General features: G+C 34.0%; 8 protein-coding genes across 9 annotated transcripts; 2 read left to right on the top strand and 6 right to left on the bottom strand.

Annotated features, from left to right (window-relative positions):
• Positions 1–8,216: 8,216 nt before the first annotated feature.
• LOC142983562 (coiled-coil domain-containing protein 63-like) lies at positions 8,217–22,486 on the bottom strand. The gene is made up of 12 exons (XM_076130502.1): positions 22,329–22,486; positions 21,581–21,700; positions 18,811–18,910; positions 18,603–18,700; positions 17,952–18,091; positions 17,326–17,500; positions 15,799–15,981; positions 15,146–15,296; positions 14,040–14,211; positions 9,413–9,545; positions 8,936–9,066; positions 8,217–8,446 (listed from the first exon to the last, which is right to left on the bottom strand). Exons 1-12 carry the CDS (start codon positions 22,413–22,415, stop codon positions 8,254–8,256), a joined length of 1,683 nt encoding a protein of 560 aa, XP_075986617.1. The 5' UTR covers positions 22,416–22,486; the 3' UTR covers positions 8,217–8,253.
• A 6,292-nt stretch (positions 22,487–28,778) lies between these two features.
• Positions 28,779–475,021, top strand: Octalpha2R (alpha2-adrenergic-like octopamine receptor). The gene is made up of 7 exons (XM_076130503.1): positions 28,779–28,921; positions 133,388–134,399; positions 231,468–231,611; positions 465,016–465,165; positions 466,456–466,556; positions 469,930–470,068; positions 470,727–475,021. Exons 2-7 carry the CDS (start codon positions 133,860–133,862, stop codon positions 471,303–471,305), a joined length of 1,653 nt encoding a protein of 550 aa, XP_075986618.1. The 5' UTR covers positions 28,779–28,921; positions 133,388–133,859; the 3' UTR covers positions 471,306–475,021.
• Positions 33,370–34,975, bottom strand: LOC142983622 (uncharacterized). The gene has a single exon (XM_076130601.1). The coding sequence runs from the start codon at positions 34,888–34,890 to the stop codon at positions 33,721–33,723; it is 1,170 nt and encodes a 389-aa protein (XP_075986716.1). The 5' UTR covers positions 34,891–34,975; the 3' UTR covers positions 33,370–33,720.
• Positions 427,771–429,294, bottom strand: LOC142983565 (ommochrome-binding protein-like). Its single transcript, XM_076130506.1, has 2 exons — positions 429,194–429,294; positions 427,771–428,648 (listed from the first exon to the last, which is right to left on the bottom strand). The coding sequence occupies exons 1-2, from the start codon at positions 429,214–429,216 to the stop codon at positions 427,790–427,792; spliced, it is 882 nt and encodes a 293-aa protein (XP_075986621.1). The 5' UTR covers positions 429,217–429,294; the 3' UTR covers positions 427,771–427,789.
• LOC142983564 (ommochrome-binding protein-like) lies at positions 429,955–463,352 on the bottom strand. Of its 2 annotated transcripts, none has more exons than XM_076130504.1 (3): positions 463,252–463,352; positions 431,664–431,828; positions 429,955–430,732 (listed from the first exon to the last, which is right to left on the bottom strand). In XM_076130504.1, the coding sequence occupies exons 1-3, from the start codon at positions 463,335–463,337 to the stop codon at positions 429,970–429,972; spliced, it is 1,014 nt and encodes a 337-aa protein (XP_075986619.1). In that variant the 5' UTR covers positions 463,338–463,352; the 3' UTR covers positions 429,955–429,969. The 2 variants fall into 2 exon arrangements, with proteins under 2 accessions (XP_075986619.1, XP_075986620.1); XM_076130505.1 differs by lacking the exon at positions 463,252–463,352 and adding an exon at positions 444,069–444,411.
• Positions 475,022–499,375: 24,354 nt separating the features above from the next.
• Rpt4 (Regulatory particle triple-A ATPase 4) lies at positions 499,376–504,102 on the top strand. Its single transcript, XM_076130604.1, has 9 exons — positions 499,376–499,567; positions 499,926–500,045; positions 500,400–500,536; positions 501,061–501,159; positions 501,538–501,687; positions 502,106–502,229; positions 502,683–502,893; positions 503,335–503,500; positions 503,959–504,102. The coding sequence occupies exons 1-9, from the start codon at positions 499,462–499,464 to the stop codon at positions 504,034–504,036; spliced, it is 1,191 nt and encodes a 396-aa protein (XP_075986719.1). The 5' UTR covers positions 499,376–499,461; the 3' UTR covers positions 504,037–504,102.
• Positions 504,103–504,451: 349 nt separating this feature from the next.
• LOC142983670 (TGF-beta-activated kinase 1 and MAP3K7-binding protein 1-like) lies at positions 504,452–509,476 on the bottom strand. The gene is made up of 6 exons (XM_076130656.1): positions 509,203–509,476; positions 508,769–508,900; positions 508,152–508,257; positions 507,476–507,737; positions 506,778–506,934; positions 504,452–505,448 (listed from the first exon to the last, which is right to left on the bottom strand). Exons 1-6 carry the CDS (start codon positions 509,337–509,339, stop codon positions 504,875–504,877), a joined length of 1,368 nt encoding a protein of 455 aa, XP_075986771.1. The 5' UTR covers positions 509,340–509,476; the 3' UTR covers positions 504,452–504,874.
• A 2,270-nt stretch (positions 509,477–511,746) lies between these two features.
• LOC142983463 (transcription factor BTF3 homolog 4-like) lies at positions 511,747–512,511 on the bottom strand. The gene has a single exon (XM_076130356.1). The coding sequence runs from the start codon at positions 512,345–512,347 to the stop codon at positions 511,766–511,768; it is 582 nt and encodes a 193-aa protein (XP_075986471.1). The 5' UTR covers positions 512,348–512,511; the 3' UTR covers positions 511,747–511,765.
• Between the last annotated feature and the right edge of the window lie 64,205 nt (positions 512,512–576,716).

Genomic DNA, 576,716 nt, shown 5'->3' on the forward strand with positions numbered 1-576,716 from the left:
TAATTGTTATTGTTCGAAAGCCGAAAAAAGCTTCGAGTATAATAATATAAAATTCATGTGAAAAACTAAATGCAGTAAAGTAGTAAAAATACATACGACTGGAACTGATTCTGTGGATTCTTAAATATTACCAAAATTATCGAAAATTCGGTTATTTCGGGAGTATACAATCTCCTGCCTATTACAACCGTTTAATCACTAATCTATCTTTACAAACTTCACCAAAAAAACGTCTAGAATAATCAAAATTTAATCAAAACTCAACCAGACACTTAAAACTTATTAATATTATTTCTTAAAGACATTTGCAAATTACGGACACTCTCTAAAAACAGATTAAGGTGCTTAAATTTATAAAAAAAGCAATTGTTTTGTAAACAAAAGAATTCTCATTAGCCGGTACAAAAAGCTCCGGAGTTTTAAGACGGCAAACATTTGGCAATTAAATGAGTCTTGAGACACTTCAACTCAAAACTAAGAAAACGGCAAGATTTTTTTGTTTACAAAGTTTGGACTTGAAATTGTCATTGGGAAAGATTCATTTGTTTTTATTGCCACTCTTGAGATAATAGAAAATCGTTATTTTTAAATTTTCACGTTACATGTCTATTTATTAGCTAGTTTGCAGTCACAGCCAGTGTAACCTGCGTTGAAATGTGAAGCGAAGCATAATGCATGTTCTCTTTAATTCCTGTAAAATATTCATAATTTTACCACTCCTGACGCTACCTAATATATTTGTGAAGATGAAGATGTATGGATGATTGGACATATTACATCTTTTCTGCAAAAAATATAAATTCGTATTGATAGTATAGAATTTAAATTTTTTTCACGGACAAAGAAGCAGTAACTAACAAAATCATGCAACGCAAAAGTTTAAAGCTACAGTTTTACACTGATACTCGATCACGATACACTAATACTCGATTATATTACACTCATACTCGATCAAAAAATGTCACCAGTGTCTCAATTCAAAGGGTATGTATTTAAGCACAATATTAAGGCTTTGTTCAAAGGCTCGCGTAATGATGTTCTTTGTGAACGGTGCGAATCTTTAAAGGTGTGAAGTAAAATCAATAAGAGGAAATTTCCTTGGAGTTTAATTGTTTTCAGTCTGCCAAGTTTGTTACATTGTGAGGTACAGTCATGAGCATTGATACTTCAGCCTCTGCAAAAATCATATATGTTCGTAAAAATCATCGCTCATAGCCAGTTGTGCTCACCGGTAAACGATCTGTGGGTTAAGTAACCGTTGGCGCGGTAATTCTATTGATGGGTGACCGCAGTGGTATTTGAACTGAGCGTCTCCGTGCTTCGGAAGGCATGTGAAAATTCGGTCCCGGTTGTTGTCAATTAAGATAACAGCCATCAAGCCATGTCAAAGGCCTTTCAGGCGGCTTGAACAACTTTGAGACTCGGTTGACCACTAACCTTACGATAGATAGATAGATCTCTGTAAAAATAACTTTATTTAACAAACGTAGTGATAGTGGTGTAAGCATAACGCAACCCAGAACTACATTATAGTATTACCAGGTGAAAACCCGGCTTCGCTCGGGTGAAACGGGACTCTTAATACATGCATACTTGTAATTCTATGGCTGTTATTGGCAAATCTCAAGTTTTAAGAAAAAAAAAACAAAGAGTATGTATATCATAACAAAGTGTCAAAAACAATATATTCGCGGAACGTCAATGATTGAAAAATCCAAGATGGCGACTGATTGTTTGTCAGTGCCATTACAATTTAACGAAATTCTTCATCCGAATTTTGCGGATGAACCGAAATCAATATGTTTTTTATGTTTTGTAATTCGTATAAGGTTTTGATCGACTCTACTGTATCTCTTGACGAAATTATTAATATAGATAAACGTCATAGGAAGTGTGTTTGTGAGTCCATCTTTTACGGCTGAACCGAATTGGATACGGCAAGAAGATACACTGAAAGAAAACTTTTCTAAAGAACTTGCGAATCAAACTTCGGATAAAAGCCATGGCTTAGCATAAAAGGTCAGTATTTTTGTTACCCAACTGTACTCAGTCGACACTGATTTTAATACAATGTCGAGTAGTTACTTTGTATTTTACGTTTTCACTGCACATTTACTTTTACTGTTAAATACATTCATTCGAGAGGTGTAACATTCGGGTATGGTAACACTAAATTTGGTAATAATTGAGTGCCATAATACCTTTAGTTTAATTTCTATGATTAGTAGCAATATTCTTTAACACTATCGACTACCGACAACCGGCTAGGCAGAGGGAATTTTTGCACGAAAATCTTAAAAGTATCGAAAGTTTGACATTTAAAATTTACTACCAAAATGGTTCCTACGACGCCCGTAAGAGGTGCTAATCAGATATTTATGCAAAATTTATTTATAGCTAGCCCGTTGTTGATAGTCGATAGTGGTAGAGAATCGAGCTAGATACACTATCGGTTGCGCCACAATACTTTATGTAATACCGTTATAAGTAGATTATTTTTTTTACATCTCCCGCACTAAGAATTGCTTTTGTGTCGCGGGGACTTTTACAAACATACTAACAACGGACACAAAGTACAACCAGACCCGAAACAATTATTTGTGGATCGCACAAATATTTTGCGTGTGGGAATCGAACCCATGACCTCCCGGCGCAATGGTAGCGGCGTGGCGATCTAAACTACTGCGCCACGGAGGCGGTCAAATAGTAGTAAGATATGAGAATGATAGTAAGAGATTTATGGTAAACTAGCTTTTACCCGCGACTTCGCCCGCCACCTGAATTTTCCCATGGAAATACTTCATTTTCCCGGGGTAAAAAGTAGCATAATAATATATGCTTTCTCGGGTACCAAAATATCTCCATACCAAATTTCATGCAAATTGGTTCAGTAGTTTAGGCGTGATTGAGTAACAAGACAGAGTTACTTTCGCATTTATAATATGTATGGATGCGTGTTTTTCAATTCCAATTGTCACTAAGACGGCAAAGTCTACTTATTCCACAAGAGACAAGGATAATACAAGCACAATGTTGTCCTATAATTACGTTAGTCGAAAACTCGACAGAAAGTTTTAATTTCAAATTGTGTTGGAGTTAAGACGGGTGCAGTCTCGTCGCTGAACGGATAACAGTTTTAAAACGTTCCCGCCATCACTTGCTTTGTTAAATATATTAATAACTTCACTGTTTTCTTCGTTATTTGTTTGTTGCTATTCGGGGAATCTGTTGCGGTATTTTCTATAGGTTTTTACACAAATATTGACTTCGCAGCTGGTCGGCTACATTCAACGATGTATAGCTGCTATAGATAGATTCTACCTTTTGTTAGATTCTTCTTAATCTTCTTATTTTGACTTTGCTTAAAATGTAATTCAGAGAAATGAGAAAAAGTGAAATATTTATGAAATATGCATTTATTTACATTTACACAACTATTCTAACTACCTTCCTTCTTGCAACTTTGTGTGCATGAATGGATTTCCCGAGGTAAGAAGTATCTTATCTGTTAATCTAGGTTATAAACTATCTGGGAACTAAAATTGATCAAAATCATTTCAATCGCTTTTCCCTGAAACTGTAGGTAATAAATATACATTTATCATCACAAACTGTCGCATTTATAATATTAGTAGGATATAAGTAGGTACTAAAAATCTTATATACATAAGTGATTAACATATACACAAAACAAACGACAATTCTAAGATCTTCACATAAATATACATAGATGTGACTTTATCGCGAGTGTATGTTCAAGTAATTAAAATGTCGGTACAGTTGTAATAATTAAGAGGCCGCCTCCTCAGGAATTATTCCGCACAATTTATCTAATGTATTCTAATTTGAACTCAAGAGTGTGAGGGAATAAGCTTGAGGTGCTTTTGAAGATAATCGTTGAGGATAAAGAGTTGGGAGTACTTTGACAGTGTCTTTATATCATTTTTATATAGAACTTTAAGGCGCTCGAAGCCAATTGCACTTACTAGTCGGTAAACGTTCACTAGGTTAAGTAATCCTAGCGCGGACATTCTATATCTAATATATAAAATTCTCGCGTCACAGTTTTTGTTACCGTACTCCTCCGAAACGGCTTGACCGATTCTCATGAAACTTTGTGAGCATATTGAGTAGGTCTGAGAATAGGCCAACATCTATTTTTCATGCCCCTAAGTGACAGTTTTTTTTAAATTTTTATGGCAAGACAACGTTTGCCTGGTCAGCTAGTTTTTATATAGAACTTTAAGGGGCTCGAAGCCAGTTGCATTTTTTTATGTATTCTAATTTGAGCTGAAGAGTGTGAGGGAATGAGCTTGAGGTGCTTTTGAAGATAATCGTTAAGGATAAAGAGTTGGGAGTACTTTGACAGAGTCTTTGTATCATTTTTATACTAAACTTTAAGGCGTTTGAAGCCAATTGCACTTACAAGTCGGTAAACGATCACTGGGTTAAGTAATCTATGCGCGGATATTCTTTACATGGGTGGTTACACAGTGGTTTTTGAGGTGACTATCTCCGAGTTTTAGTGGACACGTGACATGTCGGATACAGTTGTTGTCAATTAAGATAAAACATCAACCAAATAACGAACAAAGGACAAAAAACGTGCTTTCACATATTCATAATGTTGGTATGGGGTAGGTACTGTAAGTTTCGAACTTAAGATATTTATCCTATCCGTCATATACTAGCTAAAAAGTTGTTTGATTGCCATAACACAAGCCCTATTTAGTTTGGAATCGGGGGATAGCGTATGAATTTTCTAAGATACATACATACAATCACGCGGTTTTACCCACTCACATCCATACATCTTGTCATACAGGACCGTCGGTTTCGATCTATTTATTTACCTTAGGACAAGTTAAAGGTCAACAGTTTTATGTACTTAATTTATTGAGCTCTTAATTCAAGGTGAAGGCTTCAAGTAGACTACTGACATTGAATATAGTAGATAAAATATATTGGTCCGGTACTCCTGTGATCTTGAACGGGAAAATTGATGATGCTTAGTGGTTAAGTTGGTTACAATTTAGTGATGTAGATTCGATTCCCATACGGGACAAATATATTTTTGACTGCGTGGGCTGTAGTTCCACGGCTTATGTTTGGTCATGTATAAATGTATAAAAGCTAGAATTTACACAACGCTATAACATTTCGTAAAAAAATGTTCGGAAGTTTTAGCGTAATTGAGTTACAAACATCCATACATCGAAACTTTAGCATTTAAAATATAAGTAAGATTTTCCTGTCGTAAGAAAGTTAAATTCCCTACTTCAGCGACATAGGTTTTGACTTTTTTTATAAATTTTGCAAACCCACTAAACCCCGAGAAAATAACAACAACGTCTTAGCAACACAGCATGTAAAAAACTGTATGTAAGCTTGTCTGTCCCCAGCAGCGTTGCCCGCAGCATAGCGAAGTAAAAATTCTGTTTGTCATAAAAAAGCCTTTTCCCCTGAGATCTCGGTGTCTTTTCACCATCAAAAGTATGCACTTGTTCATGTATGAATGTGGATGAAGCAAAAAAACTAGTGTCAAAACATACATATTCTTTAAGAAACCTATAGAAGCACTCGCTTCTACTTGCGACTTTATCCGTTTGAAAAACTTTCCCGGCAGTCAAACGCCTTGTCGAATAATCGGTTGTAGAGAGGCCAACGAAACGATAATTATAATTTAGGTAATAGCCTACCTAATTTATAATTGTGTGTATTTCCAAAATAAAGTAGCCGTATCAAACAGGCCACCGTCTACATAAGCCTGTAAATCATTGATGTTGAAATTCAGATTTTTATACATTTCCGCGAACGACGCAAGCAAGGCTTTCTACAAAGTTGTCTTGCTATAATATCAGTAATTTCTCAAAGCACGCCACCTTATAACTTTTAACTAGTCATTCTTACGATTTTAAAACTTTAAATGAGTGTAAAAAATGTTAACATGCTAAATGCGTGACCGAAGTATTTAAGGCTTTTACGGTTTCTAATTAGTTCTGTACATACATATATACAGCCTGAAGTATAGAGAGTAATTAGGTTTAGTAGTAAAGTAACTAGGCTTGGTTTCAAATCACGACAATATTCTGAAACGGAAAAGAAGGTGTTGAATCTAGCTCTCTCTCTCTCTCTCTCTTCCTGGCTATTTGTCCCATATGGTAGTAGGGTCAGCCTTCCTTACACTCTAGGTTACACTTAAGGTGTTGAATCTAGCTGAATAATAATAATTGCTTTGAAGCTTATAGAATAATTTGTCTAATCCATTATTGTTATTATTAAGTAATGGTGAAATGTTTCGACAAATTTCAGTGTTTAATACAAGCACAAATATTTGATCTGGGCCTGGTTGTAAAGTATGTATTTAGAAGTATATAAGTATGTTTACCAGATATCTGGTTACTATAGTACAAGTTCTGCTTAGTTTGGAATCAGATAACCGCGAGATTCCAATGATATTTATATATTTATTTTATAAAATTATCTTCTTCGCGTCGTTTGCAATATATTCAAAATCTGCTAAACCGATTTTCGTGCGGTTTTCACCAAAAGATAGAGTGACTTCCGAAGAAGGTTGTACAGTTAGTTAAAGTTAGCCCGGTTAATCCAAGCGTAGCTAAGGGCCTCTAGTTTCCACATTAAACACTAAACATGCAATGTGAAAATTAAAAACTCTCAAAATAATTCTTAAATCTTTAAAGAAAACTATATTTAGCAGACAAAGGCGTTGCCTAGAATGTTGCATTGCAAATGTATCGACTTCCGGTAGCGGAAGTATGGCTACTACATCCGGTTGAAGCGCACTTTTTTATTTCTATACTTCCGAGATATTTTAAAAGTGCCTTGAGCTAATGGTGTTTTACTGGTTTTTAAACTTGCTTGTTTCCCGTGACTTTGCTTGTATAGTTTATGTTATTTTTGGCTAAAATCTCGACGTGTTTTACTTTTATGTTAAGCTTATGTACCTCGAAAAAAGACTTAAATTGTATATGTTTTAATTTATTGTGACAGAGGGAGACGCTACATAAAAATAAGTCAGAATTATAATAGTCCAAATAGGGAACCAAATGTAGAGCTTCTTTATAATATGTAAAATCACGCCTTCTTACCATATATGTAGGTAGGCGGAGGTCAAAAAAGCAACCTCTTTACTGTCTTCTTTTTATCGTATGGTTAGTGGTCAACCTAGTGTCAAAGTTGTTCAAGCCGCCCGAAGGCCTTTGACATGGCTCAACGAGTTTTATCTTTATAGATAACAACCAGGACCGACTTTTTACGTGCCCTCCGAAGCACGGAGACGCCCAGCTCAAATACCACTATGCGGTCACCCATCTATAGAATAACCGCGCCAAAGTTTGCTTAACCCACAGATCGTTTACCGACCGTTGAGCGCAACTGGCAATGGGCGCGAACAAACCTACAATACACATTTATAAGCCACAAGGAGACTACTAACCACTGCACCACGTGTTTAAAACCAGAAGCAAATAAAATATAGTTCCGTGTATACACAGGAATTTAATTAGTTTGTGTGCTCATCACTCAAGAACTATCACAGCTATGTGCGCTCAACTTTATACGTTTATTTTGTTAGTGAACGGGAATCGAATTACATTACTTTTAACACATAGCTACTGCTCAGAGGGGTGTAAAAGATCTGTAGGTAAAGCAACGTTTGGTGAGGATGTTTCATAGATGGGTGACTGTTTAGAGTGTTTAGTGATATTTTCATTGATAAAAGGCGCCCGTAGCCAGTTGCGCTCACCGGTCGATAAACGATCTGTGGGTTAAGCAACCGGTGGCGCGGTCATTCTATAGATGGGTGACCGTACAGTGTTACTTGAACTGGGCGTCTCCGCGGTACGGAGGGCACGTAAAAAGTTGGTCCCGGCTGTTGTCTACTAAAATAACAATCGCTAAGCTACGTCAAAGGCCTCTCGGGCGGCTTGAACAACTTTGACACTAGGTTGACCACTAACCATACGATAAGAAGAAGAACTCTCATAACCCCATAGAACAGCTTCTCTTCTTCTTCTTCTTCCCTCCGAAGAACGGAGACGCCCAGTTCAAATACCACTTTGCGGTTACCCATCTATTGAGTGACCGCGCCAAGGATTACTTAACCCACAGATCGTTTACCGACCGGTGACCGCAACTGGCTATGGGCGCCTCATATAGAACGGTCAACGGCTTTACTTTCCAAGGCAAAAATAATACACAGAAAATAATACCTTTATTATAAATCATCACATTCTAGTTCATATATCTCATAGCCAATATAGCTCGGCTCCGTGGCACTTTGCAGTCTGTGAGTGTATGGATCCTGTCACTCGGGAGGTAAGCGGGATCAGCAGACAGCTCGGCTAGTGCCTCTCTAACTCCTTGCTTGTCTAACGGTAGTTCTATGCCGTCCGATATTCTGGATAGCCAACGGGTTTCTACGCAACTGGAAGTAAGAGAAACAACATTTATTTTACTTAAATGTTTTGCATTCGAAAGTGCACCGTTTCGTAAATTATTTCATGTAATAGGCCTATTGTTTTATACCGGGGACATTACCAAACTTCTAGAATATTATATTAGAAAAGCCCAATAGCAGATTGCCCGGCTCGGGAATCGGACCTGAGACTTCTCCACAAACCACAAAGGCAGTTAAGTTTGGATACACTATTTGAAAATAGGAGCTGTCTATTAACCTAGATGTTTCAATATTTTTTTTTTTTTTTTTTGTTAGCCCGTACTGTCCCACTGCTGGGCAAAGGCCTCCCCCATTTTCTTCCAGTCCTCTCTATCTCCTGCTATTCGTGTCCAAAATTAACAAATTATTATTGGTTTCAATATTAACAAATAATAAAACAAAGAAGGGTCTACGGACTTTGGACAGTGACTGACCTCTCATTACTAACAAATGATAAGTATCAAGGGGTCTACATACGCTGGACATGTCTCAGCTGGTACTCGCACGGTGATCGGCAGTGGAGCCAACATTGTAGGCAGCTTCGTGCTGATGGTGTACTTCTTCTGAACGTAGCTAATTTTCACAGCCTTCTTCTGCACTATACGCTCCTGAAAAATAAAAGGTTATCATATAAAATAGTTGTAAAAAATTGCATTTGTTGATATGGCAAAGTTGGTTGGCGTGGATAGTTTCATTGGAACTACTTCACTGCGACAAGTTGGAAATACTGTCCCACTGCTGAGCAAGATTCTCCTCACATTATGAAGGAGGGGTTAGTCTTTAAGTCCACAATGCTGGCCAAGTGTGGTAAGGGATTTTGCATACCTTCAAGAACTGTGTTAAAGATCTTTTAGCCATGCAAGGTTGCAACACGATGTTTTTATTCACCGTTGGAACTAGCGATAACTATTTTTTGTATTTCTAATACACACACTATTATATCAACTGTCTTACGTTATAACAGACAATCTCCTTATATTCCTTGATTTTTTCCGTGATGAGGAGAAGGGTCAGGCCTAGCTGGTACAGGGAAGGGTGCTTGTCTCCGAGAAGGTTCTGGAATGGCTCGAGGCTGCAGTCCAGCATGCTGCAAGAAAGAAAGATATACACTGTCTTAATTCTATTAGAATGCTTTATATTTTGCGTGAAACTCTGTTGCTTATCAATGGTGTTAATGATTGATAAATTGTAACGTAGAGGTTTTGAGTTTGAATCTTGCTTCGAGCCGAAATAATTCGTTTCGTAAGTATTTTTTTCGGGAAGTAAGTAAGTATTTTAGAATGGAAGTTCACGTTGGTGATGTTTTTTTTCGGCTTTGGAGAAATTGTATAATACTTTTCTTGATTCCTCTTTCTGTGTCCCACTGAGAAAAATCCTCTCCCCTATATTTCAAGTACACTCGGTCGCTTGTTTTGTAAATCTAAATTCTAATTTAGTTTCATCACACTAAAAAGCTATTTTAAGTTTACAACTAGGAAATCGCATAGAATCTCTTTCACCGTAGACGCTATACACTACCTCTTTAACATAAAAGTAGTTATAGTAAGTCCCCACCCCGCACTTGGCCAGCGTGGTGGACTCAAGGCCTAACCCCTCCCTCATTACGGGAGGCGACCATTGCCCAGCAGTGGGACATTAATGGGTTAAATTTATGTATTTTTTTTATAGTAAACACTCATTTCTTTTACAAAGCCCTGGGCCCAATTGAGGTAGTCGTAGTAAATACTCATTTGTTTTACAAAACCTTCTGCTGTACTGTTACATACATACATACATACATAAACGTTGATACAATGTAGTAAATGAGTACAAATGTACACGCCAGTCAAAATGGACGCGTAGTCATGAGTACCGAGTACCGTTATTTATTATTTAAACTCACTCAAAGTCAATAAAAAATGCTGGTTTAAAATGGCGGCACAAGGTTCGTTGTTGTTTTAAATAGTTGTGCTTTAAACTTTTGCCACTAGCAAACAATTTTATAAGGGTCTTATTTAAAAAAAAACAGTGCTTATATATATTTTCGCTTCTTGGGTTAAACAGAATAAAAACACGGATTGGTAAAAATGTTTTTTTCTGGCTGTTATTTGGTCAGTGGCCAGTTTTATTGAAACCAACCGTTCCTGCAGCAAATTATTTATAGTGCCGCTAAATGTAAAAATGCACTCTCTTTGTTCTATAACTCCCTTAAAAAAAAATCTTTCAATTTGAGAATCTCATCTTTGTATGAAGTAAATAATATCAAGTAAATAAAATGCAACTGTGATAATATAATACAAACGTCTAAATCCCGGTTACACTTGTAAATACCTTACCTTGTAAGTACCTTATGCGGTGGAATTTGGACAAATATTTTCATACAATATTTGCTGTCATTTTATCAAGCAGTGGATTACTGATACTTCTACATAAACAGTGAGATTGGTCCTAATTTCATCAAAAATATAGATTTTCTTAACATTAAACTATAAATTAAGTTTCAAGTGAATTATTTTCGCAGTAAATAGAAGTAATCCGATCAATTTCTTAAAGCAACATAGATTGATTGGTTCGAAAGTATTGTTGGATAAAAGGTAACTGCTTGTATTGTACAGTTAATAGTTAACTTGATCGATGTATGAACTTAAATGACCCTTAGAAAGTTACTCTTATACCTACAGGCCCATTTGGTATCCAGCGATTTAACTTATTTCTGAAGGACTCTAATCCAGTAGCGGTCACCAAATACGATCTGCGAGTTAAGTTACCCTTGGCACGGTTATTACATAGATGGGTGACCGCTTACTAGTATTTGAATTAAGCGTATCCGTGCTTTGGAGTGTACATGACAGTCGTTAAGCCATGTCATGAGCCTTTCTGGCGGCTTGTACAACTTTGAAATTAGGTTGTCCACTAACCATGTAATAAAATAAAATAAAAATAACTTATTTTATTTCTTCCCTAATGCCGGGGATGGGTCTTCTTGCTGCTAGATTCAGACACACAAAGTTATTTGGCGTGTACAATAAGTTACAACTTATTTTTTTATGGTATCCTGTAGCTCGATTCTCTACTATTATCGATTACTGACAACCGGCTAGCTATCGAGTATTTTTTTACGAAAATCTGTTTAACGCCTCTACCGGGCTCCGTAAGAACTATTTTGGCAGAACATTTAAAAATGACAGTTTGACATTTATCAGATTTAACAGATTATACAAAATTGCGCTGCTGGTCAATTTAGTATATTGACTTACCTAATCGAACCCAAGACTTCACGCTCAAAAGCACAACAATACAAATTACAATCAGTACGCCACAAACGACACGTCATGACGTGCCGTGACGTGTCGTGACGTGCCGTGACGTGCCGCGACGTGCCGTGTCATTACCATCAAACGCGCGTTAGTGCGACACGCGGCTCTGACACTTTGATCATTACTGATGGATTAATTATACCGACACTACTTTGGGAGACCTTTGGCTTACATATTACATTATTAATCTAACGAAAGGATATATTTCTAGAGTGAATTAATTAATTTAAAACTGTAAGATACCTATGCACTACGCATATGAGTGCCATACGAGTATTCATACGATTTTTCGCGTATAAAACCCTTTATCCTACATTTCAGTCTCATTATTACTGGTTTTTGAAAAATGTTACGTATTTTTAATCCTGGATCTTGAACTTTCATTAAAATCGGTGGAGTGGTTTAGCATAGTGACATTTAGGTAACTAATCACTCAATTTTATTCTTTTATTAGTATTCTGACTGATATACGACTACCTTCTTTCTGATGACTACCTTCACCTTCGGGTATAACAAGACTGATTCTATTTAGTCGTATGGTTGATGGTCAACCTAGTGTCAAAGTTGTTCAAGCCGCCCGAAGGGCCTTTCACATGGTTCATGGTGCACTTCGAAGCACGGAGACGCTCAGTTTAAATATGACTATGCGGTCACCCATGCATAGATTGAGCGCGCCAAGAGTTGCTTAAACCACTGATCGTTTACCATCCGGTAACTGGATAAGATTGATGTATGTACTGTAATTGCGATGCTCATATAGATAATTATCATCAAGATAGTATCATATTGATAGAGACAACATCAATGGTATCCCACTAAGTTCATTAGGGCATGTGTTGATTCAAGCCAGTGCAATTTCGATGAAATTCTATTAAGCCGGACAATGTCGTGCGTAATAGCTATGAGATGGATATCACTAGTTATGTGGTTTGTTTGAAAATTATACCTTATTTGTGTACAGTTAGAGTTGAAGTTACAGTGGGAAAATATTTTGAATTTATATGAACGATTGAGTGAGTTAAGTGATGCTTTTGTGGTGTGTATTTTGATGGGTGGACACTTAGTTGTATTAAAGTAAAGTTTTACGTGTTTTAAAAGATTATAAGATAATATTTGTAGCCCCATTTAATATGGGATTAATACTTTTCAGTAGGAGATCGTGGCTAAATAACATCAGTCAACGTGAATCGATCTCTCAAGTTAAGCTACGCTTGCTGAGCTTGTTCCGTGGATGGGTGACCGCATTATACATACCGAGTTACTTCGGGTTTTATTAAGTATTCAAAGATCTTTGTTAGTCGTTACCAGTAGTTAGAAGCATAAAAGTCTGACAACCAGTCTTACCGAGAGATATTGTGTTATAACCCAGGTAACTGGGTTGTGGAGGTCCAATAGGCAGTCGCTCCATGTAAAATACTGGTATCCAGCTGCATCGGGTAAGACTGGCAGCCGACTCCAACATAGTTGGAAGAAAGGATGGGCTGATGAAGACATTTGTAGACTTTAAACTGCTTCAAATTTATTTTTCGTATTCCGAAATACGTTTACGATTATCAAAATTAACGATTTTATCCCTATTAGGAATGTAGAACCAATGAGAAGAGACTTCAAATTACAAATTAAATAATTCATTCTTTAAGTCTGGGCTATTTATAGTCGGAGCATCTGCATTAGTAATGTTCAGATACTAATTAACTTGTCAGGAAAAGGTAATTAGTTTTTCAATGTGAAAAAGTTATAATTAATATTGGTAACTAGGTAAGGTATAAGAATACAGAAAGTCTGGGATATAAATCTACGGTAGAAAAATATATAATAACGCCCCTGTGCCAAGTTTGCTAGGTTCAATTCTCACACGAAACATACTTATTTATAAGTGTATCGAAAGGCTGGGTAAGCCTTCCGATATACATATGTCAGACACGTTACTTAACTCCCAGCTCAAAAATCCCGGAAATTGGAACAATCTAAAAACATTTCTTCAAACACGGGAATCAAATCTAAGTCATCGTAATCAGCAGATACTGAGCTTATCATTTGGACCACAATGGCAATAGAAATATTAAGTATTTAAGTTTTTTTTAAAGACTTGTGTCGCGGGGACTTTTACAAACATACAAACAACGGACACAAAGTACAATCGACCCGGGACAATTATTTGTGGATCGCACCAATAAGTGTCAGGAGCGGGAATCGAACCCACGACCTTCTGACACAATGGTAGCGACGTGGGTACCTAAACCACTGCGCAACGTAAATGTATGTCAATATTTTGAGTCACTTACTTGAATATGTCAGCAACTTTAGTCATGGTATCGTTAAGATATTGTGTTTTATGTTCCATGTTAGTTCTGAGGACCTCGGTCTTCCCTCTCTGTTCCTCCACCTGTTGTTGTAATTTAGCCAGCTTGTTCTGTCTCGTTTCTTCTGCGTTCTCATTCCAGTCTCGGCGGTCACCTGTGGATTGTCAGGATTTTATTACTAAATTTATAAAAAGGAGAAGAGATTTTAAACGTCACCTGGGAATCAAACTCGAGACCCCCATAAATAAATTTTGAGTAGATTTTGCGTTCAGTGCCTAACGGTTTAGAAGTGTTGCAAGCTTGTTTTCATTTATCGCTTATGTCCTGATAGCCTATCAATCATCTAAATCAACTCATCAATTCAGTTTTCATCCAAGACCATGCCAAAACGTTCGCATTTAATTTATAATAATAATTAGTTAAAAGCTCAAACACTGGAGTCTATCCTTCTTATTCATAAACACACTATAAACCAATTTTAGTTAAACAACTACTACAATATGTTTTCTCTTTTACATTTTGCTAAGGAGTGAAAGAAACAAAACTCTTTATAAGCCTTTCATAACTTCACATTTTTTATGAATAAGAGCCTATATTCCATCCCAAGATATAACTTATCACCCTGCTAAATCGTATCCTAATTGATTCAATATGAGGCGCCCATAGCCAGTTACGCTCACCGGTCGGTAAACGATCTGTGGGTAAAGCAACCGTTGGCGCGGTCATTCCATAGATGGGTGACCGCATAGTGGTATTTGAACTGGGCGTCTCCGTGCTTCGGAGGGCACGTAAAAAGTCGGTCCCGGTTGTTGTCGATTAAGATAACAGTCGTTAAGTCACGTCAAAGGCCTTCGGGCGACTTGAACAACTTTGACACTAGGTTGACCACTAACCATACGATAAGAAGAAGAAGATTGATTCAATGGGTTTCACATAAGATTAGGACAAGATACAAATTAATATTTGCAAAACTAAGTATTTGGTGGACTCAAGGCCTAACCCCTCCCTCATTACGGGAGGAGACCCTTGCCCAGCCGTGAGACATTAATGGGTTAAGGGTGGTTAATTAAGGGTTTGGTTTGTCTTACAAGCATCCTGACGTATACGCTTAACATCACGGCGTAGCACTTCGTTCTCAGCACAGAAGTCTGTCAACAGTTTGTATATGGAGTCGTTCTGCTGCTCCCGCTGTGTAAACTGCTTGATGATAGACTTCGGGTCTGAACTCTCTGTGTAGTCCTGTGTTTAAATAGGTTGCTTTAGAGTTAATTCAGCAGGTGCAGCTAATAGAGCCATATCGAACTTATGGCAAACTACACTGCAAATCGTCTTTTGGCGTTTAGCGGACATGTTGTCGAACTTTTGGGCTGTTACTGTAAAAACATTAAGTAATACTTTGTCCCGCGTATTAAATGTTACTTAGCCATCCATAGGTTCATATGAAGAATGGACCGAAAATTATGAGAAAAAAATATTATTCTATTTTTTTTAATAAGAGTGTTTTTTTATTATTATTATTAGTTTTGCATATATATGTTAGATTCTTTTTACTTAAAATTCGCTTATCTCGGAAATCTTGCCGAGGATAACTGGACGAGCTGTATAAATTATGCCTGTCGTTCATAATAGGTTTTCTTTTCAAAAGTTTATTTTCACATTTCATAGTTCGTTAAAATAACGTTCCGTTACATATCATATATGCATCTGAAGCCGATAAAAGCGTGTTAAAAAGTATACTTACACAAATATCTTCAAACAGTTTACTAAAGTATTGATACTGTTCTCGTATCTCAGCTTCTTCCCTTCTCTCCTGTTCTTCTTCCCGTCGCTTCTGCTTCTCGTTGATTCTCGTCAGACCCTTAGTGGCTAAGAAGTGGTATAGTTTCAGCTCGTGGTCGTAGGCTTTTATTAGATCTCGCATTTCCTAGAAAAATATTTAGGTTTTATTTATGCATCCTAAAAGAACCTTCTTACGAGATACATTAATAAAAACCAGAATTTGCTGTTGGAGGGTCAGTGTCTCAACTTATGATTAAGTCTTAGATAAATTATCTGCCAGATTAATGAATTACTACTGTCAGAATTCCATCTGATAAGGAATCTGATAGATTTTTAAAAGCGGTGAAACCAAGCATAACATTTTTATCCGTCCACATCTAATATATAAAATTCTCGCGTCACAGTTTTCGTTGCCATACTCCTCCGAAACGGCTTGACCGATTCTCATGAAATTTTGTGAGCATATTAAGTAAGTCTGAGAATTGGCCAACATCTATTTTTCATACCCCTAGGTGACACTTTTTTTATTTAGGTATATGGCATAACAACGTTTGCCAGGTCAGCTAGTTAATTTATAATTATTTATTTATAACGGACGGACAAAGTTATTTCGATTTAATAATATTAATATAGATCAGTACTGGATTGCGCACTTGAATCGGATTTAGTACAAAACAATTTATAATAAGATAACTTGTAGTGTGACGGGTTGAAATTGATGCTGTGTGTAAATGCATTCATAATAACTGGTATTGGTATTTGGATTAAGTTGACTTACTAATAAATAGCACTCGATAGTAGTTTTATTCAACCGCACTTGTGTCGTTAACATAACCCTCTAAAATAACTCTCCAATAAATGATAAAACTATTAAAAGTAGTCAAATAAGAACCGGGCCGAAACCAGATAGTTGTAGAAAAACAGAATACTAATGGCTGGAAGTGAAATCGAACCTACAACGCACTGGTAGCAGCGTGGTAGCTACCCTAACCATTGCTCCTCGGAATGTCGCGACAAATAATATAATTTTCGGCATGAGCCATTTACATAAAGTGGCAAAGACCCTCAAGAAAGACTATATTTACGTATGAGTATCAAATCCAGGTTGTGATCAAAACCTAACGTTTCGGCGCAGGTTGAACTCGCCGTGGTCGCAGGCTAACTGGAGCAGCGATGACAGGACTTCGTGTATATGAGGCGGACGAATGTCCATCCACCCTCATATTTTGATTTCTCCAACCGCTATCACATTATACACTAACCGTGTCCCTATTCTGTGAGCTAACCTATTGCATTTTAAGGTAAAATGCGTGTTTGCGTTAAATCCCGTATCCTATTATATATTAAACATGCAACGCGTGAGTTTAAAAGTTATGAGTGACCAGAGAACCACCTTAGTTACTGCACCACGGCATGTCATATCTAACTTTAACGAGCCTAATAAGTCCTTCTCATAATTGATGTAAAAATCTTTTAGAAAGACCTGTACCTGTATCTGCAACATCTGATCAATCTTGCCCTTCTCCTGAATAGACCTCAGCTTGGTGACCCACTCGTCTCTCTGGTCGTAAGCCAAGGTGGAAGATTCGAACAGATCCGATAGGAACTTCTTTCCCTTTCGTAGAGCTCCTATCATTTTGTCCCAGGCTTGGTTGAAAAGTGCCCTGTGTATATGAAAGTAAAACATTTCCATCTAAAAATTTGATCTCCTAGTTCAGAAAATAGGATTCTTATTTTTTGAAAATCTTGACAATCCATAAGGTGACCGTAGAGACTTTCTAGTTCTATGATATTCTAATCTAAGATTTTCTAGTTCAGAAAAAGAAGAATATTGAGTTCTGAAGATATATTTAAAAAAATGATTTCTAGTTATTATTACTTTTCTTCTGCATATCAAACACTATGCACGTGCTACTTTGGCTATCGCACAAATATTTGCTCTCTGTGAGAATGAAATCCAGAACCTCATTACTTATTATCATAAACTTTAAAATTTAGTTGCATAAACATTGCGTAAGTAAGTAATAAAATGAATTATTGCAGAGATTGTCTTGATCTTAACGGCGTTTTCCGATTCATGCATTTGACCACGCTTCCAGCAGCAATGATTCTTACCGGTCTATTAACATATGGTTGATCTCTTTCCTTATCTTCTGGTTTTCTGCTTGTACAGCATTGAAGCGAAGCTGGGCTGTCTCCAGTTTGTTCTCAGTTGACACCAGACGATGCTCACTTTGAAGACGACGCTCATTCAACTAAAAGAAAGATTTTACATTATCCCCTTCTTAAAGTCTTGCTGTCTGTGTGTCCTTTTTCCAATGAAGAGTATTGTGCTCCAATAAATGAGCTATCAATAGCATTAAATATTAGGTCGGGGAAAAAGTCTTTTCGCATTATAGTTTGTATGATTTTGTAAAAAAAATCTCTTTGGCTTCAAGAATCACAAATGAGTACACAGTTCATTAGGTTTCATTCAGTGAGCTCGTGAGGTAACCAAATATCGAGCTTTTATTACAAATTCATACATACTATAATACGAAAAGACTTTTTCCCCGACCAAATATAAATGTTAGGCTATTTTTCTTGTAAATAAATCATAACAGTAACGGAAAAGATCGCCATAAAAACTGGCACCTAGTTTTTAACACAGTTCCTTATAGAAAGTAGTGCCTCAATTCACTATTACCCAGCTTGGTAGACTATGAACTGTTTCATTCTGTAAAAAGACCCGTAGCGAGAGCGGGTTAGTTAAAGGAAGGTACTTACATGTCCTTCTGCTGTGTCAGCGATTTTTCTCCAAACATCAGAATCTTTGTAATTTCTCTGCAGCAGCTCTTCAATTTGTTGAGTGATTGTAGCGCCGCCTATAACAATATTTGTGTATGAAAATACACATTAAAATCGAGCTACTAATTTAGCGCGAATTCTACCGATTATCTAATCATCAGCATCATCATTACTAAGATATCTTTACCTTCACAATCCTGTTCAGTTTCAAGTCTAAGAATGAGCGCGTTCTTTAAATCTTGCTTCATTTTCTTGTCTTTTTTCTTGTGGGCTCCAGATCTTGCTATCTGGATAGAGAAATGTAACTGAATATTGGTGACTTAACAACTATTACTTAAATATTATTGAGGACTATAAAACTTAAATATTTTTATGTTTGTTAGTTAATAGTCAGGCAAGGGCAGTTAATAAGGATCGTACCAAGTGGCATTATTTGGTCTCTGATTACCCATATGAAAAGAAACCGCGAAGTTATGTATCTTTGCATGTATGTATGTGACTTAACTAACATACAAAACTCTAGCACCAAATTCAAAAGGACAATTTCTTTTATTTTTATCTCTGACCTACTATTAAAACCAGTTCCATATAATTTACTCTTTGCTCAACCTGGGAATCGAACTCACAATACAAAAGTACTACCACTTGAACACAATTACCCCCTATATTTGACCCCTAAGTCATACATGGCCATAAAAAAGTAACGCATAAAGTCGCGTGACTCACCATAGACAACTGTCAAAAGTCCTTTGTCTCTGGTTGGCCTCGTAATCGCGTGTCGCGATCGAAACGTATTTTATACAAATTTTACTCCAGTCTCAATTTATCAACCTTTATCGAAGGTTTGGAGACATTAGAGCGTAATTCTAACTTTCCAGATGATCGATAATCTATACTAATATTATAAAGCTGAAGAGTTTGTTTGTTTGTTTGTTTGTTTGAACGCGCTAATCTCAGGAACTACTGGTCCGATTTGAAAAATTCTTTCAGTGTTAGATTGCCCATTTATCGAGGAAGGCTATAGGCTATATAACATCACGCTACGGTCATTAGGAGCGGAGTAGCAACGAAAAATGTTACAAAAACGGGGAAAAATTTGACTCATTCTCTTAGGTGACGCAAGCGAAGTTGCGCGGGTCAGCTAGTTCAAGATACATACAGGTTATTTAATTGAGAAGTAATCTATTGTGTAAAGATCTTAAGATTAGTAGCATGCTTGTCTTAAATAATAAATTATATTTCTATAATTGTGAAAAACACAGTTATAAAAAGTTCGGTTTAGTATTTCAGCATAAGGCGCATGAAATGTCAAAGGCTATTTAATAAATTTGAGAAGTATGAAAAGTTAAATACTGAAGCACGACACAAAACAAACATAATTAAGTACATTATCAAGCGTTTTTTGGCTTGTCACATTTTTCTTCGAGATTTAGCCCCATTCTGCTGTTCCTTGTAAAAAAATACGCTCTTGAAGTAGTCAGTGTTACACCTCAATGTATAGCAACCTTTCTACCTCTGAATAGTATCTAGACGCGTACAAATTGTACAACAGATAAGACCGGCTCACTAAAATGGCTGACTAATGACAGACAGACAGACAGAATTTACACGATTACTACCAACCTTGTGTTCAAATGTATTGACTAGTCGCACATGCGGGTACGTTTGCTATTAAAATAAGTATGCTGTAGTTATGATGTGAAAACTGCTTTGTTGCTAAATGACTAGGTTTTAAGTAATATGTAAAAGTGGCGGTCTCCCGCCTCTGACGTGGTGTGAACCACGACACATCTTCAGGTGGTTCAAATTAAGACTGTGTGTCAAAATGTGCCAAAAAGTCTGTAACTACGACAAAACTAGACTGAAATAGATAAAACCAGGACCTTATGTCTATTTACATAGCTTTCGTCTACCTATAAACAAAATAAATAAATAAATATTATTGGACAACTCACACACGGTAATTTGATTCCAAACTAAGCAGAGCTTGTACTATGGTAACCAAATAACTTATAAACATACTTATATTCTTCTAAATACATACTTATATAGATAATTTGACAACCAGGCTCAGAACAAATACTCGTGCTCATCACACAAAGATTTGTCCCGGGTAGGATTCGAACCCACCACACGCGGCGTTTCGGTTGTTGCGGCGAGGTGACCGCTTAAACCACTGCGCTAAACGTGCAGTTAAAACCTATACCTACATATGAGAATATTTAATTCCTTAAAACATGTGTTTTTCTCTAAACCGATATCGTCAGTGTTTATAATTTCTCAATTCTCACAAAACCGATAACAAAAGCCTTATTATGTCAAAATAAAAAATATATATATCCTAAACTTTTCTGCAAATGTCCATTTTCGCCCAATTCCTGCGGCATACCTATTAGAGAGCACGTATGACATTTAAACTATCTTGTTAATCTAATTGTCAGTCCCCAGGTTCTATTCCCAATTGGTACCTAGTTCCAATTGTAAGCGTATGTCCGTATTGATTCTTACTATACTACTGTAATAGAAGTGTATGTGTATTGTATGTGTTAGTACTTTGCTACTCAAAAATAGTAAGCCTGATTTGATAATAAATTATTCGTTAATAATTCGTCTGTGCGTAGTGTTTATGACTGCTGATCAATAAGGTCTCAGGTTTGTATCCCTGGTTAGGCAGACATATTTTCCAATTTTATTGTGATTAATTAAATTGCACCTGGCCAGCGTGGTGGACACAAGGCCTAACCCCTTCCTCATTACGGGAGGAGACCCTTGCCCAGCAGTGGGACATTAATGGGTTAAATTTATTTTTATTTATAATTAAATGGCAGTCCGGAACTTGGTAGCATACGCAGTGTATGGTGATAAACCCCTATTACATTTCGTGGCTTTTCGTGGGTGTATCTCGTATACCTCTGCCTGTACATTAGGGTATAAAAGGCGTAATAAATAAACTATACCTTAAGGTCCTTGCAATAGCTGATATAGTCAGCTTTCAGAGTTTTCAGCAGTTTGTCTTGTCGTCTAAACTGTGGGTGCAAGCCGATACGATTGAGACGATCCATCTGGATGTTGCGGAACTGTTGACAAAATATTATCATATAATAATATGAAGTTATGTTAGCTGTTTATGTTTATTTTATCGTATGGTTAGTGGTCAGCATTGTGTCAAAATTTTAAGACGAGACCGACTTTTTATGCGCCCTGCCACTAAGCCGCGATCGCCCATCTATGGAATGACCACGTTCAGGTTGCCTAACCCACAGATCTAGTTACGAGTGCCACACTGTATATGTAACGCAACTGCATCCTTAGCTCTCAGGTACGATTCCGCGGTCAGGAAATGACATTCTTAGATTTTTTTTTTTAAAGACATCTCCCGCACTAAGAGTTGATCTTGTGTCGCGGGGACTTTTACACACATACAAGCAACGGACACAAAGCATAACCAGACCCGAAACAATTATTTGTGGATCGCACAAACAATGTCTTGTGTGGGAATCGAACCCACGACCTCCCGACGCAATGGTTGAGGCGTGGTGACCTAAACCACTGCGCCACGGAGACAGTCTAAATTCTCTGACATTATATTAGAATATTCTTAGTAGCAGCTTGGAGCTTGCCTATATCCCTCCGTGGTAGACCCTGTCTGACCTCTTTTCATTACCAGAGGAGATCGTAAGTGTAAAGATCAAGTTTTGGTCCTACCTGCCTCTGTAACCTCAGATGTTCGTCCTCCATTTTCCTCAGGACCTCCAGGTCGTTGACTTGATGTTCAGGACTGCCTGGGTCCATGGTGTTAGATACAATATCACGATGTATAAACTTAAAGTTGATTAGCAAAATAAGTGGCAGCCATTGTCGTGGCTTACTAGATTAGATTTTGATTTTATTATTGGGTTTTCTAATAGGTGTGAAGGTCCTTCTCCTTTTATTTTGTTTATATTACATGACTAAAGCAGCTACCTTGCAAATGGCTGTGTCAGTAAAGTATAAACGAGACTTCGGATCAGAGAAAAACATTTATTGATCTACATATTTATATTCTTTAGTTTTTATTTATGTTCATTATTGAGTAAAGTAAACAATCCTTTTATGTTTTCCTCGTAGTAGCAACCGTAAACACTTAACAACAATTTTTCAGTTCCGGTACTTGAACCTGTAGCGTGATTCTCTACAATGGGTACTGTCGAGTAACGAAAGTTTGACATTTAAAATGTACAACGAAAATAGTTCCCACGAAGCCCGCTAGAGCTGATCAGATTTTCACACGAAATTTGTCGATAACCTTACACACTACAAGTTTCCCAATGTAGTTATAAGAATGAAATCTTTATTCCAACAGTTCTTTAAAATAACAAACTGCATTTTCTTAATACTCCCAAGGTAAATACATTTTTCATTTTTAAAGAACAGAAATAATCGCATTAAATAGTGTTTATAGAGTTTACAGTTGTCTATTGTGTACCAGAGACAAGTGCTTCTATTGTCCAGAGATAAAACGTTTTGTTGTTTCTGGTTTCATAGCCGGATTTAAAAATGAAATTCTGTTTGAGTGAATTTTTGTTATGTGCTGTATCAGATGAGATATAGGTACATATATTATATGCTTAGTACGTTACTATACTCTGTAGTTTCATAGCAATATTAGCTTACTATTCTCTCTAGTGAATACATCTTAGTAATATTTATACCTTACTGCGAAATATTGGATGGATGTTTGTTTCGCAGTCGCGCCAAAACTACTTAACGGATTTTGATAAAATTTGTTACCCAGATAGTTTATAGGAAAATATATGGAATGGTTTTTAACCCCGGAAATATTTTCCCTTGGACAAAGGTTATAATTCTTATTAATTGCGAAAACTAGTCTGTTTGTTACATTTACACGGCCGAAGCGTAGAACAGATTTTGATAGAAGTCGGTATGGAGATAGTTAAAAACCTGGGGGCAATCACGTATCTCATTTGACAACTATTTGAAAGCCACTACGCTGTACATTGTTTCCTCCCTTAGATCATCGTGATTAACATGTTACTTCAAAGCAGCAATGTACTGAATAGTGACCATCAATTCGACATATACTAGCTGTCAACTGAGATACGTGATAAGCCCGCCGGTTTCGAATACAAGCTAGTTCTTTTAAAAATGAACTCTTTAGTCGCTTATATAGGTGGTGATATTTACTTGTGAGCGAAACCGCGTGGGTCAGCTAGTATAAAATATTTTCTCATATTTACATCATATTATATGCATGGTAAACCTTATATTTCATAGTAAGATGGGCGAAAGGCAATTTTTTATGATTACAGCTAGAACCTGGATGTTGGTAGTAATTGAAATACGTGTTTCACTGAGGTATATGTACGTAGTAGTAATAAAAAAAGTCACATTTTTTATATTAGCCGTCTTTATAAGTTATATATCTTTAAGCTGTAAGCTTATGCCCGTAACTTTTCTTGAAGAAATAGCCTTTCTATTTCTCACTCCAGGATATGATCTATCGTCATGTTAAATTTTATTTGAATTGAATAAGCCGTTTTGGCGCAGCAGTAAAAATGGTCGTGATGCAACCTTGCATAACTGAGAGTTCTTTAGAAAAGTTCTTGAAGGTATGCAAAGGCACGTTAAATTGTGGGTCCCGGCTGTCAATTTCGAAGATCTTTGACAGACGTTAACAGTAGTCAGAAGCTTGAAAGTCTGACAACCAGTCTTACCGAAGGGTATCGTGTTATCCCAGGTAACTGGGTTGCGGAGGTCAGATAGGCAGTCGCTCTATGTAAAACACTGGTATTCAGCTGCATCCGGTGAGACTGGAAGCCGACTCCAACATAGCTTGGAAGAAAGACTAAGCTTATATTATATATACCTACGTGTCGGAAATAATATTTAAACGGTTATACAGTTTTATCGATGAAGTATAACAGACGTATCAATAAATTGCCAACTTACTAATAACCAAATTTAATTAAAATCGTTCATTGTAAATCTAATTCATGGCTTTCAAACTATTGTAACACATAAACTCAGTAAACATAACAACACACATTTTTGCACAAAAAATGCACAACAGAACTTTAACAAGATTGCGCTTCGGTGTAACAGTCAGTCGGTCTCTTTGTGAAAACCTCTCTTTACGTCGCCGCTGTTTCTTTTGATCACGCCGCACTTCTTTCAACTGTTTTCTATCATCGACGGCTTGAGTTTTGCAAATGGTTTCACGTATTAGCTGCTAATTAGAAGGCTTTAGTGCTGTTTAAAGCCTTATGGATAAGTGTTGGATAAGCTATCCGATGGATAATGTGACAGTACTGCCTTTGTGGCGATGTTGGTAGTGTAACCGACTGCTAATCGTGACGTTCCGGGTTCGATTCTCGGGGCAAAGTTGTATTGCAAGCCGCTTGAAGAATGACTGTCATCGAAATAGACCACAACCGATACTGACTTTTAATGTGCCCTCTAAAGGACGGAGACTCTCCGCTCAAATACCAGTGAGCGGCCACCCATCTATAAAATTACATTGCCATGGGTTGCTCAACACACAGATGGGTCAGAGTAGAATGTAGTTAGCTATAAATGCTACTAAAAGTTAATACTTTTTTTGCAATCGTCGGCTTCTCTTTTTGGTTCGAGATCAATTAGCTTGTGTTGTGAGCTAGACCCCTATGCGACTGGTCTAGGTTCAAAAACCTAGTGTTTATCTGTTTTAGGCTGTTTTTCATTGTCTAATTGATGCGGGGCCATGATGGTTTTAGTACTTGTACCGCTCACCGTTATACCATTTTAAAGATGTGTAATTAAAAAAGAAACACAAATTACCTTGGCAATAGTGTAAGTGATATTGTATGTGACTGAATCGCGAGGTCAAGGACTCGATTCTAATTAATTAATTGAAGACAAATTTTATAAAGTTATATTTTCAGTAGCAGTTTTAAGAAAAATATCGTGCCTGGTATAAAAAATATTTTAAATAATAAATATGAAATATTAACGTGCTACTTATTTACGGTTAGGCAGACAAGTTGATTACTTCGCAGGAATATAATCAATACATAAAATTTTCCTAAATTGAGAAAATAACTACTTTACTAACATTAGTATAAATAAAAATTATCTCGTTCACTACTGAATCTATTAAACAAATATGTCCCTATTAAAAGATTATAACAATTAACTTGTGTCCTTTGTTTGTATGTTTGTAAAAGTTCCCGTGACCCAAGAGCAATTCCTAGTGCGGGAGTTGTCTTTAAAAAAAAAACTGTTAAAATCAATGCAAGGTCTTCAAATAATAGTTATTCGTCCACTCATATAATGCTCAGCGATATACAATATACGCGTATAAGTGAAACATTGTAAGTTTAAGTTATAGGTTTCCCGATACCACGAGTTAGAGTTCTATAACAGTTTTATTTTGTCACTTAGGGCACCTTCATACAATAAAATAATAAAATAAATATTTTGGGACAACTCACACACGGTCATCTGATTCCAAACTAAGCAGAGCTTGTACTACGGTAACCAGATAACTAATAAAACATACTTACATACTTCTAAATACATAAATTAACAACCATACACTAAAATATTATAATAATGTCCTCCTGGCCCATTTTTTCTAATCGTATGGTTAGTGGTCAACCTAGTGTCAAAGTTATTCAAGCCGCTCGAAGGCCCTTGACGTGACTTAACGACTGTTATTTTAATTGACAGCAACCGGGACCGACTTTCGAGTGCTCTCCGAAGTATGGAGACGCCCCGTTCAAATACCATAATGTGGTCACCCATCTATGGAATGACAACTGACTAAGGACGCCTCCAGGCCTGTTAAGGTCAGCCAACTGTGCAGGACTTTGCATGTAGTGTCGTAGTGTGTGCACAATACACAGGTACACTCTCTATTCCTTCACTTTCATTACCCGGTGGGACGGATAACCGACGCGACCAGTGATAAGGTCAGGCGCAGGACCTACGGCTTTACGTGCTCTCTGAGGTGCGAAGGTCTAAAATCTCAACTTCCCGAGACAGGCAATCACTAAGAAATTCTTGACACAAAAACTCAGAAACAACTTTTTACATCAATCACACTAAGCTTACCTAGTGAACTCAGAGCCTAGCATATACCTACCTTATTCTGGAAAGAAACCATAGCCCAGCAATTCGACAGTAACAGGTTAATTTTATCTTTGTATTGCATATTACAAAATGTAAGAATCATCATCGTCTATGTAAAAGCGTCCTTATAGTATGTTTGTAATTTTGTATGTACAATGTTGCAATAGAATTGGATTGCTTCCGAGGCTTTATGCAAGTTTATGTCTGCGAGTGATATATTGGGATTTGGACAAGTTTGTACTTAAAAATATTCATTACCAAACAGTTTTGTAGGTGTGCATGACGTAACGCATCACTTTGGACCAGTCTGAAGTCGTTAATGTTGTGTCAAAGTACCGACAATTTCGAATAATATGCACGAGCCATGATTGGTATATTTTTATAAAATAAAGAAAACACCTATGTAGTTGTATGTTATGATATCTTAAAATGCACTGAGGCTTGTTTTCTGATCCTTATTAAACAAAATATAAATATAAAATAAGTGAGGGTAGGAAACTCGCGCTACGACGCATAGTAGGTACTAATAAAATGATAGCGGCATTGCATAGCAACCATTTAAAAATGGCGCTATATTTACGCACCCTCAATTTGACAAAATTCTTAATTATAAAAAATTGATACTTCGCAAATAAATCGATGATTAAATACCCACTATTTCACGGTAATATTACAAACATAAATAAAATCACGTCTTCTTCCCATAGGGTAGGCAAAGACCAAACAAAGCCACTTGGTATGATCCTTACAACTTTCCTTAGCATCATTCACATCCACATGTTGTCACACAGAACCTTAAACGATCTTAATCAAACGTTAATACTTTCCCAGAAAATGTTAAAAAACAATAAAATGTGACCAATATAAAAGTACCTACTTTTTTCTATTAACGAACTTTTTAATCTTAATATACTTTTGTACGAATACAATAAAAAACAATAACATCAAACTTTTAACATAAAAAATTATTCTAAATAAATAAACGACATTTTTATTTTTATTCTTTTTATTTATTGCCAAAAATAAATGCAAGCTAATTCGTCAGTTCGATTGGCGCTAAGTTTTCGTCGGTGGTTGTGATGCGGGGGGTAAGAGGGGCGCGGGGGAGGGGTTCACGCAGGCGCCATTTCCCGCCATTTTCTCAGAAAAGGGATGCCAGGGTCAATAGATTTCGCAATACCGTGGGAAAGAAAATATTCGCGACTGTGACGCATTTTTGCAAATCGGTGATGTCCTTCAAAAAGGTCAGGTGAGTAGTTGTAACCGGCGGTCCTTTATGACAAAATGTATGTATGTGAATGAAGCAAGAGAAGTTTGTAAGGATCGTGCCAAGTGGCGTTCTTTGGTTTCTGCCTAGCCATATGGGAACAAGGCGTGATTTTATGTATGTTTGTATGTATGTAAATGTTACCTTTTAGTAACTGTAGACTTTTGTTTTGTGTGTAGTGATCTGATATGATGTTTATGATATCATAAATCGATTGTACTATTTTATGACTTTGCAACTTGTATTTATTTTAGTACTTTTCCTCAATAAAATCGATGGTTATTCAAATTTTTAATGTCTGTCGTAAAATATGAATTACTACGCTCCAAATATATTTTTAACAATACAAATGTAAAATGTAAATGACTGTACATTTATGAATTCAAAGTGATTAGTCCGAGGTCGTTCTTAATGCTCACTCTATGATATATAAAAGCACTTCATAAAATTACTGGTACGTTTATAATATTGATTTTTATCAATATAAATATTGTCAACAAACATCAGTATTAAGTATTAGTCATTCGATTTTATAGACAGAAACAGGTTTGCTACGTAATAATGATGATTATAGATTTTCTCATTATGAGTACATGTAACAGGAAAAATAAATAATAATAGCAAATACAATTCGTTTTAAACTCAACTAAAAATGTATTAAATAAACGGGTAAAAATCTCCCCGAAATTGTCCCAGTTCTCCCGAAAATTCCCCGGGAAATTCTCCCCAGAAGCTTGGTAACATAGGTGTTGCGAATGGTCAGTCATTTTGGCGCCGTCGTAGCGGCCGGTCGACGAGAGCGCTTGCGAAGTACGCGGTTCGTGTCTCACTAAAGAAAATCAAACAAAATATAGTGACAAGTTAAGTGACAGTGTATTTGTGACAGTGAAATTAAGTGTAACACCTCCCCATCGGTACAAAAGTAAGTATTTGTATAATTTATAATTTTAAATATGCATTTTCTTGGATTATAGAGGATAAAACGTCCTTCGGATTCTCGGGATATTCTCTCGTAAATAAAGTAGGATTGTGCTAGGAATGTCTGAAAGATTTTTTTTTATTATAAGTTTTTGTGATACCCTCTTTTTTTGGGTGTCCTATTAGTTTAAGGAGTCAGGTTTTATTTATGAAATTTTGTTAAACGAATTTGTGAAAATATTTCAATTGCGTGTATTTATTTCGGTGGTGAAATTCTGTTAGATCTTTGTGTTAAACGTAAGTGAACGTATATCGAAGTCGAGCCATGGATATAAACAACAGGTGATCGTAATAGATTAGAAATTTTATGAACATATGATTGATGTTATCTGATGCAAAATTATTTTTAAATTGATGTTTTATTTAGGTCTATTTAGAAAATGTTTTTAAACGAATTTTGTTACTTCTCTTATTGTGAATTAAGCCTTAATTTTTATACCCTATAAAACAAAAGAACTTAAATATTTAGAATAATATAAAAATAAAAAAATAAATTATTTATAAGTTTTAGAATCAAACTAATTCATGAATTTAAACCCAGTGACAAAGATACTCAGATACTTAATGTTAATTTAAAATATGAATATATAAAATATAGATGTTTTACTACGGTAATAAAATTAAAAACAAAGTCCATTACATAAATATGAGACTAGTATTACTATTTTAATAACATGTAATAAATAAGGAGCATTAAAAATAATTACTGAGCATATATTGATAAGATATAAAATGAATAATAGATATAGTTAAAGAAGTATGTAAAGACCGTAGTATTTACTCTTTTCCTTATTTACTCATTGTTTGAAAAAGTATGTAATACTATTTAATAGAAATACATACAAGCGAACATAGAACCTCCATCTTTTCGAAGTCGGTTAAAAATACTATTTAATACTTATTAAGCCCAGTTTCACCATTCCCGGATAAGTATTAGTTAGTTTATAAGATGGAATTTTGCTAAAAGTCTTCATACATTTGCTATTACTTTATCTAGGAAATAGGTTATCTGGCATTTATTCATAAGCTGAAAGTCTTTCTAATTGATAATAAACGTATTCTGTCAACATAAATTCCGTATGAAATATGTAGGTCAATATAATTAAAAAAATCGTGATTGTAAATATAACGTTAAAATGAGACAAAACTTTGAAAAATTTAGAACCAATATAATGAAATAGGAGGGTATATTAACATTTCGAAGGAATGAGAACCAGTAAAACGAACTCGGACGAAATATCCACTACCTAATATAGTTTAAAATCGAATGTAACTGTGTGCCTACATAAGACTTTTCAAATCAAATCAAATATTTATTTGCGATTAGAGTATAATACACAGGTCTTATAAATAGGTACATTTTGTATGGTTTCTCCACATTCCACATTTTGGCATGCAAATATTAGTGTTGAGTTTTTAAGATGGAAATATCAAAACTGATTTAAAACTATAACCCCGAGAACAAAGCCTGTTACGCCTTCCGGAAAACGACATATAAATCATGTTTATTATAAAAAAGGTATTATGTAATAGTATAGACGAACTAGTAAGTAAAAAAGTAAAATCAATTAAATTGATAAGTAAATAAAATAAATAAATTTAACCCATTAATGTCCCACTGCTGGGCAAGGGTCTCCACCCGTCATGAGGGAGGGGTTAGGCCTTGAGTCCACCACGCTGGCCTAGTGCGGGTTGGGGACTTTGCATGCCCTCAATAAATGAATTAAACAAATTTTAGGCATGCAAGGTTTCCTGACGATGTTTTCCTTCACCGTTAGAGCATGTGATAATTATTTCTAATACACACATAACTTTCGAAAAATCAAAGTTAATTAAATTGATTTTGATCCTAAAATATTACAAAGTAAAACTACATAGTGAAATATCTAAACGAACTACGAGTAGCTGATTCAACATAAAAACTAAAAATATTTCAATTTCACTCATTCTAATTGTCCGTACTATTACATTAGTTCGTATGTTAGTTGACTAGTATATAGAGCTCATATATATGTGCTACTGGTTCAATTACTAAATATTATAAAGCAAAGTCGCCCACCGCTTCCGTCTGTCTATTCGCGATAACCTCAAAATTTCTTAATGGATTTTCATGCCATTTTTACCAAAATACAGACCGATTTCCGAGAAAGGTTTTGGTGTAATTTTTGCTAATGTTAACCCGGTGCTACCGAAGCGAGTTGTAAGAAATTACTTAATATGTCAGTATGTTAGAATATGCAGGTCAATTGTATGTGTCACTGGTCAAATTTTAAAACTATTGTTAAGTTCAAAAATGGGTGTATATGTCAATTTCTATTTGATATAGAAGCCATATCTTAATCTCTAGAGGTCTTTACTTTTCCCCTTTTTTATAACATTTTTATTGCTGATCTTTAAAAGTATTTCCTCCTTTTAACCCCCTTCGGGATTGAATTTCCAAAAATCCTCTCTTTCAGCCAAATTTCAACTTTCTACGTACAGTAGTCTCGGCTGTGCGTTGTCCATCAGTCAGTCACTGAGTAACAGAAGAGTTTCATATGTAACTATATTGATTGCTAGCATGTGAGACATAGGCAAGCCTTGAAGTGTACAACATTGAATAAAGGTTTTATTCAAAAATTTCTTACAAGAATATTGTAAGCTATTTCGTACTACGGAAAATAGGAGAGTAAGAAAAATATTTACGTGAAGACAAAGTCGTGGGCAGTAGCTAGTTTATTTATAGTATAAGAAATATACGCGGTTCTAATCCCAGTCGTGCAATGTATTTTCAATTATAAAATTACGTACTTTCGTTTTCCTATAGTACTTACGAGTTCTAAATGAAATCTTTAATCGATTTATATATTGTCAAATATTGACACTTATGATTGTGAACGTTTCATACAATTTGCGAAGATGAGAATTAGTTATATTAGAATAGGTGAAAAATATGTTGTTAGTATATTAACGAGTAGTCTAAGCCGTCTTTCAGTTTAAGATTGGCTTGGTTTTACAGGAATCGGATGAAATATCCGTGGTAAGAAAAAAAACAGTAAAAGATTCAGGTGAAAGTCATTTTAGCTAGGAAAATTACTAATCTATAGCAGTTTTATATTTGTCAAAAATATATAAAGTCCCAGGAAAATTACACAGGTTTATGTTTTGAGAAGTCTATGTAGTTAGAAGTTTTATTTTTTAATAATCCATTACTATGTCTCTACTTGGCTAGGATCTCAATATACGAAACACCAGTTTTAGTTTTTTTTATCAAACTATCATGTCAGTTATCGAACTTGATCAGCGCCTCTAGCCGGTACCGTATAAGCAATTTTATAAGTATATTTAAAATTGTATGCTGAATAAAGTATGTTTTTATAGGAAAAAAATAGTTTTGTGCAATATATTAGAAGCGCCGATATTTTTATAGCGGAATCCAGTCAGTCTGTTTCTTAATAATTAACTAGCGTGATGTTAAAAGACTTGACCATTATTGAAAGGTATTTATTATTGTAAAGAAACTGCTCTAGTTGGATATTGAATCAATGAGCGTTTGTCATAAAATTACGAAATAAAAAGATACCATTGTTCTTTGTTAATTACAAATTGATTTCATGATTATCCTTGTGTTATAAACGCGAAAGTTTGTTGATTGATGTTTGTTACACACAGATAGTTTATACCATGGATTAATGTAGAATACTTATCTCACGCAACTATAGCCCCGGTTTCTCTACTTCCCGATAAGTTTCGGATACCATAAAAGATGAAATTTTGAACGTCATTTTTATATATTTTCTGTTACTAACTAGTTAATCGCTACTTATCCTAGGAAATTAGCCCCGATACTCGTATTTTTAAAGATTATGGTTTCATAGCTTTTAACCCTCACGGTGAATGTTTAATATACTATAATAGGATACGGGAATTAACGCGAACACGCATTTTACCTTAAAATGCCTAATGTTTCGGCGCAGGTTGCACTCGCCGTGGTCGTAGTCAGCCTGTGACCACGGCGAGTTTATGGTTTGTTTCTGAAATGGGTCTTTTCGGGATTATTAAAAAACAAGTATGTATTAAAGGTTTGTTTCAGTTTTTATAAACAAGATTTTTTGCAGAGTTGCGTTTCAATAGTATATTCTCTAATTAATATAACAATCTTTTATTGTGGTTAATAATACAAAATCGTTTGTATAAAAAAATCAAGTTTCAAATATTTATTGATACCTTATCACTATAGTAATATGAATGCCCATAACACTAATGAACATTTATGTATGATAAAGTAAAAAAATATGTATAGATTGCAGTAGTTTTTGATATTTAAAAAATAATTGATTTAATTAATTTACGTTCTGTTGGTAGGTCATATAAATTTAGGAATGAGAGAGTTATTGATTATGCAGACCAAATGGGATTTAAGATTTTCACACGATGTTTTCGTTTATCGTGAACAAATGATAATTATTGGGTGTGTAATCCAACTTCGAAAAAATATCCGACCACCAATTGCGTAGGAAGCGAATGATTATACTAAGATAACACTGCATTAGGTATAACACTAAAAATCCTATCGCTCTTTGTGAGCACATAAGTATGTGTGTATATTATACTATCCGTCAGCATATATATATTTTTTTTTTTTTTTTTTTTTTTTTTTTTTCATTTATTTCAGGCAACTGAGGCCCATAGAAAATACATTAAACAAATTACAAATTAAAATTATAAATATACTAATACATACATAATTAATATAACTTATAATTATACACGATTACTACTATTGTGCAGCGTCGGCGTCGTGTATCGCGCAGTATCGGGTATCCGGCCACGGAATCGCCGGAAAACAACACCTTTCGGCCAAAATTCTGGCTCCATGAACTTTGTGAGATGCTCAGTTGGCACTCTCACCACGAAGGCATTAAAACCCACATTGTGACGTGATTCCAACCTCTGAACTCTCAAAGTCCACTTCGTTTTCGTCTGTATGTACTCTACAATCTCTTCAACCTTTGTAGAGTAATGCAGTCTGGACACGTACAGCGGCGTCACTGGTACAGCAGGACGCAGCAAGAAATTCGGTCCGGTCGGTCCAGTGCCGCACTTGTTTTGGTTCGGCTTCTTTTTCTTCTTCTGTACCATGATGAAGCCATCCTTGTCGGCCTGTTCCTTCGGTTGCTCTGCGTTGTCCTTCTGGGTGGATAGGCAGCTCTTCTGTTTAACCCCTTTTATAATTTGTCGCTTTGTCTGCGCTGCAGGTGTTTTCTTAGCGACTATATCTGCGTAGGCACGTGCAGGGGTCGTTGTACCTACGCGTGATGTCACAGTGGCCGGTGTAGAGGCGCATGCGACGACGGCGGCGAGCAAAGCTTCGTCAGCGATATCGGCAGCTGGTGACGCACTTGAGTTCGCCGATGCAAAACTGCCTATGGAGGCAGTCTGCGGTCCGCGGCGAGTGTTCACCTTTGAGGCCTCTGGTGACCTAATTACTGAACCAACGTTGTGCAATGATGTAATTTCTGCACGCAGCTCAGCAATGATAGTGTCTGAGGCCTCTAGTCTGGACTGCATCTTAGTCATCTCAGCTTTTAACGACGTGATGTCCTTCAGCAGTCTAGTTACATCGACGTGATCGAACGTGACGGGAGGCAGTTTACTGAGCTCTTTCGCCACGAAGTCAGGCACGTCGTCTGGGTCGGCCTTCTTCAACATATCAATTATATCTTGAAGACTCTTCTCGGAGCCCTCTCTGCGACGAGACGGCATCTGGTCCAGTTTTCCAAGAGACTGGAACAGTAGCAGCTTTGCGCTGCTGACATTTTCCTCCTTGAAGTTGGATCGGCATATTTGCAATATGCTCACCTCATCCATGTAATCAATTGCATGGACAAGGAACGCCAATAATTCGTTCAATATGAGTTTTTTCGAACTCATAATGTCACCGTGCAGCGGCTATGGCCGCGCCAAACGCGAATAAAATAATTCGTGCCGTGTACAGTGGATACACGTCCGTAGTCGAGCGCGCATCACACAATGTCATCAATATGTGTTTATTATAGGTGCTATCCAGCCAAAACTACTGAGTGATGTTTGATAAAATCTGGTACACATTTCGTTTATAGCTCAAATTGATACCTAGGATACTTTTACTCCGAGAAAACTATACTCGGACATATGTAGTCATGGGTATAATTCTAGTAAAAATATTATGAAATTTCTACTACATATCTATCAAAAGATCCGACACTGACCAATCTCGCAAGTGTTATGAAACTAATATAAAAAGTCAAAGATTACCGGTGGGAAATCACAATATATGGCTTGAAGCCTAAGCCGCTCGTAACCTGTGTGCACACGGCTTTATGCCTAGAGGTGAGTCTGTACTGGGCTTTATGTGCTAGCTCTCTATTCGGTTAATCTAGGACTGGGACTTTTGTTTCAACATTGTTACTTAGCAGTTGAAATAATGGGATTTTTCGTTTTATTATTATTATTTATACATCATTTCTGTAGTTGTTGAAATTCGGAATTCAGATCGCCATCGAGCTAAATAACAATACATTATTTAGGGAAGTAGACATATAAAATATAATTTTGTTAAGTTTATTTTCTATGAAAGACGTGAAACTTTTATGTAAAATTTATAGTACGTGATAGTTTAAATTCCGTCCAACCCGCGGTTATCCCGAAAATTACACACATTTTTGCACGTAAAACCTCGTCAATTTTTCCAACAATATGCTTACCGCGGAGTCAAAATCAATAAGGTTTTACTACTTTTAAAATATTTCGGAAATGATATTTCACTTTTGGTATCCGTTTTACTGCACCTTCGATTGTTGATATGACTGTGATTACGGGGTTTTAATGATTCCCGTTAATTATGAATAAGAACTGCGGATCGTGGGGTCTTGGGTTCAGTTGCTGGAACAGTCAAAATGATTAGAAATCCACAGTAGTTACCTAGAATTTAACTAATCTTGATAATGTTTTGGCAAACTGCTAGCCCTATACTACTTGAGACAAAAAAAATTGGAAAAACGTTTAAATATACATATTTTAGGTTAAAGTTTGCCACCACTATCGGTGTAGTCTGAATTGAAAGTCTTTTTTAACGGCATTAGGTAAATTGACTGTGGTCATTTATAAAACAAAATGCCCCGGGTAATAAATTCAGTATAAAATGCATATTTAAATAATTTCACACTCACTTTTTCGACATTCATATCTATGGGGAGTTCGTTAATATTTATAAACCTGTTACAGGAATTACGCATTTGGCCGAATAGAATTACATTTGCACAAATTTTAAAGAAATCATTTGTTGAGTGTTCAAAATTTCATAGACTCCCAGCTACCTACTGCTAGTATGGGATGAGAATACTAAATCATAACTTTTAAACGTTGCATGTTTAATGTATAATAGAATACGGGAATTAACGCGAACACGCATTTTACCTTAAAATGCCTTACCTTACATTACCTTAAATTTTAAGGTAAAATGCGTGTTCGCGAGAATACTATATAGCTTAGTTAGACATTTCATTATATTTTTAGTGAGTAAGTACCAAAAGTGAAAGATAATGTAACTTCCTACTTCGTAATTTTCCAAACGAAATTTAGCATTCGGAATCAGTTTTTTTCGACGTCATATTATTCTAATTTACATAAAAGTTATAGACTATATATACATTAAATCACGCTTTCTTCCCATAATGGTAAGCAAAGAGCAGAGAACGCCACTTGGTACGATCCTTACAAAATTGTTTTAAAAGTAAATAAAAAGTATATCAGTTAATTTTTCAAAACCAATGCCAAAAGTGACTCATAATTACATATGAAAGGGTTTAAATTTGCATATCAACAATCTATATTTGCAAACATACAAACAAATCCAGCTGTTTGAAAAATAGTAAATATCAATTGAAATATTTTGAATGGATGCCAACATGTTATTCCCTTTGATATGCAATAAGAAAAGTCTTTGCGCTAAAAATAGTTTAAATTGGAACATACATTACATCTATTTATAAAGAACATAGATTATCATTTGATAAGGTCAAGCTTGTTGCATTTGTAGTGGAAGGAGAGGTGAATGCGTTTTCTGAAAGAAATAAAAATATGACTCGTGGATACATTATATTTGTGACTGCTTATTGTATAAGTTCTATTAATCAAATGTTATTTGTTTACAAGTACCTAATTAAATTCTAACTAATATTCAAATGCAATAGTCTGTCCCGTTATGCTTTCACGATTAAACCGCTAAACAGATTTGTAAGGAATTTAACATTAAGATAGATGAAGTTCCGGGGTTAAGAGATAAAGATTTTTATTTCATCTTTTTCTAAGGCTCCAAAACTGGATAAAACTTTTATCGGTACGCAAGCGAAATAGCACAGGCCAGCTAGTGAAATATTAAAACCTTGCAATTGATAAAATCATCAAATTTCCCATATTTAAACAAAATTGAATTATTCAGTGACATAAATTAACATAGTAACTAACGATTTATTATCAAAAGTTATTAGTAATACTAATACGATAAAACTTATTTACAATTCACGTGTGTATTGAAATTTGAATAAATTATTTATTCATTTAATTAATATTTTAGCCAGTGGACTGATGACATAGGTTAGTTAAGTGAGGACAAAGTCATGTGTGTTAATTAGTATACTACTTTTAACTTTTTTAACTGAATCTGTGGCGCGATCGGTAGTGTATGCTACTGCCGCGCAAGGGGTCTCGAGTTTAAATCCCGGGTCGGGTCAAAAAGTATTTTTTGAGTTTTCTGTTAAAAACAGAGATCTCCCCGGGTTAGGTTAGTTAGGTTGAGGTCGTAGACCTTCGTGCCTCGGAGACCACGTAAAGTCGTCGGTCCTGTGCCTGACCTCTCACTGGTCGCGTCAGTTTGGCCGTTCCACCGGGCTATGAGAGACGTCAAATTGATGGTCAATATTCGGTACAGTGCTACTTTGCCGTAACGTGCTAATAACTATGATGTAAGGGAGAGAGCATTGTACAGCGTAGGGAAAATAGTTATCAATTGAAATACGTGATCGCCCCGACGCGACGTAAGCAGTGGGGACCATTCTATCATATATTATGATGAGCGAAAATGATCTTTATTGCTTTACCAATAAGAGCGTTCATTCAACAGTATTCTTCGTTTGGTACATATATAATGTTATTCTTAAATGTAAAAAACGTAAGCGTATTGATAAACATTCAGGTAGAATTATTACGATTTTATTTTGTACAACTGTTGAAAAGCTTTACAGAGGTAGTATAAGTAGACATTGAAAAGTCAACAATTCGATTTCCTGGTGTTTGAACGAGGAAAACTGTAGACGGTTTTTGTATCTATACTATATATACTATATAATATAATATATGTATCTATACTTATACTTATATACTTATAATGTTATAAAGCTGAAGAGTTTGTTTGTTTGTTTGTTTGAACGCGCTAATCTCGGAAATTACTGGTCCGATTTGAAAAATTCTGTGTTAGATAGCTCATTTATCGAGGAAGGCTATAGGCTATATATCATCACGCTACGACCAATAGGAGCAGAGCACCAGTGAAAAATGTTACAAAAACGGGGAAAATTATGATTCTCTTATGTGACGCAAGCGAAGTTGCGCGGGTCAGCTAGTAATATATAATATAATCAATGAGCTCATTATCGTACACTTTTTATGGTCAAAGTTATTGTTGGACTAAGTCCGAAGTGCAAAACCAAATAAAAGATCTTGACCAGTCTTTTAAATCACTGAATAGTTCATCAACATTTACAAGTCATTGATGTCAGTTTTAAACAATACGTTTAACATCCGACTAACATTATAAATGCGAAAATTTGTGAGAATATATGTATGTATGGATGTTTGTTACTCTTTCACGCAAATACTACTGAACAGTAGCGCTACCATGAGTTGGTAACTATAGTCTCCCGGAGACACTGTAGTTCTCGTAAAACTCGAACAGCGCCTCTAGCGGATAGTTAAGGTACCAAAATTGCTACCATGGGTCGCCATATTTAATAACGTGTAGTTAAATTAAACAACAGTGAATGTAGATTGGCTTTGTCGTTCATTCTTTCCCTATTTGAGCCCACTGTTGTAGTTGCGTTCTCACGTTAACTACTCTAGTTTTTAACTACGCCAACTCATGGTAGGGCTACCGATTACGATGAAATTTGGTATATAGGTAGCTGAAGACCCAGAATAACACATAGGCTTGTCCCGGAGTTCCCGAGGGATCGGGATTTACATGGGAAGGGCTTCCACGCGGACGAAGTCGGGAGTGGCCTCTGGTATATTATAGTTAACTCAGTCCCCAACTAGCACTTGGTCAGCGTGATGGACTCAAGGCCCAGAGGAGACCATTACCCAGCAGTGGGACAGTAATGGGTTAAAAAAATAACGTTCCATAGTTTCACTGTAGACGCTCATAGCCAATTGTGCTCACCGGTCGGTGGGTTAAGCAACCGTTGGCACGGTCATTCTATAGATGGGTGACCGCATAGTGGTATTTGAACTGCTTTCCGTGCTTCAGAGGGCACGTAAAAGTCTGTCCCAGTTGTTGTCAATTAAGATAACAGCCGTTAAGCCATGTTAAAGGCCTTTCAGGTATAAACAACTTTGACACTAGGTTGACCACTAACCATACGATAGATAGATAGTTTCAGTGTTGGATTTTTTAAAAAAGTGGCCAGTAAGGTCCTTGTCTAACGCTGAACGTAATCTTTTGTTGCATTCCTTCACGAACTCTCGGCTCAATGAGTCACAAATTTATGAGTGCATACATATTTTATGATTTAGTATCAAATGTTCGTCTTTGAATTTTCCTTCAGTTACGTAAACAAAATGCGGACGAAAATGTATTTCTTTGTTCGTCTTTCTCGTCAAAACGAATGATTCGACATTGACAAAAAACAACAGTGTGATTGATCATTCCCAAGTAAAGACTATTCATATTATACTTTTCTGCAGACGAAACTGCAGGCATATGTTTATTAGTTTGAAATATAAACCTCCACTCCTAGGTACACTAGCTTTTGTCCACGACTTTATCCGCGATGTTTGTGACTTAGGAAAGAATTTTCATACAAACTTTCATCTCCTATTTTATCCCGATGGGGGTAGAATTGATCAAAATCCTTCATTAGCGAATGCCGTATACCTGCATGCCTAATTTCAGCTCGATCCATCCAGTGGTTTGAGCTGTGCGTTGATAGATCACTATGTCAGTCAGTCACCTTTGGTTTAGGTATATTTAGATTACATATACACATCATGGATAGGACTAACAGACAGACTGACGTTTCCCGATGCGTTTTTGTACAGTACACATTCGCGTGTACAGATGTATCAAACATGTGAACCATGTTTGGAGGATCATATCAAGTGGTTATATTGAGTCTCTGCCTACCCCTATGGGAAAAACGCGTGATTTTAAGTATACGTATGTATGTTTGTATGTATGTATGTATGTGTGCATGTGTGTATGTATGAATGTATGTATGTTTGTACATCACATGTCGTCCACGTTACGTTGTTTTTCCCGCGACGAGTATAATATGAACTGAGTTTGAGTTCTATTTAAAACAAAACTGAGCCAGTATTTGTAAACATCGCATGTAAAATTATTGGCGTTCTAATTTTTGTATGTTCTATTTAACTCGGGAGGCCCGAACTGAGTGATCGAACGAGGTTAATGTGGTCACGGTCAACATTTGGATGGGAGGTCGAAATACACGTGTTTTTGGAAGCATGACTCTTGACTACAACTACAAAATACAACGACTTTTATAAGGTGAAAGAAACTACTTGAGAGCAATTTTTTTGTAAGGGAATCTAATTTATAACATCCGGTCTACAGTAGTAGGGAAGGTTCATCTTTGCTACCAACAAATGTTGCCTTATTTCACAATTACTGTACCTTGATTCTCTACCACTATCGACTACCGACAACCGGCTAGCTATCGACATTTGATATTTAGAATGTACTGCCAAAATGTTTCCTACGACACCCGTCAGAGGCGCTGATCAGATTTTTATACAAAATTTCTCGACGACAGGTCGGTTGTCCGGAGTCGATAGTAGTAGAGAATCGAGCTACTGGGCTCTACCTATAAGTGGCCAACCACAAGGATAGAAGGATATATACCATACAAATTCAATCACAAACCCATGACATTCTCAATAAAAGTAGCTTATCTCATTTATAGACAGATAACAACGTTGCAAGAATCTGTTGTCCTTTGAGAAAAAAAGTCTAAAGTCACAGTTTTACCCGGGTTTAGAACCTAAATATTACAGTAAATAGATAGCAGCCTTCTCTTTTTTTTACGTCGGTTAGATACTAATACCACGTAGCAAGGAGACATGAGGCCGAGGATGTTTAATTAAACGTAGGTAACTTGTGTAATGGACTCCTACTACGGATCAGGAAGGATCTAGCTTGAAACGTGACTTTGATTAAACTATAGTCCCCAAGTAATGCAAAGATTAGTGCATTTAGATGTTGTTTTGGTTAAACCTTTAGTAACAAACTGTACTGCAATTTCGAGATAAATTTCGGAACAACATACGTATGCAACAATTAATGGTTAGTGGTAATTGGACACAGTGCTGTAAGTCGCCAATTCAGGATGGGTAATTTCTTTCACGCTATGGAAAGCGATGAAAAAGCGATCAGTAGCGTTGTATTATAACATTCTAGAGGCTGCCCGCTAATTCGTCTGCATGGAAACTTTTCCCGTGCAAATACCGATCGCTCAGGAACTCCGGGATAAAAAGTACCCTACCAAATTTCATCGTAAACGGTCCAGTAGTATTTGCGTAAAAGTGTAATAAACATCATCCAAACATACTCTAAAAATTTCGCATTCATTATATTAGTAGGATTAAAACATATATTATACCTCTATATTTATTTTGCATTAAGAAAATTGCACATACATACATACATATTTCAAATTTTTGAAAGAAATTCTTTCAGCCCCTTTGTGAGCACGGAGTGTGATTTAACCTTAACAAGACATAATTCTATTCTTTAATTATTTATTTAACAGACACTAATTTTCGATTATAATTTTGTCACATAGTTTTTTCCAATAGTATGTTTTCTCTAAAAATATTTTAAAGATACTAACTAGTGACAATTCAAACGAATAGTTTCAATCTGTCTCCATTAAAGCGAGTAGCAAGTAATGATATAATAGTATTGTGATGTTAATAGCTTGTCAGCTTGACCTAGTCTCTTAAACAATGACAGTCATACAGCGCACTCGCGTGGAAACCTCACTGTACCGAGTCTCCGGTACTACTTCAACGATTTTGATTAGATTTATTGCGATTGATAGCTACTTTTAGTCCTATCCTTTTGCATATAATATTTCTATACTAATATAATCTATGCAAAAGTCTAATTCTTACCCAATCACGTCTAAATGACTTAACCAATTTTAATGCAATTCCGCGCTGGTATAGTTATAATTTTTTTTTCTAAGATCATAGTAGAAAAGAGTCCGAATTAATTTTATTTTCTTGTATATTAATTTTGGCACGTGACCGTCAAAGACAGTGTCAGCTTGTATTTTAAAGTTCAGTAATTAGGTAAGTTATTTAAATGCGTTAATCGCGCAGCGCACTTTACAGGCTAATGATTTTGATAAAAATCCAAAAATTTTTAGCCGACCCAGAAATCGAACTCAAGATCAAAAAAAACTACTAAGACAATTTTTTTTACCAAAGTTGAAACTACTATTACTACTACTATTTATCATGCAACTCCAGAGAGTTAACAAGCCAAGGTTAGTTAACGTATAAACAATTTCCTGAAAGCTTTTTTCATTATAAAGAAAATTTTATGCATCCATTTAATTCTTTATTATTACAAGTTATTTTCTATTAGCGTTCAGCCGGGGCGCGTGTCCGTGCATGCATTATATACTAATCTACACTTAAACGATGTTTTACTGGTTTTTATTATATCCTCTGAAAGTATGAGAGTTATTTAAAATGTGGTTATAGATGTGGGTAGGAGTTTTATAGGGTTGAAATATGGATGATGAAATTTAACATTTATTTTGTAATAAAGATCTTTTGAATGTTGTAGTAGCGATGATTCTGTATGTCTGTGTAAGCATAGTCTACTAAACTACTGAACCGATTTAGATAAAACCTGTTATGAAGAAAGTTTAATAATAATTTTCGATTCTACAGTCAAACTGCGTCGGTAGTTTTGTATGTTTGTATGACATCTAATAATTTACTGTCTCTAATAAATAAATAATTAATGTCCAGTATCATAGGCAGGGTAATTTTTTTTATCACAAAATAGCAAGGCATTCTTTTTTATCTATTAAGATATTTGACTAAAATAACGTTTGCATAAAGGGGAGTATATGTATGTTTGATACTCTTCCAAGCACAAACTACTGAACTATTTTTGATGAAATTCTGTACACAGGTAGTTGCAAAATGGCTTAATACATAAGTCACTTTTTACCCCCAAGGAATGCGACACGGAAAAAATCACCACCAAAAGTGATTCTACTATAATTTCTTAGTATTAAAACGTAGTAAATTCCACAAAATGTATATACTTTACCACGAACAATAGTATTACTTAGAAAACTGTCTGTTTATACGTTTCTAAGAATATATTGATTTATATAACAACATGTAGGATAGTGGTTTCTCAAGGGTGAGAAAATTGGCAACACGTGAAATTACTGCTTAGTATAGGTTACTATTTTGCAATCACTCCGATGGGGTTGTTGGTTCGATTCTTGGAAAAATGTATGAGGTTGCATTTTCGATAGGTGATTGTATATACATCTTACTGTTATTATAAGTGCGAAAGTTTGTATGTATGTCATTTTTTCACGAAAAATCTTGTTGACAGATTTGTCTGTTTAGTATGCAGATAGCTTGTAACCTAGATTAACTCATAGGATACATTTTACTACGGTAAATATTTTCACGTTAAGTTGCGGGCGGAAACTAGTAAATAGATAAAATTACATCTATATTATTCAGAACAGATACTTGTTTAATGTATAATAGAGAATACGGGAATTAACGCAAACGCGCATTTTACCTTAAAATGCCTAACGTTTCGGCGCAGGTTGCACTCGCCGTGGTAGCAGGCTGACTGGAGCAGCGACAGGACTTCGTGTATATGAGGCGGACGACTGTTCATCCACCCTCATATTTTGATTTTCATCGCCATCACACACTACACTAACCGTGTCCCTATTCTGTGAGCTAACCGATTGCGATACCCATCAAATTGGAGGTGTGACTGTTTGTAGATAATCATCAAAGTACTGTTGTTCCATCACCCAGAATGTACCAATTCGCTTGATTTATCTTTACACTAGCTAATCCGCGCAACTTCGCTTGCGTCACATAAGAGAGAATAGGTCATAATTTTTTCCGTTTTTGTAACATTTTTTATCGGTACTTTGCTCCTATTGGTCGTAGCGTGATGATATATAGCCTATAGCCTTCCTCGATAAATGGACTATCGAACACTGAAATATTTTTTTAAATCGGACCCGTACTTCCTAAGATTGGCGCGTTCAAACAAACAAACAAACAAACTCTTCAGCTTTATAATATAGTATAGATTTTAGGAAATCTTTTCTCGTGGACGTAGTAGCGGGCAGTAACTAGTAAATAGATAAATTTACATCCATTTTCAGACCAGATACTCATGCCCATCAAATGGGAGGTGTGACTGTTTGTACATCATCATCAAAGTACTGTTCTATCATCCAGAATGTACGCTCGCTTGATTTATCTTCACATTAAACTTGAACATACAATCCGACTGGAAATTACTCTTACACACAAATACCTTCAAGGTATCCTGGTTGTTCAAAAGGATCAGTGGGTTAAGTAACCTTTGGTGCGGATGTTATATAGATTAGTGTTTGATCGTAATCAAGTTGTATACCTCAGTGCTCTGAAAGGACTGTTAAAATGATTTCTAGATTCATATCTTATTTACCTTACAAACAAGTTGTACAAGCCTTCCGATAGCCTTTAATATGATAAGTTAGAAAAACGTCCTCAAATCTAAATTTTGCAACGACCTAAGTTTTCCTATAGTTTGTCACCGATAGGTTTTGTCACAAAACGTACATGGCATATCATCTATGTCGACAAAGTTTAGAATTTTTTAAAGAAAAACTACTGCTCAGAATAGATTTGAAATTTAAATGAGACTACATGGGAGGCATCAACTTCAGCTTCATATCGGTAACGAACAAAGAAAAAAAAAATAGAGACGGTTTGAGAACCTTTTTCTAAAAAAAACCTTTTTCTAAAAACTCTTTTTTCGAAGTTAGTCAACAATATTATACGGAATTTTGATTTTGAGTGCCAATATACATGTCAATTTGTGCAAGCATCAAAGCCTATATACGCTGGTCCCATAAATCTTCCCATAGATTCCCCTTATCTATTGATCTCGTAATCCGTGAGCTCAACCCTAGCAATTTGTTAGGGGATCCCTTACTCTATGGTCTCTATGTAGGTCACTTCAGTTAATTGTTCCTGTACAGTTTTAAAAGGGGTGTTGAAACGATCAGTTTTGTCGTGTTAAATATTTGTTAAGAGTGGTATAAGTTGCTACCTTCTATGGTGGTTGTAGGTTTGAATCTGAGGCAACACACTAATGACTTTACGAAGTTAAGTGTGTATTAGAAATAATTATCACTTATTCCAATGGTGAAGGAAAACATCGTGATGGTACCTTGTTGATGGTATGCAACGTCCCATACTTGCAATTGGCCAGCGTAGTGGATTCAAGGCCTAACCCCTTCATTACGGGAGGAGACACTTGCCCAGCAGAGGTACATTAAAAAAAATTGTGTGGAAATCGAACCCACGACCCCCGATGCAAAGTGGCGACCTTGGGTACTGCGCCACAGAGATAGTCACACATAAATAAAGTAGTCTCTATGCTAAATAAGCAAAACATATAAAAAGAACATAATATTTTAATGTGTTAAATATCAATTCCTTGGTCATATTACTGTCATCCCCTCGTAATTGGAGATAGTTAGCCCTCTGACATTCTGAGCTACTTGTAACACCACAAACTAGATGGCTACAGAAGTTCCGCTATCTATATTTAATATTATAAAGCTGAAGAGTTTGTTTGTTTATTTGAACGCGCTAATCTCAGGAACTACTGGCCCGATTTGAAAGATTATTTGTGTTAGATAGCCCATTTGTCGAGGAAGGCTATAGGTTATATATTATCACGCTACGATTAATAGGAGCAGAGTACCAGTAAAAAATGTTACAAAAACGGGAATTTTGACCCATTCTCTCTTATGTGACACAAGCGAAGTTGCGACAATATGGCCACTGAAACACAGAAACATGTCAAATACATATTTCTGTGTTTTACAAGCTTTTATATTATTAAATAGCTGAGTTCGTACACGAACATGCTTGCAATTATTTTTGTTATTTTTTTCCTTTCATAAAAACCTTTCTTGCGTCTTAAAGATAATTTTACGTAAACAATTAGTTGATATGGTTGAGCTGTTCTTGAGTTTTGCGTTAAGCAACATATTGGTTTATTTCTATACTAGAGGCCGCCCGCGACTTCGTCCGCGTGGAAACTCTACCCGTGTAAATCCCGATCCTTCGAGAACTCCGGGATAAAAAGTACCCAATGTGTTATTCTGGGTCTTAAGCTACCTATATACCAAATTTCGTCGTAACCGATTTAGTAGTATTTGCGTGAAATAGTAACAAACATCCATACAAACATACATACACACATACTCACAAACTTCCCGTTTATAATATTAGTAGGATAAGTAGAAAGTGCCTACAGAGGTGCAAGCAAAGTGATTCAAAGAAAATGAATTTTTGTCAAAAATATATTTAATACAAAATCTTTGAAGTTTTCCTATAAATTTTCCCTCTGCATCTGTTCTGTGGTAGCATCGCGTGCCCTTTCGGTTAACCCTTTTAGTCGGGAAGATGGTTTAACTGATAGGTCAGTTTTAAGTCGACTCATTCTGCTACATGTGATTGGTTAGATAGATTAATGGTTACGTGGTTTAAACCTTAGTTTGTAATTATTGAATCATGTGAATATTGAGAGGAAATCGAGAGTTAGGAAATTGATGCCTGTTACTTCTTTAAATGCTACACAAAGTACAAGGTTACCGAATATGCATTGCAAAAATTACTGTTACTAATCATAATAATTATTAAAAATAGGTATTATTTGTTTTTATATAACCTTCGCTTTCATAAGTTAGTTTTGGTGTGATTGAGTAACATTTAACTAAAAGTTAGCATTTATAAATAAAGACTTTAGCAACCCACAGTACCTTTAACCATTACACATTTAAAATACATCACAAAAATAGTTCCTATAGCGTCCGCTAGAGGCCCTGCCGCGCTGATCAGATTTTCATACAGAATATCTTGATAGTTAGCCGGTTTTTAGTTGACAGAAGTACAGTATAGTAGTAAGAAATCACCCCTCAGTAATCTCCAAAAGCACAAAGCTTGGTTTAAACACTTTCTAGTTAAGTATAAGTTGAATAAATGATAATAAGCCGTAAATAAATAACGCTCAAGTATAACCGTACTTAAGTTAATTGCACTCGGAACAAAGCCGTACATTTAACTGAGTAGCACTTGAATTATTTGGGAGATCACCTAAGTCATGTGTAATATTATTGTGTTAGGATGAAGATACATCTTTGAAATACCCCTTTTTGTTTCATTCTTCTATATTTTTTTACATCATATTTTTAACTAGCTGACCTGTGCAACTTCGCTTGCGTCACATAAGAGAGCCATGATTTTTCCCGTTTTTGTAACATTTTTCACTGGTGCTCTGCTCCTAATAGTCGTAGCGTGATGATATCCTCGATAAATGGACTATCGAACACTGAAATAATTTTTCAAATCGGACCAGTAGTTTCTGAGATTAGCGCGTTCAAACAAACAAACAAACTCTTCTGCTTTATAATATTAGTATAGATTATTTTTTGAGTCGATTTGATTGTCCCACATTTGGACTTAAGACTTTCTTTTATAAAAACGAAAGTATGTGTGTTTTTGTGCACATTTTACGAAAGCTGATATAAACTCCTAATCCTTTGATTTCTATATAATTTTAAAATTTCTAATGTACGTCATTTAAAACTCGATTGGTTTGGAATTACTTCTGCAGGGAGGATGCCAGCAAAACGCTCTAGCCCTGGTTGCAATCCGAGTGTCTTGAAACAACGTTAACAGACGGACAGACGCAGAACTGTCCAATATTTCAGTCAAAAATGTTCTATAGGTTTTAAGAGATAACATTTTGAACAAAGTGTGGAGGTTTTATACATTTTTTTACACAAAGGACCAATAGTAGCAGTTTTTTACCCAAATGCAAGGAGTAAAGGTACGCAATAATTAAAGTATTTTCAAAGTATGTTAGGCTAGATCCCAATTTCAAAATAAAAGTCCTATTTTACCCAAAAATATATTCCAGTTTGTTAAAATAAATATGTTAATGCTGGACTTAAATGAGATATGTGTAAAATGTCATTGTAAACTAGTCTTTACGATATGAGCGACAAAGGGTAACACTAAGTAGTTATGTAATTGTTATAATCCGCGCTCAAGTTTTGTAACTAGATCCCTCGGAGGTATGGCGCATGTAATTATAAATATAGCCCGTAAGGGTAGGGGGATGTTGTTAGCGAGCTTATAATAACGTTAGATTGTAGTATTTTAGGATGTCGTATTGTTAAACGGGTATTTTTCTGGTTGTATGGTATGATATGTTGTAAAAATAGTTGTAAGGAAGATAGATGAATAAAAAATAGATAAATGTTAGAAAAACCTGACAAGCTACATATACTTGCTGAACACAAGCGCCAAATGATCCCTTGTATAAAAATACTAGTATGTCTGAAAAATCTGGCAATCTACATAATTACTTGCTAAATACAAGCTCAAATGGTCCCTTAAATTAAATATTTCTATGACTAAATATCGCATCCCCGGTGCAATACTGTCACTTATGCAAAAAATTAGTTTTTCAGGAGAAGCATTTAAAACGTTGACACCTCACACAACAATGACTTTGTAACATATCTATAGATTTGTTTTTTTTTACAAAAGTGACAGTGTTGCACCGGGAGTGCGATATGACAGGATTTTACTTGTGAAGTTAATTGATACTGTATTGTAAATTGATCGTACATTTTATTAAACTGCGAAACTATTAACTAATTTAAAATGTTATATTTAAAAAAAAGTAACTTTTTGGTGACAGCTCTTTTGTTCAAATTAAAGTTATAAAATTAAGTAAATCTCATTACAAATTGTGTTAATGCTCATTGGGAATTAATATCCAAAAAAAAGGACGAATAATGTACTACAAACAATATTATTTTATAACTTATATTAGTTTACGTTGTTCCGTCAAAATATATTAATAAAATATTACGATGAATATAAAGAAAACAGCATCACATTCAAATACATTCGTATCAAAAGATCGAAATACCTTTATCTATTACCGAAATCTAAAAAGTCCCTTTTCACTTTTATTAATAAAGAAAGAAACTTTACATCCCGGGGGACGAGTTTTATACATGTAAGCCTCGTCCCGTATTCCCGGGTTCCGGGATCGACAAAGTCCCGGGGGACTCTCTACACGGTTTATTTTTACTTGTCGATAGTGACACTAACCTAATTTTATGTTAAAAACATTCATGTTTGTTTAGGAAATTGTTTCTGAAGGACTTTGTGAGATTGAATCTGTGTTTTTAAAACTAATCCTTGTAGTAGCTTTTGTACGTATGGTTAGTGAGACTGTGAAGTAGAATAATATAATAATTTCATGATGCGTGTCACGTTCTAGACTTTTAAATGTGTCTAAGGTTTTGGCCTACTAATATTATAAATGAGAAAATTTGTAGCTATAGGTGTATGTGTGTTTATGCAAATATATTTGTTAATCTTTTATGTTTTGTTGTATGTATGTATGTACGTATGTTTGTTAAATTTTCACGAAAATTCTTCTTTTTTCATTTTATCACCACAATTTAAATTTAAAAGATTTCCTGGGTATAAAGTTTTTACCCGGGAAATCTTTTCACATGTACGAAGTCGCGGATAGCAGCTAGCATTTCATAAAATAATTTCTACTAAAATTAACTTTTCTTCGGAAATTTTAAGAGGAAATAAAATTATTGTATCGCTATCACTGAGACACCAGCCTTATATTAATACGACTCAAAGAGTTAAGAGCTTAAAGCAAAGAATTAGTGTAGTACTTGTTATGTTAATGTCCAGTTTGTCCACTGTTGGGCATAATGGCCATTAACCAGTACCCTTATTGTCTTAATTGTGGATATAAATAACTGCTATACATCCTAGATTAGAATCTAGGAATATGTAGAATATTTGCTACGAAGAATAGGAAAGAAATAGTATTAAAATGTATACTGCAATAATACACAACACGTATAGTCTATTATAGATGACAATATAGTCGACTATCTCTAAGCTACATTTCATCAAAATAAGTTCAGCAATTTAGGTGTGATAGAGTGACAGATAGACAGATTTTCTGATTTGCGATAAGAATCTTTATTTTACGGAAATGACCGCGAATCCTGAATCACGAAATTTAAAACGCTTTGTTCATCTTACTCCCGGTTTTTGAGGTATATATAGAGGTAGTTTATCTATTAAATAACGTCTGAACTCATATAAAAAAACAGTTTGAATAGATAAACTACCGCTAAATTTGCCTCAGAAACCAGGCTTAAATATTTTCAACAAACCGTATTAATATAACATACATTCGCATACATCATTCACCAATGAGTGAACGAGTGAATGAGTCAATGAGTGAATGAATGGAACTCGATTAGCTTCAAATAGGTCATCGCACAAAGGAGTGTGTTGACCCCGTGTTGACCACTTGATCGTTTGTGTAGTTATTGTTAGAGCGACAGTTTAAAGAGGTAGCCAGAGATTATAAAATAATATCTAATGTATAAAATTCTCGCGTCACAGTTTTCGTTGCCATACTCATAATTTACATAATTTTGTGAGCTTATTGAGTAGGTCTGAGAATCGGCCAACACCTATTTTTCATAGCCCTAAGTGACAATATTTAAAAAATTACATAACAACGTTTGCTGGGTCAGCTAGTAATAAATATATTTAACTCGATATTGTCCCGATGGGCAAAGGCCTTATATCTTATATCCCGAAATGAGAAATAGGTTTGAATCTTTGTGTTCATTGGATTCGGAAATATATGGTTGAATGTATTTATTAATAATTATATAATTTAAGTAATTTGTTGTGTAACTAAGAATAGTAAGTTAATAAACGAAAAAATATGTGCATTAAAAGGTTCCAAGTAATTTAACAATTACAGGATTTTTACGTAAGAAAGTTCTTATCGTATACGTTTATACCGTTTTTTAAGTTAACACTTTGATATAAGGACAAACATGTATGAAAACCATGCTTAACATAATATAATTCACTTTAAAACATTCAAACACGCAACAATTTAAAATCTTTTCAGTTTTTCAGGTTTTTCCAGTTTTCCAATAAAATTTCTAAATATAAATATTTTCCTCGATAATATTCAATTCCCGACCCAGTATACTTTTCCACACTCAACATATTAAAATTGTCTTTATCTAACCAATTTAAAACAACCAAAACCAAAATTGCTCTATAAACACTAAAAAAAACAACGCTGGCAACACAGTTCAATTACCACATTATGCATTGTGGCAACACTGAAAAGAATTTGTGGTGAAAAAAAAGAAAATTGAAGATGAAATTCAATTTGTTTGTATAAACTAGAAAAGTTAGTGAAAAATTGTCTTTTCTTTGGCAAGAATGTAGCCTGAGGCTTCCGATCGCTGTTGTACATGTGTACTACATATTTGTAGTATGAGTACTTTGATAGTTTTCAGGCTGTTGTAAATTATTGAAGAGTTTACATTTTTTGTTTGTATGTTATTAGCAATCCTATTTATGATATTTCGGGTCTGATTGTACTTTGTGTCCGTTGTTTGTACCTTTGTAAAAGTCCCCGCGACACAAGACAAATTTTTAGTGCGGGCGATGTCTTAAAAAAAATATACTACTGCTGATTATTAATTAACTGTGTCTAAGGTCTATATAGTGTCTCTGGTTCGAATCCTGGGTCAAACAAACTGCTATTTAGGTGTTTCTAATTTATATTAGAATTTGCTTAAGCAGGCCGGAGTTTGGTAACGTATCTGATATGGCAACAGTGACTAAGATTAATCGTAATTTGTCATGAATTCAGTACTGTCCAAACCAGTGCCAAAAGATTTTTAAAAACCACTGTTTCTAATTTCTACAGATCTTCAACAAAAAAGTTGATATTTGCTCAAAATAACGCTAATTTATTTCTACAATACCTTTACACACAAAATTCCAATAACACACATTATCTCCAATTCAATTGCGTAATAAAAGGTCGTTCAAGTCTGACCAAGTCTCGCCAAGTCTCGCCAAGTCTCGCCAAGTCTCGAACCATTTCAATGCAGCCGCGTGGCAAGTTGACGTTTATTAATTAAGTCTCAGCCACTATTAAACTTGACTTGCCAAGTTAGACTCTGATTTATTCGCTAATAAATTTTATTTGAAAAAATTGAGGCCAAGAATGGAATAGAATGTGGGTCTCGATTGAGAGTTTAATTTGAACTTGTTCGAAGTTTTTTCGTTTGTAGTTAGGTAGAATTTTGGCTGTTGTTTTACAGACCAAATTGTGTAATGTCATTGTCCTAATTCTTCAGTAATATCCTGAATTATGTCAGGTGTAGTAGACACGTATCATCACATAAGTACTTTTTTTGTATTAGGTTAAGCCTGTAATGATACATTTTGAAAAATATATATGTATATGTGTTTGTGTATATTAAATCAGACTTCCTTCCCATGGGGCATCTTAATATCGTTATTTAATGGCTGTCTACACAATAAATAGTTAGTAGCCTTTCAAATTCATTAACAACACAAGTATTTTGTTCATTGTAGGAATCGAACCCACAACCTTCAAGTGTAAAAGGAAAGACAGTCACTGAAGCTACTGCGCTACATTCTTATTTACATACAAAACAAGGTAACCAAAATATTTTTTACCACAACAGGCAAGTGTTGCCACCCTTCAAATAAAATAGAAAAGGAAATAGCCAGTTGACTCGGCATATTTTGTATCTGGCAAAGATAAAGAAAAAATATATTCGGCACTTATTATATATTCTTTTTTCCTCGGCAAGGGATGCCGGGGGGCCATCTTATATGCTGTCAAATGATTGTATCTGTATATTTTATTGGGTAGTGTGATAAACAGAAAGTTCTGGAAGCCGCCGATATAAAGGCAATGTATGTATGTACATATTTTAGTTTTTATGTTAGGTGATATCGCGGTCGGAATGATATTAGACTGTATGAATTGCTTCAAATATGTGGTTCTTTTTATGTAATGTGCCTTATTTAATACGATATATATAATTCTACAGAAAGAGTAAGAACAAAATTGTATTTTTTCTTCTTAAAAGACAACTACTGCAATAAAAAAAATCTTGTAGAGTTATTTGATCTTGAATTTCTCTTCCTTGGTGTGGGTGTATCTATGTTGCAGTGGTTAAGGTAATGCTACCTCTGTTATTGCGCTAGTAGATCGTGGGTTTGAATACCACGTGAATCAAATATTTGTTTAACTCACAAATAGATAGCACTTTTTCTCACTAGTATGTGGCCTTACAACTACAATTACAACAAAATTACCGTCTCTAGTATATAACGGCGTTTTTAAACTCAATTTGATTCAACCCTGAGAGGTCATTTTTCAGAAAAACTTCTTAACTAGATATTTCACCCCTTGACAAAGAATCTTGATTGATTTGATTCATTTGTAGAACTTGAATCGTTAACTTTCACAATGAGGACAATGGAACTGGGAAAAACTAATACTAGTTTGGACTCACGATTTTGTCCGCTTTTTGATAAAATATTTATACTTCAAACCTACTTATAAACCCTATTTTACCCTGTTTTATTCGTAGAATAATTATTTTTGTTACTATTTTAAACCTGTTGTTAATCCTTTTTGTTATCACAAGATGTCCAGATTTTAAATTATGTTATATTTTACAGTATATGTATAAAATAGAAATGCATCTATAGGATTTCCTACTCTATACAGTCTGGGCCAATTAATTCACTGTACACTGTCAGTGTAGACATTTTTACAACTAACTGTCTAACTAATAAATGTCGTGTAAGCTTCTGATTAGTTATACAGTGTTTTGCCACTTTCAATCATTTTTGAAACTGTACATGAGTGAAAGAGAACACTGAACAGAGCTTGCACGTTTATTAGTAAGATACAGTAAGTAAATAAATTAACGAAAAAAACGTATTTTTCAAATCTGTCTGAACATCTTAGTGAAAAAGACTTATTTTTTTAATTCAAAAGTTTACGTCCTTACAAAAGTTTTAACAATCACCCCTTAGGGGTTGGTTTTCACCCCTCGCTTGCAATTACTACTAATAACTTTAACACTTCAACCGCCAATTGCTTGAATTAAAATATTCCGGGGGTGGTAATTCGGGTTGAAAATCACCCTGTAGACGTATTAGGAAGTGTCTACCACTTACAAGTTTGGTGTTTTTGAAAATGGTTATTGTTTTGTGAAATCAGTTTCGTTTTCAACTTTATATGGCCTTGAATAATTTTTCACCATTAATATTACAGACTCTGTAGTGCGATTGGTCGTGTATCCGACAGCGGATCATGGGGTCTTGGTTAAGATTTCTATGTAAATGTGGTTTCTGTCTGAGTACGTTTACTATTCAATAGCGTTTTTTTATATGGGTTTAAATGCTGAATTGAATTGATAAACTACTGCTAAATGTACTTCAGATACCGGGGGTTAGTCGAGCAAAGTACTATTGGTCTTTTCTAATTAATATTGGAATGTTTCTCAATAGTAGCCTGGAGTTTGGTAATGTGCCCGATAGATGGCATAACACTCGCCCCCTATTACATGGGTCCAACACTGTAGATGGCGAAACGAGGGTGACTTTACACCTCTGCAAATATCACGCCTGTTATACCACACTTTAAGGTATAACAGGCGTGATATTTTATTTTAGTTCCTTGAATAATGCGGTAAATCATTTTTTTCAAACATGACAAGACCCTTGTCTTAACTGGCATATAAACCCTCTACATTTTATGACCTTGGGGACGTAACTTTTCATGCAAGCATGTCGACTGTAAATAAAAAATGTTTCATACAAACACAAACATTAATTATCCACTTACATTAATTTATCCAAATGACATCAGAATCCATTACATTAATAATTTAATTAATTACATTTATTTAGATGTACAATTTATCACCATATCGCGACATAGGCGATCATTAATAACACTTTTTATTGTCGGTAGATGGCAGCACTTTGTCTTTAATGAAATTTAGTAGATTGTATCGGGCACTATAAGTTTTAATGGATATTTTAGTTTTCTTTAGATGATTATCGATTATGGAAACGATAAAGAGAAATGTAGTCCATTATTATCTAACTTAATATTGACACTTGCACTAATGGCACAGTATCGGTTAGTAATTCCATTTACAAACGTGGAGGTCGTAGGTTCGACCCCTTAACAAATGCAACCACTCAGATCATGTTTAATATATTATATTTAGTGGTTTGTAAACTTGCAATGGCTGCTAAAAACAACTGCAGAAATATTAAGACTTTTTTTGTAAAATATCTAATTAAAATAAAATATATTTAATATCCAATAATAACGTAATAACGTAGTGTTGGCAGGCCCCCCACAAGATGGACCGACGACCTGGTAAGGGTTGCCGGAGTCCGATGGATGAGGGCGGCCCAGGACCGGTCCTATTGGCGCTCCATGGGGGAGGCCTTTGTCCAGCAGTGGACGATTCCCGGCTGAGATGATCCAATAATAAATGCAAAGGCACCGACCTTAACGACATTTAGCGACTTTAAGTACATTCTATTCCGACAAAAACACAAAAGTGAAAAATACACCTAAACTAGTAAGATTAGCTCTCAAACTTAAATATAATTCCGACCTTAAATACCTATATTCTCAATTCACTTGAGACATAAACTCGTAAAGTTAGCGAAAACGCGGACAGAACGTAACTTATTATTAAAGAGTTACCTCGATACCTCAACTTTACGGTCAGCGGCGAAAGTTTGTAGAAAAACGAATGTTTCACCGACTTAGTATGTGTATGTGAAGTTTTTTCATTACAATTGGTATTTATTGTGTTAGATTTGGGTTATCTTGAGATCTATAGATTTTATTAATTTACTGTATTTTTTTTAAGAATTGTTGTAATAGTGTGTAATTTAAAAATAAAACAAAGAAGTATGTGTCTAACAAATTGATCTTTTAGATATTGTTGGCCCTTAAATTTCCTAGATTAAAAGCTTAAGAGTGTAGGAATTTTCTCTATCAAAGAAAATGTGAATGACCAACTTCAATTTCAACCGACTTTAAAATTCCCTTCCTTATTTGAAGTCGGTTAAACATCTAGGTACTACTAAATTATGATATCGAATTTTGCTTTCAATGGAAATCCGATTATTACATCTGGAGTATTTTTTATATGGAAATCTAATTAGTGTCTCTAAAGTATTTAGAAAGGTCTTATTTTCAAACAATTCTTAACAATTAGTTTAAACTCCTCTGGTGCTAAATAAAAAGTTCAAAACCCAATTAAGATGTACCTAGATAGTGTAATAGGGTTTCATTGTGGCGTCCATCGCGATACGCAGCCGATATTAGGGCTAAACAATAGCGCAGTCAATGATCTCACCACAATGGATAATATTGAGTTAGTTTGAACTGTATACGATTAATTAATGCTTGACAGTATAGCTAATGTATGTACATTTGTTGCTAGGTTAGGTAGAAATATTTCTCGGTTCAAACCAATAGGGAATGACTTTTCCAAAATTGTGTATTAGGAATAATAGTGACTCGTTTTGACGGTGAAAGAAAACATAGTGATGGAACCTTTCATGTCTAAAAGTGGTTTGAAATAGTTTTTGAAGAAATGCAAAGTTCCTAACTTCAAGTTTTACAGTCATATGCAAAGACTCTTACTTGGATATCGTGATGGATTAAAATCCCAGTCTCTTTCTCTCATTCCGGGAGGAGATATCCCAGTGGGATAGTAATTAGTATTTTTTTATAAAATTACTTTGCGTGGGAATCGAACCTCCGAACTCTTTGTGTAGTCATGGAGAATGAACTATAAATATGTTCTAAAATAGTGATATAATACTTTATGTCGATTATTTGTATGTTTCTAAAAACCTAATTTTCAATACGGAAATTATTAACAAATGCGAAGTATTCTCTACAGTTTTCGGCAAGGAAAATATCGGTGAAGGAATAAATCATCTCGATACTTTAATATTGCAATGCTAACCTGACGCGAACGGAGTGTTTCAATCATTTTTTCAATTTATCTTTGACAGATTCAATATATGAGAATAGAATAGAGGAAGAATTATGTTTGCTTGTTATATTTTTCGGAGGAAGAAAGTATTTTAAAGGAAATGTATCAGGAACACCTCCCCTAGTTAGTAAACGATCATGTAGGTAAAGCAACGTTGCCAAGGTCAATTTACAGATGGGTAACCTCTAAGTGGTGTTAGAACTGAAAGTCTAACTACGTCGCCAAAATTATTCCATTGTGAATTATGAAACTATTTATGTTTGTCTTTTACGCTTTGACAGCCAGACCGCTGGACCGATTTTGATAAAATCTAGTATGGCAATTAACATTTGTTTTCCGAAATTCCACCCCTAATTGGTTGAAATAGGGGATAAAACTTTGAATGCTTTAGTTTTGATGTCAAACACCAAACATTTTGTCAATCAATGACTACCAGACACGTGTATTCACCCCCAAAAACAATACTTTCACCCCCATATTCCGTCCACGTAACTAATACGGCTTTAGTGTCCAATTACCCACCCCTAACGAGTCCAAATGTGTCCACCTGGGTCCCAATTACCCATCTGATCAGATACTATTTAATTACCTATATGCTTTGCAAGCAAAAATATAACATTTGGATCCTATTTCTGATAAAATCATTGGTAAAAAGATTAATTAATATGATATTGTCGTGTTATCGGCTATGTTAGGATGTTACACCCACTATTTATGCTAAGATATTTTGCTGATACATGATTTCCTAGAACATATATCTATACTAATATTATAAAGCTGAAGAGTTTATTTGTTTGAACGCGCTAATCTCAGAAACTACTGGTCCGGTTTGAAAAATTCTTTCACTGTTAGATAGCCCATTTATCGAGGAAGGCTATAGGTTATATATCATCACGCTACGACCAAAAGGAGCGGAGTAGTAACGAAAATTTTTACAAAAACGGGGAAAATTATGACCCATTCTCTCTTACGTGACGCCAGCGAAGTTGCGCGGGTCAGCTAGTTGTTATATATTTTTTTAAGATAAATCCCGGACTATAACATTTCTGTGTTAACTATGTGTTATAAAACACAGACACTGAATACAATCAGATTCGAGACAACCATTTGTGCGATCCACAAATACATTTCTGCATGGAAATCGAACCCACAATATTCCGAGGTAATGATAGTGGTGTGGCGACCACCTTAATTGCAACACGTAGTGGCGGTATAAAATTTTAAATAATTAATCTAATTTACGTAAATGAGACAGGAGTCCTTAGAAACTAATGTATTAATGTATAATGTAGCTTTAGCCCGCGACTTCGTTCATGTGGTTTGTGACTATGGACATTTATTTTCAATTTCTCTATTATTCTTTATTTTATTCTAGTTTATCCTCTTGCGGGTAGAATTTGTCTATTCTTAGTGGATGCCTGCTTCATAACATCTGTCTCATCACAAAAATATTTGTCCCGGGTGGGATTGGAAACCACTACACGCGGCGCTACGGTTATTGCAGCGAGGTGACTACGTTAACCACTGCGCTAAACGTGCTTTTAATTCATTCAATCTGATTCTAATTCTGTAAGGAATCAAATCTACATCCTCTACACGTGACTGTAGTGCGTTAGGTAAAATAACTAGCCAAAAGATTATACTTTTCGCTTCGCTTTTGCATCGAATTGCGTTCGTCACATAATTAGGAAGGGGTAAGAATGAAACCGCGTCAATCATTTTCAAAATAACTGCTGACATTTAAACTAAAAATAACTAATTATAAATATCTTTTGACGAAAATATTGCGTTAATTATAAATACGCCCACAAAGCTATGTCTACCTGTTGTGAATGAATAGAATTTCATGATCTGGTTATCCTGAAACTAGAAGGTATGGTAACCACAGTCTGCCTCCATGGCGCAGTGGTTTAGGTCGCCACGCTGCTACTATCGGGAGGTCGTGGGTTCGATTCCCACACGTCTGGGTCTGGTTGTACTGCGTTGTTTGTATGTTTATAAAAGTCCCTGCGACACAAGAGAAATTCTCAGTGCGGGAACTGTAAAAAATAATAAGATCAAGAATCCTTGTTTGTTCGATTCTCATTTGGTGCAAAAAAAATCCTTTGTAAAATAACGTTTTGAAGCCTATAGTAATATTTAACGATTTCCAAGCTATACAATTTATAATTAGTAAAATTACATTTCCGTAATAGGACACAAGTCTTTGTTTAGCTAGGTTTACTTAAACAAAGGTTACCACTTTATTAGGTTGGATACCGACTCAAACATAATTGTGATTTATAGATTTTTTTAACAGAAAACTCAGAAAATACTTTTTGGCCCGACCTGGGGGGCTATCTCAGTTGACATTTATTTGAAAACCACTACGCTGTACATTGTTTCCTATCTTAGAATATAGTGATTAACATGTTATGTCGAAGCAGCAATGTACTGAATAGTAACCATCAATTTGACGTACACTAGCTGTCAACTGAGATACGTGATAAGCCCGCTGGTATTCAAACCCGAGACATCTTGCGCCACAGTCCCATACACTACCGACCTCAATACTGTTGAAATATATAAGTAGCGTAAAATGGGCGTGTTTTATACTTCTAACATGTTCCGTACAATTTAATCACTAATTATAATTCTCCTTTTATAGCACGCTAATTCTTAATTACGTTTTAAAAATGTTGTCCCAAGTTAAATAAATAGCCGTCGTATGTTTACATGCTAATAAGCGAGTTTACTGGTGAAATACATGCGATGTCCAGGCGTGACAGCCCTGAGTTATATTGTAGTACAATGTCGTGGATAGCGTGATGGCAGATAGTAGACGCGTGGCTTGGGAATGTAATAGGGTTGTCCGAAATTGTTGGTTAATTTATTTGGATAGAATATGGGTACAATACTTTTGTTGTTTTTGAGGTATTGACTGAGTTGGTTAAACTAAAAAAAATGCTTATCTGTATAGAGTTGCATTTAGATGCAATATTAGAAATTAACTACTATTAACATTAGCAAGAGAAAATATTTTTATGTCAGTGTAACAAATTGGCTCACAAAGTAATGGACTTATTTTGAAAATTCTTCAACCACTTGAATGCTACATTATAACTGATTAACAAGGGCGGTTTTAATTGTAAGAAAAAATATATGTTACTCCTTGCAAAGCCGTGATGAGTTTTTGTCCGTAGTCGATGGTGGTAGAGAATCGAGCTACTATATCCTACGTAGATTCCATTTATCAGGTCATACAATATAGCTAATTATTTAAGAACAGAGAGCTACCAGTAGCGAGAACCGAAAAACAAAAGAAAAAACTCACTTTTTTAAAAATTCACAACTGCAAAAGCATCCCATTCGTGGATACGCTACGATTTATGCTCTACTTCAAGCATAACGAGCCTGTTTAATGAACCAGTGCGGAAGGAATGTGGCTCTGTTTCGGCAAAATATATTTTAGGATTCCGTACGTCATAATGAAAAAAGAGAACCCCTTATTGCATGTCTTTGTTGCTCATTTATATCTGTCGGTTGCGCGTATTTTTTTGGCATGTACTTGAAAAATGGTCTATAAATGGTTTGGCTTAATTGGAAACAAGCGGGAAGTTTTTTCTTAAAAAATGTAAGGTATAATTATAGTTTGACTATTATTATTCACTTAATATTTCTTATTTTGTGAAGATGCAAGTACGGTGTCAATGATTCAATTTTCACTTGAGACAAGTATTTAAGTGATTAAAAAATAAAGGGGAAAAAGAAAATTAAGGGACGTCGTGAAACGATTGTAGCAAGTGGTGTTATACCCATATTGAAATAAGGCGTGATATTATGTATGTTTGTAAAATATATCGTTGTGCAACTATTTTGTTTCTATTCATTGACAAAAGTTAGAAAATCAAGTTGCATATAATTTGAGTGATTTAAAGCCAAAAAATATATAGGTACGGAACTAGAACAAAGTTAGTCTCATTCCAACTTGGTGTTTTTCTTATGTAATAAGGTTTTTTAATGAAGACAGGGTGTCGTTTGACGGATGATGGCGTTATTTTGAACAATGGCTACCCTTGAGGGATGACTCTTGTTATGAGCTGTCAAACTTGTGAGCCACGGTGCGGGGTGTAGATTAAGAAAATGAACCATTTCCTGATGATGTTTTAATATTATTATAAAGCTGGCTTATACTGGTCTTACTCCGGTTTTTCTTGTTGAAGCTTATATCCTATACCGGGATGGAATTATCACTCTAGTAAGGTTTTCGCCTTTACACTCCACAGCTTAAAACCAGCTATCCTATAATATTGTTTATAGGGTAGCTTGTTTCAATCTTTAAGAAAAACTAACGTTAAAGAAAAATGGTGTCTACAACAATTTCCAGCAAAGATGGTTAGTGAGGAAGACTGTAATTCGTAGAGAATATTTTAAAATATAATATTTTTATGTGATAAAGGCGACGGCACTACGGCTCGCATTAATATACATAACTTTATTTACAACTCGCCCAGGAATACTGTAATTGTGCACGGTAAGTTCTCTTGTGCAGTGGGCAACTTTTTGTTGCGTATCAGGCAACTTTATTGTAAGAAAATGGGAGAAAGTTTTGTTTTAAAAGGCCAACTATGTAGTAGGAATTAATTTTGTGTTACTTGGAATAAATAAATAAAGAAATTGAGTTCGCAATTAGACAGATGGATTTTAAACTTTAATGTACCTACAGCTCAAAAATTGTCGCAGCAAGCGTACTTCATACGTTGTTAACTATAATTTATGCTAAAAAACTAAAACTAGACTAGAACTAAATGTAATTAATTTTAGCTTGAATTGAAACACAACCACATTTTTAGAATACAGAAAATGTCGGAAAACTGCAATAAAGTGTACGATTGCATTTTGAAACAGGTTAATTTAATATAATCAGCTATCAAAAACAAGTCCGAAAATTAATAAACGAAAGCTACAACAACGTCCTATTAGATCAATAATAAGTCATTAAAACATTCCAAAACACTGGATACAAAACTCTATACTCATAAATTCTTTATAGTTAAATTTAAACCATATCAACTAAAAGTTGCTAACCAGTTGCCTAATCCAAACCATCCCTAATAACGCAGGTGCGCTTCAAACGCGCTACCTGATTAAATAAATGCAAATATTTGTAAAAGCTGTTATAATTTACGACACCTGATTGATGTACTTAATTGAACGCAGCCTTTATTTATAAGAAGATTATCTCGAAGGCTCTCTACCTAGTTCAGGGGCTCTCAACATTTTCATTAAATTATTTTTGCCTTCGTTAAGATTGCGGTTATTTTGTTAGTGTTGAGATGTTTTCTTTTTTGTTATATTGTGAGTGGTTTTCTAGGGAATAGATTAGATAGATGTAATAGTGTTTATTTCGAGATTTTCAGTGCTTTTTAGCAATTGATCTTAAAAAATGTGATAATATCTTCAGTTTCTAAACATTCAATAGAGTATGTACAGTCATGAGTAAAAATATAAAACGAGAAAAAGTAATTACATACTCAACTTTTAAATTCAATTCAAATTACTTTTTACTTTGTACAAAGCATTTGAAATAGTCACACAATTTTTTAGCAACATTATTCCGATATTTTCACTTAATAAAAATCAAATTAAAAGCAAAGCCACTCAAACGCCTCCGGCTTCCCAACACCTTTCACGAAAACAATGGCCAAAAACACCCCAAAAACAATTCATATTCCCTTATCCATACTGATATTTACACTCATTTCCTCCCTTAAGCTGTCCAAGACTCTTAATTCTCCCCGAAATTGGGGTGATTTTTCACGCGGACCATGTCAAACGAAAAAGGGTGCTTTCTGAATTAGATTTGGACACAAAAGGCTTATAAGTATTGTTTGTTGTAGTCGTCCATTGTTGAAGAAAAAAAATGTGTTCAACAAGAAAATGCTCTTTCGGCCCTTTACGGTTTGCGCGTTTTTTTCTGTTTACCGGTTTTTGTGAGGAATTTTTGATTAGATGTGTTATTGGGATGTAGGTAGATGAACTAGTTGGTGCCGGTGACTTTGTTTATAAAATTATTTATTTATGCAATAAAAAATTATAACGATACGATATTACAATTCGTTAAGTCAACCACACAAATTGTTAGGCAAGTTATTTTATATTTATTTAATAGAAAATACCAACATTTTATGTACATAACTGGACTGGTTATATAAAGAATAAACATAATTTAGTTCAAAATTAATTAACCAACATATGACAGTCTTCAAAATAACAGCAGTCTACAAACGAAAATAAAGATCAAAAGTACACCAAATTTGTACACCCAACATAAAAAAATTTATACAAAAAAATAGTACATAATTGCCTTCAATTTCTACACTGTACAACAAACTCTCAACTCCGTAGTTCATGCTATACCATTTATTTTAACTCTCGTTCCAACATGTTACCATCTCTCACCTGCGGTTTTTGCAACAAGTTCTATAGTACAGTCGAGAGCATTAATAACTGTGCTAACTTAACCGTAACCGATATAAACGAAAAAAAAAACTGTTTACGTAAATTACCGTGATTATGGTAACTCTAGTGTTGGACGTTTTTGCAATTTCTAACACAAAAATGATTAGCAGATATTTTTGTGTTAGGAATTAAAATTAATAAATTTTTCAGTTGCTTGTGTGATCACTGAAAGAAACACGCTTTTGTGCTTGTAACACTATCCATCTATCCACTAAACCATCAAACAGCTATTCTTACATGCAAACTTTCTAAATTGTTACGCAGTTTACAACATAATAATAAAGAGTATATATTTGACACATTATCCACTATCTTATTTGGCTTAGTTTTTACTGTAAGCGAGATAAAGCCCAGTCCCCAGCCCTTGCCAAGTTAGCAGCGGGTTAGTAGGTAATATTGCCGCCGACTGTACAAGATAGTTTTAGTTTTTATCTAAAAGTTCTACAACACCCGGCGTTTTAAGCCATTTTTGCTAGACCCAAGTCCATTACGAGATTTTAACTTTTATAAAGCTAAAAAAGTTGCCAAATAAAAGTAGGTATTTTTATTATCAAAACTAGCCTTTCCTGTGGTTTTGACTGCGCGGAAAATGTATGTTTAAAAAGAGAAAGAGATCTCATAAGGGGCTAATTTACAAAGAAGTACTTTACGTTATACTCATAGTGTAAAGTATCAAGTTCTTAGGTTCAGCGGCTTCCACTGAGACTTGATTACCCAATGACTGACTGAGTTACTGATAGACATTAAGTGACTGACTGACTTATCTGGTTAATCAACAATTGGTTATTCAATTCACATTCTTTTAAATTACACCTGTTATCATCTTCAGTATATTTTTCAACCCATGACTGTCTCACTGCTGGGCAATGCACTCACCACAAACGAGGGAGCGATATTAGGCCTTGAGTCCACCACGCTAGCCAGGTGCGGGTTGGGAACTATGTGACTTTTAGATTTTTTTTTTGTTTTTAGCCTATAGCCAATTGTTTTTCAAAAAACCTCCATCTTGAAATAAAAAAGCCTTTAATTAAAGCCTCGCTAATTCCCCCGATAGAGTCGGACAGGTCGTGTACGTAGCCATCAATTTGGGGTCCAAAATAAACGTTACCTCATTACTCTTGGAGACCATTTGTCTACGTCTACAAAGCTTTGTGGCTTCGAAATGGGACGGAAAAAATGACTTTTTTTATACCCAACGAAAACGAGTTGCCGGTTTGTTTATCAACAATTGTTTTTTTGGATTAAAACGTAAATTGATTTTGTGATGTCTTGATAAAGGAAACATTTAATTCTGCGCTAAAAGGCTGCAGAAATTAACTTAGAAGTAAAAAAAAATTAATGGAATGGACACAATTTTGGAATGGCGTTGTTTCACAAACGTGGTTATCTAATCCAGAGGTATTGTAATTTTATTGACCGTTTAAGATGGTTTACTGCTAGATGCAGCTTCAATAAGCAGGAAGTTAATAGTTCGCTCCAGTCTCCTTTAGATATAAATAGAAGTTAATAAGAATAGAGAAGTAACATTTTTTATATTGTACGATGACCATCGTGACGTGATGTGATACGGTAAAAAGATTATTGAGAGGGAAAAGGGAGTCCTTTGCCCTGCAGTGAGACCAATAAATCGCTAGTAAAAAAATATCTGCATATCTTTATATATATAATTCTTCTGTAAGTGTGTATGTCACTGAACTTCTCTTAAACGACTGGACCGATTTTGAAGAAATTTTTTGTGTGTTCAAGGGGATCTGAGAATGGTTTAGATTCACAATTTTGTCCGCTGGACAATGTTTTTTTATTTAATTTTTATGGCAGAACAACGTTTGCCGGGTCGGCTAGTACCTACCTAATAAAATCTAAATAAAATAAAACTTTTTTTCGCCGATTGTTAAATTCTTTTTTTTACCCAATCTATCCTTAACCCCCAAAACGAGCTAAGTGGATATGGGTAATGGGGTAATTAGATTAGCAGTGCACCCATTTAATGGGAGCATTTGTTGTATCGGGTTGACCCCAGTGGTTAAGTAATGGCTACATTAGGAAGCTCGTAAAAGTCTTCCTTAGTCAGTGTGTGGGGGGGGGGGGATAGAGAGATGGCGTGGGTTTCCAGCCCGGGATGGTACTGGAGGGAATAGGGGTGATTTTTAAATGTAGTGGTAAAAATAGGTGAGCTGTTTAGGTGGTAGAAACTATAGGTATTTTTTATACGTATTTTGAATGAAATTGTTTCTATAAATTTTTTGATTTAAAACGTTATTTGGAACTTGAAATAACCGTGATATCTCCATCTATACCAGTATAAGTTTAAATGTGTAAGTCTATGTTACGCTAATTGTTCACAACTAAAAAACCAATAAATGACTTGGATTCAATTTTACAAAGATGTAGCCGAAAGTCCGGGATCTTACACGGTCTACGTTTTCTTACTCAAGTATGTGCTAGTGGTACCGCATGAACCATAATAATTTACTGTTTAAATGAAAAATATTAATTGACAATTGTCGACTTTCTTGTGTCATCTTGTTACTAGATTCAAAAATCTAGCTCAGTTCAACGTAAATCTAAAACATTTATTAAAAATTCAGCCCCAAAAAACTGTCAATTTAAAAGTCACGTTGCGAGGGTTAAAATTAAAGTGATTTTGTGACGTCATCGCCGATACTGACGCGTCATCCATTAACTCGGGGACAGTGCGAACGATTTTTATTAGAGGATTACATCGATGTATACACACGGATTTACGAACCGACATACCATTTATATAGAGATTTTCTAACTTTCACTTTTGCTTTGATTTTTTTACTTCGGTGTAGCTGTTTAGGGTTAAATTTATTGTTTATATTATTTTATTCTGTTTTGTACATAGTGATGTTATACCGACGTAAGTATATCGGTATGGCCTTTTCCCAGTGAAGTGGGACGCATTAAGAATTAACCAAAAAAAAAAATTATCTGTATTATCACTTTTCTCCTGAACCGCTTTTCATAAAGATATTTGAAGACCTGGGGTCAATTTTAAACCCCTAATAAGCAAAAAATTATAAAGAATTAAGCACGCGTGAGTTTTTAAAAATACGTATTTTAATGTGGTTTATTAAATAGTTTTAAATATACTTAATATGTTTGACGGTACATAATATGGCTAGAAATACCTATAGCAAATCATGCCAACTATATAAATTCCTGGATTCTCACCAGCCAGTGACTGCAATTACCTTTCAATGACTCTACAAAATTACCCAATCCAACTGTAACCTTGCCCACACTCCTTACCCTAACAATATCCCTTTTTCCCTAAACAATACGTACACAATATATTATTCGGGCTCCGAGTAAAAATCACCGGGCCATTTAACACCAATGACAAAGGAAAACGAACCTTACTTCCTAAGTAATAAAACACAATTTAGAACAATGAAAACATATGGGGCATATGTACCCAAAATGTTGTCAGTCGTAAAAAATAATTTCATAAATTAAAACAGTTGAATTTGAGATTGCGGTTGTAACGGTAACTTTTTACAGTGAATTAACTTGATAAAAACGGGTCCTTTTTTAGTCCTGGGAGGGTAAATATGTTCTATTAGCTGTGATAGCTAAATGGTCGGAGCATTCTCCCTTCTTGGAAGCGAGGATACATCTCTCGTTCTAAAATGCTAGAGCTTAGCATTGAGACAGTAATGTTAATATTTAAAAACAAAGTATAACGCATTGCCTTATAATATTGGTTAATCAACATGCCACACAAAATTTTGAAAGCCGTGTAAGGTGTAAAAATGTCCTCCTGAATTGTTGACTAATTGCCACTAAAACTGATCATCATGGCCACACATTGACCAGAAGGACATTATTATTTAACAAGAAATAACAATAGACAACAATTTTCTAAGGGCCAGTTAAACTACACTAACAGTCGGGAATTTTAACAGTCGTTTTCATAAATTTGGGTTCAATTTATCTAGCAGATAGTTTATCTAACACTCATTTACGAACTATTAAACTATACTTAAGACTCTCATCAAAATCCGTAGATTTAATTACGTCAACCTCAATGCAAGCTCATTTCAAAATGTCTGACATTCTGAACCTAGAAGCCGAATCACGTGTGATGCCTAAAATTCCTAGTTAGGAACGCAACGCGCGTCAAACGCAACGCAAATGTTTCGTGCTTGCTACTGAAATGTAGTGCACAGTATGTTTGACGCATTTGTAATCTGACGACGTGGCGTAGTGGTTTAGTCATCACCCCACTGTGTACAGGTACCGTAGGTTTAGTTAAACATTTGGGTAGTACAAATAGTTTTATGTCTGTGGGAGGGTTTTCTACCACTTTTATACCCAGTAGCCGTTAATAGGTAAATGTTGTACGAAAAGCTGTAGCGCGATTCTCTACTTGTATCGACCATCGACAACCGGCTAGCTATGGAGAAGCTGAGTATGAGAATCTTATTAATGCCTCTAGCGGGCGCCGTAGGAACTATTTTAGCATTCAATTATAAATTTCAAACTCTTGGTACTTGATAGCACTGCCTGTTGAAAATAGTGATACTGTTATAAGGGGGAATTAGTTTGCACATTATGTCACAAAATTTATATCAGATCCAAATTAATTTGATCGTAGGCCAGTGTTTGATAACGTGGTTGGTATACGACGATAAGCTCTATACCTATTACATGGGACATTTTTAATGGCGAAAACTGGTTGTATTTCATATACCTCTACCTATACCTTCGCATGTAGCATGCGGAATATTAGGGTAAAAATCCTTTTATGATAATTTTCGGTTCCAAATAACTATGTTTATAATTAAAGCAAAGCATAAATCGAGCAAAATATTAAGCAGTATCACATATATGCATACGTACATAAAATCACACCTTCTCATAGGCAAACACCAGAGTATATTATAGTACAGACTAATTACTAAAAACTGTCTTTAACCACCACTTTTAATATAAAACCAGTGATTAAAGACACGTAGCGACATTTATATCAGAAGCAAGTTAAGTTATTAAGTCTGAAGTGCGCGGAGCAATTAATTTGCGCAAGTAATTATAGCAGGTGCAACGTTTAATAGAATATTTGCGATAGGGCTGCTTAGTGTTTGTTTATTTTATATTTATCGTGTTATGTTATGAGGTTATTAGGGTTTTTAAGTATTAAATAACGTTTTTTAATTGTTACAATTATCGGAACACATTTTATTTAATAAGTTTATGATTATCAGCATGTACTACAGATACTACAGATTATCAGGATGTATTTTTGAATGAATAATGGCACTCTTTTATATTTTTAATAAGCCATAATATCCCAGAAATAGTTTCAAGTAATAGCCAGTTCATGAGCGGCCAAAGCTTAAGAGTTAGAATTTATGAAGCAGTTACACTATCTTTATGATATATGTGCTAAATCTACACATAAAGTTGCTCTAAATTTTAAAAGCTATATAGGAGAATATGCCAAAAGTATACCATTTTGTGAAATAGCGATATAGGCTAGCGTGAGTTAAATATGTCCAAGAATTTAAAAGCATTTGAGTTTTCTAATGTTGGGACACTTCACGAATTACCCATTCGGTGCCAAAATATTAAAATACAGGTATTTCCGTCTCACTAATGGGCAAGGATCTCCTCCCGGAATAAGAGAGAGGTTAGGCCTTGAGTCCACCACGCTGGATACGTTCGGGTTGGGGACTTGGCATACATTCGGAGCAAGGGAGAGATTAGGCCTTGAGTCCACTACGCTGGTCATGTGCGGTTTAGAGACTATTCCTTCATGAACTGTGTGAAAGAACTCTCATATGTGCAATGTTTCATCACGATGTTTTCCTTTACCGTTAGAACAATTGATCATTATTTCTAATACACATATTACTTCGAAAAGCCATTGGTATGTTGCCCGGGTTCGAACCGTTGACCATTTCAACAAAGTTGTTCAATGGCCAAATGGTACGTTTAGAACACTCGGATGTCAGTGCACTTAAAACAAATTTGTTAGACACCCATATTCCACGTCTGTATGCATATCACGTATCTTAGTTGACAACTAGTGTATATTAATGGTAACTTTTCAGTACATTACTGTTTTCACGTAATGTGTTAATCACTATAATCTAAATGAAACAAAATGTACAGTATAATGGCCATTAGTGGCTTTCCAACCGTTGTCAACTGGAATACGTGACAGTCCCCTTAAACACATACTAGTTAAAAAAATCTTTGCTCACCCATCCAAATCCAAGCCTCACGAAAATTCCTTAACAAAACAAAGTAAGTTTATATTTAATCAGTGGTTGTCGGCGACAGGGCCGATGTTATATTAATTGCGCTCACTTGTATCTATCGTGGCCGGCAGACTGAGTACTATCATTTATATCCATCTGAGACATGTTTTGTTGGGGTTTTCGGGGCCTGTGGAAGATTCCAGAAGATATGTATAGACAGTGGCTTGAATATTAGTACTTTATTCTATTTAGATTCGATTTCTTTGTGCCGTGAAGCCTTTATTCGTGAAATTTAAATTTGCCGTTTGACAGATAACTATGCAGAATATTTCAGAATGCAAAATATTTTTTGTCGCATTTATGTCGTTATCTAACAATGGCAAAGTCGACTACTTTATAAAATATTATAAATACGTTTCTTTAACTGATTGGAACTTATAGAGAAAAATATTACGAAATGAAAATATTCTACTTGTGTTCGTAAAAAGTGATTATGAACATTTTTTCGTTGATAATTTTGAATTTAAAAATATAACATATTTAAAAGTTATAGTCTCACCAAAAAACACGAACTTTTGACGTTACTGTGTCGGATTGCCTTTTTTCCTATTCAAAACCCTAATAACACTGTAACATAAACACGCTTTATGTTACAGTGTTCAGCATGGACTACATTATGCATATGAATATGAAAATGTGTAACTATTATGCCGCTTATTATAAACTAGTGGGCTGACGAGGCTTCGTTCGGGTACTACAATTTCATCCGTTTGATTCCATTCCCGTGGAGTTTTACTCCCACCAATCACGTACAAACCTTTTCCTGACAGTTACAAACATATTAAAAGAAATTATTCAATTTGTTCAGTTATTTAAAATGTATAATATGTGTGCATAACATATGTACATTTCGGTGATTATACGTTTGTGTTATTCTATAAAATAACAGTTGCAAAACAAAGCACAGTCATCATCGCACTAAGAAGTAACATTATTTTGGCACAAAACATTTGTTTCGCGTGGGTTTTTCTTGCCAGTTTTGTCTAGGGCAAGAATTATCAATATTAATTTCGACCAAAATCTCAATTTAATTTTGAATTGAGACTTGTCAAAACTATCAATAGCATTGCTCTGTCACTTTTACATCTGTCAAATACTGCTTCAGGCTGTTTAGTTCTTGTTTTGAACATTTGATATTGAATCTGTCTGAATGTTACTGAAGATATTTGTTTGAAAAATATTGATTAGTTGTCTATTGCAACAGAAATTTAATAAATACGAATCATTCAGTGAAGTAGCTGTACAAGTCCTAACGGGCCATTTTACAATTTTGTTATCACTCGAGATTCGAACCTTACAGCAGAAATTAGCTACAGTGGCGATCATGTAGCAAGACAAATTCCAAACATGTAAAAAAAAGTTGTTTTTTTCATCTACGTGATAATTACGGTGCCAGTTTGAGTAACCCAGAAACTTCGTTTGCATTTTTTGTATGTTTTCAATACATTTTTTACTATTTATTTAGAGAACTTGATATCCTTTTTTACTTTTTACGTGATAGCCGAGTGGTTTAAGTTTGCACCTCCCCCGCAAGTGGTTGCAGGTTCGAACCCGAGGCAACACACCAATGACTTTTCGAAGTTATGTGTATATTAGAAATAATTATCACTTGCTTTAACGGTGAAGGAAAACATCGTGAGGAAACTTGCCTTAAAAGTTTTTGAACTTAATTATTTTATATGTATTTCAATAATTTTATATCTAGGTACGATCAAATCCGTGTAATTACCGTACGTATGTCGGTAACTAAGAGCGGTTTACATTCACATACCTCACTCGGAAGCCGTCACTTGAAGACGGACACAACTACAATAACAATTATGTCCACATATCAGAGGTCAGTGGTTGAATACCCGCATATATGCTGCGTGTGTACAGGCCCAATGAAAGCACAAGTTTGTTTGCATATCGGTGATGTGGTTTGGTAGTGCCGTAGTATTAGAAATAATTATCACTTGATCCAACGGTGAAGGAAAACATTGTGATGCAACTTTGCATGACTGATAGTATTTGAGAACAGTTCTTAAATATATGTAAAGTCCCCAATCCACACTTGGCCAGCATGGTGAACTCAAGGCCTCCCTTAACCCCTCCCTCATTACGGGAAGAGACCCTTGGTCAGCAGTGGGATTTTTTTTTTATATATTTATTAGTTTTGTTATATTGACTACTAATTTCGGAACCTGTGAAATACGGCAATATGCAAGACAAATTTCGACTTTAAAAATCATGCAATGATAGCCGAGTGGTTAAAGTCTCCCACGCAAGTGGCCGCAGGTTTGAACCCGAGGCAACACACCAATGACTTTTCGAAGTTATGTGCGCATTAGAAATAATTATCACTTGCTCTAATGGTGAAGGAAAACATCGTTAATAAAACCTTGCATGCCTAAAATTAGTTAAATGCATACACATATATTTATAGAGTCCGTTAAAATCAAAATTTTCAATGCTAAGCTACAATCAGGATCCAATCTGAACGAACGAACGTACAAACCTTGTTCGTCACTATTCGTCGGGCCTATGTGGTATTAGATATACACAACAAGCGGTTAGAGGTAGCTCGCTACATTACCGCGGTTTGCCTTGCCTAGGTTACATTGCTTGCGTAGATTACCCGTAATTGTTATTGGGCCGACAATAGCCAGCTATGTATAGCGTTGTATACCGACTGGTCGGGTCGTTTGCATGCACGTTATATTTGCAAGATGACGATGGATTTTCGAAATGTAGTTTCTGAATATTACTTTACTTTCGAGAAATATTGTAAAGTAAAAGTTATTTCTGTTTAAATCTATGTGAGAAACTTACTATTTACCATTTTATTTCCAAATTTAAAGCTATTTTTTACCATATACCACCAATAATAATTGACTATATCTTTTTGAAGAATTTAAAATCTATGTTTCCTTTATAAAAGCTTTTTTCGATAACCCATTATAACCATCTATTATAATCGTAAGTATGTGTAAATACACAAAAATATGGCAAGCTCAGATATTTGCCATTTTTCATGCAAAAACAGCTTAGGAAATACACACAAGTACGAGTACATACTTAGTTTACAACCTCAGATTGTCTATAACCTACACAATACTTAATTTTTTATCATTTCAAATATTTCTACACGAGCAAACTTGCGGTCAAATTCTTCGTTCCAAAATAAAAGCAAATATAAAACAGTCCATTATTTTAACTATATCAGTCTCCATTTAAGAGACTCCATATAAAATGTTCTCAAAGTACGCCCTGATTGAACACACGGGAGTACGGAGTACGAGAGCGCCGGTATGTCAGCAAATTGGCTCCAATGACAGCCGTTATGATAAAATGTAATAACTTCAATGAAAAAAGGTCTTATTTATGTTTTTATAATGTACGCACGCGAGGTATTTATGCGACAGATATTTTGATGTTATAAGACTGTTATGTTTGTTTGTCTGTCAGTGAAATACTCAAAATGTATTTGACGAATTTTCAACCTGTTTTGTCTTATAGAGTTTACTAGGAAGACTTAATTGAATGTATATTATGAATATATATGAATAAGTAAATAAAGTTTTGTGTATATTGAAAACCCGGTATCTCGATCGAAGTGACAACTATTTCTTTTTGACTTGTTAAACAATCAGCTTAACACAAAAACCAAATTATTATAACATTAAAACCTTTTATAAATTCTTCTACTTATTGGTTCAATGTCAACAAAACCCAATATCCTTTTTAATTTATGAAAAGCAGTGGGAGGCTTTATTTTAGCCACGATTCATCACCACTGATGCATCTTATAGCTGATCAGATAGAATCATAAATTTTTACAGTGATTTTTATACACTAACTGTCACTTTATCTTCTAGATAAGTTATCCAACACTCTTCCACAACCTGTGAAACTGGCTTTCAATCTTTTATATTACCGCACGACAGTTGTCTTTAATCTAAGCAACATAAAAAAACCTACTAACATCACCTAACGTGGACCGTGTGACATTTTCAAGGCGTCTCATTACTACAGCTCCAATTACGCGCGATTGTACGAAGACACGTCAAATTGGCCGCTTTATCAACTAAATAATTTTCCTTATTCGTGCCTTTTGACTTACGTTTTAGCGGAACAGAGAAACTACTCGTATTGATTATTTCATGTGCTTTTATACCAACTTTGCTTAAATACATTATAAGGTGCGTAACCGGCGGTCTTGTATAACAAGATGTATTGATGTGATTGAGGGAAAGGAAGTGACTAATGATTGTATCAAGTGACGTTCTCTGGTCTCTGCTTACCCTTATGGTAAAAAGGCATGATTTTAAGTAAGTTTTAATTATCAGAATCCTATATTTTTATTTGTTTGTCAATGTAAATTTACATTTGCAAGCAAGCATGGTCCGACACCTTCAAACCGGTCCGGTTTTTCCACCTACAGATAAGTAATAGTATCTTTTTCTTTGTACATAAAGTTATTTAACGACGTTTTTAATTACAAATCACTTGACGAAAATAGTTTCTGTAAAATCCGCTAGGGGCGCTGACCAGTCTTTCTTAAGTCGATAGTTGGCCGGTTGTCAATAAATAGTTGATACTCGCCCCACAGTAAAGTTTGAGGAGGATTTTTTTTAAATGTACAGTGCAAAGTCTTAAAAATCCTTCGTTCACACGCTGCCAATTATACAATAAATCTAAAGACAAACAAAACGTAATCTTCTTAAAACTTCGCGTGAAACATTAAGCTGATGGAATATCAACATTACGTTTATCAATTCTTATCAACTTCACTTTCGTGGTGGTGTTTTAAAACACGCCTCTTGTACAATCGATGAGTACGAGTGAGTTCGGGTAATGTCAGTATTTGAAAATAATTCAAGTTTTAATTCAAATTAGCGTGTTGACCAGTGAACAGAGATATGTAACTATTTTTTACTCATTAACAAATTACTTTTTTTCAGACGCGAAAGTTGTAGTACAGGTACAATAAAAGGTCCTACTAATATAATATTACAGAAATTTTATTTGAGTACATGGGTGTATAATATAATATAATGTCCTCCTAGCCGACATACGGCTACGGCGGTCAGTTTCATTGAAACTGACCATCTGTGCAGGACTTTGTTTATAGTGTCCAAGTGTGTGCACAATACACAGGTACACTCTCTATTCCATCACTCTCATAGTTTGGTGGGACGGATAACCGACACGACCAGTGAGAGGTCAGGCGCAGGACCGACGGCTTTACGTGCTCTCCGAGGCACGGAGGTTTTCGACCTCAACTTCCTAACTCCGGGCAATCTCTAAGAAATTCTTTAACAGAAAATCTCAGAAAAGACTTTTTTTTTTGGCCCGACCCAGGATTCGAACCCGAGACCTCTCGCACCGCAGTCGCATATAATACCGACCGCGCCACAGAGGCATGGGTGTATGGATACTTGATACGTTAGTCAGAAAAAAATACTTTTTTTTTTGTTAGCATGTACTGTCCCACTGGTAGGCAAGAGCCTCCCCCATTTTTTTCCAATCCTCCCTATCTCCTGTTATGCGTTTCCAATTATTTTTAAAAGCATCTAGGTAAGAAAACTACTAGGTAAATATATTTATTGATGATACAAAGATAGTTAGCACTTTCGCACCCCAAGAAAATTTTCTCTGGGAACGAATTCGCGGGCAACAGCTAGTACTAAAAATAAGTCCAAAATAGAACAGTTTTCAAGAAAATAATGTCTTCGTTACCAAAATGACGTCACAAAGTTTTACGAGTACACTTCATTATGTAAGTTTTGTTTGTCGGTTTATTTACATACAAATATCTTATTATTTCAAAAGTACTATCGTTTAGATAACGACGCTATCTGCTGGTTAAATATTTAAATGAAGAGCCTCTTCAGTCTTATGTTAGTTTACTAAATATTTTGGTCTGAGGACCTTTTAGTAATACTACTTTGAAATGTCTCTTTTATATCTTTTCATGTTCTATTCTCGAAAAGGTAAAATACATTTTCTGGTATATTTTGTCTTTTTCACGTCAAAATATTGACTAATTCCGGGTTAGATCTAAGAATTACTGTGCAACAGAAAACAAAGACTTGAAAATCAAACCTAAGACATCGTTAGCAGTCACATTTTAACTATCTAAGCAGTTTTCCAGTATTCATCATAGCTTTTAGTATATAAATACAAAAGACAAAACCTATTCTATTTATATAACACGCAAGCTTCATATTGACAAATCAATCATACAAAAAATTACGATTTTTGGACGACATTTACGAATACAAAGTTAGTAGAAAGTTACCTAAGGGTAAAACCAAGTATTTAAGACATAATACTGGTAGAACTACATACAAACATACTCTATAACCTTTTTGAGGTTAACATACTTAACAAAACATTTTCACACGAAATCTTTGAAACCACATCGCGGTTCAAACGCATAAAGTTCCATAGATAAACCATTATATTCCCCTCCGTCTTATGGTAAACATCAACAGTGTCACATTAAGGAGCTGTCAAACTGACAGTTAAACAAACATGGCCGCCGACAGCCGATGTTATCGATCAATTTATAAAATGTGTTTGAGTTTTATAGTAAACTAGTGAACCCGCGCAACTCCACTCAAGTTATTTTATCTTTCCATAAAAACCTTTTATGTGTCTGAAATATAATTTTACAAAAACAACAAATTTTTGGTGAGCCGTTCTTGAATTTTGGCCTTAATTCTGATCGGAAAATAGATCCACGGCTTTAGTTCTTCCGCCAGGTACAAACACGGTCAAACGGGATAAAAGTAGAAGTAAAGAAAGTATCCTCTGTCCGTCTCCTAGTTCTAAGCTATCTCTCCACGAATATTCAGCCAAATCGGTTGAGCCGTTCTTGAGTTATAAATAGTGTGACTAACACGACTTTCTTTTTTATGTGTAGATGTTGATTTTAACCTGTCATTACGGTGAAGGGTGATTTGTTTTAGATTGTTTTGATGTGACCTAGTTATTTCAAAATACTGACACGTGTACTGATTACTACATTATAAAATAGAGCCTTCTGTTGTGTTTGTTTCTTGTTAGTAATAACCTCAAAAATTACTAAACGTCATAAGGAAAGAAGCTAATTTATTTCATGTGTCAAAAGAATATATGGATTATATATCATTAAACAGAATTTAATTTTGAGACAATTGGCTGAAATATGACTATAGTATAAAACATCATAATAACATAATACACATATTGTTTAAATATCTACAAAAAGTAAAAAAAAAAAAACATGGAAGGATACTACCTTAAATATTTAAAATACCTTAACTTCCTGAAAGAAAAGCATGCTTTTATTATCCATACTAATATTATAAATGCGAAAGTAACTCTGTCTGTCTGTCTGTCTGTCTGTCTGTCTGTCTGTCTGCTACTCAATCACGCCTAAACTACTGAACCGATTTACATGAAATTTGGTATGGAGATATTTTGATACTCGAGAAAGGACATAGGCTACTTTTTACCCCGGGAAAATGACGCATTTCCCGGGAAAATTCAAGTGGCGAACGAAGTCGCGAATAATCAAAATTATAATGACATTGAATTAACAAAATTCCGTTGTCATGGCAACTGTTTTAATGGCGGATATGCCTTAGCGCGACTTTGTTATATTAAGAGATATAAATAATTTTGAGAATATTTTTCGTGAAAAAATAAGCATATTGTATATCATCACGCTACGACCAATAGGATCAGAGTAACAGTAAAAAGTGTTACAAAAACGTGGATAATTCTGACCCATTCTCTCTTATGTGACGCAAGCGAAGTTGCGCGGGTCAGCTAGTTTTAAATAAACATAACTGTGTTCAGCGATTTTTGGTAAACTATATTACTACTTCCGCGATGCAGACAATAGTCAGTAGTATAAGTATTACCAGTAGTTTTGCCAAGTGGCCCGTATTAGGTAACAATCGAGACCTGTTGCCGTAAGTGTGGTCTAATGGCCTATTAAACTGAATAACCGTTTAGCGCTCGATGCGGGCCCGGATTTGGGGGATATATCCAATTGATAGTGCTTTTATTTAATTTTGTAGTGGAATTTATTCGGTTGGATGTAGTTTGTGGGGGTTAATATGATTTGCAGTTGAATTATTTGTTTAAATCACGTAAAAATAACGTATACTTAGGTTAATACATATTAAACTTAATTTATCTACATTTATAAGTCATTCGAATAGTCAAATTTATGAATTATAATTATGTTTGGTTTATTTAAAACAAATAAAAAATCATATGAAATGCGAATGTCCTCCAGTAATGAGGGAAAGGCTAGGCTTTAAGTCCACCACGCTGGCCAATTGCGGGTTGGTGCTTTGCATACCTTCAAGAACTGTTCTAAAGATCTCTCAAGCATACGATATTTTCCTTCACCGTTAGAACATTATTTCTAATCTGTTTATTTAATAAAATTATTTTCTTCATTAATGGTTGCGTCGGATGTTTTTTCACGTTTAATATTCAAGAGTTCTTCAATGCCTGTTACTAGATAATAAGGTATCCATAGCCAGTTGCGCTCACCCGTCGTCAGTGGTATTTGAGCTGAACGTCTCCGTACTTTGGAGGGCACGTAAAAGTCGGTCTCGGTTATTGTCTGCTTCTAACAGTCGTTAAGTCAAGTCAAAGGCCTATCGAACGGCTTGAACAACTTTGACACTAGGTTGACCACTAACCATACAATAAGAAGAAGACTAGGTAATGGTCTAATATGTATATATGTACCTTAATCCTGTGTATATAGGATAAAGTCCTAAAGCCACACTATCAGAATGACTGTTTAATACCGCGAAGGGAATTATTTAACCTTGTGTTGTACAAAATGTTAGCAGAAGTTTAAGTTGTATTTGCTTTTGGGATTATACCTAATACATTCTGTTTAGAGTGCCTCGTTGTTATATTCCTACAATTTTGTCTATATGTAGGTACAATAAATATTACCCAGTATTCAATTATTTTTTATAAATACGCTGCGCAAAGTAAAGTAACCAGCTTTTTTAAAATCTAAAAAATAAATTCAAAAATAAAGTTTCTCTTCGACACCTAAACAATTGGGAAGTATATTAGATCGGGGCAAAAGTCTTTTCGAATTATAGTATGTATGAACTTGTTATATATATATATATATTCTAGTATAGTTTATATAACTCTATATTACTGTAATTCACTTGCCTAATGTCTCACTTTCTCTACCGCAAGGTTGATTTGTCAGTAGTACCAACATTCCGCCTTTAATTCTTTTTATGTTGGCATTACTGTGTCTTTTCCTTTTATTCGTGTTGTTTATTGTCACGACAACAGTATGTAGGACAGTATTGTCATTTCTCTAAGGTATAAGAAAAGGGTTTCATTTGGTTTCGCTTGATGAAATACCTTTTTTTGTTTATTTTGTTGTAGTACAATAGTTTTTGGTTGGGGAGTAATAAAAGGAATATTGCGTACTAGTAAATCGTAACATATAGTTTGTAATAAATAAGTTGATTATATATAAATACTTACGTAATATACGCCTGTTATACCTGAATGTGTAGACAGAATACTATGTAAGGCATTCATATTTCACCGCATGTGGCAAGCCTCTAGCAGCCACATTACGAAACTACGATAACCTGATATAAATTGGAAAAACCAATTTAGAATATTCCATCCGGAAATCGAACTGGAGACCTCATGATATACAGACAGTATTTTTGATTGATTATAGTTGACGAAGTTTCGGACAAAAGGTTTGTAGTCAATACAAGATAAATTAAATAAAAATACAATATTACTTGCATGATACTTGAAATTCTAAAAGCCTACATTTCAGAAAGTGTTTCTTTGTACAAAAATTATAACCATAACGCTTAATTATATTTTACTGCGTATCGTCATTATACATATATAAAAGCCTCTCATCAAATATAAGGCTTAAAAGCTGTGGTAAAGCACTTATACGTAATATTTATCATTACGAAAAATTATCCATACATACAAGATTAAACAACCATAGACAGACATAAAAAAATATTCACTACATTATATAAAATAACTAGCTGACCCGCGCAACTTCGCTTGCGTCACCTAAGAGAATTGGTCAAAATTTTCCCCGTTTTTGTAACATTTTTCGTTGCTACTCCGCTCCTAATGACCGTAGCGTGATGTTATATAGCCTATAGCCTTTCTCGATAAATGGGCTATCTAACACTGAAAGAATTTTTCAAATCGGACCAGTAGTTCCTGAGATTATCGCGTTCAAACAAACAAACAAACAAACAAACAAACAAACAAACAAACTCTTCAGCTTTATTATATTAGTATAGATATCTCCTCGCTCTGTCTGTCTGTTTGGCATGATTACAAAATCTACTACAGGACATGTCATGCAGTTTTCACCAATAGATATGGTCAATCTTGAAACAGCTTATCCGGGCGAGCGGCTAGTAATTTCACAAAAATTATAGTCTATTCTAAAATATATTATAATTATTAGTTCTAATAATACATGTAAAGTTTCATAACAGACAAGTGATAATTATTTCCGATGCATGTGTAACTTGTAGAGTTATTGATGTGTTCCTTGGGTTCGAACCTTGCACTTACATAAGTTTAAAAATATTAAATTACAATATTTATTCCACATAATTAAATACTTATACTTCTAAATTTATAAATTAAAGCAGTAAAAACCGCGTAAAAAACCTAGCCTCAAAATATAATACATTTGCTTTCAAGAGTACGCGTTCAGCATATTTATTTAAACGACATATACATACGTTGCGTTGTATACGTCGGGTACTTAATTCTTATCTTGACGTTCATTTCCGAAATGTAACGACTCTATGTCTTTCTCTGTTATTTTACGTCGACTCTTGTTTACAATTTGGAATTGTTTTTTTGTGCTTACACGTGTATTACGAGTTTTGGTCTTTGGGTATAGGTTGGACTGTTATACGACTATAAAATTGAATTTGCTCATGTTTTATTGTATAGATTGATAGTATTGCAAATCTCTGGAAGAGCTAAAAAAAAGGGACATAAATGCTCAAATGTGTTGAAAATAATGTGATTATATTGGGAAAAGATAAGGTTCCCTATGTTTGATTTCGATTTTTTAGCCATCTCCATGCAAAAATTTATAGAAATCAGCTCAGCGGTTTAGCCGCAAAGGCGTAACAGACTGACTTTTATATTCTTAATATTAATAAAAAAGTATGGATAATATGAAACAATTAATAAACTTATTTAGTCAAAGTAATTTCGATTCACAAACATATTATAACTATAAAATTTTAAAAAAACTGTAGCTTAGCAAATTATATTTATCAAAGATTTTTATTGCCATGCTTTGAATTCGGTTCTTAGTCAAAATTATCATTAAACTAAATAACTTCAAGATACACTGAGATACAGTAACCTTAAACCGAAACCCAGCAACCAAGAATTACCTTCAATAATAACACACGTACCCTTCATGCTAATTTTAGGGACAGTTCACACAGGCCTGTACAAACCTTTCTAACTCACTAACGATCGACACCTCGCAATCTGTACGGACGTCTGTTCACGCCTTTACATATCAAAGTTAAATATTTACATAAACTTCACCATGCCAACTGTACAGGTAGTTTGATAAATTTACAAGAGAATTAAGGGTCTCCTTAGTTATGTAAAGTTTGGTGATAGTTTATGTGTCACCTTTTCAATAGAGGAAACCTTGTCTGGCCTGAGAGTTTTTTTTAACATTTTTATATGCAACTACTATAGTTCAATTTTATCTTGTAGATTACAGTCCCATAAGAATTTTGATCCCATCGATCCCACACAAACCTTGTCACAACAGTGTTAAATGAAAATAACATGCCGGTCGATGCAATTTGTTCGAAACGTCGGGAAAACGAATAAGGTATCCTAACTTTTATTTTTAATAGTGTTTAAGACCAGTTACATTATAACATTATTTAGTTTAGTTGTTCAAAAGTTTCATTTATATACTCATAACTTCATAGACATACGGTATTTTTAGATTTCCTTTTCGTAAAACGTCAATAGCAAAATACTATCGAGGTTGGTTTTATAGGAGGACTAACATGGGTAATTCGAGACCTCATGGCCTAAGGTCTAATACACTACCTCACTGGAACATAATATACATAAGATATAAGACATAGGTACTATATTATGTATTAGTTAATGCCCTAACAATGTGTAAATACGCTTAGTGTGTAGCCAAGCGGTTCTAAGTAAGACTTAGGTCGTCACGCGTCACTGCTTACACATCATGTACTATGTATATACCTAAATCAGCTTAAGTTTATAATCGTGTTACTTGAACCACTATAATATTAAAGGTCTAAAATGAAAGACTAGTTTTAACCCGTTGTCCGTTTTGGTATTTATAACGAAGATACATTTTTGGAATATCAACTCTTTTTTTTAACCCATTACTGTCCCACTGCAGGGCAAGGGTCTCCTCCCAAACGAGCGGGAGGGGTTAGGCCGCGAGTCCACCACACTGGCTAAGTGCGGGTGGAATTTGAAATAGTGGAATTTCAACTAGTGATTTTTTGTAAACCCATAGCTGCCCACCTGCCCACCCACTGCTGAGCAAGGGGCCCCTTCCAGATGGAGGGAGGGGTAAGGTCTGGTTCATCACGCTGGTGAAGTGCGAGAAAGGGACTTGGCAGATTAAATGAATCTGCTATCTCCGTATAAGCGTTTGTTTTTATTTTCAGTGCTTAAGTAAACATATTTTTCAGTTCTAGTTCTAGACAAACGCCTTTTCTATCATTGCTTGGCTTGTCTACCTATTTGTCTATACTATTGTAAAGGTTTTATTTTTATTTTGATTTACAACCGACTTGCAAAACATAATACTTTTACCGTGAACAGTCAGCTTCAAAAGTCGCTAAACATGCTTAATATTGCAGCATGCAAATTATTCCATCAAAAATACATTTATTTTTGATTTATATGTTTAGTTCTAACAACTTCTAATTTTTAAATGTTTTTAAAATGTCATAATAAAAAGGTTTTGCGTACACAAAGCTGTTATTAAGCAACTTTTGTAGCTGATAATACAAATACAAATGTTTATCTTATAAAATGCTATATAATTTTCAAGAAATTGCGTTTATTATCAATGGTGGTATCTGTTAGTCGCACCTCTAATTATGCCGCCCTCGGGGCCCACTGACGGGGGTCTGACACCTTACCTTTATTTGTTACTAATATATATACTTAATTTATTCTATGTATGTTTGTAGACATGTTTTTTTGATACAGTCGCAAAATACGAAAAAGAAAATGGTATGTTTTTGAGAAATTTTGACTACACCAGCGTGTTTGGGGTTGTAGTTGTGGGGGTGTAGTTGGGGGGTGTAGTTGAAAATGCCAGTATTTGTATAAAATGGTCATCATTTAAACCATCAATTATTTTCTTTACAAATTGACATTCCAAACGAAGCCGTGCTTCAGTTTAGTTTATTTTTATAAATGAGAAACTTCATTTGTGACGCTTTCAGGTTTTATTACTGAACCAATTTTGACACAATGAGGCACGAAGATAGTTGAATACCTCTAATAAAACAAAAATATCATTGAACAACTCACGCACGGTCATCTGATTCCAAACTACGCAGAGCTTGTACTATGATTATCCGTATAGTTTTATTTAAAAATCAACCCCTAAGATCCAAAAAGGGGGTAATTTTTGTGTACAATATATTCAATAAATACGAATATACAGAATATATTATTTAACATTATTCTATCTATATTAATATACGACAAATATATCAGAAAATCTGGCAAAAGGCATTTTTCTTCCCCAATAACCGCGGCATAGATTATCATATAAATGCGACATCCACCTCCGAGCCAGTAGTTATATACGTCTATTATTTACAGGCCCACTGTTTCTATTCAATCAGCGACATTTACCGCTTAGTAATCACTTATGTACAGTAGTTTTCTTATGTATTGTTGGTTGGTTCTGCTACTGAAGATGCGTGAAGAACCCTCGATTAATATAATAATAAGTTAATATTTCTGTGTGTGAAATATCATCAAAAGTGGTACCGCTGTATTTGCGTGTTTTAGTTACAATTAATAATAAGCTTAATATTTAATTTCAAAAATATAAGCACACGTTAAAATTCAGATAATGTTTCATATGATTGCCATAATCATTAGTATCTTCATGCCCAACAATATTATGTCAAATACTACTCCTTTCTAGCTAAAAATAAACCACGATATCGGATGCCAATTGTTATATTACTTAGTAAATATATTATGTTAGTGCTCGTGGTTTTCTCAAGTACATTATATTTTAGACTCATATGGACTGGGTTTTCATTTTAAACCTATCATCTAAAACCACATTATAAACATTTAGATATGAATTTCTAACAAACCACCCTATAACATCAACATCCCTTAGCCGAGAATTGAACCTCCGAACCTACCAATCGGCAGTTGCCTAAACTACAGTTTTAAACAGTAGATTACAATTTCAATCTCAATATCCAATCCGCTCACATATTTGATATCAAAGTTAACACTCGGCTCTAATTACTAGAGAGCCAGGGTACAGGGTCCTTATTGACACGGTCCTGCGTCACGCGGTAATTGTCCCGATAAAATATGTACCGAGTACTAATGCAATCTGTTTCACAACTGTTTAACAAACGTGCTTATATTTAAATTGAAAAGTTAAGTTAGACTTTATTATACACACGTGGCGTCATGCTAAAATGGCGATAGCTGCATTTAGGCAATAAAGATTTACCATACATACTTATATGGAGTGTATGGGTTCCTAGTTAAGTAAGCAACTTTTGGCGCGGATTTTTTGCAGATGGGTAGCCACATAGTAGTATTTGATCTCAGAGCTTCAGGAGCTTTTGTTCTCAGCTCTAAGGTTCTGGTTTTAGTCAAATGGGTCTCGAGCAACTTGGACACTAATAGCTATAAAATTAGCTCCGAATTGACTGATGGCTCCGCTCGTGTCACAAGAATTAAAAAGTAACGAAAACAGAATTCATTGAAGAAAGAGGTCAAAAAGCAAAGGTCAATTTGTTGTTTTAAAGAAAACACAAAGATGCATCTATTTAGGGGATGAAATTGGGGTATAAACACAAAACTTAAAACCAATTTCCAAAAACTAACTCAAAACACAAACCTCGAGTTTCCGCGATCCGGTATAATATTTCACGAAGACGTCGACTGTTTATTAGAATTTAAAGTGTGCATTATACACGCCTACACCCTGCGATAGGGGTTGAAATAGGGGGTGTTTAGGGGGGATAGGGGTGTAATAAATAAGAAAGATGAACCCCAACTAGTCGCGACGGGACCATGTAAGTAACACCGTCATAAATCTTTGAATTGTGATTTTATAATTTGTTACTGACTTGGCCTGTGACTTTACTTGGTAGAAGATGAAGCGGAAATTAAATATTTGAGAATAAAAATATTTTTGCTCGTGACTATACCAATCTTTATTAAATTCTGTCCAAACACATAACATTTTTGGGTTGTTTTATGCGAAAAAAATACAAACTAATTGTACATACATACATAATATCACGCCTGTTAAACCAGAAGATGTATGAAATACACCTACGTTTCGCTATTAACGCCACATTATTCGCCATTAATGTGTGATCCACAAATAATTGTTTCGGGTGTGGTTGTACTTTGTGTCCATTGTTTGTATGTTTGTGTCCCCGCGACACAAGAGCGATTATTGATGCGGAAGTTGTCTTTGAAAATAAAAACTTACTGGTCACGTTACCAAAGTCCAAGCTACTATTGAGTTATAACCTAACATCAATTAAAAAAGACCAACAGTACTTTGCTGGATCCGGGAATCAAACCCGAGACCGCAAGACCAGCAGTCGGACACACTACCCACTGCACCAGTAACTATTATACTACTGTAAATACCGGTGGTAATCTGCAACTACCTACAACTTCATATGTATATTCCGTTTGTTAGTTTGGGCACAACGCCAAAACGGCTGAACTGGCTTTGAGGGGATTTGCTGTTTTATGGATAGTGTTTAAATCCGTACTAATAGTCATGGTAGTAAACAAACTGCAATAAATATTGTTGAAAACCATATTTCTTTATTCGTCATAAATTTACTGCTCCTGTGGCGCAGTGGTTAGGAAAGTCGCTATGCCACTCTTCAGTGAATAAAAAAATTCTTCGTTCAATATTTTCACAGATTTCAGTCAATTCAGTGCATGTATGGAATAAATATGTGTGAGATAAATAATTTGTTCAGTCTAGATGTATTGCTTTTGGCTTTATGTCCTTCGTTTGTATGTTTGTAAAAAATAAATTGCGATACACTATAGATTAAATGATCAACGTTTGATAAAAAAAATAATTGAAATCTACAATAAGTAGCAATAAATTGTACGTTTATTTAAAACTAGCTGACCCGCGCAACTTCGTTTGCGTCACATAAAGATAATAAAAATTTTCCCCGTTTTTGTAACATTTTTTACTGGTGCTCTGCTCCTATTAGTCGTAGTGTGATGATATATAGCCTATAGCCTTCCTCGATAAATGGACTATCTAACAAAGAAAATTTTTCAAATCGGACCAGTAGTTCCTGAGATTAGCGCGTTCAAACAAACAAACAAACTCTTCAGCTTTATAATATTAGTATAGATAAACTATACTAAAAATATTATTTTCGGAACTACGAATTTTATACACAAAAATAATGATTTGTGAATCACACAAATATGGGTATCAAATCAATCATTCACATTTTCATAGAAAAGGTTCGTACCCATTACTTACAAACATGCAATACATATATATTTAGCTCTCACTGTATTGCTATAATTACAGTGCACTACTACACCATTAACCTTTCTAAAAACGAGCTTTAATTAACAATTGGTAGTCGTTATCTGGCACTTCCAGACAAGTGACGGACAGGTCTCGGATAAACAACTGATAAGAAAACTATGCCGTGTTGTAGTGTACTCGTTCTAGTAAATACTTTGAACGCGTAGATTTTCAGTTATTTTCCCGTTTTAATTTTTTTCTATTGCAGCTCTGCTTCTGTTAGTCATAGCGTAATGTTATACAGCCTATAGCCTTTAGAATATACAGCCTATAGCCTTTAGAATATATGGCATGTAGCCTTTAGAATATATGGCATATAGCCTTTACAATATATAGCATATAGCCTTTACAATATGTAGCATATAACCTTTAGAATATATGCTTATAGCTTATAGCCTTTACAGTATTCTAATGGCTGGCTATATATACTAGCCCGGAGTTTGGTAATAGCGGGCACGTTACCAAACTCGAAAATGGCAATAGGCATGTCCTCTGTTATATAGGACTAACGTTGTTAATGGCAAATTGTGTGTGTATTTCTTACACTACTGTTAACATCCTTGAGTATGACAAGCGTGATGCTATGTGTGTATGTAAAAATAGTATCGTGATTACCAGATTTTTGGATAAATTATTGAAAATATCGAGAAGTATGGCTTAAATTGAGAGCAAAATAACGTCTGCCGAGCGGTGTATTTCTTTAAACAAAAGTCTCAATAATAGTCCTTCTAGAAGTTATATCACAAGGTAGGGAGACCAAAAGCTGAACTTCCAAAAGTTAATATAATACACTACTCTAGACAATTGCTTGCAACACACATTCCGCTTTTCAAGCAGAAAATCTTTAAAAATGGTGGCTACAAATGAAAAAACCGGACATACCTTTGAAAAACTAATCAATATCGTCAAAGCATTCGGAATTTGGCAAACAGAGAAATTGGAGCATCACATAAACACATACAAACATTCACTAACGTAACTGAAAACTACGGCACAGTGTAAACGAATAAGCAGAGTGGAAACCATAATGAATCCAGGGTAAGGAAGACTAGTGCCCGGTTTCTGTGGCACATTTCGCGGTAGTTTATCTATTCAAACTGCCATGTTTATCCTCCATTTTCTGAGGTGCATTTAGCGGTAGTTTATCTATTTAATAGCGTTTAAGCTAATATAAAAAAACAGTTTGAATAAATAAACTACCGCTAAATGTGCCTCAAAATGGGGATTAGTGATTTAAGCTTATACTCAAAAGTATCACTCTCTCTGTATACATAAAATCAAGTCTTTTTCTCATAGGGGTAGGTAGTAACCAAGGAAGGCTACTTGGTTAGAATCTTTACAAACTTCTCTCACACGATACCCGGAACGAATCATTAGTATTTTATATAGTTTTAGTTTCCTACCATTATCAGTGTAATATATGCACAAAACGACGAGCAAATTAAGTTTAAACGAGGTGGAAATTAAGGATAATCTTATTAACCATGTAATAATGGATAATAACTGCTCAAAAATTTATGAATTATGATCTTAAAAATGACCTTAACATCAATGCGTAATCCGACCATTCAAAATATTTCAAAACGCTACACTAACACAACTACGTCATCAACGAGAGTTCAAAGCGGGCGTCACAGTTGCTTAGAAATCTATTGAACGTAAAACGTTAGTTTCCATACTGCTTCTTTTTATACTCTGTGATTCTATGAGAATAAAATTTGTATAAAACAGAAAAACGCATTTATTTCTATGTCGCTTTTATTTCAACTGTGTTTGGAAAATTTCTCCTATTTTCGCGTTTTCCCCGTTGTATGAAATTTAAGTGAAATTTTCCGGGAATTCTCGTTTTTCTAGTGGAGTTTTTAAAACAATATTTATCTACTTTAGGCGTTAACGTTATAGCAGTTTTTGTTCTAGTTATTTTTGAGAAAAAAGGTAGGCATTGTAAAATATTTTAGCGTTTTTGGGACTTCACTAATATACTATTCGAAAGAGACGTAGTGCAACCAGACCCGAAAAAACTGTTTTTGGATCACATAAATGTTTGTTCGAATGGTAATCGGACCTACAACTTCTAAGCCCAAAGACAGTGAAGAAATAGCCATTCTTACTTTATAAGAAACAAATAGCCTATAATAAACGCGGTCACCCATCTAAAACCCGTCCGCACCAACATTGCTTAACATGAATCGTTTATCAATTGTAACAATCTATACAAGCCTCACATGTATCAATCAAAGCTCGTATAATCTCGGTACTGAATCACAAAACAAGCATGGTTATTGGTTAACCATATTTAGACATCTATGCGAGGCTGACCACAATGCACACACATACATTTAAATAAACAACATTTATGTGTGATTTTGTGAGTTTGTGTTTAGATGATGTCGAATTTCATTTATAATTTACTATGTTCTGCCAGCGATATCGTCTACGAGAAACGTGTAAATCCAGGTAATAAAATTACTGTTCACAATATTCATAAAAAAATTGTTCAGTTGTACTGGTGTGCTTGAGTAAAAAACATCTATATGTTCAAAAGTATTGCGAAATTTTCCAAGTCCTTAATACCGAGTGTTTCAATTATGACATTTCAAATTTACTATTTATTGAATAAATAGTTCTTTTTGAATCCAATAGGGGTGCTGATCAGGTTTTTATACAAAATTTGTCAAATAATTATTGTCGATAGCTGATAGTAGAAGAGAATCGTCCTTATCTTTGAGAGAGTTTTACTTTATATTCTTCGCAATATATATACCCAAAAAATAATACTAACAAATTCCCCACTACCTACCAGACATAGTAAAAGGCAGCAACCCTCTTCAAGCCAAGTACCCTTGGACCCGTAATTTGACGAAGGGTGATCTAGTATGAGCGTGCATTATAATTGCTAATCCAACACTATCGGGTTACCAATACAACGGCTAATTTAATTATCCGCTAGGGGGCGCCACCAACTGTTCAGATTGTGTTATGTATATGGAAATTGTAAACTAGAAGGTACCTTAAGACAGAAAACGACATAATATCTTTCTATTTAAAAATACAACTCCCGCACTAAGTTTTAGTTTGCCCAATTTCTACAAACAAATAAATTGTATACGAAAAATAATATCCAATTATTTTAGATTACTCAAATGTTTGTTCTATGTAGAATTTGAACTAATGACACCCGCATATACAGGGAAATATATGCTACAGCCATCGTATTTTTCATGTAAAACATGTAATTAAGTACTGGTTTTTGATTTATTGAAATATTGCTGACATTTTGTCGCATTTGGCCAATGTGGTGGGTTTAAGTATTGTGTCTCTTTACGGGAGGAAACTGATGTCTAGCGTAAGGGCAATATTGCCCTTATTTTACTATTATCAAGCACGATACTGCTAAAGTTATTAAGCAGAAGATTCACTTGTAAAATAAATATTTGACTTTGCAGAAAGAATTGAATTCACAACAGGACAAAGATATTTTATGCACGAGTATTGCATTAGTAAAATATTCGTTACGATATGCACCGCGTGTGGTTCCGTTCACTCGTGCAGCCACTATTTATGTTTGTTATATTGTGAAGAAGAATTTAGTACTTTAATAAACGGATATATCTATACTAATATTATAAAGCTGAAGAGTTTGTTTCTTGGTTTGAACGCGCTAATCTCAGGAACTACTGGTCCGATTTGAAAAATTCTTTCAGTGTTAGATAGCCCATTTATCGAAGATGCATATAGGCTATATATCATCACGCTACGACTTAAAGGAGCAGAGTACCAGTAAAAAATGTTACAAAAACGGGACAAATTATGACCCATTCTCTCTTACGTGACGCAAGCGAAGTTGCGCGGCTCAGCTAGATATAAATAAATTGCTTAGAAAATGGGTAGGACAAACTATTTGTATTTTCTAATTTGTAGGAATATTTCTCAATAGTAGCCCGGAGTTTGCTATCGTGTCCAGTAATTGGCAGTAGATTTGTCCCCTATTACATGGGACTAACATTGTTAATGACGAAAAGTGTTATAGTTTATACACCTCTGCCTACACCTCCGACTAAATAAGGCGCGATATTTATTTAAAAAATCAACTCAATCCTAAGTGACATAAAATCTTCAGCAAAAAAGTCTTACAAACCGTCATCAATTAAAAAGCTACAATTTAAAAAAAGCTCACAAAAAAAACTTTTCAAAAAGGCCGAATTACTCGAAATTGTTGTTGCGTTAACAAGTTTTTTTTTGCTTAATTTGAATTTCAGAGTTTCCCCATGGACCAGTCTGGCTTTAAATTTAATTACAATTGTAAAAACTAAGTTTTCTTCGTGTTTGAAACAACAGTGTTTTGTTAAGTATTGTCAAGGGGGGCGATCGACGTAGATGGATTACTAGGATTACAAGTACCTAGTCGAAAACAAATTATCTTAAAAACTTGGTGGCAGTGAATTTGTTAAATGGTAGATTGATTTGTTTTATCGAGTGTTCTGGTTAAATGTTTTATTATAAAGAAAATCCTCGTCTATCTAAAACATACTTTAAAATTTATATTTTTTTTTACTGAAATGATTTGCATGACGATGAAAAGAAGGGGAATGCACCTACTCGTAACCAATCTTTAAGGTTTGAAAATTTCTGTTGACATACTTAATTCTCCTCTCACTCTAAAATGGTGCTTAGAACTAGCAGGGAGAGAAATAAGGAAGGAATACATTTTTTGTCAACAACTGACCAACACTTTACAAAAAATCAGTTACTCAAAATCTCACGTTTTTAATGTATTTCCTAAACCACTCAAAAAACTTTTCAAAAATGGGGCTTCAGCACAATGTTATTCAATCCACAAACCACAATTATACCTGCTCCTAAAAATACATAGAAAAGCAAACATAGAGCGAACTCTACATAAAATAGAAGTTTTCAAGCATCGCTTCACATTAAAATAACGGACAGTGGGGAAAAAAGTTTAATTTCGCCACTCTACCGGAAGTTTGCTTAATTTACCGAATGGATTGCGTTTTCAGTTGAAAAAAGTGTTTGCCTACTTTATAAGCCTCGCAAATAAGGGCTATGGTAAGATAAGTAATTATATTGCAAGGAGGGCGACTGTACAAAGTTGGTAGAGTCGTTTGTACTCTAGGTAGAGTTTCTTGGGGTCGTTTTTTGTTGTATTTAATTTTGTGGTATAATAAGATTGTATTGCTTTTCTTTAAACTTTCGTACACATGTATGATGGTAAAGTTTTAACTAACATTTTATATATGTTAACTTAAAGGAAAATTAAACTTAATTGAATTTAGAAGAAAGGATGAGGTTCTCAATTCGACTAAATTTTTTTATAGGTGCCCATTATGTTGCCATAAGCTTGCTCCCTGACTCCGTAAAATGGCGAAATATGGCTGTATTTCTTACTACTCTTTTCTTCAAACTTGGATATAGCAGGCGTAATATAAATAAATAAAAAATATTACACAACGTTTATAAATTTAATTATTCACTAATTGATATGTTTGTAACTACACAAGTAATTAACGATTTTAATCAAAACCACTACGAATAGTTATACATTCTTGTGAAACCTATTATACGTGTTATAACTTCAAAGGTAAGCGTTATACTGATCGCGTTACATAATCACACAGTTAATGGATGTGCCTTTGTTTACAATTATTTTCGTGGAACAAAGCGTCGGATGAAATTAGTGAATTTAGCGAATCACTGACTCTGTGGTGTACGCACTAGCGGGGAGAACTGCTGCGATTGTGAGATAATGGTTGTGAAATAACTTAAATGCTTGAAAACTTAGCAAAAGGGATAAGTAGAAATGTTTATGGATCTGTATATTTATTGTATTTTAGCACAGCAGTAGTTACCGCAAATATATGTATAAAGGTAATGAGGCGACCAAAAGATTTTTTTTGGCTGGTAAATGTAATTATACGTTTACAAACTTCTACGTTATTTTTGCACGTAAAGTCAAATCACCGTATTACAATTGCTCCAAATCAAATTCAAAGATTTTAATGCCTTATTTATAAAAAATACTACTTAACTTAAATTTACATATTTGTAAAGTTTTAAGCACGTCATGACACCATAGAGAAAGGCAAAAAATAAGAAATTACTATTTTTTCCTAATTCGCGTTTGTAACACATCCACCTTTTCAGTAATCATTGTTTTTTACCTATTACTTAATGTACTCCATTACTAATTTTCTCCCAAAACGTCGTGCGTTTAAACCGCAGCGTTTTTCCCCCCAGTGCGTTAGTGTACGCAGCGTACTCATTATGAACCAGGCTCAACATTATCTGATTACTTCCTAACGCCAGTCCTAGTTTCAGAGCTTATCATTACTGAAACAAACTCAATTATTTTATGTACTGCTGTATGGTAATTATGTGTTTTGTACATTGCTAGCCATTAAAAATATACATATATCATTAATGAATCGATAGATTCCTCAAAAAGAGCGTTTAAATAAGTTATGCCGAATGACATCGCCACATATTTATAATTAATTATTATTAATTATACCATACGAGCTCTTTGTATTGTATTTGTTTGAACTGAAACCAAACTTTTTTACCTATACACACATTAGCGTGTATAGGTAAAAAAGTTTGGTTTCAGTTTGCACCCTTTTTTAAGTCTGTCTGTCATGGATTTAAGTACTCACTCGCACTAATGGTCAAGGAAACAAGTTTGCACATAGGATGGTTTTTACGTTCATGAAAACGATTAATATAACTCCGATTAAATAAATTTACTGCAACGAATAGCAAGACAAGTAGAAGCTGCTAGCTTAAAATTTCAAAAATATTTAATTCTATTTTCCTTGATTTATTTATAACAAATCCTGGGTATTTTGCAATCAAACAAGGGTCATTTTGACCCGACACTCGGTACCTCTGAATTGACCCGATTCACCCATGGGATAATCCCGTAGGACAATCTGGCCTTCCTATTGTGTCGCTAAGATTTACGTGAAACCCAATTAAGGGGTGTAAACCTTAGTATACAGCGGAATTATATGTATACTGGCGTTTGGCCCTGAATTCACTTACTTAAAAAAAATCGGGTATAAAAACCCATTGGTTAATACAAGCTATAAACTATGCATACATAAAATAACGCCTTTTCTTGTAGGGGTAGGCAAGGACTAAAGAATTAAAGTAATAATTGTATGCGAAATTATATTCAAGTTAATTAATACGTGAAAGAGTATATCATATGTATGTAAATTTCACTTAAATTTGTTCAATAATTTTTGCCTGAGAGAGAAACAATATTTTTTTTATTTCATCATTAAGACATTTTACTTTTCAATATAATAGTGTACGGGAATACATGTATGTAGTAGGACTAGGTTTAACAGTAAAATTAGTAGAATATTTTGAAAAACTGTGACCCCTCTTTTTTAAGTCGGTTATAACAATAAGCCTAGAAATAATAGTGAAACTAAAAAAATAAAGTTTCTTTCGATACAAATAAAACCAAAATGAAAGCCTAGTAAACAATATTACTACCAAAGTTAGATTTATGTGTTTTGCTGAAAAAAGAAGGTTTTTCTTACGTTTTAATTTTTCACAGAATTTTCCCTTTTTCACGTAAAATCTTTGGACACGAGACCAATGATAAATGATTGATGACACAGAATATTGTGATCATTTATAATAAATCTTTTTGATTTTCATCTTTATTTATTTTGAAAAAATATACAATGGAAGTTACGTTTTGTTAAATTAGGTTTATAATAATATTTTTTATGAGTCTTAAATATGTTTTTTTTTATTACCGCTTTGTAACTTAGTACCCTGTGGTTAAAAAGGTCGCATTAAGCCAAGTAGTGTAGGTTTGATTCCCAAACGGATAAAAATATTTTTATAATTTACAAAAAAATTATAAGAACCTACCTTTAAAGTCGTCCCGATTAGGATTTACAACACTATTTTTTATTCAATTCCATATTAAACATATTTGTTTCCTATAACATAATTGTAAAACTTTCACATTATTTTGGATCATATATTGCCATAAATCAGCACAACATCCTTTAAGCGAAGTCAGCTCATGACCTCAAAGAGACTACATTATTGAGAATCGCCAAATTGACAAAGCCCATATTTTATGTGGGTACATTGACACCACAGTAGTATTACAACAGAGACCTGATTTCACTCTGAAAAGTTTTTACAAAAAAAGAAAGATGTATTGTTATTATGTATGAATATAAAGTAACATGGCTTGTTAGTCCGAGGGCTAGTATTTATCACACCAACAAACTCGAGGTCCTCAGTTCAATTCCGTGGTTAGAATAAAAAGGTTTTTTTTTTTCACACTATGAGGTCTTGGCTTCAATATGAAGGTCGGTGTTGTTTCAAATCCAATATGTAAGTGTAATCTATGAGTTGAGCATTTTCTCAAAAAAATGTGGTACTTAACTAACACACACACTAACAAAACAGAAAATAAGCAATAAAAATGCTTTGATAATTCATATTAGAACGAAATGAATACGTCAATGTTTACTTTAAACTTTTATGGCCATATAGCTAAGTAACAAGAAAAAATATCGTAGTATAACTATACCGCTTACAGTGTGTCCTCTACGAATTTTTATAGAGGCGCAATTTTTATGGTTTGGGATAAGAAAATACATAATGCAACGGGCTTATAGCTAGTCTATGGAATAGTAAACGGAATATAGATCACTGCCGACCCCCATAAAAGGTGGGTTAGTGATAAACTGGTACACACAATATAGAGATGAATGTGTCTTTGACAGATTTTGGAGCCAGATATTTGAAAGGGTAGGCAGAGTTGTGAAATACAGCTACATTTTGCTATTTACTAGTAAGCGCATTGTAAAAGCCTACTGCTGTACAGACTATCAACCTATGAGCTACTATTGAGAATATTGTAATAGTAATTAGAAAGAGCTTTCGCCTAAATGCGAGAATCGAATCTCGCCCTAGATCTCAAGAACAGATCACGAGGCAGTTCACAATATATTTGATAGATTAGGTAGTAGAAAAATTATAATTATTCTACCTCTGTATAAAGTTTTGCCGTTCAAAACACACTCGGCTGTCCCAGGAAATATGTCCACTATTTGATTAAAAATTAGTCCAGATTATTATTAAATTCAACTTTCAATCTAAAGTGAAACGTGTAACTCATATTTTAAATAAGACGGTCCATATAAACATACACAAAATCACGACTTCTTCCCATAGGGGTAGGGAGAGAGTTGACTTTTTAAATATTTTTCCTACTATCTCTATCTTCTATTGAAAAATTAACATGTGATAAATTTCAACAATCATAACACTCCTCCTCATATATTACATAGCCATATTTTTCAGTTACAGCTATTCCTTTCAATTACGCAGGCTTTTATTCATCATTAATTCAATGCTGTGCAGAGTGCATTCAAAGTGGATGCTCTAAATATTTAGTTTTAATATCGTTCATAACATTGCTCTCGTTACGTATTCATGGCAAGCACTTGTTGGCAAACTTAGATGTCCTTATAGTATAAGATTATCAATACTTCACAATATATTATGAAATAAACTTCCTTGTCGCGTCTGCCTCTGTATGTGCGCAATAAACTGTAATTTTTCTGATCAGATTTTCATGCGGTTCCCAAAAATAGATAGAGTAGTTTTCGAGGTAAGTTTTAGTTATACATTTTTTAAGGTATTGTAAATATTAGGTCGGGGAAAAAGTCTTTTCGTATGAATAAACTTGAAAGCAAGGAATGACAGAGGAGTCTGGTAGTCGTAGATGCTTTAACTCAGCAGTAAGACACAGAATTGGACTAAAAAAACAAATTATCCAAAAAATATCTTTTTTTTTTATTGTCATGACTAAACAAACCAAAACATGTTTGTATCTAAACCGAGTGTAGAATTTGTCAACCGTCTGTATAATAGTTATAGCGTGGCAACTAGCTTGGCCTCACACGTGGCTGATTTGAGGTTATTCAAGTCTCTCCCATAACGTGCTGGCAGAGGATCAAGTTTTAAACTCACGGGTCGCTGCAGCTTTAAACTACTATATTTCATTCTTTAAACGAATGTGACTTAAAATCGAAATATTTTATAAATTTTCTTAAATATGGATGTGAAGTTAAAGATAGGAAAATAGACCCAGGATTCATGGTTCATGCTTTTGCAGTACGTAACTAAACTTTGAATCGCCATAACAACGTTTCAAAAGAAAAACAAAAATATTATTATTAAAATTTTGTTCGACCTGGGAGTCGAAACAGAGACCTTGTGATCGGTAGTCGCATACCGCCATTTAAATCATAGAAGTAATAAAAAGTTCATAAAAATATACATGTAATGTGGCAAGGAACAACGTTTGTACGTAATACTTCCAAGGACCTATTGAACCAATAAGCATCCTTCAACGAAATCCAATTTTGGTTAAATCTGTCCCAAACAAGTTATCGACAAGAAACTATCTTGTAAAACATACTAAAACAAAATGTATAGTCCATACAATAAAACCGAGCAACTCAATTGCTATTCATAGTCCTGCCAATAAAAACTAAGTGTTGCACAATATATGAATAGCTTTGATAAGTATTTATCAAGTAAACATTGGCGGGCAAAGTGCCAAATAAAAATCTCCTTGCAGTATAAAGGTTCAGAAGACCTCCTCTCGCTGCGTACCTCACATTCGACCCAATTGAAGCAGCTACATCGACGGATCTCTGAAAATATGGTTCGGAATATAAAATACTGTCTTTTTCAAGTGTAAAATGCAGATGCACGTATGCGTGTAGATTTTGAAAAGGTATCGTGTGAATTTTGCAAATAGATTCTGCTTTTGCTGGATTTTGTTCGAAATCTTTGGAGGATACGTGATGCCGTTTTTAAGCAACGGATCGAAGCTTGCTGAAAGCATACAGTTTATTCAGTGATATGCCATAAACCTTTTGATTCGTTAGTTGCGTTTTTTAAACGTCATGTTTTCCCGGTTTTATTGGTAAAAATTGGATACAGAGATATGGAACAATGTAACTTTATGAAAATTTTTATGTTTGCTTTATTTCACGTTTGCCTTATTCTCAATTAAGAATGCAAAAAAGATTTTGCAATAAAGTCTGCCCACAACATGTTCTCAAAAAAGACTACGTTTTTTTTGTATGTTTCAAAGTTCTCTTCAACATTGAATTAGTTGACGGCCTCCGTGGCGCAGTTGTTAAAATTATCACCACGCCACTACCATTGCTTTGGAAGGCCGTGGGTTCGTTTCTCACCCGGGACAATTATTTGTGCGATCACAAATAGTTGCTTCGGGTCTGGTTGTACTTTCTGTCCGTAGATTATATGTTTATAAAAGTCCCCTTGACACAAGAGCAATTCTTTGTGTGGAAGTTGTCTGTTTAGGAGAAAAAAAAAATGCTGTAGTATTAAATAAACCTACATAAATATGAGTGCCACTATCGACACGGTCTCTCAAGGAGTCCCGAACAAACAACACACAGCGCTTCTACGACTGGCATCGACGGTATTTGGGGTCATCGCGGCACACATGTCACGCCAAGTGATCAATATGTGTTTACAAATAGACAAAATGTAGTATTACGTCTTGTTTTTGTGCTTTTAAACTGTAATACGAGATGATCATTACAGCTTTCGTGTGACGATGGCAAATGTAGTTAATAGATGCGTTATGTATTTACAGCGGTTTGGCCCGACTTTGTTTGGGAAGAGTATGTACAATTCTAGCCCGTTGAATTAATTGCCCGTGAAAATTTTGATCGGTCGATCCCTTAACAACGTTGTTCGGACTATTACAAATATATTTAAAAAAAGAGGGGTTTAAAAGTTATGCACATTTCGGTGATTGATTTTATTTTATATGTAAGTAAATATTTATATGTATAAGACATAAACGTAACGAGAAGGAACTGCCCATGCTTTAGAGTTTTATAATCAGTCCTTCGTAGTTCTTAATCGCCACTTAACCAGCGTAGCAAATTCTGACCAAGTAATTTTCTCATCAGTTCGTGCTTGGCAGTGATACAGTTATTGGCTTACAACAAAACTATTTCTAAAGAAAATGTCTTTCCAAGATTGAAGCATAAAGAGAAACCAAACGACATCACAGATATAACTTAGTCTTAAACAGAAGAGACAAGATCGCGTGAATTCCCTCGTTCACAAGTTGGAAATAGCCTTGAGTTACAACCATGTATTGTTTGAACAATAATGGATTAGGACTGTAAGTGCGTTCTGTGATTTAGCCCCAGGGTCTTTAAGAGAACGCTTGTTCGCGCACTGAACAGGAATAGTTTGTCGACGATTCGAGTTTGGGAGAGGTATTTCGGTTTTGGGCTATTTATTGGTAGTTGTATGTGGATGATCTATTAGTGTATTCTACTTATTTGTAGGTTCGTGATCATTTTGCTGTCCGCAGTAGCGCTATTATCTTTACTACTATCGACAACCGGCTAGCTATTGAGAAATTTTATGTAAAATTCTGATCAGCGCCTCTAACGGATACCGTAGGAACTATTTTACGAAATATTTTGTACGTCAAACTCTCATTAATACATACATAGTACCGACTGTAGAGTATCGCGCTACGATCACCATATTTTGTAGAATAAGTTCTTTCAATGTTTCCAAGATCATTTAAACACTCCATCTCGTTGATTGTGTTACGTAATTTTGGAGGTCATTTGTGCTTAAAATTAAGACAAATAATATTACACTTTTTACTCCGCGTATTACATTTTACGGTGAAAATTTGCGTTGTCCGTAATTCAGCCTCAGGCTTTACGACTTAAGACAAGCTACTGTTACACTTAGATTAATAACAACGTGTTTTTTATTATTATTTTGAGAAAAAAGTCAGGTGTGTACTCGTAACCGGCGTTCCTGTATGACAAGATGTATGGATGTGAATGAAGCGAAGGAAGTTTGTAAAGATCGTTCTAAGTGGCGTTCTCTGGTCTCTGCCTACTTCTATGGGAAGAAGGCATCATGATACATATATTATGTAAAAATAAAAAAAAGCATTTTACACACGCCATAAATTAATATTGACGACTAGCGGCCCGTCCCGACTTCGCTCGGGTAGACAAACTTTATTGTAGTTTTAATATTAATTTCTTGCAATTTCCTTATTATTTTCTTGCAATTAAAATAGCCTTTATCAATTAGTGGTAATGTAGCATCGTGAAATATTATTTAATACGGTCATCAAACTTAAACTAAGGTAACATACTGTTAGATCGCGTTAGTACTAGTGTATTCATAGTTAGTTTCACTTACGGTACAAACTATCACCTTTGGCGTGAGTAGTCGAAGTTTTAGTGTCCACAACGGTATTTAAGCCAAACGTTAGTTTCACGAGAATATAGTGTCAGTACTTGATAGTTCAGCGTCTGTCCATATTTTATGATAACTTTAGAATATTGCAAATATCTTATACATATAAGTCCAGCCATTTCTAAAAAGCTTGATGATGAAATTTTTAGAATTTATTTATTTTTATATTTTGAATCTGAGAACAGAAGGAAATGACATGTTGTCAAAAGCGTACTCTTGGAATTTTGCATATGAATTAGTTAAAGACCCAGGGTCATAGTATATTTAAAAAGATAGATATCTTGTTCAAAGGTTATAAACATAATTTTGGAAATAGCTTTATCATTAGTAATCAGTGAGTAAGTAATATTCGTAACCTGCGGTCTTGTGTGACGGATTGTACTAAGTGTCTTTCTTTGGTCTCTGCCTACCCCTCTGGGTTAAAGGCGTTATACTTTATGTTTCTATTAAATAGATTCATGTTGCCTTTTACTAACCTTTTGGGCACTAGGTATACTATGAATTTATGTATCTGTATATACATATGTATAACCTACTGAATAAATAACGATATAATTTAAAACAATTGCAGTGAAGGTTTCAACTGATTTGCTATCCATTCATTAATTCCCTTTTAGGTGGAATTTTAGTAATTTGGGATTCAAATTCGTGATTATACGGCAGACGTTATATGGGTGGGTATTTGTATAACACCTTTCAGTTTTAGAGTGGTTCGTAGAAATAGTAGCTGTTCGCAAAATTTAGTGGAAGATGTCGTGTTAAGCTGTGAATATGTTTTGTTGAAATAATTATGATTATAATTGAGTCGTCAAACTACATTTTGCTTAATGGATTATTGGAAGAAAATTTTACTTATACTGTTAAAAATATAATAAAGATTGCTTGACGACTAAACCGTGGTTTTCAAGGTTTCAAGTCTTCATATACAAATCTTTGTGGTTTGGTATGAGCTAACCATAATATAATTAGGATAAGCAGTAAAAAAATGGTTAAGGTTAGTTTTCCTATTTCTGGATATCTATGAATTAACTTACCTATCTGATGTAATTGTTTTTTATATTTTTTCTGTCACCTTATTTAAAAGATATGTTATCTGACAGATAGTCATAAGCTAAGAAAGGTCCAAATAGTACTAAAAGGGAGATCATGGGGAGAGCTTTGCTTAGCAGAGGAATAACGCAGTATGGCAATAACAGAATCAGTATTAAAACTGTTCAAAGAATCTGAAATAATAGTAATCACATAATAAAAATCACATTTAACGTCAAATTCGATACAAAAAGCCACAATAAAACTATTATATCGTTCAAAAAACTCATAAAATATCGGCAAATAGTAGCAAAGTTATTAGGCAATAAGCCGGCCGTCGTGGTCGACCGATCAAACGTGGATCTGATTACATACGCTCTAACATTTTGAGATCGCTTTGAATCTCATGTTGAGTGATGCCGAGCGCCATTTTTACGTGAAAGGCTTTTGCCGAAATTGGTAAAGATTATAGGTTTTTCGTTCGATTAATATTAGTTTACTGTTGCTTTTGACTTTTGATATTATTATGCTGTATACTGACGTGGAAGTTTTCGTTTATGTTAGTTAGTAACTGCGATCTACAACATCTGAAGTTTTTTTGAGCTTCTATTTGGTAAAAAAATACGAATAACGCAGTAAAATGCGAAATTTTAAGAATTTGGAAGAAGTATTCTCCTTGCTAGTAATATATAAAATATATTCGCTTAGCCTTTGTTCCAAACTATGTTGGAGTCGGCTTCCAGTCTCACCGGATGCAGCTGGATACCAGCGTTTTACATGGAGCGACTGCCTATCTGACCTCCACAACCCAGTTACTTAGGTATTAACACGATACCCTTCGGTAAGACTGGTTGTCAGACTTTCAAGCTTCTGACTACTGTTAACGACTGTCAAAGATCTTCGAAAATGACAGCCGGGACCCACAATTTAACGTGCCTTCCGAAACACGGAGGAACTCGATATGTATAAGATGGTCACCCATCCACGGAAAAACCTCGGCAAGCGTAGCTTAACCTCAGAGATCGATCCGTGCGGCTGTTGTAAACTAAGCCACGAGCTCCTATAATATATAAAATACATCTTTATAATATCACAAAGAACACTTAAGTTTTTCAGTTCAAGTTTTTTAAACAACATGGATTTTTTTGCTATTTTTATTCTATTAAGATTATTGTGTAATTAAATCAATTAATGAAACAAAAGTGTGTTGAAAAATATTATAGGGCATTTGTTTCTTGAAAACTTTTCCTAGCTTTTCACTAAACGAGAAAAACATTTAAATCTAGGCACTGAACTTGCACAAGTCTTTATAAAATCCTACATATGTATATTTTCATGCAAAAGCCAGCATTAAACCGTACATCGCTCCATAAAATGTATCTTTGCATTTCTTCGATTTCAAAGCGTTGCGAACACAATGCGGTTCTAGAAAGTTCCAACTAGTTCACGCTATAACAGTTACATTGTAATAAGCAGAGCTGTTTGTTCCTTTAGCATTTATAAGTTTTTATCAAAAGGGTTTACGGAGCTTGTTAGTGCTGTTTGTTTATGTGTTTTGATATGGTTTAGATAGAGTGGTTTTCTTTAGTCTTTAGCTAGACTAAAATAAGGGGTTTCATTCGGAACAAAGTTTAGGTATACTTTACTTTTTTAAAGTATATATGTATATAAATGTTTTATTTACTTATATTTTTTCTGTTTTAAGGTGGCTTATTGGGTTCTCGGTTCTATTTTCGAGTTGATCATAGTATTTTCAACCCATTCTGATTGCTCATCAAAACGGTAGCTTTAAGTATGGTAATATGTTAATATGAGACAGCAAACCTTTCCTTTTTCCACAAGAAATTAATATAAACACATACTATTAATTTATCAATAGATACTTTAGTCAGTGAAACATGATTATTTCTAACCCCTGCCTATACTTTTTGGCAATACTAGTATGATACGCAGAAAATCTATATAAAAAGTTTACACCAACACCTATTTGTTTCAACCACATTCCCAAAAGTAAAATCGCACGTTTTTAAAAGCTCTCCATGTTGTTTAGACACAAACATACTCTGAAACTCAAAATAACAGTTCACTCTGTTAACCCGAAACTGTACAAGCAATACATTACTTTCAAATCTTAACCCCTAGAGGTCCAAACACATTAGAACATTTTAGTTACGCGTCTCTGCTGCATATCGTTTTGTGACTGTTCAGATTTCTGGTTGGAATCGGGCCAGAACGTTACTCCACAGCTTTTTTGATAAGAAATTCTTAGTGTCCGGAGTTAAGAGTGTGTAAGGCCCAAAGGATCTGAGCCTGTTCTCCCACCTGTCGTTTTAGATACCGTACCACCCACTCACCGTATTAGAATGATGGAATTCAAAGCGAACAATGTGGACATTGAATGAGAACGCAGAGCAATGGCAGTAAGGAGTAACATGCTGGCCCGTAGATTTGCTCGGTGTAGTAAAGAAGCGAAAATAACACTTTTCAAAGCTTACTGTCAGACTTTCTACACGAGCAGTCTATGGGTCAGGTATACTCAGAGGTCATATAATGCATTAAGAGTCCAGTACAACAACGGGTTCAGGATGCTGTTGGGGCTGCCCCGATTCTGTAGTGCCTCCAACATGTTTGTAGAATCTAGAGTTGATGGCTTCCATGCCATTATTCGGAAAAGGGTCGCTTCCTTATTAAGGAGAGTGCGGGACAGCACCAATAGCATCCTGAAAGTCATTGCTGAAAAATATGACTCTGGCGTTATGAAAGCGTTTATGAGTGTATTAGTCAGATAGTTCTGTAGCTACCTAGATTAAGTTTATCCTTTAGCACTGTACTTAATTTTTATGGACATGGTCTGAAATAAATATATTATTATTATTATTTTGTATGTCTGTTCATTATCTCGGGACTATAGAGTCCCGGACTTTTAAAAGGCGTGCGTGGGGCCGAAGCCAACACGTAGAGGCCCATTTAGACAGCTTTAATATTCAAAAAGTATGTAAGGTGTCACAATCCGGTGACTATCCCTGTCTACACTATAAAGTGCATCCAAGGACAGTCACCGGACTGTGTGGGACTATGGCAAAACTAAAGGGAAAAACTACTTGGGCTATTGGATGAGGTGCTTATGGACCGGGAAACTAGGAAATTACGGGAACTATGGCGCCTGCCGATAACTATGTTAAAAACATGTAAAAGTGGCAGACGGAGACTTGCCAACTCACAAACTGGGCCCCCTAAACTAGTCGCTGAAAATGCAACAAGATTATTAATTAATTAATTATTAATTATTACAAAGGACAATGGGTAATGGTGGGCCCACCTCTCAATAGAAGTGAGATACATATGAATGAATAGGTATTTTCATGCAGAATAGAACTTAGTATTACGACTAACGTTAAAAGTCAGTACTTTCGGAGTTATACTACCTATTATATCACCTCCAACGACAACCTCCTATCTAACTACGTGGAAGGGAATAATATCAACAGACGCAGAGTCAACTTTGAACGAATAGATGCAAATCAACAAGTTCAGGATTTCCCTCAAATAACAGAAGACGACATCATGTTCATTGCTTTAGGTTCTTACCACATGAAGTTAGCGAAGTCATATTGTAGTGAACATCTTCGAGACGGTTTATATGTCATAGAAACCTACAGAGAAAACGAATTGCACGACCTAATGGAATATAATATAACCGCAGACAATGTGTGGTTGCTACGTGGAAGGATACAATCACGCCACGTAAGAGCAAGAACATATTATTGCTATATATTAATTGATCGAAACCAAGTTGAAAGAAACGCGATAACACAATATTATTGCACTTGCTTGACCGGACGGCGAACTGTGGGATCGTGCGCTCACATCATATCTTTGATTTGGTACCTAGGAGTTGGAAGATATCAACCATTCGTGGGCCCCGCGTTTTTCTTAAATGATGTCATTCTTATTGATGAAGAAGACGAATAATAAATCTTGTTTTAAAGTAAAATACATGTATTATTAGTATCATTACTATTTTACCTTATAAATAATATGTAATCTGAGACGACTTTAAGACATCGTAGCTCCGAAAGTACTAACATTTGACCATAGTTTAGTTAGTAAATAATGTTCCGCTAAAAAGGCCTATCCAACGGTATATCATATGTTACTATTGAGGGGTGGGCCCAGATTCCATACATTTGTTTCCCATCCTCCTTTATTATTATTATTATGTATGTCTTTTGTATATCTCGGGACTATGGAGTCCCGGACATTTGGAAGGCATGCGTGGGGCCGAAGCCAACACGTAGAGGCCCTTTTTAGACAGCTTTAATCTATCAATAATGTGTGGTGTCACAATCCGGTGATTATCCCTGTTTACACTATAAAATGCACCCAAGGACAATCACCGGACTGTGCGGAACTATGGCAAAACTAATGGGAAAAAACTACTCGGGCTATGGGGATGGGGTGCTGATGGACTGGAAAACTATGTATCTACGGGGACTATGGCGCCTGCCTATAACAATGTAAAACACGTATAAATGGCAGGCGGAGACTTGCCAACTCACAAACTGGGCCCCCCAAACTAGTCGCTCAGAATGCAACAAGGGGGCAACAGGGACGTGAGTGGCTGAAGGACGGAGAGGCCTCGCTGGACGTTAAACTCAGATCACTTGCTCCCTGAGGGTCCGGCATCACTGGCCCACTAGCCACTTACGCTCAGCATCCGTCCTCCGAACAGAGTGGGATCTCTGCTCTCGCGACTCCACTCTGGACGGCCAATGAAGGCAAGCCAGAGGCGGGGGACCGCTTCCTCGTCAGTTTTCACTCCGACCAGCCAACTAAGGCAAGCCGGAGATGAGGAAGGGTGACTTCCCCCTGGAGCACTCAGGTACCGCGGGGTCGCTACTCCCCGTCACCTCGCCTCAAGGTGCCCTGCGGGCTTATTATTATTATTATTATAAAAGCGTATTTTTGTTTTGTTCTGCTGCAAATCTAGCCAATTTCATAAGACATTATTAGTTCAATTATAATTATTCTTTTGAAAAATACATTCCAAGGTGACGGAGCAAACAATGAACGTACATAAAAAATAGTCCTCGTACCTCGTACTCGCTTTAGTCGCAGGCTGAAACAGTCTAGTCTAGTCAGCCTGAAGCCGAAACGTTAGGCATTTCAAGATAAAATGCGTGTTTACGTTAATTCCCGTTTTCTATTATACTTTAGATGTTCTAGTTTCCAGACTTACCTATAACAAACTATGTAGATTGTAATTCGATTGCTTCTCACTTAAAACCTCCAATATTACAAACAATCCAATAAATACTTCCCTTAACCCAAAACTGTCCATCATAGGGCAACCTCAGAACAAATCAGACGTAACCCTTTCGCTGCTTCCATTCATCTTGTTTATACCTCCAGTGGCGGTTAATCCCTTTCGGTAGGGAATCGTGTAAATCATTCTATTGGAACATTATTTATAGGCTGTGTTAGTTGAAGGTAAATCGCTATCGTGATGGACGCAGCGAATATTGTACTAAATGTGTTTTGAATTAACTGAATTTATGTCTCGGGTTAATGGTTAGTTGTTTGGTGGTTCAGTCGCAGTTTCGATTTAATAATAATATTACTAGCTGACCCGCGCAACTTCGCTTGCGTCACATAGGAGAGAATGGGTCAAATTTTACCCCGTTTTTGTAACATTGTCTATTGCTACTCTTATTGGTCGTAGCGTGATGATTTATAGCCTATAGCCTTCTTCGATAAATGTGCTATCTAACACCAAAATAATTTTTCAAATCGCGAGAGATTAGCGCGTTCAAACACACAAACAAACAAACTCTTCAGCTTTATAATATTAGTAAGTATAGATTTCTGGAAAATATTATTTTATATATTAGAAAAGAAAACTTACGCACTCAGTGTTGATCTTGTGTCGCGGGGACTTTTACAAACATATAGTCATTTTCGTAGATCTTTGACAATCGAAAACAGAAGTCAGAAGCTTGAAAATCTGACAACCAATCTTACTGAAGGGTATCGTGTTATATCCCAGGTAACTGGGTTGTGGAGGTTAGATAGGCAGTCGCTCCATGTAAAACACTGGTATTCCGCTGCATCCAGTAAGACTGGAAGCCAACTCCAACATAGTTTGGAAAAAAGGCTAAGCTGATACATCTATACTAATATTATAAAGCTGAAGAGTTTGTTTGTTTGTTTGTTTGAACGCGCTAATCTCAGGAAGTACTGGTCCGATTCGACAATTCTTTCAGTGTTAGATAGCCAATTTATCGAGGAAGGCTATAGGCTATATATCATCACGCTACGACCAATAGGAGCAGAGTACCAATGAAAAATGTTACAAAAACGGGGAAAATTATGATTCTCTTATGTGACGCAAGCGAAGTTGCGCGGGTCAGCTAGTATCTAACTAAATCTTAAATAGTATCGGATAACTAGAACACATTTCTATGTGTAAACTTAACCGAAACTTGGTCGTATTCGATTGACTTAACAGTTAAATGTTCTAACACGGTCAATTGAATCCACCAATTAATTATAACTGGTCAGTTTAAATAAATAGAACTAACTTATTACTACAATTTCAGTTTATTCATAGATGTTTAATTTCGGTATATTAATAGTCGAATGACTTAATCGAGAATTATCGATTTGATAGTATCGGTTAACTATCGCGTGAAATGAAAAACTTAACATTTATAATATTAATACACTTTAATTACATCTTCAGTTATTGCACAATTATATCAAAATAAATTCCCTTGACGCGTTTGTATGTCTGTGTCGAAAACTACAGATATGATTTTCATGCATTTTTGCTATTACAAAGAGTTAGAGAGAGTAAGTTAGATTATAGACTATTTGTGTAGCTCAGTTTGCTCAGAAAGTTTTAACTCTACTTCAGCTACAAGAGGTACATATTTTTAAATGGTCCTAGAGCTTCAACTTTGAACTAAATATACCAAATAGACAAAAAATCAAATAATATTCGTTGGATAGTGGGTATATGGTATAGTCGTACTTATATCATGCATCTCTATTTACGAAAATAAACACTATAAACGAACAATTTCACTCGAAATTTCGTTTCGACATACAAGTAGTTCTGTTTTGACATGAATGCCTTTAGTTTGTATAGCCTCAATAGTGATGTTACGTCAAGGCAATATTACTTATTGTTGTGTGTCCTTAACCTTACACACTTAGCAAGTACTTGAAACTACTTGAATGTTAGGGATGGGATGGATAGATTAAAAATATGTTTGATTTATTTTTGTTATGTTGGCATGTTAAAAATATTTGGTAACAGCAGTTAGTTTAGTAAGAGAGCTTTATTTGGCATGTGTTCTGGTCGATAGCCTGATGGTATTATAGGTTTGTATTGGGTGGTTTACCGTTAAGAGTATTTTTTTGGAAATTATTTATCTTTAGTTAATTTAACTGTAAAAGCATAATGTAAGTTTCGTCATTGTTTTACGTCAAACCTGCCTAATTGATTAGGAAAATATTTGAAAGGATACTAAGTTAAAACCTGGAGAAGCACATAGCCTCTTTTGTTTATATCCGCGGACACGCAGACGGAGCCGCGGTCATAAACTAGTTGTAGTATTTTTTTTTACTTTTATTAGATAAAGAGAAGAAGGAAGCCTACTGTAACGAATAGGTCTTAACACGACACCACAAAATCATTCTACTAAAAATAGACCCAGAATTCTTACTCAACTTGTCTGCCTAATAGTAATTTATGTTACTCTAAACCTCGTTTCAAAAGATATTGAAATCCCGCCAAAAAACTGTAAATCACCTACAAACCTGTCAAATCGCACTCTCAGCATCGCCATAAAAAAAGAAAAAAAATAAAGCAACAAGAATCCTTAATTCCAAATTCAATTTTGGCGCGAGACGTTCGCGTATCGTAACTGACGTTTGTAAGCCGCCATGTTTTATAAAACGTTTCGTTTCACGTTATTTGATATACAATAATAAAATGTAATTTGCGTTGATGTTTGATGGTTTTGATATTCAGCCTAATCTGTTTAGTGTAGACCGGTTAGTTGGAAATAGGGGCGAGGAATACGTTTTTGATTGTTTGGAAGGGGTTTAGGTGGCTTATGTTCTATTATGTTTCTATCCATCACAAGCTATCTAGCTACTTAGGGTACAGTATCAAATATACTATACATATTAATACCTAATATCAGGCCTGTTATACCTAAAGATGTAGGCAGAGGTGTATGAATAGTCCTACGTTTCACCATTAACAATGTTCGTCCTATATAACCGGGAGCTCGTGTTGCAATTGAACGGGCACGTTACCAAACTCAGAGCTGCTATGGAAAAGTATTCTAATGTAAATAAGAAAAGACCAATAGCACTTTGCTCGACCCGGCAATCAAACCCGAGACCTCAAAATCAGCAGCCGGATACACAACCGAAAAATACCATAGCTAAACCCTAAGACTAAATATTATACATTTTTATCAAATATTAAAACAAATAAATTAATCATACTAACAAACTGCCTTCTCCAAACTTCTATACTCATAGTAAAATGAGACACTCCCTTAGAGCGTTATCCGGTGGGATCGAGCTAAAACCGGTTATAGCCGGAGTAATGCGCGTCGTCATTAAACAGCCGGATATGAACTGTATGGCGCATCGACAAGTGCTTAAGTGAAATATCGATACGCTGAGAAGAGAAGGTATGGATGCGGTAATAAATGCATTGGCAATTTTATTGTTGAGTATCGATTGTTTTGCTGAGTTTGTAATTCCGTTGAGAAAATGAGAGTGTATTGGTTTCGAAACCAAAATTCTGGTGATCTGTAAAGACCGCGCCTTTGCCGGTTATGTTGTTCAGACTTCTTTTGGAGAAAAACTCAAACGTATTGTTAAACCTGAGAGTCTTGTCGAATCTTGGACTTCATGGATTTCAGTCATTTACCGAAACAAAGTGTTTTCAAATAAAATTACTTTTCTGGTTAAGCACATTCATAAAGAAAAGTATAAGGTAAAAAAGAAGCCTTTAATCTCATATCTTCAACTATCACTAAAAAAAAATTCATCAAAATCGATTCAGCAATTTACTTCACCATCTATAGATAAACAGTCACAAGACAGTCATTAAAACCAGTGTTGACCTGCATCGTATTTATTATTACTCAAGCACTTAAATAAAGAGCTGTTTTATTTGTAGTACCGGCTACGTTTTACCTCTACTAATTGAAATCCTCGTGAAAAACATTCGTTGGACACGAACGGCTGCAACTAAGAGTTCTCGATCGGAACTCGCTTTAATGCCGATTGGAAGTGACAAGTAAAAAAGGAGTGCTGGCTTCAATTAGGAATTGTTTTCAGTGTGGCTGCGAGTTTCTTACTAGTTGTTCTCGTAAGGTTTCAAACACGCTAGTGTTGTAGTTTGTAAAGATTTTAAGTCCTCATTTGTCCTAAATTCTTAGGTGATGAGTTTTTTTTTTGTATTGTGTTCTGAGAATTAACTTAGAGGATTGTGTTTTGATATAGTTTTTGATTGTTTCAGTGGTCTAGGTGGTTGTGTATATGACTGCATATCAATGCGGGTTCCTTTCCAGGTCGCAAAAAATGCTATTAAGCTTTGCGTAAGTCATGAACAGAATTACGTATCATATCCGGTATATGGCAATAGGCTCGTCCACTATTTTATGGGCTAACATAGTAAACAGCGAAATGTGTGTGAATTTCGAAATGTTTCTATGTTGACTAAGTTCCTAAATAATGATAATACAAAAACATGCATGTATGAAAAGATTTCGAGAACGGTAGCCGAATCTTTTACCATCTGTGACTATACAAACATAAATACTCGGTGTTTTTATGAATTGCACTACAACTCGAAACAATTATGAGTAGAACGCACAAAAAACCTAATAGCTTTGTATTTACTCCGCGTGGGAATCGAAACAAACAACACCGAATGCATCAGAAGCATCAGAATGAATGTAACAGAAACGTATTAGTCACACAATTACACCTACTGTGGATTTTTTTAATTAGATACTAATTTTTACCCGCGACTTCGTCCGCCAACAAATTTCATGCTCATTGGTTCAGTAGTTTAGGCGTGATTGAATAACAGACAGACAGACAGAGTTACTTTCGCATTTATAATATTAGTATGAATTTCCTTTATATACGGGCTCAAGAAAATTTTATTTTGTCATCACACTTAATGTGCCTTATGATTGGACGGGCTACGTGGTGCAGTGGTTAAGGTGGTCGCCACTACCGCATCGTCGGGATATCGTGGTTCGATTCCCAAGAGGAATAAATATCTGTACCATCCACGAATAATTGTTTCGGGTCTAGTCGTACTTTGTGTCCGTTGTTTGTATGTTTGTAAAATTTCCCACGACACAAGAGCAATTCTTAGTGAGGGAGTGGTCTTTTTAAAAAAAATGTTGTAAGGCTAGCTCTCCTAAGCCGAATTATTGAAAAAGAGTGAAAACAGGATAAACCTACTACTATTTTAGCCGACTTGGTGAGCAAACCTGAGATATTGTGATTGACAGTCACACAATACTGCCCTGAACACAAACGCAGTCTTCACTGCAATGTATATCTATTAAAACATTTCCTTTTTGAACATGATTAAATAAGGTAGTTATTTACCTAATCTCTGCCTCACTCCAAGAATTTTTAGAAAATGCCTTTGGCATTAAGTCCGCCTTTATACATCTATGTATATGTAGTTTAAAATAAATAAAAACTAAAAAATTCTCTCAAAAACATTATTTACTCAAACCAGGCAAAGTAAAACCACGTATTCTAATTAAAACCTAATTAAACAAAACAAATAGTAGTGGTACTCACTGTTCGCGTAAAACGTTCGTTTTTTTACTTCACTTGAAAGAGGGAGATAAAATGTGCACACAGCTAGTGACGTCATGTAATTAATACCTGCTGTAACGGAACTTCGTTATAGATGGGACTTAGTAGTTCCGACGTGTAACGAATGATGTATTGAGTTGATTTTATTTATAGAATATATTGCACGTTTGACATTCTGTCAGTATATAGTAACAAACGGCTGATTAGACATCAAAAAATATAAAAAGACGCGGGCGGAGCAGCATGCATTCGCTGGTTAAAATTGAAATGTACATATTATATTATTAAGTTTATTCAATATCCATATACTGAATATCATAAAAAATGTCTGTCACATTTTTTTAAGTAATAAATGAATAAACTGATTTTGATGAAATATACAGCAATGATATACAAGACTAACGAAAAAACAGCTGAAATTGTACTCAAAACCTAGTTAAAATTATTTCATGTTAAAATGTTTGTAACTCAATTACACATGAACGGTTGAACGATTTTAGATGCAATTTGCAGCGCAGTTTATGACCGCGATTAATAATCAAATATCTGATTTAACGATCGTTCTCATTTAAATTATCCCAGCTCAAACGCATGTCCGCACTATTATCAAATTCCGAACTCGTGCCTGTAATCAAAACACTCATATTCAAATCGGTATAATTTAGCAAATATACCGAATATCGGTATAATTTACCAGTAATATAGGGCAAATTGATTGCAAATATATCGATATATTAATGTTGAAATGACGACGCGATGTGATTTCAAGTTTAAATACAAATACAGTATCTAAACTATTAAAATTTGGATTCCGTTTTAAATTAACAGATTAGTAATTTTATCTATATTTGAAACAATCATGCATTAATTGTAGTACTCACACGGGACTGCGTTTTTTAGCACCTTTACGGTCACCCATCTACAGCTTGTAAGAGGTATGGTTTGCTTAACGCAACTTACCAACGGGTGAGTGCTACAACGATTTGGTAGTGAACTGTTTAGCATTTAAATACATTTCCAAAATGTTTCAATATTTTGAAAAACCTTCAATACAGACATTTTGAAAACACTCTTCACTTAAAAAAGTAATGTGCTTAGCTGTAATTAATGAGAGTTGCAGCCAGAATTTGCAATAAGAAGTATTCTTTACGACTCCAATCTCCCGATGAATCTACCACAAAAACAGTTTTTCCCAAAAACTATTTTTCAATATCTCTTTCCCCACAAATATCCACAATTCAAAAATTTCATCCACTCTTTCAACGTTTCACCGAAAATAGCCATCCCACTTAACATGAAAAATTCAATTTACCGGTAAAAGATAAAAACCGTCTGCTTGCACTATCGGTAATTGACAAGTTCCTTGCCGTAGTGACGTCACTAAAGAGAACAAAAAACCGGTATCAATTAAAACCGTACTCGGTGCGCTAGGGATGGGACATGTTTGTCGATGTTTTAACGGCTTTTCTTTACGTTTTACGGTTTTTGTAGATGTTTTGTTTTTGAGACGGAAATAAATTGATAAAGTGACTAGGTACGATGTTGTTTTAGGTTTTATGTAAGTTTATTTAGGTTTACTACCTGACTCGTTGCTTTGCTCCTGTACAAATTTTTATCACCCATTTCTGCTTGTTAGGAGGTGATTTTAATAAAAATAAAGGTTAGAAATTGTACAACAATGAGAACACCCATTAAGAGTGAAAACGTAACAGACGTACAGACTCTTGCAAGCAAAGTATGTGTGTTTGTGTGTCATTAAATTACTCCCAAACGGCTGGGCTAATTTATTTTTTTTGAAACTATCAGATTTATAGTGTTTGTTCGAAAAAGATCATAAGTACTTTTAATTTTTTTATCGCTGGCAGATATACGAGAACAAATAGATTTTATTTCTTATCTATAGTCTATATTACCCAACATAGGAATCGAACCTTAATTCCAACACATTACTAGTTCCAATTAACAATAGTATCAAGTATTTTATTTATCTGTGTCGAAGCAGCTGGAACGACTAATTGAAACCTTTTTACAAGTGGTCAACTGTTTTTTATTTTCAGTTCGAAGTCGTGTGCTTTGAGCGACGATATTATCGATGCTTAACGAATGTAGATAGTTAATTGTGAAACTTAACAACGGGATTTTGCAATCAGTAGGACGATTCTCTACAGTCCGTACTTTGGAATATCGAAAGTTTGACATTTAAAATGTACCGCCAAAATAGTTCCTGCGACGCCCGTTAGAGGCGCTGATCAGATTTTCATACAAAATTTATCGATAGCCAGTCGGTTTTTGTCTACTCTTTATGAAACTTCAAAAACTCTTTTTCAATATAGACATGCTGTAGTAATGAGAGGTGATAAGAATAGCTTTTTTAAAATATATAAAATTCGAAAGTCTGCTACTGAAACTGAGAGTACTGACCCGACTCTGATGCAATTATTCTATGTAGATAACTAAAAATTGGTTATCAAAGTCACTGTATTTTTTGTTGTTTTATAATAGGGTATTTTATATATAACATTTACTTATGTTTATCAAAAATAGCTTAATTAATTTCTAAAACATCTGCCTGTAAATCTTTTAAAATATTTTGCCTAATTTCAAACGTTTCTTCTGTCCGGTTTCTGAATACTTTTAGCGTTAGTTTGTCAATTCAAACTGTTTTTTATATGACTTAAAACGCTATTAAATAGTTAAACTACCGCTAAATGTACTCAGAAACCGGGAGTTAGATATAGTTCTATTGACAGATATAATCCCGTCACACCGTATTAGCGTAACGTATTATTTACTTGGCAAGTAATTGAGTGCGCATTAACGTGGCTGTTTACCACGACATTCAATAGAACGTTTATCTCGATGGGACACTGTCACGCTACCTGGGTTGCCAGAGTTAGAGGTAAAAATTAGTAGCATTTTTAGAAATAAAGTGATTTATGTACGAAAAGTATTATGGTAAAAATATTTAGGTAGGTACTTATTGTGTGGGCGATGTTGCTTTAAATTTTAGTTCTGGTTGTCTTTATGCCGAAATGTTATCAAATAGGGTGCAGTCAGTGCAGTGGTTAAGCTGTATAAGCATAACAAATTTTAAATAAGTATGGATTAATATATGGATGTCAATATAAATATTTTACAGTTATAAGAAAGGTTAATGTACTTTTTTCGGTATATTTAAAAATATGATTTATTACCGTGCAAAATTTTGGACGTATATTTTTTCCCACTCGGGAACTTTTATCGATTAAATAAGCAGTATTACACGCAGGCTCATTAAATTAAGAATTAAAAATTGATCCATTTTATGAAAATCAAATGTACATGTGTTTCAAATGCGAAAATCTTTGCATCAAAGTTAGAAATTATTCAAAACTCATTGATCTAGCAACCCTAATTACAAACTAATAAAAAACACATTGTGTTGCATGTCGTCACATTAATCATCATCGTTCGTCGCTTTGACGCTGTGACGTCATTCACGTCAATGTAACGTATACTATTTATATTTCATCTATATGAATTTGATTTGATATAGAGATTTTTTTTGGACGTGGGTAGTCAGAAGGGTTGGTCACAAATAATTAGCTCCACAAAGTTTTATTTAATTTAAATAAATATCACAGTTTATTTACAAAGTTTATGTCCCCAATTATCAACTGAACACTCTACCTGCCGGTTACAATAATCTCCTGTCCTTAATCTCCACTGTGCACAAAATGGACACCATGCAGGCTACACTTGATGAGATGAACATCAGCATTCATAGTAGAATGGCAGAATTTGAAGCTCAACTGCTGAAGTCTTCCCCTACAACTGTCTCCAGCTTAACAACTGACTTCACAGCATATCGTGCCTTTGTCACCCAGGCTCTGAAACTGCTACAGTCCCAAATTGACACATTGGCACGCACAGTTGATGTCATGGAAATGCAGAGGCGAAAGAAGATTTTGTTGCTTCACGGTGTGGCAGAGAGTGAGCAGAGGGTCGAGGATGTGCAGCAGACCATCACTAAATTGGTCACCAACCAGTTAGGCGTTGGTGACTTCACTCATCACTGCATCAAGCGCTGCCAACGACTTGGCAAGAAACACTCTCCTAAGCGGCCTAGACCAATTCTTGTGAAGCTGGTGGACTCTGACGTTCGTGACAAGATCTGGTTCTCAAAAACTAAGCTGAAGGGCACAGGCATCACAGTGTCGGAGTTCCTCACGAAGACTAGGCACGACGTGTTTATGGCCGCACGGGAGAAGTTTGGTGTCGCCAAATGCTGGACTCGTGAGGGTACAGTCTTCATAAAAGGCCCGGATGACACGCGGTATCGGGTCACCTCCTTGGTAGAGCTGAGCAGGATTGGCGAACTTGTGCCAAAGTCGACCTCAGCCCCTAAGAAGCCCGAGGTACCAGTTGCTGTGAAGTCCAAACGCACAGTTGCCAAGAAATAATGGAAAACTCCTGCTTTTTGTAACTAGTTCAGGTACACATATATTTTTCTTAAATTTTCTTCCTAACTTCCTAATACCTTCAATTAAGCTAATATTATTAACACAAATCTGCACTTCATGGTGTGTGACAATGACAAGACATTAAATGTCAAACGTCATCTGTCACTGCCCTTCCTTCCGTTTAACGTTTCGTTTCTCCTCTTATCTTCATTTATGTAATTATGCTATTATTTTTAAACTATTCCTAAATATTTATTTATTTCCTTTTAATTTCCTTTTTATGTAGTTTTATTTGATTTAATATCTTTGTGCCTGAACTAGCTATTTTATCTTTTATTCATTATTGTTTTAATTTTTTTTTCTCATCTTGCGTTTGTATGATTGCTACGTTTAGTTTCCACAACCGGCAGATGGAACAATGAACGTTTTGTTATACTTTTTTTTTTTTTTATTTTTTTATTTAACACATAATTATTTTTGTTTTATTTATTTTATTAAGTTTTTTACAGCTATTATATTTATTATTTTACTTTAACATTTACACATTTATATTATTATTGTTGAGGTATATTTATAGTATTACGTCATATATTATTATTATACATTCACATTGTTATTATGTCGCTACACGACGACAGTGTCGATAGTGATGATTTTTTTTCAGCTGACAGTGATTCCAGTTATGCTAGTGTTCCTTCTCTCGCTGAAACAATATCATCTCATTTCTCTGATGCTCTTAGAAATCTTAATGTTGTCCATATAAATGCCCAGAGTATTCCGGCTCATTATCCAGACATGCTGACTAGTTTTGACTGTACAAACCTGCACGCCATATTGGTCTCTGAGTCATGGCTTAAACCATGTTTAGCATCCTCTGCATACTCCCTCCCTGGTTATCAGCTCATTCGAAATGATCGGGCTACGGGAGGTGGGGGTGGCGTTGCCGTATACTTAAAAAATAACATCCCCTATTCTATTATTAGTTCGTCATCACATAATGATGTTGGCGAACACCTTTTTCTTGAGATTGTACTTCTCCACTCTAAAATACTGCTCGGTGTATTTTACTGCCCCTCTTCTCGCATCGATTATTTCTCATCTTTTGAGATTCTTTTAGAAAACTTTACTCCAATGTACAGTCAAACCATAATCATGGGTGATTTTAACACTTGTCTCCTGAAAAACGATTCCCGCTCCACCACACTCCAGTCTATAGTTCAATCCAATAACCTGTCTATCCTTCCTCTCAGTGCCACTCACCACTTTCCCAACTGCACTCCCTCCTTACTTGACCTCATTCTTGTCTCCTCTTCAAATCGTGTCTCCAAACATGGTCAGTGTCCAGCTGATGCTTTCTCCTACCACGATTTACTTTTCCTATCCTACCGAATCCGACCACCTAAACCCAAACCGAAAATCCTTGTGCATCGTAATTTTCGTGACATGGATGTCGTTAAGCTTTGCGAGGATGCCGGAAATGTTGATTGGAGCTCACTCTTTGAATCTAATTGCGTCGATGACAAGGTGCGTATACTGACAGTGAAATTAATCGAGCTTTACGACACTCACGCACCCTTCCGTCAAATTAAAGTGAAACAGCTTCCGTCGCCTTGGCTTACTGACGACATCAAATCTCTGCTCCACAAAAAAGCTACAGCCAAATCGAAGTACAGATGTCGTCCCTCAGAGGCTAATAGAGAAAAATATGTAGCCATACGTAATCACTGCAGCAAGGTGTGTAGGAATGCACAACGCCGACACATTCATGAATCCGTTGAAAATGGAGATCCAGCCAAGGTCTGGACATTTCTCAAGTCGCTGGGGGTCGGCAAACCACAACACAACCCTGTCCCCAATAGTATTAATATTAACCTCCTAAACCAACACTTCTCTGCATCATCAAAGTTAGATAATACCACGAAATGTAATACACTTAGTTATCTCTCATCTTGTTCGACTCCTGACTGTTCCCCATTTGTTTTTAGTCAATTCACTGCTTGTGATGTTAAGAGGAGCATATTGTCGATCACATCGAATGCGCAGGGTACTGATTGTGTCAGCCGTAATATGATCCTCCCTGTCCTGGATGTAATACTCCCTATCCTATGTCATATCCTTAATTTTTCCATCACTAGCGGCATCTTTCCGTCCACATGGAAGGATGCCCAGATTGTCCCTATACCAAAAAAGCGTAACCCATCTTCCTTTTCAGAATATCGTCCCATATCCATTCTCCCGTTCCTATCGAAAGTACTTGAACGCCTGGTCCATATGCAACTTAGCACCTATCTTTCCTCTAACCTACTCCTAAATCCTTTCCAATCGGGTTTCCGTCCTGGTCATAGTACAACTACGAGCCTGGTTCATATTACGGAGGACATCAGATCAGGTATGGAAGATGGCCAGCTTACGACCCTAGTATTGCTAGACTTCAGCAATGCTTTTAATTGTGTAGATTTCGATGTTCTACTGGGTATATTGTGTTCTCTTAACATATCTCCATCGGTGGTTGACTGGTTTCGTAGTTACCTGTATGGGCGCCGGCAACGTATTAACATTGAAAACAATGTCTCTGAATGGAGTGCATTATCCGCTGGCGTACCGCAGGGCGGCGTTTTATCTCCTTTACTTTTCGCTGTTTTTATCAATACAATTTCCAATAACATAACTTCTTCCTACCACCTCTATGCAGATGACTTACAAATTTATTATTGTGCTCCCCCGGACAGGTTGACGGAAGCTGTGGAAACAATTAATAGCGATCTGGTTCGCATTTGTGAATGGAGTAGAATGTATGGACTTGACGTCAATCCTAACAAAACTCAAGCCATTACCATCGGTAGCCCCAGGATGATCTCGAGAGTGGATTGGTCACTAGTACCCAACGTGATCTTTGATGGCACTGCCATCCCTTTTGGTGACAAAATCAAAAACCTGGGGCTATGGTTTGATAAGACTTTGTCCTGGAGTCCTCAACTCCAGGAACTCAGCCGTAAAACATTTTCTTCGGCGGGGTCCTTGCGCAGGCTACGCAATTTTCTCCCCATCAACACTAAAATTGCGCTTGTACAATCCCTTCTCTTCCCCATTCTTGATTATGCCGATGTCAGCTATCCCGATTTAACCGAGAACCAACTTAATAAGCTTGAGCGCCTTCAAAACTTCTTTATCAGGTTCATATTTGGATTACGCAAATATGACCATGTCTCCGAGTATCGAAACAAGCTCAAGTGGTTACCTATACGTTCACGCCGGAATGCTCACATTCTCTATCTTCTGTACAATATCTTGTTTAATCCCTCGACTCCCTTCTATCTCAAACAACGTTTTGTTTTTCTACATGACACGCATTCAAGGTTTTTACGATCATCAGAAAACTTGAGACTTAAGATGCCTGTGCACTCCAGTAAGTTTTTAGACCATTCGTTTACTGTGCAAGCTGTGCGGTTATGGAATGCGCTGCCGCTATCCATTAGGCAAGTGCAAAGCTTGCCAATTTTCAAAAATCGGGTTAAGGAGCACTATCTATCACTGCAAAACACCTTGCCTTGAATATCTCCTTCTAACTTTTTTCTTTTCCAATGACTGTCTAAACTCCTCTTGCTATCTCTGTATGAATATAAATATATATTTATATATATATATATAATAATATATGTATTTATTTATATATTATGTCTATTTTATTTATACAATTTCTATAAATTCTCTATTTATGTAATAATCAGTGTATGTTATTATGACCTGCCTTTATTTATGTTACTCATGTATTTAGTTTATGTTACTTGTACACAATTCTACCCTTTTCTACATCTACACTTCTCTCTCCATCCCATGGTTGCCTGGAAGAGATTGCCTTGTGCGATAAGGCCGCCGATTGTTCATCAGTATTTTATTTATATTTAAGGTTTCTCTATTTTTATTTAATGTATTTTTATTGTGGACAATAAAGAGTTTATATTATTATAAATGTGATTTTGAATGATTAACTCAGCTTTTTTGACGTTTCGGCCGGCTTACACTGGTCATGGTCGTAACGTCCCGAAAACTTATGAAAGAAAGAAGCCTTCTATTTTTTCGGAAATTTATATACTTACTCTCATTCTAGTATCATGAATTCAAGAGTCTAACCGTATGTCTGTATTTTATACTTTTGCTGCTAAACTACTGGAAATTCTATAAATATAGCTATATGTCTGGGATGCAAGTCCCAAACCTTCTTTTTTATTTTAGCCAAACTGCACTCATTTATCGCCAGTTGGCTAGCTTCAACAAAACTGACCGTACGTGACCAAATATCGGTACATAAGACACAAAGAAGTGATTCGGAAACGCCCAATCTAAAGTCTTTCCAAGCGAACAAAGTTACGGTCCGAAGCTAGTTGGACTATTGCCATCTACCGGACACGTTACCAAACTACGGTTTATTACTGAGAAATATTCAAATATATGTAACTCAAAGGTGATTGAAAGGTGACTGACATAGTGATCTATCAACGCACAGCTCAAACCACTGGACGGATCGGACTGAAATTTGGCATGCACATTATGACGTAGGCATCCGCTGAGAAAGATTTAGATCAATTCTACCCTCAAGAGGATAAAATAGGGGATGAAAGTGTGTATGAAAATTTTTCCCTAAGTCACAAACCATGGCGGACGAAGTCGCGTGCAAAAGCTAGTCCTAATATAAATCGGAAAAGACCAACTCAGCCGAAATAGAACCTGAGACCTCATGTCATTTGGATTCACTACCTAGTCTTAATTTAAATCGGAAAAGACCTAGGTACTTAGCCGAAATAGAACCTGAGACCTCATGTCAGTCGGATACACTACAGACCGTGCCATAAATACAGTAACATTTAGTACACATCATAAAACATTCTCGTGACTGAAATTCATGAATGAACGAAAAAATTAGAATAAAAAACATATTGTTATTACTACACGAGTCGAATAAAAGTTTATATTGTTTCAACTAAATGATTTATTGTGAAATATATTGTTTCGTTTTAGTGTCGATATGAATGTTTTCAGAGCTTTGTTTGTAAAAGTTATATTTATTTTGAGAACAATTTGTTGATGTTTGTTTATTGGTTTCGTCATTAGTTAGATGTATGATAGATTCTGTCGTTGCAAAACAAAGATACTTAAGCGCGTTTTTTTTTGTATATATTTTTTTTTAACCCATTATCGTCTCACTACCGGGCAAAGGTTTCCTCCTAAATGAAGAAAGGGTTCGGCCCTGAGTCCCCCACGCTGACCAAGTGCAGGTAGTGATAATTCCTTCAAGAACTGTGTTAAAGAACTCTCTGACACACAAGGTTACATAATGTATTTTCTTTACCGTTAGAGCAGGTAAAAATTATTTGCAATATACACATAACTTCATCAGTATGTTGCCTCGGGTTCGAAACATCGAATTGAATTTCTGGCTTTCACTGCTTTTTTCACATTTTCTTTAACCCCCGACGCAAAAAGAAGGGTTAATCTAAAAAAGTATGAAATAAAAAATTTAATAAAATATCGGGGGTTTTTTTTTAATTTTGAATTTAAAGTTATTTAAAAAGTACTCCCGAACTGTCGATTTGCTCTTGTGTCGTTTTTACAAACATACTAATCTCTGTGACACAAGCTATTATATGCTAGTTTACAATGACGTTAAGTACACATCCATCTTAATAAAACTAGTGATTAAATCAATTACAGGTGAGACAGGTGACGACAATCGGAGGATATAATTGATAATTATTGCTATTGTCTGTAAAAACTAGTTGTAACTGTTACTTTGTTTGTGTTGAAGAAGTGAATGCGAGTTACGATGACGTAGGATTGAGACTTTTGATTGGTTGTGACTTACGTAAATAGAATTGCGAAAAGAAGTGTCGTTGAGGTATGGTGATGTTGTTGATGTGATGATGTTGCGATGTGATGTGATTGTGATGATATGGTGATGTTGCGGAAATTAAAGTGTGGATTATGTGCGATCAAATATTTAAATGCTCGATTTTTAGGGTAACTCTATAAATTTCATAATATTTAAATGCATGGGGTCATGTGCCCGTTTGAAATTAAAGGTTTACCTGACGTTTATAAATTTTGTTAAGACATTTCTTATGTCTTTGTTATAACAAAGTCAGTAAATCTATCCTTTGATATATTGCTGTAGTAACATGTATAAAATATAATCAAATATGAGGATTTTTACTCTCCTGGATTAAGTTATAAAAGAATACATACATAGTATCATTCATTACAAATATGAAAAAGCTGACCCGCGCAACTTCGCTTGCATCACATAAGAGAATCATAATTTTCCCCGTTTTTGTTACATTTTTCACTGGTAATCTGCTCCTATTGGTCGTAGCGTGATGAAATATAGCCTATAGCCTTCCTCGATAAATGGGCTATCTAACACTGAAAGAATTTTTCAAATCGGACCAGTGGTTCCCGAGATTAGCGCGTTCAAACAAACAAACAATCAAACAAACAAACTCTTCAGCTTTATAATATTATAGTATAGATATACAATAGAAGACAATAAAAATCCTTAGTCTTAACTTAGTTTTTAAAGTATGTATAGTATCATTCATTAATAAAAATCAGTACGTTAATAGAAAACAACACTAAGATATCTAGCAATAAGACGGTAAGGTACAGAACAAAATTCTCTCTAACGTCGCAATTACGTAACTCGCGACCAAGACATTACACACGTTGTCGTTGTAATTTATGATTGAGAAACTAGTTTTTATCTTGACTACATTGTATTTTAGATGACAATCGAGTCAATCGATACAGGATTATCGCGATTAGAGTTTATTGAGTGTCAAGAAAACTTTACATCTATACTTAATATTATAAAGCTGAAGAGTTTGTTTGTTTGTTTGAACGCCCTAATCTCAGGATCTACTGATCCGATTTGAAAAATTCTTTCAGTGTTAGGTAGCCTATTTATCGAGAAAGGCTGTATAACATCACGCTACGGTCATTAAGAGCGGAGTAGCAACGAAAAGTGTTACAAAAGCGGGGAAAATTATGACCCATTCTTTCTTATGTGACGCAAGCGAATCATAGTATATAATTTTATAATTCAGCATTGAGAACCATGTTTAAAGTATGATAAAAAACTTAAATATATTGACCCAAATGGCCCCATGATACTGGTCGGCATGATATAAAGTGCAAATTATCAGACTAATGACTATTCAAAACAATGTGATATCACTACAACATGTCAAAAAGACCTGTTTGTTTGCTGTAAACTCAAAAACTACTAAACATATGTATATCTGAATATCTATTTTCGCCAATGAGTAAACAAAGTGATTTATGAGAAAAGTTTAAAAAGTTTAGTTTATTTAGTTACCTACTGTGTTCGATAACGATGGTCAAAAATTAAACCCTGCGATTTGGTTTCTAGTTTAGATAGAACGATGATTGATAGTTATCAAAAATCGAGGAGAAAATGTGCATACTTTTCTATGAGTTTTTAAACGTAAATGCAAAAGTTATATATTATGACTAGCGGACCCGACAGACGTTGTCCTGTCTACACGTCTTTAATTTGAAAAGTTTTAACTTTTTTTAAAAATCTAAACCATTCTCAGATCCCCTTGAACACACACAAAAAATTTCGTCAAAATCGGTCCAGTCGTTTAAGAGAAGTTCAGTGACATACACACTTACAGAAGAATTATATATATAACGATTAGGCCTAAGCTCATAGCTTGCACTCGGTAAACAACCAGTGTTTTAGACAACTTCTGCACGGACATTCGGTATTTAAGCTAAAAGCCTCCTTGCACGTAAAATGTCGGTATTTGTCAATTAAAGTATCAGTTGTTAAGCCATGTCAAAGGCCTTCAAGCGACTTGAATAAATTTGACACTAGAGTGACTACTAACTATTAAAAACTATTAAAAGAATACGATAATAACCCTCTTATTCATAAACACACTATAAACCTATTTTAGTTAAAAAGCTACTACAATGAGTTTTTTCTTTTTCATTTCGCTAAGGAGTAAAAGAAACAAAACTCTTTATAAACCTTTCATAACTTCATATATTTTTATGAATAAGAGGGCAAGACTATTACTAACTATTAAAATAATGAATGAATCTCTCACCTTCTTTAAGAAAACCCTAGCAATAAGTCTTTAGTGGGTCAAAATAAAAACATTTCAAGTAAATCACTTAACCCTTTAAGGTGACATTGCATAATAGTTTAAGTCGTTACGAAACTAAAACATTTTAAACCTAGGTTTATAGAAGTCGTTTTACTTTCGAATACAAATAAATAATTTAAAACGTTCTAACTATTAGATCTAAATATAGATTAGAGTTTATTTATGAAGGTTTTGGTACAAGTGAATTAAATGGGTCTATTCTATTGTGTTTATTGGTTAGTTTAGGTATAATAAACTATCGTTTTACTGAAATTGTGGTTACTGTCGTTAATGGGTTTGACGATCGATAGTTTTTGGTAATCGGTTGAATAGAAAGATAGATAGGTGGCGAGATTACTTACTTACTTTAAAGACAATGTCAATGGTTTTGTATCGGCATAGTTATAGTAAGCACTGCATGCCGAGGTTGTAGGTAAATTTTTTTAATGCTCAGGTGGCAGTTTGAAGTCTGATTGCTCTAAGTATTCGATATTTGTAAAAATCTTTGTGAAACAACATTTTATCTCGTTTATGATCCAGTTGCGCTTACCGGTCGGTAGACGGACTGTGAGTGAAGCAACCTTTGGCGTGGTCATTCCTTAGACCAAAAGTGGTATTTGAACTGAGCATCTCCGTGCTTCGGAGGGCACGTTAAGAGTCGGTTCTAGTTGTTATCAATTAAGATAACAGTCGTGAAGCCATGTCAAAGGCTATTCAGGCGGCTTGAACAACTTTGACTCTAGGTTGACCACTAACCATTATGATCGTCAAATCCTAATGGATTTCTTTTAAAACAACATTTTTCATTTTCACGCAGACAGACAAAGCCATAAGCAAAACCTACTTTAAAACTAACATATACCGAGACCCTTAAAGTCTAGACTGAATTTCAGTCTACAATCCAGACATATAATGAACAGTTTCGGCCTGTAATTGCTATACAAATTATATTATTAAACGTCTCAATACTGCTTATTTTATTAATTATATTATCTATTACGCTTGTTAAGTTCTAGGAAGGGTAGGCAGGGGTATGACCTTTACAGATGTAAATATGTGTGTGAAATTGCGACCTTAACTTAGTTATATTGGTTTATGATATTGGCTGTTAAAACTGACTTACCCCCGGTTTCTGAGTTACATTTAGCGGTAGTTTATCTTTTAAATAGCGTTTTTTTATATGAGGTTGAACGCTATTGAAGAGATAAACTACCGTTAATTTACTTTAGAAACCGGGGGTTAACATACAATAATGAAAATCATGTGTGCCAGCTACTTGCATATTATTCTTAAAATGATTCCTAAAGTCAACGTAAAATATATGTTTTATTTAACTGGTTTTTATCCTAGCTTTATCAAACTATAAAGTCATTATTTTGTATAATTATTAATTTTATGATTTAACGGTATTGTAGCTTTGATACGCGCAAAACCAATCACGATTGTTTCGATTCCTAAAAAGAGAACAATCCATATTACCGCGAAAGTAAAGTGTATTTCAAAAACCTTTCCTTCCTAACATACATAGAAAGTATAGTACTACAGGGTAAAAACAAAAAAAAAAAATAATGATTTCGATACTCATCAAGTCACATCACTAGTGTAACAGCACTAGCGACGAGTGGCCTCATTAATTAACGTACTAGCTAATTCTACGAACTGTGTCCACCGTTGTCATTACTTATTGGCTTAGCGGCTTAGCTTTTATCATGAGCATTGTTAAATTATACAGAAAGAAATAACCAAATAATAAGCGATACAAAGTAAATGTATAGGAAACTAGCTTTTACCCACGACTGCGTCCGCCACCTGAATTTTCCCATGGGAATGCGTCATTTTCCCGGGGTAAAAAGTAGCCTATGTCCTTTCTCGGGTATCAAAATATGCCAAATTTCATGAAAATTGGTTCAGTAGTTTAGGCGTGATTGAGTGACAGACAGACAGACAGACAGAGTTATTTTCGCATTTATAATATTAGTATGGATCTAGTAATACTGCCTATCTTAAGTATTGAGCCCGAAATCTAGTCATGGGTTTTGAATAACCGTTCAGGCTATTGTTGTATGGATAACATTATACAATTATTTTATGTCAAACTTTCTGTATTGTTAACACGGATAATTGTTGAACAAATTTTGTCATTGTTTTGAAAATAATAAAAAAAACAAAAAACACGAGAGACCCCGATAACTCCTTCTGAATATCAAACGTTCCTCTACTTACTCATATCATATAATTAAAAAAAAGGCTTTATCTGTGACGTTCCTTACCCGATTATAACTCACTACCTGACCCGCACGACTTCGCTTGCGTCACATAAGAGAGAACGGGTCAAAATTTTCCCCGTTTTGGTAACATTTTTTACTCGTACTTTGCTCCTATTGGTTGTAGCGTGATGATAAAGCCAATAGCCTTTCGCAATTAATGGGCTATCTAACACTGAAATAATTTTTCAAATCGGACCAGTAGATCCTGAGATTAGTGCGTTCAAACAAACAAACAAACAAACTCTTCAGCTTTATAATATTAGTATAGATATCGCTACAGTTAAAAGTCTTAATAAATAAATTATTTCTTAAAGCGGTGCAGATCTTAGTAAGCTCACATCCTTACATCCAGCCGTGTAGTAAATTCAATTTGACACATGTACCGCAAGAGTTCTTGCGATATAATCCTGCGGTGAACAATTACTCACTAATGCTTACACATCAACCGGGAATTATAATTGTATATATGTACTATAGATAATTGTATTATGAGTAATTTTGAGTATTTTGTATTATATGCAACATTAAAGTTTCAAAAAAACCACACTTTTTTCCACAGAAATAAACACAGACCAAAGAGATAGTTACAGAGAATATTCTACTAAAATTTATTTGTAAAAACTATACCAAAATATACAGCTAAAATTACACAAATATAAAGTACAACCATTTATATGAAACTACAGCCACCAAATAGTGTTTATTTCGTCCTACTTCATCCATACACGGCTTAGATATTCACTGCTCAAAAAAACGCTCAAACCCAAACAGCAAACAGCAAAGCAAGCTATTAGTCCGCAAACGAGCCTTTTAAAAAACGGTCTCCGTCAAATGAACAAGTAAACCCTGTGAATGTTCAGTGGTTAGATGACTAATTAATTGAGTCGACTGACTAGTTTGCACCTGCATCCGACGGGTTAATAGTGATGGGACAGCGATGTCGATAACAGTTTTTTTATTGAGACTTTTAATTAGTTAAGAGTTGCAGTTATGGTTAAATGTTTGCGATGGCAATGTTGGATAGAAGTCTGTTTTGAATTGAATATGTTTGTATCATAAGAAATAGCAAGTTAATACATATGTATCAATCTGTCTTATTTGATCGTATTATATTGTTATTATTTGATTATATTGTTAATAAATAAATAAGATAATAAACCTTTACAGCGGAAGAAATAAACTTTAAAAAATTATTGTATATTAAGAATATATGACACTAAAGTAGTACGTGTACGCTTCATACTTAGGCTTTGAGTCCTCCAGGCTGGCCAATAGCGACTATGGGACTTAAAACTCCTTCTAAAACTGTTTTATGAACTACGAATGAGACTTCGCCTTCTCTCTAGAACTATTTAATGCCCTATAAAGCATCCATTTTTTTCTAATTGATCAGAACTCTTGACTAATGTGGACGCATAAACATCACGGCAATTGAAGTTTATTGATAAACAGATTTCGATTAAAACAATAAAATACTTACAAAGTAACACATGTTGTGCAACAAACTGTAATACATCATTACATAACAGCCAGTGAACTATCACCCGCACCCCCTAACACCCCCTAACACCCGCCACCGATCGCCCCTATTGCCCCCTACCGGGTGGATTCCGATATTACAGGTTGTGTTAGATTTTATTTTAAAACGAGTTCTCTCACTGTTTCCCTCTATTCTTTGTTTGTACATGTTGATAAATTGTACGCCAACTGAAATATACTGCGAATAAGCTTTGAACTAGAAATTCTTGATTAGGTGTTGAAATAAATAAAAGATTTTGTTTTGATATATTGTTACAGTTTCCTTGTATTATTCCGATAGATAAACGGAAAATACTTTAATAGAAAACTATTGTAAATGTTTTTAATGTTTAAAAAATTGTTTTTTAAAGGTTTAAACTTTCTGTCTATTTGTTGCAGCTTATTTCCAAAAAGGCTGTACAGACTTTGATAAGACTTTTACTAGCAGACGTGACATGTTATGTATGTAGGTAAAGGACTTACCTAAGCATTTTCTTGTTTTTGTATGATATGTTCATAATAAAAGATTGTTAATACTAACCAACCATTAATCAACTCCGACTAGCCCCAAGTCCGACAAAACGCAATGTTACCAAAAGTCTACTTTACCGTCCCCGAGAATAGAACTTGGGACGTCATATTATCCATTGAAAATATGTTTCATCAATAAAATACATTTTATAAAGCTTTACACCAAATAAAATAAAACACTTAACATTTAATTTAAGTCGAACTTTCAAAAAGTTCATATCAATATATTGAGTGCAATTGAATCGTTGGATTGTAACAAAAAGCGAATTAACGGCCAATCGAGTCAATAATATCGCTTCTCATATATCACTCAAATATTATTAATTGTAGCAATGCATCAATTTATTTGCATTACTTTGACTTTTGACGTTTCCTGTACAGAATAAAAAATATTAAATTTAACCTGATGCTACTCTACTTTCTAAAAGAGCTCGTGGTTTAGTTAACAACAGCCGTGCGGATCGATGTCTGAGGTTAAGCGACGTTTGCCGAGGTCTTCTGTGGATGGGTGACCATTTTATACATATCGAGTTCCTTCGTGTTTCGGAAGGCACGTTAAATTGTGGGTTCCGGCTGTCAATTTCAAAGATCTTTGGCAGTCGTTCACAGTAGTCAAGGGCTTGAAAATCTGACAACCAGTCTTACCGAAGGGTTAAGATTCGTTGACCACCAGTAGCGTAGCATGTGGCCATAGGCTCGCCCCCTATTATATGGGCCTTACATTGTTATTTATGTATGTATTACCACATTACAGGCAGGTGGAGTCATACAGATTGTTAGTCGTTGACTCAAAAATTGATGAATGAAAATGTCTGTAGTGATTTTACAAACGATTTTTTACAAACAAACTGGTATTTAATTTTATTTACATATAATTCGTAATATATTAAAATATTGGCTTATTTAAACACAGTCATAAATAACCGATATTGTATGAGGAGTATACCATGAAATATTCATTAAAATACCGCTCCGATCCGGTACAATCCGGTTTTTTAATTTGGAAATTCAATTTTCATTTCGTTGTTCGAATTTTAATGAAGTTTTTTTCAGTTAATTTTTCATTTCTTGTCATCTTTTGTCATTATTTTTAAAAGATTGTGGTTTAATAGACATTTTTATTTCATTTACTACTTTTTACTTGAGAGCAGTGATAGCCGAGTGATTTAAGTTGCGCCTCCCACGCAAGTGGTCGAGGGTTTGTACCCAAGGCAACACACTTATGACTTTTGGAAGTTATGTGTGTATTAGAAATAATTATCACTTGTTCCAACGGTGAAGGAAAACATCGCGATGTAACTTTAAATGCCTGAGAGTTCTTTAGATCAGTTCTTGAAGGTATGCAGAGTCCCCAACGCGCAATTGGCCAGCGTGGTGGGCTCAAGACTTAACCCTCCTATCATTACGGGAGGAGACCCTTGCCCAGCAGTGGGACGTTAATGGGTTAAATTTATTTATTTATTAGGTTTAACTTGCCTCTTTGTCCAGTTAAACTTCAGATTGGGTTACTCTAAGCCTAAGTTAGTATAGTAAGTTATAAACTAACTATCTGTTCCTATAGGTAATTCGTTTAGCCAATACCAGTCGAGTCCAAACATACAACTTGTATTTAATTTAATATTATAGAAGGTCTAACTCTGGTGTGCTATTGAAAATATATTGTCACTTACCCGGCTTCACCTGGTTAACCTACAGAAATTATACACTAAAACCTTCGGGAGTTGCTTTATTTATTGGGAAAAACACTTGAAACAAACACGACCAACACGACCTCGTTTTAAAATATAGTAATAACGCATCACACCAATGATTTTTCGAAGTTATTTGTATATTGGAAATAATTATCTCTTGCTTCACGGTGAAGGATTGTTTAATTCATTCTCAAATCTGCTCTTTGCCAACGTGGTGGACTCAAGGCCTAATCCTTCGTGCATTCGGGAGGAGGAGACCCTTGCCCAGCATTAGGACAGTAATGGGTTTAAAAAAGTGACTCCGTTTACTTTTTTAGTTTTCGTGATAAATAAGCCGTGTATTATTATACTACCTAATACAAGCTCGTGGCTTAGTTAACAACAGCCGGGATCAACAACAGATCGATCTCTGAGGTTAAGCAACGCTTGCCGAGGTTGATATGTGGATGGGTGACCATCTTATACATATCGAGTTCCTCCGTGTTTCGGAAGGCACGTTAAATTGTTGGTCCTGAATGCTATTTTCAATGATCTTCGATAGTCGTTAACAGTAGTCAGAAGTTTGAAAGTGTGACAACCAGTTTAACCGAAGGGTTTCGTGTTATATCCCAGGTAACCGGGTTGTGGAAGTCCGATAGGCAAAATACTGGTATTCAGCCTCATCCGATGAGACTGGAAGCCGACTCCAAAGTAGTTTGGAAGAAAGGCTAAGCGATGATGATTCTGGAGGAGACCCTTGCCCAGAATTGAGACAGTAACGGGTTTAAAAAATAAACGTTTGCTTTTGTAGTTTTCGTGATAAATAAGCTGTATATTATATACTACAGCCTGGCCTCAGGTCGAGCGCCGTCGGTGGATGGTCAATATGTATTTTGTATTGCTTGTAAAGCTTATAGTTTAAGTTCTTGTATAATAGAGACCTGTTTGGTGTTCGGGTGTCTAAATATTGGGTCAAGTTTCAGAGTAAATTTTGGTAGAAATATTATAAATTCCTTAGAAGATAGTTGTCACTAAAATGTAGCGAAAAACCGCTGATATAAGCGAATTTCTTAGCATCTTGAAGAAATTGTTATGAAATTGATACAATTGTGATTTTATGGTATTCTTTTACTATACTAACAGCATATTTATAGCGTTTCTGCAATCACATAATAGTAAATGGCGCCTCCCATGGCGTAGTTGTTATAGTGGTCAAGTGGGTTCGCGATTCGATCCCTATACAGAAGAAATAATTCGTGATTCAAGTTTTTTTTGGTTTGATAATACTATGTGGCCGTTTTTGTACGTTTATAAAAGAACAAAGAGAGAGGGTGAGAGAGAAGACCTGTAGCTCAATTCTCTATTACTATCGACTACCGACAACCGACCTGTCATCGAGAAAGTTTGTATAAAAATCTGATCAGCGCCTCTGACGGGCGTCGTAGGAAATTTTTTGGCAGTACATTCTAAATGTCAAAAATTCGATAGCTAGCCGGTAGTCGATAGTGGTAGAGAATCGTGGCACAGTTTTTAGTGTTTCTTATTCAAAATAATCATGTATAATTTATTAAATTTAAATTATACTTAAGTATAATTATTAATTATAGTAATTAAATTAGATCAGGTGCGTAGTACGACACTGTATGACAAGATGTATGTATGTGAATGACACAAAAAAAGTTTGTAAGGATCATACCAATAAATTGGCGTGCCCCTATGAGAAAAAAGGCGTGATATTATTTATGTATATAATTAAATAAGCTAAACTAAGGTTTCATTAGAAAATAATATGATGAATCCAAAACTTTTCAAGTATGAGAATAAAGAAAGATAATTATTATTTTCTTTTCTATTTGTTAATTGACAAATGTATCCTTAATTAGTAAAGTGCTTTTATTAACTTTTTTGTGAGTGAAAGTTAATTCTGATGTCCACAAAGTTTGTTGGAGTTTTATTGATTTGAAGATAAACATGATTCGTTAATAAGTGTAATTAATAAGATGTTTTTTGGTTTATCTTTATTTTTATTTTATTGTATTTAGTATTAATTACTTATCTCGGCCCCAGGTAAGTAGGTTGTAGGGGTACACACACATAGTGGTAAATAAGATATCGTGAAATTAAATATTCACCGCACATAAGAGAATAGTATCCAATTTTATCAGATCCAATTTTCTGAACCCGGAAATATAAAAAAGATTTTTTCTATTAAAATCAACGATATTTGTTATAACAGTCACAACAAAATAATAATTTCAATAGAATAAGATGACAATACATAAACAAAGGTCATTCCGTCTGTCAACTCATCAATAACCATCATTGTTACAGGTTGAAGCGGCCAATCAAGATAATAACACAACACGTCTGATTACAATGCACCGACGCTAATCACTCCGGCCGGTCACGCCAGCCGACCGACCGCCGCCATGACACCCCACTGACGTCATGACGCCATGACCAACAGATCAGCCAACATGCACGCCAACAACCACAAACTTTGGGACAAGAGAAAGCACAAGATCGGGCGATGACATCACCAAGCCCATACGACTGTATCAAATAAACCAATTTTATTTTACCACTATAGCATAAGTAATACAGCTTTTTTGTGTGTTCGCGATATACAGTATCATTAATTTGCTAATTAATTTTTCATTTAAAACTCAAGCAATATTAGGTTAATTCGATAATTTTCGCTTCTCATACGGCGACACGGGTATTGTTACGTTCCGTTCCTATAGTTAATACAGTTGCGGGGCCAAACGTTCTAACAATAAATTAGTTAGTTGAATTTTACAAGATGGTGCCGAATACGACTCTGTTCGCGCGTACTACGATGACAACGCACTTCAACGCGACAGTCGGAATAAACTCGACATTCCTAGTGCCGACTTACATGAGCCAGGAGGAGTTCTTCGCGTTGCAAATGACAAATGCATCGGACGCGAACACGACTTTATCGAACGATACTACAGTGAATTTAGTTCTAAAAACTTGGTATCCGAGTGGTTATTCGCCTGCGCATATAATAATCGCTTCAGTGGTTGTGACTGTACTCATGATAATGGTGGTAGTGGGTAATATGTTGGTGATAATCGCTATAGTGACTGAGAAAGCGTTAAAGAATATCCAGAACTGGTTTATAGCATCGCTGGCTGTGTCAGACTTTTTCCTGGGGCTGGTGATAATGCCGTTTTCGTTGGCGAACGAGCTGATGGGGTATTGGATCTTTGGCTTCTGGTGGTGTGAGATACACTCGGCGATGGATGTGTTGTTGTGTACGGCGTCTATCATGAACCTGTGCCTCATATCGCTGGATAGATACTGGAGTATCACTCAGGTAAGTGTTTCTTAATTATTTTACTATTAACTTATAATAAAAGATTATAAAGGTAGTTTTATTGTCTCTAGTGCACATCACTATATAACAGGTAAAGTCGTAAACTAGGTGAGAAGAACTATGCAATTGTTTTTTATGCGAAAGTGGGTACATAACATATTTTAACTTAGACGTCCATTTTAGCATCGCCTTGCCGTATTTAAATATATTTGTTAACTACCCACCCTTTTCTATATCATTGAAAACATAAATTCGAAAACAAGATTAAAAAGAGGAGATTTTTTCTTAAATCGCCAACAAACTGGTTCATAGTTTGGCTATTTTTGTATGTATTTTATAATGCGATATATTATATAAATGAAAGTATTAAAAAAAAGAAAAATCCTTCGTGTAAAAATACAATGTGGAATATTTTTCCGAATATTTTAGGGAACTATAAAAGTCGTTTATATTTTGTTACAAGCATTTTGACAGGTGCAAAACATCTGTTAGTTTATTAGGCATCGAGTTACATTTAAGTGGATTTTTCAATGATATCCAGTTGCGTTTGAAATAGATTTTTTATGATGATTTCGAAAAAATTCCAACGTTGGAATGAAGACAGATTTGTAGCATAAATATTAAGGGTATTAACTAGCTATTAAACTTATAGTGCATTGGTAAAACGCACACACTACGGAACGTCGTAGGTTCAATAAAAACGTATGATGATTACAAAAAATCTCCTTGACAGATATTGTTTCTATCGCTATTTTTAATCTATATTAATATTTTCAGTAAAAAAAAATACTACTTTCTACAATGATACAGTAAAGAGATTTTAATTTTTTCATTTCAAAATGTCATAGGTTCGAGTCCCACTTTTAACACATAAAGAAAGTCTAAAAATTACATTAACACTGAAACCTGCATCCCGTAGTTCGCAAACACATGACTTAAAATTTCATAATATTATGTATCACTCAAACACTTCAATATTTACATCACATAGGAATCGAACCGCGATACAGTCGAGACGTCGTTCACACTGACAAATGACTCGCTCATCAAACTCTACAACTGACATTATCTAACACGTATTGTGCTCTCCCATCTCTGTCTCTACCGTATTCAATAGAGTACGCAAATGTGACTGCCTACCGTTAATTGTCTGTGCCAATGTGACGCAATGAAACTGGCTCTATCATGGGTTCGATTCCCACACGAAGCAATTACTTCGGAACTGGTTGTAATTTTTGTCCGTTGTTTATCTGTTGGTGAAAATCCCCGCGTCACGAGTAATTCTAAGTGCGGGAGTTGACTTAATAAAAAAAGAGTTATTCTTAAAAGCCGATTAGGTTTTATAATTTATCACTCAAACATTTCTATATTTACCTTACATGGGAATCGAACCATGATACAGTCGATACGTCGTTCACACTGACAAATGACTCACTCATCAAACTCTACAACTGACATTATCTAACACGTATTGTGCTCTCCCATCTCTGTCTCTACCGTATTCAATAGAGTACGCAAATGTGACTGCCGTCCGTTAATTGTCTGTTCCAATGAAATGAAACTGGCCCTAAGAATTGAAATGCGATATTTTAAAGAGCTTCTCTTACCCCCGGTTTCTGAGGTATATTTAGCGGCAGTTTATCTATTCAATAGCGGTAAAACTCATACAAAAAAACTACCGTTACATGTACTCAGAAACCGGGGGTTAGAGCCGTAGCAAGATTTTGTATAGTCGGTACCTTTGAACATCGAGAGTTTGACATTTAAAATGTACTGCAAAAATAGTTTCTATGACTCCCGCTAGAGGCACTAAGTAGGAAAATAATACAATTAGTAAAATGTACAAAAATGCTGCCAAAACTTATTCTTTGCCGAAAATAAACCGTCAAACTCACAAGCTATCCAAAACAGGCTGAAACACAACTCAATCCTACTTCCCAAGCACACGCTACCACCATCGCAACGCCTAAAATTGTTAGAAAATCACAAATTCGGTGAACGTTTGCAAATCAATACAACGACTACCGACCCTGCCTTGTTTAACAATGAATATTTCAAACAGCTTTGCCTATCGGCGAATTTCAATAGCGACAAACTGCTGAACAGTTCTACGTTAGGGTGACGGCAGAGGTAGCTGAGAGTTTGTGGCAAACTGTTTGCTGGTGGTAGAGTTTGTGGCATATTTTTCGCAAGTGCTAGAGTTTGGTGGTTAGTATTTTAATATTTACTTTTCACTAACACAAAGGTTTTTAGTTCCATAAAAATAAAAGGAAAAAATTAAGTAATTGCTATTAAACTTCTGTGTTAAAACTGTCCTATTGATATGAAAAAAGTCTAAACACATTATACATTTATTTGAGCTATTTGCGAAATAATCAATTTATAATAAACAGGAGTATGATGTGACTATTGTATATTGTATATTGTATTTTAATATATTAGACATTCGTTTCTGACACATAATTTTCCCTTTAAAATCTGTACTTATTTTTCTATCTTTAATTTTGCAGTTTCATTATCCAATGAAGAGTGTAAAAAACAAACGATTGGTCAGATACACTCAAGTCCTTATTGAACGTGGTCTGTTTAGTCCCGGCTAGGTCTGGTTACATGCAGCACATCGCCGGAGAACACCGGATTATTCCGTTACTAAGTCACTTGGACGCACAGTCACAACTCATTTGTGCGTGCATTTTATACAAAACCTCGTTTTGTATGCTAACCTGTATTATTAGTTTAATGAAATGTTAAATTTTTAGGCCTTAGGTTGTGTTTTTCAGTAAACGCGGGCCTTAGATTGTTTTTTTCAGTAGTCCCAATTTTATTTGTTTAATATAGAGGGGAAGTAACGAGTAGTAAGCTTCTATAGACTATAAAATTTTACTACTTGAACTTAAGTTTGACTAACCTAAGTCTCCCTTAACTCAAAAATCTAAGACTTCAATGTTTACTCAGAATGAAAGCTACAGTTTTGGGTCGGCTGGTAACCTTATTTTAACGCAGTAAAAGCATGTGTTTTAAAAGAATTAAAAAAAAAAAAGAAAATTAAGAAAAGGTAAATAAAAACATAACAAGATATAAAATACTTCAAACTGAAGCATTTTCTAATCACGAAATTGAAATCACTTCTACTTAAAACTAGCTACAAAAACATTTCAATCCAGATTTCCATTTTTCAACTTCAAAATTCTCAAAAAATAGTCGTTAGTCACCATTGAAACACTATCACTACTTTCTAAAACACCGAGTTGGATTGAAAAAAATGTAAAAATCTGTCACACACACAACATAAATCAAATATTCGAAAGCTATGATTTTTTCTTTTCATCCGGACGAAAAGCCGGATGAAATGGAATTGTGACCGGGTATTAACCGGGATTGCGGCTCTTGTCTCTACGTTTTTATTTAAAAGGTGTACTGTAAATAAACTATTATGTTTCAATCGTCGTGTAGTGTTTTATTGATGAAAACTTTGTACCGTAACTGCAGAAACTAGGTACAGCCAATAGGTTACTATGTGGACGCTGACATCAGCTGTCAAAAATGCATGGAAAGTCAGTTTTTGACAGTTTCCTTTGGTTTGATATACATGTAAATGTGAATAGATACCAGTAGCTCGATTCTCTACTACTATCGACTACCAACAACCGACCTGTCATCGAGAAATTTTGTATAAAAATCTGATCAGCGCCTCTGACGGGCGTCGTAGGAAACATTTTGGCAGTACATTCTGAATGTCAAAGATTTGATAGCTAGCCGGTTGTCGGTATTCGATAGTGGTAGAGAATCGAAGTACAGTTCTAATTGCTCATTTCTGTTGATAGGAATAGTATTGTGTAAACCAAGTCAAAGATCAAGTATTTTGAAGCTTAGCTTATCCAGCAATATTTTGGGATTTGATGCTATTGCTTATGAATTTAAGAAAAAGGTTCGTCTCAAATATCGACCTGATATATTTGAGCTCTATTTTTAATAACCCTCAACGTAAAGTTTCATATTTCAATATTTTCCTAACCTCAAAACTAATACCCTTTATCAAAAAACTTTTACCCCAAAACAATGTTAGCTCGCATCACTGATTTAAGGTTTATACCTACATATCCGTCCAAACCCGGATGTTTTATGTTAATTCGATCAGCACAGCGTATTAATTCCTCGCACAAAAACCGGGTAAAATATTTTATATCCGGCATTAAGGAGATTATGCGTAATACGTTTCACGCCGACCGTAAATATTGATACTGCATTTGCCGTTTTAAAATTAATTAATTGCTTTTATTAATTAATTGGTTTTCATTTTTAATTTTGATTTAGAGGTAGCGCGGGTATTTTAGTCACTGTATTTTTGCGACTTGTCTATACTTCAGAAGCTTTTTTTACGACTATCGAGAAAATTTTAGTGTTTTCAGCGTATTTAGGATTTTTTTTTTATCGTGGCATTTTAAACATTTTTGTAAATAGAGAATCAATAGTACTTAGAGCTTCCCTTCATATTTAAACTACAACATCGTTTTAAACGTTGCTCATTCATTAACGTTTTCAGCCATTCTAGTTTTATATCAAAATTGTCAAAAACTGTACATTATTATGATCCAATAGAACATTTTTCATTTCTAACACGATTTTTTCACGTTTGGTGCTATAAAGTAAGCACTGTTTGAAAACACTTGAAAAAAATGGTTCTCACGGAACGCGCTAGAGGCGCTGGTCAAGTTTATTAATTGGACAAAAATAGTCACCGGTAGCTGTTTTTTGGTAGAAAAGCCCTTCTGTATAGAACAGTGCTTATATTCGCAACAGTAGCAAAACATCTATCATAACGCAATTTGTTTGTGTGTAGTACATTGGCCGTGTCTAAATGCAGAACTATTGGGTATAAATCTTATGTTTGTAAACTCCGATGCGAGGATTATTTCCGAGATCAGTAATTGGTGTTAACCTATTATTATCAACTATTCTAAACTGAGTTTGTTGAATTGCAGTTACCGATTGATTGAGGCACAAATACAAATAGTTAGAGATTGTAGCAGAATCATATATTTAGGCATATTATTGTCATGTCATAGTAGAAATGAATTTACCGCCAGTTTTGAAATTGAGAGTCAATAGAAGTGCTATTTAAAATGTCTTGACTACTTGTTTATGAATTTGGTATAAATAAGTGTAACAAATCATTGATGATGTAAGGAGCTGCAATAAAATTCAAATCCGCGCAGAAAAGCTCTAATTTTAGTAATCGTCCGGAATTTGGAAATTTCGGCCGTAGATCTTTGTACCTGGAAGAAAACGTATCAAAATACTATCCCACTAAACTATAAAAGTGCCATAATAAAAGTGTATAGTACACTTTAAAAACTATATACAATACAATGACAAGTTTTGATAAAACTAGCCGCTATATTCAAATATCGGCCATTGGAACATTCATTGCTGTACATTTCAGTATCATAGTTGAGATATTAGTCAGTCAATATGACACATTGTATATAAGAGAGCAATAACAGGAAAAGTTTGAAATACTAGACTGATAGGTAGTTTAGTCTGTTTCATACAGACACAACAATCACTGCTGACTTTGTTTACGTTTTGTGTAAATAAGCAAAATTGTATGCCGAGTTTTGCGAAGATTATTGGCTATAAGACGTAATATCTTGGCCTTTGTGTCATGATTGTCAGTAGATGGAAAGACATCACGTTAAAATTGCTCTTATTTATGACCTTGTTAATAAATTTAGACTAATAAGTACCCGTGATTTTGTCTGCAAAGATATATTAGTCTTAATCATCTTTCAACTATTCTTGCAAACTTTTTTATAAAACTAAGTATAGGGCGTGCACAACATACAAGTAGGTATGTTCTCCATTCCTTCACTATCATAGCCCGACCGTGATCGTGAGTGAAGCACAGGGCCGATGGCATATGTTCACTCTGAGGTACTGAGGTCTACGATATCAACTTCCTTACTCCGGACAATCTCTGAGATATTCTTGACAGAGAAACTCAGAAACCACTTGATGACCCTAACCAGTATTCAAACCCGAGACCTCTGCTAGACAGTAGCATACACTGAGGCAATCACAAATTAAAATACTGAAAAAGCATTGCGGATTGCACAAAATAGATCTACATTCCTCCTCATAAGCCACTGAAAGCATCGCAATAAAAAATGTAGTAGGTACATACCAAAAAAACCTTGGGAATTTCGTTCATTTCTCTTTTATTTTCTCGGAAACCCCGTGAGAGGCACAATGATATACCGACTTTTGAATTAAACATAAGTCACCAGAAACTATGGTGAAATGTATTGTTGACTTTTTTTAGAGATTTTTTCGCTTTTCTACTTAGTTCTATTACGGATTTACGAGGGCTAGTGTTATAATTTTAGAGTGGTTTTTTGGGTTGGCCTTTGACTATACGTATACTTTTTTCGTGTGGTTTAAAGTACATTTATTTTTAGAAGTGGATCTGCATTACATAACATATGAACGTTATTTTTTTTCGTCCAAGCTTAATTCAGAAATTAAAGAATTTTTATTTTTTTTGCTAACGAATTTCTACAATAAACACACTTAACATTTATAAATTCAGTATTACTTTACGAGCATCGTCCACGTTTGATAAACAAAATCTAGAGCTCTTCTAAAATCCTTTTTCTACCTAAGAATCTATATAAAACCTAACTTACCCTATTTTAAGGTATTCAAAATACCCAATTCAGAAAGCTCAGTAAGTAACGATACGTCATAGCACACACACACACACACACACACACACACACACAAACCGACAATTTATGTCATTCGATTATTGGAACAAATTCACCATAAAATCGATTTCGTTACTTATTACCATAATCAGTTATTTCCCAACGCCAAATTATGTTGGTAAGATTGAGGCGGTGATATAAATATATATCTGTATATAGTCATATGTACATATACATATAGTCCTTTTATATATAGAAAGTAGTCTTGGCTACAGTATACAACTGCTGTGAAGCGATTTCCTACTACTTTCGAGTATCGACAACCGGCTAGCTATTGACAAAATTTGTATGAAAATCTGATCAGCGCCTCTAGCGGATTCCGAAGGAACTAATATTGCACTATATTTTTAATGTCAAACTCTCGATACTCGATAGTACTGACTGTAGAAAATCGGTCATAGGGTTACCGGTTCCATCCTCGGATTGGGAGCAGTTCTATTGGGCTTTTCTTAGGTAATAAGAATGTTCTCAAAAGTAGCTCGGTGTATGGTAATATTGTAAAAGCGAACATAGGTGTATTTCATACAACACTGAATACACTTTCCGGGAAAAAAGACTAGATGTTTGAAGTTAAGTAAAAAATAAATATACTTAATTGTTTCCCCAACCCACAGTTGGCCAGCGTGGTGGACTCAAGGTGGAACAACCCCTTCCGCATAACGGGAGGAGACACTTGCCCAGCAGTGGGACATTAATGGGTTATTTTTTTTAATGACAGGCGTAAAAACAAAGTGAAAAAGTATATAGCTATCTTCGTGTGATGAGCACGAGTATTTGTTCTGAGCCTGGATGTCAATTTATCTATATAAATATGTATTTAAAAATATTATTATATAAGTATGTTTATCAGTTATATGGTTACTATAATACAGGCTCTGCTTAGTTTGGAATCAAATGATCGTGTGGGAGTTGTCCAATGATAATTATATTTTATTTTTTTACTAGCTGACCCGCGCAACTTCGCTTGCGTCACATAAGAGAGAATCATAATTTTCCCCGTTTTTGTAACATTTTTCGTTGCTACTCCGCTCCTAATGGTCGTAGCGTGATGTTATATAGCCTATAGCCTTCCTCGATAAATGGACTATCTAACACTGAAATAATTTTTCAAATCGGACCAGTAGTTCCTGAGATTAGCGCGTTCAAACAAACAAACAAACAAACTCTTTAGCTTTATAATATTAGTATAGATATATTCATACAATACTAAACCTTATGTATATTCAATATAGTAATTACTTTTCCAACTAAACACGAAAGTGCGTATTTATTCATATGAAATAGTAAGGTGTCACCAGAGACACATAAGAGTAGCAAATGATATAAACTTTTATGATATTTGTTTTGAAAATTTAAGTAGGTGTTAGGAATTTTAAACAAGTCTATATGGATATAGGCTTGACCTTAATTATATGGGACCTAAATATTTCTACAGTTACTAACTATCTATACTAATATTATAAAGCTGAAGAGTTTGTTTGTTTGGTTGTCTGTTTGTTTGTTTGTTTGTTTGAACGCGCTAATCTCAAAAACTACGGGTCTGATTTGGAAAATTATTTCAGTGTTAGATAGCCCATTTATCGAGGAAGGCTATAGGCTATATATCATCACGCTACAACCAATAGAGTACCAGTAATAAATGTTACAAAAACGGGGAAAATTATGAGCCATTCTCTCTTATGTGACGCAAGCGAAGTTGCGCGGGTCAGCTAGTATGAAATAATTATCACTTGTTCCAACGGTGAAGGAAAACATCGTGATGCATCCTTTTATGCCTGAGAGCTCTTTTGAACAGTTCTTGAAGGTATGCAAAGTCCCTAAACTGCAATTGGCCAGCGTGGTAGACTCAAGGTCTAACCCCTCGTTCATTACGGGACCCATGCCCAGCAGTGGGGCATAAATGGGTTTAATTTTTATTTATACTAAAAAACTATATTTTGATGGAGGAGTAATTTAGGTCAATTTTGTAGACTGACAGATATGTCAATTTACTGGCAATAAATTGAGTGTTCGATCATTAAATTAGATTTTTTCGAAAAATTGTTTTTCAGTCAGAGCCACGAGTCACAGCTAGTTTTATATAAACTATCGTTAACTAAACTTACTATAACACGCTTACCCTTTATTAAGGCGTATATTTGGCACGTGTAAAATGCTTTTAGTTGAAGTAGAAAGTAATATTTCATAGTACTAACTATTACACAAAGGACCAATAATACAAAGTAATGTGTTTGTGCCCATTTTAGTTGATTAGTCAATAAACTGTGGTAAAGTACACAAAAAGGCCTAATAATCATACTATATGTGAAATTGAAAAATACCACATAGTATGTTATAGTACTTTAGTGAACTGTGGGTAATGGATTGTAAGGTCTTAAGTTTGAAACCTGAGTGGTTTAAAGTGTTAGTCAGTTCTTGTAGCAAGAGTTAGTCTGTACGAAAAGAAGATTTAAAATGCTTCTGTGTGTATTAAAGTAATTGCAATAAAAAAATGTAACTCGTAACAAACAACCCTAAATTTAACCCCAAGATATATCATAACTAGAAGTCATATCGCCATAACTACTGTCAATCGAAAATGCTACGTATTGAAATCGATCTCACGACACCCAAAGTTTTCTCACTACAACTGCAAACTGTCACAACGAATCGTAACCAAAACTACTAGTAAATTAGGTCGTTTTGACATTGAAATCTTAACCTCCCATTTACGTCAGTTTAGAAACAATCTAGGACTTCACCAAATTCATCAGCTTCCTAAAAAATCAAAAGCAAAAAAATTAAGATTCTACAACAGTCAAGACAATTTATTAATGTACCCCCAAAAAGGGGTTGCCACCCTCTAGATTTATTACGTACAACGTTATCTGAAATTAATCTCTGATTCTTTGTAAAACGCATTTTTTTGTAAAAAATATCCTTTTTCGTTACCCGGATTGAAGGGTGAAATGAGGAATTAAAATATCTTGCAAACGATTTGGATTAAGAAAGATTATTAAATGTCTATTTTGAGAATGGCTTAAAGGGTATTTTTTAAAGGTTATGTATTTTAAATGATCGTTTAACTAGCTTGAGTTATTTCACCATTGTGTTTCATTAATAATAACTTCGTCACGTGGAAAAATTCACCAAAGAATTCCTCCCCTATAGAGTCGCTGTAAAATATAGCAGTTTTTTTTTTTTTTTTTCTTTATTAAGGGCTTTGTCGCTTTGCGATAATGTCGCCCTAATATAGCAGTTTATAGCTTACTTTGAGACAAATTTATTTTATTTTTTTTATTTTTTTATAATAAATAATAATAAATTTATTTATTGGCTCCAAACTTATTATAATGTTACATAGTATAATGTTACATTTGAGTTTTATACAGTATATAAGAGTAAGTAATAATTATTGTATTGCAAGTATGTTACTAAAGTACAGAGTGTATAATATAGTATTACTTAATAAGGTTTGAAAAATTAGCAAAGCATAAGAAGACATGAAACATTTTGCTTTCTATTTTCGAAGATAAATCCTATTATAAATGTTGTGTAAAAAATTTGTTCAAAATCAGTTCAGAAATTGAACGTTATCTTAGTTACAGATTTTTATTAGATAAGTCCTTTTTTATAAGAAACATAAATGACCTCTGATTGCAAAATTATATGCTAGAGTTATATTGCATACGTTTAGCAACATTGTAAAGTGTTGTAAAATGTACGTAATAGTGAGGAAATTATGCAACTTTATGTATTTATAACTTACTTGGGTGTAATTATATTTTATATTGCTGTGACATTTTACACATGTGTTAACGGGTTTAAACTAACGTACTGTTTTATACTTATTTATAAATATAATTACAAAGTTTCTAACATAAGGAGGCATTGCGACTTACTCTACAAACTAGGCATTAAAAACGTAGACAAAATAATTATTTAATTATTTTTTTTTAATGATAACAATGATTATAGGTTTTTTTAGGGTGGAATGTCAATTCTGTATTAGCTGTCTAGAAATTAGGTATGCAGGTCACCTATGATTATAATACGTCTATCACAATAAGCATTATTTGGCCATAGCGGCCAGTTCCATAGAAATTAGTTAACTAACCATTGTTGATAGATTCAAACGACATACGAAAGATTTTGATCATGTTTCCGCGTTTCTAAGATGGAACAAACTCTATATTCCGGAAGAAAAGTGGTTAATTTTAGCTTTACCCCCGGCTTGCACCATAGATAACTACGCAACAACCTATATGAGGACAAAATGCGTAATTTTGCACAAAAAATAACTGGCAGGTGTTATTTGCAATAAACCATGTTGCAACACCCAATTGCCCCCAGTAATACCCAGTGACTCCCATATTTCTGTAACACCATAAACATTTTATGAAAGCAGTGACACTTAAAACGGTTATAAGCTGGTTAATTATCATGTGTAAACGTTAAATTTATTAGTTATATTATGTTGCTTTTTACTGTGTTAGTCTTAAACGGCGTTATTGCTTTATTTAGGGTTTAATCGTGTTATATGAAAGTTAACTGTTAACCCCTATTTCAACCCTGTAAGGGAGGATTTATGAAAATAAAGTGGTGTGGGTCTGACTCTAAATTTAATATCATCAAAATCGGTTCAGTGGTTTAGCCTTGCAAACATAACAGACAGACACACTTTTGAACTTACATTATTAAAAGACAGACATATTGCGAACATTCGTTTATAAAATTAGTAATATTATAATTTTGTTTAAGTACAAAGCGACTAGGTGTCCTTAAGGGTCATGATTTAATTAAGGGTTGAGCGATAGCCGTATCTATATGAAAATTCTGTAAATATTCATTCCCTATTTAAGCCCTCCTATAAAGGTGGATTTTTGATAAAAAATTATAGTCATAGAAGTCTACGTCTGACGTCAGGTTAAGATTTTCTCTGAGTTACAGTTCGTTAAAGTCATTTTGCAGTTTTATCGTAAAAGGCATCTTATTTATAAAATACAAAGTGAATATCTATTGCTACCCTCTTCGTCCCAAGCTCCGGGATAATACTGAAAATTTCCTGCCACCAAAATCCAATAATATTTTGTCAAACATGGAAATCAAACCCGGAATCTCGTAATGAGCATGACGAATATTCGATTGGGTAAAACATTTATTTATTGGCTTCATGTGTGTAATATTTTATGCGTCTACTTAAGTGAATTCGATTCTCGGTTGAATCAATTTGTGAAAGCTGATTTCGGTCTTTGTGAAAAATATTAGCACGTACTAGTTATTATCGAAACATTACTGAAATGTGTCAGATTGTGCTCACTTTATGCGCGTCTAAAATGCTTTATTTTATTCTAGGCAGATAAGAAAATTTTTCATTTGGCCTCATTTATCAAAATTGTTTCAGCCATTTTTACATCAAAGGAAGAGAGACGAACACTATTTCACATTTATAATATTAGTGAAATAAATATTTGTGATATCGTCTATATTCCTTTTTATGTTATAACCTACATTCTTTTTATTCTCTTTTGTAAAGTTCAATTTTCTAGTAAAATTAAGGTTACTCCTTAGATAGTCTGCCCTTTCCTCACAGGTGATTACAAATTAATAATATTAATACTTCGTAAGTACAATGTTTTTGTTCGGTTAACTCGTACAAGTTTGATGTGGGTGTATAATCAATCAGATTGGTGAATGGTCAGTGGTTTTCTGATGAGGAATAACGAAACTGTTACTATATGAAGCCAAGTAAACGACCTTTAGTAGCTTAAGCTTAAAATATTATAGAACTAGGTAAATATGTCTATAATTTTTATTTATTATGCGATGAAAAATAGTACAATTAAAGTATCAAACAACTTGACAAAACATAAGAATTCGACTTAATGAAAATCAAAACCTTTTGCACACGATCAGTAATTTTTTTTACTTTTAGAGCCAAGAATCTATTGCATTTTTTTCCAATAATAATTTTAGAGAAAAACATAAAAAATTCATTGTTTTAATCACAAAAATGTAAATATCCTATAAAATTCCATGATTATATATCACACAAATAAAAACAACACAACACACAAAAATATAGAAAAATAGCATTTGAAATTTTATTTAAAAATCTAACTATTAAATCATACTGGCAATTTTGGACAGTTAGCCATTCAAACAAGAGCATTCGCTACCACAAAACTAAAAGTTAACGCGTTGATATATCACACTCACGCTTCACCATTTGACGGTTACACCAATAAAATTCAACCTGAAATATTGTAAAAGCCTGAAAAATGAAAAAAATACCCAAAAAATGCCTGAAAAAAGTGTTTGAAACGCGATCCTTCTTGAATATTCATTGAACAAAAAGCGTATGGGAATAACTTGATTTATTTCGCGAGCTTGAATGACGTGGATTTATTTGCACCTTGTTTTTGAGGTTTCTAGTGTACTTCGTCGAAGGAGGCACTTGAAAACTACCAGTGGGTAAAGCAATCTTTAGCGCGGAAATTTCAGCAGACGAGTGCGCGATAGACAGTTTCGTTGTATTCGGGACTAGCTTTTGCCCGCCACTTAGTCCGCGTGACTACATTTCCTGGGGTAAAAAGTATCGTATGTAATAAAAACGACGGAAATTATGAAAAGTCGTAGAACAAAAGTTGTTTCTTATGATGTCTTCTATCTATCTTTGAGATTGTTAGCATTTTACAAATAACCCTATTTTAAAAACATGCAATTAAAGTTTAAGAAGAGTTTAGAATGATCACACGGCATTACAAACATAATAGTCTCTCTCTCTCTCTCTCTCTCTCTCTCTCTCTCCCTTCCTGGCTATTCGTACCATAATATGGTAGTGAGGTCAGCCTTCCTTACACTCTTCCTCCACTTTGCCCTATCATTGACGTCGTCTACCTCAACCTCACATGCCTTCACAAGTATTACGTAAACATAATACAAAAAAAAAATATTGAACCCAAATCTGTATTTACTGCGTGAGATTTAAACACATAGCTATAACTACACTTACCAAATCTTCAAAACTTAACTAAACTGTATCAAACTTCACAATTAACTAACTAAAACAGGAACAAAACCCACAATATGATAACAAGTAATTACAATACACCGCTGAACTACAAGGCAATTATTCACAAACATAATTGTGATTCCGTTAAACTTGGGCACCTCAGTTATGTGGCTAAGAATTTCTTTGTCATATTGTTGGACCACTGTGCATAGATAGTTGGGACGTTTGAGAATTGGACGGAAGTTGCTTTGTGATTATGAAATTTTGATACTGCTGCTGTTTGGTATAATTTTGTGTTTATAATAGAGTTGTTTTCAAGGTTACAAAATAGAAATTCTAATTTGTACGTCAGACAGATAATAGGAAAATATTTGGTACATATTTATTTTATCGAAAATGAAAAAAAAAACATCGTCCTGGACGATTTGTGGCTACGGCGGCCAGATTCATTGAAATCAAACAACGATGCAGGACTTTGTTTATTGTGTCCAAGTGAGTGCAAAATGCACAGGTACACTCTCTATTCCATCACTCTCATAGCCCGGTGAGGCGGCTAAACGGGCACGACCAGTGAGAGGCTAGACGTAGGTCCCTCGCCTTTACATGCCCTCCGAGGCATGGAGGACTACGACTTCAAATTCCTAACTCCGGACAATCTCTGACGAATTCGTTTAACAGATAAACTCGGGAAAGACTTTTTTGGCCCTACCCAGAATTTGAGCCCGATAGGCAGACAAATATGACTGAAGCTAAAAAACATTAGGGTTACTTAGGACGGCTAACCTGTCTTGTAACTTTTCAGCTCAATGTAATTTAAAAACCCAACGCAATTTTACTACACATACAATTATATTACAAGACTCTCCAAAGCTACAATTTTATTTAAGTATACAACATATGTACACTATGTATGTATACATTAAGTTGTCAAGTGTATACTGAACCGGAAAGTGCCACTATATTTATGTGTTTACGATCGTTTAATTTGTATGTTCATTTTAACTGGCGGCTGTTTAAGTAGTTATAGTATTGTGGTTAAAATTATAGAGTACACTTACTGCTATGTGTTTGATTCCCGATTCAGGCAATGTTTTTTCTATTAACTAAAAGTATAGTAAGCTTCAAGGCCCCTTGTTGCGTAGATTTTGAATCACAGTTGCTACTTTTAAATTAAATAGAAATTAATATACTCATTTTGACTTACACGTCATGTCATTTGCAATTAAAACTGTTTTCTAGATTTTGATGCGTTATAACCCAAACGAGAAATATTTAATATCAGAAACTAGATGACTACTAGTCCTTTTATTAGCCCATTATATTCCCACTACTGGGCATGGATAAGTCCAATACGCTTGTATAACACGGCCCACGGGTTGAGGACTCTGATACCTTCAGAAAGCCCCATACTAGCAAAATTTTCTTGTGTTTGAACTCATGACCTCCTGACGTCAGAATAACGAAATAGCGTCAAATATAACTTTTATACCATAGATGCTTCACAGATTCTCAGAAAAATATTTATTTTATTCAAATAACCAATCGAGTGACATGAATACACAATTCGATAATGAAACTCGATGTTTTCCCTGTAGTGTCAGATTACAGCTCGTATACAAGGAAATATTCTACTTAATTAAAATTTTATCAAGAATTCTTTAATGAAAAAAGGCTTACTACCTTTGCGGAGTTTCGGGTTCGAATTCGTCAATAAATAGTTTCGTGACTTTTTTTCTTTCGCCGATTTCGTTTTTTTTTGTGAATGTCCCACACTGGACAAAGGTTTATCCCCATTTTACCTTATTTTGAGACTTAGGTGTCACTTTTTCGACTGTAAATTAAAAAAGACCATAAAGTGCTTATTCTCGTAATGGACTATAAGTACGAACCATACTATATATCAGCTTAGCCTATCTTCCAAGCTATGTTGGAGTCGGCTTCCGGTCGCACCGGATGTGGCTGAATACCAGCGTTTTACATGGAGCGACTGCCTATCTGACCTCCACAACCCAGTTACCTGGGATAACACGATACCCTTCGGTAAGACTGGTTGTCAGACTTTCAAGCTTCTGACTGCTGTTAACGACTGTCAAAGATCTTCGAAAATGACAGCCGGGACTCATGATTTAACGTGCCTTCCGAAACACGGAGGAACTCGATATGTATAAGATGGTCACCCATCCACAAATCAACCTCGGCAAGCATAGCTTAACCTCAGAGATCGATCCGCGCGGCTGTTGTTAACTAAGCCACGAGCTCCTCAACTAAGTACGAACCATACTGTCAGACCAAAATCTTATGAAAAAAATGGCAATTACTGAAATATTTTTGCAAGCGGGAATCAAACCCCTGACTTCCGAACTACGATTCCAACCAAATAAAAAATTACCTTTTTTCACCCGACCCGAGAATCGAACCCGAGACCTTCGGCTCATCATCGACATAAACACAGATACAATAAAATAAAATAAAAACATTGCCAAATCACCGTTCTCTAGAGACTCTTCGATAGTTGACGAGAGTCGCATCATAAAGAATTCAGTACACTGCCGGCCCCGCGAGTTCGGTTATTTATTGACGTACAAGTGATGTACACGACCGGCGAGATTGTTGGCACAGATTTTCCATGTTGACTTGTGTTGTGCAGTTTTTTGCTTTAAGTGGAAAATGGAAGGTTCGGGATATATATTTTTTTTGTTTTTTTTCCGTGTCGCTGTCGTGTTAAGGCTTTTATCTCGGACTTTTATTTTAGCATTCTTGTGTATTTTTAAAAGTGAAGTATTTTTTTCTTCGTTAGTTATTTGGAGTAGTATGCAACGAGTAAATAGTTTTATTTAAATTCGACAGCCAAAAACACAACATTCAAAAAAGTTCAAATGTTTTTCTTTAATCCCTACCCTCATGGGAATAATGTCAAACTCCATGGCGCAGTGGTTCACGTGGTCACCACGCTATTATCATTGTGTCGGGAATCGTGGTTCGATTCCCACACCGAGCAATTATTTGTGCGATCCACAAATAGTTGATTCGGTTCTAGATGTATTTTGTGTCCGTTGTCTGTATGTTTGTGAAAGTTCCCGCCCATTAGAGCAATTCTTAGTGCGGGAGTTGTCTTATTATAAAAAAAACAATACGCAAATCTGAATATATCGTTTTATAAATTAATTATAATAGTTCTCAAATAACAAATACACTTTAATTCATAATAAAATTACTGTAATACCTTCAATAAATAACACAAAAACTTAAAGTATAACAATTAGTTTATTACAAGAGCTTATTTCAGCAATAATTTAAGTGTTGTACTAATAAAATTAATTATCGTCGAAGTAATTTGTAAGGAGGTGTAATTGAACAGAATTATTCGATAATTTCACCGGTTCAGTGTTGTTATTCGTGATATTATTTATTACGAAATTTTAAGAGCGTTCGTGAAATATAATTTTAATGTACATTTAAATAAGTGTGTGGTATTTTTGTTGAGACTCTTATTAATTTATTAGCTTTTTTATTGAGCGTGGAGTTAAATTTCGTTAGATTTTTGTATTAAACAACATTTCAACTAAGTGCGAGAGGTTTTTTTAGGATTGTTTTTTCTTTTGCATGTTACTAGTCACTTTCAATATAAATAAGTACGTAAAATTAAGTTTTTGACGAAAAACACGACCAAGCGACGACTGGCTACGATCTTTTTTTTGGTTTATTCACACATTCATATGATAAACGAAAAAAGGAATTTGTTACGTTTATTACTTTAGTATTTTTAGCAATCTGAGCTATCTACCTCTATATATATATAAAAATGAATTGCTGTTCGTCAGTCTCGCTAAAACTCGTGAACGGCTCGACCGATTTGGCTAATTTTGGTCTTGAATTATTTGCGGAAGTCCAGAGAAGGTGTAAAAGGGGAATAAAAATTAAAATGCTTGGAATTCAATCAAAACAAGAAAGCGTGAGCGGAGCTGCGCGTGTTAGCTAGTCATATTATTATCATAAATAAGAAGCTTGCTGTGCTTCAACCGCTGCATCAAACTATTGCACCTTGTACCATAATAAAATAATGGTTCTGAAAAATGACTGAAAAGAGTTTAAAAATAAACAAAAATATAATTTTGTATCTAAAATTTATTTACTGCAATCGTGTCAAAGTTACAAAATACTAAATCATAACAGGTTGTCAATAATTTCAGTGTGATATATTATTCAAACTATCAAATTGGCGTATCGGAAAGGTAGTGGCAATCGAATACGAGTGATACACAAACGGAATATATTACAGCCATTTTGATTTTACGTTGTAGGTAATTGTGTTAGGATTTAGAGGCATTTGTTAGTCGTATATTAAATATTCCCCGTTTTTGTAACATTTTTCACTGGTTCTTTGCTCCTATTGGTCGAAGCATGACGTTCCTCAATAAATAGGCGATCTAAAAGTAAAAGAATTCTTCAATTCGCACTAGTAGCACCTGAGATTAGCGCGTTCAAACTAACTCTTTAGCTTTATAATATTAGTATAGATAAGGCTCGATTTCAACAACTCTAAATAATTACTTTTTACTCTCGCGTTACATGTTTATTATGTAAAAGGATACGCATTAGAAAATGCATTTTACTTTAGAATGCCTAAAATAATAATGCATCCTTTCTTTAAATTATTTAGACGTTCCTTCTAGATCCCAGCAATCGTGGTGACTATCAGATGCCTCAATAGCCCGTGTGGGCTTCATCACAGCACGGTCTAAACAGTGAGTCTTTATTAAAGGCACAGCGCGTGTCGGGCACCGCGCCAACTAGCATACAACTGATCACTTACTTTAAGATTCACGTTTATGGTAACTGTGAATTGCTTTAAACTCTTTAGCAAAATATGTGTTAACGTTTATTGTAGGTGAAGGAATTGTAGACGAGGAATGGAATAGATAGGTGACCGTGTTAGTAAAAACTTTTAAAAACGACTCTAATGACGTCGGGAGTAAAGAGAGAGAAGTATTTGAACCAAGCAAAAAATAGTTTGGAAAAATTATCGGTGGAAGACGCAGACAGTAGTTATGAAACTAATAATATAATTTCAAAAGGCTTTCTGTTTACGTTCGAGACTTACTCGTTTGATCGAATTAAATGTAGGTAGCTCAAATGATAAATGAAGGAAAAAGGAGATCATCCAGGTTTCATGCATTTTTGGGACGATTTTTAAAGTGCCGCTTTAGCTATAATCAAGCATAATTTTATGTATCCCAGCTCTTTCAAAAATTAAGAAATGTTTGAATATAATGAATCTTCAAACTTAGTAGCTTGGTTCAAAGTAATCCTACAACTTTTGTGCCGTACTCATTATTGCTCCAAATAGATAGTTCTATCGATACATATCCATTATTTTTTGTTGCTCGGGACTTTAAAAAAAGGCCCAAAATGTATGCTCTCCTTTAACCCTTGATTTTTTTTCTTTTTCGCTTATTACACGCAAGCAGAGTCGCTCGAGAGCGCTAGTTGTATATAAAAGCCTAACGCAACCACATAATATACTTTGAAATGCATGAATTACGTAGATTAGCACCCAAATTAAAACTAAATGATTAATTAGAATGAAACCCATACAAATTGGAACTAAATCATCAACAATTACATGTAGCCCATTTAATATTTACATTCCAAATATATGCTGAATACATTTGCAACCTTAATTTGATGAAAATAAGGTAGAATTTTGTATGATGTCGTGGTAATGTTAATTTTCCCGGATGTGTACGTTGTTCAGTGCGAAATCAATGTGACAGCTGAGAGCTTGTGTCACCGACAGAGGTCGCTACTTTTGGTTCTCGAAAATCATACGAGAATGTTAAGTTCAAAAATCATAGTTACTTTTTTGTAAAGTTGCTTGAAATAGTTGCAAAGTAAGTAAAGCTGCATTGTTTTAAAAATGCAGAATCTCTTATTTCGTCATTTAATTTTAGCCTCTACTCTTACCTTATTTTGCTGTTTTCTTGCTTTCATTGGCCTCCGAATCGCCTTAACTTTGCTTCCGAAAGCTCAAATCCTTTAGAGAAATATTCTAATATAAATAAGAAATAGTACTTTACCCTACCCAGGAATCGAACCCGAGACCTCACGCTAAGCAGTCAGATACTCTACCCACCGCGCCAGAAGCCCTCAATAAATTCCAAGAACTATAAAATTATCTTCCAATAAATAATATAATAAGTTAATGAAACAAAGCAGATGTTCGAACAGAATAAAAACAATGTCTCTGTTTAATTGAAAACATTGTTAGAATAACTGCAGAACTATTGTGATTTGAGATATTTTATGCAATAAATATTGTAAGCTTATTTCTGTACCGTAAATTAGTATTTCAGAAAGCTTTATTACATAAATTTTAAGTTTTTTAAAATAATATACCTATAATTCATTTAGCCCACAAGACACGCTTTACAAATGCAGGTTTCAGGACGTTGAATTCTTTAGCGACATAGTTAATAAAAACAATATAAAAACCGGCCAAATGCGACTCGGACTTGCACACGTTTATAGTTTGGGTACCCCTTAATATATATTTTTTTAAATTTTGTATTTGTTGTTTAAATACATAATTTATGAGCTAGAACCTGGAGACAGACAGACGACGGAGGCTTAGTAATATAATAAAATATGTTATAAAAATAAATCGTGTATCAAATAGTAGTGGTTACTATGTTAGTTTGTACCGAGTGGTGCGAGGGTGAACGAATTATGAAACATTGGTACCGCCGTACTACATGTATTGTGTAACCGGATGTTTTGTGCTGTGGTTATGTGTACATGGTTTTTGGTATTAAAGTCAGAAAGTAGCTAGCTGATAGTTTAATTAAAATAATCCGACGTAAGAACAGCTAGTGACAGTGTAACTTGCACCGAAACGTAAAGCGATTCAAGGTAATATGCAGTTTCGCGTTAATTGCGGGACGACAATTCTTAGCCTTCGAGTATAACAGGCGTGATATGATGTCTATGCATTTATGTACATCTATACTAATATTATAAAGCTGAAGAGTTTGTTTTTTTGTTTGAACGCGCTAATCTCAGGAACTACTGGATCGATTTAAAACATTCTTCCAGTGTTAGATAGTCCATTTATTGAGGAAGGTTATAGGCTATATATCATCACGCTACGACTAATAGTAGCAGAGTACCAGTAAAAAATATTACAAAAACGGGGAAAATTTTGACCCATTCTCTCTTATGTGACGCAAGCGAAGTTGCGCGGGTCAGCTAGTTATGGTTAAATACTGACGTTCCGGTGATTTAAGGGGTCCGTTAAAATTTTGTTAATTTGTTAATTGTGTTAATCACGATAACGGTCGTTAAGCCATGTTAAAGGTCTCCGGCCAGATTGAACAACTTTGACACTAGGTTGACCACTAACCATACGATAAACATATAAAAAAATATTTTCTAGAATTATGACTTGTAAATATAGTCGAAAATTAAAAGTACATGGTTTCTATTTTATATTAAGACCACTCAATTTTAAGTCAACATAGTCCTTTCTATTTTAGTGTTACTTTAATACATAACAACATTTTCTATTTAAAACCTTTCTCAATTATTCTTCCCAACACTATTAATAGAGTTGGGCCCTTATCCCACGTAAGTAATCCCGTGCCCGGGACTTACTTGCCCGGGACGATAAGCAGCTGATACACATACGGGATTTTGAAACTCCGGGATCGTAATTAATTTCGGGATTATTTACGTAAGTCCAGACCCTGTTTGAGGAACTTATCTATAGAATAGAGAATTTTAGACTAAGTATGTCATTATGGTTAATTATTTATTGAAGAATATGTATTTTGGGTCGCTGCTGTTCAGTGGTTGGAGGTATGATTGATTGTGAAGTCCCGTATTCAATTTCTAGATGAGGTAGAGTTTAAATACGCTAGAGATATAGGATAATTTACAAGCGTTCACCATACACTTGACACCCGAACTTATCTATTCATTATTTTACGAGTATAAACTCTTTTTATAGATTTCATCAACTCTACGATACTTAACGTGTAAATAACGGCGCAGCAACATCAGGCATCCTTATTACACTTATAATAAACTTATCATACATGCCTTTACAAAAAAAATCCATCAGAAAATTTTAAAATAATTCACCAAACTCAAAAACTGTATCATCTATACTCACATCATTACAAAGGTAATGTTACTTTCAATGATATCCACAATACCAAATATATACGTAACAGATTTAATTTGCCAGATCTAGTGGCCATTATAAACCGCAATGGTAGCATAAACCAATGGTCTGTAAACCAATGCACTGGAACAATCATTATTTATATGTGGTCACTAGTTAGCCCAATTCTCTTCTGCCATCGAGTATTGACAACCGGCTAGCTATCGAAATTTTGACATTTAGAATGTACTGCCAAAATGTTTCCTACGACACCCGTCAGAGGCGCTGATCAGATTTTCATACAAAATTTCTCGATGACAGTTCGGTTGTCGGTAATCGATAGTAGTAGAGAATCGAGGCATAGTTAGCCCGATTCTCTTCTACCATCGAGTATCGACAACCGGCTAGCTATTGAAATTTTTTGTATTAAAATTAGATCAACGCCTCTAGCGGACGTCGTAGGAACTATTTTTGTAGCATATGGTTCAGTGGTTACAAATGTTGATCTTTTGTGTCGTCGCTTTGCAACTCGAACTTCGGAATACGAATTGATAATATAATATTTATGATTAGAAAATCCAAATACCACTTTACCCGAGCCAGGTTTCGAACAAATCGCGTGATCAGCAGTCGTATACTCTACTGTCCATGCTAAAAAATAAATAAATAAATAAAATAAATATCATTGGACAACCCACACACGGTCATTTAATTCCAAACTAAGCAGAGCTTGTACTATGGTAACCAAATAACTGATAAACATACTTATATATTTCTAAATACATACTTATATAGATAAATTGACTTCCAGGCTCAGAACAAATACTCGTGCTCATCACACAAAGATTTGTCCCGGGTAGGATTCGAACCCACCACACGCGGCGCTACGGTTGTTGCGGCGAGGTGACCGCTTAAACCACTGCGCCAAACGTGCAGTTAAAAGGCACTCTATATCACACCGAATCCTAAAACAGCTCTAAATTAAAACGTAAACCTAAATATTGTTCTCCCAACACTCAACTGTTTACATATTTAAGCTCTACACAGACAAACAAGTTTATTTTTCTAAAACACTCTACAAGTAAATATTTGACACGAAATAATGAAAAAACTTGTCAATTGAACTTTTACAACAAACAAATTTAGAGTTTTTTTTGGTACTCATTGTTATTCTAGTCTGGTACAAAAGTTTTGGAGAAATGTTACCTAATAGTAACTGATACAGGCTACCTACTGACTTAGATAATAAAGCCTTTGGTTTTTATTTTAAATGGTAGGCAGAGACTTGTATTCTTCGAGTTTTATTACAGAAATTACGTGGTTCTGGTCTTTTAAAAAAATATGTAGGGGTAATTTTGAAAACATAATTTCAAATGTGAAAAATGGTCCACCAAAAAGGTACTGTTTTTATAACTGTGATAAATATATAAATAAGTATGAATTACAACGACTTCTAACTGAAAAATAATTATGCAGATAATTATAAATATAGGTTTAAAAAATTAGACCAACCAACCTAAAAATAAACAATTTACTTCGTACAAAATGAAAATCCGGGAATACAATCCTACTTGGATCTCTGATTATCTAATCTGATTAAATATTTTTTCACGCACTCAATAATAATGAAAAAACACATAAGTATAGTTAAATATCTTGTAAAATTCAGCAAAACTTACTCATAGTCAATTTGAATGTCGACATAAATTAAAAGAAAATAGTATTATATAAGAGAACAAAACAAAAAAGAGTATTATAAAAGAAACAACATAGTTATTCCCAACCTGTCCCGTTGCATATTTATTTTCATCTCAGTCACTCACACCATTGGGAAATTCCACCCTTTGCATAAATAATCACATCAAACTCCATCTGTTTTTCACAGGGATCAACAAGTTTCATTCACTCTCATTCACATGTTCATTCAATCACATTCGAACCATCAATCATTCATTCAATCAAAAATCAAATCATTTATTCATTTAGCTCTATGAGTGACAGTGATAGTCAAATATTTTTTTCGGCAATATTTTAGATTTTTATTAGTGTTATAAAAACGAGTAGCTTTGTTTTTAGTGTGTTTTTGTTTGCAGGCTTTACAGTTTTAATCTCGTCAAGCTTTTGATATAATTTGTAGAATGATAAAATTGTGGAAACTTGCTATTCCACGCGGCACCGCTCGTTTTCATCGAAAAAATGCAAAAAAATAAAAATATGACATTTATTTCTTTTTTATTATAAACCTTACACTAACATTACTTTTACACATGTAAGATATAAGAACATTAACATTTTCTTATAAATTGTATAAAATATAGTTATAACAAGGATATCTACACATCATAGACTTTAAGATATAAAAACTTATAATTATAGGAACATGACCTTACAAAAATATTTTCCAAAATGGCTGACGAGTAGCCGAAGGAAGACCCTAGTCTTATAATATGTCTTAAGTTTTTTCGCATTTCAGCCCTTAAAGGGTTAAATGGAAAAGTTTTTCTAATCCCTTGGGGTGTGTATAAACTTTGAGTTCATTAATCATAGTCAATTACTTGAACTTTCTTCTGCAATGATTAATTCTGCTATTAAGATAAGATATGTGCTACTTTAAGTACTGCTTTAAAGTGAAAGAGTAACTGCTATCATTGTAATACGTACCGCGATGAGTTCGAAAACCACACAAAACTAATAATCACTAAATAGTATAAAACAAGGTAGCTTTCAGATGTATGCTTAGATTATAAAAGCTAGGATTTTGATGCGGTTTTTTTAATAGAGGAAGGTTTATATGTGTTACATAGTAATTTTTTGTTATTTTTTTAAACAGTGCGAAGCCGGTGCAGGCCCCTAGTGAGTTAAAAAAGAAAGTAGGACCTTTGAATGATTAGGTGAACCTACTTAAAAACTGTTTTTGAAGGAAAACGAAGACCTTTAATCTCACTTGATGAATAAATTCTAGGCCTAACTCCTATAGGAATCTGAGTCTAGCATAGATAAGTATACTAATCAAAATGTCCACTATTTAAATATAAATAAGTCAGTAGTGTTTCAGTAATGGTCGTTATTACAGGAATCGAACCAGAGACTCGAGTTCAGCAATCGTCAATAAATATTTTTAACGTACTGTTAGATGTTTGATGGTACAGGTTTTTTTCTATAGTTAACTATGTCCTTGTTAAGTCCATATAAAACTTCATACTATTTCTAAAACGTAGACGCATCGTGTTACTTGAACAAACGTTAAACTATTAACATAAAGTGACACATGTCATAACAACTCGTTACCGAGGGGTTCTACACCCTTGTTGAGTCAAATGTACTATTTATTTATTTACTTTGTATTTTTAACAACTAGTGCGGTATTTTTATTTGTATCCAGTGTTTCCCTGCGGCTGTATTTGAGTAGATTTGTTTGGTAGAAACATAATATCTCCAATTATTAGTCATAATATCTTCTTATACGTTTTAAAATATGACCCTGCCTTGTAGTTAAGCACCATGGAAACCTAAAACATTTATTAAACAGCTCTCAGAAATGTCTGAACTTTGAATTACATTTTCTAAATGGAAAAATTATGTCATCAGTGCGAAAATTTGTATGTTAACCTTTTAAGATTAAAGTGCTGTAACTATTTATTTTAAAATTTCGTTGAAAGTAATTCATCAAATAAAGCCTACATTTACCTGAATAACTAAATTACTCGCACACGGAGTCGCTTGGGTTAACCAGCATACCTATGAAATTCCAAATATTTAAGTTAACTTTAATATAAATATCTAAGATATTTAACAAAACAATTTAATTCCTAAATACAAAAGTAAAACAAAAATCTAGGACACACAAGTATCTCGTATGCGGTCACTTAGGTTTGTTTACACAGTGGCGCCCTCTATCCGTTAGTTAGCACGTGAACGCACAATGTTCCGGTTAGCTAACCCGTCAGGTGGAAATTGGGGATCTTGGCTACAGTTGAGGATCAATATTTTGTTACTGGTGATTGGTGTGACGCTTGTGTTGTAAGGGGTTTTCAAAAGTAGCGTAGGTACCTACCTATGTCAATTTCCGAAACATAAGAGAGCTGTTATGCTGCGAAATTTCATCAATATCGGTTCAGCCGTTTAGTTGTAAAGCGTAAACAAGACTGGCTTAGTTTTTCTACATATTTATCATGATGCATACAATATGACTGAAAATTGTAATTTTCAAATTATGCTCATATATTGCTATGTTCCGGGAACATATTATCGAGCTATTAATAATATTTTGTAGGAAAAAAAGAATATTCCAACAACATTTTGCCTGGGAATCAAACCTTTACTTAGTAGTAACAAAAACAACAGAAATTAAAGCATTTTACATAACTTAACCCAAACAAATCGAACCCAAGACAACCAAACAGGTAGTCGCACATTTCACCACTTGCACCAACAAACAAAATTATACTACGTACATACACATATGTATATCATAATACTACCTGTTACCGCTCTCTTAATCTATAGGCTTAAAACAGTCTTCAAATAATCCTACCGTCCGACTATGAAAGGTTTCACCGGATTTATTAACTTGTTGCTTAAAACATACATGGTTTTATTTTACCTCGGAAATATAAACCGCGATAAAACTGCCCACGAACACGCACCTGACTGCTTTTGTAGTTAAATGGCAGTAAATTTGACTGTTAGATAAAAGTTCAAGGTTCAAAACCTTTGTCAGCAAAAAAACCATAGTCCATAGTTTAAATCTTGGGTTGGTAAATAAAGTTATTGATGATGTTTTCTGTCATTGTTAAGATCGTGTGAAAGTCGCAGATCTCCTTGTTTAGGAGAGAACGTAAAGCCGTTAGTCCTGTGCTTGACTTCTCGAAGGTTGTGTCGGTTGTCCCACCATATGAGCGTTTTCTACATACACTTGGGCGTCAAACAAAAACAATGAAACAAACTCCTGCACAGTTGGAGGTATAAAACCTTATTTTGCAAATTATACCACCATATAAAAGGCCTTTATTTCCCCAACCCACACTCTGCTATAGTGGCGGACTGAAGGCCTAACCTTTCCCTTTTTCCGGGAGTAGACCCTTGCCCAGCAGTGGGATATTAATAGATTTAATTATTTTATTTTGTAAAAGGCCTTTGTTCAGCAGTGGGATACCTAAAAAGTCTTAAGAAAATCTAAATCGAACCAGTAGTACACTACGACATAGCATTTATAATTTAACTTAACCTAATAGTATTACTAAAATCTAAAACTAAACTATTCTTCATTCTTACCATTTAGTAACAATTAATAGTACAATAGTATCTAATTAATGATCGCTTTACGATACAATCGTTCCGCTAACGACTGTTTGATACACACAGAAATAAGGGATATGTGTAAAAGGTTTACAGGGAAAAAGATTAAGAAAATAGGATGCTGTGTTTCTTACTAGCTTATATTCTGCGCCTTTATTTATTTATTTATTAAGCATCTTAATAACAGTTATTTAGTAGATGTCCCACAAAACTACAAATAGAGCTTGACTTTTCGACTTTGTTAACAAAATCTGTATGTCTATGTGTTTTTTCTCGATACAAGAGTTATTTTATAAAATTGTGTGCAAATTAGTTCTACCGTATTTACGTAAATTAGTATAATTATGAGCCGATATCGTCCCATTATTGGGCAAGCACCTCCACCATAGCTCTCCACTGCAAAATTATTTGTTTACGTAAAAGTATGAAAACAATGTTTGTGCAAGTCTTATAATGTTTAGTAAGGATTGCATTTATTGATTGATAATAATATGCACGGAATTGAACCGACTACACCCCCGTCCAGAGTTATAACAGCACAGTGACTAGCTTAACTACTGCACAAATCTGTATTTACTTTTATAACTGTATAAAGGTTAAATCCTGGCTGTCAGGTACTCTTTAAACCACTATACAGATTTTGATGAAATTTTGCGTAGGTATTATACCTGGACAGCCAGGATTTAACATTTATACAGGAAATCAAGATTAAAGCATTGTGTACCTCTTACATTATCATACTCGAATTACACACAAACAAAGCCACTCGTATCAACTAGTATTAAAATAATAACAAATCTACATCTTAAGAAATCCTCGAGCGATTCTCACAATATTACTGATATAATACTTAGTTCTCCAGTCACGTATTGAATGACGCTGCTAATCCGCCCCGCACCCCCCCCCCCCGGGGTAGTGAAACACCCCCATGGGACCTATGGGGTCGTTATTTAGAACCTCCGTGCGGACTTAATTAGAAATCACGTTGGGAACAAGGTTTGATGGGGAATAAGGGAGATGTAAATATTTTATAGATTATTTGAGCTTAGGTAGCCTATTTTTTGTATTATTAATAAAGCTATTTAAAACATTTAAAAATAAAATGTGCTTTACAGTCAAATTATCGTTCTCTGGTCTCTGCCTACCAATTTGGGAAAAAGGCATGATATGATGTATGTATGATAAAATTAAACATTAGTATATTTTCAAAATATTTAATATTAAAGTACTTAATTAATTAAGAATTAATTTGAATTAGTCTTTGTTCCTTACTCTACAAAAAACTCGTGTACTAATTTTTTTTTGTATCTTTTCAGGTAAGTAATGGATTATCTCTATCGTGAACTTGTGAAGGTATTTATATCCCGTTTTACAATAATGTAACTACTCGTATATTCAGTGTGAAATAACTAAGAAATGGTAGGAATCGGTTGAATGTAAAACAAAAATTTAGAAAAATACCAGAATCAATGAAAAAATGTTATTTACAAATAATATTATTTCCATAGCGTAATTTTTCGTGTCACATATTTTGTATAGCTTTTAATTATTTTATGAAAAGAAATCTAACCTTTGAAATATTGTTCTTAACAAAAAATACTGTATAAAATTAAACCAGCTTACTCAACAGCAATTTTAAACAAATACAAAAAAAGTTACATCCCAAATTACTAATTCTAAACCAGTAACAATCTTCCATCATGATAATTTATCTACCAATCAGAGCTAAGTATCCAAGCTATTTAATATTCTTAACAGAGAGACTTTCGACTGATTCGGCTACTTTCGGAATGTTTCGGCAAACTTCGGCGATTGTTTGAAATAAATAAAATATTAAAGGAATGTAAAGGTGTTAAGTTTCGTTTGTTTCGGGGTTGAATTTTGTAGGTTATCGGGAGATTAGGGTTAGTGTTACTGGTCATTGAAATTGTTGTTTTAATTATATATTTATTTCTATCAGGCAGTGTTGTACTTATTTGTATTCTGGTATTTTTTAACCTACTTACTATTGCGAGGTTAATAACTATAAACTTAACTTTTGTTAGACTGTGGACAGGAATTACCACAAAAGATACGTATTATTATTGACTTTCTTGATGTTTCGGCCCAGGTTAGATAAGCATTTTGCCAAAATATATTATACATTTACGTTAATTTCGTAGTAACAAAAACTTGATTAATTATTAAATTGTAGTTTAATGGAGAACTCGTAACCGGCGGACCTGTATGACATGATGTATGGATGCAAATGAGGCAAGGGAAGTTTGAAGTGGCGTTCTTTGGTCTATGCCCACCCTTATGGGAAAGAAGTGATATTAGGTACCTAGGTATGTATGACAGAGAAAAACAAACGTCACAGAACTGAGAGTTAAGGTTAAATTAAAATGATGCGCTTTGTGAAACCTATAATATGACTGATATTGATAATTGAAAGATAGTATGTTATTTTTCGTCTCAAAAATGTCTTCTACAAACTCAAAGAGCAGCTAAAAATTCCTATTCCTCTTGTCAAACATACCAGTAGAGCGATAAATTTGTTATCTGTCGCCTCATGTCCGGTAAGTTGACAGTTAACTTGATCGTGTATAACCGTTAGACAAGCGAGCACGTGACTTTTATACTGAAATTGTCATGTTGGTAGCTCCGTGTATTGGTCAGATCGCTGACCATAACTTTACCTTTGAAATTTCATTATTTCTGTCTTATTGCAACCGGTTTTATTTACATGTAATCGCAGTGCAGTAGTAGCCAGTTGCGCTCATCCGTCGATAAACGATCTATGGGTTAAGCAAACCTAGGCGCGGTCATTCCTTAGATGGGTGACCGCATAGTGGTATTTGAACAGGGCGTGTCCGTACTTCGGAAGGCACGTAAAAAGTCGGTCCCGGTTGTTGTCTACTAAGATAACAGTCGTTAAGCCACGTCAAAGGCCTCTCGGGCGGCTTGAACAACTTTGACACTAGGTTGACCACTAACCATACGACAAACAAACAAACCGTTAGACAAGCGAGCACGTGTCTTTTATACTGAAATTGTCATGTTGGTAGCTCGGTGTATTGGTTAGATCGCTGACCATAACTTAGAAACTGTTATACATACAACATCACGATTGTTATACCCGAAGGTGTGGGCAGAGATGTGTGAAGTACACTCACGTTTCGCCATTTATAGCGAAGTTCCCATGAAATAGTTTACGAACCACTTGGCTTTTTGCTTTTAACACTTAGAATTGCATGATTATCTGAGGTTGTGTGTTCGATTCTCACATGAAAAAAAAAACATATTTTTGTGATCCATAAGTAGTTGCTCAGAGTTCGGACGCTGAGCAACTATTTATGGATTACACTTGCACTTTAGATTTATACTTTGCAAAAGTCTTCGCAGAGCAAGAGTCATTCTAAGAGCGAGAATTGTTATTTAAAATACTTAAAAATTTTGAGATAACGTTTTAAGTACTGAATAAATTCGACATTAAATTCATTTTACATTTGACACAATCGTAACAAAATTAGAAATAAATAGAATTTTTAACTGAAAATATTGAAGTTCTGTACAACAAAGCACATTTCTGTCTAAATGCTAATGAAAAATTCCATTTTAAAGGCATGTTTTTATTTGAAAATTTAACCAAAAATCTAAATACTTATTTCTATTACATTTCATCAAATAATACGCACCATAATAACTAAAAAACAGGTGAATCCATGAGCATAACTAGTAACAAATTATTATTTTTTAAACTAACCAATTGTGATCTGAGTCTATGCGACTATCGATCCAGAGGATTCGGGTTCGATTCCCTAGTAAAGCATGTATTTTTTCGATAGCATTTTACCTGAATCATCGCGTTCTTGATAAATTTAATCATGATCAGTAATTTTATAGTTCAATATCTTTAAAAGACAAACAGACGCAGATGAGTTTTAGTTTTATAATTAATGATAGTAATAGTGAATTAACTATTCATCTCAAAATTAAATAAAGTTTATTAAAACAGACTTCATTAAACACTAAAAGACATATGCCATCAAAAACCGCCTTTTAATAAAAAAAGCATTTTTAAGAAAATTTTATCTAAAAATTTTATCGTCGAACTAAATTCATCAAAGATTATGCTTTTTTTTGTATGAACTCGAAATGAATTGTGATTTAGAAAGATGATAGAGATTAGACATGAATTGTTATCTGAAATTTTAGACTGAATTTTTAAAATATAGACTCTTGTGTTGAGGTTTGAATTTGTTTTTTTATTGAAATATTGGGTAAAATAAAATGGCGACGCTTGTAGCGCAAGCAATGCAGCCAAATTGTCGAACACTAAATTTGGTCTTCTGATTTGTATCAAAATAATTATAGATAATTATAGATATTTAGATTTATGCCAATGCTGGAACATGTGTCTGCTTGGAAACCAATAAATAAACCAATATATATAGTAAAATATTTAAATTTCCGTAAAACGTTGTTTTTTTTCCTAAATTGTAATAGAAAATTGTAATTTTTTAACCCTAAAACTAATTGGCAAATAATGTTTTTTACATGATTCATATTATACCCCTCTTCATAAACCTGAACAAAATCAATTTATAAGCATTATTATTCAAAATATTGTGAATATAATAATTATTAATTATTCAGTTTCCTCCAAACTTCGCTCGGCTTTGTTTCCCCTCACTTAAAAAGTTGGGACAAACTGACAGAATACGTAATTATGTTTAATTTTTCTGTATTGGTGAATATTTTAATTTTAAAAACAGCTCACATAAAATACTTTTAAACTGTGTTGCTACTCAAAAAATAATTTACACGTTGTCTTATATTATAGCTCAGAGTTAAGTAACGTGGTATAGAGCAGTAGGCACTATGTATGCGACTAACACGTCCCCAACCCGCTCTAGGCCAGCGTGGTGGACTCAAGGCCTAACCCCTACCTCATTACGGGAGGTGACGCTTCTCCAGCTGTGGGACATTAATGGGTTAAATTTATTTATTGATGTGATGTTTGTGATGAGAAAAACATTGAGAACGCCGAAATGCGAATGTATTTTACATTCATCTGCATCTGTTACATACACATTTATAATTTTGGAGGAGCCGCACGGATCGATCTATGAGGTGAAGCTTCGCTTGCCGAGGTTTTTCTGTGGATGGGTGACCATTTTATACGTATCTACTCCCCATGTTTCGGAAGGCACGTTAAATTGTTCAAAAATTTTTAACAGTCGTTAACAGTAGTCAAAAGCTTGAAGAGTCAGACAACCAGTCGTATCGAAGGATATCGTGTTATAACCCAAGTAACTGGGTTGTGGAGGTCTGATAGGCAGTCGCTTCATGTAAAATACTGGTATTCAGCTGCATCCGGTGAGACTGGAAGCCAACTCCAACAGAGTTGGAGGAAAGGCTTGGCTGATATATACACATTTATAATTTACTACATTATTCCTCTTGGCTACTCATAACCCAAAAAATACAAGACATTTCACAGGAGGACTCACTATGTATATAGGTAAAGTACACCTTTGTGGCTTAAAGGTATTCACAAAGTTACCCTCAGTCAGTAAGGTAACAGATAAGTAGGTACTGGTCAAGACTTAGTTTACAACTTAAACACTAACCCGCTAGTGGCTTAGAGTTTGACTCAGAAAATACGTTCTTCTACAAAAGATATAAGTTTAGTTTAAGTTAAAGTTTTTGACGTACCGATTATTTTTTAAATTTCTGTACTGTAATTTTCTATAGGGCAAGCAGCAATATGCGGAAATATACAGATACTAAAGGCCACCCGCGTAGAAACTCTTCCCGCGTAAATCCTGAATCCTCGGGAACTCCGGGATAAAAAGTAGCCTATGTGTTATTCTGGGTCTTCACCAAATTACATCGTAATTGGTTCGGTAGTATTTGCGTGAAAAAGTAACAAACATCCATACATACATTCTCACAAACTTTTTCGAAATTACAAATTATGTCATGGGTTGTATTCAATAATGTTCGCAAGACAAATCTTTTTAGTATATTTGTATTTTTGTAAACGCTTCCGTGATACGAGATTCATTGGTTATGCAAGACTTGTCTTTTCAAACAGAAAAAACGAAAATTTTCCAAAATATTCTAAAAACCCCTTCCTAATGCCTTTCACTTTAATTTCATTTTATTTTAACTTTCCAAGCGCTTACGCTTTAAAGATAAGAGGAAAGATTTTTAAAACTTCAAAAAAGTTCAATCAATTTATTCCGAAAGACTTTGTTCAAAATGCCGAGTTTGAAGCGATGGTAGATAAAGGTGGGTGCACACCGTCTTGCCATCTAGGTAATTGAAATTGATTGAATTTTCTATATACTTGTCGTTTTGCGTTCGTTACTTGAAAGTGAATTGCGTGTTCTTTAGTCATTTCGGCGTTTGAGTTTTACAGTTTTTGGTAAGGTGCCTTTTTGGGGGGCTTTTGTACCGTTTATTTTGTGCTTTGCAGAGTTTATAAGGCATGAATGAACTTAATTTTTTCTTTGATCTTTTCCCACGTTTAAGGGAAAAATATTGATTTTATGTAAAGCACAGAAAGATTTGGAAAACATAGGCTATAAGCAAAACCTTTTACATACGTTATTGACTGTCGCTAGTAAATTTTGAAACATAGCATAATAAAGTATTTTTTAGTAACAGGCATTAAGTGGGACGGCGTCGCCTTTATTCAGAACTTATCAAACCACTTTTAAAACGATAATATTTGCTACGATATTTATAAATTTCATACAATTTACGGTTAACAACTCCCAATCAACCCTTTTAGTCACATTTATCAAAACTCAACAAAATTTGTCACAAGCAAGTAGGTCAAACATCCAGATTACGATCTAGGTCGTAAAGTGTACCCCCCCCCCCCATCTGTCAGAGCGTAATAATGAAAATAATAATCTAAGACAAATGGTAGCAACGAGCTTCGAACATTTCTCAATATCAGAACTTGTTCAAACCTGGATTAAGGTTTGAGTACAAGCCATAAGATATAGCTTGTATGTAGCCAATATATAAGACTGTTAAACATGACTGCATGTGCAAGTCTTGGTAAGAGTGGTAGTAATAATTTGTACGAAAACTTAGCCTGTGATTTTGATCTACCTCTAATTTTATGAAGTCTTATTTTAAAAAGAAATTAATATATAGGGCACTTATGTGAAAAATGACTCTGACGTTTTGAATTGTGGGTTATGAAAATGACAGTTGCAAAAATGTGAATAATTGTGTATTTTCTACTTTAATTTTAGTTGTTGTTAAATTTTGATATAGTTTCGTCTGCGCAGGTAAAACCATTTATTAAACTGTTTCATTTATATTGAAAACTGAATTCAAGTTAAATAAATTAATATTGAGTTTATCTACGCAGTTCTTAAAATAATTTATGTCCAAGTTTTTTATATAGCTTAGAGTTGCAAAGTTACAACATTTGATACAAAAACGCTACCGCCTGCAACTTAAACCCCACGAATAGCCCAAGCTTAGTTTGAAAGGAGTTACTGAAACGGAAATGTACCGACGAATAGAACAATTTATTGATATATAGTTAACTATATTAAATTGTTCTTTACTAGTTATTTTTATTTTTCACGCGTGTGTGAAGTGGTTACTTGAGCGTGTTAGATTGTGAAGTAATATTAGGATTTTTTGCTTGGGAGGGCCAGGATATTAGTATTTGAAAGATAGAGATGAGACTACAGAAATTATTTTCACTTAAGTCTTGTAAATAAGCCAACCTGCACTTGATCTGCGTAGTCTTCTTCTTATCGTATGGTTAGTGTTCAACCTAGTGCCAAAGTTGTTCAAGCCGCTCGAAAGCCTTTGACGTGGCTTAACGACTGTTATCTTAATAGACAACAACCGGGACCGACTTTTTACGTGCCATCCGAAGCACGGAGACGCCCAGTTCAAATACCACTATGCGGTCACCCATCTATGGTATGACCGCGCCAAGGTTTGCTTAACCCACGGATCGGACGCCTAGTGGGCTCAAGGCCTAAACCCTACCTCGTCCGACAAACATTATTGCATATATCTCTGCCTGCACCTTTAGGTGTAATGGCTGTAATGTTACGTCCTTAATTTTATATTTGGTAAGGAAAGTAGGTTAGGTGCTTGCCATTGCATTATTTCGGATTCGATTTCGACACGTAGCTATGTCCTATCTTTATGCGTTTCATGTCCGATTTTTTTAAAGTAGGCACCTTATACCCTAAAATTTGTTTTGTATCGCATTTCTGCTCACCCAAAAGGTAGCAAAACGTATGTACGACATTTTCGTCCCAAGTTTTTGAAAGCTAAGGGTTTGTAACGCATGATTTAAGCCTAAAGATTCAACATGATTCATTGAGGATACTACTACTAAAGTTTTGTACAGACTTGCAACTGATAATCGTGAGTTTTGTGTAATAATATTAGGAAAGAGGTAAGGAAGAAGGTGCCTCCGTGGCGCAATGGTTTAGGTCGCCACGCCGATACCACTGCGTTGGGAGGCCGTGGGTTCGATTCCCACACGGAGAAATTATTTGTGCGATCCTCAAATCATTGTTTCTGGTCTGGTTGTGTCCGTTGTTTGTATGTTTGTAAAAGTCCCCGCAACACTACAGCAATAATTAGTCCGGGAGTTGTCTTTTTTAGAAAAAAAAATAGAATACCAGATTTGTGCTCATTTGAGATCACACATTATCATCTCACATTTCATGGACATTTTGAAAAGTCATTGATATAAGTAAAAGCCCTCGACCACCTGTATTTAACTGGCTTGACTGCCTTTCTAAATCAAATTTTACATGGCTTATTATATATTAAATACTCGGCTGAATCAATTTAGATACATTTCGGCATGTTAACAGATTATAAACCGAGAATTGAAATACTTCTATCTAAATATAAATGGCAACCGGGCAGTAATGTCAAAAAATAATTGCGTGCCTATACTGTTAAGTTTAGTCTTTAGTAATATTTGTCGTGCAACTATTTAGTATCCCAACTAAATGTATCTCGTATACTGATTATATATTTTATTTGAGTCTTTTTTTGGCGTCCATTGTGAAGGTCCTCAAGTCGAGAGGTCTTTGGATTGAGGTCAAACTTGCTGTTATTAGATGTATCGAGACCTCACGATTTGGGTTGAGTGGATGAAAGTGTGGTGCTATGTGTGTAATGGGAATTACTTAGTGTTGAGTTCTGGTTATTGGTTGTTTGCAAGTCATTATTTTTTGTAGTTTTTTTATTTGAAATGGTTGATTTGTGAAAATATACAAATGAATAATTGTCTTGAAGACTAAATGAGATGGGCGAATGATTATCACTATCGACTTTTAATTACTGACCAACTATAAAAAAATCGATATAAAATTATCAGCGTCGTTAGTTTTTTTTTTAGTCGTAACTTTTTTTATAGGAAATTAACGTATTAAGCTCTTAGTTTGAAGATAGTACCAGTAAGATTGTTCTTTATTAAAATACCACAGTGGTGGTTGGTAAAAACCGTGTAACTATTTTCGGATCAAAATTTATAATTATGTTGATCAGTACACTCGCTATCTCTCATGACTTCCACCACACAGTAAAAGTACTAACAAAAATCAGTTAACGCTGGAAATGAAAAAACCCAGAATCATAATTGCTGTATTGTTACATAGGTCCTTTTAAACTCAAAATTTACATGTAAGACTCTTGTAAAGTCGCTCTCGCTACCGCTCATGACTTCCACCACACAATAAAGGTAGAAACACAAAGCAGTTAACGTCGGGAGAGAGAATGCTTGCACTGAATGTCTGTAGACCGTTGCACATAGCTGTAGTTATATTAGTGTGCTTAGACAATTGTTAACTAATTAGTGTTCATTAACATTTCCTTGCTTATTTAGAAATTGTAGCTGTTTCAGGCATTTGAGCATGTCGTATTATGTGTATATATTGCAGACAAAACTCTTAACCGGTTAAAAGTATTTTTGATTAGTGAGGTCTCAAGAAAAATAAATACTTTTGACTGAATATGCTAGTCAATAGTACTTTTGACTAGTGAAGAGTTTTGACTGCGGTATAAAATTATTTTTTTCATGTTCGACCCGGGACAAATCTTTGTGCCATGAACACGAGTATTTGTTCTGAGCCTGGTTGGCGCAGTGGTTTAAGAAGTAAAAATACGACAATTACTTGAGGATGTTTAGGGTTTGATTCCCATTATAATTATTTTTGGTACATACATAACATCGTGCTTGATTTCCGTGAAGGTGTAGGCAGGGGCGTATGAAATACTCTCACGTTTCGCCAATAACAATGTTAGTCCCATGTAATAGGTCGCGGGTCTAGCCATATCGGACATGTTATCAAACTATCTATATAGTTGACTATATGAATGGGGCTGTGTATGGTGAAATGTGGGTGTATTTCAGACCACTCTGCCAGAACCTTCGGGTGTAAAAGGTGATATTCTTTGTTTTAAAAAAGACAACTCCCGCATTAAGAATTGCTCTTGTATAGCGAGGACTTTTACAAACATACAAAGAACAAATAGAGTAAGATCCCAGAGCTGCCAGACCTACGTCATTTTAGCAAAGCTGAAATTTTGAGGATTGTTAGTATAAAGGGTCTGTTAAGAGGTATGCACATCCACTACCTTGAAAGCGGGGCCGTTTCTGAGGTAGCGCGGAGTGAAGGTGCGTAAAAAACGACCCAACCTACGTCATAGTAGCAAAGCTGGTTTTCACATATGTTATTAATGATATTATGTAGAATTAAAATTGACTATTGCCAGACCGTTTCCCGGGGCCGTTACTTCTGCCAGACGCCTTAAATGTTATAAAAAAATGAGGTCAACTACGTCATAGTAGCAAGCCTAAATTTTATATATGTTATTAAAGGTACACTTTTAAGACCCCCTGTATGCGGACAGACCATTCCGCAGGGCCCTTCGTCCCCTAGACGCCATTAAACTTTCCCTATGAGTGCGAGAGTAAGAGCATTATTCATACAAATAAATGAAAAACAATGGAATTAAAAAAATAAAAATTGAAAAATTATTGAATACTAGCTGACCCGCGCATCTTTGCTTGCGTCACTTAAGAGAGATAGGTCAAAATGTTACATAAACGGGTTATGTAACATTTTTCACTGGTACTCTGCTCCTATTGGTCGTAGCGTGATGATATATAGCTTATAGCTTTTCTCAATAAATAGGCTATCCAACAGTAAAATATTATTTTATTCGCACCAGTAGTTCCTGAGATTAGCGCGTTCACACAAACAAAAAAACTTCTCATCTTTATAAAATTAGTATAGATTAAAAGTACTTGGAATGTTTAGGAAGAAAAGTAACATTATTTTGGGAATTATTTAAAAAATAGATATGGTTTACACTATTCACAAAAATTATGAAAAAAAAATTGTAGTCATTCATCATCATCATCATTATCTGAGCTCTTACTTCCCTCATCAAATTGAATATTTAAATCATCTCCACCATCGTCTTCATTGTTACTTGAATTCTCTGTAAAAAAAAATGTAGGTAATGATGTTGAAAACAGTTACAAGTAGGTATATTGAAATAATTTATAGTTAAAATAAAATACCTAATTCGTTTTCAAGTGATTTGCTTACGAAACTTGACAATTGGTCACCATCAAACCACTTAAAATGATAATGGTTATCCTTTAGAACCCACCCATTATTTGCTGGGCTTAAAATGCTAGGACGCTTTATATGAGCATTACTCCAGACACCCGCAATATAATTTGCTCGTCGAAATTGTTGAAGCAATTCAGATTTACAAGGAGGTAAATTACTTGCGTCGAATTTTTTAACATTTTGCCGGTGGAATTTCTCATTCACATCGCCGAATACGAAATCGCCAGAATATCAAGAAGCTTTTGTTCAATTCGGAGAAGTTGAATTATCTATTGATAAAGCGAAGGAACAAAATATATTTGATGTAATTCAAAAATTTATCTGCGAGTTATATAATGTTCCCGGATTAATTGATGTAGATGCTGCACGGCTACAACTAACACGTATACAGTCGGCGATGTGAATGAGAAATTCCACCGGCAAAATGTTAAAAAATTCGACGCAAGTAATTTACCTCCTTGTAAATCTGAATTGCTTCAACAATTTCGACGAGCAAATTATATTGCGGGTGTCTGGAGTAATGCTCATATAAAGCGTCCTAGCATTTTAAGCCCAGCAAATAATGGGTGGGTTCTAAAGGATAACCATTATCATTTTAAGTGGTTTGATGGTGACCAATTGCCAAGTTTCGTAAGCGAATCACTTGAAAACGAATTAGGTATTTTATTTTAACTATAAATTATTTCAATATACCTACTTGTAACTGTTTTCAACATCATTACCTACATTTTTTTTTACAGAGAATTCAAGTAACAATGAAGACGATGGTGGAGATGATTTAAATATTCAATTTGATGAGGGAAGTAAGAGCTCAGATAATGATGATGATGATGAATGACTACAATTTTTTTTTCATAATTTTTGTGAATAGTGTAAACCATATCTATTTTTTAAATAATTCCCAAAATAATGTTACTTTTCTTCCTAAACATTCCAAGTACTTTTAATCTATACTAATTTTATAAAGATGAGAAGTTTTTTTGTTTGTGTGAACGCGCTAATCTCAGGAACTACTGGTGCGAATAAAATAATATTTTACTGTTGGATAGCCTATTTATTGAGAAAAGCTATAAGCTATATATCATCACGCTACGACCAATAGGAGCAGAGTACCAGTGAAAAATGTTACATAACCCGTTTATGTAACATTTTGACCTATCTCTCTTAAGTGACGCAAGCAAAGATGCGCGGGTCAGCTAGTATTCAATAATTTTTCAATTTTTATTTTTTTAATTCCATTGTTTTTCATTTATTTGTATGAATAATGCTCTTACTCTCGCACTCATAGGGAAAGTTTAATGGCGTCTAGGGGACGAAGGGCCCTGCGGAATGGTCTGTCCGCATACAGGGGGTCTTAAAAGTGTACCTTTAATAACATATATAAAATTTAGGCTTGCTACTATGACGTAGTTGACCTCATTTTTTTATAACATTTAAGGCGTCTGGCAGAAGTAACGGCCCCGGGAAACGGTCTGGCAATAGTCAATTTTAATTCTACATAATATCATTAATAACATATGTGAAAACCAGCTTTGCTACTATGACGTAGGTTGGGTCGTTTTTTACGCACCTTCACTCCGCGCTACCTCAGAAACGGCCCCGCTTTCAAGGTAGTGGATGTGCATACCTCTTAACAGACCCTTTATACTAACAATCCTCAAAATTTCAGCTTTGCTAAAATGACGTAGGTCTGGCAGCTCTGGGATCTTGGTCCAAAACACAAAGTACAACTAGACTCGAAACAATTATTGTGTCGATCGCACAAACAATTATTCCGTGTGGGAATCGAACCCATGACCCCCCATCGCTATGGTAGCGGTGACTTAAATCGCTGCGCCACGGAGGATATTGTTTATACGTAAATGTAAAACTACTCGTAATTCCCAGTTAATCCGTTCTGTTAGTGTAGTTAAATATGAAACGGCAAAGCTTTGTCCATCTGGAGTATTCTGGAGAGAAAGGGGTTAATCGTTTGGAACCGGACGCTTCAGTTGGTAGAGTCTAGTCTCCACGTCTCTCCCGACCGACTCTATGTAGCTACGTGTTGTCTTTGTGCAAGGTGCGCTTCGTTAACTAATATACAAAGAGTTTTGTAATCGCCAGTTACAATTACTTATTGATCAGGTTAAGTTACCTATGGTAGGGATGATTCGTGGATGGGTGACCGCTTGGTCATATATTTATGGTAGCTTATAACATGTTCACCAAAGGAAGTTAAGAAGCGATATTTTTTTAGAATTGACATTATTTTTGCATAAACTTATTGTTATGCTGATATTTTTAATAGTAAAGCAAAAGCCTTCTTAAATTTTTGCCGCTGAAAATATTCAGAAATCATTTTTTACAAATTTTATTTTCAGGTACTATTGAAAGTGGTCTTAAGTCATACATCTATACTAATATTATAAAGCTGAAGAGTTTGTTTGTTTGATTGTTTGTTTGAACGCGCTAATCTCGGGAAGAACTGGTCCGATTTGAAAAATTCTTTCAGTGTTAGATAGCCCATTTATCGAGGAAGGCTATACATAGGCTATATATCATCACGCTACGACCAATATATAAAATAAATTATTACATTATAAACTTTAACCTTTACATTACTAACGACATGACAGGGTAATATTTAACTGTTAAGAACAGTTGTAAAGGATTCCTTTGATCACATGTAATTGGTTTACAATGATACTATACCGTAGATACATGTTGTTGTACATAATAATATACATGTATAATAATATATACATACATAATAGGTATATTGCTAATCGATTTTACGACACAATTGTTCAATTTAGTTACAACTGGCTACTCTAGTGGCCTCGCAGTGGCTTAGATTTGATTCTCGAGTCAGTCAAAACATGAATAAGATTTTCGTTTATTAAAGCATAATAGGTTGAACAATATTTAATAGCAAAGATTTGAAATATTTACTAGAGTAATGCTGAGCTGACTGACATTTACCGGGCACCTTACCGATCTCCAGATTACTACTGTCTAGCAAATAAATTATAATATACCAATAGCACCTTACTCGATCCGGGTATCGTACCCTAGACCTCATGTTCAGCAGTCGTATACACTAACCCTTAGACCACAGAGGGAATCAAATCACATTTTTAAACAGTACAAACGAACTTTAATCGATAACAAAAGTAGCTAATACTTCACTCTAAGAAATAAGCACAATGAATCGATTTCAGCGCTGCACAGGAATCCAGTTACATTTGATTAAGCATAACATTACATGCGTTGTATTATGCTTCTTAAGGCCCATTTAGACGGGGAGAGTTTCTCGTCTCGAAGATACGATTATCGAAAGAATATAAAACATTTTTTTCGTCTAAACATTCGCTCTCCTCGCTCGTTGCTTTGGGCGAGAATTGCCTTGCAATGTAATATTGTTATGTCCGTGTAAACATAATTTCAAAGCAATAATCGTATTTCGAGATTTTATGCCAGTTGCTACTATGAGTGCAGTGCGCGATGGTGTTTTAATTATATCTGCTCTTCTAAGGCAAGAATAAGGTAAACGGAAAAAGAAGAAAAGGCGTTGGGTTAGAAAATGGATAGCTAGAAGAAATGACTTGGGAGCATCTAACATGTTGTGCCTTGAATTACAATTGAAAGATGAAGAGACATTCAAAAATATATTTCGGGTTACGAAAACTCAACTCATATATCTACTTCAAGAAATTGGACCATCTATACAAAAAAATGATACAAATATGCGTCAAGCTATACCCGCTCGTACAAAATTGGAAATAACTTTAAAATATTTGGCTACAGGAGATTCATTTCAAACACTATCAGAAATATTTATAGTATATAGGTGTACCATAAGTTACTTTTTGGTAGAAGTTCTGCAAGCTATTTACATAGCATTGGAGGATTTCATTAAGGTATGAATAAAACACGATTAATTTCAAAATCACTTAACTATCAAAAGATTATCTAAGTATTTATTCAAAATCAGTCTTGCTTTAATAAGGTAGATTACAAAACAAATAAATGGCAATTAGCTTATAATAAATCAACTTAATATAGAGATATTTGGAAAAAAATAATTATTGTGCATTCGTTGAATCATTTGGAAAGTCATCTTGCATGCTTGAATTCCACCACTGTGTGTCGCTATCAGTTCTCGAAAATCGGATCACTAAACTTGAATGACAAATCTCGCACTAAAAACGATTCAAACTGATTTGTACGATACTCGTATCAACTTGAAAATATGTCACACGAGATCGTGTTTATACAAGTTGGGATTCTCGTAAGCAACAATCTTCTTACTACACCTTCGTTGTGTAAACCAACATAGGCAATTATCGCCTAGCGATAAGTCATAAGCGAATCTCGTATGACATTATCGTAGGCGAGATTTTAGTTCTTGCCTGTATGTAAACATTTTGATACGATTGTGTTATGGCGATTATTGCTTGTGATAGTAGCGCATAGTTTCTCGCTCGGAACCGTACGAGAAACTCTCCCCGTCTAAATGGGCCTTTATGCTTGAATTTTTAGGCAAAGGACTTGATGAAATACAAGCATGTTTTGCCTTTAACAATATTTGTTTCATAAAATTAGGAATTAATCTATTACCATATACTGAGCGCGTTAACGATCTCCAGGCTACTGTTAATAAATAAATAAATTAGAAAATAGGTACTAATAGCACCTTGCTCGACACGGGTATCGAAACCTAGACCTCATGTTCAGCACTTCTGCATAGACTACAACTACAGAGGCAGTCATTATTTGTTCGGATATTGATGAAAAGACACTTAGTTAAATATATTAGTATTTTAAAAAACATAAAAGAACTAATCGATAACAAAAGTGGCTAATACTTCACTCCTAAGATATTAGCACAATGAATCGATTTCAGCGTTGCACAGGAATCCAGTTACATTTGATTAAGCATTGATTTAAAGCGATAGATGCTGCGTTGCAGTTAAATTGAAATTGCTTAACTTTCTCCGTGATTTGAGATAAAGTTTGGGGTATAAAATAGTATTCAATTGATGTGGAACTTTACAGTACGGTATGGTAGTGTAAGTAATTGATGAAGAAGTCTTGGGTTTGATTCCTGAGTACGACTAAAATACTTTATTATTTTGACTTTTTGTCGCGATTAGTAGGGAGTTTAGTTACGTGTTTTCTGTAGTTTAGTGTGTTTTTTTTTCTGGTTACATGCGGGTAATGTTGATAATAAATGGTGTCAATTATACATATTTATCAGTGCATTGCATATATGTATCAAGCATATTATTATTTTTTAAAATATGCATAAATTAAGGCCAGTCTATAATCTTTTCAAATCGCTACTTTTCACCAAAGTTATAGATAGAATATGAGATAGGTTCGAAACACTCAATTACAAAAATTCCAATTCAATCAATAAAACATTTTCTTAGAAGTTATAAATATTTAACAAAATTATAAATAGAGAAAACATTATTTATTTTCTTCTCAATTTTTATTTCAACCCAATAACCTCTATAAAAGTGGAATTAAAAACCCCATAAAGTTTCATCTTACATGTTTACTTGTCCCGACATTGAACCAACGACCTCTCCAATGACAAGCCCAGTGGAGTGTGTTCAAACGAAAATAGTCACATCGATCCGACCGCTGCGTTATTTATAACAAATATTATGTATATGAAAACTTTTTATATGTTATGTTATGGAGAATGTATTGTTATGGAGTTTTAGTGAGATTTATGTATGAAAACATAAGCATGTGCATATACAATGTAGTAGCTTTCTAATATTAATCTTATACAATAATATGTATAAGATTTTCGTGTCACAACGTTCTTTCTCGTACTCCTCCGAAACGGCTTGACCGATTCTCATGAAATTTTGTGAGCATATTGAGTAGGTCTGAGAATCGGCCGACATCTATTTTTCATACCCCGTAGTGATAAGGGTTGCCATAACCCGGTGGGACATATAACCGACACGAACAGTGAGAGGTCAGGCGCAGAACCGACGGCTATACGTGCTTTTCGAGGCACGGAGGTGTACGAACTCAACTTCCTGACTCCAGGCAATTTCTAAGAAATTCTTAACAAAAAATACTTTTCTAATCAGAAAAGTATTTTTTGGCCCGACCCAGGATTCGAACCCGAGACCTCTTGTGCAGCAATAGCACTCACTACCGACCGCGCCACAGAAGCGGCCAAATACACTATAAATAAAGCGATAAAAGCCGCTTAGAATCTAGATCGCTGGACATACTATAAAACAACTCATTAAAAATATCAGAATACAAGAATACATTTGTTTGCTTCCATATTTAGCAGTTACATTAATTTGAGTGAACTTGTGATATTTGGGCGTGGAGGCCAAGGCTGATAGAAATAGACAGGCTAGACTGCTGCTAGACGAATATGTTAGCAATGACCCCGTATTCGGAGGCAATCTTTGAGGAGTTCTTTTTGTTTGTCATATTTTCTGCTGCCTTGAAACCTCAGGAGCGATTATTTGCCACTTTTTTGAATACTGAATGGTTATTTGGGTGGATTGTTGGCGTACGTTTAATGTTTTGAAGAAACAAGTTTAACGTGTATTCGATTCGGAAAGTCGATCTCTCGATGCAAAGGTGATGTGACAGGATTGCACGGAAATTTCACTATAGTAAAATATCGTTTGGGGATTGAAGAATAAGGATTAGTATATAATTACAAAAGGTTGATAAAAGGTATATTATGAGTAGGTTTATTATTATTCTATGTGTTCATGATCGTCTGACTCCCTACTAGCTACTCATATCATTGCACATGTAATACTAGCTGACCCCCGCAACTTCGCATGCGTCACATAAGAGAGGATGGGTCATCATTTTACCTATTTTTTACCTGCTCCTATTGGTCGTAGCGTGATGTTATATCGCCTATAGCCTTCCTAAATAATAAAAAAAAAATTCATGCGCCCGTGTAGTTCCTGAGATTAGCGCGTTCGACTATATAAACAAACAAACTCTACAATTTTCTAATATTAGAATAGATATGTGCGTTTTCTATACATAACATCAGTATGTCTCTGATTCTACTTAAATCTTTCTGTCTCCTTCTGTCTCAATCAGTGTCTCTCTGGATGTAGATTTTGGATCACAAGTCACGACGGATACTACCTCAGTAATAAATTGATGTAGCTATGATGCTTGCATTTGTGAGTACTTTAAAATAGCGTTTTACATAAAACTAAAATCCCAAAACTCAGCAGTGGTTATGTAATAACTTATAGTATTTTATATAATAATATTATCTGACAATACCCACTATCAATCATGTGCTGGACATATGTTATATCTTTCACTAGGGACGCCCTTATCAGAGGGCCGTTGTCACACGTTTGTCGATCTACTATGATTTATATTTGTTCTGATAAATGAAGTGTTTTGGGTATATAAAGATATTGTAGATAGTGTATACTTTAATGTCCTTCTAACCGATTTTCGGCTACGGTGGCTGATTTCATTGAAATTAGTCAACTGTCCAGGACTTTGTTTGTATTGTCTAAGTGTGTGCACAACACACAGGTACGCTTTCTTTTCCTTCTCTCTCATAGCTATGTGAAACAGATAACCGACGCGACTAGTGAGAAGTCAGGAGCAGAAACGATAGCTTTATATGCTTGCCGCGGTGTAGAAAATAGCTATAATAATATCTGGGGTATCCCATCTCAAAAAGTAAAAAAAAAAATGAATGAAATTGTCTTACGCCTACAACCATATTCATGTTGGATTTAAATAAAATCTTAGAAGACAGGTAGATTTTAACATTTATATATATTCGCTTAGCCTTTGTTCCAAACTATGTTGGAGTCGGCTTCCAGTCTCACCGGATGCAGCTGGATACCAGTGTTTTACATGGAGCGACTGCCTATCTGACCTCCACAACCCAGTTACTTGGGTATTAACACGATACCTTCGGTAAGACTGGTTGTCAGACTTTCAAGCTTCTGACTACTTTCAAAAGATCAAAGATCATCGAAAATGACAGCCGGGACCCACAATTTAACGTGCCTTCCGAAACACGGAGAAACTCGATATGTATAAGATGGTCACCCATCCACGGAACAACCTCGGCAAGCGTAGCTTGACCTCAGAGATCGATCCGTGCGGCTGTTTTTAACATTTATAATATTAGTATACGAACATTTTATACACATAAATTCAGCCTTGACATTCATCCAAATAATCATCTCTACGACGTAGCACGTCTACAGTGTAGTATATCTACGCCGTAGACCGATCAAACTACGCACTTGGAAAATTTGGTTTCTATATGATAGAATATTTACTTAATTTCATTAGATACTATGAACTCTTATTGCATTGGAATTATCAAAAGTGAGTCAAAAGTTTTACACGCGTTTTTCAGTTCTCTAAATAATTATGTACAGTTTAGTACAACAAGAAGAAATTCGACAGCTGTTGTCTGCTGTATTTTATCTATCAGATAGTCTAACATTTAAAATACACAGACAAATATAAAACAGCTATACTTTGTATGCAAACATTTTTATTATCTTCTTAAATAAGTTCACGTAAATGAACCTCTAGTAATATTACTCCATAACACATAAATCAGGTTACTGCATTCCAACGATAAAAAATAACCTCACAAAAATGGGCGATAACATAAATTCCCCTCAGATTTCATTCACTTTATTACAAAACCATGAATCTTCTTATTTGTATAAATCATAACACGTATCTTCGTTCATACAGATCAAAACCTAATGCTAATACCACGCGAGAGCGAGACAGCAACACTTAAACGTTACAAACGCATAAGAAAGAGGGAGACAACACGATATATAACGTGTCAAACCTTCTAAAGCATCAATATCGCAACTGAATGACATTTCTAATCTACGATATCGGGTAAATTGACGACAGATAGATTCAAAGAAATATATACCTTATTTTTGAAGGGCTAAGGTGTAGAATCGTTTGTTTTTGATATGTGTAAGGGATGCCTCTCACACCGTTTGTGGCTTATGTAATTAGAATTTGTGTGTTTTTAGAAAAGCGGTTCGGAATAAGTGCTCAGTGAGTTTCATAGGGAAATGAGAATGGAATATTAATTACACGTGATTTAACTATTAACGGCTTCGTATTTACATTTGAAATACGATTTAGGTACTTTTGAGATTATGTAAAAACGTATTAATGTAACAATACGTTATTCTTTGTTTTGCTTGGATAAAATGTAGAAGTTTTTTTTAATGTCAAAATGTATATACATAATTTAGCGCTAATTTCACGTTTTGTGTGTTCAGTGTTGGATATTCCATCCGATACTTAGAAGGATAAAATATAAAAAGGTTTAGAATTTTGAAACACTTCTCAATTGATGCAAATGGAAAGGAAATCGTCATAGCGCTAAACTGCAAAATAAATCGTTGCATGCACTTGTTGTACCAATTTGTATCTTGTTTCATTATTTACTAACCTTTGTTTATGCTTTCATTAGCTAGGTATTTAGTAACCTGCAATCTCACAGAAAAAAGATTTTTCACTTTCCAGTTTCTAAAAATGATGTTGTTAAAAGAACATTTCTTCAAAGTATATGGTCCTCTCTTCATAATTCTCTTCTCTCTCTCTCTCTCTCTATCTGTCTCTAATAATAATATTTACTCAATGACGTCACAACCCGGTGTGACAGCTGCCAGCCGGACTATGTGTAGATACACGGATGATTGAATTAGCAAATCAAATCGCACGATTTGTTGCTCCTAATACCTCATATTAAACGTAGTTTAGAGTACGCACCGGAGTTTCGCTAAACACATTAATATTACGAGTTGTGTGTGTCAAAGTTTGTGTGTGATGTAATAGGATTTAGTTGTTGCTAATATAATTTTCTTGATTGGAGGGATTGATTTGTTTTGGTTTGTTTTTTCTGTAGATGTTGTCGAAGTTCTGTATCGAGTTTTTTGACGTTTGGACGATACTAGCTTTTATATCTATCGGCTATGCGTGTTGTCCAATTATTTTTAACTCGTTACTGTCCCACTTCTGGGCAAGGGTCTTGTCCCAAACGAGGGAAAGGTTAGAACTTGAGTCCACCACGCTGTGCAAGTGCGGATTGGGGACTTTCTATGATCTCAAATATTGCGTTTATACGACATACCTATAGTTTTTAATTTTGCTTTTTGCAACGTAATAAGAACGTTTGGATATAATTATATCGAACTTTTGATGTTTAGACAATACTGTCTGATTAGATATTTTGACAGAATCAAATTGAAATAAATGGTCTGAAATTACGAGTACTTAAATCGTTTTGCATCATTTGTCATTTAATTTTATTTATTTCTTCAATATTACTTATTTATTCAGATTTAATTGCATCACGTAAAAGTAATTCAACTAAAAGCATATTAAAACAAACAATTTATTTGATATATTCCCAATAACCCATTACTGAAAACTGTAATATATCGTAACTATTAGTAGCGCCGTACATAAAATATATCATAATAAAACATGTGTTTGTACACAAAGAACTGTCTCTTGTGCCATCAATCTTCTCAAATTGTCTCGTTATTGAAGAAAAAAGATATTTGTATAATAAATAGGCCTTTTGCAATGTTTTTTGGTAATTGTTCGTAATAGACTGCCTCTGTGGCGCGTTTGCTAGTGTATCCGACTGCTGATCATGAGGTCTCAGTTTCGATTCCCGGGTTTAGCACTATTTTTTTTTAAATATTATATTTCTGTATTTCTCAATGCCTTTGGTGCGATCGCGTCGGTAGTGTATCCGACTTCTGCTTATGTGGTTTTGGGTTTGATTTCCGGGTAGGGCATAATTAGGTAGGTTTATAATTAGAGTTCCTCTATTGTTTTTGTACAGTGATAGCGCCAACTGCTCAAGCGTGCTCATAAATTGCCAAAGATAGCTCTACCTACAAAAATACTAGTCCCGTAAAATAGAAATACGGACATTGAAAAACATTCACCAAAATAAATTTTCAAAACTGAATACAATACAATATTTAATTCAAATCTTGTTGAAACATAGTCGTGAGTAATGTAGTAACAGACAAACCACAACGACTAATGCAATCTCTCAACTTTCACATCCTATACATATTTATTATGACAGTCGCGGATACCACAGAATAATGTAAGTTTACAAGCAGTTTGACTATGCGTTTGAAACAGTACACTTTATTTTATACTAGCTGACCCGCGCAACTTCGCTTGCGTCACATATGAGAGAATTGGTCATAACTTTTTGCGTTTTTGTAACATTTTTTATTGGTACTCTGCTCCTATTGGTCGTAGCGTGATGATACATACCTAAATAAATAAATAAACACAGTACATACATATCTGTACTAATCTATACTAATATTATAAAGCTGAAAAGTTTGTTTGTTTGTTTGAACGCGCTAATCTCAGGAACTACGGGTCTGATTTAAAAAAATCTTTCAGTGTTAGATAGTCCATTTATTGAGGAAGACTATATGCTATATATCATCACGCTACGACCAATAGGAGCAGAGTAGCAATAAAAAATGTTAAAAAACAGGGATAATTTTGATCCATTCTCTTTTATGTGACGCAAGTGAAGTTGCGCGGGTCAGCTAGTACAGAATATAGACTCTTTGCCATGAGGGAGACAGAGGCCAGAAATACCACTTGCTATGTTCCTTCAAGACACCTGGCTTCTTTGCACGACATCAGTGACATGAACTGTGTTTGTTTTTTAGTCACTATAATTTAATTATTTATTTTGTTGGTTTACGTTTATTATACTTAAAGTAGTAGTCAGAAGTTTATGAAATTATGTTTAATATCGTCCTTTTCAATTGTAACTCCATTTATTAGGGGCTTTGGGCGACTACTGAAGAATATTTTGTGAATAATATATAAGAAAAGACCAACAACTCTTTACCTGCCCCAGGAATTTAACCGGAGACCAGCAGTGTACACCACCGCCCAAACAAAAGTGCATTATAATATTCTTATATGAGTATTTCATTACGTACTATTCTGCTGTTAGCAACGGATTTCCTACTGAATAGAAAAGGCCTGTTAATCAAACTACCGATTCGCTAAAAGTAAACTAAACCAAGTAAAGTAGTTCAAAAGTAATTTAAAAACCTTCTACATTTTCCATCCACAAAGTGCATTTACAAATTCCCTAACCAGTAATTCCCGTTCAATAACTACATTTGTAAAAGGAGTAACATTTAGTGGCAAGTCCACACTTGTTGCACTCTCAGTAAATACAGCTAAACGGACGACGTTTACATGGGGACACGACGTTTATGTCCCCACCTTTATATTGATGTAGTGGCCAGAATTTAGTGGGTGTAATATTTCTAATATGAATTTTGAAATTAATGGCTGGACTTACTGGTTACTTATTATAATGAATTTATAAGCGGAATGTGTTTAATGTAACCTTTGTTTACACCTTGGGTTATAACAGGTGTGATGTTATGTATAAATTAAATGCAGATTTGAAATATCACAATTGAGTACGTGACTTTTTACCACCATACATTTTTACTATAGCAACTTTTATCAATTTGTAAAATAGTTTATTACGAGTACAATATAACAGGTTTTTGAATCATGCATTATAAATGTCAAGTAAAATAACTCTATAATTAGCAAAAAGTTAGTTCAGTTTTCCTATATTCTTGAGTTACTTGTGCTATTATAAAAAATTGCCTGTACCCTTGAGTTCAGCGTGATGTAATAAAAAATAATAATTTAAAGCTTATATATACAACAGTTCAAGAACGAACTATGATTCAAACCCACAGCCTCCCTAAAGCTAATCAGTAACCACAACCACTAGACCACCGCATCCACGATTAAAATTCTCCAAGCAGAGTACAGCACTCAGTTTGAAAACTCCCTGAGTGTCTCTGCTAAGTGATATTTTATCTTAACAAAATTCTTCGTAAAAATATGAATAATGTAAAACAAGTAACGCTCCACTTGCTGATTAAATTTTGCGAAGTTGCCGGCCAATGCGGACTTTGACCAGCTATAGTATACTTTAGCTACTTACTATTAGGGTGGGTACACACGTGATTGGCAATAACGGCAATGCCGAGCGGTAAAATCGTATATGTGTGGATTCGGAAATCACAAACTTCGGCTACGGCATATAATTACAGATCTTGGTTATTTATGCCAAATGGCTTTTGTCGACTGATGCCCAGCGTTGTCAATTAAGATGTTGTCATTGTTAAGCTATGGCAAAGTCTTTTTTTGGACACGACGTTGACCATTTTTCACTAAGAGTAAAATGTTCAGCAATGTAATAATAATCAAGTGGTAAAATATTTTTTGTCATTTGTACATAATATATGTATGTATGTGTTCCTGATCGGCAAATGCCGAATGATACCTAACAAATGCAGTAATAACTTCGAATGGGCTTTTACGTACGAAAAATCACATCTTTTTCCCATAGAAGTAGGCAGAACCCAGTGAATCTTACTTGGGCACAATCCTTACAAACTTCCTTTGCCTCATTCGCATCCATACATCATGGCTTTGTTATCGGGTTTTTTATTCGGCAAATACTACACTTCAACTATTGGCAATATGTGTGTAGCTAACCTTATATGTATATGCAATTTTGTGTTTAGTTATTCTCGACTATTTTGCAAGTATGCTGTAGAAAATTTCCAAGCTTGCCGTTCCGGTCAAGTGTTAGTAGTTGGGCAAAGTTTGAAATTGTGCCTTAAGTATCTTTCTGAAGGCAAAGTTCACGGTCCAAGTAAGTTTGTCTTTAGTTAACGGTTTTTTAATGGTCCGCCGCTCTCATTTTTATTAAATCACGAGCCAGTGACTAGAAAATGAGAGTTTTTCTTACAAACATTGGCAGATAAAAATTTTAAAGTTATTAAAAATATTAATTATTATCAATATTTTAATTATTAATGTGTCCTTGTCGGTGTCTTTGCTATGCTTTTCGATAATAGCTGTAGAGAATTTTATGAAATTTAGCTTACAAATAGTTCAAAATATGGGTCAAAATTGATTCTATTGATAACATTTAAATTAATAAACACATAATATCTTAAGGCGTTAAACAGTCAAAAAGTCTTTATAAAAATTAACACTAGTTGAGGCGATGGATTTGCGATTATTTTTCCAATATTTTTTTATGTCATTAATAAAAGCATTGTCTACCTAGATCTATGACTATCTTTGTTCTAAAACAACAATAACAATACTACGCAAAAATTTAAAACATTATCTCAATACCAAGTTTATGTTTCCTACTATTTTGTCACTTTATCATGTATCAACAAAAAATACTTCCACCATTTCAGTCTATGACCGCTAGTCCCCACAAAAAACGCAGTCGAAATTCACAAACGTTTTTCCAAAAAAAGCCTTTATTCCTCGTGTAAAATAGGAACGAGTTAGAGAACTCATTCGGTACATTGTAACGCATTTGTTTAAAACTGGTCAATAGAAGTAGCCTTACAGGTGTAGGGTTCTGTACAAATATATGTAAATTATAGAAGATTGTATGGTTCGTGGTGTCGTTGTTTTGAGTACGACAAAAGGTAAAAGAAGTTTTAGGATCGACAGAAAAATAAATCGAAAGATCTTATGTATAGAAATGATGATTTTGTTTTGTCCGTCTGATGCAAAATATTGGACATACATTTTTGTTTATCTTTAATAAAAAAATGCAGCTATATACATACATATATTTAAAAGTTACAGAACGTCATAGTATTGTACATAATACAACATTGCAAATCTGATGTAGGTGGCACGTTAACATTTTTTTTAAATAAAAACAAATAGCGAAATTAACAATCTTAGTTTCCTTTTTTAAACAGCAAATCGCACGTACTTCATGCACCTCTACCTCAAACCTTTATTTATAACAAACGTGATATTACGTATGTCTAATTTCCGAAGACTGATGGATTAATTCTTAATACTATAACGCACCCCGATTGGAGCGTATTAAAACCATTTCCACACGGAACTCTAAAAACCGAGCGGTCTATTAAAACAAAGCACGGTAGAGTGCGCTAAGCCAGCACCTATTCGGTACATACTGTACAATGTGTACTTAGCACTTAGAAGTTTTGCACGGTAGACCGAACTTACTGTGCGATTTCATATTCACTAGAAACGTTTGGCTTTCATTGTAATTCTAAAGCTTTATTTGGTTTGTTTTTGCTGGTTTTTCAATTGTATATTTGTTTAATAATGTAGTAATCCATACTAATATTATAAATGCGAAAGTAACTCTGTCTGTCTGTTACTAAATCACGCCTAAACTACTGAACCAATTTCCATGAAATTTAGTATGGAGGTATTTTGATACCCGAGAAAGGACATAGGCTACTTTTTACCCCGGGAAAAGGACGCATTCCCATCGGAAAATTTAGGTGGCGGACGAAGTCGCGGGTAAATGCTAGTTTTGTTATAAACGTGAAAGTTCCGATGTTTTTGTATGTTTGTATGGACGTTTGTCACTCAGTCTTGCTAGAGTACTGATCAGATTTAAAAAAAATTACATATATGTATTAAATATGCCGTCCGTGAAACTATCCTATGTGTTACTGTGGGTTATAAATTATAACTATTCTAAATTTCATTCAATGTTTTCCAGTTTTTTTTTGTGCAAGAGTAATACACACATCCATCCTATTCTTTTACTATTCAAACTTAAGTATTTATAATATTAGTCTATATATGTATATATATATATATTTTAAATGCTGTTTATCTAAATAAGTGTTATTATCTCTAAAAGATTATCTAGAATGAAAATAAAAATAAGCATTTAAGATCAAATGCCTGAACTCATAAATCATAATAATTAATGGTCGATCCAATATATTGGAGTCATACAGAACCACCTGTTGTGTTTAATTACCAATAATTAAGTTAAACACAGCAGTATGCTGAACGATAGTTTCGTGTTAATAGCTAAAAAGTTTAATGTTTAGACTGAAAATATTTTGGAAATAGATAAAGTGATATTATCATTTTTCAGGTTCTATAGAATTCGATAGTTTTATTATAAAAGACTTTTCGAATTCGTAAAACCTGCGTTGTCATTTCAAGGGATATTAATATAAAGCCCTTTAAGGAATGAATTTATTTAGTTCTTTTTATAATTTAACATTAAACAAAAACTAATTTAATATGTACAAATGAAATTAATTCTATATGTAAAAAAATAAATATAATTGAAAGCCATATTTAAATTTATCATTCGATATTTGTATAAATTATTAACGATTTTGTAAGGATCGTACCAAGTATTGTTCTCTGATCTCTGCCTACCCCTATGGGTAAAAGGATTTAATGTATGTATGTACCTATCTATCAAAAAGAATATCTAACAAACAAATACCCGAAAATAATCGTCACGACGTTGATGCCTGATTCGAGCAAATATTTTATCTTTATATATAAAATTAACCGACTTTGTTAATCAACAAAAAATACTTTAAATTAAAAAAAAAATGTACCAGGTCTAGGCCTGTTTTTTTATATTCTTAATACGTAAAAAAATCTAGCTATTCTATCTCTACCACTGACCTATCAAAGCATCAGAATTAATGAACTAAAAGATCGATACTAAGTCCCAGGTTCTATTTCTTAGTCAAGCAAATGTCAAAACTAGTCTTAAAATGTACAAAAATCTAGCAATTTCATCTCTGCAACTGACCTATCAAAGCACCAGAGTTAATGAACTGAACTTAGGTCGATAACTGATTGAAATCAGAGTCCCAGGTTCTATTCCTGAGTTAATGTGAGTTTTGACTGCCTCCGTGACGCAGTGGTTTAGGTGCGATCCACGAATAATTGTTTCGGGTCTGGGTGTACTTCGTATCCGTTGTTTTTATAAAAAAGTCCCCGCCACACAACAGCAACACTTAGTACGGGAGTTGTCTTAAAAAATATATTTATATTTAATATTTATATATTAAATTTCATTTTTTAAAGTTGTCTGTAAGACTATTTTAAAACATTTACAAAAGCCAACTATTTCATCTCTAAGACTGACCTATCAAACAGAATTCATGAACTGAACTAAGATCGATAACTGATTGAATCTATGGATGCTCTATCCTCGCATTATCGGGACAAACTTACTTTGAATTACCATATCCATTATGCATGCGTGTATCTATTAAAAAAATCTATATTATCTTACAAACAAATACACGAAAAAAATCGTCACGAATTTGATGTCTGATTCGAGCAAAAAATTTACCATTATACCTAATAACCGACTTTGCTAATCAACAAAATATACATAAAAATGTAAAAAAGTACCAGGTTCTTTACCTGAGTTAAGCAAATGTGTATAACTAGTCTAAAAATGTACAAAAAACTAGCTATTTCATCCTTGCCACTGACCTATCAAAGCACCAGAGTTTATGAACTAAAAACCCAATAACTGATTGAAAACAAAGTCCCAGGTTCTATTTCTGAGTCAATCAAAATGATATAAAATAGTCCTTAAATGTACAAAAAAACTAGCTTTTTCATCTTAACAACTGACCTATCAAAGCACCAGAATTAATGAACTGAACTAAGATCGATAACTGATTGAATCCATGGATGCTCTATCCTCGCATTATCGGGACAAACTTACTTTGAATTACCATATCCATTATGCATGCGTTTAACATAGCGCAATTAGTTTAGTTTCAGCATTCTATGTATATTCGCAGCAATAGCTTATAGAGGTAATTAGTTTTCTATTGAAAAAAAGCTGCAAGATCTTCTCATCTTTATAAATATTAATTCTTCTGTAAGTGTGTCACTGAACTTCTCTTAAACGACTGGACCGATTTTGATGAAATTTTTTGTGTGTGTTCAAGGGGATCTGAGAATGGTTTAGATTCACAAAAAAAAATGTATATAAAATGCTCGCGTCACAGTTTTCGTTGCCATACTCCTCCGAAACGGCTTGACCGATTCTCATGAAATTTTGTGAGCATATTGAGTAGGTCTGAGAATCGCCAAACATCTATTTTTCATACCCCTAAGTGACAATATATTTTCGCGAGACGCCCTGTTCAAATACCACTATGCGGTCACCCATCTATGGAATTACCGCACCAAGGTTTGCTTAACCCTCAGATCGTTTACCGACCGGTGAGCGCAACTGGCTACGGGCTACTACTTATAGTTGTGGTCAACCTAGTGTGAAAATTGTTCAAGCCACCTGAAGGCTTGAACATTTTTGTGTGATACGCACACGCAACGAGTATTTGTTCTGAGCCTGGTTGTTAATTTATCTATATAAGTATGTATTTAGAAGTATATATTTACATTAATCGGTTATTCGGTTTCCGTAGAACAAGTTCTGTTTAGTTTGGAATCAAACCACTGTGTGAGTTTTACAATAACGATATACTATTTTTATTACTATTTTATTTAAAAAATATAAATCTGTAGCCCGATTCTCATGTACTATCGAGTTTCGACAACATGCTAGCTATCGAAAAATGTCTAAAAACTATTATTATTTGAAGCGTCAAGTCGTCTCGATACTATACATCGATACAGAATCGCGCTATTGTACACATAATTTACTACGAGTAAGTATAAATATTTAAACTTAAACTAGCACATATTTAACCAACTAACTAAATCCACAAACACTTTATTCTATCCAACGCCGGGATTAGCCACTTAAACTTCACCATATTTCGTCTTTATAGAGTAATTTCTAATGCTAATACACATTGCATGTTCGGGCCCAAGTTATGGTATTTGCCAAAGTTTAATTCGACTCCCGGCAAACAGAAGTTTGTAGTGTAAAATCAGGTTTATCTGCATAGTTCGGTCCGGGGCTTTCGTGTTTCGTGTGTTTTGACCTGTATTTTGAGAGGATTCTGAGTGAAAATCACTCACAAGGAGCCCATAGTAATTATAAATCACTGTAGCTGTTTTGCTTTCACAAATTGTGGAATTGATATTTTACCAATAAAGTTACTGATAAATAGTTATTAGTACAAATTGAAATTTTAAGTATGCATATCGCAAAGTTGTTATAAAATAACTATTAAGCATTAATCGAGAGTAGCATCAATGTTGTCTTAAGACTAGATTTAGTATTGCGTTAAACGATTTTTATAAAAAATAATTAATAAATATATATATTTATATTAATAATATTTTTTTTAAACTACCGAGTAGGAGGAGCCCCGCGAAGCAGGGCTCCGGCGACATCTCGACATCATCAAGTGAATAGAGGTAAAAGTTCGAATTAAGAGAGTTGTTCGGACTTTTACCATTGCGAGTTGGTAAATCTTAGGTTTTACCGGAAAGTCTCAGGATTTACCGCAGTTCGGGCTTTTACAGTAACATATATACCGACATTAGATTTAGTTTACATTCAAACATAAAATAACTTAGAACACAACTAAAATAACTAGTACCACTAATTCGCTATGTCCACTAAAGTTATAAGTCGGTGAGTTGCATGGAGTTCTGTTTGTTTGAATACTAACTAAACTAGTATTTGAGTTGTCTAGCCAGTTATATGACCTAGGGTGAATAACTTTGAAGAAGACGGCATGTTTTGTGTGCAATAATTTTTATACCTGCGTCCTGTCATGTGATTGGGTTCTTTTTAAAGTCAAATGTATGTGTGATGAACGCTTATATCATATTGCACTAAGTAAGGTAATAAATTATTACTCTTCAAAAGCATTGGAAATGGTGTCGGTTGTGTATCCAACTGCTGACTGCGAAGCCTCGGGTTTGATTTCCGAGTCGGACAAACAGTATTTGGTTTTATCTTTATTGGATTATTCTCAATAGTAGCTCTGAGTTTGGTGACATGCCCGGTACATAGCCACATATTACATGGAACTATCAACAAAACTTAGGTATTGATAATTATATTCCATCAAAAAGTTATGTGATAAGAATTTTCTTCTAGAAAGTACAAAAAAATAGATATTCAAAGAAAATGATGAGGTTTCCGGTTCCATTCCCAGTTGAAGTAAAGTTTTAATGGCGTTTTTCCGCTTGAAGATACCCAAAGTTTGAAAACGTGACCCGACGCTTATTTACTTTTTATCAACAGCTGTATTATGTACAGTTGTATACATAATTACAACTACTATAAAATTCGTATTAATATAACAATTATGATAGATACAAAATGTTTAAAAGATTTTTGTCAGTAGACATCAGTCATTACATCAATTTTTATCCAGTTACTGTCCCACTGCTGGGCAAGAGTCTCCTCCCAAATAAGAGAGGGGTTAGGCCTTAAGTCCACCACGCTGGTCAAGTGCAGGTTGGGCATTTTGCATGCCTTCAGGTAAATGTATAAATTATTTGTTAAAATTTATTTTATATTTATTAAAATAACTCTTATTACTTAGACATAAATTATTATAATAATAGAAATAATTATCTACATTTTTGTCAGTCAAGATCATAGGTAAATGTCATAAACAAAAGTTAACTACGTAGGGTTATAAAAATAATTAAAACTACCACTAAATTAATATCAAGTTTAAATAACTTATTATTCAGACACAAATTGTCCAAAAAGATAGCAACCAAAAATCCAAAAAGTGTCTTTACATTTTTGTCAGTCAAGTTCAGTCGTCACATGAAATTTTCATAAAACGTACTCTCAGCGCGTTTGTAGAGGTATCATATGACAAAAGTGATATGTGTCTGTCTGTCGCGGGTGATGTTAAAGCGACATCTACGTCATTACATGTGAAAGACCGACTCTACGTCTCTACATTTGATAATGGAGTTACGAAGGTATTTTTCGAATGATATTTTCGAAGTAGATATTTTATTTAATGTTTAAGTATAACGTTTAAAATGTTTGTGAAATTTAGAATGATTTTTCGTTTTTGACGTTCTTTGTTGTATTAAGTGTCTTGCTTTATGACATTTACAATTAAATATGTATAAAACACGTCTGTTATACCTGAACATTTTAGCACCTTGACTGACCCGGGAACTGAACCATGAGACCTCATGATCAGCTGTCGAATACACTGCCGACCGCACTATAAGCGTGTAAGAACCAAAAGTTTTTTAATATTAAATATTGATACTTGATTTTAATTAAATGTGATCATTAGAGATCTTTATTGCTAAAAATCATCATAGAACTTCATATATCATTCCTAAATAATTAAAAAATCATTAAATAAACTTTTGGAACTCAAATCCAATTTAAAACTTAAAAGTGATTTCAAATATCGTGGATTAAATTTATTATTGGATTGGTAAAACATGAAATACATATCCTACTCTATTAACCCATATCTCTACTATCGGACTCTACATTATCTCGATACAGCGATCCAAGTTATTTACCTCAATCTAACTCACAAACCATTGTCTCTACTTAGTTAAGGCGGTTAGTTTGTGGTAGAGGCGACTCTACCAAGTTTCCAAGTTGATTACATGGTGAGAGTGACGTGTCAAAGGTGAAACGGTCCAATCTAGACTTGTAAAGGCTATCAACGTAGATAGAGTTCTTGCTCTATCAATGTAGAGTGGATAAGAGCTACTTATACTGTGTAAAGAGTATAACTTGCAGTTAAGTGATTTTAGTTGTTAATTATATACAATTTAGATTATTAATAAACGAAGGAAGTTTGTAAGGGATGTTCCAAGTGACGTTTGAAGTTCTTTGGCCTCTGCTTACCCCTATGGTAAAAAAGGTGTGATATTGTATGTATGTAATAAACAAGTGTGGAAATTGTAAGCCCTTGTACTGATTGTTTTGTTAGTTGTAATGCCAAAACGTGCTAAAACTGAATAATACTCTTTTCCTTGCGAAAGAAGTAAATACAAATAAAACAATCAATGCTTAAATATTTACGCACATATCACTTATTACTATGAATTGGTTTGCAGATACACAGTGGCCAAACTACTACTTATCATAATTTTAATATCATAATTTTTATTCTTATATTCTGAAGATATAAAAGCTGAGAACACGCAAAAACTTCCACTGATATCTAACAGAACACTTTCTTGTGATAGAAATGTGTAATATCTAGAAATTGCTTGAAACTAACAACATTCAACCAAATGTCTTTAAGTAGAGTCTCAACAAGCGTTAGTTTAAACTACACATTGCAGTGATTAGGGTCCCTGACGGACCGTTTGATAGTTACAGCCAGAGTCCATGCCTCTAATGACACGTTAGAACTAAAATATGACGTGTTTTACTCAAGTAAGTAGCTCTATATTGTTACTGCTATGTTAGATGACTACTGCTTAATGAAAACACAATGTTTTTTTCTAAATCCAGTCTAATATCATAAACGTGAAAGTAACTCTGTCTGTCTGTCTGTTACTCAATCACGCCTAAACTACTAAACCAATTTGTATGAAATTTAGTATGGAGATATTTTGATACTCGAGAAAGGACATAGGCTACTTTTTACCCCGGGAAAATGACGCATTCCCATGGGAAAATTCAGGTGGCGGACGAAGTCACCGGTAAAAGCTAGTATCTAATAAAAATCTTTTATGTGATAGAAATTTGAAATATCTAGAAATTGCTTCAAACTAACAACATCAAACCAAATGTCTTTAAGTAGAGTCTCAACAAGCGTTAGTTTGAACTACACATTGCAGTGATTAGGGTCCCTGACGGACCGTTTGATAGTTACACCTAGAGTCCATGGCTGTAATGACACGTAAGAACTAAAATATGACGTGTTTTACTCAAGTAAGTAGCTCTATATTGTTATTGCTATGTTAGATGACTTTAGCGCTTGCATTTTAGAAAATTGCTGATTGTTTCATATTTTTTATATTAGTTTCTTGGGTGTGGTTAGTTTAGAAACTGGAGAAGTTATAAAAAAAGAACTTATAAATAAAAATATTATGGAATATGAATATTGATAATACTTGTACACATTATGTGTCGTGTTAGAATTAATATCTAATAGGTACGTATGAAGAAAAACATAATGTCCCTCATATGAGCGCTCAATATGAAACCAAAAATACAATACAAATAATGGCGTTCTTTAGTTTCTGGCGTTTTTGGCCTAGGCCTATGAAAAAAAATTATACATATTGTATGTATTTATGAGTAATAAAAAAAAACGAGTATTTCGTTACTAAAATAGTACTTAATTTACGAAACTGTATATAAAACGCATAATTTTGTCACCACACAAATCTTATCATTCTACGTTTAAAGCCAAAAGCTACAAAATTATCAATGAATCTTAAATTTAAGGCAAACAAGTGGCCTATTATGAGTTCAAAGAAATTTTATCTTCAATCGCAACAAAAACTCAAGGAGGAAGCTTGAAAACGTTTGATAATATCTTATAATCCCCTTACCATACACTTTAAAAGAAAACAGCTCAAGAAAACTCAAGAAAACACACTAACAATTTAACTCTACCAACTCTAGGTAGAGTCTAAAGAAAATAGCGTCAATTTTCTTCTTATTATAACGTGGTCTGTCGCGTCAAGGCACATTCGCAGTGAAAATATAAAACTTGTCGTTTCTTGAGACGTCGAAATGGCAAAATTTCATATTTCACCAAGAAAATGTGGGTTTGGTTCAACGATGTAGAGTTTTGCTGGATGTGGTTTCGTTGTTACATGTTTGATGTTTTTAATGGTTAATTATTTTGAACCATTTCTTCATTTTGGCAGCTGTTTATGGCTGTTGCAAAGAATGCTATTTTTAGAGAAGGCAACATGCTGTTACTAGAGCCATTGAACCCGGTGATATAAGACCGACTATTCTTGATTTATCAGTTGTTTAAATATATGTTCAATATAATTATATGTTATCTACAGCCACTGTGGCGGTGGGCAGTCTATTCGACTTCTGAATACGAACTCTCAGGTTCGATTTCCGGATCGGGCAAGGTGCTCACATAATTTGGAATGGGACCGGATATATATAAAAAAATAGGTACATACATAGGACCACAAAGAGTATTATGTTATGTATGTATAATATAATAATTTGCTGTATACAGGCATTCCAATCTCTATTAAGATGTTTAAAGCTAAAGATGAACTTTTCTCACGAAGGTACATTAAAATCCGTTACTCAATTCTTCATTAAGAATCAATTAGTACAATTAAGGAGTAATTTAAGCCTCCACCCGCAGGCTTTACTTGATGTTAATGTTTTTGTTCATCATTTTCTCATGTGTTTATTATGAAGAGTTTTATAAGTAAATTCTTGAATATTTTCTTTACAATAAACAAGTGCTTCTTATGTTTGATCGAGTTATCCGTTGTCATGGCAACCGACCTGTACTGCCATTCTCAACTACTATCTGACAACCGGCTTGCTATTGAGAAATATTGTATGAAAATCTGATCAGCGCCTCTAACGGGTGTCGCAGGAATTATTTTAGATGTCAAACTTTCGATACCCGACAGTACCGACTGTAGAGAATCGCGCTACCAAATATTTGGTAATACATCGTAAGAGTACTGCTGTGATATAAGACACTGAATTGGAATGAGATGTTTAATTATTTTTCTCTTTTTATCCTGTTTGTAAACATTTTGTAAATTATAAGTAACGTAAGTGTTACCGAGGGGTATCGTGTAAGTAAAGTGTAAGTTACTGCATTGTGGAGGTCCGATAGGCAGTCGCTCCCTGTAAAATACTGATATGCAGCTGCATCTGGCGAGACTAGAAGCCGACTCCAACACAATTAGATGAAAGACTAAGCTTATGATGATGTGAGAATATCGTTGTATTATAAAACTATGTCATTATTTACCAGGTTTTTATATACTAAGCAGACCCATACCGTTTTTTCTACGAGCTTAAGACAATAAAACAGAACATTATATTTTTATTCAATAAAAGTTCCCAGACAAAAATACATCAAATAATAAACGTCACATTTCCACAAACTCTACATCAATGATCTATGTGTGATGTCCAAAGTCGCGATGCGCTGCGACATCGTGTGGCAAAACTTTGTTCAACAAAACCTATATTATATAACCTGTACGTATGATAGAGTTTGAAATATTATTTGTGCTCTACATATAATATTGTGATTCAGATTTGATTTTGTATCGGCTTCTGTCTGCGGCGTTTGATTTTGTGAGTCTCGTCTAATGTGGTAGAGTTCGGAATGTTATTGCTCTATTTGTTGAAATTGATTTGACTTTACATTGTCCCTGTTTATAGCAAAGAGTTGAACGCTTTTAGTAGAAACAGTTGTCGGATTTTTGATATAAATAAATTACAGTTTGGCATTTATCGAGTCTATATTACATAAGGATTTAGTCTTTTCATGAAGTTAGAGGTCTAAAACGGGATACCGCTTACAGTTAAATATACCAAGTGCTGCTAGTACTATAGTCTTTGACCTATACATATCGCAGTGGGAACAAAACATATACATATATACATACATAATATCACGCCTGCTAAACACAAAGGTTTAGACAGAGGTGTTTGAAGTGGTATCTAAGCGATTTGTCACACCCATTTATTTTATTCAAAGTTCCTACATCTACTTGGAAGTCGAAACTTAAAACTAATTGTACTCAAATCTGTCACCCCATTTCAAAGCTCTACACGATATAACTCTATATATTTCTGCAACAAGATATGTACACGCAAAGCTTTATTCCCCGAGCGAAACAACGCCCCGTCGCTTCAATTTAATTTAATTAATCAATTATACAAAAAATTCAATTAAGAACTAAGCGAATGTGTTATATTTTTTATGGAAAATTTGGAGAGAATGTGCCATTTGGTTTAGGATATTTTGTCACGCCTTAAACACGCGAAGGTTAACGTTTTGGAAAATTATGGAAAAATACAAATGATTTTCTAAATTTTTAGTAACTTTTCTACTATGATAGTGTGTGACATTTATTATGCCAGGACGTCATTAGATTTTATTCCAACAGAAAAAAAAATAGTTTGAAATTAGTGATTAATGAGTTGTATTTGCGAAATTAAATAATTACCTTTGGTAAACCAAATTTATCTACTTACCTTATCATTTTATTAGTGCATTGGAAAATTCCAATTGTAGTCTCTATATTTATCTTATTGTTCATCATCATCACCATTACCTTGCTTACCTCTACTAGATGACCTCTAAAACTTCCCTTGGCTAGGCTTGCTTTTCAGCTTCCCTTCACATACCCAACAAAAAACATACAAAAAGTCTTCTCTACCTTCAGTAAGGCTTGTAACATGTCCTTTGAACAATCCTCTCGACTCTACAAACCCATGTGTAGTCACAACTCGTACAAATCTCACTTGTAGCGCCGGAAGCTGGATAATCCGCGCTTTTTGGTGTATCGGAGGATCGGAGGTGTCATACGTAGAGCTTATTGTAGAGACTGTTGTTTAACATTTCGTGGAGTGTTGATATATTATGTGTATCTGCGGTTTTCAATAAATTATCTTTAGTTAAATATAGACTATTGGATGTCATAGGTAGAGTTATTCTTAAGACTGGTGTATGAAACTTTTTTTTATTCATTGAACTTATGTTTTTAGTAAAAAATAAATCTTTAAAACCTAAATCTTAATAAAGATTGGTTGCCTAGTAACTGTATAGTTGGTTTACGTTGCTAGCTAGAACGTTTACGCTATCGTTATATATAGAAAAACATGAAATTATAACCCCTGTAAATCTAGGGCCACTTGTATCTATTTTCATCGAGGTTAACATTCTATTCCCGATTCGAGTGAAAATCGGGTTATTTAATGACTAAATTCTTATTGTCCATGTAGAGTTCTTTATTAACGTGCAAATTGGGTTTAATATACAAACAATAAAACTGTATTGTATTTGTTTTTTTGGAACAAAACTGTGAATGAAGTTCTAATTGTAGGTTCCTTTAAACCTACACTAAAAACGTATTACGTCACTTTCTTATAACTTAATATGTCTGTGCTCTACATTTGTGTGACGTCACTGTACTCTCGTGTGTGAAACTCAGGTGCACTTGATACGGGAGACGGCAGCGGTATTACTTCCTTTCCCATCGCACGACTGTTAGACATAATCCCTTTATAACCTCTCAAGGTATTAATGTTATATGAATTGCGCTGGTTTTATTGAAACGTATGTTTGTGGGTGTGTTTATTTTATTTAATGTATAATATGGATTAGAGATGACTATAGTACACGAAAGCATGCGGATTCACATTTTTACCAACATATTATACATTATTGCAAAATACCATCAAATACCAACTTTTATAATATTTATAGTTAATATAGATCTCAAAATTTGAGGTAATATTTATACTCTGTAAAACTACTTTTATTGGGAATACGAAGAAGAAAGTAGAGTACACAAAAAACCCTTAAAAGATGGACAGAAGTTGGCTAATCAAATTTTTAACATTATTGTGATTGTTTTTTGTTTGTCGTATGGTTAGTGGTCAACCTAGTGTCAAAGTTGTTCAAGCCGCCCGAAAGGCCTTTGACATGGCTTACCGACTGTTATCTAAGTAGACAACAGCCGGGACCGACTTTTTACGAGCCCTCCAAAGCACGGATATGCCCAGCTCAAATACCACTATGCGGTCACACATCTATGGAATGACCGCGCCAACGGTTGCTTAACCCGCAGATCGTTTACCGACCGGTGAGAGCAACTGGCTATGGGCGCCTCAATGTGCTACTATAAAATCGTACCTACTGATCACATCAAACATAAGACAAACTCACAATCAAAATAATTTCTCTCCAAACTCTACCTAATAAGCTACTACAAATGAACATCGAAACATAAATATTGAACTTACAGCAAATCAAAGAAACAAGACAATGTAGAGCTAAATAAAAACACAAATAAAACGGCATGGTAGAGTCGTAAGCGGTACAAAGTTAGCGTCACTGTTCTGCGCCGACAATGAGGTTAGCGCTGTTGCTTGATTGCGATATAGAGTCGCGAATGTAGAGTCGATAAATAGTTTTTCAGTTTTTGGATTGCAGGTCTCGTGAATGTTTTGTTTTTACAGGTAGAGTTCTATTTGGAGTGTTTGTTGCTATTTTTTTTAATTCTGAAGTTGTTTTAGGGACACATTTTCACAGTGTTTTATTCAGGCTTTCATGGAAGCAATTTTTTGTTAAGTATTATTGGGATTTATTTAAGAATACTCTCTATAGTAGCCTGGTGTATGGCAATAAATTGGCACTACAGAGGACTAGGATAATCTTAAACTACTTAGCTCACACTTTTGGGTAATACTATAATGGTGGTGCTATAAATAAAATTTAAATAATTTGCGTACTTTTAACAGCCTCGTTGTGCCAATTGACTTAAAAAAACTGTGAGAGCCTGCAAATTTTGGCGTGACAACAGAGCACAGTGGTTGACTATGCCAATAGCTTGTTAAAGATTCCCAAAGAAACATTCACTTGGCAATGTGCCATTGGTAGAGCAGTGGTAGAGCAAGGTAGAGCCATTTCGACACTTTTTAATTGAAAATAACGATGTGTTTGTAATTATGTAGAGCGGTTTGTAGAGTGGGTATAGTCTCGTACTGTTGTATTCAGTTACTGTTGCGAAAGTAGAGTGTACGTGTTCTGATATTGTGTAAGTTTTTATTATATTTTAGACTCTTGTAAGCGTCGTTATACTTAAATACATACCTTCAAGTATTTGTACACTTACGAGCAAAAATATAACCTATTTTGTCCTTTTTTTGTATGACAAATATAAGTGTAATCGTTTCTATTACTCAACAATAAGTACTATGATTTAATGGTTTGATATAAGAGAACTACAGTGATTATAAAATAACGTTAAAAGTAATTAAAATTAATAATTTTACTGTTTTCATTGACAAAATGCTGTCGAAAATGTGACCGCTGATGTTTTTGCATTTGACTGTACTATCCTAAGGGTCGAGATTATTTTATTTACTAGATAGACACGGTTATCAAATAAAAAATTCTTAGAATGTATGACAAGAAAACCAAAGAAATACCATCTAAATTGATAGCTAGCACTTAAAAGCCTAAGTTTCAATCATTGTCACAGGTATACTTAGGACATTGGCAGTCATACTTTACTTATATAATTAAAGTTTATTTATATATATATATATGTGACCCGCGCAACTTCGCTTGCGTCACATAAGAGAGAATGGGTCAAAATTTTCCCCGTTATTGTAACATTTTTTACTCGTACTCTGCTCCTATTGGTCGTAGCGTAATGATATATAGCCTATAGCCTTCCTCAATAAATGGGCTATCTAACACTGTCACTTTCAAATCGGTCCAGTAGTTCCTGAGATTAGCGCGTTCAAACAAACAAACAAACAAACTCTTCAGCTTTATAATATTAGTATAGATTAAAGCCTAAAAATGTTAACTCATAATCTTTTAAAAATATGACTGAATTTTGAATTACGTTTCTGTGAACATAATTTATTTTATAACGTTTATGCAAATGAAACATTAAAATTAAACGACTTTCTGTTTCATTTTGCAAAGAGCTTTTATTTAAGTGTAGTTACTTTGTAGAAGTGTTTTAAGGTTAAATATTTGATTAGTTTCATATGTATTTGCCAAATCCATGTGGTTTGGGAAATAGACTTGCATTGAGTGCTATATTTATTTTAGTAATTAAATTATTGTTGCTTTGTTTCTATCTTCTTTTTTGAGAACTGCGTTACTTTTTCGCTTAACAACTTATATTATAGTTAGTTTTGTAGAGTATTAGACTTTTTAAAACTAATGTCTGTAAAAAAGTTATTAAATATAGTCACGCAGTAAAGAAGAGCTCCATCATATACCTGTGATGCAGCACTATTATATTTATAATGATATTTTTTGTCTGCTTTCAATAAATGTAAGTAAACATTAGTCGTGTTTGTACAAAAATACAATACACTTGGACAAAAATAAGTACTCATATTTAATGCACAAACTTAATCTCTATAAAGATGTAATCAAATTATTCAACTTTATTTCCACTACAGTAGTAATGTAGTGAACAACAGAAATTTCTCTACAAAAGTTAAAAGTAGCTCTACCATAAAATGACTTAATGATGCAAACAAACACTTTCTTTTCCAATCTTCCCCTACATTATTGTGCGTTCATAACTCAGCTAATTGTAAAGCAAAGGGAAAATGTAGAGCTAAATTAGCGTCACCGTTTCATAGAGTACGGTTTAACGTTGTTGGACTGATTGCGAGGTAGAGACGTGATTTTATGTTTGCTGATAAATAGAGGGGAACTAAACGGTACTGTTTATTGTTCTTGCTTATAAAAGAAAAATAGATGGTAGAGTTATATTGTAGAGTTGTAGAGACGACTTTAGTATGTATGTAAAGTAATTGTTGAATTGTAATGTATTAAAATATTAAATTGTAAAATGTGTTAATATTTTGATTTACCATTTATAAATAATGTTTCTAAGAATTTTCTAGTTTCAGTAATGGTTGGGTTTTAGTAGAATATTTTAAAATTTATAATAATATATAATAAATGTATTATGTGTGTGTATATTCATTTTTAATTACAAACATCGGTTATTATTAATTACTGTTTGATTATGTACAGCAGTTACTGAAACAATTTATTTTCAATCAGATTCATCGAAATATATGGACTCTACATTTACTATATACACGTAAACGTTATTATGTAACACGATTTCTGTTACATCCAACATTTTACAAAAGCTAAACTGTCTAAGATTCACCACAAATACATCTAGAGCCGCTCTACAATAAAACGCAATCACATTTTTCCACAAACGGAAACCAAACCGCGATTCTCTACCCATCACACAGCAAGACAACCGTAGCAAAATTGAATTTGAAATTGTGTAGAGCCTTAGAGCCGTAGAGCTTTATTGAATGAATGTCGACACCTGGTCGTGATAACAACTTTGTTTTGTAGAGTTTATTTATCTGTAGATGAAATGATAAATATTGAAATGAAATGCATATTGAGTTTGAGTTTCAAAGGTAGAGGTCATTAAGTGCAGAGTTAAATTTTGTTCTAGACTTGATTTTGTATTTTGTTGTTGTATAGAGTCATCAGTTGCTTGAAAATTTTGGTTATTTGCTTATGGAATATTTTCTATTATTATGTTATTTTCCTTGTTTTTTAATGATGGAGTTTTCGAAAGCTTGAAATTTTGTAACAATGCAAGACATATTGGCGAAGTCTAAAACAGGTTTTTTATGCCTAAAAATTCATAAACTTTTGCAAAAATTATATACTCGATAGAGTCGTTAAAATCACTGCTAAGTCGAGTAAATTGATAACACAGCGAGCTTATATGTATAAAATTTAATTTAAATTACAAGACATAGATAACAAGAAAAAACAAGCATATTCTTATCCTATCCCACTTGAGAATATACCTAATATAAAATTCTCAAGCAAAAATAATGTAAGTAATACAAAAACAAGCTCTATTATTTGTAAAAGTCAGATAAACAAAAGTATTTAAAAAACAGCTTCATAGATCATGTTCCCGCAAATTACCTTAGCTCCAGTGTTAAACAAATTTTACGCCTCCATCGGGAGTCGAACCCAATGTCTTACCTTAAATTATAAAGTTTGAATTGTTTTTCAAGTCAAGCGAAGTTTGTTAAAACTATTTGGTTATTTTCTTTTGATGTATGTGTTGTGAGTTTAGAATTGTGCACATAATTTTTGAGTGGTAACTTGTTTGTTTAAATCTTTATGGCTCTTGGAAAAATGGATTAAGATGGTATATGAAGGGTCAATTGTCCAAGATTTATATAATTTGCATGAAAATATTTTATGAAGGTTACCAAATTACTTATTTTCATATGGTTTTTATTAAGAACTGATGCTTAATTATGTATGTATGTCCTGTTTATTTCGAAACAGATTTTTGAACATTCTTCAGACCCTTAACAAAAAAAAACAAAGCTATGTATTCAACTATAAAATAAACCCTACACAGACAATGCTAGGGTTCGAAACAAACCATCCTAAAATCACGATTGTGATAATAGATCAGTTACAGTGGTCTGCTAACTGTTATTTCAGGTAGCTATCACTTCTCGGTTATCCTAAGTGGCGATTAAGGGTTCAAGAAAATTACGACCGGGCCCTTTCCTTAATGCCTTGCTTTGTGTACAGGTTGTATTATGAAGGAATAAAAGCGTTAGATGCAATTAATTTAACGTTACTTAAGCCTTTTTTGTTCTTTAATAAAAATAAATAAATTAATCCATTACATTAAGGGGTTTTAGGTAGAACAAAATGCTTTTTTTAAATGCATGTGTAATAATGTAGACATTTCAAACGTTTCTGGTAGATGGTAAAATATAAATTATTTATAAAAATCAATTAATGTCCCACTGCTGGGCCAGGCTCTCCTTCTATAATGAGGAAGGGTTTAGGCCTTGAGTCCACCACCACGCTGGCAAAGTGCAGAGTGAAGACTTTGCATGCCGTCAAGAAATGTTATTTTAAACAAATTATTCATGCGCAGTTTAAGTTAAAACGCAGCCTAAAGCAAAATACTGTTTTCTAAATCAAAATCAAATTATTATAATATCTTTCGAGCGTCCATCCGATCGTATTTAATTACTTAAAAAATTTCCAACACTGATTAAATATAACTCGTTCTAAACTTTTTTCTCACTTGCAATTATAAGCAAATTATAAGAAACTGTCAAAATTAGTTCAAAAGACGGATTGTGAATGAAATTATTTAAGATCGGAAAGTGAATTTTGAGTTTTAATCAAGTAAAGGTTTAATTGGATGGAAGTTAGAAGTGACAATGATTTAGCAAAATTTTGTTTGAAAAAGACAATGAACTGGGGAATAATTTGACTGGAATTTGATTCTCTTTATTCAGTTTTTGTTGCCTTCATTTTTAGACCTTTAACTTACATGGTTTTGTTGTTACTCTATCCTGCCTTCATTACTTATAATAGTACTAGCTTTACCCGCGACTTCGTCCACCACCTGAAATTTCCCATATGAATGCGTCATTTTCCCGGGGTAAAAAGTAGCCTATGTCCCTTCTCGGGTATCAAAATATCTCCAAACCAAATTTTATGCAAATTGGTTCAGTAGTTCAGGCGCGATTGAGTAACAGACAGACAGACGGAGTTACTTTCGCATTTATAATATTAGTATGGATGAACCAGACACATACCTCTTCGGAGGGTCTATTTCAATATAACGAACAGTATACAATTTTTATAAAACATTACGCAAAAATAGCACAATACAGCCTGCAAGCTTCTCATATACATGTATCGTTTACTGGTGATCAAAGCCTGAGATATGCTCTTCATAAAGTAATTTGGACAAAACCTGAAAATACAAAATTCAGAACTCAAGTTTTAAGTTTCACGGCTCATCAACACAATTCCTTAAACCTAAATTACAATCTAAATCTGTAGTCAGTAAAACAACTTCCACTATAACAAATTTCAATAACATCTTTTGAACAATCTCACCATATTTTCTTATTATAAACGGTTCTCTTCATCGCATCATCTACATTACGTCCCACTAAAACCGTTACCTAACAAATTTATAATCCCCGTAAAAAACTTTAAAGGAATAATTAAAAGTTTATAAGGATTAATTTATTACTAACAAGAGACATAACTTTGGGCATTTGTCGACTTTTATCAAAACTTTTTGGCTTAATTTCATTTGAAATTTAACTCGAAAAGGTATTCTTAATGAAGTTTGTTTAAAAATTTATAATTTGGATCAAATAAATGATGTGTCTTTGAAAGATTGTTTACGAAAAGGCGAATCTTGATTGGCTTCTTAAGGCGAAGGTTTCAGTGCGAATATAAAATAATTTTAGAGAAAAATAACATTTAATGTTGCTGTTGGGCAAGTGTCTGTGTGTGATAGAGGGTAAGTCCTTAAATATCAGAAGCAAGTGGAGAAGAGGATAGAATACTTTTAAGTTTATTTTAAGAATGATTCGAAGAATTCAATTTTTAGTTTTTTTTTTATCATTGAAAAGACCTCCCACTCTAATAATTGTGTCTCTTCTCTTCAAGATATTTTCCTCAACTTTAAAACCTTAAAGCAACTTTTTTTTAAGCCCATGAATATCCTAATGCCGGGCAAAGGTTTCCTCATGAGAGAGTAGGCTTTGAGTTGACCACGCTGACCAAGTACGAATAGGGACTTTGCATGCCTTTAAGAAATGTTATTTCTATTACATATAACAATAAGTCATTGGTCTGTATGCCTTACATTTATAAACCTTGATTCTCGGTAGCGATTGCCCATTCCAGTTGGCTATCAGTGTTTTTCTTAAATATTAATTTGGATCAAATAATTTAACGATGTGTCTTTTCGAGTCTTGTTTATGTAAAGGCCAATTTATTGGCTTTTTAATGCGAAGGTTAAAGTTCAAATACGAGATAATATCAATATTTTATTTATAAACTCTAAGCGGATTAGAAATTAATTTCTCATCAAGATTAGTAGTGTCAATAGCAAAAATATATTAATGGAATATGCCTACTTTTAAAAGGTACTTTTTCTCAAAGATACTGTGTGACTAAAAAAAATCTCACCTCTTTATATACATGTTACTAACAAACAATTGCCACATTTTTTGCAGCATACACTTGTTATAGAGTTTTTGATACCATTAGTAGCTCAGTCATTATTGCTCCTTTTAATTATTCTACTTATATTCTAAATACGGAAGTGAATGAAGATGGATCATAAATGTATAATAATATAACGTAATGCAAAAACTGCAGAACGGATTTTGTTGAAATTTTGATTGAAACAGTTAGTTCATAACCTGAATTAATATAAGTATATAAGTATGTAATTAATCCTAGGTAATTTTTCCACATCGACGAAGTGAAACAAAGGCTAGACTTTTATAAAAATAATATAGTCCTACTCAATACTAAAACATTAACAGCTAAAAAAAATAAAAAGTCATTGAACGTATGTTTGTTTTTAAGTGTAAAGTCAGAGCATTAATGATTAATGAGTCTAACATAAATATTTGACGTGAAATAGGATCTACACTCTCGCATACGCTTTTATTTGTAAATAAACTAAATGTTTACGTATAATGACTTTACAATTGAGAAAAATGAGAGTGTTTTCTTTTAGGATTGGAATTCTGAAAAGTGAGATCTTTTAGGTGGAAAAGTTAATGGGCTAATCCTTTTTTAATTATTATACATCTACGAATAATATATTGAAGGGATTAGTTAGTATGCTATAGTTTTTTCGGAGGTAATACATTTTTAACGGTTTAATTGAGGCCCAAGTGTACAAAATACAGTTTACCAATCCATAGGTTAGTGCCATGCCAAATGGGACAAGTCTATTGCCACAATACCGGACATGGTACTAAACCCCAAACTATTAATGAGAAGCACTCCGATAAAAAAATAAAAAGTCAACCATATCTTGCTGGACCGACTGCTCATACCAAAGTTGCAGTCTAAAATTTAAAAAGTACAATAAATCCAAAATCATTACGACGAACGACATATTTTCTGCTACTTATGTAAAAATGTTAATTTTTACATAAGTAGCAGAAAATATGTCGTTCAATACTACGTTTCCATAAGAAAAACATTATATCAGGTAGCTCTAACTTCCCCCAAGTAACTTGTTAACACAAATTGAAGAACTAAACTCCAAAGGAACTATAATAACTAAAATAAAAGACACAGAAGGGTTCAATTTTCAAGACACAAGTACGTGAAGTGATTGCTCAAAGCATCCTCTAAAGAAAGAGCCACGACAACACTCTTTTAAAAGAAAAAAATCACTTTTACTTTTACTTTTAAAAGAATAACGGGCAAACAAAGCTTTCTTCGATGAAAGTAAATCGGGCAAGTTTTATAGTTTTTATTAAAAGTGCTCCAAATTATTGTTGTGTAAATTGTTCCCCTTTTTAACGTGTTTTAGTGTTTACGGAATATATTTCTAGATTTTGTAAGGTTGATTGGTAATTTGCGACTCTGTTGTTAAGTAGGTAAAGATGATATTTGGGTAACATAAAGTGATTGATAGTGGAACTAATTTTTAATTGAACTAAAAATGAGTTTGAAGAATGGAATGTCCAGAAATATAACAAAGCATAATACCGGATATAATTTATATATTTTTTGTCTTATCAATTTAACAAAGCTGTTATATTTAGGGTCAAGGGCAAGATAAAGTGACAGCAAATGTATTAAAACAACTGTAAATAATCTCTCCCATAAACTATCCGGGATTAGAAAAAAAATTACGATTATCTAAATTTTTACATTGAAATAAAATCCCGAAATAAATTTAACGTGCTCAGTACCGATTTTCTACAGATAGTACTAAGAAGTACCGAGAGTTTAGCATTTAAAATGTATTACAAAAATAGTTCATACAGCTACCACTAGAGGCGTTGTTGCGATTGTCATACAAAATTTGTCGATAGCTAGCCGGTTGTTGATAGTCGATAGTAGTAGAGAATCGCACTATAGACTATAGTGTTATTCTTAAAATGTTACAAAACACAGAAACAGTTTATTTTGTTTGCACCTTTAAACAGGTGGAAAGCGAACCCATTAGTGTATTTATTTAAAGTTTCCGCTCAAATATGAGTACGAGAATGTACATAAACACGTATTCTAACTTGAGTTTAACTTGATGCAAATAATAGTGTTGTTGATATTTCTGTGAAAATAAAGTCTTGTAGTCTTCTTCTTTTATTATTCTTCTTCCTAGTATCTTCTCTTTGATATTTTGTGCCTGCTTCTTTCTTTTTTCATATTACGAGCTTCTATTCTAGACGGCTTACTTTAATTCAATAACAAATTATTGCTTAAATAGTTTAGCTTACTAAAAAAACATTTGATTAATCGTTAACATTCTTGTTTAAATAAAAATTGTGTTGATGTAGCAAAAGATCTTAGAAAGGCTTTTTTTGCGTTTCTTCACAGTTCATAATATTAACACCATTAAATTCAAGACAAACAAAAAAACAAAATATTAAAAATATTTTTCGTAAATCGGCAAGCCATAGACAGTAAAGCCTGTGCCAGAACGTCAAGCAAGCTAAAGCCTTTCAAAGGTAACCACTTTAAATACTCACATAATATTAGCAAAAGCACTTTATCTAACTCAGGAATCGAACTACTACTAAAACTCTACCAAAACTTAAATCATAATATTTAAACATCTCTTCAAACAAGATCGAACGTATTTCAATAAACTCTATCTAGAGCAGTACAATACAACTCTAGCACTCTACATCCTAAACTATGACAGCGGTAGAGTCGTTTAGATACCGTTCTACACTTATCCATTGAAGTTATGATAATAAACTTATCTTTGTAGAGTCACTGTAGAGCAAAGGTTAAATGTTCATTGTTTGAGCTTGTTTTACATTATTTTGACCCATTTTTCGGTAGATAGAGTTTTGTAACAAAATAGTGGGTAAGATAGTAAAGTTGGGAAACAAGTTGTTTGAGGATAAGGTAAAAAGTTATTCCGACTTTTTCGTGTAAAATATAGGTGTGTTCTAAAATTAACTCAACTTTGTTTGTTTGTCGTATGGTTAGTGGTCAACCTAGTGTCAAAGTTGTTCAAGCCGCCCGAGACGCCTTTGACGTGGCTTAACGACTGTTACCTTAATTGACAACAACCGGGACCGACTTTTTACGTGCCCTCCGAAACACGGAGACGCCCAGCTCAAATACCACTATGCGGTCACCCATCTATGGAATGACCGCGCCAAGGTTTGCTTAACTCACAGATCGTTTACCGACCGGTGAGCGCAACTGGCTATGGGCGCCTCGATAATCCTGGTAAAATAGTAAAGTTGGGAAACAAGTTGTTTCAGGATAAGGTACAAAGTTATTCTGACTTTTTCGTGTAAAATATAAGTGTGTTCTAAAATTAAATCAACTTACACGAGCGATATATTTTTGTACATAGATATGGTGATATTTTTATCGTGCTTGTATAAGAGGGTCTGTTCAAGACGCGTGTGTAATTGTGTACTATTTTCAGGTGGTATTTGTGATATAGTCCGACAACTCTGTAGAGACGATAGACATTCACAAGTGATCTAGATTTCTTTGGTCTACCTACTCGTATGGAAAGAAAGCATTACTTTATGTATGTATGAGTGTTTGTCTGTATGCATCATTCACGTCAACAGTTTTTATGAAAAACTAAACTATAAATCGTTTTAATCAATAAACTTATCATAAGTTGAGGTATTTTTACAAAAATGTGAACGATTTTAAAGCACCCTCAGACCGAGTTATTTAATAATACGTATAATAATTCTAATCTTACAAACCTTTATACAAATCTCAAACGCAGATATGCAACCCAATTTACCGTTCATATAAAAACAAATCCACGAAACAAAAAGTAGAAACGATAGCAATTTTTCGAGATCAAAACCCAGTACCTGATTAAATATTCCCTTAGAAGATAGGCCGATCAGGTAAAATAATAAGTTTATTTCTTACTGAAGGTATGTTTTGTATGTATGTATGTATGTATGTATTTTTCAAAGGAAACTTTCCTTTAAGAAACGGTTCGTTGGTTTCGGTTATAGGTATGTGGAATTGATAAGGATTTTGATAATGTATATCTTTCGAATTGGCGTTTTTGGTACTTTAACTTTAATAGTGTCGATATTCGACATTTGTTAATAAATAAATATCATTAGACAGCTCACACACGGTCATTTGATTCCAAACTAAGCAGAGCTTGTATAATAATACTAATAATTGATATGACTTAGAAAATTAAATATTTTTACCGAGTTGCTTTACGGATTCTGCATTTTTTTCATGCTGATTGATCCTTAAACATAACTGTTTGTGTTATTATTTTATTTGATAATACATAATTGGGGTTCAAAAATAGAGCACGATAGCTCAAAAGCGTCAAATATTACGGCTAATAATATTTTTTTAAGTAAAATTAAAAAAAAACAATCAATGAAGTTATTGCTTTGCTTTCTGCTCTTTTTAAGACTACATATGCAAAAACCTTTCCATATAACGCAGAAAAACAAGATTTTTACCCCGCCACAAATAAACAAATTATCTTCCATCCTTGTCTAACATCTCCATCTCTTTCACACAAGATAAAACTCAGCATCCGTCAGCGGTAACGGAGAGTGAATGAAATTTATAGCACTTGTTTCAAATTGTAACGCAAACCTGGAATACGGAACGCTTTGTATCAATTTAGTAGCATTAACTTTTTGACAATACGGACAAAGTTTTACAGTTAAAAATGAATAGGGCAATAACAGAGTAATTTTGGGGTTGAAATTTCCAAATGAACAAATAAACGGGCTTGCAAAATTATTTTTTGTTGATAAACTGATGTTTTTGAATGCTCCTCGAGTTTTGATTGTTGTTTTTATGTGTTTGTCCTTATGTTATCATTTGTGTTTATCGCTTGAGTGCACGGAGTTTGGTGAAGGGATGACAGTCGCAGATGATGGCAATTATTGTTCTCGAGGATTCTTAGTAATGTTTTTTGGAATTTTAACTGCAGTCGTAGGAAAACTAGGCTTTAATTGCTATGTGCGGGGTTTTCTAGAAATATCCTGCGAATAGGCTTACAGTTCATGTTCCTGGACCAGTGCGGATTATTTTTTAAAATGGCTAGGTAAGTATCTGCCTGCTATGTAAGGGGCCAGAGGTTGAAAACTTAACTTACAAATACAAAATACACGTTAGTGACTGATTCAAGTTATATCTCTATAAGGAATATATGTCATTTGTTTTTCGGTGAATCTTGTTTTTGAACGCGGTTTTAAAAGGCATTCAAGTGTATAAATCGGATTTGGTTAGCATGGTGGACATAAGACTTGACTTCTTTTGAAAACGTATCCATATCCGATAGTTTTATAGTATTTAGTTGATATGAAGATACCCATATCCGACACTCAGTTTTTCAGTTGATTTCTTTAGTAATAAATAACTTCCAGACATATAAAAACGTGCTCTTCCAATATGTGAGGTATATTGCTATCAATTGGTACTGTATTCAACAGTATATTTAACTATAAAGGCACCATTATGTAAATAGAATAGAAAGTGCTACGCAAACCTATTGTGGTGAACACAGGAGTTTGACAGTAGGTTAAGTGTGTTGAGAATTTTGGATTTTAGTTGTAATTTTGGTGTAAATACTTTTGTCTTAGATTTTGATAAATATTTCTATTTTGTAAGTTTGTTAGTTTTCAATGAATTGGTAGATTGTAAAAAAAACACTTGCTTGTAATTTTTTGCTTCATATAACAGGAGTTCAACCCAATTATTAAAAGGAGATCACAAGGTTCTGAACATAGGCAAATACTGAGAACGATAAAACTCAATAATAATTATAATTTCCCTGGCCTGACACTTGAAACTGGACTTAATTGATTTGATACACTAAGTATCTACTATTGTGTGGTTGGTTTAGGTAGTAATACAATTAAAATAAAGATTTCCTTGGAGACAAATTCAAAAATTTGTTAAAAATTATTTGAGCATCAAAGCCAAAGAATCAGTACTACATTAAACTTCTGCTCTATCACCTGTACAGTGGCTCCTCTCATCTACGATAGAGCCCTTCTAGCATCGTAGCGGCTACGAATGTAGCGCATACATAATATATCGTAGCAGTTTTTAGTGTTCCTTAGTGAAATGAGAAAACTACTCCTTTTTATTTACTATGATATATTGTTACGAGTGTAATCAATCTGAAAGTTTGGAGATAAAAATGTTCCACTTTGTGTTATATACATAATCATGTTCTGTTCCCATGGGCAAACAGTTGCTGTTTCATGTTATTGTCGTAAAAGCATTCAGAATTCTAGACTGATTTAGGTGTTCATATTACTAATATTATATATGTGAAAGTATGATAGTCCCTTACGCCATTACGACTAAAACCATCAATCGATTTAAAAAACAATTGACCTGCAGAGATCTAAAACATAGACTAGTTATAAGCACTTATGTTCTAATGTTTGTTAAAACGCACTTCTTTCAAATCCCAGAAATAAAAGTTCGGTTAGGTTAGATAGGATTAAAAAATAGTTGGACTTTATTTGTGGGCAAAAAAAGTGTCTGGTAAGTATCTTCCTATGGCTGAACTAATTAAACAGTAGCGCGATTCTCCTCCGTCGTTACTATCGGATACCGAGAATTTGACATTTAAAATATACTGAAAAAATGGTTCCTATGGCACCCGCTAGGGACGCTGACCTGATTTTCATACAAGATTTTTTGATAGCTAAATCGTTGTCTATAGTTGGTAGAGTAAACTTGAACCCATAACAAAAAAGACAAGATTCTTGTGCTCATAATTACATAGGAACGAATCTACCCCAGTAAAGTACCTACTTCGTTTAAACAGCAAACATTTGTTTTAATATTCTAGAAAATCTTCTTAGTACAGTTAACGCTGGGAATTTAGAGGAAATACTGTACACAATAAATATGGAGAAGCGGTTGAAATATTTACTTTATTAAATTGTGGTTTGAGAGTAAAATTGCGATAAAAACTGCTTGGTTTAATAGAGCGGATTTTTGTTCTTTAAATAAAATAAGCCGTTATAGCCTAGTGGTATAAGTTGGAGACTTTTCGAACTTACCTGTGGATTAGAAATAATTAACACTTGCCCTGATGATGAAAGAAAAACATAAAATAATAAAATTTGTTAATAACATTAATTCGAGTTTGAGATTTGTTTTTAAAGGCAACTGCCGCATCAAAAATTGCTCTTGTGTCGCAGGGAATTTGACAAACAACGGACATAGAGGGGAACTTAACCTGAAACCACAATCTGTGGATCGGAAAAATAATGTCCCGTGTGGAAAACGAACCCACGACTTCTTACGCAGTGGGAGAGGCGTGGCGACTACCTTAACACACACTTGGCTAACGTGGTGGACTCAAGGCCTAGCCCCTCGGTCGTTTAGGAATACCCTTACACTGCATTATATTTATAAATATTTTAATATACATATAATTATAAACCTACCAAAGTACTTAGCAATAAACCTCAGTGCACACGTCCTACATGACATGAAACCGCGTTAATATTCTCGGCACGTGCTAGACTTAACATATTGTTACAATGAAGGGAATGAAAGGACCAAACTCTTGTAATATAGAAACAAACACTTGTATAGCCTAAGTACCTGAACTGAATGTCTATTTGTTCATTGTAAGGGCAGTTATACATGAAACGTAAAATATAAAATACTAGCTTTTACCCGCGACTTAGTCCGCCACCTGAATTTTCCGATGGAATGGTTTTCCCGAGGTAAAAAGTAGCCTATATCCTTTCTCGGGTATCAAAATATCTCCATACCAAATTTCATGCAAATTGGTTCGGTAGTTTAGGCGTGATTGAGTAACAGACAGACAGACAGAGTTACTTTCGCCTTTATAATATTTGTATGGATTTATCAGGAGTCAATAGTCAAGCGGCGATATCCGAGTGGTGTAGTTATTTTTAAATGAAAATTCGTTCAGTAGATTAATAGATTAGATTATGTATATAGTTCAGCACAAAGAGACGGCAAGAGGAATATTTTTTAAAATTTAGTTTTTTATTTTTTTTATCCCTCATTTTAATGATGAAGAAATAAATAATGTTTAAACCACAAATACCTTTACTTAAGTACACACGGGCCAAGTGAGCTTAGGGGAATTCACACGTGGTGAAGTCCCCAAAGAGAGTATGGCCAGTGTCGACGCGAAGTAGATACTTGTAAATTAATAAAATTAGCTAATTTTGATCTTCAACTGCTTACCTCTTCATTGAAAACGTTACCAGTAGACAAACCTTTGCATTTTTTATTTTCCATTGCTGGATAAGAGACTGCTTCTGGAATGAGGGAGAGGCTTGGCCTTGATCCCGCCACGCTGGCCAAGTGCAGGTTGGGGACTTTGCATACCTTCAAAAACTGTTCTAAATGACTGTCAGGCATGATTGCATCATGATGTTTTCCTTCACCGTTGGAACAAGTGATAATTATTTCCAATACACACATAACTTTGAAAATGCACTGGTTTTGAGTTCAAACTCTTTACCGCGTAGCTAATGTTGCAATCACTCAGCTATAAAACGTGCGAATTATTCGCTCAATGTATAAACACCCTTTGTGCCTAATGGTAGTCAAATACGCGTAGATTTATAAGAGAGTATTTGAATATAATTAGTGACGGTCACGGAGCGAAGCATTTTTAAATGGAGGGCACCGATCGTTGAATATTTGCATTTATAACATCGAGTTTGAATTGTATAGTAAGCGTTTAATTTCTATTGTTTTATTAACTGAAATTGTGGAATATTGCGAAGATAATATCTCAGATAATTTTGTGGGCTAGGCAGTAGTGAATACGACTGCCGATAATGAGATATCAGGTTTGATATTCGAGCCTAGGAAAGTGCTTTTTGGTTTCTTATTTTTTGTTGGAGTATTCTTTAGAGAAGGGAATATTCTAAGAGAAGCATAATGTTAATGACTTCTTACTATTATTGACTATCGACATTGATGTGTTTAACAGCAAATTTTAAAGCTTATCAGCGCCCCTAGCGAGTCCCACAAAAACTATTTTCTTCTAATAATTTAAATGTTAAACGCTCTACAATAGACAGTATCAACTGTAGACAATATTTTTGCCCGATATTCTATAATAATTGTAAACGGTAAAAAAAGAGCCTTGCTCTGCCTACATCTTCGGCTATAACAGGCGTAGTATTACGTATGTATATAAGTTTATATTATACGAGCATCTCTGCCTACTCCGTCGAGTAAAATAGTCGTAGTGTTATGTAAATAGAATCATGTACCGCTAAAACATGGCGCCTTTACTCTTCAAGGTGTCACCCTTCTACTTGTATAATCTAAAGAAAGACGTTTTATAACATTTTTTCCCTTTTCTGTCTAAAGACAAAAACCCTTTTTACATTTTATTTTATGTATAGTTTAAGTGGAAACACTAAAGTTGTGTACACACCGAGAATTATTGTCGTTGTTACTTTATTTAAAACACTATTTCAGCTTAATTTTATAAAAAAAGCTAGCTAGTTGGTTTTTGACCACAATGCTAGTTAACAGTACTAATTGAAAATATACTTATTGATTAATGGTTGTTAAGTAAAATTAACACATAATAAATTTAGGCTAACATTTACTGTCTAAAAACCTTTTAGATTGATCTACAATCCTCCATTTTGACGGTAAAAGTATATCAATTTACTTTTATTTTGTATCTATATGCAGGTAGTAAACTACGATAACCAAGAAAATAAAATCAATAATACATATTTATCAGCAATAAATAACACTAGTATTTGTACACATTTCGTCACCTTTTAAACAGAACCAACAAGTCATCAAAATGAAATTACAAAAGACTCAGTACAACCTCACCCTAAGGCTCGTTCCGTCGCTCTTTTTATATCCTGTCGATTGAAATTTATTTGACGCGGCTCTATCTCTCTCGTGGACATTAACGCCAATGTTTATCGGTGCCGACTTCAGCAACTGACACACGTAGCATCACTAGTTATGACTGCATAGACTTGCTTGTAATGAACTCCTAGCCGATATTTTAAGGTGGCCAGTTTAGTTAAAACTAGCCAGTTGTGCGAGGCTTTGTTTGGGGGGCGGAGTATTCGATTGAAGGTACCGCATTCTGGCCACATTATGGTCACAGTTGTTGATTGTTGCCGATTTTACGTGCTCACTGAGGCACGGCGGTCTTCGAGCTCAACTTCTCAACTTTGGAATCACTGAGAATAAAAATTTAAGAATCAGTATATTATGTTTTTTGGGCAGACACTGGAATCAAACCACCTCTTACATTTGATTTTATATACACTACCGTTGTGACGCGCCACATAGGCAGTCACTTCACCAATGGCAGTCAATCCAATTTGTTCGGAACACCGTGTGTGTCTGTCTTTCTACAGTGCTGTTAGCTGTTCAAGGGATACAGTTCTACCAACCACACGATTGATGTTCCGTTTACAAAACTATAGTGATGCTCCGTCTGTTAGTCGCCTTATCGACTCGTCCTCGTCCCATCCCTAACGTTTCGCTGACTGCAATCCGCTGACGTAATTACGTTGAACGATTAAAATCGCGTTTTAGGCTCGTAGCACACTTGGTAACTCATAAACGGTTAGTGACCGTTTTCGACTAGTAGAGACTCATTGGTACTAGTTCAATTGAATAGTTCAACCAGTGGGATGTTTCTGTGACAATACTTTTCACTTTGGAGAAAAAGTACCTGATAGTGTTATATTATAAACAGATTCTAAATACGATGACGCAGGATTTCAACCATAGGTCTGAGAGGTCGTATAGACTCTCTTGTGTAGTCTAGCAGTGATATCAACCAAGCGATTTTAACTGAAAATCTAAATTTCAAAAAATAACAAAATGCATCGGTTGTTGAAAGAAAACATTTCCTAGATAATAATACGATCGACGCCACGCCGCTACCAATGCGTCGGGAAGTCGTGGGTTCGATGCGTTGTTTGTATGTTTGTACAAGTCCCAAGCAAGTCTGGGAGTAGTAGTGTCTATTTAAATAAAAATAAAAGTTATAAAGGATTTTATCTTTTGATAACGTTATTTAAATAATATCCAGGCAAAAAGCGATAACGGTTCGTTACTATATTTGTGTGCCACAAACCTTATTCGTATTTTTGTTTTAATGCCTTTTTGAATGCTCAGCGCATTTCTTCGCCGTTCTAATTGATGTAAAAATATTGGATATCGTTAATTATGTTTTGATAACTGTATTTTGTTTGTTCTGTATTTTCAGATGGTGATTTGTTTTTTTGTAATTAAAAGCTAAAAATAAGGTTTGATTTATTGAAGTTAATGATTGTGTTTGTGTGCTCATTATTTGTGTTTTTTGTGTGTTTTCCGTATGTTAATTGTTTTGATCAATAACATTTTCTTGGTATGTTATTTTTTTAAATGCTCTCTTTGCGTAAACTACTGATTCCGAGGTCTTGACTTAGATTGCAAAATTTTCAACACTCTGTCCGACTTTTATGTCTGTGTATAAAATCATTATTTTATTTTGCCCTGAGTACATCAGTACCCATTTAGGGCTTATGTAACGACTACACTTTAACTATGCATTAACTAAGCTTTTTGTTATTTATTTTAATTGTGTTTTAAATCCATTTGAATGGTTCACCTCAATAGAAAGAGACAAATGCAAAATCATGAAAATAAAATTACACGTCATTGCAAATATGTAAAATTACAAACACTGTAAAATGACTGAAAATTCTTCGTCTCCCACATTCACATAACTAACAATTCAGAGTATTCAGTGCACCGACATAAAGCCTACTTAGCATAAACAGTCACATTTGAATTTGAATCACTACGAAATGAGCGTTCACACCAAACGCGACGAAATGTACCAAATAATTACACGAAATATCTTTGAAGTGCTGAAAATAATTAAGAAATATTATTGTATAAAGGAATATATTTTGAGGGAAATTCTTTAGAGTTTTGGGGAATATTTGTGGGTATCTTTGCGGTTTATGGGTATAGGGTTTCACGTATTTGGTACTTATGTCGTCCAAGTCGAAATTTGGCTACAGCGACCAGTAGCTCGATTCTCTACTACTGGCGACTACCGGCAACCGAGAAATTTTGTATGAAAATTCGATCAGATCCTTTAACGGGCCTTGTAGGAACTATTTTGGCAGTACATTTTAAATGTTAAACTTTCGATACTTGACAGAACCGACTGTAGAGAATGGCGGTACAGTTATCAATAATTATTTGACAGTTTTTTTTTTACCTGGGATTCAAATCTGAGTCCAAATGCGCAATACTATAAATTACAAACCGCACTATGAAATCATGCTACTGTATTTTCGCAAGGTCTTTTAGAGAGACCATTTAGCAATAATATTAAGTCAGTTATTGTCAAAAAAAATTAAATAATAAAATATCAGCGCTTGCAGCATTTTGATAAAAACTATTATTTGTTCAATAATTTAAAATGTTAAATACTTTACACGAATCCAAAATAAAAGCACTTGATTGACTTAAAAACACTATGAATAAAGTAAGGACAACTTAAATATTTTAAATTTCAACAAAACTCTACTTTCAAACTCAGCTATTCGTAGAAGTAATAGTAATACGATCAAAACTAAAACTAACTAAAAAATATAAGACCACTTTCTTCAACTCCATTTAAACCGAAAGAGACCCCAAACTGGGAAACTATTTCACAAAAATAGCAGGCATTGGCTGTAATAACTAATAATTTGATTGTCACTCAAACTTTGAGTGCGACTCTCAAAGTTGGGCCGCACTTGCTCCAAGTTTTATTGGTAGTATTATGTGTTGGACTTGAGTGATTGATACCAGGCAATTGGCCGATGTTGAAATTCTATATTCTAAGGTACTTTTTTGCTAATCTATACTAATCTATACTAATATTATAAAGCTGAAGAGTTTGTTTGTTCGTTTGAACACGCTAATCTCGGGAACTACTGGTCCGATTTGAAAAATTCTTTCAGTGTTAGATAGCCCATTTATCGAGGAGGATATAGGCTATATATCATCACGCTACGACCAATAGGAGCAGAGTACCAGTGAAAAATGTTACAAAAACGGGGAAAATTATGATTCTCTTATGTGACGCAAGCGAAGTTGCGCGGGTCAGCTAGTAACTAATAATTTGATTGTCACTCAAACTTTGAGTGCGACTCTCAAAGTTGGGCCGCACTTGCTCCAAGTTTTATTGGTAGTATTATGTGTTGGACTTGAGTGATTGATACCAGGCATTTGGCCGATGTTGAAATTCTATATTCTTAAGTATATTTTTGCATAGTTTGACCAAAAGTTTATTGATTTTTACTTTTAAAATTAGGACAAATTAATGAAAATAAATCTTGTATTTCCATTTTTAGTTAAATCAAATCAATACGTGTATTAATACTCTTACAGAATCAATCAGCTTTGCTTCCGTACAGCCACATAAAGGATTTTTTTTTAAAAAGGTTTAACTTAAATCCGAATCCTATCTACATCCATGCTCAATTGCATTGAAATTGATTCAGCGATTTAATTCTTAAAGCACAATAGACAAATTTACTAACTTAAATATCACTTTTAAGCCACATTGTTTATTTATCTCAACTAAACTCACATAACCCAATCTTTTAAGAAAAATACAGATATAAACCGAAAAATCAGCGACGATTCTATATCCCGAATATCACAAATAACAAATTAATATAATCCATCTTCTAATAGAACTAATAATCTATCTTTTCAACACGTAAACTAACTATAACCTCTACTAATAAGCCAAATATCTACCAAAAACGGCCTAACAAACCTTCCACGATGTATTAATCACCGCCTTTCAAACTCCTTTCCCCTATCTTCGGGTAAACTCGACGCATATGTTATTCTCGGACGAAGGTGAAAATATTTGGCCGAAGTAAACTCTTGTCCCGTTGAGTGATTGGCTGCTGTGAATCAAACCTTATTTGAGTAAGAGCCTGTCGAATTACGAAAGAGAAGCTCGTGAGTTATTTGTTTCTGAGTTTATTTAGGGCTCGATAAAGTTTTGTGTAGCAAATTCGAGTTTGATAGAAAAATACTGCCTACAGGGTACTTACTCCTGTAGGTGGTATTTTTCTATCAGCCGTGGTGCAGTTGTTTAGGTCACCACGCAGCTACCATTGCGTTGGCAGGTCGTGGGTTCGATTCGTTCGATTTTTCTATCAGGCGCGGCGCAGTGGTTTAGATTACTACGCTGCTACCAGTGCGTCGGTAGGTCGTGGTTTCGATTTCCACACGGAACAATTAATTATTTCGGGTCTGATTGTACTTTGTGTCCGTTGTTTGTATGTTTGTAAAACTCCCCGAGACACAAGAGCAATGCCAACTCCTGCACTAATGCGAGAGTTGACTTTTATTTAGTAGTAGTAGTAGTAGTTTAGTACTACTTTTGAGGCAGATAGTATGAATAAGCACAAAGCTTCGGTTTCTTAGCCATGGTCGGGATATTGGTTATTTCTTGTTTATTTTAAAATATGACTCAATAAGCCCAGAGTAAAGACCGGTACGTTGCAGTATGCTCGCTTCATATCGGGTGTATTTTAAACATTTGAAAGAAAATGTTGCACGTGAATAATAATTATGGACAGTTGAATACCTGTAATCAAACAAAGACCAATTTGAAACTAAGCTTTCCTTGAACAGAATCACGAATTGCTTACCCCCGGTTTCTGAGGTACATTTGCCGGTAGTTTATCCAATTAATATCGTTAAAACTCATATAAAAAACCGCCATTGAATAGATAAACTACCGTCATCTATTATATATCTCTATTATGAGTACACAAGATGTTTCATAAACTACATTGTAACAGAAATGGCCGGTTGTTGTCTGCACTGACCGACGTCTATCGTTATATACTGAGTGTATAACGTCTGTAATATTTGTAACGATCTATACATATCTGAGGATCAATAACTATTATGATTGTGTGTGGTGCAAGTTAAAAGAAGACGCAATATTTGTAACATCTTTGTATAATGTGGGAAATTTTGCTCCGTGATTGGCCAAGTGTCAGAAAACGTAGTAAGAAAAGTGTAATTAAATTTATGTACATAGCTACATTTAGAATCTCCACTGGTAAGTAATATAAAAGTTTAGTGACGCCGGAGTAAGTATGGCACAAACAAAAAAAAGTGGATTAACTACGCTACAATTTACATAACAAAAACTTTATTTTAATCTTTAGTAATTTATGTTTTATTAATGATACATGTATGAGTTTTGCGACTGTCGTTACATAAGATATGGCAGATTACATTCACATACGGAACGATTTTTTGTGTGAGAGATTTCATGTTTGTGAGATTTTTGTGTACGTTTTTTTTATGAAGACTCTTGTTTTACAAAATTATTTAATCGTAAATGGCACTGTTTTGATAAAAATATGTCCAGTGGGCTTATCACGTATCTCAGTTGACAACTAGTATACGTCAAATCTATGGTCACTATTTAGTACATTGCTGCTTTGACATAACGTATTCTTCACTATAATCTAAGGGAGAAAACAATGGACAGCATAGTGGCTTTCAAATGGCTGTCAACTAAGATACGTGATAGCCCCCCTGAAGCTTATAAATTATACCAAACGTCAAACCATGGAATCTAAATCGGTATCGATACAATAAACCACGGATCGATCGTTGAAGATCAACATAGCTGCCAGAATGATCTCAGTAATGCGAGTAAAGTGGAAGCAAGCGCTTATAGGATACATTTATTTACTGCGCCGATTGAAGTATGGACTGACGGACAAAATGTAGCCAGCAGTAATAGGTGACGGAAAAGAATAGCATAGTTTTCTGCCAATTCGTTTCATTGTGTCTTAAACTGGAGGTATATTCATTCACATAACTCATTGTATTTCCATAATCATATGCAGAAACGCGAGTCTGTATATTATCGAGTATCGAAAATTTGCAATATATAGGTATAATTTACTATATTTATCCATATCAGGCCAGTTTTTTGGCCAATTGCGCTGCAGCGGTTCGTTGACCCTGGCGTTGACAATCATAAATATGTGTATTTACCTATGTTGATTTAACTGTGGTTTTCAACACTCACGTAACTGATGTTGATACTGCCCCAGAAGTGGTAAGCTGCCACTTTTGTGACTAGGTACAAGGAACCCTAAAATTATCCTCTCAGTTATTGTCTAATACCTAGAAATTAATGTCTAATACAACGATACACTTAATTTACATATTAGCATCTAATCACAGGAGGAAAGAGATTTGTATGAAATCTTTTATTTTGAAAATTCATCTACACTAATATTATAAAGCTGAAGAGTTTGTTTGTTTGTTTGAACGCGCTAATCTCAGGAACTGCTGGTCCGATTCGAAGAATTCTTTCAGTGTTAGATAGTCCATTTATCGGGAAAGGCTATATATCATCACGCTACGACCAATAGGAGCAGAGTAGCAATAAAAAATGTTACAAAAACGGGGAAAATCTTGACCCATTCTCTCTTCTGTGACGCAAGCGAAGTTGCGCGGGTCAGCTATATCTTATAAAATAGTTTCGATGCAAATTTCTAGCGGACAAAACAGACATTTTATATATAACACATTATGTAGTTTGACCTTGCACTAAACAAAACGGCCATAAAATTTGACATATTATACCAGTAACAAGTACTGCCCAGTCCCCTAAATAACAATTTACATGATAAACGACAGATACTATCTATTACTACCATTTGCGAAAACATATTTATACAAAAATAATGTCATACATACTGAAGTACTTTTAGTGGCAATGTTATTTACATATTTTTGATACTATTTAGATAACAATGTCTTTGTTTCATGTTTAACAAGACTTTTATGTTCTGTAAATGTTTTAAAGACAGATAGTATTGTTATATTATATGAATAATTTATTTTTTGAACTAAAAAGTATAATTATTATAGATAAACCAGCTGACCCGGCAAACGTTGTTTTGCCATAAAAAATTAAAAAAAAAGTGTCACTTAGGGGCATGACAAATATATGTTGGCCGATTTTCAGTCCTACTCAATATGCAAAAAAAAATTCATGAGAATCGGTCAAGCCATTTCGGAGGAGTACGGTGACGAAAACTGTGACGCGAGAATTTTATATATTAGATGTAAAAATAGAGTTACTTACGTAATGATATCAGTACCGATTCTTAAGGGTATAGTAATTATAATAAATTAATATTTATCTGTTTGTGTAATTACTACAACTACGATTGTTTTTGTGAACATGAGCTATGAGGCATCACCCTACGGCCTAAAACACAGAATATTTTTTACCACTGACGGAAATAAATTTGCGGGCGGCAGTGTTGTAATAGTTTAATAACTGTTTTATTTTCATAGCTTAGCAATTATATTATATCTTAACATCTTCAGTAAATAATAAAAAAACAATGTCTTCAAAAAATTATTTATTATTTAGTTCATTACATCACACTTTAAGATATAAGCAGCTCTTATCACCATTTTCAATCAAAGTATTAATCATGCATGCACACTAATGCATGCATGCAATTTTAATCCAACTTCGAAACTAAGTTGCCCACAAGTTTGCAACTGACAGACACCAAATTATTATACATAGAAAACCGCATAATACCGGTTCAAACCGCCTCAATTTAGATAAAATCGGTTTGTGGTGGTTTATTATTGTAATCAAATGAATTTATTGTGTGTATATTACTTATTTGGTAAGCCATATGTGGGTGATAATGCCTAACAATATTTGTTAATTATGTGTTTTATACTGATACTAGCTGACTCATGCGGTTCCGTTCGTGTGAAATTCTTTTTATCCTTAAGTTCCCGAGGGATCGGTATTTACTCGGGGAGAGGTTACACGCGGATGAAGTCGCGGGCAGCCTCTAGTATTATAGTATACTAAAATGTATAGTTTAGCGAACCAAATGTTGAATGATTTATTGATTATGCTTTACAATGATCGTTTATTATTTACAGCGTATATTGTTAATGTTACTGTGAAAACAGTTTGTAAAGATATTAATTACATTCCTGTAATATAAAGGCACAATTAGTGTAAATTTATTTAGAAAATTAATAATTTATGAACTACTATAACCAGTAAATTAACGCGATACTGCATTATAGGTAATATTACGCTCTCTATGAGAATACATCCAATTTGGACAATATAATCATACAACGGGTCTTAAATGCGGTAACATTTAAAGATTACAACACCTTATTAATTAACTAGCTGACCCGCACAACTTCGCTTGCGTCACATCATTTTCCCCGCTTTTGTAACATTTTTCGTTACTACTCCGTTCCTAATGGCCGTAGCGTGATGTTATATAGCCTATAACCTTCCTCGATAAATGGGCTATCTAACACTGAAAGAATTTTTCAAATCGGACCAGTAGATCCTGAGATTAGCGCGTTCAAACAAACAAACAATCAAACAAACAAACAAACAAACAATCAAACAAACAAACGAACAAACTCTTCAGCTTTATAATATTAGTATAGATTAGTATAGATAGTATAGATTATCCGTTGTTGACTTGTTTTGCACAACCTCGGAATCGAACCCGACACTTATCATACAAAGGTATGTTGACAAAAATAAATTGATATCAAATTTTCAAATACATGGTCGGTGGCCACATATACTGAAAGGACTTGTAAAAAATCACATAAAACGTGTTAAATTATGCCGACTGCGTCTTGAACCTACGACAGCAGCCATAGTAATATTGATATGGCAACCACTCTAACCATTGCACCAAATGCGTTCTCATCATATACGAATACATGTTCTGTGGTCGCATATACTAAAGGAATGGTAAAGTAATTAATTATAACGTGGTAATTATGCCGACTGGGTTTCGTACCTCTGATAGCAGCCATAGTAATATTGATATGGCATTTAAGCATTGCACTTACATTCTCATCATAATTAAGTTTTGTATGTATATTTGTATGAACGTATGTGTATGTATGCTATATGCAAAGTACCCCAGCCCTTTATACAGCAACATTGAGGCACGTTTAAATTGTAGTGTAACACTCTTTTATAGTCAAAACCAAGACGTTTCCGACTTTATAACTTAACATACATGAGCTATAAAAGTTTGATGGTTTAGGGTGACCATGACGAAGGATTTGGTAAGATATTTGACATATTTCAATGTGGGATCGTCTTTTAATGAGTTAAAAAAATCTTTGTTTCTGTTGCCTATAGATCGGCAACAAATATGGATTATTTGTATATCTTCACTGATTACTGAAACCATAGTCATGTAGGCAGAAAGAAGTAGTAAGCTACTGGAACACATACTAAAGGGCGCAAAGCCATACACAGATCATATCGGTGATGTCATGCAAAAAGCTTAGGTGCGTAGTACTTGTAACTGGCAATCCTGTATGACAACATGTATAGATGTGAAAGAGGCAAGAAAAGTACGTAGAGATCACAGCAAGCGGCGTTCTCTGGTCTCTGCCTACCCCATGTGGGAAACAAGGTGTGGTTTTATGTATGTATGTATAATAGGGCCAGACTAGTGCCAAATTTTTGCCCTAATAAAATTGCATAAATATACAATCAAACAGGAATTTGAGACACGAGTGTTTTAGTTTGACAGTTTTATGATCTGCAAATACGTACATTACCACTACTTCTACTCTTCATTACATTTTAAAAGTCATTTAACTTGCATTATTACAAACAATATCATATAAATCCAGCCCCTTACATAAAACAATACGTATTAACTATATCCTACAATAAAACAAATAGTATGGTCATAACACAAAACACAGATGATAGCCGTGAATTCTTGTGTCGTAAACTTTACGATCACGCGGCGTTGCCTGTGATTGAGTTCACGCTTGACCAACATGTCTGACCTGAGAATACAAGGCTTTTATGGAATAGCACTAAAGTATAATTGGCTATGCTCAAATATCTTTTTTCATTCAACTACCATTCATGTGGGGTTTGATTTCAGACACGGGTAATTAAGAAAAAATTACAGCTCAAAAATCGCCAATACCCATTCACCTCTTGAACCTGGTATGAGGCTATCGAATACTTATATCACACCTTTTTCCCATAGGGGTAGGCAGTCACCAAAGAATTTGGTACGGTCTTTCAAACTTTCCTCGTCTCATTCACGTCTATACATCTTATTATACAGGACCGCCAGTTGTGACTACCCTCATAGACATAGCCCAAAATAACAGACAGAAAAAACGGAAAAACAGACCAAAATACATACATTCAGAAACCTATCCAACAAAAAACTAGTCCACATCACATTTACCTAACAATAGTCCACTCTTTCCGTTCTATTTGCAACATGCACCGAAAACAAATCCCACACATCCGTCATTTGATTGATTACAGCGATAACTACAAATACTGCTTACTCCCTTGACGCAGCAGAACTAGCGTTATATTAATAATATCGTTCACATTTGGAGGCCATTTGTGGAATGTCGAATTGTTTCGGGTGATTTATCGTAAGCGCGCACCAGTCTGTAGCCTGTCATATACACGCGTTGTAACGAACTAGATACCACTGGATATGACTGCTTTTAATCGGTTGTAACCGGTTGAAAGTGGTAAGAAGCGGTTGAACTTATAGCTGAACAAGTTACTAGAGAGTTTTGTATGCAAGTTTCACAGTTGACAGAAGTATACAAAATTCGTCGCTTAGAATATAAGTAGCCCAAAGGCTTACGCATTTTACGGTGCTCTATTTGTTGATATAACTAAAATTATTAAGTGTAATTTAGATAAATCGTGTAAATAAGGCTTTTCTAAGTTAAGACATTCTCTATTGGTGTGATAGCTATCTTTTAAGAAAAAGTTTATACTATTTTTTACATATTTTTTACATGACTAACATAGACATTGGAGATGGGTTCGTAACGGGAATTTTGTGAAATAAATGACGAAAATGGTTTGTTTACCTCAGTCCTAGACGATCGAAATTTTTACTGAGCTATGTCGCAGATAGGCTTGCTATATAAATAAACCGAGCCCGTGACGCACCATACAATAACCAAACTAAGTCAATGGCTACAAAGTTAACAGCTTACCAAAATAAACCAAAAATACCAAGTCTCATCTAGCAATACGAACTACGCTTGAAACATCTCCGTGCAATATTATTTTGTGTTTTGTCATAACATCGCTCGACTTATTCTAGTTGTAGTGTGAGTTTGTGAGCCAAACACATTACACTCGCTACGATTTACAGTGTCGGTTAACTGGGTGCTTCGAGCGCTCTGTAATACGGTCAATGGGGTCAATTTAGGGGGTAAGTGTGTTTTACTGCCTGGTCTTTGTTTAAAGATGGAGTTAGGTTTGAGTCCTGGAATGGAAAAAGATATTTTAAGTTACTTGAGACAATTCTATTGCTATATAATAGGTGACTAGAATTAACGCAAACACGCGTTTTACTTTGAAAAGCTTAACGTATCAGCGCAGGTATATGCTGTTTCAAAGTTAGGTCTCGAGATTGGGTTTGGTTCTCGGGTAAGGACAATTTGTGGCTGAATTTTTGAATATAATATTGAATTTTGTAAACAACTTCTAATCTTAATATCCATTGACGACGGCTTTGGCAAATTATACTATTTCACTTCTACTGCATGTAGGTAAGTATGTGTAGTCTATGTGTAGTAAAAAGGAAATAAGTCATCGTAATATGAATTTTATGAGTTTTCTTTTAACGATTACTGTCCCACTGCTGGGCAATGGTCTCCTCCCAAACGACAGGAGGGGTTAGGCCTTGAGTCCACCACGCTGGCCATATGAGGGTTGGGGACTTTGCATGCCCTCAATAAATGAACAAATTTTTAGGCATGCAAGTTTTCATCACGCTGTTTTCCTTCACCGTCAAAGCAGTATTTGTCCTCAATCTCCTCCTTCTCTACTCATTTTAACAAAGATTAACGTTCATTCTTGAGTGATTGTTATATTTAGCTACAAACAGACACACAAACATATACTACAACACAAGACACGAGCCCTCTCACCTTATTTATCTGTTATATATCACATCTAATACTTTCTGACGGTGCCACATTCCCGATATTACGATCAGATCTAAATTCAACTGCATAATGCATGCCAAGACATTGTACAAACAGTCAGACGCACTCAATGTAGATGGATTATGTTCACGCTATTTTGATTGCTGTGTTTATTTATGTGGGTACCTGTTGAGATACTTGTAGTCTTTTATTTGATAATAATAATAAGTGATCAAGTAACATTTTACATATAACGAAAAATAGAAAACAAGAAGAAACATGAAAAGAATATTTACAAATTAGGTACTATTGTATAAACAAAATCTAAAACGAAAAGAAAAAAATATATATTAAAAGTAAAAGAAAGTGAGAGTGCCCTATGCTTCGAAGTATTATCCTCCATTTATTATTATTTATTTATTGTTTATCTCTTGTTGAGATAAATCATATTCTGAGACAATATAGAAAAACATTTTTTTTGTGTAATTGAGTGGCAGCCATGCAAAAAATTAATCTTTAAACTTTTGAGACTTAACTATTACTAATTTTACAAGGGAGTTGCGTAAAACAGATATAACAAATATCAAAAATTTTCTGCCTTTATTATTTGCTCTTGTCGACGGCTCCGTTCAAGTTCTATAGCCTGTGTTATTCTGCTACATAATCAACAGCACTGTGAAGTTTCATCAAAAACCGTTCAGTAGTTTTCTGATTACCGAGTCACAAACACGCAAACTTTCGCAAAACAATTAGAACATTAGTAAGAATTTGGAAAAGTTTTGGATGCATGTCCTTCGTCAAAACTTAAGTGTAAAAAATACTATAAAAATAGAATCATTCCCAAAACGGCCTTATCTTCTAAATTCTTATTTACCATTAGAAGCAATTTTAATTCTTTCTTCTAATCTCCAAGATCTCAAGAGGTTATATTTACATTAACGAAATACAACAAGCTCAAGTTTACAATTAAAAAGGTTTAATATTTACAATCAAAAGAACAGTCTTAGTTCACCTCATTTCCTTTTCTAAATATTTGATGGGAAAAGTATCCGTTTTTAAATAAGAATTTTTTGGAAATGTTTGCTCTAAGGACGCTTTTTATGTTAAGGTGAATTTCTGTTTTTTTGTAAAGGTATTAAGAATTAAGTAAAATTAGTTTATTGAAAGAAGATATTGTAGGAAAGAAATTATTAGATAAATTTAAAGCTCTAGAGTTAGAAAGTCGAGTCCCTAGATGTCTGATTTTTCGCCGTTAGATAGATGTTGGTTACGGGGCCTTGAGCGTGGTGGAAAAGAGAGTAACGCTTAAAATTATAGTCCTACTCAATTGGTCAGTTATAAATGTAGCGATGAATGTCCGTCTGTTTGCAATAATATTAAAATATTTTTGATAATAATTATTATTTTATGATTTATATATTTGATAACAATTATAATTATTGAATTGATTGTCATACGAATTCTATTAACAGATAGATCGAAATTATTTGCAGTTTTAGTGTATCATAATAATACGAGTATATGTAGATACATGTTATGGAGTAATCGGGGCAAAGCCGGGGTATGCCGCAAGTATGTTGTTATATCAAATTTTCTCGCTTATAATGTATTTTTTCTTTGTCCACAGGCAGTAGACTACTTAAAGAAGCGCACACCAGCGCGAGCGGCGCTCATGATCGCAGCGGTGTGGCTCATGAGCGCGCTCGTGTGCATACCGCCGCTGCTGGGCTGGAGAGTCAGTCGGCCGCCCGAACAGTTCCCGCAATGCAAGGTACGTGGGTTTGATACCCGAGTCTCTAAAGTAAAATTTAACAAATAAAAAAAAACAATTATTACCAGTCCCCAACCCGCACTTGGCTAGCGTGGTGGACTCAGGTCTAGCCAATCCTTCATTAAGGAAGAAGACCCTTGCCCAGTAGTGGGACATTAATGGGTTAAATTTATAAAATTATTTTTATCACTTCAGTATTACAAAATTTTATTTATAACTATGACAACCCCACGGGGCGCAGCCTGTATCAGGAATTTCTATTGCAACTTTCAGAGCGGTTGCAGGACGCGCGCGAGTATAAGTAATAATATAGTTTGGCTATACTTAGATATGCATAATTATTTTACGTGTTATATACGGCGAAGTCTAAGGAGTAGTATGTATGATTAAATACACATAACGTACGTGGGACAGGTAGAAGCGCATTTCGGTAATGATAGTAACTGTCGTAACTAGCAAAGTATCTGACCGTGGTGTATATAAAGACACAACTTTTACGTCAAAAAGTCCCACAAAAGTCTTCTGTAAAAACCTCGTGTTCGATATCCAGATAAGCCAAAACTTCAACAAAAACGACTCCCATATAAGTTGCAAAATTAAATAGCAATAAAATCTTCAAACGTTAACCACAAAAACACAAACCGGGAATCAAATCCCACACGTGACAAACGGCCCTCTGTACCGGAGAGGCTCAACTCAAACAATAGCTCGAAATATCAACAATGTTTCATGTTAATTTTAAATGAGCAAGTAAGTTTGTTTGTTCCGCTTTTACGGTCCAACGGGTCAACCGATTTTGATTAAATATTACATGGATATAGGCTATGTTGGGAATTTTCCAGCTAGCTTTTGATCTCAGGCTTGTACATTTGTAAACTAGGTACATAGAATTTTCAAACAGAAACGGTCCGTTCCGAGTAAAACAGATTGACATTAGCGTAGGAGCTTAAAGGACTTTGAAATTCAAAGGCATTTTTTATTATTCTTTAAATCAAATATTTGCAAATTCTAGTATTTAATAACAAGTAAAACGAAACTACGTTATTTTTCTAATACTATATTATTATGACTCATTCAGCCTAGCTTTTCTTCTAACTACTTATTTTGGAGGTGACTTGCAGTCTCACTGGCTGAATATTTGTATTTTACGTGGACCTCACCTCCCAATTGCCTATAACACGATACTTCGATAAGACTGGTTGTCAGACTTTCAGCTTCTGAATACTAGCAACAACTGTCAAAGATTTTTGAATAACAACCGGGACCAACAATTTACCATGCTTTTCGAAATATAGAGGCGTTAAGTATGCATAATATGGTCACCCATCCACTGACCAACCTCGGCAAGCATAGCTTAACCCGAGAGATTCTTTCTTCCCGCGTTTCTTAACCACGAGCTTCTCTACTACATAACGACTAATTCAAGATAAAATATGACACAAAACAGCTAAAGTTTATACAAGTTTATTTTTAAACAGCGCAGAGTCACACGTAGAGACCACTCTACCCCCATTATTTCTCGCTCGCATCGTTATTCGCATGCACTTTCAAACTATTTTTGTATTCATCCTATTAAAAATAAAGGCTTTGTTTTAAATAAATATAACGATGCACATAGTAAATTCTTTTTGTTTAAAAGACTGCGGTATGAAAAAGTGGAACATATTTTTGAATGCGGCAATTTTTTGAAAATGCAGTCTTGAATAAATGTATTTATATTCGTCGTTGTGTTGTGTCTTCGTGAATAAATAAAATAAAACAAATTAACTACTGGCGCAAAGGTTACCGTACTTGCTGTGTTAGTCCCTTGCATTGGGCGTAGTAGATTCCTAAATGGAACAGATATTTTTTTGCGTTTCAGATAGCTTACTAATTCCTAATTCGTATACCTATAACCATTTATTATAAGCATATGTTTAGATTCCTGTTGGTCTTTTATTATCTTTAGTCCGACAGTTTACTATCTATAAGGAATATCACTAATTGTTGGCAGCTCCTCGCATGATCAATTATTGTAACAACCACATTGTAAAACTTTTGACGATTTAAAAGAGTGGCCGTGAGTTTCTTGCTAGCTCTTCTCATAAGGCTCTACCCCCTTTCCGAGCTAGTGGTAGATTCAGTTATTGTAACGTCTATCATAAGTGTCAATATTAATTTGACCTAAATTAATAAAATATTATTTTGATTTTGAATGACTTTTTCTCCTTGTCCTGTTATTAACTATTTAAATCCCATTATCTAAATCGAGATGTTTTTCAAAGCCTGTGTGAGCGTCCCATTGCTGGGCAAAGAGCCCAATTACTACTAAGCTTTCCAAAACACAATATAACAAAAGAAATTCACATAAAATATCTCTATAAAAACTACTCCATTATTAGGAAAAGAGATTTATTGTAATCTAAGTTTTAAATATAAAAACTTTCCAATGTGACCTCCTTTTATCGTAAACTCATCCTTTTGCGAATATTAACGCTTTTTATCGAATTCAGACGGTAATACTTTATACGGGGCTGAGATATTGGGGTGTGGGGTTCGGTCCCGGCTGTTGAAATAATGGATCTTTAGATTTAATACTGTTAAAGTAGATTTAAAGAAAGTTACGCTTTTTCGGGTAATATATTTGATTGTGATTTAAATTTATAGTTTAAAAAGTGAGACGTATTTTTATAGTTCTGTTTATGAGTAGATTAATTAATAACTAGTAGCATGATTCTTTACAGTTGGCACTATCGAGTGTCGAAAGTTTGACATTTAGATTTTTTACTAAAAAAATAGTTCCTACGACAGCCGTTAGGGGCGCTGATGAGATTTTCATACAACATTTTTCTGTAGCTAGCCAGTTGCTAGTTCCGATATAGTACACAATTTTATTCTAAATAAAAGATGTAAATTATATTCTCGAAAAAATTAAAGCAAAAATATTGTCTTAATTATAAAACTGCACTTTAAAATAAAACAGAAAATCACAGATTTTTTAAAAGATATCTATTTGTTAAAATTATGAAAAACGTTATTACCGCACTTACCTTCATAGTAAAATTTAACGGTCACTTATAGAACAAAATTTATTTAAACTGCGCCCATGAATATAGGAAATGAGATTATTTTTAAAACGAAATGATTCTTTACTAGTATCTATATAATTATAATTAGATGAATATTATCTGACATATAATATTTCCTGCAATATTGTGTATGCTTGAAGCTTGAAAGTCTGACAACTAGTCTTACCGTAGGGTATCGTATTATAACCCAGGTAACTGGATTGTGGAGGTCTGATAGTCGCTTTATGTAAAATACTGGTATTCGGCTGCATCCGGTGAGACTGGAAGCCGACTCCAACATAGTTGGAAGTAAGGCTAGACTGATGGCTGATACTGACCCTGCTAAACTTATCCTTGAACGTTACACCAGATTTCTGACTTTCTGTCTGACTGCCTCCGTGACGCAGTAGTTAAGGTCACTACGCCGCTACCATTGCGCCGGGAGGTCGTGGGTTCGATTCCCACACAGAACAATTATTTGTGGATCGCACAAATAATTAATTTGGGTCTGGTTGTACTTTGTGTCCGTTGTTTGTATGTTTGTACGTCCCCGCGACACAGTAGCAATTCTTACTGCGGGAGTAGCCTTCAAAAAAAAGATTTTGGCGTAAAAACGAAACATACTTTTTCATTAATAATATATACTTTAAATCTGTCCCTAGCCATTTGTTTTAAAAATTTAATATTTTATCCAAAATTGATGAAACTTTTGATAAAAACATCAAGTGCGTTTCTTTGCACGGCCTTGTTTCATTATCCTATTAAATAAATAGGTCGCCGGCACTCAGGGGCGTAATATTATTAAATTTTACTCAACATTTTTATACTCTTTAATAATATTATAATTAATTAAAAAATTCTAGAGACTTTGGCTTGACTGAAATTATTTTGAATCATTTTTTGGTGAAAATATTTTTGTTTACGAGTAAGGGTTACTATGATAGATTTATGTATTTCAAAGAGGTTTTGACATTTATGACAATATTTAAAAATTTTGCTATAAATTAAGAGAAATACGATTTTTATTCAATTTTCTTAACCCGGGAATCAAACCACAAACTTTGCTAATATGGTGTGTAAGAAGTCGAGCGCAGGAACGACGGCTTTATATGTTCTTCGAGGCACAAAGGTCTACATTAGCTTTCTAACTCCAGGCAATAATTAAAAGAAAATCTCGGGTGTGACTCAACCGGGAATCAAACCCGAAACACCCGCACAGCAGTTAAAACCCGAAGTACCCGGTACTACGTTTTGATCCGACCCGGGAATTGAACCCGAGAACACAGCAGTCACATCTAGTCAGTCTATCGACCTAACCACAGAAGCAGTTTGCTCATCAATCCTACTGCTAAATTCATCTTTACTATTTTTTACTATAATTTCTAAGAAAAAGCCATAGTTTATTACCTCCCATAGATCAATGGTGTGTGTAACCACTTCCTACATTACAGTGATCAATGGTATGGGGTTCGCTTCCCGTCTATTGATTGACCATTGATTTCTATAAGCCGATTTATTGCTTCCGCTATGACGGATTAATTTATATCATACTAGCTTTTGATCGGGACTTTGTTTGAAATATTTACCGTTTTTTTATTGTGAATAGAATAAAAAAGTAATTTAGGCAGTCATAGTAACTGCACGTCTGGCGCATTGATTAACGTGGTCACCTCGCTGTAATATGCGAACTCACGGCTTGCTCTTTTTCTTTAATTTGAAAAGAATAACAATATGTTGTCCAATGATATTTAATTTTATCAATGATATTTATTTATATTATTTTTATACGTCTAGTTTATCCAACAAACTTCATTCTATCATCAATTCTTATGTTATCACTACCCTCATTGTCTTAAAACAGTACCTACTACATACAAATACCTATTATAACTGAACCCTCATCGCCCTTTTAATTTAAAACCCCATAAAATGTGATCAAACATTCTTGAAGACTGGAGAGAAATGTAGATCAAAGTACCTACAGTTACTCGTTAAGCTTTGTTCATACTAGATAGAAGTAATATTTATTTCATTCTGATCCTCAAGTATCTGGTTTATTGTTTTTGACATATTTATTCTTGTTTTTTAGAAGGCTTTAGAAAGCCCAAGCTGTAAAAAACACGATTAACGTACATGACTGTACCCATATCACTGCTTTTTTTAAATGATTTAATAAGTAAACTGCGAGGTAGATATTTTAAGTTTTTTTCAATTAAAGTAGGTTATGTGTGTAAGTAAGTTCCCAACCCACACTTGGCCAGCTTGGTTGACTCAAGGCCTAGCCCCTCCCTAGGTTGGGAAGAGACTCTCGCCCTACAGTGGGACAGTAATTGGTTAAAAAATGTGTGTAAGAACCATTGAAAGGAAATTAGCGATCCCAGAAAAACTTAATAAATTACAAAAAGTAAATTATAGGATTACTAGAAGAAAACCTTTCCTGAAAAATTGCTTTGGATGATGAATTTGCATACAAAATTCATTGACTGCTAGCCAGTAAGTAGTAGATAGACCATAGTAACAAAAAACTTACCCATACGTCATAATCAACTCCATGACACTCACGAGTCAGTTGAAAATTCTGCATTAAGCTCTCTCGTAGTATATTTTTCGAAAGGAAATCTTTTCCCAGTGTGAATCAATCTTAATTCCGAGCCAAATATTTGTCTGTCGGTTCTTATCTGTAACATGGGGCCTTATCAGACTTAATTTAATCTATTGCCGCCCCGAAAAGAATACTAATCTCTCTTTGTGGGTACTTAAGGCCATAAACCGTAATGATAAGACAGCCAGTTGATTCGCTTTGCCCGTAAGATGGCATTTTGTTTCCCGCTAAATTGATTTTCAAATGAATCTGTGTTAATGATTCATCTTTTTGAATGGGTTTGATAAAATTTTATGGTGTGTTTAGGTTATTTTGGGTTGTGAAGTTTTTGGTCGAAATTTATTTAGTGAAAGTAATTTTCAGGAGTGATTTTCTACTGGTACATGTGTATGGGAAAGCAATCGTATTCTCCAAGTTCTTCCACGGCTAGACTGAAGTTTGCTCCCTGGATGAGTAGTGGGTTAGTATTTCGTGTACTGCGTAGGATTTAAACCCTCGACAACCCCATGGAAGGTATTTGCTTCAACTACCTGACTGTTATTGATAATAATGTCCTTCTAACCAAAATAATGTTGTAATAGCGAACAACACAACGTTTTTCTCTCTGTCTTTTCATAGGTAAGCTCTAAAACTATTAAACAAAGTTTGAGTTTTTACAGGAATATGTATGTATAGCGATTCGCTAGAATAATTTCGACATGTTTGATACATTAGGTGTTAGTGTAAATTAGCTGAAATATGACAATAATCGTCTGAAGATGTAGCCAAAAATTATAAAAGGAAGAGAAATGTTCGTACTCTAAAAGAAGCAGTAAATTTTCTTCACAAGATATGTTGGTCACTTGCCAATAGTCTTGGAACTTTTAATATCATTTCCAAGCCAACGGTCATTAGTATTTTATCACTTAGTAAATCTAACTGACATTTTTATTAATTAACTTTAAATCATGTATGATAATTGTAGATGCATTTATAAGCTGCTATTTATGATAACTAATTTCTAATAATTACTACGTACGCTAGTAACTGTACGTTTCCGTGTCTGTCTGTCTGTCTGTTTCATATTTACTACTAACCTACTGAACTGCTTTTCATATAGTTTTCACCAATAGATGAATTGATTCACGAGGGAGGTCTTAGTGTGTGATTAATTAAAGTTTCGTTTTAAACTTTTCGCATTTGAATTCAAAACCAAATATCCTTAATTTTGTAAACTTTATACAAAATATTGTATTTTTTTGTATGTTTGCAATATGGTTACGAATAGAAAATTAAAGTCTTTAATTTGTGATATTACTGTGTTAAATGTAATTGCACCTTTTACATTCAGTCGCGAACAAATATATGAATGCATGTCTTATTTTCAAATATATATTTATGTATGAAAATATCAATTAACTTTTGCCTATTAATTTACTTCAAAATACAAAGCAGAGTTATTGCAAAATTACTGAAAATTTAATAAAAAGCATTATTTTTTCTATCTTTATTCATAAAAACGCCAATGAAAATGCTCTGGAATGTTCGTAAGGCGCTTTACAAACACACACAGACATTAATAGAAAAGCATTACATAAATAAACTCAAAGTCAACTGAACGCACTCCTAACCTCTACTTACATTATTAAGGAAAGCAGTCTACCCTCGTGTAAAGGTGATCCCTCATTTGAAACGTTTGCTTGTAACGTAACAGCGAACACCGTTCGCAACATGTTCGCGTGATTTTACCGACTAGTGAAAATATGGCATTTAAAATGAATTAAAAACTAGTTCCTACAGCACCCGCTAGGGGCGCTATTCAGATTTCGTACAAAATTTTTCGATAGTAGTAGGAATAATAAGAATTGTACTCAGTTCGGAATTTATAAGACGATTTTCAGCAGTTCATATTAACGATTGACATTTAAAATTACTTAAATAGTCTTTGTGTACTTTAGCACTATTTCTTACAATTTGTACCTCAATTTACTACCACTATCGACTACCAAAAACAGGCTGAAAATTTTTGTATGACATTCGGATCAGCGCCTCTAGCGGGCGTCGTAGGAACTATTTTTGCAATACATTCTAAATGCCAAACTAGAACTACTACTCGAACTCGATATTAGAAAGTACCGACTGTACAGAATCGCGCTGGTTTTCATTAAGATTTTTTCGATTGTCGACTCGACACGGTTGTTTAGTAGTAGGAAAATACCTTTCTGAAAGTTACAGCACGAGGGAAAGCGATGTGAGGGGTGCACCTTAAAAGTACGTACATTTTTGTACGCAAATTGAATTGAACTGAACAGATACACAGAGAATCCCTTTTAAAAGGAACGTATACTTCACAGGAGTTGATTCGTAGCTAGTAATCAAAGGTTTTGTGAGTGAATATATCCTTTTATTTAAGAGATTGCGGTAATATATTGAGTGGTGTTTAATCTTTTAGAATGAGAATTTGTTAGTATTGTTTAGAATGGAGGCTGATGATGGTTAGAATACTTACAGAGACTTTAGAACAAAAATCCTTGGGTTGTGATTGGTCCCTATTTTATGTGAGATATGTTTCTTTTTTGCATTATTTATCGTAGTTCAGTTTGTAAGTTCAGTAGCGTTGTGGTAGTATTAAAATATTAATTGTAAAGAATTGTCTTTGTTTAATCTTTGACGAATTTATGCACATTACGAAAACTTAATTTTAACTTTACATATTGCGCAACGATTAATGTGGTCGCCACGTCTCTGCCAATCACCACGTGTCCTGAGGTTCGATGACATTTAAACAAACAATCCTAGTTTTGACTCAGTTTGCAAGTATTTTTAAATGTCTAAGTAGATTTTTGAATGTTCGTATTTAAAGAATATGGTGTTTATCAGTTAATAAATTAGCAATCATAATAGACTCTACCTGCAGTTAAAAACCCTATGTGATCTGTGATGTATATTATCCGATTTGCCCAATTTTCAATAACAAAAACCACACATACATCTGCCACATATTAAAAAACCCCAATTCCCTCCCATTCACTAATCCAACAGCCAACATCCCACAGTAGTGTCAGATTTTTGGTCCCAAAAACTTTCTCGAACTATTCACCAACAAGGAGGTGTCTAATTGAAAATTGTGCTTAATTAAAATTGTTCGGATTAACTCTCACAACGCCCGAGCCTTCCTGAAAAAGGATCGTACCTGCGGATTACGAGTTGTACAGTTTTCAATTCGTATTGTGTAGGATCTATGGATAAATGTGTTATAGTTCTGCTTATGTCTTTTTGCAAAAGAAATTGACTCTGAAATCGTTTTCTACATGGTACTATAGTGCAACAACTAAGAAGAGAGTCTTGTATGCAAGGTTCGCAGCTGGCTGGGCTAAACAAAACTCATAATTTAGAATATGAGTTACTCACCGGTTTTTGCAGCTGACAGTTTTCTTAATACAGCAAAAATAAATTTATTATAGAGATACACAAAACGATTAATTTAAAGAAAGTTATCGGACTCTAGTTTCAAATTGGTTAAAGCTTGTTAGATATCTTATATAATTCTTCTGTAAGTGTGTATGTCACTGAACTTCTCTTGAACGACTGGACCGACTTTGATGAATTTTTTTGAGTGTGTTCAAGGGGATCTGAGAATAGTTTAGATTATTAAAAATGTTTAAAATTTTCAAATTAAAGACGTGTAGACTCCTGTCTACACGTCTTTAATTTGAAAATTTTAAACTAAAATTTTAAAATAATACTAGCAGACCCGTCAGACGTTGTCCTCAACGTCTGACGGGTCTGCTAGTATTATATATTTTCATTCAAGACATTATGATTAAAAAATCTTGTCTATACTGTCAGACGTCTAAAATCATCTCTATGTATGTAATTTGTATAACATTTGCTTTTAACATATTTGCAGAGTCCAATTAAACTTAAAATTTACACTACCTTCAAAAACATCAACACACAAAACCCACCCATCAATAAATCAACCCAAACAAAATCACTTAACCCAATCATTCACATCAATTTGCTAGTACCTAAAGCTAACACGACAAGATAAATATTCTCATTCATCAAAAATCATTTTTCAACCGCGACGTTTTCTATCTTTGCCACGTTAAAGTGCCCCAGAACCTTTTTGATACACATTAGCGTTGTAAGGGGACGGACACACTGATGGGAATATGATAAGACGACGCGCTAAATGTATGTAATGTGACAGATCGTGATTTGATAAAAAATGACAGTTGGAGACTTGGTTATGCGTTTCTGATTTTGGGATCTTTTCTTTTGAGAGTTAAACTGGGTGTAATTTGGTATTCAGTAGAGCGATTGAAAAAGTTTGTTATAAATGGTAAAAACTGTAAATAAGTAGTATAATTGTAGTCTTATGTAAAAGAGAGTACAGATAGGTAGAAAGAGAGTACATTTTACAAACATAAATAAAATCACACCTTCTTCCCATAGGAGTAAGCAGGGACTAGAGAAGAGAGAAGATTTCAAAATTTTGCTTTAGGCAGTTTCGAAAAGTATTGGTTGGTTAGGTTCATAGTCCTATGATGGATAAAAATATATACAACTTGCCGCTACAATGGCTTATTTCCTTCAAGGTATGGGTACATTATTTATTTATTATGGAACAAAAAAAAAACAGGAAATCTTAGCATAGGTTTTTTGCAACAATCGCATGGAATTCCAATACAAAAACTTACATTCAGAAATGTTATCGACTCTTCGAAATGCTTAGTCATTTAGGAGAAAAATTATAACAGATAGACTGTCTATCTGAATATACCCTAAGTGGGACATTAGCAACGAAGCTCTCATACATCACACACGATCATTTGTACAACGCTCATTTATGTATGGCTTTGTATGTGTTTGTATGAAATAATAATGTCCTCCCAGCCGATATACGGCTACGGCGGTCAGTTTCATTGAAACTGGCCATCTGTGCAGGACTTTGTTTATAGTGTCCAAGTGTGTGCACAATACACAGGTACACTCTCTATTCCATCACTCTCATAGTTTGGTGGGACGGATAACCGACACGACCAGTGAGAGGTCAGGCGCAGGACCGACGGCTTTACGTGCTCTCCGAGGCACGGAGGTCTTCGACCTCAACTTCCTAACTCCGGGCAATCTCTTAGAAATTCTTAACAGAAAATCTCAGAAAAGACTTTTTCGCCCGACCCAGGATTCGAACCCGAGACCTCTCGCACCGCAGTCGCATATACTACCGACCGCGCTACAGAGGCAGTTTGTATGAAATATTGTAAGATTTAATAGTATAGTTAAAAAATCATGCAATAAAAAATCATCGATAAATTCTAGCATGGGATTTTCGCAACACTCGCATGAAGTTAAAATAAAAATCGCTTCAGAAATCCTATCGTCTATTCGAAATGCTCAGTAATTAAGCAGAAAAAGTATAACAGACAGACACAAACACATTTATAATATCAGTCTATATGAATATACCCTAAGTGGGACATTAGCAACGAAACTCTCATACATCATACACGATCATTTGTACAACGCTCATTTATGTATGGCTTTGTATGTGTTTGTATGAAATATTGTATGATTGAATAGTATCGTTAAAAAATCATGCAATAAAAAAATCATCGATAAATTCTAGCATGGGATTTTCGCAACACTCAATAAAGACCAAAATAAATCGCTTCAGAAATTCTATCGTCTATTCGAAATGCTCAGTAATTTTGCAGAAAAAGTATAACAGACAGACAAACACATTCATAATATCAGTCTATATGAATATACCCTAAGTGGGACATTAGCAGCGAAGCTCTCATACATCACACACGATCATTTGTACAACGCTCATTTATGTATGGCTTTGTATGAGTTTGTATGAAATATTGCATGATTAAATAGTATAGTTAAAAAAAAACATACAAAAAAAAGAAATTATCGGTATCCCAGCACAGAATTTAGCAATACTCTAATGAAATTAAAAAAAAAACAGGCATTCAGAGATTCTTCTCTTCCAATTACTTAGTAATTTAGGAGAAAGAGTATAACAGACAGGCAAACCAACACATTGATAATATCAGTCTATCTGAATATACCCTAAGTGGGACATTAGCAGCGAAGCTCTCATACATCACACACGATCATTTGTACAACGCTCATTTATGTATGGCTTTGTATGAGTTTGTATGAAATATTGTATGATTGTCTTGTGATAGTGGTTTTAATGGCTGGTCAAGCTTTTATGCAGTTGTTTTTGACTTTGATTGTTATGAGTTTTGGTTTACAATTTATTTATTACTAGCTTTTACCCGAGGTTTCGTCCGCGTGGGAAAATTTCCTTGGCTATAATATGTGTTAATCCAAGCTATGAGCTATCAATGTGTCTAATTCATGAAAATAATACACATACATACTTCTTCAAAAACTTTCTTTACGACAATATCAAACATATATTATTTATATTTAATATCAAACTGCTATTTTCTTATGTCTAATAAGGGTTATAAATAACTTAAGGGTTTATGGTATGAAAAATATAAAAACACAAATCAAATATGTTTATTGTAACGTTAATAAATAATGTTTTCAAACCGTCAAAATTCCGGCAACAAGCTCGATGATAATTACCCCACAATAATTACACTCTTAATTTTAAATACCGATAATTAACATTATTTATTAGCCAAGTGTTTTAATCGCGAAATTTACCATCGCCATTTAAAATAATAGCGATATTATATTATTATCCTGTCAAACAATATTTGACGCGGTTTTGTTTCGCGGATAATAAAAGTAATGATCTAAAATTGTGTTGAAGAATGTTTCGTTTGGAGAGAATGGATTAAGCGATGATTTATTGTTGTATGCTGCTTTAATATGAACTAGTTACTGAAGAAACTAGCTATTTTCTTTCTTAGTTAGAGGTCTATACCTAGCATGGAACAACAAAAGTGATAATTGAGTAGCGTAATAAACATTTAAATGCTGTCATGTATGTAGTCTATGGTATGCTTCCCGGGCTGGTAAAAGAGCTATGAGCATTTTATAAATTATATAACAATGTTTATCAATAGTAGCGCAGAGTTTGTTTGCGTGTCCGGTCTATGCCAATAGCCTCACTCCTATTTCATTGTTTTGGGTTATATTGGGTTTAAAACGATAAAAATCACGCAAAACGTGAGTGTCATTCAAACACTGCCTCATATCTCAAAAGCAAACTTTAACCAGCAATGGGGAAAAGTAAGTTCAATTAACCATATTTAGAGTATCTGTATATAAAACTGAAACTCATCAAAATATCGAAAATCCCATTACAACAGTCAGTTTAACGTAACATAAACCCACTACAGGAAGGTACTTAGAATCAGTTAGCCAGCCGTAATAACACTCAAATCAACCATAATACGCTTATAGCCAATTATTTAGCCGCTCTCGGTCATAGCCGAGCCTCTAGCCGTTCAGAATGTACGTAATTATAACAAATAGCCTGTGGGTGGTAGCACACGTATCTACCCGTAAATGGATCAACAACGCATCACCACCTCTGTCCTGTATTCTACGAATGCTTATTGTAGCGAATACTAATAAGATATTGTAAAGTGTCTCTTTGCTTCGTTACACTATAGCCATTAATTGACATCTTGTCGTCAAGAATTAAATATAAATATATGTAAACGGGACTTAGTACAAAAATACAGTAGAATCAATAGAGCTAAGCAATATCTTACGGCAGGAGTTGTATAATATATTACATATAATATGTTACATATAATATATTATATACATAACGGTAACTTATGTTAGTTTGATGGTTAGGCAAAAAATTACACTTTAAACTGAATGATGGTAACAGCGAGAAAAATGCCACTCAAATCTTCAATTTGTTTTCAAACAATCGCAGTGGCGTCTAAAAAGGGTGTCTACGTGAAACGTCCCACTCGCCGTGCCGCTACTATGATTATAACGTTCAATTTGTGATCGAACAAAATCCTTTTTCCAAAAGGATATGATTGTGTGCTCCAACCTTCACATTGAACTTTGCTAAATAATTTCAATTTGCAAAGCCATAAATTTAAACAAACAGGAATGCAGTGAAGCAAATGTATTTTGTTAATTTTATTATTTATTGCCTTTGTTCTGTTACAATGTTTTTGAATTATTGTTAAAATTTCGGATATATGTACGTTGATATTGATAGTTTCTACTGAGTATTTTTGATACTTTACAATTTTACTGAAAAATAATTTAACTTTTCTCGAAAACAACTCAGTTCTAAAACGAGTTCCGTCGCGAAGACTTTGACAAACATACAAACAAGGACATAAAGTAAAAATAGACCAAAAACAATTGATTTTATTTGATTGATTAGATCGAAAAGTCATTGGTGTGTTGCCTCGGGTACGAACCCTCGACCACTTGCGTGGGAGACTTAACTTATACTACTCAGCTATCCTCATGTATGTATGTATAGAAATCGAACCCACAACCTCCCAACCTAGTCATTACCTGTATTTGAATTTGAAAAATAGAAAGCAATCAATTAGTCTATATTCTGTTTGATAGAATTGTCCTACTAAACATGGGATAAAATTAACTTTTTCGTTTATTATATAGCTACCTTATTTAATATATAAACGCTTAAGCACAACTGAAGACTAAACAAAAACCTCTCACTCCTGAATATTTTAGTTTCTCAAGTCAAAAGCGGTTTCAAGTACTGTTTAAATATTTAACTTGGAATAAAGACGTATAGATGAGGATTGAAACAATCCGTCAAGTCCCAAGTTTGAGTCCCGGCTATGAAAGAAAAGCAAAGACTTATGTTTGCAATCTTGCAACTGCACTTGAAGATTAAGAGAAAGTTTTCGTCTGAAAATTAATTTTGGGTTTAACGTCGATAGTTCTCTCTAGATCTACAGACAAGCTTCACTTACTTATAACTATGTTATACTAAGTTGCGTTATGTTGCAGTACATCTTATTATTTTACGCTTCTATAAGTGTATAGAGTATCATACATAATAATATACTCCAACGCGGAATATATTACAAAATATGTGTAGGTATGCTCTGTGGCACGGTCGGTAGTGTATGCCACTGCCGCGTAAGAGGTCTCGGGATCGAGTTCTGATTCGGGTCAAAAAGCCTTTCTTGAGATTTTCTGCTAAGACATTTCCACAAATTGTCCGGAATTAAGAACTTAATGTGCCTCGGAAAGCACGTGTCGCCGTCCTTCCTGCGCCTGACCTCTTAATAGTCGTGTCGCTTATCCATCCCATTGGGTTATGAGAGTGAAAGAATAGAAAGTCTACCTGTGTATTGTACACTTGGACACTACAAACAAAGTTCTGCAACGTTGGCCGTTTTTATTGAGATTGACAGCCGTAGGCGGATATCGGCTAGGACATTATAATTATTAGATAATACAGAAAAACTTAGGGTAAACTTATAAAAAATGTAAACTTTCACAGAAACATCCATTTAGTAATATAATGTTATACTATACTAACGCGAGCACAATGTGAAACTCATTTTGTTGTTCATAACTATGTTTCTATGAAATTGGCCGCGATCCGTGCTTAGCAGTGGAACAGTAATTATACCTACATTATACACTTCTCTCGTCTTACATATCTAGGTACATATATAGCCATTTCCGTTCTGATATGCCTTCAAACCATAGAGAACATTAGTTCTATTAGTGACTGACCAACTGACCACAGCATCCCTGCTAATTATATTTTATGATAACGAGAAACGATATCTAACAGCCGTTCAGATTTATCTGAGGTCATTATTATAGATGGTTAAAATAATAGTTATGGGTAAAGATTAGGTATTATTAGCGAGATCCTAGAATCGTGTGGTTAGTGGTCAAGCTAATGTTAAAGTATACTGAGCGATTGGCTTATTGTGTGATTTTCTATTAAATAATTTAAGGCTCATTTTTAGTAGCTAGTAAATCTGCAAAATTGAATTTCATACCATATTTTGTTTTATCAAAAACACGCGTTTATTTATATCAAACAAAAATCTCAAAAATTTGGTATAAGTATCAAATAGTAAGAAGCTTCATAGCCATTGGATAGTAATCGGCAATAAAAAATCTTATCTGATGATTTTGACACCAATAACTTTGCGCCAGGAATTGACCCCAATACTCTCAAGCATGGCGCTGTAATCAACTCAATAAGGATGACTATTGCTAAGGCTTCATTCGGGTACTATAAAACGATCGCTATTCCTGAACAACTAGCTACTTCAGAGAATGCTAGTAATTTGCATCTAAATTACCTGTTATCATTTTTCTATCAAAGCTAATGAAACTACTAATAATAAAAGTTTTGTACTCAATTTATATTAATAAGTTGATTCTAAGGAAATGGAATTTTAGCTAAGTTTTGCACTTGAATAGAACATGTTTCATATTTAAATACAGTTTCCATATTACCGATCAGCGACTAAAAACAATAAGTTTAATTGACTAAAAGACGCTAAAAGAGTATTTCAATCATTCTAAAAGCTGAACTTTTTGTATAACAATTACACCACAAATAAATTACTTACTGCAAAAATAAAAACCTTAGAAAACACATTACCGCCATTTCACTCATATAAATAACTAGCTCTTGTTTACAACATTTTACTACATCAATACACAACCACCATTTTAAAAAAAACATACACCCACTGACGTCAGTCTAACCACAAGTCAACAACCTCACAACAACTCGTATGAATATGACGAATACATTCCTGTGTGCCTCAGCCGGGAACCGAACTAGTTAACGGGTGCAACAACCCATTTCACGTATAGTCTGAATTAGAGGTCGATGGAGGTACGTGAGGAACGCGGACTATCTTTTATTTAAACGGGTAGGGTTCAAGTCATGAGCGGTTAGCGGGTTAAGTTTAGTTAGGTAATGTTTTAGTTAAATTAAAAAGTGTTTTGTGTGTTAATTTATTTAAGGAACCTACATAGTAAATATGTTTATTTATCCAATAAATAAATAAAGAAAGGAAATTTTACAATGCCTTCAGAATGTTTTTGTATTTGATCAGTCATCTCAAATGACACTGAGTTGCTATTTCGCATTTATCTCATTCAGCTGCTACTTTTTTCAATGAAAAGTATAGTCATTTTCTGAAGATTATTTACCTCTATCAACAATTCTTTAGTACTAAATAAAAGCCTATAGTTTTAACTTTTATCACTGTCCCTCGTTTTTGCTTGAAATTAATTTGAGTAAATCATTAACAACCGCTTCCGCTCACGCTACCGCTTATAACTTACACAGCTATGTAATAAAATAAGGTATGCCAAGTATGTCGCTCATACTCTTGGGCTAAAACTTTTGTCTTATGAGAATTAATCCGTTATATCTGCTCTCTGCCTAGACTCCTTGCTGAAAGTTAAACGAACTGAAACAAGGCTTTTTTACTTTAGTTTAACTTAGTAAGACTGGTGAAATGCCACGTGTAGATTGTGTTTTTTTTACAATACTTATTTTGTATAACTTTGTATAAAGAAATTTATAAAGTATCTGTAGTAACACAGATTGAAGTTCAATTTCATGGGGAAGGTGTCCAAAGGAAGCCATTTACCACGAATATTTTGGTCCATTAATCTCGACATACAGGTCTGCTGCTTATATAAGCAGCATTTTGTAAAAAAATCGATGGTTTCGAAAAACCGATCAGCGACCCTCGCGGAATTTAAAGAACTATTTTATTCAAGCATCCTAAGATAAAGAATGCTTGTTAGTCGATAATACGGGTTTTATAAAATCGCTCTACAGGTTAAATACTTTGTTTTAAACTTCCACTTGCATGTTTATTATATTTATATAAGAATATAACTATAATAAACATGGAAATTAACGCGAACATGCATTTTACCCGTATTCGAATATATAAATGAATACATTTCTGCTCATAACTACAGAAAACCAGGCATAATAATTTTATCCGACTAACAGCCTAGACTTTTACTTCTTGAAAGTTTAATGACCTGAAAGAAAGGTATTTTATCTTTTTTCTTCATAAAAGGTAAAGTTTCAGCCGCAGTTTCTTTGAAAGTTATTAATATAAAGGGTTTAAGCTCAGACCGGTGATTAAAAGGGTGGTTTTATATTTTGAGTTTTTGGTATTTCAGTGAAGTATTTCGGTTAAATACGTTTTGAGGTAAATGCTAGGGGTGGCTTTATTTTGTAGACAATTTCCGTGCTAGACCAAATAGAATGGAGTTTGTGGAGAGGTCTTTTGCCCAGTAGAGGAATAACGTTGACTGTCGCACTTTTAAAATATAAGCTTTATGTATTTCGTATAGAAATAAATTGTAGTGAATTTTTAAAGGAAGTGTACTTGCAATAAAAAAAATCTTTGAATATAACACGATCACTACAAGACATGATAACATTCTAAACGTCCGTTTGTCTATTACGCTTTAACTCATGAATCGCTTAACTAAATCTGATGAAATTAAATCTGGAGAAAGATAAAACAAAATCATACATAGATTCCTCTGTAATTTTTAAATATATTTTCAATGTACAAGCGAGTGGAGCCGCGTGGATTAACTAACAAGGTATATTTTTATGAAACATAACTTTTAAGATAAAAAAAAATATCTAAATACATTAACAATAAACACAAAATCTGGCTAATTAAACCTTCCACTACGGAGTGTTGGTAACAAAATTACAGTGTTTGGGTAATTACCCCAATTCCGAACCGTTACCCTTTTTGTTACCCATAAAGTGTGAATCAAACTTTTTTATTACCCGGTAAGGGTTATAGCACATTTTCCTGGTCTCAAGGTGACCGTCTAAGTGATGACGGAAGTCGTATTTAAAATCGCAAGTTGATTCAATTTTGCATTATTAAAATTAACATAAAAATGTATGATTACTAATATCCGGATAATATAAATATTAATAATGTCACGTTAAATTGTACATGCCTTTTTATTCATTCACTTGCAGCTACTTTATTTTATCTACAGAACTATTTATGTCAAACAAAGATAACGCTTATAGAAATATATAATATTGTGTCTATAATAAAAAAATATAAGTCTATTAATTATTCCTTAAACAATCGTCGTCGTCGCATAAATAAGTGAAGTCAATATGATCCATTTTTTTTATGGGCTTAGCTAAGCTAGCTTATGACGAGGTGAAAACCGATACGGTGTAGATACGTGTGCTGCAACCTTTACCCGGACATTAAAAGGTTTTACCCGGAAGGATTTAGGTGTGAACGTATCATTAGCAAGTAATTTGAGCCCACAGCTGGGCAACGTGGGGTTTGATGTGTTATTTTTGTTAAAGTTTACTTATTTTCATTTGATTAGAGTTAAATCGGTTAAGTTTTGTGTAATTAAAAATATGTTTAAGCTTGATAGTAATAACTATGTACAGATAGTAGCGTAATAAAAGATATCGACATGCTCTCGTAGTGTAATTCGATTCCCGGGTTGGTCAACATCTTTTCTCGGAAGTTAAGTGTTTTAGTAGAAGTGTGATTATTAACGTGAAAGTATTTTCACTACTATCTGAGAAATAAAATTATACAAATACTTATAAGTTTAATCTTTTTAAAATCTTTAAGAATGATACGTGGGTACCCTTGCAGTACGAGTAACATCAACTTTAGTTAATATATAAAAACACCTGACCCAGGAATCAAACCTTGTTTTCTCATTCCTTGACCCTAAATCCTAATCCTATTTACGAAAATAATACCCGTATTATCTTAATTTCCCAAACAAAGCTAAATAAAGAGAAATATATTCTATATCGTATTGATCTCATTTAATAAGGTTTCTTTCGTTTCAGGTAACGAGGTGAATCTTTGATCGCCGCGGGGTAATTGTATGTGAAAGCAAATAAGTATCGTGTGCTTTGATAAGCTGTTCTAGAAGTTATTGTTTGAGTATGTTGTGATATGAAGCCAAGTTAAGGTAAAAAATATACTTAGGAGTAGCTTTCCAAGGCAATTCATTTTAAAGGCATAGGTGTTAGTTTCCGTAGTCTAAAACTTAATCTTCTTGTTTAGGTTTTTGTTTGAATTTTTTTTGTAATTAGTGATAAAAAAATGTTAGAACTTTAGTACAGTTTACTAAAATTAATTATTTGCAATCATTGAGTATATTACTATGTATGTACCAAGATTGAAAAAACGTAATATAAAAATCACAGTAAAAATGTATTTATAGGTAATTTTTGAGTTGCAGAATTACGAGTATTCAGTCATATATGTACATATAGTAGTTGTATGTATAAATAAAAACAGACAATAATTCCACGAGTTAATAAAAAAATCCAATTACGTCATTTCAGTATACTAACAAAATGAACCAACTTGGCCCATATTTTCCATGACGATATTTAATAAGAAACTATTTTCCTCATTCTGATTGCATCGCATAAAACTAACGGAACGCCAAAATCAATAAAAACAAATCTCTTACTTAAGTGTCCCTGATCAAAGAATTGAAGATAAATAATAAAGTATAATAATATGGAATAAAATACGTTCATAGCTGCATTCACCGATAGCTAGAGTAAGCAATCTTTTGCGTAACAAAATTGTAAAAGTATTGCCAACTTAGCTGTATTTGGTTTGAGCTCACCGCTTTTGAAAGGGCAGGAAAGGATGACAAGGCAGCACTATGGGCTTTACACTATTCATTTTGCTCTATTATTGTATAATTTAATATGTTAGTATAAATACTTTGTTGTACAAAGATTTTTGAAATCTAAAAAAATATTCACGGTTCATAAACACTACCTTCTTTAAGCTAAAATTAAAACTCTCGCATTAAAAAAATATATTGTTATATATAGGAGACTTAACTATATTTAATAGTTACCATGAGTTCATTAGACAAGCCTTTGTATTGCAATTATTTGCAAACAGTTTTCTGAACCAATATTTTTTTTCTATCGATCCAATGTATTCAAATTTTGGTTATTCCTTAAACCACAAAAGTAGTTACCGTATACTTAGAACACATTAATCGAAGAATGTTCGTATAAGGAAAGAGTCGATGGAATCGGCCTTTAGGAAATTAAATCTCTTCCCGGCTTCCTCGGGACTTTACATTTTAATGTGGGCCGCAATCACACCGAACTGTAACGGATTAGAGGTTTAAAAAATCGATTGTCAATTCGGTATATACTGTTTTTCCTACTTTTAATCAAATCTCTAATAAACAATCATCCGTTAAATTTTATGCAATGGATTGGATTATAAGGCGTAGGTAGCTTCCTTAAGTTATGCATTTTATGTGTCTTGAAAAGTTCAACCTTATTATGATTCATACATGAGTAATTCATAATTTCTTTATTCTTATTTATTTACAGCTCGAACAAACTAATAAACTAATATTTTTAAATAAATATACAGGTTGGACACAAAACAACTACTATCAGATTTGAAAACGCCCTGTGACAGATTATTAATTCTTAGTTCGAAAGTCTTTAAATGTTGAAAGTCACACAAAGGTCTAATGAAAAATACTCAAAAACATTGGCAACATAAAAAGCGATGGATAACAAATAATAAAATGTATTCGTTTTACGACTGTCCCTATCCTTGTGGATTATTGCGAGAGTCAATAAACAAAGAACACTTTGTATTTGTAATACAAATATAATGCTGTTTTATTTAGTCTGGTTTTGTGATTCGATTGTAGTTAGAAAAATATGTTGAAGAGTTTTAGTTTTGTGGTAGTAAAATGATGTGTAGTTTTATTTACAATTCGACTTAATCAATTTATGTATTGTAGAAGACTAGTGTCCAAGCATTTTAAATAAATATACTCCATTTTCATTATTTTTGATATCCGGGCATGAGTAATGACAGTCAGGATTATTTAGCAGCAATATGATGATATTTCCATTTAAACTTAATTGCACTTACAATATTTTATATTATTATAAGTATTTAAAAAAATATGATATGAAAAGTTCTTTAAGCAAAAGGAAATGTTATAATTAAAGGACACTTGAACGATGTAACGTTCGGTGTGAAAACCAAATATTTATTTTATGATACTTAAAAAATCCGCTTTGGTGTGACACGCGGTCCTGTTTAATGTATTTTCGTGAAAGCCCGCGTTGAACGGTTCGTATTAAATGATGTGAGAAGAATTATCCTCTCTTTCTAATAATCGTGCCGTCTCGCTCACCCAATAAAGTTGCGATTGTGTGTGTTTAACCAAGATCTACTATCTATATTTTTATCATCTTTTATAACTATTTCTCTAGTAAATTATATTTTCTATTGAAGTATAGTAAGTGTCAAAAATTAAATAAATTTTAGCTTTACTTCGAAGGTAAAATACTCTAAAATTTTTCACCTGTCAGCAAAAGTTTGTGTTGTGAGTGTGTGTGTCAGAAAATATTTGTGACTTCAATATGTGTGTGCTATTGAGTGCATGTGATTATTTGTTTGTGTTCGTATGCCAGTATCTGATTCTATGAGAATATGTGTGTTTCTTTTTGAGTTTGACTACATGTATGTATATATGTGTGTGTGTGCTTAAGTATGTGTATGCATAAGTGTGTGAGGGTATGTGAATTTGCTCTGGTATTGTGTGTGTGGTGGTATGTTTGTGTGTGTACGTGTGTGTGTGTGTGTGTGTGTGTGTGTCGAATCGTTCCCACTTGACGTAAAAGGGTGATTTTAAGCTTGAAATTTTATTGTGTACGTGTGATGCTTTTTGCAGAGTTTTCAAGTGGTGGGTATTGACGTTTTAGGGCTGAAATAACGTGTTCAGAAAGGGTTGATTACATATTGTCTTGTTTTACAACAGGTTATAAAAGACTACTGCGTGATTATTGAAGGGGTAGTTTTAATAGGTGTGTACGTTAAATTGTTTGTGTGTTTTTTCTGTTTTTGTATGTTTGTTTGTGCTGTATAATGACAAAATAATGGCAGTGGTGTTCCAAAAGAATGTATACAGGGAAACAATAGACTGCAATTGTAACACATGATATTACATACAAATTGCATTATTTTCTAATTCTAAACCCTGTATTAATTAAATACTCATTCTAATAGATTATGGCCATTTTAGATGTGAAACAGTAAAATAATCAGGTACAAATGAATGATGCTACATTCTTATTTAATTGGAATACCTAAGTTGGAATCACTCACAACTATAATAATACAAGTTCTCTATAACTCTTTAAATAACTACTTTATAGGAAAAACAAAACGGGTTTAAATAAGTTGAAAGATCAGCAAAACTAAACTATAACTAACACAAAGAAAATCGCTAAGAGAAGAAGCGAAAATAAAATGTTTCTTAAAAAAGCTTTCTCAATGCAAATCTTTGAGTGAAAAATGTATTTTTCAGGGATTTTTCAAAGGTGAGCGAATGCATTAGAGTCTTTTATTAAGTGCAAAGGAAAAACGTCTGATTAAATTAAAGACCTTACTATCTACCTAACTAATGTCATTAATGGTAAAGTTTGTAAGGGTGGGTAAATGTATGTATGTTTGTTACTGTGTTCCATGAAAATTACTAAATGCATTTGTGTGAAATTTGGGACATATTTATTTTATAGCTTGGATTATTAAAAAAATAACTTTTAAAAATGTCTCGAAAAATAGTGTGTTCTTGCCTAGAAGCAAGAATGCAAAGCAATGCATTGATATATTTTCAGTCAATTCAAAAATGTATGCTTACCTTAGATTTTTCCTGAAACTATGCATTCTATATAACGCTTTACTGAACCGTGTTCTATATTCAAATTCTCTGGAAACTAGGTTTCCTTGTCGGGGTGTATTTGTAGCAAATATGACGTCATAGTTGCATGTGAATATAATCTTCTAAGTGATATGCATAAGCTAGATTATGAAGTGTTATGAGCTCAGTGAATTAGACGGCGTGGTGCAAAGGTGATCGCTATGCTATTAAGATTGGAAATCGGGAAGCGAAATCTATACTAATATTATAAAGCTGAAGAGGTTGTTTGTTTGTTTGAACGCGCTAATCTCAGGAACTATTGGTTCGATTTGAAAAATTATTTCAGTGTTAGATAGCCCAGTTATCGAGGAAGGCTATAGGCTATTTATCATCACGCTACGACTAAAAGGAGCTGAGTACCAGCGAAAAAGGTTACAAAAACGGGGAAAATTTTGACCCATTTTCTCTTATGTGACGCAAGCGAAGTTGCGCGGGTCAGCTAGTATGCAAGAAAATGTGAATCGAATCAAAATATGGTGACATTTTATTTGGGCATTTTTTTATATATGAATACGATTCTCTCTTGGGACAATTATTAATAAACTTTGTAAAATTTTGTGGCTTGATTAGTGCTGTAATACATTTTTTGACTTCGGTACTAGCTCCGCCTGGAAGATGATTCTTTTCATTTTCTTTTTTTCGATATTTTTAATGGTCATGCAAAAATCTTAATGGTCCTGGTTAATCCTATTTCAATATCTGTTAAATAGTTGATAAACGTCAAAATAATAAATCATATTACAATCATTTAATGGCCCAGATTGTAATATAAGGCACTGTTCTCAGAACAGTAGTTGCTCTACCCTGGATTCAAACCCGAGACGTTACATTCAGCCACACTACAACTCAAACCAAAAAATATTATGCGACGTCTAAAAAGAGAATGTTCTCAATTCGGTCAGTATGCTTTTTAAAGCCATCATAACTAGCAAATCGATATATCTTCCTATAACATTAGTGGTCAGCTCTAAGTTATATAAATCGTCTTTAAACGTTCAACGCTAAAGTTTAAAGGCTCATAAGTGTTGAACGTAATAGTTTCAAGCTATCGGTACTCTTGAATATACAATGACTTTTAAACTTGAAAGATTATTGAGTTGAATTCGTTGATATTTATTGATTTTAAAAATATGTGGAGTATAAAATATCATCAAAATTAACTAATTATTGTACTGCTCGGCTAGGGTCTTACGCTTTAAGTGTCCCTTTGCTGATAACATTTAGAAATAAGAGAAGAATAAGGGCATAATTTCGTAACTTTCAAGCATGCAATGGTTTTCTCCACAATATTTTGGATAAAGTTATCATATTTAGATTTTTTATCACACATACTTCCTTCATCCTCACCCATCCATAACCTGTTTGTACAAAGTGAAGCTTAACATCTCCCACAAACATCTGACTGCACTTCAATCCTTTAATCCTTTACAAAGTGGGCACGGTCATCCATCCATCAAACAATATCATAAAAGACAGCTTAACCCAATCACTCAGTGCCTGAGTTCACACCAAGACACTTTAATCAGAGTCGGTACAGTAATTTAGTCATGAGTCGTAACAGACAGACAGACACGTTGTTTGCGTAACATTAACATAGAGACGTATCGTATTGGACAGTTTACGGAGACTAGAATGTACTGAATTCGCACTAATAGAGCTAGGGTTGACACTCGTATGAATACTGTAAACAAAATGTAGAATAAATATCAGTATTTTACATGGAACGACTACACATCGGACCTCCATAAACCAGTTACCTGGGTTATAACACGATACCCTTTGGTAAGACTGGTTGTCAGAATTGAAAGTTTCTGACTACTGTCTATGATGCAAATATCAGCCGGAACCCACAATTTTATGTGCTTTTCAGAGCCCGGAAAATAAAATGTAGAATGAATTAAACAATTTTCTTTTCTTTCCGAAATGAGTGTGGTATTATCGTTATGAAACCAAAAAAAGATGTTGTTAGTGGTAATTTTAACACGCATTCAAAACTTCCATAAATAGTAAATTCTAAAGTGCTCATTTCGGTTCCTAAACCAATCGAAGCATAAATCTCATTAAACGGATCGCCTAGGGTGAAAAATATTGACATCTAATTTATGTTTACAAAGGTAGTTTCTGTGTTATTTATATTTCATCGTCTAAAACAATTATTGATCCTACCAGAAGATATTAGCCAACACACTTTAAATATTAAAGAAAATGATAATGGATTTTCAGCTAAAAATATAAGCTTTTCTTACACTAACCTTCAGTGTCATAAAATACCTAAAGATAAAAAGTGACAACCCTAAATAACACAGTAATGGATTCTCCGAGCTAAATTACTCTACGTTTCTAGGAATTCATTAACACTTTAAAATTAAAACTCTAAGGAAGTGAGATTTAAACCAAAGAGAAGTTTTTAAGTGTTACTCTGACTTTGAGTCAAGGACTCAAGATTTCTTTAATAGTTTGAAAGGAAGACTTACTAGCTACTGCTCGCGACTTTCTTCGTGTGAAAAGATTTTACTACTTAAGTACGAATCAAGTTCATAGTTTTTGCGTGTAAGAGTAGCAAATATCTATAAAAATATAATTTGTTACATGGTATATTGCAATAGTCTTACTTCCATTTCATTGGATTAATCGTGAGTGGTGAAATGCGGGTTTATTTGATATACTTCTGCCTACACTACTTGGTATAACAGATGTGATGTTATGTATGTATGTATGTTATAGTAATATATCATAACTGGCAGTCATGTACGACATGGTGTTTGAAAGATCGTGGTGAGCATAAGTGTAATGATTCCTGCCTATCCCCGATTTAAGATATAATGAGAACCAAGTTAATTGCCAAAATAACCTTATAAATAAACCCCAAAAGATAATTCTCAAAAAGCCAACCAATAAAAATATAATTACCTCAACCAACTAATTACAAAATTACATCAAAAATAATTATTGACGACTTAAAAAGCGATACTTAAACAAGCTATCAATCAAAAAAACATAATTTCAATTCTCATCCTCCTCGAAGGCAATTTTCATAAACCAATTATGTAAGAGAAGCACCTTTTCTAACTTACTTAAATTTTTTGTCGTTCAAAAAATAACAGGCATTTTTTAATAAAGTATAAACATTTTTTTTAAATGGGCAAGCCTGTAGGCTTCGACGCTACCCTATTTGGGTAGGGTAATTTAATAACGCACCCTACTGCTGATAAGGGCTATCGATTTGCAATATTTACCCCTAAAATGGTTAAGGGTCAAAGATTAAAATTTTGTTGAGTACAGATGCGATTTGAATAGTTTTGTGGTGTCAGGTTATTATAGAGTATGGTATGGTTTTTGTTATGTGATTTTGCAATATATTTGGTTTGTTATTATTGCGATTGCTATTTTTTATTTATTAAATTCTCTCGTTTCAACTCCTATGTTGTAATAGTTTTCTAGAAAATATATTTCAATAGAAACTCGAAGTTTGGTGACGTTCACGGGATATGGCAAAACGTGGGTGTCCATACACCACTGCCTACACTTTCGGGTCTAATGGGCATGGTGATTACGTAAGCTTCTTTATTATAGGAATTAAAATACTAGGAGAAAATGGACTGCTACTTATATATTTCCTACAGCACTACAATAGAAATACTAGACACAAAACTAACCTTCAAATTTGACCTTGAAGGCACAAAACTCAAACATCAAAATGTCGTATCTACATAAATTTACAATGTTAATCTACACAAAAGAGGCTGTAATATCAAAATGCAGATTATTGAAGAGGCAACCTTTGGATCTTCACCTAGTTTTATTTTATTAGAAAACCGGTAATAGCTCTGCCAGTAACGGTCGCCCAACGGTCGTTAGTTCGAACCCCGACTGATGTTTTTCAATTATGCATACGATTTAACATTCGGGCTTATTATTTGTAATGTTTTAGGTTTATGAGGGTCGGGTCTACGGCGTAGTGCTACGGCGTAGAGGTGCTACGATGTAGATCTATTGTTTTTGGTAAAAGGTTTTTACTTGTGTAATAAGATAAGTGAGTTTAGTTACGCACTTTCTCTACATGGTGTTTTTGCAAAAGGAACGAATGCTTTTTTGTAATAACGGCAAAATAAATTGAAATCGTAACTTCGAGCTATATGGCCAACACCTATTCGTTTTGGGATGACCGCACAAGTATCACTGGGCATTATAATTTTTATGCTCACTCGCAATTTTCGATTCTCAGTTTTTACTGATAGGTAATACAAAATACGCATTGGACCTAAATATTGCCGTGCTTTAAAGGGTTCCTTAAATCCTTGTTTTCGTGAAGGAAAACAGTCAGTGAGGCTTATTAACGTTATCGGGTAATTTTTGTAACTTTGATATTGGATACATCACTAACCATAGAAATAAATACAAAAAATATTCCTCCTAGTTTCCTTGTAATACAAGTAAGTCTAGCCTATTTCTATAACGAAGGCTGAAGGAGGCTCGATATCTTCGATGGTGTTAGCTTAATGAGGGCTTGTTAAACCTTCGTTAAGATCTGATCATGACCTGCGCTGTAATTTAACTAATCATTGCGTTATGATAGGGTTTCCTTGAAGCAAATTGTTTTGAATATTCCGATGGCAGGTTTAATTTTCACATAGATTATGAGGCTACTAAGGGTTTTGGAGTTTGTATTGGTTTTAAAACTGAGGCTGTGTGAGAAGCCCCCAGCTATGTAAAATTCTACGCAAACGTTTTATAACTTTGAAAAGTTAAAAGTCAGTCCTAGTTGTTGTTAGTCAAGATAACAGTCGTTAAGTCATGTCAAAGACCTTTTAACTATTTGATCAACTTTGCCATCAGGTTGATCACTAACCACACGATGACTACCTCCATGGCGTAGTGGTTTAGATCGCCACACCGAAACCATTGCTTCGAGAGGTCGTGGGTTCGATTCTCACACGGAGCTATTATTTGTGCGGTCCACAAATAATTGTTTCGGGTCTGGTTGTGCTTTGTGTCCCTTGTTTGTAAGAGTTCCCGCGACACAAGAGCAATTCTCAGCAATATATAATACAATTTGGCCATCAACAAAATATAAAATAATGGAATCATTTTTGAATATTTTACCGACTGCTAGAATTACTTTATTCTAATTTCATTCATATCCCGAAACCTAGGGTCGAAATCCTTTGTATAAAACCGCGCTGGTTCACTCTAAACAATACAAGTTTTATCTGATGTTTGACTTATAAAGTTTTCAGTACAACAGAATGTTCAAGAAAAGTTCTAATTTAATATCAACAAAACTGTAGATTTACGAAGTTTTGTCGCTTGTTGGATTTTAAAATTCAGTTAGTTTTATGTATTTTCCCAAAAGTGTAGAAATAGATAATTATTTATACTTAATCATATTATTTAAGTTCGAGTATTAAGCATTTGAAATTGACGAGCATATTTTAGTTTCTCCAAAATGCGCTTGGGGCGCTGTTAGCAAAAAGATCGAATAATCGATAATACATTAAATCGTTTTCGTAGTTATAAAATGTGTGAATAAAATGGAAAAGTCTTCTTTTCACTTTCAAATCAAAACAACTTTGTTAATTTGGAAAAAAAAAAAATATCAGTTTTAGATTGAGAAGAGGACATCAATTACTATTTGCATCAAATAAAATCTATAAGTACTTTATCGCTATGTCGTTGGGATAAATCATCAACATTATGAATATCAAATTCTTGTATCAAAACCACAATAAACCTCCCTTGTCACGGTCACAGATCGAAAACAATAAGTTTTGGAGGTCACGGCTACTTTTACTCAATGTGACGTCACTATACAGACATTGTTATTGATGTCAAATGACGTCATTGATGTAGGCGTGAGAGAGATTCTTGAGAGATTGTGTGATATTAGGTTTTGGGGTTTTGCTTAAGAATAGTTTGAAGGAATCCTGAGTAAATGTTTTACCTTAATTTTTTATTTATTTTTTTGAGACTGGAAATTCAAGAGAGACGTCTTGCCCAGCAGTGGGACATAGAAAAGGGCTAATAAAAAAAATGGGGAAATGAATATAATTAGTTTAGGGTTGCAAGCAATGGAGTTTTGTTTTTTATACTGTTGTATATTTAATGAAGTTACTAGGCTCTTAATAACATATTTTTATAACAGAATCCAAAGTATTTTCTAGTCATAAGTCTAAATCAAATCATAAGTTATTTAAGTTTTTCATCTATACACAAAAATTCTACTGTATTTACCATTTCCATCATCATTTTCTTATTTCATATTTCACTTACTTCTCTTCGTATTTCAACTCAAGGTCACACTCCGGACTGTCAAAACACAAAAACTCATAATAAGCCGAAATAAAGACAAAAAACACTTATACCACGCGGAACTATTTACATCATTTCCGGTGAAAAACGCAAACGGAAACAGTTACCGCGGCCGTTTCCGGCGGCGACAGGATGCTTGCGTGTCCGCGATAATGCTGGCTTCCGGTCCCAACCGCAAATCATTAATGGACTGATTGTTCAGCGATTTTTTATCCAGATGTATATCATATTTAATTAAGTAGGGGATGGAGGGGATTGTTTTTGGGGCATTTAAGGGTATTGGTAGTGGGTATAATGTTTGCCTTCTTAGTGTTGATGATTAGTAGGTTTGATTCTTGATTTGAAAACTTTTGGAATTATATTTTACTGACTGATATTTCTAATCTTTCCTCAACTTGAAATCATTATTATAATATATGTAGTATTTTCTGCTTTCTCTTTATTTTTTATTACTGTTTTTTTATGATACCGTCCCAAAGTATTGTACATTTTAACCAAATGATACGCGAGTAACGAAATAAAAGAAATAAATTCAATCAACTAACAGAAACCTTACCGTTATACCAAGTAAACATTATTAATTGCGCCACCAATATCAAAACCTGTGCTTAAAAACCTCTTAAAAGCCTCCAAAAGGTAATTAAAACTATCCCATTAAGTTTGCTAAAATTTCTCATAACGGTAAAATAGTGTTGTACCGACACTACCCAATTATTCCCGGCCGAAACTCCCGCACTCGCGGAGTCCCGGACTTTATCGAACTCCGGGACTTGCCAACTACAAAGTGTTTAAGGTAACATTAATAAAGGCTCGGTATTTATTGCATTAATTATCGAATCTGCTTAACTAGAACTTTACGATGGCATTTTTGGTTAGAAATAGTGGAAAATTATTATTATTAATAAGTTTTATTAGTAGTGTATACTGCTGGATACGAGGTCTTGGGTTTGATTTGCGGATCGGGAAATATGTGATTGTCTTTTTCTATTTTTTATGCGATTATTCGCAGTAGTAGCCTAGGCTCGCCACCTGTTTCATGAGACTAACATTGTTAATAGAAAAACATAGTACTAGGGGTATTCTTCTGCTAGCACGTTCACGTATATCAGGCGCGATGATATATGTGTTATAATTATAATACTTCTAACGAAAATATCTTTCTTACCGAGTATTTGTTTTAGTCGTAAAATAAGTGAAGCTACGAGAAATGCAGGAGGTCATGAGAATAAACGGCTAGAATCTCAAGGCTTGCACTGAAATCTAGATAAAGGTCTTTGGTTAAATTCTTGAGTTCCGCTATGTATTAAGTAAATCCTCTTTTAAAGTGAAAATACGCCCTCTAATAATTTTAAAAAGTGATATTTTGATCCACACAATGTTTATAGAACCAGCTTCTTTATATATAAATTTAAAAAATGACTTGTATAATGTACACTCCAAATGTTTTTGCTATGTCAAATTCTCAGACTCTCTCTAAAAAAATAGGTTATTATTAAATTTTATTTTATAAACACAGAAACATCATTGATCCCAATGAAAATACTGCAATTGTGACGTCATAACGTTAACGTTTCGCCACTAAAAAGCATTTTAGACTTTTCGTAAGGGGTAACTGATTTGACTTGTATTAAAATATCGTATTGGAGAATCATTTCTACTTAAAGAACCTATTTTAACAATAAAACGACGCTTGACTTGACGAGGCAGTTGTACAGTGATAGTGATATTTAATTTTCAGACGAAAATACCCCTGAAAAATTCTTCTGAAAAGGACGTTTTTTAATTTTTCTTTCACCTATTAATCCGTATTACTCACGGTAAGACATCCTTCTAGGGACGCTGCGTCTTCGTGAAATCGCCTCGAGCGGTGTGTCCTGATTCCGTTCCTTAATATAATTTTTGTGTGAAGGAAATTTATATGAAGTGGCACTGAGTTATTAAAACATTTTTTTGGGGACTTGGTTCGTTAAATCTTTGTTGTACATACCGTTACAAATATAATAATATTTTACATACATTATATCACGCCTATTTCCCATAGGGGTAGGCAGAGGCCAAAGAAAGTCAGTTAGTACGATGCTTACAAACTTTCCTTATCTCATTCACATCCATATATCTTGTTATAAAGGTCCACCGGTTACGTGTACTACTAATATTTTACAATTGAAAAAGTGTATTTGTAACGTATTCAAGGTTAAACTGCTGAATCTATTTGAATAGAATTGAACTGGAGGAAAGAATGTATTCGATAAATGGAGATAAAATTTAACAAAGGGCTGATAGAGTCGTCAATAAAACTACATTTTAAAGAGTTCTAGCGAGACCTCTACGAGAAAAGATAAACCAATTTTATTACAATCTTCTAAAATGTTTGATTTTATATTATGCAACAGAATAAATATATAAATAGCCTAACAGACAAATCAGTTCAATAAAAAATTGCGATCACCCTCCAAAATCAAAATATACATTTTATATTGAAATAAACACGTTACTTGAGATTCCAAATATGTCTATAACCCATTTCATCCACCTGTAAAACTCTACAAGCCTTATACCCCATATTACCTTTATTTTATAGTAAGTACCCACTTTGATTCAAGTAAATTCTCTCAATCTTTTCTATTATTAAATCGCAGTGAATATTTGCTGAAATAACTTTTAACTGAATTGCTAGTTGAAAGTAATGCTTTTAATAAAAGATCGAATAATAGTTTTTCTTTCAGAATATTTGTGTCACATTATGAAGATGAAGTAGATTATTAGATATAATGTATTAGTCTTACGTGTATCTATGTATTTGTAGATTGGTAACTGTTGAATCTTGTCTATAATGTAATAAATATGTAATTTAAAATATTCGGTCCCTAAACCTGTAATATTATTGTGATATAAGTTTGTACAATAAAATCGTACGGGACCTTGTATCTAAACCCAAAATAATTCTCAATTTTAACACCAAACTGATAATCATATGTCGCATTACGTTTATATTTTATCGTACGAACGACAAATCAAAGACCAAATCAAGCAATTACTAATCTAACTACATGAAATAACGATTTAAGTCGTTTAAAATGCTATTACTTGTATATCGTGATCGAATCATTACATCGTCTACGTACAACAAATTTAGACTATGCAATATTTCGTCACTATTGCTGCCAGCAATCATATTATGTAACAAAACCGTGTTTGCAGACCGTGGAAAATGGTACACAATCGATCTCGCCTGGCCCTCCCTATGTTTTCAGCCTCTCTCGCCTCAAAAGGTTTGACTCGGGACTTGGTGTAAACCATGAGAGCAGTCAAGCGTACAAAGTTTTTGTCCGACGTATGTATTTATCTTATGTTAGGTAACTCTGTTTATTCTTACAAGTGAAAGTCGTAGTTATAAGCATACATACATAAAATTACGCCTTCTTCTCATAGGGGTAGGCAGAGACCAGAAAATGCCACTTCGTACGATCTTTACATGATTCTTTTGCTTCATTCACATCCATAATTATGTACATAAACATTACAAACATTAGTGATAAATATTATGTAATGTGACTGGACATGGACTTTAGTGCAAGGAGGCGATGAGTTTATGTTTTACAATTCCTTAGATGAATCCATGATGAGCAGTGATAGCTGAGAGGTCAAAATTTCTTTCCCATTCTCAAATCGCATTATTATACCTGGACCAAATATTCGACAAAAATTATGTATCTACATTTTTACTAGATCGAAACTCAAAAGTCAAATTCTAATTTTAGAAATTAAATATGCGTATCAATGTATCATGGATATTTTACCGATCAATTTACAACAAAGGATAATGTAAATATCATAAAATCTATAATTCTCAGTTCATTTGTTTTATCTAAATGCGATAGTAATATTATTCCATCGTGAGCTTGTTTTGTTTCGACAGACAAAAGGCACATTTATCTTCATTATTATGTCATTTTACGACAACTTATAAACACAGTTTTGTATTTGTTTACTTGCATTGAGTAACGGTCGATATTTTACATAATATCACGCCTGTTATAAAGAAAGGTGTAAGCAGAGGAGTATTAATACACCCGCGTTTTACGATTACCAATCTTGGTCGCATTTAATAGGGGTACCTTATTGCCATATACTGGGCACGTTAACAAACTCTGGGCTACTATCGAGAAATATTCTAAAATAAATTACAAATGACTAATAGCACTTTACCCAATCCGGGAATCAAACGCCTCATAATCAGCAGTCGGTTACATTACCAGCGACGCCACAGAGGCAGTCTGAATATTTTAAATTATAGTGAATAATAACGTATATAATTCGTAAATTAACAATATTATGAAGAGCTGAATATTAAAATATTCTCTTTTATCACGGATCAACCCCTTAGGGGTTAAAATGTAGTGTAAAATATTTTTAATTGGACATTCTCGCATGTGAATAAGATTGAATATTTTGTATAAAGCAAGTCAGTACTGTAATAAATCTGTGTTTTCTCATTTTTTCTGTAACTGCAATATAAATGTCTTGTGCAATACAGAACTTCATTTTTTTTTGTTATAAAAGATAATTCCCACACTAAGAATTTCTCTTGTGTTGAGTCTTATACAAACAACGGACACAAAGAATAACCAGACCTGAAACAGCACTTTGCCCAACCTGGAAACCGAAAATAGGACCTCGTGGTCAGTCGGTTATACTACCGACTGCTCTGCAGAGGCAGGCAACATTTTACTCATAGAAAAATATCGGAACATATACATACATTTATCAATCATATTTCTAGAACCATCTACATAAATATGACCAAAATGTCTAAATTATAAAATCAAAATCAAATCATTTATTCACATAGGTCAAACGCTGACACTTATGATAGTCAATGATACAGAGAGTGAATTTACTAGTTCGGAAGGTAGCAGTGGCGAAGGCTCCATATAACCCGATTCCTACCGGCTTTACCTTTGGAACACTCCTAAAAATGCATCACATATAATATATTTTTTTGAAAATAATACACATATTATGTGTATTATTTTCAAAAAAAGATCGTTTATTTAAATTTAATTCTATATTTATTACGACATTCATCAATATTTTCAATACGACTAATTTAAAATAAATACATGAATAAACGCCTGTTCTATTTGTCAAAGCAAAAGCATTGCATTGCATTACCGAAAATTGCCGTCAAACAACTCGACGGCGCGCGCAGGAATCGCGTAAAGGGAAAAAGATGTCGATGACGTCACGTGGACGTACTTTTCTATGGCGCGTTTTACCGGCGAGGTAACCCGGAATTCATCGGCTTTTTGGGCGACTAGTAGGTACAACAGGCGCAGCGGCGCGGGCGGCGCGGCAACTAGCGAATGTGTGAGTGAGATGCAATGATATTTAATGACAGAGAGACAATGAATGCAATTTTTGTGATGACATTTATGATTTTAGATTTAGTTTTGTTTTCATTTTGCGCGCCTATTTTAGGTTATTTTGGATTATTATGTTTATTATATTTGGATGAGTTAAATTGTGTTAAATTATCTATGAATGTTATTATTTTGTGTAAAATCGTGCTGATTGTGTGAATGTATTGGTCGTATCTTACGTGTATTTGTAAGTATTACTTTCATTTGTTTGTGTATTGCGATCATGGACAACAAGTAGGTAGAAGTAGAAGCAATAAATATTGTTAAATTAGTTATTAATCAGTAAATTAATGTTGTAGAGTGTAGACATTGTTTTCAAAATGCTCATAGTGCCAACATGTAGGTACCTATCTACCAAAATAAATAATACAAAATGCAAAGGACATGATAAGTATTTTAAACATTCCCATAAGTTATTCTCTACGATATAACTTTATAAATTTATCAATGGCTTATCGGTACCTAGCTGTAGTGTTTTTATTATTTCTCCGATTGTTTCTAGTAGATAGCATTTGGAGTCAATCTAAGTTGTATTTAAATAATAAGACACTTATTTTCCTATTTTAACATGAAATTTGAAGTAATAGGATATAATCATTCCTCATCAATAATTTCGTTCATAGGTAGGTACCTACTTAGTTCTTACTTATTATGAAAGTAGTTCGGTAGATCGGATCGCAATACAACGATTTATTCTGTTTACGTATGGTTAGTGGTCGATCTAGTGTCAAATTTGTTCAAGCCGCCATCGCGTCGGTCACCCACCTTTGGAATGACCGCACTAAGAGTTGCTTAACCTTAGCTTAAGCAGTTTTAGCTCCGGCTTGCCTTTTAACAAAACTCACCCTTCGCCACTGGAAGGTAGGGCCAATGAGAAGAGCTAGCAAGAAACTCCTCGCCACTCTTTTTAATCGTCAAATAGTTTTAACAATATTTCTATTAGGTATAAATCATTGATGATGTAAGGAGCTGCTACCAACACTACGGAACACACATCTATACTAATATTATAAAACTGAGGACTTTGTTTGTTTGTTTGAACGCGCTAATCTCAGGAACTACTGCTCCGATTTGAAAAATTCTTTCAGTGTTAGATAGTCCATTTATCGAGAAAGGCTATAGACTATAATATCATCATGCTACGACCAAAATACAGAATACCAGTAAAAAATGTTACAAAAACGGGGAGAATTTTCCTATTCTCTCTTATGTGATGCAAGCAAAGTTGCGCATAGGTATATTATAACAAGTTACATTATTAAACGCTCCTTTCTATGTTTTTACCACAAAATGATTTCTGTCTATTATTCCACCCAGTATTGTATTATTATATATAATATTGGTGACATCTGCGACCTGCTCGGAAATTGTCGCTTCGTATTGAATAACCTTGCGTGTTTCAATTTCAATCACTTGGTACAGGCAGAGTACGTTTTTAGGGTTACGTACCTAAAGGGTAAAACGGGACCTTAAGCCTCCGCTGTCTGTCTGTCTGTTTGTCTCTGTCTGTGGTCTTTTTAATCATTTATTCAAGTTCGACAAGAAAATTTAGATTTTCACAAAAATCACCAAACTGCATAACAGTTTGTGTCTGTCTATAGGCTGTATCTCATAAAACGTGATAGCTAGAAAGCTGAAATTTTCACAAATAATGTATTTTCGATGCCGCTAATATTAACAACAAATACTGATTTTTTTAAAAATATATATGTGAAGGTGGGTCCCTATACAATAAACGTGATTCTTTCATATTTGTTTGCTCAATATCAAATTTTCTATCATAGGTACGGAACTCTTCGTGCACAAGTCCGACTCGATCTTGGCCAGTTTTTTTCAATATTAGATAACACAATGTTATGAAACGATTCTTGGGTATAATCGTGTTATTGGAAGATCATTGTAAAGAGTATTATAGACTTGGTTATTTGTACGTTTAGAATTACAGTTGTGTATTTTTGGTGTATTATAAAACGGTGTGAAGATAAAAATGGGTGTATTTTATGCGCTTTTGTAGAGAATTTTCTAGTATGCGTGTGTTAAATTATAAAATCAATAAAAGTCGTGTGAGTTTTTTCAAATACCTTGCAAATACACAAACTTAGTTGGTGACTATATTGTGTTTGAGCCGTTTGAGGTTGATACGCTGGGACCATGGGGCCCGAGCGCCCACTTACTTTTCAAAGATATAGCTAATCGCCTGATCGACACTTCCCGTGACCAGAATGCTGGCATTTATTTAGCACAAAAAATTAGCATTGCCATACAACGTGGCAATGCTGCCAGCATTCTGGGAACGTTCCCGGTAGACGGCGATGCGGAGGAGTACTACGACGCATAGGGCACTCTCCCTTTCTTTTACTTAATTTTCAGACAGACAGACAGAGTTACTTTCGCATTTATACTATTAAGTATGGATAGCTGCATATATTTAAAAAGTAAATAAGTATGTTTATCAGTTATTTCACTTCCATAGTACAAGCTCTGCTTACTTCGAAATCAAATGACCGTGTATGAGTTGTCCAATAATATTTATTATTATTATGTAGCTATGTACGTATTTGCTCGAACCTTAAAATCGCTACTTAAGCCAGCAGCTATATCTAAAATAGGTTCGATATTAAAATAAACAGAAAATAATTTAAGCCATTTGCGTTATTGAGTATTTAAATTCAAATAGAATAAAATATAGCCTGAAGCTTTTATATTTGTTTTCAGTCGAAAGGTGAATATTGAATTAACTCAAATGTGCTATAAAATGAAAATGTCAATTTGTAGTGCCGTTTATACGAAATATATTTTTTTATTTTTGAATTGATGAGGCTAATAGAGTGTAAAGTTGATTTTTTATGTTTTTATTTTAGAATCAGTTTTTTGGCTTTATTTATCCTTTATCCTTCTACTAGCTGACCCGTGCAACTTCGCTTGCGTCACCTCACCTAAGAGAGAATGGGTCGAATGTTTCCCCGTTTTTGTAACATTTTTTACTGGTACTCTGCTCCTACTGGTAGTAGCGTGATGATATATAGCCTATAACCTTCCTCGATAAATAGGCTATCTAACACTGAAATAATTTTTCAAATCGGACCAGTAGTATCTGAGATTAGCGCGTTCAAACAAACAAACAATCAAACAGACAAACTCTTCAGCTTTATAATATTAGTATAGATAATATTAGTATAGATATATAAATTTAGCCCACTTCTTCCCATTGTTCTTGAGTGCATAGTATAGGGCTCTCTCTCAGTATTTACGTTAGTTTTTTTGAACCTGCGCTTGTTTCATAATTTTACTCATGTTTCACATTACATACATACACAAATTATATAAGTATCACGCTACTTTCCCATAGGGGTAGGCAGGGACAAAACATTACGTTCGTTTTGTTATTAAGTACTCACATAACATTTTATACCTTAATCTTATATTATAAAATGCATTTTAAATATTTGTATGTGTGTAAAAGTATTTGTTACTAAATTTCGTCAAAACTACTGATCAGATTTTGATGAAATTTTGCATGACAATTAAATGGTGTAATAAAATTAAAATCAGAAAATCCATGCGAAGAAAGTGACGTATAGTACCGCGATTCTCTACCACTATCGACTACCGACAACCGGCTAGCTATCGAAAAATGTTTTATGTCAATCGGTGCCTCGATTCTCTATCACTATCGACTACCGACAACCGGCTAGCTATCGAATTTTTGACATTTAGAATGTATTGCCAAAATATTTCCTACGACGCCCGTCAGAGGCGCTGATCAGATTTTCATACAAAATTTCCCGATGACATGACAGGTCGGTTGTCGGGAGTCGATAGTAGTAGAGAATCGAGCTACGGTTCAGCGCCTCTAGCGGGTATCGTAAAAGCTATTTTGGCAGTACATTTTAAATGTCAAACTCTCGTTACTTGATAGTTCCAATTGTACAGAATCGTGCTACGTATAATCGTAATTTATTTCAGTCAATCAGTTTTCACGTGACATCGATACAAAGTAGCTTGAACTTTAATCAATTGAGATAAAATCGTTAATCCTTTTTCCATCCATCACTTCGCTCATTATCTCCAATATTTGCACCATCATACAAACAGCAATGCACTTTATTTTACTAGCGAATGCAGCAAATATAAAAATTTATGGAGCAAAACGCATACAACTGGAAGTTTCGTTTATTGGAACGACAGAGAATGAATTAAGCCGCTGTGTATTTTGAGGGTAGTTTACGAATGTAAGGCCAGTTTGGTTTATTGTTGAAAGTTTATTAAGGATTTTTTGAAAAGTTTTTTTTTGCGATTCTGCTTTTTGTTTTTGTAATTGTTAACAGTTGTTATGAAGTCAACTGGTTTCGAAAGTATTATATTCACCGTTATACTGTCTTCTCGTATAAATTTCATTATTTAATCATATTTTTTTCTTACATCCTTTTTTTCTTTTTTTATTACATCCTTCTACCTTCAGCTGCAAAAAAAATTCGTTTTCGTTTCTTAACTACTGTTATCTTAATTGACAACGACCGGGACCAACTTTTTACGTGCCCTTCTAGGCAGTCACCCATCCACGGAATGACGGCGCCAGGGTTTTCTTAACCCATAGATCGTTTACAGACCGGTGAGCGCAACTGGCTATGGCATTATACTTTTGACACCATTTTACTACCTAGCTATATCATATTTATACTATTGACTACTGAAATATTTTTGTTCACTTGTTTTTGACTTTCAGTATATATGAAACATCAATCTCTCGATATTCCATAGAATTGACTGTAGAGAATCGCGATACAGTTAAAGCTATGTACAATAAAACCAAGTCACTTCTATAATATCGTGATCTGTATCTGTTGATGTAATATTTACATATATATTAAAGTTGTCCGTTTTCCTTATGTCGTCGCTTTGTCGGCTACAGCTTATATCAATCTATTCAGTTCAGATTCATTCAATAACAGTTATAGTTCTTGTAGTTATTGAGAATATTGTAGTGTAATAAGTATCTTATAAATTACTTTTTAAATCTGTAAGTATGTAGTTTTTTTCTCTTCGGGTTGTAATTCACCGCATATTTTCCTAAGTTAAAAATTTATATCATACTATATTATACAAGCCAACGTTTGAATGTGCGTTTGTTTGTCATTCGATCACGAAGACTGTAGAACGGATTTTCATGAAATTACACATCATTTTATAGTTTGGATTAACACATAAAATGGTTTTTACATCGAGAAATCTTTTCACGCAGGCGAAGTTGCGAAAAAGAGCTACTATAAAATAATAATCATGCAAAATATTCCATAAAATAAATGTAAAATTTAAATAAAAACGTGTCCCAAATCCAACTCAAAGTATCATATTTAAATAAATTAAGCCCACATTTATTTAGCAAATAGTGAACAACTCAGAGTGTTAGAATAACATTCATCATGTAGGCCTTCGCATTAGCATAATGAATCTGCAAAACCTTAGGTTTTAGATGTAAGTGAAAGCACTAGAGCAGACATGTCAGGGATAATATTTTGCGTATTGTTAATAAATGTTAAGCATGTAGAAGCTAAAATGGAAGCAGGGTACTGACTAGCGTTTTGAGAGAAATAATAATATGAAATGTAAGCATAATGGGGTGTCTAATATCTTGGTTTTAAATTTTGTAGGTACATTTACAATGTCAATGCGTACATACATATACATAGAATGATTTTTTATTATATGTGTAGGCAAAGACCAAAGGTCGCCACTTTATACGACCATTACAAAATTTTCTTGCTTCATTTTCATCCATACATCTTGTCATGCAACAACAGTAGATATGGGTAAAAGTGGATTTGGAAACAAAATCCGTTCGTTAAATATCCACTAGTTAACTTATGGATGACGTACTCATAAAGTACAGCGTATTAAGTCTTTTTGAATTCTGTCCGAAGTATGGATGTATCTGTAGTGCCTTTCATATGAGATATTGATACGTTGAATTGAAATCCGGATATGATTCAAACTTTACTCGGATCTGAATTTAAAATTTTCATTATTATACACACATAGATACATAAATAATATCACACTTTTTATACCTGAAAGTGAACGCAGAAGTATATTAAATAATAATATTATTTGTATTTCGTTGATATAATTTAACATTTTCCAAAAACGAAATAAACATAAACTTTCGTTAGCAAATACGTAACGCCACATCTAGTCAAATTAATTCGGTGACACATTCTTTTAACCCAAATCTCATTAGTCTCAACTGCTAGTTAAATGCTTAAAATAAATGGCTACGTATGCCTATTTAATTGGTAATGGGTTCGAACCCAGGGGACTGAGGTCAGGGGTCTGATGCCACGAATAACCCCTGCGATTGCAATCGTGTAAAAAGTCCTCCAGGGATTCTGAAAATATAGTATTAATGGTACATTTTAGGTCATTTAATATTTAAATTATCTTTCATTTGTGTCTATTTGCTTTTTATTAACCCTAATTCAGTTGGATTTTATTTTTGGCAATCTGAATTTAAGAGACTAAAGTTATGATAAAATATGCTTTCGTTATGCCATTCACAACAAATTTGATGGTTTAAAAATAAATCTGTTAGAACAAAGTCAGGATCTTGGTTAGAATCCTAGGTACCATAGAGTTTTTATTAAGCCAGTAATTATTTTCGGAAATATTTTAGAAAATTCTTTGGTACCTAATAAATAAACAAATACTTTACAGTTTAACGATAACGTGCCTTTAAAGTTAAAATAGTTAACTATCAAAATACTCAATCTTTTTTTTTCTATTATAACACATTGTTAAAAATTATGCTTTTATATGTTTTTAAATAGTGTATAACAACATTTAAGTAAATAATAATAGTGACCAAAAATAGTATAATTTCTTCTTTTCTTTTCGTAATTCGGAACTAGGTCACAATATAAAGATTAGGCAAGGTTCCTTTTAAAAACAATTGTTAGACCTCTAAACCCAAACCTGAGGTACCTACGTGGCCCATAACGTTGGTACGTGGGTTCAAACCCTTTATTATAACTAAGGGTTTTTTCTAAGAAAGCCTTTATAGCGTTCCCATATCAAGTATCTTAAATAAAACCCTCGTATAATCTCGTTAGGACACATCAAAGACAAAATAATGGTGGATATATAAATAGATTGATATTTTCGATAATGATTGAACATATTATAATAATAATATACTTATTAGTAGTTATGGAAATATTTGTGGTCTGTGACCATGTGGACCTGTGGATGGTGAAAGAGTGGGTTAAGCAATTTTTGCTGCGTTCTTTTTATCGATGGGTTCGATTGGGATTAGGTCGTCTAATATTACAGTCTTTGAGTTACCTATGTCACCTATACATCACTATTGCGGCTTGAAAAACTTTTACATAAACTCGAAAAACATTATTATTTCCTATTTAATGAAGGTTGTGAAACAAAATTCGGTATAGATTTCATATTGCTGAAACCCTGCAATTAATAAAACTACAGGTGAATAAGCTTGACATGGTCTGTGGATTATTTAATGTTTCCATTAAATTTTGGTTATCGAACCTATGACAAACTCTTCAGCTACGGACGAGCTTTCAAGTAATTATTTTATAAATATAATAAAGCTGAAGAGTTTGTTTGTTTGTTTGTTTGTTTGTTTATTTGTTTGTTTGTTTGTTTGTTTGAACGCGCTAATCTCAGGAACTACGATTTGAAAAATTCTTTCGGTGTTAGATAGCCCATTTATCGAGAAAGGCTATATAACATCACGCTATGGTCATTAGGAGCGGAGTAGCAACGAAACATGTTACCAAAACGGGGAAAATTTTGACACATTCTCTTATGTGACGCAAGCGAAGTTGCGCGGGTCAGCTAGTTATTTTATATTTTTTAAAAATGTTGTTTACACACACACACTTCCGTTTACTCTTCTAAACAATACAAAGATAACGACGCTATCTTCATTCTTGAGAACAGAAACTCTTAAAACAAATGATTTAATAAAAATGATGACGTCATCAAAATAAAAATCGTTACGATATATCCCAAAGGCAATCCGTTTTAGTGCAACGCAATCAACCGAGTTAACACTAACAATACATCCTTATGCCGAAGACGGCCGAAGAATGCCGAACATTACCGAACATTACCGAATATCCCCGAAACACGACGACATCTCATCAGTCTTTATCACTACATTCATTTTCGTCGCAATAAAAAAGAAACAAACGACTTCCAATCTCAAATATAACTCATTAGACAAGGCCTTAAAGCCAAAAATCACAATCTGTTGGAAAAAACCTTCACTTTTCACAAGCTGACAACTTTTCATCTCAGGATGTGTTGTAAAAACGTAATTTGTATCTAAAAGACCCCTTTAAAACCACCCTTAAAGAATTCTCAACCTTACATCATCAACTTAAAGTACTTTTTTCTTTGTACGTTTTTGTACTTATGTCGTTTTACATATTAAAACACGAGTTAGTGAAACTATGAAGCGTTTGCAAAACTATGGTAAATGTGAAAAGTTTGTGAGGTTACATAATAATGTATGTGGTAGTACTAATTCATGGTTAAATGTCTGTCGTGGAAAAGTTAATGGAACCTGCCTTTTTTCGCGACATTAGCCTTTGTAATGAAGATAGGTCTTTTTCGTTATTGAAAATGTGGTTTCTGTAGGCTTTTATTTAAGGCTAAATGTATGTACTATTATTGTCTACATATTTTAGTTTAATGTTTTGTTGTGTGTCCATAATTTATTAATAAAGAAAACACACACACACACAGTCATAAAAACACATACACACACACGCACGCGCGCGCGCTTCCGCACACGCACGCACACACACACACACACACACACACACACACACACACACACATAAACACATACACACACAAGACACCTAGTTTTGTCTTACAAAACTAATATAAATTCTTGAGCAAAACGATTTATTTAAAAATGCTTTGATACAGGAATATGATACGATTTCTACAAACATACATACTTTATACTAAGTAGGTATAACCAGACTAAGTAACCATTCGTGGATGTGAAAAAAACATTTTCTGAATATAAATCAAAATTGGTGCACCAACAAAAAATACATTTGACTTTCAATTTCATCCGATAGTTAAATCTCAAACCAGTCGCAATTAAAAGCACTAACAAACATACAAACAATGAAACTTGAAATACTATAGTTTCACAAAAGAATACAGTAACAAGAGCACCAATGGTACAATGTATGGAAAAACAGTTGCTTTTACAAAATGTTCCGAGTGGCTACAAGATTGTATGCAGCTAAAAATACATACGTATGTATTCTGACTGTTGGCTGGGGTTCCGTACAAAAAATATTGTAAATGCGAAAGTTTGTGAGGAATGGTGTATGTTTGTTTTTTTACGTATAACGAAAAAACTATAAGGATTTTCATAAAATTAGGTACATAGATAGGTAATAGATTTAACTAGATTAACATAGGATATTTTTGTCTTGAGATTTTTTTTCACGTAGACCACGTTGAGGTTAGTAACTTGCAGTTATATTTTTAATTATAATTTATAATTTAACAAAACTTTTAAAACTATATAAATTAAAAGTCTCTGTGCTTTGCAGTGCACAAATTGTTTTAAATTAATGATGTAAAAAGATAAAAGAAAAAACATTTAAAAAAGTAAATTTGAAATTAAAGACTACTAGAACTTTATAAATTATTCCAAAAATACTATATTTTTTACAAACAGTATATTTTATATATAAGTTCTGAAATTATGAAAATCCTTGTTTTAACAAACAGCCTCTATTTACTCTCAGGTTGCATTTTGTATGATCAATATTACATGACTCTTTATCATGTATACCTACGTAACGTACAGTAATAGCTTAATTCCCCAAAATACACTAATGAAACCTGAACCAAATTATAAGTTTCCAAAGTGTTACAATTCGTTAAAAAATCAAGAAAAATACACTTTGAACACATTTTTTTCGTACCGTTTTTTCCCTGCCACCACGGGTCCCTAATAAAGCGACTGGGCGCTGAAGCATACGGGGTTTCAATCATCGAAAACTTTATTAGCCCGTCCACTGGCTGCATCTACTTCGATCACTTCGTTCTATTGACCCGGCTACGAGTGGGGATTTTGGTGATATACGACCATTTTAACTGGGACTTTTTAAAATGGAGATTTTTGTATAGATGTTATTGTAGCAATATGTCCTACGACTACTGAAAACTGACTAGCCTTCTACCATTTATATGTAGCACTACTCTCTACAGTGGATACCATCGAATGTCGAAATTTTGATATTTATAATGTGCTACAAAATAGTTACTATCGAGCCCGCTAGAGGCGTTGATCAGTATTTACAACATTTATTGATAGGTAACCGGTTGATGATAGTCGCTAGTGTTAGAGAATCGAGTTCTCTACTACTCTTTTTGTTAGCTAAATAGCTCTAATTTCTAAGCTGATGGCTAAACTGACTATGGATTACTAGGAAATCTGATTTCGGCAATCTTCAGAATACAACACACATTTTCAAGTAGCAAATTAAGAAATAACCTTTCAAAAACCTCTCAGATTGCCACCTAGTGAAAATAACAACACGACGTTTACGCAAACTACTTACATAATAACAATCACCAACATTCACCAACATTCACAATCATTCACAAACATTCGCAAACGTTTGCCAAACATCTGGCATGTTGCCAAGTAGCAAGGTCGTGAACTTGGCTGTTCTGGCAAAATTTATGGCAACTGAATTGCGTAACTAGGGATTCAGGACGAAAACTAAAAATGTGTGTTTTTAAGCGCTCCGCACGCTACACTGGCTCAAAGACACGCACTTCAAAATTTTCCTGCCTCAAACTCTCAACAAAAACTAAATTATACTACTCGGGAATTAAAACAAATATCATTTATATAACTAGGCGTGACTTAATAGCATGGTTTTAGACAAAATTGTTTTCAAAGGTAATTAATAAGTAGTATTTTTCATTCACTCCAAAGCATTATTTGAGTAATTTTTTTTATAAATAATCAATATTCTTAAAAGCTATATATATAAATAAATATAAATACAAGATAATAAAAAACTTACAATATACATATAAGCTGCAAACAATTAATTAGAACACTTCATCAAACCAGTCCAAAATGTGGGTACATTATGACAAAAACTTTAGCTAAATTTGAGAGTTATAAGTGTGTTAGAATAGAATAGTGTTGAGTTAGTGTAATGTGCGAAGGCCTTTACAACGTGTGTTTTTAGGTACCGATACAAATTATGTCTGGGACCTATGGGATAAAATCTGGGTTTGTGCTTTTTGATTGCTTACTATGATAGCCTAGTGTAAGGTGTATTTTGTATCCAATTTCAGTTACAAGCCTATTTTAAAGTCTAGTCATATTTAGTCGAAAGTTACGAGCTGATTTCTCTGACTACTATATTAAGGGCTATTCGCTAACAAATCTGTGCTGTAATGAAAACTGGGATAAAATGCTATATTAAAGAATACGTTGATACTATTAACTATATTGACAATGACACACAAAGAAACTATATTTACAATTATACAAGAAAAATCGACTAAAACAAAAAAAAAACTAAACATGCTTAGATCCACATCGCTGTCGATTAAAACGTACCCAAATTGCTTGCCGCATTGTCACGTTGAAATCAATTTAATTCATAAATAAACTTTAATAAAATAAAAGACGCTGTACTATAACACCAAATATTAAATTAACTATCGTTGACACTAACAAACCAAATTTAATAAACCGAACCCAAAAATCTAAATTAAACAAGAAACAATATTAATACCGAAAATATCTAACAAACTATCCAATGTAATATCATACAAAAACCAATTTATTTTCGGTCACATCCGACCATAATTTTCTTCATATCGCCATGTAAATCAAGACCCTGTTTTGGAAAATTCACCAAAACATTTGTTTTCAAAGAGATTACTGAGATCCAGGGTTTGGCCGAAAAACGTAACAGACTTAATAGAATTAAGCGTGCTCACACGGGCAGAGGGAGCGTGTTGGGAGCGATTTTAATGCGTAAGTCACGCAGTCTTTATACATGAAACGATCGCGGGTCGAGTGGAGAAATGCGATTTTTTACTCTTCTTCTTATCGTAAGGTCAGTGGTCAACCTAGTGTCAAAGTTGTTAAAGCCGCCCGAAGGCCTTTGACATGGCTTAACGACTGTTATCTTAGTAGATAACAGCCGGGACCGACTTTTTACGTGCCCTCCGAAGCACGGAGACGCCCAGTTCAAATACCATTATGCGGTCACCCATCTATGGAATGACCGCGCCAACGGTTGCTTAACCCACAGATCGTTTACCGACCGGTGAGCACAACTGGCTATGGGCGCCTCTTTTTTACTTGTAATTAGCGACTATCAAGAAATGTTATGTAAAAAATATTATATTCCAAAAGTTATTACGTTAGTGATGATTGTAATACTACTATACCCGCTTCAGCAGTTTGCTACGAATACTGAAAGCGTTTTTGTAATGGCAAGTAATTTACTTATTTATATACCTTTAATGTTATGAATCTCCAACAAAGGATACACTACACATCTAAATAAAAATAATCAACATTTAAAACTTAATGCTCCTTCAATAATAGCGTGACCTTCGCACCGTTACCTCTTCGTCATCAGCACTCCTTACTAACGTCTCTTGTAGTTATTGTACATCTTCTGGGCAATGCCTATTTGCTATATTATTCAGTCACTGGCGTGTCCCATCCTGCAACGCCCCGCGTCCGCCACGCAACCGCGTAGTATGTGTGTAATACTTTACATAAAATCCTGCGTGACGCCGCTAAATAATTCTCGTAATTATTTAATCTTTGTAAACCTTTATCATCGTGATTAATGTATCGTATGGTTTTGAATTTAAAACGTGTTCGGGAAATTATAAGCGGGATAATTAAATGTTGGGACACAATTTGTTGTGGGTGTCTCGTTCATATGTGGAGATGTCACTTGTGGTGTGACAGCTGCTAGGTTTAAAGCCAGGGTACACCGGTACACAGATGTGGTAAAAAGCCGAGATTTTTTTATGTGGCCGTGGTTGGTTGTGGTTATATGTGGTTACTACTGCTACTTCTATGTATGTAATTGCGGGATTGTTGACTACGCTAAAAATGTGGTACTAGACCCAATTTTTTTTATGTGTCTGTAGTTTGTATTGGTTAAATGTGTTCACTACTTGTATGAGTGGAGTTGTGGATTCGTTTACTACACATAATAATATGTAAATAAAGTGTTTAATCCGTGATTTTGTAAAAGTCCTTTCGATCCAAGTTTTTTAATAAGTATTGGAACTATTTTTAGTAAAAAAAACTGAATCATTTTTAAAGACTGATGATTATCATTTCTGTATTACAATATTTATATAATGAAAACAAAATGGGAAAATGACACGAATGTATTTAAGTAACACATTGAGCTATTTTTACCACAAAAAGCGGTTAACCCAATCTTAAATACATACGCGAGCAAAATTTGCGAATTCGCTGTATAAAATCGTCTCATACACGCTATTTAAAGAGTAATAAAACAATACAATTCTGTAACATTACTCATTACAATACCGTTTTGTAGTTATTTATAGAAATAGAAAATTTAAGGTGTTCGCTTTTAACAAATCCCACTCATTTTAGCTGAGGATTATATTTTAGTATGGAATAGGGATGTTAAGTACTCTGTCAACGTAGCCGAAATTAACGGATATCCGAATTTAATTTCTATACGTGTTGTAACTACAGCTGGTAGGTACAGAAGTTTCGGATACTATGGAATAAGTAAAGTCTGATTTGATAACCTATTAGTTTAATAGTTTGACAATGTCTTCAAAATGTTATATCCGTCACATAGCCTTTCCGAAACTAAATAATTTTATATTCGTATCCGAAACGGATTATATTTTCTTAACATATTCTAAACCAGCAAACCGTAGTACTCGTAACCGTCTGTCATGTATGCTAAAATATTATGGTGTGGTTCAAACAACAGAAATTTTATTAGGATCGTAGCTAGTGGCGTTTTTCGGTCGCTACCTATCTCCGAAAAAAGGCGTAATTTAATGTATGTATATCCGTAATCGGATCCGAAAGTTCACATCATAACAACCCTAGTATGGAATTATAAATTGTGCCTACAAACCTTTTGAGAAGGTCCTTGAAAGGGTCCGATTGTTTAGGCTCCTGTCAAAATCTACCCCACTTATGGGCAACGTGTTTTATAATTAGAAACGGTGATAGTCTTACTAAGGATACTGACGGATTTGAAAATGTCAGATGGTCTTAGAAGAAAAAAGATTGATGATTTTTATTAAAAGATATTGTTTTTAAGCTTCGTAGAGGAGATCGTGTCTAACTAACAACAGCCGCACGCATCGATCTTTCAGATAAGGTTGAAGAGTTTGATCAGTAGATGGTGACCATATTATACATTCTAAGTTCTTCCGTGCTTAAGAGGGCATGTAAGGTTGGGGTTCCCGACTGACATTTTTAAAGATCGTTACATGTAGTCCGACGCTTGTCTGACTACTTGTCTTGAAGTCTGACAACCAGTCTTACCGAGGGGTATCGTGTTATAACCCAGGTAACTGGGTTGTGAAAATCTGATAGGCAGTCGCTACGTACCAAAGTGTAAAACTGTCTTTGACGAGACTGGAAGCCAACTACAACATAGCTACTAAGTAGTATTCCAAAATTTTAAACATTTTAGCTATGGATATATGTTATAGAACGATTAAAATAATAAGAATATAAATTAGAAAAAATATCCGCATTTTATATTTATTTCTAACGGGTTATAAATAATATTCGCGACAGTTTCATGCAGAGTAAATTTACCGTAACAAAATGCATTCATACGTCAAATAACTCTGAGCGTTTGCACAAAAATGCGTCATAACCTCACCTTTGTACAAATTAACTGCAAACAGCACTGCACCAGGAATTCAGCTTAAAAAGCGAGGTCACAAATCGTCGCATTTTTACATCTCAAAAATATTTAAACCTGAAAATTTCATGGTGGAATATTCAGTAAATCCCTGAAGAATTTTCTCTCTCAATATTTTTATCGTTGTTGTGGCAATATCACCTTTGTTGCGTGAGTGATAAGGTTTAAATTTGTGTGGAAAATTTTCAGCCTTTTCAAAAAAGACTAGGGTCGGTCTCTGCTGTCTACATATCCGGTTCGCGACGGAACCTTACGTCTGAAAACGGGCGCGTCTCAATTTCACCCTCATTTCCTATTTCTGACATTTTTTTTCTTTTCAGTCATTATTCACGACGTTTATTGAAATGTAAATAGATTATTACAAACAATAGTCCGTGTTGAGGGCTGAAATTTTTCAGGCGTGTAAAATTGATAAACAAATATTGACCTCTGAGTTGACGCGGTAAATGTATTGTGATCGAGGGCTACTGGATGAAAAAATCTGATATTTTTTTTTGAAGGACAGTTTTACAAAAGATACTTACATAATTTTTTTGTTGAATGTAGGTAGGTACAAGGAAAATAAAATTATGCGTTGTTTTTATTTATGTACGGAACACGTATTTGTCTATGACAAATAATATTATATAAATGAAGACACAAGAATAAATTAAGTAATTATTACAGAAAACAATGATTTGAACACAAAGATATGTATTATATGGCATTGGAATTGAATTCACGAACTCCACATGTAGTGTTATGCATCTCTTAAATATTTATGGATAAGCAATAACCAATTAATCACACGTTTATCAAAGATCATAGCAAAAATATAAAAGGAAAAAAAGCACAAAACGTTACTTTCTAAGGATCCCAAAATATCACCTCAAATAACACCAACGCAACTTTCTAAAACAGAATATTTTCTTCAGCGAAAAAAATTCAATAAAAATATTGACAATGAACATCAATAAATCATTATTTTCATTGTTGTCCAAAGAATTACACCTTTTATGCTACATAGTAGATATTTAAGCAGTAATCATAATCGACTATATAATAAGGTGTATTCAAAACCATTGTATCGAGCGTTGAGTCCATTGAATCTGTATTAAAATACAATTTTTATTGTTCCTTTATGAGGTAAAATAATACAATGCTTAGAGCGTTTACACACGACGCTGGTTAAACGCAGCGATAACGCGCGTTTTCGAGTAGCATTTCTTTTGAGCTGTGGATAGCGTGTATGATAGATTGTATGCGTTTGTATCGATGTAATTTGCAATACAAATCTATGTTTAGAACGAAAAAATGCATACATGTTCGGTTCTTGGTGCCTTTTTAGCGACACAAGCGCGTGCATCGATTATAAAGGTTACAAGGCATTACAAGCCCTGCGTTTATAATTTGTTGTTACGCGTTTTAATTGCGTTAAACGCACGTTCTAAATATTTAGTGTGTAAAGGCTTTTACGGCGCGTTAGACATTCATTGTTTGGTAATGTAAAAGTATGAAAATTTGGTGTTTATTGTTACAGGGGATAGATAACATTGTTATTTTAACTTCCCACGGTTTTAAAAAGAACCGTACGGACCTAGTACTTGCACAAAGGCATAATAATGAGTGTGTATGTATAACGAATTTAAGCAGTAACAGTCAAAAGACCTTTGAGACTACATTTTGTCAGAGTCGATGTACCCTTTAAGATATAGATATGAGACCATAATATGGAGACTGACAGTTAACCGTGTGGAAAACGAACCTATACTATACCAGCTAAGGTAATGTTAGGCTTCAGTATTCAGACAAGTGTCAGACAGGTGTCACCTAAGTTTAATTTCTACCTAAAGCGTTTTCAGTCGTGTTCGAAGTTACACAACGCTTTATAGCTGATGTTTTTGTGTGATAGGCTATCCAAAATGCACTTGACTGACGTCATCGTGGGAGATAATTAAGCTTTAAACGACGTTAGATTTCCTACTAGTTTCTGATGACAAAACTAATTACTAAATCAACCAAAACAGTGTCCAAAACCTTCAGGTCAATAACCTACTTTCATAAGAAGACTGCAAACAGCAATTGATCACTTAATTTCACTCATAACAGGATTACGAAAAATTAATTTCAGGCGTAAAAACCTTAAACGCTGTTACAAATGTGGTTTAATTAAAAATTTCGAAGCCATACATCAAACGCCCGGCTTCGCTCGTTAACAAAAGAATATATTTTCGTCGTTGAAATTCTCAAAGGAAATATACTACATTCGTACTTTTTTTTATTTTTGATTAAGATGAGTATTCGGATGCGGCACAGATTAAAAATTATTCGAGTGTAGTTTTCAGAAGGAAGGTTTGTTTACGTCTTGGTCTTGATTGATTTGAAGAAACGGCAAGATTATGCTTGGATTAATGCTTGAAATAACGCGCTTTGAAGGGCACGTAAAGACGGTGATAGCGGTACAAACTATTGAAAATTTGACAATATTAGAATTGGAATTTATAATGATTTTAACAGGCTAACTATCTTTAGATTTTGCACTATAGCCGTCGATACATTTGCTTGCAATGTTGAAATATCCAAAGTTTCACTAAAAAACATACAATGTGATATGACGATACTCTCCATGGTAAAAATTATCCCATGTCTTAATCCAGGTTGTAACTAACTGTTTACTTTTATCCCAATCCGTCTAGTAGTTTTTTCGTGAAAAAGTAACAAACATACACACATCTATCCTTAACAACTTTTGCATTTATAATATTAGTAGAATGAAAACTCCAAAATTTTCCGACCCCCAAATTCTTCCAAAACCTACCTCACAAAAGCTCAACTAACACTGGTCGTCCATTCATGACTATGCAACACCAATTAGAGTTTGTTTGTATATCATTTCTTAAAAGAAACTATTCTTAGCCAGGGGTCACGAGAGGTCAGTGGGACGTGTAAATAACAACTGCACTGTTGACCTCTATCCTCTAGGGGACCACTAGTAAGGGTAAGGATTTCTTAGAACAATGTTATGGGAGATGGGGACAGAAAAACGCTCACCGATGGATTGGCTTTGGGTCAAGCAACCTTTTCCGCAGTAATTTTTTGGATGGGTGATCGCCTCCGATTGGTCGACAATTGGATCGCTTTTGTGACAAAGACAATGTTTAATTACATAACTAAAAACTGGGAATTCTAGCTATAGTAATTATAAATTATATTTCAAAATAAAATATTCCGCGACCCCAGTTTATTCATTTTTTAACCCATGACTATCCCACTGCTGCAAAGATCTTGTCTCGGACGGGGAAGGGGTTCACCGCGTTTGCCAAGTGCATATTGGAGACTTTACAGGCCCTGAAGAATGTATTTAACAACATTCCGACGTGTAAATTTTCATATCTATGTTTTCCTTCACCGTTAGAACATAATTATCACTATGAATGAATGTAACCCATTTCTGTCCCACTGCTAGGCAAGGGTCTCCTCCCGTAACTAGGGAGGGGTTAGGCCTTCAGTCCACCACGGTGACCAAGTGCGGGTTGGGGACTTTGCAAGTCTTCAAAGAACTTTGTTAAAAAAACTTTGAGGTATGTAAGGTATTCATCACGATGCTTTCCTTCAGCGTTAGAGCTTATCACTTAACTATATAAATAATATTCGTTCTTTAAGTCCAAACACGTTGACGCTTCAGTTCTAAGAACTACTAAATGAAGTCAAGTGTCATAGCTACTTACTGAAACCTGACACTCTTGCCCTCGTAGCTGATTTCTCAGAATCGTATCACTTATGTTACCGTGACTTTAATTAAACTACTAGCTGGAACTCGCGGTTTCACTTGCGTTCTAGTTTGAAGCTATTATTTTTTAGTTTTATAATGTTTAATGTTTTTTTTTTTATTTTATTTTAAAGAACAACTCCAGCGATTGCTCTTGTGTCGCGGTGACTTTTACCAATATACAAACAAGGGACGCAAAAGTACAACCAGACCCGAAACAATTATTTGTGGATCGCACAAATAATTGTTCCGTGTGGAAATCGAACTCACGAATTCCCGACGCAATAGCGGCGTGGCGACCTAAACCACTGCGCCACGGAGGCAGTCATTAACGCGAACAGTCTGCAAATAAACATTTTTTCGTATAATGGACATAAGAAACATTATAAATCCTCTGGTTATGCAACAGGTATACCTACGTTTAAATATAGAGTCGATTAAAATGGTTACATACTTAAACTATGAATTGAACATCGAAGAGTAGTTGGAGTTAGAAGCCGATGGAAGCCGGCGTCATTAGACTGGGTGTTCTGGATATCGCCTCCTAACTCCCTGTGTTCAGCAGTGCAGCCGTGTTCAGGCTAATATGATGATGATGATGATGATGATGTACTAAATTTATTTAATTAGAGAAAAAACCTTTGACTAGAAGTCACTGAAAAGGACAGTAATGTATTAAAAAATAAATTTATCTATCCAAAGCATCGAATATAGAAACTTGCACTACAATCACCATCTTGTTTTATAAACATAACAAGGAAAACTATATTCCTCTCTTCCGTAAAGAAGCGTGTCGTAACAAAACGAGCGCTAATATTTAAGAGAGGCGCAATGAATCTCCTACATAAGCAATATTACTTATCAGAATTGTTCAGGGCCTTAATATACCTATTACATAGAAAAAACACGCGATCCCATAAACAAAAGTCTTACTATACTGCTCACCCCATAAATCAGCCGTCGTTATGATATAATGTTATTTACCAACTTTTTTTCTACCTTGGCCCTTTTTCCTTTCATGTCGTTAAGCAATTATGAGCCTTAAGTCCTCACTGTAATGGCCTAAAATGGCTTGGTAAATGAAGATTTAGTACATTCGGGTAATGGGTAGACTTTTACGAAAATAGTCCACCTATGTTTTGAAGAAAATCTTTTAGCTAAAGTTTTGGTACTGGTATACGTTGAAGTAACTATTAATGGTTTTATTGATCAAGCTCTCGTTGCTAAGTGAATACAATAGCTAATAACATAATAACATCTGGTAGTAAATACTTTTTTTATAAATATGTTAATACCTATTAAAAGACCGAAAAATGTGTCTGTTTACCAAAATCTTCATTTATTAACATTATTAAAAATCTAAGGGACTTATTAAGTATTTTCATTTGACTGCCAATCGCAAAGGACATTCATTTATCACCATTTAAAATATACAAACGACAATCCACCATTATAAGCAGCCAACTTCGAAAATGATAACTATTGGCTCTTAAAATGAAAAAAAAGAGGAAATATCAACTAAGTTTCCAAACACGGCACGTCAAAGTTTTCCTGCTATACAGTTTCCACCGGCCTACTTGCACAACTCACTATTCAGCACAAAATCACATTTTCTCATACGAAGCGCTAAAAGCCGATATTTTTAGTTTTCCAGAAAAACTTCGCAAAAAACTTCGTATCGTCTCACAATGTACTGAAAATATTTTGGCGGGATCTCCCCGTTTTCTATTGAACCGGATTAAACCGGTTCGAACAGGTTTTTGTCGGTTACGACTGGACGGAATTGGATTTTTCGATTTTAATTCGACGTTTTTAAAGTTTAATTTGGAGTTTGGGTGTTGGTTTTCAGTTGGAGCACACAATATTTCTGAGTAAGTCATTTGAAAGGCTGCCTTTTATCTTTTTTACTATTAATCTACTAAAATGGGGATAATATTCCGAATGGTGAAACGCGTGTGTATTTCATATACTCTGCCAATACTTGGGGTATAACTGGCGTGATATTTTGTATGTAGTCATACGTTATTCAAACAAGAGCAATGTCTGCAAGATTTAATGAGAAAAGTAAAACATTTAAAACCTATGCTTTGTCAAAGGCTATCCCGCAATGATGTTGCACAATAAAATTAAACGTCGCCTTATGTCTATCTGTATTGTACAATATAAACCCTTAATGGTCAATAATGTTGTGCAATTTGCTGTTTGTTTGTCGTATGGTTAGTGGTCAACCTAGTGTCAAAGTTGTTCAAGCCGCCCGAAGGTCTTTGACATGGCTTAACGACTGTTATCTTAACTGACAACAACCGGGACCGCCTTTTACGTGCCCTTCGAAGCACGGAGACACCCAGTTCAAATACCACTATGCGGTCACCCATCTATAGATTGACCGCGCTAAGGGTTGCTTAACCCACACCACGTTTACCGACCGGTGAATGTAACTGGCTATGGGCTATATTCTGTATTACTTTACATCGTCTAGAGTCAGCCTAAGACAAGTTTGATTAAATAACAAACCATCTTGATAAAATTATTGCTACGCTCAAATACCTTTTGAACAACATTCAATCAAGACAACATAATACAGATAATCTTTCACCCATAAACCTGAAGAAAACAAACTGGGGATTAATAGACTTCAATCACATTTTCGTAAAGGCTACGTTACAGAAAGATATTACAGTAATCTATGGTAAAAAAAACTCTTGCGCTAAGAATGAAGGAAGTAATGTATTCGTATTGAGCTGGATGAGAAAAACCGAAGACCTTGTTCAATTTCTTGCAATAGAAAAGGCTATGTCCAGCAATGGACTGCTAAAGACTGATTTTATGATAATGGTTTTGATGGGGAGCTTAAAAAATATACACATGATGAACACAATAAAGAATCAAATGGTGTACAGAGCTTGTGATACGTAATACGATGACGTCATTAACGCAATGGTTGTAGTGGTCTGCTAGTATCACGCGCAGGGGACGTAGGTTTAATTACAACAAAGAACGAATCCATACTAATATTATAAATGCGAAAGTAACTCTGTCTGTCTGTTACTCAATCACGCCTAAACTACTGAACCAATTTGCATGAAATTTGTAATGGAGATATTCCGATACCCGACAAAGGACATAGGTTACTTTTTACCCGGAAAAATTACGCATAATGGGAAAAGTCAGGTGGCGGACGAAGTCGCGGGTAAAAGCTAGTATTTGATAAATGCATATACCTACTTGTATGTAAAAGTACCCAAAACGCAATTTTTGAAAAATGTATGTGTACGAAAATCAGTTTTTATTACAAAATCAACACTTTTAGAATTTAATACTACTTCCAGTTTCTTCACTGCAAAGTTTTTAATACGACACGAAACATACAGTTAAGAAAAAATACGACATTCGCTAAGCTTTTGGCAATGTTCTAGACTTTTAAAAAAGTAAAATTTATGAGTTCCAAAATTATTTTTATTAAATACTTGGCAGAGTGTTATTTAATCGTATGTTGAAGAAAAAAGGACCTATAGCGCGTACTTTCTACAGTCGGTACAACCTTGTATTGAAAATGTACTTCAAAATTAATTCTTTCGGCACCCGACAGAGGCTGATAAATTTTTCACATAGCATTTGTCGAAAGTGAAATAATATATAGTATTAGTGTATATAATATTCCGAAACGCGTGTATATTTCATATACCTCTGCCAATTATTAATTATTATTTCGGTTTCTCTACACTCCACCTTTTGGCATGCAAAGTATGCAAGTCGACAGTGATAGTAGAAAAACGTCTCTCTGAAGATACAATATCCGTGTATATTATTTACAATCTTCAACGTCCTGAAAACATTTCAGTGAAGAGGTTCCTTTAGAGTCACCAATAACAATTTTATCTTCAAATCTTAAGGAAGCAATTTACCTTTAAACAAAGGTCCTGATCATGATGGACCTTAGGTCATTAACCCTTGGTTAAAATGGTAGAGTTGATTATCTCAATCGTTTTGATGATCGAAATGATGTTGACAACATTAAAAATACAAAATTAAATTTTATACATTTAACAACGAGTTTTTTAGAGAATTCAGTTTCAGTTTTCAATGTGTCAAACATTCTTAAATACAATTTTTTTAAAGGTAAGTTATCAAGTTATTCCTAACTATGAATGTTTTTGTAGAGAAAAATATTTTAATTTGAGTAATTATTTTAGTCTTATAGTCATTTGATGTATCATTCAAAAACAAACTATTCATCTGGATGGAGAGAAAAAAAAGCAAAAATAAAATCGTGAGCGGGTCAGCTAGTTATAAATAAAATTTAATAAGTTATGATTTTAATCTTCTCACCAAGAATTTTTAACAAGTAATCTAGATTAACACAATTTATTTATACAAGAGTCACGTTTCCAAAAACCATTTTCGATCATCCACAAAATTAAAATCTATTGGACACATCCTGTCTTACTTTATCCTGCAGAGCTAGGCTCAAAATATTTGCAGACTTCATATACTTGGGTTTTTGTTTATTCTCATCACGTTTTGGGGTCAATGCCCGAGCACCATACAAATTTTTCGCTAAAATAATCGTTTCTATCATATTGGGGTCATCCTTTTTATTCCTGTCAGCTTTCGTCTCTTACCGAATAAGGATTAGTTTTCAAGATATTGAACTTTTCTTCGACGATTTTTGATAAACGATATTAATTTTAACGCGAGCTTCCTTGGATTCAATTACTCTGTTATATTTTAAAATGTTTTTAAAATCTTACTAAGTATGTCATTATTAAGGTCCTTAATAAATATTATACAAATACAAGTTGCTTTGTATGTCTGTCTGTTCAAGTTAAAAAAATAATTATAGCCTTTTTTGTGGAACAAACAACAACGAAAACCTCAAATAAACTGAAATCTCAAATTGTTGTTTGGAATTCAACCCCATTTACTTAAAAAAATATTTAAATTTTGACCACCAGGTTCAAAATGAGTAAACAAAAAAACGTCTATACGGATTTTCCTAAAAACTTTTCGCTTTTCCCATTAAACTAGTTCCAAAACACGCAGATAATATATGTACATTTCGCTACTTTAGAATCTCCACAACCTATATAGTTTATACTATCTCAAAAATTCATATCCTTACTTAATCCGTACATCTAATAGCAAATAAGGCTCACAATATCGTCGACTCTCTTTCAAATCACTCAAAAATTAACACACACGTCTCGTGTAATATGAAACTCTCAATTTCCTGCCTTCTCGCTTAGCGTCGATATTTGCATAACCAATATCCAGGGGGTGATTCCCCCCTACTCTTTCACCCCCTAGCTACCTTACTGCTACCCCGTTCTCCTCACTTATTACACCCTAATCCTAAATGGTGAGGAATCATCACGATGTCACTTTTCAGGTGATGGGTTTTTTAATGTTTGTTTATTGAGATTTTGTTTCAGTTAAATTGAATATTTTATCTTTATTATTGAAGGTATTGCGGACAAAATTATGTATAAATTTACTAGCTGACCCGCGCAACTTCGCTTGCGTCACATAACAGAGAATGGGTCAGAATTTTCCACGCTTTTTTAACACTTTTTACTATTACTCTGCTCTTATTGGTCGTAGCGTGGTGATATAAAATATGCTTTTTTTCACAAAAAATATTCTCAAAATTATTTATATCTCGTAATATAACGAATTCGCGCTAAGGCATATCCGCCATTAAAACAGTTGCCATGACAACGGAATTTTGTTAATTCAATGTCATTATAATATTTATTATTCGCGACTTCGTTCGCCACCTGAATTTTCCCGGGAAATGCGTCATTTTCCCGGGGTAAAAAGTAGCCTATGTCCTTTCTCGGGTATCAAAATATCTCCATACCAAATTTCATGCAAATTGGTTCAGTAGTTTAGGCGTGAAAGAGTAGCAGACAGACAGACAGACAGACAGACAGACAGAGTTACTTTCGCATTTATAATATTAGTATGGATTGACCCGGCAAACGTTGTTGTACTATATAAATTTTTAAATTTTTTTACTAATGGACAACCCTTATCACAAACCTTAGCAAAAGGGGTTCTTTGGTCTCTACCTACTGTCATTAGAAACAAGCGTTATTATATTCTGTATTTATTTATTAAATATGAAAAGTAAAACCGTATTTTATTATATAATATTTGCTATACATATGCATAGCAAATATTAGACACAATACGGTAGGTTTAACCAACTATAGTTTTACCTAAGCACAATACTTCCTGATATCCCAAACCAATACATATCTAACACATATGTATAGTTATATAAACATCACGAAGATTGATTACTTTTGGATACATGTTCTAACAAAAAGGTGTTACAAGTTCTCTTGTGTTTCTATTTACACTTGTTAGTTGTTTGTCATTGTAAATGTAATGTTTTTCATAGTATTTTCTGACTAGTTTTACGCGTGACCTTATTTCAGTTTTGTAGTATTTAAGTAAATATGTGTTTACTTAAAGAACTGTACAAAACAACGGATATAATGTTCAGGCTAGTTTGTGCTATGATGTGGGGATCCGTGTAGGAATCGAACCTTATACCTCCTTGCAGCTTACTCTATCTTGTGTTCTTCTGACAGGTATATTCATCGACTGGCTTCTGCCCGCAACGAATTACCAAAGTTATCAACCGCTTGTTTACAAAAATCCATGAGAGTCGTTTGGCATGATTGAGTAACAAACATCCAAGTAATCGCATTTACATTATTATGAGCCAAGATAGTATAGAAGTACAGTATTTTACATATTGCACGTTTCAAACTAAGTATTTACAATTACTAAGTTTCAACACAAACAGAAGTTACCTTACATTCATCCACCCTTACATACTTTCTCATTTATTTCAATTAAAACTCACGTTTACTCATTCTACTTCACACAAACAGTATCAGCAAACAGTTTACTAAAACAATCGTCCCGTATCTCATGGCATCCCATCAATTCCCATCCGCTCGCATCCGCTCGTATCCGCTCGCATCCGACTTCCAATGGCACTACAAATACAATATTATTTGGTTAGAATAGCCCAAACCCGCACTTGTATTCGTTGTTGCGTTACACTGCTGGATGGGAGAATTTGGTAACTGGCATGTTTATTTGAAACTTTGTTATAAAAGCGACTAATGAAAAGAAGTGAATATCTGATGATACTGCTAATCTGACTATCACATTTAAATACTGTTCAGGTAATAATATTTTCTTTTTATGTAATTATAAAAAATAGTATTTTAATCCTAGGATTTTTTGCATTTAGTAAATGCTCAAATTAGCATCATAGTTGTAAAGCTTACCTTTTGTATGTGATCGAATTATGATGAGACATTTTTAAAAGAAATAAACAGAAGATCTCTCTACTAGAAATTCTTTAGTGGCGGTCTAGAGTATAGTCACGTACGTAGTATAATTACACATCATTATTATTTTCAAACTGAAGCAAAAAAAAAGTTAAGTCAAAATAATGCAAACAGAGTCTCTGTTGCATCCAAAATTTAACCAATATTTATCATACATCCTATTTGAAAGACCCAACTAAAAAATCCCTTTATATAACTGTAGGAACTCGTAATATTATTTCCTTTTATCAGTTACAACGTTCGCCACTCCAGCAATACATCTGTACCGATTCTGATTGAAATCTAAGAAGGTGTTTATATTGAATTAGATCTAGGCAGCTTAAAGTTGTGGGAACACACATATGTTTCACATACACTTTATTTAAATCCGATACATACATACTGTCTGTTGAAATGTGTCGAAATTAAATTTGGGAATACCGGTTTCGTTTTAGGGCTTTATATTTATTGATTTTCGGAATTCTATAATATATTATGTACCTTATATAATCTTACATGTGTAATAGATACTGTTAGTGTGATAATATAGTAGTTAAGTGTAATATAGTGGTAAAGGATATGTACTTATGAATAAAAAAAAAGATAAATTTTCCTGTTGATGGTAGTGTATGTGTTACAGTAAAAGCCCGAACGGTGGCAAATCCTAAGATTTTCCGGTATAACCTAAGATTTACCAACTCGTAATGGTAAAAGTCCGAACAATTCTTTTATTTCGAACTTTTACCTATATTCACTTGATAATATCGAGATGTCGCCGGAGCCCCGCCTCGCGGGGCTCCTCCTTCTGGGTGGTTAAAAAAAAATAACCACGAAGGCTAAGGTGGGAGCTTCGCTTCGCTCGCTCCCACCTTAGCCTTCTAACCTAACCTACCCATGTCGCTTTGCCCAAAACTCCTTCTTTATAACTATGTCACAGTATATTATTATACCGTGAAATAGTTATAAACATAGTTATGAAGGAGGATTTTTTTATATATCGTAACATAGTTTTTAAACTCTGACTTGTTCGGACTTTTACCATTGAGAGTTGGTTAATCTTAGGTTTTACCGGAAAATCTTAGAATTTACCACAGTCGGGGTTTTACAGTAACATATGTAACTATCTATACTAATATTATAAAGCTGAAGAGTTTGTTTGTTTGTTTGTTTGAACGCGCTAATCTCGGGAACTACTGGTCCGATTTGAAAAATTCTTTCAGTGTTAGATAGACCATAACATATAACATCACGCTACGGCCATTAAGAGCGGAGTAGCAACGAAAAATGTTACGGGGAATTTTTTTTCATTCTTTCTTATGTGACGCAAGCGAAGTTGCGCGGGTCAGCTAGTTAATAATAAAGTCTGTGGATTTGATCAAAAACGTGCTTTGTGGGTTTTCTAGATTCTGTTGTAAAATACATTGTAATTTCTGTACCTATTTTTTTATTATCTTCGCAAGTTACTTTCTTGATCTCTGCATATTAAAATGACGTGATTATACGTATGGTAATATAGATAACACTGCTTACACCTTCGATTATTACGATTGTAATGTTATCAAAAACTTTAGTTCTTCATACGCTTACACAAGATAAAGAAAGGGATATTACACAACGCATTGTCCTACAGCCTGATATTACACAACAAGTACCCCAACAAGTTGTCCAACTTGTTTGAACTAGAGAGTAAATAAGTAAGTAGACTTGTGGGAGGTCATCCAAATGTTGAAGACAATCACAAGTAATTGTAGTACTAAGTTTCGCTAACGTTATTTTCGTGGGACGGTTTAAGGTATAAGCGGTAGCGGATTTGTAAAAATGGCGATTATTGATGATAAATATTATGTGTGTGGTTGTGAGGTAAATAACAGGTAATTGATTCTTGAAGAATCAAATTGTTTCTAAATGAAATGAAAAAGTCACTTCAGTAAAATTCTAAAACATTTCAAATACAATGAAGTTTCTGGTATTTTTTGGTTCCTTATTTTAAAAAAGGCGACAGTTCTCGAAGTATTTATTCAGGTCAGGCTTTTTCTAGGGTATATGCAACTAAACTATGGGACTCATATTTCGGCGTCTTACATAAATAATTGATAAGACAGTTAGCTACAAAACAGAATATATTTTTTTCTAGCAAATAATATTATTAATCACTAGACTTACTCTTCAGCACGTCATATTTTCAGGAACTTAAACTTTACAGCAAAATTTTTCCCTGAAATTGTAAAAGCACACTATCTTCTAACTACTAGTTGTAAAACGTTAAAAACACTTATCTTGAACGCAAACTCTTCTATCTCCTATATACCTGAGTGTCCAGTAATAATTTTATTTTGTTAGCCACTGTACAGTGACGAGCAAAAATATGTATACATTGTCATATTTTTGAATTGCAGGTCGTCTTTTTTGTGTTAAAATTTCTATTTAGTTGCTTTTAGTCGATAATAGATGCATAGTGATTGTAAAATTACTTTGAAGTTATAGTCCAATCGTTGTATGCAAGGTTTGTATGATGGAGGTATATAAAATTCAGAATTCAGAACAACGGTGACCCGCAGAGTTATGCAGCTGATAGCCTGTTTGATACGACTACTTTTATTTAAAAATACACAGAACTATCAACTCTAATCTTGATACAGAGGCTCTATAAAACAGAAGTCGTTTTTTTTCAATAAAAATGCTGTTGGAAATGTGGCATAGTGTACATATTTTTGCTTTTGACTGTACTGTGACTAAATCGTAAACGTAACGAAACGTGAGAGTATCGTAAAAAGTATATAACTTTTGTTAAAGTCTACTGTTGAGGATTTATCTTTGATATAAAAAGGCTTTTTGTAAGAGTTGAGGTATTTTGTAATGAAATAACTAGCCCAAAATTATTCTGAACGGTTTTTTTTTGTCGTATGATTAGTGGTCAACCTAGTCTCAAAGTTGTTCAAGCCGCCCGAGAGGCCTTTGACATGGCTTAACGACTGTTATTTTAGTAGATAACAGCCGGGACCGACTTTTTACGTGCCCTCCGAAGCACGAAGACGCCCAGCTCAAATACTACTATGCGGTCACCCATCTATGGAATGACCGTGCCAAGAGTTGCTTAACCCACAGATCGTTTACCGACTGGTGAGCGCGACTGGCCTGAACGGTATATTATGTTTAATACAGTATACTTGGTATATTTAGTAACCATAAGTGATATACATAACAGATATTTATATTACTGAAAGATTACAGTTTATAAAAGAAATGGTAAAATCAAAATCACACCTGTTGTATATTGTGCAAAATACCTCCATCATATAAAACACTAACCGGGATTATGTTTGTTTTCTGGAAAAATAATCAAGATCCCGTAGATTTACTTTGACAGTTGCTTAAATATGTATATTTTTACTGACCTCAAAAAGCATACATAAAAAAAACAGTTTAACCAAAAAAAGCTAGCTATCAATGTTCATCTTTTAATGCAAGTAAATCAAACTCTTTAAATCGACCTTCAATCAACCTTTAAAAAGACCTCAAAGCCCGCTTTACTCTCATAACTTGTACCACGCAAATATCTCGGGGCAGCCCGAGGCGACATTACAGAATGTCCTAAACACTAAAATGCACTCAGACCGCTTCCAGGCTCCGTCTGTGTTTTGTTGCCAACAGTTAATAAAGATAGCTGGACGAACGACCTCTGTAGTGCGGGCATCAGGTTTATTTGTGAGAGATGACCACGAGAATGTTATATAAGAATTGTTTTAGAGGGTGTTTAGAACTGCAGTATTGGTAGTCTTGTGATGTGTGGGAGATTTTAGATCATAATATATCTTTTTAGTAGTGCAAACTTAGGAGTACGTTTGGGCAGAGTCACATCGAGAACAAGGCAAGTCTAACTTTGCCGAAACGTTAGAAACTTAACAACATTGGTATTGTGTTGTAGTAGTGTATGTGCGAATACGGTTGAATATTTTTAGTAGTACCCATTTAGGTTTAGGTCAGCTTACCTGAGATCAATTAATCTGGCCGAAACTTCAGGAGCTTTATACAAATTGAAGCAAGTAAATTTTATAAAAATTTTATAAATAGGTTTTTAAGGCAATAGCTTTAGAAACCAGATTGGAGTACGATTTAAAAGATACAAGAAATTTTTATAACATGTCTTTCAAAAGCCTTAATCTTCGACTTTTCAAAGTAGCTAGATGCCAAGAATTTAAATAAATTCATAAACATTTCAGTACATGTAGATTATAGATTTTCAAAATTTTTCTTGTCTTCTCTTTTCTTCTTATCATCATAAATTCAGAAAAAAAACTGTATACTGTTAAAGATTTTCAAAATTCAATCCTTGTTTCCCACACTGCTCCCACACTGGTAGATAAAAAATTACGATTTTAACCCTTAATTGTAGTCGTGGGTCCAGTGGACCCATATTCAATCTTCAAACGCGTGTAAAAAATAAGGCTCGTGCCTTAGCGACTCCCACTTCTAGGTACCTTCCGCCAGCACGCCGGTGCGCGCAGGGGAGAACGGACGCCTTTCGCTCGCAACTGCTAAGGTGAGTTCTGATGAGCTCGTGGGTCCATGGGACCCACGACTATAGAAACGTAACTTTTTAGTTGTTACTCATTCATTTTACTATTTTATTTATTTCGGTTATTTGTGATGTCAGACCAAAGAGATATGTCTACAAATATAGATAATATAATAGAGCAGTGGTTGAACACAGAATCGAATTATGATGAAGATGAAACTAGTGGAAATTCACCCATATGTCGAAATAATGCTCCAACGACTGTTTTGTTTAGAGTATTGGACATGAGTGCGGTGAATGCTTTTATCATCCAGCAAAGTCATGAAAGAGCTGCAAAGATGACAAGGATGATGTTTTCGAAAGGACTCGCAAAAATATTGTGTGAGCTTACATGTAAGAAAAATGCTATACCTAACCAAAAACTTCCCACACAACTGAGGACAATTTGCTACAGCTCTCAATCTAAAACCAGCACCAACTTCGTCATCTGCAGATAAAGAAAGCCTGAAATTGGAGAGAAATAAAGGGAACAGGTGTTCTGTCTGTCCACCCAACAAGAGAGCGAAGAGCCTACACTTATGTCCTAAGTGTAAACTACCTATTTGTATGACTTGTGCAAAGAATGTATGCAATTCATGCTTATAATTTGTTCTTCAGTTTGATATGTCAATTTTTTTAGGAAGAAGATTTTTAGTTTTTATGATAACTTTTTTTAAATTTGTTATTTTTTGTACACGAAAAAAGTTGTATTTAGTTTTTTTATGTTACGTTTATATTTTTTACGATTTTTAAAAAAATATATGTTTTTAGGTTAATTGAATAACAACTGATTGTAAAAAAGAGCCATTTAAGGAGAGAATTAAAGTTCCTATTGTTGATTTTCTTTAAGATTCTGATTCTTAAAGTTTCAATGTAGAGTTTAATAAATATAAATGCGTAAAATATAAAATATTTTTTGTTTTATTACATCAAAAGTAGAATATGGGTCCCCTGGACCCACGACTATAGAAGTGTGATTATTTTTCACGACTTCAGTTAAGGGTTAAATACTTGTTTAAGTTTATGAAATAAAGCATATTTGACTTTGTTCTTTTGAGAAATCTAGTTTTTTCTCTTTTCTTCTCTAACAAATATAAACTAGCCCCAACTCATACTACAAGCCATCTAGAGCAAAATTCCTGAGCAGCGCAATTCACCAGACACTAAGATATGTCAATATAAAATATCCTGCTGGGAATTTATCGAATGTCGTGTTCCGAAGAGTTTTGTGACTTTCCAACTGTCACGTGTTTAAAGCTTTATGTGAAAGGTAAAATGATAGATAGAAGTTTATTTTCATGGTTATGTTGGGAGAATTCTATTTACTTAATGGACATAAGTTTTCAACGGCAAAAAAAAGGATAATTTTTGTATGTATGTATGTTTTTGCGCATCGTTCATGACGAAACAAAGCCCCTCTTTGTTAGTTCTATTTACCATTGGATCAATAAGTTAAGCAACGTTGACGCGGACATTTTTTTAATAGGTGGCCGTCCTATTTGAGCTGAGCTTCTCCGTGCTTCGGAGAGTATGTTAAACGTCAGTCCAGTGGTTATTAATTAAGATAACAGTAGTTTAGCCATTCGGCTGATGAAAAAATCTGTAACACACAACTCATTTCTATTTATACGATAAATTAAACCCCACAAACCACTTTATCTAACAAATCGCTCCTTGAATACAAAAGGGCCACAAATCGAAATCTATAAATTTTACAGGAGAGCCAAAACAAATTTTTGAAACTGTTTTTTTATAACATTTCATATATTTATTTATTAAATATAAGATGTTAATATATCATTAGATGCGTATTTTTTAGCTCTGTCTTTCTACAAAATAAACTTGGTAATAGCTGTTACATATTAAGAGAAAAAAGCATATAAGTCCCTTTTGCATTCAAAATTTGAACCAATATTATGAGAAATATGTCAGAAATTAAACACAGTTTTACAAATAAAAATGGCTAATTGTACTTTTTTGGTAAAAAAACCGTATCAAAAAGTTTAATAATAATTACTAAGTAAAACCATAACTGAATAGACCAGGAAAACATTGTATTAAACAATCTAAATGATAAAATCTTAACTTTTTATTAAGTAAGTAAAATAATTGAGATCAACTTTGTGCGTAACTTTCATTATTTAGTAAAATTAAACATCAATCATCATCATCAATCAATGGGTAACGTGTCGAGTAAACTGAGTGCAGCAGGAGTATTAAAGAAATAAGATAATAGAAAAGGTTTTAGAGTTTTATAAGCCTTTATATTTAGCATTCGTGGATTATTCCAAAGCTTTTGACAGCATTACTCATTCCGCCATAGAATCATCACTCCATTCAAGTCCTACTTAAAGATACTATGTAGAATCGAACCTTCATACATCAAACTCATCAAAGCAATAGACAACAATATCGTTCCAAGCGTGAAACAGGGAGACCCGCTATCTCCCAAATTATTTACCAGCACCCTCAGAGAAATTTTCAGGAGCCTGGCGGTGTTATGGCAATCAAAAGCATAGTTGTAAGTGGTAAACAGTTAACAAACCATTGTTTTGTAGATGACATAGTCCTCTTCTCTTTTTCGGCATCGGAACTCGAATCAATGCTCAAAGATCTGAGCACGGCAAACCTTCAGATTGGACTGAGTAAGAACCGTACAAAAACCCAGGTTATGACCAACAACACAAAACGTAGGGTCGAGGTAGACGGGCACGTCATAGACTATGTCGACGAGTACACTTGCTAGGGCCAGATAACCTCTTCTAACAACCGACGGGACAAAGAGTTGGACAAACGTGTCACAAATGCCTGAAAGAGATCCTGGTCCAGGAAAGAGCTAATGAAGGGTAACCTTCCACTGTCACTGAAGTGAAAGCTCGTCGACATGTTTATACCTACTACCCGTCCTTACCTACGCTGCCCAAACATGGTCCCTTACGGAAAACCAGAAAGAGCCAGAGAGCGATGGAGCATAGTATATTATGCATCAAAAGAACAGATCACGTCCGAAATTCTATACTGCGCTCCCAAACTCGCATAGCTGATGTAAGGGAGAAGACTGCTTGGCTGAAATGGAACTGAGCCGGCCACATTATCCATATGCATTCGGAAAGGTGGACCCGCATATCTACCAACTGGATGCCAGAAGATGGTCATAGCAGACGCGGGAGACTTAAATGGAGATGGCGGGATGACCTAGACGCATTTGAAAAGGACTGGTCGGATCTTGCCCCTGAAAGAGGAATTTGAAAGGAAAGGGTGCCTCTTTACTTTGCCTGCATCAAAATGTATTATTTTATTTTTAAAATTGTAACGAAAACTAAAATTATTATCATACCAAACGGTCATATTTCTGGCCTTCCCATTCTAGCACGCTAAAAATGATTAATTATTCCACAATAATTTAATGCAAAAGGGACGTATTTCAAAATATGCTACTGTTATATTACAAAATATAATAACAAATACTAGTGTTTGAATGCAAAACGGTCGTTTTCAGAAATATGGCACTTTTGTATTACAAAATATGGTAATAAATACTATAGTTAGAATGCAAAAAGGACGTTTTCCAAAATATGGCAGTTTTGTTTTGTAAAATATAATCACATTAACTTGAAATTTTGCACCCAACACAGACATATTTTGGATTGTAGCACTTTTTCATGCAACTGACGAGCATTTGCGTTGAATCTCCGGGCGCAACTCGCAAAGTGGCTGTTTTGCACTGACATTACCTGTCAAAGTGAGCTAATGCAAAAAGGGCAGTAAGTCAGTGCAGCCATAATATAAGCAAAAATGATGGGGGTTTTTTTTTTACTATAAAATATAGTCGGTTCAGGTGTCATTTTTGCAATAAAACGATTTTCATTTTTTTTTGAGTTGTGGCCCTTTTGCATTGAAGGAGCGAAATAAGCCAGTCAATTGACGAGAACTACACAGAAATAAATAGATTAACCAAAATTAACCAACAACTGTAACTGAGTTATAACAAATTACGTGAAGGTTTACTTGTAGTGTACTTCGTTACTGAAACAACTTCAAGGGTCAATAGGAAATATCTTATTAGTCCACAATCGCAAGAAATTAACGTGAAGATTGGGATTCGATTTCTAGGCGATTCAATATGGCACTAGGAATTTTCGTCATTGGTACCAAATTTATATCTATCTATATTTTGTATATCGCTCATTTGGAGCATCTATCTATCTGCAAAAAAATACAAAACTGACCTAAGTATACCAAAATGATCCCCATAGTCTGTCTATGACTATGGGGATCATTTTGGTATACTTAGGTCAGTTTTGTATTTTTTTGCAGATACGTCACTGTCGCTCCAAATGAGCGATATATTAATTTTCTCTAAACAGAGTAAGTTAAAACCTTCCACCATGATTCAAATTAAATATGATGTTTTTATAATACCCAAATACTTTTTAAAGATCGTGGCTAAGTAACAACCTGCTGCTCGATCGACGAAATTCTGACAGCCAGTCTTACCGTGGGGTATCGTGCTATAACCCAGGTTGCTGCGTTGTGGAGGTCCGATAGGCAGTTGCTCCATGGTAAAACACTAACATCTAGCTGCATCCGATGAGACTTGGAGCCGTCTTTAACATAAATAGACGAAAGGTTACTCCGATGATGAACTTGATTAGTTATAGTTTCATTATATTTTTTGTATATTTTTGTTCACGTAACCTGCTCAAATCTTCAACCAAAAAAAGGCTTTAGTCATAAAGTTAATTGTAAGTCAAAGAAAGCCAACTAACACGCTCAGTTAACGATGTGAAGTCAGCAGTACAGTTTATTACTGAGTGTAGTAAACACGAAATTACTTGCTAGGGAGTTTAACTTAATTCTTGTACAAGAATTCTAGTTTCGTTTGAGTATTTTTTTGTAATATTTAGACTGATTTTGCTGAATATTCTAGAGACAGTTTATTTTTTGTTATAATAATAGTTTTGATGATATTTGAAGCAGATTTTTTTGTACCTATCGTCCAATTAAGATTCTGATTGATAATTTTTTTTTATTAGGATTTTGTTAATTTTATAACAACCAAAAATTTACAGTGGAACATAGGACTTTCTTATTTTTTAAGGTCAATAAAAATGACCCGGTAGTATGTTTCATTTAATTTTCACCTGATTAATGTCTCGGGCAGAAAAGAAATTGGGAGCAATAAACTCGCTCTTTAATAAATAACACCAAAATTATAAATTCTAAAAGGTCTGTCCACTCTCTATCTACACTTTCCAGTCTACCAGGCTCCGTAACAAACAAACAAACAAACAACCAAAATCCAATATCCAGAAAACTCTCCAATTTCGTAAAACTGTCCAATCAATTCAATATTTACTCATGTCCACGATTGATGGAGGAAACTCGTAAAACTGAGTAAGCCTCAGTAGAGCCTTTGTCCATCACCCTGTATATAAGTAAGCCTGCTTTATTTCCGTATATTGTGCAAGCCACCGTGAAAATAACAGTTCAAGATATAGCTGGATTATTCGTATTGTTTTTTGATGTATTTCTTTTTCTGTAGATTGACTAGTATTAAAAATATGATTGAGAATAGAATTGGATAATATCTAAGCGTATTGAAAACGAATTATTGGAGAGCCGAATATAACTAATTGTAGCACAATTCTCTACGATTATAGATTATCAACAACCGGCTAGCTATCGAGAAATTTTGTATGAAATTCTGATCAGCGCCTCTAGCGGCCGCCAAAGGAACTATTTTTAAAGCATATTTTAAATGTCAAACTCTCGATACTCGATAGTTCTCAACTGTAGAAACTCGCGCCACAGTTGTCTCCGGCCAAAGATTTGAAACTGGCATCATGATAATGAAGTTAAATTTATGATAGTATGCGTTAGAAAATAATTGTCACTTATTCTAAACCCCTCCCTCATTACGGGAGGAAACTTTTGCCCAGCATTGGAAAAGTAATGAGATTGGTTTTTTTTTCTCAAAAAGTTCTTGTATAAATGCAAGTTTTTTATAGCTTGCGTATGGCCAATATTGTGTAAATTTTTTGAATATTTTTTTCGGCAATTAAACAACTGTCTATATCTGCCTACTGTAACAGGACACGCGCGATGATATATAATTGTACTGATGATATATCTGTACATTGCGTGTGAAACAATATAAACTAACCCTCCACTGGTCATTCGACGTGATGAGTTCCCTACAACAAATGATGGATGGACTATTCCACTTATTAGGCCGTGTTTTTACTAAAGATGTGCGAGGAAGCTAAGCTAGGAAAAACTCCACCAATGAAATAAACTGTTTTAAATGCGACTGTGCATATACATACATGACGTTAGGCCTGTTATGCATAAAGGTGTAGGCAGTAGTGTATGGAATACACAAGCGTTTCGGTATTTATAATTTTAGTCCCATGTAATAGGAGATGAGCCCATTGTCGTATACCGGGCAGATTACAAAACGGCTACTATTAGGAAACATACTAATATAAATTATACAAAGCCAATAGTACTTTGCCCGATCAGGTAATCGAAACTAAGACCTCCTAGACCACAAAGGCAGACCACTTCAAGATATTAGATCTTCAAGACATTCAAGACATACCTATCTTGTTACGTCTCTTTATAAGTCGCCTATTTGAGCTATTAGGATTTGGTCTTTCCAGAAATGGGCAAGGTTGGTGATGCACTAGGAAGAATTTTAGCAATAGTATATTATATCCTACAGCAATCTTGTTGGTAGGATGTTCTCTCCTGCAACGTTTCGCTACCTAGCACATTTTTGTTGAGTCTAAAGCCTTAATGTGTGAGGGAATGTGCCTTTTGTGTCAATCTATTAATTTTACTGGAGGGCTAATGGCTTGTGTTTGCATGAATATTTCAAAAGGAAAAAGACGTAAGTGGTGTAATGACATGAGATCTTTTTGTTTTTTTCCACTGATGGTGTAATGTGTATTTTGCCAAAAATTGTTTGTGCCATCGTCACCGGATTCTAGATTATTGTCGCCTCTTTGTTATATAAAACTAAAATGAAACTGCACCAAAAAAACCCCAATACGTACTTATTTAAAAAAAACATCAATATCATTTTTGGAAGGCTTTAATTTTTGTGAATTTAGAAAATAAATCAGCATCTTTATTTGGTCTAAATATTCAATAACTTTACAAAATTATACTATAATTATTCAAAAATAATAAACTATCACATCGAAATCGTGGCATTGTGATACCTACTGACACTATTGCTTACTCCACTAAAGCAGCAATAATCACAAAAAGTAATTATTATAATTTCGACGACCAATCAACAAACACAAATACAAATACCTAATTACATTCCCAGAACACTATCATCGAAAATATAAATGTTCTAACATATGAAATGAAACAAATTAGCGTGTGCCATCGGAAAGCGATTAACGACGGTTCGAACGTCGATTAGACGCTAATGGCTTAAAATTATATTCCCAAGTTAGACGTGAACATGCGGGGGTTAGATACGTGTACTTGGGAAATGGGAATTTATGGGAATAAGATTTGTTTTTTGGGACTAAAGGTGGGAAATTACTTGATTTGAAAAGGTAGTATCGTGAGCTGAAACTTGTACAGCTTTATGTACCACAGGGTAAAATGAAAGTATTGTATGATTTTAGAAACCTATTACTATATATCCCTTACCTATAACTATCTCGTTGATGGGCAAAAATATTCATCTACAATGACCTAGGTATAAGGTTCGAGTCTATCGCGCTGACCGAGTGTGACTTGGTAGCGTTGCATTTCTTCGAGAAAAACGATAGGCATCTAAGGTTTTACGATATTCCCCTTAGTATAGTTTGTGATAATAAAATAGATAAACAGTAGCCCTACCATGAGTTGGCGTAGTTAAAAACTAGAGTAGTTAACGTGAGAACGCGACTACAACAGTGGGCTCAAATAGGGAAAGAATGAACGACAAAGCCAATCTACATTCAACAGAAGAAACATAGCAACTCAGCTATTTAAAAATGGTTCTTAAACATTTCAATCGCCATCAATACACATGTCACAAGTCAATACAATCTTCAACCTGGAAACCAATGCAGCGTGGAGCATAAAACATGTTCTCAATTAAAACCTTCCTCCCCCCCCCACGCTCGAGCGCACATCATCACACCGCATATACCCACGTAACCGGATATAACTGGATATAACCGGATTACTACGAGGGACCGAGTATACCCGTGTACTTGAAATCGCATAAAAATGGTTAAACCCGTTCTTGTGTTACCGGCGATATGGGAACATATTTTTGAGGCTTCTGTCGATTAGGATAGTGAATTGTGAATTTTCTTCTGTGTTTTCTTTTAGAATACGATGTTGTTTCGATTATTTTTTAGGTGATTGTAGGACATAAAGTGATATAAGCCTACTTTCTCTATGAGAACTTTAAAATATGGTGTATTCAAACATAAAAACAAACGTATTTTTGAGCTTTATTACATTAGTATTTATAAACGTATAAACTTTACATTTGCAACTAAATAAGAAGATCAATACAAAATAAAAAATGTTACTATGATCATCAAACTTCATTATAATTTGTGCGATCACTGTTCCAAAGGTAACAGATTTTCTTTAGATGATATTTGGATTTACTTATCAATAGAAATTGTAAATGATATCAATTGCAATTGACCTTCAATCATACAAAATATTTACTAAACACAAACATGAATTTGAAAGAACGTAGGGTACTTTCCTAAAATCAGTTGAATCACTAACAAAATCTAAAACAACTTAAAAATCATTAAACAAACCATTTTTAGAACAGAATCCAAGTACATATCCACAATAATGTTGACAACTCGCAAGATTTTCGCGAAGGTGTACGACAAGGCGCGCGCTGGGACCCATTCAGATATAAGTTAACACCAAGTATGTAATTACACAACAACTGTCCCGGGACATGTAGATTCCTACATTTTTCTTGTTTATTTGAAGGAAAAGATTCGAATTGAACACTAATCAATTAGATTCATTAACTATTACAAGTTTGTATCATCCAAATACAAGGCTTACTTAACGATGGTAGTTATAAGTAAAGCTTTTGATCGACTGAACACATTTTATTGACTATATAAAAATATATTCACATCCCTAAAATTACTTAAATCACAAAGGAAATCCCCTACAACAGCTTAAAAAACATTAAACAAACCATTTCTAGAATAAAATCTTGGCAACTCGCAAGATACTCGGAAAGGTGTACCACAAGGCGCGCGCTGGGACCCATTCAGACATACGTTAACACCAAGTATGTAATTACACACAACAACTGTCCCGGGATATGTAGATTCCTACATTTTTCTTGTTTATTTGGAGAAAAAACTCGGAAAAAGATTCGGGTTGAATACTAATCTTTATTTTACCTGAACTGAATATGTTTTTCTTTCGTAATAGATACCTTGTTGGGTACAATTTGGTAACGTTTGTCAGTTAAAAGTACTTCTCGTTTTACTTTTTGGTTTTATGCTTTTGACAGATCTTATTTAGGTTTGCAAGTTAATTTTAATAATCTACTTTGGAAGTTTTTAATGTGTTTACAAAAGTATCTTTGTATTATGAAATCATTTTTTGCAGGATTTTTTAAATCAGTTGTCGTCTACTCTACCTTATTGAAACTTGTATTTCAATACAAATATTTTGCTTTACTGTTATATGCATATTTTATGTTCTTTTTCGAGATATGCAATATTTTATCACAATTTGTTGTTGAGAGCATTCATACGGGTACATGGGTATACGTGAATCAAAAATAAACAAAAATGCTCTGACATAATATTTGAATGAATCACTCTTCATTAAGGGTATTTTATTCACTTTTTTTTAAGCCAGAAAAAACCTAAATACGGTTAAAATTAATTTGTAATGGTGTCATAAATTATTTTGGGTATAAAACAGCCCGACATAGCGATGGGTTTCATGGTGTTTAGTTAAAAAAAGAGACTATGCATCAAAAAACCATCGTTGACCTTGAACTTGACCCTTTGTAAACCTTATTGTAGCTGTTTTGTTTAATAATTTTGTTAAAAATATAATACATTAAACCTTTCATTGTAACTGAGAGTTTTTGTATTATGAACGGTAGTGTACGTATGCTAGTGTAGATCATGAGCTTTTCAATTCGATTGACTTTAATTTGCCGGGAAATCTAGTAAAAAATATTAGCACGGTAGCTTAGAGTTTGTCAGGATGACTGATTAACTTTTTTAACGGCGGTTCCTTTACAGAGGTTTGACGTTTGAATAAATTATATTGACCATGTGACTTATAGATGGGTGTAGAGTGTAGACTATACTTATAATAACTCGAAATATTTTTAATACCTCCATTTCAGGAGAAGAATCTTGTCCAGAGTAGGAAATTATTATTTAAATATTTTTTATTTAAAAAAGATTTAAATACTTTTAAGTCATCGCTAAAATATACTAAAGAATAACACAGTCTTTGTCAAAGATTACATTAACGACACAATTTTTGAGGGCAGTCCCGCAGCCATTTTGGAAAGCCAAGTAAATCTCCTCGGTCGCACAATTCCCACGAAGTACCACTTAGAGACAGAGGTTTAGATGAATTCATGTAATGTCTTAGAATTTACAATGTTCTTTGCACTTTTAAAAAAACTTGGTATAACCCCGGCTTCGCCCGCAGAAATAAGAAGCCTGTTTTCTTGGACAGAATTTTTATAAGTACTACCAATTTATTATAATAATATATTGAAATTGTAATAACCATTTTGACGCAAAAGAAAGAGAAACAGATCAACATATTTGCATTTATAAGATCAGCAAATATGGATTAAAAACAAATAACCACTTTATTTACTTATTTCACTCTATTTTACTAACTTTCACGTAAAAAACGTAATGATTAATTTTAAGAAAATTAGGCAAGATAAATTGGTAAGGATGCGTCGGTCCGTCCAAATGGTCTTCTTTCGTTTCTGCCTACCTCTATGAGAAAATGGCGTAATTTTATGTATGTATGATTTAAGATAACTCATTGGAATATCACAAAAGATAATAATTTATGCAAAAAGTTACATAATAACAACCTATTCATAATCGAATGCAATAAAATTAAACAATAGCACATAAACATCGATCAAGTTATAAATAATCATCTTTATAGTTTTTACATAATAATTACACGTCAATAACTTCCTATAAATGAGGTCGTAAAACTATGTTAATTTTATATGAAATAGCCCATAATTACTGATCGTTAGGCTCTCGCTTTAATCAAGTGATAATAAAATTATCGTTTTTACATAATGTAGGATCATATGATGACAAACGTGGCGAATTACTAAGGTGATGCTGTGGCGTGGGTTCGAATTCCACGCAAAATTGGTATTTATGTAGGTCATTTTAAAATATTTTGAGGATAGTGTTGTAAAGCTCGTTAAATTGTGGGTCCCGGCTGTCATTTTTAATGATTTTTGACAGTCGTTACCAGTAGTCAGAAGCTTGAGAGTATTTTTCTTCAAGTCTTACCGAGGGGTGTCGTGTTATAACCAAGGTAACTGGGTTGTGGAGGTCCGATAGGCAGTAGCTCCATGTAAAATACTGGTATTCAGCTGCATCCGATGAGACTGGAAGCTGACTCCAGCGTAGGTTGAAGAAAAGCAGGCTAATTAAATAGATAATAACAATCAACAAAAAATTTAAAAAGATTTAAAAACTTTGTTCATCTTTTGTCTACAAAAGCATTGTCAACTCAAACTCAAGTTAAACAATTTTATACTATTTAAACGTTGGAGTAAGTCCAACTTGGGATTATAAAACGGTACGCGATAAAAACTGTGCACTGTTTAACTGAATTAGGGCTGAAATTTGGCTTCCTCTGCAATGGGTAAAGTTCAATGCAGATACTCGAAAAATAGTTTTGGCAAAACTTATTATCATTATTAAATACATACATAATATCACGCCTTTTTACCATAAGGGGTAGGCAAGACCAAAGAACGCCACTGGGTAAGTTCCTTACAAACTTCCTTTGCCATGACACATACGTCACCGCAAACTCCCGTACATGTGAAGTAGATCCTAATATTTTTTCCGTACATTATTTGTTTCGTATACATTTACGTCTTGTGTAGTTTGCTTACGAAAACTTCATTGTATTGTAAAATCGATTTATTTATTTCATAGCGAAAGCGTAAGCGACATTTGCGTATAATTAAAATAGTAGGTACATTCCGAGATATTTACCTCTGATATACCAAACAAAATATTTTAATTTAAACTTAACTAATGCATCCACCTGCACATTTAACATGAATAAAATAATCCAATTTTAAACCAAACAAATTCAGCTACTAATACTACAAAATGTCAACATTCAGGAACAAAATGAAAACAAGCAATATTTATTTTATACCAATGTCTTGAAAGTATTGTAATATTATGTACCCGCAAAGTGAAATAACTGTTCTACTCGCGATTAAATAAATGCAATCTTTTAGAAAAATACCGGAAAGATTTTACTGAAGAGAATTCTATTGGTATTGCTTTTGTTAATGAAATGTTTTAAGTTGATGTTACATTAAACTTGTGTTTTATTAATTAGTCTATAGATTTGATAGATAGAATTCTATATAAACTAATATATTTATGATTTTAGTAACTTTAACGATGTTAGTAAGCAGTGATGATAGCCAATTGTGTGTTAGAAAATGTGTGTCTCTTTCTTTAACATAATAATATTATTATCAAGTATTTTCTTATTATATTCAAGTATTTCCCAACTCGCACTTGGTCAACGTGGTGGTCTTAAAGCCTAACCCTAGTTAGGGAGGAGACCCTAGCTCTGCAGCTAAAAAAAGAAAATCTATACTAATATAATAAAGCTGAAGAGTTTGTTTGTTTGTTTGAACGCGCTAATCTCGGGAACTACTGGTCCGATTTGAAAAATTATTTCAGTGTTAGATAGCCCATTTATCGAGGAAGGCTATAGGCTATATATTATCACGCTACGACCAATAGGAGCAGAGTACCAGTGAAAAATGTTACAAAAACGGGGAAAATTATGATTCTCTTAAGTGACGCAAGTGAAGTTGCGCGGGTCAGCTAGTAATAAATAAATCAATACTGTTATTAAGTTAGATCTACTTTTAAGACATTTCAACACATATTTTTCAATAACTACACACCTGTATACAAAAAAAATCTTTCACAAAATAACGTACCTACCAATATCTCTAGTTATTTCATTTTTAACAATACTAACCCAACTTCGTATGTCATTTGTGTTCGTGACAGCTGTGACCGACGATTTTACGTGCTCTCCGAGGCACGGCCGCCGACTTTTTGTACCGACGGACAAAATACTATTGTGTTGTATGTATGTATGTATTTTTAGTTACATGTGTTGCTAATGATGGGTTTTGAAATATGTTTTGATAAAATATTATTAGTAAAAGTGGAGTTAACATTCTTAAGCAAACTTACGTCGAGGATTTTAAATCAGTGCTATACACCAATTACTATTTCAAGTTTTTAGAAGAAAAATAAAATATATCAACCGGAATAAAAACTTCTCTTTGAAAAACTAAATGATTTTCACTGTTCTAACTGGTGTAAAACTTCGTGACGAAATCTTGCAAATATCTTATTTTATAACAGTTCTCGAAAGGATGATAAGTCCCCAACAGACACTTGGTCAACGTGGTGGACTCAAGTCAAACCCCTCTTTCTTTGCAAGAGATAACTACTAAGTACAATTTATTTCATAGTTAGTGAGTTTCTATAGTCCAAAACCAAAGTCATATTCACCTACATTAGAGCCTACCCCTTCAACACAAAACAGTTGTAAATAAAAATTGTCTTATACATATATATTATTTGGCTTATAATAAACTATCTCAAGGATATGCATCTTTTGGCTCTATTCCAAACGTGTTAGACAGACGGACAAACAGTAAGAATGACTTTCAATTTCTTGGACATATTTTATCCTAAAATGTTACGTATGGCGGCTGTTATGTCATATTTATGGAGGCTTTTTAGGTTAGGTGTATTGATATGACATAATATTATGTATGAGGAAAAATTACGGCTTGATATAGTCTTTAAATTATGTGTATTTTTAAACACAAGTACACATTATTTGTGTTTATATACACTTGTAATATACACATTAAAAAAAATAAGAAAAAAACTACGATGAAAATATTGTCGTACTAGCTTTTGACCGCGACCTCATCTACGCGAAATAAAAATTCGGAGCAATGTATCTTGATTTTTAAATTAGATTTTTAGCTATCGGTATGCCAAATTTCATCAAAACACATTCAGTAGTTTTGACGTGAGCAGTAACATACTTACAACTATTCTTAAATTTGTATTTATATTTTTTTAAAGTTTTGAAGTACTTTATTATTTAACGGCCAGTTTCACAGCCTATGAATAAGTGTCACATAACTTACATGCCAGATATAGTAACATCATCAGCGATTAACTATCTGAAATTTAATCAGAAGAAGCAAAACCGGGCTTAAAACTTATAGATACCTTCACCTAACATCTCAAAGGGCACGTAAAATTGTAAATAGTATGAAAATCGACTGTAATAACTATGTCCGTTCAATACTAACACCTAAGGTCAAGAAAGCTAAGTAAAAAAGCTTTTCCTACGAGTATTGGAAGTAACGAGGTGAGGCATAAAAGATATCAACCTGTATATGTTGCTGGGAAAACTTGAATTTAGACTTTATTTTTCTTTTCCTATTTTGGTTAGGATTTGAGGGATATGTTTTTTTCCCTTTGCTGTTAATTTATTTATTGAATATTTTGATAACACAGTTTATTCATGAATTTGCTTAAAAAAAAGAGATTTACAGAAACATTTTCATTTGCTATTAAATGTGCGCCCACTATTGGTGGCCTTAAGCTCACCTTGGATTGCGGTTTCAGTATTTTTATTCCTTTAAATAACTATTTAAAATTTTCAGGCGTGCTATGGCGTCGGATACTGAATATTGTCCTAAATAATTGTGAGTGCTAGGGTTATTTTTACTGCAGATACATAAAAATAGAATAACTTGTAGAATTCGTTGTTAAACGTAAAATAAATTAGGATTATTAACGTTAAAAAAACATAATAGTGGTAATTTTGCAATTATTACAGTAAGAATTTTTTTTTTTTGGTAAGAACCAGTCCACCCTGTTTTATCATTCTACCTGCAGCATACATACATACGTTAGGGCAGGTACTCGCGTCACGTAACTCCTTACAAATCGTAGCGTACCCGTCGATCGGTGCCTCGTTCAATACGTGATAATGACCAGTTACTCGCCTCACCTCGAGTGCGTTTACGTGGCACGTTTTTAACTGTGATGAATCGGTTTTTAGAGAGAGAATGAGTGAATCAAGTTCGTTTCTTCATGTTTTTTTTTTGTCGGATTGGCTTGTATGTATCACTTTGAATGAATTACTCATTAATAAGTAGTAGTGTAGAAGCCATCCAAACTATATAAATAATTTTGGAAAGGGCTAAAAAATTAAGATTATTTTTTTAAGATATTCTATTTCATTGTACATTTTTCTTATTTTTGTTGGCGTAGAGTGATTTAGTAAGTGTTACAAAATTGTCTATTTTTACAGGACCACGAAAGCTAAAATGCTTTGCTTTGTTATTAATTATGGCTGAAATACTTTTTTTAACCACTAATTATTAATTCTTAACTTGAAAGATAATCCACAAAGCCCTACTTGGGAATCGATCATTGATCTGCACATTACTAAAAACCACAAAACCACAATTATTTTTCCGTAGTTAACAATTAAGGCAATAAGCTTAGCAGATTATTATCTAAACGACATGAAGCAGTCTTCGTTATTTATTACTAAGTTAGTAATAACGCCCGGGATTACTTAGCTAAATTAATGTTTACGTTTGTACTCTGTTTAAGACTTGATTAGTTATAGTGAAGGAAACTTGGGCTAATTGTAGATTTAGAAACTGTATTATTCTCTTGGCTAAATAACCCTCCCTCATTACGGGAGGAGACCCTTGCCCAGCAGTAGAACAGTAATGGGTTAAATTTATTTACTTATTATTATCTGCAGTAGATGGACGTAGATAAAAACAGCCGCACAGATCTCTGAGGTTAAGCTACGCTTGCCGGGGTTGTTCTGTGGATGGGTGACCAACTTTTGCATAACGAGTTCCTTCGTGTTTCGGAAGGCACGTCAAATTGTGGGTTGGAACCCTCATTTTCGAAAAGATCTGTAAAAGTCGTTACTGGTAGAAGCTTGACATTCTGGCAACCAGTCTTCCTGAAGGGTATTGTGTTATAGCCCAGATAACTGGGTTGTGGAGGTCCGATAGGCAGTCGCTCCATGTAGAATACTCATGTTTTATTTATACACAATTACTTACATACTAATATTTAAAAAAAAACCTAAGCTGCTATTTTAAACGTGAACACGTCACCTAGTTAACAAATGGACGTGCTAAACGCAGCATCATTCACAATTCAAGTAGAGTCCAGTCTATAGAACTGCGATCACCAACGTTACCGGAATACAGACGAACATTTTTGTAGAGTTTGACGAATTGGACTCTACACCCGACAATGGTAGAGACCCATTCGATGGCGGTTTTATGGTGACTGATTTCCTTCAAATTTGTTTTGTAGAGGCGATTTTCTCGGCCTACTGACTCTACATAGAGATTTCAGTAACTTAATTCTCTACCACGTGCCATATTTTCTGTAAACTACACATGTTAAAGCAAATAAATATAATATATCTTACCACTATTGACTTCGGACAACCGGTTACAACCACAGCGAGTTCAACTTGAGCCGAAACGTTAGGCATTTGAAGGTAAAATGCGTGTTTGCGTTAATTCCCGTGTCCTTTTATTATATTAAACATGCATCGGGAGAGTTTAAGAATTGTAACCGGATAGCTATCAATAAATTCTAACCGAAAATCTGATGAGCGCCTCTAGCGGCTTCCGTAGAAACTATTTTAGCAGTAGATTTTAAATGTTAAACTCTCGATACTCGACAGTACCGAGTGTAGAGAATTGCGCTACAGTAAATATTTTTTGGTGTAAAATTTTCGACTCGTAATAAGTCATAAGCAAACACGTAGCCAAAAGCCAAATTTCAGCAAATATTTTAATTAACACAGAAATGTACTAAACTGGTATATGTACACAAAACAATGTGTTGTGAACATTTTTTGCGCTCGCTCAAACAATATTTGTTACTCTCCGTAGTCAATAAAAGGCGGGAAAACAGGCCATTTGCTTTTTCTATACTAATAATACAAATAAAGTTTGTTTGTAGGGAGTATGCTCACTGTACTACTCTATACTGTTTGAAAGCCAATAAGCATATATACATCAACACATACTATTTAGGATTAAATATCAATGAGTTAAGCTGTCTTCGACACGGTTATCTCATAGATGGGTGGCCGTATTGAAGCCGATCGTCTTCGCATAAACTGTTAGTCTCGGAGATAGTATTTTAAATAAATGATGCTAAACTCTGTCAAACCTTCCGATATACGTAGCCAATATTGATTCAGAATAGACTACGCCAATATATTTTTTTTATTTAATATTATATTTCATTAAAGCAATTGTAACAATTATTATGTAGAATTCACTACACCAATATTGATTCATAATTGACTACACTGAAAGCAGAACCAACCATATTATTCCATCTTCTTAAGAGTAAAACAGTTGTAAAATATACTGTATAAAAACGAGCAATTCTAGTTCAAATAGTGAAAATACTAACACTACTGCAACTCTACATTTAGTCCTACAACAAATAAATCCAAAATAAAATTTTACAGTAACTATTTGTTGATTTTTTAACGGATCAGAACTCTAGCACTTCAATTCTCATAAGCGACGCAATCTCTATCATTCATTGAAAATAATTGAAACATTCAGACGGGTAAATGGACTCTCCGTTTTAATTTCGACGTGGCAATCGAATGGATTTTTATTAGTGACTCTACATTTTAGTTTTTAATGTTTTATTTTAAATGTGTGTGAAATGTATTGTATCATGTATGAGATTGGAGTAAATGTTTAGATATTTAAGAAAAAAGGCAGGTAAGTTAGCTATCGCGATTAGGAGGTTTCAAGTTGGATTTCTGGGTTAAAAACTTTGAATTACCTGATTTTGCTTTTCAGTAACAACTAGTAACAATGCCTGAAAAGATAATTAAATTGACATAATACCTTATTTATATGTGCCTGAAATATTTTTATTTTTAAAATATTTTTCACATAAGACTGTATGTTAGCTTAAATAAGCATTATAAAAATAGAACTAATTCCAGTCCATATTTTAAATAAACGCAACGAACACATTGTTCTCTACATTTAATCCCTAATGCGCTTTAAACGAGATCCTACATAATCCAAAATGAAATTCATTGTCTGACCTCTTTCATAAATTGAGCCACTGTTTTGTAAAACTAATTTCTTACCCACACATATAAAATTAATCTTATATGCAAAGCAGAACTCCGAAGACTAATCTAATTGCTTCTAAAATTAGCTTAGTAGAGCCAAAACGTACCTTAAACTCTACATTGCAACTAGAATACAAACGAGAGTTAAACATTCTGACATTTAATATTACAGCTGATTATAGCTCTATCTTCTACTTTAAGCGGTGGTAGAGTCGTTATCCAAATGTTTCGTGAATAAAAATTGCTGAAATTATTAAAAGAACGATGTAAAAATTTTACAGGATTTACTGTAATAAATTGTAGAGATTATTTCCCGCTTTTTTTCTTTGTTTTATACGAATTTTATTGATACTTAAGAATGTTTTATGTAGAGTACACGTTGCTTTGTTTTAAATTTTGATTCTGATTCATTAAAGAGATTTCAGTAACAGTTTGTTCACGTGATATACTGTAGAAGAATTATCTGACACTGAAAACTTCAGTGCTATTTGATTAAAAGATTTTTTACTAAGTTTATTAGTAAAATAATACGAAATGTTAGTCGCTGATTTTGATGATAATTGATGCTGTCTAGTCAATAAAGTAAAAAAATATTTAAAAAAAATTCAGGACCAAAATAGTATTTAATACACTAACTATAAAATCATCTCCCAAGTCCCTCCGGTGTCTATAAAAATGTAGAGATCAATTTATTTAACAAAGAGCACATCTATTAATATTCCACATACTCTCCTCACAGAACAATACAATATATCTTAACGTAAACGCAGCTCTACACAATTTAAGTAGAGTCCGTTATCCCTGGAGGGCGCCACTAGTCTGGCGACGCTACTAGAATACGTACGAGCATTTTTGTAGCTCTCTGACATATTACACTTGGTTTAGCCGATTATAGAGTCGACACGTCCCACCGTGGGTAGATGGCTCTACATATTGGATTGTTCGGTCAAATTATTGAGAGATATGGCTTTGGGGAGAATATTCAGGCCAGAGGTGTATAAGGTAGAGTTTTGTAATAATAAGTTATGCCTATTGTAACGCTGTTTTGACTCTACATTTAGAAGTACATTCAGTAAAATCAGGTAAGCTGAAATTATTGGAAAATTTTGTCTATTTTTCAGGTTCTTTTTTATGTAGAGTCGTATAGTAGAATTGTAAGTAGGGCTTTTATAAAGTAGTTTTGTGGGCAAGTTGTCATATTTGTTTTAAAATATAACCTGAGGTAAAATATTAAGGTCAGAATATTATGTAGAGTACAGTAATGTAAATAGTGTTTATAATAAAGGTACTTTGTATGTAGAGTTAGGGCGGGTTTTGGTTACCTAACTTATTGTTTCAATATAAGTAGTAACATGTAGAGAAAAAATAGAGCTAGAATAATAATGTTGTAGATTTTGATAGAGTCGTAATTAGTGTTCGAAATATTTAAGCTTTTTAATCTAATATTTATTTAACTTTAGTTGGTTTAAGCTGATTGAGAATTAATGAAATGAAAATAATACTTTAGTCAGAACAATTTATTATTTATAGTGAAGCACTCGTAAGTCGAAATTAAAGCCTATTTCGAATGAACTCTACATTAGATTTTATTTTTGCTTCTAATTCTGTAATTGTTTGGGCTTGGCTTAGACTTGTTGGCTTTATCCTTATATATAATAATTATAAACAAATATATATTTAATAACCAGATAGCTTCCAGTGGGAAACGAACGTACGACCGCAATGCAGAAATAGCTTTAAGACGATCATGATAATGGTGTGACCACTACACCATTTCTATTGCTTTTGCTTTGATTTTAACTTTCTATGATTGTATTGTGTACTACAATACAATCATAATAAGTTACACAATAAATATCATCTGACAGCCTCTTGACCTTGAGGTCCGAGGTTTGATTCTTAGGTTGAGCAAATAGTAATTGAGTTTTTCTGTTAGCAATTGCCAATTGAAGTCCGGAGATTGGAAAATTGTACCCAGTATATACTAATAGGTTACCTTGACTACACATAAATACAACTTTTGGCTAAATCTAGATGATTGTCTATTATTTCGATTCATTACACTAGAAATACTATTAAGAATAAGAATAAAACCCATTAATGTGTTAATGTTAATGCAAATTGCGGGTTGGGGATGTTGTATACCTTCGAGAACTGTTCTAAAGAACTCTCAGGCATACAAGGTTGCATCACGATATCTGTCTTTACCGCTAGAGCAAGTGACAATATTATTTAGACTCTGGGCCAGCAGTGGGACAGTAAGGGGTTAAAAAAAATGTAGTGTAATTTTTTTCTCAAAAAATAAATTCACGGGAATAAATCTGCAGTTTCCATCTATTTTATTATTATGTATATCCCTTGTTTCCCTACAACACTATAATAGTGAAGGGACTGTGTATCGATGGCATCAATCATTTGTATTCGGTTGCGATTGTTTCGTATCATCGCAAATCGATTCCGAGGCGGGCACGTACACGATTTATTCACGTATGCTTACACAATCGACTTGGTGCCGACATGTTTTCGATGTGTGATTTGTTTGCAATATTATAATCTGAGAATTGTAATATTACTGTTATTATTCAGAGTGTTTCAGCGTTTGCTACCTATGTAAGTTGTTGGGGTTGTTGAGGGTTCAAGCTTAAGGTGATATTCAACTTAATCTTTTCGAAGTTTTAAGTAGTAAATAAGATATTTTTTGTCTGTCTATTGCAATATACATAACTAACCCAATGCCAGGTACAATACTAATCTTTTAATAAGAGGGTTAAGTCTTGAGTGCAGTTTAAAAACTGTGTAAGTCCAGTAGAAATCTTTCCTCGCAGGTTTCCTGCTGCATTAGTGCCAATTATGTTAGATACAGTACAGATATATAATTCTTTGAAACAATGTCTTTGCTGAAACAACCTGACTAAAATTTAACTAACCTAGTTATTTATTTATATATTTAGAAATGAACAACATTACAGTTTAATAATGCAATATCTTTATGCAAAAGTCTATTACAATCTTCCAAAATGACAGGGATTCTTAAAATTAAATTCAAAAGTTACAAACCATTGTATTTTACTCCCACAAATATAAATACAAGTGGTTTCTTATTCAGTATTCATTAACACATCCACTTTTTGACTCAGCCCTTCTAAAGGTTAACCGCGATCATTAACTAAGGTAGATTAATGGTACGCTGTCCAGTTTCTTGAATATTCTATGTTCAAGAAAACAAGAGTAATCTTAATACATACTTAACAATGACTACGCTGGTTTTAAGTTTATTAGAGTGATTAGATTGGGTATTTGTTTTTCAAAATGCACTAGTATCAACATTAAATTTAGCAAGACTTGGACGACGAAACCTGGAATCTTGTAATAATATTGTCCTAGCCGGTATCCGGCTACAGCGGTCAGTTTCATTGAAACTGGCCAACGATGCAAAGACTTATAGTGTCCAAGTGTGTGCACGCTACACAGGCACACTCTCTATTTCCTTGCTCCCATAGCCCGGTGCGACGGATAACCGACACGACCAGAGAGAGGTCAGGCGCAGGACCACCGGCTTTACGTGCTCTCCAAGGCACGGAGGTCTACGACCTCAACTTTCTAACGCCGGGCAAGAAATTCTAAACAGAAAATCCGACCCAGGATTCGGACCCGAGACCTCTTCTGCGGTAGTAGCACATACTACCGACCGCGCCACAGAGGCAGTCTTTCTATCTAACTTCTACGCTTTTATGACTTAGCCGCTGAACCGGCTGAGAGATATTTGAACATTCCAGGTTTCAACATTACCTATTTTTCTTTCAAAAATCTAGTTCTAAGTTTGTACTAGGATGAATGAGGTAATAAGATAGGATGAAAGGTTGTAAACGAAGCCACATATGTGCTAGTAAAACATATTTCATCCACACTCGAATAGCGTAATTATTGTTGAATGTTTAATTCCGTATTTGTTTTGTTCAAAATTGTGTTAAATTCAATGATCAAATTTCGATATTAATGAGCGTATTATTTTTTGATGTTAACATTCAATTTGATGTTTAATTAGGTAACGTTATATTAATTGATTACCGAATATATGAAATTCCAAACAAATTATTGAAAATTATTGTATGTGGGTATAGAAACTGTCTATATCCCGCGGTTTTGATCGCGTTTTTTTAAATATACCAGTATTTTACACGGAGTGACTGCTTATCGAATCTCCACAACCCAGTTTCCTGGGTTATAACACGATACCCTTCGATAATACTGGTTGTCAGAATTTCAAGCTTCTGACCACTATTAATGACTGTCGAAGATCTTCTAAAATGACAGAACTACCCACAATTTAACATGCCTTTCGAAACACGGATGAACTTGATATGTATAAGATGGTCACCCATCCAAAGGACAACCTCGGCAAGCGTAGCTTAACTTTAGAGATCGATCCGTGCGGCTATTGCTAACTAAGCTCTCGTACCCTTTCAAAGATATGGCTCACTAATTTGCGATGACTGCATTTAATGACGGTGTGACAGCCGGTCGATTATCTACTAGTAACATTACGACCGTTTTACGACCGGTACCCGACAGGACAGCTGATAATTTTTATGATTTTCCTTCACCCATCTAGGTGGTGATAAAGGGTAATATTTAATGTTGTATGTATGTATGTATTCATTAGTACTCATTACGCCAAAATAAATGAACAGATTTTTAAGGTATTTTGCATGAACATTTTGGTTGGGAATAAATGCTCATCATTTTTTATTTTTTATAATGTTCTATCTTCTTTCAGGCCTAGTGATAGATTCAGTAAAAATAACAACTAACTTTAGCGCCTACATTTTACCGAAATGGACCAATGCAATGATTTGATTTTATTGAAAATATTTGTTTTCTGGTCTAATTGTACCTTATGCCCGTTGTTTTTATGTTTATAAAAGTCCCCACGACACAATAGCATAGTGCGCAAGTTTTCCTTAAAAAACCAAAAGATTTAACGTTTACATGTATGTTTGTTGAACAGATTTTTATTAAGTTTGGTACACAGATAGTTTATAACCTAAATTGCAACCTAGGATAGACACTTTTTACCCGAGAAACCTTTTCACTCGGATAAAGCCATGGACAGTTACTTACATAAAAATGTGTCCTAATATTTTCTTCATTTCATTTCATTTCAGGTAAGACGTCAGAGAGATCTTAGCGTGAAATAATTTCGGTAAGTAAGATGTTAAACCTAAAGATGCAACGTACAAAATGCGGCTAATTATAGAATAAACTAGATGGTTTTAATTATGGAAGCTTTTTTATAACAAGGATTATTTATTAAAGAAACTGTTTCTATTAATATAACACAGGCTTCAAACTAGACTAGAATGAACTATAATATTAGGTCGGGGAAAAAGTCTTTTCGCATTATAGTATGTATGAACTTGTAATAATATCTTTTTGGCTTCAAGAATCACAAATGAGTACACGGTTCATTAGGTTTCTTTCAGTGAGCTCGTGAGGTACCGAAATATCGAGCTTTTTTGTGTAGAGAAAAGATTTTATTACGTTTATACGTTAAGTTCATGCATACTATAATGCGAAAAGACTTTTTCCCCGACCTAATATTATAATGTAACGCGTGTTAACCGCGATTGGAAATTAAAGGTTAGAATACGTTATATTTGTTTACCCGACGATTCGATCGAATTATATAGACCGTAAGTTAATTTTTATTACTAGGTGAGAAACATTGCAGTAATTTTTAAGTTTATCGCATACAAACATGAAATAAATAGTCGATCTGTTTGTTACGTTTGGAAATTCTTTCAGCAATTTTTGTGTTTGTCGCATACAAATATGAAATGAAATCGGACTGTTTGTATTCACAGCTAAACGATTGAACCGTTTTTGATAAAATTAAGAATTGTGACGCCAAAGACTAGTAAACAAACATAGGATACATTTTTTACAAAAACCATACCAGAGGGAATGTCTTGACGATTTCGATAGAATCAGAGTTGACCTTTGTTGATGAAATGCTGATGAAATTTTACCAGCTTTGTAGGTGTATATATAAGCATTTTTTTATGTATATATCCCGCTATAATAATATTATAAACTCGAAAGTTTGTATGTATGGATGTTTGTTACTCTTTCTCGCAAACACTACTGAACCGAATACGATTAAATTTGGTATTTAGGTAGCTGAAAACTTCGATACAACTAGGTTACTCATTTTTATCATGGGCTTACCGAGGGATCGAGATTTACGGCCTCTAGTATATTATAAAATAACTAGTCTTATAAACTTTCCATACATACCACTACAATATTTTCTTCACAGAAAGGTTTTAACATAAAACCATTAAGCGAGATCCACTAACATTCATTTAATTACTTCAATCCGAACAAACAATAGTGAGACAAATGGCCAATAGATGGCGTTGCAAGAAGTTAATTGCTTAAAGTGCCAACGATTTATTCTGAACTAAATATATAAGTTTCAGTTATCTTTGTTGAGTTTAAAGAGCAGCCATTTATTTGTGTGTCCCATTGCTTTTGTTTCATTTGATAAGTGGAAGGCTTAATGGTATGTTTTAAGTTAGTGTGCTACTGGCCTTATATTATTTGCGAAATTTTGACCCAAGTCATTTCGTTTGTTTCTCTATATTGTTAAGTAACGCAATATCTAAAACAGGCAGACCCTGATTATCAGCAAAGAACCCCAATAATATGAATTCCCCGACCGGGGAGTTGAACTCGAGACGTAGCAGGGACAATCACGACAAAAAGCTAGGACCAAAATTCAAATAATAGTCCATACAATATAAAATCAAATTTTACGACACTTTTAAATTTAGCATGCAGATACTTAAATGATTTTTATTAAAGAATCTCCTCGTGATAGATAATAATTACGTATGAACTCGCACGAAACAACGCGAGATGACTAGTTTCAGTATAAAACTTTATTTCTCACAGTACCCACTTGATCTTAAAACGTAGCGAATATCCACAATTTTTCCTCATTCAACGGATAGATTCCAACAATCACTCGTATTTAGCCAGGCGTTGGTAACGACGCCATTTTGTTACGGCGGCCATTTTGTGCAACCTTGACTAAAGTTAAGTGTCTGTTATATTAAATGAGTCGGTTCGTTTTCGGTATTCTCTTTTGTAACTTTATTTTTGGCAGATTTTTTTGTTTGAGTCTAGGTTGTTTGTATGATAATTTTCTAATTTAATAATAAAATATAGTTTGAACAAAGTTCGTAAACATATTTTGGTAAACCACAGTTTATGTATTTTTATATGTATATGTTTTTTTCTATATATTATTAATGAAAAGGAAAAAAATAAGGCGTGTTTTTATATAAGGCTACAATATATTATATACAAAGAAAAAGCTATATTTTAAAATATTTGTATCATAGCCATGATATGATATAAATGTTTAAAAAAATACCATATTTATAAAAAAGGGGAAAAACAAAATCATCATTCCAAAATACGTAAAAAACACTTTATCCAATAATAAGAGCTAATAATAGTACGGATTTTTAAAGTCACATTGATACATTTGACCGAATTTAAAAACAAATTGATAAAAGATTGATTCTTACAAGCTCTTAGCAAAACATAAACATTCTTACCCATATTTTTTTCCCATAAATTATGACGTTTCATCATTTTTCACGTTTGGTGCAGTAGTTAACGTGGTCACCTTGCCACAATAATTGATCGATAGTGTGGTGGATTCGAATCCCAACCGGGACAAATATTTGTGTGATGAGCACGAGTATCCGTTCCGAGAATGGTTGTTAATACCTAGTTTTATATTATAAGTCTGTATTTAGACATATACAACGTGTAACGGAAACAACACACATCCTCAGACACCCCAACAAGAAAATCCTTTTTCATTCACAATTAATGCATCAGTATAATAATTTGATTATTGTAGATATTGTTTATGGAACATATTGTTTTTAAAATATCCCGCATATTCTATGGTCACAATAAACCTACGCACTCACGCACAGGCGCACACGAGTAGCGCTGGCGTACCTACCTAGGTGTCTACCTAAACATGACTTAAGCGTGACTTATGAACTTTCAAGTATTTATAAACAAAAAAAAAATTTTTTGGAAAGAAGTGGGATGGATTAAGCTACCGATTCTGAACTAACTAATTTCAGGATGTGCGTTAATTATGTTACAGGTTGTATAAGTAGGTATCTTTATCAGTTATTTGGTTCAAGTAAAAGTTATGCTTAGCCTGAAATCAAACGACTGAGCATGAGTTGTCCAATGATATGTATATATTTTTTCAACGAAAGCCTTCATAGCGTAGTGGTTAAGGTGGCCGTAAGGACTCGACTCCCACACGAGACAATTATTGATGCACACACAACCTTCGCGCCACAAGTTTCAGTGTGGGAGTTGTATTTTTTACATATTTTTCCCACCAAATTAGCACAACAGATAAACAAATAGACCGGCTTGTCTCTGATAAGACTTGAGTCGAATAAAAATCCAATTGGATAAAATAAACGTTTACAAAAACTGACACACGCATTTATCAAACTCGAGTAACAACTGACGGATCGTGAGTGTACGGCGATGTGGCTTAATTTTTACTAGATGTGGCAACACAATAATGAAGCTTTAGTTATGAGTTTTCTAAGCATAAAAGCTCACTCTAGTGGTCGCGGGTTCGAGCCCAACACACTAAACGCTTTTAAATGTTATGAGCGTGTTACAAATAAATATGATAACCTACTTGTTTTTGCCCAAACGAAAATATATTAATAAAATCTGCGTAAGAATATTTCAAACTACAATAATAAGCTGTTCAAAGTGGTGACGTGATATCTTAGCGTCGTTGTGTCATGTCATCGGTATTTTAACATTGAGCAAATATAAAAGTTTCTCGTTAAATTTAATTTTAATATATCTACCAAAAAAAAAATAAGCCCTATTCCTTTTTAACTCTTAAATCTTATCTTTTGCATGTGGAAAATTTAATATTCTTAATTACAATAGCAAACCACGCTCAACTTCTCATTCAAACTACGCTTACCCCATCTATTGCTCTACATCAAGGGCTAGGGCAGAGTCGGTCGATCCATCACGATGCCACATTGTAAACACGCCGCGTCGCAGGGCTGTGCGATACAATATTGTGTACTGAACAACTGCTACTGTAATTATAGTATACTAGTTAAAGTTGCCGACTTTGTTTGCGTGTAACTTGGGTAAAATATGTATTTTTAAGTAGCCTATGTTCGACTCCAGGCTTTAAGGTAGATATGTAGATATAGATGGTTAAACTTTTATAAAATTCCCTTCAGTAGTTTAGCTGCGAAAATGAAACAGACTTGCAGCATTTGTTATCATGTGTGCATTTATAGGATACTATAGGGTACTTGATGATGAGTCTAATCAATAATAAAATAATATTTATTATGTGAATCAAAACAATGGTATTTTCGCATGAGTAAAAAATGTGTTACATTCCTGTCCTATCCAAAAGATGAAAAATCGTATATAAAAAATGTTTTTAAAAACAAAAAACGACCGAAAAAATCAAAAGTAAGTAGGTAATCAAAACATAAAAGTATGTTTCTAAAACCCTTTTTTTTATTCAAAATGCTCGTTCCAACCCTAACACCGAGAGTGTAAAGGAAGCATCGTAGTGATTTGTTTATGATTACGTATACAACGCTCCTCCAGTTATCCGCTCTGCATCTGTACCCACTGATTGATTCGATAATATTTCACAAACCATTACGGCTAACGATGATTAGGTTTGAAACTTCTTTAAAGAAAGACTCGAACTGCTTCTAAATAATTCGAACTCTTGCTTTCGAACTGTTAGGAATATGCAGCGACGGACATAAAGTACAAGACAACTACAATATTTGCTATGTGTAGGAATTGAAACAACGACATTTTACCGAATACGCCACAGATATCGTTGTCTCGTAAAATATTAAATAATAAACATTTGACGCGTATAAATAAAAATATTAATTAATTGTGCAAGTTACTTCGCCATTTTTGTACAAATATATACACTTAACCTGAACACAAACTAGGATCCCTAATTCCCCATATTTGACGTTTGTAGTATGTGAATCTCGCTATTCCGTGCAAAGGAAACGTTAACTGTATGTTCTGGTTATTGTAAAATATGATAACAGTCTCTAAGCCATATCAAGTGTTGAGGAAATTTCGAAAAGCCTAGACACTAAATTAAACACAAACCATTAAATAATAACTAAGATTATCACAAACCCAAAACAAAACCAACTAAATAACCATGAAAAAACTAAAATCTTTTCCCAAACCATCTTGAAGAAACAACATTTGCATACTTAAGAATCAATATTGTACCCATAAAGCCACCACCATTCGATTTACGACTGCCTCGAAAGCCCCATAAAATATTTAATATCCTCTGTCCATAGTAACTGTTAACCCTTGTATAACCGCCAAACAATCCGGGTATAAACAGCCCAATGATAGAGGAGGGTTGACTAAAATGGCACACCGGGTTATTATTTTAGGTTCATGTTTGGTTATGTTGATGTTAGGTTGCAATATTGCTTAGGTTTTAATGATGGATGGATTGATTGCAGGGTTTGATAATATTTGAATATGTGGAGAGCCGAAATTTGTTATTTGTATAGTCGAATTGATAAATGTGGCAGGTTCAATTCACAAATGGTTTGATTCTATATGAATTATTTTGCTCGGCTCAGAATCTAGATCGAAGAGAAGTTTTGGTTTGAGTTTTATTCTAAAAAATCTCTCTTATTTTCCTGTGGCATTAATCGATACGCCAGTTTTTTGCGAAAGGGTTTTTGGGTTTAGTAATTTAACTGTTAAATTTCAAAATACTAGCATGACTATTCTTACAATTAAAATATATTCTAGCTTAACAGACCAACTACACGCAATTTTGTCGACATCGTTACTATAAATGAGAAAGACCTTTCTAGAAATGTAGTAAAAATACATTTTCTTGGCTAAATCTAAGTGCTAAGCTACTTTGACAGGCGGCTAAATGTGGACGTAGGATTTAATATGACGACTAATCCTTGTGATGTTACTTGGGACCAAAAATAGAGATATGATCTTTACACGTGCTATTTTTTTATTACCAAGCAATTGATGTAATATTTTTACTGTATAAGGTAAGACTATCTGATTTCTAGTTTACTAAGTACTAAGATAGTTCAATGGGATCAAACAAGCAAGCTCTCATCAACATTTTTAAGATTTTTTGACCATTTTAGCTGTGAAAGCGTATCATACAGACCATCAGACAGGCAATCAGATATACTTTGACTGCCTCTGTGGTGCAGTGGTTCAGGTCGCCACGCCAATACTATTGCATCGTAGAGGTGAGGCAATTATTTGTGCGATCCACAAATAATTGTTTCGGGCCTGGTCGTGCTTTGTGTCCGTTGTTTGTAAAAGTACCCGCGACACAAGAGCAATTCCTAATGCGGGAGTTGTCTTTAAAAAAAAACATCGACATTCGTATTTATGATTTAGTTATGTATTACGAATAACCACAATCACCTCATTCAAATCCGCTATTTCAAATTTCACAGACTCCATTTCACCCCAGTTTCCCCTTATTTATTTATGAAAATATATCTCCGCTAGATTTATTGGTTCGCAGGACAGTCCAATTTCTATGATGATTTGGTCTTACTATAAATAAATACAGTTTAGGTTGTTTGTCATCGTATGCACGAATAAATGGGTTGTTGACGAATATATTTTTGTAGGAAAATACGTAGTGGGAAAATCGGGTTCGAAGAGAGAAAATGCATTAAATACAGAAGTTGACATAATCTATACTTTATATTATAAAGCTGAAGAGTTTGTTTGTTTGAACGCGGTAATCTCAGGAAATACGGGTTCGAATTAAAAAATATTTTTGTGTTGAATAGACCATTTATCGAGGAAGGCTTTAGGCTATATAACACGCTGCAACTATTAGGAGCGGAGTAGCAATGAAAAATGTTACAAAAACGAAGTAAATTATTCTCTCTTATTTGACGCAAGCGAAGTTGCGCGGATCAGCTAGTTTGGTATAAAACTAAGTATAATAAATGATTATAGTATATTGAATTAATAAATGGAAGCGTCAACAGGGGGCCTCTAGAAAGACTTGACAGATCACATTGGCGATGTCTCGTGTGATTAGGTGTGTAGTACTAGCAACCGGCGGTCCTGTATGACAACATGTATGGATGCGAATAAGGCAAGGGAAGTTTGTAAGGACCGTACCAAGTGGCGTTCGCGATTCTCTACAGTCGGAACTATCGAGTATTGACATTTAAAATACTGCATAAATAGTTCCTACGACGTCCGCTAGAGGCGCAAATCAGATTTCTATCATTTTTTTTATAGCTAGCCGGTTGTCGGTCCTTGATAGCAGTAGAGAATCGGGCTAATGGACTTTGCTTACCCTATGGAAAAAACGAGTGACAATATGTATGTATGTATTTATAATTATATCATAAGCAGCTAATATGATTACGATAATACCTCGATGATCTTTTTTTGCGTTCATTTTCGACGGATGATTAAAGAGAACATAATTGTATGTTGAATGTAAAATCTAACTCATCATAGCAATAAAAAATCATGCATTTATATTCCTGACAAGAATTTAAAAACCCTGGACCAAAGAACTACGTCATTTTAAATAACATCTTAGAGTAAAGTCCATTAAATAAAAAGGGTTTGTGTGTTATACCGTCTTATTAAGTTAATAAGCTCCCTCACTGGAGGTTTTATGATAATCACTGTCGTAATATAAAGATGCTTGGAGTGGAATTGCAGCTCATCTGATGTCTTGACCTTTAAAATGAATGCTAATCCGTACTATAAAAATGTAAGTATGTCTGTCATGCTTTCATGGCTAAACTAGCAAACAAATTTTGATCTATCTATCGTATGGCTGGTCAACCTAGTGTCAAAGTTGTTCAAGCCCGAAGGCCTTTGACGTGGCTTAACGACTGTTATCTCAATTGACAACTACCGAGACTGACTTTTTACGTTCCCTGCGAAGCACAGAGGTGCTCAGTTCAAATACCAGGCGGTCACCCACCTATCGAATGACCGCGCCATCTGTTGCTTAACACACAGATCGTGGACACAAAGCTCATTTCAATTGCAAGTTTTAATTCAAATAAAGATAATTCTACCTCAAAACTTAAAAAAATATTCTTCAGTAATATAGACTTTTATTATACTATCAGAAAAATCTAGATTTTTATTTCAAAATCCTTCAGTACTCTTTCACGTAATACAGATTCATCATTCGCCCAAACGCACTCTAAGCACTAATACGTAATCCTACATTTTCAGGCTGAAACTAATTTTTTTTCAGTCATACAATAATGTTTTTACAGTAAATTAGTTTTGCGAGACCTTTTGTGATGAATAACCTGTTATTTTCAGCCAACTTTTTCTCTTCTCTTTTTCATTGTTCGAAAACAAAACGAAGGCCTATTTTCGTTGAGTGAATGAGTGAATGAGTGAATGAGTGAATGAGTGAATGACACGGTACTTCTCAGTTGTATGGTGTTATGTATTGAGTGTATTTTTTCATTTCGGGTTCTGTCTGTTTTGTTGTTAGTTATTCGAGGGTTGTTTTAGGGTTTTTTGGGGTTTCGTAATTACTATTATGGATTCATTTGGCATTAGTTGAGCTACCAATAATCTGGCTAACTTTGTAATTTTGAATACTAAACATTGGGTAACATTGAACGTGGGAATTTGAACTAGTTTCGAAATTTTTTTCATATGAAACCAACTCAATTGATAAAAGTTTGCAAAACTAAAATAAACCTTTATCAATTGTGTTGGTTTCATATGAAAAAATAATCGAAACTAGTTCAAATTCCCACGTTCAATGTTACCCAAATTATTCAAAGTTACCCAAATTGACCTTATTCTTTATAAACAAATTCTACTTCTCATTTCAAGAACGAATATCCTTGTCAAATGCATTAAATACATGCACATCTATCAAAATAAATTAAAACATCATGTGTATGTAGATACACTCAGATTCGCTTCTACACAAACAGTTCAACCGTTTGTTGTCGAAAGCTAACATAAATACTCGTCGTCGCCCAACACGGGAATCCAATCAATCGAGTTTGTCTCCTATTGGCCACTCCTTGAGACTCGCTCGTGAAATCTTACGCCACTTGATGGTAGCCACTAAGCGGGGCTTAACCAGTTGCACTCGATGTTGTGGGGTAAGCAAACTTTAGCTATGACTAGTCCATGGATGGGTTGCTTATTTTATGTGTTGTTGGTGTTTATGAATTTATTTCAATATTCGGTGTGGTTAAAATGTATCAGTTGTATAACAATTTAAATAACAGATGCATTACTCTCGATCACCGAAATACTACAATTCATTTTAAGAACTCACTTGTATCAGAATAATTCATTGATAGTAGCCACAAAGCTGAGTTTAACCAGTTGCACTCAATGTAGCTGTAGGGTAAGCAAACTTTGCTGGGACTAGACTATAGATGGGCTGTTTATTTTGTGTGTTGTTGGTACTACAGGGTGCATGGAAACCGTCGGTGCGGTAGCTTTGTATCACTATGTTAAGTTACTAAATATGAGAAAAAATCTAAGTACTTAAATACACGTGGAGAAAGGGATAAGAAAATCACTAAATTTTTACCAAATTGTTCTTTAAAAAAATACAACTCGGGAAGATGTTATTTTGATTCAAATGAATACAATAGCTCACTATAATAAAGTCGTCATCTAGAAAAAAAATACGACATCTCTCTTCTCTAGCGATAATCATATTCAAGTTAAGCAGCTGAGGCATCGTATGACGTCAGCAATTTAATAAACTTTACCCATCCAAATCCAAATCCAAACCTCAACAAAGATTACTTAACCTAACAAAAACCGTCACCACAAACTCTCACAGCAAACCAACAATTCTCGAATCAATCGAGTTGTATTCGAGACAGCTAGTGTCATTGGGCGGCAAACAACTTAAGTGCATGCGTTAGGCAGTCGGATCAAGAGACTAAAGTGTTTGTTAGTGGCGAGCTTACTGCAAGACGTTTGGAGGCTTTTTAGGTGTTCTCTGTTAAATGTAAACTTTCGGAATGTTTTTAGTAAAATAAATATATTAATTAATTCAATCAGGCTACATAAAATCACAGACATATAAAATAGATCAAGAAATACTTAATTTACCTATATATACCATCTTATATGTAAAAGTCTATTAGCTATGTTTTTATGACTAAAATGTTATACCTATTTTGATCATTTTTGATATGGCGTTAATTGAAAAGATGCTTGCTTGTTACTCTTACGCGAAATCTACTGAATGGATTTGGATGAAATTTTACACACATATAATTTAAAACCTAATTTACACGTCAAGCAAAGTTGCGGATAGAAGCTTGTTTTCTATCCATAAACTAAAAAATAAAATACTTTTGTAGAAACTACATAAATGATTCTATAATATGTAACTTTCACGTAACAAAACCATCAAAATTACTGATACAATTATTACACAAACTAACAACATAAACGATTCTCTCTTCAATTCAAATTGAACTAGTGGTGTGACAAGACGTAGTATACAAATACTTAATCACTAATTACCGCGCGTCATAAATGTGATTAATTTTAGCGGTGTCTCAACCCGACACAAGTTATAAGCTGATTTATGTAAGACTAGCTTCTACTCGCAAATTGGTTCTGAAAGTACCTTTATGGTTTTTAAATAATAAATGAATAGAGTGGCCGTCAAAATCTATTCTGTAATTTTTGCGCGAAAAACTAACAAACAAATATTAACATACTCAGATTTTCGCATTTATAATTTAAGTAGGATATTAGAGTCCCTTTTTTCATGAAATTGCGAATTCTGAAGTTTAAGGCTAGCTCAGTTATATCAATATGAAATACACGTACATTTTGCCATTAAAATTGTTTCATGTAATAGGATACTAGGGACGTCAACTGGACAAACTTGGAATCATGAAAGGTTCATCCAAAATGCTCATGGTATGTCCATTTTGTGTTGTTCACTTAAAATAATAACAAATTAGACACTCAATAAATCTCAACGTAAATACAAAATTGTGACGTCACTAGCTCTTATTTTAAAATGTGCTTTTGATATTTCATAAAGAGTAGCTAATTAGACTGTTAGTCGACTCTCCTACTACACATTACTTCATTTCCGTCGTCCACTATTTTGAAAATTCATCTACAAAACTAATATTCTATTCCAAACGATTAAACTCAGCTACATTACACGTTTAAATGAGAAGCAGTGACAAATAAATACAGATCGCTGAACAACCGAGCCTCATCGCAGATATTAACGGAGCCACATGAAGGACAACACCTTACTAACTGAACCACCATCATAAATGTACGGGGAAATTATTCCTTCATATTTTGGGTTAAGGAGACTGTATATTATACGTTGTTGATACGAAAATATGAGTATTTTTGTTTACATTTCAGGCAAAGACAAGTGACTTTTCGAAGCTAGGTTGTCCTATAAATTTACTCTGTCTTACGAAGGATCCTTCCTTAGGCAAATATATGAAAAAAAAAACGTAAAAATATTTATATTTTTGCCAAAAAAAATGCTTACTTGTTTTGTTAGTGTGGTGAACTGCAGGCTTCTTTTATTTCAGGAGTTGACTCGCATTCAGTTGTTAAGTATTAGGTAAACTCCAATTTCTAAATCTCCACAAGGCATACTTATCTACTACCTGTACAGAATTCCTTACGTACCGCGGGACATTTTACAATCATGCAAACAGTAAAGTCAAACTACAAAAATACCAAAACAACAATATTTTATGGACTGTATTTTTTTCCATTAATTAATCCGAGTATCAAACGTGCGTGCCAACCTTAGCCACGGCACCAAAAAAGCCATCCTTTTATTTGCCTTTCGCAATTGACCATGAGTACTTTAAAATTTCAACGCAAGATACCTTTCATTAGAAAAGCTCCCTAACATTCTAAGGTACCATCTCGTACATATAATTGCGCCAGGAAGTGAAACATTAATTTGTTCCTACATGTTACATTTAGCATTTATAGTGAACAAAGGAAGCAAATATATGTTGATGTTCATTATTAATTTATACAGCGCTGGACTTAGGCCTCACCCAAGGGATTTTAATATCGCCGGCTGCCATGTTGCGTAGAGTAATTTAAAATACAGAGGTAGCAGAGAAGTTAAATTTCAGTAGGGTTTTTTGTAATTGTATCGATATATCCCGTTTTTAAATGTATTTTGCTAATAATTGTGTTTGATAGAATATTTCGAAAAGCAGAATGCTTAATTGAACGACTATTTGACTTATGTGGCTTCGCTCGCGTATTTACCGATTACTTTTGTATTATAAAAAAAGTAGTTTTTATTTGGATTTTCACGCTGAATTCAATCAAGATAGGTTCAGTGGTTTAACTGTTATAGCATTAATGAGATGCAAACATACTTACGCATTGGTATTGTGCCAAATCTCTTAATATTGTGTTTTGGTTTTAATAAAATATATTTAAGATTTTTTCTTAAAAACCTCTGCATATTTAATTCCAAGCGTTTAAATTTAATATAACTGCGTGCATCAAGCATACACCGTCCATTGGCTCCAAGATTAATGAAGTAGCCCAATGAATGACACCCTGTATAACTACGTCTAAATACAACACCCTGTGCCTGCCAGCTAAATGAACGTTTTAAATTAATATTATAAGTATAAAGGACGGTAGACGGACAAAATGTAAGAAAATTTCGTTTAAAATTATGTACTCGTAGTTTAAGAGCCAGTTTCGTTACTTATTATATTAAAGACTTAATTACTTAAGTTAAATAGACTGCTTAATAGATAAGAAAAAATAAATTATTGAAAAATATAAAAGTCATCAGTACTAGCATCTTCCCCTATTTCAACCACTTATGGGTCGATAATTGGATCTGTAGTTTATCTATGAAACAGACATAGACGGACAGATTTTCAGATTTATATATTAAAATCTGGGGGTTAAAATATTATCTTGTCATAGAAACCTAAATACTCCAGACATGATGAGAATTATAGCGATTTTTTTAAAGACCTACATACTTGCATGGATTATCACTTATACTCAGATAGTAGTCAAATGTATGTATGTGCCATTGTTTTTGTCGTATGTTTGTAATAGCTCGACTATATAATAGTCAGGTTACAGCAATAAATGTCCTTACGATAAGAATTCAAACAAATATTTATCTAATAAAGTTACAAGTAACTATTTTAAATTATTCATTGATTAACAAATCAATAAATCTTTCCACTGTCCAAAATACCTCACTTCCTCAATCCCTTTCTATAACTGACTCCATTGTCGAATCAATCAGGGTTAGGAGATTAGCGCAACACAAACAAACAGACGCCCAGTTTATTAGTTCTATCGCCCCTAAACTTTAAGCGGATTTACGTTATTTAACCGATTCCTGACAAACTTATTGATTGGCTACCAATCTGTTGGTATTGGGGTTGAGAATAGGGGAGGGTTGTATTTTTAGAATCTAGGGGTTTAAGATGGGGTTATTAATTATTGCTTTTCTTATTATATATTAGTTGACCCGCTTCTTTTTGCTTGCTTACGGAAACTAATATAGAACGTCTGGATTGATAGCATAGTTGAAAAAATATTTTTGTGCTGGAAACAGTTTTTTTCTTAATTCTAACACTAATTTGGTTTAGTGTTCTAGTTGTGAACACACAAAACATAAACTCAACAGTCAGATTTTTGCATTTATATTATAATAAAGTAATCTTGTCTTTAAATTGCTTTTGCAACAAAAATACCACTATATTTAATGCAGTACATTGCAAAAGAAAACTAAGATAATACATTTCGTAATTTATTTTAACCAATTAGCAATTTTCTTCATCACAAAGACAAACTAGATTACTCAACTGCAAATGAGTCGACATTTTTCAAAATAAAGCTATCTCTAAAATGGCGGAATTTTGTTAAAGTATAACACGAAGCTTTGTGGATGCACCGCACTACTCTGTATTCATGGGGTGACTTAGACTGACTTACTGTATTAACTAGTGATGTGCTCTAAGTGTATCGATATCGATATTTTATCCAAATAATATTAATATTAATAATATTAAATACTAGCTGACCTGCGCAACTTCGCTTGCGTCACTTAAGATAATCATAATTTTCCCCGTTTTTGTAACATTTTTCACTGTTACTCTGCTCCTTTTGGTCGTAGCGTGATGATATATAGCCTATAGCCTTCCTCGATAAATGGGCTATCTAACACTGAAAGATTTTTTCAAATCGGACCCGTAGTTCCCGAGATTAGCGCGTTCGAACAAACAAACAAACAATCAAACAAACAAACAAACTCTTCAGCTTTATACTATTAGTATAGATTTCAAACATTTTTTTTTTGATTCTTGATTTAATTTTAAAGCCAAAAATGTGTTCAATAATTCAATTAACTACTTTTAAGTATAGTGATGATTCGCATGGAGTTCAAGTCATACCCAGTTTTGTGTCATGAGCATTAAAAACGAATATGTTGTTGTCACTTAATATTTTTCAAATTCTTTTACTCGTAAATCAAATAATATAATAAGTTAACCATTATTGCTTAATTACTGGATATAATTTTCTTTACAAACCGTTAAAAAGGTTTAGTTTTAAGGACTTTTAAGACATTCAAGACTGTTTACAGACTTTCAGGTACGCAAAATTACATTACATTTACTGCCAAAGTAAGAGAAAACAGTTATCAGTACTAAAAAACAAATTTTCAACTCTAAATCAACTCAATAAAATAGATAATAAAACTCAGCCGTGCCTCCATCCGTGAAACAAGGCTCCATTTCTTCGTATTTCAAACATAAACGTCGATTCATATCGCAAATCAAATCTCCGAGTTTCAATTACATCTCAAGTACTTACCGAAGGGTTTTGTTTCACGAATGTCAATTGAAGTAGACGAAAAGTTCGAGCGTTGTCAAAAAAGTTTTGAAGAGATAGTATTGATTTGGAATGGTTTGGAAAATATGTTTTGAAAATATTGCAGTTTATATTAGGTATAGATTCTTTTAGATTCATTTATTCATAATATGATATTTCTTATATACATAACATTTCTTTTCATAATAACTAATAATAAAAAATCATGTCACAATCCTAGTTACCGTACTCCTCCGAAATGGCTTGTCCGATTCTCATGAAGTTTTGTGAGCATATTGAGTAGGTCTGAGACTTGACCAACATCTATTTTTTATACCCCTGAGTGACACATTTTTTTTATTATTATGGCAAAGCAACATTCGCCGGGTCAGCTAGAATTTATAGATCATTACATGTAATTTTGAGCTTATTTGTCATTTGAATAAAACGTAAACTTCGAAAACATAATAACACTCGTGTGTCCCGGAAATTGAACTACGACCATCACTGTTTCCTAAACTTGCACTGTTGTATTGTAAAGACCAATTTCAATAAAATAGTAAAATCTGAAATTTTTCGACATAAATTGAATATCAAAATGTTTTGTCGATATCTCAGGGCCACATCACTAAACGAAATGTCTTCAAAACATGAGATCAAAGTGCATACGCATTTCATTACATTTTATATGGAAATTATTTCGCTCTTATTGTTATACTTACTTCTTGAATCCAGATAAATATTACCACCAAAAACATTCTGTAAAAAGCTCAAGTGTCGCAGTCTTACTGGCGTAAAAAGTGATGAGATCTATATAATACCAAGTCGATTAATCTATTTCGTCTCTACTTAAAGTTATTATCATGCCATTATTAAAAATATTTTACGTTTAAAACAAATAGACCGACCTGGCCATCGCATAAAAACACAAAGGAGGTCGTGGACCCCATCCGGTCATTCCCACACGGGACAATTATTTTTACGATCCACAAATAATTGTTGCGGGTCTGGTTGTGCTTCGTGTCCGTTGTTTGATTGTTTGTCCCCGCGACACAAAAGCAATTCTTAGTGTGGGAGGAGTCTTTTAAAAAAAACTCTTGTATAACTAAGCCCAAAAAGCACACAATTATAAGTGTCTACGAGAAAAAAAATCAACAAACATTTACGAACTAGGCTCAAGCAATTTCCCACATAACATCACAGTGGATATATCCAGTATGATCGTAACTTATCACCATATACTGCAACATCATATAACCCATATTTATGAGAGCAACTCGGGATAAACATACAATAAATTGTCCCACTAATCTCTTAGTACAAGCCCCCTATCGGTTCGGGACAGTAAATATGAGTAACTAGGATATTTCCGCGGTTCTGCTTGCGTGTCATTTGGATAAAATGATGAATAAAAACCTTTCCTTTTTTTAAATAAACTTCAGTCTATACTAAAGTTTGACCGTGAGTTTTTAATTATCTCTGTGTTTCATTTTGTCATAATCGGTTTAGGAGCCTGGCTGTGAGTGTCTTACAGACAAACAATTTGCGTATTTATATTAATAAATATATTATAAAAAGATAACTTCCCATTAAGATTTTCTCTTATATCACGGGAATTTTTAACAACTTCAACAGAAACATAAGACTTGGGATTTGGACCCAAGACCGCGCTGGACCATTTCACGGCAGGGGCATCAAGGTAATTTGAAGAAAAATTTTAATAAAGTCATCTAGAGTTGAATTAAAAGACCTAAGAGACTGTAATGACTTAAGAAAACCACCATCGCAATCACTTCGTATTGAATATTGGTCGTGAATGTGCGTGGTGATTAATGATAGCTGTTCCGAGCTGTTCGGGCCTGTTCGAGCCTGTTCATTTCCACGTGTCAATCACCCTTGACGCCTGTTGCTAGATGACTAGACAAACATAACATGGTTCAATTAGGATATTAGACGTTGTATAGGTAGTATGTAATGTTACTACATACAAATTTCTATGTTAATGAAATAGATGCGAAAGTCTATCTGTATGTATTGTTATCAGGTACCACTGAAACGATCTCGGTAAAATTTTGCATGAAGATACATAAAAAATTGGGGTCATAACAGGCTACAGTTTTGAAAACTTAACCTCCTTAATTTTTTTTCCATGTTGATCATGCCATGACAAAACGCAAGGGAAGTCGCACATGTCCGCTAGTTTTCTATAGTTATTATTTTAAGTTACTGAGGTAACGTCATGTTATAATATATTGTTAGATGATGTTATATAAAAAAATGTGTTATGTAGCTACATACATTATATTATATAGGGTTAAAAAATATATACTACGCTTAAATTAAACAACATCTTACCCATCACTTAACGATACCATAATCTATTCCTACTATAAAATATTTTAGAAAAATAATAAATATTATGTATGTGCCATTATCAGCTGACATTTGGCATCACTATTCGTATAAACTGTACGAAGAAACGTCGATGTGATTACCTGAACTCCTCGCAACGGAAGCACGTAGTGATGCACCCTTTGATCTTTTGTAAGTTATCGATTTTTTTCTGGGGAATAATTTAAATCGGTAATGGATGGGGTTTTGAAACATTGTGGGAAAGCATAATAGTGTGTATCATAATTTATTTTAACACATACATAAAAAAGCACATTGTCTCCTAAAATATTTAATTCACCAATGTCAGTTAGTATTGTATCGTAGGGAATTTTACAAACATAAAAACAAGGGACATAAAGTACAAACAATTTATTGATCGCACAAATATATCTGGATAAATAACACTGAAAACTTTCAGGAAAAACGATAGTGACGTGGCGACCACCTAAGCACTGTTCTGTAGAAAACTGTAAACTTAATAGCTATATTTTAAAGTTAGTTAATAGAATTTGATAACGACGGCATTTTGTTCTTAAATTCTCCCCATATTCCTTAGTAACGCCCATACATAAGCCATAGCAGGTAATATTAATTACAAGACCTACCATCGTTCTTATCGAGAAAGCGATCGAGATAATCGTTATGGCGGCTCAAGCCTCATACGTATAATGTTCATACCTTAGAACAACCATAAGTAAGTATAACGATTATCGATACCTAAGGGTGTTATATCGAGTTTGGGTAAGTCATTTCGATGGTGTAATGTTATGGAAAATTATGACAAGTATATGTTCAACTGTTGCCGTAAAAACATCTTGACTTAACCTGAGCTAAGTATGAATTTTATATTTTTTCAGTGAGTTAAAATTTCGTCTTCTATTGAATATTGTTAAGGAATTTAGCGATTGGTAAATGAAAAAGACTTGCTGATATTGCTGAAATATCATTTAATTGTAAATAACGCTAAAAATCATATTATTTCTGTAATCTTATAATATTTAGTAAGAACACAACTTGAGTTAATTTCATAATAATTAGAACTAAAAGCAGTTTTTTGATAATTTCTAAATAAATAAACAATTTAGTTAATATATTTGATTTTAGTACTCCAAGTATTACTAAGAAGATTTTTTTTATATATAATAACTATAAAAGTACTACAATTGGACGACAGTTATATCGATATAATAAAAGACAAAGCCTTCCCAACCCTACAAAATGTAATATCGTTTTAAAAGCAGTAGGTTCAAATAACAGATTTTAATTCAGTGCCGAAGTGAACGTTAAATGCATTTTAATATAATTTGATTACTTATTTAACGGCGGCCATTATTTTATATAGAGTTTTCGAAATTCCAACTTTTACAGTTACTTATTAATATAATTATTGAACCGGTTGTAATTTAATTTTGTTGAACAATTTTCCCGTTGAAATATTGTAAATTTTATTGTGTATTTTAGAATTTGGATGCAATAAAATTGATTTAAAACTTAACTTGTTAATTTAAAATGTCAGCTGCTAACTTGCTATCGTTATAATTGTCACAGTTGTGAGATTGAGTAATAAGAAATTGTCTAGGTATAAGTATTATTGAAAACATATTTCTGGACATCTGGTATAGCTTTACGGGTTTCACGATTAACGGTAAGATTAAAAGTAGTACAATTTTGCATATATTTAAGTATGCTCTGGTGATGAAAAAAATATATTTTTTTCTGTTTTTTGTTTTCAAAAAGCAATAATCAGGTTTCAACATTTTTGAGACATGCTTAAATAAGATACATCAATACGTATGTTAACCATCTATTTATCGTCGTCATCTATGAACAAAACATTTATACCAATACAAAAAATAGCCTAATATTTACCAAACAGTTTAGTCCTAATGCAATAAACATCTAACAATCAATCTAAGCCACAAGTGCGACGGTGGCGCCGCTACCGGAAATGCGGCCGGTGCGACGACCGCGACCCGCCATTACCGCGGCCGCCTTTGCGTCCACTTCCGGTGTTCAACGCCTCAACCGTAAGCGTTTCCGGTAACCATTGCTTAACGTTTTCTCGAGACTATTGTCAAGAATATGTGCTTGGAATGATAAATAAATGTTTAGGGTATATTTTGGGGTAAAAGGGTTTTATCAGGGTAACTTTTTGGGGTGGTTTTTACGTTTTACTAGCTTTTGTTGGTGACTCCGCCTGGTTTTTATTAAAATCATACTTATCCTCCCTCATTACGGTAGGAGACCCTTGCCCAGCAGTGGGACATTAATGGGTAAAATTTATTTATTTTTACATATCGTAAAGTCAGTCGCGTATTACTCGTAACCGGCAGCCCTGAATGACAAGATGTAGCAATTTTAATGAGGTAAGGGAAGTTTATAAGGTTCATACCAAATGGCGTTCTCTGGTCTTAACCTTTCTCTATAGAAAGAAGGCCTTATTTTATGGATATACGTAGTTACCGTGTCTTCTTAAAAATTAAAACCAGAAAGTTTGTATGTAGAGGACAATAAGACAGTTATCGTTAAGCCATGTCAATGTCTTTTAATGACTTAAATACCTGTGACAGTGGCTGATCAAAAACCAAAAATAATAAAGAAAATCAAAGTGAATTAGAAGCATTCAGTTTTTATTTTCTTAATACAGTTAAGTTCGGTTAAAATTGAATTAGTCACGTCTAAATTAGATGTAACAGTGTACTCTGTTTTGTAATTGTGTTAATTATCTTGCTTGTGTTAACAATTACTATTTATTTGGTCCTTTTTTTAAAAAACAATAAACCATTGTCTTTAATTAATAGAATGAAAACGTGGGGAAGAATATAAGTGTGGTACAAAAAGTGGAGAAACGACTGAATAGTTTTGATGATACCACATCTTTTGAATATTTTGTATTCGCAACACCTGAAAATTATAATTAAAAAAACACTTCTCCAATCAGAATACAACAAAAACATTATTGAAACAATTGAAAACCTCACAAATAATTATCAATTCTTCTTAAAATATAAATAAAAAACTGTAAATTTCGATGTTCCAGAGGTATTTTTTTAATCTTAAGATAAAGGTATCTTTTGTGAACCGAATTGATTCCAATTTGTACTTATAACGAACAACATCGGTGAGATTATTTTCTGAATTTTGATTTAACCTTTTCTTGTTTAAAATTAAAAGCTTTATCTTAAAAATGTATGTATGGGAAAAAATATACAGGTAAAAGAAATATTTTTTACGTACATACCTACATAATATCAGGAAATAATTCAGCCTACTCAATCTCCTAACTCTCGCCATTTTATTAAAATTATAAAAAAATACTATGTTTCTGCAAATAAACCTTTTTAAAAACCTAGTTTCAACCACCTACATTAATTTAAATTACACTACATACTTCATAAATAAAGACTTACAATTTTAATGCGTTTGTGGGTACGTAACTCCAAAACTACTGAACACAATTAAAACAACAATCAGGTTTCCACTTTATGTTTATGTAAAGGTTCGTTCCCACTGCATTGCATTGGGGATTTTAAATAAAAGTTTATAAAACTACTGGTTTCAGTTGAGAGGAAAACTAAGAGTGATTTAAATACAGATGAATGCTGGAAACTTTTTGACTCAGTAGTTTAGTAAAGGGTAATGTTTTTATTCTGAGACTTACCCAAGTTCAATTTCCCTATTTAGGAGCTGTCAAAATTTTGTGTATTAATTATACTACACTGAATAAAATTTATCATATATAGATAATTACATTTACAGATTTAAAGTTTCAAATTTGAAACGTTTGTCACAATTTTGAATATCACAACTAAATATTTTTCAAAATTAATATTTTGCTTTTACTGTATGGGGTTTGTATTTCGATTTTAATATAAAGTATATTTATGACTAGAAAAATTAATCCAACAATAAAACATATATTTCTTATAATCACACCATATTAGCATTTAATACCATTAATCCCATCCGTTTGCTGTTTTATAATTTTACCAGATCCTTTTTTTATATTTCACAAATATAACACTATCTTTTACAATTTTACCCACTCTAAAGTTCATCAACCCTAAACTAGTTACCCCAATTTCAACCCAGCAACCCCCGGGGGGTGAGCAGCTTGTATAAAACTTCATTAGACAACGCGTTCATTTATCTTTCGGCTACAGCATTACTTCGCATCAGTCTCTGTCTACAGATACCTTGCATGTGGATGCTGTAAGAAATTGTTTGATGGGAATATTTTCTTAATAATTATGTACATAAAATCACGCCTTTTACTCGCGGAGTTAGGCTGAGACGAAAAAACGTAACTTTGGTATAATACATAATTTGTACGTAAGCTTATAACTTATTTTAAACTAATGGCAGTAAATAAATCACCTCACAAGTTGGTTGATAATTCAAGCCAATTAATATGACATGTGTATATTAGTAACAAATATTATTGTTTTAACTGTGAAGGAAGGCGTAATAAAACATTGCATGCCTAAAAGTTTTATAATGCAGTTTTTGAAGGGATGAAAAGTCTCCGACCTGCTAATACTGACCCGAAAATAATGCGACCCTTACTTGATTACAAAAAGGAATCATTGGAGATGTAATGAATGTATTTATTATTTACATTCTAGAAATAACATTTACATTTTAGGCACTGTATCCTATACACCTCTGCCTGCGACGTGTATTACAGGAGTAATGTTATACAGTATGTACCTATCCATGTAGTTAAGAATATATATTAATTGATTTATAAACACAGTGTAACACACACCATGCCGTAAAATTGTCCCACACAATAATACTATAAATATTCCTTACCAACCTACCTATACTTACAACGGCACAATTAAACCATGGTATAAGCAGTGTTCTTTGAGACAACAAACAGACGTCAAGTACAGCCGCGCGCTAATGAGCCGACCACTCGTCGGCACTAGTGTTACGACGTTTCCTTCATTTATATGTTTTGTGAGACAAATTTTCGGTTGCTTTTATGGTATTGTATATGTCATAGATGAATATGTGAAAATAATAACGTAATTTCGAAAGAGCGCATGTCTAAAGTGTTTGTTAGGTGAGATGTGCTTTTCGAAATTGTTAATGTAAATACTTAGACGGCAATATTGGTATGTATGATTAAGTAAAACAGTCGTTAATTCATGTCGAAGGTCTTCGGGTGAATTGACCAACTCTGACTCTAGATTGACCATAAACCATTTGATTAATGGATAACGCATGATAAATAAATTAATTGATAATACACACATTATACTTAGGAAAAATACATTTCCTCATACGAAAGAACAATATTTTATACGGTCGAGTGAAGTCGCAAAACATCACATTCCATTTCTCACTTTACACAGTTATCCCATAGGTGTCTGAAGGTATTATCACAGGATCGTTTTCCGCCGCGAATGCTTGAAAACATCTATTGTTAAAACAATTACGTTGGATTATAAATCATGTAACAAAAGATATTTTCACATCTCCTCGCTCTTTCTACTGTTTGGGTTAGTGCTCACTTAGCAGGCGGTTTGCCACTTATTATTAGCGTAACCGTTAAGTACATTTTTATGAAATCATAGTCACTCATTAATCTTGACATAAAAAATTGTAGGAGACAGTGATCTATACTAATATTATAAAGCTGAAGAGTTTGTTTGTTTGTTTGAACGCGCTAATCTCAGGAACTACTGGTCCGATTTGAAAAAATCTTTCATTATTAGATAGCCCATTTATCGAGGAAGGTATAGGCTGTATATCATCACGCTACGACCAATAGGAGCAGAGTATCAGTAAAAAGTGTTAAAAGAACGGGAAAAATTCTGACCCATTCTCTCTTATGTGACGCAAGCGAAGTTGCGCGGGTCAGCTAGTTACAAATAAATCTAAACTTACTCGCTAGTAAGCCTAGCGAGTAAGTTTATCCCTAAAACAATAAAACAAGAATTGAAATTTATTTCTTTAGTAAAGTGCTTATTATATTTCTTGTAGACAGATACCATGAAACACAACTTACTATAGGTATTTTAAAACACATCAATTTTGCTTCATTTGTATAAGTATCTAGTTTACTCTTTCATGCTCCACTTTTCTGAACACATAACATAAAAAACCGCCATTTTAATACTAGTCAAAATAAAATAATTCCGTATTATTACATTACGACAGTTGGCCTACCGAGACCGTACCCTACAGTGAGGGGTAGGTACAGTCTGACGAGGGGGTGAAGGGAGGGGATGTTTGACTTCTGTGTGATAACGTGCCAGGTGCTACTAAACTTGCTGACAAATTACTGAAACTTCAGATGTTACAGCGAATGGATGTGGTACATCACTTATTTAATTATATTTTAAGGTTTTTATTGATGGGTTTCACTTAGAAATAAGGTAACGTTTTAGTTGGAATAAAATTGGTGACTGTACCTATTCGAAAGTGCCTACATTTCGTACAATAAGATGCTATGTACACTAGGATTACTAACAGTAATTAGTAAAAAAAAAAAAGAATAAAACTCGACTTACGTGTACTAAAAACTAGATGAACATTCATATTTTTCGTTTCATGTGATTGAAAATCTACAAAATTTGAGTACATGTTGATACAACTTTATTATTTTTTTACTACACTCTTTCTACCTATTTAATTTCTGAGTTCATCTCAATAAACTAACAAGAATATAGTTTACTAGCTGACCCGCGCAACTTCGCTTGCGTCACTTTAGATAATCATAATTTTCCCCGTTTTTGTAACATTTTTCACTGATACTCTGCTCCTATTGGTCGTAGCGTGATGATATACCTTCCTCGATAAATGGGCTATCTAACACTGAAAGATTATTTCAAATCGGACCAGTAGTTCCCGAGATTAGCGCGTTCAAACAAACAAACAAACAAACAAACAAACAAACAAACTCTTCAGCTTTATAATATTAGTACAGATTATACATCGCAATAACAATACAACAGAGTTGTCACTCTAAATACATCAGAACAACTATAATTATTTTTTTTATTTATAGCAAGGTAATATATTCAATTTCATTTTTAAAACACACAGAGCCAGTCAAACAAAATTTTTGTCGATTTAAAAAAAAGGCATTATAGTATTTTTAGTGGGATATATTTGTATACGGAAAATATTTTTTGTTTGAAAATGAAAAACAAATTAATATTTCACTTCATACACAACAACATTCGAACCAGTTTAAAATCTCTTAACTGCCACATCAATCCCTCCATACATCGTTACCAAATTACCAAACCCAAATATGTAACAAGTCGTTAAAGACAAAAATGACACACATTTGTGTGTGAGCGTCACAATGAAAGAGTTTCATAAGTTTTGTTCTGTTATATCTTTGCTTACAGCGTGTTACCTGTACGGTGACGTGTTCTGAATATACGTGGCGGTGATTGGGGGAAGATTTTGAGAAAATGATTATATTTGTTAATTTAAAACGAAATAATTTCTTTTAAAAAATTTAACCCATTGTGGTGTGACTCCTGGTAAAAGGTCTTCTTTTAGAACAGCCCGGCTTAAGTCTAGAGTTCCCTGGCCAAATGTTTCTTCACTCTTAGATTCATACGAATATTATTAATATAATCTGTTTGTCTGTCACGGAAGTCTGTCTACTACGACTGTATAAGAATCTAGAATCAAACATAACCCCCATTATTTTTCAAATAACCACCTCCAAATGCTGAAACAGGTTCGCCTAGTAATTTCATAAATATCAAATCGTTTAGGTCACTTGTGACATTTGTTATAATTACTTAATCTACCACTAGCTTGGAAAGTATTTAAAGCCTTATAAGCAAGCAGAAAACTCACGACCAATAATTTCAAATCCTTAAAAATCCCATTATATCATAGCTAAACACAATAAAAACCCAATCGTTTACGGCGCCTAAATGTTCCCATAAAACATAAAATACTTATAGTAACTATGACAATACATAGTTTGTATGCAGGATGTTATCGCTTCACTCCCCATAAAAAACCCATGAATAAATACATACAAAAGTAAAATTATTTAGTACATTTGCATGACAATTGTACACTAATGTGTTATGCGGTCAGGCTGTATGAAATAAGAATATGTTTTATTGCAAGATGAGTTATATTGTACAAAGAATTTTTATAAACAGGCTTTTATAAAAGGGTAGTTGATTAACGAACAATTATTAAACTTGTACTCGTAAAAGGTTCGTCTAAAATTCTCAGGCTATGTAATTTTTTTCGTAAGTTATGTTGAAATTGCAATTATTACAGACTGAACCATTTTATTAGGCACTCATTTGATGCAAACGAAAATACGATAATGTACTCCGTATTTCTTATACTGATACTAGCGGACCCGACAGACGTTGTCCTGTCTAATAAATTAAAAATTAATTAAAAAAACATTGTCCAGCGAACCAAATTATGAATCTAAACCATTCTCAGATCCCCTTGAACACACACAAAAAAATTCATCAAAATCGGTCCAGTCGTTTAAGAGAAGTTCAGTGACATACACTTACAGAAGAATTATATATATAAAGATGTGTCTTTGACATTTCATAAAAGTTATTGATTTGACTAGTAGTCAAGTACACTATTCAGTGTATTATAAGACACCAACCCGCATTATGGCGTACCAAGTCAAAACCATGTGAAACAATAAATATACTCGTAGATATTTGTTCCGTTGATCGTTCATTAAAATCTTCACAAAATTCCGTCCAATTGCGGGGCCGTCTTTTGTAAAACAAAACATTCCCACAAACCTTTGAAATACATACAAATATGAACAAACATACAAAATGAACAATTCCTAGCAACTTTATATTGACGAGAAGTGAACAAAACTCTTAAACATACATGTATGTCGAAGTTTACATAAAATATAATACTTTAGGAATGCAATTAGCAAGTCGTAATTTGCCGTGTTTATTTTCAAGTTTATTTCAATAAGCCTTGAAGTTTTGTAACGGTACAAGGTAGAAGAGCAAGCGATTTGGCTTGTCAATCAAATAAATACTGAGTTACAGTTATAATTTGTGTTTTTTTTTGCCAGAAACGAATTCAATGCTTACATCCACTGTCACTAATTTGTAGTGAGACATGGATAAAGAAAAAGGGGTCTATTTACTCAAACATTACACTTATTTACTGTTGAGAATTATGTATAACCGTAATAATAAAATCATTATTTATTTCATCTATCAAAAGTTTCAACTTGAAATGATTGAATTACATCGTTGAATGATGAATTTACATTGGTCAATGTATTGTCTCATTTTTATTCCAGACTATTAATAGATAGAGTGGTGTTAAGTCTTATATCACACGATTTTGATATTCATTCTTCCTGCAAAGTCGTTTTAATACAATCAATTACTTATCTAGAAGTATCTGTTTTGAGCCTGGATGTTAATGTATCGATATAATTAGAAGGATATAAGTATGTTTATCAGTTATTTGGTTACCATAGTACAAGCTCTGCTTAGTTTGGAATCAAATGACCGTGTGTGAGTTGTCCAATAATATTTATTTCTTTATCTAAAATCAATCAAAAGATATCGATGGCATTTAAGAATCTTCTCAATCAGCGTGTAACAAAACCATTTTTCTATTAAATCGCTACCTCTCCTACCAAACACCACACAACAAATCGCGCCCGCCCAAGCGTGCAGAATACTTTGCGACGTTTGTTAATGAGTCGAGTTAGAGAGTTGGTACTGTGTGGGGTTAATAGCGAACCCTTCAATACTTATATCGTAATACCCTTGAAATATCTGCTCTTGGAGGCAAAAATTATGAGTTTCGTATTGATGGAAGTTGAAGGGTTAAATAAGAACATATTTAGTATCACGCCTGTTATAACATAAGGTGTAGGTAGATATGTTACACACCCACATTTCGCTGTTAACAATGTCTGCCACGATACATTATTTTCCGTGACACAGAGGTTAAAATCAATAATAGTTTTAAGTGCATTTATAAAAACAAGTATAGTTTTAAAAGCATATGGGCAACCTGCAGGCTACTTACTGAAGAATACACTGGAATTGCTTGCATATGCGGCCATAGCCGTAACAATGTAGACCGAAACGTCAAGCAATCCACATGAAATTAATACTTAAGCAAAGTAGAGTATACGCCTCCTAATCACAAGGTTTATGGTCCGATTCACGAGTCGCGCAAAATGCTATTGAATTTTCCTAATTTTCACGAAGAAGTTTCACAATAGTATATTAGCTGGAGTGCCCGAAATAGCAATAGACCTACCCCCTAATTGAATGGACAAACACAAAAAAAATAACCCATTAATGTCCCACTGCTGCGCAAGGGTCTCCTCCCGTAATGCGGGAGGGGTTAGGCCTTGAGTTCACCACACTGGCCATTTAATGAAAAATCATGAGCCTATTTCATACATCTCTACCTACACTTACAAATAAAAACCGCAAAAAAAACTCCAAAGCAAGAATACAATCGAACTCTTTCATACATTTACGTAAAATATCTAAGAGGGAACATTCTTATCGATATTTGGTAACAGGTGAGGACAGAGGGAACGCTTATTATCATTTCACGAACACTCTCAAGAGGAACTACGAATTCTGAACAGAATCTATAAGTATTTGAGAGTGTTATAATATTAAAACTGTTTTACTGTATGTTTATATAGTTAGAATAAAGCAGATGCTGACTGAATACTAAATGTAGAAAAGATTATAATGTATAAATCACTTACTTAACGAAGCTTCGTGGTATGGTTTTATTATCTCTAAGCCTATATGTCTTTCCTTGTGATATACATAGTTCATCGTCTTGGCAAATTTTATCTGTATTGGGGCAGCTGTTTTCACGTAAAGCAGAGACAAACGAATAAATACAGTTATAGTGGTCTAATGTCTGCACAATATACGGGTACACTATATTACTTTTATTCTCATAACACAATGAAACTGCATTTCATTACGGTAAGCAAAAAGTTAGTTTAATATAATTTCCAAGGCATGTAAGTTTATGACCTTAACATTCATAGCAAGCATTAATATTTGTTAGACAGTAAACGTAAGAAATATTCCCATAGTCTTTCATCTCAATAACATGCTTTACAACAAAAGCAAAGGAAAATATACAAGTTTGTACTCTGTTGCACTTAACATAAAATTAACACAGCAACTTAAAGATCAACCTCACGTACTAAAGATTTCGTCACTCAAAGATAAGCAGAAAAAATGTTGAAAGTAATTCTCTTTTTTGAACACGTGCAAAAAATACCTCAATCAGCATGCAAATGATTTTTATCCCTAACCGTTTACTGTCCCATTGTTGGGCAAAACCCTAAACTCCCTACTTTTTAGTAACAAAATAACCTTTCCGATAGTTGGACTGATAACTATAGGATACAATTCGTATATGTGACGGCAAATTGATAAAAATCATGTCAAAATTCCACCTTGTAATAAAACTTGTTGTAAAATCTGTCTGAATGCGCAAATCACCTTGCATTGAATAGAAAATCTGGTGAATGTTCAATAATATAGGCTTCGCTGGCAACTTGTCAATATTTCGTGCAAGTTCGTAAAATGTGGAGCATCTCTGAGATGTTATCGAGTACCTACCGTTGTATCAGCCATATTTGAAACTAGAAAATGCCTTCGGTATTGCTTGTGTTCTCGACCGAATTTAAAAGTTGACAGTGAATTAATATTAGGGCACGTTTTAATCCAAAGAAACTAAAATGAAAAATACAAAAATCTGTCCATTACACTTTCACAACTAAACAACTAATTCCGTATTGATAAAATTTGGCCTGCAGATAGTTGAAGACCTGGATCAAACATGCTATTACCCAACAATTTTACTATGTACCATTCAATTTGACTGTAAAAGATCTAAGGTTTTTATTTTTAGATCAATAAAATTTCATGTCCTTAAATAAAATTTACTTTGAATTGCAAGCGTATGAATACTTTTGTGTGGAAAATATTATATTTATAGAAGCAAAACAATACGCGCTTCAGTTTTCGCTACGTAAGCAAACATATTCCTATTAATATAGATTTATTTACTCCCTACAGTAAGTCACAACATGCGTGACGTTTCCTCAACTAGAACAGATTGCCATCGGTTCAATGCCCATAAAAAATCCCATGAATAAATACATGGATAAAAACGTACACAAAGACACTCTTTTTTTTTTTGTTATGAAACGATAAAAACTTTTGTGATTTTGGAAATGTAAATAATATGTATAAGAATAAAATACTTAAAAATTTAATTAAATATTGAAATAAAAAGTCTGTGGACTCAAAGCCTAACACCCCTCCCATATCCGGAAAGAGAACTTTGTCCAGCAGTGGGACAGTAACGGGTTTAAAAAGTATGAAAATGGTGTGATTCTTTGCTAATCGTTCACGTCGAAACAGACAAATTAATTGAGATATAATATTCCACAGTCAAAGGTTATAATTCTAAGAAAGGATGAAAGCTTACTATACAAAAAAAAACATCGATAAGTCACGCGCATAAAAATAATATGAAAACGTCATACATAATATTATTGAAATCATGAAAACTCATAACATAAAAACAATTAATAACCAATTTCGATTTACAAAGAACATCTACACTTGCAATTTTAACGTAAGTTTTCATTTTATTTATTTAACTCTACATTCTTTTAAGTCCCATTTATTCTTACATCTTACAATTTAAACGCTCTACATAAAAGCAACACAAGCCAAGACGTAACAAAGACAGAACTCTACAATGCACTTGTCACGACTCTACCTAAATATTCAGACGTATGCATATAAAATACATAAGCCCAATACATACAATGAGATGGCTCCTTTTGACTAAATGAACCATCCTTTGACTCTACATAGAGCTGCTCTAGTATTCAGTTCGCTAGTTAAGCCGAACACAAATACTTGAGTGTGTCGGCTTAAATACCAGATATGTGTAGCTTGAGACCCAGTGTAGAGTATGAGAGGAGAGCGGGTTTGGTAGAAATGCAGGCCATAAAGCTATTTGATAGAGTAGCTGCTACTTGAAATTTACCTGATTTACCAGCTACGTAGATCAATACTATAACAGAACTCTATATTTTTTGACAAATTTCACATTTAAATACTGGTTTTTAGCTAAGTAAGAAAATCGATGATGACTTTTTATAGCGTCACTTAATTCGCTATCCAACATCTGCTCATATTGAAGTAGACTTTCCTTTCTGTGCTATTCATTAAATTGTTAAGTTCTTGCTTCTATACTAAATTAATTTATAGGATAATAGTAACCGTGACTCTTTTACGGCCGTTTTCTTCATTAACAGTAACAGGCAAAGTAAAAATAACATTCAAATTTGATGAACAATTGAAATTTTTACATTACCCCTATACTTTGGCCGTAATGCCGTCAGTGTTATACGACTAAACTGTTGAACACATTCAGGTGAAATCAGGGTTTTAAAGTTCACATCGATACCAGATTAGACTAAAATGCCTGAAAAAAAACCGCGAAAAATAGATTTTAACAAAAATGCATGTAGAATGCAATAAACAAGTAAACTTGGGCCACACAAAGCTTGCACTCATACCAGTTCACATACTCAGTTACTTTGAAAATTGAAATACCGCACATATTATTGAGAAAACGACTACTTCCTACACTTTATTGTTAGAAGTTTTAGAACAATGTTTATTGAATCTTTGTAGATTAACCTTAAACTTCTTCTTATCGTATGGTTAGTAGACAACCTAGAAGAAGAAGAACCTAAAACTAAATACTTCAAAGTTATGCAGTCAAATATTACAAGATGGTTACTTGTTTCTGCTAACCCCTATAGGAAAAAGGCTTGATTTTATGTTTGTATGTACATATATGTATGAAGTTATGCGGTTCTCCCAATTTCCCCCTTTTTAACCCCCCAGAACACAAACAATTGTTTTATGCTGCAACGTCATGCAGAGCAAGTTAATAAGTTTTTCCATGCACAATTGGCCATCATACAATATTTTTAAAGCTATCATGAATGCTTAAGATTACGCTAAAGACTGATACATTTTTCATACAAATTGATATTACTTGGTAGCGTTTATTTGCTGGTAGCCTAATAGTAGTTTAAATCGAACCTCTTTCTTAACCAAGAATTATGATAAATTATTATCACGCAAATAGTAGAGGGTTCACATCAATTGCTTTTCGAAGTTATGTCAGTATTAAAAGATTTAGAAGTAAATATCACATGTTTCTACGGTAAACATTAACACCGTGATGATTTTTCTTCAAAGCCTAACCTTTCCCAATATCCTAAATAAATCCCGTGCCCAGCTGTGGGACAGCGACATAATACATTTTATTTTCCTCCCGTGAGCCTTGATCGCCAAGTCGCGTTACATTGAGGCACCACCAGAGCCCAGCAAACATCGCGTACGTGTCATATGAGCGTCAAAATTAGAGCTTATACGCGTATGCAAAACACGCCCCATGTGAACTTTCTTGGGTATTATTTTTTTGATTTAAATAGACGTAAAACCGCACACTTGATTAAAAAGATGGATGTATATGCATGAATTTGCACTGAGGTCTGGTATTAATTATAAGAATTAATTATAAAAATGTATTTTGTAAGAATCTCAGGGCTTACAGCAATATAGAGGCGCTCATAGCCAGTTGCGCTCACCAGTCGGTAAACGATTTGTGGGTTTAGCAAACCTTGGCGCGGTCATTCCATAGATGGGTGCCCGCTTAGTGGTATTTGAACTAGGCGTCTCCGTCCTTCGGAGGGCACGTAAAAAGTCGGTCCCGGTTGTTGTCTATTAAAATAACACGTCAAAGGCCTTCTGGCGGCTTGAACAACTTTGACACTTGGTTGACTACTAACCATGCGATAAGAAGAAGAAGAAGAAGCAATACAAATCTATGACATCACACGTGGTACTTCTTTGTGAACAGTTAGAAAACACGCACAATAACACACACCACGAGTGAATAAAAATCGATAAAATTTATTTTCTTTAAGTAAAAGACGTCTTAAAATAATTCCAAAGCAATCTATTTTAGTAGGCAACATCAAAACAGCCACAATCTATCTAAAATCTGCTTTTATCCTACAAATAGCCAAGTGCAACACTAAAACCAAAATCAACACGAAATCAAAGTAAATATCAAAGGTATCAACTTAGTCCTAACTTCAGACTAATGTATTCAAGCAAATGGACTGTTTGTCTGACAGTTCGACCGGTCAATCAGTTTACTTAAAACATTGATGAAGGAATTTCAACCCTAAGGGGTGGAATTAGGGTTGAAATTAGATTGGTAAGGAAAACGTGTCGGATTGATTTGGGAAGGTGTTATTTACTAAGACAGCTAAAGATGTGTTCTTAGGATATTGTAATTGTTTTATTTGTAAGTGGTTCCGTAGATTTTGCTTATCTCCATAGAAACAAGACGATAATATACATTGATATGACATATAAATTGCCACATCTGACTTAAGTGTGGATTTGTGTATAATTCACTTGTGCACTTTTATAATAATATAATAACACCATTATGTACTCTATTTTATTGTGATAAATAAATATATATAATAAATGACTTCTTCACATGTTGTCATGCCCGGAGTGCCCTGACTCTTGCTCATACCAGGACCTTATGAGCTGTACAGAAAACGCTATACACGTAGCTGAATACTGGGCTGGCAGTGTATAGCAAGACAGAAAGTGTTATACACTATTTTAAATTAATATTATAATTTGTTTGCCATCGACACGCTAAGAAGAAGAAGAAGACTTCTTCTTTAAATGAAATTTCTTATTTTTTCTTAGGTCGTGTTTGGGTTGGTTCTTTGTGAAAAATGCTCAACATCAACATTCAAATTAAATAGAGTTACAATAAAAATTGAGAAAAAAAATTTAACGAGTTTTTTGCTCGCAAACTAACAGGCATTGCTTTTTTTTTTGGATCATTGACAATATGCAGCATTTTGCATCTCTTGTCTTTAAATTAAACTTTCATAATAAATTCTCCAACCTCTTAAATGCTGTTTATATTTTGACACACATTTATAATTCTACAAAAATATCCATTTTCCACCCCAAACCAACCCTAGTATAGAAGATGAATTATTGCCTAGACCGCTAGCGCCCTCTGTCGGTGTAACTCAGACTGTGGTATAAACCTTTTTGTGGAAACATATGACGTCTGTGGTTCCGTACGCGGGATGACGTTTTGTGAATGTCATATTTCTTTTCAGGATACAATAGGATATGAAAATTTTAATAGAATAAAATGGTTTTATAATTGTGTATTTTTGTAATTCAAATTATTTTGCTAATATTGAAATAAAACCTTTCTCAGCAACTTGAAAATACTGAGTAATTATTGCCACCAAGTCTATCTGAAATTGAAAAAAGGGTACATTATTAACCCACAAACATTTTTGGGGTTTGAAGATTTAGCATCACATCAAAAACTTCACAAAATCCTTCACACACCTTAGCCACACACCTGGCAAAAAAGAAACGACCACCATTTCTGTGCACTACACATTTGTTCACCGAATTTCAGGACACATTCCTAGCAAGTAACATAACTAAATTAATCTTACCTTTTACACTCTCGCGTTGCATGTTTAATGTATAATAGAATATTACACCTTACCTGCGCCGAAACGTTAGGGCATTTTAAGGTAACATGCGTGTTCTCGTTAATTCCCGTATTCTATTATACAGTATAACTAAATTAAGATACACAAAGCGACAACCACACCAATGCACACACTACACATTCCTTCCACAATTTTCAGGACACGTTCTAACGCATGTATAATAACTAAATTAAGATACACAAAACTTAAGCGATACAGAACCAATGTCGAACTGTTGTAGAGCCAAGTTTCCGTATCATTACACCGAACTACGATAAAGGACTGGAACGCTTGGGTCACGAAACAACAGTATAAGTTTACTCTGATTTTGGTACAAAGGAATTTAGCCACTTGCACTCAAAAGCATCGGTGTTAAACGATCAGAGATTTTAAATAAAATACTTGTAAGTATCTGCCTTTATACTTATTATAAATGAAAAAATCGGTTTGTTGCGGTTTCACGGCTAATCTTTTTGAATCGAGGTGATATTTAGTATGACAATTTATGAGAACTTGTAGTTAAGTATAAAAAAATATTTCTTTTAAAAAATAAACCCTTATGAGACTTATGGCGCGGGTACGCTGCAATATATAAAAATATCTCTAGATACCGATGAGTTTAATAGAATTGGACTGTTAAGATAACCTTAGCATCTATTTCGAAATCAAGTATACACAAATAACAATAAGGAGCGAAAAAATGTATACAGATCAATCAGTATTGATTCGACACAAATCCTTTCTTTGCAAAAGGACATTCGTGGTTTATTTATAACCGTCTATTTCGTTACACCTACAAAAACTACACATTTAAAAAAAAAAAATTAAAAAAAAAATATTAAAAAAAAAAATATTTAAAATTACACATATATTCGTCATTCAAAAATAAGACCCGGCAACTCAAAATCCTTACTACTGATTCAATCCTAAACTTCTAAACTCGGGACTGTAAAACAGTTTTTGAAGAAAATACCAAAGCTATACTCTAATCAAAACTTTCAGTAAAACTCGATTCAGTACACTATCCCTTGTGTTTGCTGCAACACGCTGAACAAAATAACTGGATTGTACAATATATTGTGAAAGGAATAGATATTTATCTTTCATGCATACTTGATGTGATTGAAACGCTTATAGAAATGCAATCTTTAGGAATCTATGCATAGAAATTGTGAGCCTAAACTTGTTGCACAATGTCGGTTGGTAAAATATACATAATATATACCCCTATCTTGACTATAGGCAAATTTCAGTAAACGAGTTTACAAGGGCAAATCGATTATAGGAGTAGTCTTTACTAAATCATGGACACAGGACATCACTCAGCAAATACATAATTCTCTGATAGATTTTTTCCTCTGGTACCAGATTAGAAAAGTGAGTTTTTTTTTATAAATAAATAGCGAATTACAATCTAAAGCAAAACACATAGTTTTCTAAAATAAAACAAATGATACTTTATTCAATCAATCGCTCTATTAAAAAAATTTCAATGAGCTATTAGTATTGCTCGATAAAGTGAAATATAATATAGACATAATAATATTAAGCGAAATAAATATAAAACAGTCAGAACTTACACTATACCAAATAGCAGGATACAATACATTTATACTTACAAGAGAAAATAGCAGAGGAGGAGGAATATTAATATACGCTAAGAATGGCTTAAATTTCGAGGCTAGAAAAATAAACACAGAGGCTGTAGAAATATTGCATGGTCAGCTAAAGCACGGGAGAGATAAAACACATATAATTGCGACCTATAGACCACCTGCCAATAACAAACTAACATTCTTACAGCAGTTAAAGACCCTAATTAAATCTATCTCCACATCCGATAATGTTATAGTGATTGGCGATACAAATATTAACTTATTAAACGACACGGTGAATCCAATAGTAACAAAATACAAAAACACTCTGTGTGAATGCGGCCTACTGTGTGCAATTCCGAGTAGCGAGGTGACGCGCGAGGCGATCGCGGACGGCCGGCTGGAGACATCGTGTTTGGATCACATCTGGGTGCGAGCGAGACGGAGCGAGATTGGCGCGTGCGCCTATGTTCTCGAGTCGCGCATTACCGACCACCACGCTATCGGGATTACGTTAAACGTTTGTGTGAGTGACCGTGATTGTGTGAGTGCCAACGTCAATAATAATAGTTTGCGCGAAGTGATCGATGATAAAAGAGTTATACAAAAATTGGATGAGTATGATTGGACACAACTATTGTCAATAACATGTCCACTATTGTTGTATGAGTCAATGTGTAATGTATTTCAACGTATATATAACGAAAGTACAATAACAGTTGCAGTAAAAAGTAAGAAAACTATAAGACAACCATGGGTAGATAAAGATTTGTATACAATGTTATTACGTAGGGATAATCTATTTAAAATATGGAAAGCTGATCCGAAAAATATGAACAAACGTTTGGACTATACTAAATTTAGAAATAGAGTAAATAAATTAATAATAACAGCCAAAAATAAATATAGACAAGAACAAATTATTAACTGTAAAGGGGATTTTAGGAAAATATGGATGAATATTAACTCATGGCTGGGGCGAAACAAAACTAGCTTAGACGATGTTATTTTAAGGTATTTAGGGAAAACGGACAGTATTAAACAAATTTGTTCAAACTTTTCTAAGACTTTTACGGAGGAAATTAAAGGTATTAAACATGTTTGTAATGTAAAATTTCTAGATAGAAATACATATGTAAATCCGAGTGAAGTAAGCTTTAGGTATAAGAAAGTCAGTTCGATAGATGTAGAAAAAGTCATTAAAAAATTGTCATGTGAAAAATCACCCGGATTAGATGGGATAAGAGCGAAAGATATTATATATATAGGTAAGAAAATAAGTCCTGTAATAGCTAGATTTATTAATATGTCATTACAAGATGGTATATACCCTGACCAGCTAAAACATGCAATCATACGCCCCATATATAAATCTGGTAGTCATCTAGATTACGTTAATTATAGGCCTATTGCAATATTATCCGTTATAGACAAAATTTTCGAAAAAATTATTGTAGGACAAATTGGAACCTTTTTGGAACAACACAAAATATTAAGTGACACTCAACACGGTTTCCGCAAAGCGCGGAACACTGTGTCCGCCTTATCGACATTTTCAGATTATATTAACGATTGCCTAGATTCGGGGAAACAGGTAATAACACTATTTATAGATTATAAAAAGGCGTTTGACACTTTGGACCATGAAATTTTACTACAAGCAATGAATGAATGCGGTATAAGGGGACCTATAAATAATTGGTTTAAAAATTATCTAACTAATCGTAAAATGAGTACAAGCATAGCCGATGTCGTTGGTAAAGAGGCGAATATTGAGTTGGGAGTCCCGACCGGATCGGTATATGGTCCGGTCGGATATATAATGCATGTGAACAGTGTCTCGAATGTTGTAAAAAGGTGTCAAGTATTTATGTACGCTGATGACATGTGTCTTGTTTATGCCTCCAAAAATGTAGTTGAAGTACAAGAAAGTATTCAGAGCGATTTTGAGAATATTACCAAATGGGCACATGATAATGGCATAATACTGAATCTAGCTAAAACTAAGTGTATGTATATTCATTCGCCACATAACCGAGAAGCTAAACTGGTGAATACACAAGATCTCGCAGTTATAGGACACTCTTACGAATGTCTACACAAAAACAAATATAATTGTAATTGTAATAAATTAGAGTATGTAAATAATTTTAAATATTTAGGATTGACTATAGATAAAAACTTTAACTGGAAGTTACATGTGAATGATATTTGCAATAGGTTAAGAACAGTATTATGTAAGTTTTACCAGCTCAAACAAGTACTCAACAAACAGACGTTAAGAACAGTTTATTTCGCGCTTGCTGACTCGCTAATTAGTTACGGATTACTAGTATATGGAAGAACATTTATTACATATTTAAAGGACATTAAAGACTTGCAAATAAGACTGATTAAATTCCTAGTTAGTAAAAACATAAAGAATAAGTGCAATAGAGATTATGATAAATTATTTCCTATTTGTAAAATTATGCCAATTGATAAGAAAGTAGAATACTTGATAGGTATAGAATATTACTACAATGATATGTATAAAATAAATGTAAAAAATAAATATAATACTCGTAGGGTAAGAGAGAACAAATTGGTCCAACCAGAGATAAGAAATTGTTATGGTAAGAGAACATCTAAGTACTTGGTGCCTAAGGTGTTTAACAAAATAGATTTGTTAAGAGAACAAAGTAAAATAAGTAAAAACTCACTTAAAACAAAATTAAAAAATATATATTTGTCTAAGTCTCAAGAAAATAAATAAATAAATAATCTATAAGTAAATAAAATTATAAGAAAAAACAGTTTTAGTTATAATAACAACTATGTATAATTTTAATAGTATTGATGGATGTGATATTGTTTTCTGTATATAGTTTATTATTGTTACGTTATTATTTTTGTAAAAGTGCGCTTCTCGCCATCAAACGTAAAAGTTTGGCGAGTTTACTTGAAACAAACAATATTGTAATGTTTATATGTACAAAATAAATAAAAAAAAAAAAAAAAATTACTACTCCAAATTTTCCCAGAATATCAAAACCATCTTTAATTTAAACCAATACGAAACCTAGACAATTTACGTGTCATAACCTAACCCGTTTTATAGAACCCTAAACCCGAGCCATATTTTCTATTCAACCCACTGAATAGTAATATAAATAAATACTAAATATGCTAATACGAAACCTAGGTTTATATCTAGACTAGCTGAACCGCGCAACTTCGCTTGCGTCACAAAGAGAATAGGTCATAATATTCCCCGTTTTTGTAACATTTTTTACTGGTACTCTGCTCCTATTGGTCGTAGCGTGATGATTTATAGCCTATAACCTTCCTCGATAAATGGACTATCTAACACAGAAAGATTTTTTTTGAATCGGACCAGTAGTTCCTGAGATTAGCGCGTTCAAACAAACAAACAAACAAACAAACAAACTCTTCAGCTTTATAATATTAGTATAGATACTAAATATGCTTATACGAAACCTAGGTTTATATCTAGACAAATATTTTAGTACAGGGTGTTCATTTCGAGCCGACGTTTTGCAAAATTAATTATGTTTAATAAACCATACAGGGTGGATTGTAGACGTTAAAATTATTACGAACAATCGCAATGTGGAGTTATTTATGATATGAGGGTGTGTGTCACACCGTTACTACACTTATGTTACATTCCACAACATGTTACTTTAGTTTAACAGGTTCTTAGCGTATTTAGGGGGTAGTTAGGGATATGCTATGATGCTTATAGAGTTTTGGCAGGTTTAGTGAATCAATTTTAGATGCAGTTACTTAACTAAAATAAAACGATGGAGGCTTAATAGATAAACCAATGAAATAAAATTTGAGGGCTTTAAAGTTCTAATCGACCGTTTTTTTAACCGATAACTGTTCCACTGTTGGGCAGGAATCTTTTTACGATCGAGGGAGGGGTTAGGTCTTAAGAAATATAGAAGGAAATATTTCAAAAGCACTTAATCCAATTCATTTGAAGTAAAAAAGAGACAAAATATGAAGCAATCCACCCAAAAAATATAGACGCATAAAACAAATAACAGACACAAAGTAGCAAAAAAGTTCCTAAAACCGACCTTGTTGTAAAGATTGGTATCAAACACGCAATTCTAACAAGAAGTGGTTTACTAATATTTTATATTGAAACGTCTGCGCGTCTGTTTTACTTTTATGGTCACCGTGCTGAACAAATTTTGATGAGCAAGAGTTGAAGACTTTTAGCTTAGTCAATATTCAACCCTCAAGGGGTTGAATTGGGTAATGTAAGTTTTACGTCAGTTGAGTCGCGTAAGTCAGCTATTATAATATAAGCATGTAAAAGTCTGTCACTTCGGAAGGCCGAACCGATTCTAATAGAATTTAGCTCACAGTTAATTGATGCACAGGGCTAAAAATAAGTGACTTATTTATAATTCAAGCCTTGAAATAAAGGATGAAAGTTTGTAAGCAGAAAATCAGCGTAGGTCAGCAAGCAAATTATAGGAAAAAAAATATTTATGTTTTTCAAAAACCGTCGCTTAAGAGGTTGAAATTGGGGAATGTTTTGTTGTTTATAAGCGAGTGAAACCGCGTGGGTCAGCTAGTAGCCTATACGTGATTTACGACCCATCGTCATAAGCCTTAGTATCGAATATGGTGCTCACTACGGCGCAGTTGACAGAAAGTTTTATGTATATTGCAGTACTTCCTGTATCGTAAATACTGAAATATTTGATTAGAGCCCGCCATTTTGTTGTGAAATGTTCGCCAATTTTTGCAAATTTTGTTGTTTACCTTTTGTATTTTACTAGTTGGTTATGACAATGGATGTTAAATTAGCGGTTACGAACCAAAGTGCTCATTACATAGTTTATTAACAAAATATTATATACGTTATTAGGCATAAGAATTATTCTTTGTTTTGCTTAAATATTTCGCATGTATTTTTTGTGTGGATAATTACAGCGCCACCTAGTGCTCGCTCAAGTTCAACATCTGTCAGTTGTTACTAAAAATCCGTTTTGTGAATCAAGTTATTTTACTTCAAAATGATGTATAGTATAGCAATTTGAAAAACCTGTTGCTTGAAAACAAATTATACATACATATATTGCCACATTTGCCTTAAAACACATATAACGGTTTACAAAAATCTCTACACAGATCCACAAGCAACAAAATATCAATCACAGAAAGAAAGCCCGCGAAAAACATTCTTTCAGAGCACATACTATGAAGACAATCTGGAAAAACCCTATAATAATATCCCATACTGGTAGAATCGTGTTCAGAATGTTAAACACAAACCAATTGATTTGTAATATGTTTTTTTTTCGATACCGATAATTTAATATCCATACGTGATTCTTTTAGCATTTCCCGCCAAAACGCGGACATTTTGTTTTGGCGCGTCGCCATCTTTTTTTCGTGTAGTGTGTTTTGGGATGGTTCTGTTTGTTGCTAATGAAATTGTTTAGGAAAAGTGATGATTATTATAAAGTTTCATTGTTTGTTTTATTAAACATTTATGATTGACTTTTTTTTCATCTCTGCCTACCCCTATGGGAAAGTAGTGTGATTTTAAACAAGTTTAATATCGGTAGATATTTCCGAAATATAATATCATTTGTTTCTTCTTGTCTTTGAACGCAAAAGCCAGCTAGCAAGCTTTAGACAGGGACCGAATTATTGAAGAAATTAAAATATTAACTTCTTTTCATTACAATGTCACTACAAAAGCATGGCTGACAGTCTCTATTTTCCTTCAAAATTCTGAAAAAAACCACGTCAATATCACCATCCATCTCACTATCGACCTAAAAACCTTTCAAGAACCACAAAATAATTTACAAACCCTCGGAAACTTCCCAAAATTTCAAGTATCAAGATGAAAACACGAAAAGTATAAAAGAAAAACAAAAGTGCGTGTCCGCGTTAAAGATTCATGTATTTTTTACCAAGTTGCTCTAAGTTGCGTCTCATCTGTTGCTCACTTCAAGTTGGACAAACAAACGGCCATACTTGGAATATTAATAAGATACTTTGTTCTAGACTTTCAAGTTAGTGTTTTGTGTTTCAGTTTTTGAGGACTTGGTGTGAATGTTGAGGAATTTAAGAAACTTGTTCAAGTGAATTCGGTAGTAAAATGTAGAATTCACAATAATACGTACAAGTAATTTTTTGGAGCGTATAATTTAATAAAAAATATATCCTAATTTTAAAGCATGATGCTTAGTTTTCTTCTCACTTAAGGCCGTAAATTCACCAGGGTTTTTTTTTATTTTAGTTTGATGTAGTAGCCTGAATTTGACTACAAGTGTTAGTTATCAGCTACATCCATTCTAAATGTAATCCAAATTGGTATATCCATGAAACGTAACAATGGGACAGACAGACGCACTTTTCGTATTTACAATATCAGTATGGATTACATTTACAAGAAAGTAGAGGGAAGACGACGTCAAGGATAGGGCGAAGTGGAGGAAGAGTGAAAAGGTGGTTGACTTCATCACCATATTGGACGAATAGTCAGAGAGAGAGAGAAAGCGAGAGAGAGAGAGAAACAGAGACAGTGTGTATGGATTACATATACAAGAATACAGTACTTACAAAGTTAGGGTACTAACTACTTAACTTACTTTACATATGAAACTGTACTTAACAATCTAAATGTAGATCGCACACCTCTAAAACTAGCGTCAAACGCTAACTTTTAACTATTGCAACAACCATTCTATGGAAGAGAATACATTGTGAATAGAAACTATTCTTACGAAGGTCTGTCTGTATGTCCGTAACTGTAGGTTTCCATAAAAAATTGCATGGTGAATGGTGATAGTTGAAAACCAGTTACTTTTTCAGTAGAAACTAATCACGCGGGTAGAAGCAAATTCACGGCTAAAAGCTAGTATTGGGTAAATGCAATTTTGATGGAATTTTGCAGGGAGATGGTAGAGAACTTGGTTTCAAACATTAACTACTCTATTTTCAGTAACATGAAAAATTGTACGCGAACAAAGCCACGCGAATAAGCTAGTAGAATCCAAGTATACAATCTCAAGAAAACTTTCAGATAAACTTAATAAATGCAACGTAACTGAAAATTTTCAGAACATCGCATGCAGTTTTCTTAAGGATAAAAGCTCTTTCGAAGCAAGTCTCTAAGGACCGCAGAGTATATACATGACCTATACATGGAGAGACGATAAATAAAGTAAAACAGTAAAAGAGTCTTTAGGGATGATGTTGAACGATGATGTAACTATTGAGTAGAATAGATTTTATGTTTATGCTTTCGTTACTAGTATACAAGGTTTTGTATGACAAGATGTATGGATGTGAAGCAGACGAGAATAAGAAAAAGAAGATGATAGGGATCTTTGCTAGTGGCGTTCTTTGGTTTCTACCTAACCTTAGAGGAAAACTATGTGAATATATATTTTTATTATTTATGTATAGTAATAATGTTAGATGAAAATAGAATAGATATTGGAGAAGACTGGTGATTGAAGGTGAACTTGATAACAGTCTAAGCTGAATAAGTAAATGGGAACAATTGACGAAATATGGATTGGGAAAGTAATTTTATTCCAAAAATCAATTGCTCGATGCAATTTTGAGGCTAAAATAAGATTGAGTAATAAACAACAACTTATAAAGGTCACACACACACACACACACAAAATGATGTTTTTGATATTCTGGATTTGAGATCGGAGTTTTCATCAAATTTGTTTCTTTCTGATTACAAGCATTAATCACAAAAACACTCAAGACACAGATCTTAACAAAACTCAAAAGAAAACAGAATAATTTGAACCTGAAAACACGACACTTCCAAATATATTTCCAAATTCATTTTTCTATACCCTTGTCATAATTCCTTCTACAAGTACCTTGTGTATCTATGGGCGATACATCAAGTTGACGAGACCCCTTGCTGTCACAGTACCATCAGGACGGCGCGAAATGGCACAGAATGACGTCACAACCCTCACCTGTCATTTTGAAAGAACCTTTTTGTGTTTTTGGCAGTTTTGTAAATTATAAAAATCTGTGTATCTAATGGAGAGATTGTTTGTTTTGTGATTAATGTATCTTAGCACAGATTTTTGCAGGTGAAAATTGCGATGCTTTGCTTCCAGGGATCTTAATCTAGTTTTTTTTTTGCTTGGGCGTTGTTGCGACAAAAGAAACGAATGATAATTATTTATAATACATACATAACTTTAAAAAGTCATTGTAGTGTGGCCTTGGGAACGAACCGTCGACTATTTGCATGAGAGATGTTAACTTAGACCACTCGTTTACTTCAATTGCGAAAAATATAGCAAACTAAAGCTATAAATAAATAGTTTAAATCCAATTCTTTATACCCAAACTCATCTTTAATAATACTAATCAAAGGATTTATTTAACGTGCAATTCAGGCACCGAAGTTTTATCCCGACGCAGTAAAACTATCAGATCGTATCATTTTAGCGACAACACGCCGGAGAGAAGACACACTTAAGGAAATCGCTAGACAGCTAAAAGCCAATTCAAATACAAAACATACAATATATATAAAAGTATCTATTTAGAGAAGTGAACACAAATTTTACTTAAAACGTAACGTAAACGAACGTAAAATTCACTATTTCTTCAGCAAGAGAAAAGTTTTTTCGCCGATCCGTTTCGGCCGGTAGGAGCGACAGTCAGCTGATTCGGCGTTTTCTTTATATAATTCATTGGGCCGACGTTGCCCCAACGGATGACGTCACTGTGCCCTTTTTTATATTTTTGTTCATTTGTTACTTTTATTTATTGCGGTGTATTGTTTCTTTTTAGCCGTTTAGTGATTAATTTATTAGTGATGTTAAGATCTGGGTCTCGGGACTATCTTTAGTTTTATTAGATTTTTTGGTTTTATGTGTAATTCTGCAGTAAGATCTATTGCTTTTTAAATTAAGTTACGAATTACTTGCAAGTTAGCAACCATTTTTTTTACTATAGCAAATAACTTAAAACTTTAATTTATTTTATTCATTTTTCTTACTATAATAATAATGAATAAAATAACTATAGAACGATAGGAATTATTTTAATGCAAAGAAATCGTTGGACGGATGAGCAAAAAATATTTATTCCTAAATTTTCCAGAGGGTATTTTTCACTTATATTCCTACAGTAGGTGATATTTCGCGTTTCTGATTCCACTGCGTTACTTCTACAATTTTTCGACCATGTTCATTTTGTATCAACAACAACTTGATTATACTAGCCTAGCTGGGAGATAGTCTCTTCCATCGTCACAACATGACTATTCTATTATAGCTTCAAGATATGCCTCTTTTATCTTCACATGCAAAACATCTACCAAAGTGCCACTCTTTGTTCGCTCCGGTGTAAAAGCAGCCATCCAAGGTGAGATTAATACACAGTTGTGCCGTTTCGCGGCAGTCACGTTTCGGCAATTAACCATGGAGCAACGGCAAAACCCTTCTGAATTATCGCTGAACGCGTATCGCCGGCTCACATTGTATAAATTTTAACGTTCTCGAGGAAATTTCTTGTTTCTGATGAATTTGCCGAATGAGGGGTAATTTTTTCTCACTCGTTATAAATATGTTGCTGAGTTGAAGAATGGAGGGAAATTAATATAATAGTTGTTAGAAGTTGTGATTTTACGTGAGTCTGAGTTTTTGTATTTGGTGATGTAATGGGACTAATAAAAGATTTACAAATGAATAAGAATTAAAAGTAAGGTTTTAAAAGTCTAGAGGTCGTTAAATGGTGACATTAGCTATTAAAAAGACTGCAAGACTGGCTTAAATCTTCATTATAAAACGATGTCTTATGCCGTTGAATCACATGAATTGTTTCCAGAAAGAACATTTTAAACTGAGAAAAAATTGTTAAGTTCAACCAATTATGTATTTATCGCTGCTATTAATGGCCTAAAAATCGAACAATAAAAATAGCAAAACGTAGTTATATTTCGTACACCTCTACCTCTTCATTTGGAAGACTAACATTACAAATGGCAAAACGTGGTTCCATATACATACCTCTGCCTACACCTTCGGTTACAACAGTCGTAATGTTATGTACGTATAGATTTGCGTCACCTAGAAATAGAACCTAGGACATCATACGTCACCTGGCAAAATCGACTACGTAAGTAAAACAAGACTTCAAATTATGTTTGTTTCTAAAAATATTTATGGGTCTGTTTTTCCCAGGCTTTCCCTAAAGGGCTAGACAGATGTGCCACCAACATTCCCCTAGTTATGTAAAAGGTTTCATATAACATGAATCTAAAACTGTAATTTGGGCACAGCTCCAAAACTAAACCTATTTTGGGATCTTTCTGAATAACATTGTAACACGTCTTGTTTGCTACCTTTGAGTTAAAATTGAGGCTTTATAGTCACTAACAATATTATCAATTTAGCACAACCCCTAATGAGTAAAATTGGCTTGTATTGCACAATGGTCGCGTATTCGACTCTTGTTTACGAGGTCGGTCTGAGGGTTTGAATCCCGGTTCGAGCAAAGTACTTACTTTACTTTTTACTTTTACTTTAATTTTTGGTCCAACTGGTTTTTTCTAATTTACTAGTATATAGGTTATTTCTGAATAGTATCCCAGAGTTTGGTACTGTACCCATATATGGCAATAAGCGTATAATATTACGTGGGGCTAACATTGTAAATAAAAAGTGGATATATTTCACAAACATCTGATATAACAGGCTTGATATATGTGTTTTACAATTTAGCTACTTAGTATTAAATAATAGCCTTATTTTGTTGTACACAGCCTACATTTCCGGAACATAGTCAAAATATAAAGCAACAATTAAGGAAAGTATATAATAGTGGGACGCATGCGTAAATTAAAACTGTCAGCCTCCCTGCGCATATAGCCGAGATGTGTAGGCACTCTCGTGTGTACGGCCATTACAACAGCGGGAAACTTACTTGTAAAATTTTTACAAAGGTTGGATACTTTTTGTTTCTTCTCTACGTTCAAAATTAAATCAAATGGTCAAAAAGTGGACAACATTTTCAAACAGCACATTCTCTCTTTTACTTCTCTTCTTTTTTACCCCTCCTTCTTAGCAAAGAAGTTCTTTCCTTATTTTTGGAGCATTAATAGAACAGCTTTTAAACAAACCTTTTATATATCATTCTAGATATAATTTCTTATATTTTCGTGCATTGAAAACACAGTTAATCTGACGATATCGTTTTAGTCTTTTATAGTAAGTAATAAGTCACTAAGCAAATGATTGTAAATCTTACCAATTCACCTACATTTTGTAACCCCGGTCAACAAAAAATATCCATCTCCCTTATAACTTTTAAACTCTCGCGTTGCATGTTTAATGTATAATAGAATACGGGAATTAACGTGAACACGCATTTTACCTTAAAATGCATGTTAAGGTAAAATGCGTGTTCGCTTTAATTCCCGTATTCTATTATTCTTCTCCCTTAGTTTCCATGGCCGCACAGCTCCTACGCAAGTGGGTCGGCGTTCGTGGAATGCAATAAGACCGGCGGGTTACGTCGCCGTCTGAAAAACTCAAGTCGCCGCTATACTATTGTAATGTCGTTTATATATACTTGTGTGAATATTCACAATCTCCTGTTAAAGTTAAATATCATTATTTAGAATGTTGTTAATGAGTTTTTAACCTCCGTCAAAAAAGAGGTATTATGAATTTGACCCCTGTGCCTGTAGCACCGTGTAGCTCTGTCTTTAGAAAGCATGTTTGTCGGCAGTAGTTTTTACATAATTATATGTTTTATTCAATATATAAACATTAATACACATCTATTTCCAATTGGTCCTCCAATTGGAAAGAGTCTTACGGTAAAATCATGAGAAAGTCACTTGCTATGGTACCTACTCCATTTTTTTTCACTTTCTTTTCTGCCCTGTTCCCATAGAGGTAATCTTAAAGGTAGGATTCAAGAGTGCCATTTGCTGCCCTCCCTACAAATGTTTTTCGTTTTATATATCTTGCGATACATACATATACTTTGCACCCTATCTGTTTGAAAAACTTTACTAATTTCAACTGTAAGCATTTCCCAAGATGTTCATACTGAAAATCAGTTTTTTATAACATAAGTAATATGCAGTCACAAACTAAAATCTACTACCAACTAAACTGCATCATAAAACTCAACATTTGAAGATTTGCTCCAAAAAGTTCAAGTAATTCTGACATGTTTTAATATAAAAGTTTTTATTGTTGCAAACACGTAGCGAAATCTTAAGTTTGCGCAAACGACTTGCAACAAGAAAACTGAGAAGTTTCCCTGCGTATTGTACTCACTGCAACTGTACTCATAAAAATGTAACTTACATGCATTTTCGTATTATTTTTGTTTTATACAACTTTTTACTTCACTGATGCATTATAATAAAGTAATATTACTCGGGAATCATGCATTTTTAAACAGACCATTGTATACTGCGCCGAAATGTGAAGCAAATCATTGAAAAAGTCCGTGAATTCTAGTGTATTTTTTAAACATAACTATATTAATAAATATTACAATAAAATTCTCTTAGTAAAAAATGTCTTTCTCATATTTAATTCGTCATATTTAATTCCTTTGTAGAGTACGAACAGATTTTCTAAAAAATACGCTTTTATTTTGGAACTAAGAGTTGTTTAAATCTAAGTGTTTTAAAACGGATCGTCATCATTGAACTAAGGCAAAAACTAAGGCAAAAACACTAAACAAAATATTACAAATAAAAAAAAGAACGCTACTTGGTCAATCTCTTCAAACCTTTATTCATTCACATACATACATCTTATAAAAATCATCTTCTCAAAATATGTTAAATTCAACATTAATTTAAAACTGTATCTTCTTGAAACATACATAAATTACTTGCAGCCAAGTACTAAGTGGTGTTTAGTCTCTGAAACTGAAACAGAATGAACGATACTTAACTGGCGAACAAACTATTGCTTTCAACGGTTGCCAAAATAAAACATTCAGACGATTAGAAAGAGTTTAAAGGTGGATACACATGTGAAACTTGACTTGATAACCTTGTTATGTAAAATTCTTGCGAATGTTGTGGTGTTAGAGATATGGCTTTCGAGAAATTGCAAATAAAAATGTGTTGTGAATTTACAGACACAAATGAAACGAAAACAAAATTGATAACAAAAACACACTTTTTATTGCTTTGCCTTACGGTCCCCTACGTTACGCAACACCTATATTCATTGATTCAAAAAATATTCCAATTTTCTTACTATAATTTACATTGTGATTTTTTTTATTAACTTTACTATTACTGCGTAAGCAATACATGATTGTACATATACCATTATAGGAAGACCATTATTGAAATACTTAGCAAGAAGTCAGTCACTGTACTTTTACACGAAACATCTCAAATGTGTACTACCCCCAACAAGTACAAACTAACCCCTCTTTCGCCCTCTCCCCACAATCATCCCTTAAAATCCGGATTGAGCTAAAATATTCAAAACTAGCTCCTCAAAAGATTCGCTCGTCAAATAAATTTGTGCTTACTAAATGGAAATATTAAGATTTCATAATATCAAACGATTTCGTTTTGAATGCTGAGTACGGATTTACGAGTATTGCAGATGGACTTGAGAAATGAAAATTAATGATAAAAATTTATTGAGAACTTGCGGACCCGCGCAACTCCGTTTACGCTTTTTTGTTTTTATTTAATATAGCGCATTTTCAAATTTATTCACCTTTTAAACCTTCCTTAGACCTCCACGAATAATTCAAGACCAAAATTAGCCAAATCGGTCCAGCCGTTCACGAGTTTTAGTGAGACTAACGAACAACGATTCATTTTTATATATAGGTATATATAGATAGATTTACTGTACAACGCCTTTTTCGATTTTGCAAAGAAGCTGGATGCTTGCAAGTTGTTTAAACTTCTTCTCTCTTTCTCTTCCATGCTATAATAGTCGCTAGGGAATTTGTAACTTTTGGTAGAGTTGAAAGCCCGTTGTGCTAGAAAATTACTTATCTAATATTTATATTGGATATATATTATAATATGTTCTATATACTTCATGCTCTGAAATAAACATTACGCTCATAAATAAACGGCTTTTTGGAGTTTACCCGGTATTAAAGTTTGCTTTTACATACATATGCTTGTTGAAAACAAACATAAAATGCATACAAAAATGAATAATTACAAAATCATCTGCCACCGCAAATGGTGGTATCAACCAACAATAAATTAACCTAAATATTCGCGAAAAACAAAAACATTTACTACAAATAAATCAGTGCGTAGTCCACTGCTGCAAATGTTTAATGACGCGTTAAGTCGACGTTTTCGCACGCAGCAATGGATAATTTGCTATGAAAACGAGTATAAATTACATTTACTGACCGCTTTTTTGCAACGTAATTTGTATTTATGGAGGGGTGAAATTGGGGTTTTGAAGAAAGAGTGGATAAAACGATGTCTTAAACTTACTTTTCTTTAGACCAAATAAATAAATAAAGAATTTTATAACGTACTAGCTGACCCGGCAAACGTTGTTTTGCCATAAAAATTAAATAAAAAAACATTGTCTAGCGGGCAAAATTGTGAATCTAAACCATTCTCAGATCCCCTTGAACACACACAAAAAATTTCATCAAAATCGGTCCAGTCGTTTAAGAGAAGTTCAGTGACATACACACTTACAGAAGAATTATATATATAAAGAAAACATAAATAATGACCGAAATAACCATATAAATTTCCAAAAAAGTCTCAAACCTGCGTAATTCTATAGTGTCCTGTCCCATTTCATTAAAATAGTTCCAGTTATAGTTTTAAAAGTAAAATTCGTAAATAAAAATAAAACGCATTGCTAAATTGTTTATCTCTAAAATGCAGCCCATAGATGGATTTGAATGCCAATCAACAGCGTAAAATTGTTTAGCTTTTAGCAGTTGCCAATATTTTAATACGAGCAATACATTTACTCAGCAATAATTGCAAGTTTCATGCATGTTTTATTCAAAATCAATCAATCAGCCTAGTCTTTCTTCCAACTGTGTTGGAGTCGCCTTCCAGTCTCACAGGATTCAGCTGAATGCCAGTATTTTACATTGACTATCAAACCTCGTTATTCCCTTTACCTGGGTTTATAACACGAAACTCCTCGGTACGACTAGTTGTCAGACTTTCAAGCTTCTGATTACTGGTAACGACTGTCAAAGATCATTAAAAATGACAGCAGATACCCACAATTTAACGTTCATTTCGAAACACGGAGAAATTCGATACGTATAAGATGGTCACCCATCCACACTACAACCTCGGCAAGCGTGGCTTAGCCTCAGATATCGATCAGCGCGGCTGTTGTTAACTAAACCACGAGCTCCTCACTCAATAAATATAATACGGGTAATCCACAGACCAACCTCGGCATGATAATCAACTGTAAAACTCTAAAGAAAGCAGAAAAGTATTTTAAAAAGAGCATTATTTTTACTAAACAATAATTGCAAGTTTCATGCATTTTACCCACATTTTACAATAAAGCTGGCCACATACCCACGCGTGTGCCCGACGAGAGAAACTTGTATTAACTTAAACTGCGCCATTATTAAATTCTTTTCTGACGTATGGAAAGTTATTTGTCTATTGGTTTGAAAGGATTCTTGGCTTTTAAAATGCAGTAGCTTTATTTTTTAGTTTTTGTTCTTTTGCTGGTATGATCTTACTAGTTTATAGCCCATGGATTCTCTCGCGTGATATATTTTAGAGACGAAATATCTACGTTACTTTCATTGTATAATCTATCACGCAAATTAATTTTCATTTGAGAACAAATAATTAAAACGTAAATATAATAATATGTAGTTACTTTCATATAAGTACATATTACATAATACAGAATACCATGGTGGTGTCACCATGCCAAAGCTTATGAGGAGTCAATATATTATTTTTGTGTCATTAGAATTCATAAATCTTTTTATACAGCTTCACCGGTTAAGTTAATCATAAAATTTAAGATGTATTTAGAAATATCAATAAATAAAGACTTCCTTTCTATATTTATTTAAATATACTCGAGTACATTATTGAAGGGTTAAAAGACATTCATTGTCTATAAGGAAGTGACTTCGAAATTCCGAAGAGTCAGTCATCAAGAAGGGTTCATTTTTGTTGCTACCAGTATTTAACAAAATTTGCTTGTCATTTACACCAGTAATGAATGTTGCCTATAGAACATCATTTTTCAAATAATTATCTAGGTATCCTAACAAAATAAGAATGGTCTACTTACACACAAGGTCATCTGATAATCAAAACAGGTACTCATGCTCATCACAAAAATATTTGTCCAAAGTGAGACAACGGGATTTGAACCCATTACAGAATGACACAATCGCTGCGTAATAACATACATTTCAAGCTCAGAGCTCAAGATCCTTAGATACTTGAGATTATAATACCTACTACTTATCCAAAATGAAGTTGCTGCAGTAACTACTTCTAAAAAAATATAGTATGTTTTATCTTTTATCATATAACTCAAAAACAATTGCGATTGCCCAATTCATATTCCACCTCACCCTTCAAATAGACAACCGTGATACTATCTTAATATGCCTACAAAGGACAGCTACCCTAATCATTCACCCCTAAAAGAAAAAGTGGGGTGCTGAAAAGTATTTATCAAAAATTCTTTCATAACTTTGCGCATCGCTACAGAAGTGGGGTAAAAGGACCCCGAGTTAATTTCATTGGAAAGGGTTGATGAAACGTCAACGTTTCCACCGTGACGGGCTTGGAAGCATTTTAGTGTTATTTAAGCATATTTCTATGGTGAAATTGAAGTAATTGGTGGAAATTGTGTTAATGCTTTGAGATTGAAGGCTGTAGTAGAGTAAACATGCTGATGACGTCACTATAGTTATATGTATAACTATAGTGACGTCATCAGCATGTTTATATCACTATAGTTATACATATAACTATAGTGATGACGTCACTATAGTTATATGTATAACTATAGTGACGTCATCAGCTTGTTTACTTATGTCACAGCAAAAGAAAAACTAATTTAAAAAAATAAAAAACAATTTTAAAGTTTTAATTGAATGTAGACTGTGTTTCATATGGTTTCTTTTATCTACTACCAGATAGCCTAGCCGCTTGGTTCGCCTATCAACCAATACCTAGATCCCGATGAGACCCGGGTTTTCAACTATCTTCATGGCGAATTTCACTAAAATCTGTACACCCGTGAAAATATTCACTTACTTAGTATAAGATGTAAGCAAGTACACTATGAATTGCTGCGTACATACTTATAGGAAACAGTTGTATCGCAACTATTGTCTAACTTTTCCAACTAGCCAGGTATCTCAGTTGACAACTAATTTACGTCAAATTTATGGTCACTATTCAGTACATTGCTGCTTTATAGTAACGTGTCAATCGCTATAACCTAAGGGAGAAAAAGAAAACACTGTACAGCCTAGTGGGTTTCGACTAGATGTCAACTGAACATGATAGCCCCAGGCTTTAACAATCTTACTTACTAATCATAAATATTCCTCAACAATACAATATAAAAATAAATACTTTCTAAGCAACAGCACGTCTTCCATTAATCATTGACATTTATAGTATTTAAAACAAGTCAAACGGATCGAACCTGGGACCTGCCAATGATTTGGAGGAAACGTAGCGACAATTAATATCATCCTCAACAAGGGTTGTTAGCGACAATCTCTGACGTTACTAAATTTGTAACGAAACATTACAAAACGGTCAAGCGTGAGCTGGACAGGCACACGAAAGGTTCCGCGTCGTAAGTATTAAAAATACTCTTATAATCCCAAGTTTCTTTTATGAGAACTCGGTCAGTGTCTTTTGTATTTATATTTATTTATTCAAATTCCAAAACGGTCTAAGTATCTTTCTAACTGAACTTCTGGAATCAGCATATAATTTTTAATACTAACATAATAATAATAACATTTTTTAGCCTGTGTCTGTCAGTCCCTTGTTGACTTATAAATATTAAACACCAATGTTTTCCTATGAGTATTTATTGAAAACGTTTTACGGCAATATTATGTAGTTCTCAGATTTATATATTTCGTTTTTCTGTATTCAAATAAGACTTATAAAAGACAAAGAAACCCAGACAGACGGACCGACTAATTGTCGATCAGTTTTTGACAGCATCCGTTGTGCAGTGGTCGCCACGCCAGCAGCAGTGCGTTGGGGGTCGTGGGTTTCCCAAACGGAACAAATATTTGTGCGATCTATAAATATTTGTTTCGTGTCTGGCTGTAATTTGTGTCCATAGTTTGTATGTTATTCAAAGTCCCGGCGACACAAGAGCAATTCTTAGTGCGGGAGTTGTCTTTTCAAGAAACGAAAACGAACTAAAGTTTTCCGTTAAGTTCTATACGGTACCCAAAAAACAAGGAAAAAAATTCACGATTCCGCCATTCCACTTTGAATTTGTTTTTCACTAAATAGGTATTGAGAGTGACATTTTCTTTGTTGAAAATACTTAAACATTTTTAAGGCGATTATTGATTATTAACTTTCCTCTCCGATTTTATGTTCAAAGAATTTTCGAGATCTTTCGACCCCAGTAGGTATTTTTTTAAAGATAGCAATTGTTAGAACATAGTCTTATAGAAACATTTGTGTGATCCACATATAAAACACCTTAGAAAACTACACGCAATTTTACGTGTCTTGCAAAACACGGAGGAATTTGCTGTTCATAATACGGTCACCCATTTACAGACCACCCTCGACAAGCGTATCTTAATCTCAGAGATTGATTAACGCGGCTGTTGTTACTTTAGCCACGAGTTTCTAGAGTAAGGAAAACTTGCATGCTCAATAGCGCGATTCTTTACAGTATGTGCTGTCGACAGTATCGACAGTTTGACATTTATAATGTACTGCCAAAATAGTGCCTACGACGTCTCTTATAAGCGCTGATCAGATTTTCATACAAAATTTCTCTGTTTTGCTAAACTCTGACCGTAGCTTTAAGTCACGTAATATCTCTTAAAATAGTATTTTTTTCATTATTTGAGGAGACTAATGCCCAGATGTGTGACTCAACAGTCAAATTACTATTCAAAGAATCAAATATCTATCAACAGCTACAATTTTTTAGTCCCTTACTCCCTTGGAGGCAGTACACGCTTCAGCAAAACTTGTTAATAGTATCACAGGGGCCGTAAAAGTTGCGAGTAGCCCTGTGCCCTGGTTTATGACCCTTAGTGGCCATGGTGTGGCTTATTATTGCCCTTATATGTTATATTGTTGTTAGTTTATATGGTACTAAGTTGTGGCGTTGATTTGGTTAAACAAGGATATAGCGATTGTAGGGCATTTTATTTTGGCAGCTTAAATTTTATGTTGAATTTTTTGGTTATGTTTTGTTTTGTATATTTTTGCTTAATTTTTCTATGAGGCCTAGATAGGATACAATAGCTTGCTACAGCCCTCAAAAATAAATATCAGAAAAAAGAGTTGTACTAATCTTTATATTTTAACCTGTAAAAATAGTTGTAAGGATGAAAAAATAAATAAATAAAATAAAAAATAAAATAATTTTCGAAAGTGCAAATATTAGTATTAATTTCGGATTCCAGTATTTTAAATTTATCTACCCTTATATAATATTATGAATGTCAAACCACATACATATTTCGTATAGTATTCGTGTTATTATATTGTTTCTAAATACATGAACCTGTGATAACAGCTAAATGGATTAGTTGCTTCACTAAGATTTTGTTTATAGACATACTAAATTGACACAATAGGTATTACTAAATTTTATAGCTTACACAGACAAACTAACAAAACAACACTACCTTACAACATTACCAAAAATAACAAAACTAACAATAAAATATAAATAAATGTTTCACCAAACAATTATTAATTATGAACAAAGTTGCTACGTGCACAGCTTGTTATAAATAGTTAACAACGTTGACGAATAATGAGTGGGCCTTGTTAGTCTTAGAATTATTTGATTTTTTAGTTATAGGCTTTGTGAACCGCTGCATACAAACTTCGTTTATACAATTAATTTAAAGTAAATAATTAAGACTGTTTATTACATTAGTGGTCCAATCTTTCGTAGCAAAAGCTACACATCACAGCATCTTGAAGATGTGTGTAGTAAAATATATTATCACCTGTTCTACCGGTTAAGGAAAACATCTTAAAGAAATAATGCAAAGTTACATCACATTGTTTGGCTGAGAGTTCTTTGAAACAATTCAAAATGATGCAATTTTCATGTAGCCGCACTTACCCAGCATGGTAGACTCGAACTCCATATAAACCACGACAATGATCAAGGTTTTGGGCTCCTTTCCTTGCCCAATCCAAAATGGGCTTAAGAACATATTGATATTCTTTCGACAAATTTTTCAGCAGTATATTCTGAACGAACATCTTTACTACCTTTATAGTATATACGTACTAATATTAATTACACCATTCACAAAACGAGAAACTCTTTAATATTTCCCCATCTCATTTCGTATTTCAAACAAAATTCACGCAATTACAAGAGTCGTTAGGCCTTTGAAATCCCAATGCATTTGTCCAAGACCGATCGTAATAAGTATGTATACCATTGTTCTAACATTTGACTTAACCTCTCTTCAGGCGAGGGGTCGAAAGGACCTACAAAGGCCTGCACTGAGAGGGTTAATGAAATATGCTAATCCAAGTAATAGAATTCGTGACGTATCGAAAAAGAACTTTTCGGGAGAATTTATTTTATAGGTATTTGAGTAGGTTTGGGGGTATTTTTGGGGTAAAATGGGGTTTAAATTGATTGATTTTAAGGCTATGTGATGTTAAATGCGGTAAGGGTTTAGGGTTTAAAACCCGTTAATGTGTAATTACTAATCTATTAGTCAAATGAATTATATATCGTCGTATTGCATGGTATATTGCAAGATTATAGACAAAAGTAAGTGTTCCAATAAACTTGTTTCCACTTTCCAGATAGTATTTATTTACAGTACAAGAATTTTCTTTACAATGAAAAGTAGGCAAATTTTGTTAAATTAACAAGCTGTTTATCTAAAACGTTAGACACCTTATTTTAAGGTTACTACTAGGAATAATAAAACTAAACTAATGCGTAATAAAAATTCATTTTTCTACACGCTAAGATCCTTTTTCAATCATATCATTTCAATCTTTAAAGGTGCCTTTTACACGGCAAATTAGCACCGCTTGGTACGAGGCCAGCGTATTTCAATTATCTAACTTTACAGAATAATATTAAACTAAAACTCCTAAACTTCAATATAAATCATAATACTGTATTCTAATCTACAAAATATCTACCTTTGGAGGTCGTAGTACACATACCACCGCCGGATCCATTCAGTGTTCCATGGTATTCTATTACAGCACTAACTAATCAACATCATAACGGTATCTTGGGGCGACGTAGACCGTTTCTGAGCGTTAAACATCAACTGACAGTCGACGAACCGTAAATATGACTTCGCTAGTAGATATAGAACCGCTATTCCACTTTGAATGAATCCGCTATGCTATTACACCCTTAAAAATATATAAAATATTTAGTTTTACCTGCAATTCTGCCATAAACTTTATGCGGCCTTAAATAACCGTGATAGTGCAAAGCCCTAAAGTCATCTAAGGCATTATTTAAGCACTAGCTGACCCGTGCGGCTCTGCTCGCGTGAATTTCGTACTGTTGCTTATTCGTTTGAGCACGCGAATTGCGAAGCACTCGTCATCTCGTTATTTACGAAAGGGACCCGAAGGGCACACAGGCAGGCCTGATTTCCTGTGGTTACCTTCTTTTCCGCTCTCGTCTGTACCAGTTTACCGTACCAGTTTACAGTGTAAAATATAATACCTTACTATAGACTGACCATTGCTTACCCGTCTGGATTCAGAATATCATTATAGGTACAGACAGACCTATCTGCGCCGTAGCTTTTCACACGCGTAATAATGTATACTTGCGATGATACGTCCGAAACCGAGTAACCCGTAATTATTTTTTATATATCTTCCGTTGTATAAACTTACTTACTTTCTTAAAACTTACCACATAGTCTGTTTCATAGCTATCCAATTTATTTCCTTAATGCAACCAATTAATTTGGTTACGTGTTACGAAACTACAACGCCATCTGCTAGTTGCGGCGAACAACGACAACAAACGAAATTACTCGGTTTGCCATCTAGGATATTCCGACCGCACCGGACCCACGTAAACCAACATTTTGTGTAATATATCATACAACATTTATGTTTGAAAATCTTATGAATGTAAAGCCTGTTTCAAAGGTATTTTTTTTACAATAAAGCAATCAAAATAAATTAATTAGGAAAAACATGCTGTGTTCCGGACAATAACGCCATCTATTGGTTGGTGCGAACAACAGGTATCGATACGGCCGGCACCGCGTTAACTATATGCGAATGATGTGAAATAGATTGCAACGCTATCTATGGTCTCTTTAGGGAAACGCAGGTTCAAACGATTTCTACGTATTTTTTCCAATTTTCTAAAAATCTATGAAATTTTATGCGATAAAAAGTATCCTAAAAGTTGCTCCACTACTTATTCTATGCATATACCAAATTTCAGTGCATTCTATCCGGTAGTTTTTACGTGATAGTGACACATACAGACGGAGGACAGACAGACAGACAGACAGACAGACAGACAGAAAAGAAAATTATAAATTGCAGATTCGGTATCAGTATCCGTTACTAAACATCCCCCATTGGTTTTTTTTTTAATATATTCAATGTACAGAATTGACCTCTCTACAGATTTATTATAAGTATAGATATCATATGGATGCTTTTTTCCATTGCACATTTGACAGTCAACATGATCAGTCAAGTTCAGTTTAATACCTAGTCAACAGCGAAGCAAAACGATTCGTCCCCAAATTACGTGTACAACAACCTCAAAAATCATTTGTAACAACTTTCACATAATAAATGTTCAGAAAGTTATATCGAAACTCCAAAAATGTAGTGACAGGTTGAAAAACGACACCAAATGAAAAGTTACAGAGTCATTCGTAATATCACACGATTATATTGGATAACATAAAGTCACATTTATTATATTTATCGGTATATTTTGCGTATACCCCGCTTTTTGGATTATTTCGATATAGGAAGTAGTGTTGAACGAATATCGGAGAAAAATATTTTAATGGCAGACGTTATTACCTACGGTTTTAACACTTCATTAAAAGTGTTACTTAACAACAAACAGTTTATTAATTTTATACATATGCAGTCAATGTATAATAGAATACGGGAATTAACGCAAACACGCATTTAACCTTAAAATGCTTAACGAGCTTAAAATGCGAAATGTTAGGCATTTTAAGATAATGATATAATAGATGCATGTTTACATTAATACCCGTATTCTTTTATAAATTAAACATGTAACGCGAGAGTTTAAAAGTTATCATTTGCAGTCACTTTATCAATCGAATAGGCCATCTAACATTGGTCGGAAAAGAGAATCTATTTTGCCTTTCTAATACAATTCATTATTTGCTGTGATTATTGCTAGATAGGAAAGGACAAGAATTTGTATTTTTTATATTCTTGATTGTCTCATTACATAATAATTCGAATACAGAATTCAATACGTGTGCTTAAATAAAACATTATTGAAAAGACTTTCATACTTAAAATTATTATGCACGTGAAAGAAACGCAACGTAAAGTAAACTAACGCTTTCATAACTAAACTCAATTGGGACGAAATTTATTTCTAAGTTTGAAATTGTTATTAAAAAACAACCCCTAAGCTTCTATAGTAACTTATTCATACTATTGCAACACACAAACTAAAAACCAAAAACTAAAAATCCCACAATAAAAATGAACAACAAAAATATAATTCCGCTACGCCCATCGGTTCACGGAAACGTGTCAACATCATTCAACATTCTCTACAGCCTATAAAGAAAAAATGGCGTGAGACGTCTCTTACACGACAAAATAATTTCTATAAACACACCCGTGTTGACTTAACATGCCGTATAGAAGGGATATTGCAGTAGTTTAAGTGAAACAAAGGAGGATAAATTTAGGGAGGCGGATATGAAAAAGTATTGAGGTTATTTTCATGCGAGAGGTAAGTGTTTCTGGTTTCAATAGGATTTGAGTTACATGAATATGGAAATACTCATTGCTTTAAAATATGTGATGGTGTTATTTGATGTCGTCTTTATGAGTTTCTTAAATACTAAAACTTCGAATTACTATTCAACAGTACGCAAAATTTTACTTTTAGATTTCATTATTTTTATTCCTTACTTTTATTTATGATTTAATAAGCCTTAGGTACTTTACTTAAGCCCATCTACTCCAGAAGACGATTTATTTTAAGCAGTAGGTTAGTAATGATAATATAATAAATCACCAATTTTAATCAGAGCTACTTTAACTTGTTTGCCAGCTTATTTGACATCCTTCCATACTAACGCACACCTAATTCAAAAGGCTATTCTTGCTCTTAAGGTTTCAGGTACAATTTCAAACCTCTCACACACTTAACCTACTGTATCTAGCCTGTATTTAGTTCGCTGACACACGCACTCCGTCCAAACGTGCCCGCATAATTTCTATGTTTTATGAGACACCCGACTTTACCCCAAGGAGTTAGGACATTATATTATTATTTTTCCCGTTTATTCCCATATGTATTGTGGATACGATCGTGTCTTTTTATGTTATGTTCCGATATTCTCGCTTTTTTGTTTTATAGAGGAATGTTTTGACTTTGTTCCCACGAATACTGTTAAAAATACTATATGTAATGCTTTAACATCCAAACAGTTGAACAGAATTTGATAAAATTTTGCATAGAATTAGCCGTCATCCTTTTACTTATAATTAGGCTAGTACAAGTAGTAGTAGTACTAGTAGGATATGCTACGAGGTCTCACATTTGATTCCTGTCTACAAAAAGTACTATTATGCTTTCTTATATTGGAATATTTTCAGCAGTAGCCCGGAGTGTGGCAACGTGCCCCTATTACATAAAATGGCGAAAACTACGTTCATTTACCTCTGCCCACACACACAGGGTATAACAGGAGAGAAGTTAAAAAAATATAAAAAAAAACTAATTATATTTTTTCATAACAAACAGTATCAAAATAATTCCGTCATATCAATATTTATCTCTAAACATCAAGGATTAAATATACCCCAAATATAGTAATACAAATATCAAAAATAGTTAGTCTAATAGATGTAGGCAAATATTTAGGTACACTTGAGCACTAGGCACTTAATATCAGTCAATACTACTTGTACTAAGAGACTCAATATTTACTTACATGTTAAATAATGATCGTGAGATCTTGGGTTCCATTCCCGGGCCTGCCAAAGTTATAATTTGCACTAGTTGACTCGCGAAACTTCGCTTACTTAAGAGAGAATGGGTCAAAATTTTCCCCGTTTTTGTAACATTTTTTACTGGTACTCTGCTCCTATTGGTCGTAGAGTGATGATATATAGCCTATAGCCTTCCTCGATAAATGGACTATCTAACACTGAAATAATTTTTCAAATTAGACCAGTCGTTCCTGCGATTAGCGCGTTCAAACAAACACCTCTACAGCATAAAGTACCAAAATACACTCCGAAATATAGTAACACAAATAAATCATCAAAAATAGTTGGTCTAATAGATACAGGCAAATATTTAGGTACACTTGAGCACTAGGCACTTAATATCAGTCAATAGTACTTGTACTAAGAGACTCAATATTTACTAACATGATAGATAATGCCGATCATGAAGTCTTGGGTTCAAATCATAGATCTAGCATAGTGCTATAAGGCTTTTTCAATATAAATAAGAAATATTTTAATAGTAGTCCTCAGTTAGGTTACGTGCTCAGTAAACGGCAATGGGCTCACCCCTTATTTCATGAAATTAACATTGTTAATGGCAAAACCTGAATGTTATTCATACATCTCTGTTCACACCTTAGGGTATAGCAAGCATGAAGTTATAAATAATAAAAAAAGAGAGTTCAGTTTCCAATCCATCTTAGCTAAATGTATCAAAATCATTAAGTTAAGATCTACCCAGCATATAGTATCAAATATACCCGAAATATACACAAATATAAAAAATAGTTCGTCTAATAGATATAGGCAAATATTTAGGTACACTTGAACACTAGGCACTTAATATCAGTCAATACTACTTGTACTAAGAGACTCAATATTTACTAACATGTTAGATAATGTTAGTTCTGTGTTGTACGAAATGTCTTTCATTTGAATATTGTATTGTATTTGCGTATAAATATTTACTGTCGCGATAGTGTGTAGGTAATTATTTTTGAATATAACAAATAATTTGAATTGTATTTCACTGATAAAGTGTTGATTCAATACGATTGAAGGGTCTAATGCATAATGTCCGACTCTTATCTATTTTAAGAGAGGTCATAATTTTCCCCGTATTTTTTACATTTTTCACTGGTACTCTGCTCCTTTTGCGCGTAGCGTGATGATATATAGCCTATAGCCTTCCTCGATAAATGGGCTATCTTACAGTAAAAAAAATCAAATCGAACCAGTAGATCCTGAGATTAGCGCGTTTAAACAAACAAACAAACAAACTCTCCAGCTTTATAATATTAGTATAGATATAACAAATAATTTAAATTGTATTTCACTGATAAAGTGTTGATTCAATACGCTTGACTGCGCTATTACATGATAAACGATTCTTAATTGTTTTTTTTATTTTGATAAAGGCTTTACCTTTATGTTGTTATGAATAAACTTATTTAATTACCAAATACGGCTTTCATAGAAATTAGTACATATTTATTTTAGCGTATTTGGAACGAAGAGTTTTAATTATAGTATGGCTTATACTATAATTATACCTTTTAAACTGCTGAGCGCAGGGTCTCCTCCCGTGGTGAGGGACGAGTTAGGCCTTGAGTCCACCACGCTGGCAAAGTGCGGGTTGGGGATCTTAAAAAACTATTCTAAAGGACTCTCAGACATGCAAGGTTGCATTACGATGTTTTCCTTCACAATTGCAAATAGAAATAATTACTTTAAGACGCACATAACTTCTAAAAGTCATAGATATTTTTCCTCGGGTTCGAACCATGTTTGGTAGTTACTATAGTTATAGTATAGTTTGATAGTTACGTTGGTACGTTAGACCACTCGGCTATCACAGCTCTAATCACTGCCAAAGATCTTTAAAACGACACCAATCACTTATGTACAATAATCTTCGAATCTCATGATACGTATCCTCGAGCAGAGCACTCGGTACAATTAATAATTCACATATAAATGGATATTGAATCAGTATTACTGCTGTACATTGCATATGGTTAAGTAATGAAGCGTGCAGTGGTTACAGATCATAGGCGAAACCGCAGGATGGGGGTTGTTAAGGGAATTAATAGTCGATGGGTGGGGAGCGATATAAAACAATCGTAGGTTCGATTCTTGGATTGGTAATCTAAACTAATATTATAAAGCTGAAGAGTTTGTTTGTTTGTTTGAACGCGCTAGTCTCAGGAACTACTCGTCCGATTTAATTCTTTCAGTGCTAGTTAGCCTATTCATCGAGGAAGGCTATAGGCTACATATCATCACGCCACGACCAATAGGAGCAGAGTACCAGTAAAAAATGTAACAAAAACGGGGAAAATTTTCACCCATTCTCTCTAATGTGACGCAAGCGAAGTTGCGCGGGTCAGCTAGTGGGTTTATAAGTTTAGACATAGAAAATGTGTAAAAAAATTCCAACTATCCCAAGTTCAAGTTAACTAGAGGCTATTTAGCCCTGAAAGCGTTACAGGCGGATAGACTTACATTTAAATTACATAGAATCATATTTTTTTTTCGTAGAACCACGCCTATTATACCTGAATTTGGTAGGCAATTGTATCTTAAACATGTACTTACGTATTAAATACATACATATATAGTAATAGTTGTAACTACCAATTAACGCAACAGTTGACCACTTAAACTAAGTTTGATTATCAAGATGTACTTCAAACTTAACATTCAAGTTCTCTAGTTTGTCATTAATGTAACAAAACATTATTAATTACTATACTTATAAAATATTGTTAATTAACTTGACCATGATAATGTTAAGTACTTTGGATTATTGCTATGCTATGCATGCATAAAATCGAAAACATTAGGTCGCCACGCCGCTAACATTGCGTTGGGAGGTAGTGAGTTCGATTCCCACACGGAACAATTATTTATGCGATCCACAAATAGATGTTTCGGGTCTGTTTGTACTTTACGCGAGACAAGAGCAATTCTTAATGCGGGAGTTGTCTTTAAGAAAAAATAGAGCGTAACTGGCTATATTATAAACTTATGAAACACTTTAATAGAATACGACTAAAATTTCGGCGAGTGCAACCTGCGCCGAAACGTTAGGCATTTTAAGGTAAAATGCGTGTTCGCGTTAATTCCCGTGTTCTATTATACACTAGCTGACCCGCGCAACTTCGCTTGCGTCCAATAAGAGAGAATGGGTGAAATTTTTCCCCGTTTTTGTAACATTTTTTACTGGTACTCTGCTCCTTTTGGTCGTAGCGTGATGATATATAGCCTATGTCCTTTCTCGGGTATCAAAATATCTCCATACCAAATTTCATGCATATTGGTTCAGTAGTTTAGACGTGATTGAGTAGCAGACAGACAGAGTTACTTTCGCATTTATAATATTAGTATAGTATGGATTAAACATAAACATAAACAAAACACAAAACTAAAAACTAGTCAATTTCTAAACAAAAGGCGAGTTCGGTTATAACCAACATACGTCTCTCGGGGGACTGTTGATAGTGGCTCACAATAAAATACGCACTATAAATCCTGACCGACGCGGGGCAGACAGAGATACACTGAAACTGTACGTGTCGTTATGTGAGGGCCAAAGGTAGTTCATGTGGAAAAGAATTTTTTAGAGAACAGTTTCGAACTATAAACATATGCTATTTATATGGCATAAGGTTCTCCTTTACATATGAATAATATTAAATGCTGCTAGATTTCTAGATACAACAGTCGTGATATTATTTATCTATGTATGTATTCGTTGCGGACATTTTGGAAGTGTTAATCGGATTTTTTTGTGAAAATGATCAGAATTTTTTACAGGAAAAAAAATTACAAATATTTATAAAGTGTTTAAACTATACAAAAACGTACACAATATACGAAGGAGAAAAGTGTAATATACGAATATATTAATATTGAGTACCGGATTGCTACCTATTTATATATTCATATGTGTATTTTCTAATGATATATTTTTCTGTTGTTTTACAGGTAAGCGCACTTGTCTGACAGAAGAAAATCACTAAATTATATGTAAGTAATATACCTCTCATGATTATGATACTTAAAGGGACTCTACTTTTGACGCTAAACAAAATTTCGGCAATCAAGATTTATAGTACAAGTAAATATTTTTATCCTCAATTTTATTCATGTTTAATACAGTATTTAAATGAATGAAAAAATCATGTTAAATATTTTTCTTTCAATACCATTAAATGAGCGAATAGTCTCCCTACAATTAAGCAACAATTACAAAATCTAAGATAATAATATGATTACCATTAACGCTAAAAAATACAGATTTTTGCTCGGCATTAATCTTAATTTGTACTTAATTGATTTCTACTTGTGTTTATGTAAATGAAAAATTATCTATAGATTGAGGATCAAAAACGTTCAGAAAACATTTTTTTTTGGTCTGGTAGCGCCTGTCTACATCGGTATAAGACACACTCGATACTATAATACTATTTGACATTTAAAATTACTTGATAAAAAACCGCGTTTCGTTCTGGTAGGAGGCCTTTGTCCAGAAGCGGGACAGGAATAAGTTAAAATAATTTATTTTTGTCGCAGGAAAATTCCTCTCCGTTACACGTCTACCACACACGGCGTCTTAAGTCTTAAATGAAGCAATACACCCACGTTAACAAATATGTATACAAAAAAAACAATTTTATAACTCATCAATCTAACCCTTCCATCAAAAAGGTTATTACAGAAATACCACTTAAGCACATACACATACGAAAAAAAAATCTTTCAATAAAACAACCGATAAAACTACTATCAATCACACTGCGTATCAACTCGGATACTTGGGCCAAGGCTGCCAAGTTCCCGCCAACTTTCTACCAAGTTTGGCCAAGCACTTGGCAGTTGTCCGCGAACTTCTTACCCAAAACATATTGACGCCATAGTGATGTTTTCACTTAGAAAAGCCCGGCCAAGTTTACCAAGTTTAATTAGTAAAAGTTGGGAAACAAGTGCGATAAATATTGTTGTATTGTAAACGAAAGAGACAGAGGATTTTAATTAAATATTAATTGTTTGTTTTTGTGTTCAGTCGAGTTTTGTATAAAGGAGTTAGCGTATATACAATCTGTCCTTGTACCCACGGGATAGATACAGATAGGACTTGGGTTTATCGTTACTTGCTTTTCGAGGACTTAAGATCTGTCTTGTAGCTTTACCGTGTTACAACAGATTATGTGTTACGTAGGGTCTAGTTCAAACTACTCGGTTTTAGGAACTCAGTTGGCTGATATTTTTTGGCTTAGTGTCGAACCCGACACGGTTTTAAGCTGATAAGCCTCTGCAATTAGTAGCCATATTTTGAAAAATCTTAAAAACTGGAAATTTTTAAGCGATTTATCATCACGCTAACACCTATGGGAGCGGAGTAAACTTAAAATAATTAATGAAACTCTATTATTTAATAATATAAAGCTGTAAAGTTTATATGTTTTAATCTAAGGAATTATTGGTTTAAATAGTCATATAGGCTATATTACATCTCACTTTTACTAAGAAAGGTGTTTCTGAAATCTACAGTCCTCGTAGACGAAGTCGCGGGCGGTCGCTAGGCTCAAACAAAGTGTCAAATTCAACCCAAAAGATTTATCTCAAAACAGTTATGATTTATTAGGTTTTGTATCGCATTTTAAACAAAATTTCGGGCGCTGCATTACAAAGTTATCGTCACATCATGCCCCAATAACCTAAATATAATTATGTCAGAGTCAAGCTAGGGATATAGTGACGCTTATAGTTAAGCGATTTAAACGGTACGAGCGTAGACGTGTTTATAAGTAAATTATTAGTAATAAAGGTAATTTTGACACCTTATAATTGTTATAATAGGTTTATGTATCAAGAAATATGATTGGTGGATATCAAACGTAGGATAGCACATCTCTGGTGTAAAAGCATCTTAAAAGTGCAAGATATAAATTTTGGGACTTTTAGGATATAGCTTTAACTGCACCTTTAACGTGGTCACCTCGCCGCAATAACCGTAGCGCCGTGTGTGGCGGGGTTTCGAATCCCAACAGAGACAAATATTTGTGTGATTAACATTAATATTTGTTCTGAGCCTGGATGTTCATTCATCTATAGAAATGTATTTAGAAGTATGTTTATCAGTTAAGCTCTGCTTAGTTTGAAATCAAATGACCGTGTATAAGTTGTCCCATAATATTTATTTTATTTATTTCTGTGTCAAATTTTCTCTTGCTTATAATCGCTCATACCAAGCGTCAATAGATTCCTAACCTAACATAATACAGCTTACTGGTATGAAACCGCATCGGAATTATATCCCAACACGTGTTGCTATAATCGACTAATAACTGTTATATTAATTGTGGAAATTATTAGCGGATTGCGTTGTATACGTTACAATGATGTAATTCAAGTTTGTGTTTTGATTATTGAAATATGATTCGGTTGTATAAAATTTGTTTTAATAAATGATCGGCTGCTAGAGAAAGCTTATGTGATTGCGTTTTCCCGGGTTTGATTTCCGAGCCGAGTTGTGTATTTTTTTTCTGGAAAATAAAATTATTCGGCGTTCTCGATTTTCTCAATGCTTAATGTGTTATCTAATGTGCAGGTAATATATTTAAGTTTTAACGTCATTATATAAGTATATGTACTTCTGATCAAGTCAGTAACTAGAGGTTTAAAGGATGCAACCAATTATATAACGTAATATGAATGCACGAAGAAATAAATTAACCCATTACTGTCCCATTGCATTGCTGGGCTACACAGTCTCCTATCAATGAACATGATTGACATTAAAATTTTGTAATTTTTCAGTAATATAAAATCATACCGATTTAGTAAGACCTGCTAAATCTCATTCCCGGTATCCTATCAAAACCTGCCTACCTAACCACACATTAAAGTGAAACGACACTTAATCGCCAATCGCCCGTGGGACATTAGCGCCGATACTAAATATACAACAAACGGGTGGGTGCATCCCTCATGCTCGCGTTACTAACTGTGTCGGTCAGATATAAATGGACTTTATGCGTTTGTTACAAATAGATCTGCAGTAAAATAGAGCATTTTTATTAAAGTTTTGTTCAGACACAATGCGTTACTGCACGCAAATTTGCCTCCTGAATAAGGACGTATGCTTTAAAGTTATTTGCACCAAATTATATTTGTTTAATAATACTATTTGCCCAACGTCCACGTTTTCTTAAGGTGCTATATCTTTACCCAGAATATTATTTGTTTACGGCATCAAACATAATAGAAAAGATAGAGGCACTTGGCTTTTTTACTAAATCACTTTGCTTGTATAGCAGGACTAGACGGCCATTCATTGAAGATTTCACAAGACAATACCATTTTAACCGAAATATTATTTAATATCGAATAATTTAAATTGTACCCTAGTTCCAACCAAAAAAAACGCTATTTACCACTTACGAGTATCCATCACCGTTAAAACCGGCTTTTAATCACACAAATCGTCAACGCGCAGTGATGCGAAGTGCGACAAACTGTGTTGCGTCTTTACCCAGTGAATGATGTGCACGCATTAATTTTGTACGATAGCCTCATGAATAAAACGGCTATTTGTTTCACATTATAGCCCCTTTACACTTGTACGTAAAACTTTGATAAGCGAAAGCGAAAAAGTGTTTCGTATAATTCATTTTGAGAAAGTTTTTAGTTTATGCGGGATTATTGGTTTTGTGCGTAAATTTGTATGATTAAATGTGTTTGTGATATTTTTTAAATAAAAATAAAACACTTAGCAGTAAATAAATGTAGCCACACCATTGATATTATAATCAAAGGTCTGTTTATCTGTAAAGCATATCCAGTTTAACCGCTTTTTGATGACGGTTTGCACGAAAATGGTTAAGTGATTAGAGTTCAACATTAATAATACACATTATTAACACATTCGGATAAAAAATATAGTAACTGTATAAATATTATATTAACAGTAAAAAAGCAAATAGAAAATGTTCTATCAACAAGTTACATTTAATTCTAGAGAACAGAACTATCTCAGAAATTCCATTTTAGTTAGGTATTCCCCAAAACGATATACTTATCAATTCACCAATTCTAAGAACTGAATGTTTTTACCAAAAAGTTGTCATTCGATTAGTCGTGATCACGCTTTATGAATATTTTATGAAGAATCGATAATGGCTGGCGAAAAAACAATCAAATTTACTTGTTACCTATTGAAATCAGTGATATTTTGATCATGAATTATTCAGTACTGAAAATGGTGTCGACCTAACACGTACCGGTATAATTCTATAAGTATTTCAGATACTAACTTAGTTTAAATAAATGGATTTCAACTATTCTGGAAGAAAATTCTTGGTCTGTATTATTATTTATAAAGTTATGTATAAATCTCGTGGCGAAGTAACAACAGCCGCGCGGAACGATCTCTCATGTTAAGCTACGCTTGCCGAGATTGTTAAGTGGATGGATGAGCATATAAGAACACCGAGCTCTTTTGTGATCTTTGACAGTCGTTACCAGTAGTCAGAAGCGTGAAAATCTGTCAACCAGTTAGAAAACCGTTGTGGGTCAGATAGGCAGTCGCTCCATGTAAAATACAGGTATTCAGCTGCATCCGGTGACTTCAAGCAGATTCCAACGCGATCGACAGAAAGGCCAGGCTGATGATGTTTTAGATATAGCCGATAAACACAGATATAGCAAGTGGTCTTCTGCTCGATTCCGAATTCCATCCATTTAGCAACAAATTGCTTTGATTTTAACGAAACCTTCATCCCAAATTTCAGCACCTTAACAGTTATTAAAAATGGAAGCAAATGTCGACTTTTTCGACTATCTACTTACTAAACCTCACACAAATCAGTTCAAAGGCTTAAAGACAAGCAGACAGACAAACAGACATAAGTTTCCTATTTGTAATACAAGTACGGATTACTATCATGTACAATATTAGCAGTGATAACTTAAACGCATATAAATCAGTTACTACACGGAATCAAGACGCTTGCAGCAGTCAGATTATTCCTGATTTAATCTCTAACTGCTATGAATCTCTCTGTGCACTACCATTTAGTTATGGCAGGATTATGTATCAAACGGTACGTTTGTGGACGTAGTAGAATTAATTCTAAGTAATCTATACTAATATTATAATTTGTATAGTGTGTCTGTCTGTTAGGCTTTTGTAGCTAAACCTTTAAACTGGTTTTGATGAAACTTTACATAGGTTCCTTTTCTTTTAAGCCACGACTGTCCTTCGTTATCGTCCTTGTCCACGTCGTCCTGGTTAAGGGTCTCCTCCCAAACGAGGGAGGAGTTAGGCCTCGAGTCCACCAGGCTAGTGCGGATTTGGGGACTTGACTATCAAGTACTATCAACTTATAAATAGAGTTTTTCGTTAAGAAGGTTAAGTTAATTCTTTTAAGTTCTGCGTAAAATAATAAATTTTCCAAAATGTCGACAAAAATAATGCGTCCTAATGTATAATTTATACAAACTTATCGCATAAAATATCATAATAATCGTCGAAAACATTTAACAATATATAGCTCTACAACCAAGTTCATAGTTAGACAGTAAAAATGTCTGCAAAAAACACTATTTAAGCTATAAATTAAATTCCAAATGAGTATTTTTCATAGCTACTAAATCTTTCAATTTGAAACCTGGCCGACACCTGGCGTTGACCGAGGCTTGGCTTGCAGCCACACATTTTTCAAACAAAGTTAACTGAATACGTAATTGTGTTCAAAATGTCCCTTTTATAAACTTTAGAGACACCTGTTTAACTGGGACGTGGGTAATAGTGATGGGATAAAGACACAATATGTCTAATTTTGACGGTCTAATTTAATTTTTAGGGTTTACCCAAGCCAGAGATTTTTTTTTACTTCTTTCTTGGCGCAGTGGTTTAGGTCACCACGCCGTTACCATTCCGTCAAAATGTCGCGGGTTTGATTCGCACATGGAACAATTATTTGTGCAATCCACATTTTTTTAACAAAAACAATATGATCTCATTCTATCAGTTTTATAACTACGAAAGTTTAGATGGTCGTCCCTAAAAATTATTTCACAAAACCGAAAATTATAAGTACGAAATTATACAAGAAAAAAGTTCTTGGAATTAAAAGTAACGATTGTAATTCCAGAAATCTATTTCAGTTTGCTTTAAGTTTCCTTTGCATTATAAAATATATTCAAAGATAAAAAAAACTATGTAATGCTAAATAATCATGCACTGAGAAAGTTAAAAGGTATCAAAAAACTAAATAATAATTTCATCACGCTTTTCAGACACCAATAACTTTGGACTACCTCAAGATAAAGTCGGGGGATTAATTTTTCAAAGTCGCACTCGAAATCTAAAGTTCGTAATTATGAAATTCAATGAGAATTTTTCAAGAAAACTATTTTGGAAATAAGCCAAGACATTTTAACGATAAGTTGTAATTATTTCACGTTTCACGCAGTTCTTGCCAAACGAAGATATTTATTATTGTTCATCTCTTCCTTGTACTAACACTTTTGGTTTAATTTAGGTATTGTATGAGTAGATAATATTATTAAAGTTACGGTAATTAACCGATTATTAAACTTTTCCCGTATAAAAGGCAGATTTTTCTATTTTAATATTTCGTGTTTGGAATAATGGTATATGGCCATATTATTCGGCTGGCCATATTTGACCCAGGTATCTTAATTAAAAACCACATGAAAATATTTTTTGAGATAATCGACAATAGGCAAACAAACAGACGCAGATCTTTCATTTTTGTAAAATATATAGTAACACCAATCCCAAAAAACAGGACACACTTTTTTCATAATTTTGTCTACTCTACTCAATATTCAAAATGACCTAAAACTATCAAAACCCAACTTTGTCTATAAGAAATCAATTTAAATAGATACCAGCAAAAACGTACCCTTGCTACATTCAGGGCTATCACTAAAACACTGGCAATTTGAAACAAGCCTTCAGATAAGCAAAATTAGGCCTTATCTTGAACGACATAAGGGTGTTATCGGGAACAATATAATTTGGCATATACGACAAACTTTTTGGAGGCAAATTTTCCGTAAGAGAGAAAGTATGTTTATGTTAATATTGAGGTAGAGCTACACTGTTTGTATGTATAGTCGTGTTTTTCTCGGAAACATGGAGATTGGAAAATCAGGGAGCTTATATCTTTTCCAAGGTTCGATTCCGTAGCTTGAAATAATTTTAATAATTGCTAAAGAGTGTTATAGTAACAGAATCCGTTACAGTAGCAGTTTTTTCAATGGAGGTATTAATTTTCAGGTTCGATTCTCGGGTCGATTAAAATACGCCTTATTTTTAAATCAAAATTAAAAATTAAAAGTCGTTGTAACACTATTATTTTGTTTATTTATCATTTAAGAATAGTCACTCATGTTTAGCAATGGTATACACGGTTGATCCTAGGTTCGATTTCCGGGTACAAATAAAAAAATTAGATAATATGTAGCCTTAATACTGACAATGTTCTACAAATTATTTATACATACCAAAACATAATCTTGAACAAAAACCATTGAATTCTACACACCCTATCTACTTCTTAAGGTATGATGTTAAAAAAGTAATAAGATTTAAGCTCGTAGAAGGCTCTTCTCGAAGGCTTCGCAGGTGAAAGGAATGTTGCCTGCAGCGTAGCTTTATGAAGAGGCTTTCACAAAAAATACTATGAACTTAGCTTCTTGAAGCGAAGTGAGGTTTTTTATAAGCTGTTTGGTTTTGTGTGTGTTTGTGATGGGTTATTGGAGGTATACGGTTTTCAAAGATTTATTTGTCTGGATAAATCTGATGACGGATTTTCCTTAATAAAAATCATTAAATTCATTTTGAAATGGTTTATTATAAGATCTTTTTTTTTCATAATTTTTGTTTTTTGAATTTGTTAAAGCTTTTTAAATTGTTTTGTCCTACTTTATTAGCGCTTGCAGCAGATATTAAAATAATATTTGTAATTTAAAACCTGAAAGTTCTGTTTTAACTTCAGCTTTTATTGTTTTGTATGGCGGAAGAATGACAAACAATATTTACGTACAAGATACTGCCATAAAACCAGAAGTAGTGATTTTAATATGGGTTATGCATAAAATATTTTAAATTCAAGAATCAAATCCACAACCTTTCGATGCAGTAAACACTGCACCTCGGATATAAACCTCAAAATTACCATACTCTCAAGACTCTTTATAAACCTACAAAAACATCTTTCAGGAAACTCATGAAAAATGCTTCATACTAAAACAAGAACCGTGTATTTCACTAACAAAATAAGAGGAAAAAATATGCACCATGTTTTATCTCAAAATGTAAAGATATACTACGGGGTAACAAATTGTGTGAGATGCTGATAAAAACTTGTCTAGTTCGCGCTACCGGGGTTATTCACCCGTGATGATACTTGCAAGGGTACCCACCCTTGGATATGCAAGATAGAATATTTTAGGGAAAGTCTGAACCCACCAAAACATTCAATGTAAAATGTTGCCTAAGACGTATAAGGTTTGCCTTTTGAAAAGATATCAGATCTTATGTAGAGCCAAGTTTCTAAATGTACACGGCCTAATTCCACCGATCCTAAATTCACAAATTATTCATTTCAGTAAAACAATATAACAACTTGTCTAGTTTGCGCTACCACGGTTATTCACCCGTAATGATACTTGCAAGGGTGGGTCCTGCTCTTGGATATGCAAGAAATAAGAATATATTACGGAAAAGTCAAAAATGTCTGTTTTTAAGTCCTTCTAGTTCCTTACTCAAAATAGTTTTTCGTCCTGGGATCTTAATATGCAGATTTTTCCCCGTCTATGAAACGCAAAGGATTGCTTACGTTTTCCCACCTCATAGTTTTTATTTTGCGTGGCGTGCAGTGGCTTGCGGCTATATTCAGAAAAACAAGAAGAAGAAGTTAAATAAAGCGTACAATACTATCTGCGTTAAAATCAATAAACATTTAAAGTTCTGGATCAAATTTAGGGTCTAAATAAGTCCCTCCTTCCCCTTATTCAGCTACCCAATGTAGCTATTAGAATTACTAGCTAAAAAAAGGAGAGCAGCCATCGAGTTTTAAAAAAAGCAATACAAATTCGTAACCACAATTTCTGGGACAACGAATAATTAACATTGAAGGGGGGTTTAAAAATCTCTTGATTTTATAATTATTTAATTGCAATTTCCACACTTTTCAGCCATAACAGTACACAAACTGTAAGGTCGAGTGGAGGTCATTAATATGTCGAAACTACTAACTCTATGTAACTTGATAATATATTCACGACTTCCTACTTTCAGCCACTGGGAATAGCTTTAACTATGGATGAATTTCATACATGTATCATGTAGGTTTTGGAGTATATTATATACATATGAATTTGCCTGAAAATTAAAACTATCCCACATAATACTTTTATAGCTGAAAAAGTTTTTTTGGTTGCTGAGCGCTATACAAAATACAACATTGCTAAGGGGCCTGAAACGCGATGAGGTCTGCGATGCCTTTTTTCTTTATTTGATAAGCATTAATCAAATATTAAATGTAGTTGGATTTCAAAACCTATTTTTAATAGACCACGAAGTAATGAATGAGTGTTATTTAACTTTAGACAGTGCCTTGAGTGCAGAGTCCATGTAAATAACAAATCAAACAAAAAAATATTTTAATAAGTACTCGTAATTTCAGACATTATACATATTTGACCACCAGAAACCCCATCATTAAAAACACGGGACATTATCTAATAACAATAGCAAATTAGAATAAACATCCATTACTCAACATAATAAACATATAAAACTCTTAGTTATTTCAGTCAAAATAAAACTTTCAATTTCGCAATTTTGAACACTGGAAGTCCGCCAGAGGGCGCAGGTGTGCACAACCTGCGGCACACCCTGTATAAAACCTTATACAGCGTGGTTACAAATAGATCAGCAAGATTTCTTGTATTTTATTGAACCGAGATGAAGAAAAAACGTGAATCCAATCGCTTTTTGAAAGGGTTTTACCTAAGGGTTATTGAAAACAGATCTAGGTTTCTTTGGTTGGAGGAGAATATAATAAGGTTTGTGTTAGTAAAATATCACGCTTTTTTTTGTGAAGGGTTAGGCAGAAAACTGAGGTATAACTTTTAAAATACAATTTCAACTATTACTTTGTTACACTACTAGTTTAAAAGGAGGTTATTCTACCCTAGCCATATTTGTGAGAATTTGATACAAAGTCATGCATTCCGTGAGCGAAGACACTTTCAGACATTAGCAAAAAAACGCTGTTGCTACCTTATATATCTGCCTTAAATGTATTCAATGTTTTGGTTTTGTGATACATGGCTTATTTTTTGTTCCACAGTTTTCTTACTTTAATTGAATACATAGCAGCCATGACTAGCCAATGCAATCCTAAATTATGGCGACTAAAAGCATCACACTACCTAAAAATTCAAACTTTCTCTCCACCATATTTCTCAATCATCTTCCAAAACCACCCTTCCAAATATAGTCCATTGATCGCAAATCCCTCTTTTATTATTAATTAATAACCAAACCCTACAAGTCCCTTTACATTGACAAACGTTATTATGTCAAAAACCCTTGCATAAAAAACTCGTTGAACAATTAATCGGTCTAAATTCAACCTCTTCAATAATGTAAGCAAAGAAAGACCCCATCTTTTGTCTCTTTTGTTCTTTTTTTTTATTAAAGAATTCTCCCATCTACCACACAATTACTTTGAGACGATGTTTCTCAAGGTTTCCAATAAAATTTAAAGAAGATTAAATTCTTTTAGGTCGGTTTTCGTTTTAAAATATGTAGGTTATTTACGAGACTATCATTTTGGATTTTGTCAAAATTTTAAAAACTAATACACGGTAACATGACATGTCGGATCGTAGACTACTACAAATAATGTAATGTCCCATGATCCATATTGAGATTAAGTTTTATTTATATAGTACATCACGACATTTGGTGGTTATAAATAACAAATTATACAATAGAATACGTGAATTAACGTGAACCTTACCTTATAATGCTAGACGTTTTCACGCGGGTTATAATGGCCGTGATTGCCGGCATACTGATGTTTAAATTAATTTGGGTTGGATAGTTTATTTACACTTCCTAGCTCCTGAAATTGCACCCCAAACCTCGCATACTCTACAGACAGTCCACAGGCATTAATTATTACAAAATAAAAATATATATCAACTCACACACGGTTATTTGATTCCAAACTGAACAGAGCTAACCAGATAACTGATAAACATACTTATAAATACATACTTATATAGATAAATTAACAACCAAGCTCAGAGCAGATACTCGTGCTCATCACACAAATATTTGGAGGGATTTGAACCCGTTTTTCCAGAGAAGCGACCACGTTAACCACTGCGCCAAAAGTGCAGTTAAATAAATAAGACTATTTGTACATATTGGCATACATAAATAAGACCCGATACTGTCTGCCAAGTGTCAATAGTTTTAATACCAGTTTTCACAGTTAAATAACGAGTAAAGTTTTTCTTTATTCAGGACTGCATTCAAAGTTTCAGAGGCATTGATTTATTGGCAGATGTGGCCAACGTTTTTAAGTTATTGTGTTTATTATTTTGCAGTATTTTTAAACAATAGTCTCTTATAAGCGTATTTGGTGTTCGTGATTTAAATTATTATCGTGTTGCTAGGTCGGAGGTCCTGGGTTCAATTTCCACATGATACAAGTATGTTTATGAGATCTTCAGATTTGTATTGGGTTTGGTTGCACTTACAATTAAATTATTTTATAATTTTTAGGGTTCCATACCCAAAGGATAAAACGGGACCCTATTTCTAAGACTCCGCTGTCTGTCTGTCCCCAGGTTGTATCTTATAAAGCGTGATAGCCTGTTACCCCTCTTTAGAGTAATTCTAAAAGGAGAATAAGATAAAATATTTAAGCGGCTTTAATTTTTTTATATTACTTCTAATCCTCAATCCAGATAAGCCAAAGAAAAATAGGTGTCAAGAACATTTATTAAAAAGTCTCTAAAAAAGTTAAAGACAAAATTATTAAGTATTTTGACGTAGAATTTGACCCCAAAAACATTGAGCACCACTGTCTCGAAATTCAGTTTCGTAGTTAATTGTAGCAAACAAACGAATAAAACGCCAAGAATGTTGATTGCAAAAGGTTTCATTACCTCAGATTCTCTCACTTGTAAAAATTATTTCACATAAAATGTCCTTACGACTGTCTTAGTAAGGAAATGTTGAACGCATTTTGTTTTAAGCTGTTTTGTTTGAAATTAACTGACAAGCTCTTTAACTTTCTTGGGTAGGTAAAACTGTTATAGTTTCGTAGTGTCTTTTAATTTAAGCTTTTTATACTATCGTATGTTAAGTGTCAAGTTATTCAAGCAGCCTGAAAGACCCTTGACAGTGCTTAACGTTTGTTATTTTAGTAGACAAAAACCGCGACCGGCTTTTTACATACCCTTCAAAACATGGATAACCTTAGTTAAAATACCACTATGCGGTCACCCATCTATAGAATGACTGCGCCAAAGGTTACTTAACCCACTGTCAACGGGCAACTGGCTAATATAACGAGATAAATCCTACATTATAACGGATTTTATTACAGCATGCTTTGACGACATAAATATTTATATTGCAATAGTAAGCCGCCATATACGTACATTTGTCTTCAGTTAAAAAAAAATGACAAAAATTAAGGGTAAATTTATTAATCATTAGTTCAGTCTGTGCAGTTTAGCTGTGACAGTCTGAAAGAGTCAAGGAGAAAGAGCTTATGTCTATTTTATAACATAGTAGTTTGGGCTTATCTTTTACTAGCTGACCCGCGCAACTTCGCTTGCGTCACATAAGAGAATCATAATTCTCCCCGTTTGTGTAACATTTTTCACTGGTACTCTGCTCCTATTGGTCGTAGCGTGATGATATATATAGCCTATAGCCTTCCTCGATAAATGGGCTATCTAACACTGAAAACATTTTTCAAATCGGACCAGTAGTTCCCGAGATTAGCGCGTTCAAACAAACAAACAAACAAACAATCAAACAAACAAACTCTTCAGCTTTATAATATTAGTATAGATTTCCAAGCTTTTAGTTAGTTAGTTTAACTATACAAAAAGCTTGGTGATAAAAGACACACAATTTCATTTTGAGATGAAGCTCTTCGGCAAAGACACAGTAATTATAGTTATATTCATCCTTGTCCTACAATCTTATTAAGAAAGAGACAGCAATAAAATGAGTTTAGTTAGCAACAATAGAATCAGCAGTGTCGTTTAATGGCTCTAGTTGATGATAAATCTGTATATCTAGGCGTAGTTCGCACTGTTTGTTAGAGGTCACTATTAGGACAGAGATACACGAATATACCTTCTGTTAATTTATTTCGGGTCTAGCTGACGAATACATATAAGTAGTGCCAACTGCCACTGTCGTATTTCGTTTTAATAATACAATATCGGCAATAGAAACTGGATTCTGCAATACAAAATCAAAGCAAAAATTTTATAAGATTTTTTTAAATACTTTAGGGAACAATTTCCATAGGCAGAGACCAAAGGACATCACATAATAAAAATCATTGAGATAAGATTATAAATTAGTAAGATATTGACGCAAACATTAATCTCACTGAATTTCTTTTAGTTTTTGCAAAATATACTAGAGGGCTCTGTTCAGTTTTTCTGATAATTTTAATCAAATATAATCGATAGACATTCGGTTTTCGATAGTTGATGGCAGGAAATCCTTTACTGGTGTATTGCACTGGGTAAGAATCAGAAGAGAAGAGAAGAAATAATCCTATATTCAATAAATAAGGCTACCCAACAATATCCGCATGTAACCAGCCTAACGTTGACAAAGTTGTTCTAACTTAGGCAATAAAAGCAACAACAAGTAGTAGTGTTATCGCGACTTAGATAATTGCTTCCATGCCCAATAAATAATCACGCTCCTTTGCTCTCTCGGCTATTGGGACAAAGACACAGGAGGTATAATAGAATACGGGAATTAACGCGAACACGCATTTTACCTTAAAATGCCTAACGTTTCGGCGCAGGTTAGGCATTTTAAGGTAAAATGCGTGTTCGCGTTAATTCCCGTATTCTATTATACATTAAACATGCAACGCGAGAGTTTAAAAGTTATCACAGGAGGTATCTAAAATAATTACATACTTTTACCCCAAAACACTTTTCAAAAGGCTCTAATTTTAGGGTTAAACTATCTCCATTTTTCTCTTTGGACTTCTCGCGCGCGGTCTTTACAAACTAAGCATAGCTTGTACTATGGTAATCTAATAAGTGAAAAACATATTTACATTCTTCTTAATACGTACTTATATAGATAAATTTACAACCAAGCTCAGTACAGATACTCGTGCTCATCACACAAATTGATGTAACATATCTTTCACTATAACTGTAGAAAAAAAATCAATGTATAGAATATTGGCTATCAAACGGTTGTCAACATACAAACAAGCTACTCTGAATGCACAAAGATTAAGAAATCTACCTATTTGACATATTTTTCGGTAAAGCCATTTATTTCTGGGTGTCTATAACCTGAAAATAAATGACTTTGATTTGTAAAACGACTTTTCAACGTAAACTTTCAATATCAGACTTAGTTTTAATCGCGCATACTTCACCTCTTTACAATATTCATGTAGAAATAACCTTAATATAAGTAACCACACTAAGAAACTAATAAGACTATTTCAGTAAATACTTCTGCTAACAGAAAAATCCAATAACACTTACAAAACACCACTCAATCAAACGATCATCGGAATAAAACTTTTCAACTGACATCCCTAATCTCATCTAACTAAATCAGCCGGCATATAGCGGCTTAAGTGCTCTAGAATTTAGTGCTCTATTGCCAACCAGTACAAAGTCTCATGTAATGAAACTCGCTTGAAGTTATGTGGGCGCTTAAGTCCTTTTGTTTATTAGCGTGAGCTCCGGTCGGATTAGTGGGAATTAGGGGTGGTGTCAATTTTCTGTAAGGCTTTCGTGACGTTTGAGGAAAAGGTTTGAGGTTAAAGGGTTAATTGCAGATGCTTGTAGCCAAATGCAGTTTCTAATTGGATGACAAGTTAGGTTAAACTGTCTTTGAGTTGGATTAACACCGCTACAGTTCTTAGAACTGAGAACATCTCTACCTTTGAAAGTGCTACATGTATATTTAGGCAATAAAAATTACATTTTAACAGCCAGGGTCGATTTTTGCTAAGTTTTCATTGTAATTTATCATCCTCAATTCTAGTACAAAACTTCTTTGGTACGTAGACGGGAGAAAGACTACAGACTCAATGGCCCCCCGCGACAATGACCGGTGTAATTCAGTCGAAACGTCAAGTAACAAATTAAGTATCCTATATGTATACACCAAAAATTCATTCACGTCAAAGCCTGTGAGGATTTGAGTATTAAGTTACATCCAGACTTAAAACAGAAAATAGTGCTAATTACACAACTATTTGTCATGGATGAGAATTGTCATTAAGACAAGCAGGATAGCTTGTAAGGGTAAGGTAACCAAATCAACCTTTATACCAAAAAACAATCAATAACAATATATACAGCTAAAAATATTCAATTAGTATTTAAGCCAAGAATTGTTCTTATTCCTTTCCACCTAAGCTATTTCTCATACAGGAGTTGTTCTCATTTACTGTTCGTTCACCGACCAGTGGCTAGAACTGTATATAAACCACCTCGATGCACAGTAAAAAAACACCACTTTTTCTTTAGTCAACCCGTTTGATGCTCATCGGTTGCAGACTTTTTTCTGCAGGAACTAAAGGGTTTAGTTTCTATAGAAAAAAGATATCCTGGTATATTCTTTATGAGAATATTGACAGTATACTCAACTAGTGTTAAAGATAAACAATAGTGTCTCTTAAATACTGACTTCGATTTCAGAGTCGGACAAGTTTAGGTATCAGTAAGTAAATTTCAAAAACTTAAATACCTCTACGTAATAGCTAGAGACTTAATTCATGTAGGAATAAATATAACACACTAAAAAATTTAAAAACTATTTTTCCTTGCTTATGAGATAATTTGATGCGCTGAAGGTTTAGCTAAAAGCATTGCAGAATTAACCTTAGAAACTAATTATATCAATTAGTCACAAAACAAATAGTCTTCTTTAATGATAGTTGGATCACCAAATGCACGAAATTCAGAACATCTTTAAACTTAAAACACACATTTGTCCATTTTTTTCTAATAAACGCAGACTTTTTATCTTTTAGTGATAAAATAAAGATCCGTTACCATTGAACTCGTGGAACCCTCTTGCCCTCTGACCTCTGGCACTCGCTACAACCGGTAATCGGAGGTCAATTTGATTACAATCACTCGCCGAATATCTGATCGCTGCTGTTCGACTTTATATTGTACACAGTTTACTCGATAGATGGCGCTGATAACTTCGTATTTAAGAAAAACAGTTTTTTTTTTATTTGTGATTTTTTTGATAATTATAAGAAATAAGGTACCTTTCCTAGTTTTGTCTGTAATTTTATTTACCATGCTGCAAGAAACCTCAAGGAATAAGGACAGATAATTAAGAAACATTTTATTAAATTTGAAATAATATATTTCCTGAAATATCATAATATATTATTATGGCAACTTATGCCTTTTGAGAATAGGCTGTTTTTGTACCAGAAAAGAATCATAATACGTAATATTATTATATGTTTAGAAAAAAGTAAAAGCCTAATAGCTCTAACAAGCATTTGGCTTAATTTCGAAAATGAATTCATATACATACCCAAAAATTCTACCAAAAGAACCAAAAAACCAGTAAATACTCTAATTACACCCTTAAAAAGAAACCAACCCCTAATAAATCACCCTGTGTGTACTCGCCTTGTCGCGAATACCGTTCATGTAAACGAGACATTGCTTTTAACACCATTACTGGACATTGTGCGAAATAAAAAGTATTTCTGATGAAAATGAAGTATTTGTAGTATTTGGGTGTTATGTCAAGGGCGTAAAGCTGAAATAAGTCGCGGAACAAAAATCAATAAGTTACGTTTTCTATTTTTTTCTTTTTTGACAACTTCCGCACTAAGAATTGCTCTTGTGTCGCGGGGACTTTTACAAACATATAGGCAACGGACACAAAGCACAAGCAGGCACAAAGAATAAAATACAAAATTATGTCACAAACCAATACCAAACTTCAAACTACTACTAAAACAGCATAACAAACAAATACACTTAGCCTGAAAATCGAACCCAACACCGCACCACTAGCATACACTAAACCAGCCAAGCAATCATTAGTCAAATATTCTTTTATTTCATTCATGTACAAGTTCACGCTGTAATTAAATTTGGTGTAAAGCACTAATGACTTGAGGTCGGCACTAGAATATTTCGGCTGGCACAACTTTAGTGCTTTTGGCAAAGGTTGTATGCACTGAAATGAATGACTATGTTTATTTACTAAGTACTGAAAGCATTAGTACCTAAATTCCCGTAATTTTACACTATTTAATTACATGCATGCCGCCCAACCAGCAAATGGCCAGCGTGGTGGACTCAAGGCCTATCCCCTGTCTCATTCTGAGAAGAGACTTGCCCAGCGGTGGGATAGTTATGGGTTAAATTAATTTACTTATTGAATAAAAAATACACAGATATTATTAATAAGTCTTTTGACAGAGGTGTATAAGTAGCTGATTGCGTTAAAACAAACGTTTCCAAAATTCTGGCGTATATTGTGAATTGAGACTATCTTACTAATATTGTAAATGCAAAATTTTAGATGGATAATATATAATAGGACACGGGAATTAACGCAAACACGTATTTTACCTTAAAATGCCTAACCTTTAGGCGCAGGTTGCACTCGCGTTAATTCCCGTATCCTATTATATAATAAACATGCAACGCGAAAATTTAAAAGTTAAGTTTGGATGGATGTTCGTTACTCGTTCACACCAAAACTACTCAACGGATTTTTATATAGACATATAAGTTTATAGCCTGAATTTATGCATAGAATCATAAGAAAGACCCTTTGTCCAACCCGAGAACCAAACCCAAAACCTAATGATAAGTAAATAAACCAATTTCAACCAGACAATACTACAGGCAATGGCTGTTAAATTATTAAAACTTTACAGCAAAGGAAACTATATCATATTATTATAACCAAGTTTCATTTATAAGAAGCGAGATAAAAATAGCAACAGTGGCGCCGCCAGCCGGCAGTAAGTCGTACTAATTGACAGTGGGAGATAACAAGCGAGTGATACAACCCGGTGTCGGGTTCTGTAAAGAGGGGTTCTAGGGTTAGGGTTATGGAGTGCGTCGACCTCTCCTTTTATGTCATAATGTGTGTTACCTTTGAAAATAAACTATTTGTTACTACAATGTTTTGAAGTTTTGAGCAACGTGTATTTATTTTTATTTTTGCTGTTCATGCTTTTTTTCCCGCTAGTTTATTAACTTGGACCTAAATATAACTGATGCAATTTCTTTTACAAGGCATGTTCTGTAGTAATCATACTCATAGATTCTATAATTTCTTATCCCGGAAGAAAACCTTAAAACCACGAAAAAACAACAAAGTAACTGTAATTAAATTAAAACTTATTTCTAAACCATGCATCTGTCCATTTCTTCTACACCCGGGCCGTTTAGCCACTGTTAAAATACCACATATTTACATTCAAAAAACAATTTTTACATTTACATAAGAAATATTTAAAAAGTTACATTCTTTCTTTACCTCTTTCCATTGAACTACGTCCAAACCGCAAAATTCCCGCCGATTTATCCCGTTTAACGGCAAAAATTAACGATACGTCAATTAAAAAGCCGAAATGCTGAATATATTGCTGCGTCATAAATAAACAACTGGTGCACTTCTGTTAAGTATTTATTGATATTTTTGACGGCACGTAATTGGTGCGATGGAATGCCTTACGTTAAATATTTTTGTGGACAAAGCACTGACATTTTTATGTAACCACCTTTGTAAGGGTTGAATAGTTTTTAATTTTTGAGTTTAAAATAGTTGAATAAAAAATTCAAAGTATTTTTTTTAAGTTACTCGTTAATTGTTTATATTGTGTATGAAAATTCGACTCTTAAACTAAAGTTTTTAGTTACCAAAATTATTTTTTAATGAATAACTTATATTTGCCTTGTGTTCATCAACTGCTCATACAGCTGCAATAATCTGATGATAATTTGTGATGATAATGATTTCTGTTCGTAGCTAAACGCAACTGCATTTTACAAGCTAAAGAACCTAAGGACAAAATCTAACTAAACATTAAACGCTAGCCTTAAGCAAGTGTTTGTTTAGCAGTCGAAATAATGAGAAATAGTTGTTAGAATATTTATAATAATACTATGTTATTGGCGCAATTAGGCTTAAGATCGCCTTCAAACTAAACAAAGAAAACGTAAAACTTCTCCATAACTCTCTTTTAAATAATAAAACTACTACAAAATGCAATGCTAAGAGATAACAAAATAAATAGCAGCACAGACTATTAATACTTGTAAAAGTCTTCACAAAGTTTTTCAATTTGAAAATTTCTCAGCTGTTAAATACAGAAGACTTCAATTGTGGTTGGAAATTACGATGGGCAAGAACTTTGACTCGCCTCGTGTAATAACCTTTTCCTGTTCAAGTTTTTATAGAAAATGCATTTTGACTGTTTTTGAGCTTTGGTATGAAATTCTGACACTTTTGAGTAGAAAATGGGAGAAGTGATTATACTAAATACCAAACTGTCTTACACGCTAAAAATATTTCATATCTACGAATTATTTTATAATGGAAATGTCTAGACTTTATTGTAATGTCTATAAATATATGTTAGATTTTGAAAACCAATACGATTAAGCTGATTCAGATAAAATTTGTATAATATTTCTCAAAGCTTACTAAACTATGCTTCTAAAAAGAATATAACAAGTAAGAAAAAAAAGCAAAGATTTAGAAAAGAAGCTTATTGGTTATAATGTAAGTTTACTATTGTTTAGCCATCCACGTATCTGGGGGCACGGAAGTGCCCCCGCAAGTCGAGCAAAAAAAAGCGGCACGGCCGTACCATCTTTTCTCGAAGCAATTCGGGCTATTTTCGACCCCCCTATAATGTCGTCGTGGATAAAACAAGAAGCCTGAATTTTCAGCAACTAATCAGTCATTGTATAAACACGGTATATTTAAAATTTCAGTCAATTTGATCCAGTAGTTTAAGAATGACAACTTGTTAAAATTTTGAATTTTGTCACTCACTGATTCACTGACTCACTGACTCACCGATCATCAAAAGTATAAGGTACTTCTAGCAGACTTAGAAGCTTAAAATTTAGAATACAAATAGGGTTTAGTGTTTTAATCTTGGGAAAAATTTAATATTTTCTAATTTCGGTCCAGTTTTCTAAATACACCAACTGCAACAATAACTTTGTAATCCCATATAAATGTATAAGATTACAAGGTTACATTTGCAGTTAAGGAATCATTATTACTGTAGAAAATAATAAATAAATAATAGGTGTAGATAGGTACATACTATATGAGGCATAACGGGAGGGAATATAGGGTGGGTAAGGGTGTTTAGCCCATGAAACTAAACAACATTCCCATAGGAAAATATGTTGAATTGTAAGAAAAAACGTCTTTCCATACAAATTGGACTTATGTTCGTTCTACAAAAAGAAGTGAGATGCCACCAAAAACATTCTGTATAAACCTCAAGTCTCGCAGCTCAGTCTTTCTGGCGTAAAAAGTAGTGAGATCTTTATAATACCAAGTCGATTAATCTATTTCGTCTCTACTTAAAGGACCTTCTGTCTTAAGTTATTACATAAGTTATTATCATGTCAATATTAAAAATATTTAACGTTTAAAACAAATAGATCGACTTGGTCATCGCATAAAAACACAAATTCGCCATTAAAATTTCAGGAGCATTAACTTCTCGTCGTGCTGTGTAGTGTAATACATACAAATCATGCGATGGCCAGGTCGGTCTATTTGTTTTAAACGTAAAATATTTTTAATATTGACATGATAATAACTTATGTAATAACTTAAGACAGAAGGTCCTTTAAGTAGAGACGAAATAGATTAATCGACTTGGTATTATAAAGATCTCACTACTTTTTACGCCAGAAAGACTGAGCTGCGAGACTTGAGGTTTATACAGAATGTTTTTGGTGGCATTATATTTACTGCATGTCATGCACTACCATGCATTACTAATCGTGTTCCTATTATTATGCAAGTGTAAATAAATAAGTAAAAAATAAAGACCCGTCGACATTTACACCACTTTAACGAACGTCGACACACCCTACACTCTTACGTAAATCTCGACGATATAAATCTTAGCAACATTTCCACATAAATCTCATCTGAAACTATCTCTAAAATACGTATATGATTACGTGGAAAATTGTGTAAAATGTAATAGCAAGGCCTGAACGTAAATATTTTATAAGTAGTTCACTTACCTCGCGGCTTCTGGTGACGTGTTTACACCCCTGCACGTTTGCGGGGTTGAAATATAGATGGCGTTGCTTTTATGAAGTACGATGTTAGATATTTTGTTAGGTTCAGTAGTACGGATGTGAAGATAGTTTTGAAAATTAATTTAATAATGAGCCTGTTTCGTATTGATATGTGTCGGGTAACGTATGCAATGTATAAAGTGACTCTGATAAAATAATTAATATCCGTCCAAATAAAATCTGCCTTTAAACTTTCGTTTTATAATCTGCCTATGATAGAAGTATGACGAGTGCCTGATATTTAATGTAAAAAAACTACACGAATTTAAAATTTCTAATATTATGGAATCTTGCAATTGAACTGAATTCACCTAATGTCCTGACAGGATATTTAGGAAAAGCCATTCATACAGTTTTTATCCTTAGCCATAATATTAAAATTTGAGTTAGGCAGGATTTTATCAAATTCAAGACCCAAAAACTTTGCGTTTGTTCAACGTTGCGATCACAACTCCGTACAAAAGTAGCTTGCATAACCTATATACCAATAACTGCATTTATACAAGCACATCATGCAAAAAACACAAAAAAAGCTATACCAACACACCCGTATTTACTCGAAAATCAAGCTGAAAAATAAACAAATATATTGTAACAAAAAGAAAAATATGAACAAAGTGTCTCTTTACTTGAGAATGTATGTCGACTGGAAGTTAATCCGGGGAATGACACAAAAGTCTCCACTCATAACTTGGCCCCGGTACACACTGCCGGGACAATACGGGCGCGGACAGCCTCGGCGCAAGGTACAAGAGTAGGGCGATTTGTTAGAGCGGTTTTTTTTTATAAGGTTATGAAAATGCAACTGGAATAGAGTAGAAGTAAGTGTGAATTCTAATTTTTTATTGGTTTAATGCGTAGAACGGTAAGTTTTGTAAAGGTTTGGTTATTATTTAAACTATTGACGATGTTTTCAATAATTTATCGAAAAGTCATTATTCCGGTATCAAAAATAGTTTGTAATCTGAACATTGCAATAATAATTTTCCTCATTTATCCAATTTTGGATTACCTTTATCCCTTGAACCATTACAATATGCACTTAACGAAAATATTTCTATAGTAAACTTTTTTTCGCTTAAATTGGCTTTGCAACACAAATTTTTAAATTCCGATTGCATAATTTAAAAACCGCTACTAAGTAAATTTTAAAAATTCTACGAAAATTCAGAGTAAAATCTACTTTAGACAAACCATTACGCAAGTCATTCCTCATGACTTCCATTTTCTATACCCGCTCCCGCTACCGCTCATAACTTAACCTCCCCGCGTCTACGCTAGCGGAAGAAACTAATTCCTTAACATGGCTGGAACTTTATTCGTTAAACTTTGGCGAGACGTCACCGGCAGTGACGTCGTGCCGGCTATTTTGTTATCTCGCTTATCTATCCCCGGATTATATACGGATGCTGATTAATGCGGGATTCATTTGATGTTTACGCAATTTATACGTCACTGAGATATGTGAGGATTGATGGAGAACTTTTTTTTGGAGTGAAATTAGGACTTAGTAGGATTTTCATGTGTTATAATTAAACTTATTCCAGACTGGTTGTTCCTTTCCAGACTAGTTTGCTACATATTATTCTTAACGGTGTGTATTCTGTAACGAAATTATATTGATCAACTATAGACCTACTGTGTCGATATTATACAGACTGATGATAGAAACTGTTTAAGAAAATAATTAATAAATAAATTTAACCCATTACTGTCCCACTGCTAGGCAAGGGTCTCTTCCCGTAATGAGGAAAGGGTTAGGCCTTGAGTCCACCACGCTGGCCAAGTGCGGGTTGGGGACTTTTGCATGCCCTCAATAAATGTATTAAACAAATTTTAGGCATGCAAGGTTTCCTCACGATGTTTTCCTTCACCGTTGGAGCAAGTGATAATTATTTCTAATACACACATAACTTCGAAAAGTCATTGGTGTGTTGCCTCGGGTTTGAACCTGCGCCACTTGAGTGGAAGGTGTCAACTTATACCACTAGGCTATCACTGCTCTTAGAAAATAATTAGTTTATTTAAATCGAACGTTAAAGGTACACACTGTGTAAAACTTCTTCAACGCATTTCTTATAGGGATTTAAAAGTTCTTAAATCACTCACGGTAAGTTCGGTGCGTTGTTTTTCGGTTTCCTAAATTAGTATTAGATTACCCAAAAATTACGTATTTGACGAAAACAAATACCCTTCACTATGAAGGTGCTACATAAATACATACATCAAGCAATTTCATAACTAAAACATTCAAAATCACACTTCAAACCTCCAATCCTACACAGATTATTCCATACAAAAACACAACACAATCACATACTCACAATATCAACGAAAACAAACCTTCACATAAAAACCGGAATATTTCTTAACAGAACATTACCATTAAGTTATGCCTTATAAATATATACATACACGGATAACTGTATACACGCTGGGGGTATACAAGCTGGGGTATACATACTGGGGTATACGCGTTAGGGGTACAGGGTATCGTACCCAAGGGTGTACTAACGCTGAGAGCAATGATATATGACTTAATACAGTTTTATTTTGGATAAGTGAATAATTTCGGGGATAATTTTTCTTTGCGGTTTGTTTTTGTGAGTATGTTGTGGGTAAAAATAATGGGTAGGTATGGCACAGTTAAAGACAATTTTAATCTAGTTGTAGATAAAATACCCAGTAATTTAATAAGATATTTTTAATAAGGTTTGAGTTTTTATTTGGATAAAGTAATTTTATTGTTATGGTTAAAAAATAGTTAAAAATTGGTATACTTCGAAACATTTAATTACACTGACTAGAACAAAGGCTAACTAAATTTAACTTTTTTATAATGAAAAGGTGCTCGTAAAGACGCTAATAGGTTATTTTTTAGACATAAAATTGTCGCCAAAGACAAAGTGAGAACTATCTCATATACAATTGAGTTCGTAAAACCTATGTCCTTTTGTTGAAGTATTGTTTACATCGTGGAATATTTTGCTATAAAACATAATGTATGCAAGAAAAAGCGAAAACCAATTTGCAGTAACGACTATGTCGGATACTTTATTATGGTGTAAAGATGCTTTTTCTCCATCATAATATTAGAAACGTAAAAAACGTGAAACAGCAAGGAAAACTGGATTCTAAATTAATACATACATGAAATCACGCCTTTTTCCGTAGGGACGAGCAGAGACCAAAGAACGCCACTTGGTACGATCTTACAAACTTCCCTTGCCTCATTCACATCCATAGATCTTGTCATACGGGACCGACGGTTACAATTACTACGCACCTGACCTTTTCACAAGACATTACTGATAAATTCTAAATCAAAATTAATATTTCATAACTTTCTCTTGACTACTGATCTAAAAATACGGAAAGGAAAATACCTATCTGTTTTAAATTATCAGATAATCCTCATCCCAAAAAAGAACATAATCCTTAATAAATATTAAAAAACATTGAATTTCTTAATAATTGGAAACATCAGTAAATCCGTATGTATAAATAATTAATGAAAAACGAAGATACCAATGAAAATGTATTAAAAACATAAAAATTCTATCGTATTCATGAGCGAAGTGAAATCCGGCCAATTGTTTGTGTATACGGTGATAGAAAAATAAACTTTATTTTGTAAGTATTAAGGTGTATAATCGGTTGTTGTTTTAAATGGATATGGTTGGGTTTTCAGTAGAATAAATAGTAAACAATGACAAACAAGTTTCTGAGGTTTGAAACGAGGAAATATTTATAGGTATAGAAAACTCTCGCATTGGAAAAAACATTTATGTATGTATACAGCCTGTGTATCTGTTTTTTAAATAGTTCGGCTTACACCGATTTTGATACGGTTAATAATAGTTTAAAAGAAATAAACATGTGTTCTACTCTTTTAGAAGCCTCTACAAAATTAAACAATGCTGTACATAAGCTTTCGTCCTTACTTTGAGATGCGTTTATCTTACCTTTATATCTTAGTGGATCATGTTGATCCTTAGGTCACAGCCGCCGTGGCGCAGTGGTCTAGGTCACCACGTTGCTACAATTGCGTCGGGAGGTCGTAGGTTCGCTTCCCACACGGGACAATTATTTGTGCGATCCACAAATAGTTGTTTTGGGTCTGGTTGTACTTTGTGTCCGTTGTTTGTACGTTTGTAAAAGTCCCCGCGACACAAGAGCAATTCTTAGTGCGGGAGTTGTCTTTTAAAAAATGAGAAAACAAAACAGTTAAGGGATTGAATTCTTGTCATTTATGGCCAGCAGGTTAGTTTATAAGATTTTGAGCTTAATAGTCACTTTTTGACTGCCCAATGTATATTAAAGTTATCGGCCTTTATAAAAGTCAAACACATTCATAATAATAAATAACAAAAGTAACAAATGACCCGATTTGATTTATCATTATTCATATTGACCAAACATTATAAATAATAGACTCGTTAATCACTGGCTACATAATATAACACTGTCACGTACACACAATGTGTTTGTAAATTGAGTCATGCAATTGTAAAATATTTAGCTTTTTGACATTTGATCTATTTTACTAATGTTATAAATGCGAAAGTATTTTAGAATGGATGTATGATGCCTGTGTGTAATCTGTTACTCTCTTATGCACGAAATCTGTTGAACCGGTTTTGATATAATCAGCAACATTTGTGGTTTATACGCTGCATCAAGACAAAGGATATTTTTTAACCCCCGACGCAAAAAGAGGGGTGTTATAAGTTTGACGTGTCTGTATAAGACACAAAGGAAACAAGGTAGAAATCGCAAACAAGCCAATCATAAATAAGTTTTAGAAAAAATCTGTCCCATAACTGAAAGGTAAAATGGTGTGTCTTCTGATCACCCTTTTGCTTGTACCCTTCACCTAAGAATAAGCAGCTTGTTGCTATTCTCAGACCCACAAAGTAAAACGACGCAAACTCTACAACTTAATTGATTCAAATCAAATTCAAAATATCCTTTATTTTGCAAACTTCGTATATAGTCGTATTATTCGTATATAATCTTCGTATAGTCAAATAATTTTGACCGTTTCAAAAACGCTGTTTGCTCGTGAAATAAACGGCAAAAGACAATGGTTTGCTGTTTTTAAATTGAGAACTTTCTTTGATTAAAGTCAGTCAGAACAAAAATCACACAGAAATTATTGTCAAAAATCCGTTGGAATCATAAAATGCACTGAAAACTCATACACAAAATACCACAGAGTTCTAACAAAAGCGTAGAGCAGTACTAACACTTTATACTATAGTTCTCTCTCCCTCCTACCGTATTCAAAATAGGCCTGAGCCTAATCTAATATATCTTTCAGCCCGCCATGTTCAACTCCCCGAGGCACAATATTGGAGAGATTATTAAGGCATATTCGCGGGGTACCACGCAAAGCTATTATTTTTATATATGGGTAAACTAGCTTACCCTTTACATGAGCGAGTAAATACATTCGTATATTACAATGATACTTGTATTTTTCCACGATTTGGTCGAACGATTTAGAAATAAATATGAGAGGAGATCAGTAGCGCGATTCTGTACAGCCGGTACTGTCGAGTATCGAAAGTTTGACATTCAGACTGTACTGCCAAAATAGTTCCTACGACGCCCTTCAGAGGCGCTGATCAGATTTTCATACAACATTTCTCGATGACAAGCCAGTTGTCGGTAGTCGATAGTAGTATAGAATCGAGGCATAGTTCGTATATATTTTCGAAATTCTCTCATTGTTAAGACACACAACTAGACCACCTGTGCTGAAACGTTTAGAAAAAAAACAAGCTTTATTATAATACTTAATTATGTTAAACTTTATGTGATAACTGACTCGCGCAACTTCGCTTGCGTCACATAAGCGAGAATGGGTCATAATTTACCCCGTATTTGTAACATTTTTCGTTGCTTCTCCGCTCCTAATTGTCGTAGTCCCAATGTTATGTAGCCTTCCTCAATAAATAGGCTATCCAACAGTAACAGAATTTTTCAATTCACACACGCGACAAAAATTCGCGTTAATCTCAGGAACTATTCCTGAGATTAACGCAAATTTTATAATATTAGTATAGATTTTAAATAATATTATTATACTCATTTTCAACATCTATACAGCATCTGCCATGACGCACGATATCGAAGCGAGCCACGGTTTACTTTCACGCTAGTTTTAACAAGCGGGGCGGGCAGCGCTCCAAGTTTGATCTGCTGTGATCGTCGCTCGTGTATGCCAAAATATCTAAATGTATTTATTTTATGCTATGTCTGCGGTTTTAGATGAATTGCAAGAAATTATGTCACCAGTGAAGCTATTTTATGCAGCCGGCACTATCGACTAGCGTTTGACATTTATACTATACTAGCTGACCTGGCAAACGTTGCTTTGCCATATAAATTTAAAAAAAATAGTGTCACTTATGGGTATGAAAAATAGATGTTGGCCGATTCTCAAACCTAATCAATATGCTCACAAAATTTTATGAGAATCGGTCAAGCCGTTTCGGAGGAGTATGGCAACGTAAACTGTGACGCGAGAATTTTATATATTAGATGACAAAATAGTTCTTGCCAACTACACTAGGGGCGCTGCATGCGTATTGTCTCAGGTAGTATATGTAATTTTGCTAGTCATTAGCCACTATGCAATACATTGCTGTTAAGAAGTAACAAATTAATCATTATTATTTTAGCAAAGAAACAATCTCCCCTAGAATTAGGTAAGGGACCTTAAGTCCACCACGCTGGTTAAGTGCGAGATGAAGGTTTTGAATACTTTAGGGACAATTTTAAAGAACTATCCTGCATACAAGGTTCGGTCAACATGAGTTTTCTTTACTGTACGAACAAGCGATCTACGTTACAATGGCCTTTTAAGCTCTCCATAACAATCTCAAAAAAGGTTTGACAGTATCTAACGAAAACACACATTTGAAACTGCAAGCTTCTCCCGCGTCTTCGTCTACGTGGAAATATTAATTTATATTTTGCATTGAAAAGTATCTTAACTGTCCAGATTATAAACTATATGCATATTAAAGTGCAACAAAATCAATAAGATTGCATAAAAAATTAGCAAGAAGGATCCATACTACCTCATCATACCTTTTAATTTATAATTTTCGAAAAATATTACTCAAAAGAGCCTGAAGACTTTAGCAATACTAATATTTACCCGCCCGAAAACCTGCAATAATATTACACAATTTTATTCCACAATTTAAGCATTGTGTCAAAACTATCAAATAATTTGCGCAATACGCAATATTGTGCAACATTATCGATCGTCTAGGGTCCTCAGAGGTCCAAAATTTGGGTTGTCAACATTATATTATTAAGTACAACAGCCGTGGCCAGGGGACGCGTACTATAAATAGCCATTATTGAGGTCACACCAAGTTAAGTGAGTAACAAGAGCAAATAAAGTGTTAATACGGACATTATAGTTTTTGAAATACCCTCCCTTTAATGTGTTCGGAGTTGGAACTTTATGGTTTTATTTTTGTTGAGAATTTATCTATATTTATAAGTATGTTTTTGACTGCCTCCGTGGCGCAGTGGTTTAGGTCACCACGCCGATACCATTGCGACGGGAGTCATGGGTTCGATCCCCACACGGAACAATCATTTGTGCGATCCACAAATAATTGTTTCGAGTCTGGTTGTACTTTGTGTCCGATGTTTGTATTTTTGTTTAAGTCCCCGCGACACAAGAGTAATTCTTAGTGCGGGAGATATAAAAAAAAGAAGTATATAAGTATGTTTATCAGTTGTCTGGTTACCATAGTACAAGCTTTGCTTAGTTTGGAATCAAATGACCGTGTGTGAGTTGTTCAATGATTTTTTCTTTTCATGGGATACGGAGTAATGTTATTTGATTTTATATGACAATCGTCAACCAAGTCAATAAATAAAAGGCTAGTCCTCAGTACTATTTTGTGATTTACTTAACTCTTATAATAGTGGATAGACTTTGAGCGTTTAAGAATGAAATAAAATGAAAATTTGCTAAGTATATGGATCAGCAATGCTATAAAATCCAATCGCGACAAACCGACTGTAGATTAAAGACCTAATACTTTCCAACTATTAAGTTTTATCTAAGCTGTACAAGCTAATTAATTTCTTAAAGCCTATTTATCACTGACTCAGCAAAATATTTTGCAATATAATTTTGCAAAAATATCGTAAAGCGGTTTTACAAGTTCATAGCTTACCAGCATCACTTACTAATCTCAAAAATATAACAAAAAAAAACCTAAAACAAAACATTTTCGATATCGATCGACTCTTGTAAAAAACACATGTAATATAACAGAGCCCAATTTACTCGTGTCCAAAGTGTTTCGGTTCAAGAAGACTAGTAAAGAGTCCATCATAATAAAACGCCAGCTGCACCAACCAGATAGGTTCCTAAAACCTATTGGGAATGGACACTTCGGGAGCGAGTTTAAACAAACAGTTCGAGGTTAAGGGTTTTGTGATAGGCGACGCGAATTTGAAGGTATCGATATCAATACTTAAATTTACATAGATTAATTTATCTCTGAGGTTAAGCTACGCTTGCCGAGGTTGTTCTTTGGATGGGTGACCATTTATACAATATATAGACATACATATCGAGTTATGCTTGACCAAATTCTGCTTTTTTTTCAGAAAATATCGACTTGGGACATAAAACCTAGTATGGGCCGGAGAGAATTTGTAATTTTCAGCCGAAAACATAACGAAATAATATTTTTCGACGAAATGTAGAAAAACTTTTTTGACATAACAAAATAAAGCATAACACTACGTCATAATAATATACAACTGCATAATTCTAGGACAACTTAAACATGCTCCGTAATTACGAACTTTACTACAAACGAAACAACTAAAACAGTTAAAACGCTAAACAAACCGTGAATGCGTTGGAAAAGCCACAAGCACGGCTTAAATATGCAATTTAGTGTACATTTCGTTCCGCTATCCGCTCCCGCTCCGCTTATACAAGCTATAAGCTTTTAGCCCCTACTGCGACGATGCAAAAATGCTGTTTGCTAAATATGAATACCCATTATCTCGGCTTTTAGCGACGACAGTAATGGTTCGCTATTGAGTCCTAGCGCCTGTTGGAAATTTAATAGCAATGAATTAATATAATGCCGATTTAGTGCAACTAAAGTTGTAGGCGCTTGAGGTAATGGTTGTTTGCTCTTATGGTTTACAAGGTTTTAATGGCACGTTCAAGTATATTTTTAAACGACAGTTTGCGGACTTAACGTACTAAATTTATAATATGAAAGTAATTTTTGCTTGAATCTTATACCAAACGCAAAACACAACAGTTTAATAACATTTTTTGCAATAAATTATGGAAATAGCGTGTATTATTTATAATTTAGTTGTTTTGTAAATGGGAATATCTGAATAGTATCCCGGAATTTAGTAATGTGTCCAGTATATGACAATAGGCTCACCCCGCATTACACGGGCCTAATATTGTTAATAGTGGAAAGTTTATATATTTTATACACTTCTGCCTTCACCCTCAGGTATAACCTGTTATACCTGAGGGTGAAGGCAGAAGTGTGATATTATGTATCTATATAATAATATGTAAATACATAAGTTTGTCACAAAGCCGCCCAAGTTAAATTCCTTCAAGTTTCTTAACCATTTATTCCTATTATACATTTATAAATTAACTACACAAAAATATTTTAAGTCTCGCAAATTTACCAAGCCCTTAAAATAGACTTCACATCGTTATAATTTCAGTGTATGCTTAAAACAAACTTGGTTCTAACCCTACAATGTTTTAGGCTATAGCACAATAGGTGACTATGTACTGTGCCTATGTAAAGTGGTGTTATATTCAAATCTGATCAAATATAGCGGTTTACATATTAGAATGTTTGTTGAACGATAAACCGCAGGACGGGATAGTTTTGTGCATATTATATGCATGTAGACTGAGTTAATACATAGGTATTGTTAGATATACATACATAGATAGTACAAGGTGGACCTCAAATCGTTCAATTGTGAAATCTGAGTTTAATGAAATTCTTCGCAATTTTAATTTTTAAGATTGATAATTAACCATAGATATGGTTTTCTTAATTATAGCCACATAGAGAGAAGTAGATGTTAGTTGTAGTGCATTAGTTAGCATAGCCACCTTAACGCTGTCATTTGGGACGGTGGTAAAGAGTTCGATTTCCACATGAAACGAATAAATAATTTTGAACGTCATTTTTAAATACTGATGTCGAATCTGGTTAAAATTAAAAATTGTGTCTGTTGAAAAAAACTGTGTGTTCGTTGTAAAAAGTGTTTGTAAATGCTTTGCGGATCACAACTTTTTAATCCAGGTCTTAAAAACATGTAATCTAATCATCACTGTACAAACTCTTATCATCATAAAAAAAAGTATTATACCTACGAATTAGATTACTGTATAACATAGCACCCCTTAATGTTGTAAGCCATACACCAAGCACATAAAACCTTACATTCATTTAAAAAACGTCCACATTCAAAAAGAAAATATTAAATTAACATTCTACCCACAAAATGGCCGCTGAAAGACGCTTTAAAATCATTTAATTACAGCAAAAAGTATAAAGTGTAACCTTTTATAATTTATATAATTAGTGTGATTTTTATAATTTGCTTTACGAGTATAATTCGATGAACCCCGGTAGTCATTGCGGCGTTATATTTATGTTTTGAAAAGGCTTTTGTAATTACTATAATTCAAACAGAATTTTTACTACGGTCTAACTTTAAATTACAGCTTATGAGCTGTTTTTTAGTTTATTCTAGGTCACTTAAAGTTGTATCAAACTCCGTTCTGTACCCTTTGCGTTAAAGAATATGCCACCAAAAACATTCTCTAAAAACCTCAAGTCTCGCAGCTCAGTCTTTCTGGCGTAAAAAGTGGTGAGATCTATATAATACCAAGTCGATTAAGCTATTTCGTCTCTACTTAAAGGACCTACTGTCTTAAGTTATTACATAAGCTATTATCATGCCAATATGAAAAATATATTACGTTTAAAACAAATAGACCGACCTGGCCATCGTATGATTTGTATGTTATTACACTGCACAGCACGACGAGAAGTTAATGCTCCTGAAATTTTAATGACGAATTTGTGTATTTATGCGATGACCACCAAGTCGATCTACCGTGCGCCCATATAACAAACATCAATCGTTCATCAGTAAAACGTTTACAAATACTTTTTGTTATTGTACGGTTAGTTTTATTATCAACCCGTGCAGCTCCGCTCATGTCCGTGCCTTTCAAAATACAAGTAGCCAACCACCCATCTATGGCATACCCGTGCCCATATGTTGCTGAACCTATTGATCGTTAACTAATTGGTGTGCGTAACTGAAGATCATCATTTGACAAATACAAGTGACAATAATTACATTTCCACTAATTTCTAGTTACTGATACTTATACACATATGTATAAGTGATGAAAATGCATCCAAAACTAACAAATAAAACTAACTCACAATGTTCATGTTTTAAATAACTGGATATCATAATAACAGATCCGTGTTTGTTTCAAAAACATGTTTTCCAATTACGCTAAAATGCAGTTCTGGAATATTCTATTCTATTTTACTGGAACATATTATGGACCGTGTCAAAAATTGGGTCAACGAAAACTGGACGTTTTTAGATGGGAGTGAATAATGGGAACTGATCTATAGTGCGATTTGCGACACTCGGTACTATTAACGTTTTGGTACTTATCTTGTACTAGCTGACCCGCGCAACTTCGCTTGCGTCACATAAGAGAGAAAGGGTCAAAATTTTTCCCGTTTTTGTAACATTTTTTACTGGTACTTTGCTTCTATTGGTCTTAGCGTGATGATATATAGCCTCCTCCTTAGAATTTTTCAAATCGGTCCAGTTGTTCTTTAGATTAGCGCGTTCAAACAAACTCTTCAGCTTTATAATATTAATATAGACAGGGTGCCCAATAAAAATGTAATTTAAAATATTTTTTTCCCTCGTGAATTTATATTCTCTGAAATTATGCAGCTGTAAAGTTGTGAGACTCTATTATATTCTTGTGATCTGTACCTCGATTCTCTACCACTATCGACTAGCGACAACCGGCAAGCTATCGAAATTTTCACATTTAGAATGTACTGCCAAAATGTTTCCTACGACACCCGTCAGAGGCGCTGATCGGATTTTCATACAAAATTTCTCGATGACAGGTCGGTAGTCGACAGTAGTAGAGAATCGAGCTACTGATAGTCACTATTAAGCTTATTACTTAATCAAATACTATTGAAATGATTTTGAACGACGTAATTTTTTCAAGGCTGCATACATAGATTCATACGCCTGTTCTACCGAAAATGCATATAGTATAATGAATTGAACCCGACGCAACACACCTATTACTTTTTAAAGTTATGTTTGTATTACAAATAATTATATTATGACTTGCTTCAACGTTGAAGGAAAATGTCCTGTCACTTGCACACTTGAAAGTTGTTTAACACAGCTCTTGAAAGAATGCAACGTCCCCAACTTGCAGTAGGCCTGCGTGGTGGACTCAATGCGTTAGCGTTTTTGCGAATATTTTCCAGCCTACACAGCAGTTACATTATAACACAAACTACGAAAATGGAAACGCAAAAAAATCCCATTAAAATCATAAAAAGAGGCTTTTAAACGAGACTAAAACAACACAGCACAATAATTCTAGGCATCGCATTACGTTTTACAGCGTTTTAACGTTTCTGCTCAACATTCTACAATTACCACTTATTCAAATAAGTGTAACCTCGGTTATTATTTAAAAAATTATTACTCATTCTTTGTGCTGCGTTTACATTGGACAAAAAAATAATATTTAACTTAAAAAAATATAAGTCCCCAGCCCGCACTTGGCCAGCGTGGTGGACTAAAGTCCTAACCACTCAAGGGAGAAGCCCCTTGTCCTGCAGTGTGACATAGGCAAAAAAAATGTGAAGCGGATATATTTTTTGTGTTAAAAAGTCAATTTATTGAAGTAAGTAGGCTAAAGGCTGTATAACGTAGCGCTATGACTAAAAGTAGTGGACACTAAAGTCCGCGCAAACTAAGAAGCGGCCTTTTGACAATATGACTCTAGCACTTATAAAATTTAGTGTCAATATAACAAGTCTGTAAAACAAATACGCGGCAATGGAACCTGCAACCGTCCAGTGGACTATATTTCAAAAGCTTAAAAAATAACAGTAACTTGTAATTTATTTTCCGTAAATCTTACATAAAGACCTCCTTTTAAATAAAAGATATACCGGTGCTGTTATTTATCTAGACATTCTGGCCATACAAGCCCAACACTGGGCTATATCAGTAGCAGTCAAGTCCACTCGTCCACCCCAACAGAGCCTTAATGAAGCCTTCAGTTAATGTTTAATTAAATTCTATTTAGATTATGTTAATTTCCATCCTCCTTTGATGCGAATATAAAACAAACCGTGGTGCAACAGAAAACATCTTTTGTAAAGAATAACCGGGTTTGTTTCCCGTTTGTGGCAACGTATGATTCTCACTAATTAGACACTGTATAAAGACTTTCAGTAATGGTTGTTGTTTTTTTGCTTGATATTTTTGTATGACTAGATGTATGGATTTGAATGAAGCAAAGTTTGTAAGGATCGTACCAAGAAGCATTCTTTGGTCTCTGCCGACTCCTACGGGAAGGTGTTATTAAATGTATGTATGTATATATTTTTTTATTAGTTTTAAGCTTCGTGCAGAGATACAAAGAACAAAGTACGAGAAAGTGCGAGCGTCAGTGGTGATCAAGCAAGCTTATGTAAAATATATACATACAAAATATCATGCCTGCTATACCAAAAAGTGTAGGCATAGGTCTAATACACCCACGTTTTGATATTAACAATGTTAGACCCATGTAATAGATGGCGAGCCTATTGCCATTTACTTCCACGTTACTTAACTCCAGGCTATTATTGAGAAACATTCGAAAATAAATTAGAAAAGACCGGTAGTAATTTGCTCGAGTCGAAATCGAAACCGAAACCTCATGATCAGCAGTCGGATACAATACCGACAGCGCCACCTAAGTACCAAAAACATACATGTTATACCACTTGCGACGATCCCTACGAACTTCCCTAACTACCGAAATATTCCTAAACAGTAAACTTTAATTAAAAATCAATCAACAGTTAACAATAAGCAAGTTAGATATTTATGTGTTTAGTTGTACAGTGGGGCCAACGTGGGGCCAACGCGGGGCCAAAGTAATGGCCCCACATTGTTTGAAGTTGTCTCGGATTGTCGTTATCGGTGTTTTGTTGGCTTAACAAAAGATATGTTTACTGAATATGGAATAATATTGTTGAATACGTTTAAAGGGTAACGATTATATTTTTTTCGAAGAAGATATTTCAAAGGGTGTTGGTGTAATTATTTTGTTCCGTCTCAGATGTAAAGTATAATTGTTCTTTCTCAGATCTGTGTGATTATTTTCTTGTTTTTTTTTTAAATCACTGTTTTTATTAAAGAACGAGATAACAAATGAATTTCTGTAGTACAAATATTAAAATGTTTAAAGGATGCAGGCACAATTAAACTATACCAGCAATTTAAGGTAACTGTTATTGCAGCCCTGGGGCCATTGTATGGCAATGCTCTTGATTTAAAAAAATCTTTTAGAGCTCCAACGACTAGACCCTAATCTGTTAAACTATATAAATTCCATGTTAATGCCAACCCAAGACTCTACACCAGAAAACTTATTTTACTACCTAATCTAAACCTCTCGTTGCTTAGTCTCTGCCTACTCCTATGGGAAAAATGCCGTGATTTTATGCACATATATGGAATCTAAACCTTTTCTAATAAATACCTAAGCTCAATTCAAAATCGACCTCTATCATATTTTACCCTACTCAAGCACCACACTGGCACTCACACCTGCGTAATCATAAATAAACCGACATAAAAACACAGAAAAGATCATACGAACCCCATAAAAATTCACCTTGACATTCTCATAAAGTGTTATAACGTTAAAAACAAGTTAAAACAGCTTATAGTCGCCATTTCTTATCGAAAATGATATATACCACTGTTTTTATTGTTTCAGGTAATGTTTCAGCGATAAAAATGGTGTCGTAAGAAATTCTTTGAGAGAAATGTTTCGTAATTATTTTGGGAAAGTTTTTTCGAAGTTGGTGAGATATTGTTTTTGTGTCTATTTTTGGTTTAGATGATAGTAATAGGTTTGTAAATTAGCTAAAGTTACGGTGTGAGGTCGCTCCATAGGTTTCTGGCAGAGACAGACAACTATACTTTGGCCTAAATATTAAAAGATTTCATTTGTAAAGACTCATGTAATATAATCATTTAAAAATAAACGAAACGGTACAAAAATCCTCTCTTAGTGCTCTTCTAGGTTTCCTAAAGAATCTTCATGCCAGATTTTAACTTTCTACGCTCAGTAGTTTTGGCTATGAGATGTTCATCAGTAAGTCACTCAGTTACAGAAGAGTTTTATACATATATGTACACATATTGATTGATAACATACTGGCTGTTGCATAGAGTAAGATGGTACACGATACTCGCATTTAATTCTTTTCACAATCTAGCAGTCGCCATTAAGACAGTTCTAAGATTTAATTTGCCTTTAAACCATGGTTCTAAACGTAGTATTTAATATACTTATCTCAATTCCAAGATAACCCGTAAGAAATAAGTCTATCTCAAGAGCTTGGTGAATATCAAACAGTGTCGTAAGCCGTCGTGAATGTCACCATGACATTTAAGGCGCTCCGTAACTTTTGCGGCGGAAAATTTCAACAAACGCCAAGGAAATTGTTGCCAGTTATTTACATAATTCAAATTTTATACAATATAGTATCTCGCTTGGGTTTGTGGTAATCTTAGGGTAAGTAGAGGTCTGTTTCTGATACATATACTCGCACTTGGAGCGCGTGTACTGTGTTGTTAATACTTTCTAATTTTATCTGTAAAATTTTAATGACGAAATTTTTTGGCAGAATGTAGCTAACGTTGTTTTTTTTTAATTCAAAATAAGTTGCTGATTTATTTTACTAATTGAAATTAGTTTATTAGTCATTTATCGTCCATGAAAAGACACAAATGAAGCCTTTACTATTTACTTATAGATGAGCAATTACGAGAACCTTAAGATAAATGTTATTGCAAGTAGGAATTAACATCTTACATAAATATTTGTAAAATAAAACTTATAAATATAACACACAGTAGCAACAATCTGGTCGCACAATTTTTGCTCGCCGTTCAAAAGTTACTACCGCTCCCACAAAGTCAGATTTTTTCCCCAAAAAATACATGTAAAAAACTACAAAATAATCTTTATCGCCACTAAACCGGTATTGCCAATATTTTACATACCACTAACACAATTCACTAAAACCAAAAAGCACTTTGTATTTTGACACGAAAAAACGCCACATGGTAAAAACAAAATGGCCGCGAAAAAAATAAAAGGCACAGCCACGCGCGTGCATTCAGCCTAGTCCGCAATTGTTAAATTAAATCGATGTGGACATCCCGTCCTGAATATTGACATGAGCTTTGTTTAGTTCTTTTTCACTACTCCCATGGTGTCGTAATTCAAGCAATTTTATTAACCTTTTTTGAGTTTTCAAATGTAGTGGCTTTTTACGTAAGGATTTCGGTCACAAATTAGACAACTATTATAGTGTTCTGCTGCTACTACCTTACGATGATCTGGAGGTGTCAGGTTCGATTTCCGAGTTGTACAAGGTTATACCAAACTTTCCTATTATATCTTACTAGCTGACCCGCGCAACTTCGCTTGCGTCACATAAGAGAGAATGCGTCATAATTCTCCCCGTTTTTGTAACATTCCTCGTTGCTACTCCGCTCCTATTGATTGTAGAGTGATGATATATAGCCTATAGCCTTTCTTAATAAATAGGCTATCGAACACTGAAAGAATTTTTCAAATCGGATCAGTAGTTCCTGAGATTAGCGCGTTCAAACAAACAAACAAACAATCAAACAAACAAACTCTTCAGCTTTATAATATTAGTATAGATTTAAGCAATGCAAGTCCCTAACTGCTACTTGGTCAGCGTAGTGGACTTACAATTTTACTGCGCCTTTGAAATAATGTTCTACAAATTTCTTAAATAATCGAGTACATTTTTAAACGATGACTGAATAATTTTCAAGCGTAATTTAATACAAAATTTTATTTATTTGTAGTTATGTTTGTAATCGTAATAGTACAGTAGGTACCTACAGGTTTATAAATTTGTTACTCATTCCACAATTTCTGAACAAATTTTGATGAAATTTGGTACACAGATAATTTATAACCCAGATTAAATGGAAATATTTTGATGCAGACTAAGTTTGAGGCATAATCTAGTTTATTCATAAATCTACCGTTGCCATCTACGCCAATACCATTGCGTCGGGAGGTCGTGGGTTCGATTCCCACACGGAGCAATTATTTGTGCGATCCACAAATAATCGTTTCGGGTCTGGTTATGCTGTGTCCGTTGTTTGTATGTTTGTAAAAGTCCCCGCGACGCAAGAGCAATACTTAGTGCGGAAGTTGCCTTAAAAAGAACTTTCAGGACAAGTACCTAATTTAGCTGTAGACTCCTTATTTTTAAGTTAAAATATGTAGTTGCTATTTTAACTCTCCATATTACTCCACCAACATTTATGTGTGCATTTATAATCCTGTTCTTTCTTCGTGCTGCTGAATGCAATGAATAGCGCTGTTGTGGAAACTACGCTAAATTATGTTTTACTCCGTGATAAACTAATGCGTGGAATATGTTTATTATTTTATACTTTTGAATATGTTGTTTTAAACACGAATTTATGCAATGATACATAGACTAAACCTTCCCTCATTCCGGGAGGAGACCTTTTCCTTTTTATTTAATAGAGGCTATTTTACTGCTACTTCGAAACAACAAAATTAACTTTATCTTTTATAATTTATTTTATAACTTTTTTTTTGTTTTTAACCATTTCTTAATTGTTCTACAAAACTTATCCAATTGACTGCTGATCACGATGTCTAGAGTTCTATTCCTGTGACGGACAGAGAGCTTGTTTAGCAAGCAAATTAGCATGACTTCATTTTAGATAGATAAACTAACCCTTATTACTTAGTTACTCATAACTTATATCTTCAAGAAAATTATGTAGTTTTGTAAAACAGTTTAAAATACATACCATTTATTTTCAGTAGCTTTCAAGCAAGGCTACAGGCCCACTACTGGGCAAAAGTCACCTCAATCCATCAACCAACAAAAACCAATGATAAAAAAATCTCCACTATTTCGTTCAAAAGTTTTCAGTTTCACGAAACCATTGGATAACTTGAAAAAAGTGCGATCGGCGTGATATTGATAGTCAGGCAATAGCCGGCGGCGATATTTTGTCCATTCTTTATCTATACGTGGATTTTTAACCTCCACTGACGGTTTTTTTAGGACAGTACGAAATATGATTCTTTATTTGCCAGCGATGTATGATTGAAGTGTGGAAATAGACACTTGAAATTGTATTTTACTATTCTCTCTCTCTCTCTTTCTCTATGTACGTTGCAAATTTTATATTTTTTATATATGAATGTGTTTGTTCTTCTTTTACGATAAAGTGGCAGAACTAATCTGGGCAAAATTCAACAAAATTATAGTTTAAGCTCTGCAAGACTACTTTTGTTGCGCTGGAGGGCAGCATTAACAAATAATGATTACTCGTGTAACGGAAAATGGAAATATAGTGAAAGATCCTTGAATGCCCGAAAGTTCCTTTGAAAATTCTTGCAGGAATGCAGAGTCTCCAATTCACGTGGTAAACTCTAGGCCCTTTTTATTGCAGCAATCTTTGCCCAGCAATAAGTCATTGAATAAAACACACCTTTACTCACCCTTGTGTAAAAACAGACATATTTTTTCATTCAATTATATTACCAACATATCGGCCATTTCCCAATTGTTTATTTCAAAATTAGTCGCTACAAACAACAAACAAAAAACATTCTTAATCAGACAAAACACTACACAATACTTCCAATAAAAAACTACATAAAAATCCTCTTTGGAACATGGAAATAAACAAAATTTGTTCAATATTTAAACGCTATACAATCACATAATAAAAACACGTACTCGTTTCAATTATTCCGGACACGTAGCTCGAATGTTTAAAATTTTAAAATTTCTGAACAAACCTCCGCTGCTCCGGGCGAAGTGGAAACATGATGATTAAGTGCTGGCAACACCAATTATTTGGTGTTGCTAGTTATATGTGTAATAAACTATTGCTTACTCTTTTTTTCGTTCAATAAGACTAGCACTTGTATAGCGACTTTATAAACACATAAACAATTAATACAAAAATGATCCGTTTGGGAATCGAAACCAAAGACCTTTCGACGCAATAATAACCTGGTTACCATCTTAACTAGTGTGCCATAGAAGCGGTAAAAACTGTATGCTTAAAATAAGCTATAACGATTTTCTTGAAACCATGTATGAGAATCAATTTTAAACACATCTTGATACAAAGTCCTCCACGTTGTCATCATGGTGGTATGAAAGTCTAAGTCCTCTCTCCATCCCATGTAATAGAGGCAAGCCTGTTACCATTTACCGGACACGTTACTTAACTCCAGTCTAGGTACTATTGAGAAGTATTTTAACATACCAATAGTAGGACTTCATGATCAGCAGTCGGATTATCGACCGCGCCATATCCATTACTTTACATCCAAACATAAAATAAATATTAACGAAATGCAAAGAGAATCGTGTTAAGGCTTCATATTTGGTCGTTGTAATGTCCGTTAATTAAGGCGTAATTATACTGTATGCGATGGAAGCTTGTTATTTAAGTAATAAATGCAATTTTCGCCATGTACACTCGGTTTCATTTCATGTCTTTGTGCGTTATTTGCGTGTGGGAATGGAATTACTACTTTATTTTTATGGTTTAAATTGTACTGGATATTGAGATGTATATTTGAGAACTGTATATTAAGGGGTAATTGTGGGATGATGGAACACATTGTAACTTTACAACATATGTACAGAAAGTCACGTCTTCTTCCCATAGGGGAGCGCAGAGACTAAAAAACAACACTAATATAAAGGATAAATAAAACACCAAATACACTAAATCTAATTTATTAAACTTAATTACCACTGAGGAAGTTTCTTGTCACAGCCAATAAGACTATAAATCAACTTTACAATATTTCTCTCATCCGAATATATCATATTATTATCCCTATCAAACGTTATACCGTATATATTTTTCATATCCAAAATCTTTTTGAACCCTTCATATTTACCATCAGCAAAAACACCTACATTTGTACAGATATATGTATCTCCTTCATTGTCCTCTGTTATCTGCCTTACAACTAGCAATTCAGAAACAGTTTCAGATTCCATCCTATCATTATCATATTTAAAAAGACCAGTTTTATTAGCATAATATATAATATTACTACCGGTCACGTGAAAATGATCGATTTCTATGTTCTCAAACTCTTTCACTTTTGCAAATTTTCCGTCGTATTCGATGTGCAACTTTTGATCTGGATAGCTTATGTAAAATAGGTTTTTTCTGAAGAATAGTGACCAGATGTTCTTGCCTTTCTCTCGGTACAAGTCTGCTAGTCTTGTCATCATATTGTATTTGTATATTCCGTCGCTGCCACCCAGGAATATGTCATCGTTTATCTGGTCTATTGCCACTGAACATCCTCCTCTAATCCCTGCTATTGTTTGAAACTCCTTCGTATCTAAATTATAATGTCCTAGTTGAAAATCGATGTCTGAATACGATTCTGGTAACGAGTAACTGAAGAATAAAATGTTTGATGCTTTGTGCACGTTTAAATTACATGGTTTTCCGAGATTAGACCAAAGTAATTCTTTGTCGTACCAATTGTCACCGATTTTGAGCCTGTTACAAGCCGTTTCTGGTACTGCTTCTACGTTTACGAGGATTGTGAATAGAAAACACAATTTGCAGGCCATTTTAATTTTCCTGGAAGCATATGAAACTGACAATAAATTGACCCTACTGGCACCAAATATTTGAATTCAATCACACGTTTAACATTTGCAAACATTCACAATTATTATCAAAGACAATCTATACAATTGTATATTTAATCATCTTTAAATAGTTAAACATAACTGTAAACTTTCAGAATTGCTTGTAAAACATTACATTGATATTATCAGCACTGATTTGTTGACTATAAAAAATTAAACACTAACTAAAAATCAAATAATCTAATAGGTATATAAAATTCTCGCGTCACAGTTTTTGTTGCCATACTCCTCCGAAACGGCTTGACCAATTCTCATGAAATTTTGTAAGCATATTTAGAAGGTCTGAGAATCGGCCGACATCTATTTTTCATAACCCTAAGTGACACTATTTTTTTTTTCTATTTATTTGTCAAAACAAGTCAGCCGGGTCAGCTAGTATTCAAGAAAAATCTAGCCAAATATAACCTAGCATTAAAACTATCAATAGAATTAGGAACTATAGACCTAGACAAATACGAAATAAATAAAACTTACTTGAGACAATATTTAAAATCCATTGCAAATAATCAGAGCAGAAACAAAATGGTAGACAACAGTTACATGACACATGTTTCTGATGCAAAATCTTACGGCGAATGAAAGAAGTGTTATCCCATTCATATAACAACATACGTTTGTTTTGTTTTCATGATTATCAATATACAATGACGAATATAACAATAGCATTTGTCTCCTGTGAGACAACAATATCTCAGATACATTATCAAAATAATATTTGTTGTGATGCAACTGTTTTATAACATAGTTAGGTAAGATCAATAATTACAATGTTTTAGTAAAACATTTACAATATCTATTAAAGTATGACATGGCCTTGACAAAATTAGATTGCATGATACTTGCGTATGTAACAATAGACTAATATGGTGGTACCGTCAAACATACTGTGTCAAAGAATTCCAATATTTCCGAATAAATGCTGTAATGTCGAGTATCGAGAGTTTGACATTTAAAATGTGCTGCCAAAATAGTTCTAACAGAGCCCGGTAGAGGCGCTGAATAGATTTTCGAGTAAAAATTCTCCATAGCTAGCCGGTTGTCGGTAATCGAGCTACTGTAACTATTAACGAAAGCGATTTAAGTACTTAAACACTTGTGAATATATTTTCAATGTTTTACTTGTCTTGTTCTGAAAAACATATTATATAAACCTCCCTTTTTTACACCTGCTTTAACAACGTTATATACTGTTCTAGTCCTTTTTCACTGTTTAAAAACTCTTGTTTCATCGTTAATTTCCTAAATTCCAATCAATTGTACATATTAGAAATTAATGGTAAACTTCTTCTTCCTTCTCCCTGTTTCTTCTTCTCCAAAGCATCGAGGATAGCATCGTAACACAATTTGCTGTATTTGCTCGGACGCATTCTATATATAGCATCTTTATCTGAATATATAATATGATCTACTTCATCGAAAGTCATTCCAAAAGCTTGATGAATATCTGCAACCTTTTTACTTTTGTGATAAGGTTTGTCTTCTACATAAATACCGTCGCTTGCGCAGAAATAAATATCTCCGTATATATCTTCTGCTATTTGTCTTACAGCGATTTCATCATTCAATACTATAGGCTGTCTGCTATTCTTTTCAACTTTGTATAAAGCAGTTTTATTTGAGAAGTAAATGTCTAATTGTTTGGATATAAAGAAATTGTCTACTTCTATATCTGTGGCCTCAGCTACTTTGACAAAAGTATCGTCTTGGTACACATAAAGTTTCTGTGTAGGATATTCTATGTAGTAGAAGTTTCTTCTGACAAATATACCCCAGATAGATTTGCCTTCTTCGGCGAAGAATTCTGCTTTTTTTGTTAGAAAATTGTATTTGTAGATACCGTCATGGCCGCCGAAGTATATGTCGTCGTTGCCTCCGTCATAAGCGAGGGCGTAACCTCCAGGAACGCCGTGGATATCGCGGCAAGTCCTTTTTTCTATGTGACAGGCCATTATGCCAAAGTCTACTTGTGTGCCGTTCTGGATCGTGTGACTGAAAAATATGACGCCTGAAAACCTGTAAAGAGACACGAAATTAAAATTGTAGTCGTATTTTTAGTTTAAAGTTTATTATTTTTAGTCATGTGTCAAAGTACTGTGTATTTAGTTGTAAAATTGCTACTTTCAGGCGACATTGCGTAATCGTAGTGATGAGTTTTAAGCAAAATATTTACATGGTTATACAGCTATTACAATTATTCCCCATCGTAAACTTACTAAGTCAACTTTTATTAATTTAGAGTCAAAGAACCTGATTCTACGTAAAATATTTTTTTATACTCGTTCATTAAATCCTGACATATAGTGCTATATAAGTAAGCCTGTCATTAAAATCACTGATTCCTTTTTTCACTACACTATTAAACAGTCATTCACTACAAAATTCCACAATATTTATTAACACAGTGAGAGTAAAAGCCAGTGTTTTGGCTGCGTCATGGATGATCAAAGAGCCTTTCAACATGTCGACGAAGCCTTGTTTTAAAATACTTTCAACGCATGATTGACAAGTCCTTAATGGAGGCGATACAGACATTTTTGAATGCTTTTTAATGCAAAAGTTAATTACCAAGGGATAATGTCGTACGCATTTTAATTTATAATTGCTTGGGGATGAAATGAAAATATTTTTTGTTTGTTTTAAATTTCTCTGTGGTGAATTATTCTTGGAATTTAAAATGTGTTTTAATTATGAGTAAGCTTGATTGTAAGGTGACTTGATTTCCTTCACTGTTTAAATTAAATATTTCGTATTTTTGCGCGGTATTCGCAATTTCGGTAATTCGGTAAACTTTATGTAGTTAGAAAATAAGCGTAAGTGTTTAAAAAAGTAGCAATTAATAGAATAGGCTGTAAAATCCATCTTTGGGGCCTGCCTAACCCAAAAATCGAATTCCATACCCTTGCTATGCTAGCATAGTGAAGGGTTAAATATATTATTTACTTACTTATGCATCATCAAATTATAAGGCCTCCCAAGACCGCTGAACAGCAACTCTTTGTCATAATACACATTGTTAAAGACCACTCCGTCACACATGATCAGCTCGCTTCCATTTTGAGCCCTCACTGCGGACACCAGCACTAAGAGTATTACGATATACATCTTGAAACTGTAACAAGAGAAAAGTAATTGAAAAAAAATAGTAGAAAGAAAAATGTTTTAGAAGTAATTCGTCAACGTCTTCTGCCTTTTGAGTACCTATGGTTGAGGAGTAGGTGTCTCTTTCAGAACCTATGGTAAAGGCTATGGCTTAAGTTGTGGAAGCCGTAGGCTAGCTAAATCAATTCGTGCTGGAAGTGGAGTACTTCTGGTCTGAGCAGTAGTTATCCTACTGATTACGAAGGTTAGCGTTTGATTTCTCAACTTGAAAGACCTGAAAAATCAAACCGGTACGCTACAAGTGCAGTTTTATAAAATCTGTTGTACTACTCGATATTTGTCAATACGCTTGCCCGATATAATTTACGAGACGCTTTAAACGTTTTTTCGTTTTAAACGACGAAATGCGAACTTTCGTCCCATTCCATTACTCTAAAGAAAGTGATGAGAGAGTTTTTTATACATTCTACTTTCCTTTTTTTAGATTATAAATAAATGAACACTTTTAAAAACAACAGTCAGTTTAATTTTTAAAGTAATTATTTTACTTTTATATTACCATTTATAAAAATAGATTTATTTTTAGAACCTGATAATTGATTTTTGATCCACCGCGAAAACTAAATGCAAGGTGACTCTTGTATTACTGTCTACAAAAGAGTTATGATAGTTCGACAATGTTATTCTAAGCTGTTTAAACATGTCACAGTTAATTTTTACATGCATAACATCCCGTCTCTCATGCCCGAAGGTATAGAGAGAAAAATGTACGACATACACGTTTTACTATTCACAATGTTAGTCTTATGTAACAGGACGAACCTATATGCATAAATCTATACTAATATTATAAAGCTGAAGAGTTTGCTTGTTTGTTTGAACACGCTAATCTCAGGAACTAGTGGTCCGATTTGAAAAAATCTTTCATTAGTTAGACATTTGTGTTAGATAGCCCATTTATCGAGGAAGGCTATAGGCTATATATCATCACGCTACGGCCAATAGGAGCAGAGTACCAGTAAAAAATGTAACGAAAACAGGGAAAAATATGACCCATTCTCTATTATTTGCTGCAAGCGAGGTTGCGCGGGTCAGTTTTATATATATAAGTTATATAATGAAACTCAGAATAATAGTTGAATTGTTACAATATTAATTGCTAGTAGCACTTTTACCCGATCCGGAAATCGACCTTGTGATCAACAGTCGCTCGCACTATTTCACTCTGCCACAACGATAATTAATTTAACACATAATATAACTAAAAAAAATACATGCCTGACTTTTAAACTAAGTCTTACAACTTAGAAATCACTTATCACAACACTTTAACCGTACTTTTATTTGTGAAATTAAAATAAAAATGAATGAAAATTCAAATTAAAAACTTTAAAAACCAAAACCAAATTTTCATTCGTCAAATAAATTTGACTGTAAACTTTAAATTAAAAAAGCTAATATTTATTTAAAATATTATATGGTTTTCAAAAAGTAATTGTAGCAAATCTAGTAACTTCCTGCTAGTTTTTTTGGATATATTTTTTCCCACAAAATTCACTATTTTAAAATCTAAGTTATACGTATCAAACGTACCTACTGTCTAACTAGTCAAGTGATTAAAGATCGTTTGTATTCTGTTTACATGTTTCAAACAGTCAATATCTATTGAATTTATTTTACAAAGCTACTCTTGTGCTATTGATAAATATTTCCATTCTCTTGCCAATTGTTTTATAGTAGCATTTCATATCATTGCGAGAGTAATGAGTAGTATAAATACTATAGATTCTTCATCTTTCAGGATATACATACATATATATCAATATCACGCCTTTTTCCCATAGGGAAGGCAAAGACCAAAAACCGCCCCTTAGTTCGATCCTTACAAACTACCCTTGCCTCATTCACATCCATACATCTTGTCATACAGGACCACCGGTTACGAGTACTTCGCACCTGACCTTTTTTCAAGACATCGCTAATGTTATAATTATTTCTAATGCAGACATAACTTCGAAAAGTCATTGGTGTGTTATCTCAGGCTCCCTAAACCATTCACGTTGGAGATTCAGATTTCGCCTATCACTGCTCTCCTCTCTGTGTATTACAAATTGAAATTGTTAAATAAAAGAAATTTGGGTCAAATTGTTCACCAGAGGTACCTAGAGAGGAAACAGCAAAAAGTGGTAGGTTTATCACACTTTCTGGCAAAAGAATTGTGATGGTTAATATGAAATGATAATTCAATAAGATTTAGCTTCGTCTAAGAATCAAACTCACTTTACGCAGAGCACAGAAAAGTCATCAACTCAATTTATTTTCCTTTCCTCCATGCAATTTTATTTTACAACACGTTTAACCATTTCATTTGCGCAATGGCACATGAGCATTATTTTATTTGCATTCTCGTAAAATTGCGTAAACGTAAAGAGAATGTTCCAGAAAATTCTACTGTTTTCTTTTAAACTGGATATTTCTTAGCTTATCAAGATGCTTATTAAAAGGCCTCCTTCCGGAATGGGGGAGGGGTTAGGTCTTGAGTCCACTCGACTTGCGCCGAAACGTCGAGCAATGCACGATTCACGTTTGTTTTTGTGTAATATAACTTTAATGGTGACAGTGTTAGCTAATATTTCTATTGTAACATTATGATAAATACGTACTTATACAATTTTTTTTAGTACCACAATAAAGAAATATTCTATCATAAACGTGCTACGTGAAACTTCAAAAGTTACAAATTAGTGACAGCCTTAGCCTGCAAGATTTATCTAGATTATAATGCAGAATCTAAGGTAATTTTTAAATAGTATACTGAATTATAACTAAATAACAAAAAAAAATATATCTAAGTATTTTCAGAATAAAGCAACTGTATCACATCACTAAATTCTTATTTTTCTATACCTGTCTCAACTTCGAACCTTGTATACAAGACTCTCAACTAAGTTATTAGACTGTACCTTTATTTAAGTAATCCAGTTAAGTTTCAAACACAAAATCACAGCACTTTTGAAACATATACTGTCAGAACGATTCTCAAAAGTATACTGTATTTATTCAGCAACCTATCTTAATATATAAGATGACTATTGTTTTAACACATTACATCATTGAGGAATGCACGTCTTAAATTCTCTTAAACAATATATGAAATTACATATATTATTATGGAATTTATTTACAACGGAGATGAATATTGTAAACATGAAAGAGCAAAATAAATATATAAATATAAATCTTAAGACTGTCTCTATGGATAGCGGTGGTATACTCAACTGGTGATCAAGAGGTCTCAAATTCGAGTACCAGGTCGGACAGAGTGCTATTAGAACTTTTCTAGACTTTAATTTAAATATGTAATGAAGGCTTAATTTTCCAGTTCAGGAATCAAAACTACCTTATTTTATCCGTCATGCAATTCAATTTGGACAATTAAAAGCCAGTTTTGTTCTTTTAAAAATGTCAGATAACTTATCTGATAGATAAAAACATATGTCAATATTAATGATACACTAACCGAGACTTATCCAGGAGTAGTGTAATCTGATCCTCAAATAATCTGCGGTTAATAAGATGAATCATTGATGATAGAACCTGTAGTAGATAGTTGTTTATATCTAGTACCTAACGAGTAAATATATCGTAAACATTTTAGTCATTATGCATTATATCACTCGTGAAGATAGATCAACACCAAATAATGGAGAATAATGTAAAAATACTTGGTGACATTCACCCTTACATACTTTAGTCCCCTGTTTTAACCAATAAGGAATAGATTATTGAAAAATTAGTTTTCTCATGAATCTTCAACAATGTCCATATTAAACATCAATATTTAGTAGTTTAGTAGTGAAATCGTAAAAGATTTTAACATGACCTCCATTAAAGAGCACTTTCGTGTTTATAACATTAGTATCCGGCGACATCTCGACATCATCAAGTGAATATAGGTAAAAGTTCGAAATAAAAGAATTGTTCGAACTTTTACCATTGCGAGTTGGTAAATCTTAGGTTATACCGGAAAATCTTAGGATTTACCACCGTTCGGGCTTTTACAGTAACATATACAGGGTGTCCCAAAACTCAACGATAATCCGAGACAGGATGAAAGGCCAAGTCATACCGGTTCTAGGAAAAATAAAAAAAAAAATCCATATCACTTAGTTCAGCAATAATAGATATTTTTCAAAAAAGTTAAAATTCCACACCCTTGGTCGCATTTTCAAGTCCTGTGATCACCAATGTCACAATTTCGCTGCGTTTTTTTTTATTTCGTGATCTTTATTAAATATGCTATTAATCGTAAAACAAATTAATGCACAAAACATTGTTAATTTTCTAAAAAAAGTTAAGTTTTAGTGAGCCATGGTTCACAGAAATATCGTTAGTTAACTTTGACGCTTCATATTAGAAAAAAAATGTACTACACTACCCTTGGCAAGTTATTTCAAAAGTTGGCGCATTTAATCAAGATTTCAAAATGGTGCAACACTTGTCACTTTTCTTGCCATTAAAAATGTTATTTTTATTTGAACGACGAGTATCCTCGAAAATGGATCGAACGCAGTCGTACAATTGTATGGCCTCCTCGTTCCCCCGATCTTAATCCAGTAGATATTTTTTACTGGGAATGTATAAAATAAAAAGTCTATTCAAAATCAATACAAAATCTATCAGAACTTCGCCAGAAAATTGACACAGCGTCAGAAGAAATAAATGCAAGGAATTTTGCTTGACTGGTGCAAAGATCTTTTGTACGCCGTTGCAGAGCCTGTATTCGTGCCAGAGGAAAGCAATTATTTTTAGTAAAGATGTAATTGAGTCAGTCCATAACAAATATTTAATGTAATAAACATAATAGGTAATGATAATAAAAAAAAAGAATGAACGAACCATCGTTCTTATTAAATTATTCTCCTTAAACTAAAGTAATTCCGAATTGTTTTCCTCTGGCACGAATACAGGCTCTGCAACGCCTTACAAAAGACCTTTGCACCAGTCAAGCAAAATTCCTTGCATTTATTACCTCTGACGCTGTGTCAATTTTCTGGCGAAGTTCTGATAGATTTTGTGTTGATTTCGAATAGAGTTTTTCTTTTACGCATTCCCAGTAAAAAATATCTACTGGATTTAGATCGCGGGAACGAGGACGCCATACAATTGTACCACTGCGTTCGTCCATTTTCGAGTATACTCGTCGTTCAAATAAAAATAACATTTTTAATGGCAAGAAAAGTGACAAGTGTTGCACCATTTTGAAATCTTGATTAAATGCGCCAACTTTTGAAATAACTTGCCAAGGGTAGTGTAGTACATTTTTTTTCTAATATGAAGCGTCAAAGTTAACTAACGATATTTCTGTGAACCATGGCTCACTAAAACTTAACTTTTTTTAGAAAATTAACAATGTTTTGTGCATTAATTTGTTTTACGATTAATAGCATATTTAATAAAGATCACGAAATAAAAAAAAACGCAGCGAAATTGTGACATTGGTGATCACAGGACTTGAAAATGCGACCAAGGGTGTGGAATTTTAACTTTTTTGAAAAATATCTATTATTGCTGAACTAAGTGATATGGATTTTTTTTTTTATTTTTCCTAGAACCGGTATGACTTGGCCTTTCATCCTGTCACGGATTATCGTTGAGTTTTGGGACACCCTGTATAACAATAAATAAATATCTAACACGTATACACTGTACCAGCTACCAAAATTCTATATCCATTTGTCACCGTACATAATCCTTAACAAATTCATCAAACCATATTAACAAATCCAAATAATTCTTTCCACACTTTTATCAAAGTATAAATCTGAAAACCGGCGTTATATTCAAACCACTTAAAACGAAATCCCATACACAATTAGATGTTCACCGAAGCAAATATTTTAATACAAGCAAATTCACCTGTGAGCACACACTAGGTGGTTTTCATGAACGTTTACGGTGGCGAGTTTTCGTTCCGTGTGGTTACACGCGAGCTATTTGTTTAATGTAATATTAACGTTGGATTAATGCAGGCTTTAGAAAAGGTTTTTTGGATGTACGGTTTGAATTGTTTTTGTGAATTGTGTAGTTACATGAATACATTTTAACGTATTATATTTTCACTGCACAAGCCCCATCAGTCCTGCCGTATTTTAAGAAGTTTGGGACTTTTTGTTCTTCAAATAACTGTTTTAGCTCTCAGGCAGGCAAGGTTTTATCACAGTGTTTTCTATCACCGTGATGTATACAACTTCGAAAAGTCACTGGTGTGTTGCCTCGGGTTCTAACCCTCGTCTTCTTGTGTGAGTTGTGAATGCCTAGGGAAGTCTGCTACTACAACAGTTTGTGAAATAATAAGTAAACAATAATGGGAGAATGTTTATTGTTCATTTAGACAGTTCAACAAAATATATCATTATTATTTCTAAAAAAGCATGGGAAACTTATAATTTTATAGTGAATTTCACCAGCCATTTTTCGAGGATATTATTTAAAGAACTAGATGGTTTCGATATATAGTCTTACCAGATTAAGCTGAATATCATATTCTCTATCGATTGCCATCAAGATACCGTATGTAATAAAAATATATAGGTTATATAGGTAAATGTCTCTTATCGTAATCGCTGTAGGCCTAGTTCGTATTCTTAAGTAATCATTAAAACGATATCTTAATTGCAGTTTTACTTTTGAGGCCAATAACATATAGAAGCTAATTGTAACTCGTGTGAAGGAAAACTTCTAATTCCTTCAAATTTTATAGACATTGACATTTATAAAGGAGCAAATCTGGTGAAACAAAAGCTAATTGAAGAAAATACATTAGCACGATTCTATACAATTGGAACCATCGATCATCGAAAGTTTCACATTTAATATGTAATGCCAAAATAGTTTCACCGACGTCCGCTAGAGGCGCTGGTCAGATATTCATACAAAATTTTTCGATAGCTAGCTCGTTGTCGATACTCGATAGTATTTGAAAATCTTGGGACAGGTGTTAAGAAATAGTCGAGCTGTTGTTGTTTAAAAATATTCTAGGAACAAGAAAAATTGTACTCATTTATCAACTAATTGTTAGAAAACAAAAACGTTTAATCCCCGGTTCCTGAGGTACATTTAGCGGTAGTTTATCTCTTCAATAGCTTTTAAACTCATATAAAAAATGCTATTGAATATATAAACTACCGTTAAATTTACTCAGAAACCGGGGGTTATAATCACGAAATAATATCTCTACGCAAAAACATACAAAATACAAGCGTACAAAATTTTAATATTTATACCAATCCCGCGATTGTCAACCACACATTTGTCCTCATCCAAAATAATAAGGTTGTCAGTCCAGAATTCAAAAACAAGGCTTTTTTTCCCAAAGTTAAATCGCCAAGAACATGATTATATAAAGTAATTTTAAGTTGAATGCACAACTTTAGACACTGGAAACATTTTGAGGAAGACATTTCAAGTTGAAATTGGTCAAATTTGTGAAAAAAAGTAAAGTTTTGATTTACTCTCTCTGGTGAAGTGAAATTAGGGGAGCAAATAAGCTTAGTATCTTTTGGGACATATTTTTCTTCTTTTTATATTTTATGTGGATATTGGCGCAATGGTAGTTGATGCGATTGCTAGAAATCTCGGGTTCGAATCCTGGTTTCGGATAAGGAAAATCCTAATCAGTCAAAAGATTTCAGTGTTTTCAGTGATTATTTAGGAAATTGAAGTCATTCAGTATAAGTATTAGTATTGTTTAATCCTACCCAGTGCGGTTTTATTTTGTTTCTACTGTTTGTATGTTTGTAAGTTCCCATGAAATAAGTTTCGCTGTAAGTTTGGAGTTGCATTTTCAAAATTAATTAAGAGTCACCGATTGTTTTACCGTAAAACTAACTTTTTGAATAAAGTACAAAAACATTGAATTCTTAATGTGTAAAATAAATATTTAGGTGAATAGATTATCACCTTAGAATACAATTACATAAAAGTATTTGAATTCATCACTTCATTTCTACATAACCTCCTCAATAAAAGCCTTAATGTTTATACCCTAACATTAAAGTCATACCTTTAGAGACACAAAGACATAAGTACTACGATTTCAATGTCATTTAAGCCTTTATTCCACTGAAGACGTGGTTACGTCACGAGTATGTTCAATGTTTAATGTTCCGTCTCATAGATGGCGTTGTACTAAAAGAATGGGCTGTTTCTGTACGCGTTAACGTTTATAACACTCTTGGGGTTAACAAAGGAATAAATAAATGTAATGTTTTTCTTCTGTTTTTAGGAAATGAACCTTTCTGGTTATATTTGTGGTATTTTTAGAGGTGTTTGTGTTAGAAACTGAAATAAAAAGTCTGTTGTCAGTATACAAAAGAATGCTTGCATAAGAAAATTAATTATTTTCCTTTAAAAAAGAAAGCAGTGATAGCCGAGTAGTCTACGCCGTGTTCTTCTTCCGCAAGTGGTCGAAGGTTCGAACTAAGGCAACGTACTAAGACTTTTCGAAGTTCTTTAACATGATTCTTAGGTGCAGGCGACCCAACCTGCATTTGGCCATTATGGTGGGCTTCCACCTTTCAGGAGTCCCTTTGCCCAGCAAAAGGAATCTAAAAAGAGCAAGCTGTGAGTTTCTTGCCGTTTTTTCTTACGAGCAACAGCTTTTCCGAAACGGTGGTAGATAAAAAATATTTTGACGATTTTAAATACTTGTTAAAGTTTATGAAAAGCATGTTTGACTTTGACTTGGATTTTGACCAGTAATGGGTAAGAATTATTGACATATTAAGCAGCAGATATTTCATCCTTTACGCCAAGCTTCTTTCCATCCAAATTCCTCTACTACCATCTCCTAAAACTCAAGGATAAATAAGTGTACATCAAGTTTGTATCGCGAGATCCCGCCGCGGAAATATATCGCGTTTGTATTATGACTTCGTTTCCTACTACACAATAGGCTTTTAAAATTCCACATCTGAGTTTAGGTCGGCCATTTTTTTGCGTATTTACTTTATGCTAGAAAGATGGAGATGAATATTTTTTTTGGTTATGTTTTTCTATAGATTGCGAATCGCTTTACTAAATAATATCAGACTGCTACTAAAAGATGAAAAACCTATACAAACATATCACGCTTTTTTCAAGGAGGTAAGTAAGTAAATTTAAAAAACGCCACTACCAAGTGGCGTTTTTTTACGATCCTTACAAACTTTCCTAGCTTCATTTAGAACCAAATCTTAAATCAATACACTTGTTAGCAAATTCAATTGCCGCAACTTGGCCCACGAAAAAGAACATGTATCTATTAATTAAGTTTAGTAATTATTTATGAGGTTTTTAGTTTGCTATTAATATGGTATATTGTTAAAATATTAATATATTTTTCCAATATATCATATTATATATCTTCTTCAAGAATAGGTCACCTTTTGGCAAAAAAAATAAGTCACGGGCAGAAGCTAGCTGGCCATTACCTCCATTACCATACTCAAAGTGGATCTATTGAGACAGCACTCAAGTCCCAACAAAATACACCAAAATGACCCACGGAAAGGCACAACCATTTCTCAATTCTGTGCCTCCAGTGAAAAAGGGAATAAGTCCAATTTTGACAAAAATAAGTTAGTAAATTAGAGTGCTGTGAACTTATAACGCACTTTTGCAATATTTTCGTGTCAGTTTTGTGTTTTCCTTTTGCACTTTGCTAACTTTCTTATTTTTAAAGATAAATATTACCGGTTTTCACCAATCGATAGAGTATTTTTCTGAACAATTTGGTATACTTAACAAATTTTCGACAAAATCGTACTTATACTCTTATTCACAGACATAACTTACCATTTTAGAATAGCGATATAATAGGGGTCCTTTCGACCTGTCACAATCACAGCTACACTGAAAGGGTGAAGCTTTTTTCTTCAGTACTTAACACTAAAACGCTATGGAGATTCCCTTGTTCGGCCACTTTTTGTAAGGCAACAAAATTCTTCAATAGCCTGCCATATGTCTTAATGGAAGGGACATGGATATGAAAAGGTGTTTGTATTTCGTGTTCTGTATGCGTTTAAGGTCTGTATTTATTTAGGTGTAAATTGAATTTTTGGACCTTTAGTTGTTTGTTTAGATATTTTATTATACAAGATAAATATGTCATGAAATAAAATTTGTTTTGTTAGTTTAGCTCAATCGTGACTAAGTTTAAAAAATCTTTGGGCATCTATAGGTCGGACCCAATTTGATATTATATAAAATAATTTGGATTTTTAAGAAATAACATAAAGGAAAATAATTACATAACGTTTAAGTTGAGTGCACATAAAAAAAAACATAAACTTATTACAATAAAACGATTTATGCACTGATATTCCTAAGGTTTATGAAATACGCACGTTTCGTCAAGTTATGTTGGTCCTATCTAATATTTTTTTGTGGCGAGTCTATTGCCATTTCCGGGGAATGTGACTAACTCTGAATATTCTGTTTATTAAAATAAAATACAAAACGGACTGCCTATCCTCTAGTAATACTTCAGTGCAATAGAACGTACACAATTTGATTGTAAACAAAGAAATATATTGGAAAATATTTTTATAACTCATCTAGACAGAAACAACATCTTTGAATAAAAAATCACACGAATGTTGAGGGTTGTCGCGTAAAAAAGCGAATGAATACAAATACTGAAGCGTTTGTGAAAATCAACTTTGTGTGAGGCAGCCCTGCTGGAAACATATTGGAATAGAATTGGAGCGAGAGCGATTTATGATGTATGACTTTTTGCTAATTTAAATAGAAAATATACTTTGTCTCGTTTTCTATTGTCTGATAACTATTCTATTATCTATTAAAAAAAGACAACTCCCGCACTAAGAATTGCTCTTGTGTCGCGGGGACTTTTACAAACATACAAACAACGGACACAAAGCACAACCAGACCCGAAACAATTATTTGTGGGTCGCACAAATAATTGCTCCGTGTGGGAATCGAACCCACGACCTCCCGATGCAGTGGTATCGGCGTGGTGACCTAAACCACTGCGCCACGGAGGAAAACTAACTTAGTGGAAAGCCTTGGCAAGCGCGGTTCATCTAGATTATTTTTACTAATATTATAAAGCTGAAGAGTTTGTTTGTTTGTTTGTTTGTTTGTTTGAACGCACTTATCTCAGGAACTACGGGTCCGATTTGAAAAAATCTTTCAGTGTTAGATAGCCTATTTATCGAGGAAGGCTATAGGCTATATATCATCACGCTACGACCAAAAGGGACAGAGTACTAGTAAAAAGTATTGCAAAAGAGGGGAAAATTTTGATCAATTCTCTCTTATGTGACGCAAGCGAAGTTGCACGTGTTAGGTAGTAATTGATAAAAGTGCGGTTTCAAAATAAAATAGCTTACAAAACAAGCTGCAGCTGCATAAAATAGGCATGTGGGTCTTTGAAGCTCTAAATTCTAAATTTTGTATACTTTTACAAGCCTAGAAACTTGCAAACAGGGCTTTCTTCTAAATTGTCGGACTATTAGTAACATGTAGTTTATGAATCTAATATTTTAATGAATAAAAAATGTTTCGAGTTTAGCGTAAAACCTCTCTTTTCTTCTTTTTTTTTACAAGTAGCGGGGCCGCCTTAAATAAACGCCCGTATGTTATCATATTCGTTTTTACGAGCGTGTGGCAAAGATAATTTATTAGAAGCATATTATAACGGGTTGGGGAGAATATGTCGCAGACTTTCACTATAATCTATGTACTTCTATACTTATTATATTATGAAGAAAAAGTAAATTATATGATCTATAAGGTAATTAAATTAAATAAATATTAGTTAAGCACAAGGCCTATCCTGTCTTTCACTATAATCTACTTCTATACTTATTATATTACGAAGTAAAAAGTAAATTATATGATAAATAAGGTAAATAAATTAAACTAATATTAGTTAAACTCAAGACCTATCTTCTCCTTCGTTTTGTGAGGAGGCCTACCCCGGCCTCGCTTGGGTCAAAAAATTATTTTACATTCAAGCTTAAAAAAATAAACACATTAACCTTCCTCAGGAATTGTTCTATATATTGATGAAAACCGCAGGAAAATTAAGTGTCGTTTATTTATATGAAAAATCTATTAGTTCTACTAAGCGTCTAACATAATGTATCTGAAAACGTGAAACTGTAAAACCTTAGGAGGATCTCAAATCGGTTAATTTAAAAAGTAGTATCGTATCTACAATATTATTCAAAAACATCTCACCATTTACTCGCTGTTTCATTGTACTTCAATTGTTTATTTTACTGTTACCTAAAAAATCACACAACTAATACATTCCAAATTAAATTTTAATGAGCTTTTGTATGATAACCTATGCAACGCCTCTAGCGGGCATCATAGGAACTAATTTGCAGTATATTTGAAATGTCAAACTCATAGTACCGACTTTGAAAATCGCTGTACAGTACTTAAACTGGCCGCTTTTCAGATTAAATCTGGTAACAAAATCTTTGTAAGAACACTTTAATAAAGTAAATACGCCACGCTATAAACTATTTAACTGCTGAAACCATTCAGTTCCAAAACTATTGCGAGATTGCAATTGTAAAATAACATGTCAGCGAAAGAATCAAGGCGATAAAAGTTTTATACTTTAAAACGTTAGAGAAATACACAATATTTTTATAGTTTATAGATATTGTATCGTAAAGTTGTGTAAGACTAGTTTACTTACGTAGCTCTGTTCGCGTACTATGTTCAATCCCTTCGTCTAGTAGTTTAGACTAGCGGTTGGTTTTTGAAAAAATAGCATTAATTACCTTTCTGCCATGGTCGGTAATGTATCCGATTGCTGATCATGAGGCCTCGGGTTCGGTTTCTGGAAAGTGCTTATTGGTCTTTTCTAATCTATTTTTTTTTTAATTTTGTACATATCTCGTTTACGTGCCCTGTAAATAGCAATATGCTGGCCCCCTATTGCATGGGACTAACATAGTTAATAGCCAAACGTGGTTGTATTTTATACATTTCTACTTTAACCTTCAGGTATAACGTTCATTATTATGTCTGTATGTATGTATGTTATAAATGTTTTTTTAGCGATTTAGTGGTAAAAGTGTAACAGACAGACTTTAATATATTATTATATTGTAAAGTTATGTAAGATATTGAAGGTTCGAAGCGAATGCTCGTTCCTTCAGTTTATTCCACACTTTATGTAAGCGTATTTTTACACGGACATATTTGTTTTACGGTGATGTGATGATGTATCGATTGGTAATTCTGATCGTGGTTTTAAAATGTAAAAGGGGTGGAATTTATTAAAAATCCTTTCTTAGCGGATGCCTACGTCATAACATCTACCGGCATGCCAAATTTAAGCTAGATTCTTCCAGTGGTTTGGGCTGTGCGTTGATAGATCACTATGTCAGTCAGTCACCTTTGAGATTTTAGATAGATTACTTCTAGTAATTATTAATTTAAGGTCATTAGAGGTCAAAATATTACATTTCACAAAGAGCTTAGAACTCCCAGAAGGAAGTCCCCTTCGGACATAAGTCCATTAATTAATAATTAATACTTTAGCATTACTAATTAAAAGTTTATATTCAGGGTAATCACTAGTATAATATCTTAATTTTCTATGAACCGTAGAAAGCCTTTCATCTTTACTTCTATTACAGAAAGTCGAAATACTAAGACTATACTCTTTAAAATATAGCTTGATTAAAATGACAGTTCTAAGCAAAACAGAGCACACAACTTTGTAGTGACGTCTAACGAGTATTACAAATTGAAACACGAAAAATCTGTCTTGTCTAGCATTATAACTATTTTTAAATACAGATCCTCAATAAGAAATCAGAATAATTCAATACAATCAGCCTTTAAACTAAAAATCAGTACTATTTTCTTTAGTCTTAACAATAAACCTAATAATTTTCAACCTCTCTACAAGGCTACATCATGTTGCAAAAATTTTAGTGAGGAGACACAATAGATAAGTTAAGATAAGAGTAAATCATCTGATTAATCGTTAATCGCGAAGTACACTTTGATACTATTCGTGACCAAGAATTAATAATTAATCTCCAAGATTGTTCCAGCGATTCTGATGATAGCGATGAGGATGATACTGATTTATGATGCCCACTATTAACTGCGCATCCTAATTACTATCATCTTCATCCCTATCATCAGAATTGCACCATTAACTGAATAAATTAATTTTATTTAACTTTAATTTCATTGTTTTATTTAAGAGATCCTAATTAATACTAAACTAGGAGAGGTCTCCGTGCGGTGTTAAAAGTAGGGCTGGTCGTCCTATACGAAGTTGCTTAAACAATAAGATTCACAACAACAATTAGTAAAAAGCTAATTCAAAAATAATTGAATCGAATATAATTATTTTAGATTCGATTTTTTCGCTATCGATTTTGATCAATACTTCTACAACCCTAGTCAAAACAGTTTGACATCTGTCATTCTAATCAAGCTATATTTTAAAGACTATAGTTACTGCCCGCCGCTATGCCCGCGTAAAAAAAATCCCGGCGTAAAAAATATCATCAACATAGCCTTTCTTCCAACTATGTTTGAGTCGGCTTCCAGTCTCACCGGATGCAGCTGCATACCAGAATTTTACATGGAACGACTACCTGTCGGACCTCCACAAACTTTGTTATAACACGATACACATCGGTAAGACTGGTTGTCAGACTTTCAAGCTTCTGACTACTGGTAACGACTGTCAAAGACAAAACGGGGTGAAAAGTGTTATATGTTTTATCCAGATTATAAACTAACTACAGTACAGCACAGTGGTTTTGTGAAAAACTGTATCAAACATACATACATCTATCATTACAAACTATCGGTTTTATAACATTAGTACGACTAATTGAACCTTGTGGCTCCGCTTGCGTAATATAAAACTTAACAAATATCTGTCTAAAATTTGGCGCAGTGGTTTAAGCGGTCACCTCGCCGCAACAACCGTAGCGCCGCGTGTGGTGGGTTCGAATCCCACCCGGGACAAATCTTTGTGTGATGAGCACGAGTATTTGTTCTGAGCCTGGATGTCAATTTATCTATAAAAGTATGTATTTAGAAGTATATAAGTATGTTTATCAGTCATTTGGTTACCATAGTACAAGCTCTGCTTAGTTTGGAATCAAATGACCGTGTGTGAGTTGTCCAATGATATGATCTGTCTAAAATCATATACCGTAGCACACAGTCGCAGTAATCCTAATAAAATAATATATTTTATCGATAAGTAAAACATCGATACGTACACATCACTAGCACGACTTCTTGCAGAGAGAATTTCGGTGGGATGACACATGTTCACAATTTTTATATGACAGAACGTACCGCGGCGGAAATGGTGCCCTAACTCGTTATATAAATATAATAAATATGTACACAACAGTGATATATTATGTTTTTATGAATATGAATAACTGCCACTGGTGGTGGTGGCTAGCGGGCTCGATTCCCCGGTCGGGCAAAGTGCTATTAGCCTCTCTAGTTGACATTTGACGTTTGGCGCAGTGGTTAAAGTGGTCACCTCGCCGCAATAACCGTAGCGCTGCGTGTGGTGGATTCGAATCTCACCCGGGATAAATCTTTGTGTCATGAGCACGAGTATTAGGTCTGAGCCTGGTTGTCAATATATCTACATAAGTATGTATTTAGAAGTATTTAAGTATGTTTATTAGTTATTTGGTTACCATAGTACAAGCTCTGCTTAGTTTGGAATTAAATAACCGTGTGTGAGATATCCAACAATATTTATTAATTTATACATTCGGTAAATGGCAATATGCTCGCCCCTATTACATAGACGTGGGTGTATTTCATTCTCTTCTAGTGTACTTTACTACTAGGGCTACTACCTATGCTGAGACTGGATCAATTATGGAATTTATTTTATACTAGCTGAAGGTATAAGTATTATAAAAAAGACTTAGTGAAATCGGTACAGCCGTTCACGCGTGATGGCGTGACCAAGGGAAATAGGGATCAATCTTTATACATAGGTATATAGATACATAGTTAGACTACTATGTAAGTTTGTTCTCCAAAAATATGTGTATTTTCTTCTCAAATTTTAATACAATGTAACGAAACTACACGACGGTACTCATGAAAAATGTTGCAAAGGAAAACTTTCAAAAGTTGCACGGAGTACACGAAAAACCTCGCAAATTATGACAACTAGTATAAAACTATACGAAAAGAACAATTCTGCGGGATTTTGATACGAAAGTTGAATAACACTAGATTGTTGTTTTAAATTTTTCTTATTTTATCTATTTAACTAGAGGCCGCTCGCGACTTCGTCCGCGTAAACCCTTCCCGTGTAAATCCCGATCCCTCGGGAACTCCGAGATAAAAAGTAGCCTATGTGTTAATCTGGGGCTTCAGCTACTACCAAATTTCATCGTAATCGATTCAGTAGTATTTGCGTGAAAGAGTAACAAACGTCCGTACGTACATACATCCTCACAAACTTTCGCATTTATAATATTAGTAAGATAAAAAATAGAACAATAAAACTAGATGTTATATATTATTATCAATCGTTTATCATGCAGCACCAGTAAATCCTTCAAACTTTTTACGCCTTTTATAACTATCATCTATTTGTATCAATACCCAGTACAAATATACAAACTCATAATGAAATCTTGCAGCTTTATGATGAAGTATTAATTGATACTGAAGAATAGCGGTATACATCACTGAATCAGTGATATGTACTCTATGTATGATACCAATCCTAGCGCAACAACGACGTGCCATCATATACGCGTATGCAATTCGAAATTCCGTCGTAGTACTATCGAAATAAGGGCTAGCTTGCAAAGACTTTAACTTATGTCGAGCCATGTATAGTATTTGAAGCATATTATCGACGAGAACTCTTTTAGTTTTGGATTTATGTGCTTTATCGAAATAATATCTTCCGTGTTGCCAACCTATGCTTGATTGACGACGAGTTTCCAACCCTCGGACTCCTTCGAAAAGGTCAACTAGTTTTTTTCTGAAGCGGTTCAAATCTATAGCGCTGGTGTTGAAATTACTGATACTGATGTCCGTCATATTGTCGAATAAAAAGGAATCATTTGTAAGCGATTTGTTCACGGGTTTCTGACTTTGAATAATGTCGACTGTAACTGAAAGAAATTAATCATGATTAGAATTTGATATGAATATGAGAAGTAATAACCAAATGGCCGACAAGTCGGGCCCGTAGCAAAACAACGATAACTTTTGAAGTTATGTGTTTATAAAAATAGTGATGAAATCTTGCATGCCTAAAAGTTGTTTAACGCATTTCTTGCAGGCTAGAAATTCTTTAACCCCCACTTGGCCAGCGTGGTGGACTCAAGGTCTAACCCCTCCCTCGATCCCTCGGGAAGAGACCCTTGCCCAGCAGAGGGACAGTACAGGGTTAAAAAATGCTTTCTAAAATATGTAACACATTTGAATTCAAATAAGAAATAAACTTACATAAAAACAACAAGAACGTAATCAAAGACATTTTCGAACCATTCTTTGATAAATATTCACATTTTTACGCAACACTTTAACAGCTTGTTAAATAGTAATGTGCTACGAATCATTAAAAGGATTAATCACTATGTTAAGAGCTGGTTGAACAATGAACATATAGCCAGTTGCGCTTGCCGGTTTGTAAATAATATAATCTATGGGTTAAACAACCACCATTCCACAAAATATTGCTTTGGTAACTGATTTGTAGCGCGATTTTGTGTAGTCGATACAGTCAGTTGACTAACTAAAAATTACCTAAAGAAAATAGTTTATGGTATACGGTCAGATCAGATACTGATACGTTATAATATACCATAACTAGTCGACTATCAATATACAGTCCGCGTTCAAGGTTGCTTAACCCACTGATCGTTTAGCCGGTGCAAGTAGTCCGGCAACTTAGTACAGATGGTAAAGTGTAAAGAGACTTGTATGCTAGGTTCACGGATGGTGAAGGTGTATAAATTTCCGTCTTTAATACAACTACTTTTTTTAGAAATACACAGAACCCTTTATTATAATCTGAACGAATCGTTCTAACCAAAGATCTTTACTAAGTTGTCTCGCTACATGAGTAGTTTTCAAGCTGCTTGAATATCTCTGGCAGAAGACCGAAAGACTGCATTTTAAACAGCCGGCTAACAAAAAGACTCCATAATCTTTTCAATTAGGGTCCCGTAGGGTGGCAAACGATAATATTTGAACAATAAATAACGGTAGCCCTTTATAACAAGTGTTTATACTGAAAATTGCTTTTCGAAAGGCCCTTACGTTAAAATGAAGGGACAGGGAAGGGTTGGATACGAACTACTTGGCTACTATATCTACTAAGGATTAATTATATTATAGGATTAACTCGGTCGGTAGTGTAGGCGACTGTTTTACAGAGGTCTTGGGTTTGAATTCCGGGTTAGGGGAAAATAACTAGAATTTTTATATCTATTGATGAGAATACTACATAAATGTGTCGTGTCGTGTGTGTTTTCTTTGAGCATGTAAAGCCGTCTGTCCTCCCAATGGTCGTGTTGGTTATCGGTTTCACAGTCCAAGTAATTTTTGGATTTTGACTGTCTGAGAGACCGGAATATTACATGTATGTGGTCGTTTCGACTATCTTTTCCACTGTCCGTGGATTTATTTCAAACACATGTAACTACACCTTTGTGTATAAAAGGTAATATTATAAAAAAAATATTATTTAAAGTAATAAGTATTGTATCAATTACTTTTATTTATGACGCAAAAAATACTTTACAGTAATCAAACTACTCTTGTTTTTAAACTTAAAAGTTAAATGCGTACAAGTTAAGCTTCCACTGGTTATACTTAAAACCTTTGCCGGGAGTAATCTGGCGGAACAGGCCCCCTCCCCGCGCCACACCCCCTGTTATGACGTCATAGACACGACGAGCTCGGACACACCCTGTAGAATACAGATGGTGGCCGCGCCTTGCATAGTAATGATTTATTAATATAGTGTGTTGTTTTTTAATTTTGTATTTAATTTGCAATTATAAATTGTAAATTATTTATTTTTGTTTTTATGCCTGTTATAAACAAAGATGTAGGCAAAGATACACTCACGTTTTGTCATTTACAATGTTAGTTACACAATTTGTTTTTTAAAAGCCTGCTCCCGATCTAAGAATTGCACTTGTGTTGCGAGGACTTTTACAAACATACAAACAACGGACACAAAGTACAACCAGATACGAAACAATAATTTGTGGTTCTCACAAATAATTGTCCCGTGTGGGAATCGAACCCACGACCTCACGACACAATGGTAGCGGGGTGGTGACCTAAACCACTGCGCCACGGAGGCATTCAAACTATAAAAAGTGTGCCTTTCTATATTTTATTTGCCAACCCTCATAACGTCTGCATCTGACCTTTATACAGGAAAATTGAACTGAAATAGCCCCGAAACTTTTGTTGAACAAGTTTGCTTACTTAAAGGAAACCCAAGAATATCCTTTCCAGAAATAAATCGAAGTTAAAACTTTGAAAATGTAAGAGAAAAGCTATGTACACACCAGTGGGTAACTCTCGTTCTTTGAAACGAAATTTCTTAAACGAACGAGACTGACTGCCTTGACTGCCTGTGACGCAATCGGTTATATATTCGTCTGCTGAACATGAGGTTTCAGGTCCAATTCTCAGGTCGGATAGATTACTATTCATATTTTCTAATTGATATTAAATTATTTCTCTATAAGTAGCTTGGAGTTTGGTAATGTGCCGGATAAACGACAGTAGGCTAGTCTTCTATTAAAATGTACTAACAATAGTAACTGCAAAACGTCAATGTATATTCGAGCAGCTCTGCTTACATTCCGGGTGTAACAAGCGTGAAATAATATCATGAGGTTTCAAGTTTGATGTCGGGGAATTGAACCCGAGACCTCTAGACCAGCAGTTGAATACACTACCGACCGCGCCACTAAGGTAGTACCTAAATTAATCAATAATTTATTATTATTTCAAATTACAACTCTCAATTATGAAATAAAGAAATTGCAAAACGTTTACGAAAGCTGACTTTGAAGTTCAATAACAAATTAAAATAGAATTTCTTAATTGATTCATTTATTAATTACAAATATAAATTGAAACTAAACTGTACTAAATACTCAGAGTTTTCTCATTTCTCATAATATTTAGGTTCTATATTTTAGACTCATTTTCGCAAAACTACTCAAAAATAATATAAGGATATTTTCTTGGCTGATAATAAAAATACTACTACTACATGCCAAATTACACTTGCCCAAACACTTGCCCAACAGTGGGAAGATACTAAGAAAATGTTTGATCCTGATGGCCAATATGCAACAATAATAAGCGCTCCTAGCGTGTTTCGAAAGAACTTCAAGTGATTTTACATTAAAAACTTAATTAACCACTGTAGAAAAGTCACCGAATAAAGCTATAATTTTTAAATTAAATACATTACTTTAAATTGTATTCATCCGAACGCAAAATGATATCACTCGGCTATAAATCTTTAAACGGCTCATTTAAATATTAAACCATCAACGGACAGACAGCCGAAATAAAACTGTTTTCATATAAATAATGTCACCAATCAATTTTCGATTAAGCGAAACAAATGAAATGAGCAAAATTTAATCATTTTTGTGACACGTTTACTACGATTATGTTTCAATATTGTACTCATATTTTATGTTGATTAACTGAATTGAGTGGATAACTGTGTGATTAATTTTAATATTTCATTAATAGTTTTAACAGAACAGTAGGCGCCTATAGCCAGTTGCGTTTCTATTTCGAAAACGGTTCACCGTAAAAAAAATGTTTTCAAACAAAATTTGTAGATAATTTTATACTGTACAATATTAATAATGAATACACATAGCAAAAAATCCATAGGAAATGAGATATTTACAAAAAAAGCGAAAAAAACCGGTTTTTGTTACCTTTGACCTTGAAATTTTATAGTTGCGTACACCCTACCATATGTAGGTTTTGAGACAACTTTTAGGATGTCAATATACAAGTATTTACAGATTTACAGCTGGGTATCTCGAATTCCGAGGTGAACTTACTATAATGACTGGACTATTGAACGGCACGTAAAAAGTCGGTCCCGGTTGTTGTCAATTAATATAACAGTCGTTAAGCCATGTCAAAGGTCTTCGGGTAGCTTGAACAACTTTGACACTAGGTTGACCACTAACCATACGGCAAAAAAACAAACAAAATCAAAGGAAACATATATTTATTTTTAGAAATAAAAATAACTGAATTTAAAGATATGACAACGCAACAGTCGGCGAATTACAAGTCCCCGCTAATATGTTATCGTATAAAAGGAAACAAACTAATTACCTATAAAATACTGAGCTACACATTATACAATAACCAAAACATCTTAAACTGAACACACACTACTCAATCCTGCTTATACTTCAGTAAACTAGCGTTAAGCTACCAATTACATCGTATACATACACGTGTATATACACGTATAAAGTGTATATACATTGAATGTATAAAGTGTATACACATTATACAGAGTATAATGACAACAAACCGAAATCTTAATTCCTTATTAATCTGAAAAGCAATGTCGTATAGTGGGTACTGGGATGTGTGAAAGGATAGATGTGGTATTGTAGACGCAGAATAAGTGAGTGAGATACGCGATCAATAAAGTTAACATTTTAGAACAACAGTTTTTATACAGGCACTTATTATCAATGTGTTATTGAACGATTATAATACAATTCGTACCAAAACGTCCAGCAAATTAAGATGAATATAAACATACAAAATATCGCGCTTGTTATACCCAAAGGTGTAGACAGAGGTGCATGAAGTATAACCACGTTTCGTAGTGTTATTCCCATGTAATAGTCACACTGTAATTTACCGCTGCTACTCTTGAGAAAGGCTCTAATATACATTGGAAAAGATATATGGTACTTTGCCTGAACCGGTTATCGAACCTGAAGCATCATGATCGGCAGTCGAATACACTACCAACAGGGGCGGTTACCAGTATTATTTATTTTTTCTTAATTAAAAATAACTCACTGGTCCATATTGCAACCGATTTGATGTCAAGGCATGGTCTACGCAGATGCTTGATTTAGACTGAAAAAGTGGAAGCTTCAATTACATTGCACCTACTAAACCTTTACATCTAAGGTCTACAAATTGTTCTGTGATGAGCACGAATATTTGTTCTGAGCCTGGATGTTAATGTATCTATATAAGTATTTATTTAGAAGTATATAAGTATGTTTATCAGTTATTTGGTTACCATAGTACAAGCTCTGCTTAGTTTGGAATCAAATGACCGTGTGTGAGATGTCCCAAAATATTTATTTATTTATTTATTTCTGCTTCTTCACAGACCATCTACTCTATAAGCGTAATATTACGCAACTCTATCACAATATAATAGCACATCCACATTAGCTAAATGATTGTAAATCTCGCGACGTGATGATGAACAGAACACAATGTTTACTTTTAATATCGTCTCGGTTTAAACGACAATATTACACGAACTGTTGTCATTTACTCCATTTATAATAGAGAATCATGTGGAAAATTATTGTATAGTGGAGTTTCTATTTATTTAAAGTACTAAAGGACTTCGTCCATTTTATCCCATTAATTTCATTCCCATGGGATTTTTGATCCCATCGATGATACACTCTTCACGAGTGGCAGTTCTGTTTTACTATTTAAAAATGTGTCTGATATTTATATATGTATATTATTGTATATACTAGCTGACCCACGCAACTTCGCTTGCGGCACATAAGAGAGAATGGGTCATAACTTTCCCCGTTTTTGTAACAGTTTCGACTGGTACTCTGCTCAGATTGGTCGTAACGTGATGTTTTATAGCCTATAGTCTTCCTGAATAATTAGGCTATCCAACAGTAAAATATTTTTTCAATTCGCACCAGTAGTTCCTGATATTAGCGCATTCAACCATATAAACAAACTGTATAATTTTCTGATATTAGTATAGATTTATAAATACTAAAACTAGCTTTCAAATGTCTATATACTCGAAAGTGAGTCTCCGAGTATAGGAAATCCCGCTACTGATAAATATGATACATCAAAAGATTTTCTCCAAAAAAGAAACATAAAAATCTTGTCATAATCATAACGATTGATCATTCAGAGCATAAGCAGCACACCCTTTTACACGACAAGTGCATTACTCTGATACACCCCATTGATTCTATAAAATACGTCGTTAGAGCGAGCTAGGTAGATTTAGACAGAGATAGAGTATAACAAAGTTTATGGCGGTAGACAAATTTGCCCGTTATGTTTCTGGTGAAATGTGTATGCATTAATATGCAAGGAAAGACATTTATTAAATCTTTGTGTGAAAATAAAACATTTGTTTTGGTGCATGAGACATGTACATTACATTACATTACAGTTTGGATAAAGAAAGAATGCTTGTTCGGTTATTGTGCAAAACAAGAATCTGCGGACCCAGGTAGTATGAAAGTCGGCAGCCTAATTTTAATTTTTGCTACTGAAACGATTTTTGTTACAAGCTTTTTTAAGTCTTGTTGACTTTGGTCCATCAAGTTATGATGAGCCAATAGGGACTTAATAGAGAGTCTTGAAGACTCGCGGCTGGCCTAGGTATGAAAAATTCAGGATTTACACAGATTTTTTTTTTAACACAGTACTTGAAATTTGTAAAAATCTAGAATTCTATATTAATCGTACATGCATGTAAGATTGAAAATATAACGGCATTATTATAATACGTAATTGACAGTTGTATATTACGGTAACCAGTGCGAGAGATATAAAATAGTCTTTCAAATCTAGTGTACAATAACTACAGCGTATAGAGGGTAAATTGTGGGTCCTGGCTGTCATTTTCAAAGATCTTTGACAGTCGTTAACAGTAGTCAGAAGCTTGGAAGTCTGACAACCAGTCTTACTGAAGGGTATCGTGTTATAACCCAGGTAACTGGATCAGATAGGCAATCGCTCCATGTAAAATACTGATATTTCAATGGCATCCGGTGAGACTGGAAGTCGACTCAAACATAGTTTGGAAGAAAGGCTAGGCTGGTATATAATACACATTGCAAGAGATTAAAGTCTTCCAAAACTAGTATACAATGACAACAGCGTATAGAGGGTGAGCAGTACAGTTAATCAGCTTGATACCGTACAAGATAAGTGCATTACTCTGATGTGTACGCGCTCATTGATTCCGAGAATTATGTCACGTAAGAGACGGACGGATTGCAGGAAATGAGCGAAAATACAGACTTTTTGTGGAGTATTTTCTGTACTTTTGTGTAAGGTAGAGGATCTACATTTTTGATCGCAGGGTATGCAGATAATTATTTTACAAATCCGTTGAAAGATTTGTTTATCAAATTACAAATCAAGATATCTTTCAATGGATTTTAAACACTTTATATTTAAAATTTTTGGATTTTTGAAGGCATATCTGACTGGTCATGAGATCCCGAGATCGATTCCCGAGTTAGGCAAAGTGCTATAAGTTTTCAAATTTATTTATAAGGAAATTTTCCCGTAACATGCCCGGTAAAAAGCAATAGATTTGCTCCCTTTAATATGGGACTAACATTGTAATGTCTGAACATGAGTGTATTTCATATGCATCTGCCTACTTCTTCTGGTATAACAGTCATATTTATGTATTTCATAAAGCAATAAACATGTCTTCCTTCCCCTAATATCTATAACAAATCAATTAATTATCAAGCACAACATTCTCTAATGAATGCTAAGCCGAACTGCTTAACATTAATTTGCCAACAAATCGATGTAATTAACAAACTACACAACTTTCAATGTAAGTAATTAGTTTTTATCGAGCACTGTTTGTTTGCCATAAGTTGAGTCTTATTCTCCATGGAGATGGTTCTACTAAGAATTAGTGTTTTATTCTTAATTATATTTATATAGTGGGAAGAGATTTTTAGGTGTCAGCCTCTTTCAGTACCATTTTTTTAGCAGCAAACTGTTCTTTTTTTCCTACAGCTAAAGATTTCAGAAAAAGATTTTTTTTCAATTAAGGCAGTGAATTTTATACACTCAATTTTTGTTTCTTTTTTCTTTTACCCCTATCAGCGTCCCTATGCTCACCAGTACAAAGGTCTTACCCACAGACTTATAGACCCATACGGCTCTTTTCTCAACTTTAAATAATGAGAGAAATGTTAATTTACATAGTTCTACAGGTCATGGATATAATTTCAGAACTAGCAACTATTTATCACGTAGTGTGAGAAAGCACTTATTTCAGGTCAACTAGATTCAGTCCAGAAGCTGAATATTCTGTCAAAGCAAACCGACATACTATACAATATTCCATCTTGGCTATCTAAGCCCATTTGCATCTAAGGCCCTTAAGATATTATACATATTCATCGGCAAACGGGTAGAAATATAGCAATGCCTACATTTCATCGCATATGTATGTAGTTTCCAGCTATATAGAGCCTATCAACATTTACCAAGAACTAGCGTACAAACGCTAACGGCTGTACCATTCCAAAACTATTACAACAAGAATTTAAAGCCTTTAAATACTAACGACGCGGAACATGCACTAACAACATTATGCAAAACAAATGACATGTTAATCTCTAAAACACTCAACAAACTAAAAAAACATTTCCCTTTTTCTGCTACCGTTACCACTTAAGAAAAAGATCCCTTGTTTTTTATACAACGGAAAAAACCCCGACCACAGTTTCGTTGCATTAGCGCGATTGTATTTAATAAAGTATTTTTTTGCTAACCCTCCTCTAGAGGCTTTTATTTTTATTTATTGCATACTAGCTTTGTCGTGCGAGTTCTTTTAGCCCAGAGTACAATTGGAGAATGTTATTTGGTAAATTTATGGTTTAGCCGTCTTTGTTAGACGTATCTGTCTGTGCTATTTTCTGAGTCTTGTCTGGGCCATATTTCAGTATTCTCTTAGCCTTGGCCTTCCAATTAAGATGAATGTGATTGCGCATGGCATTGATTCATCACTACAGTCCGATTGGAGTTAATGCGATTATTTGTTGCCTGAATTATTATGACTTCGGATTGCTTTATCGACTGTAGATTATTTCTTATGTTTGACGCAGTGATTAAGGAGATAATAACAACCAAAGACGCATTTGTCTTGCTATCAAAATTCGGTATATGTAGATTATGTAGTGATATGTAAGAACTTAACAATCTCTCAGTCGTTTGATGTTTAGTTAGCCTTGTAAATCTATAATTTGACTGCATAACAATAGTTATAAAAACACTTACCCATCTTTTTTTTGGTCAACACACAGTATTATAAAACACATGAGGTGCAGTTTTGGTACATGAAATGTAAATGGAAGTCAAACTTCATAACTCGACGCAACTCGATGCTTAAGATATCAACCACCAAAATAATAGTCTTTCAACAGACTCAAAAGTAAACAACAATAACAATATCCTACCAAACAATCTTTATCAAGAAAACCATATCCAGAAGACGGAAATTCGAAAGGTGTGTCCTCCAACACAACTCCCTTAAGCACCATCATGAAACTCAATATCATTTACTTAATCTCAGACAGAATCAGTTTTCCGCAACATTTGCCGATATATTAACGATTATAAAGGTAATAGAATAGAACAAAATTGTTATCGTATCTTTCGTTTTATAGTAATTGGATTGAGTTTTCGCTGATCCGAGATTTAAAACGGTGTTGTCTGTTATCTGGTTTGCGATTCAAATTGGTTTATTACAGTCCCCGTTTGTACCACACCTTCGTTTTGCGATTTCTGCTGCCTTTTCCCAGAATCAACTGTGAAGTGCTCATTTTCAGATTTTCTCGTTTAAATTTGTAATTATGGACTGCTTAATGACTGTGTATCAAATTGAGCCTTTGACTTTATTGGTATGATGATAATGTAATTTTATGCATGAAAAATTGTGTTAATCCCCTTTTATGTTGCGTCAAAAGCTGTATCTAAAAATGTGATTGGTTTTTACAAATCCCAAATAGGCAATCTATGTTTATTTTTTGTTTGGTTTTTATATTTTTATACAGTTAATTACTGGACAAATAAATAAAAGAACACAAGCATTTGTGGTAAAAAAATAATACAACCTCTTTTTGAAATAACTATAATATTTAAGTCCCCCTAATTTTACCCATTGCATTATATTCTTAAACAATTCGGTTATTTTAAGAGTAAACAACCGGACTAAATAAAACTTTAAAATTTGAACGGAAAAGATTATTTAACTTGTTAACCCTGTTCGTGTCTTGTACCTATTTCCTGTGCCAATTCTCCAACAGTTTACAATGAATCCCCAAAAGATTTCCTGTTGCAGCAATGCTTAGTTACAGTTCAACGTTTGGAACTCTGCCCAACAAAACTCAATACTCAACTATTACTGGACCCAGAATAGTACCTTGCGTGAGCCATACATAAGTAGTACACATGTTCATGCATTCTTAAGAAATCTTTGTACGAAATTGTTTTATTTTATTACGGTCGAGTCGAAATGACATTTTCTTAACGAATAAATTGCCTGGAGGCATTGTAAAAGTTGTGAAAACATGTTTCAGTAATGCTCTACCCATTCAAAAGCCAATGTCAGTTCTTAGCCTACCGCTAAAACACTTACACCGTGTATAACAGTCGCCTTAGGTTCTAAGATGTTCTAATTAAAACTAGATTGCGTGGTTTAGATGTGAGCGACAAGCGAATGTTACGATAGGAGAATAAATATTCTATAAATTAATAACATTTGGATGAATACTACATTAATAGTACGACAACTTAGTAGAGTTTTATATGCTAGCGATAGATTTTTTTTAATAGAGACCGTCTACCGTAGACATATCAAGTACACGATTGCCTACTTGCTCCGCCTTTTTTTGGACATACATCTAAATCTCAATTATACTTAATTATATCGTGCATTCCAGGTCTCACTAATACGTTGTTGAACCATAATAACTGGAATAATATTGGAACCCCTTTTATGCAAAAGTTACTCCTTCTCTAAGCAACATACATACGAATTCCTATTTTCCCCTACACTTAAACAAACTGAACACAACACTTGTGGGGTCAAACAAAAGTAAAATAATCATATAACTGGTCCATAAACAGTTTTTATCCAAATAATTCGAAGTATAAATTACAGCTTAAGGAAATAATAAAAGATACTTAAATTTTTCCTCCTTCATATTTTCCGGTTGAAAGGCTAACATTGTTTGCACCCTTATCCTCTTATTTCTTTCCTTATGAAGATCAAAAGGAATTTAACACTAAGTTTGGAACGATCGTTTATAAGGCAGTATCCGTTTTATATAATTATCTGTTTCATCGCATCATTTATAAAAGTGAAAGAATTTGAAAGGGCTGATGTATACAGGATAATTTGAGCAGCAACAATTAACGAGTTAAAAGCTTTTTAGGCAGCCGTTTACGCGAATTAAACTTAATCAAGCGTTTCTATATGAACCAACTTTATTGTATAGAAATGACTTGATTATATGTATTGCAATTTTCCTATCCATGCATTGACCTTTATCCTTAACATTGGGAATAAGTCCTCAGCCATAGAATAAATTGTGAAAAGATGCATACATTTCAGACATTTAGACACACTGTAAATAAGCTTAAAAATCATAAAACTGTAAAAAGTGTACTACATTCAATCATGTTTTTCACAGCGATTTTACTTTGCTTTTCACTTAGGAATTATTAATCTGAATAAAGTCAAAACTATAAATAAGATACAGACAATCAAGTGCTTTGTTTGAATGTCCAGCATTTGTAGATGAAGACTATTGCAACACAGTCCTATTTCCCATGTAAAAATGATCAATAACGACTCAATACAAGACTTGTAAGTGGTTCCTAACAGCACGAAACTCAAACAGCCCTCTAAAACTCAAACCACACCCAAAACACACTTACCCAAATGTAATCACAGATACACAGTACGAAAATGAACCGTGTTCTTCTAAACATTAAGTCTATATTGCATTGTTGTAACACTTATCGAATGTAACAGTTCTTCCGTTTGCAAAATGACTTTTGTCTTTGGATCGTATAATGAAATCGTTTGGAGCTCCGTAATTTCCTATTAAGAAGAAAAAATGTTAAAAGCTTAAGTAAAGGTTATTTTGAAGGGAATCAAGGACGCGTGAAATGTTTCGAAGGACGAAGGGTGGTGACGCTCGGATGAACTTGAAGGGAGTTTGGATGTGGTGAATGCGACGTGTGGTAGTCTTGCTGAGATAGAACCAGAAAGGCGTGAAGGGTTTTATGTTAATTGGATCTTATGGCCTTTAAAGTGCAACGTTTTCTTTGCAAAGGCTTAAATGTATCGACAGATTGAAAGCAAGTTTTCATAATTTGTGGCTTTTGGTAGCTAACTTAAATTTTAAAATTGCTATATATATTTTTCTAACGTTTTAAACATAATTACGACCCATCCAGGACAATAAATCCCGAATCAACTACTTAAAAAATCATACCAAAAATTTGGTCTGTATGGTTAATCAATACAAAAGTGTGTAGTAACTTCAGCTAAATGAACCAGTAGCACTTTAAAAGTAGCTCGAAGTTATAGTAACTAAAATTACTTACATAAAATTGCAAACGCATTATCTACTCAATGTAAAGCACTTACAGCAAAAAGACCACGACACTAAGAGAGAATCTATAAAATTAATGGATATTAAAAAGAGCAAAGATGCCTCAGAATGAAAACTGAAAATTGATTGAATTTGAAACGATTGCGGAACTGAAAAGTTCAGGAAATTGTGAAGAGTTAAAAGGAATTGAAGTAAGTGTAATCGTTTGTTTAATGCTGAAACTTTTGAGAATTGAACGAAAGATAGCAATGAATATTTTTTCAGTACTTACAATTGTATAAAATGTAAAAACTTTTTCAACAGTAACGAAAAAATCTTAGACTTTAATAATTACAACTAAAATTAAAGCGCTATTTTCGAAACGCCACAAAATACTTCCTTGTTAAGTGCAGTTAATATTGAAATGTCACGTTGCCACACCGTCGCCAGGTGAGTTAGGTGACATATATTTAAATATAAACTGCTTGGATACGTAGCCAGCGACGCCGCCATGGCGTCTTAGTGAGGCAGGGCTCTAACACATCAAAAATATAATTTTAACAGAACAAATACTTGTGCTCATTAATATTTGATGAGATTTGAACCCAGCACACGCGGCGCTGCAGTTATTTCGGCAAGGTGACCATTTTAACCACAGTGGCAGTGTAAAAGACCAAACCCCTTCATCTCCAGGGTCTAATGTCATGATCATTTCATAGCTCCCGAAAGACCAGCAATTGTAATAAAATAACAGAACAGGTACTCGATACTGTTCTCATGTCTCTTAATGTTACGACACCTTGGAGGATTTGAGAATACGATTATTTGCTATTGTGGTACCTTGAAGGCAGCTAAGAATGTTTCAGAAACAGATATAACTGTTTTTTTTACATTAGTGTGATGAGCACGAGTATCTGTTCTGAGCCTGGTTGTAGAGTATGTATTAGGTCGGGGAAAAAGTCTTTTCGCATGAAAATATGATTGTATGAACTTGTAATAAAATCTTTTCTCTACATAAAAAAGCTCGATATTTGGGTACCTCACCAGCTCACTGAAAGAAACTTAATGAACCGTGTACTCATTTGTGTTTCTTGAAGCCAAAGATATTTTATTACACGTTCATACATACTATAATGCGAAAAGACTTTTTTCCCGACCTAATATTTAGGAGAATATAGTATGTTTATCAGTTGTCTGGTAAACATTCAAAAACTTATTCTGTTCCATCTATCTCTCGTATGGGTAGTGTTCAACCTAGTGTCAAAGTTATTCAAGCCGCAAGGCCTTTGACATGGCTTAACGACTGTCTTAATCGACAACAACCAGGACCGACTTTTTACGTGCCCTCCGAAGCACGGAGACGCCCAGTTCAAGCACCACTATGCGGTTACCCATCTATAGAATGACCGCACCTGCACCGTTCGGTTCAATGAAACTGGCCGTTGTGGCCAAATATCGGCTTGGAGGACATCATACTAATGGCTAATTTAAAAAATAAAAATACGTTTGAATATTCATTTAATTTGTTTAAGCTTTAAAAGAAAAGGGTAAAGAGGTGTGAAGTTGATAGCAAAATGATTATGATCGCTTTTGTTTTAAAACAAAGTGTGAATTATAATGACAGATATAATGCTGGTTTTGACAAGGCGTTTAGGACTTATAATGTAGAAATAAAATGTAAATTTTAAAATATTTTATAAGAATTTGAGAGTCCAGTGACCAGTTAGGTTGTTTACCGTACATACCTTAAATCACGTTTTATTCCCATAGGGGTACGCAGAGACCACCAAGCGCCACTTGATACAATCCCTACAAACTTCCATTGCCTCATTCACATCGAAACATCTTGTCATACAGGACTGCACACCTGACCTGCAAAACATTTTTTTTTTTACTTTTAAATAACAATAAAAATCAGATTTTACCATTCCCTGGAAGCACGTAGAAACTCACTGAATAATATAACATTATATACACTTCTAACTTTTAAATCTAACCAGTTACGCCTGAATAAACATATTCTAATTTCCTAAAAGCTGGCAACAATCACAAAAATATTTAAATCCACTTTGTACAACATGACTTTTTGCAACACCTTCCCAATGCTGCCAACGTAACTTCCAGCAAACAAATTAAAAAAGTACGTGACAACACACACTAAACCTTTTTTTTTAATTAAACAAAGATAGACAATTGTGTTATACTCTTTTCTCTTTTGTTTCGGCACATTGCTTCACTCGGACGATCAAATAAAGGCCGAGTCTGTACCCACTGGGATGTCAGTTTGGACGAAAATTCCCGTTGGCTGTATGGTTCTATTCCATTGCCATAATTGCGAATGGAATTATATGGGCTTGTTTTTGTTAGGTTGGTAGTATTGTTGTGTTCTTAAATTGTAATGTGTATGCGGAGTAATTTGTTTTTTATCTAGGTTAATAAATTGAATATTAAAATAATCTTATTACAGTATAAATGCAAAAGTTTGGATGTTTGTTACTCAATCATGCCACAACCAATAAACGTATTTTAACGAAATTAGATTTTAACATGGGTTAACATATAGGATACCTATGCCCTGGGATTTTTTTTCAGATTGACTTAGTCGTCGGCAGAAGCTACTTGAACCTAGTCCATTATTTACATAGTAATAAATATTTGAGACAAGAAAGCCTATTTTAACATGTTGTGAAATAAAATAACGAAATTTATCCCAGCCTACTCCATAACTAGCAATCTCGGAGTCCAATCAAGCACGGTACAGTCTACTTTTCATGCGAGAATCACTTCGGGCCAATATTTCAGACTCTATTGTAATATCACAAAAGATAAAGATTAAATTTCTCTCAAAAGAATTTTACAAAATAAGAATTGTGAAGCGTTACTACGTTCTACTAAAAGGTTTTGTCGTTTTAACATTGTTGGGACATTGATTTTTTGTGATAGTTATACTTGTAACTTAAAAAGAATTTGTAGATATTTCGAAACTTTGGCAGTTTTTGTATGTAAGTACAGTGTACACACAAGTATCCACTATTATGTATCTTGTATAAAATTTAAATTAAACTAATGTGATGTAGTGTATTAAATTAAATATCGTGAATTTCGAGTATCAACCCCAATTGGGCCAAGTGGTTTTGTGTAAGTTTAGGCGTATGGAAAAATTTTACAGCTATAACTAGCAAAAGTAAACTTTGATGTATTTTGAGATACTTACGTTACTTCGTATTTATGTTTAAACTGTTCAAAGCTACTAAGCTAAACCAAACATCCAAAAAGTTTAAAAAATCTGGCAGATATCAAACCGACTGTTTTCAACCCGACCAAAAAGACAGTATTAAAATTTTTAAAATTACTGAAATCACATCATGTCTCATTCAGCTAGGCTTTACTGGCCATAATTACAACAATAATGCAGCCGCAAAAAAATAAAAACATACTCTCTCTCTCTCGCTCTCTCAATCTCCAGCACATCTTATTTCTCTTTCTAACCTATATTTACTTGTTCGCAGGTGTCAGACGACATAGGATACGTGATATATTCAGCGCTCGGGAGCTTCTACATACCGTCCTGCATCATGGTGTTTGTCTACATAAGGATATATTTTGCAGCCAAAGCGAGGGCCAGGAGAGGGATCAGGAAAAACCCTAGGCCGAGGCCTGTGAGTTGAAATTTGATTCTTATTAACTGTAGTATAGGGTTGATTTTCGTTTGAGTTACTGTTGTGTAGTTAGGCTTGTTTTCTTATGATATATATGATTGATTTTGGATCATGGAATGGAACTTAAAATTGGGTTATTTTCTTTATGTACTGTGTTTTTTTTAAAACTTTTTTGAACATGAATTTAAGCTAGGGTATTATAAACAAAGATACCTTTTGTTAAATAAAATTAAAATCCATCTAGGCTTATTGGCTTCTCAACTGAATTCGTGGTAAATAATACCAATTTGAATCTAAGTTTTATTAATATTTTGATTAACTTTTTTTGTTGTCTTGGCGACAAAATATTGACATATTAGTACTGCGGAAGATGAAATTAAAAATCATGTTTCTAATTTAATTTTTATGTACTTTATCATTCAGTTTATTACTTTTATTTCAATAAATATATTCAATACATAAACTTCGCTGTATTTTTACAATTTTTATAGATCTTCATTTCAAACAAAATCACAAACTAAAATTTTAATCCATAGAAAATCCTTTTAAAACTGAAATACTAAGCTTTATAAAGCTATAACATATAGTGACATTAAATAACGTCAAGTGTGAACCCATTCTTTGGTGTGACAAAGCTTTGTGACGTCACAGCGTGCTACTTTCAAAACGGCTTAACTGCCTGAACACTGCATTGTGTATTGTGTAGAAATATAACAGGTTAGTGGGGATTTTTATAGCGCTTTTATTCAATAAATCATGTTGTTAGAGGATGTTAGGAAATGAATTTATTTGGATAATTTTGACTTTACAATTTTTATTTGACGTAAAAAGTTAAACTACTCACACTTGACCAAAAAGCAAATATACATTTTTTAAGAAGCCTAATTATGTGTTCGTTAAGAGCATACAAAATCTTAAAAACATCTTTCGAGCATTCGCGACAATATTCTGACAAGTAAACACATCTGTAAACGCCCTAAAGAAGCTCTCGAAATGGTAAATATTGTATAGGACTTATGTTATTATTATGGCGCATTGATTAAAGTAGTCGCCTCGCTATTACTACACTTTTTTCCACGCGAAACTATTGATGGTCCATAGATTATTTACTTGAAGAACAATCAAATATTAATATTTTTTTAGATCTCTTAAAACCCTTTTATTATTAAATTAGTGAAAAGTGTAGATTTTGTTTTAAAAACCGTATTATTATTCTCCACTATGTCACGTTTTTAGATCCTGCCTTCATAGTGTTATATAATGTTATACAATGTTACACTTTGTTATCAGAACGAACAACAAACGAGCTTCAGCAACCCGCCGAAGGGCACGCGACCGATGCCGTCGACGCACCCCATGCCACAGGGACACCTTAGTAGTAATAATAATGGGTAACTATACTTTTTATTACTTATATAAATTATATTATTTCCTGGACGGTTGACCGGTAGCAAGCGACCGAGGTAACTGGAAGTCTAGGGGAGAGGCCTTTGCTCAGCGGTGTGATAACCGAGTGGTCCAAGTCCAAGTGATTGAACCTGGCGCAACACACTAGTGACTTTTCGAAGTTATATGTATTAAAAGTCATTCCTATGGAAAGCTGGCAGCTGGTCGTGACAACATCAGCAAATTTCTTTACAGCATGTGTCTTAGAACGAAAATAATTAGTTATTTACTTTACGTTGTCTTTTAAAAATACTTTAAAAAAATACGTGGAATAAGGACAAAACAAATAAGTATACAAGAAATAATTTGGTGAAAGAAAACATCATTATGAAGTGAGAGTTCTTTTAAGTTCTTGAAGGTATGCAAAGTCCTTAACCCGACCAGCGCTGCAGCGTGGTGGACTCAAGGTCTAATATATCTCTCATTCCGTGTGGAGACCTTGACCATGAGTATTTGCCAGATTAGTAGTGATATACAAGAGTAGGTACCTAGTAGGTAAAATATATTATTTAACCATGTAAAATTTGTCACAGCAAAACCAAGTTTGCAACAAAACTTCGCCACAAACTAAAGACAGTTTTAATTAAAGCGTTCAAAAGCAGAACAAATTCATGCAACAGTTCTGTTCTTTTTACATCACACAACTACCCCCTACCCTTAGTAATAAAGTATAAGAACTTCACAAAACTTTCAAGTTCGTCAGTACAATTGAGGGCAGTTTCAGACGACCGATTTTTTCGTCGTCGCTACTGCATATACGCTAACAGGTCTGTATTATACGCCTCAAGCGAACAAAATCGCGTACACGGGTTTATTTCGGTGCGTCTCCCGAAACCACAGTGATTCAGGGTATCATACAGATGATACGAATTTATAAACGCGTTACCGTTCGTGCGAGTTTTATGAGCAGCAAAAGGAAGATGTCTAAAAGCCTATACATATATGTCTAAAAACTACCTTAGAGACACAAAAACGCGAATTCCCAATGTAGAAAACTGCAACTGAAATTGCTACAATGCGTTTGACAGGCAAGGTGTTCTCTCTACGATTCAGGTGGCAACCGTTAGATCATACAAATACGCAAAAAAATTACCATCTATGACATATGAAACAAGATGCTAAAACCTTAGGTGAGAAATAGAAATACTCTAAAAAAAAAAAGAAGAATACTCCTAATTGCGCGATGCGATCAAATCGCAAATTCCTGCCATGCGTTTGTCGTCCGTCTGAAACCGCCGTTAACAGAGTTTACGGAAGCATGTCTTTGACAAGTTTCAAAACTTCTTTGTTATACCCAGAGGATGTTCTTATCTCGGAATAGCCTTTTGCATAATTAATTACTTACAAACAGTTCTTTAAGGTTTTTTTTCTGTTAAATGTCTTTTGTTTTGTTTTTGATTTGATTGAAGTAGGGCACTGGTAATATACTCGGCCCATTACAAACGCTCGAAATATATTATGTAACATAATTTTGTCGAACTCTAGCTCGTACATACACTTTGCCACATTCTCCTGATTCTTTTGATCGTGACGAAGTTCGTACGTTTGTGTACGAGCATAATAGTAGGGTGAAACAGCAATCAATATTTGAATAAAATAAGACGCTATGATTCAGTGGCTAAGGCATCGGACATCGTGATCTAGAGGTCTTGGTTTCAAATCCCACTCATTTAACAAATGACGTGAACCCAATCCTAGCAAAAGCAACAACATCTGCTATTTAACTCATATAAGTAATTGAAAAAAACGCAGTCCGCTCTTCTGGCCAGCCTATAGATGGGTGTAAACTTAATCTTTTTGTGCTTCGAAGAGAATTGAACGAACAAAAATAATCCGGGAATGTAAAAAGTATAAGATAATATCAACAAAACCTTACTTTTACCTTTCCAACCTCGTACAGCCTTTACAATATTGGTTTTTCCTAATTATCAAGCAACTGTTGTTAATACAATTCTATATTAGTCTAGCTATCTCTCTCCCACCCACAGGACCGTAATAAAAGGAAATGAGACAGAATAGCAAGGTCCAGCCGTAACCTAAGTAATTTGTCTCTTGTAATTGAAAACCCTAATTACATTCCCTACCTGAAGGTCCAAAAATCATTAGTCCTTCGGGTCTAACTAGACAAAAAAACGTCTATCAAATTAAAGAAAATAAGACGTAATAGTGTGTACACACTTGACCACTTTTTTTATTATTAAAAATAACTGACTGTTACTTTGGTCTAAGTGGTAGTGTAGACAACTGTAGATTACTAAGGTCTGAGGTTCGATTCTCGAGATATACATAAAGTTGTTGAGTTTTACAATTTCTGTTTAAATTGTCTCAATAGTAGCACTTCGTAATACATTTGTGACGCGCATGGCTATGTTGCCTCCAACAATAACACTGGTGTATTTATAACAACTCAAAATGACAAAAGTATTCTTTGACCATATTTAATTAAAAGTGAACCTATAAACTTTTAAGGGGCTTCAAACATTCTAACATAAAATATTTGAAAAACCAACCTAGGACCTCATAATACACAACTATACACACTACTTTTGTACCACCAAGCATAGCTTTATATGCTACTTAACTTTACCTGTAAATCCATCAGTATGTACGCACCTTATCACGAATTTGGACCAGACGAAATTATAGAAGGGTCCCTATTAGATCCGGAATTCGGAAAACGGCTCCGATCCGGGTTACAGGCCGTTTTTGGAATTCCATCGTCAGAAAAGAAAAAGTCTGGAATTTGTTGACGTCACTGGAATTTTAAGGGAATTTCTTGTCTTTGTTGTGTTTTGTATGAAGAAATACGTATATTTGACCTTGTTACACTTAGGAAATATAGGTTATTTTGACTTGTATATTCAAGGTTTTGAATTGTATATTTTAAGCTTTGAAAAGCTAAGTTTTCTATGCAGCGATGAAAATTTTATGATAAATACTTAAACTTAGTTTTAAATATTCCTGGATTCAAATCTCTCCTATTACAACATCGATAAAAACATATAGATAAATATAAATTGATGTGTGAACAGGATTGCATGACACATATAAGTTAAGGGATCTTTAAAATGCTGATAATACGTCTTTAATTCTTTGGCTTTGAAAAGTCAGAATTAAGAAAAGCTACAAAACCCCAGCCATTTGTTTTGAGGACCATATTTTGTAACATGTGCATGCCTCGGTTTTCTAATGTCTGAAACAATATTAGATAGTTTCAATTTCCCCCGTAGGTATTCTACGCCTTCACAGTGTATAGGATATATTAGAAGTACCTTAGCTCTTTTCTATATAATAATTTATTTTTCGTGTAAATTCCAGCGAGAGCCAAATATCAACAATAGAGACAGCCCAAGTGCAGATACCCACAGTGACGTGCGAGCTCGCGTCAGACATATCGACGAGCGAAGCAGGCGACACGGTGCCGCCGCCGCCCGACGAGCGGAAAGACACGCTTAAGGTAAATACTATAAATATATAGAAGAAAAATCTTATATAAAGCCAAAGTATAATATTATATGGTATGTAAAATTGATGCCTCTACCGTCTTAGCGGTGTATGACTGCTGATCACGAGGATTCAGGTTGATTCCAGTGTCGGTCTCAATGCTATTGTTCTTTTCTAATTTACTTTGTGTTAGATACATATATTTTATAAGCCTTTGAGGGTGACAGGCTTGATGTTATCTGGTTATAAACATGTTGACACTTTAAATTCTCTCTTTGAAAAGTGCACGAGTAAGTTGCTTAAGACAATAAGTTGAATACTCATAAAGCCAAAACGAAATGAAAAAACACACCAAATGTTAAAAAGGTCAGTTAATGGCGTTCACAAACATTTAGTAATAACAGGGATGTAAATACCAATGATCAAATAAAATGTTAGAGAAAGTTGAAGGTAATCTTATGACATTTGGTTACAATACACAGATTTACAGAACTTCTACTTATGAAATAAAGCGGACAAAAATACACACATCTATGCCTATAGAAAATCTATCACACGTAAAAGTTATCCAATTTGTTATAAAAGTTAACAAAATAGAAGTCATAGTTGGTCAATAACTAGAATTTAATGATAGATAAATTTTATACACTAATGCAATTTTTCATTGACAGGTAATAACATCAGCACAAGTAACAAAAAATCCCCTGGCGTCATGTCCGTTGAGGAGCTCGACACTGTCAGTGAACGGCGAGCTTCAGCTGCAGCAGACGAGGGGCAGAGCACCCAGCGTCGCCATCGACGCCGACATGGTCTCCGAGATGGAACCCTCGTCATCAGACTCCGGCGTCGTCAGCCGCTGTGGAGGAGTCAAACCCCTAAAACTAAGAATCTTCAAGAAAACAGACAGAAGACAAGAAAAATCGCAGCCTAGCAAATCAGAGCTCGAACCAGCTCTCCCCAAACAACACAAACCTAGAGACCCAGAGAGAGAAAAGAAAAGATTAGCGAGAAAAAAAGAAAAACGAGCTACTCTTATCCTAGGTTTAATTATGGGCAGCTTTATCGCTTGCTGGCTGCCTTTCTTCTTCCTGTATATACTTAAGGCTGCTTGTAGAAACTGTGTTATACCATCAAGTGCATTCGCCATAGCCTTCTGGCTGGGGTACATGAACTCAGTGCTCAACCCGGTCATCTACACGATATTCAATAAGGATTTCCGCAGAGCCTTCCGCAGGATACTGTTCAAGTGATGTTTGGCTTACGTGTGCTGCTACAGATGCGTTGCCAACAGGATCATGTTGGCACAGCAGAGGGCAGCACCGAATCTTTACAATGTGCGTTAAAATGGACTCTATGAAAGTGGTTGCCGAGTTTTCGTCTTTGACTGATAGATTTTTTTATCTGTAATTGTTTTAAGTGTAAAGTGTAAACTGTCTCTGTAAATTTTGTTTGCGTTTGTAAATATTAATTTGATACTTTGTAAATATTTAGTTTATATTTAATTAGGACTGTGTTTATCTTTAGTTCTATCAGTCAAAGGATAAAAATATATAATAGGATTGGTGAAAACGTTAAAGAACTTTAATAACAATATCTTATCATAATATCTTAGGAAAGCTTGTTAATATTTTTAGGCTTTTTATAGAAGTACTATAGTCACTTCATGGAATAAAGCAATAATTAATTCGAGTAAAATAATTATATTATATAAAGTTTTTTCATTAAAATCACTTTAAGAGAGAAAAAAAATTGTAAATTTACCAAAAAATGACACCAACTTAGTGCCAACTATACAAAGTATATCAATTTTACAATAGTTACATGACACATGAAGTGGCTAAATATAATTTGCAAATAAAAAACGGAATTGTACATTGTAAACTATTGTAATAGTTCATTTCGTAGATTTTTTTAATATACGTAGCGAAGTCATAGAAGTAATATAATAAAAATAAAACTGCAAAAACACTAACGGATTTGAAAAATTATACATACTTATGATATAATGATTCCTTTAATAACAATAAAGGAATTACATAGCTTTAATGTCATCAGATTTTGTAAAATTAGCGGTCGTGTCGATTAGAACCTTTGCACACTGTGGCGTAACATTACACCAGTCATTGTTATTAGAAAATATTTAGAAAAAGTGTTTGAAATCACTCATAGATTCCTGTTAGATCGTCAATGTGAAATTGTGTAGCTTTCGAATTCAATCCTTCAAATTAAATTTACTAAATTATCAGCGTTATTGCGAACGTAACTAATCTGGGATATGTGTTATATTCTGCGTCTACTTCACAGATACACGTGTCTCAGATTGTTGCAATCCACAAGTAACAAATATCGTGATCAAAACATAATAGATTAGTAGTTATGTAATCAAATTAACGTATCATAATTATGAATAAGATTAAATAAAATTGTCCTAAAATTGATTAACATGTTATAATAGAGAATTTTGACGCGAATGTTACGCCTCAGTAGGTAAAGGCCTTAGGAACTTCTAAACTTGCTAGAGATTCACTATATTAGCTTTTAATTCAATATATTTATAAAACATTAATATATTTATTTGATGATTCCCTTGAAGACTTATCCATACGCTTATATACGTACAAAATAGTGAAATATTTGTAGTTTTCATGTAAAATTGTTTGCTATATTTAATCCTAAGATTCGCCATTAATACAACAAACAAATAAATGTTTAAAATAAAATTATTTTATGAAAAATGTTAACGAGAAATAATTTTGAATGTCAAATTTTATATTTTATTGCCTCAACTGACTATATAGTGTAGACAATTATCAGTAAAATACTGAAAAACTATATTGATTTATAGAAAAATATAAAACTACATGTTATGAGTTCATTTAAAATTATTTCTCGTAAAACGTATTAAAATAAATGTCAATATATAACGGTAAAATCACTATAATATCCTTTAAATGTAACAACTAAAGCAATCATTGTAAAGATACGGTGTTATTAAATGAAATTATACAAATTGTGAAAGTATTTTAAAATTCAACAATAATTATTCAAAATTATTTTCAAAATAATTATTTTCAACTCAACTTGCTATAATTAATTAAAGTTAAATTACAACACTAAATAATTATCTCAAGATAATTATTTTTTCAGTGTAATTATTAAATATTGAAATTTTTATTTTCATAACAAGATTTACATAATTAGCGTGGCAAATTTAACTAATTATGTTTAAACAATTTTAGCTTAAAAATTATTTTTAAAACAATAAAATATGGTTATAATACTTTCACAAAATGTATTGTTAGTAGGTTAAAATATTTAAAATAAAAATACATAAATGACTGTGCCTCTGTGCCTATCGTCGAGCACTACACAACAATAAAATGCACTAAACTTATTTTAAAATAATGTAAATAATTATTATTCATTTATTTCCTTTTTTAGATTTAATTCAACCAAAAATGGTGAAAATTAATGTTCATAATTTTAAATATTTTAACGGCGCGGGTCGCTTTAATTTTATAAGTTTTTCAATGTAAATATTGTACTTATATAGTTAAGTTAAATGTTAGATTTAAACTTAATATTACCAAAAAGAACACCAAATACTTCCTGTAATATTTCTAATCTTATGAATAATAAAAAATATTTTATCCGTGAACTTATCCTTGTAATTTTCCACGTAGAATAAGTGTTATTTATATTGTTTAAAAATGTATAGTCACTTCTATAATTTTGTTACCTTAAATATATATTTTGAAAAAATAATTATATCAATCGTTTCATATTAAGTTCTCAATATTTTAATCAAGTTATCAACTATACCTACGACTGATGATAGATTTTAATTAAAAAATAATCTTTTTCCTGCATAAATACAATTGTAAATAAATTTCTTGAATAACTATCGCGAAAATCCTTGTAAAATAATTTTATTATTAATGAAAAACAACGAGAACTTAATTCTAAATCGATGTAAACTAGATTCTTGGATTTTAGAATTGATAATTATAAAAAAATACTTAATAATTAAGTATTATAATTAACTATAAGTAAAATAATAACACTGCAACACCATTGCCGTTTAGATATAATTAGAATTTTAGAATAAAATAATTAATAGTTTTAATTGTGTACTGAATTCAAAGCAATAGAGATTGTGTAGTTTTCTTTTTTCATATAATTAATTTTTCACTATTTTAAAATTTCATATAGTCTTCCAAAGTGTGTGTGATTAAAAAATAATAGTAGTTATTACCTTTCATTAATCGTTTGTAAAAACACCAAGATCGTTTGTTTAATTTAGAGGTTGTTTTGTGTAATGTTAAGATTGAAATATTTTTGATGCGGAGTAACAATTTTATGAATCTAGGACCTCACAATCGAGCACCGAGCCCTTGCTGTTTGTGTGGCTCTATTTCTAAGTCGCCCGACGACTTAAGCCTTTAAATATTGTTCCTACAACACTTTAAACAAAGCGTTGTAAGAACGATCCAAAATGCAATAATTATAAATTATAATTTGAATGAAAAAAGTGAATATAATTAATTTAAGCGTGTAAAAGTTTTCCAGTACATACAGGTTTTTGTACAGTCTTAATGAAATCTTGTATAAATACAATTTAATGCCATTACTTTCTTATTTAGTGAAAATATTTAGAAAGTTTTTAAATAAATAAATTAATAAACTAATAGGTGGCTATCCTGTACTGTGTATCTGGCAACTTGTTCAATAAAAAATGTTCTAAATTATAAAAAAAAACTATTTATACTTATAGTATAATAATCTATATAGTATTTGTTAAATATTTTAATTTTAATATATAAAAAATTCGGACACGTTACGTTTGTATTGTTCTTTATAAAAAATATTATTATAATTATTAAAATCGTCTAAGACTATACGATTAACTATTAATTCTTATCGACTCAAATGTAAATGAAAAAATATACGAAGTACCAATATACAAATTTTAATCTTTATGTATTTGTTTTATTACCCTTACAACTAATAATACAAAATTGAAGCCAGTACCACTACATTCTTACACACAAGTACTTATAGGTTACAAAATAATAAAAGGTATTTTTCTCCATGATTATACATGCGATAGTTTGTCCATCGAGTCGGTTTGTTACACTTCGACGACAACATTTCTTAACCAATTATAATGAAAGTTTAGCATAAAGATAATTAAAGCTCAGAGATTGAGCACTTTTTCGAAAACAACTTTCTATGCGATACAATTAATTTGGGATGAATCTTAATTAAAAAAGAAAGTTTTTATAAAGTTGGTCCATCATGTATCTATCAGATACTCAATCCGCAAGTGAATTATCATCCTACAACTGTGATGTACACAAACTGTTCAAACTATTTAAGTGATCAATTACAGATCAACCTCTAAGTAATTTGTGTAATTGAAACCAGTAATTATACTGATATAGATTACTATCCAGTCAATTACCAATAATATAGGCATAGCATATCGTCACTAAAGAACTCGTTACATGGTTTAAACAAATATATCTTGAGATATTGCTGAACGTTACAACTTGGGTAAGACTTAAAATTGGCCTACGGTCTAAGTCTACAAAAGGAAAATATATATAGGTTGAAACCTAGAACGGGTTATATGAAAAGCACATGGATGAGTAGCCGCATATGAAATCAAATTAACATTTAAGACACATCACAAGTAGCCTTTAATATCTTTGACACATTACCACTAACCACACAAAACAGAAAAGAAAGTCCAAGCTCTACTGAAAAACCCAAAAAACTAGGATTTCTCTTAACAAATCAGAAAAACCTACAAAATCCCATATATTTTGGTCAATCCAATTAATATCAATAAAAAAAGCACAGAATCCCATATTTTTTGAGTAATCAACATCAATAAAAAATACTGTAAATGAATTACAAATCTATACAGACAATATTTTACAGGCGTTGTTCATTTAGCAAAAGTTTTACGAAACACTGAAATCTGCGAGGAAGCACAACTTCATAATGCAATCTAACTTTAGTAAATTCTCGGCGAAACATGATAGGTATTGGCCTGACAGTAACTGAAACTTATTGTTTTATGTTTCTACCTAAGATATTTATTATTTTGTGTTTTATTCATAACTAGATTTTGCCCACGATTTCGTCCGTGTAAAAAGATTTTATGAGGTATATTGACATTTTAAAAGAACAAGCCGTGAGTTTCTTGCCGTTCCTTCTCACGAGCAACCAGCTTTCTCGAAACGGACAAAAAATACAATACACTGACTATTTCAAATACTTTGTAAAAAGTTTACGAAATAAAGGATATTTTGGATTTGAATTTGAATATTTATGTGTTAATACAGATTTTAAACTATCCATAAAAACCTGATTTAACGCGAACACACATTTTACCCCGGAATGCCTAACGTTTCGGCGAGTGCAACCTATGTCGAAACGGGCAGTTGTGTGATGTGGTGTAGTTACGGCAATAATTCAAATTACGTAATTACTTTTGAAGTAAAAAAAATATATGTTTCTAATTTACAACTAGGCAAAATAATCGATGACGCATGATAATCATCATAACTACCACACTAAGCTGAAATCTCGCACGGAATTTTGGAAAATCGACAAATTTTTGCTACAATATTTAAAACTTTTTCTTCACCTCTTAATGTTCTCAACACATCGACAGCTAATTATAGTTATAAAAGCATCCATTATTCACCAATATATTGCTATCTCTGTCGCACATAAGGGTAGGTATCACCCGCCAAGTAGTACGAAGTTGAGAAAACCTCATTAGCCACGGTCGGGCAGAACATAAATTTGAAATCGTATTTTCAATTATGTTGTGTGAGTTAAAGGGACATTTCCCAGGCGGCCGCCGCACACTTCCCCCCGTGGGGTGTAAAGTGGGGGAGAACGGCGAGCATGTTGGCCAACACGTTGGCTTGTATATACTATCGACTAAAGAATGTGTTGAATGGCAATGGGAAGATTAAGTAGAATTTGGAAAGAAAATATGTACGTGGATGCTGCACTTTTTACAAACAGGACAATATTTAATATGTACAACTAGTTGACACCAGACAATTTAATTTTAATTTAATATAAGACAACTTTCAGTACAAATAAATTGTCTGTGATAACGCGGGGTTAATGTTTGGAGCTAACTCAGCGATAAATGTATTCGAGAACACTAATTTCATAAATTATTTAAGAGTAGAATTGGTTTTATTTAGTAACAACTGTCTAGCGTAACAACTGCTTTTTCACATGCAGTATTAATGATTTTTATATTACTGCTAGCCGAACGTACCAGCCGTGTGTCCTCATAGACTTCTCAAACTGTGCCTAACTTAACAATAAACTTGACTACGTTTGTTTCGATATGTGAAACTAGTCGGCCTCTATATATACTATATAGAACCAATTCCACTAGTTATAGACTATATAATATATAGCACGAATTCCCGAGGCGCAGTGCTGATCGCGACTGTCCGCGCTACCAACTTACTTGACACGAAGCAACTTTGTTCGCGACTGTACAAGCTTTTGTAAGACTTATTTTTGTTCTTGATTATATTTTGGTATTTATTCTTACAATGTAGTTTTCTAAGTCTTAATTTTTTTGTAATACTTATATTATAAGGTATGACGAAATGTATAAATATCAATGAAGCAAAAGAAGTTTGGAAGAATTTCTCGTCGTTGAATCTCTGCGCCATGGGATTGCCGTGATTTTTTATACGTATAATGGTGTAAATAAAGCTCTAATGTATGTATTTAAAAAATATTTTAAAAGAGTAAAAATATGGCTAAATAAATGCACACAGAAATGCAACAACGATTAGGTTATCACTGCTTTTTACTACACATGAATGAGAATAAGAAGTGTGCCTATCGTAATTAGTTGATTTAACCCCTGGGCTACCCGTGGTTTAATAAAAGACTACCAAGCTATCAAATCTCCTTGGCTCTTTAAAGCACGTATTTCACATTGACCATGACAATCATCAATATCATAATTTGTTTGTCTTATGGTTTGTGGTCAACCTAGTGTCAAAGTTGTTCAAACCGCTCGAAGGCCTTTGACATGGCTTAACGACTGTTATCTGAGTAGACAACAACCGGGACCGACTTTTTACGTATCCTCCGAAGTACGGAGACGCCCAGTTCAAATACCTCTACCCATCTATACAATGATCGCGCCAAGGGTTGCTTAACCCACAGATCGTTTACCGACCGGTGAGCGCAACTGGCTATGGGCGCCTTATTATATAAATAACTAGGTACATGCCCAGATTCCACCCCCACTTCAACTCACAAACAACTACAGCAGTCTAGTTGTATAAAATCTTTGAGTAAAGTTAGTTGATACTTGTAGCACGTTGCTATTGCAATATTTCCCGAGAGTGTCGTGGCGATGCAACAGATCTTATCTTTTAAATTACTTTGTTATGTGTATCTCCCTTAAGATTTAGGTACAGATGTTAGTTTTCGAAACTGTGTTAGGTTTTAGAAGACAGTTTTGTTGATATTTCGAACAAGTAATAAACGTCGTCACTGGACGTATAGCTTTGTTTTTTTTTTAGCATTCTTCTCCCGTGATAGTGGTTTAAGGTTAAAACTGTGAGGCAGCATACAATCAATTAAGAATATTGTTCGAATACCTGAATATCTATGAGTTCTTCAACAGCTCATGAAGAAATTCAAGATCCTCCAACTCGTACATGGGCACGGTGGTAGGTAAACTTAATTTCTCTCTAGGAGAAAACCCACGTGAAAGCCGAAAGCCAGAGAAAACCCGGCTTAATAATAAAGAAGTATCTATCATATGAAAATAAGAGCCTGAGGGTTTGCGACCATTTTTACAACTGGCTCTGGAAGTGAACTAAAGCCCAAGTATTTTCTGCTCTGACAGGCACATTCATCTTTACTTCAATATGAATAGTAATAATTTAAACTAAAGAATAATAAGCTAATCTTATGATAACTGTCCCCAAAATCAATTCTCAATAGAATATCCAACCCTTTCACAAAAGACCTCCCCTAAAATCTCCTAAACAACTTTAGTAAAAGAACCCCCTATTTCACCCCCTACTGCGAAACTTAACAGACTGTCTCACGATATTATACAGTCATTTCTGTTCACTAATGCTTCTTATAACAAATTAGAATATTGTTATATAAAAATTGTCTGTCGATATGTCTTTTTCAAGGACACTTTGAGCCTGTCAATGATTATATTTATAGGGCGCCTTGCAGGACTTTGACATATTTTTTTTTATGCAGAATTAATTGGTTGATAGAAGAATGTTTCACTGAAAACAATGTGTCAATATTTTGGAGTTCATTACTAATCAGTAGTAGGAGAACTAATTTAATACAAACATACTAATTTCTTAAATAATAAATAATCAAGCTCTTAACACAAACCTTGAAGCGTTCTTTCCATTCTACTAACTATTGTCTATGAAAGTCACTTTATATCAAGAAAAAGTATATAAAGAATACAGCAAATGCCATCTCAAGTCCCCGCATTAACTCAAAGAAAATAAGTAGGTATATGTAAGTATAAGTAGAAACAGCTCTCAAAGCTTAAATTCTCATGGTTTCCAAGAAAACCCCCGTTCAAAAGCAAGTACGCCAATAAATTATAAAATTTAACTCCGTCTCCACGTTTTCACAAGTTATTAAGCTCAACGGATGTCTATAAAGTTAATCTTAAGTAAATTGTACAAACTTTGAGTACGCTTTATGAAACTAAATGCTTGATCGCTGTGTTTGTGAAATCCCTTAAGAATTGTTTGCTGATTTCATTGTTTCTCTAGTTTATTTAGATTTTATTTGATATAACTTGAATGTTGATTAAATAGAAATAGTATTTCTGTTGATACTGGAAATAACTTTGTAACTTTTGGAGAATCGAGAGTCTAATCATTAAAGACTATGAATACAAGAAGGTACTAACAATATAGTAGCTTATGGTCAGGTGTTATAACTAAAGGCGACTACTAAATCCATCCAAAGGCAATACAGTTTGAATAATATACAATCTCAGCAATCTTACTTTGTTTCACTTATGTACATTCATACTACTTGATTTACAGGATACACGCCCGTCTAAACGACTAAACGATTACAAAATAATCCTTTTTGTTTAAAACCCCACTATCCAGAATAACAAGATATTATATCTTAGAATTGGAGGTAGTAAGAAATCTATACTGCGATAATAGAATTAAGTTAATTAACCTTCCTTTTTATTTATTTATATTCCTCTTGTGAAGAAAGAGGGGAGAGTGAAGACCCTCGCTCAGCAGTAGGACAGTAATATGTATTTATTTTAACCTTCCTCTTTGGAATAAGGTAAGAACAACACAACTGTTTTACTCTATACGTCTACCGCAGACACCCTTTGACATCCCCAACATCAACACAAAAATGCCAAAGACTATTTTGTTATTTTACACGAAATTTAAAGAGAAATGCTTGCAATAACACTGCTACAATACTTTTACAACGAAGGAGTAAAATTGACGGTCAGATGAGTGGCACTTGTGATCAATTGTGATCGTTTAATGTGTTTCTGTGTGTGTGCACCACGACTGTGTTGCTTTCCATCCATACTGTGTCCTTGTTTATCTTGCTTACCTTTTTGTATTAAAGGTAAAGTATCAGAGATCTTGTACCGTACACTATTCTACATAGTCCAATATTGTCTCTACGCAATTCTATTCAAAATGAGATAGAAATGAGGCTTTCGATCTATCGAAGTACCAAAGACAGTTTTAAGAGTGTTTCTACAAAAAATCCTTTGCTCAGTGGCATGTATGGTTTAATTTTTCTATGTTTTATTCCCCGTTGATATTCGCGCGATTTGTATTTTATGTAAAACAAAAAGGTTTTTTTTGTAAATGTGTGATGGCTACTTAATGTATTGCAAAGGTCACTACTTACATTTACCCCTAGGTCTCTAACTATCTCTGCATTGCAAGACAATCGGTTCAATGGTTTAATTGGTAACAGATTGACTGGTAAACTATTATAATGTTTGTATGTGTTAAGAAAACTCATAGTAATCATTTTGATTTTCAGGTATGAAATGTTGTCAGTGTATGATCCTCCACTTTGACGATAAAGAATCAGAAGATACCTTCACGCGAAGGAATATGGAGCCTATTTAGTTGACAATAGAGTTGATAATAAAGTTATAATGACACAAGTATACCGTCTTCTTACTAATAATAATAAACTTTAGAATGGCCTTATATTTCTGTGCTCAAATTTGCCGGTACTGAAAATACATGAGAATTAAATTGGCATTACATAGATAGTTCATATAGACTGTCGGGAATACTGCCATAAGATCTTTTTCTAGCGAAAGAGCCCTTAAGTAAACATGTTTATCATATCAACATGATAATTTAGAAAGGCATTGAAAGGACATTTTTTGAACGCTCTTATCCCGCGACGCGTGAAACAAGCCTATCTTTCGATGATTTCTAATTCGGTGTATATTCGATGTAGTTTATAGTTTTGTCGTGATTTCGTAGTTAAGTTTATTTAATATGCGCTCAAAATCGTGATTTTTTAAGGAGTCTGCGAAGGATAAATACTTCTTATTATAAAGTTCTAATAAATGAAAGAAACTCTTTCTATAAAACTCTGTCACATTATTTTCTTTTCTATCTATGGATTAATCCATAATTGACAATCTATCAAAAATCTGCCACAGTTCACTCCGGTTTTTCCAAATTTCCATCAAAAAATCAATAATCCAAAATGAATTCCATAAAATAGGAAACATTTTAACACCAATATCTACATAGAAACAAATCCGGTTCAATCCTACAAACTTTCACCTTACAGTATTATGTCTATAAATTTTACTAATTTCTCGCATGCTGCCTGGTCCCAGCATGCTTCAAGCACAAATGAGCATCCCAATACAAGACTAAGCTCAAAATGAAGGTAACGTAAAAACTAAGCACATTTTAAAAAACTGTAACTGTTGAGAAATGCGCTTTCTTCTCCTCACTCAAGTTACTCCTCACAGCAGCTAAATGCATGAAATTTGTGAATTGTCATGAATTAGACTGAATAGTCAGGCTAAGAACGAGTACTACAGAATAATCTAAATATGTGCATCCTTTTGCCTCTGATTGTCAGTCCGTTTGTATCCTGTATCCCTTGTTGGAACTGTTGCATGAACTATGTATTACCTGACGTCGAATTTGACGAATGTGAAGAAGAAGACATAGTGAGAAAAGATTGTGAGTGTCTTGGAACGGAGAAAGAAATAAAGCAAAGATTGAAAGATGAGAAGAAGAAAGAGCTTGAAGACAAAAAGGAGGGTGATAAGAAAGAGTTAGGGTCAAAGAAGGAAGCTAAGCAGAAAGAACCAGAAGACAAGAAGGAAGGGAAAAAGAAGAAGTAGATAATATATCATGAAGGACTATTGGGAAATAAAACACCGTTTTATAAACCAAGCTCAGAAGAATCAATTTACATAAAATGTGCTTAGTATTGAGCTACAACAGACACATGATATAAATTATTCCAGGTACTGTTGATTGAGCTTAGGATTTAAAAGCAAAAATGAGCTTGGTTCTTTCAAAACGTAACGCAATTCAAATCTGGGATAACAGAGTTACGAAACCTTTAGAAATAATTTGTGACACGTTCGCTAATCTAAGTAAATAGATAAAAATGTAATACGTCAATAAAATTTTAACCACTTTTAGCAGTATTATTTCCTACTAGAGGCCGCCCGCGACTTCGTCCGCGTGGAAACCCTTCGAGATCCGTCGGGAACTCTGGGATAAAAAGAAGCCTATGTGTTAGAATAACACATACATACTCCGAAAGGTCTTCAGCTGCCTATATACCAAATTTCATCGTAATTGATTCAGTAGTTTTTGCGTGAAAGAGAACACAACCATCCATACATACATACATACACATATACCTACATACATACATACAAACAGTTATACATTCTCACAAACTATCGCATTTATAATATTAGCAAGGATTTCCCAGCTTGTCTTTGTTTTACACGCTTTGATATTCTCTACTCCAAAGGTGGCCAACTTTATCAGAGCTAAGATCGACGTCGCAACATGAGGGGCCTACCAGTCACATTTTTCCTAAAATTTTAATATTAATTATGTACATAAATTGTTAGTTAAAAGATATCTCTTGAGGTACTAAAATATGCATATATTCCAATGAAAATAGATTTTAGGTAGGTATTATTTCGAACTATAGCATCTGAGTACTACAATGTGGTCCGGCCGCAGAGGATCAAACCGCTATGGCTTCTTTTCTTTTCCACAAAACCACAACCAATTTGGATGAAATTTTGAAATATAATTTAAAATATAATTTAAGACCAAGAACAGACACAAGATTAACCTAGAACCAAGTAGGCCACAAATAAGTTTAGTTTGCCTTTGAACTCGTAACTCATTAATTTATTTGTTCTACATAATATATAATACAGTATTTGTAGCGGTACCCTGCACTAAGCTCGTGACTTATTTCGCAGGAGCCAGATAAAAAAATATACATAGATAACTCTACATTTCCATTGAAAACAGCTGTCAAACTGATCTATGTCATCGTCAATCTGTCATTTCACCAACATGTCATCAACAACAACAAAATTATGATTACAATTCAGACCAAAATATACACACGCTAACATCAATGTGCCTTATTTACTGTCCACCAGTACCCTGCCTGTGGTGCCTGTTTTACCTACCATTGTTTGTATTTTGTCCATGGATCTGTTTAGTCCCTTTACTGTGCCCAATTTGCATGCTGTGGCTACCTGCAGCGTGCTTCTATTGGTATGCTGATGATACGATGTGAAACAACTAAGCTCAAGAAAGTGAAAAATTAAGCACAGTTTTGAAGTATTTGCTGTTAAACTTTGATATGGCCCACACAATATTATGAGTGTTGAAAATCGGTGATAAAACTTTAAAATAACAGAAACTGAAGTCTGAAGTCTTGCAAATATAATGTGACAGTGTTTAGTACGCCTAAACATACTAATAAAGATGTGAATGTATGTTTGTCCTCTTTTCGTGATAAAACAACTCAAAAGAATAATCTCGGAAAGAAACATTGCCAGGGTGGTCAAATCTCAAGAATATGAAGAAGCACAACGTGGATGAAGCTAAGATTTCAAGATACTAAATATATCATAGTGTAAAATTCAAAATAATATAAATGTGTATTATCGCTAATGCTCCGGCTTCTTGCCTGTGGTTTTTGCTTTATATACCACTATTCATAATATCTCCATGGCTTTGTTGCGTTCCATGTCTCTGTCCATCTTTTATGCTACTCCTACCAGCTGCCTGCTTCTACTGGTATGCTGATGATTAAAGATACGAAGCTCAAATAAATAAATTAAGCACAATAGCTAGAAATGTTTCAGAATAATATATTTTCGGGTCTTAATCTGGTGTCGAGTTGATTCTATTGTACAAATTATTTAATATGGATATAAGCATTTGAAATGAAAATGCTAAGGAGGAGAAAATAAATATTAAAATCTGAATCTGAAAGGCGAAGCTCAAAAATTAACGTACTAAGTTACGTTTTAAGTTATGAAAACGTAGAGAATATATATTGGATTGAAAAGATGTTGGAGTAAATATTATAAGCGATAGTTTTATCGAAAATAAAAATATAAGCACAATTCGTTTCTTATTTTGTACTAGCTTATGACAGAGTTGCTGACGTAACAAGATGATTTATATTTGTTATAACATTCATAATAATTTTGTAACCAAACCATAGCAGATTATTCTATGAATCATCGGTCAATGGACATACTACAACGAAAGCAAACTCTTTTCTTATAGGAAGTATCAGCTGATTCTTTCACCGTATAAAAGTAAAAAAATCTCTTTTAAAAACACAACAATAAACTCTTGTCAAAAGTCCGACATTGCAACCACGATGTAACAAAAAATTTCAAGCCCACAATAATAATAAATAAACAACAAAACATCCAGCTTTTTGCAAAAAAACAGCCTAAAAATAAGCCCAGAATGTGTATTATAGCAAATTTGGCTTTTTGGATGCTCGTATGCTTTCCAATTTTCGTATTCTGTCCATGGCTCTGCTTCCCCGTAATCTTTCCTTGCTGCACGGTCGTGTTACCAGCTGTGTGCCTCCTTTGCTGTGCCAAAATCGCTAATTTACGTGATAAGGAGTCGAACTAGAGAGCATTGTTGTGAAAATATTTATTGTCTTTCTGATGCTAAGGTCATCTGAGTAAATTAAGTGGAATAGAGGTGAAATATTTAAGGATAAAGGAAGAAATCGAAACTCGTAGATTGAATTAAATTGAATGAAAAGGTGGACTACTACAAAACTAAAAACCAAGCATGACAAGTAAAAGAAACTGAAATAAGAGAAATTAAGGAAGAGGAATTATATAATGTGTGACAACAAAAAACAATACAGACCAAATTAAATCAACACAGAAATGAAATGTGAAAGTTAAGCTTTAAATAATGTTTTTATATTCAAATAAAGCTCTAAAATACTAAAATTGTTTTACTTGCAAAATTATAAGTATCAGTGAGTTTGTATATTAAGTTAACTAAGCTATGTTTGTCAATTTAGTTAAAAACATGCGATAGAGGCATATTTGAGTATTTACGTTAAAATAACAACTAAAATAAGCTTAAAATATTTATTAACAAATTACATTTTTTCATTATTGACTACACTTTTCATGTTCACTTTTGGGGACTATAATTATTTAATTTTACAGAACAACTCTTCATTTCTAGACCACTGTTCACATGTTAATACTTCGGTTTCGGCTGCACTCGTATCTTTTTGTACTTATCATCCTTCAATTCATTTATTTCTCTTAATTTAGCTCGGGCTTTGTTTCCGTCGAATTCCTTTTTTATATACGCAAGATTGTCGTCATCGGTGACGTAATCCATGCAACAGTTCCAGCACGGAATACAGGACACAAACGGACTTACGATCAGTGGTAATAGATTTAGTAGACACATTTTCCAAACTGAGCTTACGTTTTTCAATTCTTGGGCTTGCTTTCTTCAATACTGTGTGACTTTGAGCTTACTTCTGGTAAAGAACTAAACTGGATTTTGACTTCGAGCTTACGCTTTGTATAGGAAAAGAACTCAATGGGCACAGAGACAGCGACTGTATAATATTTATACTCAATGCATCTATCTTGTGGTAAAATACATTAGAATTGTAGAGTTTTATTTACTTCCTCATATTGAAATTTCTTCAGAAACTGCTCATGGCAAAGTAAAGCTGCTGGTCAGTAGTTCTGATTGTAAATCATTTACAAATCACTGCTAATTGGTTTGTATTGCATCGTGATGTGTTAAACGTTTGTTGGGCCATTGAGATGGTGGTAAATTACTTCAATGGCTTGGAAAATATGAAAAATGAGATTTGAACTGGTTCTGCAATTACTGACAGATTGCTAATGCGTTGATTGAAGACGTGAGTAACTGTCATTGTTTTGTTTTAAATATTCTGTATAAAACGGTCTAGAAAAATGAGTTTCGATGTCCATTAATCTTAAGTGGTATTTCTTTAGGAAGTAAGTAGGTGAATTTATGTGAATGGTATTTTTCTGTTTACAAAGGTAAGGCCCATTTACTGCTCATGGCTCGTCAGATTACCTATTCGATAGACAAATTTACACCAAATGTGTAAACAAAACTGTCAAGTTCCTTCTGATAAGCTATCCGATATTTATTTAGTAATGATGAAACTAGCAATAAAGCTCTATTAATGTTATTAGTGTTTTTATTTGTATTTGATGTACAGCAAAAGTTTTGAGCGTTATCTCTATCATACTCAGAATTCGTATTATGTTTGTCAGTAGTAGCAACGAAGTGCCACGTGACCTAAGGCACATTTTTTTCGTGTCTTCTTACAAGGAGCAGTTAGTACTCGCACTGGGCCAAGCGTCAAGCCCAGCAGTGAAACAGTAATGAGTTTATTTATTTTACAAGATCCTGTGATATAAAAAATACGGTCATCAGACAAACAAAGTCCCTAACAAAAGCTCCTTACAAAATAAACCAAGTTTTTGGCACAGATAACTAAAAACGAACCAAATTATCAAAGTCAACTGAAGCTAGTTGGAAACTTTTCACATTAGACAAACTAAGTACGAATTTTAAAACGCAAGTTTTCACATAAACCAGGAGTTTATTCGATAGCAGTACTAAGTTGAGACTGAACATGATTTTATTGGGAGTTTGTACATTAGCGATGGGTTGGGAATACTGATGGCTTATAAAATGGATGAAGGCTGGAATAATGACACGGTTTGTAAGTAAATTGTTCGTACGTCCTTCAAAATCTTAATCAAAAAATTTATTCATGCAGGTCAAATGCTGACACTTATGATAGATACAGAGAGTGAATTTACCGCCAATTCGGAAGATAGGGCCAATGAGAGATTGACTGAAGTTCTAGAAGGAGAAACTTTAACATATAAAAAGAACAAAAATGATAACATGTTTACATGCTATAAATCGCGTCTGATATACCCAAGAAGGCAGAGAAGTTTAAAAATACAACCACAATTTGCCATTAACAGTATTAATCCCATAACTCTCATGTAATAGGGGATGAGCCATTGTCTTATACCCAGTACATTACCAAAAATATTACTTAGTAACAAAACAATGCTATCCTTTCATAAAGATATGATATTGAAACGAACCTCTATCTGCAAAATATGAACGTGGCTTCCATTGCACTTACAACACGTACTTAACAAAATGTTCAGCAACACAAACTTGTGAGTTGTTAACTCTGAGCTCTGCTATCTTTCATCTCTTCAATCGCGATGTATAACTTTGAAACATTATTCTTTGGTGCAGTGTTTCTCAAATTGAAGTTGGACCCCAAAGTTGGCTAGCATCCTTTTTTTAAATGCAGCACTAAGAAATTATCGTGTGAGATTAGATGGCGTGTGTGGCCATGCACAGGCCGCAATAGGTACTGTAGTGTGGGTTTGGATTCCCTTTATTAGGATCTAAGATATTTAATTTCTTGTTATATTTAATGTCGGTTTAAAAGTATTTGTAAATTAAGCTGCTACTGCTCTACACATTGCTACACTTATATTATAATAAGTTACTAACAAATTAATCCGCTAGTTTTGACTTTAAAGCGATTTTCAAGTTTCTCGACAGAAAAGCTAAAGCGCATCAGTCGCATACACTACACGCGATACTGATGCGCCTCAAAATCAATCTCATGAACGTCTCGTAAAGACAGAAAAGAACATTATACCTAAGCGGCACATGGTGATCCCTCGAAATGCCAAAATGTTGAGAGCCACTGTTGCAATGTAACAATACGGGGGTGTAGCGGTCCTGGCAGACGAGTCCGCGGGCCACTCTCGTTAAAGTCAATCGTTATCGACGCCATCACGCGACTGCAGACGCTGCGATCGTACTACCGAGGTGTTCCCGTTGATGTTGAGGATTTCAATACTATAAGCCTTGAGAAAGATTTTCATTAGATATTTTCTTTAAAATAGAACCAGATACATAAGTTTTTTTTGTATCTAATCAGACTAACTTTCACAAATTGCTCTTAAAACAGGATATGAAACAAAAATTTTAGTATGAAAGATTTGATTGGGTACAGCTACAATTAAACAGTCTTTAGAATTAAGATTGTAGATGAAATATGCTGCCACGGTTAACAAACTTGAAAACAAGAAAAATACTTATCGGATGAAAATGCAAAATATACTAGACGTTACAAAAACGAGACTACTAGACTTAAAGAAAACATAACATCAATCAATGAAAAGAATATCTCAGCGTGAAAGGAATTAGGTACTTAATATTATTATAAACTTAAATAGACGAAGAAAAACCTTGTAATTTTTTACGCACATCATAGTTTAGAATCGGAAAAGGTCAGATAAGAAACCAAAAGCACTATATTTTATATGCAAAAGTATCAAATACTCTATACATAAGAAGAAAGCGTATATTCAGTCAGTCGACGCAGCAACATGATCGTAAGTTGTGAAGTCACGATGTGGGTTTACACTGCAACTGCTACTGTTAGCCACGTTTGTTCCATAGCTTTATACTGACAAATAATTAATTTTGATTCAAATATAAACTAGAACTTTATGGTATTGAGAACACAAGTTAATGGATAACTTGTGTTGTGAAGTCGTTATGAAAATATTTAGAATATTAACGGAGTCAGGCGTACTAGACGTAACAATTATTTCTAAGCCTTGAAGTGAATAGTTTCATAGTATTTGCATCGACTTTCCATCTATTACATTTACAAAACAAAACTCTCGAATTACTTCTTTGTGTTCTGTAGTTATAAAATTAGCTATCTGCTTGAATTGGATAATATGTCTGTAAAGCAACAGGCAACCATTCCCTTTTACATAAGACTAAGCCCCAGTTTTATAATCTCTGTTTAATCGGTAGTTTACCAGGTACAATTTTAAATTTTATTTACCTAATCTATCGGATAAGTCATTCGACACCTATTTAAAAACCAGGAAACTGACACAAAAACTGTGTTACAAAATTACTCATCTCTACCTACAACCTACATATTATTATAGAAAAACTGAAGGCAAAGTTATTATAGCACGAACTTTCAAACAACATCTTTTTCCCCACGTGTCATTCATTCAGTAAGATAACGTTAAACCACAATACAAAACTCATTTGTTGTTCAAAACTAAATATGCCTCGATACTCCATAATTTCCTGACTGTCTGCTATCGGGTAAGAGATTTCTGCTACATCTTGTTTAAAGTTGAGAAGAGGCAAGTTTCATGCACTTCACTTCTGAGATGATCGATGGTTTGATTATTATGGCTATGGTAAATGTATCGAATTACTGAAGGTCTTGTGATGGATAAGGGATTCTGGTTTGGATGGCTTGAAAGGTTTGGGTTCACACATTTTGGTCGAGAATAGTGTGAGAATAAAGAGTTAACGGGGGTGATAATTTGGACTTGGTCCTGAGAATGGTATGGTAGTGAAGAAGTGGTGTGATGATTTCTGAGGTTCCAATCATTGATCGAACCAAAGGAAGTCAATATTACGTTTTAAATGATTTAATTTGTTTAAAATTCAAAGACTTTAAGACACTATAACGTTAATTTGTAAAAACGGTAAACTTAATAGAAATGAATTTGAGAAATGAGTAGATTGCAATGCATGCGTTTGAAAATACAAGCAGTATATTTAATATTTAGTCCCATTGCCAAAAAATTATAACAAGTTCAAGTAATATATTCAAAAAGTAACAATACCCTTAGGTATACGTAAATTTTCTTCAGTGGTTTTCATAAAGCTAAAGATATAATTTGAATTGACGCGTCTTCGATCGCCAGTCAAAGTTCTCGAGTAGCCGTCACTGGGTTGATGGATGATGGCAATATTTGCAGCCGGTCGATATTCTATGGGAGACTGTTTTGATGGGTCTTCTGTGTAGGTACCTACTTGGAAGTTATGCTTTGATATCTTAGAAGAGGGAGTCTTAAACAAACTTTGTTGTGGAGTTATTTTTAGTTTCCTTCTTTAATCTTACACATTATCATTATACTCTGTTATAAAGATCCAAGGCTATTTTCAAGCTCATGGGATAAAGCTAGGACTTCGTAGCAAGGAAGTAAAATAAAAATTAAGTCATTTATTAATATAGATCATAATCAATACTTATGATTGTCAAAACAGTCCAGAAGGTAATTAGTATTTCTGCTGCTCTAGAGAACAGGGAACAGCCTATTTAAAAAAAATCAGAGCTGCAATCATTATAAGTTACAATTAAGTAGTCAGCAGTAGACCGAAGACATGATTTAATCACTTTAACACTGACTAACATCAGCTACACGAAAGTCTTCTAGGAAAAAAATATGGATTATCTTTTCAAAACATCTTGATACAAGCCATATTTCCCTATATCCTATGTAAAATTTAAAAGTTTATTAAAGTGGTGTTTCTGTACTTTTACGGTATATTTTACGAGACCAGCGGGGTTTACGAGTGACTTTAAAAATAACAATTTGTACAGCATGTGGCTGTAAAGCGTGTGATAATCTAGGAAAGTGCTGACATAGAGTCATGTTTTATCGTTTGTCGTTTCAAACAACATAGCCGAAGTCTTAATCTTTGTTTTAGACAACAGCTACTACATACATAAAATCACGTCTTTTTCTTATATGGGTAGGCGGAGACCAAAGATTTTTTAAACAATACTATTTTTGTACATTTTCTACGACGACGACGAATTTGTCACTTCATACATAAGGTGCTATACCAGCTTTTCATAACGTCCAACTTTCATCTAAGCATAATAATATTCAATTTTATGAATATGCAATGATTATATTCATAAAATTGAATTACGATTATTAAATTCCTCCAGGTTTTATAATCTTGCAAAGCTTTCAGTATTTTTTTTACTTAAACTAGAAAACTCCTGTCTCCTTCCAACGAAATTGTACAAGCTGCCCGTTTAACACATCACAAGACAAAAAAGCAACCATATAATAATACATACACACGTACATACATAAAATCACGCCTTTTCTCATAGGGTTGGCAGCGACCAAAAAACAAAAGATGAAAGAACCTTAATATTATTTCTAACAAAATCATCTCTAATTTGATACAATCGACATTTCAGTCAAATAAATCTATCAACGCAATTTAACCTAGCCCTACATAAAGAAGGGTTTACTTATAAGCCAAGCACATGTTTCCATAACAATAAGAAAGTACGTGTAAAATAAAGAGTCTTACATATAAAGTTTCCATGTGGAATGATGTCGGGAAGTTTTTTATCTCTACTCGTGACAAGGGCTTGAAACTTGATACTTCTGTACGATACGGTTTGTTTCCTCTAACTATGTATGCTCTTTATCTGTTGTTCAAATAGAATTTCCTTGCATTGCAATAGAATATGCCTGCCTCTGTGGCGCAGTGGTTTAGGACGCCACGCCGATACCACTGCAACGGGAGGTCGTGGGTTCGATTCCCACACGGAACAATTATTTGTGCGATCCACAAATAATTGTTTCGGGTCTGGTTGTGCTTTGTGTCCGTTGTTTGTATGTTTGTAAAAGTCCCCGCGACACAAGAGCAATTCTTAGTGCGGGAGTTGCCTTTTAAAAAAAAAAATCAAGAATAATCTTGGTATCTATGCTATAAAGCTAATATTAAGCTAAAGAGTTAGTTTGTTTGAGCGTGCTAATCTCAGAAACTACTTAAGTTCGAATTGAAAACCATATTGTATTAAATTTATTGATGAAGGCTAAAGGAGTAGAGCTTGAAACGATAGTTCACGCAGACGAATACCCGAGCGGTCACTGCTAACAAATATACAGGGTGTCCCAAAACTCAACGATAATCCGTGACAGGATGAAAGGCCAAGTCATACCAGTTCTAGGAAAAATAAAAAAAAAATTCCATATCACTTAGTTCAGCAATAATAGACACTTTTCAAAAAAGTTGAAATTTCACACCCTTAGTCGCATTTTCAAGTCCTGTGATCACCAATGTCACAATTTCGCTGTGCTTTTTTGAATTTCGTGATCTTCATTAAATATGCTATTAATCGTAAAACAAATTAATGCACAAAACATTGTTAATTTAATAAAAAAAGTTAAGTTTTAGTGAGTCATGGTTCACAAAAATATCGTTAGTTAACTTTGACGCTTCATATTGAAAAAAAAATGTACTACACTACCCTTGGCAAGTTATTTCAAAAGTTGGCGCATTTTATCAAGATTTCAAAATGGTGCAACACTTGTCACTTTTCTTGCCATTAAAAATGTTATTTTTATTTGAACAACGAGTATACTCGAAAATGGACGAACGCAGTGGTACAATTGTATGGCGTCCCCGTTCCCGCGATCTAAATCCAGTAGATATTTTTTACTGGGAATGCGTAAAAGAAAAAGTCTATTCGAAATCAATACAAAATCTATCAGAACTTCGCCAGAAAATTGACACAGCGTCAGAGGTAATAAATGCAAGGAATTTTGCTTGACTGGTGAAAAGGTCTTTTGTAAGGCGATGCAGAGCCTGTATTCGTGCCAGAGAAAAACAATTCGGAATTACTTTAGTTTAAGGATAATAATTTAATAAGAACGATGGTTCGTTCATTCTTTTTTTTTTATTATCATTACCTATTATGTTTATTACATTAAATATTGGTTATGGACTGACTCAATTACATCTTTACTAAAAATAATTGCTTTCCTCTGGCACAAATACAGGCTCTGCAACGGCGTACAAAAGATCTTTGCACCAGTCAAGCAAAATTCCTTGCATTTATTTCTTCTGACGCTGTGTCAATTTTCTGGCGAAGTTCTGATAGATTTTGTATTGATTTTGAATAGACTTTTTATTTTATACATTCCCAGTAAAAAATATCTACTGGATTAAGATCGAGGGAACGAGGAGGCCATACAATTGTACGACTGCGTTCGATCCATTTTCGAGGATACTCGTCGTTCAAATAAAAATAACATTTTTAATGGCAAGAAAAGTGAAAAGTGTTGCACCATTTTGAAATCTTGATAAAATGCGCCAACTTTTGAAATAACTTGCCAAGGGTAGTGTAGTACATTTTTTTTTCAATATGAAGCGTCAAAGTTAACTAACGATATTTTTGTGAACGATGACTAACTAAAACTTAACTTTTTTTATTAAATTAACAATGTTTTGTGCATTAATTTGTTTTACGATTAATAGCATATTTAATGAAGATCACGAAATTCAAAAAAGCACAGCGAAATTGTGACATTGGTGATCACAGCACTTGAAAATGCGACCAAGGGTGTGAAATTTCAACTTTTTTGAAAAGTGTCTATTATTGCTGAACTAAGTGATATGGATTTTTTTTTTATTTTTCCTAGAACCGGTATGACTTGGCCTTTCATCCTGTCTCGGATTATCGTTGAGTTATGGGACACCCTGTATGAAAACTAATAATATATTTTATAATTGCGCATCGAATAATATAATTTTATGTGGACTGAAATCCCGCAAATCTGTTGTTATGCCATGAATACTGAAAATTAAAATTTCTAGAATGTTCCGTATACTATTTTGTCGCCTTCGTAACGAGGGTTTTAAATTCGATTTTCAGTAACATGGAAAACGCAAGGAACCCTTGCAAAAACTCTTTTCTTGCTCTGCCATGACAACAATGCGTAGTTTATCTACCTATTTATGTAGTTAAATTCACAGTTTTTCATTAATTTTCAAGTTAACGCTCCTAATTTTTTGCAGTTTATCCCATTACCTCCATTAGATTCTTTAAACGGCCTAAACAGCATCCGTATTTCGATAAACGATATCTTTAGTCATCCTAAACTGTCTAATCTTTTTCCTTTTTCAGTTTTATCAGTTCGCGGAACAATAACTTTGTCACCCGGCTTCGTACGGAATAACTTGGAAACTATTCGTTTATCTAAGGTTTATGTGGATGGTGAAGTTTTTTGTCGTTTATCAGATATTTTAGTCAAGCTCCAGATTTGTTTTAGGGTTGTTTTTTTTTAGATTTGAAGAAAGTCCGTGATTTTTTTATGTCCTACTGGCTGATATACAATATTATACATCCACGGCAACTTGTTTCAATGAAGCTGCACGGGATTTTTGTAACCAACTACAAAAAAGAAAGACGTTCTCAATTAGTTGGAATCTTTTGATAGTGTTCAAGTGTTCCATAAAGAGATACCTTAACACTAGCAGTTACTGAAATAAAGGATGTTTTTCCTTAACACTTGCGTCATTTTCAAAACCCTATCCAAAGGTTTTAGATAGTAGATGTGCTCTCTAATTCAAGTGATCTACGACCTACACTTCTACCTAAAATAATTATCTAGCTACTGGTATTTTTTAATAGAAAATCCAAGGGTTTCTTATTTGCCCCGAATCGGAAGTTGAACCCGAAAACTCTTAGCGATATTTCTAGTAGAGACATTCAAAAGTCTAGAAACTAAATTAGAGGAGAAGTGCCATGAAAGGGACACGTATTGAAAGGGACATTTCAAATCACAGCTAAAATAAAAACCGATTCAGATCAACATTATTGTTGTTGTATTGCAGCACCAACGGACATTCGATCGCACCTAACTTCATGCTTCTGTCACTTCAAAGGTGGCCACCGCGTGTGAGTGTTCGTATTACGGTAGAAAAGTATTTTTTTAGCTATTTTTGTAAAACGTTTTTTCAAGTGAAGTGAATAGATTATTTATTATTTTTCATAAGATTAGTATCTCCTTGTCGTACACGAATATTAAAACAAAAGGTAAGTACACTTTCATTTACAATTGTAGATTTTGTGGTTATGTTTTCATTTTGATTATGATATTTATGAAAGGGACACAACAAACCGTTATGAACGGGACGTCCCTTTCATGACTGCTTATATCACTGTGATCAATTATTATTTATCATTGCAGATAAAATGTCACCAAAAAAGAGAACCCGGGTGTTGATGCCAAATAGATTGAAGAGGCAGTGAATGATATGCACCAAATGGGCAAACGAAACCTGTGGCATTAAAGGCATTTTCAATTTGTCACTAAAAATATTTTTCAGATAATACCTAACCAAAATTAAAGAAGACAGTTAATTAGTGTTTAAGATGTTTATGAAACTATGAAATGTACCTAGGTATTGATCTCTATTTCAATTACATGTTATATAATAACTTGTTATGTTCTAATAATAAAAATAGTAAGACTAGACATAACAATTCCTTTACTTTAAAATCTGATCGTAAACTTTCTTAAAATTATCTATTGTAATGGTGGTTCCTTTATTATGTTTGTTTTTTACTTGATTTGACCTGATTTTTTTAGATATTTTGTACTGTCCCTTTCATAAATGATCATGTCCCTTTCAAAACAGGCCATTTATGAAAGGGACAAAACACACATTTTTGAAAAATGCAAAAATAAATGACTCAACAGCTAGAATTAATAATAACTGTATTTTATTTCAATAGTTAATTAATGAAGGCTTCCCATTCAACTCCAACCTAATAAAAATAATATTTTATATACTTATTAGAGGCTCCACAACATAAATGTCCCTTTCATGGCATCTCTCCCCTATACTTAAAATAACAAATATTTTGAACTAACTTAAAAATAACTTTCAACGGAAATCTTTTGTTTCAACAAGTTTAGTTGTATCATTGATTGTAAGATACAGAGTTTCAAAACCACTTAGAAAATTCACGCTTGGCACAACATGGCAGAGGCGGAGGTCAATTGAAATGTTATTTAATTTTAACAATATTATTATCCGCCATTTTGCATTTAAATATTAAGGAACGGTGACAAAACTGCTTTTAAAGACTTAAAACCTTGGTTTAATGATATTATATGAAGGTTTCAATTGATATAATTTTAATAATAAAGACTGCCCTTAGATTCGCTTGCGTTAGTAGAAACAATTCTCCTCCTTATTATGACTGATTAATGGTAAACCGACGTATAACCAAAGTGCCATTAAAAAGGTCCTAAGTACCTACAAGTACACAGCATTGCCGAATAACATTTGTGTGTCCAATGCCAAGCGTCATCACTTCTGGATAAGAGCCAGATAGCTTATCACATGGAATTTTGACAGTAGTTTTATATTTTGCTGTCAATTTATCCAGCAGATATCATTAATTTATTTTATAACCTGCAAAACTGGCGCCTAATTTAGTGTTTTTAGGTCCTATTTTACTTCATCGCAACGACTTGCGGTTACTTTCAGACTACTTCAGACTCATAAACTTATTATGCGTCTGCTATACATAAAGATAAGCATACAGCTAGCAAGGTTTTTAAAATACAATCAAATTAATGCATATGTATAATAACTATATCAATGTACCAGAAATTTCCCAGTTCCCACAAATAGCAACAAACAAATTTCAAAGAAAACAGTAAAGTTATTAATATATTTAACAAAGCAAGTGATGGCGGGAACGTTTTAAAACTGTTATCCGTTCAGCGACGAGACTGCACCCGTCTTAACTCCAACACAATTTGAAATTAAAACTTTCTGCCGAGTTTTCGACTAACGTAATTATAGGACAACATTGTGCTTGTATTATCTTTGTTGTAGAGAATATATTTATGTAATACAAGCGGTCTTTGCCCGCTTTAGAAAGTTATTAATAGGATATAACTCTGTGCCTCTAAAGAAACAGGGTAGGTATAAGTCTTCGGTATATAAGTATCTTTTCGGTATTCAATCTATGTATTTGTAAGAACCGTATAAAATCCGTTCAGTAAGTATTGAGTTTTAAGCGAACAGACAGACAGTATAATATAATATTATGCCTTTTTCCCGTAGGGGTAGGCAGAGACCAAAGAACAACTAAAATAACTAAGTGTATCTATTCAATCATCTACGCTTAAAATAATACCTACATACTTATCTTCAAAATATTAAATAAATAAATAAATATTTTATTAGATAAAATGTCTCCTTTAAACGGAATGTGGTTTATCAATAAACTCTACTTTAATTAATATTTTCATTACGTACTTCTACTATAAACTTGGTTGTTTTAAATAAATATTTTTACTTACCTAGTTAGAAGGTTTCAGCCTGTTTGTTGGCTAATCACTGAAACCATCCTTTTGTTGTTTGCATTTTACAATCAAACCGTCAAAAACCCTTTTTTGTACAGAAATACAACATAGTTACGTCATTAGTATTTTCGTTACGATCAGATGCCTAAAGAACTTCTATTTTCAACAGGGTTTACGAAATAAATAAATTCATTATGAGGTTTTAAATAAACTTGTTACAAGAACAAGTATAATAATTTTTCGTTAACACAGTCAACTACCCGATTAAATCTTCGTACCTACCTACTTCTGTCGGGAAAATTGAGAGGGAAACAGACAAAACCGCGAACAAAAGCTAAACAAACACGATCCTGCGACCGTCTCGTCACGTATCGTCGAAATAACACACGCGCTCGGCTTAATATTATATTTTGGCGCGAAACCGCCGCCATTACTGAGAGCGTGCAACTTTTTTTTCGAGGCAAAAGAAAAATTGGATAAGATAAATATGTTTTTCTCTAATATTGAAGTAAGGAGGTTAGACGTAAATATGTTGTTCTTGATTTTGGAAACAATACGAGGCTGGAGGGCTTTTAATAATATGGACGTCTAGGGTTAGGTATCTATCTACCCACATCTGCGATATATTTTTGAGAAACGTACCTACAGACTGACGTAATCTTAATACAATGATATATCATCCATATCAAACCAAAAACGCTAGACAAAAGTCTTTAGACCTTTTAAGATTTTACATAGTTAGATGTTATTGATATAAAAGTATATTTTTGTTATTTCCGTAGCACTTAAGCATGTTTTACAAATACAAATTTCACATTGTGAGGCTAAGCTACACCTACGTGAACCCATCTACCTACCTTAAAATTCAATTAATTATGTATTTATCATTACATCAGGTATGTATAATATACGTACTCATAGATAATAAGTTTATTTCTCCATTACAGAAGATACATTAACCACTAACGAGTTAGAACTTATTAGATTATAAGGCTTTGCCTCTATCAATCATCAGACGAAAGTAACTTTGATTAAGTTATGTACTTAGACGCGATAATATATTATAATGTTATATGATAATGTATAGAATTATTACTTATGAGGTACCTAGATGTTTAATTGAGATTTGTAAATTAAATCAGCGATATAAAAGCATTTTGATTTACTGTAATTACTTATAGACTATGTAGCAGATCTTCTAGAATTCAATGTCGGTATAACCTGTCGTAAAATAGTAAGTTTTCTCGTAACAAAAAGCAATGCCTGGTTAATTTATTAGTAGGCATTAGGCAAGTAATAAGATTAGTATCACTCACCACAAAATGTTCACCAATTTTAATAAAACACGGATCATCAACACACACACATATTATTCAGTCACTAGAAATTTTCGTGATCAAATTAAACTAACGGTCATCGTAATACATGGTGGCCAGGTGGGTAGTTATACAGGTACATTATGATATATGGCAATAAATTAACTATATTTACGTTTCGGAAATATTTATAATTAATTGATTTCATTTAAGTACCGTTAAGATATTTGTATTTAAATGTGCTCGAAATATGTTTCATTTTAATTATATTATTTTAAATTCATACAGCTAAAGTTAGATGTTGCAAATATCAAACGTTTTTGGAATAACGGAACGTAGAACCGCTTCCATGACTGAACAAAAACTGTCATGTCAACGCACAGAGCTGTCAAATAAAAGTGATAATCAGTTTTGCATTTTGGAGAAAACACATAATATTAGTTAAAAATGCCTGCCGGACCGTCATCCATGGAGTCGTTAAGAGAAAAAGCCTTCCAGGATTACAGGAAGAAGCTGATGGAACATAAAGAAGTCGAATCAAGACTGAAAGAAAGTGAGTTTTTGTATCAGGGTACATCCATTTCTGCCGAATCATGACACAAACTATTGTTAAAAATGTTTAATATTTCGTCTAAATTGCTCAAATAACAGCTAATGGAGGCATAAATCACTAATATTTTAAGTTTTTGTTGAGATTTAACTCAATTTGTACAAATTTCAAACATAATTAGGTTATTTTTATCTACACATATTAGAACTACAAATATTGGGTCATTGTTCCAATATTTTCGATTAATACCAAGTTTAATCACCTATTATAACACTCTACATATAACCACAACACTAGAAATCCTGAATTTCTTTGTGTAAATAAGATAATATTGTCATAATTTCCTCTATTTGTTTTCTAGTGAGAGATAAGCTAAAAGATATAACAAAACAATACGACAAGAGTGAGAATGACTTGAAAGCTCTTCAGAGTGTTGGTCAAATTGTTGGAGAAGTGCTCAAGCAGCTGACTGAGGAGAAATGTAAGTAAATTTACTTAAAAATCATTCATTTATGTAGAAACCAGAATTAAAGGCATAAGCTTAACATTAATTTCGAGTATGTAGACATTAGTTGCAGTTATCACTACTATAAACCAAATTATATGTTTCTCTCCTGTTCAAAATCATCAAAATTTATCTATGCTATCTTTATTTTCAACAAAGGAAATTTAACAGATAGCCCCACAGGTCCTTATTTTATCAAACAGTTCTTGAAGTAATGCAAAGTCATCAACTTATCTTCTCTCAATTTGAGAAAAGACTTATGCCTAAATCTCACAAATCTGCAGTTCTTCCCACTGAAACAATAACATTAATAATTTTGTTATATTTCAGTCATTGTAAAAGCCACAAATGGTCCTCGCTACGTCGTTGGTTGTAGGCGCCAGCTGGACAAACAGAAGCTGAAGGGAGGCACCAGAGTAGCCCTGGATATGACCACACTTACCATCATGAGACATTTGCCTAGAGAGGTAATTAATACTATTGTTTTAACACATTGGTTGCCAGCAACTCACCAAGAGGGTTCAGAAAACTACTAAGTAGGTTTGTTGGCAGTGAAAGTGTTAAGCTTTAGTCAGAAAAAGCATTTACTCTTCCTATTGATCTTTTATTGAGGACTTTATGGCTCAAATAATAGACATTAAATAAATGTAAAAGGTATTGTAATGGTGTTCTCTACACAAGCTTCTAGTGTATTTTTATATGTTTACTAAGTCTTCCCACAAAAGATTAAGGTTATGAAATGGTATTATGTGTTGAGCTTATTGATACTAATCTATTGAGGGATTTATAAAGATGATTTTGAATAACTCCTTGACTGAAAAACAATGGTGAATTCTTAGACAGTCTAAATATATCTACTAGAGTTTCATTAACAATGCTATTGTATTTTCAACAAAATTATATAAGGGCTATTTCATGAAATGGTTAAGTTAAAACTGCTTGTTAAAATAATTGGTATGAAAACTTTAAAATCAATATGTAATGTTTTCAGGTTGACCCTCTAGTATACAACATGAGTCATGAAGACCCTGGTGATGTCACATACTCTGCTATTGGTGGTCTGCAGGAACAGATCAGACAACTTAGAGAGGTAAGAACAAAAATGTAAAAATTCAGAGTAGTACTGTAACAGCTGCAGCTGATCTCTACAAAAGGCTTGTAAAACATTCCAAATTATAATAGATATACCAACATTCCTAAAGCTTTGAAATATGATGTAACTGGTGTTTTTTTTTCTTATTTTATTAAGTATAGTTATTAGCTATCTGATCTAAAAGGGTAAAACAATTTAATAATTCAAAAAAATATTTCTTTACTGTACCGGACTCTAAGGTTTAATATTTTTTTCCGCATTAATAGCTAGATAGTTGCAATTTATAGGTTAATTATGTAGTGACAAAGATGTTTATTCATCCAAAAGAAACCACGTGAGTTAACTTGTAATATTACAACAATATTCTCTGCACAGGTGATCGAGCTGCCCCTGCTGAATCCTGAATTGTTCGTTCGTGTGGGCATCACTCCGCCCAAAGGTTGTTTGCTGTACGGTCCGCCCGGCACCGGCAAGACGCTGCTCGCCAGGGCTGTGGCGTCACAACTTGATGCTAACTTCTTGAAGGTATGTTCTATGATTATATAGCCATATTTTAAGTACATGTATTTGACAATCAGTTAAATACGCTTTAAATCTCCACAGTATACTGTGATAGAGGCATTTTTCGTAGCTCTAAAGCCCGGTTCCCACTGCAAGCGGATCGAACCCTGTTTATGACTGCGTTAAACTCACAAGTGCAAACCCCATACTTGTACAATGGTAAAAACGACAATGACCTGCAAACCATTTGATTTCTAGAAACAATACTTTTTATTTATGTAGAGGTATATTGTTCAATTTTCTTTAACTATTTGATTTCTAGAAACAATTATTTTTATTTCTGTAGAGGTTCATTGTTCAATTTTCATTGCCACACAACATTTCTTTTGAAAGATTGGTATGTAAATATACTTATTATTGTTCAAAATTTTTGGTATTATAGGTCGTATCTTCAGCCATCGTAGACAAGTACATCGGCGAGTCGGCGCGTTTGATCCGTGAGATGTTCAACTACGCGCGTGATCATCAACCCTGTATCATATTCATGGACGAGATTGACGCTATTGGTGAGTTAATATTAAACCTTATATTACTTTGTCTAAAACTATCCCACTGCCGGGCATAGGCCTCCCAGAATAAAAGCTTTTTTAGCAATAACTCTTGTAACTCTATAAAAAAATGTTATTTCAAGAATATTTTAAAGCAATCTAAGTTGCATTACCGATGAAGATTATTTACTACAGTACATGATGGTAATGTAAACTCGATTTTGGTTTTGAACTGTGTTTGTCAGCATGTTATAGAGATAGATATACTTATTGATCAAGCTAAAATTTTATGCGTCCTCCACAGAAATCAACTGAATCGCATTTATTTTAATGTTAACGAGTCTACTACCACTAACCATTCACATCATCACACATGTAATGTAGAAAAACGTAATAAATCATTCCTTACCAAACACAACACCATAAATATTGTTCATAATGCTAAAATTCACTAATTTCTTCCTCTCCCAGGTGGTCGTCGTTTCTCAGAAGGTACATCAGCCGATCGTGAGATCCAGCGTACTCTCATGGAGCTGCTGAACCAGATGGACGGGTTCGACTCCCTGGGGCAGGTGAAGATCATCATGGCCACCAACAGACCTGATACCCTTGACCCTGCGCTGCTCAGACCTGGCAGATTGGACAGGAAGATTGAGATACCTTTACCTAATGAGCAGGCTAGGTGAGAACCTTCTTTATGGTAAACTAGTTGACCCGCTCGGCTCCCTTCGCATACAGAGTTTGAGATAAAAGGTGAACCTATTTGAACCGCTTAGCAGACGATTTTCTGGATAAAAATAAAGCATACATATGTTTGAAACTGATTCTTGAACTATTTCCAGGCTGAACTGCATCAAAATTTGTTCAGTGGATTACGGACGAAAGCGTTACAACAGAGACAGACTTTTCCTTTTATAATTAAGTAGTAAGAAAGTGAAAACGGTTGGAAACGACACTGTTCTGCGAATATTTCGAGCCCAATCGCAGCATTAAACAATTTTTGAAATCTTCAACAAACATCACGATACTTTAACCAATTTATACATAAACAGGCAACTGTCAATTCTATATTATTATTTCTTGAAGAAAAAAAAACATTTATAAAATATATTCGTTATTCCAGGTTGGAGATTCTAAAGATCCACGCGGCGCCGATCGCCAAGCACGGTGAGATGGACTACGAGGCCGTCGTCAAATTGTCTGACACCTTCAACGGCGCTGATCTCAGGAACGTCTGTACCGAGGCCGGTCTGTTCGCTATTAGAGCTGAGAGAGAGTATATTATACAGGTAACACTTTGTTCTATCCAGTTACAAGTTTAGACTAGACTTAACCCATATATGCCCAGAACGTTTTTATCACCGATTTTAGTAAATGTACATAATATGTGTAAAAAAATTACGGCCGTTATCGGTTTTTTTTTGTATTACTACCATTTCCTATATAAATCTTAACACACGTCGAAGTTTTAATTAACGTACGAATGATCTAAAAATAAATTGCACGTCAGCAAGAAATATCTGAAAATATTATTCAATCTGGTATCTGTATAAAGCTAGTAGTAGTAGACAAAGCAGGAATAACTTTTAACCCTTTTGCTTTGGATGTTTAATATTATATTAGAATACGGGAATTAATGCCAACACGCATTGTACCCTGAAATGCCTAACGTTTCGATTAGGCATTTCAGTTACCCAACGCCAAAAACATTTACTTTTCAGTTTTTAATCCGTTTCTAAATTTTCAGGAGGATCTAATGAAGGCTGTACGTAAGGTAGCCGACAACAAGAAGTTGGAGAGCAAGTTGGACTACAAGCCGGTTTAAATATCGTTTATTATATAACATGTACTTTGTCACTATATATCTACTAATAAATAGTTTTACTTTTTATTTTGTACCTTTATTTTACATAAGACCTTTATATAATGTATGAATCTAAATGAAGCTAACAGTATGTAAAGATTTGTAGCAAGTATTGTTCTTTGATTTCTGTTTGGCGTGATGGGCATGATTTTATGTACTAAGTCCTCAACAATTAACGTGCAAAAAATAATTTTGACGTAATAACTAGGAAATTTGCTTCAGTTCTTGCTCTCAGGAGAAATTAGTCAAATGGTCCACAAATTTGTTTCTGGAAATGGAGCAGAAGAGTTTTACATCAAGTAAAGCGCAAGACTTCTACAGATTCTTTTACAGCGATAATAAACTCTTAAAAGTAGAAGGATAGTAAAATAACGAATAAAGGAAAACATTTTTATTGCAACAACACACATTATTCTAATATTGTCATAATAACAAACGTTTAATCAATAATACTTTCGCGTTATCTGGTAACAATTAAATATTAATCTCGATCCTGACAAAAACTCTCACGTTTTAATTGTTAAGAAATAAGATTGTATATTCCTTGTATGTATACAAGTAAAGTTAAGTAATGCTTGCCGCAGTTACTAAAAATATGGCTTTTTAGTAATATTAGAACTGTCCCAGTTTATATAAAAACATAAATGGCAAGTACAAATTACAACTACAAGGCAACTGTATTTGATCTCACTCCGGGTTCGAACCCAATATAGCAAGTGGCTACTTTGCTAAAAGGTCACTTGAATTTTTCAAAACCTTCATAAATATTAAGTACAAACATAATGATTTTTTGAATAATTTATTTAATAAAATCAGGCAACGTTCCATTCTTCCTAGCTTTAGCCACATTTTCATAATAACAAGTAAAGTCCACATAACCCCTAATCTTTCGATTCCTATCAAACTGCCTCGCGACGGGATCGATATCGGAACTCGATTCAATCGATTGATTAGTATCGATATTCGAATCGTTCGTTTCGATTTCATTAGTCGTTCCTGAAGAATAAATTTCCGAATCGATTTCGTTTAGTAGAGTATTTGATTTTGATTGGACAATAGGGTTGAATCTTACTGAGGCATTTTTAGTGACCCCAGTAGGGGGTCTATCTTCATTAGTTGGTAGAAAATTAAAATTTCTTATTAATAAAGACATGTGTGTGTTCGGTTTTGGTTTGACGTTGTAACTATTGACACAATAAGACAGGAATTCTTTTTCTATTTCTTCTAATACAAATTGACTGACAAGTCTAAAGTCAGTGTGTTTCCTGAAGTTCTCTACAATCATTTGTGATAGCATTTGGTTCGTTTGTTCGTAGCTGCCTTTGGCTTCTTGTATGCGTTTGTACACGCCGGCACTGACTAGGACTAGGAACCTGAAATGAAAAGAGAAAACAAATTAGATAGATACAAAAATCACGCCTTTTTCTTCTAAGGGTAAATAGAGACCAAATAAATTAGATACAGACAAATATATATTTATATTTATAGGCCATTTTATACACAGACAGATTAGAGCCAGTTTTCGTTTTCTAAATATACTGCTGAGCACAATTTTCGTCAAGTTTAGCATTAAGGAATAAAATATACAATATATTGAGGAAGAATATAAGGCAATTTATTTACATACAATAAAAATATCAATACATAAATTAAAATTCATTGTGTGTAAGTTGGTCTCTTATTACATTTATGTCCTCGAAATAACTTTGGACAATTACATTTCACAATTCAATGGATAGATGGCGCTGTAGTCTAGATATAAATTAAAATAAACCTGGTCTGGTCAAACTATTTTAAAGTCTTATCTAGTTCAACGAATAAATACTAAATATTTACATAAATCGTTATCAATACATTATTGAAATTGGCACAAATGTTCAAGATTACCTCCTTGACCTCACGAGATAGTTAGCGAGCAATTATAAAGACCTTGCAATATATTGGCTGATAGTTTGCTATCGTAGTCGGAAGCTATAGGGGGTCGACAAAATTACTGATATTATTTTGAAGGTTTGGACCATTTGCAGATTTAAGACGATGAGATGTTTTAAAAGTGGAGACCAGTCTCAATTTGATAATTAATATGATATACAAATTATGCTAAATATAGAAAAATAACGTCCTAGAGATAGCATTCTAGATTTACAAAACAAGGCAAAAGTCGATAAAGTGGTTAATACTTTGTGTCCGTTGTTTGTATGTTTGTAAAAGTCCCCGCGACACAACAGCAATACTTAGTGCGGGAATTTACTTAATTCGATTTAATTTAAGTAAAAAAAAAGTTTGGCACGCTTTTATAAAAATACTAGAAACTAAATAAACAAGAATATTATTTGTTTTTAATTAGGCAAGAATTTGCTTATTTTCCTTGGAAACAAGATTCACTTTTCTCATTAGAAAGACCCTTAACCCTGCAATAGGCGATTATTATAATTTACTAGCTAACCCGCGCAACTTCGCTTGCGTCACATAAGATAGAATGGGTAAAAAAATTCCCCGTTTTTGTAACATTTTTTATTGCTACTCTGCTCCTATTGGTCGTAGCGTGATGATATATAGCCTTCCTCGATAAATGGACTATCTAACACTAAAAGAATTTTTCAAATCGGTCCAGTAGTTTTTGAGATTAGCGCGTTCAAACAAACAAACAAACTCTTCAGCTTTATAATATTAGTATAGATTCATCTGCAAAATATACTCGCCAGCAAGATTCATCCAATACTATGGGGCCGTGGATCTCGGGCGCCGCGATCACTGGCTCCGAAATAGCCGCGCTGATAGTCGGGAACGCCTTGTATAAACCTTTGACTAAGTAGTTGCCCAGACAACGTGTGCCAGTCTGATTGCCTAGATATTGAGCTGGAAAAGATGGTTATGGATAAGACAAAGCCTTTTGAAAGATTTTTCAGTGTTAAAAGAATTTTCTGTGCTAATAATACTTGTGGGCATCGAAGTAATGATTAGATAAGAATTACAAAGACCAATAGTACTTTGCCCAACCTGAGAATCTAATCCGAAAGTTCATGTTCAGTTGTATTTACTACTGACTGCACTCTATATGTACAAATTGTAAGGATTTTCAGTTTCATATCATTACAGTCATATAAACAACTAACTTTTACCCTTCGTTTGCCACCCGAATTTTCATGGGATTGCGTCATTTTCCCGGAGTAAAAAGTAGCCTATGTCCTTTCTCGGGTATCAAAATATCTCCATATTAAATTTCATGCAAATTGGTTCAGTAGTTTAGGCGTGATTGAGTAACAGACAGACAGACAGAGTTACTTTCGCATTAATAATATTAGTATGGATATTGGATGGGCTTTACATAACCTCATATGGGTCTTGAATTACATACATAATAGTATGTAAACATAATAAGTTAAGTTAATAAACTCACCATTCCTCAACTTATTAACGTCCAGCCCCAACTGTGAGAGCCTTAGCAACTCGTCCTCATTATTCAAGCTATGATCAACCGTCAACTGTACGACTCTCAACACATCATTTTCATCGGTCCTGCATAGTAACGCCCTGGTATCTCCAACGTTAGCCACGAAAAGTTTGTTATTGTGCACTAAAGCTATGACTACAGCCGCCCCGCCAGATAGATGACAGTCTATTTCTTTTAAACGGGCTAAAATACTTTGGTTTTGTTGTACCTGTAAGTTAACATACAAACATAAATAATCAAACCAAAAAATGCCACTTGCTACAGTCCCTACAAAACCTCTTTCGTCATACAGGTTCGCTGTTTACGAGTACGACACACCCAATCTTTCCTGAAGGGGGCCCATAGGATCTGAGTGTATTATTTTAGCATTTTAGGTTTTGGTGTTTCCATTTTTCAGGTTTCTGTCATGTAAATTCCAGCGGTTCAACCCAACCTAACCTGGGCTCCACCTGGTTATACTTAACAAATTTATTATACACTTAAATACGTCAATGAAAAATCTATCTATTGATGAAAACTGCTTGAAAATCTGTTCAATCAATTAACAGTTTATTGCAAACAGACATATAGACAGATGCCACAAAGTGACTTTGTTTTATAATATGTAATGATAATAACAAACCTGTGTTTCATTCAATGTTTGTAACTGGTATTGTAAACTAGTTCTTTCTGCTATCATGCCATCATAGTTCTCTGTGTATGCCTTCTCCACTGATATGAATGCATTCCTGAAAATATATAACGTAGTGTTGGCAGGCCCCCCACAAGATGGACCGACGACCTGGTAAGGGTTGCCGGAGTCCGATGGATGAGGGCGGCCCAGGACCGGTCCTATTGGCGCTCGATGGGGGAGGCCTTTGTCCAGCAGTGGACGATTCCCGGCTGAGATGATGATGATGGATATGTTTGAAATGACATAGAGCTCTGTAAAGTGGAATCGAGCAGACCATGAATAAACCAATCACGGTGCTTGAAGCCTCCAGTCCACATCAGTGCAAACAATACCATTGATTCATTTACAGTTTCATACACACCGCTTTGTTTCAGTTGAAAGTTAGAAACACACCCTAAAGCCAATTAGGTAATTCTTAAAAGATATGATAAGCATTAAATAATTTGTAGATTGGTACAACTATTAGTATTCTTACTTATACAAGCATTGAATTATGTTATTGTATGATAACAAAATTGAATTTTAACATACCAAGTAGGAGTTAATCAAAACATAATTTAAATTACCTCAATCTCTCTCGAATCTCTTCGTCAGTGTTGGCTGAAGGTGGTGGAAATAGGATCTCAGCAGCCATGGCATGCATGATGAACCTGGCAGCTTCCAAACCATTGTGGGGCTCAAATACTCCATATAGGGAGCTGGGAAAAAACAAAAATAACTAAAAGTAGTACCTGCACTTTATCCATGATACAAATTGCATACTAAATAACTTTTTTCAAAATAAAAAGGTCAATTGTTTTTTGCATATTTACATAATATCACGCCTTTTCTCTATAAAGTTACACAGAGACCAGAGAACGCCACTTATAGTACGATCCTTACAAACTTCCCTGGTCTCATTCACATCAATACATCTAGTCATACAAGACCGCTGGGTTACGAGAACGACCTTTTTAAATATTTAAATAAGTAGAAGGGTATGATAATAACGTTTACTCACAAATTATCTTCCGTCTGGCAGTAGAAGCAAAGATAATCATCTGTTGGGTTTGTATTCCCTGCACCTATGCGTGAAAAATATGACGCTACACACGTATTCTTGCATTTTGGTAGGTCGTCAATCCACGGCCCTATCATGCTAAATATCGAACATAAAAACCAAGAATATGGGTCCTATTTCACTTAATTTATAAGTTAATAACTCAAATCGCTTTCTGGGTTATTTATTTTCGTAACTTGACACTTATCAATTGTCACTACTCTGACTTCTCACAGACGTCTCATTCCGTAATTTCCGTTTAGAAACCAGTTTAGGCGAATAAAATAAACCTTCCGCTAAATTCAAATTGGGTTATAAATCTTAAAATCTATTTGTAGCCCAAAAAATCTTTTTCTTTTTCGGATGAGTGCTGTGTTGTAAGATTCGTAGTGCCGCAATGAATATCAAGAAACTAAACGTTACTACGTTTAATTACTGCATTAACTGTACATAAAGTATCAATTTCGTGAATAATGACTCTGCAATATTATTTTCTGTTTAGCAAGCACAGGTTCAACCACCGTGGATGCAAACATGATATGATAATATTATTTGTATGTTATCACTATGATCAGTCCAGGCAGAGACTCAAACTTTGCTTTTGTTTTGGAAAAGAAAGTAAATTCGTTTAACTTTTCAAAACTACCTAATCACCATCAGATTATTCTTATAATGAATATTATGATCGTAAGAACAGGAGCTATAACTTGATTGTGAATCATAATCAGCAATCTCGAATTGTGATTATAATAATTCTTGTTAAACATTGGTAATAAATTAATCATTTGTTACTAAAGTGCCTTGTAATTTAATCCTCATGGTGAATTGCTTAGTTAGGATAATATCAGAAGCGATTCTTATCATCATGACTTATCATTTTCGGTTTAGTACTACTGACTTCGTATTTTGTGTGAAACCACAATTTCCTTTCCCACTACCACTATTCGAGTTCTTTTCAATTTAATTTGTTATGGTTACCTACGTCACCACGAAAATAGATAACTTTCTAGGTAGGTAGGTATGTAATTACTAGACCGATTTTGATTAAGTTTAAGCACTAACTGTATGTATGTTAGGTAGGTATTTAGGGCACAAATTTATCTAGGCTTAATCACATGGATAAGAAGCCGGGCCGATTGAGCCTGGCTTCTTGTATGAACGTCCTTAAATAACTGCAGTGCGGTTTGTTCATTTTCAAATTAAGCATAAATTATTATATTATCCGTACATCCTGATCGTTAGGATTGGATTTGGATGGCGGATTGACATAACTATTTCCCCCCCCATTTCGCTTTATCTAAATTACTATATGCACAGTCCACAGGCGTATTCATAACCAAATATGATCAAAAAAAATAATACCTACCAAACATGACTAACCGGAAGAATCTGCACGCTATTGTAGACTTTATGTACATAAAATTGAAGGTCACTGTAGCGTGCCATGCATGAAATACAAATGAAGACTTGCACGCGTTTACCCACATGGCTCATTTATCTATTTCTTTTCAGTCTTTTTCGAGGTAATTAATATTTATGACTGTAATACAATAAAGTTTGATTAAATATATGTGAAATAAGATTTAAATACTAAATTAAATATGAAGCAAGAATAGTAGTTGGCAAGTCATTGATACCTACTACAGTATTATTATATTACAACCTACTTAGTTTTAGGTCATAGTGATTTTAGACATTCTTTTAGAGCAATAATAATAACAATGTCTAGCATTTTTGTATCAACTTGAAATTTTGTTGTAAATAAAACACCATTTTCATCGATCAAAGTTTTAATGTTCCATCCACATACCAAACTCTAATCATTTACAATTTTTTGCAATTTTTATATTTTTATTTATACATTGTTAGCTCCATAACCTAAAGAGCTACCTGTGACTAATGTTGTTTTATAATCTATTTTTTTATGAAAGCAAATCTTTAGTCCGGACATGAATCAACAACTTTAGAAAATATTTATTTAAAAATATTATAAGGTGCACTTTACACCTTTACTATACATATTATATACTTCTATGATTTGCTGGTGCGCTGTCAAAAATAATGTATATGTTATAATTTTAAATATATATATGCAACCTATATGTTGGCCAATATCTCAACAATAGGTTTATTTTTTCATTCAACACTTAACTAGGTCCTATTATAAGAGAATCGACTTGTTTTACATCCCATTATGCTGTTATGTTACAATATAAAACTAAAAATAATGTATTAGTGCATGGCATAAGACTTAAGCAGTTTGAAATCAGGATGGTTGAGAGGTTTCCAAAATCACATGTTAACAAAAACTAGTAATTAAAAAAAAAGTGTCCCTGTACCAACATAACACATTCACAAATTTACACATACAATAAATGTAGGAAAAATATTTCAAAAACATTTATTAAAGGAACACAATGTAAAATAAATGAGAAGTATTTGAGACGCTTCTGTGACTTTGGAAACCTATTTCACTTCGGGTGAGCAAAATTAAACACTACACCATTCTGTGGCCGACTATAATTTAATCGGATTTTTTATCTGCAGCTTTGGTTTCTGATTCTGGTTTCTTTTCCTCCTTCTTCTCAGCAGGCTTCTCCTCTTTTTTCTCGGGTTTCTCCTCCTTTACCTTTTCCTTCTCTTTCTCATTTGTTGCGACTTCCTTGGCCTCCTGCTTGGATGCCTCATCGAAGTTGCCGACTAGGTTAGGAACCTCGTCGTCCTCATCAAGTGGCTTCGGCGCGGCGACGCTCGACGCCAGCCTCTTCAATTGATTCAAACCTTCGGGTCCCAGCTGACTAAGAATACCGGGGAGCATCTCAGCGATCTGCTTGTTCTCTCCATGACCGGTAATAGCAAAAGTGTTCGCCGCGAGGGATGCCTGCGCTTTCGGGTTGTTGAAGTGTATTACTGTGCCGTCATCTTTTATCATATTAACCTCCTCGATGCCAGGAATAGTGTTTACTGACAACTTTTTGAGAGATGATTGCAATTTCTTGTCATCTGTCGCCGCGGTAACGTGAACAACCTTTTTCTTGCGCCTCGGTGTGCCCTTACCGCCGATGCGCACCTGCGACTGCAGTTTCTTTAGCTTCTCGGTGTTCATTCTGTTGTTTCAATACACTACGCCTGTTAATCAAAACCCGGCGCACTTTTTAGCGTAACTATTTATTCAATATACACCTTGATCACACAAGTTTTCCATGTAACTTGATCGTACGCACGTGTTTTGAACACCGGTTAGTTACAAAGGGAAAATGGTGGATTTGAGACAAGTTATTTCTGATTTCCTTGTTTAGTAAGTTGGCAGCACTGAGGTTTGCGATCCTTTTTACATTTTTTTTTCGCAGAAAAATGAGAAATTAAATAAATTTACTAATTAAAATTACGCTATTTATAGAGGGTCAGTTTGTTTGTAACAAAATATTGCAAAATAACTATTAAAACATTGTAATAATGTTTAAAAATACTTGCTATTTTTCCTTAAATTAGGTTTATCTGTTTATTTTCGATGAAAATATGAATTTTATTAAAAATGTAAAATACAATGATTTGAAACAGTAAACAATCAAATAAGTTGTTTGATTATTAGAATATTTTATTTTTCTCGCAAAAACGGAACGTTTCCCCAGCACTGGCAAAGCGACATCTACATGAATGCCATACAACGTTTGGTCTCACAGCATCCTTTGAGTGACACTAGATGGCGTTACTTACATCAAAATGTTTCGTAAAAATGGTAAGAGATAGCGTTACTAGTGTAGAAATACTATTTTTGAATTCACTGTTGTAGTTCGATGGCTGGTTTCAGTTATATTTAATTACTTTTCCATTTTGTTCAGGTCAACATGTCAAGTCATACTATTAATCAGACTAGTCAGTGCCAGAAAGATAAATAAATTATATGGATGGAAGTAGAAACAGCAACCTCTTGAGAGTAAGTCTCTTACCATTAGGTACGCTACCATAAGAGCCGTAACACAATTTCGTGATTTAGAAAATGAATCAGATATTTTCATAGAAATGTACAGTACGTACCTACCTATATAAATTCATGAATATGCTAATGCAATTTTTCATACATTAGGGTGCAGTTTCAGATTCAAGTAATGCGCTACTTGAACTTAGGTAGGTACCTACTAGATAGATAAAGTGGTAATCCATGCAGAAAACGTATGAAATAGATACTTAATTTGGGAAAATAACATCTACTAATAGCTCAACGGGCTAACGCCCCAACACCTGAAAGACCTTGTGAGTCCGGGCGCCGGTGAGGCCGGTTGCGAACTGCTGAAGGAGCTCACCGCTCTGATTAACTTGATGCTCTCCGGCGGTGTGGCCGGTGCCGTCATTGACGTTTTGTATGGCGCCAATTTATGCGCCCTACGAAAGTCGGATGGCGGCATTCGCCCCATCGCCGTCGGGTGTACCTATCGGCGTATGGCAGCAAAAATTGGTTGTAAATTTTATAAAGAACATTTGGCTTCAAAATTCCAGCCCCTTCAACTCGGTTTCGGATCAAAAGGGGGCTGTGAGGCTGCCGTACACGCGCTGAGGACGTACCTTCGCTGCAGTGAAGGTGAGGTCATCCTAAAGGTTGACCTAAAGAATGCCTTCAATTCTGTAAATCGGGACACTCTGTTGACACAGGCAAAATTAGAAACACCTAAATTATTTAAATTTCTTTGGCAATGTTATCGGCATCCTTCTAAATTACTCTTTAAGGATAATCTTTTGGAGTCTTCAGTAGGCTGTCAACAGGGTGACCCGCTTGGACCGGTCATTTTTAGCTTGGCTATTAACCCCATTATTCGGCGTCTAAATTCAAAATTTAACGTTTGGTATTTGGATGATGGTACCCTTGGGGGCGATGTAGATACCGTTTTTAATGATTTGGCTTTCCTAAAAAATTTATTCAAACGAATTGGTTTAGAACTAAATTCAAATAAATGTGAAATTTTTATTAATAACTTACCAGACAAATCTTTGGCTTTTTCCAAATTCACTACTTTGGCTCCTAATTTGAAAATTATGCAACAAAACTCTCTTCGCCTCCTTGGGTCCCCTATTTTAGAAGACGGTTTTGAACCTTTTATAGAAGAAAAAATTCAAAATTTTAATGAAATTTCGGAACGCCTCATCAAAATTAATATTCATTCTGCATTTACTATCATTCGGTTTTGTCTTTTCGTCCCAAAATTTACACATGCCCTTAGGGCTTCGCCTTTTTGGAAAATCTCGGTTCCACTTCTCAAAATTGATGATATAATTAGAAATACACTCACCAAAATTCTCAATGTGGCCTTGGACGACCGTGCATGGCTTCAGGCTTCCTTGCCTATTCGTCTAGGAGGCCTCGGCGTTCGCAAAATTTCAGATATTAGTTTGCCTGCGTTCCTGTCCTCGGTCCACGGCACGGAAGAATTGACCAGGAAAATCTTAGCTCCTACACTGGTTAATTCTGAAGTGTCGTGTAAGGCCGATGCCATGAACGCCTGGAAAATGGCCGCTCCAAACACGGATTTACCTCGAAGCTTGTTCTCTCAGAGACAGTGGGACGCGCCGCTCAGCAGTTTGATTAAGGAAAATATTTTATTAACATCTTTCATTTCTGCTGAGCGTGCTCGCCTTCTGGCTGTGGGAGAATGGGAATCGGGGCTTTGGCTTCAGGCTCTCCCTTCATTTAACGTTGGTACCATGCTCGATGATACCACGTTCCGCATCGCCACATGTCTTCGTTTAGGAGCCTCGTGTGTTTCTCCGCATCGTTGTCACTGCGGGGAAGCTGTCGGCGAGCTCGGGCACCATGGTCTATCGTGTAATAAGAGTGCGGGTCGTTTCCCGCGTCACGCCCACCTCAAAGACATAATTCGCCGGTCTCTTGCCACCGCGGGTGTTCCAGCTCTATTAGAACCCAATGGGCTGGCGCGCGACGATGGGAAGAGGCCGGACGGTATGTCGTTGTTGCCTTGGAGTATGGGCTTCCCATATTCCAGGTACGGTGGGCATTGCGGGCGCTGCTGCCGCATCAGCAGAAAACCTCAAGCGGCGCAAATATAGTAACATTATTGGTAATTACGTATTTGTGCCGTTTGGGGTTGAAATCTTAGGACCGTGGGGCCCGAGTGCTCGTAGTCTCTACCGAGAGATTGCGAAGCGTCTCGTCGATGCTACGCGTGACCAGAATGCTGGCCTTTACTTTGGTCAAAGAATTAGCATTGCCATCCAACGTGGCAATGCTGTCAGCATTCTGGGTACGTTACCAGTCGACGATGGTGAGGAGAAATTCTACGACGCGTGACGCACTCCTTTTGTATCCATATTTTATATTGTAAATATTATTGTATAATTGTAAATATTTTGTTTTTTTTAAATTATTTCTAGTTTAGTTTAGTTGTTAAAAATATCAAATTGTAATATATCTTCTATTAAATAAAGAACTATACTTGAGTCCCTAATAGCTTTTCTTACTTAGATCACGGGAGTCGTAGGTTTTAATCTCGTAGCAAGCAGTAGGTTCTTTTTAATGGGTGAACAAATAGAACCTACTTGCTCTTTCCTGTAAGTAAAGTCTAAAGGAAGAAATGCGGGTAGTTATGTTTTCAAAAACTCAACTGCTATTAGATACACAAATATTTGGATCAAAGGAACATATGACAAATAAAAAACAAAAACATAGCTCAACATTCATTTATTTTAAAATACGCAAATATTTTTTCAAAATGGCATCCATCGGTTGTAACTATTTGTTACATTAACAATCTAACCTCATTGTACCAAACATCCGATTGAAGAGCTCTCAGCAACTAAAATAAACGCAACTAGTCAACAAGAACGTTATTGGCCAGATAAATATTTATCTACGTTTACTAAATGGACTACAAAATGGTTGACTATAAAGCTGTCAACGGGTGATCTGTTCGCGCCATAATTCCAAGTCACTGGGTTGCTAAGTAAAAAATAGTTTTTTTTTTAATTCAATCATCAGCCTGGTCTTTTTTTAATGTCATTTTGATGTGTAATTATAATTGCGTAACGACTATATTATGCAATTTTTTTATAGGCTCTGACACCTTTGCACCTGAGACATAAAGTGCGTAGTATTTTTTCCTTCTAACTTTTTCATGAATAATGTCTTGGGGTCTTAAAAATGTTCTCTGTGTTGATCCACGTTATAAACTTTCTATGTGCCAAATCCCATTGAAATCTATTCAATAGTTTTTGCGGAAATACTACAAAATTCAAACGTTCTCAAATCTTTAATTAAAAAAAAAAATCAAAATAAACAGTATTTAATAATAATTTTAACCAGTTAGGTACTGTAACTGTTCCACTGCTAGGGTAGGGTCTCCTCTCGGAATTAAAAAAGTGTCAGGCCTCATAAACTGGGTTATATAACTTTTAGGCATGCAAGATTTCATGACGATGCCGATGTCTTCCTTCAACGTTAGAACAAGCGACAATTATTTCCAAGTGGTGTGTAGAATTCAATGAAATATTGTTCTCCAAATTCAGTAATCTCCACGAATACTTATCAAAACACACAATTTTTATGATAAATTAAATATTTAAAGTAATTAGACAATATTTGATCTGGTATCCCACTCGTCAGACCGTCCATCATCGCTGTAGAGTTAATATCGGCGCGTCTACGTTATATTAACGTTTCGCTAAAACGTTTCCGAACGTGTTCGCGCACTTATCTCTGCTGATGACAGATGTACAAGCGAGAACAAAACGCTTACGAGAATATTTTAATTTTGATGACTATTTTTAGCTTCTGCCCACGAATTTATACGCTTTGGAAGATGTAGGTAAAGTCTTAAGTAAGTCCTAAAGTATATGGTAGTAGTTTCGCATAAATTACCCGATAGATAAGGTATAGAAATAATGAAGAAAATCTTAAGGGTATTTCAATGGTGAAGTAACGGGCGTTCTTATTTGGCAATCCAAATTACAAATTATATGTGTGCTAAACTTCAATCAAAATACGTTATTTTATTTTCATGTATAGCTGTAACAAAACTCCACATGAATTCGTACAAACTATCGCATTTATGAAAAGTTTATGAGTATTTATAGATATTAACGCAAACGATGAATTTACGCATAAAATACCCTAACCGGGAAATCATTTCACGCAAATCTAGATCTTCATTTAAACAAGTAATTTACCACCCAGTGCGTAAAACTCTAATTACCTGTCATCTATTGTTCAACTGAAAAACTCACAAGAAACAGACAAATAGTCAATTATAACGCCATTACTGCATTCGTTTGCATAAAACATTAGTTACTAATTACTCGCCATGCTGTATGAATAACACAATTCCTTGGCCGCGAGCTGTTTGTAAAAAATGATGTATCATTTACCGTAAAATTGAAATGTAAGTTTTTGTTTATTACACTTGATGACTCGGAAGGGCTGAAAAGACGTTGAGCAAGATGTTATGAAATGTTAATGAATATCTTTATATCCTAGTCCTACTAGCATGGAGCGGTGATAGCCGAGTGGTATAAATTGGTACCTACCACGCAAGTGGCTGCAGGTTCGATCCCGAGGCAACCCACCAATGACTTCTCGAAGTTATGTGTGTACCTATTAGATATAATTATCACTTTGTGAAACGGTTAAGGAAAATATCGTGAGAAAACCTAGATTAATACACAGTTTTTATTTTTACAGCCAAACAATCTTTCTACGCAAACGAAATCATGCAACGTCGATCAGCGCAACGCGCAAGCAATCCTAGGAAGTAGGTAAGTTTAATTTAATTCCTATATAACAGTGGTTCCCAACCTGTGGTCTGCGGATCACCAGTGGTCCGTGGAACTCAAAATATAGTCCGCGAATGATTCTAAAATTACAAATTTTTCAGGATGATTATTACACTTTATTTTTAATTTACTTACATAGTGGTCCCTGTTAACAAGAATAATATAAAACTGGTCCCGGACTAAGAAAAGGTTGGGAACCCCTGCTTTAATATATTAGCAATCTGAACATTTTGAAGTTTGAACTTATATATTATAGTTTTATAATTTCTAATCACTTGTGTCGGTATATGTACCACACTGACTAATAAACTAATGCATTTATATTTAGTTTCCGTTACACGTTTATTGCTTTTTTATAATCATATTTTAGTGTTGTTATGACGATTTGTTCTTACTCCGTATTTATGAGCCGACCGCCATTAGGAAATGTATAATTTTCACACTTTTATTGAACTTGAACAATGCATTAGAGATTATTTTTAAATTACATACGTCCGGGCTGTTTCTTGATATCTTTGATGTAGGAATTCCATTTAAACGTATGCTATACTAAACGTATGTCTTCGTAAAGGAAAAATAAAATAACTCAAATTATGAGAAGATCTGATTTTACCGAAAGACTAGCTGACTCGCGCAACTTCGCTTGCGTCACATAAAAGAGAATGGGTCAAGATTTTCCCCGTTTTTGTTACATTTTTTATTGCTACTCTGCTCCTATTGGTCGTAGCGTGGTGATGTATAGCCTATAGCCTTCCGCGATAAATGAACTATCTAACACTGAAATATTTTTTCAAATCGGACCAGTAGTTCCTGAGATTAGCGCGTTCAAACAAACAAACAAACTCTTCAGCTTTATAATATTAGTATAGATGTTTGATGATGATTTAAGGTTCCGTAACCAAATGATAAAACGGGAACAAAATCACCAAGACTTCGCTGTCTGACTGTTATAATTATTATGACTATTTAATTGAACAACAATTAATATTCGTTTAAAATAATGACCTTTGCAGTGGGACACTAACATTTTCTAAAGAAAAAACTATTATGCATGAAACTTCAATAACCGTATTTGAGGAATGTCCAAAACTAACAGAAGGTATAAAAAATGTAGATACCATAGATATCCGACACTTCCGTTCGCTACTAAACAATAAATAATAATCTTTTTCCAAGAGAAAGGCGATTATACATTCCTAAAATTCCTTTTATCCCATTATCTTGATCGTGTATATTATTTTAACCTTTATTTATTTACTATACATTATGAGTGTATAATATAAATCAATATTTTTGACAAAAAAACAAACTTGCGCTCAGCGGAATTTCCATTAAAATATTTACACGATAAAAACAATTGAATGTTAAAAATTTACGAATATGATTGATTCATGTTATTAAATTTTGATTTACATACATTCCTTACAGTTTGGGATTAATAAAAAACATAACGGAAGTGTTAATCTTTCGCCAAAATGATTTCCCGCGCATTCTTAAGTCAAACATAAATACGAAAAAAAGAAAAGTATGTAGGTATTTGGAATATTGTATGCTGCTAGCATACGATTTTACACAGTTTGTCAACGGTACAACATTAAATTATGACTTTTTGTACAACAAATCTCTTTAAACTGTATTTATAATCCCCATATAAGTTAAATTTATAATAAGCGAGAACAATTGCAAAAAAGTTATCAATCTTTATTCCAGCAAAAAGAGACAATCGACAAGCTTACGTTTACAGATTCAAGAAATTCCACACATACGTATTCCCGTTACATTTTACACACATCAACACCAAAAAAAGTGTTCAAAATAGGGCATTACAAAAACTCCAAGAGTGTTTCCTAACAATCGTCGATTCTTTTTTCGAAAGTTTTTTTTTTACATTCATTCTCTTCGCGCGCACCGATTTATCAGTTGTTCAGTGTTGTCATTAAAACAATTATTGTTTGTCCTTATCATTCTGTCAAATTTAATGTGTTTCCCGTAACAAAAATAGATTTTACTCAAATGAGAGGTTTTTTCAAACTAATTTGGGCTTTGAGTGATATTTATTCGGATATAACGACGACGGAATATATTGGTTTGCTGATAGGTTTAGTTTTTTGTGGTAGTTCATTGGAAATAAAGATGCAATTTTAGTTTATAAAAGTCTACAATTACGCATTATTAAATAAACTACGGTAGCTTTTTACTCTGCAGTATTTTTTTTCTCGCAAAGTCGCTCAGGCGTTCTGTATTATTTTCATCATCATAATTGAGTGATCTTTTGTATGCTAAATTAAATGAAGGATGTAATGAGAAATTAAGGTTCATGTAGGTACGTACTCTTTTTTAAGATACAATTTGGTACAGTAATTACTGGTTAAGTTTGCATCATGGGGACAAGATTCAGGGAAATTTTCTTTACCTATATTAACGGCAACTGTCATCGCCTTTCATCCTTATTCACAACTAAACTGCTGAACCGATTTTGATGGAGTATGGAAATAGTTGAAAGCCAGAGAACAGAATGAAACTTTGTACGAGAGCGGAGACGAAGGGGTATGCTAGTATACCAATTCATAAATCTTTGAAATGCCTTTCTTAGAAAATTCTACTAGCTTATCTATAACCAGAAATTGACATAAATATTACCGATTAAGATACTAATTTTAATCCCTATACATAATTTAACGCTCGCGGTATTCTTTCATAGTTTTTGTCAAATAAAACCAGTAACATAACTAAAATCATTTTAATCCTTAAAAGATCAGATTTTAAGCATGTGCCGTTTTTTGCCAAGATTAACTCATAACACATGTTAAAGATAATTTGTTGCGATCATTAGTTCATCCAAGTAGGTTGGATTATGAGATTATCTATGGATAACTCAAAATGGCCACCCGCGCGAAACAGCTGTCAATTTAGCGGGAATCTTTGACGTTGATTTTTTTTAATGACTGTAACTTGGATTAGCGAGCCTAGTTTTTGTTTTAAAATTTATTGGGTCTGTAATTCGGTGTTAAATTTTGTAGAAATGAGACGAAACTTCGTTTCTGGGTAGTCAACTAGGCGTATAAGTATTTTTTTATGGATTCCTTATAATTATTGGTGGAATTAGGAGCTTTCCGAAAAAAATGTCATATTTTATTGCGATAGACAATAACAAATAACTACGTACTTGTATTACATACTGTTTGCTTCTTTTACAAGATGTTGAGTGATTATTTCGAATATTTTTTAAAAGTATTGTTTGCAGTTACGTCTCTTGCTGAAATATTATTTTTTTGTCCCTTTAGTAGGTACAAGTAAGCAAACAAAGATACTCTTTTCAAATATGATATAATATCGAAGCCTAGACAAATAATAAGCTCTTATGAGCCCATCATTTTAAAAACTTCACTTAGCACTCATCGAAAACTCAAAATAACTTCCCTAACTCTCATACTCAAACTATTAACTTTTAAAACATCACTTAACGAATATATTAATAACTTATACAAATTGCTTTTACGAAGGGCGCGTGTTTTTGTCCCATCATTCATATTTTAATACGTTACGACAAATTAGTTCCGGGAACGGGCAAGTTTGGAGTTTCGTGTGTGAATATGACACTATTAAGTTATTGCTTCTTGAAACTCGGATCTTTTGAGTTTTTGTACAGATTTTTAATAGGGATATTGTTTTAGGAACTACTCCCGTAAAAATATCGATCGTAAGTTATGAGCAGTGCCGACAAACAGCTCAAAAAATGCAGAGAACGTGACTAAAGACAGACGTATTTGGAAGAAAAGAGGGAAGGCCTCATAACGAGTCATAAAAAAAGACCTAATAAGTATGACAATTTTTCTGTAGTATAGATTTCTACAGAATACTAAGTAAATATATATGATTTCATATTACAGTTCCTTTCAAGTGCTAAAAGGCTTAACGATTGCTATCTTAATTGACAATAAGCGTACCCTCCGAAGCACGGAGACGCTCAGCTCAAATAACACTTTGCGGTCATCTATGTAATGACCGCAAAGTGAGTTGCACCCACAGATCGTTCCGACTGGTGAGTGCAACTGGCTATAAGCGCTTCTATCCCTTGGCTAGTATATCAGTGAGGTACAGAGGCTATATCGGTAGGCACACGCAATCAAATGTTCGAATCCTCTCCACTGCATTGTAAATAGCACGTCAATCTAAACTGTACCAACACTCGTTCTATTACACACTTTTGTTTTAAGGGTTAACGAAAAAGAATAAAATTTAATTCATTTTTCATAGCTGGTTATGGCATTTACCTATTAAATTCAATGGTAACGGTTTGACAGTTAATTTATCCAGTAATACGAAATTATTGCTCTCTGCTGTCTGCCTACGTACATAGTATACTCATCAAAGAGTTACAGGGCATTATTACCATTCTTCTATAAGTAGGTACTAGTAACATGAAATTATAAAGTATGCGTAATTTTTTCATCTTTCCTTTCCTTTATCTAATCGGCTTTGTATACTTATAAAAGAACACTCTTTTGGTTATTGACAAACAGAAGTTAATACACGATTTATTTATCAAAAAAAAATATTGCTTCAAGAAAAGTTACAAACTTACACTTGGGTATACTTGGTTCCTTTCGGGGTAATGCAGAGACTGAAAATTTATTCTATACAATCAAATTATCACTCCTCAACATCGCTCCTTTCCATTATTTAAGTGGTTAAACAAAATACATACAAAAGGTAATATAACGGCAAATTCAATTCGCACACGAATCTCCCAAACGATTGCCAACAAAAAGGTCTAAAAATATATTTAAAACAAACGGAAAAGGTTGTTGAAATAAAATAAAATGTGTAGTGGCGGAACAAATTTCAATCTCGTTGCCTAACGACGGCCCGGGAAAGATTTGCGTAGCAATCCGACCTTTTTGGACCAGGATAACTTGGTACTGAACTAAACTATTCCATACTTATATTATAAATACGGAAGTCGGTCTGTTTCGCTTTTATAACTAAGCAGCTGATCAATTTTGATTAGATTAAAGATATCAGATCAAACTTAGGTTTCTTGCTGCTTTAAAAATGTACTTTTAAGGGTCTAAAATAGGGAAGAAAACTTTCTTAGTCACTGTTTTTTTAAAGGCTATGCTTATTGTATGTAGTAAACTGGTACCGTAGAAGAAATTCTTCTCTTTAATAAGACACTAGTCTATTGGTACACTTCAGTGGACAGCGACTGAGTGAGAATGAGTCAATTATTATATGGTTTTGGAAATCAATTAGGAAATTAAATATTTGAAGTAATTTGAAGCTAAGCTCTCTGATACTACGTTACGGAAATGGTCGCAGGATACCGATATGTCTCGAATGTTCAGAAGTTTTATAAAGTAAGCAATAAGTAGATAGTTTTAATAAATTGTGTGTTATCCAAATTCCAATTCACAACATAGAGAATGCCAATCCTCACAACTAAACTCAATATCATTTTATCAGCAAAACGTTTACCAAAACTATATTTCTATATTTCGCCAAACTATTTCAATATACGCCTGGCAACCCTGGCGTGTCTATCAAAAATGGTCGCGTTCAAATTTGTTTTTTTTTTGAGGCAAAAATCTTTTGTCGTTTCGTTCGGAATCGATCCGCCGGGAGCAATATTCGTTCAAGAACCGTTGAAAATATCGAGTAGGGTTTTGTTTCTGAACGGATTTAAGCGCCCGATATAGGATCTGTTTGTTTACCTTGTATATTGTTTTTATATTGTTTATGTTGAGGGGAAAACCAATTGTTTGTTTGAAATAATTTTTCGATGAATTGGTAGTAAATTAAGTGAGTGTGCATTAAATGTTTACATAGACATTGCGATTTACTACATACCTAATTTCGTTCTCATTATTAAATACGCCACTCAAAGAAATTACATGAATAAACTTATTTAGGTGGGTGATGGTAAGTATGGAAAACTTACCTAACTAAAAAGAGAAAATGTTTACGAGCACGTAAGCAAATTGACCAAACTTACCTTCAAAAATAAAGGAAAATCTCTTCGAAGTTTTGTAATCCTAAAAGATCCTTAGGACATTTCAGTTTTAAGACCAGCCATTTTTATAGTAAACACTTTATTGTGGACTATCGTATTTTTATTAGTTTCCTCTCTAGTCTATTTTCTTTTTACTGCGGGCGACATATTGAATAGAATTGGCGCGAAAGTGCGTTCCTTATTGTTCCAAGAGGATCTTTCCATTTTTAGATGTGTGTAATCTTGATTCAAAATTAAATATGTATATTTATGTATTTTCATTGTCACACCAATTTGTGTTGTATAAACAAAAAACAGACTCAAATCTATGGACACTCTACATATGTAGGTACAAAGTAGTAAGACTATTAGTCTGACGTAAGATCATCAGAGAAAGAATTGTTTTTAAAATGCAAGCTAGACTAAGTAAACATTGTAAAATCTAACAGATCAACCGTAATTTTAAATAGGTGCGAGTATCTAGTAGCAGTAGTACCTACTGTTATTTGTTAAAACAAAATCTACTGATTATTTTCTCTTTAACACCTTACACAAGATTTTTATTAAAATAACACCAAGCAAATATAAAAATAGGTAGTATACACCAGTCCCAATCGCACAAAACCAGTAGAGGAGGAATCTATCGTTTTAGGATTTATTATGTCGCGGGTACAACACTACAAAATTGGTTGGAACACATAAATAGTGATTGCTAGTGTTGTGTTACATAGTTTATGTCCTAGTGTTGGGTTCAGGCAATTATTGGCCCGCCATATTGGATTTTATGGGCGGGACGAATTTTGGGAAAAACATTCAGCTTTAAAGTAGGGTCTGGTTTATTGTTTTCCTTATTGAAGAATAAGTTGGTTATTTTGTATTGGGATAACCGAATTACTTCCCATAGAGATTTGAAGCTATTTTTTCGATTCGTAGGTGGTTCCTAACTTTTTCTCTTTAGACTCACAAACAAGGTATAAGTAGTCTTCTCCGCAAATGAGACATTTTTTTTAAATATATTGCTTAGTTGATATGAAAAAAATAATTCTAAATTTCATTTTATTAGGATGGATAAGGGCAAATGGATAAGAGAATTTCGAATTTAAACTGCAGTTAAAGCTCTTAATCTCTTCTTTTGCAATGCTAGAATTTATTGGCATTTCAAAAATCTGACATCATGCAAAGTCCCTCATGCCCTCTTGGTATGTATGTTGGCCACTGGCCTCAATGCTTGTTCAGTGTGACACAAGAGTAGAAGAGGTTCTTTTGGTCACGAATCTTCGACTATTAAACTTGAGAGCCGAATGTTATGACCACTCTACTATCACTGCTCAATGTTTAAGTGGTATTTAAATCTTTCTGCGTCTACCTATCCGTAATTGGCGAATTACTGTAAAAAACAAATTTCCTTTCGATATGAGAGTTGCTAGACTTCAGACCCGCTGGCCTACTTCAAATTATGTACAAATAAAACAGCTAATACATAACAGAAACCATTTACTCAGACTAAATAATCTTAAACTAAGAGCAGCATCAAGAAAACTTCGCGAATCCATATTGCTGGCAGAGAGAGATAGACAGCTACGTTAGAAGGAGACAGGAGACACAATCCATCGTCTTACAATCCCATTTCCGGCAAGTAGCACTCCTTTAACAAATACCTCCCACTTATGTACCGTTGAGATGAAAAGGGGATGGATTATCTTATTATTTCATCCCATCTACAACCATCAACCAGTTAGTAGTTGGTTTTTCAGAAAAGCACCCTCTCCTTGACACCGAATCTTGAATTATCGGTATTCTCAATTTCTTATAACACTACTTGTGTATATAATCAATAATAGCAATCATAATCAGTGTATCAACCACATTGTCATTTAATTAGCATTTAAAAAGAGTAGTTGTAAGTTTTTGCTACCACTTCTCATTGAGCTCCCATGGCCCATAGCTCCCATAGAACCCATGGACCCCAAACCCCTTTCTTTAAATGGAACTTCGATGGTGTAGGCAAGAGTACAAACCCGCGTATCAGTAATATTTCGCAAATTGCAAGTATTGCAGATTATGTTGCTTAAACTAAACTGAAAATTTTTTATTTCCGGTAGATTTCCTCGCTTGGAGTGTCTTTAAAACATTACCAGGCCTAGGAATTGTAAATAGAACCTTGTAATGAACGGTCACATACGATTTAGACCACCGATTCAGTTATAATCACGAAAAAAGAAACACACGAACAGAATCCTCATCTCCAAACAGTTTTATCTCTACCAGTACTCTATACCCGGGGGTGGCACTTATCTCAAGAGTTTGAGGGGTGGGGGGAGGACCAGTGCCGGGGGAGGGGGGTTAGAGGGACGTTATTTGTCCCCCATTACAGGGCTGTTAGTATAAGCGCCGACTGCCGGCATTTACGATGGGAACACAAAATGGCGAATGTAACCGTCCTTTGTCTTGTTTACTCTCGTAATTGGATGATTTGATAATTAATGTGGTGATTAGATTCTGTGGGGTTGCTGTTTAATATATTAATGTTAATATATGATTATTTAGTCTATGAATTAATCTTGTCAAAGATTGCTAGACTCACTGATTGTCGGCGTGCATATAAAATGCTTTAGAAATCAGGAAAGGAAACTGGAAAAACATGGAAGGTACGGACTACCTACCGATAATTTGGTTTTTCCCGGTTATAACAATTTTGATGTCAAAATCCTATAGATACAAGTTTTGTTTCGGGCTTATTTGTATTAAAGAGCTGACTAAATTGACGACAAACGGGATTCATTTTTACAAAGGTACCATTTCCGATCGAATACCATGATGCGGCTACTCATTTATAAACAGGCTAAGCATTGCTTGTCATGTAATAATTTTCAAACTAACGAGGATTTGCTGGTAGAGCTACCCAGAATATTGCACATACACCTAATAAGAACTAATGGATTATGCCTAGCATACAAAGCTCTAAAATTATCTAGTTATTAGTAAATAATCTAGTTTATAGCTATCAATTTCCATTAACGTAGTAGTAAGAGATGAAAGTCAATAGCCTGTTTCATTTGCTAGTCTCTCCAAGACTTTTAAATATGACTTGAAAATTTTCATTTTGTAGGCTGACTGTCTTCCTTTTACCACGGCCAGTTCAACCTGCGCCGAAACATTAGGCATTTTAAGGCAAAATGTTCGCGTTAATTTCCCTATTCTAATATATAACAAAATTGCAAACAACGCAAAAGTTTAAAGTTATAATTGAAAATTTTCAGTTGAGAATGCAATACAAACACATTTCTATTGCGATTTTTTTCCTAAGAGAATGCTTTCAACAAAAAAATTGTACGTCAGATGTGTTACTTTTACAACCACAAACTTGAATATTAGTTTTTAGCTACAATTACAATTTACTATACTAATAAAGGCCATTAAATTATCAAATTCACTATACTAAATCAACAGCTAACATCTAATACAAACATGGGCATCTCGAACAAAGTCCAATCTCGCTTGGAACACATTCGTGGTATTGCACGCGCACCCCCACCCCTAACTGGGGGTGTCTGCGAGACGTACGCTACAGTTAAACGTGTCATTACCGCTGTGAACGCTACAGGGTGTTCACTTAATTTGTTAAGAGGAAAATGGGTGATAATCTGCTTCTGCAGTCCAAACAGTCGTGTAAGCGACTGTAGGTCACATTGCTTGATTTGATTCTTGAAAGGAGAAAACTGATCTTAGCATCAATTCTTATTAGGAAGTTCCCAAAAGGAACCTGAGGTAACCTGCCCGACTAGGCAATAAGGCGACTCCAATTAGACTCCAATCGTTTACTAAAAAGTATAGGCCGAAGTGATATTTTCACTTAAGCGTTTTGGTAAACGGGCCTAAGTTATGTTAACATTTTGGTAAAGCAGTGAACATGCGATTGTTGTTAATTCTGTTTTATCTTGCAAATAATAGTGTTGAAAAACAATATAAAAAAAAATAATAGTGTCGCTTTTCCTTCAAATTATACTACGATATAAAATACCAACACCCTGTACAAACAAATCTGCATAGCACAATTCGCTACACCATGTGCGAGTACTCTCTCGACCAATCAGAGCCCACCGTTCTCTGTGTGCGTAACACTACGTGTTAAACGTGTGTATGTGTAAGTGTGGGTGGTTCCATTTATAGGGGTGCTATTTTACACTCAATTAAACTTTAATGCGTCTATCGTTATGTAATTTGGACGGGGTGGTTTGAAGGGGTAGGTTCTTAAGTTTAATTTTCTTGGTGGTTTTTCTTTAAGCTTTGTACATGGGTGGAGTAGTTATTGTACTGAGTAGTAAATGTTTCAATCGATCTGTTGTCTGTCTTAATGTTTTTCTCATGAAATCTTGCAGTTGTGTAACGATGTCTTTAAGGCCGTTATGATTGCTAAAACTTCTTTTATATATTTGAGGATGCTCTTATATCAAATGCCAATAGTGACGTCTGCTAATATTTTATAGAAAAGGAATATGAAATAAACAGTATATTACTTAATCTGCATTCATTCGATGAAATAGATAATTTCAAAATGACTGTCGTATTGTCGAGCTTCACATAAAATTTTAGTAAATTTTAGACATTATGTTTGTAAGCATTATCTTTTGATGTTTCATTAGTCCTGGTGAATTATGTTTTGCTAATTGTCAAAAATGGTCAAGCATCGAGAATGAATATGCTTCAGAGTTCTAGAGATATTCTAAAAGATAAAATACTTAATCTTTCTTTCTGCTAGCGAACACAGGTTTGAATAATAAGCATAAACATTGAATTTAAATAGATTATGGCATTTAACTAAATATATTTCGCGATTAATTTGAGTATATTATTAGTGAAACTTTTACTCAACTATAATCCGGTGTAGTGACAAGTATTAGTTGATTAATATCAATCGATTAAATTGCCGATAGTAATTCGATTTCTTCGACTTCAGAGGGACGTCAACATACTATATACTATGGTATTTGTCTACCAATCATATCAATTACCTAATATAATGATTCACTCAAATCATTTCAAATTAAACATGAGTTATGAAATAAATCGACATAGCGTGACCATTTTGGAGAAACGGCTTACGAGTGCAAGTTTCATACATTTTCATAATCCAGCGAACCGTCACAAATAGAAAAGATTTACATAACTAGTCTAAGTATTTAAAGTTATTTTAACCGTTAAAATCGTTGTACACAAGTATCAAGAACAGGGTTAAAAAATAAAACAAGTATTTGACATTAAAAGAGATAAACTAAGACATTGTTAAAAGAATAAAAGCTTATCTTTACTTCAAATTCTACAATATACTATCTAGATAGGTTACCTATTTATAGACCGTTGAAAAAAACGGTTCTATAGAAAGATAGTTAAGTCTTTCTTAACCCGAATTTGGTACCAACATCTATTCCTATCCATCAAATTTCTTTTCAACAACACCTATCTTTCCTCTTTAAAAAACATGAAAAAAAAACCTACATCGCCTACAAAAACTGCCAAAAATATACTTCTATATATAAAGTACTATCATCTAAAAAAACATGGTTCGTATACTAAATTTCCTTAGAAATTGTGATGCCTATAACAGAATACTAAAAAAATCTTTTTCGCGAGAGATAACAATATATTGCAGTATGCAAATATCATCCCTTGAAGTTTCACCTCGGGAAAATCAATAGAGCCTGTGGGACAAGGACGGGAATATGAAACAGAATGGGTCGGAAAGAGATAACCGATTTGCCTCTTGCGTTGGTACCGTGGAAATCTGATAGAGAATTGTGCGAACGGATTTCAGCTTTATATAATTGGAATAGAGTTGATTTTCAATTATTTGTGTATCTGAAGTGTTATTTTAAGAACAAGGGTTGTCGATAATAGAATTTGTTTTTTATGTTTAAAGTAATAAGGTTGGTTTTCAAATAATGTGTTCTCAAAGCAATTTTCCCTTAGTAATTGCGAGCGATTTGATAATAGTGATAAATGATGAGATATAGAAGGTTTTGCTAATTATTTTTATTGGTTGTTAGTTAAGAGTTATGACGTGGTTACGTATCTGTTGGTTAATTAAGTTGTTAAACAAGATTTTAGAACTTAATATCATCTTTTTGGAAAACAGGTATAATCTAGCAGCATTCCTTGGTGGGCTAGGCAGACATGAATCCTAAGAAATTCGGATTATTTGTTTCCCTGTAAGCATCTAACTATGATACAAAGGCAGATTTTTCAAAGAAGCTAATTATTACAAGCGTGGCATGTCGTCACAGAATAAGTAATAGTAATGTCGTGAGGATTAGTATAGCAATATTTTTAAATGATTTCAAGTATTAACGACGTATGGCACGTAGATAAAAGTTTTGATTTTTACGAAATCCTGTGGATACTTTTATCTTAAAAAAACAAATTTGATTGGAAAAACTAAGTGTATAATAAAATAATGATAATAATATATTATACTTAATACTAAAGCTATACTAGCACGAAGTAAACTCTCCCGTATACTGAAAAAGGGCTTCAGAGCAGATCTTTTCACGTAGACAAAGTCGAGGCAAAAATGGTGAAAAAATAATCTTGTGCGAAAGCATTACATTCTTTTTCACAGCTGGCTAACTAACCCCCGTGCTATCACAGATTCATCCCCTAACCACCCCCTAGGGATTCACCCCTGGGGGTTGAAATCACAGAACAAATTAACTTATATCATAACGCCCACCCTTTTCAACTAGATATTATGGCCGTATTAATTTCTGAAATATTATACTTATGGTAGGGTAAGGTAAATTGTGAAATATAAAAATGGTGATTTTATTTACATGAGGGGATAAACTATAGTCCATCATGTTGTCCAATGCGTGTTGGGGACTTTGTAATCTTTCAAGAAATATTAAAAGAACTTTACACAATACTCGGTTGTTAGACTTTTCTAGCTTCTGAATACTGTTAACGACTGTCAAAGATCTTGGAAATTGACAGCCGGGGCAATTAAACGTGTCTTTGAAAACAAGGAGGAACTCGAAATGTATGTACGTAGCTTAACCTGAAAGATCGATCTGTGCGGCTGTTCTTATTTGCCCACGAGGAGAAACATTTTAGAAATTCCATTACATATTCTGTGCTTTACCCAAACAAGGAGTTCGTATAAACGTAGAAAACAGTACGTTAATCAAAATAATTTCCTATTAAATATAAGTAGTGAGGTAAAAAGCTAGCGATCATATGTAATGTGTATCGGCGATACAAATTCCGACGTCGTTAAATCTGCTCCACACCTAAAATGGTGCGATCTGACATTCAACGTGATATAGGGAGGAATATTGTGGACTGTGCCGTGAGATAGTGTATGTAATTTCTGTTTTCTGAGACTGGTAATTGAGGGTAGAAACAGGCTTATGTCTGGCTGTAGGACACGAAAGCAGACAAAAAAAAAGTTTTAATATCTTTGTACCATGATAACAAATCAGATTAAAAGGAGTTGACAATTATGTGCCTAGTAAATATTAAAACTAGAATCGAATCCAATATTCTTTTACTGTAAATACTCTTATAACAAAAAGTCCCGGCTGTCAATTTTTTTTTCTTTTTTTCTTTTTTCTTTAAAGACAACTCCCGCACTAAGAATTGCTCTTGTGTTGCGGGGACTTTTACAAACATACAAACAACGGACACAAAGCACAACCAGACCCGAAGCAATTATTTGTGGATCGCACAAATAATTGCTCCGTGTGGGAATCGAACCCCCGTTGCAGTGGTATCGGCGTGGCGACCTAAACCACTGCGCCACGGAGGCAGTCAAATTAATAAAAAAAAAAAGTCAAAATTTCGAAGATCTTTGACAGTCGTTAACAGTAGTCAGAAGCTTGAAAGTCTGACAACCAATCTTACCGATGGGTATCGTGTTATATCCCAGGTAACTGGGTTGCGGAGGTCAGATAGGCAGTCGCTCCATGTAAAACATTGGTATTCAGCTGCATCCGGTGAGACTGGAAGCCGACTCCAACATAGTTTGGAAGAAAGGCTAAGCCATGATGAATCTTATAACAAAAATATCTTACTTGAATTACAAAATAATTTTATATTAAATGAAAATCCCGATCGGTAATATCAAGTATCGAGAGTTTGACATTTAAAATGTATGCAAAAATAGTTGCTACGATGCCCGCTAAAGGTGCAGACCAGAATTCCGCACCAAATTTGTCGATGGCTAGCCGGTTATCTATGGTCGATAGTATCAAGAAATTTGTAAATTCTTATACGCAATTTTATAAATACAGTTTCAATAATCTAACTCGAACTATCTATTCCTAAAAAACCTATACCAATACGTCTATTAAACACTTCTACTTAACTGTTAAACAAAAATATTCAAACAAGATCAATAAATCAAATTTATATAAGCATTCTAGTCTCACGCTATTAATGTTAATAGGGTCAGCACAATTTATACACCTCTGCGGTCATAAGCGACATAAATTATGCTAAATACACATTTGAGATTTTAATTTGATATTATAATATAATATTATGTGTGTTTGTTTGTTTATTTGATATTTATACGGTATTTTAATGTGTGCTGTAATGGTGCTTATGGGAAAGTGATATTAGATTGCTATATTCCATTTGTGTGTAATGTTTTAATCCGATTTTGTTATATTTTTTTTAAAGTATGATTTTGATTTAAATCAATGTTTTTTAGTGATTATAATACTACTTATTTTAGTATTAACTACGAAATGAAAGGACGTAATACTTCTGTATCATTAAATCTCAATGCACATTTGCGTATATTTTATGTAGCTTATGTTTGTCCCACAATCTTTGACTACAAACTTTTGTGAAAGTAAATAGGTATAATAATCACATGGATTTTTATATGTTTGGGCATGAAAACATATGGGATATTGAGTAAGCACACCTATTAGTAACCGGGCAAAGCGAAGCTTACGCACCATATATATATATATATATATATATATATATATAGGCTAGATACTTAGGACCTGGGGGCAGAAAGTGCCTTAGTACCAAATACTGGGCATGGATACCTTAATGGAATTAGGAAAGCTTCATTCTATGAAGAAAAACTTTAGTCCAGAATTAAGCCCGGTAACGGATAAATTAATCTATATTTTCTAATATATCTGAAAAATATAATTGAAGAGAATATTGGGCATCAATACTAACTTATAAAAATCAAATTGGAAATAACATCGGTGTCAAAACTAAATGATTATGTTTGTGTTAATCAATGACTACGTTTAACTCGTTATAGATGATTATTGACTATCATTATCATATCATTATGAGGTATATTGATTAAATACACTTATATAGTCAAGTGGGATCGTAAATGACTTTATATGCTGCGCTAGTTATAGCACCATATTACTAGTGGCGGTTCGATTCCCAAGAGTTCTCATATCTCCTTAAATAATATATACATAATTAAGGGTATTAAATACTCTTCTCTTCCTTAAAGGAATAAAAGCATGATGTTTTTAATTTTTTTGAAAATAATTTTCACATTTTTATTGAATTCGGTGTTCTAACTAGTTATGGGACTTTACAAACATACAAAGAATGGATAGAAAGTTCAATTATTTTTTACGAAGAGTCAAATAATTTTGCTCTCAATCTCAATTGGTCTTCTATCTTAACGTTTCAGTAGTTTAGATGTAAATAAACTGTTAATAATAATAACGTAATAACTAGTAGGTAAAGAAACTTATTATTAATTCTAATAATTTAGTATTTTTAATTTGACCACGGACCCCTAAACCGTAAACTAACGTAAGCAACCAACTCAATTACATAATTACATATTAAATATTTCTCAAAGATTAGCATGTTAACCGGACTTTTATCGACAATGATTAATGCGCGGACATCACTAATACGACATCGACAACTAGTGATGTTCCCACGAGAATTTATTTATCGGTTTTTTATAAATTGACGGTTTTTCGGTGTTTAAGTTTGTTTTGGATTATGTATGACAAGATTATGGTCAGTGGTGTCTATGGCCATATATTTGTGGTCAACTAATGTGGCATAGAATGGATTATTTATTTATATTAATATTGTAATTTGGTGATAACTTGAATATAACTAATAGAGAAGCTTTCGAATTACTTAAAAGTAATAGTTTTGAATATTTTTTATTGACATTATTGGTTCTTATGGGTTTTTGATTGTAGTGGTTACCACCCAACTAGCACACAAGCTGCTTATACAGTCGTTATACAGCCTGATAGTTGCATAAGAGTCGTTCAAATGCTGTACAATTCTCTATAAGTTGTATACTAGCTATTTAAAAAACCCTTTAACAGCTAGGCGGGACAGTAGCCGTTTAGTAGGAAACTAATGACTTATAGTGATATATGAGCATGTAATTGCATCGCTAGACAGCCTAGGGAAGTATAACTGAGTTAATGGAATCTTCTATAACACCGTTAACTGTATAAGGGGACTTTAGGAGATAAAGGAGTTTAAACGGAGTTATGCGTTGCGCTTATAGCGCTCAAGAGCGTAAATAAGCTTTTTGTAATGCCTTAGGTTCTATAACAGATTTTTTTAGGGCTAGTGTATTACTCATCTATAAAAGAGTTGCGTAGGTCTTTAATAGCGCCTTGAGCGTTATATCAGATATTTATATGGCTTCTGTACGGCAAATAGATGTATAAGGTATCATTCGAAACATTTTTACAGCCATGGGGATTACAGAATTATGTTAAGCACCTAAAGCGCTATAACCGAGTAATATACCTTTATACTAAAGCTTAAAATTATTATCATAATATATATATATAAATAAAGTAAATAAAATAAATAAAATAAATAAAATAAATAAAATAAATAAAATAAATAAAATAAATAAAATAAATAAAATAAATAAAATAAATAAAATAAATAAAATAACTAAAATAAATAAAATAAATAAAATAAATAAAATAAATAAAATAAATAAAATAAATAAAATAAATAAAATAAATAAAATAAATAAAATAAATAAAATAAATAAAATAAATAAAATAAATAAAATAAATAAAATAAATAAAATAAATAAAATAAATAAAATAAATAAAATAAATAAAATAAATAAAATAAATAAAATAAATAAAATAAATAAAATAAATAAAATAAATAAAATAAATAAAATAAATAAAATAAATAAAATAAATAAAATAAATAAAATAAATAAAATAAATAAAATAAATAAAATAAATAAAATAAATAAAATAAATAAAATAAATAAAATAAATAAAATAAATAAAATAAATAAAATAAATAAAATAAATAAAATAAATAAAATAAATAAAATAAATAAAATAAATAAAATAAATAAAATAAATGATTTTCAAACTATTTTAATATTCAACGACTGACCCCTAAAAGTACGAGTAAAATGCTGGTGTGCGACCAAAACAGTTATATTGAAGCACTCCTATGCCACAACTGCAGAACCTTGAGGTCTACAACAGCAAACACTAGAGCCTTTGTACAGCTTAAGGCGCTAGAGCAGATGTAACCAACTCTGAGAGGTGCTTGATCGAGACGCCATTACAGTATTTGGTAAACATATTTTTTGAGGTTATTACGATCTTTTGAAGATCATATAAATCTATAGCCTGGTAACGTTAACATAATTAAAATCATTTTTTATTACCTATAACCCTTATTAAACTATCTGTAACCCTCAAAGTCTTATTTATGTTCAAAATACAATTTCCAAATCCACATATCTATATAATTTTTGCATTTAAAACTGAATATTTTGAGGGCGCATGAAAATGTTGACGATAATATACATATATATTGACAGCAAACTGGCACTCGCACTTTCATATCACGTACACAAAGAAATAAAAGCGATAGACTACTTGTTATTTTCATAATCCAATCCGTAAAAATAAAATGTCTCCTCATTTGTCACTGATGATTCATTTTAATACAATATATTTAGTTTACACCATAATAAACCGACCATATTACTAATTTAGAGCGTTAGCATTTATAACCGTTACACAGTAGCGCTAAAATAAGGTAAAGGTGGTATAATCGCGCTGCAAGAGCTTTTTCGAACGCTCGTGGCGCTAACCACCTCTGTACAACAGCTGGTAAGCGCCACGAAGCTGCGAAAAAGCTCTTGTAGCGCGATTATACCACCTTCATCTTATTTTAGCGCTCCTGTATTACTACTATACTACGTACTATTATAATTACTATTTACGACCACTGTAGATCCAATTTAGAGCTATAAGCTGGACAGTATGGGCCTATTTGACGCTACAAGAGATCTGTAGCCGCTTATAGAACCAGTATACTTCTTACTAAGGAGCCTAAGGCGTTATAAAAATCCTTTAACCGGCCATTGTGCAGCTTGTTATAGCGCTTGTGTGCTAGTTGGGCACATACTACGATCGACGACTGTCGCAGGTTTGATTCTCCGGCAGATACAAAACGACAAGTTAAACACCACTATCTTATTAATTCTAAACCGCCTAAAAAAGTTGTTTTCAAGGAATTGCGAGGAATGTTAATTTTCAAAGATTTGAAGAAATAAGTTAGTAGGTAGTATGGTTAAATTCGTTGATACGCCGAAAGTTTTTTAAGTTCAAATTTAGCTTAAAATAACGATATAGGTACTTAGTTAGTTAGTTAATACATACGTTCATGTATCTGTCGTAAATTATTTCGCAATAAGTACCTACTGTTGTAATTTTTAGACATTTATATTGTTTTTTTGGTAGTTACATTTGCAACTAGTTAGCGTTTTGTTCAAAGTACCCGTTCATACTATATTTCTGTATGTTATCAATGTTCAGCAACACGGCTATCTTCACATTTGACTCGCAAACCGCTCGACACGATACGTATCAACACTATTTGGTTAAAAGTTTACTTTACAACTGATATTATAGACCCTGTATATAGCACAAAGGCTTTTATGATTAAAGATGATATTTTATATCTTAGACTGACTGTGATTACCTGAAGCATGTATAATCCATCTCTATTTCAGGGCTTTAGTTTTGTAGCCTTATAAATTGTAGGTAAATCATTGTTCAGTTTAGCTGTGTAGGCCGTAAAATAGACAGTTACTTTGTAACTGTCTTAAAATACTTATTTCTTCACTGTTAAATAAGTTTTATTTCATCTGATAGAGACATCATTTAAATCCATAAGTTTGAACAAAAATAAAGCTTATAATTATCCTTTGATGAGAGAAATTGTAAAGATATTTAAATTTTCTATCCTTTCATTATTTTACCAGCAACAATTATGTACAAGTTCAATGATTAACATGTCACACACCTGCGAATAAAAGCAAACCTTGGTAACCCCACTACTGTACAGTTAACTCCAGCCTACACGGTCTCTTAAACCGCGATTATGCTTGTCCATAACAAGTGGCAACGAATCCTATTTGAAAACAATCGGCTCGGGCGCTACGGTGGCACATTGATTGACTGCCATCCATCCCAGCACTCGGTGTAAACACAAAATGAAAAAACTAACTGGAAAAAATAAGCGCAACTCCAAAAAAGTAGCGAGACGAAAAAAACTGCATACATAATAAAATTTTAAGATTTCATTCGCGATTTTGTAAGACGGTGAACGTGTTTTTTTTGGTAATAAAGTTATGTTATTTCGAATGGTTTTCGGTTGTTCATTGTACAATACGGAAGTTAATTGTCGTTTGGTTTAACAATAAGCAAAAGGCTATAAAGAAATAAAGATGTAAAGTCACTTTTTTCGTAAATGTACTGAACGTATTTAGTTAAAATTTGGCACGCAGTTAATTTAACAGTATCCCTGGCGGTAGGGGCATAGGAGATTATCATAAAGACAAGATTTGTAATAAGTGTGCTGTGGTATGTCCACCCTCTTTGAAATAGTCTATCACAACAAATATTATACATGTGAAAGTCTGTCCGCCTATGAGATTTACAAATGAATGCATCCGTTTTCATTAGATTTGGCACACAAATATATTCAAGGTCCCGCGTCAGAAACAGACTATGGCTTTATTAAATCTATACTAATATAATAAAGCTGAAGAGTTTGTTTGTTTGTTTGTTTGTTTGAACGCGCTAATCTCAGGAACTACTGGGCCGATTTGAAAAATTCTTTCAGTGTTAGATAGCCCATTTATATAACATCACGCTACGGTCATTAGGAGCGGAGTAGCAACGAAAAATGTTACAAAAACGGGGAAAATTTTGACCCATTTTCTTAGGTGACGCAAGCGAAGTTGCGCGGGTCAGCTAGTCAACTTATAATCAAACTATACATACGCTATAAATAATCTGCTAATCAAATTTAAAATTCCACCTTAAAAGCTTCAACACTTATCAAACAAAATTATTCAAATGCCATCAAACTTACAAAATCCATCAGTTGCACCCCAATTTGCAGGGTGCCACCCTCTAACTTGTAACGGTTTACCGGAACAAGCCCCTAGGGGAAGCTTAGGGGACTTAGCTACCCCTACAACACTATAAATTTTATGGATGTATTATTTATTGGGCAGATTTCGATTAAGTAATAAATAGGCTTGTATGATCAGAGGTGTGGAAGTAATTTGATTTTTATGGTCGTTTTTGAAGAGTCAATTTATTTACATGATAGTGTGTTATAGAAATTGTTTTTGATATTTAGATGTTACTTTAGAGTAGTGTTTTAAGCAAAGTGAACACAAGGAGAGCTGTAGTAAAAGCCTCTCTCTCACCAAATTAGGAATAAGTAATAAGAAGTTGGCCAGCGTGGTGGACTCAAAACCTTACCTCTCTCGTTTGGGAGGAGACCCTTGCCCTGCAGTGGGACAGAAATGGGGTAAACAAGTAGTTGATTTTTAGTTATCGATTGACTATGGCGTATAGTATCTTATAACGGAAGCGCAATGTTGACTTCACATAAAAATTGATTATGACACAAAAATTAATGTAAATAATGAATACAAATAAGTTTGAAACTTAGTAAGGTTCTAGGAATAAGACTATGAATAAACGTAGACGTCTTGATCAAACAGTTTTCGGTCTTGTATTTGGTTTTTTATTTTATTCCAACCCTGAATTGTATTTTATATTTTGCCCCGTTAATGATGATTTACCACAAATAAGATTTAAAATAACTAACCATCAATAAACCCAACAACACACTCCTAAATCTAAACAAAAATCTACACAAACAATAATAAACATAACCACAAATTAACCAATTACACCACCGCAACAAATCCCGTTTTAATTCTAAAAAACACAGTTAGTTGAGCAAAATTCGCGGCTAAATCAATGTCATGTGATTCGTCAGCCGTCGGGAAGACTCGGCCATTGTCGGCAGAGAACAGAGTCATTAATACTTTGGACAAAAAACTACAAACATCGGTTACATGGTGACAAGATAATAAAGGGTGAGCCAGAAAGTATTTGGGTGCAAAAAACTGCGTTGTTAATGAAGAAACTCGCGCTACATCAGAGATACGTGTGAATTTTGTTAATGTATCTGTTGTTTTAAATTATTGATATATGAGGAAGGTTACATTACAGACATAAACTTTCAATTTTATCTAAATGAGTACATATGAGTAGCATATCCATTATACTACTACATACATCATGTTTGAAAATTTTTCTTCCTTAAAAGGTTAGTGTGAATACTTTTCACTACCAAGAGCTCTTTAAAAGTTGAAGACACCCAGTCGCAGACATGTATGTTCTTGACCTGAATCGCCAACAGCTTATAAAAACTACAAAACGTAAACAAAACTCTATACTTTAACAGTAGTCCTTTCCCCTAAAATTTAAAATTTTAACCAAGATACCATTATCTGAAAAACATTTCATTTACATAATTGATTTTTAGAATTACGCAATCCTAGTTATTCTCTAGAAAGTGGTCTAAAGGCTAAAGATTTTCATTTAACGATAAACATCGTTCTTTCCTAAAAACTCGAAACAATTGAGAGTATATTATAAACTTGCCCAAAAAAGAAACACTCGTAATCATTTCACCAAAACTAAATGCACATTAAGACCCAAAACTAGGAACAAAACAGCATACAATTCCCCTTCCTAACCCCTTAATTTCTCTATCAGATAAAACAAAAACCCATAGTTAATTTAACAAATGACGTGATAAATTATACATTAAGTTGCAATTTGAAAATCACCGCGTTTGGCAAAAAGTCCTTCGAAACTGGTGGATATAAATCGAGGTATCGACAAGAAAGGGCTAAGTTATTCTCTTGTATAATGTAACAAATGTTCTTAGGCTATTACGATCCCTTTCACAAGTTTTTCATGGGCTCATGCATGGGGATGCTGCGGTGGAAGCCTTTTATGTACCGGGATGGTGTGCGGTGGGAGCTTTGAGCGATTATTGAGACTGTGAAGAGGCTGTGGTAGTTCTTGGTTTGGTAAATTGGTCTAGGAAAGACGTAAGTTTTTAGTAATAGTCTGGAGTTTGGCACAGTTTTCTAAGTGACAGGTAATATTCCATTAAGGTATAGTTTTTTTAACATATACATACATATTTTATTTAGTTCTGTGTATTTTATAATGGGAATGAGAATGTACATGTAAGTATAAATGTGTCATCAAAGGCACGGGTCGCAAATATCCAACCAACCAACTGACAACAACCAACTCTAAGAATTTTCTTAAGAACAGAATCAGTACCAATATTATAAGCGCGTAAGTTTGGACGGATGTTTGTATCCAATAACGCCAAAACGACTGAACAGATTTTGATGAAATTAGATTCATTGATAGTTTACAATCTGGACTAACACAGGGAGTACTTTTATTCTGGGACATAATTCAATAACATTGATTCAGTAATGTTATATTGTCAGAAACTTGTAAATGATACTGGAAACTGTAACTAAATGAAATTTCGTCATTTTCGCTTCTGTATTACCCCACACAATGGCATATGTATTTATTTATGAGTTTCGCGATGCCATGTCTGATCGGACGCGTTTTTGTCTCGCGCGCATAATCATCGTTTAAACCCGCCGCGATTTGTTCGCGACGCGCGACGTGCAAGAATGTCGCCCGACATTGGGGTAGGCAGGGAACACAAAGGAAATGTTTCTTTAGTGTTAAAAGCCGAATATTACATGGCTATCATCACGCTATTACTGTTGTGTACGATGATCGAGTGTTAGATTCATACTAGAGGCCGCCCGCGACTTCGTCTCTGGGATAAAAAGTAGCCTGTGTGTTATTCTGGGCCTTCCGCTATCTATGTACCAAATTTCATCGTAATCGTTTCAGTAGTATTTGCTTGAAAGAGTAACAAACATGCATACATACATTCTCACAAACTTTCGTATTTATAATATTAGTATAATAGGATACAGTTATACACTAATATTTAGGTCATCAATACATAATTTGGGTCTGTACTTTGTGTCTGTTTTTTTATGTTTTAGGCTTGATGAAAGTCTTTAACAGATATATTTTTACGAAAAAATGTGTGACCTGAAGAATTTGTAAAAATACAATTGTAATAAAAAAAAATCATGGTTCATGCGTTTAGTTTTGTAAAAATCTGTTTTGATACAAACTATGGTCGCTCTAAATATATGTACTTATGATGGAAACTGCTTTTCCAGTTACGGAAATCGAACCTAAGACTTAAATCACACTGCTTATTTTTGCGGTGCAAGACCATCGTATACATAGTTCCTTAATATTATCTCTCATTCCAGGAAGAGAAGCTATGCCCAGCAGTGGGAAACCAAACCGTTTATTTATCTCAATCAAAACCAATAAAATAACTAATCCCGATAACCAGTTATCTTAAATAGTTAGTTTAATTCAACATCTATCCGCCATAACTCTTTGGTACTAATACATAAATGTGTGGCCACTAAACGGGCGTAATATAAAACACAATTAATTAACGCTCGATAACGCTAGTTCTCACTTGGGACGGTTAACAAACTGCTGCGACGCTTATGGTCGCATGCTGAGAGCGGGTTAAGGCATGAGAGGTAGCGGGGTGGTAATTGGAGAAAGGTTTGCTAAGATAATTAAATTGAAACTTAAATATTTTATTAGCTTTCTATAGAATTTTGATTTAGTGATTATTTTTATGTGGTCGATTAAAATCATGAATGACTGCAATCGATAACTGAGGTTTAATTTAATATAACACCATTTTCGAGTGATATTTACTTTATGCAACAATTTTTCAGAAAGATTTTTAACTCGGATTTTAAAATGCCAGATAAAAAATAGTTTATATTTTTCCCTGCACATAATAGGTGACAATAATAATATGATTTTTTCTTCTTTTTAATTTACATTAACCAGTTTGGCCAGGGAAGGTTCCATCAGTTTCAAACATGTCTGTCAATGAAAACGAATAATAAATCTATTTATAGATCGTTTTTAACAAAGTAACAATTATACCTTGTTTTCAATCTACATACACTTGATAAACGTTTTCTACATTAACACAAACTTTCTACAACATTACAAATATCGCTATAATCTCATAACTTGTATTCATAAGTGCACGTCTAATAAATCGGTCTCGCCGACGTACTGGGTATCTGTTCACATTAATCGAGTTTATACGTGCCGGAACAAATAGTTCGCTCTCTAACAAGCCCTCTTCTATATAAGATGGAGGGACACTGGGAGGAAAACGAGGGAGTGACCACGCAGTTGTGAATGAGGACTGTAGAATATTTGGTGGTTGTAGAAAGGTCTGAAGTTTACACGTAATAAATAACACAAAGTCAAAGTTAAATATTCTTTATTTTCATAAACTTTAACAAGTATTTGAAATCGTCAAAATATTTTTTTACTATCACAATTTTTTTATCTACTACAAAAAATATTATTGTAATAATTCATGGTGTAGGTTTTGCGATACCGATGTGATATTGACTTGAAGATAATGGTAGTGAATTAAGGTTGTTATTAAAAGTTAAGGTTTTGTAAGGTTTTTTTCTTAGCCTGTTTGAGTGTCTAACTGCTGGGCAAAGGATTCCCTTTCCTTTTCTTCCAAATCCCCCTATCGGCGGCAAGATCTGACCAATCCTTTCTCAAATGCGTCCAGGTCATACATAGGTCTTGTAAGTTACTTTACATACATACATATACGCCACAAGTTTTGTAGATTTAGAGACAAGCCTTTTTTTTAGGTGACCTTTCTTTGTGATATAACAGTAACAGGCTTATGACAAGTTTGAATCTTTATTTGACCTAAGTATATAAAAAGCAACAGGATATCAAATACAAAGATCGTACCTAATGATTAGTAATTGGGACATATTTATTTCATAATAAAAACTTTAACAAAATATAAAGGAATATTCTGAATCATAATGATGCATCCGCAAAAATGATTAATATTATTGACTTTATTGGAGTCGATAAAAAATCCGTTAGTCATCCTTCCGTCCCAAGAAGGAAGGGTCAGACCACACTGCAAGCGTGACCACGCAACTTATAACCACACTAATTATTGTCGCCAGACGTCGACATTTTGGCGATTTTGTATCTGTCTCAATTTACGAAAAATAGGTAATAGGTAGTTATTTTCTTGTTTAATAGTTAAAGACATAGTACAAGACTTTACTAAGGCAAACCTTTTTCCCTCTCTCAAAGAAATATGTAGTAACATCACACCTGTTACTCTTAGATGCTAAAGGTGTGAAAAGCACCAACACATTGGCCGCTTACAACACGAGTTCTATATAATAGGAGGCAAGCTGGTTGCCATATAACTTCCACGTTAACAAAATCCTTGGAAATCGAATATCTATTCGGAAATCGAACCTGCGACCTCAAGATTAACAGTCGCATATGTACGCTCAGACTTCAAAGGCAGACTAAAATAAATTCCGATTTTTCTACACAAAACTACGTTAAATCCTCTCTTATAATTAAATTTCAAACCCATATTCCAAGCTTTCAGACTGCAACAATCCAGCTTTACTCAAAAAATCTGGCTACGCTGATACTAACACTCGTTGTGCCTCAGACCTTAATCGGTTGTGGTGATTAAAATATGTAGGAGAAGTGTTGTGCCTAGTTTAAAGGATAAACACTATTTTGTAGCGGGGTTCCGTATATTAATATAATTGTTTATGTAGCTTTGGACTATGTAGTCTATAAATCTATGTAGATTGAAATGTCTATTGCAATTAGTATTGGTTACTGAATGGTTTGTTAGTGAAATATCTAAAATATTTGAGATTATGGATATATGTATATTGTATGTACACATAGACCCTGTGCGTAATATAACGTGTGTTATATACATACGTAATATTACGCCTGTTATTACCGAAGGTGTAGGCAGATGAATATAAAATACACCCCGTTTAGCCATTAACAATGTTAGTCTCATGTAATGAAGGAACGGAACCAAACTTCGGGCTACTATTGACAAATATTCTAATATAAACTGGAAAATACCAATAGTACTTTGCATGCTTCGGGAATCGAACACGAAACCTCATAATATGTTTAAATGTAAGTTTTAAGTATTTCTTAAAAACAAGTTTGGTTACTAAAAATTTTATTTCCTCTCATTACTTTATGCTTCCAACCACAACCAATTCAAGTAAAACAAATTGCAACATTCTCTCAACTAATACAAAATAAGAAACATCTAATTAAATTACTTAATACACAACGAAACAAGAGTTTTATCTTTCAAATCAATACGAACCGTGAAACACACATAAAACTGAACCACACTAATTATCATAAACCACTCTTTATCTCTCATCTCACCACGGAACCCAAGTGACATCATCCAAAAGATATCTCCCAAAAACACCTGTGGGACCCTAAAATAAGCTCCAACACCTTAGCCTATTAAAATTAACCATATAATAGGTGATTAATCTTATAAAAACCTTTGGATTTACGATGCCTGTCAAAATAAATATAAGTGGTCGACTTAACAAGGTAGGGTATGTTTTTTTTGGACCCTAAATTTAGTTGTTTAACAAAACATTAGAAAAAGAGAAGTTTTTTTTCTAAAGGATTTTTTTTATTAATTGGGTATTGGTCGATAGCGTTGTTTTTGTGTTATTGTCGATATGCGTGTGCACACATTAACGCGCGTTTCGGATTTGTGAGGTAAGGGGCGGCGTGTAGTGAGCTGAATGAGTGAATGAGTGAGTGAGTGAGTGAGTGATGAAGTATTACTTTCATTTGGTGTGTTAACGCGTTGACTAGTGATCATAAACAAAAGAGAAGTACTCAATTGTGTTTATCTGTATGTGAAGTATTATAATGCATCTGTGTGTATCTTAAAGCATTCCATGATGATTTTTAATAAAATACTAAAATTAAATGAATGAATATATATTTGTTAATTGTCAAGAATATGTTGCTCAACCTAAAAATTGTGAACGACATATTATTATGAAATCAACACTCGACATACCTGTCCACAAATAAATAAACTAAAATTCATATAATATTCTTCCATAATATCCTAATATTCACACGTCGTTTCCATTCATTACATCACAAAAGACCGACAATTTTATTCACCATTCACTCATGAACGAAAGACCGAGTACCAGTGTCCGCCGTTCCTTCCAAGATGATATCTCCCCATTCCGGGAAGGACATGTGTCGACCAATAAACTAATTGGCTGCGCTATGCTCGAGCACAAAGATGGTGCATTTATTTACATTTATCTCGCTATGCTTGTCGCGCGGCCACGCTTGTACCCCACAATTAATTGGAAGAACACATCATTAAATATTTGACCGTCTTTATTATCGGTATTTGGAATTTATTACAGATTTTTTTTTGAGATATGTTGAGTTAGTTTATTTAGTGTAATGATTTAGGTTTATTTTATAAGGAAATGTTAAGAATGTACTGTACTTTTTAATAAATACATAATATGGCTGTTTTGCATAAAAACAAAACAGATATTATATGTTGGAGAAAACACAGCAATGATTATGAAGAAGCAATCCCTATGATTCTGAATATTAGTTGTTCAATTGACTAAATGTCGGTCAAATCTGTCAAATACCTGCTCTTTCCGGTCACCAGAGGGCGGTGGACTTACTTTACCGCCAATATCGCTGTCAGCGCCATTGCAGTCTTCATCAGCAAGCTCCTTGATTCATTGCTGTGTTTTCTCCAACATATAATATCTGTTTTGTTTTTATGCAAAACAGCCATATTATATGCCTTCGAAAACACAGCAATGATTATGAAGACCTGTTTAATATCTGCTGGTGAACAGGAATAACTAAACACAAGAATGCAATGTGAAATAAACATGTTGAAAATTCTGAATTTAAAGAAAAAACACTATTAAATTCAATCTCTTTTATTAACTTAAAAATTAAACAGCATTAAGTATAATTTATCACTTTACCAGACTAAGATTGGCAATTATTTCAGTTTTATTGCAGAAATCACTTTCTTACTCATCTACAGTAACAAAACATAAAAAATTTAATTATGTAACTAATTAAGTATAATTATAACTTTTGAACACAAAAACTAAGAATAAATCAATTATAACTTCACTTCTTATATCCTAACACCACCATAAGCAAAGTAGACTCAACATCATTAAATGACATGTCTATCAGTAACTATAATCAGTAACTATAATTTAACATTATAAATTCACTTAAATCTTCTAATTCTTAATCTCTAATGACTGGAAGATTGGTACTGAGATCATCTTGGAAATAACACTACTAAACTATAAAATTAAATAAACCTAAATTACTAAATAGGTTTAAAATTATCATATAACTGACCACCTGCAGTTTCTTCATTGACATCTCTAGTTACCTCTTTACAGTAATATTTAGAAAAAGTTTCCATGCACCTCCAGTTTCCTCTCTCTAATATTTCTTGTACTGGTCTCCTATCTAACCATCCCCGGGAAGCTACAGCCGATCTAATACTACCTGGAGCGGCATCTATCTTGACTAATTTGAATACTGAACGCACCCAACCCGCAATTATTGTCTTGGATGCTGACTTGATCTTCCCAGTGACAGAGATAAATAAAGATCTTATCTGATTATTTTGACTTCTTCTGGCCTCTGATGCCTTAATATACTGCTTTATAAGAGTGACTGGACAAACACTACTGTCCTCATGTCTGAGAAGAAGCCAACCTGATTGTCTATGAGAGCTAGAATCAGTCTTTGAACCAAAACTGGGCCAGAAGGTTATAGTGTCCTCAGTCTCTGAAAAACCTTTATCACCAAGTTCTAAGAGGGTAAGGTCATGCAGTCTTCGGCCAGAAGCTAATAATAACACTAGAGCTGTTCGTCTACTTATATCAAATAAGGAACCTGAACAAGAGGATGTTTTTAACCAATTAAATAGAATCTTAACGTCCCATATTGGCGTCTTTGGTAAGGACGATCTAGGAACTGAGATGGCTATTGCCTTTAACACCTGTTGTATGAAAAAGTTTTTGGACAAGCTATCGCCAATGGTCGCACAATACGTAGCTATAGCAGACTTGTGTAACAAGATCGTATTATAGGCAAACTTCTTTTCAAGAAATAAACTAGCTAAAAATCTGGCTACATCTCTACCATTAGGGTTCTTACAATTGATGTCCTGTGCTCTACACCATTGTACCCACCTCCTCCACGGGGCATTATATGTGCTTAAAGTTGAAGGACGCCAACTCTTCTTCAGCAGTTGCTTCTCCTCCCTGCTCCAGCTAGCTATGTCTTCCTCCCACCCCCAACTTTCCACGCCTGGAGGTTCAGCCTGTCTACCTGGGAAGGAACCTGGCCCGTTGTCCAATCCACCAATACTTCTCTGAGGTTCTCTATTAAGAGCGGAGGGGCTAGTGCTCGTGCCTGGAGATCGGGATACCAGAAGCACTGAGTCCATTGAGGTGCTATTATGACAAACGTCCCGATTGCACTGTTCAGGTGTTTGAGTACTCTGGGTATCATGCTGGGGGGAGGGAACACCCATGCGTTCTGATACTCCCACGTTCGGCTGAAGGCGTCGTAAAAATCTGCCGAGCCATCTTTTGAGTTTAGCGACACGTACCTTGGTACTACTGCGGTCTCGCCTGTTGCTAGCAGGTCTATTTCGGGAATACCCCACCTCTCGAAAATTTTTGCTGTCGCTGGTGGTAACAGATGCCACTCTGGCACTGGTTTTCCTCTTGAAAGGCAATCTGCTATACCGTTGAGAATCCCTGGGAGATAGAAGGCTGTCATTGTTATGTTCAAACGACACGTCAATTCCAGTAACCTGGTTGTCAGACCTAGTAAATTTAGAGATCGAGTTCCGCCTTGATTCCTGATGTATGCCACGAGTGTTCTGTTGTCTGACTGAACTAAAATGTGCGCATTTTGTAACTGAGAACCCTGGGATCTGATAACTGCAAAGACGGCATACATTTCCTTCATATTGCAATGCCATTGTCTTTGGTTGAAGGCCCATCTGCCTGAAATGTACTGGTTGTTCAGATGTGCCCCCCAGCCCGCATCCGCTGCGTCTGTTGTCAAGAAATGGGCAACACTCCTCTTGATTAGTGGTGTCCGACTGTCTCCTACCGTCCTCAACCACCACTGTAACTCCTCTTTCACCGCTGGACACAAAGCTTTTCTCTGGCCTCTCTGGGTAAATCTCTTCAGAAAAAGCTGTGTCTTGCGACAATGTATTCGGCCCTGAGGGACGGCATGGTTGGCGAAATTCAACATGCCTAGGATACGCTGTAGCTCTCTCAAAGAGCAGCTGTTGCGATTCAAGATGTCTGTTATAGTTCTCTTTATACTGAAAACCTTTTGAGTGGGTAATGCTATTGTCTGCTCTTGGGTGTCCCAGACCAGGCCTAGGTATTCCAACCTGTGTGTAGGCTCTGTTATTGACTTCTGGTAGTTCACATGCCAACCCAGGGATTCCAATAGGACCAGCGTTTCCGCAACCTGGCCCACTAACTTGGAACGGTCCTGAGCAGCCAGAAGATAGTCGTCTAAGTATACTAGGACCCTTATACCACGGTCTCGTAGTAGACTGGCCACCCAGTTTGAAACGGCTGCAAACATTCGGGGTGCCGACGAAAGGCCAAATGGCAGAGATGTTAGTTGGAGGATTTCTCCATTGTAAAACACTCTTAAAAATCTTCTGTGAGTCTCCGCGACACTCAGATGAAAATAGGCTTGGTGAAGATCTATCTTCACCAGCCAATCGTTGTTCCGCAGGAAATCTACTACATCCACCTGAGATATCAGTTGGAAGTGCTTCGTGGCAACAAAAGAATTTAAAGCCCTGAGGTCGAAAATTGGCCGCAAGCTGCCGTCTACCTTCTTTACCAGGAACATTTTTGAAAAGAAACCTGGATTCGGATGAAGGGGTTTTTCTAAAACTCCCTTGCTCCTTAGCTCCTGAACCATCTTCGTCATCTCTGGAGTAACCTTTGTGGCTAACGAACCTAAAAAATTGCTGGTTGGGTATTTCAGGGGTGGCTTTCTTAAGAAGGGTAGGTGGTAATTTGAAATTGTCTTTATAATTAACTGACTGGCTCCCAACTGGAGCCATCTCCCTATGGATGCTCTGAGGCATCCCCCCCTGAAAGCCCGTTGACAGTCAATTGTCCTTGGTCTTGGGGTTTGAACCTCCTGTACCCTGGTTTGAACGACGGGGACGAAAGGGCTGAGTCCTACGAGAAGTATTCTTAAATTTGTTCTCTTGCTTTCTAGTCCTATCCTTATCTTTGTTGGCAAACCTCCTATTTTGAAATGAATGATCACGTTCTGGAACTTTCTTTTCCTTTAAATAACTAGGGTTATTCAACCAAACTTGGGATCCACCAAGAGATTTTATCAAAGGATGTAGTGCATCTCTACTAAATAAGTATTCCGAGGAAGGTGGAATCTTCTTTAAAGCGGCCTTAAGGTTTGTATTACTAATTTCCTTAAGAATACGATCACGCCTGATTTCTATAGACTCTGACCGCTTTCCACAAACAAGCTGCATAATTGTTTCAGAATTCTTAAAAATCTCTGACCCGTGACCAAAACTACTAGAGAATTTTTCGCATAAAGTAGCTGGATCTAAATCCCGAGGGTTGGCACTGGCCCACTCAAGAATAGATTGCAGCCCTGACCTAAGTAACTCTCTTTGTTCCAAAACCTTGTTTGATAATCCTGCTAAAAAGGCTTCAGTTGGAGCTAAATAATCCTTACTCTTGTTGAAATGACAAAGCTCTTCATTAACACTAAGACCTGTAAACCCGGGAGTTGCTAAACAACTCTGTAACAATCGCTTATATCTTATACCTCGCCATGCCTGAGAATCAAAGGAATTGTAACTTGACCAATTCATTAAATCTATCTTTATCACTAGCCGGAATAATCTTTCGGTCGTCAATATTCGTAATTATGCAACCCCAGTCTAAAGCCAATGATGGCGGCTGAGTTGGAAGTGTTGGAACCGTTAAAAAATTTTTTGAACTACTCGCCGGTGCTGAACCATGTGGTTCCGAAGTAGCACCTGGGGCTACCGAACTGTTGAATAACTCCTGTTGGTATAAGTAATTAGAGATATACGAAACTTGGGATACTAAAGAGTCTATACGAGGATCGGAATTATCATGTTTGTACTTACGTTTGCGAGACGTAATTCGAGCGCGTTTATTGGGCAGAGGGGATGCTGTGCCCTCCTCAAACTCCGAGGATGAGGAGGAACTAGTATCTGTTGCTCCCGAGCTTGACGATTGTTCTCCCAATGAAGCAACAAAATCGTCTCGCTCTACACTCTTATCTCCGCCACTTACTGGTTCCATCGTACACTGCTGTGTTGATACTCACTTTAAATCACTTTTTCAAACCGAACTATTCACACTTTACACAAATTTATTCGATAAAGAAAAAGTTCAACTTATTCGTTCGAATCACAAGAATGCAATGGCGCTGACAGCGATATTGGCGGTAAAGTAAGTCCACCGCCCTCTGGTGACCGGAAAGAGCAGGTATTTGACAGATTTGACCGACATTTAGTCAATTGAACAACTAATATTCAGAATCATAGGGATTGCTTCTTCATAATCATTGCTGTGTTTTCGAAGGCATATAATATCTCGCCACCTTAATCATCTGCAATAGATGTATACAGGCCAATGATGATGATGATGATGATGAATATCTCGCCTGTTATATCCAAAGGTGTAGACATAAGTGCATGAAATAGACCCGTGTTTTGCTTGGTTACTATGTTAGCCCCATGTAAAAGAGCACGTTACCAAACTCCGGACTACTATTAAGAAATATTGTAATGAAGATGAGGAGATCAATAGTACTTTACCCGACCTAATTCGAATCCGAGACCTCATGATCAACAGTTGCAGTTTATTGTTTTTTATTGTGATGCCTTCTATGTGTCCTATTCTCATGATCCAAAAAAGTGAAGTTAAGTTAATAGTGAATTTTTTACTTTATGCCAAAACTCCACAAACACATTTTAAAAAATCATTTTACTTCATAACTCTCAAAAATATTTTTTTTCAAACAAACAAACGGATATTTCCTCCAATGTTTTTATGTTTAAAGATTTATTCAATTCGATAACATTGGCTTGTGTTACCAACCAGAACGATATACATATTGGTAGACGATTTCATCTTAACCACTTAATTAATTTCAATTTGAACGTTCGTATTTTAACGATAATTGTGTTTAAAACGAGAAAGACTTAACGCTTCTTATGTTTTATGTGACTTACGACCTTTGTTAATTGATAACATGATAAAAGAAAGGCTTAAAATATCACATTTGGTATGAGACTTACGACTTTTTTCTACGGAGACTATGACTATATTTCTAGATGTGTTGTGCTAAGTTTTGAAAAGACGTAAGTGATTTCAAATTCCTTCTGTTTTAAGACATTTTTAAAATGAGTTGTCAGTTATTCAGTTACTATTTGGAACTATGTGTTTAGTTAATTTATTTCTATATTAGGTGTATGGGACACTAAATGACCGTAGCAGGCATTTTTGAAATTCTTGTGGTTAGCAGCTGTTTTGATGTACTTTTTTGGATGTTGATAGTATCTTGATTGATGTTTAGAGAACTCTAGGATGGCTTTTAAAATTTATATAGTGGTGTTTGCTTATTGTTGAGTAGTAGTTCATTCATACATACATAACATAAAACTTGTTATATTATATACGAAATATACTCACGGTTTGCCATTTATAATGTTAGTCTAGCCAAGTTTATCTGTTGTGTGTTCACGGCTAAACTGCTAAATCAATTTAGAGTAGATAGTTGGAGACTCCGAAGTAAATACAGTACACTATAAAAAAAGAAATAGCCCCGTTGCGGCTGGAATTATTTAAGATTGAAATTATACACCCCGAGCAGAGTCGGGCGTGCAAATATAATCTTAATTGCACGCGTGCAAGCTTCACAAAGATGTACATAATATTTAACCATTTTATATAAATAATACATGCAAAAATCACGCCTTTTCCCCATAGGCATAGGCAGTGGCACCAACGCCAGTTGCCACGATCTTAAAAAAAAATCCTTGCTATATTAGCCACACATCTTGTTATACAGGACAAATAAATAAATATTTTCACCTGCTAATGCTTTTTAAACCTCCCGTTATGGCGTTCAGCTGCAAAAAATGACATTATTATCCAAAAAAGGGTAAAGTTAGGGTCATTATCATAAGCTTCTTTCTCAAGAGCATAAACAATTTGATGAAGAGATATTATTTTTATTGCAATTAATTATCTTGTTGATGGCTCATTACGAGGTTTTATATGCGAGAGTTTAATAACATGACTGTTTTAATTAGGTACAGTGTTTGTCAGCTTTTTTTGAAGTTGTTATAGTAATTATAAAAAGAGCTTAAAGCTTTGTAACCAACAGCCGCGCGGATAGATCTTCAAGCTTACGCTACGCTTACCGAGGTTGTTCTGTGGATGGGTGACTATATTTTAAATATCAAGTACCTCCATGTTTCGTAAGGCACGTTAAATTGTGGGTCCCGGCTGTCATTTTCAAAGATCTTTGACAGTCGTTACCAGTAGCCAGAAGCTTAGAAATCTGACAACCAGTCTTATCGAAGGGTATCGTGTTATGATCCAGGTAACTCGGGTATAGAGGTCCGACAGGCAGACGCTCTATGTTAAATACTGGTATTCAATTGCATCCGGTGTGACTGAAAGCCGACTTTAATATACGTAGAAGAAAGGCTAGGCTGATGTTAACTTTGTACAAAAGTAAAGCTTAATTGAAAATAATATGTCGTTTTAAGTTAATCATAAAATCACTGACAAATACAAATCGTTTTAATTCAGGGTAATAGGTTACTTAAGAAATTAACCTAATTTCACATACACAAATAATAAACCATTACCAAATATGGTTAATAGAAAACTCCAAAACTAAAAAAGTTCAAACTATCTTTTCTACCATTTTTTAACAACTTTATACATTTAAATATAAAAAGATCGTTTAAATATACTCTTAATGTGTGACATAAATTATATTAATGTATTTTAATGCGCCTGTGTCGTTTTAAAACGACCAATTAAGTTGGGTTCATGAGTTTTTAAGTTAAACAAGATTTTACTGTTGATAAATAATTTGATTAATATGGCTTTATTTTTATACTAGTATGAGGCTGTGACATTGTTTGTTTGTTTTACCTTTTTTCTTTTGAATATTTATTTGATTGCAGATAGGCGCGGTCGATCGATAGTGTTTCTAACTGCTGATTTTGAGGTCTCGGGTTTGAATCCCGGTTCGGGTAAAATTGGTACTTTTCTTATTTACAGTACAATATTGTAAGACTCACACAGAGTAGCAGAAAGTGTCTCGTATATAGTAATAGGCACGATCGACGTGGTAATTTAAAATATTTCATACTTTTGTGCCTAAACCTTCGGGTGTAACTGGCGTGATATTATGTATGGATTGGTACAGCTATAGTGGTATAAACAGATTGGGTAATATCATGGTAAAATCTACCTGAAGTGACTTAATAGTAATAAATAAATAAGACAGTTTTCTACTTCCTAAGTATGTATATCAAAAATAATACACACGCATAAAAGTATTAAGACGGACAGACAAAATATTTTTATGAAGGTTTAATACCTTTTTGGTTTAGAAAGTTAGTAAAAATATGATTTTATATAAATCTGATATGGTCTATTAATGTGTTAAAATAAGCACTTTCTACGAAAAGCAAAGGATTTTTAAATCTTAATTTCACTTTTGGGTTATAAATTATTCTAAGCTAAAATTGTTTGCTAATTTTTATATGATAAATATAACTATTTATAAACCAAAAGCGATTTGTTATTAATATTTTATATACTCATGTATGAAACCTTCAAATCACCAGAAAAGAATTTGTTTAATGATTGTAAAATGACTTAAGACATTATCCAAAACCTTTGTGAATTTTATCATATTAATGAATAATCTATCAATAATGTCATATTAATTCCTCGTGCAGAATTTTCACAACAACAAAAACTCGACACTATAACTTATTTATTTATTAAAACATACTTACCAAATAACAAGTCTACTTGATACATACATAAACACAAAAGATCACACCTATTTCGCATAGGGGTAGGCAGAGACCAACGAACGCTACTAAACTAAAGCAAAAATACTTTTGTCTTTTAAGAGTAAGCAGAGTTCAGCAAACGCCACTCAACTATAGCGAAAAATATACAAAAATTAATACTAAATAACTTACAATGTAATGTTTAAATAGCGTAGACAGGTAATGAATACAACAAACGTTAAGACACATCATTAGCATACTAATTATCCTGCCAGCACACGTCATGTACGCGTGAGGACTTCATTGAATGCGCGCGCGCAGCCTGTAATATGGTACTGTCGGGTACGAAATGTGGTAGACGACTTTTGTATTTTCTTAATAAATTTAATGTTCTGTCATCTTTTTTTTTCTGTTTCTCAACAGATGTTGTAATATTGACTTTGACAGATTTTATAATTTTGACTGCCTAAGTTTGACGACTCTCAAAGATCTTCGAAAATTACAGCAGGGACCCACAATTTTACGTGCCTTCCGAAACACGGAGGAACCCGATATGTATAAGATGGTCACCCATCCACAGATCAACCTCGGCAAGCGTTGCTTAACCTCAGAGATCGATCCGTGCGGCTATTGTTAACTAAGCCACGAGCTCCTCTTAGGCATGTAATATCAATCATTCACTTTCACATAAATTCGGCAGCTTTGTAACTTCAAAACAAGATGATTTTTTAGGCAAAGAGTAATTAAAGTCTTAGCAAAACTTCAATTCAACTATGCATATGAGTACTTCAAGACTCGAGATTAGAATATAAAGCTTAGTTTATGCTGTCGACTGTACCATTTACCCCGGGGGGTAAAGGTTTTGTCGACACGGGATTTATGATGGTTCTGATTGAGTTGTTACTTTATATCTGTTTGTATGGCTTGAATGATGCGCTGGAAGCCATCTTGACGAATTTGAGAGAGGAAAATTACAATAAATATGATTTTTGTTTAGTTGGTTATTCACTTCTTGGAGGTTAGATGTTAATCTATGGTAACCTAAAGAAAGGAAAATTTGTGTTCGCTTTAATTTGCGTATTCTATTATACGTATATAACCACATTCTACGGGAAAAACTTTATATTTGTTATGTTTTAGTCAATTTAAGAGTAAATATTGAGTAAAATAAACGTGTAGCGTGTAAAGTGTAAAAAGCACAAACGAAAAGTACAACTTGATTTGGAACCATAGAAAAAGTTTGAGAGGAATTAGATATTTGCTACTCAATTTAGCCAAAACTACTAAACATATTTTGATGGAATTTTGTACACAGATAGTTTATCATTTAGATTAGCTCAAAGGATACTTTTAACTCCGATCTACCTTTCCACATGGACGAAATCGCGATCAGAAGTTAGTATCATAAAATGACTAAAAGCATTTTTTACAAAACTTTTTTTATAACGAAAATATCTTCGATGACTCATACGAGTTGAAAAATATTCGAGATATGGCTACCAAGAACTTATATTGTATAATAAATCATTAACGTCAGCTTGCATCTTGTTAATCGTTGGGGTATCAGCAGAAATGCTAGTCATTGTGCCACCTACTGCACATGCGTCGTTCCGTAGATGTTGTGATAAAATTAATATGTTTAATTTATGATGATTTAGTGACTAATGTCTATGTTAATAGCGCAGCGGTTAAGGTGGACATCATGCACACGGGACGTCCTGAATACGATGCTAGGTATTTTTTTTGTGTAAAGCATGTTTTTTACTGACTATAGTTTTTGGATCAAAATAAGTAGTTTGTTTACAATTTTTTAAATTTTTTTTTACATGCTCCGGCCAATATCGAGCTCTAAAGCATCCTATTGGGAACTTATTGTGGTGATAAATACAAAAATACTTTTTGTCTCATACCGGGCACGCAATAGACTTTAATTGACAATTTTCAAGTACTAAGTTCCAAAAAACATGATAGCACTTTACCTGCCCAGGGAATCGAACCTTAGACTTCATGATCAGCATATATTACCGCTTAAACCACAGTACAGACCAACTTTGCTCAAAAATTCGCACTGAGTCATATCCCCAAATTAATAATGTTGCTCTGAACGTACATTTAGTATGTTGTAGAAGGTGATACGAGAAACAAACAGCGATCATTATCAGTGATTACGAGGCGATGTGTGTCGTTTATCATATACTCGTTAGATGACGCTCACGATCATTATCTGTAAGGTACCTGGAACTGTTAGCGGCCATAGCATTGTACTGTTGACTGCCTCTGCGACGTCTGAGTGTATGAAACTGCCAAACATAGACTTTGCGTTAGATGAAGTCGGACTAAAAAGGTTTTTCGAGTTCATAACTTTTAAACTCTCGCGTTGCATGTATAATGTATAATAGATTACGGGAATTAACGCGACCACGGCGAGTGCAAGCTGCGCCAAAACGTTAACCATTTTAAGGTATAATACGCGTTCGCTCTTATTCGCGTATGCTATTATGCATTGTGTTTGAGTTTTTTTGTCAAGAAAATTGCAATAGGTGGTTAAGATGTTATGAGAACCTTTAGCCGCCGGTTCTGAGCCTGATTCTCTGTCAGTAATGTCGGTTACCCGACCGTCTCATCATTCTATGAACGTGATGGAATTGAGAGAGTAAGTACTTTGTATTGAAACAGGCGGACGCTATAATTCAAGTAATGCACAGTTGGGTTTCAATAATGGTTTAACTACTCAATTAGATTTTTACTAAAAATAATAGAACAAGCTTTTCCATTGACATAAAGTGACAAAAGTATAGTCGAGCTGGTCGAGGCATTCTCGAGTTTTGCGATTAGCAACACATTTGGCTATTCATTTTTTTATAAAAGATTCATTTCGCTAAGCTAAAACTGTAACGAAGCGACATAGAAAAATATAAAAAATATGGGCAGGTGCGCCTTTTTTGCTAATGTCATAAGTTTATACAAAATAGCGATTCAATAATTAATTAGTTGAAATATATGCTGTGCTGATAACTGGTGTAGTCACCTCACGGCGTTATTCTCAAACCCGAACATGTTGAGTCATAACGTGTATAAATAATTTATTTTAATTCGATCCCAAACTGTTTTAATATCATTAGTTATAACTTATTATGTTTCAAGTAACTGTTCTTAAACTATGGTTCTGTGGTTACAGTGTTGGGTATCGGAATGTTGCGGGTTGCGTTCCCGGTAGGTAACCAAGTGAGTGTAATGTTTAATTGAATTTGATGTGTTAAATCGTGTATAAGGAGTTATGTAAGTAACACATATTTTTTGGCTGCTATGATATCTCAAGCGAAACGGTTGGTTAGGCTTCGATTCTCCGACCTTAAAATAATTTTGAAAATCCTATGGAAACCTCAGTCTAGCTAGAAGGGTTTCCTACAAGTTTATTGATGGTTGAATTACTGAAACACTGCAATTTATTGTTGGGTATGTTAAATTCGATTTGTACTCCGGATAAGAAAAGGAATTCTGTCGTTTCAGGATTATATTTGTAGAATCTAGACTCAAGCTATTATCCAAATACAGCAGCATTAAACTTATTCACAAACATAACACTCAACACTTTAGAACACATCCTAACATTAGCTAAAGAACAATCTAGCCAACATAACGATCAACTGTCAAAACCAATCGATCAAACGGCCATTCACCTCAAAAAAAAAACAACCACTTCGTTCAGAAACGCGCTAAATAAACAGTTCTGAGCGTGACTTTTAATATCTTTATTCGTTTAAAAATATCAAATTATAATATTTAAGATCGTTGAGTTTGGTATTCATTTTAGGATGTACAATGATGTCCCGTGGCGCGGCTCGCGGGGGGTGTTAAGAAGGCTACCTTTCTTGACGGCTCGATTATCGTGTTTGTATTAAGATTAAATTGATGATAAAGATGTGTTGGTCTGTTTGTTCGTGTTGATGCTGGGAATTTTGTATGAAATATGCTTCTGTGTGATTAACTATGTACAGGAAATTGTTGGAAATAAATTGTGGTGTTCTAACACTCTACGAATTCTTGTGATCATATGTTTATAGTTTTGGGTAAGTTTGGTAACTTAAGTTTATTGTTTAAAAGCTGAGTAGGCATATACAAATGTGCAGTAGAGACTTTGAAACTGGAAATATAGATATCAATGCTAAATTATTGGATAGATTTATTTTATTAATTCAAATAAAGGGTGTGCAGACAGCATGGTTAACTATACATTTATTGAAGGACTGTTTCTATAGAATATAACTTACGTTACGTTTACTTACGTTTTCAGAGTTCGTCTCATATTTGGGTAATATGAATTTCCGTAAAAGTCGGGCACTAAATGATTTATTTTATGTTTGCATGTGCATAATATAGAGTTTTTCCGTATCATTACGAAGTATTATAATTACACCCTTAAAATTAAACACAAATGAACCCCAAGCATCGCCAGGTGTGAATAAAAACTAACATATTTATTTAGCAGTAATGTAATCCGATGTCCGTTCGTACACTTTCAAGATAATCGCAATTTTATCCTGCAGCCATTTCGAGTGCAAAACTAACAAACAAATTCTACCCACACCGACCTTATTACAAAGGTGTTTAGAGTGATTTTTGCTTGGAAAATGGTTGGATATAGGTTGTTTTATATTTCTTTATTAAAGTTGAATGAGAGATCACATCGTGTAGCCAGCTTTATTAGGTAATGGCGCAATTATGATGGAGTTTTGTATAAGTAGGTTGTATTTAAAGTGTGCTGTGAATGAATGATTTATAAACATACAAGTTACATATACACATACATAAAATCACGCCTGTTATACCCGAAGATGTGGGCAGAGGTGTATGAAATACACCCGCGTTTCGCCATTAACAAAGCTTGCCCCATATATGTAATAGGGAGCGAGCCTATAGCTATATACTGGGCATTGTAAAACTCCAGACTACTCGAAGACAGTCTGTTATAAATGAAAAAAACAATAGCATTTTGTCCGCCTCTAGCACTTTGTTGACTCGGGACCTACTCCTATGTATGGAATTTTGTAGTAAACTTAATTACAGTTCTTAACAGACTCGCAAGTTTTCAGTAAGTTTCTGCGTCAAGCAATGAAATTTCTTTAAAATAAATAAAAAAACCTTTATTTTCCCATAATTGCTGTATAAACCATTAATTCCTTGTACACAGTGAGCTATGAGATATAAACAAGACTACTGTACTGTGGAGGACAACAACATCATTAGAGCCACTTCGTCTAATATAACAACAAATACACACTAAGCTCTCCTCTTATTATAACTACGGTGACTATCACTCACATACACTAGCGGATAACTGTATATTAGTGCTATTGTGGTCGTTTTTTATGAATAAAACTGTCTAGTCAATACTTACCTGGAAGAATTAGACATTTTTGAGACGATAGCAAGAGTTTTGTGCAAATCAATGTGTAGTAAATATACTTACTTTGTATTTTGAAATACGTTTTGCTCATTATTTAGTAAAAAGAAGATAGCTTATGTACACTTGACTGCTGTCCTAGTCCTAGCTAGTTTGAATAAGCTTTCACACAATTAAATTACTATTTATCGTCCCCGTAGAACGAAAAGTCATTAAGTAACAAAATGTTCAAAATCGACTTATAAATACCAATAAAATCAGTAATTTTTTCTCCATATTTCTGTCTTACTCTCGTATTCATAACGTAATTATTTAGAAAAATGTAAATCGCGAGACTTAATTAAGTACATTATTTGATTTGTGACAGTTGAGTTACAAGTAACTAAGTCACCTGATTACTTTTTCTCTTCTTTGTTGAAAAAGATACTTACGCATTAAAGTTCCTTATCTACTTTTTTCGCATTAATCCCTATAGGCATGTTTTAAAAAATAGTAATGCGAAAACTCATCAAAGTGACTTAGTAATTTGATTGTATGTGATATTTTGTGCGAAAAGTAACTAACTACCATTAATTATTTTTCGAGCTACATTATTGAAGACCAGACGTTTAAAAGAAAAAACGACAACTAACTATAGTGTTCTGGTTAATATTTTCCCTGACTGTAGATGACATAACACATTAGAGTATTATAATTAAAATGTTTTGGCTACTTTTCACTCAGCAAAAACACTACTAGATGAAAGGTTGTTAACTATGTCCCGTGATACGATGCTACTTAGTGAGATTACGCCCTTTGACCTTAGGACCCTCGCCGCGCCCGCGCATTACTGCAGTCACTCGCAGAGGCGTATTTTAAGATGGCGCGCCCTGGGCTCCGCTAGCTTTCCGCCCCATCAAGGAATGAAAAAACTAAACTTTATTTTCATTTTTAACAAATTAGTTTTTTACATTGTCCTGATCAATTTTATTTATTAAATCGGCTTTAATCGACCTTCACCTCCTCTGGGCAGGCTGAGTCGTCCAGATCTGTAATGCTCAGTTCCGCGGTCTTTGTGGGCCTGAACCCTCGGAAGGTGTCCTCCCCGATAACTTTCCTCAATTTAGAGGCCAGGGCATCCGCTTTTCCGGTCCCTGACCCCTGGGAGCTCAACATTCGAGCTCCCGTAGCCGCAACCCCGAAGCGGACTATTTCATTGTCGGCTTGGTTTATTTTGTCCCTTGCGTCCCTAATAACGTCTCTATATGTCGCACCGCTTTTTGCCGCCTTCAGCTGCAGCTGGAGCCCGAAGATTGGGCGCCTTCTTCTTCCTCCTTCTTTTATTACAGAATTGATGAGTATCTAAACGACAATAGCTCTTGGGAATAGTCGCTCGCTTGATTAGGATTCTTTGAAATTAGGGAACTTTGCCATAAATTGTATAAACTCAGTAGCAGTAGGTCTAAATATTGTAAAATATGGGCACTTAATGATGCAAATAGGTGATGTTACATACAATTTGATGTTAATCATAAAACTGTCACTTTTTTTCTTTTATATTGTTCACAACCAATGTGCTCACTTGTTGCCCATATTCTTATTATCACATGCTAGTAGGTGCTCCCAACATACGGTATGATCAGAGACTAATAAATAACCGTGAGTTTCTTGCTAGCTCTTCTCATAAGGCTCCACCCCCTTTCCGAGCTAGTGGTAGATTCAGTAATTGTAACGACTATCATAAGTGTCAATATTTGACCTAAATGAATAAATGATTTGATTTTGATTTTCTTGCCCTTTTTGTCGGCTTCCGTAGCCTTGGGCGCCTTGCTATTTTTCCCGACGAGCTGCTACTCTTTGGCAGCCGTCGGTTTAGTGAACGGCGGTTTGGAAGCCACTGCACTGTAAGACGCGGCTGTTTACCCTGCTTCTCCTTGGTCCGGAGACCTGTGAGCTGCGGTGCGGTGGCGGTGGCGTGGCGAATGCGTTAGCAGGTACAGCTGTGGACGCTGCCCCTGGTTTTTCTGGCGCGGGGGTTGATGCCGTTGCCTGTGACATGTGATCGACCTCCTCTTGCAAGCGATAATTCTGGGCCTGACGCGCCAAATTCTCCTTCGTGGCATACTGCCTGCTCGACTCCGACACTGCCAGTTTGACGTTCCTGGCAGCGTCTTTGAGGGACTTTATAAAGGTCACCCTTGAGGTGACCGGATTTGTCGGCCACCTCCACCACTGCCTAGTGGTGAGTGAGGATGGTGTCTGCCAGCTGGATGGTGAATTTGTCCTTAGGGTCATTGTCTGACACTTGCTAAAACTGGGCGTGCTCCGACCCTCCGCAACTATGCTATGCAGTCAATACGGCTGGGCTTCTTGCCCCCGATCTCCTCGGGTTTGAGCTTCTCGCCTCTCCCACTTACATCATTTGGGTTCGTTTTCAAATTTATATTATCCAAACAGTTCCCGCGAGTGTGGTGGCAAGTATCTTTCCACCGAGGTAGAGGCCCCATAATCCGGTGACCCTTATACTACTGGAGGGCGGGAGATGCCCCAGTCGCCGCTTGCGTCTGGTTTTTCTGGCGCGGGGGTCCCCGCAAAGCGAATGAACTCTGACCACGCAAGGCCCCTAAAGGGGGCGCCACTGCTGGAGTTACTCGGGATTTTCACAGAGGTGGTCTCCTCGCGACCCAGCCGGTTAAGGCAAGGCCCTCGGTCAAGGATGGACGGATTTACGATAACTGACGGTTGACGAGGGCGGCAGCGGCCTGGCTCTTCGTCAGCTCGGGGCAGTGTGAGTGCCTACTGAGCCCGTCCTCCCACTGACGGCTCACCTGTCCCGCACCTGTGTCCTCTGCAAACAGAGGGACACGCGCAGTAATTTTTTGTTACTCGCGATCACTGTTTCCCCAACCTTTCAATTCTACTAAGCCCCCTCACCCCGACAAGATGCAGACCCAAGAGAGGAAACCGGCCCGGGCTATAGCCCTTCTAGCCCTAGGGTAAATACACCCCTGCAAGGAAAGATTTGTTAAATCTTTGTGTCAAAGGTGTCATACTAAGCGAACTTTATCCTTGGTATGAATCTTTACCTGTTAGTAACGATGTGGTGGATAGGCTATGTGAGCCTGACGTCACTTAGCTCGAGGAAGAAGAGGAAAATGATGTGGCAACATCATTAATGCTGTTCTATTGATGATTTTGTAACGTGTTCTTGTTCATTATGTTTTAATTAGGTTTTGTATACTTAAAGACAGTTTTTTTTCAATAAATGTTGCCTAAGAATGTTGTTTTACTTTTATACTTTTCAACTGATAGGACACTAGTTTTAAATTAGGCAATAAATTAATGAATAAGCAAAGTCTATTTAGTTGGGTATTTTATTTAGACATAGTTAGGTAAAATATGTTTTACTCCTAAAATAACTAACTGATTTTAGTTACTAGTATAATATTTAAATGCTGATGCGAAAACTAACTAACTACATGTGAAAAGTAACTAAGTGACAGATAAATAGGAAAACCTTGGGGTAAAACAAATTATCCTTTACAGTTAATAATTTATATACTATTTTCGTGGTTTAATACATATAACATATACTTAATTAATATATCTTCAAAACAAAACCTTTCATGCATCGATAACTAATCTCTGAAAAAAGTTATATTTTTTTTTGTCATTTAAGACATAAAACACCTCGTATCTCAAAATCACTTAAGTGTTAGTTAGTGATTTTTCGCTCTACGGGGACGTTATTTAGTTTGGGAGCGTACAGAATCAAGATACAGACATTCTTTTCAGAAATGATTTCTATACTAAACTTAAAATATGGCTCTTTTTCCTATAATTGCTGTATAAACCATTAATTCCTTGTACACAGTGAGCTATGAGATATAAACAAGGCTACCGTACTGTGGAGGACAACAACATCATTAGAGCCACTTCGTCTAATATAACAACAAATACACACTAAGCTCTCCTCTTATTATAACTACGGTGACTATCACTCACATACACTAGCGGACAACTATCAAGAAAACAACTTTAAAAGCTTCTTTTCAAGTGATGTAGTAGATTCCAAGGATAAGATATGATTTTTAAAGTTCAGATCATTTTCATTGTGATCTCATTTCAAATATTTAATTAGAGTTTAACTGTAAATTAATATGTCTTTTTTTACCCCATTACTGTCCCACTGCAGGACAAGGGTCTCCTCCCAAACGGAGGGGAAGGGTTAGGCCTTGAGTACACCACGCTGACCAAGTGCGTTGGGGAATTTGCATGCCCTCCATAAATGTATTTTGCAAATTTATATGTCTTATACACCAATAAATTTTGATTTAATAAACAAACGAGTACATTAGGCAGGATATTTTCAAATGCACGGGGTAATTTAGGAGAGACTTGCGAATCTATAAGAAGTGGAGTAGGCATTAATTAAGTCGCGACTAACAACAAGTCTTGGTAGCCAAAGATTTCTGTAAAATACCCAAAAATAGCGAATTTTCCACCTGTCTTGTCCCACAAATCTATGAATCATGGTGTGTTGAACGTAAGTGCTTGAATAAACATCGTTAACAGTGATAGATACGGGTAGTTATGAAAATAAACCAAAAGACGAGTAACTTAACGAGCTGCACTACTACTAGAGTGGCGATTACGATACTATCGCTTGTGTTAGGTGTACATTGATGGTTTTGTATTGAGAAGAAAGTTGAAGAGTGTATGTGTCATGAAAAGTGTTGAATGTTACTGCATTTTTTAGAGACATTTTGACGATTTTTATAATATACGTCTATAATAAGTGGATTTGATTGCATTTTTTTACTTAGAAATTAAAGGTTTTATAAGTGTACACTTAATTATACCATTCACTTATTTTCACCATTCTACCTTACTAAAATACTCAAATATATTTTACAGCTGCATACCTGAAAATATACCTTAAGAGTTATTCAAAGTTGAAATTGCGCTTGATTTTGTGGTTCCTAAATTAATAATGTCCTCTTAACCAGCAATGTATTCAATCCAAAGCGTTTAACTCCCGACGTTGACCACTTAATCTCGATAAGGTAAATGCCAGCGGAGATACCCCGCCGTGACGTAATAACTCTAACTTTATCCCTCTCACATCAATTGAAAATATATTATATTTGTCCTTTTTGCGCGCCGTTAAACAGTTTAGTGCCGTGATTGCTTGAAGGCTTTAGAATATTTAGAATTGGTTGTTTCATATCTGTAACGCTTTCCAACGATACAATGCGTCGGGAGGTCGTGGGTTCGATTCCCACACGGGACAATTATTTGTGTGATCCACAAATAATTGTTTCGGCTCTAGTTGTACTTTGTGTCCGTTATTTGAATGTTTGTAAAAGTCTCCGCGACACAAGAGCAATTTTTAGTGCGGGTGTTGTCTTTTATGAAAAGTAAAAAAAAAATGTCGTCGCGTTACATTTTTTTATAACCAAATGTGTATGCAATCGTCTGAACGTTGAACTTAATAACACTTTATGCGACCCAAGAATCGAACCCAAGATCTCTTGATCAGCAGTCGTGTATCTACTTCAGTTTCTGATTTCGGCCAAATTGAATATGCGAAATATACATACATATGTCCCCACACATCATTTTGCTTTTTTTTAAAATCTCAGTGTGATAATGATTTGTTATTATTTTTCAATACTACTTTACTACTAGAAAATGTAGTCAATATGGCATCTCTAATATCACCATAATTTTATCTTATCCATATTTTTTCTTTTCTATTTGTTCCTGCCTCTACACATGTTATGATCCCGACATCTTGCGTGTGAAATACAAAACGAATGAATTAATTACATACAGCCTTCAACGATATTGCCTTCATAACTACGTACCATACACTACAACTAAAAAGCCATAAGTACTTCGAAAACAGTATCAACTTACGACGTTTTTCCTCCGAGAGTTTGACATTGGAACTTTGGTTTTCAATGTCGAAATGACTTAAGTTATGTTTTCTTGAATGGTTCTTATGACCTTTTGGTAATTGTGAGGTGGTTTAAAATAAATGTATGAACGTATGTGAGTGTCGAAAATTGATCAACAGATTTTGATGATACTTGAGATTAAAGTGTAGCTTTGATTTAGTGGTTGAGAACAGGAAGGTTTTTGAATTGAGATGGGTTTGATTTGAATTGGATTGGATGTAGTGGGATTCGTTTATTAAAAGTCCCAGGTTTGATTCTCGAGACGGTTTGTGTGACGCAAAAAAGGGTAAAAGTAAAAAAGTCAATTCGAAACGATTATTATTTTTTCTATAAATCAATTAAATCTGCGCTAATAATATAACGAAACTTAAGCGTACATTATTTGTTTGCAAGATAAACTTCAGCGCTGGTGAGCAAATATATTTTTTTAAACCAATAATAAGCCATATTTATAATTTATAACCGAGAGTACTTTAGCAGGAAGGATTTCTAAATCTATACCACTACCTATAATTCTGAGAACAGAGACATACAGCTATTCTAAGAAGGGCAATTTTGTTAGCTTCTATATTAGGGATAATCTCATGAACACCTGAATATATTTGAAAAACTCTTTTAATATGAAATATAGGTACATCTTATACAAAAAAATACATGAAGGACGAAGGACGCCGGGTCAGTTAGTTATAGATATTAATACTATGTGAAACTTAGCTATGACCGACCGGGGTGAAGTTTGTACAAACAGCTAGTTGATAAAAAGACAGGAAATAACTCAAACTCGTGGGCAGAAATTCCATACAAAAATAATCATCCATATTTAAAATACCACAAGCTATTATGACTCTCCTTTAACATAACATCGCGCCTGTTATACACAAAGGTGTAGGCAGAAGTGGATGAGATACAACCTCGTTTAGCGGTTATTAGTCTCATGTAATAGAGGGCGACCCCCTTTACCAATCTCCAGGTTACTATTGAATATCTTAAAATGAATGAAAAATATCAACCGGGTATTGAACCCGAGACCTGATGATCACCAGTCGTAGGTATACCCTAACGGCCGCGCCCTAGAGGAAATAACATAACAAAATAATCTTCCATAATTTAAAAAGCAACAAGCCATTATGAGTCTAAGCATCTCGTTCATCTTAAACCACTTATCAGATCCTCATTCAAATTAAACAACAAATTGGTTCATTCAAACGAACGAAGCTTAATTGTTAGTCATTCGTTCGTTCAGACAAATTAATTCGTTCATTCAACGGATCTTAATTAAGGTATAATGAGATGTTTTTGTGTGTATGTGATTTGTTTTTTGAAAACATGTTTTTTGTTTCTAATTAGTTTGATGCATTTGTTTGTGTAGTTGTAAGGTTTATTCAAAATGGTTTTAACGTTATCTTTCTTTTAAGATATTACGCCTGTTATCCCCAAAAGTGTAGGCTAAAGTTAAAAACCATCTTCTTTCTGCTATGTATAATGTTGGCATTATAAAAAGACAAGATTTATTGCTACAATCATCCAAACTTTGGAACACTATAAGAACTTACTTACAGTAACTGAAACTCAAGATAATTTTTTATTGTTTTTATTATAAAACCCTATCAATGACATTTTATTGTTTCTGTATTAGATAGAGTAAGCTTATGACTAATTATTATCAGGCAGTTGTACAACTTTCAAATCGCTTTAACTTTCTAACAGTAACTGAAAAATCAATAGCATATGCATATATTAACTGCACGTTTGGCGCAGTGGTTTAAGCGGTCACCTGGCCGCAACAACCCAGCGCCGCGTATGGTGGGTTTGAATCCCACCTGGGACAAATCTTTGTGTGATGAGCACGAGTATTTGTTCTGAGCCTGGTTGTCAAATTATCTATATAAGTATATATTTAGAAGTATATAAGTATGTTTATCAGTTATTTGGTTACCATAGTACAAGCTCTGCTTAGTTTGGAATCAAATGACCGTGTGTGAGTTGTCCAATAATATTTATTTATTTATATTTTTTGCCCGGGAATCGAACCCTTTAGATATAACGGTTGGAAACCTTTTAGATATAACAATTTCTAACAGAAACTATGACGGCATAAATTTAAATAGAACTTTTATTGACCGGGACATCGAACCCGAGTCCTTAGATTACCAGTCGCGCGTACATTTCCGCCTTTTAGACCCTAGACCATCTAAACAATTATCCTATCATAATCCTACTAGACAACAAAATTATCATATAAATGATCACTTACATAATTAATTTATTTCAACTAAAACATATCTTTATACAAAACGTAAGTAACTTTACGCCTAACTAAAATAGGCCTATAACTAACACAAGTAAAGCCTCCGAGCGATAAGGATAACAGCATAACACAATTTTCCAATCATAGTAAAAAAAGAGACAGGCACATACAACTCACATACGTGCGAGTGAGATAGCAGTACACAGACCACTGCGCTTGAAATTGAAGCTCGCTGATTGGTCGAGAGCTCAGTCCCAATTATTTGTAAATGCGTAAGAGTACTTGTCAAGTACATTTTTTGTTTTAACATTGAATTATGGAACTTTAAACTCTATTGTCAAATACATAAGGTTGGTTTTCGCTTGGTGGGTTAAGCATGTAAGTTATTCGAAGTTGCAGATTATCCAGTCGCTATGCTAGCTGTTATAGAAAGTCAAATACAAATAAATATTTAAATATGTCTTGGTTATAGTGCTATATTTTAGTATAGTATATTTAAAACTTGTGTAGCCTGCGGTTGTACTCCTATAAATGAAATATTAGAGCCTGTTACTTTTCTAAAAAGATAACTCTTTGTGAATGGATTTATTAAAGGTAACTAGCTGACCCGCGCAACTTCGCTTGCGTCACATAAGAGAGAATGGTGACAATTTTCCCCGTTTTTGTAACATTTTTCACTCGTACTCTGCTCCTATTGGTCGTAGCGTGATGATATATAGCCTATAGCCTTCCTCGATAAATGGGCTATCTAACACTGAAAGAATTTTTCAAATCAGACCAGAAGTTCCTGAGATTAGCGCGTTCAAACAAACAAACAAACAAATTCTTCTTCAGCTTTATAATATTAGTATAGATATTAGTATAGATAGGGACTTTTACATAACTACATCATAAAACATAATTTGAATAAACCTAATCTGTGTATCTTTTCCTCGAGAAATCGAACCTAAATTCTCTATTTGTGAATAGCTAACTCGGTGGTGTTGGTAGCAGCTCCTTACATCATCAATGATTAATACCAGACATCATTATATTGTTAAAACCATTTGGCGATTAAAAAGAGTGGCCAGGAGATTCTTGCCAGCTCTTCTCATTGGCCCTACCTTCCGAACTGGCGGTAAATTCACTCTCTGTATCATTGACTATCATAAATGTCAGAATTTGACCTAAATTAATAAATGATTGGATTTTGATTTTAAGCATGGAAATAGAACCAATGCGCCTCGGTGATTTATTTTTGTTCCAACTCCCTGCAAGACTGAAGCCTTTTATTAACGTTATACATCCCTGTGCCACACATGGTACCAAACTCCGTACTACTATATAGAAACGCAGCAGAATTTAAAATGTCCAATTACGCATTGTCCTATCGAGGAATCGAACCCCTATAACATCTTAATAAGCATTTCTTACTGTATTTAGTAATTACTTTATAGCCTCTTATTATCAAAATTACAAGTTCGAGTTAAGTTATTGGCATTTTCTTAACAAAGTAACTTATAAGCAGATAATTTTGAATACAAAGTTGTATGTATATTACGAAGAACTGATGGACATACTTCCACGTTCATACATGTTTGAAAGGTGTATGATTATGCTAATGAATCAAAAAGAAAAGTTTTAAGCTTCCCTGAAGTTTTAGGAAATATAAATATAATAATATGTATTTTTTTCGTACTTTTGCTTATTTGAAGTTAGAAGTAGTCTTTGAAGTTTTAAGTAGAAATAAATAAATGTTTTTTTTTATAGGTACTTTTGCTTATTTAAAATCGGTGATTATTATTTTAAGTTCAACTATAAGCACTACTATTATAACTAAAACTTGTTTGTATATTTGATACTTATGAATAAAGACTTAATATAAACTAGGAAGATATCTTTTCATTTACATACGTGCATAATATTACTCTTGTTATACGAAAAGATATAGACAGAAGTGAATTAAATACACCTACGTCTCGCCGTTAACAAATCTAGTCCCATGTTATAGTGGCGAGCCTGTTGCCATAGACCGGGCGCGTTACCATACTCCGGTCTTCTATCAAGGAATTCTATAGATAATATATATGTAATAAAAAAGACCAATCGTATTTGGCTGACCCTCATAATCAGCAGTTATAGCATATACTACCGACCGCGCAGGCAGTCAGGCTTATCCTCTAAAAAGACTTCCTTTTCAAAAATAAATACTTACAATCGCATATAATAATATGCTTATTATAATTCTAATTAAGCTTTCATGACTACCATTTTACGTCAAAATAAGCTATTAAAATTTCCACGAAGTAATTTAAACACTTAATGCACAATAACGCAAATAAATTATCGATTGTCTCAAGAATCGATTCCACTGCGAATGATATATCGATACTAGCACGCAGTCTACTTAACCTACTCACGAACCGTGCACATAAAAACAGCCTCCAATTTGCCATAACCACATAAACACGCATTATTTAGCAATTAATTTCATTTTATCATCAATACATATAAACTCAAAAGTGTGTCTTTCTATTTGTCACACGTTTACAGCTAAACTGCTGAACAGATTTTGATTAAACTTGCTCAGGGGAAAGTTAATAACCTAAGGTCAGATATAAGGTAATACATTTTTCGAAAATCAACCCCTATGTTAGCAAACGTAATTTAATAGTTCAAACTCGGTTCACGGGCGAAGTCGCGCAGGTCAGCTAGTGAAAATAAAAACAATTCACAAAGGTGAACGCGTTGATGTCTTTATAATGGCGCTTTCGTTTCCGTGCCTTTAATATGTAATTTTGATAAAATTATCCGATTATAATCATTTATTTGTTTGTTATTCGTTGATAAATGATAAATGCTAGTTGTTTTATGCCCGAGGCACCGAACCTGGGACATGAGAACAGGGGACTTGAAACAGCTTTCGCAATTAAGCATGCGATGAGTGTAATTCCGCCTATATTGCAGCTATATGATCATTAAAAGGTTTCTCAGAATGAGATGATAAGTGATGTAAAATAAATATAAAATTGTAATAAAAGTCATATATGTATTTATTTGGCATGCTTTGTTTAAAATCAGTAAATGTCTTTAAACATTAATTGACTTACAAATAGATGTAAGCTCTGATTAGCTCAACAGTGTTTTGTTTTTATAAATACAGTTTCAAAATGTATTTAAAGTGACAAAACACTGTATTACTACTTAAAACTTACACGGCATTTGTAAGTAAGACACTTGGTATTCTACCTAGACCTCCCTAATAGAATTCCACTATATGTTGTTATGGCCTAGTACCTGGGTACTAGGCCATAACAACATATAAGCATATAGGCATAACACACAAAGAAATAAAAAAATACAGTTAACGAAGGCAATCTATTTATAAATAACGTACTTAAATGAGTTTTACACGTATCCAAATACTAATTTGCTAAGTCCTCTATGAAATCTACAATATCAATTTGCATTGCAGTGCGTTGGTCTAGAAATAGGCCAGCATTTTGGACACGATAAACATTGTTCACCCACCACGTAATTTCTAGACAAAAAATGCAAGCATTCAGATTCCATGACCCCAAACGGGTCAAGAAAGAAGCGTAGAGTAAACATTCCAACGATAGTTACAGTATAAAAGTGTACGTTGAAATAACACGGGTTTATAAACAAAAACATATAACAACATACTAATATTATAAAGCTGAAGAGTTTGTTTGTTTGTTTGAACGCGCTAATCTCAGGAACTACTGGTCCGATTTGAAAAAATATTTCAGTGTTAGATAGCCCATTTATCGAGATAGGCTATAGACTATATATCATCACGCTACGACCAATAGGAGCAGAGTAACAGTGAAAAATGTTACCAAAACGGGGAAAATTTTGACCCATTCTCTCTTATGTGACGCAAGCGAAGTTGCGCGGGTCAGCTAGTTACAGTATAAAAGTGCACGATGAAAAAAACGGGTTAATAAAGAAAAACATATAACAACATTAGATCACTGGTTACCCAATTAGCTGATACCGTGAACACTGCTAATAGGGGTTTAATTAAAATGGGTAGTTTTATGGGCGAAAGTGGCAAGCGTGAGCGGCATTTAACGAGCCAGGTATAAATTACGGCAGAATGAACGACACGCCCCGCGCGCTGTGCCGCCGGCGATAGGGATGTGGGGGTGTCGATAAATTATATCATTAGTAATTATTAAGCAAGCTTTGGCGCGGTCATTCTATGGATGGGTGACCGCGGTCATTCTATGGATGGGTGACGGTATAGTGGTATTGGAACTAGGCGTTTCCGTGATTTGGAAGGAACGTGAATAGTCAATCGTGGTTGTTGTTTATTATAATAATAATACAGCTTTAAGCCATGTCAAAATGTTTTGGGTGGCTTAATCAGCTTTGACACGAGAATGACCACTAACCTTAAAAAATACGATTAAATGAAAAATAGACTAGTTTTTACCCGCGATTGCGTCGTGTAAAAATCAAAACCGAATCATTTAGTAATTTGCGTCAAATGTTTGCACATACAGCCGTTGTAATAACTGAATTTACCACTAGCTCTGAAAGGAGGTAGAGCCTAACGAGAAGAATTAGCAAGAAACTCACGGCTACTATTTTCAATTCAGTAATTTTTGCATGAAAGAGTAGCAAACACAAATAATAGCCATCTTCTTAAACAACAATACTACAGCTTAATAAATATTATCATGATATTTTATATACGAACCTTACCCGGTATACTATTATTACCTATGACTTCATACACGATAGGAAATAAAACGATGACGTCACAACTCAATATTCGACAGACACCGTCAAATTGTCAATATATTATAGCTATGAATTTCTAAGTATTTTATATACTAACTGACAGTTTCATGACGTAGTTAGAAACATGGGAAGAATATATTAAATTAAGTTTTGTTTGAGCCAATGATATTGTTTTGTGAATAGGTAGTAATAACTTCATGTTTGCTTCGCGGAAGGGGCTAGTTGAAATAGATGTGTTAGTTGAAGTAATGGTTGCAATATTCCTCTTTTTGATTGTTGCTGTTGAAAGTTGAAATTAATGTTGAACTTGATTCTTTTGCTAGGACATAATCGTAGCTTTTACCAAAGCTAATATGGTAAAATTAATAAAAGTGATTTTATCGATAAATGATGTCGATTGAATTCGAATTGTCCCATCACTACGTCTCTCAGTAACAAGGCAGCATCGGACGATGCATTCGGCCGATTAACCATTATTATATAAAGTAAATTCAATAATGGACCGGTGCTAACTTGATGTTTACTGATGCCCAATCATCTTCACAACACCATTTACAACCTTAACACAAGCAAATTAAAGCTCAAATTCAAAAAACAAGATCTTTTCAAAAATCGACAAGAACTAATTTATATTTACCATCAAAAAAGTATTTAAGCCCTAAATGATTTAGCGTTTTTTGAATTTCGTAACAGCAAATGTAAGTTGGTCGATGCATTATAGGGTAATATCGGCCAGTGTTGCTAGTATCTCTCAAATTACCCACATAAAGGGTAATTGTGCTAAATTTTAGGGGTTGCCAGTGAAGTGTTTGGTGTATAATGGCTTTAAGTGCGTATGGTTGGCTGTTAACTGGAATATACGGGGTTATGTTTACTTGTGTACATATTTTATGTGATAAATACGTTTTTTGAAGGTTTTATTATGGGTGCTTTTAAATTTGGGACGCGGGGAAATTATGTTGTGTAACAAGCCACTATTTACTGTGTACTGGTAAAGGCTTTTATTGCATGATTGTGGTAATCCATCATATTACTTGTCAATTGATTGCAATCGTAATTAAAACATACTGAAGTGATGTAAATTAATGAATGGTTGACTTTTACCATTGAATTCGATGACAATAAGAATTGAAATGATTGGTCATTTTAATAAATTAGTATAACACTATTTTTGTATTTCTGTTGTTGTGGTACAACTGGACACGATCTGTAAGGCACTGAAACTTAAAAGTATTAGTTGAAAATAAATTTTAGGAGTAAAACCTAACTCAGTAAGCAAGAAAACAGCAAAATTAACTTTTAGTATGACTATCTAAAGACAGGTAAAGCTAGTGCTCACTATTGACATCCTTCTAAGCTTGACTTTGAAGTTACATACAATAATGAATACCTATAATTACATTACATTACACAATACTTACCTACTCAACGGTAACCCATCCAAAGACACACCTTTATATAGCCAACTTACCTTACAAACACCACGCTACTTAACATTAAAATTTATAACAAGCCACAAAAACGTGTAAATTATCGCAAAGGAAATGAAATCAAACAAAAAACTATTATCGAAAGGCAAATTATAAATAAACCCGGCAAGCTATCAATATCAGGTAACCCCGGGACAAAATATATAATTTAAAATATTAATATTAACTAATTATACGTTTAAAAGAAATATTTTATGCATAATGATATGATATAAATCTCGTTTGGGTTGGTAGGGATGTGGGAGTGTCGATGTAGCGATGTCGATAAAATTTTTAATTAGTTTTGATTTTTATATTTTCTTGATAATTTGTTTTGTAAATAAAATTTTGAGTGACATAGTACTTTAAAGAAGATTTGTAGGACCTACATTTTTGTAACATTTTGGTATTGTCACATGTCATATAAACATTTGTGTTTTAAGAAAACTTTTGACTTATTTGACTCTACTTGATATCTGTAAAAAGAAGTAGAAGTATTTAATTTTATTATTTATTTGTCCCTACCAATTGTAAGCTACAAAATAACAAGCAATACATAAGCGACTATTAGAAAATAGTCTTAGGACACAAAATTTTACTTAAAAAGCTTATTCTAGCATTAATACATTTTGTACAAGCAGAACCTGTGTATAACATAATATTTAAAATAACAAATGTCTAAATAAACCTACAACTTGACGCTGAAACAACTTCCAGTAACTTAATAGGTAAAATTATCTTCCAATCACTACTGAGGCCTCAGGCTTTCAATTAGCACCAATTTTAAATAAGCCCCACTTCAAAATGGAAGCTAGTTGATTTTAAAATGAGGCGATAATTTAACAATTGCTTAGTTATTTTATATTCTATGAAATATTTATTGCTATTTATTTTTGTTTATTTTGCTTGTTAAGGTTTTGCTGAAATGACTTAGCCGATTCTAATATTTTTTAGGTGTGTAAGATTTTTCTCTTATCATCAGTCGCTACGTTTAATTTTTATAATAATAATATAATATAAGACACACATATTATTATATCATATTACCCGAATGTGTAGATAGAGCAGTGTGAAAGTACACCCACGTCCCATGTTACAACTTATACAAAGTATTTCAATAGAAACTAAAAATAAATATCATTATAAAAGCGTAAAATTTTCACACATACATAGCAGCTTCAAGACAACTTTCAAACATTCGCACTTCACCTTTCAATAATTTTCATTCAATATTCAAGATTTAACGACAAAAATGTCCATCATTTTTCATTGTCCATCTTCAACCGTTGGCCATCAACACCAATTCATAATCCATTCTATCGACATTCGCATTCAATAAAACACCAACACACGCCCATCGAGCAATCAATGCACATAATAAACTGCAAACCAACAGGGGCGTAACTTTAAAACAAATAGTTCTCAGAAACGAAAACTTTCATAACTCTGCCAAATTGACACCTTGTTTGAGACGAGGCAATTCTCGGCGATTTGCGCTGTACGTAAGTGGCCTATTATAAAAATACAAACTTACTACTACACCCAATACAAGCGAAAATAAACTTTATGTTTGAAGCTATAGTGTTGTAATCAAATGTATCGATAATTTAGCAGAATTGTTCTCAGAATATCGAGCCAGAACACATCTCATCGACATCTCGTTTTGTGTTTTTTTCCCATCACGAATATCAATGAAATTTGTTCGGGCCCCAATTATGCGGGCATGCCTTTATTTTCGTATTGGAAAGGGTTCCGTAATGATTTTTAGTATTAACGCTTATATTATTGGTCGTTTATCGATTGGTGATTAATCAATGATGTGATTAAAAGGTGGCGAGGCGCAAATGTGGTTCTAAGTTTTGAAATGGGTTCTTTAGTTGTTTATTTTGTTTGGCGTTTATGATATACGGATTATAAGTCGTTAAATGGGTAGTAGCGAACTAATGAGATATAAATTCTTGAGTATTAATCAAATAATTGGGAGTTTAGAAAAGTTTTAGAACTGATTCGTAAATGAGCAATTTGGAGTTCGTTTAAAACGTTGAATAGTTTTTAGAGGCAGGAACAAAAGTTAAGTTTACTTGTCAAGATAATACGCACGTTTTATATATTTTTCTTGGTGATGTTTTGATACGATACTAGTAAGAAGAAACATTTATACTGTAAAAAAAGCGTTTTTGATAATCACACAATAGACTTGGTTCATGTTAACATCATGCAATAGTTATTATAAGTGCAATTGATAGAATATCTAGTTATATTTTAAATAAAATAACCATCAATTAGAAACACTCAGAGTAAAAAGACCAGGATCGTTTATAAACGCGCCTGACGTCACGTTTGC

Source organism: Anticarsia gemmatalis, chromosome 24 (assembly GCF_050436995.1).
Source record: "Anticarsia gemmatalis isolate Benzon Research Colony breed Stoneville strain chromosome 24, ilAntGemm2 primary, whole genome shotgun sequence".
NCBI classification, from domain to species: domain Eukaryota; kingdom Metazoa; phylum Arthropoda; class Insecta; order Lepidoptera; family Erebidae; genus Anticarsia; species Anticarsia gemmatalis.

What these genes read in the sequence shown, in the direction of transcription:
- LOC142983562 (XM_076130502.1), bottom strand. Translation starts at nt 22,415, where the DNA reads ATGGACCCAGGCAGTCCTGAACATCAAGTCAACGACCTGGAGGTCCTG. An exon ending in ATCAGATGTTGCAGATACAG is followed by an intron (nt 15,982 to 17,325) that starts GTACAGGTCTTT and finishes ATATTTTTCTAG; the next exon opens with GAAATGCGAGATCTAATAAA. An exon ending in AAAGTTGCTGACATATTCAA is followed by an intron (nt 9,546 to 14,039) that starts GTAAGTGACTCA and finishes TCTTTCTTGCAG; the next exon opens with CATGCTGGACTGCAGCCTCG.
- LOC142983622 (XM_076130601.1), bottom strand. Translation starts at nt 34,890, where the DNA reads ATGAGTTCGAAAAAACTCATATTGAACGAATTATTGGCGTTCCTTGTC.
- Octalpha2R (XM_076130503.1), top strand. Translation starts at nt 133,860, where the DNA reads ATGGTGCCGAATACGACTCTGTTCGCGCGTACTACGATGACAACGCAC. An exon ending in GATACTGGAGTATCACTCAG is followed by an intron (nt 134,400 to 231,467) that starts GTAAGTGTTTCT and finishes CTTTGTCCACAG; the next exon opens with GCAGTAGACTACTTAAAGAA. An exon ending in CTTAGTAGTAATAATAATGG is followed by an intron (nt 466,557 to 469,929) that starts GTAACTATACTT and finishes TGTAAATTCCAG; the next exon opens with CGAGAGCCAAATATCAACAA.
- LOC142983565 (XM_076130506.1), bottom strand. Translation starts at nt 429,216, where the DNA reads ATGGATTTTAAATATTGTCTCAA. An exon ending in GATTTTAAATATTGTCTCAA is followed by an intron (nt 428,649 to 429,193) that starts GTAAGTTTTATT and finishes ATATGCTTCCAG; the next exon opens with GAAAATTAAAATGGCCTGCA.
- LOC142983564 (XM_076130504.1), bottom strand. Translation starts at nt 463,337, where the DNA reads ATGAGGCAATGGAAGTTTGTAGGGATTGTATCAAGTGGCGCTTGGTGG. An exon ending in GGAATAAAACGTGATTTAAG is followed by an intron (nt 431,829 to 463,251) that starts GTATGTACGGTA and finishes CTCTTGTTACAG; the next exon opens with TTTCAAGATGTATATCGTAA. An exon ending in TATAATTTGATGATGCATAA is followed by an intron (nt 430,733 to 431,663) that starts GTAAGTAAATAA and finishes GTCTCTTTACAG; the next exon opens with GTTTTCAGGCGTCATATTTT.
- Rpt4 (XM_076130604.1), top strand. Translation starts at nt 499,462, where the DNA reads ATGCCTGCCGGACCGTCATCCATGGAGTCGTTAAGAGAAAAAGCCTTC. An exon ending in TTGATGCTAACTTCTTGAAG is followed by an intron (nt 501,688 to 502,105) that starts GTATGTTCTATG and finishes TTGGTATTATAG; the next exon opens with GTCGTATCTTCAGCCATCGT. An exon ending in GGACGAGATTGACGCTATTG is followed by an intron (nt 502,230 to 502,682) that starts GTGAGTTAATAT and finishes TTCCTCTCCCAG; the next exon opens with GTGGTCGTCGTTTCTCAGAA.
- LOC142983670 (XM_076130656.1), bottom strand. Translation starts at nt 509,339, where the DNA reads ATGATAGGGCCGTGGATTGACGACCTACCAAAATGCAAGAATACGTGT. An exon ending in TGCCAGACGGAAGATAATTT is followed by an intron (nt 508,901 to 509,202) that starts GTGAGTAAACGT and finishes GTTTTTTCCCAG; the next exon opens with CTCCCTATATGGAGTATTTG. An exon ending in CGTTAATAAGTTGAGGAATG is followed by an intron (nt 506,935 to 507,475) that starts GTGAGTTTATTA and finishes CATCTTTTCCAG; the next exon opens with CTCAATATCTAGGCAATCAG.
- LOC142983463 (XM_076130356.1), bottom strand. Translation starts at nt 512,347, where the DNA reads ATGAACACCGAGAAGCTAAAGAAACTGCAGTCGCAGGTGCGCATCGGC.